We start from the raw sequence: 479,596 nt of genomic DNA on the forward strand, positions 1-479,596 counted from the left end.
AGACTTAATATCAGAGCAAAAGATATTATCTAAATTATATGCAGAAGAAGACTAAGCAGTGTATGGGGGTGAGTCCGTTCCTCCTCGTGGTGCCCCTGGATAAAGCCTGATGCTGCAGGCCAAACTGAACGCGGACAAATGTAACTTTTGTGACTGGCAGAACGGAAGGTGTAATCTTCAAACTTTTATAGATAACAACTACGGGAATGCCTGTCACAAATGAGAATATGATGAAGAAGTAGAATAGGAAGAATAATAACAGTGGAATAAAAAGAATATGTAGAATAGGAAGAATAATAATAGTTGAAGAAAATGAATATGAAGAATGTAATAAAAAAAAAAAAAATAGGTAGAAGATGAAGAAGAAGATGAATAAGGTGAAGAAGTTGATGTCAAAGATGCTGATGATGATGAAGATGAAAGTGTGGGAAAAGGAAAAAAAAGAAGGGGAAGGTCGTGGAATAGTGAAACATCAATATCTGACAAAATAAAAAAAATTTACATAGTCAATATCTTTTTCAATCCGAACGTCTTTAAAAAAAAAAAAAATCATGCTATTCTATTTGATTGGACTAATCCTCATTGCCTTTAGTGTCTCCGCCACCTCCCCCATACATCCTACATTATTCTTAGTTGTTTTCCTTCATGTAGAATGAACCTACAAGGAAAGAAAGGGTTTATTTTAATTCCGATATTTTGGTCCCATTGACTTGCATTGGGATCGGGTATCGGTATCGGCGATATCCGATATTTTTTGAATATCGGCCGATCCAAACCGATACCGATACTTTCCGATATCGGAAGGTATCGCTCAACACTAGTAATTACTAAACCGCTCCAGGTATGAATGGTAGTCCTTGATGTCCTGCTATTTTTGAACACACTTTTGTGGCATCCCAATATCATCTTTCAGGCTACTGTGACAACTAAGCAGGTCATGTTTCTACCATCTCTTCCTGTATTTCATGCCAATTAAACACTACTAGCATGACCAAAACCTGTCACCTGCATATTAAGTAAAGCGAGCAACGCAATAATGGCATATTTAACTTCGGATTGGGTTTTGTGTATGTATACGTGAATGGATAGACTGACTGATTAACTTTGGATCTAGGAGCTATGGTCCGAATGCCCCAGTTTTCCAGTAGTTTGATTTTGATGGCTTTGGTTTAAAGGGAATCTGTCAGCAGGATTTCACACCAAAACAAATCCATAAGTACATTCACATGGCCAGTCCATTCCTCCATTACTGAGAAATGAGCCTTTGGATTGATATGCACATGAGGCTATGGTAGATCTGATCCTTGTGTGACTTCAGCTCTATTTCCTGCCCAATGCCTCCTCCTGCTTGACTGACACTCTTTATGCCAGTGGTGGAGAACCTATGGCATGCGTGCCTGAGGGCACACGCAGAGCCCTCCCTGTTGGCACTCGTGCAATTGCACGGAGCTCTGCACCGAGGTTGGGGTAGGAGCGCATTTTAGCAGTGAGGTGCGCAGTGTACACCCCACACTAGTGGTGTAACAACTGCGGTCACCACTGCAAACGAGCCTGTGAGGGTCTCGCTGATTCCAACTCCTACTTCAGCTGGATGTGTGTTTTCTGATTCACATCCATCTGAAGTGTATTGCAGCTAACAAACTCGCCGGGTACGTGTGCTGTATTACATGATCCTGGCCAATCAGGGGCCAGCAGCTGATGTTGGCGTGCATGTTACATCATGTACTCCCATCACTTGCACTCTGAAGTCAGCTGCCGGTGTCAGAACAGGATGCCATGCTGCAAGGAAATGGAGGGAAGGTGACTAGGAGTGTTTATTGTTTTGTTTTTTCTATGCATTGAACAACAGCAGTGTTGACAGAATGGTTGACATATACCAGAATGGTGGACATACAGGTGCTTCTCACAAAATTATAATATCATCAAAAAGTTAATTTATTTCTGTTCTTCAATACAAAAAGTGAATCTCATATATGAAATAGTCATTGCAAACATAGTGATCTATTTCAAGTGTTTATTTCTGTTAATGTTGATGATTATGGCTTCCAGCCAATGAAAACCCAAAAGTCTTTATCTCAGTAAATTAGAATAATTAACAAAAAAACACCTGCTGACTTGACAGATGTCCAGAAGGCAGTCATTGACACACTCCACAAGGAGGGTAAACCACAAAAGGTCTTTGCTAAAGAAGCTGGCTTTTCACAGAGTGCTGTATCCAAGTATATTATTAGAATGTTGAGTGGAAGGAAAAAGTGAGGTAGAAAAAGGTGCACAAGCAACTGGGATAACCAAAGCCTTGAAAGGATTGTTAAGAAAAGGCCATTCAAAAATTTGGAGGAGATTCACAATGAGTTGGCTGCTGCTGCTGCTGCTGGAGTCATTGCTTCAAGAACCACCATACACAGGACATGGGCTACAAGTGTCGCATTCCTTGTGTCAAGCCACTCCTGACCAACCGACAATGCCAGAAGCATCTTACCGGGGCCGAATGAGAAAAAGAACTGGTCTGTTGCTCAGTGGTCCGAGGTGTTGTTTTCAGATGAAAGTAAATTTTCCATTTCATATGGAAAGTGGAGATGCACACAATCCAAGCTTCTTGAGGTCTATTGTGAAGTTTCCACAATCAGTGATAGTTTGGGGAGCCAGGTCATCTGCTGTTGTAGGTCCACTGGGTTTTATCAAGACCAAAGTCAGCGCAGCCAGCAGCCGTTTACCAGGAAAATTTAGAGCACTTCATGCTTCCCTCTGCCAACCAGCTTTTTGGAGATGGAAATTTCATTCTCTAGCAGGACTTGACACCTGTCCACACTGCCAAAAGTACCAATATCTGGTATAAAAACAACAGTATCACTGGGATTGGCTAGCAAACAACTCGCCTGACCTTAACCCCATAGAAAATCTATGGAGTATTGTCAAGAGGAAGATGATGAAGATGAGAGACACCAGACCCAACAATGTAGACGAGCTGAAGGCTGCTATCAAAGCAACCTGCATTGCTGTGTCAGCAGTGCTACAGGCTGATCACCTCCATGCCACGCATCATTGAAGCAGTAATTGATGCAAAAGGAGCCCCGACCATGTATTGAGTGCATTTACTGAACATACCTTTGAGTAGGACAACATTTAGGATTTTAAAATAATTTTTCAAGCTGGTGTTATAAAGTATTCTAATTTACTGAGATAATGACTTTTGGGATTTCATTGGCTGTAAACCATAATCATCAACATTAACAGAAATAAACACTTGGAATAGATCACTCTGTAATGACTCTATATAATATATGAGTTTCACTTTTTGCATTGAAGAACTGAAATAAACTTTTTTGATGATATTCCAATTTTGTGAGAAGCACCTGTACATACCAGGAAGGGGACTATGATGGGGGGCATATATACCTGGAATGGGCCCAGGATGGGTGACATTACTACATAATGGGGGAGGGGTGGCCACTTGTATATCCTTATGTGAATTAGAACACTACAGGGGACCATACATCTGACCAACATACAGGGGGAGCAGGTCCAAATTTTGTATCAGGGCCCATCGGATGGAGCATCGCCGCAAGGTAAACAGACATGCTGCATTCTAAAAAGACGCACCTCATGTCCGTAAATGCAGGGCCGCCGGATGCATGTTCACACACATATAGTAGTGGAGACGGGATTTCATAAAATTTCCACTATGCTGTAAAATCTGGCCACTGTGGGTTGAACGCTGCGGCTGTATGTCAATCCGCAGCTAATCCGGATGTAATCCTGAACGTGGACACATACCCTTACCCCTCTGCCCTTCTCTATCTCTGCTCTCTATTTCCTATCCACGCATTTCCTATCCATTCACACTTTCCTATTCCACACATTACACACCCCTGCCTGCAGTCTGCTGCCTGCACTTTGCTCCTCCATTATGTCTTCAGTCTGGTACCCTGGCTCTTGTCTGTTGTTGCACTTTGTTGCCCATGTGTGCTCTTTGTTGCCCCTGCCTGCTCTCTGTTGGCCTGCCTGCTCTCTGTTGCCCTGCCTGCTCTCTGTTGCCCCTGCCTGCTCTATTGCCCTGCCTGCTCTCTGTTGTCCCTGCCTGCTCTGTTTCCCCTGTCTGCTCTCTGTTTCCCCTGCCTGCTCTGTTGCCCATACCTGCTCTCTGTTTCCCCTGCCTGCTCTCTGTTGCCCCTGCCTGCTCTCTGTTGCCCCTGCCTGCTCTCTGTTGCCCTGCCTGCTCTCTGTTGCCCCTGCCTGCTCTCTGTTGGCCTGCCTGCTCTCTGTTGGCCTGCCTGCTCTCTGTTGCCCCTGCCTGCTCTCTGTTGCCCTGCCTGCTCTTTGTTGCCCATGCCTGCTCTCTGTTGGCCTGCCTGCTCTCTGTTGCCCCTGCCTGCTCTCTGTTGCCCTGCCTGCTCTTTGTTGCCCATGCCTGCTCTCTGTTGGCCTGCCTGCTCTCTGTTGCCCCTGCCTGCTCTCTGTTGCCCCTGCCTGCTCTCTGTTTCCCCTGGCTGCTCTCTTTTGGCCTGCCTGTCTGTTGCCCCTGCCTGCTCTCTGTTGCCCCTGCCTGCTCTCTGTTGCTCCTGCCTTCTCTCTGTTGCCCCTGCCTGCTCTCTGTTGCCCCTGCCTGCTCTCTGTTGGCCTGCCTGCTCTCTGTTGGCCTGCCTGCTCTCTGTTGCCCCTGCCTGCTCTCTGTTGCCCTGCCTGCTCTTTGTTGCCCATGCCTGCTCTCTGTTGGCCTGCCTGCTCTCTGTTGCCCTGCCTGCTCTTTGTTGCCCATGCCTGCTCTCTGTTGCCCTGCCTGCTCTCTGTTGCCCCTGCCTGCTCTCTGTTGCCCCTGCCTGCTCTCTGTTTCCCCTGGCTGCTCTCTTTTGGCCTGCCTGCTGTCTGTTGCCCCTGCCTGCTCTCTGTTGCCCCTGCCTGCTCTCTGTTGCTCCTGCCTTCTCTCTGTTGCCCTGCCTGCTCTCTGTTGCCCTGCCTGCTCTCTGTTGCCCCTGCCTGCTCTCTGTTGCCCATGCCTTCTTTCTGTATGAGTTGTTTTTTTCTAAACTAAAAACACTATTCAGGCTAAATTGCCGTATTGACGCTTTGCAGTAAATAAGTGGGTTTTGGATTGCAGTTTGCGTCTGTGAAAGGTTCCCCATCACTACTCTATGCTGGCGACTTCAGGCAAAGGAGACTTCAGTCATGCAGGAGGAGGCGGCACTTGGCAGGGAATAAAGGTGGAATAACAGAGTTTTCAGATCTCACATGGGTTTCAACCTAATTTGCATATGAATTTAATCGCTCATTTCTCAGTAATGGATGAACTGACTGGCTATGCAAAGCTATGGCTGCACTTGTCTTTGCAAGATCTACAAGCACATATGAAGTGTCTGTGTGTGAAATTCTGATGAGAGATTGATTCCCTTTAAGAAAGAATAATCAACATCAGATCATTGGTGGCCTGACGTGTGTACTAACAGATCAGCAAATTAAAGGGTTTTTTTGCCCGCACTCCAGCAAGCAATGTGCTCCCATTGTTTACCATTACAGCGCTGTGTATTTTGAAGCAACCTTTATTAGTACGGCAACTGTAGCTCATATCCCTGACAGTCACTAAGAAATGTATGCATCTGTGGCTAATAAACATTGAAGTGGATCCTTGAATCCTCAGATCTATGAGGGCGTCAATCTGATTTTGAGCTCCTACCCTAAGGATAGGCTATCAATATCAAAATCTCAGAAAACTCTTAACGGATTAAATTGGAATGTACTAATTGTTTCCGCTGTACATCACCCAAAGAATAGGGGCAGTATGGAATCCGGCTGAAAAAAACATTTTGGAGGAGTATTGTCAGTAGCCACTTGCTTGTAAGCTGGTATCAGCATCCATAACACTGTTTAGCTGTGTGCTGATAGAGAAAATAAAAAAATAAAGACAACAACCTCTATCAATCGTTTAATGTCCAAAGATTCATGTAGGCCAAATAATAGGATGTCCCCAAGTCCTTTATCAAATCCAGATGATAACTGAAGATGTCAGCAGCCTCCTCGATACAAGGATTCCTTTATTTCATCATAAATGCAGGTTAGACAGACGTTTCAACCTCAAGTAGGTCTTCATCAGTCTACTAGAGACCGGCCTCACTTCATAGGACAAAATAAATTATCTCCCTCATCAGTTATAGATTTTTCCTGACTTTCTAATTCATATCAGGAAATTAAAGTATATTAACACACCCCGAGGAAAATGATCAGGAATAAGTTTACACTCCACGGTATAACGATTGGTTACGGGCTCTTAAGTCGTGAGCTGAAGGCGCTGCTGTAATTTGGGTATGCAGTTACTGCTGTGGAGTAAGGCTGAAGAATATAATACCATAATCCTCAGGCCTTGATTACGTGTAGAGTAGAGATGATAAAACTGGTTATGCTACGAGTGCAGAAATATCTATATGAATTCGATTGTAACGGTAAATAACCCTACTAATTTTGCTCATCTTTCCATTGATAACGTGCATTGTTCTGCAAGAAGAAGCAGCACTGAGACCTGAAAATCTGCAGAGCTTAATATCAAATCGTAATGCCTAAGGCTCAGACAAAGTGCTTCAATCACAGTAAGTGAATTCCCTTTACTAATTAAGAGAAGAATGCTTACTATACAATGAGGCCATTAGCTTGAATTAGACACACAATCTTTAAAATATGTTTCGCTTTTAGTTAATCCTGGCGGACCTTCCTGGAAATGCCAGTTTAATTTACGGAAAATGGACAATGGGAAATCGCATCTCTACCTATTGAATCTAAATCAACAGTAAGCAATTCTGTATGCCATGTAGACTGGTCCCTTCACTTAGAGACTGGCAAATGCCAACTAGGAACTGAAAAGTGCAGATGAACGAATTCCAAATAGAATAGAAATGTGGAGATAGTGAAAAAAAAAAAAAATTGAAAAAGTATACAGTATAGCCTAGTTTCATGGATCTTTGTTATACTGTATATTTATACTGTATGTACGGTCATGGCCAAAAGTGTTGAAATATTCCAGAAAGTATTTCACCCTGAAAATTATTTCCATTACACATATTTTGGACATCATTTCACACAAACCCCCCAAAATGGGCCAGGCAAAAATGTTGGCATAACTATAATCAATCGCTTCCTATAACCACCAACAAGCTTCTTACACCTCTCAACCAGAATTTGTCACCACTCTTCTTTTGCAAACTGCTCCAGATGTCTCAATATTTGAAGGATGCCTACTCCCCAACAGCAATTTTAAGATCTCTCCACAGATATCTAATGGGATTTACATCCGGATTCCTTGCTGGCCACTTCAAAACTCTCCAGCGCTTTGTTTCTATCAATTTCTTGATAGTATGTTTGAGGTTTTTGTCCTGCTGAAAGACACATGACCTAAAATGCAAACCCAGTTTTCAGATACTGGACACTGCATTGCAACCCAAAATCCATTGGTAATCTTCAGATTTCATGATGCCTTGTACACAGACAAGGAACCCAGGGACAGCAAAGCAACTCCAAAACATCTTTGAAACTCCACCATATTTGACTTTAAGTACTGTGTTCTTTTCTTTGTAGACCTCGTTCCATTTTTTGTTAAACAGTAGAATCATGTGCTTTACCAGAAAGCTTGTTATGGACTGACCGGAGTTGTGTTATTGAAACCACTAGGGGCAACACCGGCAGGTAGCATCGTCAGGAAGTAGCCAGAGGTTAGTACACAAAGCAGCAGTATAGTTGGGAGGATAAGCAGGTAACCTAGTCAGGGAATAGCCAGAGGTCGAAAAAAGGAACAGCAGTAGAATCTTGAGGATAATCAGCAGGTGGAAAGAAGCTATACTAAAGGCTGGGAGCTCAATAATCTCGCAAGAAAGGGAATGTAGTGCCAGGTTTAAGTAGGATGTTCAATCAGGAGATCACAAGTTTGAGACAATCAGGAAGTCGGGGTGGAGACAATCAGGAACCACACAAGGTACTAGTATCTGGTTTAGCAAGGAATTGTCCAGCGAGATGAATAGCTCAGGGGGAAAAAAATGCCTCCTGGTGCACAAGAGCCACTGGGTTGGAGTCCTGACGGAGCTCTATTTTTGTCTCATCTGTCCACAAGAGACTTTTGCAGAAGAATTTTGGCTTGCTCACATACATTTTGGCAAAACTGCAGTCTTGCTTTTATATGTCTTTGTGTCAGCAGTGGGATCCTCCTGTGTCTCCTGCTATAGCAATTAATTTTATTCAAACGTCGATGGATAGTTCGTGCTGAATCTGATTCATCATGAGGATGCAGGACAGCTTGAATTTTTTTGGAACTTAATTGGGGCTGTTTATCCAATATCAAGACTATCCTGTGTTGCAACCTTTTATCAAATTTTTCTCTGGCATCCATGTCCAGGAATATTAGCCACAGAGACATGGGTTATAAACTTATTGATTATGTTGTGCACCATGGACAAATGAGCATCAAGATCTCTGGAGATGGACTTGTAACCTTGAGATTGTTGATATTATTCAACAATTTTGGTTCTCAAGTGCTCAGACAGTTCCCTTGTCCTCTCTCTGTTCTCCATGCTTAGTGTGCAGCACACAGACACAATACAAAGATTGTGTAAAAAATAAAAAGGTATTGAGCACTTTTACTGAAATTTAATTTATACTTCATACAAAAGTTTTTGTTGGTGATGACAGTTTCAAGACACCTCATATATGGAGAAACTAGTTGCATGCATTGCTCAGGTGTGATTCTGGCCCATTCCTCCACACAAATATTCTTCCTATCCTGACAGTTCCGTGGACTCCTATACACTCTGTGCTTTAGTTACTTGCATAAATTTTCAATTGTATTCAGGTCAGGTGACTGGCCGGGTCATTCTAGCAGCTTTCTCTGAAACCAATTTCCTTGGCTGTGTGTTTGGGATCATTGTCTTGCTGAAATGTCCACCCTCATTTCTTCTTTATCTTCCTGATAGATGGCAGCAGATTTTTAGCCTAGTGTGGAATCGGCCATGAGGTCGGCGATCTTCGCGCCAAAGTCGCATTTTGTATGACGCGATCAGCGCATTTTTCAGCCAATGAAGGAGGACGCAGAGTGTGGGCAACGTGATGACATAGGTCTCGGTCCCCACCATCTTAGAGAAGGGCATAACAGTGATTGGCTTGCATTCTGCAGCGTCACAGGGGCTATAAAGGGGCGTGCACACCGACCGCCATCTTACTTCTGCCGATTGTAGCATAGGAAGAGGTTGCCGCAGCTTCATCAGAAGAAGGGATATAGTTAGGGAGGGAAGATTATGCCCCGAAACTGCTTGTGCTGTAGCGATTTCCACTGTCCAACACCACTTTTTCTTTACAGTGGAGGCTATAATTTTGTGCATCAGCTCTGTAGCTTATTAGGCTGCCTTATAAGGATCCCTGATAGCTGCATTGCTGTTCGCACGCCGCTGTGCAAACCAACTGCTTTTTTAAAAGCAAAAATCCTGTTGCTCCTTTCTGCACAGTTATCGTGTTTATTTGTCCACACTTTTGTGTGCAGCAGTCATTTTTATTGCTGCCATACTTGTCCTGAGATCATTGTATGGAGATTTAAATTGTACTACAGTTCTTGTATTTTTTCATATATCTTTCAGCCACTTACATTGTGTTGTTTTATGCACAGGGCCTGAGGTTTGGTTTAGTCTCCCCTCCAAAAAAGTGAGATTCAAATTATCACAAAGTGGATATACTGCAGTCCTGTTAGTTTGTGGTATATCAGCCAGCCACTTTCTGCCACTTATATTGTGTTGTTTTATGCACAGGGCCTGATGTTTGGTTTAGTCTCCCCCCCAAAAAAAGTGAGATTCAAATTATCACAAAGTGGATATACTGCAGTCCTGTTCGTTTGTGGTATATCAGCCAGCCACTTTCAACCACTTACATTGTGTTGTTTTTTGCACAGGGTCTGATTTTTTGTTTAGTCTCCCCCCCAAAAAAGGGAGATTTAAAATCTCAACACGTTTAGATACACCTTCTACCTTGTTTTACAGTACATCATAACGGTTGTATTTTAGTTAGATTTTCCAAAAAATGAGGAAGTCAGGTGGAAGAGGCAATTGGTGGTGGTTGCGAGCTGGTACTGATGGTGGTGCATCTGGTGGTAATGGCAAAAGCACAATAGCACCTAAGGCTGGAGGTATTGAGCCAGCATCATCTGGCTACACAAGGCCTCGAAGGCTCCCTTATCTGGGAGTAGGAAAACGGCTTTTAAAGCCGGAGCAGCAGGAAAAAGTTTTGGCTTTCCTTGCTGACTCAGCCTCTAGCTCTTTCGCCTCCTCTTCAGAAAGTTCCAAATATAAAAGCAGCGAGTCGTCAGTGGATGCTCCCGTTCAGGAACAAGACGTTTCGTTGTGTCCTTCACCCAAACCAAAAGAGAAGGATGCGTCAGGCGACACTACAGGTTACTCCATGGAGCTCTTTACACATACCGTGCCTGGGTTAGAACGGGAAATTGTTAACTGCCCATTACAAGATGAATCGGACATGGAGTGCACTGATGCATAGCCACAGCTAGATTATAATGCTGATCCATTGACTCAGATCACTACATTGCCCTCGCAGTGTACTGAGCCAGAATCTGACCCTGATGAGACTATGGTGCCCCGTCCCGAACGCTATAGCACCTTAAACGGTGACACAGAGAAAGGTGCACATGACATTGAAGAGGAGGTGATAGATAACCTGGTTGTTGACCCAGATAGGCAGCCATTGGGGGAAGAGGGTGCTGCTGCCAGTAGCTCAGGAGCGAAGGAGGATGATCCGCAGCAGTCATCTACATCGCAACAGCTGTCATCTGGCAGGCCCGTATCAAGCCAAAAACGTTTGTCAAAAACAAAAACAGTTTTAGGACAGCATGGCCATCCGGTGAAAGTAGCACAGCGTGCAATGCCTGAAAAGGTATTCCATAGTAGGAAGAGTGCAATGTGGCAATTTTTTAACCAAGATCCGAATGATCAGTCAAAAGTTATCTGTAAGAAATGCTCAAAGACCTTTAGCAGAGGGAAAAATCTTTAAAATTTAAATACAACGTGCATGCTTAGACATTTAACCAGTATGCACTTGCAAGCCTGGACTAACTACCAAACGTCCCGTACCGTTGGTGCACCTGCTCAGAATGAAGGTAGTCAGCAACGCTAAATTGCTTCCCTCACTGTAAGCCCACCGGTTAGGACACCACCAGCAGCAAATGTGGAGGTATCGTCGCAAGACCAAAGCAGTCAGGGATCACAAGGTTATTGGTAGGAAACACTGTATGTAGGCCAACATCGAGAATACCATCACCAACCCTCTCTCAATCCGCCATGTCCACCACCACCACCACCGCTAGTTCCACAATATGCACCTCTCCAGTCCAGCTCACCCTACAAGAGACTATCGTTAGGACAAGAAAGCACTCATCCTCTCATCCGCGTACACAGGGTTTGAACCCCCACATTGCTAGACTAATCTCGTTAGAGATGATGCCCTACCGGTTGTTTGAAAGTGAAGCTTTCAAAGCCCTGATGGCCTACGCAGTACCACGCTATGACCTACCGAGGCAATCAGTCAGTAGAAAGGTGCACCTCACAACAGATGCATGGACCAGTTGGCATGGCCAGGGACGTTACGTGTCCATCACGGCACACTGGGTTAATGTGGTGGATGCAGGGTCCACAGGGGACAGCCATAGTGGGACAGTTCTGCCTAGCCCACGGTCTAGGAAACAGTTGGCTGCAGGCGTTCGCCACCCCTCCTCCTCCTCCTCCAGAATCGAAAGCTCATCCACAGAGCGCAGTCGCACGACCACTCCATCCGCAGCTGCCAGTGTTGCACACGAGGTGTTCCATTATTGAACAGCTATTGGTAAGCGTCAGCAGGCTGTGTTAGAAATGAAATGTTTGGGCGACAACAGACACATCGCGGAAGTACTGGCCGAGTACTTGCAGCAACAAACTCAGTCATGGCTGGGCAGTATACATCTTGAGGCAGGCAAGGTAGTCAGTGATAAGTGAAGGAATTTTATGGCTGCCATAGCCCTTTCAGAACTGAAACACATACCTTGCCTGGCTCACACCTTGAACCTGGTGGTGCAGTGCTTCCTCAAAAATTATCCGGAGTTAGAAGCCCTGCTCCTGAAGGTGTGAAGACTTTGCTCGCACATCCACTGGTTGCCCGTACACTCCAGCCGTATGATGAACCATCAGCGATCGCTGAATCTTCCCCAGCACCACCTAATAATCGACGTTGCAACAAGGTGGAACTCCACACTGCACATGGTTCAGAGGCTGTGCGAACAGTGGCATGCTGTAATTAATTTGTGGGAGGATACACATACACGAGCAGGCAGTTGGATGGCAGACATGGAGTTGTCTGGTGTGCAGTGGTCGAAGCTCCAAGACCTCTGTCAAGTCCTTCAGTGTTTTGAGGAATGCAAACGGCTGGTAAGTGCAGACGATGCCATCATAAGCATGAGCATCCCCCTAATGCGTCTGCTGATGCAAAGTTTAACGCACATTAAGGAGCTGGTGTATGCAGCAGAGGTGGAGGGAAGCCTTGATGACAGTCAGCCATTGTCTGCTCAGGGAACTCTCCTGGACGAGGTGGCGGACGAAGAGGAGGAGGAGGAGGATGATGGGGATGAATATTTATGGGAGGAGGATGCTTCACAGGGGGCAATAGAAACTGGTGGCGTTGCAAGGTCAGGACACAAGTGATGTTGATTTGCAAGAAAGTGCTCCTCAACCCAGCACAAGCAGTGAATTGACACCTGGAACATTGGCCCACATGGCTGAGTATGCCTTGCGTATTCTAAAAAGGGACCCCTGCATTTTGAAAATGATGACCGATGACGATTACTGGTTGGCCTGCCTCCTGGATCCACGATTTAAAGGAAAATTACAAAATATGATTCCACATGAGATCCTTGAGCAAATATTGGATCAAACAAGCAACTCTTGTAGATCGTTTGGTTCAGGCATTCCCAGCACACTGCGCCGGTGATGGTTCTCACACGAGCCATAGGGGGCAGAGGTGTTAGAGCTGCACAAATCCGAAGTGGCGTTGGACAGAGGGGTTTTATGACCAGGTTGTGGAGTGATTTCGCAATGACCGCTGACACGACAGGTAGTGCTGCATCGATTCAAAGTGACAGGAGACAGCATTTGTCCAGTATGGTTACGAACTACTTTTCCTCCCTATCGATGTTCTCCCTCACAGGTCATTCCCCTTTGATTACAGGGCCTCTAAAATAGATACCTGGCCTGAATTGGCAGAATATGCATTACAGGAGCTCGCGTGCCCTGCTTCTAGTGTGCTATCAGAAAGAGTCTTCAGTGCTGCTGGTTCAATACTGACCGAAAAAAGGACACGTCTGGCTACCCAGAATGTTGATGATCTAACCTTCATTAAAATGAACCAATCATGGATTTCAAATTATTTTGCCCCACCTTCTCCTGCTGACACGTAGCTTGCCTGAAAAATGTCTTGCTTTTGGCCTCCTCTTACTGACTTCTCCGATTCTGCCATTTGCAGCTGCTGAATGTCCACCATAGGCCATTTTATACCTCCCTAAATGGGCTGACTTCCCCCACAGGGCCGTGGTCACCACCTGGCGCAAGCACCCGTGCGAGTGCTGTTTGCCTGGACAGGTGGGTGCGCCCACTGTTGGGTGACGGCACTGGCACAGGCTCCCTCATAGTACAATGAAGTGTCTCTGACGGTGGTGGTGCACAACCAATGTCAGACACACCGTCGTACTATGAGGGGCCCTGTGCCAGTACCGCCGCCAACGAGACAGTGTCCCCCCAGCTCGAACAGTGCTCTACCACTTGCAATAGTTACCTCGCCCTGCTCCACCACTGTGTAGTCTGTGCTGTTAAATCCTTCAATGGCACTGCCAATACAAATTTGTTGAAATGATAGATGATAGTTAAAATATACAGGGGCCCTGGCCTCCATTTAGACCAATTAATACTTTGCGCCTACTACCACTGTCTGCTACTCAGCAGAGGAGCCCACCCCAGTACCTAGCTATGCTGCCTGTTTAGTCCTGTTACCAATTTTGAACTGCATTTATCCTACTTTTGTATTTGGGCCTACTAACCGTGTCTGCGCCACTCATTACAGTTGTCCTCCACTGAACAAAGCTAGGCCGCCTGTTTAGTCCTGTTACCAATTTTGAACTGCATTTAGACTACTTTTGTATTTGGGCCTACTAACCGTGTCTGCGCCACTCATTACAGTTGTCCTCCACTGAACAAAGCTAGGCCGCCTGTTTAGTCCTGTTACCAATTTTGAACTGCATTTAGACTACTTTTGTATTTGGGCCTACTAACCGTGTCTGCGCCACTCATTACAGTTCTCCTCCACTGAACAAAGCAATGCCGCCTGTTTAGTCCTGTTACCAATTTTGAACTGCTTTTAGCCTACTTTTTTATTTTGGGCCTACTAACTGTGTCTGCGCCACTCATTACAGTTGTCCTCCACTGAACAAAGCTATGCTGCCTGTTTAGTCCTGTTACCAATTTTGAACTGCATTTAGCCTACTTTATTATTTGGGCCTATATCTGTGTTTCCTCCTCATCCTGCCCATTGCCCAGCCACAGCTAGATGAGTCTGCTGGTACATTGACCCAGACCACTACATTCCCCTTGCACTCTACACAGCCAGAATCTGACCCTGCTGAAAGTCAGGTTCCCCTTCCCGCATACTATACCACCTTACACGAGGACAAAGAGGAAAGTGCAGATGAAAGTGCAGGTTCCTTCATCAGGTGGGGGGGCATACTCGTTGGCGACGTCACTGGCACAGGGCCCCTCATAGTATGCAAAAGTGTCTCTGGCAGTGGGAGGCGCCACCCGCCGTCAAACACACCGCCGTACTATGAGGGGCCCTGTGCCAGTGCCATGTGCCAACGAGTGGGCCCCCCCTGCTTGCTCAGGATCACAGCACTTGCAAAATTGAAATACTTACCTCTCCCTGCTCCACCGCCATAATGTATTCCGCGTTTCCTGGGCCCACAAAAATTTTGAGCTAGCCCTACCCCCCCACATCTTTAGCCAAATGACCCCCTGTTTTCAATGCCTAACTATTATTATAAAGTAAAGTAAGATTGACAAGCTTAAGAAATAAGAATTGATGTTTTTGGCATTAAAATGTGCATTGTAGGTGCTTTCCTGTTCTCCACTCACTGCCGACTTTGATTCCCCATTGACTTGCATTGGGTTTCGTGTTTCGGTCGGCCCCCGACTTTTCAAAATAATCGGCCGATTTCACCCGACCCGACATTTGACAAAGTCGGGTTTCGCGAAACCCGACTCGATCCTAAAAAAGTAAAAGTCGCTCAACTCTAACCACCACCACTTCTCCCTTGGCGCCGTCTCTGATCAGCAGTTTCTGAGTGCAGCAGCCGTGGAAAGAGCACGAATGCTCAGCTCAGGATGCTGCACACATGAAAAAAGCGCAAAAATACAATTGAGAGTGTAGGGTATTGGTGGGGGACTGGAACAGGGATTGGGGAACTGCTGCTGTGATCATAGGTCACACCGCAGCCAGCACACAGATAGCACAGGAGATCGCAGGAGACAGATCGCAGGAGGATCGAACTGGCAACCAATGATTTTTTCTTTCTCTGAGGTAACAGGGGGTATTGTTATGACCTGGTGGTTAGGAGCACCCGGAATGACCTGATAGTTAAACCTCATACAGGACGAGCTCTGGGATCTGGGAGCTCTGCTGACCGCAAGCCCTAATCCTATCACACACACTAGAAATAGCCGTGGAGCGCTCCTGACCAGACCTAGGCGCCTTGCAACAGCCTAAGAACTATCTAACCCTAGAGATAGAAAATAAAGCCTACCTTGCCTCAGAGAAATTCCCCAAAGGTAAAGGAAGCCCCCCACATATATTGACTGTGAGAAAAGATGAAAGTCACAAACGCAGAAATGAAACAGGTTTCAGCAAAGGGAGGCCAGACTTACTAAAAAGACAGAGGATAGGAAAGGTAACTTTGCGATCAGCACAAAAACCTACAAAAGACCACGCAGAGTGTGCAAAAAAGACCTCCGCACCGACTCACGGTGCGGAGGGGCCACTCTGCATCCCAGAGCTTCCAGCTAGCAAGACAAAATCATGATAACCAGCTGGACAAGAAAACTGAACAAATAATGACTATCGGGAACTTAGCTTCTGCAGGAGAAGGCAGGTCACCAGAGAGATCCAGGAGCGAACTGAACCAATGCAAAAACATTGACAGCTGGCATGGAGTAACGATCTGAGAGGAGTTAAATAGAGCAGCCAACCAAAGGATAAACCACGTCACCTGTGTAAGGAACCTCAGAAGCAGCAGCTTCACTCATAGCCACCAGAGGGAGCCCATAGACAGAACTCGCCGAAGTACCATTCACGACCACAGGAGGGAGTTCGACAACAGAATTCACAACAGGGTATACAACCAATGAACTCCAACTCTGAAGTAAAGATGGCATGCAGAGAATGGAGTTGATACCAAAAAGTTCTATTTTCATCTCATCTGACCACATGACCTTCTCCCATGCCTCCTCTGGATCATCCAAATGGTCATTGGCGAGCTTCAAACAGGCTTGGACTTGTGGTGGCGTAAGCAGGGGGACTTATGCCCTGCATGATTTTAATCCATGATGGCGTAGTGTGTTACTAACAGTAATATTTGAGACTGTGGTCCAGGCTCACTTCAAGTCATTGACCAAGTCCTCCCATGTAGTTCTGGACTGATTCCTGACCTTTCTCAAAATCATCCTTACTCCAAGAGGCGAGATGTTACATGGACCCCCAGACCGAGGAAGATTGACAGTCCTCTTGTGTTTCTTCCATTTTCTAATAATTGTGCCAACAGTTGTTGACTTCTCACCAAGCTGCTTGCCCATTGTCCTGTAGTCCATCCCAGCCTTGTGCAGGTCTACTTTGGTCCTGGTGTCCTTAGACAGTTCTTTGGTCTTGGCCATGGAGGAGAGGTTGAAGTGTGATTGATTGAGTGTGTGGACTGTTGTCTTCTATACAGGTAATAAATGTAGAGTAGGTGTCACGTTGTTAACGGCGATAAAGGGGCAGGACGGCGTACTGGGACCCGCACCTGTCCCTGCCACTATAATGGGGCCCTGACTTTCCCTTATCTCAGGGGTACCTATAAATACGACAATTAAAAAGGGTATGCAGACAAGGTAACTAACATCTCAAACTCACCAAATGCTCACACAACCACAGAGAAAACACAGAGAAGGGAAGAGAAGGAAAAAACTAGGAAAGAAAACAGGTTTAACATGCAACCAAAACAGCAGACACCAATCTCTGTAAATAAACCTCCAAGCTCCTAATACCACGCTCCTTCCCACTTCAAGCCAGGCAGCAGAACTGATCACTGACAACAGTTGTAGTCAAAGCTGAGTCTATTTAGGAGCGGAGATTACAAAAACCAAATCAGCAGAGAGACCAAGCTCTCAGTAACTTCAGTAACAAGGTTTAACTCCTGCCCTGCTGGCACAAGACAGCCAGGTCAGAATTCAGGAGAAGAGCTTCTGTTCATCGTGTGTGAACGAGGCCCAGAGCGCTGCAGTTCTCTGGGACCTCTCTGTCGCGGTAGCCCCGTGACAGTAGGAAGGCTTCTTAAAGAAAAAGCAACAGGTCTGTGAGAGACAAAATTCTTGCTCATTCGTAGGTGATCAAATATTTATTTCATGCAATAAAATGCAATTTAATGTGATTTTCTGTTTTTTTTTTATTTTTAGAATCTTTCTCTCACAGTTGAAGTGTACCTATGATAACAATTACAGACCTCTCCATTCTTTGTAGATGGGAAAACTTGCAAAATTGGCAGTGTATGACATACTTATTTTCCCCACTGTGTTGCACGTGTCGTGAAGGGAATAAATGGGATTTGCTAATTCTGAACACAACTACACCCCCAATTACAAGAGTGTTGGAAACCTTTGGGCAACTGCATTAATTTAGTTTTGTCGAATACTCACCTTGTGAAGTTTTCATAAAATGACGGGGGACAAGGTCTTTGACCTGCCTCTTTTTTAAAATTCCGCCCCGCCATTATTGTGCGGGCAGTGCGTGCATAGTGTAAGTCTGCATCCAGTGCCATTTTATTGAACTACTGCACACACACAGGACGCAGACTCACACTGCGCACGCGCCGCCCACACATTGATGGCGGCGGCAGAGTGGAATTTTAAAAAGGAGGCAGATCACTGAATAATCAGTGACCTGTACAAGAAGCGGAGGAGGCTATTGCCCCTACGTCCTACCCCAAAGCACACTGAAGCACTGAAGATGTCATTTTATGAAAACTTCACAAGGTATTCATCAGCCACTGATCGGAACCCTTTACATCAGGTATCATACAAATCTGCATCACAGTAGTATTATAGCCATGCATTTAGTTTATAAGGCTAAATCCTGCAGACGGTTCTTTTTAACATCGCGCCAAGTCTGCTCTTTACTGATGCAGCTGTAGCCTTTGAGCAGAGAAATATAAACAGGCTGAATCCTCTTCAGTAGAGAATAGACATACCGACCAGCAATGTATGAAAGCTTTATCAAGTGCCTTCCTTCATAGCATTTTAAGAGTGCGCTAGTTTATTCAATTCTAATGTTTTTTGTATAGAAGCAATGCTGCCTTTAGACTCTACTGGTCTTTGTGTAACAGAAATCTCTCTATTATTCCTATTTAATGTGACTCCATTATTGCATTAATACTATGTTTACACAATGATGAAGACACTAGGTCCTCTGATATTATAGTTTTATGGCAAGATACTTAGGGCCATCTACTATATAATTGTCTAAGGGTCACTTCCGTCTGTCTGTCTGTCTTTCTGTCACAGATATTCATTGGTCGCGGCCTCTGTCTGTCATGGAATCCAAGTCGCTGATTCGTCTCGCCAGCTGCCTGTCATGGCTGCCGCAACCAATCAGCGACGGCCACAGTCCGATTAGTCCCTCCCTACTCCCCTGCAGTCAGTGCCCAGCGCCCGCTCCATACTCCCCGCAGTCACCGCTCACACAGGGTTAATGCCAGCGGTAACGGACCGCGTTATGCCGCGGGTAACGCACTCCGTTACCGCCGCTATTAACCCTGTGTGACCAAGTTTTTACTATTGATGCTGCCTATGCAGCATCAAGAGTAAAAGGATCTAATGTTAAAAATAATAAAAAAATAAAAAATCATTATATACTCACCTTCTGCCGCCTTTCCCGCTCCTCGCGACGCTCCGGTAACCGCTCCATGCAAGCAGCAGCTTCCGGTGGCAAGGATGGTATGCGACAAGGACCTGCCATGACGTCACGGTCATGTGACCGCGACCTCATCACAGGTCTTGCGCGAGAAAGACCTGCGATGACGTCACGGTCATGTGACCGCGACGTCATCACGGGTCCTGCGCTATCAACCCTGGGACGGGAAGCTGCCGAGTGCACGGCAAACAGGCGACATGACTACAAGGGCTCTCTTGAAAGGTGAGTATATGTTTATTTATTTTTTAACCTGTGACATACGTGGCTGGGCAATATACTACGTGACTGGCCAATATACTACGTGGCTGGGCAATATACTACGTGACTGGCCAATATACTACGTGGCTCTGTGCTGTGTACTACGTCGCTGTGCAATATACTATGTGGCTCTGTGCTGTATACTACACCGCTGTGCAATATACTACGTGTCTGTGCTGTATACTACGTCACTGGGCAATGCACTACGTAACTGGGCAATATACTACATGGCTGGGCAATATACTACGTGGCTGGGCAATATACTACGTGACTGGGCAATATACTACGTGACTGTGCAATATACTACTTTGCTGGGCAATATACTACGTGGCTGGGCAATATACTACATGGCTGGGCAATATATTACATGACTGGGCAATATACTACATGGCTGGACAATATACTACATGACTGGACAATATACTACGTAGCTGGGCAATATACTACGTGTCTGTGCTATATACTACTTGACTGAGCAATATACTACGTGACTGGGCAATATACTACGTGGCTGGGCAATATACTACATGGCTGGGCAATATACTACTTCGCTGGGCAATATACTACGTGACTGGGCAATATACTACATGGCTGGGCAATATATTAAGTGACTGGGCAATATACTACATGGCTGGGCAATATACTACGTGACTGGACAATATACTACGTGGCTGGGCAATATACTACGTGTCTGTGCTATATACTACTTGACTGGGCAATATACTACGTGACTGGGCAATATACTACGTGGCTGGGCAATATACTACGTGGCTGGGCAATATACTACGTGGTTGGGCAATATACTACATGGCTGGGCAATATACTACGTGGCTGGGCAATATACTACGTGGCTGGGCAATATACTACGTGACTGTGCAATATACTACTTCACTGGGCAATATACTACGTGACTGGGCAATATACTACGTGGCTGGGCAATATACTACGTGGCTGGGCAATATACTACGTGACTGTGCAATATACTACTTCACTGGGCAATATACTACGTGACTGGGCAATATACTATATGGCTGGGCAATATATTACGTGACTGGGCAATATACTACATGGCTGGGCAATATACTACGTGACTGGACAATATACTACGTGGCTGGGCAATATACTACGTGTCTGTGCTATATACTACTTGACTGGGCAATATACTACGTGGCTGGGCAATATACTACGTGACTGGGCAATATACTATTTGACTGTGCAATATACTATGTGGCTGGGCAATATACTACGTGACTGGGCAATATGCTACGTGGCTGGGCAATATACTACGTGGGCTGTGCAATATACTACGTGGACATGCATATTCTAGAATACCCGATGCGTTAGAATTGGGCCACCATCTAGTATTACATAAGCTGCTTGGAGCTATGAAACGATATGCAAAGTTTACTTAATAATTGTGTACTTAACCCCTATCTGACCTCGGACGGGATAGTACGTCCGAGGTCAGATCCCCTGCTTTGATGCAGGGCTCCGCGGTGAGCCCGCACCAAAGCCGGGACATGTCAGCTGTTTTGAACAGCTGACATGTGCCCGTAATAGGCGCGGGCAGAATCGCGATTTGCCCGCACCTATTAGCTAGTTAAATGCCGCTGTCAAACGCAGACAGCGACATTTAACTACCGCATCCGGCCGGGCGGCCGGAAATGACGTCATCGCCGACCCCCGTCACATGATCGGGGGTCGTCGATGCGTCAGGATGGTAACCATAGAGGTCCTAGAGACCTCTATGGTTACTGATCACCAGTGGCTGTGAGCGCCACCCTGTGGTCGGCGCTCACAGCACACCTCCATTTCTGCTACATAGCAGCGATCAGCAGATCGCTGCTATGTAGCAGAGCCGATCATTCTGTGCCAGCTTCTAGCCTCCCATGGAGGCTATTGAAGCATGGCAAAGGTAAAAAAAAAAAGTTGAAAAAAATGTTAAAAAAATAAAAAAAATATAAAAGTTTAAATCACCCCCCTTTCGCCCCAATCAAAATAAATCAATTAAAAAAATATAAAATCTACGCATATTTGGTATCGCCGCGCTCAGAATCGCCCGATCTATCAACTAAAAAAAAGCATTAACCTGATCGCTAAACAGCGTAGCGGGAAAAAAATTCAAAACGCCAGAATTACGTTTTTTTGGTCGCCGCGACATTGCATTAAAATGCAATAATGGGCGATCAAAAGAACGTATCTGCACCGAAATGCTATCATTAAAAACATCATCTCGGCACGCAAAAAATAAGCCCTCAACCGACCCCAGATCACGAAAAATGGAGACGTTACGGGTATCGGAAAATGGCGCAATTTTTTTTTTTTTTTTAGCAAAGTTTGGAATTTTTTTTCACCACTTAGATAAAAAATAACCTAGTCATGTTAGGTGTCTATGAACTTGCACTGACCTGGAGAATCATAATGGCAGGTCAGTTTTAGCATTTAGTGAACCTAGCAAAAAAGCCAAACAAAAAACCAGTGTGGGATTGCACTTTTTTTGCAATTTCACCGCACTTGGAATTTTTTTCCCGTTTTCTAGTACACGACATGCTAAAACCAATGATGTCGTTCAAAAGTACAACTCGTCTCGCAAAAAATAAGCCCTCACATGGCCAAATTGACGGAAAAATAAAAAAGTTCTCGCTCTGGGAAGGAGGGGAGTGAAAAACGAACACGGAAAAACGAAAAATCCCAAGGTCATGAAGGGGTTAAAAGAGTTTGGGAAAAACAAACTATCCTTTACCCAGCCTCCACGATTTGTACACTAAAGGTACCGTCGCATTAAGCGACGCTGCAGCGATCTAGACAACGATGTCGATCGCTGCAGCGTTGCTGTTTGGTCGCTGGAGAGCTGTCACACAGACAGCTCTCCAGCGACCAACGATCCCGAAGTCCCCGGGTAACCAGGGTAAACATCGGGTTACTAAGCGCAGGGCCGCGCTTAGTAACCCGATGTTTACCCTGGTTACCATTTTAAAAGTAAAAAAAAAAACACTACATACTTACATTCCTGTCGTATCCCCCGGCCTCAGCTTCACTGCTCTGTGTAAGCGCGCTTGCCGGAAAGCAGAGTGGTGACGTCACCACTGTGCTTTGCTTTGCGGCCGGCCGGCGCTGACACTGGGGGACGCAGGGAAGCTGACGCTGAGGAACGTGACAGGAATGTAAGTATGTAGTGTTTTTTTTTTACTTTTACATTGGTAACCAGGGTAAACATCGGGCTACTAAGCGCGGCCCTGCGCTTAGTAACCCGATGTTTACCTTGGTTACCAGTGAAGACATCGCTGAATCGGCGTCACACACGCCGATTCAGCGAAGTCAGCGGGAGATCCAGCGACGAAATAAAGTCCTGGACTTTCCCCAGCAACCAACGATCTCCCAACAGGGGCCTGATCGTTGGTCGCTGTCACACATAACGATTTCGTTAACGATATCGTTGCTACGTCACAAAAAGCAACGATATTGTTAACGATATCGTTATGTGTGACGGTACCTTTAGTCTCAGTCGCTGATTCCGGTGTATTAGGGTATGTGTCCACATTCAGGATTGCATCAGGATTTGGTCAAGATTTTTCATCAGTATTTGTAAGCCAAAACCAGGAGTGGAACAATTAGAGGAAAAGTATAATAGAAACATATGCACCACTTCTGCATTTATCACCCACTCCTGGTTTTGGCTACAAATACTGATGAAAAATCCTGACCAAATCCTGATGAAATCCTGAACGTGGACACATACCCTTAGTGTTTGCTTCAGCGCTACAATAAGTGACCTCAGCAGCTTTAGGCGGTTGTGCCTTGTATTTGGGCAGAGCTACCGAGCTCATTTATTGGCTATAGTGCTGTCGCTGTTTTGTCAGTCCTGGAGATAACAGACACTATGAGCAGCCACGGAGACTCAGTGTGTGACCTGGGAAGGTGAATAAGGCAGTGTTAAAAAAAACCTTCAGGGTTTTTTTGGAAACAGGAAAACCACTCTACTTTTCTACTTTTTGATTACAAAGTGCTTATGCATTTATATTATTAGGCAGAACAAATCCTGTGAACCAAGTAGCCAATACACAGAGTAATTTAGATGTTATCTATTTATATTTCTGGATTTTCATATTTTAATTCTAATACCAATACATTATAGCAGTCGATAGTGTCTCTATTTGTTTTGTACCTGGATAACATATACATATTCAAGAGCTTCTAGGCATAATATAGATAGAACATTGCATGTGATGCTCTAGAAACTCTCACTGGGTAGACCTTAGTAAATATGTATGGCATCTTTTAACTTTAATGAGGTTTATAAATTAATAGACATTAAGCTTCATTTATTGACTTGACTTCTGGAACAGGACTGACATCACCGAGATCAGGGGACTAGGGGACTTTGGATTCAGAACTGGCCACTCCATTACCAGGGAACAATGTTCAGGCACTGGGAGCCATCTTGCAGGTGCACTAAATTATACTAAATGCCTCTTAGTAGCAAGTTAAGGGCATTTACTATATGCGCGCATTACCCCTTTAAGAGCAGGGGAGCTTGCGTTGCCAGGAACTGTGGCGCGCACACAGGGCAGGAAACATGTCGGAGACCATGCCGAGGGTTGGGGCATTGAGTAAGCCAGCGTCCCTGTATGGAGAGAGAAGGGGACACTATGCAGAGACACCAGCAGCAGCGTTACATATACACAGAGCGTATACACATATACATGTATACACAGAACACATACATATGGAAACGTATATGCACAGCACATACATTCAGATACATGCATACACACAGGACATACATACATGAATACACAAAGCACATACATACATACATGCATACACAGCAAATACATACAAAGATGTATACACAGCACATACATACAGAGATATACTGATGAACAAAAGGGAGGCATTGTTTTGAACTTTTGACTTTCTAGCTCCATATCTCACCATCCACTACAGCTTCCAGCGTGAGACTACCATATTTTTACAATCATCTTGGCTATCTCATACCTAAATTTGACTTGCAACTTATTAGCATATGATTAGTTATGCAGATTGTTGTCATGTCACTGCATTGTTACTGTATTGCTTCTAAAAATCTAAATGTCAAGTTTTATCATTTTGTTAGTATTTTGTAAATCCACCTTTGGTTTTGAACGCTACCTGAATCCTTCTGGGCATGCTCTCGATCAGATTCAAGCATGCCTCAACCCAAATCTGATCTCTGGTCTCTTCTACACGTTAAAAACACCAAAAAAGGACACATTCAAGAAAAAAACACCAAAAAACAGGCAAAGATGCTTACCTGTCTAAATAGGCCTCAATACAAATGCACAAGCAGGGTGCAGCGGACCCAAACAAAATAGCAAATGCACAGGTGCAATACCTAATGAAACAGCCAGCCTATTGAGGCCTATTTAGACAGGTAAGCATCTTTGCCTGTTTTTTGGTGTTTTTTTCTTGAATGTGTCCTTTTTTGGTGTTTTTCATGTTAGAGTAGGACTGGCAATACGTAAGGACCCTTGGCGTGGGTTGCCAGCTTCCATATTATGGCCCTAATATCAACTAATACCTTACATATATTTATATGCTTTTTTTTGCACGTATATTTTTTGCAGGGTGCAGCTGGGCCCAAATTGTTCTGTACACTGTGGCCTCTGTTCGCACGGGATGCATTTTAGCACTGGGCAGCCCGCCATATGGCGTCATTAATAGGCTGTTTCCAGACGCTTTGTATTCCTTGTGTGAACACGCCACATACAGAGTATTTTATCTTAGTGCATTGGTGTACCACACGGCCAAACCCTTATTGAAGGCTGGCTGTTTCATTAGGTATTGCACCTGTGCACTTGTTATTTTGTTTGGGTCCGCTGCACCCTGCTTGTGCATTTGTATTGAGGCCTATTTAGACAGGTAAGCATCTTTGCCTGTTTTTTGGTATTCTCTTCTACACGTTCCCAAAGTCAGTGCATATGTCACAGGAATACCGTGACAGACAGGGGACAGCAGATCGCGGCATCAGGCTTCAAAAATCTCTGCATGTATTTAATTTGCTTCACCTTCCTATTAGCAGTGCAAGTTATACTTGCTCTGTCATTACAAGGATTAAATCAGTTCTATCACTTTGAGCTTTCCGTCCTGAATTGCTCCAGCTCTTCTGTGTTGGCCACTCCTCTCAGGTATACGGTATATGTTCACCTCTTGCACTAGGGAATTAGTGCTTACAACTTTCTGGTTTGATGGTGAAGGAGAGTTCTGAATTAGTAGCAGTTGGTTGGTGTAGTTTACAGGATGTATCTACATACTGTAGATTTGATATTGTGTATTTATCCTAATTCTCTCCCATTTGGTTTTCCCCATCCTATACATTTCTGTTTCATACCTCCCTGAGTGGGGGAGGAAACAAATCAGCATGCATATAGGAGCACAGCAAGGAACGAGACTCCAGCGTTTCCATCTTCAGGGGTAATTTGGGGTAAAGGGATAGCCTAGATTCCTCCTAGCTTGAGGGATAGGGAAAGAGACAATTGCCTCAGGAAATCCTGTTACGTTATCGTGACAGCAAACAGGTCAACTCTCTTGGTTAGGCATACTGCTTTTTCCTCAACTCTACCCACAAGTGTTTGATTGGGTTGATGTCTGCGGACTTTGGGGGTCAGTCCAACACCTCTACCTATTTGTCATTGAACTATTTATTTGCCAATCTTGACATATGCTTCAGGTCGCTGTCCTCTTGGAACACTGTCATCCTTTTCATACCCATAGTACTCAAGTATACAAAGTAACTCGTCTTGTAGATACATATAACTCAGCATTGAGATCACCATTGATCTTGGTTAAGTGTCCAACGCCTGTGCCTGTGAAACAACTCCATATCATCAGGCTTCCCCCACCGAACTTGACAGTTCCTTCAATTTCCCGATCCGTTAGCCCCTTTTTCCATTGTTTCTTCCAGACCCATTTTAGCTCATCGCTCCAAATCACCTATTTGCAGTCTTCTTCTATACACTTTTCATACTTTTTTACAAACTCGAGCCATCGCTTCTTATGACGATATTAAAGTTGAGGCTTCTTCACCTTTTTTCGGGCATGGATGTCTCACTATTACGAAGCGAGCAAGCCACCTTCACTGCCGTGTTTGTCGCGCCAGAACTGATAGACCTTATGATGAGCTGACTTATTGACTTCGATATTTTGCCTGGATATCCACCTCTTGGCATTGGAATGGATGGACTGACTTCATTTCATAGTCTTCCAGCTGTCATGGCACTTACATAATGCGGTTTGGCAATTTTCTTGGCTGAGAGACTGCTGTCGATTAGCTGGATAATGCTATGTCTCTTTTCTTCAAAAATGTTCTTCATTGCTGCTTCTCAATTCGAACCAGTGACCTTTCGCTTTGGAGTCAACCTAATGACACTCTGAGCTATTAGGGAATGTGAGAACAGGTTGTAATTTGTAGTATAGAGAAAGAAAATATTTTTCCACCACCAGGAGCAAAGCCATAACAATGCAGTGACATGACAAGAAATGCAGAACTAACCATATGCTAAATAGTTGTAAGTCAAAATTATTAGAAAGGCAAGATGATTGTCTATAAAATGATGGTGGTCTTGCGTTCAAAGATAGTGGATGGTGAGATATGGAGTCTGAAATTCAAAAGTTGAAAACATTGTTACCCTTTTGCTCGTCAGTGTATGTATAGATGGCACATACATACAGAGACATATGTGTTACTGTAAAAGTCAGAAGGACGGTAAAACCTAGGATTTACTGGTCAATCTGGACATTCACCGAGGCCGTCGGTAAAAGCTCAAAATGAAAAGTAAAATTGGACTTTTACCGGTGAAGTCTTGGTAAATGTTAACATTTCTCAACAGCGTTGGTAAAAGTCAGAAATATCTGGTGTGAAGATGGAACATCTGATTTTAACCAAGCGCTGTTGGTAAATGTGCACATTTACCACGGCTTCTTGGTAAATGTAGCTGAGAAGGGTGTAATAAAAAGTGTAAGCCACCCGGGCGAGGAAATGGAGGGCACAGTGTTCAAAGTTTTTATAAATATAATAAGAGTAAAATGGGGAAAATATGGTAATAGCAATTAACAAAATCTGCTACCCTGTAAGGTATCTGCTACCCTGTAACGTATGTACGTTCTATATATACAGATGTCAATCCTGACTATCCTATGATTATTGTTCCGATCATACAAAAAGTGCCCACTTCCCGCTAACATACAACCACTAACCCCACACTAAAATATGCAAAATAGAACGTCCTATGAATCTTAGGGTATCAGTGTTCCCCAGCACCCTCTCACAAAAAATTACAAGAAGTACACACGCTGCCGGTGTAGTAGTGTATAAATTGTCCTGTACTTAGCTTCCTGTAGAGCGCAGAGTCCACAGTCTTTCCAAGGGTCCCTTGCAAGGTGGACGCTAACACCGCTCACACGATTTACCGTTGCCGCGCCAATATGGTAGAACCAGAAGATATGCAGATAAGCTCTGAGCCGGAGTTGCTGGGTGCCATGAATGGTCTGTTCCACCCGAGCACCATAGTCTCTGATCAGGGGAATCGGAAGACAGCGCATTCCGAGAAAAGGCTGGAAGGTAACAGCGCAACAGCCCTGTCTGGGCTCAGTCTAGTCAGCACAGCACCAGTCCTCTCACTCTCCCTAAAATAGCTCCTGCCTCAAGTCCTAGTTTCCTGGGGTTCTCTTCTTAGATTGCTGCCCAATCACTGCCTGAAGAAAATCACTAACTCATCAATGACAGTGTCAGACCAGTACATGGTGCTGTTGTACAGTCTTTCACACAATGCTGAGTAACCCTATTACAAAAGAACATGGGATTCTTGCCAAGCAGTGTGGGTAAATGGGCGTACTTCCTGTTTGTGTCCTCATGCTGGATGACTGCCTGAGTGTTTTGCAAGCTGCACATACTGCTCAAAGCTGCATAGCCGACTGCCTGTCAAAGCTGCACAGGCACTAGCTGATTGTCAGATCATGAGTGAGGAAAAGATCGTTTTTCGAGGCTCTTGAATGAAGTGGTGGAGAAAAAGCGAGATAATAATTTTTATCTCACTGACGATAAATACGAGAATATATTGAAAGAAGTGAAGGAGGCTAAGGTGGCGGTACCTAAACAGAGTATTCACTACATGCGTTTGAAGAGGTACAACATCATGACTGTCGGAAATGATGAAAAGTTAATTGCACCAATCTCGTGTGAAAAAGAGAACGTGTTGCATTACGTTCAGTGTGCAGAACTCTTTAGTGTCATTCATAATGCGCACATCAGTACCGGCCATAAAGGGCGGACCAGGATCCTAAAGGAAGTGAACCGTAAGTTCAAAAATGTCACAACAGAGTCAATAATTATTTATCTGCGACTCTGCCAGCCATGCCAGAAAAAACAGAAGATTACCAATAAAGGCCTTGTTGTGAAACCCATCCTACACAGTGAAATGAATTTTCATGCTCAAGTTGATCTCATTGACATGCAATCCAATTGTGATAATGATTTCAAGTTCATATTCGTCTATCAAGATCACGTCACTAAATTTGTTCTTCCACGTGCTTTATGCAGTAAAACAGCAGAAGAGGTTGCGTAACACCTCCTTGACAATTTTTCCACTTTTGGTGCCCCATGTATTCTGCATTCTGATAATGGGAGGGAATTTTGTAACAAGGTCATACAGAATTTGTGCGCGATGTGGCCTGATATGAAAATAGTGCATGGTAAACCAAGACACAGCCATTCCCAAGGCTCCGTGGAAAGAGCAAATCAAGACATTGAAAACATGTTGTCAACGTGGATGGAAACAAATAAGACACCCAAGCGGTCTGAGGGCCTTCGCTTTGTACAAGCAATGAAAAATAGAGCATACCATGAGGGAATAAAATGCTCGCCCTATGAAGCTATGTAAGGAGTACCAATTCAGATGGGTGTAGCCACCTCCAAAATTCCTAGTGATGGGATCAGAAATCTGTCTTCAGAAGAAGATCTTGAAAAAATGTTTGTTGGTTTGCAAGAGGAACCTAGTGATCTGACATCACCAACAGAAGCTGAAGGGTCAGATGAATCTAACTTTCATCACACATCAGCACCGACAGCAGCAGAAGCTTCGGATGAATCCAACTGTCATCAGCTGTTCACAATGGAAGGAGAAGGTTTGGACTTAAGGTACCTTCACACATAACGATATCGTTAACGATATCGTTGCTTTTTGTGACGTAGCAACGATATCGTTAAGGAAATCGTTCTGTGTGACAGCGACCAACGATCAGGCCCCTGCTGGGAGATCGTTGGTCGCTGAAAGTCCAGAACTTTATTTCGTCGCTGGACTGCCTGCAGACATCGCTGGATCGGCGAGTGTGACACTGATCCAGCGATGTCTTCACTGGTAACCAGGGTAAACATCGGGTTACTAAGCGCAGGGCCGCGCTTAGTAACCCGATGTTTACCCTGGTTACCAGCGTAAAAGTAAAAAAAACAAACACTACATACTTACCTACCGCTGTCTGTCCCCGGCGCTCTGCTTCTCTGCACTCCTCCTGCACTGGCTGTGAGCACAGCGGCCGGAAAGCAGAGCGGTGACTTCACCGCTCTGCTTTCCGGCTGACCGACACTCACAGCCAGTGCAGGAGGAGTGCAGAGAAGCACAGCGCCGGGGACAGACAGCGGTAGGTAAGTATGTAGTGTTTGTTTTTTTTACTTTTACGCTGGTAACCAGGGTAAACATCGGGTTACTAAGCGCGGCCCTGCGCTTAGTAACCCGATGTTTACCCTGGTTACCCGGGGACCTCGGGATCGTTGGTCGCTGGAGAGCTGACTGTGTGACAGCTCTCCAGCGACCAAACAGCGACGCTGCAGCGATCGACATCATTGTCGGTATCGCTGCAGCGTCGCTGAGTGTGAAGGTACCTTTATCCAACTGTCCGCATACCTTAACAGCATATGAAACTCCACCAATTTTGCCATCCAAGAATAATGAAGACCTAAAAGAAAAAAGTGTCGAGTCAAAGCCTTCTAAGAAAGATGGAGAACTTCATGATGATCAGCAACCTGACGTTTTGATTTTGCATACAATCAATAGAAGAATTGGTGCGGTCAGAAGAGTTTGAAAAGCTGCAAGAGAAGGACTTGAAGCACAGGCAAAGAAAATGTTGAAATTTTCCAGTCAAAAATTACCCGAACCTAACATTGGACAGAACATCAGAATCAGAATTCCAGACGTTGACCGTTCAAAAATGGACCTTAAGTCGATCATTGCGATTATTATAAAAAAAGAAGATGACTTCTACCAAGTGGGTACTACCGCTGGGATCCTAAATGCATTATATTATGGCAATCAGTTCGCCATCTGTCAGGAAAATTTCATAGGATTGCAGGATGTGAAAAAAGTTCAGATCAGCCTTCGCACGGCGGTTTCCCAACAATCGTTGGTGGGAGGTCAGGGATTGAAGAAATGCAACTGTTTAAAGAAGTGCCTAAACAAGAAATGTGTTTGTAGGCTGCAAAAATGAAGTGCCATTCAAAGTGTCACAATTCCCAACCGTGTTGCAACTAATAGTTCCTCTTTTGTGTTTGTTGTATGTCTTTTTCATTGAGATGAAAAATTAAGTGCAATTTAACGGGTCACAATTAGAGTTGAGTGGATAGCTGGATATCCGTTTATCCGTACGGATAAGACCGAGATCCGAGTGGATCCAGATTCCATACGTGTCCCATATAAGTCTATGGGACAACTATCCATGTGCAGGGACATCCCTCCTGCGTCACCAGTGATGCGGGGGAGACTCCCTGCACGCCGGTGGGCATCCCTGCCATCACCAGTGATGCTGGGGACTCGGCCGGGGCATACCTGAGCGAGGAGATCCTCGCTGCGTCTCTGCAGTAGGAACTCCCCGCCCTCTAGGGTCATCTCGCACTCTGGCCGCACCCCCCTTCTCCACCACTTAAAGAGCACTACTTACCGGAGGCTACCAGAGGCTTCCCAGGTCTCATCGGCCAGCCGCATCTTCCTTCTTCCGGGTCACATGACTGCATACGTCACCACGAAAGTGACAGGTGCATAAGTCATGTGACACGAGTTGTGTCACATGACTTACGCATGCCTCACTTGCGTAGTGACGTATGCAGTCATGTGACCCGGAAGGAGAACGCGGACAACACGACCTGGGAAACCTCCGGTAAGTTGCAATTTAGCTTTATACCTGTCTGCCCTGCACACTCGCAACATCCATGCCTTCCGATGATGCATGTGGTGCGCCCCTAAACACAGTGCAGCGGGGTACTCGGTACCGGTCCTCTCTGTCTCGGTGCTGGGGTTGTCACGGTGGCTGGACCCGGTCCGTGACCCTGCTAAGGGGCGTCCAATTAAAGGGTGGTGGAAGTTTGTCAAGGGTTTGTGACGCCACCTGTGGTATTCGGTCAGGGTGACCGACGCTGCTTGGGGGTCCACTGGGGTGATGTAATGGCAGCTAGATGGAGTACCTTCCCACAGGTGAAGTGCTTCCCCAGGGCTTCCCAGTAGTGTAGGTGGCGATGATGTGAGGCGCAGTTAATAACGAGGACACAGGGTTGCAGTCTCATTACCTTTTTACTGAAGACTTCAGCATCTGCAATCCAGAGCACTGCTAACAGGGCTGGCTGAGACCGGCCGGTCCGAATGCACATCCAGAGTTCCCTTTGCAGGTGGAAATCAGTGCCTACCAACTAGCGCCTGTGTGTTGTAGTCCTTCCCTGCTGAGCACCACAGGATAGTCCTCACAACTTTCGTATTCGTTCGTTCTCTCTCTCTCTCCGTCCCCCAGTTTATCTGGCTAGGACGCACCCGTTTGACAGGAAGGCCTGGAGTTATTCTGGGACCTTAGAGACGCCCCTCTCCCCCTATGTCTGCTTAGGTGATTTAAGGTAGACAGCCAACCTATAATCAACTGTCCTGCCGCTGTTTGAAGTAATGCTTGAAGTATGTTACTTCCTCGGCGTTCCGGCCGCCGGCTACGCGCCTCAGTAGGATGTTGCTGATCTCGGGGCACGACTCCTACTGGTTCTATCTCCTTTGTGCTGTGATCTCGTTTCTCACTTCTCCACAATATACTCTGCTTCGTGTCCTTCCTTAGGATGCCGCCGCAAGGTAGTGCAGGCGCGGCTCCGTAATGTTCTGTCCTTTCTGCTAGGTACCTGCCAGGAACCCACCCCTGACAGGTCCTCCCTGGAGCTCTCCCAGGCTGCTTTCTCTCTAACTTCCTATCCAACCCCCAGTTTTACCAGAGTGTGAGGAGTGGCCTAATACATAGTGCCTTTTGCTCCCCCTGGTGGCCGGAGTGTGAGGTGTAATGTGTGACTGTGATACCTGGTCAGGTGAACTCCTTTAGTGCAATCAGACATAACATCACTCCCTTTAGTGGCAGAGCGACATTACTGCAACGACCAGGACTCTGGGGCGCTGCACATGAAACATGCATTATCGGAAGGCATGGATATATCCGACAGATATCGGGATTATCCATATCCGTACAGCCCGTTATCCGCTCGGATAACGGGTCTGGACGGATCTATCTGCTTATTCCTAGTCAAAATTACAGAATTACATAGTTTTGAAGTTGCGTTATCCTTGTATTTGCATTAATTTATCGTTTTTGAGAAGTATTTTGCAACATACAGTGGGGCAAAAAAGTATTTAGTCAGTCAGCAATAGTGCAAGTTCCACCACTTAAAAAGATGAGAGGCGTCTGTAATTTACATCATAGGTAGACCTCAACTATGGGAGACAAACTGAGAAAAAAAAATCCAGAAAATCACATTGTCTGTTTTTTTAACATTTTATTTGCATATTATGGTGGAAAATAAGTATTTGGTCAGAAACAAACAATCAAGATTTCTGGCTCTCACAGACCTGTAACTTCTTCTTTAAGAGTCTCCTCTTTCCTCCACTCATTACCTGTAGTAATGGCACCTGTTTAAACTTGTTATCGGTATAAAAAGACACCTGTGCACACCCTCAAACAGTCTGACTCCAAACTCCACTATGGTGAAGACCAAAGAGCTGTCAAAGGACACCAGAAACAAAATTGTAGCCCTGCACCAGGCTGGGAAGACTGAATCTGCAATAGCCAACCAGCTTGGAGTGAAGAAATCAACAGTGGGAGCAATAATTAGAAAATGGAAGACATACAAGACCACTGATAATCTCCCTCGATCTGGGGCTCCACGCAAAATCCCACCCCGTGGGGTCAGAATGATCACAAGAACGGTGAGAAAAAATCCCAGAACCACGCGGGGGGACCTAGTGAATGAACTGCAGAGAGCTGGGACCAATGTAACAAGGCCTACCATAAGTAGCACACTACGCCACCATGGACTCAGATCCTGCAGTGCCAGACGTGTCCCACTGCTTAAGCCAGTACATGTCCGGGCCCATCTGAAGTTTGCTAGAGAGCATTTGGATGATCCAGAGGAGTTTTGGGAGAATGTCCTATGGTCTGAAGAAACCAAACTGGAACTGTTTGGTAGAAACACAACTTGTCATGTTTGGAGGAAAAAGAATACTGAGTTGCATCCATCAAACACCATACCTACTGTAAAGCATGGTGGTGGAAACATCATGCTTTGGGGCTGTTTCTCTGCAAAGGGGCCAGGACGACTGATCCGGGTACATGAAAGAATGAATGGGGCCATGTATCGTGAGATTTTGAGTGCAAACCTCCTTCCATCAGCAAGGGCATTGAAGATGAAACGTGGCTGGGTCTTTCAACATGACAATGATCCAAAGCACACCGCCAGGGCAACGAAGGAGTGGCTTCGTAAGAAGCATTTCAAGGTCCTGGAGTGGCCTAGCCAGTCTCCAGATCTCAACCCTATAGAAAACCTTTGGAGGGAGTTGAAAGTCCGTGTTGCCAAGCGAAAAGCCAAAAACATCACTGCTCTACAGGAGATCTGCATGGAGGAATGGGCCAACATACCAACAACAGTGTGTGGCAACCTTGTGAAAACTTACAGAAAACGTTTGACCTCTGTCATTGCCAACAAAGGATATATTACAAAGTATTGAGATGAAATTTTGTTTCTGACCAAATACTTATTTTCCACCATAATATGCAAATAAAATGTTAAAAAAACAGACAATGTGATTTTCTGGATTTTTTTTTCTCAGTTTGTCTCCCATAGTTGAGGTCTACCTATGATGTAAATTACAGACGCCTCTCATCTTTTTAAGTGGTGGAACTTGCACTATTGCTGACTGACTAAATACTTTTTTACCCCACTGTAAATGTTTTCTATTTGAATTTTCATATTTGTCTTTGTTCATTTGCATTTTGAAGAATAAAAATATTTCTAACAATTAAGGCCTTCATCAGAGTCGGAAATTGCATTTAGTTAACTTTTACCACCATCATCTGCTGGTCAGAGACAGAATTCTGTGACTCAAAGTTACTTTTACCAACACATGCTGGTAAATGTAAAGATTTACCAACTCGCCCAGGTAAAAGTCCAAAATCGGTAGTTTATATGGAATACATCTGACTTTTACCAACGCTGTTGAGAAATGTTAACATTTACCAAGACTTCACCGGTAAAAGTCCAATTTTACTTTTCATTTTGAGCTTTTACCGACAGCCTCGATGAATGTCCAGATTGACTGGTAAATCCTAGGTTTTACCGTCTTTCTGACTTTTACAGTAACATATACACAGAAAATACACATGCATACACAGAGCACATACATACAGATACATACACAGAGCACTTACAGACACAAGTTTATACAGAGCACTTACACAGCACATACATACATACAGAGTCGTGTGTAAACTAAATGCATACATACAGAGACATGTATACACAGCACATACATACATTTGCATGTATACAAATATCACATACACACACACATACTATAGAAGACTTACAATTTTCAGTTCGTGTAGACTCCGGCATTGTACAGGACCGGTGGGACATCACGATCACATGAACACGATGTCACCAAAGGTCCTGAAGCACCAGAAAACATGCAAAAATCAGAATCAGAAAAATCCAGTAAAGCAAGAGCTGAAATACTCACAACAGCTCATAAAGCTAGTTAGGCTGGCAGTGGGAACTGATTCTTTGGGGCATAAAAAGCTAACAGCCCCTCCACGGGCTGAAAGCAGACAAAAAGACAAACTATGTAGCATTTAGCCTGTCCAGATTATAAGTCCCAGGAATAAAACAGGGTTACACTATAGTTGCTCTCACAGGACGCCAATTAAAAATGACATAATTTTATGAGATACAAATATATACTGTTGTGTGAAAAAGTGTTTGCCCCTTTCCATGTTTGTCACACTTAACCCCTTCGTGACATGCACCGTGCTAGTACTGCGCTGCCGGCACTGCATTTGTGCCAGCAGCAGTACTAGTACGGCGCACCGATCACCGCGGTCTCGCGCTGAGCGCCGCAGTGATCGGGTGCGGGTGTCAGCTGTATATGACAGTTGACACCCCGCAGCAATGCCCACGATCGGCGGTAGCGCCGATCGCGGGCATTTAACCCCTCTGATGCCGCTGTCAGTAGTGACAGCGGCATAGAGGGGGATCGCGCAGGGACGGGGGCTCCCTGCGCTCTCCCACCGGAGAAACGTGATGAGATCGCGTTACTTCGGTGACCCGGAAGGAGTCCCCGGATCCAAGATGGCCGCGGGACTCCTTTCGGGTCATGAAATGACCTGGCTAGCCGGCGCCTGCTGAGAGTTGCTGAGAGCAGGCGCCGGAAAGCCTCCTGAACTTGCCTGTCAGATCGTTGATCTGACAGTGTGCTATGCACATTGTCAGATCAACGATCTGATCTAATACAGTGATGTCCCACCCTGGGACAATGGTAGAAAGTAAAAAAATATATATATATAATGTATAAAAAAAAAATTAAAAAATCCCCAAATAAAGAAAAAAAAACATTTCCCAGTAAATCCATTTATTTATGTAAATTAAAAAAAACAATAAAAGTACACATATTTGGTATCGCCGCGTCCGTAACGACCCGCTCTATTAAACTATCCCACTAGTTAACCCCTTCAGTGAACACCGCAAAAAAATAAAATAAAAAATAAGGCAAAAAACATTGCTTTATTATCATGCAGGCGAACAAAAAGTGGAATAACACGCGATCAAAACGACGGATATAAATAACCATGGTACCGCTGAAAACATAATCTTGTCCCGCAAAAAAAAGCCACCATACAGCATCATCAGCAGAAAAATAAAAAAGTTATAGCTCTCAGAATAAAGCGATGCAAAAACAATTATTTTTTTATATAAAATAGTTTTTATTGTGTAAAAGTGCCAAAACATAAAAAAATGATATAAATGAGGTATCGCTGTAATCGTACTGACCTGAAGAATAAAGCTGCTTTATCAATTTTACCACACATGGAACGGTATAAATCCCCCCCCTAAAAGAATTTCAGGAATTGCTGGTTTTTGTTCATTCCGCCTCACAAAAATCAGAATAAAAAGCGATCAAAAAATGTCATCTGCCCGAAAATGGTACCAATAAAAACGGCAACTCGTCCCGCAAAAAACAAGATCTCACATGACTCTGTGGGCCAAAATATGGATAAATTATAGCTCTCAAAATGTGGTAATGCAAAAACTATTTTTTGCAATAAAAAGCGTCTTTTAGTGTGTGACAGCTGCCAACCCTAAAAATCCGCCAAAAAAAAACCCGCTATAAAAGTAAATCAAACCCCCCTTCATCACCCCCTTAGTTAGGGAAAAATAATAAAATGTAAAAAAATGTATTTATTTCCATTTTCCCATTAGGGTTAGGGCTAGGGTTAGGACTAGGGTAGGGCTAGGGTTGGGGTTGGGGCTAGAGTTAGGGTTGGGGTTAGGGTTACCATTGGGATTAAGGTTAGGGGTGTGTTTGGATTAGGGTTTCAGTTAGAATTGGGGAGTTTCCACTGTTTAGGCACATCAGGGGCTCTCCAAAAGCGACATGACGTCCGATCTCAATTCCAGCCAATTCTGCTTTGAAAAACTAAAACACTGCTCCTTCCCTTCCGAGTTCTCCTGTGCGCCCAAACAGTGGTTCCCCCCAACATATGGGGTATCAGCGTTCTCAGGACAAGTTTGACAACAACTTTTGGGGTCTAATTTGTCCTGTTACCCTTGGGAAAATAAAAACGTGGGGCTAAAATATCATTTTCGTGGAAAAAAAAATATTTTTTATTTTCACGGCTCTGCGTTATAAACTGTAGTGAAACACTTGTTGGTTCAAAGCTCTCATAACACAACTAGATAAGTTCCTTGGGGGGTCTAGTTTCCAATATGGGGTCACTTGTGGGGGGTTTCTACTGTTTAGGTACATCAGGGGCTCTGCAAATGCAACATGACACCTGCAGACCATTCCATCTATGTCTGCATTTCAAACGGCACTCCTTCCCTTCCGAGCTCTGCCATGCACTCAAACGGTGGTTCCCCCCAACATATGGGGTATCAGCGTACTCAGGACAAATTGGACAATAACTTTTGTGGTCCAATTTCTCCTGTTACCCTTGGCGGAAAAAAAATTGCGGGCTAAAACATCATTTTGTGGAAAGAAAAAATGATTTTTTAATTTTCACACTGCTACATTCTAAACTTTAGTGAAACAATTGGGGGTTAAAAGTGCTCATCACACATCTAGATAAGTTCCTTAGGGGGTCTTCTTTCCAAAATGGGGTCACTTGTGGGGGGTTTCCACTGTTAAGGCACGTCAGGGGCTCTCCAAATGCGACATGGGTTCCGATCTCAATTCCAGCCAATTTTGCATTGAAAAGTCAAATGGCGCTCCTTCCCTTCGGAGCTCTGCCATGCGCTCAAACAGTGGTTTATCCCCATATATGAAGTATCAGCGTACTCAGGACAAATTGCACAACAACTTTTGGGGTCCAATTTATCCTGTTACCCTTGGAAAAAAAAAATTGGGGGCAAAAATATCATTTTTTGTGAAAATTAATATGAAATTTTTTTTACGGCTCTACATTATAAACTTCTGTGAAGCACTTGGAGGTTCAAAGTGCTCACCACACATCTAGATTAGTTCCCTAGAGGGTCTACTTTCCAAAATGGTGTCACTTGTGGGGGTTTCCACTGTTTAGGCACGTCAGGGGCTCTCCAATCGTGACATGGGCTCCGATCTCAATTCCAGCAAATCTTGCATTGAAAAGTCAAATGGCGCTCCTTCCCTTCCGAGCTCTGCCATGTGCCCAAACAGTGGTTTACCCCCACATATGGGGTATCGGCGTACTCAGGACAAATTGTACAACGACTTTTGTGGTCCAATTTCTCCTGTTACCCTTGGTAAAATGAAACAAATTGGACCTGAAGTAAAAATTTTGTGAAAAAAAAGTTAAATGTTCAATTTTTTTTAAACATTCAAAAAATTCCTGTGAAGCACCTGAAGGGTTAATAAACTTTTTGAATGTGGTTTTGAGTACCTTGAGGGGTGCAGTTTTTAGAATGGTGTCACTTTTGGGCATTTTCTGTCATATAGACCCCTCAAAGTCACTTCAAGTGTGAGGTGGTCTGTAAAAAAAATTGGTTTGCAAATTTTCTTGCAAAAATGAGAAATCGCTGGTCAACTTTTAACCCTTATAACTCCCTAACAAAAAAAATTATGTTTCCAAAATTGTGCTGATGTAAAGCAGACATGTGGGAAATGTTGTTTATTAACTATATTGTGTGATATAACTCTCTAATTTAAGGGCATAAAAACTAAAAGTTTGAAAAATTGCTAAATTTTCATAATTTCCGACAAATTTTTGTTTTTTTCACAAATAAATGCAAGTCATATCGAAGAAGTTTTACCACTTTCATGAAGTACAATATGTCACGAGAAAACAATGTCAGAATCACCAGGATCCGTTGAAGCGTTTCAGAGTTATAACCTCATAAAATGACAGTGGTCAGAATTGTAAAAATTGGCCCTGTCACTTAGGTGAACACAGGCTTAGGGGTGAAGGGGTTAAATGCTTCAGATCACTAAACAAATTTAAATATTAAACAAAGATAACACAACATGCAGTTTTTAAATGAAGGTTTTTATTATTAAGGGAAAAAGAAATCCAAACCTACGGGCCCTGTGTGAAAAAGTGATTGCACCTCCCCCCCATAAATTAACTGTAGTTTATCACATCTCTGGGAAGCGGAGTTCAAAATGCCTAGCCACATAAAGGCCTGATTACTGCCACACCTGTTCTCAAATCACTTAAATAAGACCTGCATGACAAAAAGAAGTATATGAAAAGAGCCTTAAAAAACTATATATCATGCAGCGATCCAAAGAAATTCTGTAACAAATGAGAATCAAAGAAATTGAGATCTATTAGTCTGTAAAAGGTTATAAATCCACTTCTAGAGCTTTGGGACTCCAACAGCGATGAACCTTCCCAGGAGTGGCCAGCCTGCCAAAATTACCCCACGACTTATCCAAGATAAGAAATATTACTCATTTACTTGTTATGCATACAATGGGTTAATCACATAATGACTTTGTGCTTTGGTGTTAGGCTCTAGGTTCTAGATTGACCACTATTGCTGTCTCTTAATTACTGCACCAGATCATTTTATTTGAGTGTAATATGCATGTACTTGACTATATAGATTTATCAACCAATGTCAATACTGTCTTGTAATGCCATAAGCTTTTTTACTATTGTGTAAGCTGTATGACTTTTTTGTAGATCTGGTTGAGCTTTAGTGCCACCTATTGGCTAGATACCATGCATCATCCGCCCACCTTTTAATTATTTTCTATGTTATATATTTGTATCTAATATACCTATGTCATTTTTAATTGAAATTCTGTTTGCACAATTATATGTATCTGTGATCTTTCATGCGCTGAACTGTTGGTTTGCAGTCCCACCTATAGCTTCTAAATAGATGTTAGTCCTTTAATGACATATTGGTACCTGCACTTTTGATTTGACTATAGCTGCACAACCCCTTTAAAAGGCTATTCCTATATTAGTAAATTGGTATACTCAAGTCACTGTGTGAAATGTTTGCACATTATCTGATTTTCCTTTCTGCTTCCATTTTTCTACTGTGTCTTCTTTTGTGTTTTTTGTTCTCTGCTTGTTGTGAAGGCAATAATGCAATAATGCCATTGCTGCCCAAAAGGTTTATTATGAAGCTGATTGGGAACTTGGGAACACACATGCACATACTAGCTCTTGATTCTGCATACTTGCCTCCAAAACCTTTAATTCCTATAGAAAGCCTCCTGGGCATACACAGTAACCCAACCAAGAGCCAATCTATTGTACTGTTTTGCTCCCCCTTGTTAGTTGCAAAACTGGAGATTCAGGCCAACAGAGCTACAATGCTGATGGATTAAACTGACCGTCAATCAGGAGCACCCATCCACTCACTGTCAAACCAGGAAATGTAGCTGACTGGGGAGCGGTGTGCATCTGAAGATAGAAAATGAGAATAACCCTTTATGTAAACTATACTAAATGCATAAACTATACTTGGGCTAACTGGTGTCATGGTCCAGTCCAGAGTTTATTTTCATTTTTCCTCTTTTGAGACTGGTCATGTGGGGGTTAATCTCATCAGCCTCGTTCTTGAGCTAGCTGGGCTATTTCGGTCCCTCACAGCCTGCCTACCACTGTTAGTGATAGTTCATGCTTCCCAGCTTGAGCCCCTGACCTGTATCTTGATCTTGGTGATCCTTGTGTCTCTGTCTGCCCGTACCCGTGTATGACTCGATCTGTTCCCTGGACTTCGGCTCTGGTTTTCTGTCTCTGATACCACATTACCCTCCTGGTTCTGACTTTGCTTGTGTACCGACTTTGTATTACGTCTCACGGTTTGGTTGCCACGATCCCGGTAGGCTCTGACGTCTTGCTTGTCTCCGACTATTCCCTGCTCGCCCCTTCTGTATTCTGTGTTCTGATATTCTTGTGTATGACTTTAGGCTTGTCTGACATCTCTCATTACCTGTGACACCTGTGCCTGAGCTCTGTGTTACTTCGCTTAAAGGGAACCTGTCACCCCGGTTTTTCAGTATGAGATAAGAATACTGTTAAATAGGGCCTGAGCTGTGCATTACTATAGTGTATTTTGGGTACCCTGATTCCACCCCTAAGCTGCCGAACTAACTTACCAAAGTCGCCGTTTTCGCCTGTCAATCAGGCTGGTCAGGTCAGATGGGCGTGGCGACATCGCTGGTTCTTCCCCCAGATCTTGCATATCTTTCCGTTGGTGGCGTAGTGGTTTGCGCATGCCCATCTTCTGAATCCACTGGGCAGGAGAAGAAAAAACGTGCGATCGGCGCTATTTCCCTGGTGATCTGTGGGGGCGGCCATATTCCTGAGGCCGCGTGGGCGCATATGTAGTCCTCTGCTGCCCGGGGCTTCAGGAAAATGGCCGCGGGATGCCGCGTGTGCACAGATGGAGATCGCGGCGGCCATTTTCCTGAAGCCGGGTTCGCATTTCAACTTCAGGAAAACTTGTGTTACATGGTGACAACCATATATGCAGCCCGCTGTACCTTAGGTATTATTATATTTGGTAGATAGCAGGTTAGGTATATTATTTTGAGCGTTGGGTGGATATTTATTGATATTCTATCTTGACATACTTATATCACCCATGCTCTATAGGGAGCCATTGTTATTATTATATACTGCTGTCCTCCTCTTATTTACATGGTGACAGCTGTGTTCTGTGCACTTATTGGTCTATGTACTATCCTATCTGTCAAGTATCCATATTCTTTTGTATTTGTTATATTATATGTACTATATTTATTAATAAAATGTGTTGTTAAAATATTTTTTATACATTGGATCAGTGCTCCTTCTTTATCCTCTTGTTGTTTATTGGGACAAATTAGTGACTGCAATTTGTTAATTCTTTTAATTACATTTTAAGCTTCGCCTGTTTTTCAAAGCTCATATCATGTTTTAATATATTCTATTTACACAATGTCGTTCTGCTTGTTTTTTCCACTGCCTTTTAGTCTAAAAAAATGTAAGTGAAATTCTCTATGAATGCATTTATTTTTTAATTATCCCTTATTATCATGATGACTGTGCTGTTCAACCCACCATAAGTTACTCATCTCAGGTGAAGTGAAATTACATCCGTGGGCTTATACATACAATTACCACATTTATCATGGTTGCTTTATATTTCTTCCCGTTCTTCCATAAATGCTTTGGATTATGTCAAATAAAATCTAAAGTAGAGCAGCATTTACACTGTTAAATGAAATGTAGTCTATGTTCTCTAGATGTCCATTCATAGCAGTTACATCATATTCCTTGTTAACTTATGATAAAAATATATTTGTTTTTGAACAATTTTTTGTGCAAAAACTTGTGAAATTGTACAAATAATAAACATTGTAATTTTCAAATAACTTTAGTTAAAAATGATGATTTCTTACTCCTTCCTTACTTGCTGCCCGCTGCCAGTTGGTAAGTAAACCGTCACTAGCAGAAGAAACCCCAAGACGAATTACAATTCAATACAATTATTATTTTATATAATGTGTTATTGTCATGCTGTAACGGTCTTCGGTAAGGAAGGGGGCCTCAAACTGTCCCTGGAACTGGTACCCTAATTACCCCTGTCCCGACGGTACTCTTAAAGGTAGAGAGGCCCGACTCTCCAACCTTACTTTGCTGATCTGTCCCCTCTCTCACCCCATGAGGCATGGGATAGAAATGTATGGTAAGCAAGACACAAAGACAAAACGGGGATAGCAAAAAACCTTTATCATACAACAGCACTAACTAACAATATGGAGAAGGATAGGGACAGGGAGGAATAAACTAAATGGGAAAAGGGACCAGGAGATAAACACAAACATACTACAGCAAATCACAGTTCACTACTACAACAACTCCACTCCAACCACTTAGCTTTAGCACAGCACAAGAAGATGAATCTTTCACCGGCAGGGACAAGAAGGTCTGGACAGTTTTTATTGGAAGTGGTAATGACCAGAACAGAGGAGCTGAAATGGAGCTACATGTTTCTGACCAGCATAGGAAGGGTCGTTAACCTCTTCAGCACCAGAGATAACTAAATCCATTTCATGTGGAACACATCACACCATCTGTAAAGAAGACATGCGATTCATTACCCGACATGACCATCTAACTCCAGGTCATCCTGGGGAACTGACACCCTCATGACAGTTACTCTACCACTTAAGAATCATACTCTGGCATTTCACTGTATCACACTTTTTTAATATTGAGGGGTCAAGTCTGTTTTTTGTTATTAGTTATTACTTTGTATACTAATAATTGATTGTGGTTTAAATTTTCTCCACTTATGACATGTATTTTTTAGGGTTTACTTCAAGTGACTCCCTCAGATGTGGTGCATGCAGTGTATTATTAATTATCTTTATGTAGCCTTGTTCTATAGTTTTTTATATTTATTTTCTTGCTTGATAATAAACTTCTATTTTTTGTGTCAACCTAGTTCAATGCTTCTTTTCTTTCTTGCATGGTTTCTTGTCAAGTTCAATCTTTTTCAAATAGGTTTGTAAACATATGCCATTCCTCAGTCTAAGGAGATTTTTAAGAACATCAGAAAAAAATGTTCAGTGCTCAGAGTTCTGAAAAAAGGTTATAAAGATGTTGGCATATAGCATAGAAATCATTGTTCTTTTTCCCAAGAGAATTCATCCAACAGAAATCAAAAGAGCAGGGCATATAATATTCCAAAAGATCACAATAACCCCAAAGTAACACCTAAGGAGCCATAGAATATTCTTGTGATCTCTGTACAAGAATAATATGCGTAGGAAGATCGCAAAGAAGAAGCAACTAATATATAAGAATTCAGTTGACATTTATAGTTTGCAAAAGAAAACCTGAATAAGCAAGAAAAGAAGCTCTGTAGAGCGATAAGTTAGAATTGGTCCTTTTGGTCTTCCATAACAAATACTATGATCGACAACCATTTGCATTACGACATCATAACTGGTGCCAGAACAAGTTTGCCATGATTTCTGGAACTTTAGGTCTGCAATCTCTGTTTTGTACCACAGGACTATGTTAAAAGCTCTGTGATTCAACAATCAGGCAAAAAAATAATCCATCGCCCTTCAAATAAAGTCAGAGGATGCAAGTAGTAAATGTAAGAAATGTTTAGTGTACAAGCAGTGTCAGACTCAGGTGCCAAGGACCCACCATTAACTAACTCCAGGGCCACACTTTTCAGCGACATGTCAATATGACTTTATCCTCATTCATAAATTTATATAACAATGAACTGGATAGATTTATTAATGAATAAGATGCCGCCTTTATCTGTACATAGTGATTCAAGTATATTGTGCCAAGTACTGTTTATATAAGAGGGTGGTGGCCCACCGGAGGATTCTCCTGTGTGCCAGTCTGAGCCTGCATACAAGTATATCCTGGGGATATTCAGATTAGGGGGTAAAAATCTATGAGCAATTTTAGGCTCTTGTGACTGGTAAGAAATGACACAAGGATTAACAGGACAATGTGAATAGCAGGGGAGAGGCATAGGACCATATTTTCATTAGGCACATACACTGTCACGGTTTCACCCCTCAGTGTGTCTGGGATGCAGTTACTGACAGCTCAGTCATCCAATCTGGTAGAGGGGCATGCTGAAGCTGTCATTACTTTGATTGACAGCTCAGTCATCCAAGTCTGGTGCATGGGTATGCTGAGCTGTCCATCTGAGACTGGGAGGCGCTTGCTGTCACCAGGTGTTCATTATCCCAGGTGATTGCTAGGCTATATAACTGGGCTGTTACTCCAGACCTCTGCCAGACGTACATTCAGCTATTGTGTGGTTTGTCTCTCTGTGCCTTGAGTTCTGTTTGTAGATCATTCGTTGCCTGACTTTGCACCTCGTTCTGACCATCCATCTGTTTAATCCCTTTGGCTCTGATCCGCTATCCTTCTAGTATTCTTTTTCAAATAATTTTTATTGGAGTTATAACTTTTTAACCGGGCAGGAAAAGCTAGGAAGGGACGGAGGGGAAGGGTGGGATATGGAGGTAGGGAAAATAAGCCCCTATAACAATAGGGGAAACAGGCAAACATATAGTAGATTAGTGTAAACATCATAGCTTAAATGATATACATATTAGGCTATAGGATAGCATAAGTAATGCTTTGTGAAGATTCGCTAAGTAAACATCTAGTTCTGTCATAAAATAAAATGACATGGTAGGCTATAAACTAACATGAGTAATGCTTTGTACAGATTCGCTAAATAAACATTAGAAGGTAGGCTATAAAAATGGAGTTCCCGTCATGGACTCTAAGCTTAATATAACGCAGATAGTAGCTTGTGGTGTGCGGGAACACCTCCTGATGGTCCCGTGACAATGTGGGTAAAAAGTCTGGCTCAGTATCAAGGCTAATTGTTGGGAAGAAAAATAAATTTGACTTATAAGCGTAGTAATAAAAAATGATTTTATATATGGGACAGGACTCCAGGTCAAGTAGGACCGGTGGGGAATCTAGGAGGATTCAGACCATGTCGCTGCAGAAAGATCATACCCTCCTCCGGAGTTGCAATATGTTCAGTTCCAGTCAGAAGTTTCACCAAAATAGTGGAGGAGGGCGACCATGAATACGCAAAATAGGACCTCCGGAGTTCCCGTGTGATGGATGAAAAATCACGTCGTTTTTTCAAGGTATCCTTAGACAAGTCTCTGAAAAATGTTAGATGGCCATAAGGGGAGAGCAGAAAACTTTTTTCGGAGGAGAGGTCAAACAGTTTACCCCTGACCCAGGCTGGAAAAAAGGAGACAATAATGTCTCTTGGCACATCTGATGGGAGGTTCACAGGTTTTTTAATTCTGTAGACTCTTTCTATAGTATTGGGATCATTAAGGTCAGGAAAGAATTTAGAAATCATTTTGTGAACGTAGTTTTTCAAATGAGGGGGTTTAACGGATTCCGGGACGCCCCTAATCTTCACGTTATTTCTACGTCTGTGATCCTCGAGAGTCGCCAGGTTACGTTTGAGTGAGTCTATGTCTCTTTGCATACTGTCTAGTAAGGCAGAGGACATGTTAAGAGTTGGAAAGGTATCTGAGTGGGGAAGATCACTACCCTCAGGGGAAAAGTCCTCCACACTACTGTCCGAAGAGACTACAGAGGGTTCGTGTGAGTCATGTGTAGATGAAGAATAATGATCACAGACAGATGATCTTGAGGAAGATAAAGATGAGGAGGAACCCAAGCTTTCCGCAATAGAGGTCAGCGCATCTTTTATGTATGACTCTGATGCTGTATCCGAATAGGAAGATCCCGAATTTGGTGGTTTAAAAAAACTGAATCTGGTAATCGGAATTGTAATTGTTCCTTCAATTTTTTGTTAAAGTTGTCGCAGAAATCGCTCATCATATTGTCTATAGACGCTATAGTGAGAGCTATTTTCTCCTCCATAACAGGGGAAGAGCATGAAGACCTTGAGATGGGATCCTCCCCCCCCTTGTTGGAACAGTCATTAGGACTCTGCTCTTGTGCATTTAGTGTATTGTAACTTGAGTATAATGCACCTTCTGGTTTGGCTGTGAATGCTTTTGGGATGACAGTTTTAAGCCCCTCCATCATCTGGTTACTGGAATGGGGCACAAATTCTGAGGCGTCATAATTTAGTACTCGGCTGACAGCTTTTATCCCTGCATCCCTGGATGTAATGTTCATGTTACAAGCTGTGTGCCGATTAGTGGGCAGAGTTTCCTCTCTTCCCCTGCTCCCCCTCGCCGCCGACATAGATGCAGTTGCCGCTATGATCCTAGGTGTTGTGCCGGTCTGGGGGGCTGGGGCAGAGGGTCTAAGAGGCTTCAGAGTGGGTGACGCTCGCTTTAAGAGCTCACCTGACTTTCCACTTGCAGCTGCGGCAGATCTCTCCCCTTCGGGAGCGGTACCGCCGCTAGATGTGGGCGGAGTTGTGGGCGGGGCTCCAGCTCTGTCTCCTCTCCCCGGCGCCCGCAGCACCGCAGCCTCCAGTCTGACCCTGGAAGTCGCGCTGGCCTGCGAGCGGCGAACAGAGGGTCCCGGGAGTCCTGCAGCTCTGGGTGAGTGAGGCATCGGCTCACCTGATGTCTTCGCCGCTGTATGGTTGCGGCTCCGTCCTCCAGGGGCGGCGCCGCTGCGTGTCGCGGGCGGAGCCGAGGGCAGGTCTATGGGCGTGGTCTCCTCCTCTCTCCTGCTTCCCGGCCTCGTCAGCTTAGGCGAGACCACGGCTTTGGGCCTACCCACGCAAGTCGCTCCAATTCTTGTGGGGATACCAGAGGGCCTTGTAATTTTCAGAGCGGGAGCCGCTGTGGACGGGGGTCTGTCCAGGGGTCCACCCGTGGATGAGCTTGGTCTGGGTCTTGAACTGGGGCTTGAAAGCACCGATGAGTGCAGCCTCTTGTCCTCCCGACTGTGCAGTCCTGCAGCAAGGCCGCGGCTGGGGACTGCATGTCCCTGAGTTGCTTGTGCCTTCTTGAAAGAAGATTTTTTCATTATGTATCCAAGTCCTGGACTCTTTAGCATAAGTTTTAAGCACTTTCTTCCCAGAAAAGTAAGCAAATTGTCGCTTATAATAAGGGATTTAGCAGGAGCTCCTGTGACACAGATCTGCTCCCAGTCCCTTGCAAGCCACGCCCCCCCCCCGCTATCCTTCTAGTATTCTGACCTTGGAACATTACCTGATTACACCTTTGTCTCTTCCTTCTGTTTATGGTGTACCTTTCTGGCTTTTGACCTCGGACTCCTGACTATCTTGTCTCACGAATTGGTCAAGAGAAGTGACTCAGCGTCACATACAGTATATTTTTGCCGTCGCATTCCAAGAGCCATAATGCTTTTAGATTTTTTTGTTAATGTAGCTGTACTAGGTCTTGTTTTTTGCTTGATGAATTGTATTCGTCAGTAGCACCACTTTAGGATACATATAACTTGTTATGTATAAATAGAAAAATCAACATACGTTCCACTAAGTCTAGGGCACTTCATAACAATGCAACAACTGAATCTCACATATACATATATGTGAGAAGAAGAAGAGATCCCCAAATTATAATAAAAACAGTTTTTATTGGTAAGCTATTAAAAAACACATACAAATAGGTAAAAAAGCAAAAAATACCATAGGGGACGCCTCAAAAACACCAAAACACATATATGCTTATATAGAGGTAGGCTGTGTCTATAACCACAATGGGTGTTAAATAAGTAGTAAAAAAATGCCATATACATTTAATCACTATCTAACAGCCTAGCCTGAATGCAATAGCAACATATTGCAGATATCTAATAGGTGGCAACAAGAAACTGGAGATTATCCATACAATTAAATCAGTGAATTTATAGCTAACAGTCAAATTGCTGCATCACAGAGCACAGTGGCTCATGGGCTATATGATACCCCTTACAAAGTATCCATATATATTAGCCTATCTCCATGTAACTTGCTGTAGCCACCTTATCCATTAGCCAGTGGTATGATACAACCAATTACAAACCCCAAATGGTAAAAGATGATTACCTTGTGCAAGTGCTGGTGCTCGTGGTGTCCCCTCACCCCGACGCGCGTTTGGCCTCTTGCTTCTTTCAGGGCGTGTCAGGGTGAGGGGCAGCTGTCCTTATATATGAGCTTACACAAAAGGGGAGATTTTTAGAAACCATAGAGGAGATGCAAAATGAACAACCATCGCCGTATTTATCTCCCAAATAAAGAATTACTACTGTAAAAGTGATGAGTAGGGTTGAGCGAAATGGATCGGACAAATTTAAAAATCGCTGACTTTCGGCAAAGTCGGGTTTCATGAAACCCAACCCGATCCTAGTGTGGGATCGGCCATGAGGTCGCTGATCTGCGCGCAAAAGTCGCATTTTGTATGACGCTTTCAGCGCCATTTTTCAGCCAATGAAGGAGGACACAGAGTGTGGGCAGCGTGATGACATAGGTCTCAGTCCCCACCATCTTAGAGAAGGGCATTACAGTGATTGGCTTGCTTTCTGCGGTGTCACAGGGGCTATAAAGGGGCGTGCACGCCAACCACCATCTTACTTCTGCCGATCTTAGCATAGGGAGAGGTTGCTGCAGCTTCATCAGAAGAAGGGATATAGTTAGGGAGGGAAGATTAACCCTCAAACTGCTTGTGCTGTAGTGATTTCCACTGTCCAACACCAACATTTGTTTGCAGGGACAGTGGAGGCTATATTTTTGTGAATCAGCTCTGTAGCTTATTAGGCTGCCTTATAAGGCTCCCTGATAGCTGCATTGCTGTTTGCACGCTGCTGTGCAAACCAACTGCTTTTTTAAAAGCAAAAATCCTGTTGCTCCTTTCTGCACAGTTATCTTGTTTCTTTGTCCACACTTTTGTGTGCAGCAGTCCTTTTTATTGCTGCCATACTTTTCCTGAGATCATTGTAGGGAGATTGAAATAGTCCTACAGTCCTTGTATTTTTTCATTTATCTTCCAGCCACTTTCTGCCACTTACATTGTGTTGTTTTATACACTGGGCCTGAGTTGTGGTTCAGTCTCCCCCCAAAAAAGTGAGATTTAAATTCTCACAAAGTGGATATACTTCAGTCCTGTTAGTTTGTCATATATCAGCCAGCCACTTTCTGCCACTTACATTGTGTTGTTTTATGCACAGGGCCTGAGTTTTGGTTCAGTCTCCCAAAAGAAAGGGAAATTTAAATTCTCAACAAGTTTATATACATCTTCTACCTTGTTTCACAGTACCATATAACGGTTGTTATTTTGGTTAGATTTTCCAAAAAATGAGGAAGTCTCGTGGAAGAGCCCGTGGGCGGTGGTTGCCAGCTGGTACTGATGGTGGTGGTGCTGCATCTGGTGGTAGTGGCAAAAGCACAATAGCACCTAAGGCTGGAGGTGTTGAGCCAGCGTCATCGTGTGGCTACATAAGGCCTCGAAGGCTCCCTTATCTGGGAGTAGGAAAACAGCTTTTAAAGCCGGAGTAGCAGGAAAAAGTTTTGGCTTTCCTTGCTGACTCAGCCTCTAGCTCTTTCGCCTCCTCTTCAGAAAGTTCCAAATATAAAAGCAGCGAGTCGTCAGTTGATGCTCCCGGTCAGGAACAAGACGTTTCCTTGTGTCCTTCACCCAAATCAAAAGTGAAGGATGCGTCAGGCGACACTACAGGTTACTCCATGGAGCTCTTTACACATACCGTGCCTGGGTTAGAAAGGAAAATTGTTAACTGCTCATTACAAGATGAATCGGACATGGAGTGCACTGATGCACAGCCACAGCTAGATTATTATGCTGTTCCATTGACTCAGATCACTACATTGCCCTCGCAGTGTACTGAGCCAGAATCTGACCCAGATGAGACTATGGTGCCCCGTCCCGAACGCTATAGCATCTTACACAGTGACACAGAGGAAGGTGCACATGACATTGAAGAGGAGGTGATAGATGACCCAGTTGTTGACCCAATAAAAGTAGATAAACACGGCACTCTGTGAGGATATGAGTTTTGGTGCTCGAGTAGGGTATCCAACACTCAGTCACAAGTGTTCAAGAATAACCCGGCACTCAAAAATAGTAAAAAGTAACAATTACAATTTATTATTATCCAGACATAGAACCAGTTTGTTTGTTGAATGTTTTCGGTCCCAGGTGGACCTTCTTCAGAACAGTTCAATTTATCTGGAATGGAAGGATAATGTGTATGGCCAATAGGGGGATCCCTGTGACCATGTAATGGCTATCACCAAACTAAATGCAAGGTGTACATCTGGGGTGTGTAGTGCACAGCAGTGCTACAGAGATCTGGAGGTCAGCACGTGCTGAAGCTGCAGCGCTGGTGGCGTGCTAGGTCGCCGAGGGGAAGAGTGCTGCAATGCCACCTGTTTAGTCCTGTTGCCAATTTTGAACTGCATTTAGCCTACTTTATTATTTGGGCCTACTAACTGTGTCTGCCACTTATTACAATTGTCCTCCACTGAACAAAGCAATGCCGCCGGTTTAGTCCTGTTACCAATTTTGAGCTGCATTTAGCCTACTTTATTATTTGGGCCTATGTCTGTGTTTCCTCCTCATCCTGCCCATTGCCCAGCCACTGCTAGATGAGTCTGCTGGTACATTGACCCAGACCACTAAATTCCCCTTGCACTCTACACAGCCTGATTCTGACCCTGCTGAAAGCCAGGTTCCCCTTCCCGCATACTATACCACCTTACACGGGGACAAAGATGAAGGTGCAGATGAAAGTGCAGGTTCCTTCATCAGGTGGGGGGGCATACTCGTTGGCGACGTCACTGGCACAGGGCCATTCATAGTACACAAAAGTGTCTCTGGCAGTGCGAGGCGCCACCCGCCGTCAAACACACTGCCATACTATGAGGGGCCCTGTGCCTGTGCCAATGAGTGGGCCCCCTTGCTTGCTCAGGATCACAGCACTTGCAAAGTTGAAATACTTACCTCTCCCTGCTCCAACGCCGTGACGTATTCCATGTTTCCTGGGCCCACGGAAATCTTGAGCCAGCCCTACCCCCCCACAACTTTAGCCAAATGACCCCAAATTTTCAATGCCTAACTATTTTTATAAAGTAAATTAAGATTGACAAGATTAAGTAATAAGAATTGATTTTTTTGGCATTAAAATGGGCACTGTAGGTGTTTTCCTGTCCTCCACTCACTGCCGACTTTGATTCCCCATTGACTTGCAATGTGTTTCGTGTTTCAGTCAGCCCCCGACTTTTCGAAATAATCGGCCGATTTCACCCGACCCAACTTTTGACAAAGTCGGGTTTCGCGAAACCCGACTCGATCCGAAAAAAAGTAAAAGTCGCTCAACTCTAGTGATGAGTGCACGATTGAATGTGTGTACCAGTGAAAATGACACTCAAAACCTCCATACATAAACTGCCCAGTGATAATGTGCATGAGGAAAACCAAAACCGTAACATTGAGACGTAATATCTTTATTATAAAGTGCCAGTGCATTATTGTCATGTAGATATATATTATATACCCATTACTCATATGTGCTTATCCATTGGCTTGAAGAAGTGATAAGGTGCATAATTCATGATACTATATACAGTATACAGTTAGGGCCAGAAATATTTGGACAGTGACACAATTTTCGCGAGTTGGGCTCTGCATGCCACCACATTGGATTTGAAATGAAACCTCTACAACAGAATTCAAGTGCAGATTGTAACGTTTAATTTGAAGGGTTGAACAAAAATATCTGATAGAAAATGTAGGAATTGTACACATTTCTTTACAAACACTCCACATTTTAGGAGGTCAAAAGTAATTGGACAAATAAACATAACCCAAACAAAATATTTTTATTTTCAATATTTTGTTGCAAATCCTTTGGAGGCAATCACTGCCTTAAGTCTGGAACCCATGGACATCACCAAACGCTGGGTTTCCTCCTTCTTAATGCTTTGCCAGGACTTTACAGCCGCAGCCTTCAGGTCTTGCTTGTTTGTGGGTCTTTCCGTCTTAAGTCTGGATTTGAGCAAGTGAAATGCATGCTCAATTGGGTTTAGATCTGGAGATTGACTTGGCCATTGCAGAATGTTCCACTTTTTGGCACTCATGAACTCCTGGGTAGCTTTGGCTGTATGCTTAGGGTCATTGTCCATCTGTACTATGAAGCGCCGTCCAATCAACTTTGCAGCATTTGGCTGAATCTGGGCTGAAAGTATATCCCGGTACATCAGAATTCATCCGGCTACTCTTGTCTGCTCTTATGTCATCAATAAACACAAGTGACCCAGTGCCATTGAAAGCCATGCATGCCCATGCCATCGCGTTGCCTCCACCATGTTTTACAGAGGATGTGGTGTGCCTTGGATCATGTGCCGTTCCCTTTCTTCTCCAAACTTTTTTCTTCCCATCATTCTGGTACAGGTTGATCTTTGTCTCATCTGTCCATAGAATACTTTTCCAGAACTGAGCTGGCTTCTTGAGGTGTTTTTCTGCAAATTTAACTCTGGCCTGTCTATTTTTGGTATTGATGAATGGTTTGCATCTAGATGTGAACCCTTTGTATTTACTGTCATGGAGTCTTCTCTTTACTGTTGACTTAGAGACAAATACACCTACTTCACTGAGCGTGTTCTGGACTTCAGTTGATATTGTGAACGGGTTCTTCTTCACCAAATTAAGTATGCGGCGATCATCCACCACTGTTGTCATCCGTGGACGCCCAGGCCTTTTTGAGTTCCCAAGCTCACCAGTCAATTTCTTTTTTCTCAGAATGTACCCAACTGTTGCTTTTGCTACTCCAAGCATGTCTGCTATCTCTCTGATGGATTTTTTCTTTTTTTTCAGCCTCAGGATGTTCTGCTTCACCTCAATTGAGAGTTCCTTTGACCGCATGTTGTCTGCTCACAGCAACAGCTTCCAAATGCAAAACCACACACCTGGAATCCACCCCTGACCTTTTAACTACTTCATTGATTACAGGTTAACGAGGGAGACGCCTTCAGAGTTAATTGCAGCCCTTAGAGTCCATTGTCCAATTACTTTTGGTCCCTTGAAAAAGAGGACGCTATGCATTACAGAGCTATGATTCCTAAACCCTTTCTCCAATTTGGATGTGGAAACTATCATATTGCAGCTGGGAGTGTGCACTTTCAGCCCATATTACATATATAATTTTATTTCTGAACATGTTTTTGTAAACAGCTAAAATAACAAAACTTGTGTCACTGTCCAAATATTTCTGTCCCTAACTGTATATATATAAATATATATATATATATATATATATATATATATATATATATATATATATATATATATATATATATACACACACATACACATACATTACAGAAGAAAAAACGGGGAGGAAACTGTTCATAAAATCCTGCATTCAGAAAAATATTTACAAATTATTAATGAAATATATCATCCTCATGGGAAACATGATTATAATGACTATATATCAAAAAGCCTTACTAATCAATAAGTACATTTTTAATTAAACAAATGCATACAACAAATAAATGAATATAAAAAAAGTTAGTGTATAAATAAATAATTAGATAATTAGATAGTTTTCATAATTCTTCATGAACCGATGGAGCAGAAAATATGCCTCATTAGGTTTCAAAGACAGGAAGCTCATATTCCACATGAAAAGCCAGTACAGATAAACCACTCATATACTAGAACACAGAAAGATATAATTAATATAAGAACAAAAATTCAAACATAAATATAAAACATAAGCAAGAACCATTAAAACCATGCCATAATGACACCCCAAAACCCATAAAAAGATGCTAATCACAAAAAAGCAGAGAAACCCATGTTTTCGTTAAATTCCGCTGGGCTCAAAGTGCTCAACCAATAAATCCAGCGGCACTTCAATTGTGCACGGATTTTGCCAATATCACCACCTCTGGCTCCCAAATCCAGTTGATCAATGGCCTTAATGCGTAGACCACAAGAGTTGCATCTATGGTATTTTTTAAAATGAAGCGGTAAAGTTTTTAAAAGGGCCTCATTCTCAACTGTGGAAGCCTTTTCAATGTCCAATGCGTGTTCCCTTACTCTAAATTTCAACTCCCTTGTGGGAAGGCCAACATATACTTTCCCACAAGGGCATGTAGTATGGTATATTACACCCTTAGAAGTACATGTGAGGTGTTTCCGGATATCATATACAGTTCAGACCAAAAGTTTGGACACACCTTCTCATTTAAAGATTTTTCTGAATTTTCATGACTATGAAAATTGTACATTCACACTGAAGGCATCAAAAATATGAATTAACACACATAGAATTATATACTTAACAAAAAAGTGTGAAACAACGGAAATTATGTCTTATATTCTAGGTTCTTCAAAGTAGCCACCTTTTGCTTTGATGACTGATTTGTACACTCTTGGCACAGTAATGAATATACGGCTCCACCCCTATGGGAGTCGAGTCCATATTCATTACTTTAACGAGCGGTCCTATGTGACCGCTGAACAGAGGAAGAGCTGCGGGCGCCAGAGACCATGGGGCATGCAGGGACCACACCCAGGAGCCGATGAGTATGTGACAGTCGTCGCTCCCCCTCACCCGCCGACCATGACTCGAGTATAAGCTGAGAGGGGCACTTTCAGCCCCCAAAAATGGGCTGAAAATCTCGGCTTATACTCGAGTATATACGGTATGTCTTATATTCTAGGTTCTTCAAAGTAGCCACCTTTTGCTTTGATGACTGCTTTGCACACTCTTGGCATTCTTTTGATGAGCTTCAAGAGGTAGTCATCGGGAATGGTCTTCCAACAATCTTGAAGGAGTTCCCAGAGATGCTTAGCACTTGTTGGCCCTTTTGCCTTCACTCTGCAGTCCAGCTCACCCCAAACCATCTAGATTGGGTTCAGGTTTGGTGACTGTGGAGGCCAGGTCATCTGGCATAGTACCCCATCACTCTCCTTCTTGGTCAAATAGCTCTTACCCAGCCTGGAGGTGTGTTTGGGGTCATTGTCCTGTTGAAAAATAAATGATGGTCCAACTATACGTAAACCGGATGGAATAGCATGCTGCTGCAAGATGCTGTAGTAGTCATGCTGGTTCAGTATGCCTTCAATTTTGAATAAATCCACAACAGTGTCACCAGCAAAGCACCCCCATACCATCACACCTCCTCCATTCTTCACGGTGGGAACCAGGCATGTAGAGTCCATCCGTTCACCTTTTCTGCATCGCACAAAGACACAGTGGTTGGAACCAAAGATCTCAAATTTGGAGTCATCAGACCAAAGCACAGATTTCGCGTGGTCTAATGTCCATTCCTTGTGTTCTTTAGCCCAAACAAGTCTCTTCTGCTTGTTGCCTGTCCTTAGCAGTGGTTTCCTAGCAGCTATCTTACCATGAAGGTCTGCTGCACAAAGTCTCCTTTTAACAGTTGTTGTAGAGGTGTCTGCTGCTAGAACTCTGTGTGGCATTGACCTGGTCTCTAATCTGAGCTGCTGTTAACCTGAGATTTCTGAGGCTGGTGACTCGGATAAACTTATCCTCAGAAGCAGAGGTGATTCTTGGTCTTCCTTTCCTGGGGCGGTCCTCATGTGCGCCAGTTTCTTTGTAGCGCTTTATGGTTTTTGCCACTGCACTTGGGGACACTTTCAAAGTTTTCCCAATTTTTCAGACTGACTGACGTTCATTTCTTAAAGTAATGATGGCCACTGGTTTTTCTTTCCTTAGAATTTTTATTATGGCAAGAAAAAAGCAGCTAACAGTCTATTTAGTAGGACTTTCGGCTGTGTATCCACCAGACTTTTGCACAACACAACTGATGGTCCCAACCCCATTTATAAGGCAAGAAATCCCACTTATTAAACCTGACAGGACACACCTGTGAAGTGAAAACCATTCCCGGTGACTATTTCTTGAAGCTAATCAAGAGAATGCCAAGAGTGAGCAAAGCAGTCATCAAAGCAAAAGGTGGCTACTTTGAAGAACCTAGAATATAAGACATAATTTCAGTTGTTTCATACTTTTTTGTTAAGTATTAGTGTTGAGCGAATATACTCGTTACTCCAAAGTACAGAGAACCACTGGTGCTAAAACGCTACTCAAGAGGCTAATACAGGAATCCCTATGCACTCACAGCATCAGTGATTTGAAGAAGTAGATGGCGTTTTGTAAAGTAGGTATTATTACCTGTGCAGACCCGCGGAGGAGATGGGGGCCAGTGCCCTGGGATCAAGCAGGCATAGGGGGTGTGTGGCTGTGCTCTCCCGACGCCCGACGAGCGCCGTTTCGCAAGGATGCTTCTTCCGGGGGTGGAAGAAGCATCCTTGCGAAATGGCGCTCGTCAGGCGTCGGGAGAGCAGTGAGTGCATAGGGATTCCTGTATTAGCCTCTTAAGTAGCGTTTTACCACCAGTGGTTCTCTGTACTTTGGAAATACCCCCTACCACCGCTCAGGTTTTCGGTTTCATTATTATATACTCTATGTATGTGATGGCTCTGTAAGGTAGTTTTACTCCATAGGTTAGGCCAGCTAGCCATACCTTTTTTGCAGCCATACTTATATTCCTAAGAATATTAATACCCTGCGTTGGAGGGGGATCTATTCCATGCGGCATATAGACTATCTTGCAACATCCGTTATTGATTTATTTTGTTGGCTCCTCTCCCCCTTTACCACTTTGAGGTCCCATTTTGCGTCTTTTTTGTATTATACATTTTTGTTTTCCCCCTGTTTTTTAATCTATGTATTAATAAATAGTTATTTTAACATTTACTGCTGTTCTTCTCACTTCTTATCCTCTGCCTGGCACACCCCTTAGAGGATTATGTTTGCTGTACACAAATAAAGTGTTAACTTTATTTTGTGGGTCAATACAAAGGACATTGCTGACGAAGGAAATAGTTAATTTCTGAAACGCGTAGAATGCTTTTTGGTCTCTGTAAACCACCGTACCTGCAGCGGTGACGTCACTCTTTCAGCGGTGCCATACAAACTGTATGCGCAAGATTGCTATGAATGCTGCCAGTAGGGGCACCAGTAGGGGCGCCACAGCATGGAGAAGCTTATTATTTTATAACCAGGCTATACTTCATACAAGTGGAATTTAATTTGATTGCCACATCCACAGGACTGCAACGACGGATCCTACATTGTATGTACAAGTGTTAAACTTATTATTCATAGTGTGAGAGCATTTTACTCATTAACTCTCATCATAGGTAATTACATATAATGTGTCAAACTCATCTACTATCCATTTTATGTAATCTGTGTTTTATATTGTCAAGTATAGTCAGTTATTTATTTGAATTATGGCTTACAAATAGTCACTTTGACATTGACCTCTGCCTTTTAAGAAGTTGTCCTTCTATTATTTGCTTATTTAATCTATCTGTTCGTACCAAATTTTTAGAGCTAAATAGAAGAACCTTTTGGCACAATATGTAAATTTACAGTAAATGATGCGATTTATTTATAGCAAGCATACTTTGGCATTAACAAAAAAAGCCCAACTTTTGGGTCTATATTGGCCTTTATCAAGGATTATCTGTGGTAGCAGTGAACATGTGCAATCTTGGTTATGAGAATGTGGACCCTGGAGGACGCCTGCACATGGCTCCACATTCTCATCAAATTTACGTATTGTGCCGAAGGTTCTTCTTCTTAATTTATGTCCTTTTCTGACAGCACTCCTACTTGCTTAGTGGTTGCGTATCCCTTAGACTCTACTAAGCTTTTTTGAGTTGTTACCTCCCAATAGTTGTTCATGGTGTATGGAATTGTCTTTAGTCATTGTGTTTAATATACACAAAGCTGAGATTTTTGTATGTTTTACACTGGTTTTATTTATGTTTTCTGACTTTTATACACATACACACAGGTTGAAAAAGATTTGTTTTTATATTGCCAAATTCTGAGAGCAATACGTTTTTCAGTATTTTCATCAATCGAGCTGTATGAGGATTGTTTTTTGTGTGACAAGATGTAGTTTTCAGTGGTATCATTTTCTGGGACATGCGACTTTTTGTTAACTTTTTATTGCAATTTTGCTAAAAAGAATGAACAAAAGAAATGGCATTTCTGGAATTTTTTAAAATCACCATTCACTATTTAGATCTCTCCTTCATGCAAAATAATGTACCTGTACCTCAGTACTGGGATTATCGTGTGTGTGGGGGAGGAGTTTAGGAGCTGAGCTCCCTTCATGCACATAGCCACCATCAGTCTCAGATTGCTGCTATTAATCATTTAGATGCTGCTATCAATCGCTGACAGTGGCATTTAAATGGATCAGATGCTAGCGTGCTAAACCCCAAGCTGAGTGTTCTTTCTATATACTGCAATATTGTGGCATTGCAGTATATTGTTAAAACAATCAGATGATTGCAGGTTCAAATTCCCTAAAAAAAAAATAAAAGAAATGTAAATATTGAAATTTGTTTCAAACCCTTTAACCTATTAAAAATAAACAAAATAAAAAAGATGCATATTTGGAATCACTGCGTCCATAAAAGTCCAGAGTATTAAAATATAAAATCAATTAACCCATACATATGGTAAACATGGTAAACACTGAAAAAAAAAAAGTTCAAAGCACTTGATTTTAAGTTTTTTCCATCCTCACACCTATCTAGAAAAATGCAATATAAAAAAAAATCTAAATATTACAGGCTCAGAAAGTTCTGACATAAAACAAACATTTTTTTTTTTTTTTACAAACTTCTGATTTCTTTTTTACTCACTGAAAAAAATATATATAGCTATATGAGCTTCGTATCACTGTCATTGTGCTAACCTAAAGAATCATGATTCCAGGTTATATTTACTATGCAATGAATACTGTAAAAACAAAATAATGCCTGCCTGAATTGCATTTTTTTTACCATTTGAAAACTCATCCTGCAAAAACACTAAAGAAGTTATGACTCTTGAAAGAAGGGAAGGAAAATGCAAATGTAAAAACGAAAATTGATTGTAGAGTCAAAGGGTTAATTGACATGTTAATGTTATTCTGCAGGTCAGTACAATAATGACAATTTAAAATGGATGTAAACAATTAGAACCAATCTCATTTTGAAGGTGATCGCAATATTCTCAGATCAATAACTTTTATTTTTCTGTGAACAGAGTTTTGTGAAGGCTTTTTTGTGTGGAAGAAGTTGTCATTTTCACTTCATTTTTGGATACATCTGACTTTTTAATCATTCATTATTTATTTAGGTTTTGTGAGGCTTGAACAAAACAACAGCAATTTTACCATTATTTTTGTATTTTATTTCTAACAGGATTCAACATGTGGATATATGGATACATTTTTGTAGGAAGGGTCAATACAATTAGGGTAATATTCAAGGCTTTTTTGACGATTGACTACTTTTGCACCAGAAAATCACTTTAGTTTTCAAAACAATTTACATTGAGAAAACTGAAAATTTGGGGAATTCTTTTTTCCTTTATTTTTCTTGTTTTTTATTTAAAAAAACAAAGAGTACAAAACATGTCCCAAGGGAACTTGCATATGCCATCCTTTGACCACATGAGTAATACAATGCACTACTAATGTAGTGCATTGCCTCATACTGTAAGTGTATGACTCATAGGTAGCCTATTAGACCCTACTTTGTGGAGAATCTTATAGGCTATGGTATAGTCCCAAAAGCGATTGGTAGATCCCAATTTGCCAAATCAACCCATCGGCTCTCCACGATAACGCTGTGGAGGAGCCAATGTGCTGACAAAGGAAGCACTCTCCTATTATCAAACTCCTCATGAGTTTATGTCACTATTGAAGGTTTAAACTGCTGAGGCCAGTGAGAACAATGATACAACAGTTACATGAAAAACACCATAAAAGGAAAATTTCAAGAAAACACACAAAAAACAGGCAGAGATGCTTACCTGTCTGAATGGGCCTCAATACAATTGCACAGACAGGGTGCAGCGGACCCAAGTAAAATGGCAAATGCACAGGTGCAATACCTAATGAAATAGCCAGCCTTCAATCAGGCCGTGTGGCACACCAATGCACTAAGACATATACTCTGTATGTGGCGTGTTCACACAAGGAATGCATAGCATCTGGCTCCAACCTATTAATAATGCCCTATGGCGGGCTGCCCAGTGCTACAATGCATCCTGTGTGAACAGAGGCCTGTTGTGAATTCTGTTATCGAACTCCCTCCTGTGGTCATGAATGGTACTTCGGCGAGTTCTGTCCATGGACTCCCTCTGGTGGCTGTGAGTGGAGCTGCTGCTTCTGAGGTTCCTTCCACAGGTGACGTAGTTTATTCTTTGGCTGGCTGCTCTATTTAACTCCACTCAGATCATTACTCCATGCCAGCTGTCAATGTTCTTATACTGGTTCAGTTCGCTCTTGGATCTTTCGGGTGACCTGTCTACTCCAGCAGAAGCTAAGTCACTGCTAGTTAATTATTTGCTTTTTGTTTTCTTGTCCAGCTTGCTATTATGATTTTGCCTTGCTAGCTGGAAGCTCTGGGATGCAGAGTGGCACCTCCGCACCGTGAGTCGGTGCGGAGGTCTTTTTGCACACTATGCGTGGTCTTTTGTAGTTTTTTGTGCTGACCGCAAAGATACCTTTCCTATCCTCAGTCTGTTTAGTTAGTCTGGCCTCCCTTTGCTGAAACTTGTTTCATTCCTGTGTTTGTGACTTTCATCTTAACTCACAGTCAATATATGTGGGGGGCTGCCTTTTCCTTTGGGGAATTTCTCTGAGGCAAGGTAGGCTTTATTTTCTATCTCTAGGGCTAGTTAGCTCTTAGGCTGTGAAGAGGCGTCTAGGCTGAGTTAGGTACGCTCCACGGCTATTTCTAGTGTGTGTGATAGGATTAGGGGTTGCGGTCCACAGAGCTCCCACTTCCCAGAGCTTGTTCTGTGTTAGTTTAACCATCAGGTCGTTCCAGGTGCTCCTAACCACCAGGTCCATAACAGTACAGCTGGCCTAAAGTATTAATGCATCTCAATAGAGGGATAAGAGAAGTTCTGAGACCATTTTTTTTTCTCTGCAGTGTGTTTTGTCTTTCTTTTCCCCTTAACCTCTGGGTGGTTCAGGACACAGGTGTAGATATGTGTTGTGAATTCTGTGGCAGAGCTCCCTCCTATGGTCACAAGTGGTACTTTGGCTGATTCTGTCTATGAGCTTCCGTTGGTGGATGTGAGTGGTACTGCGGCTTCTGAGTTTCCTTCCTCAGGTGATGTGGTGAAGTCGTTAGGTGCTGCTCTATTTAACTCCACCTAGTGCTTTGCTCCTGGCCTCCAGTCAATGTTCTAGTATTGGTCTTGCTTCCTCCTGGATCGTTCCTGTGGCCTGTCTTCCTGCATAAGCTAAGTTTTGCTTGTGTTTTTTTGTTTGCTATTTTTTCTGTCCAGCTTGCTTATTTGGTTTTTCTTGCTTGCTGGAAGCTCTGGGACGCAGAGGGAGCACCTCCATACCGTTAGTCGTGCGGAGGGTCTTTTTGCCCCTTTGCGTGGTTGTTTGTAGGGTTTTGTGTTGACCGCAAAGCAATCTTTTCTATCCTCTGTTCAGTAAGTTGGGCCTCACTTTGCTAAATCTATTTCATCTCTGCGTTTGTATTTTCATCTCAACTCACAGTCATTATATGTGGGGGGCTGCCTTTTCCTTTGGGGTATTTCTCTGAGGCAAGGTAGGCTTATTTTTCCTTCTTAGGCCTAGCTAGTTTCTCAGGCTGTGCCGAGTTGCATAGGGAGCGTTAGGCGCAATCCACGGCTGCCTCTAGTGTGGTTGGATAGGATTAGGGATTGCGGTCAGCAGAGTTACCACGTCTCAGAGCTCGTCCTATGTCTTTTGGTTATTTTCAGGTCACTTTGTGTGCTCTGAACTTCAAGGTCCATTGTGGTTCTGAATTACCTATTCATAACAGTACTGGAGGCCCAAAGTACTAATGCTTCTCAATAGAGGGAAAAAAGAAGTTCTGAGACCATTTTTTTTTCTTTGCACTGTGTTTTGCCTTTTTTTTCCCCTAGACATTTGGGTGGTTCAGGACACAGGTGTAGTGATGGACATTAAAGGTCTGTCTTCTTGTGTGGATAATCTCACTGCAAGAGTACAAAAAATTCAAGACATTATGGTTCAGAAATCTATGTTAGAACCTAGAATTCCTATTCCTGATTTGTTTTCTGGAGATAGAACTAACTTTCTGGCTTTGAAACCTCGCTCCTCTGGTGACCCAGTTCAACAAGTTAGGATTATTATTTCTTTACTACGTGGCGACCCTCAAGACTGGGCATTTTCCCTTGCGAAAGGAGATCCTGCATTATGTAATATTGATGCGTTTTTCCTGGCGCTCGGATTGCTGTACGATGAACCTAATTCGGTGGATCAGGCAGAGAAAAATTTGCTGGCTCTGTGTCAGGGTCAGGATGAGATAGAGATTTATTGTCAGAAGTTTAGAAAGTGGTCCGTGCTCACTCAATGGAATGAAGGTGCGCTGGCAGCTATATTCAGAAAGGGTCTCTCTGAAGCCCTTAAGGATGTCATGGTGGGATTTCCTATGCCTGCTGGTCTGAATGAGTCTATGTCTTTGGCCATTCAGATCGGTCGACGCTTGCGTGAGCGTAAATCTGTGCACCATTTGGCGGTATTATCCGAGCATAAACCTGAGCCTATGCAGTGCAATAGGACTTTGACCAGAGTTGAACGGCAAGAACACAGACGTCAGAATGGGCTGTGTTTCTACTGTGGTGATTCCACTCATGCTATCTCCGATTGTCCTAAGCACACTAAGCGGTTCGCTAGGTCTGCCACCATTGGTACGGTACAGTCAAAATTTCTTTTGTTCGTTACTTTGATCTGCTCTTTGTCATCTTATTCTGTCATGGCATTTGTGGATTCAGGCGCTGCCCTGAATTTGATGGACTTGGAGTATGCTAGGCGTTGTGGGTTTTTCTTGGAGCCCTTGCAGTGTCCTATTCCATTGAGAGGAATTGATGCTATGCCTTTGGCCAAGAATAAGCCTCAGTACTGGACCCAGCTGACCATGTGCATGGCTCCTGCACATCAGGAGGATATTCGCTTTCTGGTGTTGCATAATCTGCATGATGTGGTCGTGTTGGGGTTGCCATGGCTACAAGTCCATAACCCAGTATTAGATTGGAAATCAATGTCTGTGTTCAGCTGGGGTTGTCAGGGGGTACATGGTGATGTCCCATTTCTGTCTATTTCGTCATCCACCCCTTCTGAGGTCCCAGAGTTCTTGTCTGATTACCGGGATGTATTTGATGAGCCCAAGTCCAATGCCCTACCTCCGCATAGGGATTGTGATTGTGCTATCGATTTGATTCCTGGTAGTAAGTTTCCTAAAGGTCGACTGTTTAATTTATCTATGCCTGAGCACGCCGCTATGCGGAGTTACGTGAAGGAGTCCTTGGAGAAAGGTCATATTCGCCCGTCATCGTCGCCATTGGGAGCGGGGTTCTTTTTTGTGGCCAAGAAGGATGGTTCGCTGAGACCTTGTATAGATTACCGCCTTCTAAATAAAATCACGGTCAAATTTCAGTACCCCTTGCCGCTGTTATCTGATTTGTTTGCTCGGATCAAGGGGGCTAGTTGGTTCACCAAGATAGATCTTCGTGGTGCGTATAATCTTGTGCGTATTAAGCGGGGCAATGAATGGAAAACTGCATTTAATACGCCCGAGGGCCATTTTGAGTACCTAGTTATGCCATTCGGACTTGCCAATGCTCCATCGGTGTTTCAGTCCTTTATGCATGACATCTTCCGAGAGTACCTGGATAAATTCCTGATTGTATACTTGGATGATATTTTGGTCTTCTCGGATGATTGGGAGTCTCATGTGAAGCAGGTCAGAATGGTGTTCCAGGTCCTGCATGCTAATTCTTGTTTTGTGAAGGGATCAAAGTGTCTCTTTGGTGTTCAGAAGGTTTCAGTTTTGGGGTTCATTTTTTCCCCTTCTACTATCGAGATGGACCCTGTTAAGGTCCAGGCCATCTATGATTGGACTCAGCCGACATCTCTGAAGAGTCTGCAAAAGTTCCTGGGCTTTGCTAATTTTTATCGTTGTTTCATCTGTAATTTTTCTAGTATTGCTAAACCATTGACCGATTTGACCAAGAAGGGTGCTGATGTGGTCAATTGGTCTTCTGCTGCTGTGGAAGCTTTTCAAGAGTTAAAGCGTCGTTTTTCTTCTGCCCCTGTGTTGTGTCAACCAGATGTTTCGCTTCCGTTCCAGGTCGAGGTTGATGCTTCTGAAATTGGAGCGGGGGCTGTTTTGTCGCAAAGAGGTTCTGATTGCTCGGTGATGAAACCATGCGCCTTCTTTTCCAGGAAGTTTTCGCCTGCTGAGCGCAATTATGATGTTGGCAATCGAGAGTTGCTGGCCATGAAGTGGGCATTCGAGGAGTGGCGTCATTGGCTTGAAGGAGCTAAGCATCGCGTGGTGGTCTTGACTGATCATAAGAACTTGACTTATCTCGAGTCTGCCAAACGGTTGAATCCTAGACAGGCTCGTTGGTCGCTGTTTTTCTCCCATTTTGACTTTGTAGTTTCGTACCTTCCGGGCTCTAAAAATGTGAAGGCGGATGCCCTGTCTAGGAGTTTTGTGCCCGACTCTCCGGGTTTGTCTGAGCCGGCGGGTATTCTCAAAGAGGGAGTAATTTTGTCTGCCTTCTCCCCTGATTTGCGGCGGGTGCTGCAAAAATTTCAGGCTAATAAACCTGATCGTTGCCCAGCGGAGAAACTGTTTGTCCCTGATAGGTGGACGAATAAAGTTATCTCTGAGGTTCATTGTTCGGTGTAGGCTTGTCATCCTGGAATCTTTGGTACCAGTGAGTTAGTGGCTAGATCCTTTTGGTGGCCATCTCTGTCGCGGGATGTGCGTTCTTTTGTGCAGTCCTGTGGGATTTGTGCTCGGGCCAAGCCCTGCTGTTCTCGTGCCAGTGGGTTGCTTTTGCCCTTGCCGGTCCCGAAGAGGCCTTGGACACATATCTCTATGGATTTTATTTCGGATCTCCCCGTTTCTCAAAAAATGTCGGTCATTTGGGTGGTTTGTGATCGCTTCTCTAAGATGGTCCATTTGGTACCCTTGTCTAAATTACCTTCCTCCTCTGATTTGGTGCCATTGTTCTTCCAGCATGTGGTTCGTTTACATGGCATTCCAGAGAACATCGTTTCTGACAGAGGTTCCCAGTTTGTTTCGAGGTTTTGGCGAGCCTTTTGTGCTAGGATGGGCATTGATTTGTCTTTTTCCTCGGCTTTCCATCCTCAGACAAATGGCCAGACCGAACGAACCAATCAGACCTTGGAAACATATCTGAGATGCTTTGTTTCTGCTGATCAGGATGATTGGGTGTCCTTCTTGCCTTTGGCGGAGTTCGCCCTTAATAATCGGGCCAGCTCGGCTACCTTGGTTTCGCCATTTTTCTGCAACTCTGGGTTCCATCCTCGTTTCTCTTCAGGGCAGGTTGAGTCTTCGGACTGTCCTGGTGTGGATACTGTGGTGGACAGGTTACAGCAGATTTGGACTCATGTAGTGGACAATTTGACCTTGTCCCAGGAGAAGGCACAACGTTTCGCTAATCGCAGACGCTGTGTGGGTCCCCGACTTCGTGTTGGGGATTTGGTTTGGTTGTCTTCTCGTCATATTCCTATGAAGGTTTCCTCTCCTAAGTTTAAGCCTCGTTTCATTGGTCCATATAGGATTTCTGAGGTTCTTAATCCTGTGTCTTTTCGTTTGACACTTCCAGATTCTTTTTCCATCCATAACGTATTCCATAGGTCATTGTTGCGGAGATACGTGGCACCTATGGTTCCATCTGTTGATCCTCCTGCCCCGGTTTTGGTGGAGGGGGAGTTGGAGTATATTGTAGAGAAGATTTTGGATTCTCGTGTTTCGAGACGGAAACTCCAGTATCTGGTTAAGTGGAAGGGTTATGGTCAGGAGGATAATTCCTGGGTCTTTGCCTCTGATGTTCATGCTGCCGATCTTGTTCGTGCCTTTCATATGGCTCATCCTGGTCGGCCTGTGGGCTCTGGTGAGGGTTCGGTGACCCCTCCTCAAGGGGGGGGTACTGTTGTGAATTCTGTGGCAGAGCTCCCTCCTGTGGTCACAAGTGGTACTTCGGCTGATTCTGTCTATGAGCTTCCGTTGGTGGATGTGAGTGGTACTTCGGCTTCTGAGTTTCCTTCCTCAGGTGATGTGGTGAAGTCGTTAGGTGCTGCTCTATTTAACTCCACCTAGTGCTTTGCTCCTGGCCTCCAGTCAATGTTCTAGTATTGGTCTTGCTTCCTCCTGGATCGTTCCTGTGGCCTGTCTTCCTGCATAAGCTAAGTTTTGCTTGTGTTATTTTTGTTTGCTATTTTTTCTGTCCAGCTTGCTTATTTGGTTTTTCTTGCTTGCTGGAAGCTCTGGGACGCAGAGGGAGCACCTCCGTACCGTTAGTCGGTGCGGAGGGTCTTTTTGCCCCTTTGCGTGGTTGTTTGTAGGGTTTTGTGTTGACCGCAAAGCAATCTTTTCTATCCTCGGTCTGTTCAGTAAGTTGGGCCTCACTTTGCTAAATCTATTTCATCTCTGCGTTTGTATTTTCATCTCAACTCACAGTCATTATATGTGGGGGGCTGCCTTTTCCTTTGGGGTATTTCTCTGAGGCAAGGTAGGCTTATTTTTCCTTCTTAGGCCTAGCTAGTTTCTCAGGCTGTGCCGAGTTGCATAGGGAGCGTTAGGCGCAATCCACGGCTGCCTCTAGTGTGGTTGGATAGGATTAGGGATTGCGGTCAGCAGAGTTACCACGTCTCAGAGCTCGTCCTATGTCTTTTGGTTATTGTCAGGTCACTTTGTGTGCTCTGAACTTCAAGGTCCATTGTGGTTCTGAATTACCTATTCATAACAGATATGGACATTTAAGGTCTGTCGTCTTGTGTGGATCATCTCACTGCAAGGGTACAAAACATTCAAGATTTTGTGGTTCAGAATCCGATGTTAGAGCCTAGAATTCCTATTCCTGATTTGTTTTCTGTGGATAGATCTAAGTTCCTGAATTTCAAAAATAATTGTAAACTGTTTCTTTCTTTGAAACCCCGCTCCTCTGGTGACCCCGTTCAACAAGTAAAAATCATTATTTCTTTGTTGCGTGGTGACCCTCAAGACTGGGCATTTTCCCTTGCGCCAGGAGATCCTGCATTGCGTGATGTAGATGTGTTTTTTCTGGCGCTTGGATTGCTTTATGATGAACCAAATTTAGTGGATCAGGCAGAGAAAATCTTGCTGGCTTTGTGTCAGGGTCAGGATGAAGCGGAGGTATATTGTCAGAAGTTTAGAAAGTGGTCTGTGCTTACTCAGTGGAATGAGTGTGCCCTGGCGGCAATTTTCAGAAAGGGTCTTTCTGAAACCCTTAAAGATGTCATGGTGGGATTTCCCACGCCTGCTGGTCTGAATGAGTCTATGTCCTTGGCCATTCAGATCGATCGGCGCTTGCGGGAGAGCAAAGCTGTGCACCATTTGGCGGTATTCTCTGAGCATAGGCCTGAGCCTATGCAATGTGATAGGACTTTGACCAGAGCTGAACGGCAAGAACACAGACGTCGGAATGGGCTGTTCTTACTGTGGTGATTCCACTCATGCTATCTCCGAGAGTCCTAAGCGCACTAAGCGGTTCGCTAGGTCTGCCACCATTGGTACGGTACAGTCTAAATTTCTTTTGTCCATTACTCTGATTTGCTCTTTTTCGTCCTATTCTGTTATGGCATTTGTGGATTCAGATGCTGCCCTGAATTTGATGGACTTGGAGTTTGCCAGGCGCTGTGGTTTTTTCTTGGAGCCCTTGCAGTATCCTATTCCATTGAGAGGAATTGATGCTACGCCTTTGGCCAAGAATAAGCCTCAGTACTGGACACAATTGACCATGTGCATGGCTCCTGCACATCAAGAGGATATTCGCTTTTTGGTGTTGCATAATCTGCATGATGTGGTCGTTTTGGGGTTGCCATGGCTACAGGTCCATAATCCAGTATTGGATTGGAAATCTATGTCTGTGTCCAGCTGGGGTTGTCAAGGGGTACATGGTGATGTTCCATTGCTGTCAATTTCGCCTTCCACTCCTTCTGAAGTCCCTGAATTTTTGTCGGATTACCGGGATGTATTTGATGAGCCCAAATCCAGTTCCCTACCTCCTCATAGGGATTGCGATTGTGCTATTAATTTGATTCCTGGTAGTAAGTTTCCTAAGGGCCGACTGTTCAATTTATCTATGCCAGAGCACGCCGCTATGCGGAGTTATATAAAGGAATCCTTGGAGAAAGGTCATATTCGCCCGTCGTCATCACCGTTGGGAGCAGGGTTCTTTTTTGTGGCCAAGAAGGATGGTTCTTTGAGACCTTGTATTGATTACCGCCTTCTTAATAAGATCACAGTCAAATTTCAGTACCCTTTGCCGCTGCTGTCTGATTTGTTTGCTCGGATTAAGTGGGCTAGTTGGTTCACCAAGATAGATCTTCGAGGGGCGTATAATCTTGTGCGTATTAAACAGGGCGATGAATGGAAAACAGCATTTAATACGCCCGAGGGCCATTTTGAGTACCTAGTTATGCCATTCGGGCTTTCTAATGCTCCATCTGTATTTCAGTCCTTTATGCATGACATCTTCCGAGAGTACCTGGATAGATTCATGATTGTATATTTGGATGATATTTTGGTCTTTTCGGATGATTGGGAGTCTCATGTAAAGCAGGTCAGAATGGTGTTCCAGGTCCTTCGTGCAAATTCCTTGTTTGTGAAGGGGTCAAAGTGTCTCTTTGCAGTTCAGAGGGTTTCATTTTTTCCCCTTCTACTATCGAGATGGACCCTGTTAAAGTTCAGGCCATTTATGATTGGACTCAGCCGACATCTGTGAAGAGCCTGCAGAAGTTCCTGGGCTTTGCTAATTTTTACCGTCGCTTCATCGCTAATTTTTCTAGTGTGGCTAAACCGTTGACTGATTTGACCAAGAAAGGTGCTGTTGTGGTCAATTGGTCCTCTGCGGCTGTAGAGGCTTTTCAGGAGTTGAAGCGTCGTTTTTCTTCTACCCCTGTGTTGTGCCAGTCAGATGTTTCGCTCCCGTTTCAGGTCGAGGTTGATGCTTCTGAGATTGGAGCAGGGGCTGTTTTGTCGCAAAGAAGTTCTGATGGCTCGGTGATGAAACCATGTGCCTTCTTTTCTAGAAAGTTTTCGCCTGCTGAGCGCAATTATGATGTTGGCAATCGAGAGTTGTTGGCCATGAAGTGGGCATTCGAGGAGTGGCGACATTGGCTTGAAGGAACCAAGCATCGCGTGGTGGTTTTGACGGATCACAAGAATTTGACTTATCTCGAGTCTGCCAAACGGTTGAATCCTAGACAGGCTTGATGGTCGCTGTTTTTCTCCCGTTTTGATTTTGTGGTTTCGTACCTTCCGGGCTCTAAGAATGTGAAGGCTGATGCCCTGTCAAGGAGTTTTGTGCCTGACTCTCCGGGTGTTCCTGAGCCGGCGGGTATTCTCAAAGAGGGGGTAATTTTGTCTGCCATCTCTCCTGATTTGCGGCGGGTGCTGCAGAAGTTTCAGGCTGAGAGACCTGACTGTTGTCCAGCGGAGAAACTGTTTGTCCCTGATAGATGGACTAGTAGAGTTATCTCTGAGGTTCATTGTTTGGTGTTGGCTGGTCATCCTGGAATCTTTGGTACCAGAGATTTGGTGGCTAGATCCTTTTGGTGGCCTTCTTTGTCATGGGATGTGCGTTCTTTTGTGCAGTCCTGTGGGACTTGTGCTCGGGCTAAGCCCTGCTGTTCTCGTGCCAGTGGGTTGCTTTTGCCCTTGCCGATCCCGAAGAGGCCCTGGACGCATATTTCCATGGATTTTATTTCAGATCTCCATGTCTCTCAAAGGATGTCGGTCATTTGGGTGGTTTGTGATCGCTTCTCTAAGATGGTCCATTTGGTACCCTTGTCTAAATTGCCTTCCTCCTCTGATTTGGTGCCATTGTTTTTCCAGCATGTGGTTCGTTTGCATGGCATTCCGGAGAACATCGTCTCGGACAGAGGTTCCCAGTTTGTTTCGAGGTTTTGGGGGTCGTTTTGTGCTAAGATGGGCATTGATTTGTCTTTTTCTTCGGCTTTCCATCCTCAGACAAATGGCCAAACCGAACGAACTAATCAGACTTTGGAAACATATCTGAGATGCTTTGTTTCTGCTGATCAGGATGATTGGGTGTCCTTCTTGCCTTTGGCTGAGTTCGCCCTTAATAATCGGGCCAGCTCGGCTACTTTGGTTTCGCCGTTTTTCTGTAATTCTGGTTTCCATCCTCGTTTCTCTTCGGGGCAGGTTGAGCCTTCAGACTGTCCTGGTGTGGATACTGTGGTGGACAGGTTGCAGCAGATTTGGACTCATGTGGTGGACAATTTGACATTGTCCCAGGAGAAGGCTCAACGTTTCGCTAACCGCCGGCGCTGTGTTGGTCCCCGACTTCGTGTTGGGGATTTGGTTTGGTTGTCGTCTCGTTATGTTCCTATGAAGGTTTCCTCTCCTAAGTTTAAGCCTCGTTTCATTGGTCCGTATAAGATTTCTGAAGTTCTCAATCCTGTGTCATTTCGTTTGGCCCTTCCTGCTTCTTTTGCCATCCATAATGTGTTCCATAGGTCGTAATTGCGGAGATACGTGGCGCCTATGGTTCCCTCCGTTGATCCTCCTGCCCCGGTTGGAGTATGTGGTGGAAAAGATTTTGGATTCTCGTATTTCGAGATGGAAACTCCAGTACCTGGTCAAGTGGAAGGGATATGGTCAGGAAGATAATTCCTGGGTTTTTGCCTCTGATGTTCACGCTGCTGATCTAGTTCGTGCCTTTCATTTGGCTCGTCCTGATCGGCCTGGGGGCTCTGGTGAGGGTTTGGTGACCCCTCCTCAAGGGGGGGTACTGTTGTGAATTCTGTTATCGAACTCCCTCCTGTGGTCATGAATGGTACTTCGGCGAGTTCTGTCCATGGACTCCCCCTCCTGGCTGTGAGTGGAGCTGCTGCTTCTGAGGTTCCTTCCACAGGTGACGTAGTTTATTCTTTGGCTGGCTGCTCTATTTAACTCCACTCAGATCGTTACTCCATGCCAGCTGTCAATGTTCTTATACTGGTTCAGTTCGCTCTTGGATCTTTCGGGTGACCTGTCTACTCCATCAGAAGCTAAGTCACTGCTAGTTAATTATTTGTTTTTTGTTTTCTTGTCCAGCTTGCTATTATGATTTTTGCCTTGCTAGCTGGAAGCTCTGGGATGCAGAGTGGCACCTCCGCACCGTGAGTCGGTGCAGAGGTCTTTTTGCACACTCTGCGTGGTCTTTTGTAGTTTTTTGTGCTGACCGCAAAGATACCTTTCCTATCCTCAGTCTGTTTAGTTAGTCTGGCCTCCCTTTGCTGAAACTTGTTTCATTCCTGTGTTTGTGACTTTCATCTTAACTCACAGTCAATATATGTGGGGGGCTGCCTTTTCCTTTGGGGAATTTCTCTGAGGCAAGGTAGGCTTTATTTTCTATCTCTAGGGCTAGTTAGCTCTTAGGCTGTGAAGAGGCGTCTAGGCTGAGTTAGGTACGCTCCACGGCTATTTCTAGTGTGTGTGATAGGATTAGGGGTTGCGGTCAGCAGAGCTCCCACTTCCCAGAGCTTGTTCTGTGTTAGTTTAACCATCAGGTCGTTCCAGGTGCTCCTAACCACCAGGTCCATAACAGAGGCCACAGTGTACAGAACCATTTGGGGCCAACTGCACCCTGCAAAAAATACAACGTGCAAAACAAAACATATAAATATATGTAAGGTATTGGTTGATATTCTGGCCGTAATATGTAAGCCGGCAACCCGCGTCAAGGGTCCTTACGTTTGCCAGTCCTACTCTAACATGAAAAACACCAAAAAAGGAAAAATTAGCCTATTAGACCCTACTTCGTGGAGAATCTGATAGGCTATGGTATAGTCCCAGAAGCGATTGGTAGATCCCAATTTGCCAAATCAACCCATCGGCTCTCCACGATCGCGCTGTGGAGGAGCCAATGTGCTGACAAAGGAAGCACTCTCCTATTATCAAACTCCTCATGAGTTTATGTCACTATTGAAGGTTTAAACTGCTGAGGCCAGTGAGAACAATGATACAGCAGTTACAGCAAGAGCTTGAATGGTTACATCAGTGTGGCTCCTGGAGCTGATTGTGCCATGTACAGAACGAGTACCGGGTGATTAGCACAACGTATATATCCAACATAGAGCAGAAACTGACATGTGTACAACAGAGATATATTGTATACGTCAAATATTAAGACGTTAATATGTTATTCTTGGTATTCAAGAGGGGTGAAAAGTTTAATGTGATATCCCTGCAAACTCAAGGAACTTCTAAATAGTATTCATTAATCATTTTTCTTTTTGCTGCTGTAGTGTGTCTGTAAGTACTTTTTCTAGTTAGTGCTTTTAGAAAAGTTATACAAATCCATTAGAGCTTTGCACCTGGTTCCCACTGCCCTCTTCACTCTCTCCCTCCTCCTAGTGTTAGCGATAGCAGCAGGAATTGTGTTGCACACTGATCTCCACAGTGTTGATACTGGAGAAAGAATGTAGAGTCACAAGGAGAGAAAACAGGCTATAGGAAAGGAGGAAAGAGCATGGAGATGAAAGAAGTGCAGGATAGAAGCTGTGCTGAGCTATGAGCTAAAGAAGACAGTAGCACCCTGCATACAAATCTCACATCTATGCTGGGAGGGACACTCAAACAAAAAAATGGTCTGATGCTTGGGTTGGGCTGCAAACTGTATATACTGTATATGTGTGTGACTGTTTTTTAAATAAAGGTCACCAAGATAATAGGTAAAAGATATTTTTATATTGCAAAAATATCCACAGACTTTTAAGACTGGAACTTTGATATACTTAACATCTCAGAACATAAGAAATAAATACACAACAGGATTCTGAGTAATATATCTGCTGTACCTGAGGAGCATCAGAAGAAAAAGGAAAAGTTGATGCTTGATTTTTATATTCTGGTAATGTATTCAGTGTATGTGTATTTACAAGTTCTGACATATTTGTGTTGTTGGACTGGAAATACAACTGTCATTTAGTTGTACACTTAACTAACAGTTTACCTAATGTTATGTCGTGATGTCGTGAGTAACCTTGACAGGCAAGCAACAAAACAAAGAGTTACAATGAGCACTAGGGGTCAGTAAAGCGTCACTGCCTTGTTTCCTGATTAAATATGTACTATCTCCTACAAGTGTATTTTTGTTTTTCATTTTTTTGTCAATATTATTGAAGGGTTAATGAGATACCTTGTGAATACAATGATTGCTGTAGATTTCTAATTACCGAACTGTAGCATTGCCATATACATGGCCACTTACAGATTAAAGTTAACTTGTTATATTTAGTATGCTATTCTATTTGTTAGCAGCTGAATGAATAGACATATATACAGTTGTTTTCTGCTATATAACATGCTACCCACAGATAGAACTGCTTGGTCAACTTGACAGGTTCCCCTTAACCCCTTCGTGTCCCTCCCTTTGATATTGGCTGTTTTGAACAGCTGACATGTACCCCTAACATCATCTGGTGGAATCGCGATCCACCTGCGGCTGTTAACCCGGTAAACACCGCTGTCAATCGCTGACAGCAGCATTTACTGTGATTGCGTCGGAAGTGCGTCACTAATCCTGCCCATTGGTGACCCCGTCTCATGATGATCGTGGGTCACCGATGGGTCAGCATGACAACCAGAGGTCTCCAGCCGACCTCTATGGTTGTCATTGCCAGATTTCTAGGAGCACCGCCTGGTGGTCGGCGCTCATAGCAAGTGAGGAATTCTGCTACATACGGGCGATCTGATCATCGCCTGTATGTAGCATAGGCGATCAGACAACTGCAGCTTCTAGTCTCCCATGGAGACTATTGAAGCATGCAAAAAGTAAAAAAAAAAAGTATTTAAAAATAATAAAAATAAAATGTATGAGTTCAAATCACCCCCCATTCGACCCATTCAAAATAAAATAAAATTAAAATATATATATATATAATTGTCTAAGGGGTACTTCCGTCTGTCTGTCTGTCTTTCTGTCTGCAACTTCCGTAATGGAAATCCCGCGTCGCTGATTGGTCTCGCTAGCTGCCTGTCATGGCTGCCGCGACCAATCAGCAACGGGCACAGTCCGATTAGTCCCTCCCTACTCCCCTGCAGTCAGTGCCCGGCGGCCGAATACTCCCCTCCAGTCACCGCTCACACAGGGTTAATGCCAGCGGTAACCGACCGCGTTATGCCGCGGGTAACGCACTCCGTTACCGCTGCTATTAACCCTGTGTGTCCCCACCTTTTTACTATTGATGCTGCCTATGCGGCATCAATAGTAAAAAGATCTAATGTTAAAAATAATAAAAAAACAAGAAACATGCTATTCTCACCCTCCATTGTCCGACGATGCGCTCGCGCATACCGCCATCTTCCGTTCCCAGAGATGCATTGCAAAATTACCCAGAAGACTTAGCGGTCTCGCGAGACCACTAAGTCATCTGGGTAATTTCGCAATGCATCCTGTGAACGAATGATGGCGGCAGCCGAACGCGCATCGTCGGAGCTTCGCTGGATCCCGGCGAGTGAGTATAGAACTATTTTTTATTTTAATTATTTTTTTTAACAGGGTTATGGTGCCCACACTGTTATATCCTATGTGGGCTGTGTTATATACCGCATGGGCTTTGCTATATATTACGTGGCCAGTGTTATATACTGCTTGGGCAGTGTTATATACTACGTGGCTGCTATATACTGCGTGGGCTGTGTTATATAGTATGTGGCTGCTATATAGTACGTGAGCTGTGTTATATAGTACGTGGGCTGTGTTATATACTGCGTGGGCTGTGCTATATATTATGTGGTTAGTGTTATATACTGCGTGGCCTGTGTTATATGCTACGTTGCCTGTGTTATATACTGCGTGGCTGCTATATGCTGCGTGGGCTGTGTTATATAGTTCGTGGCTGTGTTATATACTGCGTGGCCACTGTTATATATTGCGTGGCCTGTATTAATGCATCAGGTATTCTACAATATGTATGTATATAGCAGCCACATAGCATATAGCACAGGCCACATAGTATTTGTCTGCTATATACTACGTGGTCTGTGCTATATACATTGTGGCTGCTATATACATACATAAATACATATTCCAGACTACCCGATGCGTTAGAATTGGGCCACCATCTTATATATATATATATATATATATATATATATATATACATATACATATATACATATTGAATATATGTCTGTGTTTTCACATGGTCTAGATTCATGTACATGTGCTGCTGTGTTCTTCTTTTCTTCTTTATCTATATTTATATATATACATATATACATAAAATATATATGAAATGCGTAAAACCTGCGCTGTCTGCTATATATACAAAAATCAAATTACCTGTCAGGTGAAGAACGTTAATCGCATTGAAGTGTATGCATATACTCAAACTCAGATAGGTGCAATTAGCAACTTAGGGCTGGTGGTGCCCGTTAGCCTCTTCGTGTGTCTCATTCACATCCCTCCTTCCACTAGAGAGGACGGTGCGGCTGATGGACAGCCATCTCCGGCCGTAGCCGCTCCCGAGGTGTCCTAGTGACTCTGCCCTGTCAGGACACAGGGCACTGGCCAATGTTCGCCCTGGAGCTCGGGCACGTGTGTGACGTTAGTCCTCGGAGCACGCATGCGCAAATGGAGGCTGCTTGTGTTCTGGAAGCGCAGGCACGCTGTAGTTCCGTCACAGTCAGGAGGTTGCGGCGTGCGGTGCTGCTGGGAGCCGGCGGGGAGGTGTCAGGTAGCGACCAGAGCGGAGTAGAATTTTGAGGGAATGCATACACTTCAATGCGATTAACGTTCTTCACCTGACAGGTAATTTCGTACTGTGATTGCTTGATTTTTGTATATATAGCAGACAGCGGAGACATCATTCCCTCAAAATTCTACTCCGCTCTGGTCGCTACCTGACACCTCCCCGCCGGCTACCAGCAGCACCGCACGCCGCAACCTCCTGACTGTGACGGAACTACAGCGTGCCTGCGCTTCCAGAACACAAGCAGCCTCCATTTGCGCATGCGTGCTCCGAGGACTAACGTCACACACGTGCTCGAGCTCCAGGGCGAACATTGGCCAGTGCCCGGTGTCCTGACAGGGCAGAGTCACTAGGACACCTCGGGAGCGGCTACGGCCGGAGATGGCTGTCCATCAGCCGCACCGTCCTCTGTAGTGGAAGGAGGGATGTGAATGAGACACACGAAGAGGCTAACGGGCACCGCCAGCCCTAAGTTGCTAATTGCACCTATCTGAGTTTGAGTATATGCATACACTTCAATGCGATTAACGTTCTTCACCTGACAGGTAATTTCGTACTGTGATTGCTTGATTTTTGTATATATAGCAGACAGCGCAGGTTTTACGCATTTCATATATATTTTATTCATTTTTTCTGTGTGTGGTACAGAATATTACCTGCTGCGTCTCACTTCCATCTGCACCAGCGCCGCTATTTTTATTTATTCTGTTCTACATATATACATACATACATTTGGTATCGCCACGTTCAGAATTTCCTGATCTATCAAGCTATAAAAAGAATTAATCCGATCAGTAAATGGTGTAGCGACAAAAAAGTCAAAAAGCTAGAATTACGGTGTTTTTTGTCGCTGCAACATTGCATTAAAATGCAATTACAGGCATTATATCTACACCAAAATGGTATAATTAAAAACGTCAGCTCAGCACGCAAAAAATAAGCCCTCACCCTGCCCCAGATGATGAAAAAATGGAGATGCTATGGGTCTTGGAATTTTATTTTATTTTTTTTTAACAAAATTTGGACTTTTTTTTCACCATTTAAATAAAAAACAACCTTCACCTGTTTGGTATCTATGAACTTGTAATGACCTGGAGAATCATAATGGCAGTTTTAGCATTTGGTGAAAATGGTAAATAAAAAATTCCAAAAAACACTTGTGGAATTGCACTTTTTTTTGCAATTTCACCACACTTGGAATTTTTTTCCCATTTTCGAGTACACGACAAGGAAAAACTAATGTCGTCATTCAAAAGTACAACTTGTCTGGCAAAAAACAAGCCCTCATATGGCCATATTGATGGAAAAATAAAGTTATGGGTGTGGGAAGAAGGGGAGTGAAAAACAGAAACGCAAAAACGAAAAATGGCTGCGGTGTGAAGGGGTTAAAAAATAAACATCATTTTAATTTTATAAATCAATAGTACATGTGAAAATGAGTGACTCTATAATATCACAGAAATCTGCCTTTCTCAAAAATTCTCAATTTAGTGGTAAAATCTGTCTGCGGTGCAGATTTTTACATTACTAAGATAGGAGATGGCAGAGGCTACTGATAAGATTCTACGAACCGAAAACATAACCCAGAGAGAGGAAGTGAGACCCAAATAGCAATAGCATAAAGCAAAAACCAATAATGATCACGTTCAGGACAGAGAAAAATTATTAAAAATAAATAACTTTTATTTAAAAAAAATCAATTAAAATACAAAAAAGTGAGTAATGGTAATTTTATAAGTCCCTTTTATCTTGTTAAAATGCAGACTATTATATTCTTAAATTTATTACGGTAACTCTTTACTTCTTTTACTTCAAAACAATTTTATCCTGGCATGCCATTTTTATTTCAATTGTGCACATGTCATTATGAATTGATTACGTTTTATCTTTTCTACTTGGATTATTACTTCTAGGGAGTTTTTTCCTCTTTGATTCACTCACCAATACGTGTCAGTTGTGTCCCCTGTGTTGGGACAATTACCATTATTAACTTTTTTCTTGTAATCATTTTTTTTGCAGTAAGTTATTTATTATTATGCTTACTTTTTCCTTATCCCGCACTTTACCATTATTGGTTTCTGATAAGATTCTATGTAGAGGAGAGGAGGGGGAAGGAACTAGAGGCAGAGCTACTCCCTTTCCCTTCCACATAGAACCTTATCAGAAGTAACTGCTGTGGAGACACGGGTGGTCAGTGGGTGCTCTCGTCCCCTGGTCTGGCTGTCTTTAGAAAGACCACATGGACCAGGGCTCATACCACTGAACGCCCGTGGGCAGAACACTACTTAGACAACACAGGGTGAGGGTAAAACAGTGTGGCAATAATTTATTGAACCACCAACGCACAATAGTATACAGAACAGTCCCAGCAAATACCCAAGATGGTGTAAATTACAGCGTCTCACCCTTCCGCTGACTCACTTTGATTAGAGCTGTTTCCAGTGTTGAATACCCCCACCAGTGGCTCCCCACATTTGGCGGGCCCCTACAGCGAGGAGGTAATGACAAGTTTAGGAAGCTAACCAAGAGCAGTGAGGTATGTACCCAAGTGACCAGACTGTCCCAAAATGGATTCTCTTAGACATCTCTGGGGTTTCAGTGAAGGTCAGTGAAGCAGTCATGTGTTCTTCCACCCGGGTCCGTAGTATCGTAGGCTGAGATCCTGAAGAGTCATGCAGATCAGAAGAAAATGTTTCTTTATATAGTTCTCAACTGGTCTTCAACCAGCATCCAGAGGTCAGAGAGATGTGAATGACGCCAACCTGCATTGTTCAGTTATGTAATTTATTGCACAGACTTTCCTCCTCTCTTTTGAATGCCAAGAATCTGGCTGGTATAAACAATATAAGTAATCAACATATCAGCAAACATCATTGTCCAGTGGCCATGCATTACTGTTTTGCAAAGTATGCAAATTGTCTCTTCAGAGAGAAAGAACTAGAACTCTAGTGCCACCTATTGGAAGGTAGCAATCATACAAGTCAATGTTGACCCTTTAACGAGCCTTGTCACGTGACTTAGGATAATAGCCAAACCAGAATCTCAATTTGCAGACACTGTGTTTCGGGGTACTGCCCCTCGTCAGTGCAAAGGAGAGATCTGGTTTGGCTGAGTGAGAGGCGTCTGACCGTTATCCAAGAAGTATCGTTTCTTCTTGCGGAGATCGACGTACTAAGCAAGCTGAGATGAGGAGACTTAAAGACGCAATGCTCCTCTGGGAAATATGCTAATTATGCAAATTGTCTCTTCAAAGAGCAAGAGAACTAGAACTCTAGTGCCACAGTGTTTTGCAAAGATACCAGAAGATAAACTGTAGCAGATTTGGCTACTTTCACACTAGCGTCGGTACGGTCCCGTCACAGTGCGTCGGGTCGACGTACCGACGCATGCTGTGAAGTGAAAGCACAAAGGGGGCAGAGGATGCAGTTTTTCAACGCATCCGCTGCCCCATTGTAAGGTCTGGGGAGGAGGGGGCGGAGTTCCGGCTGCGCATGCGCGGTCGGAAATGGCAGACACGACGCGCAAAAAAAGTTAAATGTAGCGTTTTTTTGTGCCGAAGGTCCGCCAAAACACGACGCATCCATCGCATGACGGATGCAACGTGTGGCAATCCGTTGCAATGCATCGCTAATGAAAGTCTATGGAGAAAAAACGCATCCTGCGGGCAACTTTGCAGGATGCGTTTTTTCTCCAAAACGATGCATTGCGACCGAGAGGCCAAATTACGCTAGTGTGAAAGTAGCCTTATATTAGAGGTAAATATACATCCTACAAGAAGAGTCAATACTTCAGACAACAGTTTATGATTCTGGGCCTATTCAATTTACGTCTGGCGTAATTAAGAAGAAATGCTGTGTCATCACAACTGCCATCTCCTATTTCAGTAATGTAAAAATCTGTCTTCACTGAACACAGATTTTAACAGTAAATTGATACAGGAAAGAAATATATCTTAGTACCGTGTTAGCCAGTAGATAGAAAAATATTTAGAATTGAGAGTCCACAGTGGTTGATACCTTTTAATGGTTAACTGAAAAGATGGTAACAAATTGCAAGCTTTCGAGATTACATACGTCTCTTCATCAAGCAAAGACTAAAACAAATTCTGAAGAATCACATATTTATGCACAACATAGTATAGAAAAAAAAATAAAAAGGGAAAAAAAAACATGGATAAGCCAGGTGACATGAAGCAGAATTACCATGGGTGATAAACAGTTACGTCCATAAATATTGGGCCAATTCTTAGATAAGGATTGTTTTATTGTCCTGTGATTAGGGTCTCTGTTGTGATGACCCCACATGGTCTAACCGGGTACCTCTAGTAGTTACCTACAATCCAAATCTGGAGGTGCTAAGGGGAGCTGCATGGAAATTACAACCTTTACTACAAAAAGATGTCTGCTTACAATCCATGTTTCCAGACCCCCCACTACTGTGTTTTAGGCAGCCCCCAAATCTAAGAAGCATCATTGTCAAGAGCTCCCTGTCCTCTCCAACAGTTGCAGGTACCTTTCCTTGCAACCAGAAAAAATGTAAAACCTGTCCATTTATAATGACCACAGCCAAGATAAAGATTCCCAATTCACATCAGGACTACAAGATCCCAGGTACTTTCAGCTGCGTCACTTCTAATGTGGTGTACCTAATTATTTGTACTAAATGTCCAACTGGGGGTCTGTACGTGGGGGAGACAGGGCAGAAACTGAGAACAAGGTTGAACTCTCATCGCCATACAATAAAAGAAAAAAGAATGGATCTACCTGTGGCAATACATTTCTGTCTCCCAAATCATAACATTATGGACATGAAATTACTTGTGCTAAAAGGCAGCATCAAATCGCAGAGAGACAGAAGAGTCTGGGAATATAAACTGATGGCGACCTTTGACACTCACACTGAAGGAATGAATGTGTCACATGGATTTATGTCTTTTTACATCAACTAAGGAACTTGCCCCTCAGACCATGTGGGGTCATCACAACAGAGACCCTAATCACAGGACAATAAAACAATCCTTATCTAAGAATTGGCCCAATATTTATGGACGTAACTGTTTATTACCCACGGTAATTCTGCTTCATGTCACCTGGCTTATCCATGGTTTTTTTCCCTTTTTTTTTTTTCTATACTATGTTGTGCATAAATATGTGATTCTTCAGAATTTGTTTTAGTCTTTGCCTGATGAAGAGACCTGAGTAGTCTCGAAAGCTTGCAATTTCTTACCATCTTTTCAGTTAGCCATTAAAAGGTATCAACTACTGAGGACTCTCAATTCTAAACAGTAAATTGAGAATTTTTAGAATGAATGATCAGTCCTGGCAGAGAAAGAAGCAGATTTCCCTGATAACATTGTACTGCATAAACACCACATGTTTATAATAAATCTAATTACATGTCATTGTTTGCCATTTAAATTACATGCTGTCAGTGTGATAAAAGCTAACTAAAGAGAATCATAACATGGGAAAAATCAATAAATCATCTGTCATCAAAACTTTCTGCTTCCTTTATCTTATTTAAAAATTACACATAAAGATCATAAATAAAGACAGAAATATACTATTCTTCAATGCCATGTGTAGAAAATGTCCCAAGGTTATCTATTATACACAGTTTAACACTGTTCACTATAATTGTCATTTCCCTTTTTAACAGAAATACAGCTAAAAGTGTTGACAACCTTAAAATTGTTCCAGAAAATGAATTATTATTATTATTAATTTATATAACACCATTTATTCCATGGTGCTGTACATCAGACGGGGATTGCATCAAAATACAGCTATCACTTACAGTAAACAAAACTAACAATGACCAACTGAAACAGAGGGAAGATGACCCTGCCCTTGCGGGCTTATATTCTACAGGATTAAGGAGTGCTTTCAGTGAGCATTCAGGCACACTGTGAGAGATTTTCTTTTCCTTTCCCTACCCTCTCCCCTCTATGCCCACCATGTTGGGCACATCTAACTGATATAATGCCATAGAGAACTGGTGGACATGTATGGGAATTTCCCAGGTGGCAATTTGTGAACATTGCTTACGAAACGGCCTTGATTTATTTAAAAGAGGGATTCATCCTTTTTTTTTTCTTGTGGATATTCAGGGAAGGGATTATTTTCATCTGTTGTCCTCACCCATTACCTATATAATGGTCATGATAAAAGTAAATGGTGTGCTGAGTGCTTTAATCTTTCTGGTGTTTTTTCTATAACACATCTATTTATACGGTTTGTGTATTTAAGCATTTTTTGTATTGTGATTAAATAAGGCTAGGTTCACCTTGCGTTATGGCAGTCCGTTAGAAGGACTGCGTTACACCGCGGCATAACGCTGCCATTAACCCCTATTATAGGGCGCATCGCCAACGCATGCCATAATCGACATGCGCTAGCGATGTGCCGTCATTCTGTGACGGACCCTTGGACACAGGCTGCAGCGTTTCCGGGTCCGTCACCGCTAGCACAGACAGAGCATCTGCGCTAGCGTGATCGCATAACGCGATCTTTTTCGGCACTTGCGTTAACTCAGTCCGTTTAACGCATGCGTTGAACGGACTGCACTAATGCAATGTGAACCTAGCCTAAAGCTTTTCTATCTTTTATCAAAACTCCTAGCCTTCTCCAGTGTTTTTATAGTACTTGCTATGGAAGCATACATAGTGACCAAGTATTGTGTGTCACACTATGAGTCTGGAAATTGGAATATTAAGGATTATGGGAAAGGAGACAGTAGCTCGGGGGTTGTGGTAGCTCCGATGGTGTTGAGGTGGCCGTGTGGTCATTACAGGTTGTAAGCTTCTTTGAAGAGATGGGTTTTCAGGTTCCGTTTGAAGGATCCAAATGTGATGGATAACCGCACATGTTGGGGCATAGAATTCCAGATGATGGGGGATATTCGGGAGAAGTCTTGGAGGTGATTGGGTGAGGAGCGAATAAGCGTGGAGGAGAGAAGGAGGTCTTGGGAGGATCGGAGATTACGTGAGGGAAGATATTGAAAGATTAGTTTGGAAATATATGGAGGAGAAAGGTTATGGATGGCTTTGTAGGTCAGTGTTAGTAGTTTAAACTGGATACGCTGGGAAATTGGGAGCCAGTGAAGGGATTTGCAAAGAGGTGAAGCAGGAGTGTAGCGAGGAGAGAGATTAATTAGTTGGACAGCAGAGTTAAGGACGGACTGGAGGGGTGTGAGAGTGTTAGAAGGTAGGCCACAGAGGAGTATGTTGCAGTAGTCAAGGCGGGAGATGATTAAGGCATGCACAATTACCGGTATTTCTCTCAGAAGATTATTGCAATTAAACATGTTTTGTTATACATATGTTTATTTACTTTCTGTGTATTGGAGCAACACGAAAAAAAACAAATAAATAGAAAATTGGACATGATTTTACACAACACTTAAAAAATGGACTGGACAAAATTGTTGTGTCACAAATAAAAATTTACATCCACGTACCTTATAGGTGACATCTTCTCTGATTGAAGTCATTCTTTCTATTCCACCTCACGCTCCCCCATCTGCATTCTATTCCCTTCATACTGTCCCCCCTATTGCCCCCTTTCTATACTGCTGCCCCACACTACCGAGTCTTTATACTGTGCCCACTCATGTTTTCTACCTCCATACTGTCCCCTCGCACATTTCTCCCCATACTGTCATCTAAAATTTTTATTTTTATTCCATACTGTCCCCTCATACAACCCTACTTACTCAGACATTTCTTCCCCTGTATTGTGAACACACACATTTCCCTCCCCCATATTGTCTCCATACAAATCTCACAAGCGGATAAAAATTCCTTAATATCGTTAAGCATGGATGGCCACCAAAAGAGTCTAGCAACAGCTTTCTGTGTAGCAGTGACTCCCGGGTGACCACTTAAGAGGGAATCATGAAATTCCTGCAATAGACGTAATATAATATACACAGACACAAGGAATAGCGGATGGGGCTTCTGAGGATACCATAGAAATCACAATCAATTCCTAGAGGAAGAATAGTGGATGGAGGTTCTGGAGGAGAAACGGAATCAAGGCTGTGTGACAAAGCGTCAGCCCTAACATTCTTAGACCCCGGTCTGAACGTGATGGAAAAATTTAATCTAGAGAAAAATAAGGACCATCTGGCCTGTCTATGGTTTAAACGTTTAGCAGATTCAATATAGGCTAAACTTTTATGATCTGTCACCACAATAACAGGATGAATAGCTCCCTCCAAAAAAATTTTCCATTCTTCAAAAGTTAACTTGACAGCTAGCAGCTCGCGATTCCTCACAACATAATTCCTTTCAGCAGACAAAAATTTCCTGGAGAAAAATGCACATGGACGCAAGTTGGTAAGAGTTTTAGAACCTTGAGACAAAACAGCCCCAACCCCAACCTCTGAGGGACCCACCTCTATGATAAATGGTTTCTGGAGATCAGGTTGAATCTAGACTGGAGCGGACATGAAACACTCCTTTAATTTATTAAAGGAGCCAACAGCATCCAACGACCAAACCATAAGATTCACCCCCTTTCCTGTGAGGTCAGTAAGGGGTTTCATGATCTGAGAAAAACCCCTAATAAACTCTCTGCAGTAATTAGCAAACCATAAAAATCATTGCAATGCTTTTAGATCACCAAGTTGAACCTAATCAATTATAGCCTGCACTTTCCCAGGGTCCATCTTAAACCCTTCAGCTGACACAATGAACCCCAGGAACAGTATTTCCTGAACAGAAAAAGTACATTTTTTCAAATTAGCAAACAAAGAATTTTCCCTGAGTTTCAGTAAAACAAATCAAACGTGCTCAAAGTGAGAATTCAGATCAGGTGAAAAAATTTGCATGTCATCCAGATATGGCCACCATAAACTTTCACTTACATATTCTTTCATGGCGGTCCGTTCAGGCCCTGACAAATTATGCAGGCGAGCTTTAGGTAATTTAGGAAAAAGATTTATAGCACAATCATAAGGAAGATGGGACACTAGTATCTCAGCCTCTTTCTCCAAGAATACATCTCTGAAGTCTTTCAGGTAAGCTGTGCCACCCCTAGCCTTTATCAGTGGAGGCCTGCTGCATCCTGCTAAGTGTGCATTTGTCATCAGACAGGGTTTTGGGAAGGCCGTATCTCATGGAATGTATTTTTTCTGAGTTTTTTCTATGTGAGCTGTTTTTTTATATTAGTGGTAGGACCCACAATATTATGAGGACCCTTGACGTTGGGTTGGGCTTACTTTATTTTGGCCAAAATATTAAACCAATACCTCATATAGTGTTTATCATATGCATGCATTTTTTTGCACTATATCATATCCTTTTCTGCAGGATGTGGCCAGGCCTCTTTATGTTGGTTAGGTTTTTCTGGGGCGTCTGTCACTGTGTGCTGCATTCTATAGTGCTGGGCAGCCCACCTGTTAATACAAGGGGCGTCATTAATAGGTTGCATACAAGACACTGTGCATCACACTTATCAGTGTGACTGGCGTTCTATGTGAGTTATATCAATGTGCATTTTTTCTACTAGGCAGCCAACCCCTGCAATGTTTGGTTGGTGTGGGGGTGGCTGTTTTTATCAAGTAGTTTGCACCTGTGCCGCCCCTAGCCTTTATCAGTGGAGGCCAGTTGCATCCTGCTAAGTGTGCATTTGTCATCAGGCAGGGTTTTGGGAAAGCCGTATCTCATGGAATGTGTATTTAAGCTGACAGACCCTCCAGACTAGCGGCGCAAATTTGCACAAAGCTAAGGCCGGGTTCACATTTGCATTCAGGGGCTTTGCGGAGGGCTGTGTATGTCCTCTGTTGAGCCCCGCCTACTTCTGCATGCGTCCTACATACCTATCTTTAACAATGGGTATGCAGGACATGCGATGTATGTGGATGCGTCATTTTGATGCTCCCACCGTCCTCACAAAATGCAACTTGTTGTGTTCCCATGTGGTCGGCGGGCACATCAAAACAACACATCTGCATACATCCGCATGTCCTACGTACCCAACGTTAAAGATAGGTAAGCAGGATGCATGCAGAAGTATGCGCAAGTAGACGGGGCTTAACGGAGGCCTTTCACAGCCCTCTGCAAAGCTCCCAAACGCTAATGTGAACTTAGCCTAAGACATTTCTTATGACACTAGGAACTCCATTTAACAATATCCCTCTGACACCAATCAATTACGGGATTATGGATATGCAATAAAAGCAAGAGCAGATAACCACAGATTCTGAAAACAAAGTTCCACATTCAGCAATACTTTATCTCAGGAGTAAAAGGGTACCTGGAAGTCTGGGTGACCTCCTCAAATATCACCCAGACTCAGACGTTTACCCGACTGCTTGCTGGCTTGAGAGCATATCGAGAAGTCTTTGAGGAAATGTCCAACATGACCACAATAAAGGCAGAGTCCAAGATCACATCGACACCTCCTCTCCATGACCTGAAAGCGGGCTATTCCAACCTTCATTGGTTCCGTCTCTGGCAAGTGAACAGACTTTAACAGGATGACTGAAACCCCCTGTCATTAACCACGTCTCTCACAAATTCGGCGGTCCATTCGAATGGCCTGGGTCATGGCCTCCCCCAGGGATCAGGGTGGAATATGCAAAGCTAGAGAGTCCTTTAGAGTATCTGAAAGCCCATGGTGAAACTGACACCTGAGAGCTGCATCATTCCACAGAACCTCAGAGGACCATTTCCGGACTCAAAGCTATAGTCCTCTGCGGTAAGGCGTCAAAAAAGGCATCAACAGAAAACCACTCTGGGGCTAGTGAGGACAAAGAGAATGCCCAACTCTGAGGACCCCCTCATAATAGGGACTTGATCATTCCCATCCGCTGGGACTCATCCCCTGAAGACCGGGGTTGTAAGGTAAAAAATAATTTGCAGCTCTCCCTAAACACCCTAAACTGATCCTTCTCCCCCCAAAATTTATCAGGAAGTGCCACTACAGGTTCAGGAAAGACCAACTGCACATGATAAGGTACAGGAGTCATTGTTACAGTCGATGGTGGAAATCTTTGGGAAGCATCCATATTTCTAGAAACCTGACCCTGCAGCTGGGATTGTGAAGTTTCTAATCTTTGGTTTTCCCTTGCCAGATACTGAACCATATAGGATAGATTCACCACCTGATCACAGAGTGCATGAATGGGATCCACTAGTGGAAAAAAAAGTACTTTTGTGGCCAGTCAAAATGTGACGCTAGTCACAACCCACGGACAGGCCGTGAAACAGCGAAGTGAGACGTTCCAAAGTCAATACCAAAAGAGCACGTAGTAAACCAGGGGAAATAACAAGCAGCTAATCGAAACACAGTCCAAAGGTCAGCAGCAGAATATCAGATACAAAGGGGCAATAACAAACGGGTAGTCTGAACACAGTCCAAAGGTCAGTAGCGGAATATCAGATGAAAAGGGGCAAATACAAACGGGTAGTCAGAACATGGTCCAAAAGTCAGCAGCAGCAGATCAGAACTTATGGCACAGGGAACAGGGGAACACACACCAGGGAGCAAAAGCTTAGAACAAGTTTTTGACTGGCAGTTATCTGGGCCAGACAGCTCACCTAAATAGCAGGGCAATTACCAAGAACCTGTGGAAATCTCTGCCTCTTCCAGTCTCAGATAGGTCAACCGAGCTGTCAATCAAATCACTGACAGCTCAGCACGCCCCAGCACAGGATAGGATGACTGAGCTGTCCATCACCGAGTCCCAGACACTCTGAGCAGAGGAATCGTGACAGAATTGCTGCTGGAGTCATTGCTTCAAGAGCCACCACACACAGACGTATCCAGGACAAGGGCTACAAGTATCACATTTTCGGCAAACATTTCTGTGGTCCGGGACACAACATAAACAATATGAAAGTTGTCATTTTGAAAGGCAATTTCAAATCACAGAAACATTGCAGGGTCTGGAAATACAAATTCATTACCATCTTTGATTCTGTTCACACAGGACTCAATTTGTCAGGGGGATTTATGGCCCACTACCAAATCTGAGCAATTTCCTCCAAAAAAAAAGAAAGAACACACCACCAGCCCTTTGATCTCACATGCATATGGGGTCCATAAAATGTTCACACCACTTATCTAATCTTACCTAATTAAGGATTCTCTCTTTAAGCTGTGTTTGTTTATTTAAATATCCATGTATCACACCATGCCTGTGCTCTTTACTGTATATAATTGGGTTTCCTCAAATATCTTGTTATATCAGCCTGATGAAGAAATGTAGGCAGTCTCGAAAGCTTGCTTTGTAACATCATTCACTATATTTTGTTAGCCATTAAAAGGTATCACATCCACAAGATTCCTATTTTGTTTCTCCCACTGACAGCACTCTATAAAGTATTCTAATTTACTGAGGTAATGACTTTCGGGTTTTCATTGGCTGTAAGTCATAATCATCAACATTAACAGTGCCCTCACCAAAGCAGTTACTGGTAAGGTCCACTTAACGACCAACACGTGGACAAGTGTTTGTGGCCAGGGATGCTACATTTTCCTGACGGCACACTGGGTGAACCTTGTGCAGGTTGAAACTGAGTCAGACCTTGGGACAGCACACTGACACCGAGGATTGCAGGCCCTAGTTCTGTCAGTGTTTCCTCCATCTTGTACACCAGTTGCTGCACCTCCTCCTACTCCTCATCCTCCATCACTGAATTGTCATCTCGAAGCACATCATCTGTATCAGTCACAAGATGGAAGCACTGTAGAACTGCCTCGGTGAAGCGGCATCAGGCTCTAATGAAATTAATTTGTTTAATTGACAATCAGCACACCACTGCAGAATTGTGGAAAGATATAACAGACCGTACAGATCTGTGGCTTTTGCTGCTGAACCTATGATCAGACATGGTCGTGAGTGATAATAGCTCTAACCTGGTGGTGATGCTGAAGCTTGGCAAGTTCACGCATGTATCATGCCTGGCCTACGTGCTTAACTTAGTGGTTGAGCGGTGTTTGAAATCCTACCCGCATACTTGGCATACATGTGAAGGTATGCCACATGTGCTCCTATTTTTGCAAGTCAGCTATGGCTGCCGCTGGTCTGGCAGTGCTTGCAAGTGCCAGCTCCCCGACTGGTGTGCAACATGATCATGCACTGGAGCTCCATATTACACATGTTAGTGGGGCTTGTGAGCAGCAGAGGGCAGTAGTTGAATACCAGCTACAAAATTTCTGTTGGTATCCTGGTCAGCCTCCACACAGCGCAACCGACAGGTGGTCATGAATGTTTGACATCTGTGAGGTTCCTTAAAGCTTTGAGAATACAACCAAGATGATGAACACTGATGATGCCTTGATCAGCATAACCATCCCACTTCTCTGTCTACTCAAACGCTAGCTGCTCACAATTAACAGGAAGCATTGCATGTGGAGATGGAGGAAGAAAGTACACAGGGTGATACTACTCAGCCTCATTTCTTCTTTTCAGCATGGATTGGTGATAATGAAGAAGTGGAGGTTGAGGAGAAGGAGGAGGAACAGAAGATGGTTGCCTGCACTACAGAGGGTACTACCCACACTAGCTTCATCTGGTCTGTTCAGGGTGGATGGGCTGAAGATGAAGAGGAGAGAGAGGAGGAGGCTATGGAGAGTCATCCACCTGGTGGGGACATGGAAGTTTTGCCAGTTGGGAGTCTGACACACATGGCTGACTTTATGTCCTTCTGCCTTTCACATGAGCCTCACATTATACACATTTTGGTCAACACTGATTGCTGGTTGTTCACCCTTCCCAACCTACACTACAAGGAGAACTTTCCAGCATGGCGGAAAGGGCTAGTAAAATGGTGTATTACCCGAAGGACCTGGTCAAACAATTAGTCCAAAAATTCCCATCTGACAACTCTGGTGGCAGTGGTCATAGATCCTTGGGCAAACAAGGAGTAGAGATGAGGGAGACACACATAGGCGGGGGAACACTATCAAAGGTCTTTGACAGTTTCATTAGACCCTCCCAGCACCCAGGCCCTGATGCATGGGGTAGACTAACAAAGAGGGAAAAGTTTTGGAAGATGGTGAAGGAGTACCTAGCCTTCTGTACCACAATTCTTTGTGATTCCTTTGTGACGTAGAACTATTGGGTATCCAAGCTGGGCATGTGGCATGAACAGTCTCTCTATATCTTGGAGGTGCTGACCTGCCCTGCCACTAGGCTTTTGTCAGAGCAGGTGTTTTAGTACCTCCAGGTGCATAATAGCTGAAAATGCTGACAGGCTGACTCTTATCAAAATGAACAAGGCCTGGATAAGCCCAGAATTCTCAACCCCACCGGATGACAACGGCTCAACATAAAGCCAATTCAAATGTTTCTTTTTTTCTGGTGTATTCTTATGCACCCCTTTCTACTCAGAAAAGGGTATACGTTTCATTGTTTCTTCTTTTTTTTCTCCTCCTCCACCATCAACAGGGTCATCATGTAGCCGTTGCTCATAATTTTTAGAGGGTCATCATGCTGCTCTCACTCATAATTTTTAGAGGGTCATCATGTTGTCCTTGTTCCACATTTTTAGAGAGTTATCAGAATGTCCTCACTCAAAATTTTTGTAGGGTCACCATGAGGCCCTGGCATATAGTTTTCGCATATAATTTTTAGAGGGTAAATAGGCTGCTCTCATTCAAAATTTTTAGAGGGTCATCATGAGGCCCTCGCTCAAAATTTTCTTATTTTTTCCAGGGTTTATATGATACCCTCCTTTATAATTTTTACAGGATTGTGTATGAGTTTATGGAGCGCCCCCAGACACAGGGCCACGAGTTCTCGGTACCGGGCCTCTCTGGTTCGGTTCTGAGGCTGTCACGGTGGCTAGACCTGGACTCTGGGGCGCTGCACTCCCCCCCGGTTAAATCCAGTACTCCTGGACTGGGAAGAAGAACAACAATACATTGCAGCAAAAGACATACAAAATTTTGAAATGCTTAAAACAGGTAATTAGAATAATGCTTCGCTTTATGGGAGGTGAGAACACTTGAACGTTACAAACAAAAACAAGGTTAAATATTTTTAAATAACATTCTGGCTATAAATAACTCTCAGTACCCAGCCGGGTATTCTACCAAGTGCAACTCTGATACAATAATTTAACTTTTCCTTTAAGGGCGTATAAGCTGAACCCACTAAAGGCCTACTATAAAATACTATATAAATAACTCAACTTTTTCTTTCCGTTCTAGCTTCACCAATGCAGGACCGCCTAGCTCCTTGGCTGGGCCTACTGTCATTGTACCGACCATCATTCTACGGTTCTCAGGAGGACTCTCTCTCTCTAACGGGTTTACTTCAAGCTTTCCTGTCCTCAATCTTTATTAACATTATCAAACTTTTACTAACTTTCAACATTATTAACGTTTCGATCTTTTTCAAAGCAACATGTTAACATTCCCTTTAAGAGGGAACCAAGTCTCTAGGAAATAGTGCAGAGTCTCTCTGTCTGCAAGTCCACTGAAAGCAAGACCTTCTGTGTCATGTCCAGAAGCATTATCTTCGCAAAGTCTTCTTTCTGTGTAAAACCAGTAAGGAGCACCTTTAAGAAGGTGCAAACTATGTACAAAACAGTTTTGGAATCATTCACTGTTCATGATCCAGCAGTCTTTAGAAAACAATGATGAACAACAAAAAGAAGAGGGATACCGGGTAAACAAAGGGACCCCTTTAAGAGTTAACCCTGGACGGGTTTAAAGCAAAGACAGGAAACAGTTAACTATTTACATGCTCGGTTCTTCGAGGTTTAGTGCTGTAACTCAGAAGGTAGCACCGGTCGGAGTAGCCCAGCTGGATACTGGTGGCTACCAGGTGCCACATAAGAAACTCCCTCACTCCAGATGGGGGTCTTATGGCTTTGCATATCTCCTTTCTCATCCGATGCGGTATCAATGTCACTAATCAGTTTCTCCGGTATAGTCAAGTCGTTAGGGATCGGTGTTCGAATGTCAGTTTTGGTAGTAGGTACAGTAATAGAAATGATGCACACAGTGGTAGTAGTGTTGGGACTCGTCAGTTCAGAGTTAGTCTTAATCAGGGCAGCAGGTGGCGCCGCGACGGGGCTTACCCACAGGTCTTCTGTCACTGGGGCAGGGTCGTTCTTCATACCTACTAACAGCTAAATCTAATGGTCACTACTCCATGCTAATTCTCTTGGATCTCTCTGCAGCATTTGATACTGTGGATCATCAGCTCCTCCTCACTATGCTCCGCTCCATCGGCCTCAAGGACACCGTTCTCTCCTGGTTCTCCTCCTATCTCTCTGACCGATCCTTCACTGTATGTTTCGCTGGTTCCTCCTCCTCTCACCTTTCCCTTACTGTTGGGGTTCCTCAAGGATCAGTCCTAGGCCCCCTACTCTTCTCTTTGTATACTGCCCCTATTGGACAAACAATCAGTAGATTTGGCTTCCAGTACCATCTCTATGCTGACGACACCCAACTATACACTTCTTCTCCTGATCTCACGCCTGCCTTATTAGAAAACACCAGTGATTGTCTTACCGCTGTCTCTAGCATCATGTCCTCCCTCTATCTGAAACTAAACCTGTCAAAAACTGAACTCCTCGTGTTTTCTCCCTCTACTAACCTACCTTTGCCTGACATTGCCATCTCCGTTTGCGGTTCCACCATTACTCCAAAGCAACATGCCCGCTGCCTTGGGGTCATCCTTGATTCTGACCTTTCATTCACCCCCCACATCCGATCACTGGCTCGCTCTTCTTACCTGCATCTCAAAAACATTTCTAGAATTCGCCCTTTTCTTACTTTCGACTCTGCAAAAACTCTTACTGTTTCACTTATTCATTCTCGTCTGGACTATTGTAACTCTCTACTAATCGGCCTCCCTCTTACCAAACTCTCCCCGCTCCAATCTGTCCTGAATGCTGCTGCCAGGATCATATTCCTCACCAACCGTTACACCGATGCCTCTACCATGTGCCAGTCATTACACTGGTTACCCATCCACTCAAGAATCCAGTACAAAACTACTACCCTCATCCACAAAGCACTCCATGGCTCAGCACCACCCTACATCTCCTCTCTGGTCTCAGTCTACCACCCTACCCGTGCCCTCCGCTCCGCTGATGACCTCAGGTTAGCATCCTCAATAATCAGAACCTCCCACTCCCGTCTCCAAGACTTTACACGTGCTGCGCCGATTCTTTGGAATGCACTACCTAGGATAATACGATTAATCCCCAATCCCCACAGTTTTAAGCGTGCCCTAAAAACTCATTTGTTCAGACTGGCCTACCGCCTCAATGCATTAACCTAACGATCCCTGTGTGGCCTATATTAAAAAAAAAAAAAAAAAAAATTAATTAACTGGTTCATGCAGCTTTACATGAACACCCAAGCCTTACACTATGGCTGGTCCGAATAACTATAGCAATTGTTACCATCCACCTCTCGTGTCTCCCCTTTTCCTCATAGTTTGTAAGCTTACGAGCAGGGCCCTCACTCCTCTTGGTATCTGTTTTGAACTGTATTTCTGTTATGCTGTAATGTCTATTGTATGTACAAGTCCCCTCTATAATTTGTAAAGCGCTGCGGAATATGTTGGCGCTATATAAATAAAAATTATTATTATTATTATTATTACCTGCTTCAGATGCGGTCCCTCTGGTGCCGGCCTGCTCCGTCTCCGCTGGGATCTGGAATGCTGACTGCGGGGCCTTGCGCTGCGGCGTTGTCATCTCTATTTGCAGTATCTCGCTTTTCGGCACGGCCTTGCTTTCTGGCTTCGGAGCGCTGGAACTTCTTTCTCGCTTCGGACCACACGAGGCTGCTGACAGACGTCTGGTGAGGATCCTGATGACGGTCTCCTTCCACCCGGCCTCAGTGCTCAGCTGTGTCCGCCGGAGTTGATCGCTGAGCTCGTCCACTCCGTCCTCTTCTCCCTCCTTGTCCTTTTCCCGCTCTCTCCTTCATGGGCGGTTTCGTTTTCTTTATCTCCGCCCTCCACTGAGGATCAGGAGGCGGATCTCGGCTGCTGACGGACACGTCCTCAAAGTACAGAAATATTTAGACTGGGCGGCCATTACTTTTCGCGCTCTTCAGCTTGCTCACGCATACGTCCACGCCCTTCTTCTTCTCCTGCGCTCCTCGTGGCGCGGCAATGGCGGCGGTTTTGGCGGGAATCATGCGGCAGATAGCAATACACAGTCTTTGCAATAAATCACAGTCCAAACACGTTCCAATCACAGTTCCAAGGCACACATGACCTGCTTCTCAGGCTTAAGTATGATCCTGTTCGTGACGCCAAGTTGGAGCACCCCCAGACACAGGGCCACGAGTTCTCGGTACCGGGCCTCTCTGGTTCGGTTCTGAGGCTGTCACGGTGGCTAGACCCAGTCTCCGACCCTGCTAAGGGGCGTCCAATAAAGGTGGTGCAGTCTGTCAGGGGTTCGTGACGCCACCTGTGGTGTTCGGTCAGGGTGACCGACGCTGCTGTGGGATCCGCTGGGGTGATGGAATAGCAGCTGGATGGTATACCTTCCAACAGGTGAAGTATGTCCCCAGGGCTTCCCAGTAAGGTGGATGGTAATGGTGTAGGGTGCAGTCAATAACGAGGACACAGGGTTGCAGTCTCTTTACCTCTTTACTGAAGACTTCAGGATCCTCAATCCAGGGCACGCTTAACAGGGCTATCTGAGACCGACCGGTCCGATGGGCACATCCAGGGTTTCCTTCGCAGATGGAAATCGTTGCCTACCACTAGCGCCTGTGTGTTGTAGTCCTACCCTGCTGAGCATTCAGAATAGTCCTCACAACTGCTGTTCTCGTTCGTTTGTTCTCTACAGCTCTCTCTCTTTGGTTCCTGATGTTTCTAGTTTCAACGTCCCCCAGATATGTTATGGCTAGGACGCCACCCGTATGACGGGAAGGCCTGGAGGTCTTCCGGGACCCTAGAGACGCCCCTCTCCCACTGTTGCCCCCTATGTCTTCGTAGGTGTAGTAAGGTAGACAGCCAACCTATAATTAACTGTCCTGCGGAGTTCGAAGTAAGGCCTAGAGTCAGTTACTCCCGCGGTGTTCCGGCCACCAGCTACGCGCCTCAGTAGGATGTTGCCTCAGTCTCACGGCACGACTCCTACTGGTACTTCTTTGTGCTTGATCTCGTTTGCACTGTTCCACAATATCCTTCCCTTCGTGTCTCTCTCTTAGAATACCGCCGCGGGGTGTGCAGGTGCGGTTCCGTTACGTTCTGCTCTGTTCGCTAGGCACCTGCCAGGTTCCCACGCCTGACAGGGACCCCCCTGGGTCTTCTCCCTGCAACACCCCCTGCCACAGGATGTTGCCTGAATCCAACCCAGTCAGCTTCTGACTAACTTTCTATCCAACCCCTAGTTTTACCAGTGTGAGGAGTGGCCCAATAAATAAAGCCTTTTGCTCCCCCTAGTGGCCGGAGTGTGAAGTGTAATGTGTTCTGGTGATACCTGGTCAGGAGAACTCCTTAGTGCCATCAGACGTACCATCACTCCCCTTAGTGGCAGAGCGTCATACTGCAACGAACAGGTCTCTGGGGCTCTGCATTTACTTCTACAATTCTCTTACATATATATTTTTATACCCCCAGGGGTAAATGTTTTTCTGCCTTTGCAGTTAGTGTATATGCTTTACCGCTCTAAGACTCCCACTCCTTAAAAATAGGAGAAATTTTTTTTTTTCAGGCTTTTCTCTACTTATCTTCCTTTGTATATTGCAATCCCGCTTTCGAAGTTTTCGCAGCCCTTTACTTAATGTATAGACTTAACCAGTTTAGACCCACTCCTCAAAAATAGTAAAAAAATGTTTTCTGAGTCACTTGTCTTCCAGTGTCTATTGCAGTCCCTCCTACTATTTTTTGGCAGCCCTTGCATTAGTGCACAGTCCTTATGATTCTAGGAGTCCCACTACCTAAAAATGTTAACGGAATGTGTATGAGGCTCTCCTTTATGTCTAATACAGTATGTATAACAGTCCCTCTTCCTTCTAATTTTTGCCAGTTCTTGCATTTTCTGCATAGGCTTTGTGGGTTTCAGAGTCCTTCCTTCATAAATTAAACAGGATGTGTGTGACCATATCACCATGCCCTGATAAGGTAGTAAAATGTTAAAATTACATTTACCTGAGGATGTAGCTTTACTTTATCTGAGGATTAAACGGGTACCTGGAAGTCTGGGTGACCTCCTCTGATGATCCCCCGGAGCACCATACAATTCATTATCATCAAATGGAAAGAACATGGTACCACAACAAACCAGCCAAAAGAGGGCCGCCCATCAAATCTTTCAGGCTGGGCAAGGAGGACATTAATCAGAGAGGCAGCACAGAGACCAAAGGTAACCCTGAATGAGCTGCAGAGCTCCCAAGCAGAGACTGAAGTATCTGTCCATATGTTACGACCTGACAGGGGTCAGTCCAGCGGATGGCACAACACACACATTGAGATGGAAAAAGGGAGAGGAAGGCCCTAACAATAGGGAATGAAGGATGGGGCACCTCCTAAACAACAACCTAAATAGCAACCTGTGCCTATCACTCAGCTCCACCAATGCCCTATGCAGCTTCTTCCTCCCGCCACCATCATGTGCCTAGTCCCTAGCTGTCACCTCACTATACCCTGGCTAGTGCACTGGTCAGCAAGGACGCTAGCCTCTCCAATGCAGATGGCATCAACACAGTGGGTAGTGACAAACAGGAGACAGGCAAGGAAAATAACAATGAATAACCTAGCTCAAGCTTCTGCTACAAGCTCCACACAGCTGACAATATGGGACCAAGACCACCAGCAGCTGATACACTGCAGGCACCAGAGGGCTCATAACTCCAAGGCTGGTCTTCAGAGAAAAACTCTATTGCCAACAGTCATCTGATGCATCATGTGACTATTTAAAGGATGGTGACAGTGGTCACTACCCACATCAGCTGACCAGCAACACAGGTAGCTGCCAGCATGGAAACTGACATTAACCCTTGCTGGCCCATAAGTTAAAATAACGTTTAAATTAAAGCAGAACCAGAGCTGTCATAACTCCAAAAATGAGTCGGGACAACATACAGTATGACTACAATAAGCTGTAAACTCCATAGAGCTGGCCTTTATGGAAGAGTGGGCAGAAAAAAACCTTTATGTACACATAAAAATTGTTATGCTTATTTTGAGTTTGCCAAAAGACATGATAGGCTCTCCAAGTTTATGGATGAAGGTGGTGTGGTCAGATAAGACCAAAACTGAACTTTTAGACATCCAAGGTAAACGCTATGTCTGGTGCCAAACCAACACAGCTCATCCCCACAGTGCAACATGGTGGAGGCAGCATCAGGCTGTGGAGATGATTTTGGGCAGCAGGGATAGAGAAAATGGATCAAGTCAAGGGGAAGATGAATGGTGCGAAATCCAGGGATGATTTTGAGCAAAACCTGTTTCAGTCTCTCAATGATTTGAGATTGGGATGGAGGTACACCTTCCAACAAGACAATGACCCAATGCATATTGTTACAGCAATACTCAAGTGGTTTAAGGGGAAACATGTAAAAACTTTTGAGTGGCCTAATCAAAGCCCAGACCGTGATCCAATTGAAAATCTGTGGTCAGACTTAAAGATTGCTTTTCACCGGAGGAAACCATCTAACTTGAAGGAGCTTGAGCAGTTTTGCCTTGAGGAATGGGCAAAAATCCCAGTAGCAAGATGTGGAAAGCTCATAGAGACTTATCCAAAGTGACTTGCAGCTGTAGTTGCCGTAAAAGGAGGCTCTACAAAGTACTGACTTTTGGGAGGTGAATAGTTATGACACTGAAATTTTCAGTTATTTTGTCCTATTTGTTGTTTGATTTAAAAAAAAAATAAAAACAAATACTTACAGTTGTAGGCATATTCTTTACATAAATTGATGCAAAACCTCAAGGGAAAAAAAAGTGAGGTTCCAAAAAACAAAAACCTCCAGGGGGTGAATACTTTTGCAAGCCATTATAACATTTAAAGCACCAGGATTCTCCCACTGCATGGGGTAGATCCCAAACCTTGACTGGCTCGGTGGTCTCCCATTTGGGTTCGGCCATGCAGGTGCTGCTCAGCATAGACAACGGTCCCAACATCTAGCTCAGGCTCATGGTATACTATTAGTTACAGCAGGCTCTCCAGCCAAGGCCTTTGTAACCAGTATTATACAGGAGCAACCTACCACTCTGGAGTCTAAGTCCAGAAATCACCTTACTGAGCATGTCCATGAGGTGGTGTTTTCTCATTGGTGAACGAACATCAGATGCTTTGGTGATGTGGCAGCTCCGGATTCATCCACGGGCAAGGTCCCGTCCGGCTGGACATGAGTCTTGTGTATAAAAAGCTCTCAGAGGCGCACGCCGGTGCGCTAGTATCATTTATGTGTGGTTGTTTCCAGTGGATACTCTACCAATCTGTCTGCATGTATAGTGTGTCAGTCTAGCCATGGGACTGTACACGTAGGGAGGCAGCTAGCATCAGTGGGGGCAATTAGCCATTGGCTTAGCATCTGGTTCCTACATGTGTGCGGTTAGCACAGTAGAGTTCCAGAGCAAGCACAACCCTAGTCAGGGTATTATGCTGAACATCTGTTCCGTTTCTGTGTGCGAGTGACACAGCTCAGTTGCAGAGAATCTGTTCCATTTCTGTGTGAAAATTAACCCCTTCATGACCTTGGGATTTTTTGTTTTTCCGTGTTCGTTTTTCGCTCCCCTCCTTCCCAGAACCATAACTTTTTTATTTTTCCATCAATTTGGCCATGTGAGGGCTTATTTTTTGCGGGACGAGTTGTACTTTTGAACGACATCAATGGTTTTAGCACGTCGTGTACTAGAAAACGGGGAAAAAATTCCAAGTGCGGTGAAATTGCAAAAAAAGTGCAGTCCCACACTTGTTTTTTGTTTGGCTTTTTTGCTAGCTTCATTAAATGCTAAAACTGACCTGCCATTATGAGTCTCCAGGTCATTACGAGTTCATAGACACCTAACATCACTAGGTTATTTTTTATCTAAGTGGTGAAAAAAATTTCCAAACTTTGCTAAAAAAAAAAAAAAAATTGCGCCATTTTCTGATACTCGTAGCGTCTCCATTTTTCGTGATCTGCGGTCGGTTGAGGGCTTATTTTTTGCGAGCCGAGATGACATTTTTAATGATATCATTTGGTGCCGATACGCTCTTTTGATCGCCTGTTATTGCATTTTAATGCAGTGTTGCGGCGACCAAAAAAAACGTAATTCTGGCATTTCGCATTTTTTTTCCCGCTACGCTGTTTAGTGATCAGGTTAATGTTTTTTTTAAATTGATAGATCGGGCGATTCTGAGCGCGGCGATACCAAATATGTGTAGATTTGATATTTTTTTTATGGATTTATTTTGATTGGGGCGAAAGGAGGGTGATTTAAACGTTTATATTTTTTACATTTTTTTAACATTTATTTCAACTTTTTTTTTCCACTTTTGCCATGCTTCAATAGCCTCCATGGGAGGCTAGAAGCAGGCACAACTAGATCGCCTCTGCTACATAGCAGCGATCTGTGACGGGGGTCGGCGATGACGTCATTTCCAGCCGCCCGGCCGGATGCGGTAGTTAAATGCCGCTGTCTGTGTTTGACAGCGGCATTTAACTAGTTAATAGGTGCGGGCAGATCGCGATTCTGCCCGCGCCTATTACGGGCACATGTCACATGTCGGCTTTGGTGCGGGCTCACCGCGGAGCCCTGCATCAAAGCAGGGGATCTGACCTCGGACGTACTATCCCATCCGAGGTCAGATAGGGGTTAAACAGCTCAGTTGCAGAGCACCTGTTCCCTTTCTGTATGCGAGTGACACAGCTCAATTGCAAGCATCTCTTTCATTTCTGTGTGCAAGTGACACAGCTCAGTTGCAGAGCATCTGCTTAGTTTCTGTGTGCGAATTCAGTTCATTTGCTGTTCACACTGAGTGGCATTCAACCCAGTGTGTATGGGTAATCGCTCGCCGTGTATTCTGTCATTATTCACTAGCAGAAGTTTTCCATCTCTGCACAGTGGACACCAGGTTGCGATTGTGCTTTATTATTTATTTTATTTAGCACAATCCACCAACCCTAACCGTATACTAGCACCAGGGTCTGACTAGTAATGGCGGATGAGCAGCGGCTCCAGCGCTATATCCAATAGCTGGAGGGCATGTTGTCCACACTAGCGCAAGCAGCCAGTCAAGCCATCACTATGACGTCAGCTGCGACTTCTGTCCCACCATTTTCTCACTACTCTTTACCCGAAAAGTTCTTGGGGAACAGTAACGCTTACAGGGGTTTTGTAAACCAATGCTCTATCCAGCTGGAGCTACAGGCCTCATGATTCCCATCCGAGTGTGCCAAGGAGGGATTTGTGGTGTCTCTTTTGTCCGATAGGGCGTTAGAGTAGGCTATGCCGTTGTGGGAAAGTAATGATCAGGTGGTCCTGAGTGTTCCTTGTTTCTTGGAGGCTCTGAAACAGGTCTTTCTGGGACATTTGATCACGCATGATTCTGCTCTCCAACTTTTAGCGTTAGCACAGGGCTCTTCCATGCTTAATCAGTAGATGAGGTACTTTTGCGTTTCTCCTGGTTGCATCATCACTCTTCCCGGATCGATTGGGCAACAGGGAGCATATTGGGTTGGGGAAATTCATGTAAGGGACACTGTCATGAGGCCCAAGTTCCATTGGGTCGTCTGAGGTCACAGCTGACCTAACCTCTCTACCCAAGCATAATTGGCAGTACGCCGATGTCTTCCCCAAGAAGGCTACAGAGACTCTTCCTCCTCATCGCCCCTATGACTGCCCTATAGACCTCTTTCTGGGAGCTGAGCCCCCTTGTAGGCGTGCCTATCCACTGTTTCTCCCGGAGACGGAGGCTATGTCTGAGTAAATCAGGGAGAACTTTTCAAGGGGGTTTATCAGGAAGTCAGTGACTCCAGCTGGGCCTGGTTTCTTCTTCGTTCAGAAGAAGAATGGAGAATTACAGCCCTGCATTGATTTTAGGGGTTTAAACGCAATTGCTATTAAAAATAAATACCCTCTGCCTCTAATATCTGAGCTCTTTGATAGGCTGCGGGGTGCTAGGGGGTTCACAAAGTTGGATTTGTGTGGGGCCTATAATATCATCGTGAGGGAGACTAATGGAACACCACCTTCAACACCCGGGACGGTCATTATGAGTATTTGGTCATGCCATTCGGTCTCTGCAATGTTCTCGCAGTCTTTCAAGACTTTGTGAACAACATTTTTTGGGAATTATTATACACTTCGGTGGCGGTATATCTGGATGATATCCTAATCTCCTCCCCAGATGTCGACACTCACCGTAAGGATGTCTGCAGAGTGTTTGAACTTCTACGTGCTAATTCCCTATTTTCCAAGCTAGAGAAGTGTATGTTTGAGCAAAACGCTCTACGTTTTCTGGATTACATCATCTTTGCCAAGGGGTTAGCTATGGACCCTGCCAATCTGGAGTCAGTGATGAACTGGCAGGGGCCGCATTCCCTTAAAGCGGTGCAGCACTTTATGGGGTTCATTAACTATTACCGCCAGTTCATTCCACACTTCTCTACCCTAGCAGCTCCATTGGTAGCCCTCACCAAGAAGGGGCTAATCCTAAGCAGTAGTCTAAGGAGGTCTCTAAGGCCTTTACGTCCCTGAAGTCTCAATTTGCTAGGGCGCCTGTGCTACATCGGCCCGATGTGGATAAGCCCTTCATCCTGGAAGTGGATGCCTCTTCCGTCAGTGCCTTGTTTCTTTTTTTTCTAAAACCTTCTCACCAGCATAGAGGAATTATTCTATAGGGGACAGGGAGTTACTGGCCATGAAGTTGGCTTTCTCGGAGTGGAGACACCTCCTAGAGCAGGGGTCCCCAACCTGTAGCTCGGAAGCGACATGTGGCTCGCGGCCCCATGAATTGTGGCTCGCGGCTGTCTGTCAGCTTGGTGTATTAGCTCCAGTTCTAGCAAACAGGTATGAAGAGCACATGTGAAAATGGTGAACTTTGATAGCAGACCTGCACAGACGAGCAGATCTGGATGCATATATACTGGTCTTAGGGGTTTTGAGATGATTTAAGTATGGTACGCTGGAGACAAGATGCAGGAAAATAAATCTCCTGTGTGAAACTCCATTTCAGTAGAAAGTCTAATGTTTTATTGATAAGAAATTTAAAAATCCAGCATCAAAATTGGAAAGACATGATGACAATGGGGAGACAAGATGACAGTACCTGTATCAAATATTAATAGTAAAGCCGCACCCTATAATGGCAATGTCTCTATGGACAGCAGAGTGCACGCCCTCACCAGGGGATCCATCCCAGTAGGTAAATCCAGAAGCGCATGAAGAGAAGGACAGCACCACAGCAATTGTGAAAAAACAGCTCCCGTATTTATTCGCAGATGGCAGAATAAATACGGGAGCTGTTTTTTCACAATTGCTGTGGTGCTGTCCTTCTCTTCATGCGCTTCAAGATGACAGTACCTGTCATAGGTGTTTGAAGCTGGATGTGACCGTGACTTGGGAGTGCTTTATAGGAGAATACTGAATGGCGGTATTGTGAGAACTCCTGGATCTTAGTACACTGCTTTAGGGTGATTTTTGTGGAAAAGCTTTGGTTACCATTATGCCTGTAATGGGAGCTTTGGTTGCCACTATTGTGAGGGAGCTGAATGTGGCTCGCGACCCTCTCTCAGAGCTGAATATGGCTCTCAAGGACAGAAACGTTGGGGACCTCTGTCCTAGAGGGATCTCAGCACTCCTTCAAGATCCACAAAAATCTGCTCTACTTGCAGACGGCTCAACGGTTGAATTCTCACCAGGTCAGGTGGTCTTTATTCTTTTCCTGGTTTAACTTCACCATCCATTTTCTGTCTGGGGAGAAGAATTTATGTACCGATGCCCCATTCCGTTCTGTAGTCTCATCCGAGGAGGGGGACGAGCCATGGCTCATAGTCACATTGGAATGTCTTCAAACAGTGGCTCCAGTATCGCTAGAGCAGGTGCCTCTAGGCAAATCTTATGTACCACCTAACCTGCCACCGGAGGATCTCTCTTGGGCACACACTTCCAAGTTGGAAGGGCATTTTGGCATCAAGAGGACCACTGAGCTTCTGTCAAGGTCTTATTGGTGGACTCGGATGGTGCGTGACATTACAGACTACATTTAAGCTTGTGTCTCGTGTGCCAGGAATCGGCTTTCCAGGCTGAGACCCGCAGACTTGCTTCATCCCTTGTCAGTGGCAGATAGGCCCTGGTGGATAGTCAGGATGGATTTTGTTGTGGACTTGCCTAAGTCCCGTAACAACAGGGTTATTTGGGTAGTTACCAACTATTTTTCCAAAATGGTGCATTTGGTCCTCCTTCCACGTGTACCACATGCACGAGCTTTGGCGGAACTATTCATTAAACATATTTTCTGCCTCCATGGGATGCCTGAAAAGGTTGTCAGTTACCGAGGTCTTCAGTTCGCGTCTCGGTTCTGGAGAGAGCTTTGTTGGCTGCTCAGCATAGAATTCAATCTCTCATCTGCATACCATCCTGAGACGAATGGGCTGGTGAAAAGGACCAATCAGACTCTGGTCACATATTTACAGCATTTTGTGTCTGCCAAGCATGATGACCGGGCGTCCTTGCTGCCTTGGGTGGAGATTGCTCTGAATAATGCTGTCTCCTAATCCACAGGGCAGATGCCGTTTCTCCTAAACTATGGTTAGCATACGCATGTTCTCGTGCCCATGCCCGTCTCGTCTTCCGACCCTAGGGTGGTGGACTGGGCAGTGGAGGCTCATGACATTTTGGGACTGCACACAGGATGCAATCAAGATTTCTAAGGAGAGAATGAGGGTCTCCGCTGACACTCCTGGAGATTTAGTGTGGCTATCAGCTCGTAACATCAGGCTGCGAGTAGAGTCCACTAAAGTTTCTCCCCATTACCTAGGTCCTTTCAAGGTTCTTGAACAGGTGAATCCTGTAGTCTATCGTCTCAGTCTTCCACCACATTTGAACATCACTGACACCTTCCATGTGTCTCTGTTGAAACCCATATATATGACCCGGTCTTCTGGGACCCCTGCTGGGAGCTCGGATACATCCTCGGACGATTTTGAGGTCAATGTCATTGTTGGGTCCAAGGTGGTGCATGCCCCAAATTTTTTTTGGGTGGACTGAAAGGGTCATAGGTCTGTGCATAGGACCTGGGAGCCTATAGAGCACATTTATGCCCCCCAGCTTATTGCGGCTTTCGAGCGTGGCAAGCATCACCGGGAGATGCTAGAGGGGGGTAAGGTTAAGCATCGGGATTCTGCACGGGGTAGATCCCAAGCCTTGTCTGCCTCACCAATCTCCCATTCGGGTTCAGCCGCGGCACGTGCTGCTCAGCATAGACGTCGGTCCCAGTGTCTAGCTCAGGCTCATGGTATACAGTTGGTTACTGCAGGCTCTCCAGTCAAGGCCTTTGTAACCAGTGTTAGACTCCAGTGTGGCAGGTTGCTCCTGTATAAGAGGTGGTGTTTTCTCAATAGTGGATGGACGTCCGATGATCTTGTGAAGTGGCAGCTCTGGATTGGTCAATATGCAAGGTCCTGTCTGACTGGATATGAGTCTTGTGTATAAAAAGCTCTCAGAGGCGCACGCCGGTGCGTTCAACCCAGTGTGTACGGGTAATCGCTCGCCGTGCATTCCGTCATTATTCACTAGCAGCAGTTTTCCATCTCTGCACGGTGGACCCCAGGTTGCGATTGCGCTTTATAATTTATTTTATTTAGCGCAATCCACCAACCGTAACAGCACCACTCAAGTGTTATTTTTATTGCACCGCTGGAGTGGTGCTTTAAATGTTATTCCCCTGCCCCTTGTCTCATACTCACCGGGCGCCACCTTCATCCTTTTCCAGCATTGCTGGAGAAAAGTGACCTGCCAGCAGCTCTAGTGTTTCATGGTGTATCTGCAGTCCATTACTTTATTAGTTGGTGTCTGGGATCCTAAGTGATTTTAAAATGGAAAACAATGTTTTGACGTGGACATAGCACTTTCAGGGATTTTAATCTTCATTTTCTTGAACTGTGATGATAAAGATTAAATGGCTATTCCCTATTTTGAAAATAGTCAACTATTTATACATCACCTATCCACTGATTCTGAAATGGTGAGGGCATGCACATGGCTTTAGAGTGGATAACAGGAATAATTTTTGTACCATTTGATGTGAAAAAGCCATAGCTTGAGTTCTTCAGTTTGTACCACTTATGTAAAAACACCAGCAAGTGTTGCATCTGCTCTTCAAAATAAGATTATCTTATCAAACTAAGTAGCCTAAAAAGTCTGATACTGCAGTATGTTGTTGAATAGGCTGTTTTTACCCAGCCAGATAGGTTTAACCCCCTAATGACTGAGCAAATTTTGACTTTAATCACCAAGCCAAATTTTACAATTCTGACCACTTTCACTTTATGTGGTTACAACTCAACGTATCCCACTGATTCTGAGATTTTGTGATACATTGTAATTCATAATAAGGGTAAAATTTCTTCGATAGGACTTGCGTTTATTTTTCAACAAAATCTAAATTTGGTGAAAATTTAGAAAATTTCTAAATTCTCAAACTTTTAATTCGTATGCCCTTAAATCAGAGAGATGTGTCACGCAAAATAGTTAATAAAAAACATTTATTAACATCTACTTTACTTCAGCACAGCTTTAGAAACATAATTTTTTTGTTAGGAAGTTATAAAGGTTAAAAGTTGACCAATGATTTCTCATGTTTACAACAAAATTAACAAAACCATTTTTTAGGACCACATCACATTTTAAGTGACTTTGAGGGGTCTATATGACAGAAAATACCCAAAAGTGACACCATTCTAAAAACTACATCTCTCAAGGTGCTCAAAACCACATTCAAGAAGTTTATTAACCCCTCAGGTGCTTCACAGGAACTGAAGCAATGTGGAAGGAAAAAATGAACATTTGTTTTCACAAAAGTTACTTTAGACCCAAACTTTTTTTATTTTCACAAGGGTGACAGGAGAAAATGGACCCCAAAATTTGCTGTGAAATTTCTTCTCAGTATGCTGGTCCCTTATTTGTGGGGGAAATCCACTGTTTGGGCGAATGGCAAGGGTCAGAAGGGAAGGAGTGCCATTTGAGTTCTTGAATGTAAAATTTGCTGGAATAATTAGCAGACGCCATGTCGCATTTGGAGAGCCCCTGATGTGCTTAAACAATGGAAACCCCCCACAAGTGACCCCATTTTTGAAACCACACCCCTCAAGGATTTTATCCAGGGGTATAGTGAGGATCTTGAACCCACAGGAACAACACAGAATTTGATAACATTAGGTCATCATATTGAATATGTCGTCTGTTGTGAGTTCTGTTTTTGGGCTCCCTCTGGTGGTTACTGATGGTACTGGGTGACTTGTGTTCTCTGCGGTCTCTGGTGTCCACCTGTTCCATCAGGTTATGGGAGTTTCCTATTTAACCTGGCTTTTTTGTCATTTCCTCGCCGGCTATCAATGTAATCAGCGTGTCTTTTTACCTCTGCTCCCTGCGTCTGTTATCTTCAGGACAAGCTAAGTTTTGATTTTCCTGTTCCACGTTTTGCTTACTTTTTGTCTTAGTCCAGCTTGCAGATATGTGATTCCTTGCTGCTGGTTGCTCTAGTGGGCTGAAATTACTCCTCATGTTCCATGAGTTGGCACATGAGTTCAAGTAATTTCAGGATGGTTTTTTGAAGGATTTTTCGCTGACCGCGCAGTTCACTTTTGTATCCTCTGCTATCTAGCTTTAGCGGGCCTCATTTTTGCTGATTCTATTTTCATAACTACGTATGTGCTTTCCTCTCATTTCACCGTTATTACATGTGGGGGGCTGCTATTTCTGTGGGGTGTTTCTCTGGAGGCAAGTGAGGTCTGTGTTTCTTCTTATAGGGGAAGTTAATCCTTCGGCTGGCGCGAGATGTCTAGGAATCATCGTAGGCACGTTCCCCGGCTACTGCTAGTTGTGTGTTTAGGTTCAGGATCGCGGTCAGCTCAGGTTCCATCACCCCAGAGCTTGTTTTGTTTTTGTGCTTGTCCTTTTGTGATCCCCTGCCATTGGGATCATGACAGTATAGCCGGCCCAAAAAAATTGGTCATCGTTTTGGCTGAAGTAGGAGGAAAAGTAGTCTGAGGAAGTTTTTTTTTTTTTTTTTTTCCCCCTCCTCAGTGTTTGCTGCCTAGCCTTAATTGCAGCTTGACTGCTTCTTTCCTCCTCTTAATCCTTGAATGGCTCTGACCTCAGCTGTTTATCATGGACGTCCAGAGTTTGGCTTCCAGCCTGGATAATCTTGCTGCTAAGGTTCAAAATATACAAGATTTTGTTGTACATACGCCTATGTCTGAACCTAGAATTCCTGTCCCAGAGTTATTTTCTGGAGATAGATCTAGTTTTCTGAATTTTTTGGAACAATTGCAAGTTGTTTCTTTCCTTGAAATCTCGCTCCTCTGGAGACCCTGCTCAGCAGGTCAAGATTGTTATATCTTTCCTGCGGGGTGACCCTCAGAATTGGGCATTTGCATTGGCACCAGGGGATCCTGCGTTGCTCAATGTGGATGCGCTTTTTCTGGCATTGGGTTTGCTCTATGAGGAACCTAACCTAGAGATTCAGGCTGAAAAAGCTTTATTGGCTCTCTCTCAGGGGCAAGATGAAGCAGAAATATATTGTCAGAAATTTCGGAAATGGTCGGTGCTTACTCAGTGGAATGAGTGCGCTCTGGCTGCAAAATTCAGAGATGGCCTTTCTGAGGCCATTAAAGATGTTATGGTGGGGTTCCCGGCGCCTACAGGTCTGAATGAGTCCATGACTATGGCTATTCAGATTGATCGGCGTTTACGGGAGCGCAAACCTGTGCACCATTTGGCGGTGTCTTCTGAACAGGCACCTGAGATAATGCAATGTGTTAGAATTCAGTCCAGAAGTGAACGGCAAAATTATAGGCGGAAAAATAGATTGTGTTTTTATTGTGGTGATTCAGCTCATGTTATATCAGCATGCTCTAAACGCACAAAAAAGGTTGATAAGTCTGTTGCCATTGGTACTTTACAGTCTAAGTTCATTCTGTCTGTGACGCTGATTTGTTCATTATCATCCATTTCCGTCGATGCCTATGTGGATTCAGGCGCTGCCCTGAGTCTTATGGATTGGTCATTTGCCAATCGCTGTGGGTTTAGTCTGGAACCTCTGGAAGTTCCTATTCCTTTGAAAGGAATTGACTCTACACCTTTGGCTATGAATAAACCTCAGTACTGGACACAAGTGACCATGCGTATGACTCCCGTTCATCAGGAGGTGATTCGCTTCCTGGTACTGTATAATTTACATGATGTCTTAGTGCTTTGTCTGCCATGGTTACAAACTCATAACCCAGTCCTGGACTGGAAAACAATGTCTGTGTTAAGCTGGGGATGTCAGGGGGTTCATGATGATGCATCTCCGATTTCTATCGCTTCATCTACTCCTTTTGAGGTTCCGGTATTTTTGTCTGATTATCGGGAGGTTTTTGAGGAGCCTAAGCTCAGTTCGCTTCCTCCTCACAGGGATTGCGATTGTGCTATAGATTTGATTCCTGGCAGTAAATTCCCTAAAGGTCGTTTGTTCAATCTGTCAGTGCCAGAGCATACTGCTATGCGGAATTATGTTAAGGAGTCCTTGGAAAAGGGACATATCCGTCCATCTTCGTCCCCTTTGGGAGCAGGTTTTTTTTTGTGGCCAAAACAGATGGTTCCTTGAGGCCTTGCATAGATTATCGTCTTTTGAATAAGATTACAGTCAAATATCAGTATCCTTTGCCATTGTTGACTGATTTGTTCGCTCGCATTAAGGGGGCTAAATGGTTCACTAAGATTGATCTTCGGGGTGCGTATAATCTTGTGCGGATAAGGCAGGGTGATGAGTGGAAAATCGCATTTAATACGCCTGAGGGCCATTTCGAGTATTTGGTGATGCCTTTTGGACTTTCTAATGCTCCTTCTGTCTTCCAGTCTTTTATGCACGATATTTTCCGTGAATATCTGGATAAATTTATTATCGTGTATTTGGATGATGTTTTGTTTTTTTCTGATGACTGGGAGTCTCATGTTCAGCAGGTCAGGAAGGTGTTTCAGGTCCTGCGGGCCAATTCTTTGTTTGTAAAGGGTTCTAAATGTCTCTTTGGAGTCCAGAAGATTTCTTTTTTGGGGTATATTTTTTCCCCTTCTACTATTGAGATGGATCCCGTCAAGGTTCAGGCTATTTGTGACTGGACGCAGCCTACATCTCTTAAGAGTCTACAGAAGTTCTTGGGCTTTGCTAATTTTTATCGTCGCTTCATAACTAATTTTTCTAGTGTTGTTAAGCCTTTGACGGATTTGACTAAAAAGGGTGCTGATGTTACTGATTGGTCTCCTGCGGCTGTGGAGGCCTTTCAGGAACTTAAGCGCCGGTTTTCTTCTGCTCCTGTGTTGCGTCAGCCAGATACGTCGCTTCCTTTTCAGGTTGAGGTTGATGCTTCCGAGATCGGAGCGGGGGCGGTTTTGTCACAGAGAAGCTCCGATGGCTCAGTGATGAAGCCATGTGCGTTCTTTTCTAGAAAATTTTCGCCCGCTGAACGGAATTATGATGTTGGTAATCGGGAGCTTTTGGCCATGAAGTGGGCATTTGAGGAGTGGCGTCATTGGCTTGAGGGTGCTAGACATCGTGTGGTGGTCTTGACTGATCACAAAAATCTGATGTACCTTGAGTCTGCCAAGCGTCTGAATCCTAGACAGGCTCGTTGGTCACTGTTTTTCTCCCGTTTCAATTTTGTGGTTTCATACCTGCCAGGTTCAAAGAATGTGAAGGCGGATGCTCTTTCTAGGAGTTTTGTGCCTGACTCCCCTGGAAATTCTGAGCCCACTGGTATCCTTAGGGATGGGGTGATTTTGTCGGCTGTCTCCCCAGACTTGCGACGTGCTTTGCAGGAGTTTCAGGCAGATAAACCTGATCGTTGTCCGCCGGAAAGACTGTTTGTTCCGGATAATTGGACCAGTAGAGTCATCTCCGAGGTCCATTCTTCTGTGTTGGCAGGTCATCCTGGAATATTTGGTACTAGAGACTTGGTGGCCAGGTCTTTTTGGTGGCCTTCCTTGTCGAGGGATGTGCGTTCTTTCGTGCAGTCTTGTGGAGTTTGTGCTCGGGCTAAGCCTTGCTGTTCTCGGGCCAGTGGATTGTTGTTACCTTTGCCTATCCCGAAGAGGCCTTGGACACACATTTCCATGGACTTTATTTCGGATCTCCCTGTCTCTCAAAAAATGTCCGTTATATGGGTTGTGTGTGACCGCTTTTCTAAGATGGTTCATCTGGTACCCTTGCCTAAGTTACCTTCCTCCTCTGAGTTGGTCCCTCTGTTTTTTCAAAACGTGGTCCGTTTGCATGGCATTCCGGAGAACATCGTTTCTGACAGGGGATCCCAGTTTGTGTCTAGATTTTGGCGGACGTTCTGTGCTAAGATGGACATTAATTTGTCCTTTTCGTCTGCATTCCATCCCCAGACTTTAGAAACTTATTTAAGGTGTTTTGTTTCTGCTGATCAAGATGACTGGGTTTCCTTTTTGCCGCTTGCTGAGTTTGCCCTTAATAATCGGAATAGTTCTGCTACCTTGGTTTCTCCTTTCTTTTGTAATTCGGGGTTTCATCCTTGTTTTTCCTCTGGTCAGGTGGAGCCTTCTGATTGTCCTGGAGTGGACATGGTGGTGGATAGGTTGCATCGGATTTGGAGTCATGTGGTGGACAATTTGAAGTTGTCCCAGGAGAGGGCTCAGCAGTTTGCTAATCGCCGTCGCCGCGTGGGTCCTCGACTTCTTGTTGGGGACTTGGTGTGGTTGTCTTCTCGTTTTGTTCCTATGAAGGTCTCTTCTCCTAAGTTCAAGCCTCGGTTCATCGGTCCCTATAGGATCTTGGAAATTCTTAACCCTGTGTCGTTTCGTTTGGATCTCCCGGCATCGTTTGCTATTCATAATGTGTTCCATCGGTCGTTGTTGCGGAAGTATGAGGTACCTGTCGTTCCTTCGCTTGAGCCTCCTGCTCCGGTGCTGGTGGAGGGTGAATTGGAGTATGTTGTGGAGAAGATCTTGGATTCTCGTGTTTCCAGACGGAAACTCCAGTATTTGGTCAAGTGGAAGGGTTATGGTCAGGAGGATAATTCTTGGGTGATTGCCTCTGATGTTCATGCTGCCGATTTGGTCCGTACTTTTCATAGGGCTCATCCTGGTCGCCCTGGTGGTTCTCGTGAGGGTTCGGTGACCCCTCCTCAAGGGGGGGGTACTGTTGTGAGTTCTGTTTTTGGGCTCCCTCTGGTGGTTACTGATGGTACTGGGTGACTTGTGTTCTCTGCGGTCTCTGGTGTCCACCTGTTCCATCAGGTTATGGGAGTTTCCTATTTAACCTGGCTTTTTTGTCATTTCCTCGCCGGCTATCAATGTAATCAGCGTGTCTTTTTACCTCTGCTCCCTGCGTCTGTTATCTTCAGGACAAGCTAAGTTTTGATTTTCCTGTTCCACGTTTTGCTTACTTTTTGTCTTAGTCCAGCTTGCAGATATGTGATTCCTTGCTGCTGGTTGCTCTAGTGGGCTGAAATTACTCCTCATGTTCCATGAGTTGGCACATGAGTTCAAGTAATTTCAGGATGGTTTTTTGAAGGATTTTTCGCTGACCGCGCAGTTCACTTTTGTATCCTCTGCTATCTAGCTTTAGCGGGCCTCATTTTTGCTGATTCTATTTTCATAACTACGTATGTGCTTTCCTCTCATTTCACCGTTATTACATGTGGGGGGCTGCTATTTCTGTTGGGTGTTTCTCTGGAGGCAAGTGAGGTCTGTGTTTCTTCTTATAGGGGAAGTTAATCCTTCGGCTGGCGCGAGATGTCTAGGAATCATCGTAGGCACGTTCCCCGGCTACTGCTAGTTGTGTGTTTAGGTTCAGGATCGCGGTCAGCTCAGGTTCCATCACCCCAGAGCTTGTTTTGTTTTTGTGCTTGTCCTTTTGTGATCCCCTGCCATTGGGATCATGACAGTATAGCCGGCCCAAAAAAATTGGTCATCGTTTTGGCTGAAGTAGGAGGAAAAGTATTCTGAGGAAGTTTTTTTTTTTTTTTTTTTCCCCCTCCTCAGTGTTTGCTGCCTAGCCTTAATTGCAGCTTGACTGCTTCTTTCCTCCTCTTAATCCTTGAATGGCTCTGACCTCAGCTGTTTATCATGGACGTCCAGAGTTTGGCTTCCAGCCTGGATAATCTTGCTGCTAAGGTTCAAAATATACAAGATTTTGTTGTACATACGCCTATGTCTGAACCTAGAATTCCTGTCCCAGAGTTATTTTCTGGAGATAGATCTAGTTTTCTGAATTTTTTGGAACAATTGCAAGTTGTTTCTTTCCTTGAAATCTCGCTCCTCTGGAGACCCTGCTCAGCAGGTCAAGATTGTTATATCTTTCCTGCGGGGTGACCCTCAGAATTGGGCATTTGCATTGGCACCAGGGGATCCTGCGTTGCTCAATGTGGATGCGCTTTTTCTGGCATTGGGTTTGCTCTATGAGGAACCTAACCTAGAGATTCAGGCTGAAAAAGCTTTATTGGCTCTCTCTCAGGGGCAAGATGAAGCAGAAATATATTGTCAGAAATTTCGGAAATGGTCGGTGCTTACTCAGTGGAATGAGTGCGCTCTGGCTGCAAAATTCAGAGATGGCCTTTCTGAGGCCATTAAAGATGTTATGGTGGGGTTCCCGGCGCCTACAGGTCTGAATGAGTCCATGACTATGGCTATTCAGATTGATCGGCGTTTACGGGAGCGCAAACCTGTGCACCATTTGGCGGTGTCTTCTGAACAGGCACCTGAGATAATGCAATGTGTTAGAATTCAGTCCAGAAGTGAACGGCAAAATTATAGGCGGAAAAATAGATTGTGTTTTTATTGTGGTGATTCAGCTCATGTTATATCAGCATGCTCTAAACGCACAAAAAAGGTTGATAAGTCTGTTGCCATTGGTACTTTACAGTCTAAGTTCATTCTGTCTGTGACGCTGATTTGTTCATTATCATCCATTTCCGTCGATGCCTATCTGGATTCAGGCGCTGCCCTGAGTCTTATGGATTGGTCATTTGCCAATCGCTGTGGGTTTAGTCTGGAACCTCTGGAAGTTCCTATTCCTTTGAAAGGAATTGACTCTACACCTTTGGCTATGAATAAACCTCAGTACTAGACACAAGTGACCATGCGTATGACTCCCGTTCATCAGGAGGTGATTCGCTTCCTGGTACTGTATAATTTACATGATGTCTTAGTGCTTTGTCTGCCATGGTTACAAACTCATAACCCAGTCCTGGACTGGAAAACAATGTCTGTGTTAAGCTGGGGATGTCAGGGGGTTCATGATGATGCATCTCCGATTTCTATCGCTTCATCTACTCCTTTTGAGGTTCCGGTATTTTTGTCTGATTATCGGGAGGTTTTTGAGGAGCCTAAGCTCAGTTCGCTTCCTCCTCACAGGGATTGCGATTGTGCTATAGATTTGATTCCTGGCAGTAAATTCCCTAAAGGTCGTTTGTTCAATCTGTCAGTGCCAGAGCATACTGCTATGCGGAATTATGTTAAGGAGTCCTTGGAAAAGGGACATATCCGTCCATCTTCGTCCCCTTTGGGAGCAGGTTTTTTTTTGTGGCCAAAACAGATGGTTCCTTGAGGCCTTGCATAGATTATCGTCTTTTGAATAAGATTACAGTCAAATATCAGTATCCTTTGCCATTGTTGACTGATTTGTTCGCTCGCATTAAGGGGGCTAAATGGTTCACTAAGATTGATCTTCGGGGTGCGTATAATCTTGTGCGGATAAGGCAGGGTGATGAGTGGAAAATCGCATTTAATACGCCTGAGGGCCATTTCGAGTATTTGGTGATGCCTTTTGGACTTTCTAATGCTCCTTCTGTCTTCCAGTCTTTTATGCACGATATTTTCCGTGAATATCTGGATAAATTTATTATCGTGTATTTGGATGATGTTTTGGTTTTTTCTGATGACTGGGAGTCTCATGTTCAGCAGGTCAGGAAGGTGTTTCAGGTCCTGCGGGCCAATTCTTTGTTTGTAAAGGGTTCTAAATGTCTCTTTGGAGTCCAGAAGATTTCTTTTTTGGGGTATATTTTTTCCCCTTCTACTATTGAGATGGATCCCGTCAAGGTTCAGGCTATTTGTGACTGGACGCAGCCTACATCTCTTAAGAGTCTACAGAAGTTCTTGGGCTTTGCTAATTTTTATCGTCGCTTCATAACTAATTTTTCTAGTGTTGTTAAGCCTTTGACGGATTTGACTAAAAAGGGTGCTGATGTTACTGATTGGTCTCCTGCGGCTGTGGAGGCCTTTCAGGAACTTAAGCGCCGGTTTTCTTCTGCTCCTGTGTTGCGTCAGCCAGATACGTCGCTTCCTTTTCAGGTTGAGGTTGATGCTTCCGAGATCGGAGCGGGGGCGGTTTTGTCACAGAGAAGCTCCGATGGCTCAGTGATGAAGCCATGTGCGTTCTTTTCTAGAAAATTTTCGCCCGCTGAACGGAATTATGATGTTGGTAATCGGGAGCTTTTGGCCATGAAGTGGGCATTTGAGGAGTGGCGTCATTGGCTTGAGGGTGCTAGACATCGTGTGGTGGTCTTGACTGATCACAAAAATCTGATGTACCTTGAGTCTGCCAAGCGTCTGAATCCTAGACAGGCTCGTTGGTCACTGTTTTTCTCCCGTTTCAATTTTGTGGTTTCATACCTGCCAGGTTCAAAGAATGTGAAGGCGGATGCTCTTTCTAGGAGTTTTGTGCCTGACTCCCCTGGAAATTCTGAGCCCACTGGTATCCTTAGGGATGGGGTGATTTTGTCGGCTGTCTCCCCAGACTTGCGACGTGCTTTGCAGGAGTTTCAGGCAGATAAACCTGATCGTTGTCCGCCGGAAAGACTGTTTGTTCCGGATAATTGGACCAGTAGAGTCATCTCCGAGGTCCATTCTTCTGTGTTGGCAGGTCATCCTGGAATATTTGGTACTAGAGACTTGGTGGCCAGGTCTTTTTGGTGGCCTTCCTTGTCGAGGGATGTGCGTTCTTTCGTGCAGTCTTGTGGAGTTTGTGCTCGGGCTAAGCCTTGCTGTTCTCGGGCCAGTGGATTGTTGTTACCTTTGCCTATCCCGAAGAGGCCTTGGACGCACATTTCCATGGACTTTATTTCGGATCTCCCTGTCTCTCAAAAAATGTCCGTTATATGGGTTGTGTGTGACCGCTTTTCTAAGATGGTTCATCTGGTACCCTTGCCTAAGTTACCTTCCTCCTCTGAGTTGGTCCCTCTGTTTTTTCAAAACGTGGTCCGTTTGCATGGCATTCCGGAGAACATCGTTTCTGACAGGGGATCCCAGTTTGTGTCTAGATTTTGGCGGACGTTCTGTGCTAAGATGGGCATTAATTTGTCCTTTTCGTCTGCATTCCATCCCCAGACTTTAGAAACTTATTTAAGGTGTTTTGTTTCTGCTGATCAAGATGACTGGGTTTCCTTTTTGCCGCTTGCTGAGTTTGCCCTTAATAATCGGAATAGTTCTGCTACCTTGGTTTCTCCTTTCTTTTGTAATTCGGGGTTTCATCCTTGTTTTTCCTCTGGTCAGGTGGAGCCTTCTGATTGTCCTGGAGTGGACATGGTGGTGGATAGGTTGCATCGGATTTGGAGTCATGTGGTGGACAATTTGAAGTTGTCCCAGGAGAGGGCTCAGCAGTTTGCTAATCGCCGTCGCCGCGTGGGTCCTCGACTTCTTGTTGGGGACTTGGTGTGGTTGTCTTCTCGTTTTGTTCCTATGAAGGTCTCTTCTCCTAAGTTCAAGCCTCGGTTCATCGGTCCCTATAGGATCTTGGAAATTCTTAACCCTGTGTCGTTTCGTTTGGATCTCCTGGCATCGTTTGCTATTCATAATGTGTTCCATCGGTCGTTGTTGCGGAAGTATGAGGTACCTGTCGTTCCTTCGCTTGAGCCTCCTGCTCCGGTGCTGGTGGAGGGTGAATTGGAGTATGTTGTGGAGAAGATCTTGGATTCTCGTGTTTCCAGACGGAAACTCCAGTATTTGGTCAAGTGGAAGGGTTATGGTCAGGAGGATAATTCTTGGGTGATTGCCTCTGATGTTCATGCTGCCGATTTGGTCCGTACTTTTCATAGGGCTCATCCTGGTCGCCCTGGTGGTTCTCGTGAGGGTTCGGTGACCCCTCCTCAAGGGGGGGGTACTGTTGTGAGTTCTGTTTTTGGGCTCCCTCTGGTGGTTACTGATGGTACTGGGTGACTTGTGTTCTCTGCGGTCTCTGGTGTCCACCTGTTCCATCAGGTTATGGGAGTTTCCTATTTAACCTGGCTTTTTTGTCATTTCCTCGCCGGCTATCAATGTAATCAGCGTGTCTTTTTACCTCTGCTCCCTGCGTCTGTTATCTTCAGGACAAGCTAAGTTTTGATTTTCCTGTTCCACGTTTTGCTTACTTTTTGTCTTAGTCCAGCTTGCAGATATGTGATTCCTTGCTGCTGGTTGCTCTAGTGGGCTGAAATTACTCCTCATGTTCCATGAGTTGGCACATGAGTTCAAGTAATTTCAGGATGGTTTTTTGAAGGATTTTTCGCTGACCGCGCAGTTCACTTTTGTATCCTCTGCTATCTAGCTTTAGCGGGCCTCATTTTTGCTGATTCTATTTTCATAACTACGTATGTGCTTTCCTCTCATTTCACCGTTATTACATGTGGGGGGCTGCTATTTCTGTGGGGTGTTTCTCTGGAGGCAAGTGAGGTCTGTGTTTCTTCTTATAGGGGAAGTTAATCCTTCGGCTGGTGCGAGATGTCTAGGAATCATCGTAGGCACGTTCCCCGGCTACTGCTAGTTGTGTGTTTAGGTTCAGGATCGCGGTCAGCTCAGGTTCCATCACCCTAGAGCTTGTTTTGTTTTTGTGCTTGTCCTTTTGTGATCCCCTGCCATTGGGATCATGACAGTCGTCATTAGAGTTGAGCGCCAGTGCTCGCAACTTCAGTTTGCATCGTGTGCTCGGGTATGCACCAAATATCGCCAGTGCTCGAGCGACATGCTTGAGTCCCTGTCCCTGATGGTTTGCGACACCTCAAAAAAAACATGAGGGGATCTGCGATGATCCTTGCATAACCCAGCACCCTATGCAAACTTGAGTAACGAGCACTTGCGCTCAACACTAGCCATCATATTTGCACTTTTTTTTACTTTGAAAACCCCAAAATTCTAACCCCAACGCTAGCCCTAACACACCCCCAACCCTAACACACCACTAACCCCAATCCTAACTTTAATACACCCTTACCCCTAACCTCTGCCCCAACCCTAGGCCCAACTGCAAAGAATGTAAAGAAAAACAAATTATAATTTTTAACTAAGAGGGTGACAAAGTGGGGTTTGACTTTCTATTTTTTTTATTTTGTTCACTGTGATCAAAAGAAACCAAGAGGAAAAATTTCCTATTGTTGCCGGGTACCAGATGGAAGATCTCAGCAGGTGCACTGCGCATGCACCTGCCACTTTTTTCCCAGAAAGATGACATCAGGCCGAGGGAGTGACTAGCAGGGACCGGGTGATGGCAAAGGAACTGAGGGGTGTCGGGGGCATTATTTCTCTCTTCTCTGACATGTATATCATGTCAGAAGAGAGAGAGATGATTGAAACAGACAGCACACTTTTTTTTGCGATCGCTGTTATTCACTGAATAACGGTGATCATGTGATCAGACACCAGGAAATCTGACCCAGATCATGTTTTCCAGGGTCTCAGCTACCCCCGGTAGCCGAGACCCCGGAGATTTTCCCACTCTGGGGGGCAATACAGCTGTGAGAACTTATCTGTGAAGACTATAGGGTGGACCCACTGGATCATGACATGAACCTCCCAAGGGTGAGCTGACCAAGTGAACCACCCCCTATACAGAGAGCATTAGGGGCAGACCCGAGGGAGACTATCGCCATGGCAGCTGGTAAGGAAGGATGGACAAGAAGGGCAACTAATAGGGATCAGTAAGGACTGAGGGAGAGACTGAAATAGGGAAAGTGTGGAAAACGGACTGAACGGAGAACACGGGCAGGAAGGCAAGATGTGGGAACAGGGACTGGACGGAGGATACGAGCAGACAGGCTGGAGACAGGAACACGGACAAGGCGGAGGACACGGGCAGGCAGGCACTAGGAGAGAACAAAGGAGAGGACCAGGATTAGATAAAGGACACAGCAGCGGGAAGTGAACGGCGAACAAGTAGGCAGGGAGGAACGCAGGAGAGACGTGGGGCCAGATTCACTTGTGGATCACAAATGAGCATAAGGCACGGCCAAGAGGAAGAGGCTGCCTAATAAGGGCGGTGCAGCAGTGTACTTCTGGGTTGGGGAATCCTCCAGGGAGATAGAGAAGACAAGCAAGAGAGGCCAGGACCAGGCTTAGAAGTGTGCGCGCGCAGCGCTGAGCCCAGCGCGCGTGCGCACCCGACGTGAAGCAGAAGCCGGGTGCGAGCGCTGAGGAGGAGGCGCCAGACGGGTAACAGCAGCTGCAGGAGCGCGCTGGGATGCCAAGGAAAGGTAAGTATGGCAGGGCTCGGGAAGCAGTGGTGGCAGCGGTGTGACAACAGCCTTATTCATGATTGCCATTTTAAAACAACAATGAGGGAATAACTACCCTTAGCGGCTGCGGTTTTAATGCATATTGGCAGTGGCTGAGGGATTAATTAATTTGGATATTAATAAGGCTGTGTTTGTGTTAAAGAGATCCAAAAAGGTTCAATAAAGTCCTAGGAGACCTTACAACTTTTGCAGTTGATTAGATACTTTGACAAAAAATTAAGATTCAAATCTAATATTGGGGGAAAATTGTGCTTGCAAAATTAAATAAAAGAAATGTCTAGTGACCACCTTTTTGCCTTTAAAACAGCATTAATTCTTCTATGTACACTTACGTACATACCGTTTTGGAAGGAACAGATCTTCTGTGGATGTAGTCTTGCTGAAATCCTTCTGTCTCTTCATCTAATCCCAGACAGGCTCAATGATGCTGAAATCAAGGCTCTGTGTGGGCCTTATAATCACTTCCAGGACTCCTTGTTCTTCTTTACGCTGCAGATAGTTTTTGATGGCTAGCTAATCAGACACCTTCCTAATGGTATTACATGATGGATAATTATTTGCCTACACTTCTCAGCACTGAGGACATCATTAACCTTGACCACATCTACAACTTCAGTTGCTGAAATTCAGCCCCAAACTTGCAATACATCTCTACCATGCTTCATTTCAATGTTATCTACAAACTTGTGCTTTTATTTGTCAATACAAGGGGTATCGTTGCAGTACTGCAAGTCGTAGTACTGCATGTGAATGCAGTCATTGTTAGGGCTAGCGGAACGCACCAAATAATAAGACAGATGGAGTAAGGTGCGTTCGCAGCCCGGGGTCCACCGTGCAGAGATGGAACCTGCTGCCAAGTAATGACGGACTATATGGTACAATATGAATACACACACCGGTTAACCTCACCCAGTGTGAAGGAAGCGAACCCTGTTGCGTCACAGGACCGCGGTACCGCACCAAAAGCGCAAGCAAGGAGTCTTAGAACTCAATCCCAAGACACAGGATTTGAGTACATATAGACCACATGCGCTCGACACCGCTACTGAGGTGTCAGAGTGACTGAAATAATTATAATAAAGAAGCACGAGAGTGCATGCGGTGCCGCACTGGCGAACGCCACTAACCGCCCAGGCTTGGGTCAGTAAAGCGCTGTGAAAGTGCACGGCGCCGCACTGGAATTAGAGGCTGTAATGTGTGTAACGTGCTGATGGTTAAGTCGGGCGCTAGGTAGCAATCATCCACCTTCCGTGAGCAGTCATACAATAGGGAGGGGATTTTAAAGAACGACTTTCATCCATCGACATACATCCATCAACACACTCACATTGTCAAGACTATACTAGCGCATGGCCGTGCGGCCATGCGAGTCTTAAATAGTTGCAGCACGTTTAGGACCTTCAGAGAAGGACCAATGGAGTTGCTGCAGTACCTGAGCATGTGACCCCAGATCTCCACTGAGAGATCTTGCCCTGGGCATGCTCAGAGTACAAAACAGGACTTAGACCTAGCACCCACAAGGACCTTCCAAGAAGGACCAATGGAGTTGCTGCAATACCTGAGCATGTGACCCCAGATCTCCACTGAGAGATCTCACTCTGGGCATGCTCAGAACGCTAAAAGCAGGACTTAGTCCCAAATGCGTCTGCCCGCCACTGCCCAGCACTGACTACAATGGCGGAAGCAGGAAATGCAGCAGTAACTCTATTAACAGAGTGAGACTGAGCAAGATGCTGGGACCGACGTTTCTGCTGAGCAGACTCCACTGTGGCTGGAGAAGAATGGGAAACCGCAGCGGAGATGGTTTGAGATTCCCCCTGTGCAGCGGGAACTCGACACCTAACAGTCATAACCTGCACTCATCTGTATTAGAAATCCTGATTAATAAAAATGATTAGGCTTCCATTATTTAAATCATGATACATTCCTCTTTATCAGAAAGAACATTAATCTACAAATTCAATCTTAGCTGCTCCAGTTTTAAAGAGGTCATCTGACTTTCCACAGTATTATTTAAAAGGCAGGGCTTATGATAAAATAATAAAACAAGAAGCCACACTGGCTGTTGCTCCCATAGAAAGGCTATAGAAAAGATCGTCAATGCTCTGCTTTTTTAACACTTGGGGCTTGTGTAGACAACCGTATTATTGGACTATAGGGCTGTGCACGTGTCTGATTTTTTCCTCAGACAGAAAGTATCCGAAAATCGCTACACACCCGAGTTTGATCCAATATTCGGATCGGACTCGGGCCATGCAAGGCAATGAGTGCGTGGAAAACATCAGACACTACTCCAATGACATCTGAGTGCAGTCCGATTTCCATGGCCTGATACAATGGAGAAGATGGAGAAATGTTTTTCTCCATCTTCTCCTTATCCAAGAGAATTGGATCACACCATGATCATACTCTGATCAGAGGCGATCAGTGGGTGACCAGCACAATTGATCAAATTTTCTCAGATGCCAAAAAATTTCTTCTCTGCACTTAGGCTTATGAGGAAAGTCGGACATCCCTTTAAGTAAAATAAAGGGTCTAGTCGTAATAGTGAACTGATCTGTGTGGACGTTTGTTTTGCTTTTATTTTTCCTTTGCAGCTTTAGTAAATGTTCCCTTTGAGTAAATTTTCCCAAAAATCGGACTGACTTCCAATTTTGTCTATTGGCTGTGTGCTCTCGTCTGCATAAATAGAGCTGCTGGGTTTTGTAGCGCTTGTGACGAGCACAATTTTGTTTCAAACTGACTGCATCCTGGATGAATAACTTGAATGTTTTGTAAGAAAACCTCCAAAAACAATTTCTCATTTTTTTTTCTTGGGGTAAGGAGCTACGGTAGTAGGTTTACACAGTGTACCATTAATCTCACATAATTCTTCATGTAAGCTGCCTTAATTATAAGCTGTGAATTGGGATGCGATTTTTGGGCTGTAGAGTAGTACGTTGCTAGGACATGTTTTATTGTGAAGGTAGCACAAAGAATCTAAGAAATCCTCATAGTTATACGTCTGGGTGACTGATACTAAGAGGAACTAACAGAAAGTTTCTCAACTTCCTCTGGGATTCATGCCAACTATGAAGACAAGCAATGCGAGAGTTAAAAGGGCTGTGTGCATGTTAATAGTTTCAAAGTAATCTGAAGTTTCATTGCAGCCACAGCTTCGGAACAAAACTGGTTTATCCCGTGAGCTCTTCCGCGTTGAAAAAGAAAGGTCAGTAACTACAAAGACTCTAGTTTAACATTTTCTTGAGAATTTCTTATTACACATGAATGTTACAAATCTGGATTTGTTCTGTCAACCCGTGTGCATGATATGGAGTAGGATGTATGTACAAGGAGATTGATTCTATTGTTAATTCTGGCATTGGAATTAGATGCCATGATATAAGACAATGTAATATTAATTGGAAATACATATGCCCTTGCTTGATTACGGGATTTTGGCAAATAAGAAAACTATTATTGGGGATAAATGGCCAAAGGAAACAGAGGCAAACAGGGCAAACAGTTAGATGAATTTTAAATTAACAAAGGTCTTAAGTAGCCAAAATTTACCCAGAGAAGCAATATATTCAGATACGTCAACCTTCTGTCCTGGCACTACCATCAAGAGGACATCTCATCAAATGTTCTATTTGTTAGCAACAAAGACATACAAGGGAAAGAAGAAGAGAAGGGAGTAAAAATGAAATGCATTATTGGGTCTTCAAGGATGACAACCTTGTTATTCCTATAAAAAAAAATCTATTGTAAAACTGATTTTCAAGCAATATTTTCTTAAAAAGCTTAGTATGTCATACCTTAGGTTTGTACTTTAAATCCCATTGATATCCTTGGGAAGCCCATGAATCTTCTCTCAGAATATATATATTTTTTTTAAATAGTGTTGAATTAATTTCATTTGATTCTTTTGGAGACTTGTTTTAGCAAAGATGGTTTGATATGAATAGAGGTGATATCTGTATTCATCTGTCAACTGACCCTAGTTAAGAATCCTATCAGCCAGTAGTCCCAGCTTTATTTTTCAAGATGGTGCAAAATGACTACTTCTAGCACGTATCAAAGGCCTTGACCACCAATATGACTAGTATTGATTACTAATTTGTGTATTTAGTTCTACACATTTCCACCACTATTGTTAGTTCATGGCTTTTTCTATGTGTCTGTCGTAGTCAAGTCCCAAAAAATTACCAAATGTGGTCATGGATAGCTACCATGCATTATTTTGCTACAATGCATACCAGCCTTCTGGATTTACATTTAATTAATGTGGGAAACAAGGATGAATGATATATGTAGTGTGGCTTAGGGTAGCTATGTTAATGTTATATATTTAGAGGAAGGATGTCACTTTTTGTGGAACTGTGATCGTAAAGAAATTAACTGGATTGTAAGTTGACATACATGCAATGTGGAGGAGCATGTTCACAATGGCCGATAAACAGGCAAAACCTAAGATAGAAACAAAATGAACATATACCCTGCTGTAAGTAAGTAAAAAGCAATAGTGAATAAATAGAACAGGAGGGCACTCAGTAAATACTGTTTTTGATTTAAAAAAAAAGTGTAAACGTCATCCACCAGGGCCAAGCTTTACCCAATTGGGACTGTCCCAAGCTCTTTTACTGTCAGAGGGATATCATCTTCAGTTTGGTGAGCTGGAATCCCACCCCTTTTTCATGTTATGGTCTCATCCTCAAGTATTGAAACCTTACAATGTGTTTGAAATTACCTCATTGTGAAAAAAGGCCAAGCAGGACCAAGGCCCAACTATAGACACCCAGCAATGGGAAGCTATATAAACACAATGCCCAGTGTGGTCTCCCTTTCTTTAAGCTGGACATTATGTCTATATGGCTCACCATATGCTGGGTGTTAATAGTTGGGCCTCGGTCCAGCCATTTTTGATGCTTGGTAAGGTTTTAATGCTAGAGGTTAGGCCCATCCCAACTGGTTACACCTTGGCACTGGTTGGGTGGCTTTTCCGCTTTGTTTTAAAATAAAAAACGGTGTTTACTAAGTATTCAATGTTGTTTATGTGCATTATTGCTTTTTGCTTACTTATTGCAGGGTAAATGTTCATTTAGTTTCTATCTTAGGTTTTTTTTTCTCAAGTGAATTTTTATTGAGGTTTTTATAATACGATACAAAGCAATATAATTAATACTAATAGAAGGGAGGTTAGAAGGTGGGGTAAGGATGGAGGAGAGGATTAGGAAAGGGAAGAACTGGGAACTACAAGGGAAATGGGAACACCAACTACTGAGGTCCTACCCGTAAATTTTCACTCTATAACCATTTTGATTTCATACAGAAAAATCAAGCACTGCAAGTATCATTAGGGATCATATGTCGAACCGGTATATTGAACTTAGAAGAAGTCCATTAATAATTCAGTTTGTTGAGGATGATGTAACTTGGCTTGTCCTGTCCTGTACGTTATGTAATTAGGATTAGGTTGAGTTAGTGAAAAACCTTTTATATTGACAATCCCGGTATTGTATTGATGCTAAGTCCCAGGAAACTGAGATGTCTGCAGGGAAACCTTTCAAAGCACATGTAGGGATTGATGAATGCTGTATTAGCAGTAAATACAATTCTGCATTTGTATCTCCATCCAGAATATTATTTTATTTGCTCTACTTTTGCCAATTTCCAATATTTAATTTACTCTACGTAGCTGTTATCGTTCTTTTGTAGAAAGCAAACACTCTCGCCATGCCTTACGGTCTACAATAAAACAGGCTTGTAAAAGTCATTTTTTTCTAAGGTGGTTGGGTATATTAGATTTTTTTTTCTCATCATATCCTATTTATTCATCTCTGTTTTTATTTTTAATGGAATCGCCAACAATCTAGTGTGTATATGGACACCACTCCAATCTCTTCTTTCTGTCACTTCTAATGAGAAAAATTGGCACTCCCTGATTGGATTTTAATAATTTGTTCCACAGTATGCCTAGCAGTTTTTTAAATCTGCTTTGGCTCATTTTGGTTGCAGGTGACACTGTCATGAAGGATGATTTATATACTGATATATCCCTGGTTTGTTTTCAGAGTACCAGTGATATCAGCTTTATAAGTCTTACTATGACTGACATGAAGTTAGTTTTATTTTACTTTTTTATTATGCATTTTATAGCTATTTTGACATGTCATTTCATGTATTGGTTCAACACATGTACCAATTAAGATTCTAGTGAATATCTAAAAAATGTCCATATGCACCCATAAAATGCTAAAAAAAAATATTTTTGCAATTTATTGGGCACTTTTCCTATACCGATTGATACATTGAAAAAGCATCATACGACATAATCTACTTTTTTTATTTAATTGATAGTCAATAGACAAGAGATTACACTGTGTACAGAAACATATATTGTTGCAGCCCTTCATCGATGTATCACTTCAACTAATAGGCAAGAACAATACACAAACAGTGCGTAAGCAATACCTATAAAAAAAAGCATCCGGTCCTGGTTTGAACATATATAGATGAAGCTTTGAACTATGTTGCCTGCGTTTGCTCGCTGTGCGTTATTTTAGTTATGTGTGGGCATGTGGTACATGTAAACAATCATATTAGGTAAGGCGTGTAATTAATTGCAATGTTTAACCAGTTTCTGTCTATCTAGCAGCAGTTAAGGAAGGTGAAACGTCTGGTTCCGAAATGCAATGATTCACTGGATTGCCATCAATTTTTTTACATGACCCATTTTCATATATGGTTTGTACGTGTGTTTGTTTTCTTTTTTGTTTTGTTGATATCCACTGTGAATTAATGTAGAGCAAGTGTTATTAAGCGCAACTAAATATTTGAAAAATAAAAAACTAGTGAAACGAATTAGATTGGAGTAGAGCATTATTATGTGGGTCAAGAGATTTATGAAATTTGGGATATTTACATACAGCCATGGCCGAAAGTGTTGGCACACTTGACATTTTTCCAGAAAATGAAGTACCGGTATTTCTCCCAGAAAATTATTGCAATTACACACGGTTATTTTGTTTGTGTGTATTGGAACAACACAAAAAAAAACCTGAAAAATAGGCAAATTGGACATAATTTCACACAAAACTCTAAATATGGGCCAGACAAAAATTGTTGGCTCCCCCAATGTAATGCTTGGTTGCACACCTTTTGGAATAAATAACTGCAATTAATCACTTCCTCAGATCTTTCTTATTTGAAAAGTGCCTTCTCCCAACAGCAATTTTAGGATCTCTCCACAGGTGTTTAATGGGAATCCTGATCCTGACTCATTGCTGGCCACTTCATAAAATCTCTAGCATTTGGTTTACATCCATTTCTGGGTGCTTCTTGAAGTTTGTTTGGGGTAATTGTACTGCTGGAAGACCCATGACCTAGGACACAAACCCAGCTTTCTGCCACTGGGCACTGCATTGAAATGCAAAAACCATTGCTAATCTTCAGATTTCATGATGCCTTGCTGACAGTTAAGGCACTCAGTGTCAGAGGCAGCAAAACAACCCCAAAACATATTTGACCCTTCACCATGCTTGACTGTAGGTATTGTGTTCTTTTCATTGTAGGCCTCAATTCATTATTGGTAAGCAGTAGAATTATGTGATTAACCAAACAGCTCTGTCTTGGTCTCATCTGTCCACAAGATGCTTTCCCAGAAGTTTACTCACGTACATTTGCCAAACTGCAGTCTAGCTTTTTTATGTCTCTATGTCAGCAATGGAGTCCTACCAAGTCTCATGCCATAGCGATTGATTTAATTAAAAAATAATCATTTGTGATCCAATGCTGACCTATCTGTGTACTCTTTTGCATCCTCCCCTGCCTAGGAGGTGTGGTATGATCAGACAATGTTCAAGCATGGTCATTACACAGTACATGGTAGGGGCACATTTATAAGATTATCTCAGCACAGGAACATTATTTTTCAACACATCCAATTGTGAAACTTATTAATATTCCAAGCTCTATTGATTAAAATGTACTTTTACTCATGGAAAAATACCTTAACTATAAGCTATACTTTCAACAAACTTTGCATAAATATGTTACTTTCTCCACTTATAAGCCACTTCTTGTCCCCCTGCCTCCTGAACTTATCATCCACTCTGAAAAAAGAAATCCTCAACACCATCTTGCTCAAGACAAGAGTAACTGCTAGCATAGGAAGGGTGTCAGGTTATTCCTCCAATTATTTTCTTTGGAGAGAGGATAAATAAGAAAAAACTAGCAGAGAGAGACACAGTATTATGTTCTGAGCTTTCTAGCAAATCTTTTACCTTACCCCAGAGCTGAATTCACAGCCACACTGCTCAGCACTGCTGTATAATTTATTCCAAGCTGCTGCTTCATCCTGTGTGCTATTTAAAGAACGAAGTGTTTAGGAATGCTATTTCTGAGTGTTCAGTGTATGGAAGACAAAACAGCAGTTTGTCTCCACTCCCAAGTTTAGAGTCATTGCAGATTAGAGTGGGGCAGCACGTTGGCTCAGTGGTAAGAACTGCAGCCTTGCAGCGATGGAGTCCTGGGTTAAAATCCTACCAAGTACAACATCTGCAAGGAGTTTGTATGTTCTCCCCATGTTTGTGTGGGTTTCCTCTGGGTGCTGATAGGGAATTTAGATTGGTAGTGTAACAATTATAGTGGTACACTCAGGAACCTCGTGGCTTGAGAGAATGTGGAGACGGAACAGAAGTACGGTAACAAGTCAGTATTCACACAAAAACACCCAGGTGCAGTAAGTGAGCAAACGTTCATAACACAGCAAACAGGGAGATAGCGAAGTAGTTAATACGCAGGACTGCTGCGGGCAAAAGTCTCTTTGGGGAAGGCACACACTAGGAAAAGCCATTCAGGAGTCACAGTTCACAACAGGGCAGGCAGTCTCTGAATAAGAGTCCTGAAAACAGTTCAGGGCAGTGAGTCTCTTAAAAAATCCCGAACAGTCACGAATGCTGCCACTGTACACCAACTAGGTTAGCTGGAGCAGGCTGAGCTTACGTGTCCAAAGCGGGCAGGTGGAGGCAGACGCGGAGAAACAAACACACAGCTTGCTACTGAGAGCTGGAAGGGTTAACTGGAAGAGCAGAACCAGATCCTTTGAAGAGGAGCAGTCTCTTGCAGCACAGAGCCAGGGATTAAGGCAGAATACACAAGCAAGGAGTAGGAGGCAAATCAGGGTTATAAAGACAGGAAAGACAGATCACATGAGCAGAGGAGAGGCAATAGATGCCATCTTGGAAAATGGCAATAAAGCATCACAGATGAACAGGGAATCCAGAGTTCAGATGGTGAGCCCCATTGGGGACAGCGATGATAAAGTGTGCAAAAACTGTAATGCGCTGTGGAATATGTTAGCGCTATATAAAAATAAAGATTAAATAAAAATAAAGATTATTAGAAATAAAGAATTCAAAGGGGAAAATATGAAAAATGCAGGATACAAATCATATAATGACCAGAAATAGTGTTATTCCTTGTAAGTTTTACTTGTTGCACCAAGGTCGCCACATTACTAGGCAGCAAAGTTATGAATCTGGTCCAGGAAGTTGCAGCTTTCTGAATAGCGTTTGCTATGTGCATATTCCATATGTCTGTGTAAACTGTATTGGTGCAGTGTGAATGCATAAGAATAAAACTAACACAACAGTGTTTGCAGTGAGGATCTGTCTAAACAAAATAAAATTGGCACTTATATCAGTGAACTCTATTGACCATAAGCAGCGGCTAGTTCGAGAGGTCAGTGTTTCCTGAATCGCCCTGTAAGCACCAGCTACTTGTTGCAGCAGAGAACTTAGATCCTGATAGACAGATGATGAGAAAGCAGCATTTTATTGCTCCCAGTGCATTTGTGAATCACAAATGACTCACTTGGAACTGAGCTGTAAAACTAAGGTGCACAACTGCAAATGTCTTGTGAGGCATTGCTCTGTAACGTCTGCGGGAATGATTTCTCCCCCAGGAAAATGCTGTGAGCTTTGAATATCTAAGGACTGGTCTGCTGTGAGCACTGCACCTGCACATTTACATCTTGATTATTTTTTCTTATTTCTTTCTAGTTCTAACATCATGTAAATTTGAGCTTCGGGATCCAGCAATCAACCTTGCCTACCATGGATGAATTGGTTGTCCTTGACCTGTTGAACTGCCCAGTCTGTTTAGGAAAATTGGATGCCACAGCCAAGGTGTTACCATGCCAGCATACTTTCTGTCAGCCATGCTTACAGAGGATGCTGAAAGCCCGAAAAGAGCTGAGATGTCCAGAATGCAGAACCCCGGTACAGTGCAGCATAGAGGAGCTACCGGCAAACTTGCTTTTGATCCGTCTGCTGGAAGGCATAAGGGGTGGGCAAGGCCTGGTGAGAAAGAACTCCTTTCAAAGAGTGGGAGGACTGTTTTCCCAGGATTCTTTTCGGAAGGGTCGAGAGCAGAAGACAAATCAAGAATCACATTACAGATTGTTCCCAAAGACAAGAATGCCTATAGAAGGGGTAAGTCGCTGAAGAATTTATTGTATATGTGTTTCATTGTGTATATAGTTATACTTAATTACTTAATGTATGCTAGTCTTCTGCTTGATTAATTTGATTCCCATGAATGGGTATTAGGGCATTTAAAACCTGAGTAAAATATATCCCTCTATTTTTCTATGTTGTTGGTTCAGCCACCAAAATGGTGTATGTACATATGTGGATGAGTTATATATATATGCAGTAAATATATATATATATATATATATACATATATATATATATATATATATATATATATATATATATATATATATATATATATATACACAGTACAGACCAAAAGTTTGGACCCTTAGATTTTTCTGTATTTTCATGACTATGAAAATTGTACATTCACACTGAAGGCATCAAAACTATTAATTAACACATGTGGAATTATATACTTAACAAAAAAGTGTGAAACAACTGAAATTATGTCTTATATTCTAGGTTCTTCATAGTAGCCACCTTGTGCTTTGATGACTGCTTTTCACACTCTTGGCATTCTCTTAATGAGCTTCAAGAGGTAGTCATCGGGAATGGTTTTAACTTCACAGGTGTGCCCTGTCAGGTATAATAAGTGGGATTTCTTGCCTTATAAATGGGGTTGGGACCATCAGTTGTGTTGTGCAAAAATCTGGAGGATACACAGCTGATAGTCCTATTGAATAGACTGTTAGAATTTGTATTATGGCAAGAAAAAAGCAGTTGAGTAAAGAAAAATGAGTGGCCATCATTACTTTAAGAAATGAAGGTCGGTCCGATAAAATTGGTAAAACTTTGAAAGTGTCCCCAAGTGCTGTGGCAAAAACCATCAAGCGCTACAAAGAAAGTGGCTCACATGAGGACCGCCCCAGGAAAGGAAAACCAAGAGTCACCTCTGCTTCTGAGGATGTTTATCCGAATCACCAGCCTCAGAAATCGCAGGTTAACAGCAGCTCAGATTAGAGACCAGGTCAATACCACACAGAGTTCTAGCAGCAAACACATCTCTACAACAACTGTTAAGAGGAGACTTTGTGCAGCAGGCCTTCATGGTAAAATAGCTGCTTGGAAACCTCTGCTAACGACAGGCAACAAGCAGAATAGACTTGTTTGGGCTAAAGAACACAAGGAATGGACATTAGACCAGTGGAAATCTGTGCTGTGGTCTGACGAGTCCAAATTTCAGATCTTTCGTTCCAACCACCGTGTCTTTGTGCGACGCAGAAAAGGTGAACGGATGCACTTTAGATGCCTGGTTCCCACCGTGAAGCATGGAGGAGGAGGTGTGATGGTGTGGGGGTGCTTTGCTGGTGACACTGTTGGGGATTTATTCAAAATTGAAGGCATACTGAACCAGCCTGGCTACCACAGCATCTTGCAGCGGCATGCTATTCAATCCGCATTACGCTTAGTTGGACCATCATTTATTTTTCAGCAGGACAATGATCCCAAACACACCTCCAGGCTGTGTAAGGGCTATTTGACCAAGAAGGAGAATGATGGGGTGCTACGCCAGATGACCTGGCCTCCACAGTCACCAGACCTGAACCCAATCGAGATGGTTTGGAGTGAGCTGGACTGCAGAGTGAAGGCAAAAGGGTCAACAAGTGCTAAGCATCTCTGGGAACTCCTTCAAGATTGTTGGAAGACCATTCCCGTTGGCTACTTTGAAGAACCTAGAATATAAGACATAATGTCAGTTGTTTCACACTTTTTTGTTAAGTATATAATTCCACATGTGTTCATTTATAGTTTTGATGCCTTCAGTGTGAATGTACAATTTTCATAGTCATGAAAATATAGAAAAATCTTTAAATGAGAAGGTGTGTCCAAACTTTTGGTCTGTACTGTATATATATATATATATACATGAAAACTCTGAGACGACTGCCCAATATAGCATCAAAAAGTGCTCTCCTAAAGGATAGTCTTCGCAACGAAAATGGTCAGTATGCCTGATGTATGGTGGAACTGAAAATCATTAACAGGAAATGTCATCTGAATATAGATATTGCTGCCTCTGATTTTTATTTTACAGGTTAGGCAATGTCTGTTGTAGAACTGTGCCAGGGTATGTTTGATTTGGCCTGTACTTCACAGAAACGAAGGCATTAAATGATATTATGCTTTCTACATGTCTGTGCTTGGAAGGTGAAATCACCTGAATGTGCAGGGAATATATATTAAACATTGACTAGAATATTTTGAAGATGAAATAATATATTCTATGTTACTCTCTTAAGAATAAATGTGGGATGTTATACTCATGAATCATAGTCACCCCACCTCTGTAAGATAAACTTGGATGGAGGGGGTGGGGTTCAGATCCATTCTCTACACCATATTAACGTCTTGTATGTTCTACGTCAGTCTATAAGGTGATCATCGCCTTCATTTCTCCCACCTACAAAACTTTGTCATTGCCAATAGAAATCATGTTATTTCTTGTAATTTTCGCACTTATTTGTCACGCTGTCTCCAGTTCACTATTTGAGAAGTGTGCAAGCCTTTCTTGCATAGGTATTGTGGCTAAAATAACTAATTTAGAAAAAGTACAGTGGCATGTAAAAGTTTGGCACCCATGCTCAAAATTACTGTCATTGTGTAAAGTTAAGCAAGTTGAAGATGAAATGATCTCTAAAAGGCCTAAAGTTAAGGATGGCACATTTCCTTTGTATTTTATCCAACCAAATATATATTTTCATTTTCTACAATTTAAAAATTACAAAAAGGAAAATGGGTCGATGCAAAAGTTTGGGAATCCTGCGTGGGTTGTACCTAGTAGCACTCCTTTTTGCAAGTATGACAACTTTTAAATGCTTTTTGTTGCCAGCCCAGAGTCTTTCAATTCTTATCTGAAGGATTATCATCCATTGTTCCTTGGTAAATTCTCCCAGTTCTGTGAGATTCCTGGGTTGTCTTGCATGCACTGCTATTTAGAGGTCCTGCCAAAGATGTTCAATGATGTTCTGATCAGGAGACTGTGAGGGCCATTGTAAAACCTTCAGCTTGTGCCTTTGCCTTTTGAGATAGTCTTTTGTGGATTTTGACTTGTGTTTAGGATCATTATCCATTTGTAGAAGCTATCCTCTTTTCAACTTCAGTTTTTTTTATAGATTGTGTTATGCTTCATATTGTGCTTGTGGCATACCAAGCTATCAGTAAAATTTAGTTATTTAGCATTTTCTTTATTTTATTGTGGAAACAGCCTAATTATGTGACAATTTGAGGGCCCCTGAAACTTTTACTTCATTAAATTAATTTGTGTTAGTCAGGGAAACATCTTCTATGTCTAATCATGAACTCCTATTCAACTATGAAGATATGAAAAAAATACCGATATGCTTTATTATTAATGTATTAATCACTAGAATTATTAAAATAATTGCAGTCAGCCCAAGATTAATTATGCATTGTATTAAATATATACAAAATTGTATGTATTATACATACTGTGTGTATATATAAAGCAGCACTCATCCAGAATAGCAGTTGGTGCACGCCCATTAGTTTTTACCAAAACAACTTTGAGAAACTAATCCAAGAAAAATAGGCAGCACTGCAACAATTCAATGTCATTCTAACAGTAGTTTATTTGCCCATGTGCAAAAATGGCAACATGTTGGCTCGGGTACCACTGAGCTGGACAAATGCTCTCATACAGGCTTGGCAAAAGCTCAGTTGTATGTGAGCCAAAATGCTTCTATTTTTGCACATGGGTAAATAAACTACTTTACATCCTTGGAGCGCTGTTTATTTTTCTTGTGTGTGTATGTATATAGAGTCTGATTAGGTCTACCTGGCTAGCTCTGCATAAAGCTAGGTTGGGTGTTCATCTAAGTCAGTCTGCTGAGGGATCTGAGCAGATTAGATGTGTCTAGGAGCTGAAGAGAGAGACCAGCCAGAATCTCTCTAGGAAAAGTCTGTACAGGCCGTGTGCACCAAACCACAAGTATGAGTGGTTGCCATGGACAATAGCAGTTTTGTTTGACCAAACTGGGGCTAGCTCAGCGGTGTCTGAAGTAGTCAGGGTCTATTCTGTTTAGTTAGCAGCTAGAGAAAGCTACGGATCTATGTTTCTGATTTTGTTTTTGGTGCTGTGCAACCTTATGGAACCAAAAGGGTCATATGTGTAAAAGGGAGCATAAACTTTCAACAAAACCTACATAAATACTCCTATAGACAAAAATAATACGAAACACAATTTAATTAAAACAATTAACAGATACATAAAAACAGATAAAAAAGAGAAGTCATGCTGAGAACTAATCATGAGGTCAATATTAAAAAAGATTTCGAATTGGTATCAAACCACTCAAAAAATCAGTTGAATATACATGTAAGCAGCTAGATGGCATCTAATATGCCCATGTGGAAAAGGTAGAAATAATACTAATAAATAGTAGCAGATTTAGGCATGTTTTCATATATCCTGTAGGAATACACATCTATGTGTTATTATGCCATATTATGTAATACCTCATGTATCCATATATACGTTATTTTCAAAACACATATATGAAAAAGTGCATGCAAGTGATTTCTCAAATGAAAGAATTAATAGGTAAAAAAATAATAAAAATATTTTTGTAAATAATCACAAAATAAGAACAAAATGGAAATATTATACTCGCAAATATGTATTTTTCTATAAAAATAAGCAAAAAAAGTACACATATTTGATATTACCATATCCGGAATGACCTGATCCATAAAACTGTTACTATAGTTAACCCCTTCTGTGAATGCTTAAAAAAAAATTAAGCCAAAAACTATGCTTTTTCATCATACCGCCGAACTAAAAATGGAATAAAACGCTATCATAATACGAATGTAGGTAAAAATGGCATAGCTGAAAACACCATCATGTCCTGCAATAAATCTAGCCACCAATCAGCTCCATTAGTGGAAAAAAAAGCTACAGCTCTCAGAATACACTGATGCAAAAACAATTATTTTTTCTATGAAAACGTTTTTATTGTGTAAAAGTGGCAAAGCATAAAAACAAATTGTATAATTGGTGTATCTCTGGAATGCTGGGTTTTGTTCATTCTGCCTCACAAAAATCGGAATAGAAAGCGATCAAAAAATGTCATGTGCCCGAAAATGGTACCAATAAAAGCATCAACTCGTCTTGCAAAAAACAAGCCATAACATGACTCCGGCAACAGAAATATACTAAAATTATAGCTCTGAATATATAGCGATGTAAAAACTAGTTTTTGCAGAAAAAACATCTTTTAGTGTGTGATAGCAGCCAAAAGTAAAAACCTCTATAAGTCTGTTAGCGCTGTAATCACACCGACGCAAAAAATAAAGTTGTATAATCACTTATACCGCACGAGGAATGGTGTAAAAAATAACTATAATCAATTCTTGACTTGCTGTTGATTTGTGTATTCTGTCTCCCAAAATTCACAGAAAGGAACGGTGTAAATAATAAATAAAACCAATTCTTGACTTGCTGTTGATTTGTGTATTCTGTCTACCAAAAATCACAGAAAGGAATGGTTCACATTTATCCTGCGCTCTACGCTAAGGGTTTACATGGAAATTTCTGATATACGTGATTCAGACGGAATCCTCTGTGGAAGATGCGCTATAATGAGGCAGATTGAGACACTGTGGATGCTCTCTGGCTTATGATCCAGTGGTGTCCAGCTTTTTTAAGCGTGCTTAAAAGCACGGTCAGCTCACAGTTTTGTGCACTTCTGAAAAGAAGGACACCAATGAACAGAGGCCAGACAGAGTCCAGAGTAACTCTGTTGCCACATTACTTATTGGATCTGTCAGGATTTCATCTGAATCATGTCATTGGGAGATTTAGATTGAAACCAAATTTAAGTGCTCAGCACATGGCACGGAATAAAGGTAACTCAAAATGTTATGTAAAAAGTTCACAAAGAAAGCTTCCACTCAATCCACAAAAAAATACCCACCTAGATCTGTCATCTGTTAACCCCGTAAGCCCCGAGGGTGGTTTGCACGTTAATGACCGGGCCAATTTTTACAATTCTGACCACTGTCCATTTATGAGGTTATAACTCTGGAACGCTTTAACGGATCCCGGTGATTCTGACATTGTTTTCTCATGACATATTGTACTTCATGGTAGTGGTAAAATTTATTCAATATAACTTGCATTTATTTGTGAAAAAAACGGAAATTTGGCGAAAATTTAGAAAATTTTGCAATTTTCCAACTTTAAATTTTTATGCCCTTAAATCAGAGAGATGTGTCACGCAAAATACTTAATAAGTAACATTTCCCACATGTCTACTTTACATCAGCATAATTTTGGAACCAAAATTTTTTTTTGTTAGGGAGTTATAAGGGTTAGGGTTGAGCGAAACGGGTCGAACATTTTCAAAAGTCGCCGACTTTTGGCTAAGTCGGGGTTTCATGAAACCCGATCCGACCCCTGTGCGGGGTCGGCCATGCGGTACGCGACTTTCGCGCCAAAGTCGCGTTTCAATGACGCGAAAAGCGCCATTTCTCAGCCAATGAAGGTAAACGCAGAGTGTGGGCAGCGTGATGACATAGGTCCTGGTCCCCACCATCTTAGAGAAGGGCATTGCAGTGATTGGCTTGCTGTCTGCGACGTCACAGGGGCTATAAAGAGGCGTTCCCGCCGACCGCCATCTTACTGCTGCTGATCTGAGCTTAGGGAGAGGTTGCTGCCGCTTTGTCAGAAGCAGGGATAGCGTTAGGCAGGGTCCATTAACCACAAAACCGCTTGTGCTGCAGCGATTTGCACTGTCCAACACCACCCTCGGTGTGCAGGGACAGTGGAATTTTTTTTTTTTTTTTTTTTCCCCTCAGCGCTGTAGCTCATTGGGCTGCCCTAGAAGGCTCCCTGATAGCTGCATTGCTGTGTGTACGCCGCTGTGCAAACCAACTGCTTTTTTCAAAGCACAAATCCTCTTGTTCCTTCCTTTCTGCACAGCTATCTTTTTTGTTTGTCCACACTTTTTATTTCATTTGTGCATCAGTCCACTCCTTATTGCTGCCTGCCATACCTGGCTGAGATTACTGCAGGCAGGGAGATAGTAGCTGCCTGCCATACCTGGCTGAGATTACTGCAGGCAGGGAGATAGTAATTGTAGGACATTCCCTGTTTTTTTTTTTTTTTTTTTTTGGTGGGAGATTAAGATTGGCAATTTGGCATTTCTGCTAGAGTGCCATCCCTGTGTGTGCCATCTCTCTCACATAGTGGGCCATAGAAAGCCTTTTCATTTTTCTGTATTTTTTTTGTGGGGTGTATAAATTCTCCCTGATAAAAATACAGTGGGAGATTAATATTGGCCTTTGGGCTTGTGTGCCAGTCCTGAGTGTGCCATCTCTCTCACAAATAGTGGGCCATAGAAAGCCTATTTATTTTTTTTTTTGGTTTTATAAATTCTCCCTGAAAAAAAGGGAGATTAATATTGGCCTCTGGGCTTGTGTGCCAGTCCTGAGCGTGCCATCTGTGCCAGCCCTGAGCGTGCCATCTCTCTCACAAATAGTGGGCCATAGAAAGCCTATTTAATTTTTTTTTTTGTTTTATAAATTTTCCCTGAAAAAAGGGAGATTAATATTGGCCTCTGGGCTTGTGTGCCAGTTGTGAGCGTGCCATCTGTGCCAGTCCTGAGCGTGCCATCTCTCTCACAAATAGTGGGCCATAGAAAGCCTATTTAAATATTTTTTTGGTTTTATAAATTCTCCCAGAAAAAAAGGGAGATTAATATTGGCCTCTGGGCTTGTGTGCCAGTCCTGAGCGTGCCATCTGTGCCAGCCAGCCCTGAGCGTGCCATCTCTCTCACAAATAGTGGGCCATAGAAAGCCTATTTAATTTTTTTTTTTGTTTTATAAATTTTCCCTGAAAAAAGGGAGATTAATATTGGCCTCTGGGCTTGTGTGCCAGTTGTGAGCGTGCCATCTGTGCCAGTCCTGAGCGTGCCATCTCTCTCACAAATAGTGGGCCATAGAAAGCCTATTTAAATATTTTTTTGGTTTTATAAATTCTCCCAGAAAAAAAGGGAGATTAATATTGGCCTCTGGGCTTCTGTGCCAGTCCTGAGCGTGCCATCTGTGCCAGTCCTGAGCGTCCCATCTCTCTCACAAATAGTGGGCCATAGAAAGCCTATTTTATTTTTTTTTTGGGTTTCAGAAATTCTCCCTGGAAAAAAAAAGGGAGATTAATATTGCCCTTTGGGCTTGTGTGCCAGTACTAAGCGTTCCATCTCTCTCTCTCTCTCAGTCAGTGGGCCATAGAACGCATATTTTTGGTTTTATTTGTTTTCTAAATTCTCCCTGAAAAAATCATTTTATTTTATTTGGTTTCTAAATTCTTCCTGATAAAATCATATTTTTTTTATTATTTTTTTTTCTAAAGTCTCCCTGAAAAAAAAAAAAAAAAAACAACCAAAAAAACAGTGGGAGATTAATATTGGCCTTTCTGCTTGTGTGCCAGTCTTGACTCCTGGGTGTGCCATCTCTCTCTCTCTCTCTCTCTCTCTCTCTCTCTCTCCAATTGTGGTCCATAGAAAGCCTATATTTTTTTTTCCTTGATTTGGGTTCTAAAATCTACCAGAGAAAATAACTACATCAATCATTGGTAGAAAAATATTGGCCTCTGGGTTTGTGTGCCACTCCTGACTCCTGTGTGCGTCATCTCTCAGTCAGTGGGCCATAGAACGCCTATTTTTGGTTTTATTTGTTTTCTAAATTCTCCCTGAAAAAATTATTTTATTTTATTTGGTTTCTAAATTCTTCCTGATAAAATCATATTTTTTTTATTATTTTTTTTTCTAAAGTCTCCCTGAAAAAAAAAAAAAAAAAACAACCAAAAAAAACAGTGGGAGATTAATATTGGCCTTTCTGCTTGTGTGCCAGTCTTGACTCCTGGGTGCGTCATCTCTCAGTCAGTGGGCCATAGAACGCCTATTTTTGGTTTTATTTGTTTTATAAATTCTCCCTGAAAAAATCATTTTATTTTATTTGGTTTCTAAATTCTTCCTGATAAAATCATATTTTTTTTATTATTTTTTTTTCTAAAGTCTCCCTGAAAAAAAAAAAAAAAAAAACAACCAAAAAAAAAAAATGGGAGATTAATATTGGCCTTTCTGCTTGTGTGCCAGTCTTGACTCCTGGGTGTGCCATCTCTCTCTCTCTCTCTCCAATTGTGGTCCATAGAAAGCCTACATTTTTTTTCCTTGATTTGGGTTCCAAAATCTACCAGAGAAAATAACTCCATCAATCATTGGTAGAAAAATATTGGCCTCTGGGCTTGTGTGCCACTCCTGATTCCTGTGTGCGTCATCTCTCACTCAGTGGCCCATAGAAAGCATATAGTTTGTTACATTTGTTTTCTAAATTCTCCCTGCAAAAATCTATTTTTTTTTTTTGGGGGGGTTTCTAAAGTGTTCCTGAAAAAAATAAAAATAAAAAAAAAATAATAGTGTGACATTAATATTAACATTTGTGCTTCAGTGACAGTCCTGCGTGTGGGGCATCTCTCTAATTTGCAGCCACCAAAAAAAGAGTGTGTAACATTGGGCCTGATTTTCGCTGTGGTCTCACCAACCTGTAAAGGGGTAGCTAAATCATACTGAAGTTATAGCTCACCGTGTAAGTTGTGTGACTGCAACAAATAACGTTAGTTTGGTTACGTTTTTAAAACAATGAGGAAGTCTAGTGGAAGAGGTCGTGGCCGGGGGCGTTCATTGTCAGCTGGTAATGAGGGTAGTGGTAGTGGTGGAGCATCAGGTGGTCGTGGGGGAAAAAATATTGCACCTAAGTCTGGAGCTGTGGAGCCAGGTTCGTCGTCCGGCTACACAAGGCCTCGAACGCTCCCTTTTCTGGGATTAGGAAAACCGCTTTTAAAGCCGGAGCAGCAAGAGCAAGTTTTGGCTTATCTTGCTGACTCAGCCTCTAGCTCTTTTGCCTCATCTCGTGAAACTGGTAAAAGTAAAAGCAGCGCGTCGTTAGTGGATGTTCACGGTCAGGGACAAGTCACTTCCTTGTCCTCTTCAGCAAAAACAACAACAGAGAAGAATGCAGCAGGCGACACAACGGGTTACTCCATGGAGCTCTTTACACATACCGTCCCTGGCTTAGAAAGTGAAGCAGTTAACAGTCCATGCCCATTACAAATTGAATCTGACATGGAGTGCACTGACGCACAGCCACAGCCAGACTACTATGCTGGTCCTTTGACTCAGACCACAACATTGCCCTCGCAGGGTGCTGATCAAGAATCAGACCCTGATGAGACTATGTTGCCCCATCACGAACGCTATACCACCGAACGACACGGTGACACAGACGAAGTTGCGCAGGAGGTACAAGAAGAGTTATTAGATGACCCAGTTCTTGACCCCGATTGGCAGCCATTGGGGGAACAGGGTGCAGGCGGCAGCAGTTCTGAAGCAGAGGAGGAGGAGGGGCCGCAGCAGGCATCAACATCGCCACAGGTTCCATCTGCCGGGCCCGTATCTTGCCCAAAACGCGTGGCAAAGCCAAAACCTGGTGGAGGACAGCGTGGCCATCCGGTTAAAGCTCAGTCTGCAATGCCTGAAAAGGTATCCGATGCTAGAAAGAGTGCAGTCTGGCATTTTTTTAAACAACATCCAATTGATCAGCGCAAAGTCATCTGTCAAAAATGTTCTACTTCCTTAAGCAGAGGTCAGAATCTGAAAAGTCTCAATACTAGTTGCATGCATAGACATTTAACCACCATGCATTTGAAAGCTTGGACTAACTACCAAACGTCCCTTAAGGTTGTTGCACCCTCGGCCAATGAAGCTAGTCATCAACGCAACATCCCTTCCGGCAGTGTAGGACCACCATTTAGCGCACCACCTGCTGTATCTGTGCAGGTATCTTTGCCAGGCCAAAGCAGTCAGGGTCAGGGAATCACCAGTTTCGTAGTAGGAAACACTGCATCTAGGGCACCGGCGGCAACAATACCATCTCCCACCGTCTCTCAGTCTGCCATGTCCACCGGCACCCCCGCTAGTTCCACGATCTCCAGCTCTCCAGTCCAGCTCACCCTACATGAGACTATGGTTAGAAAAAGGAAATACTTAGCCTCGCATCCGCGTACACAGGGTTTGAACGCCCACATAGCTAGACTAATCTCGTTAGAGATGATGCCCTACCGGTTAGTTGAAAGCGAAGCTTTCAAAGACCTGATGGACTACGCTGTACCACGCTACGAGCTACCCAGTCGACACTTTTTTTCCAGAAAAGCCATCCCAGCCCTCCACCAGCATGTTAAAGAGCGCATCGTCCATGCACTCAGGCAATCTGTGAGCACAAAGGTGCACCTGACAACAGATGCATGGACCAGTAGGCATGGCCAGGGACGTTACGTGTCCATCACGGCACACTGGGTAAATGTGGTGGATTCAGGGTCCACAGGGGACAGCAAGTTTGGGACAGTTCTGCCTAGCCCACGGTCTAGTAAACAGTTGTCTGTAGCCGTTCGCACCCCCTCCTCCTCCTCCTCCTCGTCCTCCTGCAGAAGCAAGAGCTCGTCCACAGACCGCAGTCGCACAAACACTCCATCCGCACCTGCCACTGTTGCACACCAGGTCTCCCATTATGGGGCAGCTACTGGCATACGTCAGCAGGCTGTATTGGCTATGAAGTGTTTGGGCGACAATAGACACACCGCGGAAGTTCTGTCCGAGTTCTTGCAGCAAGAAACGCAGTCGTGGCTGGGCACTGTAGATCTTGAGGCAGGCAAGGTAGTGAGTGATAACGGAAGGAATTTCATGGCTGCCATCTCCCTTTCCCAACTGAAACACATTCCTTGCCTGGCTCACACCTTAAACCTGGTGGTGCAGTGCTTCCTGAAAAGTTATCCGGGGTTATCCGACCTGCTCCTCAAAGTGCGTGGACTTTGCGCACATATCCGCCGTTCGCCTGTACACTCCAGCCGTATGCAGACCTATCAGCGTTCTTTGAACCTTCCCCAGCATCGCCTAATCATAGACGTTGCAACAAGGTGGAACTCAACACTGCACATGCTTCAGAGACTGTGCGAACAGAGGCGGGCTGTTATGTTTTTGTGGGAGGATACACATACACGGGCAGGCAGTAGGATGGCAGACATGGAGTTGTCAGGTGTGCAGTGGTCGAAGATTCAAGACATGTGTCAAGTCCTTCAGTGTTTTGAGGAATGCACACGGCTGGTTAGTGCAGACAACGCCATAATAAGCATGAGCATCCCCCTAATGCGTCTGCTGATGCAAAGTTTGACGCACATAAAGGATCAGGCGTCTGCACCAGAGGAAGAGGAAAGCCTTGATGACAGTCAGCGATTGTCTGGTCAGGGCAGTGTACATGACGAGGTACCGGGCGAAGAGGAGGTGGAGGATGAGGAGGATGATGGGGATGAGTATATTTTTAATGAGGAAGCTTTCCCGGGGGCACGGGAAATTGGTGGCGTGGCAAGGCCGGGTTCTGGTTTTTTGAGGGACACAAGTGACGTAGATTTGCCTGCAACTGCCCCTCAACCAAGCACAACCGCAGATTTGACAACGGGAACTTTGGCCCACATGGCGGATTATGCCTTGCGTATCCTCAAAAGGGACACACGCATTACAAAAATGATGAACGATGACGATTACTGGTTGGCCTGCCTCCTTGATCCTCGCTATAAAGGCAAATTGCAAAATATTATGCCACATGAGAACTTGGAACTAATATTAGCAACAAAACAATCAACTCTTGTTGACCGTTTGCTTCTGGCATTCCCTGCACACAGCGCCCGTGATCGTTCTCACACGAGCTCCAGGGGCCAGCAGACCAGAGGTGTTAGAGGGGCAGAAATCAGAAGTGGCGTTGGACAGAGGGGTTTTCTGACCAGGTTGTGGAGTGATTTTTCTATGACCGCAGACAGGACAGGTACTGCAGCATCAATTCAAAGTGACAGGAGACAACATTTGTCCAGTATGGTTACAAACTATTTTTCATCCCTTATCGACGTTCTCCCTCAACCGTCATTCCCATTTGATTACTGGGCATCCAAATTAGACACCTGGCCAGAATTGGCAGAATATGCATTGCAGGAGCTTGCTTGCCCGGCAGCTAGTGTCCTATCAGAAAGAGTATTCAGTGCTGCAGGTTCAATACTAACAGAAAAAAGGACTCGTCTGGCTACCCAAAATGTAGATGATCTAACCTTCATTAAAATGAACCACAACTGGATTTCAAAATCTTTTGCCCCACCCTGCCCGGCTGACACCTAGCTTTCCTATGAAAAGGTCTTGCCTACTATTCTGAATGACTTTTCCAATCTCGTAATTTTCTTCACCTGATTGTCCAGCATACGACATGTTTCCACCTCACGAAATGGCCAAACTCCCCACACGGGGCCGTGCTATCGCCACTTTGCGCTTGGACCCTTGAGAGTGCTGTTTGTCTGAAGAGGTGGGTGTGGCCGCTTTTGGTCGACGGCACTGCCACTGGGTCCCTCATAGTACAATAAAGTGTCTCTGGCGGTGGTGGTGCGCACCCAACGTCAGACACACCGTTGTAATATGAGGGGCCCTGTGCCTGTACCGCCGGCCACAAGACAGTTCCCCCCCCCAGCTCAAACAGTGCTCTACCACTAGCAAAATTATCTCTCACAGCTTCACCAATGTGTAGTCTAGCCGCTGACATCCTTCAATGCCTGGCACTGACAATACCATTGTTTTGACATTTTTGTTATGTTAGGCCTTCGAAGCCTGTCTGCGGTCCCTTCTTTCTACAACTACTACACTGACCAGGCCACTGCTGGCCGTGTTACCCTGGAACCAATTTAAAAGTGCCTACAGTCAGCCCAATTTTGTTATGTTAGGCCTTCGAAGACTGTCTGCCGTCACTCCTTCCACTAGACTTCCACTGACCATACACTGCTGCCCATGTACCCCTGGAACCAATTTAAAGTGCCTACAGCCAGCCCAATTTTGTTATGTTAGGCCTTGGAAGCCTGTCTGCGGTCACTCCTTCCACTAGACTTCCACTGACCAGACCACTGCTGCCCGTGTACCCCTGGAACCAATTTAAAAGTGCCTACAGCCAGCCCAAGTTTGTTATGTTAGGCCTTGGAAGCCTGTCTGCGGTCACTCCTTCCACTAGACTTCCACTGACCAGACCACTGCTGCCCGTGTACCCCTGGAACCAATTTAAAAGTGCCTACAGCCAGCCCAAGTTTGTTATGTTAGGCCTTGGAAGCCTGTCTGCGGTCACTCCTTCCACTAGACTTCCACTGACCAGACCACTGCTGCCCGTGTACCCCTGGAACCAATTTAAAAGTGCCTACAGCCAGCCCAAGTTTGTTATGTTAGGCCTTGGAAGCCTGTCTGCGGTCACTCCTTCCACTAGACTTCCACTGACCAGACCACTGCTGCCCGTGTACCCCTGGAACCAATTTAAAAGTGCCTACAGCCAGCCCAAGTTTGTTATGTTAGGCCTTGGAAGCCTGTCTGCGGTCACTCCTTCCACTAGACTTCCACTGACCAGACCACTGCTGCCCGTGTACCCCTGGAACCAATTTAAAAGTGCCTACAGCCAGCCCAAGTTTGTTATGTTAGGCCTTGGAAGCCTGTCTGCGGTCACTCCTTCCACTAGACTTCCACTGACCAGACCACTGCTGCCCGTGTACCCCTGGAACCAATTTAAAAGTGCCTACAGCCAGCCCAAGTTTGTTATGTTAGGCCTTCTAAGCCTGTCTGCGGTCCATTCTTTCAACTACTACTACACTGACCAGGTCACTGCTGCCCGTGTACCCCTGGAACCAATTTAAAATTGCCTACAGCCAGCCCAATTTTTTTATTTTAGGCCTTCGATGCCTGTCTGCGGTCCATTCTTTCAACTACTACTACACTGACCAGGTCACTGCTGCCCGTGTACCCCTGGAACCAATTTAAAATTGCCTACAGCCAGCCCAATTTTTTTATTTTAGGCCTTCGATGCCTGTCTGCGGTCCATTCTTTCAACTACTACTACACTGACCAGGTCACTGCTGTCCGTGTACCCCTGGAACCAATTTAAAATTGCCTACAGCCATGTGTTATTATTTTAGGCCTTCGATGCCTGTCTGCGGTCACTCCTTCCACTAGGCCTCCACTGACCACACCACTGCTGCCCGTGTACCCCTGGAACCAATTTAAAATTGCCTACAGCCAGCCCAATTTTTTTATTTTAGGCCTTCGATGCCTGTCTGCGGTCCATTCTTTCAACTACTACTACACTGACCAGGTCACTGCTGTCCGTGTACCCCTGTAACCAATTTAAAATTGCCTACAGCCATGTGTTATTATTTTAGGCCTTCGATGCCTGTCTGCGGTCCATTCTTTCAACTACTACTACACTGACCAGGTCACTGCTGTCCGTGTACCCCTGGAACCAATTTAAAATTGCCTACAGCCATGTGTTATTATTTTAGGCCTTCGATGCCTGTCTGCGGTCACTCCTTCCACTAGGCCTCCACTGACCACACCACTGCTGCCCGTGTACCCCTGGAACCAATTTAAAAGTGCCTACAGCCAGCCCAAGTTTGTTATGTTAGGCCTTGGAAGCCTGTCTGCGGTCACTCCTTCCACTAGACTTCCACTGACCAGACCACTGCTGCCCGTGTACCCCTGGAACCAATTTAAAAGTGCCTACAGCCAGCCCAAGTTTGTTATGTTAGGCCTTGGAAGCCTGTCTGCGGTCACTCCTTCCACTAGACTTCCACTGACCAGACCACTGCTGCCCGTGTACCCCTGGAACCAATTTAAAAGTGCCTACAGCCAGCCCAAGTTTGTTATGTTAGGCCTTGGAAGCCTGTCTGCGGTCACTCCTTCCACTAGACTTCCACTGACCAGACCACTGCTGCCCGTGTACCCCTGGAACCAATTTAAAAGTGCCTACAGCCAGCCCAAGTTTGTTATGTTAGGCCTTCTAAGCCTGTCTGCGGTCCATTCTTTCAACTACTACTACACTGACCAGGTCACTGCTGCCCGTGTACCCCTGGAACCAATTTAAAATTGCCTACAGCCAGCCCAATTTTTTTATTTTAGGCCTTCGATGCCTGTCTGCGGTCCATTCTTTCAACTACTACTACACTGACCAGGTCACTGCTGCCCGTGTACCCCTGGAACCAATTTAAAATTGCCTACAGCCAGCCCAATTTTTTTATTTTAGGCCTTCGATGCCTGTCTGCGGTCCATTCTTTCAACTACTACTACACTGACCAGGTCACTGCTGTCCGTGTACCCCTGGAACCAATTTAAAATTGCCTACAGCCATGTGTTATTATTTTAGGCCTTCGATGCCTGTCTGCGGTCACTCCTTCCACTAGGCCTCCACTGACCACACCACTGCTGCCCGTGTACCCCTGGAACCAATTTAAAATTGCCTACAGCCAGCCCAATTTTTTTATTTTAGGCCTTCGATGCCTGTCTGCGGTCCATTCTTTCAACTACTACTACACTGACCAGGTCACTGCTGTCCGTGTACCCCTGTAACCAATTTAAAATTGCCTACAGCCATGTGTTATTATTTTAGGCCTTCGATGCCTGTCTGCGGTCCATTCTTTCAACTACTACTACACTGACCAGGTCACTGCTGTCCGTGTACCCCTGGAACCAATTTAAAATTGCCTACAGCCATGTGTTATTATTTTAGGCCTTCGATGCCTGTCTGCGGTCACTCCTTCCACTAGGCCTCCACTGACCACACCACTGCTGCCCGTGTACCCCTGGAACCAATTTAAAATTGCCTACAGCCATGTGTTATTATTTTAGGCCTTCGATGCCTGTCTGCGGTCCATTCTTTCAACTACTACTACACTGACCAGGGCACTGCTGGCCGTGTACCCCTGGAACCAACATCAGAAAATATAAAAATAAGTATTTTGCTTATAAAAAAGAAAATACTGGTGAGATATCAAATGCAGACATTTTAACATTAAAAACAAACACACAACTCTAATCTGGTACAGTACTAAAAATGGCCACCAGCTACAATTACTTTCTCCTGCAAGTAGTTAACTGAAAGTTTTTTTAAATTGAAAACACACATATGGCATCCACCGAGTGTTGTCCTGTCGCGTCTTCTTTATATTATTGCCGAGAAGATGCAAAATAATGAAAATAATAAAATCATTAATTACCAAAATAATAGAGAAAGTCAACACCACATTGCAAATAAACATTCATTCCAAATAAAGAAGCAGGGCGCGTCCGAGGGTGAGTATATACCTAATAAGAATATAATCACCCTCGGACGCGCAATGCTTATTTCCAACAGCCTTCCTTCCTAAGAATCAGCCCTTCCGTCGTGTAGAGAGACGTTGTGTTACACTCCAAGGTGTTCCCCAGGTTGCCTTTCCTGAGCTTCGATCTTCCGGCTCTCGTTTAGTAGTTCTTGGAAACTACTCTGCATTAGGCCTTCAAATTGGGTATGGGGTGTAGAGAGATGGTGTGTTCCACTCCAAGGTGTTCCCCAGGTTGCCTTTCCTGAGCTTCGATCTTCCGGCTCTCGTTTAGTAGTTGTTGGAAACTACGCTGCATTAGGCCTTCAAATTGGGTATGGGGTGTAGCGAGAGGGTGTGTTACACTCCAAGGTGTTCCCCAGGTTGCCTTTCCTGAGCTTCGATCTTCCGGCTCTCGTTTAGTAGTTCTTGGAAACTACACTGCATTAGGCCTTCAAATTGGGTATGGGGTGTAGAGAGAGGGTGTGTTACACTCCAAGGTGTTCCCCAGGTTGCCTTTCCTGAGCTTCGATATTCCGGCTCTCGTTTAGTAGTTGTCGGAAACTACGCTGCATTAGGCCTACAAATTGGGTATGGGGTGTAGAGAGAGGGTGTGTTACACTCCAAGGTGTTCCCCAGGTTGCCTTTCCTGAGCTTCGATCTTCATGCTCTCGTTTAGTAGTTGTCGGAAACTACGCTGCATTAGGCCTACAAATTGGGTATGGGGTGTAGAGAGAGGGTTTGTTACACTCCAAGGTGTTCCCCAGGTTGCCTTTCCTGAGCTTCGATCTTCCGGCTCTCGTTTAGTAGTTGTTGGAAACTACGCTGCATTAGGCCTTCAAATTGGGTATGGGGTGTAGCGAGAGGGTGTGTTACACTCCAAGGTGTTCCCCAGGTTGCCTTTCCTGAGCTTCGATCTTCCGGCTCTCGTTTAGTAGTTGTTGGAAACTACGCTGCATTAGGCCTTCAAATTGGGTATGGGGTGTAGCGAGAGGGTGTGTTACACTCCAAGGTGTTCCCCAGGTTGCCTTTCCTGAGCTTCGATCTTCCGGCTCTCGTTTAGTAGTTGTTGGAAACTACGCTGCATTAGGCCTTCAAATTGGGTATGGGGTGTAGCGAGAGGGTGTGTTACACTCCAAGGTGTTCCCCAGGTTGCCTTTCCTGAGCTTCGATCTTCCGGCTCTCGTTTAGTAGTTCTTGGAAACTACGCTGCATTAGGCCTTCAAATTGGGTATGGGGTGTAGCGAGAGGGTGTGTTACACTCCAAGGTGTTCCCCAGGTTGCCTTTCCTGAGCTTCGATCTTCCGGCTCTCGTTTAGTAGTTCTTGGAAACTACACTGCATTAGGCCTTCAAATTGGGTATGGGGTGTAGAGAGAGGGTGTGTTACACTCTAAGGTGTTCCCCAGGTTTCCTTGCCATTGCTTCGGTCTTCCGACTCTCGTTTAGTAGTTGTAGAAAAGTACACTGCATTAGGCCATACAAAATGGGTATGGGGTGGAGAGTAGGGTTGAGCGAAACGGGTCGAACATTTTCAAAAGTCGCCGACTTTTGGCTAAGTCGGGGTTTCATGAAACCCGATCCGACCCCTGTGCGGGGTCGGCCATGCGGTACGCGACTTTCGCGCCAAAGTCGCGTTTCAATGACGCGAAAAGCGCCATTTCTCAGCCAATGAAGGTAAACGCAGAGTGTGGGCAGCGTGATGACATAGGTCCTGGTCCCCACCATCTTAGAGAAGGGCATTGCAGTGATTGGCTTGCTGTCTGCGACGTCACAGGGGCTATAAAGAGGCGTTCCCGCCGACCGCCATCTTACTGCTGCTGATCTGAGCTTAGGGAGAGGTTGCTGCCGCTTTGTCAGAAGCAGGGATAGCGTTAGGCAGGGTCCATTAACCACAAAACCGCTTGTGCTGCAGCGATTTGCACTGTCCAACACCACCCTCGGTGTGCAGGGACAGTGGAATTTTTTTTTTTTTTTTTTTTCCCCTCAGCGCTGTAGCTCATTGGGCTGCCCTAGAAGGCTCCCTGATAGCTGCATTGCTGTGTGTACGCCGCTGTGCAAACCAACTGCTTTTTTCAAAGCACAAATCCTCTTGTTCCTTCCTTTCTGCACAGCTATCTTTTTTGTTTGTCCACACTTTTTATTTCATTTGTGCATCAGTCCACTCCTTATTGCTGCCTGCCATACCTGGCTGAGATTACTGCAGGCAGGGAGATAGTAGCTGCCTGCCATACCTGGCTGAGATTACTGCAGGCAGGGAGATAGTAATTGTAGGACATTCCCTGTTTTTTTTTTTTTTTTTTTTTTGGTGGGAGATTAAGATTGGCAATTTGGCATTTCTGCTAGAGTGCCATCCCTGTGTGTGCCATCTCTCTCACATAGTGGGCCATAGAAAGCCTTTTCATTTTTCTGTATTTTTTTTTGTGGGGTGTATAAATTCTCCCTGATAAAAATACAGTGGGAGATTAATATTGGCCTTTGGGCTTGTGTGCCAGTCCTGAGTGTGCCATCTCTCTCACAAATAGTGGGCCATAGAAAGCCTATTTATTTTTTTTTTTGGTTTTATAAATTCTCCCTGAAAAAAAGGGAGATTAATATTGGCCTCTGGGCTTGTGTGCCAGTCCTGAGCGTGCCATCTGTGCCAGCCCTGAGCGTGCCATCTCTCTCACAAATAGTGGGCCATAGAAAGCCTATTTAATTTTTTTTTTTGTTTTATAAATTTTCCCTGAAAAAAGGGAGATTAATATTGGCCTCTGGGCTTGTGTGCCAGTTGTGAGCGTGCCATCTGTGCCAGTCCTGAGCGTGCCATCTCTCTCACAAATAGTGGGCCATAGAAAGCCTATTTAAATATTTTTTTGGTTTTATAAATTCTCCCAGAAAAAAAGGGAGATTAATATTGGCCTCTGGGCTTGTGTGCCAGTCCTGAGCGTGCCATCTGTGCCAGCCAGCCCTGAGCGTGCCATCTCTCTCACAAATAGTGGGCCATAGAAAGCCTATTTAATTTTTTTTTTTGTTTTATAAATTTTCCCTGAAAAAAGGGAGATTAATATTGGCCTCTGGGCTTGTGTGCCAGTTGTGAGCGTGCCATCTGTGCCAGTCCTGAGCGTGCCATCTCTCTCACAAATAGTGGGCCATAGAAAGCCTATTTAAATATTTTTTTGGTTTTATAAATTCTCCCAGAAAAAAAGGGAGATTAATATTGGCCTCTGGGCTTCTGTGCCAGTCCTGAGCGTGCCATCTGTGCCAGTCCTGAGCGTCCCATCTCTCTCACAAATAGTGGGCCATAGAAAGCCTATTTTATTTTTTTTTTGGGTTTCAGAAATTCTCCCTGGAAAAAAAAAGGGAGATTAATATTGCCCTTTGGGCTTGTGTGCCAGTACTAAGCGTTCCATCTCTCTCTCTCTCTCAGTCAGTGGGCCATAGAACGCATATTTTTGGTTTTATTTGTTTTCTAAATTCTCCCTGAAAAAATCATTTTATTTTATTTGGTTTCTAAATTCTTCCTGATAAAATCATATTTTTTTTATTATTTTTTTTTCTAAAGTCTCCCTGAAAAAAAAAAAAAAAAAACAACCAAAAAAACAGTGGGAGATTAATATTGGCCTTTCTGCTTGTGTGCCAGTCTTGACTCCTGGGTGTGCCATCTCTCTCTCTCTCTCTCTCTCTCTCTCTCTCTCCAATTGTGGTCCATAGAAAGCCTATATTTTTTTTTCCTTGATTTGGGTTCTAAAATCTACCAGAGAAAATAACTACATCAATCATTGGTAGAAAAATATTGGCCTCTGGGTTTGTGTGCCACTCCTGACTCCTGTGTGCGTCATCTCTCAGTCAGTGGGCCATAGAACGCCTATTTTTGGTTTTATTTGTTTTCTAAATTCTCCCTGAAAAAATTATTTTATTTTATTTGGTTTCTAAATTCTTCCTGATAAAATCATATTTTTTTTATTATTTTTTTTTCTAAAGTCTCCCTGAAAAAAAAAAAAAAAAACAGTGGGAGATTAATATTGGCCTTTCTGCTTGTGTGCCAGTCTTGACTCCTGGGTGCGTCATCTCTCAGTCAGTGGGCCATAGAACGCCTATTTTTGGTTTTATTTGTTTTATAAATTCTCCCTGAAAAAATCATTTTATTTTATTTGGTTTCTAAATTCTTCCTGATAAAATCATATTTTTTTTATTATTTTTTTTTCTAAAGTCTCCCTGAAAAAAAAAAAAAAAAAACAACCAAAAAAAACAGTGGGAGATTAATATTGGCCTTTCTGCTTGTGTGCCAGTCTTGACTCCTGGGTGCGTCATCTCTCAGTCAGTGGGCCATAGAACGCCTATTTTTGGTTTTATTTGTTTTATAAATTCTCCCTGAAAAAATCATTTTATTTTATTTGGTTTCTAAATTCTTCCTGATAAAATCATATTTTTTTTATTATTTTTTTTTCTAAAGTCTCCCTGAAAAAAAAAAAAAAAAAAACAACCAAAAAAAAAAAATGGGAGATTAATATTGGCCTTTCTGCTTGTGTGCCAGTCTTGACTCCTGGGTGTGCCATCTCTCTCTCTCTCTCTCTCCAATTGTGGTCCATAGAAAGCCTACATTTTTTTTCCTTGATTTGGGTTCCAAAATCTACCAGAGAAAATAACTCCATCAATCATTGGTAGAAAAATATTGGCCTCTGGGCTTGTGTGCCACTCCTGATTCCTGTGTGCGTCATCTCTCACTCAGTGGCCCATAGAAAGCATATAGTTTGTTACATTTGTTTTCTAAATTCTCCCTGCAAAAATCTATTTTTTTTTTTTTGGGGGGTTTCTAAAGTGTTCCTGAAAAAAATAAAAATAAAAAAAAAATAATAGTGTGACATTAATATTAACATTTGTGCTTCAGTGACAGTCCTGCGTGTGGGGCATCTCTCTAATTTGCAGCCACCAAAAAAAGAGTGTGTAACATTGGGCCTGATTTTCGCTGTGGTCTCACCAACCTGTAAAGGGGTAGCTAAATCATACTGAAGTTATAGCTCACCGTGTAAGTTGTGTGACTGCAACAAATAACGTTAGTTTGGTTACGTTTTTAAAACAATGAGGAAGTCTAGTGGAAGAGGTCGTGGCCGGGGGCGTTCATTGTCAGCTGGTAATGAGGGTAGTGGTAGTGGTGGAGCATCAGGTGGTCGTGGGGGAAAAAATATTGCACCTAAGTCTGGAGCTGTGGAGCCAGGTTCGTCGTCCGGCTACACAAGGCCTCGAACGCTCCCTTTTCTGGGATTAGGAAAACCGCTTTTAAAGCCGGAGCAACAAGAGCAAGTTTTGGCTTATCTTGCTGACTCAGCCTCTAGCTCTTTTGCCTCATCTCGTGAAACTGGTAAAAGTAAAAGCAGCGCGTCGTTAGTGGATGTTCACGGTCAGGGACAAGTCACTTCCTTGTCCTCTTCAGCAAAAACAACAACAGAGAAGAATGCAGCAGGCGACACAACGGGTTACTCCATGGAGCTCTTTACACATACCGTCCCTGGCTTAGAAAGTGAAGCAGTTAACAGTCCATGCCCATTACAAATTGAATCTGACATGGAGTGCACTGACGCACAGCCACAGCCAGACTACTATGCTGGTCCTTTGACTCAGACCACAACATTGCCCTCGCAGGGTGCTGATCAAGAATCAGACCCTGATGAGACTATGTTGCCCCATCACGAACGCTATACCACCGAACGACACGGTGACACAGACGAAGTTGCGCAGGAGGTACAAGAAGAGTTATTAGATGACCCAGTTCTTGACCCCGATTGGCAGCCATTGGGGGAACAGGGTGCAGGCGGCAGCAGTTCTGAAGCAGAGGAGGAGGAGGGGCCGCAGCAGGCATCAACATCGCCACAGGTTCCATCTGCCGGGCCCGTATCTTGCCCAAAACGCGTGGCAAAGCCAAAACCTGGTGGAGGACAGCGTGGCCATCCGGTTAAAGCTCAGTCTGCAATGCCTGAAAAGGTATCCGATGCTAGAAAGAGTGCAGTCTGGCATTTTTTTAAACAACATCCAATTGATCAGCGCAAAGTCATCTGTCAAAAATGTTCTACTTCCTTAAGCAGAGGTCAGAATCTGAAAAGTCTCAATACTAGTTGCATGCATAGACATTTAACCACCATGCATTTGAAAGCTTGGACTAACTACCAAACGTCCCTTAAGGTTGTTGCACCCTCGGCCAATGAAGCTAGTCATCAACGCAACATCCCTTCCGGCAGTGTAGGACCACCATTTAGCGCACCACCTGCTGTATCTGTGCAGGTATCTTTGCCAGGCCAAAGCAGTCAGGGTCAGGGAATCACCAGTTTCGTAGTAGGAAACACTGCATCTAGGGCACCGGCGGCAACAATACCATCTCCCACCGTCTCTCAGTCTGCCATGTCCACCGGCACCCCCGCTAGTTCCACGATCTCCAGCTCTCCAGTCCAGCTCACCCTACATGAGACTATGGTTAGAAAAAGGAAATACTTAGCCTCGCATCCGCGTACACAGGGTTTGAACGCCCACATAGCTAGACTAATCTCGTTAGAGATGATGCCCTACCGGTTAGTTGAAAGCGAAGCTTTCAAAGACCTGATGGACTACGCTGTACCACGCTACGAGCTACCCAGTCGACACTTTTTTTCCAGAAAAGCCATCCCAGCCCTCCACCAGCATGTTAAAGAGCGCATCGTCCATGCACTCAGGCAATCTGTGAGCACAAAGGTGCACCTGACAACAGATGCATGGACCAGTAGGCATGGCCAGGGACGTTACGTGTCCATCACGGCACACTGGGTAAATGTGGTGGATTCAGGGTCCACAGGGGACAGCAAGTTTGGGACAGTTCTGCCTAGCCCACGGTCTAGTAAACAGTTGTCTGTAGCCGTTCGCACCCCCTCCTCCTCCTCCTCCTCGTCCTCCTGCAGAAGCAAGAGCTCGTCCACAGACCGCAGTCGCACAAACACTCCATCCGCACCTGCCACTGTTGCACACCAGGTCTCCCATTATGGGGCAGCTACTGGCATACGTCAGCAGGCTGTATTGGCTATGAAGTGTTTGGGCGACAATAGACACACCGCGGAAGTTCTGTCCGAGTTCTTGCAGCAAGAAACGCAGTCGTGGCTGGGCACTGTAGATCTTGAGGCAGGCAAGGTAGTGAGTGATAACGGAAGGAATTTCATGGCTGCCATCTCCCTTTCCCAACTGAAACACATTCCTTGCCTGGCTCACACCTTAAACCTGGTGGTGCAGTGCTTCCTGAAAAGTTATCCGGGGTTATCCGACCTGCTCCTCAAAGTGCGTGGACTTTGCGCACATATCCGCCGTTCGCCTGTACACTCCAGCCGTATGCAGACCTATCAGCGTTCTTTGAACCTTCCCCAGCATCGCCTAATCATAGACGTTGCAACAAGGTGGAACTCAACACTGCACATGCTTCAGAGACTGTGCGAACAGAGGCGGGCTGTTATGTTTTTGTGGGAGGATACACATACACGGGCAGGCAGTAGGATGGCAGACATGGAGTTGTCAGGTGTGCAGTGGTCGAAGATTCAAGACATGTGTCAAGTCCTTCAGTGTTTTGAGGAATGCACACGGCTGGTTAGTGCAGACAACGCCATAATAAGCATGAGCATCCCCCTAATGCGTCTGCTGATGCAAAGTTTGACGCACATAAAGGATCAGGCGTCTGCACCAGAGGAAGAGGAAAGCCTTGATGACAGTCAGCGATTGTCTGGTCAGGGCAGTGTACATGACGAGGTACCGGGCGAAGAGGAGGTGGAGGATGAGGAGGATGATGGGGATGAGTATATTTTTAATGAGGAAGCTTTCCCGGGGGCACGGGAAATTGGTGGCGTGGCAAGGCCGGGTTCTGGTTTTTTGAGGGACACAAGTGACGTAGATTTGCCTGCAACTGCCCCTCAACCAAGCACAACCGCAGATTTGACAACGGGAACTTTGGCCCACATGGCGGATTATGCCTTGCGTATCCTCAAAAGGGACACACGCATTACAAAAATGATGAACGATGACGATTACTGGTTGGCCTGCCTCCTTGATCCTCGCTATAAAGGCAAATTGCAAAATATTATGCCACATGAGAACTTGGAACTAATATTAGCAACAAAACAATCAACTCTTGTTGACCGTTTGCTTCTGGCATTCCCTGCACACAGCGCCCGTGATCGTTCTCACACGAGCTCCAGGGGCCAGCAGACCAGAGGTGTTAGAGGGGCAGAAATCAGAAGTGGCGTTGGACAGAGGGGTTTTCTGACCAGGTTGTGGAGTGATTTTTCTATGACCGCAGACAGGACAGGTACTGCAGCATCAATTCAAAGTGACAGGAGACAACATTTGTCCAGTATGGTTACAAACTATTTTTCATCCCTTATCGACGTTCTCCCTCAACCGTCATTCCCATTTGATTACTGGGCATCCAAATTAGACACCTGGCCAGAATTGGCAGAATATGCATTGCAGGAGCTTGCTTGCCCGGCAGCTAGTGTCCTATCAGAAAGAGTATTCAGTGCTGCAGGTTCAATACTAACAGAAAAAAGGACTCGTCTGGCTACCCAAAATGTAGATGATCTAACCTTCATTAAAATGAACCACAACTGGATTTCAAAATCTTTTGCCCCACCCTGCCCGGCTGACACCTAGCTTTCCTATGAAAAGGTCTTGCCTGTGGACTATTCTGAATGACTTTTCCAATCTCGTAATTTTCTTCACCTGATTGTCCAGCATACGACATGTTTCCACCTCACGAAATGGCCAAACTCCCCACACGGGGCCGTGCTATCGCCACTTTGCGCTTGGACCCTTGAGAGTGCTGTTTGTCTGAAGAGGTGGGTGTGGCCGCTTTTGGTCGACGGCACTGCCACTGGGTCCCTCATAGTACAATAAAGTGTCTCTGGCGGTGGTGGTGCGCACCCAACGTCAGACACACCGTTGTAATATGAGGGGCCCTGTGCCTGTACCGCCGGCCACAAGACAGTTCCCCCCCCCAGCTCAAACAGTGCTCTACCACTAGCAAAATTATCTCTCACAGCTTCACCAATGTGTAGTCTAGCCGCTGACATCCTTCAATGCCTGGCACTGACAATACCATTGTTTTGACATTTTTGTTATGTTAGGCCTTCGAAGCCTGTCTGCGGTCCCTTCTTTCTACAACTACTACACTGACCAGGCCACTGCTGGCCGTGTTACCCTGGAACCAATTTAAAAGTGCCTACAGTCAGCCCAATTTTGTTATGTTAGGCCTTCGAAGACTGTCTGCCGTCACTCCTTCCACTAGACTTCCACTGACCATACACTGCTGCCCATGTACCCCTGGAACCAATTTAAAGTGCCTACAGCCAGCCCAATTTTGTTATGTTAGGCCTTGGAAGCCTGTCTGCGGTCACTCCTTCCACTAGACTTCCACTGACCAGACCACTGCTGCCCGTGTACCCCTGGAACCAATTTAAAAGTGCCTACAGCCAGCCCAAGTTTGTTATGTTAGGCCTTGGAAGCCTGTCTGCGGTCACTCCTTCCACTAGACTTCCACTGACCAGACCACTGCTGCCCGTGTACCCCTGGAACCAATTTAAAAGTGCCTACAGCCAGCCCAAGTTTGTTATGTTAGGCCTTGGAAGCCTGTCTGCGGTCACTCCTTCCACTAGACTTCCACTGACCAGACCACTGCTGCCCGTGTACCCCTGGAACCAATTTAAAAGTGCCTACAGCCAGCCCAAGTTTGTTATGTTAGGCCTTGGAAGCCTGTCTGCGGTCACTCCTTCCACTAGACTTCCACTGACCAGACCACTGCTGCCCGTGTACCCCTGGAACCAATTTAAAAGTGCCTACAGCCAGCCCAAGTTTGTTATGTTAGGCCTTGGAAGCCTGTCTGCGGTCACTCCTTCCACTAGACTTCCACTGACCAGACCACTGCTGCCCGTGTACCCCTGGAACCAATTTAAAAGTGCCTACAGCCAGCCCAAGTTTGTTATGTTAGGCCTTGGAAGCCTGTCTGCGGTCACTCCTTCCACTAGACTTCCACTGACCAGACCACTGCTGCCCGTGTACCCCTGGAACCAATTTAAAAGTGCCTACAGCCAGCCCAAGTTTGTTATGTTAGGCCTTCTAAGCCTGTCTGCGGTCCATTCTTTCAACTACTACTACACTGACCAGGTCACTGCTGCCCGTGTACCCCTGGAACCAATTTAAAATTGCCTACAGCCAGCCCAATTTTTTTATTTTAGGCCTTCGATGCCTGTCTGCGGTCCATTCTTTCAACTACTACTACACTGACCAGGTCACTGCTGCCCGTGTACCCCTGGAACCAATTTAAAATTGCCTACAGCCAGCCCAATTTTTTTATTTTAGGCCTTCGATGCCTGTCTGCGGTCCATTCTTTCAACTACTACTACACTGACCAGGTCACTGCTGTCCGTGTACCCCTGGAACCAATTTAAAATTGCCTACAGCCATGTGTTATTATTTTAGGCCTTCGATGCCTGTCTGCGGTCACTCCTTCCACTAGGCCTCCACTGACCACACCACTGCTGCCCGTGTACCCCTGGAACCAATTTAAAATTGCCTACAGCCAGCCCAATTTTTTTATTTTAGGCCTTCGATGCCTGTCTGCGGTCCATTCTTTCAACTACTACTACACTGACCAGGTCACTGCTGTCCGTGTACCCCTGTAACCAATTTAAAATTGCCTACAGCCATGTGTTATTATTTTAGGCCTTCGATGCCTGTCTGCGGTCCATTCTTTCAACTACTACTACACTGACCAGGTCACTGCTGTCCGTGTACCCCTGGAACCAATTTAAAATTGCCTACAGCCATGTGTTATTATTTTAGGCCTTCGATGCCTGTCTGCGGTCACTCCTTCCACTAGGCCTCCACTGACCACACCACTGCTGCCCGTGTACCCCTGGAACCAATTTAAAAGTGCCTACAGCCAGCCCAAGTTTGTTATGTTAGGCCTTGGAAGCCTGTCTGCGGTCACTCCTTCCACTAGACTTCCACTGACCAGACCACTGCTGCCCGTGTACCCCTGGAACCAATTTAAAAGTGCCTACAGCCAGCCCAAGTTTGTTATGTTAGGCCTTGGAAGCCTGTCTGCGGTCACTCCTTCCACTAGACTTCCACTGACCAGACCACTGCTGCCCGTGTACCCCTGGAACCAATTTAAAAGTGCCTACAGCCAGCCCAAGTTTGTTATGTTAGGCCTTGGAAGCCTGTCTGCGGTCACTCCTTCCACTAGACTTCCACTGACCAGACCACTGCTGCCCGTGTACCCCTGGAACCAATTTAAAAGTGCCTACAGCCAGCCCAAGTTTGTTATGTTAGGCCTTCTAAGCCTGTCTGCGGTCCATTCTTTCAACTACTACTACACTGACCAGGTCACTGCTGCCCGTGTACCCCTGGAACCAATTTAAAATTGCCTACAGCCAGCCCAATTTTTTTATTTTAGGCCTTCGATGCCTGTCTGCGGTCCATTCTTTCAACTACTACTACACTGACCAGGTCACTGCTGCCCGTGTACCCCTGGAACCAATTTAAAATTGCCTACAGCCAGCCCAATTTTTTTATTTTAGGCCTTCGATGCCTGTCTGCGGTCCATTCTTTCAACTACTACTACACTGACCAGGTCACTGCTGTCCGTGTACCCCTGGAACCAATTTAAAATTGCCTACAGCCATGTGTTATTATTTTAGGCCTTCGATGCCTGTCTGCGGTCACTCCTTCCACTAGGCCTCCACTGACCACACCACTGCTGCCCGTGTACCCCTGGAACCAATTTAAAATTGCCTACAGCCAGCCCAATTTTTTTATTTTAGGCCTTCGATGCCTGTCTGCGGTCCATTCTTTCAACTACTACTACACTGACCAGGTCACTGCTGTCCGTGTACCCCTGTAACCAATTTAAAATTGCCTACAGCCATGTGTTATTATTTTAGGCCTTCGATGCCTGTCTGCGGTCCATTCTTTCAACTACTACTACACTGACCAGGTCACTGCTGTCCGTGTACCCCTGGAACCAATTTAAAATTGCCTACAGCCATGTGTTATTATTTTAGGCCTTCGATGCCTGTCTGCGGTCACTCCTTCCACTAGGCCTCCACTGACCACACCACTGCTGCCCGTGTACCCCTGGAACCAATTTAAAATTGCCTACAGCCATGTGTTATTATTTTAGGCCTTCGATGCCTGTCTGCGGTCCATTCTTTCAACTACTACTACACTGACCAGGGCACTGCTGGCCGTGTACCCCTGGAACCAACATCAGAAAATATAAAAATAAGTATTTTGCTTATAAAAAAGAAAATACTGGTGAGATATCAAATGCAGACATTTTAACATTAAAAACAAACACACAACTCTAATCTGGTACAGTACTAAAAATGGCCACCAGCTACAATTACTTTCTCCTGCAAGTAGTTAACTGAAAGTTTTTTTAAATTGAAAACACACATATGGCATCCACCGAGTGTTGTCCTGTCGCGTCTTCTTTATATTATTGCCGAGAAGATGCAAAATAATGAAAATAATAAAATCATTAATTACCAAAATAATAGAGAAAGTCAACACCACATTGCAAATAAACATTCATTCCAAATAAAGAAGCAGGGCGCGTCCGAGGGTGAGTATATACCTAATAAGAATATAATCACCCTCGGACGCGCAATGCTTATTTCCAACAGCCTTCCTTCCTAAGAATCAGCCCTTCCGTCGTGTAGAGAGACGTTGTGTTACACTCCAAGGTGTTCCCCAGGTTGCCTTTCCTGAGCTTCGATCTTCCGGCTCTCGTTTAGTAGTTCTTGGAAACTACTCTGCATTAGGCCTTCAAATTGGGTATGGGGTGTAGAGAGATGGTGTGTTCCACTCCAAGGTGTTCCCCAGGTTGCCTTTCCTGAGCTTCGATCTTCCGGCTCTCGTTTAGTAGTTGTTGGAAACTACGCTGCATTAGGCCTTCAAATTGGGTATGGGGTGTAGCGAGAGGGTGTGTTACACTCCAAGGTGTTCCCCAGGTTGCCTTTCCTGAGCTTCGATCTTCCGGCTCTCGTTTAGTAGTTCTTGGAAACTACACTGCATTAGGCCTTCAAATTGGGTATGGGGTGTAGAGAGAGGGTGTGTTACACTCCAAGGTGTTCCCCAGGTTGCCTTTCCTGAGCTTCGATATTCCGGCTCTCGTTTAGTAGTTGTCGGAAACTACGCTGCATTAGGCCTACAAATTGGGTATGGGGTGTAGAGAGAGGGTTTGTTACACTCCAAGGTGTTCCCCAGGTTGCCTTTCCTGAGCTTCGATCTTCCGGCTCTCGTTTAGTAGTTGTTGGAAACTACGCTGCATTAGGCCTTCAAATTGGGTATGGGGTGTAGCGAGAGGGTGTGTTACACTCCAAGGTGTTCCCCAGGTTGCCTTTCCTGAGCTTCGATCTTCCGGCTCTCGTTTAGTAGTTGTTGGAAACTACGCTGCATTAGGCCTTCAAATTGGGTATGGGGTGTAGCGAGAGGGTGTGTTACACTCCAAGGTGTTCCCCAGGTTGCCTTTCCTGAGCTTCGATCTTCCGGCTCTCGTTTAGTAGTTGTTGGAAACTACGCTGCATTAGGCCTTCAAATTGGGTATGGGGTGTAGCGAGAGGGTGTGTTACACTCCAAGGTGTTCCCCAGGTTGCCTTTCCTGAGCTTCGATCTTCCGGCTCTCGTTTAGTAGTTCTTGGAAACTACGCTGCATTAGGCCTTCAAATTGGGTATGGGGTGTAGCGAGAGGGTGTGTTACACTCCAAGGTGTTCCCCAGGTTGCCTTTCCTGAGCTTCGATCTTCCGGCTCTCGTTTAGTAGTTCTTGGAAACTACACTGCATTAGGCCTTCAAATTGGGTATGGGGTGTAGAGAGAGGGTGTGTTACACTCTAAGGTGTTCCCCAGGTTTCCTTGCCATTGCTTCGGTCTTCCGACTCTCGTTTAGTAGTTGTAGAAAAGTACACTGCATTAGGCCATACAAAATGGGTATGGGGTGGAGAGAGATGGTGTGTTACACTCCAAGGTGTTCCCCAGGTTGCCTTTCCTGAGCTTCTATCTTCAGGCTCTCATTAAATTGTGGTTAAATGGAACAACTGCATTTGGCGTACTAGTTGGTTTGGGGCCTACTATCGGTGTCTGCCACTCCTTGCTGTTCTCCTCCACTGAACAAAGCTGTGCCGCCTGTTTACTACGGTTGCCAATTTTGAACTGCATTTCGACTACTTACTGATTTGGCCCTACTCTCTGTGTCAGCCTCTCATTCCAGTTGTCCTCCACTGCAATGCCCCCTGGTTATTCCTGTGTTACCAATTTTGAACTGCATTTAGCCCACTTTCTTCTTTGGGCCTATATCTGTGTTTCCACTTCATCGTGCCCATTGCCCAGCCAGTGATAGATGAGTCTGCTGGTACATTGACCCATAACGCAACATTCCCCGTGCACGCTACACAACAACATTGTGACCCTGCTGAAAGTCAGGTTGCTCTTCCCGCATACCATACCACCTTACACGGGGACAAAGAGGAAGGTGCAGATGAAAGTGCAGGTTCCTTCATCAGGTGGGGGGAGGAATACTAGTTGGCGACGTCACTGGCACAGGGCCTCTCATAGTACGCAAAAGTGTTGCTGCCGGTGGGAGGCGCCCCCGCCGTGCAAACACACCGCTGTACTTTGAGGGGCCCTGTGCCAGTGCCAATGCCAACGAGTGGGCCCCCCCTGCTTGCTCAGGTTCACAGCACTTGCAAAGTTGAAATACTTACCTCTCCCTGCTCCACTGCCGTGACGTGGTCCAGATTTCCTGGGCCCACTAATTACTTGAACCAGCCCTACCCCCCACAACTTTAGCCAAATGACCCCCAATTTCAAATGCCTTCCAATTATTATAAGGTAAATTACGCTTGACAAGCTTCATTAAGAAGAATGGATGGTTTTGACATTAAAATGGCCACTCTAGGTGTTTTCCTGGCCCCCACTCACTGCCGACTATGCTGCCCCATTGACTTGCATTGGGTTTCGTGTTTCGGTCGATCCCGACTTTACGTCATAATCGGCCGATTTCACTCGACCCGACTTTGGACATAGTCGGGTTTCGCAAAACCCGGCTCGACTCTAAAAAGGTCAAGGTCGCTCAACTCTAGTGGAGAGAGATGGTGTGTTACACTCCAAGGTGTTCCCCAGGTTGCCTTTCCTGAGCTTCTATCTTCAGGCTCTCATTAAATTGTGGTTAAATGGAACAACTGCATTTGGCGTACTAGTTGGTTTGGGGCCTACTATCGGTGTCTGCCACTCCTTGCTGTTCTCCTCCACTGAACAAAGCTGTGCCGCCTGTTTACTACGGTTGCCAATTTTGAACTGCATTTCGACTACTTACTGATTTGGCCCTACTCTCTGTGTCAGCCTCTCATTCCAGTTGTCCTCCACTGCAATGCCCCCTGGTTATTCCTGTGTTACCAATTTTGAACTGCATTTAGCCCACTTTCTTCTTTGGGCCTATATCTGTGTTTCCACTTCATCGTGCCCATTGCCCAGCCAGTGATAGATGAGTCTGCTGGTACATTGACCCATAACGCAACATTCCCCGTGCACGCTACACAACAACATTGTGACCCTGCTGAAAGTCAGGTTGCTCTTCCCGCATACCATACCACCTTACACGGGGACAAAGAGGAAGGTGCAGATGAAAGTGCAGGTTCCTTCATCAGGTGGGGGGAGGAATACTAGTTGGCGACGTCACTGGCACAGGGCCTCTCATAGTACGCAAAAGTGTTGCTGCCGGTGGGAGGCGCCCCCGCCGTGCAAACACACCGCTGTACTTTGAGGGGCCCTGTGCCAGTGCCAATGCCAACGAGTGGGCCCCCCCTGCTTGCTCAGGTTCACAGCACTTGCAAAGTTGAAATACTTACCTCTCCCTGCTCCACTGCCGTGACGTGGTCCAGATTTCCTGGGCCCACTAATTACTTGAACCAGCCCTACCCCCCACAACTTTAGCCAAATGACCCCCAATTTCAAATGCCTTCCAATTATTATAAGGTAAATTACGCTTGACAAGCTTCATTAAGAAGAATGGATGGTTTTGACATTAAAATGGCCACTCTAGGTGTTTTCCTGGCCCCCACTCACTGCCGACTATGCTGCCCCATTGACTTGCATTGGGTTTCGTGTTTCGGTCGATCCCGACTTTACGTCATAATCGGCCGATTTCACTCGACCCGACTTTGGACATAGTCGGGTTTCGCAAAACCCGGCTCGACTCTAAAAAGGTCAAGGTCGCTCAACTCTAATAAGGGTTAAAAGTTGACCAGCAATTTCTCATTTTTACAACACCGTTTTTTTTTAGGGACCACATCTCATTTGAAGTCATTTTGAGGGGTCTATATGATAGAAAATACCCAAGTGTGACACCATTCTAAAAACTGCAACCCTCAAGGTGCTCAAAACCACATTCAAGAAGTTTATTAACCCTTCAGGGGTTTCACAGGAATTTTTGGAATGTTTAAATAAAAATGAATATTTAACTTTTTTTCACACAAAATTTATTTCAGCTCCAATTTGTTTTATTTTACCAAGGGTAACAGGATAAAATGGATTCCAAACGTTGTTGTACAATCTGTCCTGAGTACGCTGATACCCCATATGTGGGGGTAAACCACTGTTTGGGCGCATGGCAGAGCTCGGAAGGAAAGGAGCGCCATTTGACTTTTCAATGCAAAATTGACAGGAATTGAGATGGGACGCCATGTTGCGTTTGGAGAGCCCCTCATGTGCCTAAACATTGAAACCCCCCACAAGTGACACCATTTTGGAAAGTAGACACCCTAAGGAACTTATCTAGATGTGTGGTGACCACTTTGACCCACCAATTGCTTCACAGAAGTTTATAATGCAGAGCCGTAAAAATTAAAAATCATATTTTTTCACAAAAATGATCTTTTCGCCCCCAATTTTTTATTTTCCCAAGGGTAAGAGAAGAAATTAGACCACAAAAGTTGTTGTGCAATTTGTCCTGAGTGCGACGATACCCCATATGTGGGGGTAAACCACTGTTTGGGCGCATGGCAGAGCTCGGAAGGAAATGAGCGCCATTTGACTTTTCAATGCAAAATTGACTGGAATTGAGATGGGACGCCATGTTGCGTTTGGAGAGCCCCTGATGTGCCTAAACATTGGAACCCCTCACAAGTGACACCATTTTGGAAAGTCGACCCCTTAAGGAACTTATCTAGATGTGTGGTGAGCACTTTGACCCAACAAGTGCTTCACAGAAGTTTATAATGCAGAGCCGTAAAAATAAAAAATCTTATTTTTTCACAAAAATGATCTTTTCGCCCCCAATTTTTTATTTTCCCAAGGGTAAGAGAAGAAGTTAGACCACAAAAGTTGTTGTGCAATTTGTCCTGAGTGCGACGATACCCAATATGTGGGGGTAAACCACTTTTTGGGCGCATAGCAGAGCTCGGAAGGGAAGGAGCGCCATTTGACTTTTCAATGTAAAATTGACTGGAATTAAGATGGGACGCCATGTTGGTTTGGAGAGCCCCTGATGTGCCTAAACATTAAAAACCCCCACAAGTGACACCATTTTGGAAACTAGACCCCCTAAGGAACTTATCTAGATGTGTTTTGAGAGCTTTGAACCCCCAAGTGTTTCACTACAGTTTATAACGCAGAGCCGTGAAAATAATTTTTTTTTTTTCGCAAAAATTATTTTTTAGCCCCCAGTTTTGTATTTTCACAAGGGTAACAGAATAAATTGGACCCCAAAAGTTGTTGTCCAATTTGTCCTCAGTACGCTGATACCCAATATGTGGGGGGGAACCACTGTTTGGGCGCATGGCAGAGCTCGGAAGGGAAGGAGCGCCATTTGGAATGCAGACTTAGATGGATTGGTCTGCAGGAGTCACGTTGCATTTGCAGAGCCCCTGATGTACCCAAACAGTACAAACCCTCCACAAGTGACCCCATATTAGAAACTAGACCTCCCAAGGAACTTATCTAGATGTGTTTTGAGAACTTTGAACCCCTAAGTGTTTCCCTACAGTTTATAACGCAGAGCCGTGAAAATAAAAATTCTTTTTTTTTTCACAAAAATGATTTTTTAGCTCCCAGCTTTGTATTTTTACAAGGGTAACAGAATAAATAGGACCACAAAAGTTGTTGTCCAATTTGTCCTGAGTACGCTGATACCCCATATGTGGGGGGGAACCACTGTTTGGGCGCATGGCAGAGCTCGGAAGGGAAGGAGCGCCATTTGGAATGCAGACTTAGATGGATTGATCTGCAGGAGTCACGTTGCATTAGCAGAGCCCCTGATGTACCCAAACAGTACAAACCCCCCACAAGTGACCCCATATTAGAAACTAGACCTCCCAAGGAACTTATCTAGATGTGTTGTGAGAACTTTGAACCCCTAAGTGTTTCACTACAGTTTATAACGCAGAGCCGTGAAAATAAAAATTCTTTTTTTTTTCACAAAAATGATTTTTTAGCCCCCAGATTTGTATTTTTACAAGGGTAACAGAATAAATTGGACCACAAAAGTTGTTGTCCAATTTGTCCTGAGTACGCTGATACCCCATATGTGGGGGGGAACCACTGTTTGGACGCATGGCAGAGCTCAGAAGGGAAGGAGCGCCATTTGGAATGCAGACTTAGATGGATTGATCTGCAGGAGTCACGTTGCATTTGCAGAGCCTCTGATGTACCCAAACAGTACAAACCCTCCACAAGTGACCCCATATTAGAAACTAGACCTCCCAAGGAACTTATCTAGATGTGTTGTGAGAACTTTGAACCCCTAAGTGTTTCACTACAGTTTATAACGCAGAGCCGTGAAAATAAAAAAAAATTTTTTTTCACAAAAATGATTATTTAGCCCCCAGCTTTGTATTTTTGCAAGGGTAACAGAATAAATTGGACCCCAAAAGTTGTTGTCCAATTTGTCCTGAGTACGCTGATACCCCATATGTGGGGGGGAACCACTGTTTGGGCGCATGGCAGAGCTCGGAAGGGAAGGAGCGCCATTTGGAATGCAGACTTAGATGGATTGGTCTGCAGGCGTTACGTTGCATTTGCAGAGCCCCTGATGTACCCAAACAGTACAAACCCCCCACAAGTGACCTCATATTGGAAACTAGACCTCCCAAGGAACTTATCTAGATGTGTTGTGAAAACTTTGAACCCCCAAGTGTTTCACTACAGTTTACAACGCAGAGCCGTGAAAATAAAAAATCCTTTTTTTTCCCCACAAAAATGATTTTTAGCCCCCCAAATTTTTATTTTCCCAAGGATAACAAGAGAACTTGGACCCAAAAAGTTGTTGTCCAATTTGTCTCGAGTATGCTGATACCCCATATGTTGGGGTAAACCCCTGTTTGGGCGCACGGGAGAGCTCGGAAGTGAAGGAGCACTGTTTTACTTTTTCAATGCAGAATCAGACGCCATGTCACGTTTGGAGAGCCCCTGATGTGCCTAAACAGTGGAAACCCCCCAATTATAACTGAAACCCTAATCCAAACGCACCCCTAACCCTAATCCCAACTGTAACCCTAACTACACACCTAACCCTGACACACCCCTAATTCTAATCCCAACCCTAATCCCAACCGTAAATGTAACCCTAGCCCTAACCCTAGCCCTAACCCTAACCCTAGCCCTAACCCTAGCCCTAACCCTAATGGGAAAATGGAAATAAATACATTTTTTTAAATTTTATTATTTTTCCCTAAGGCTAGGTTCACATTGCGTTAGGGAAATCCGTTTAGCGCTAGCGGATTGCGCTAACGCAATGTCTTTTTAGGTGTCGCGTTTAGTGGTCGCGTTAACGTCCCCGCTCTGGAAGATCGGGGATCGGACCTCGGGCGCGCCGCGGACACTGCAAGCAGCGTCCGAGGCACGCCACAAAAGAACGGCACCTTGCTAGCGCGAGCTGAAAATGGCACGCTCTAGCGATGCGCTACACCCGAAAATCACATTGCTGTCAATGGGTGTGCTAACGGACCCGCTGCACGGCGTTAATTGTGACATTTTCGCCGTGCAACGCTGTCCGTTAGCGTTAACCCATTAACGCAATGTGAACCTAGCCTAACTAAGGGGGTGATGAAGGGGGGTTTGATTTACTTTTATAGCGTTTTTTATATCGGATTTTTATGATTGGCAGCCGTCACACACTAAAAGACGCTTTTTATAGCAAAAAAGTTTTTGCGTCTCCACATTTTGAGACCTATAATTTTTCCATATTTTGGTCCACAGAGTCATGTGAGGTCTTGTTTTTTGCATGACGAGTTGACGTTTTTATTGGTAACATATTCAGGCACGTGACAGTTTTTGATCGCTTTTTATTCAGATTTTTTGTGAGGCAGAATGACCAAAAACCAGCTATTCATGAATTTCTTTTGGGGGAGGCGTTTATACCGTTCCGCGTTTGGTAAAATTGATAAAGCAGTTTTATTCGTCAGGTCAGTACGATTACAGAGACACCTCATTTATATCATTTTTTTTATGTTTTGGCGCTTTTATACGATAAAAGCTATTTTATAGAAAAAATAATTATTTTGGCATCGCTTTATTCTGAGGACTATAACTTTTTTATTTTTTTGGTTATGATACTATATCGCGGCTCGTTTTTTGCGGAATAAGATTATGTTTTCAGAGGTATCATGGCTATTTATATCCGTCTTTTTGATCGCGTGTTACTCCACTTTTTGTTCAGCATTATGATAATAAAGCGTTGTTTTTTGGCTCGTTTTTTTTTTTTTTCTTACGGTGTTCACTGAAGGGGTTAACTAGTGGGCCAGTTTTATAGGTTGGGCCGTTACGGACGCGGCGATACTAAATATGTGTTCTTTTATTGTTTTTTTTGGTTTTTTTAGATAAAGAAATGTATTTATGGGAATAATATTTTTTTTTTTTCTTCTTTATGTAGGGATTTTTTTTTTTTACACGTGTGGAATTTTTTTTTTTTACTTTTTCACTTTGTCCCAGGGGGGGACATCACAGATCACCGATCTGACAGTGTGCACAGCACTCTGTCAGATCGGTGATCTGACATACAGCCGGGCAGGATTAGAGCTGCAGCTGCAGCCTGATCCTGACCCGGAAGTGCTCCCTGCAGGACCCGGATGCAGCCCCGCGGCCATTTTGGATCCGGGGCCTGCAGGGAGAAGACGCTCGGTACACGGTGAGTACATCACCGTGTACCGATCGTCTCAGGGAAGCCCGCAGGCACATCGCGATCATCTTTGATCGCGGTGTGCCGGGGGTTAATGTGTCATGGACCGCTCCCGGCACATAGTGCCGGATGTCAGCTGCGATAGGCAGCTGACACCCGGCCGCGATCGGCCGCGCTCCCCCCGTGAGCGCGGCCGATCGCATATGACGTACTATCCCGTCACTGGGAATTAAGTCCCAGGTCACCTTGATGGGATAGTACGTCATATGGGATTAAGGGGTTAAAGTTACTGGTAACTCAGAGGATGCGAAAAAGTGAAATGAAATGGTTCCTCCCAAAAGAAATTCAGTGAATTATGCACTCTCAAATCCATATACCCCCCATGAGCCCTTGTTTGCATAAACCACATTTTGCATACAAATGTTTGGCATTTCTCTAGCAATGAGAAACCACTTAAAGGGACTCTGTCACCTGAATTTGGAGGGAAAAATCTTCAGCCATAGGGGCGGGGTTTTTGGGTGTTTGATTCACCCTTTTCTTACCCGCTGGCTGCAATATTAAATTGAAGTTCATTCTCTGACCTCCGTAGTACACGCCTGCACAAGGCAATCTTGCCTTGCGCAGGCATGTACTATGGAGGACAGAGAATGAACTTCAATCCAATATTGCAGCCAGCATGCAGCCAGCGGGTAAGGAAAGGGTGAATCAAACACCCGAAAACCCCGCCCCTATGGCTGAAGATTGTTCCCTCCAAATTCAGGTGACAGAGTCCCTTTAATTTACAGAGTGCATGTTTCCAGAAGCGCAAGCTGGGCATAATGTATGGGAACTACTGTACAATGTTTGCGCACTACAACATTCTGGGCACTACAACGTATGGGAACTACATTTGCAATTTTCACTCAGCAGCATCCATTGCTGCTTGTTTCTGGAAAACATCCATGGAGCCAAATCGACACTACACCTATAGAAAAATTCTCAAAGGGATATAATTTCCAAAATGGGATCACTTGAGGGGATAGTCTGCTCTTCTAGCACTTATGGACTCTGTATATGCAGTCTGAAAACTATTCTAGGAAAATCTGTGCTCAAGGAGTCAAATAGAGTCTCATCGTGTCGCTAAGCAGTCATATGTCAATATGCATCACTGCACCCCTTGATTGAGACATGCAGTTTGCAAAATAGGGTCATTTATGAGGGAATTTTGCTGTTTTGAAACTTCAAGGGCTTTTTCAATGGCACCCGCAAACCATAACAATAAAATATGCACTATAATATGGCATTCATCCCCTTCTGAGCTTTGCACTGTGCATCAAAAGTAGTTTTTGACCACCACATATAGGGTATTGGCATACTCAGGAGTAATTGAGTAACACATTGTAGGCCACATTTTGAGTAAAAGCCACATTTTTGCGGGAAAGTTAAATTTGTAATTTTCCTTCTACATTGCCTTAATTACTGTGAAGAACCTGAAGGGTTAATAAACTGAATTGAATGTGGTTTTGAGCACTTTGAGGGGTGCAGTTTTTAAAATGGTGTCACTTTGGGGTATTTTTTTTTATGATAAAGGCACCGCAAAGTCACGACAAATGTGATGTGGTCCCTACAAAAATTGGTTTTGTACATTTTTTTGGAAAATTGAGAAATTGCTGATCAACTTTTAACCCTTCTAACTTCCTACCAAAAATTATCTTTCAAAAATGATGCTGATGTAAAGTAGACATGTGGTAAATGTGATTTCCTAATTATTTTGTGATATAACTATCTGGTTTAAGAGCATGGAAATTGAAAGTTTGAAAATTGCTAAATTTTCACTCACATGCCAATATGTTCACAAATAAACGTAAAGAATATCAACCTAAATTTTCCACTACCATAAAGTACACTGTATGTTAAAGTAACAAAAGAAAGCAATCTTCGAATCACTGGGATTCGTTGAACCATTCAAAAAATTGACATTGGTCATGATTGTAAAATTTGGTCTCGTCCGGAAGGTGAAAACAGGTTTGGGATGAAGGAGTTAAACATATGTACTGAAACTATTAATAATATAAGCATTACCATCAAAGCAAGTCCAATACATTTATGACATAATTCTTAATGAGTTGGAAAGGAAACAAATATTTGAGGGTCAATTTTTGCTGGATCCTCAAGGTGTTAGGGATGGTAAAGGTCAAAGGTACACTTTTTAGACATGTTGCTTTGTTGCAGTGATCCCAACAATGTTTATTATCGAAACCCTAGATTTGTAGTTGGGGCTGTAAAAAAGGCTGACGTAGAAAATGCTGGTACTAGGTAATGAGAACGCAAGTTGAAGAATTGCTTAGCTATCTGCTATAAAAGTGATAAAACTTCTCCATACTTGAACAAGACTCTCAGTACATGTCAGGAGAAGAGCAAACCTCATTTATTTTCTCTGAGAATCCAGCAAATGCTTGTAAAATATATTGAGAAAACTCCCTTTTTCAGATCATACAGGCATTTAGTCCAATTATTAGTTTTACTGATACTGTAGAATGACAGGTAATGAAGTCAGACAGGTGGCAGACATGTTGCTACGATGAAGCTTCAGTCTGAATTCTAAAGCAGGTGAATTTATTCATATGTATGATTCTCACCGTTCGGCTCCTACCAGTGCTTTTAAGCATAAAATTAATTTTATTGAATGACTAGTTTTAAAATACAGCCTTTCAATGTAATGTCGGCTGCTCAATTTCCACTCTGAAAGAAATCTTCCACAGCGTATTTAATACATTCTCAAAGTGGCCTCTCTCTCAGGAGCAATAATATGGTATGTATTTTTAGCTGAATGCTTCTCCAGAGATGTTTCAGGGAAAAAAATCCAAGGTTTGTCAAGCAGTAAATTAACATTAGGTGTTCTGACTTACATATTAAAGAATGAAGTGCCAGTGGTGGTTGTGCTTCTGCTACAGTTAGCAGCTCCCACAATCTTTGCCGTGGTATGCAGATATTTCTTTCACGGAACCACATGTTTTGTTTTTCTTTTACCACACATTTTACACAACACTATAATTAACTTTTGACAATATTTCCAACTTCAATTATTCTACCCTTTGATGTAAAAACACACGTAAAAAAACTGTTTGCACAACACACACTTTGTAAATTAGACCATTGTATTTAAATATCTGCAATTTAGGGAATTTATTTTTGCATTTTTAAAAAAGTTATTTTTCTTCACAAAAATTATTGCCTAAGAAATGCAAGAACTTAGTTAAGTCACTTGTAACAAGCAAGCATACTGTCTGACACTGATTTCAGGTTTTTATATATATATATATATATATATATATATATATATATATATATAAACAATTGTACTGTCTTGCTTCTGCTTTTTAATGCATTGAGTGATGAAAATCTGTAATTGTATTTGAAATGCATCATGACAGATGATGACAGCTACAACATATCACTGATAAATCACACTGACACTACTACCGCAAGCACCTCTCCTACAGTTGTGCTCAAAAGTTTACATATCCTAGCAGAATTTTTGCCTTCTTGGCCTTTTTTCACAGAATATGAATAATAACATCAAAACTTTTTTTCCACTCATGGTTAGTGGTTGGGTGAAGCCATTTATTGTCACACTACTATGTTTTGTCTTTTTAAATCATAATAACAACCAAAAAAAGCTTAGATAGAATCTTATGATTTGCTGCGCTATGCAATGAGATAGCTTGAAGGCATTACAAAGAATTCTGTGTGCTGAGCTTAAGGTCATATCAGCCTTCCTTAGTGCAATATTGCAAAAGGAGGTGGGCTTAAATTGTTTGAATTCACTTGAAACAGCGATTTACATAAATTTCAACTCAAATTCAATTCACAATCATTCGTATGGATCATCTCTAATATGATATCAGCTATGGTGTGAGTATCTCCCCATTGTTAGGGTTGGCGGAACGCACCGAATATATATATGAGACAGTAGGTGCGTTCGCAACCCGGGGTCCACCGTGCAGGAGAGAAACCTGCTGCTAGTAAAAGGCGGTACTATATGGCGGTATAAGCGAACTCTGTTACTTCACTATGAAAAGAGAACATCGTGCCCTGTTAACCTCACAGGAGATCACAGCTACCTAATAGACCCAACAGTGGTCATGCAGTCAGAATAGCACACAAGCAACTCCTCTCCAGTGGAGCCGGAATTCTAATGGCTATACGCCAGCTCTGAATCCACGTACACAAAACTCCTCACCGGAGGTGCTGGTATTCTGGGGGCTTATTTCAGCCAAACCCTGACCACATAAAACCATGATCACACTGGCGCTTAGCTCATAACATAGGTTTGGTACTAGCACATGGCCGTGCGGCCATGCAAACCTTTCATACTTTTAGTACTCAGGGACCTTCCTAGTGGTCCAACAGGAACCGCTTCAGGACCTGCGCATGTGACCCCCAACCTCCAATGGGAGGTTGTCCCGTGGGCATGCCCAGTATGGGAAAAGCAGGACTTAGTCCCAGAAAGATCTGCTTGCTGCTGATCAGCGCTGGCTACAAGGCAGAGCCTGGAAGAACAGTAGTAACCAGTTGCCCAGTATCAGCCTGAGTCAGACGCTGGGACCGGCATCTCCGCTGAGCAGACTCCACTGCGGCTGGAGAAGAATGGGAGACGGCAACGGAGATGGCTCGATATTCCCCCTGTGCAGAGGTGGGAACTCAACACCTAACACCCATATCATTGGAGGTATCACTATAGGGTCCACTTGGGACCTGTCCTTGTTAGGACAGAAGCAATACTGGGGCATGACAGCGAGTCTAGGAAATCATTACATACCGCTTATGTCTCTCTCCCATTTTCCATTTCTCAGCGAGATACTTCTGGAAGGAGGCAAGGATCTTTTGGTCGTCAACAGTGGTGAGACCAAACCATTTTTCAATGAGCACTGGTTTGCACAAGCACTTTATTTACTTTGTTTGTGATATTTGTCCTTTTAATAATTGATTAACCCCTTTCTGACATTGGACGTACTATCCCGTCGAGGTGGGGTGAGCCCATATGCCCACCGACGGGATAGTGCATCATAGTCAATCGGCCGCGCTCACGGGAAGACCACGGCCGATCGCAGCCGGGTGTCAGCGGATTATCGCAGCTGACATCCGGCACTATGTGCCAGGAGCGGTCATGGACTGCCCCCGGCACATTAACCCCCGGCACACCGCAATCAAACATGATCGCAGTGTTCCGGCGGTATAGGGAAGCATTGCGCAGGGAGGGGGCCCCTGCGTGCTTCCCTGAGACCCTCGAAGCAACGCGATGTGATCGTGTTGCTCCGAGGGTCCTTACCTCCTCCTCCCTGCAGCAGGCCCGGATCCAAAATGGCCACGGGGCTGCATCTGGGTCCTGCAGGGAGGTGACTTTACAGCACCTGCTCAGAGCAGGCGCCGGGAAGCCAGTGCTGTGCCTGTGTGATCGCTGATCTGACACAGTGCACAGCAAAGTGTCAGATCAGCGATCTTACACTATAACATGATGCCCCCCCTGGGGCAATGTTATAGTGTAAAAAAAAAATATTCAGATGTGTAAAAAAAAATTTAAAAAAATTAAAAAAAATATTGTTCCCATAAATTCATTTCTTTATCTAAAAAAAAACAAAACAATAAGAGTACACATATTTACTATCGCCGCATCCGTAACGACCCGACCTATAAAACTGTCCCATCAGTTAACCCCTTCAGTGAACACCATAAAAAAAAAGAAACGAGGCAAAAAACACTTTATTATCATACTGCCGAACAAAAAGTGGAATAACACGCGATCAAAAAAACTGATATAAATAACCATGGTACCACTGAAAACGTCATCTTGTCCCGCAAAAAACGAGTTGCTATACAGCATCATCAAGGAAAAAATAAGAAAGTTATAGTCCTCAGAATAAAGCGATGCAAAAATAATTATTTTTTCTATACAATAGTTTTTATCGTATAAAAGCGCCAAAAACATAAAAAAATTATATAAATGAGGAATCGCTGTAATTGTACTGACCCGAAGAATAAAACTGCTTTATCCATTTTACCAAACGCGGAACGGTATAAATGCCTACCCCAAAAGAAATTCATGAATAGCTAGTTTTTGGTCATTCTGCCTCACAAAAATCGGAATAAAAAGCGATCAAAAATTGTCACGTGCCCTAAAATGTTACCAATAAAAATGTCAACTCGTCCTGCAAAAAACAAGACCTCACATGACTCAGTGGACCAAAATATGGAAAAATTATAGCTCTCAAAATGTGGTAACGCACAAAATATTCTTTGCAATAAAAAGCGTCTTTTAGTGTGTGACGGCTGCCAATCATAAAAATCCGCTAGAAAGCCCGCTAGAAAAGTATATCAAACCCCCTTCATCACCCCCTTAGTTAGGGAAAAATAAAAAATTTGAAAAAATGTATTTATTTCCATTTTCCCATCAGGGTTAGGGCTAGGGTTAGGGCTAGGGTTAGGGCAAGGGTTAGAATTAGGACTAGGGTTAGGGCTAGGGTTAGGGCTAGGGTTAGGGTTGGGGCTAGGCTTAGGGCTGCAGTTAGGGTTGGGGCTAAAGTTAGGGTTAGGGTTGGGGCTAAAGTTATGGTTAGGGTTTGGATTACATTTACGGTTGAGAATATGGTTAGGGCTAGGGTTAGGGCTAGGGTTAGGGTTAGGGCTAGGGTTAGGGCTAGGGTTAGGGCTAGGGTTAGGGTTAGGGCTAGGGTTAGGGCTAGGGTTGGGGCTAGGGTTGGGGCTAGGGTTAGGGTTAGGGTTGGGGCTAGGGTTAGGGCTGCAGTTAGGGTTGGGGCTAAAGTTAGGGTTAGGGTTGGGGCTAAAGTTACGGTTAGGGTTTGGATTACATTTACGGTTGAGAATAGGGTTAGGGCTAGGGTTAGAGTTAGGGTTAGGGTTAGGGCTAGGGTTAGGGCTAGGGTTAGGGCTAGGGTTAGGGTTAGGGCTAGGGTTAGGGCTAGGGTTGGGGCTAGGGTTAGGGCTAGGGTTAGGGTTAGGGTTGGGGCTAGGGTTAGGGCTGCAGTTAGGGTTGGGGCTAAAGTTAGGGTTAGGGTTGGGGCTAAAGTTACGGTTAGGGTTTGGATTACATTTACGGTTGAGAATAGGGTTGGGATTAGGGTTAGGGGTGTGTTTGGATTAGGGTTTCAGTTATAATTGGGGGATTTCCACTGTTTAGGCAAATCAGGGGCTCTCCAAACGCGACATTGCGTCCAATCTCAATTCCAGCCAATTCTGCGTTGAAAAAGTAAAACAGTGCTCCTTCCCTTCCGAGCTCTCCTGTGCGCCCAAACAGGGGTTTACCCCAACATATGGGGTATCAGCATACTCAGGACACATTGGACAACAATTTTTGGGGTCCAATTTCTCCTGTTACCCTTGGGAAAATGCAAAACTGGGGGTTAAAAAATAATTTTTGTGGAAATTTTTTTTTTTATTTTCACGGCTCTGCGTTATAAACTGTAGTGAAACACTTGGGGGTTCAAAGGTCTCACAACACATCTAGATAAGTTCCTTGGGAGGGTCTAGTTTCCAATATTGGATCACTTGTGGGGGGTTTCTACTGTTTAGGTAAATTAGGGGCTCTGCAAATGTAATGTGATGCCTGCAGACCATTCCATCTAAATCTGCATTGCAAATGGCGTTTCTTCCCTTCCGAGCTCTCCCATGCGCCCAAACGGTGGTTTCCCCCCACATATGGGGTATCAGCGTACTCAAGACAAATTGGACAACAACTTTTGGGTCCAATTTCTCCTGTTAACCTTGGGAAAATACAAAACTGGGGGCTAAAAAATTACTTTTGTGGGAAAAAAAAGAATTTTTTTTTTCACGGCTCTGCGTTATAAACTGTAGTTCAGAGCTCACACAACACATCTATATGAGCTCCTTAGGGGGTCTACTTTCCAAAATGGTGTCACTTGTGGGGGGTTTCAATGTTTAGGCACATCAGTGGCTCTCCAAACGCAACATGGCGTCCCATCTCAATTCCAGTCAATTTTGCATTGAAAAGTCAAATGGCGCTCCTTCCCTTCCGAGCTCTGCCATGCGCCCAAACAGAGGTTTACCCCCACATATGGGGTATCAGCGTACTCAGGACAAATTGTACAACAACTCTTGGGGTCCAATTTCTTCTCTTACCCTTAGGAAAATAAAAGAAATGGAGCGAAAAGATCATTTTTGTGAAAAAATATGATTTTTTATTTTTACGTCTCTACATTATAAACTTCTGTGAAGCACTTGGTGCGTCAAAGTTCTCACCACACATCTAGAAATGTTCCTTAGGGGGTCTACTTTCCAAAATGGTGTCACTTATGGGGTGTTTTAATGTTTAGGCACATGAGTGGCTCTCCAAACGCAACATGGCGTCCCATCTCAATTCCAGTCAATTTTGCATTGAAAAGTCAAATGGCGCTCCTTTGCTTCCGAGCTCTCCCATGCACCCAAACAGTGGTTTACCCTCACATATGGGGTATCGGCATACTCAGGACAAATTGTACAACAACTTTTGGTGTCCATTTTCTCCTGTTAGCCTTGGTAAAATAAAACAAATTGGAGCTGAAATAAATTTTTTGTGCAAAAAAGTTAAATGTTCATTTTTATTTAAACATTCCAAAAGTTCCTGTGAAACACCTGAAGGGTTAATAAACTTCTTAAATGTGGTTTTGAGCACCTTGAGGGGTGCAGTTTTTAGAATGGTGTCACACTTGGTTATTTTCTATCACATAGACCCCTCAAAATGACTTCAAATGAGATGTGGTCCCTAAAAAAATGGTGTTGTGAAAATGAGAAATTGCTGGTCAACTTTTAGCCTTTATAACTCCCTAACAAAAAAGAAAAAAAATTTGGTTCCAAAATTGTGCTGACGTAAAGTAGACATGTGGGAAATGTTGCTTATTAAGTATTTTGTGTGACATATCTCTGTGATTTAATTGCATAAAAATTCAAAGTTGGAAAATTGCGAAATTTTCAAAATTTTTGCCAAATTTCCATTTTTTCACAAATAAACGCAGGTAATATCATAGAAATTTAACCACTTTTATGAAGTACAAAAATATGTCACGAGAAAACAATGTCAGAATCACCGGGATCCGTTGAAGCGTTCCAGAGTTATAACCTCAAAAAGGGACAGTGGTCAGAAATGTAAAAATTGGCCCGGTCATTAACGTGCAAACCACCCTTGGGTGTAAAGGGGTTAAAGGTTATGTTTTAATATTTGGGGACCCCTCCAAGCTATATTTGTTTATGGATCATCTCTAGTCATAACTTCAACAGAAGGTAAAGGTTGTGTTTTACTGTATACTGTTACTTTATTTTTTTAGTATTAATTTGCTATTATGGTCTACAAAAGATTTTTCATGAGTACAAAACAATGTCTTATAATCTATTGTTCAGATGTTTAGCTGACATATCTTTTGCCACTACATCTGTCAATCAGAAGCGCTTGCTATCAAGTTTATAAACTTCAAAAAAAATCTTTTTAAGACAATATTCACATCTGAGGCTTTGTTCACATCTGCTTAGAATCAAATTGCCATATTTGAAGGTGAAAATAGTGCTGGCTACAACAATATTTGTCCTGTCAAATCTATGGACACCTCACCTTAGACAATGCTGCCCATACTCCATGTATGTTTTTTTCCTCTTTCTGTCCAATTAATCCTACCAAACTTAATTTTCTCCTCTGTTGTTTTGGCAGATGCATGTCATTTAAAGAGTATATATTGACCGGGTGCTGGAGGTTTATCCAGCAAACTGTTTAGTTATAGGGGCAGATAATAGGATGGTTATATCCGTGTACAATGATTTTTTCTGATCGCCTGAAAAGAGATACGTTGTTATAGATTTATTTGTATAATCTCTGGGGTACTCGTAGGCTTAAAGATTTGCACCCAAATGGAGGGAAATTACTATGTATGTAATATATTCCTGCATTAGGGAATGTATGGTTATGTCTCACAGTGCTTAACTTGTTTCCACCCATTAGCTACAGGTCTAATTGTAGAATTTAATTGACTGTGAAAAGGAAACTTGTCAGTATGATTTCTGTAACAGAACAAGGGACATGCTATGATACTGTATGTTAATACTGTTCTACACGTTTCCCTGATTCAATTACCAGAATTAGTAAAAGAAAAAACTGACTTGTAAAAACAACCACCTGCTGTTCCTCTTAGTCAAGAGCAAGGTTGCCAACCGTCCAGAAATTCCAGGACAGTCCCATACACATAGGTCACTTTTTTGACCTGTCTGTAAAAAAAATATTAAGGCATCCGTGATGTTTTTGGGGAACTGAAGAAACTTCTACAAATGTACTACTACAGTTTAATCAGTACCATGTTTAGAACTTGCATGATAGCAGCCTTTGGTTTAGTCATTTAGTCAATGTTTTTATTGTGTCATTATATTGGTACACCAGGCTGACATAGTGAAACTGAACAATGAGCTGGTCCACAATGATTAGTGTTGAGGTACATGCAGGAAAGACTCTAGAACTAAAATAATTCATAGGTATGAGGATGACATATTGCTCAGATCTGAGCCAAGCAAATAGCTTATGCAAGGGACTGTGCCAAAGAGTAACAAGGTGTAAGCCAGTCATTGAAGGAATGACTTTGTTAAAAAGCTAGGAGGTGACAGAAAAAGGTAGTGCTGCTAGACTGAGGCTACAGCATTTGGAGTATCAGCGCATCGTGTAGTCATAGAAGTGGGTGGAAAAAAGTCATACTGTCTACGAGGCAGAGTCTGAGAAATAGGTGCAGGTAGGAGCCTCTTGGCAATATTGCTGAGACAGCTGCATATGAAACCTGGGCTAAAAGGTGGTACACGTCAGTGGAGTGGTTCTACCAATCATGATAATACTTTCTAGATTAGGAAAGGGATTGGCATTCAGTGGTCAGGTTCAATGATCCAGCATTGCAACCTAAATTGTTCAACTCGTTGTCTAAATGTGTTTATACACCTTAGTTAGTTGTTGAGTAAATGCCCATTCAGGTGACAGCTATCTCTTCCAACTTCCCCACACACACAAGCACACAAATCAGCTGACAATTTTTATTTTCACTTTAGGGTTACATAGTTATTAAGGTTGAAGGAAACCTATATGTCCATCTAGTTCAACCCATAGCCTAACCTAACATGCCCTAACATGTTGATCCAGAGGAAGGCAAAAAAAAAACCATGTGGCAAAGAGTAAGCTCCACATTGGGGAAAAAAATTCCTTCCCGACTCCACATACGGCAATCAGACTAGTTCCCTGGATCAACGCCCTATCAAGGAATCTAGTTTATATACCCTGTAACATTATACTTTTCCAGAAAGGTATCCAGTCCCCTCTTAAATTTAAGTAATGAATCACTCATTACAACATCATACGGCAGAGAGTTCCATAGTCTCACTGCTCTTACAGTAAAGAATCCACGTCTGTTATTATGCTTAAACCTTTTTTCCTCCAAACGCAGAGGATACCCCCTTGTCCCTGTTTCAGGTCTATGATTAAAAAGATCATCAGAAAGGTCTTTGTACTGTCCCCTCATATATTTATACATTAAAATAAGATCACCCCTTAGTCTTCGTTTTTCCAAACTAAATAGCCCCAAGTGTAATAACCTATCTTGGTATTGCAGACCCCCCAGTCCTCTAATAACCTTTGTCGCTCTTCTCTGCACCCGCTCCAGTTCAGCTATGTCTTTCTTTAACACCGGAGACCAGAACTGTGCGCAGTATTCTAAGTGTGGTCGAACTAGTGACTTGTATAGAGGTAAAATTATATTCTCCTCATGAGCATCTATGCCTCTTTTAATGCATCCCATTATTTTATTTGCCTTTGTAGCAGCTGCCTGACACTGGCCCCTGAATATGAGTTTGTCATCCACCCATACACCCAGGTCTTTTTCATTGACGGTTTTGCCCAGAGTTTTAGAATTAAGCACATAATTATACATCTTATTACTTCTACCCAAGTGCATGACCTTACATTTATCCCCATTAACCCCTTTCTGCCATTGGACGTAATATTCCGTCCATGTGGGGTGGGCCTTAATTCCCAAGGACGGAATATTACGTCCAGCGCGATCGGCCGCGCTCACGGGGGGAGCGCCGCCGATCGCGGCCGGGTGTCAGCTGCTTATCGCAGCTGACATCCGGCACTATGTGCCAGGAGCGGTCACGGACCGCCCCCGGCACATTAACCCCCGGCACACCGCGATCAAAGATGATCGCGATGTGCCGGCGGTGCAGGGAAGCACCGCGCAGGGAGGGGGCTCCCTGCGGGCTTCCCTGAGACCCCCGCAGCAACGCGATGTGATCGCGTTGCTCCGGGGGTCTCCCACCTCCTTCCTGCAGCAAGTCCCGGATCCAAAATGGCCGCGGATCCGGGTCCTGCAGGGAAGGAGGTGGCTTACCAAGTGCCTGCTCAGAGCAGGCACTTGGTAACGCTGCACTGCTCTCAGACAGATCGGTGATCTGTCAGAGTGCTGTGCAAACTGGCAGATCACCGATCTGTATTGTCCCCCCCTGGGACAAAGTAAAAAAGTAAAAAAAAAAATTTCCAAGTGTGTAAAAAAAAAAAAAAAATCCTAAATAATGAAAAAAAAAAAAATTATTCCCATAAATACATTTCTTTATCTAAATAAAAAAAAAAACAATAAAAGTACACATATTTAGTATCGTCGCGTCCGTAACAACCCGACCTATAAAGCTGTCCCACTAGTTAACCCCTTCAGTAAACACCGTAAGAAAAAAAAAAAAACGAGGCAAAAAACAACGCTTTATTATCGTACCGCCAAACAAAGAGTGGAATAACACGCGATCAAAAAGACGGATATCAATAAGCATGGTACCGCTGAAAGCATCATCTTATCCCGCAAAAAACGAGCCACCATACAGCAACATCAGCAAAAAAATAAAAAAGTTATAGTCCTCAGAATAAAGCGATGCAAAAATAATTATTTTTTCTATAAAATAGTTTTTATCGTATAAAAGCGCCAAAACATAAAAAAAATGATATAAATGAGGTGTCGCTGTAATCGTACTGACCCGAAGAATAAAACTGCTTTATCAATTTTACCAAACGCGGAACGGTATAAACGCCTCCCCCAAAAGAAATTCATGAATAGCTGGTTTTTGGTCATTCTGCCTCACAAAAATCGGAATAAAAAGCGAACAAAAAATGTCACATGCCCGAAAATGTTACCAATAAAAACATCAACTCGTCCCGCAAAAAACAAGACCTCACATGACTTTGTGGACCAAAATATGGAAAAATTATAGCTCTCAAAATGTGGTAACGCAAAAAATATTTTTTTGCAATAAAAAGCGTCTTTCAATGTGTGACGGCTGCTAATCATAAAAATCCGCTAAAAAACCCGCTATAAAAGTAAATCAAACCCCCCTTCATCACCCCCTTAGTTAGGGAAAAATTAAAAAAATGTATTTCTTTCCATTTTGCCATTAGGGTTAGGGCTAAGGTTAGGGTTAGGGCTAGGGTTAGGGTTAGGGCTAGGGTTAGGGCTAGGGTTAGGGCTAGGGTTAGGGTTGGGGCTAGGGTTAGGGCTAGGGTTAGGGCTAGGGTTAGGGCTCGGGTTAGGGCTAGGGTTAGGGTTGGGGCTAGGGTTAGGGCTAGGGTTAGGGCTAGGGTTGGGGCTAGGGTTAGGGTTAAGGCTACAGTTAGGGTTGGGGCTAAAGTTAGGGTTAGGGTTTGGATTACATTTGCGGTTGGGATTAGGATTAGGGGTGTGTCTGGGTTAGAGGTGTGGTTAGGGTTACCGTTGGGATTAGGGTTAGGGGTGTGTTTGGATTAGGGTTTCAGTTATAATTGGGGGGTTTCCACTGTTTAGGCACATCAGGGGCTCTCCAAACACGACATGGTGACCGATCTCAATTCCATCCAATTCTGCATTGAAAAAGTAAAACAGTGCTCCTTCCCTTCCGAGCTCTCCCGTGTGCTCAAACAGGAGTTTACCCCAACATATGGGGTATCAGCGTACTCAGGATAAATTGGACAACAACTTTTGGGGTCCAATTTCTCCTGTTACCCTTGGGAAAATACAAAACTGGGGGCTAAAAAATAATTTTTGTGGGAAACAAAGAGATTTTTTATTTTCACGGCTCTGCGTTATAAACTGTAGTGAAACACTTGGGGGCTCAAAGTTCTCAGAACACATCTAGATAAGTTCGTGGGGGGTCTAGTTTCCAATATGTGGTCACTTGTGGGGGGTTTCTACTGTTTAGGTATATTAGGGGCTCTGCAAACGCAATGTGACGCCTGCAGACCATTCCATCTAAGTCTGCATTCCAAATGGCGCTCCTTCCCTTCCGAGCCCTCCCATGCGCCCAAACGCTGGTTCCCCCCCACATATGGGGTATCAAAGCACTCAGGACAAATTGGACAACAACTTTTGGGGTCCAATTTCTCCTTTTACCCTCGAGAAAATACAAAACTGGGGGCTAAAAAATAATTTTGAGGGGAAATTTTTTTTTATATTTTCACGGCTCTGCGTTATAAACTGTAGTGAAATACTTGGGGACTCAAAGTTCTCACAACACATCTAGATATGTTCCTTGGGGCGTCTAGTTTCCAATATGGGGTCACTTGTGGGGGGTTTCTACTGTTTAGGTACATTAGGGGCTCTGCAAACGCAATGTGATGCCTGCAGACCATTCCATCTAAGTCTGTATTCCAAATGGCGCTCCTTCCCTTCCGAGCCCTCCCATGCGCCCAAACGCTGGTTCTCCCCCACATATAGGGTATCAGCGCACTCAGGACAAATTGCACAACAACTTTTGGGGTCCAATTTCTCCTGTTACCCTCAGGAAAATACAAAACTGGGGGCTAAAAAATTATTTTTGTGGGAAAAAATGTTTGTTTTATTTTTACGGCTCTGCATTATAAACTTCTGTGAAGCTCTTATTGGGTCAAAGTGCTCACCACACATCTAGATAAGTTCCTTAGGGGGTCTACTTTTCAAAATGGTGTCACTTGTGGGGGGCTTCAATGTTTAGGCACATCAGTGGCTTTCCAAACGCAACATGGCGTCCCATCTCAATTCCTGTCAATTTTGCATTGAAAGGTCAAGCGGCGCTCCTTCCCTTCCAAGCTCTCCCATGCGCCCAAACAATGGTTTACCCCCACATATGGGGTATCAGAGTACTCAGGACAAATTGTGCCACAACTTTTGTGGTCCAATTTCTTCTCTTATCATTGGGAAAATAAAAAATTGGGGGCGAAAAAATAATTTTTGTGAAAAAAAATGATTTTTTATTTTTACGGTTCTGCATTATAAACTTCTGTGAAGCACTTGGTGGGTCAAAGTGCTCACCACACCTCTAGATAAATTCCTTAGGGGGTCTACTTTCCAAAATGGTGTCACTTGTGGGGGGTTTCAATGTTTAGGCACATCAGTGGCTCTCCAAACGCAACATGGCATCCCATCTCAATTCCAGTCAATTTTGCATTGAAAAGTCAAATGGCGCTCCTTCCCTTCCGAGCTCTGCCATGCGCCCAAACTGTGGTTAACCCCCACATATGGGGTATCAGCGTACTCAGGACAAATTGTACAACAACTTTTGGCGTCCATTTTCTCCTGTTACCCTTGGTAAAATAAAACAAATTGGAGCTGAAATAAATTTTTTGTGAAAAAAAGTTAAATGTTAATTTTTATTTAAACATTCCAAAAATTCCTGTGAAGCACCTGAAGGGTTAATAAACTTCTTGAATGTGGTTTTGAGAACCTTGAGGGGTGCAGATTTTAGAATGGTGTCACACTTGGGTATTTTCTATCATATAGACCCCTCAAAATGACTTCAAATGAGATGTGGTCCCTAAAATAAAATGGTGTTGTAAAAATGAGAAATTGCTGGTCAACTTTTAACCCTTATAACTCCCTAACAAAAAAAAATTTTGGTTCCAAAATTGTGCTGATGTAAAGTAGACATGTGGGAAATGTTACTTATTAAGTATTTTGTGTGACATATCTCTGTGATTTAATTGCATAAAAATTCAAAGTTGGAAAATTGCGAAATTTTCAAAATTTTCGCCAAATTTCCGTTTTTTTCACAAATAAACGCAGGTAATATCAAAGAAATTTTACCACTATCATGAAGTACAATATGTCACGAGAAAACAATGTCAGAATCACCGGGATCCGTTGAAGCGTTCCAGAGTTATAACCTCATAAAGGGACAGTGGTCAGAATTGTAAAAATTGGCCCGGTCCATAACGTGCAAACCACCCTTGGGGGTAAAGGGGTTAAAGCTCATTTGCCATTTATCAGCCCGAGCTTCTAGTTTACATAAATCATCCTGTAATATAAAATTGTCCTCCTCTGTATTGATTACCCTGCAGAGTTTAGTGTCTTCTGCAAATATTGAAATTCTACTCTGAATGCCCCCTACAAGGTCATTAATAAATATGTTAAAAAGAAGAGGGCCCAATACTGACCCCTGTGGTACCCCACTGCTAACCGCTACCCAGTCCGAGTGTGCTCCATTAATAACCACCCTTTGTTTCCTATCCCTGAGCCAGCTCTCAACCCACTTGCACATATTTTCCCCTATCCCCATTATTCTCATTTTATGTATCAACCTTTTGTGTGGCACCGTATCAAAAGCTTTTGAAAAGTCCATAAACACTACGTCCACTGGGTTCCCTTGGTCCAATCCGGAACTTACCTCTTCATAGAAACTGATCAAATTAGTCTGACATGAACGGTCCCTAGTAAACCCGTGCTGATACTGGGTCATGAGGTTATTCCTCTTCAGATACTCCAGTATAGCGTCCCTTAGAATGCCCTCCAGGATTTTACCCACAGTAGAGGTTAAGCTTACGGGCCTATAATTTCCGAGTTCAGTTTTTGTTCCCTTTTTGAATATTGGCACCACATTTGCTATACGCCAGTCCTGTGGCACAGACCCTGTTATTATGGAGTCTTTAAAGATTAAAAATAATGGTCTATCAATGACTGTACTTAATAACTGCAGTACTCGAGGGTGTATCCCATCCGGGCCCGGAGATTTGTCAATTTTAGTGATTTTTAGCCGCCGCCGCACTTCCTGCTGGGTTAAGCAGGTGACATTTAATTGGGAATTTTTATCACTAGACATTTTGTCTGCCATGGGAATTTCTTGTGTAAATACTGATGAAAAAAAGTCATTTAGCATATTGGCTTTTTCCTCATCCTCATCCACCATCTCACCCAGACTATTTTTAAGGGGGCCAACACTATCATTTTTTAGTTTCTTACTATTTATGTAGTTAAAGAATATTTTAGGATTATTTTTACTCTCTCTGGCAATGAGTCTCTCTGTCTCAATCTTTGCTGCCTTGATTTGCTTTTTACAGAATTTATTTAATTTTCTGTATTTATTTAATGCCTCCTCACTACCTACTTCCTTTAATTCTCTAAATGCTTTCTTTTTGTCACTTATTGCGCCCCTTACAGCTCTCTTTAGCCATATTGGTTTCCTCCTATTTCTAGTATGTTTATTCCCATACGGTATATACTGTGCACAGGTTCTATCCAGGATGCTAATAAACGTCTCCCATTTTCTTTGTGTATTTTTGTGTCTCAGGATATCGTCCCAGTTAATTGCACTAAGATCCTCTCTCATCCGTTGGAAATTTGCCCTCCTGAAGTTTAGTGGCATTAGTATACATGCACTTTATGTTCCTCTCTGTACTTCTATTTCTTAAATTATTAACTGTTCTGACCCCACCCCCCCCATGCCACCGCCACCCCCAACTTCCTTATTTGTGCCCAGGTCTCTGTCTGCACTATCTTCCCCTCCTATAAAATGAATACCCTCCCCCCCAATTCCTAGTTTAAACACTCCTCCAACCTTCTAGCCATTCTCTCCCCCAGCACAGTTGCACCCTCCCCATTGAGGTGCAGCCCGTCCCTAGCGTAGAGCCTGTAGCCAACTGAGAAGTCGGCCCAGTTCTGCAGGAACCCAAACCCCTCTTTCCTACACCAATTCTTGAGCCACTTATTAACCTCCCTAATCTCCCGTTGCCTCTCTGGCGTGGCACGTGGTACCGGCAGTATTTCGGAAAATACCACGTTGGAGGTCCTTGCTTTCAGCTTGCAGCCTAATTCCCTGAAATCATCTTTAAGGACCTTCCACCTACCTCTAACTTTGTCATTAGTGCCAATGTGCACCATGACCGCTGGGTCCTCACCAGCCCCTCCCAATAATCTGTCCACCCGATCAGCGATGTGTCGGACTCGAGCGCCAGGTAGGCAGCACACCGTTCGACGATCCCTGTCTTTGTGACAGATTGCCCTATCTGTTCCCCTAATAATTGAGTCGCCCACTACCAGCACCTGTCTGGCCTGCTCTGCGGAGTAAGATGCTGACTTATCTGCCTGTAGAGTAAAAAAGTTTTGCGTTTGAATTCAGTCCCCAAAAACATCTGTCATGAAAGAGTTGGTAGGTCCCCATACACAGTAAATGATGAATCCATCCTGCGAAAATTGTCAATTCAACTGACTTGAATATAATGTGTATAGGGGTCTTCAGAGAAGTACTAGCGAACAATATTTCCTTCCTCCCTCTTTGGCTATTTGTGTTTAAAAATTCCACCAAAACATCTGGGTCATCTGTTATTTGACTCCTGGATTATCACACCCATTCTGGCCTATCCTCAGCTTACATCATCACCAGCTCATAGTGGGGTGGCCTGGAATTAAACAGTTTGTTTTTAGGTATGGGTTGATTGTCTGCAGCTGTGAGGTTACTGGAACATCAGAGAAGCGGTGGTTATTTTATGACATCACGTGCCCAAGAAATCTAAATTATCTCTCAACAACACCTTTATTGATTGGTAATGAACAACGATGTTTACCTTGCAGGATCCTGATTACATTATAAGACTATGCAATTATATGTGCACATGAATAAGGAACAATTCTGTTATTGACCATATTCCTACAATTATATAAGTCTAGTGTGATAGTGAAACAAAAAGTCCACATCTCTTTGGTGGTTGTGACTATATTAGTTTAGCCTAGATTTACTGTAGGTGGCAAAATTTAGGACTTAAGATTTAACCTTCCAATAATTAAAAATCAAATATCTGACCTAGAAACTTTTCAGCTTTAAGTCTCCTGGACAAATTTCTAATGATATATCCACCCAAACTAGTAATTACGAGGAATGCTTATTTAGCAAAAAACAAGGTGTACCTTTCATTATGAAGATGACTCACTTTTTATGAGTCATTTGCTAGCGTGGACCATGGACACCACCTCCATTGTAGACTTTCAATATATGTACTCATCAGCAGAATTAAAGTATTATGGGTGGATTGAGAGTGCTCACGTTTTTATTCTTCAGCAACAAAGAACTCCATTAGTAGCTAAATTTACTAAACCTTGGAGACAAATTGGTACCTTTTAAACATTAAATATCAATTTAGAGAGGATGGGTTGGAAACAAACAATTGCCTATTTAGTTGTGTTGTTCACTTGGTAATAAACTTCTAGTGGCTTTGAGGAATCCCTGAAAATTGCCATAAAAATGCTCCATTATTTACTAATTATGTAAGAACGATTATTATTCAAGCTTTTCAATCATTGTAAAATCATTTAAAGTTGAAAATGTATTGAAAAAGTTACAGGAAATATATATCTTTGTACCGTGTTATCCAGTAGATAGAATAATATTTGGAATTGAGAGTCCTAAGTAGTTGATACCTTTCAATGGCTAACTGAAAAGATGCAACACATTGCAAGCTTTCGAGACTACACAGGTCTCTTCATCAGGCAAAGACTAAAACAACATCTGAAGAATCACAATTGAACAATTGAAAGTCAGATGCCTAGTTATAGCACCATGGACCTGAAATTACTTGTATTGAAAGGTAACTTCAAATCTCAGAGAGACAGGAGAATCGGGGAGTATAAACTTATGACAACCTTTGACACACTTAGTGCAGGAATGAATGTGTCGCATGGATTTATGTCTTTTCACATCAATTAAGGAATTTAAGTCTGCTCTTGGTAATCTAAAGCTATCCAAATTGCTGGATCCGACCAGCTTCAGTTTACCTGCACTTTTCCCATGTTTCTGTGAGCAGCCTGGAAAAGCACACAATTCAGACTAGCAGCATGACCATTCCGATAGTTTGAACTTTCAATCTTCACAACCACAGCATACCTTGTAGAGCTAGAGGCTGGGAGCAAAGAGTGACATGCTCCTGAAGGTAGAACAATCCTTAAGTTAGGTTACAATTTTGTAAAGAAGTCATTTATTTTTAAAGGGGTTGTCTCAAGAATACAACCCTTTTATTATATCTGGGACCTCCCTTTATTGGCCATAACAAGGTAATCCATTCATTCTGGTTGAAACATGATTACTTGATCGGTTAGACATTTAATAATGTAGTACTGCAATTTGCTCAAATGCAGTATCTTTAATCGGAAGAAGAATCCAATGATGAAACACATAGTAGCACTGAAGACATTAATGAAATTGTTCATATCCTGAGAAGTACTTCTACGTTTTCATGGGACAAAAGTGTGGCCAAAAATGGATCATTGATTAAATATATTATACAGTTGATCACCTATTTAATAAGTCCCTGCATTTTTATTTTAAAACTTGAGGTACCTCCAATAAATTGAGCATCTTGAATGTTCAAAGTTTGCTTGCTAAACCTTCTGAGCTCAGACTCAAGATCCTGAAGGCTGTATCTTAAAAATCACATAAAACTATCATAGATAGGTATAAAATGAAATCTCTATGGAAGCTAAATGCACAGATACTACAATAAACATGACCACGAACCATTCATTTTTATATCTCCACAATATGACCAACTTCAGAAAATTCCAAATAAAAAAAATTTGGACAAATGTAAGGACTTTTAAGGAAACAAACATTTAATTGAGATAAGCTTTTCTATGCGTGTAAATATTGTATATGGATTGAGTCCAGCTAGAAAAAGAAGTATTTTATTGTGTGTAAAGTGAAAAAAGATACAGCTTTATCTTTTTTATTCAAATAAATGTGTATGGGATATGATTTTGAAGCACTTGCTTCATTCTACTGTCTACAAAATGGCTGCTGGTGAAGGAGCATGTGACCGGACCTTTTTATCATCCCCTAAAATTAAAAATCCCATTTTTAGTGTTTTAAAACTGGAGGAGGCTGAAATACTGGTCTGGCCACATGATCCACCCCCAGCAGTCATTTTGAGAACAATAGAGTTGTGTAGTCTGTGAGGAATGTTTAACTAACTAGTGGGTGTAATTTCAAAAAGGAGAAGAACCAGTAATGTTTATAAGTGAGTGCAATAAAATCATATATCCCCAATGCATATATCAACATAATATACAATAGGCCTGATCTATAAATATCACAATCAGTCTCAAGTCCTAGGCGTTTCTCTTCGACACTGGAGAGAGTACCTATGTCACCACAACACTAATAAAATGTATGAATCAGGCTGGCTAACTGGTTCAAGAGTGTAGAAAGCTCTCTCCTGTGTTGAAAGGATATACTTGGTTAAGAAATAAAGTATTCTAGAATATTTAGTTATATACCTACTACTTCTGTGATCCAAAGTTTTGCCAAAGGTGTGCTATTTTGCCATGTTTGAGTAGAAAAGCATAGTCTACAATTCTAAAGGGGTTGTTCACTGTCAAGTAAGTGGTCCCCAAATGCTGTAAAATACCTACAAAAATAAACACAGCAACCACTCATCCTCCCTATGTCCTGTGCCAAATTTCCACCTGTGCTTGAGTCTCAGCGTTTAGCTGCAGCTGTAACATGGCATCGACAGCGCTTATCACCACTATAGCCAGTCAGTGATCCCGGCAGCTTGTGTCATATACCTTGGCACATAACCTTGGCACATACCATTCCACAATGACTATTCGTTGTTCAAGAGAGAACACCATCTTTTGACATGATCTGCACAGAAGGACTGAACAGGAAGGCTAAAATAAAACCAGAACGCTACATAAGGTGCAACACCATGACACCAGACAGGGAACAAGGGGCTACGGCCTCCTCTTAAGAGCGTGGCAGTGGTGTTGGAGCTACTTTTCCATGGGCCACCTTGTACTTGAAGTTATGGGGCCTCTATTTCTAGAAACTATCTTTTTAAGGTTTGGAGCTTAATTTTTTGTCAAAGCTCCAAATTCCATACTTTTCTTCCCAGGTTGCACAATTTGACTTCTAGGCTAGGCTCTTAAACTAAAAATTAATTAAGGGAAGACTTAGGTCAGGTATTGGAATTGAGTATAATGTACCTTGAAAAGCCCCATGTACTGCACAATTACAAATATGGGAGTGGTGCTTAGCTGTCACCTTGTCCTGGTTATATGTGATTGGATTCATGATCATACTCGTATAAAGTAGGTTCTGGGAGGATTGCCAGTCAATATCAACAAACAATGATATTAGTGTATAAGAATGAGTCACTTTCAGGAAAATGCTGTCTGGCCATATTGGTTATTGCATCAATTTTCTCTTTGAGTGTAGTTATGGATGAGAGGAGACACTAATATGTATGTAAATGTATCAAAGGGTTATCATAACTGGAAATACGTGACATAAGGTAGTGATTCTAGAATATGTTTTCTGTTTTCTCTTTTAGTTATCCCAATAAGAAGACCACTACTAAGAACCATGCCCCAACCTGATATATGTGATAATTGGCAATAGTATGTTTTATTAAAAGCATTTTACATGAATAACTTTTTTTTAGGGCACAGGCTCACTAAGGTTAAGAATAATAAAATCAGTTTAACTCTGCCATTGCTGCTCCAGTCTCTCTGATGCTTCCCCTGGTCTTTGCTGTCATGCTGCACCAGTAACATCATAACTACATGACCACATGACCACTGCAGCAAATCACTGTGCTTAGTGGGCTTGTGTCATCTACATCATAATGTACAAGCATGTGTCATAATATAAAAAGACTCATGGGTAAAGTTTATCCGAGCATTTTATATTTGCATATTCTGGAGCATTTGGCGCTAAACAACAATACAGTGCAATGGCCATAAAAATATTACAGAGCATATCCTGAATAATAATGTTGTAAGTTTCTAAATAATTCTATAGAGCGTGAGCTTTATATCATGGGAATTGCGCAGATCCCACCCTTGCCACCAGAGAGATCACACAGATCCCACCCCGGCCACCAGAGAGATCACACAGATCCCACCACTGCCACCAATTTATGAGAAGAGGAAACTCCACTGACTCTACTCATCAGGACAATTACACAATTGACTAACAAGTCATAGATGAGGCTGCAGCTATTCCCACTACTAGGCCAGTTATTGAGGAACTGAAAGTAAGTGTATGGTATACACTTCTGATTCCAATGCATAAAATATATATATATACCTCAATGAGATCACTGCTAACTCTATAATAAGAACAGGAAGTACTAGCTGGGGAGCAGTTCACAGAGCAAGAGGAACAGAGCTATTAAATTTTATATATTTAATCCAGAAATATAGGCAGGGTTTATACAAAAATAAACAAAGATGTTACAAAATGGGAACAAAACAATATAGTATATACAATCACATGTAATAAAAGATATAACAAAAGAAAAGTACTAAACTTGTGACACGAAAATGCCTCAGAGTTTAGCGGAGGGAGGTACTCCTTAGGAAAATGAACACAACTACAGCAATTTGTACCTTACAGGACTCAAAAGACCAAAACCCAAACTATGATTTTAATTAGATCAAGGTTACGCTCACATACCTCCCTTTGGTGAGCTCATATGGGGCCTGGTAATGGAATGTCCTAGGTTTTTTACAATGCTATGAGATCCCCAACTTTCAGGATATCTTTGCCCCTGAAGGTCCCTATCACAGTTTTACCTTTCTATAGAGATGAAACATGACATGTCTAGCATCAGCCATCTGACTGATATTAAGTTGGATGTGTTCACTAGAGTTGAGTGAATTTGCTCGGGTGCATGCTTATTCGGCAAGCTATAGCGCTTACCGAATAAGCTGCAGAGGGAACCCGGATACATGGAGAGCGCCGGCTGATCAGCTGTTCGGTTCCACAGCTGCATGTGTCGTGGCTGTGTGACAGTCACAACACATGCATGGAGAGCCCAACAAACAGGCTGTCACACAGCCAAGACACATGCAGCTACGGAGCCAATCAACTGATCAGCCATAGCAATCTAGGAAGTTGAGTTCCCTACCTTGTCGAATAAGCAGGGACCCTAGCAAATTCGCTCATCTCTAGTGTTCACCTTGCCTTACTGTGATGTGAGTGAATGCATTATGTTCATCCCTTTGCTACAACGCCTATAAATATTACATCGATATAAACCCCAATATTCATCACTGACTACTGGCACTAAATTGTCGGAGACAAATTCTTTGAACAGAGGAAGCTCTTGCCTCTCCGCATATGACTCTCTGTATGGATTGTATATTTTTTCTTTACGACCGACACATGACCTTTTAAATTGTCAAGAATATTAAATATTGTAAAATGAAAATTCCATAGCTTTCCTCTCATTTTAAAATCATGAATCTGTCCATTACAGGGTTGCTTCCATGCTGGAACATTGGAGGTCTATTAAAAAAGTACAGGTCACTTAAACGTTAGCCTAGGGATCTCTGAGCGATCTAAATGTAGTCATATTATATTTTCCTAATGGAACATTTTATCATGCCATTATTTCATGTTTAATCTGATTGAATATTTTTTATTTTTTGCAGTATTCTTTAAACTGTGCTACTATCAAATAAAGGGGTGGACATACCATTGGTGCACCCTGTGCAGTGGGTGAGGGTTAAGGGGTCTTCACCTCAAAAGTGGGTGGAATTGTGTACTATAATGAGCTATTATATATTGTTCTTGCACAGGGGCACTCTTCTGTCTGTGTCTGCTTCTGATCTAATCTGCTAGCCTATCATTAAGATAGAATCATAGAATCATAGAATGGAAGAGTTGGAAAGGACCTCCTGTGTCATCTGGTCCAAAGCAGGATTCACTAAATCATCCCAGACAGATGTCTTAACAGCAGCTCAGATTAGAGACCAGGTCAATACCACACAGAGTTCTAGCAACAGACACATCTCTACAACAACTGTTGAGAGGTGACTTTGTGCAGCAGGCCTTCATGGTAAAATAGCTGCTAGGAAACCACTGCTAAGGACAGGCAACAAGCAGAAGAGACTTGTTTGGGCTAAAGAACACAAGGAATGGACATTAGACCAGTTGAAATCTATGCTTTGGTATGACGAGTCCAAATTTGAGATCTTTGGTTCCAACCACCGTGTCTTTGTGCGACGCAGAAAAGGTGAACGGATGGACTCTACATGCCTGGTTCCCACCGTGAAGCATGGAGGAGGAGGTGTGATGGTGTGGGAGTTCTTTGCTGGTGACACTGTTGGGGATTTATTCAAAATTGAAGGCATACTGAACCAGCATGTCTACCACAGCATCTTGCAGCGGCATGCTATTCCATCCGGTTTGCGTTTAGTTGGACCATCATTTATTTTTCAACAGGACAATGACCCCAAACACACCTCCAGGCTGTGTAAGGGCTATTTGACCAAGAAGGAGAGTTATGGGGTGCCATGCCAGATGACCTGGCCTCCACAGTCACCAGACCTGATCCCAATCGAGATGGTTTGGGGTGAGCTGGACCGCAGAGTGAAGGCAAAAGGGCCAACAAGTGCTGAGCATCTCTGGGAACTCCTTTAAGATTGATGGAAGGCCATTCCCGGTGACTACCTCTTGAAGCTCATTAAGAGAATGCCAAGAGTGTGCAAAGCAGTCATCAAAGCAAAAGGTGGCTACTTTGAAGAACCTAGAATATAAGACATAATTTCAGTTGTTTCACAGTTTTTTGTTAAGTATATAATTCCACATGTGTTAATTCATAGTTTTGATGCCTTCAGTGTGAATTTCCAATTTTCATAGTCATGAAAATACAGAAAAATTTTTAAATGAAAAGGTGTGTCCAAACTTTTGGTCTGTACTGTACTTGTTACTCGAGATTTCTTGAGCATGGTCTGGAATCGGTCCTTCTCCACAATCTTCCTCAGGGTCCGGTCTCCTCTTCTCGTTGTACAGCGTTTTCTGCCACATTGTTTCCTTCCAACAGACTTACCATTGAGGTGCCTTGATACAGCGCTCTGGGAACAGCCTATTTGTTGAGAAATTTCTTTCTGGGTCTTACCCTCTTGCTTGAGGGTGTCAATGATGGCCTTCTTGACATCTGTCAGGTCGCTAGTCTTACCCATGATGGGGGTTTTGAGTAATGAACCAGGCAGGGAGTTTATAAAAGCCTCAGGTATCTTTTGCATGTGTTTAGAGTTAATTAGTTGATTCAGAAGATTAGGGTAATAGGTCGTTTAGAGAACCTTTTCTTGATATGCTAATTTATTGAGACAGGTTTTTTGGGTTATCAGGAGTTGTATGCCAAAATCATCAGTATTAAAACAATAAAAGACCTGACAAATTTCAGTTGGTGGATAATGAATCTATAATATATGAAAGTTTAATTGTAATCATTACATTATGGTAAATAATGAAATTTAACACTATATGCTAATTTTTTGAGAAGGACCTGTATATTTTTGAATCCTCTCTCTCTCTCTCTTCTCTAGTATTAGCTATCCCACCTAGCTTTGTGTCATCAGCAAATTTAATCAGTTTACCCTCAATTCCTTCATCTAAATCATTGATAAAGATGTTGAACAATACAGGGCCCAGGACAGAGCCCTGTGGTACCCCAATTGAGACATTCTTCCAACTGGATGTGCAGCCATTTACAACCACTCTTTTGGGTCCGATCACTAAGCCAGTTATGAATCCACCTAACAGTTGTCTTGTCCATTCCATACTTAGTCATGTTTTCAATAAGGATTGTGTGAGATACTTTGTAAAATGCTTTCCTGAAGTCAAGATATACTACAGAATTTCCCTGACCCACCCGGTCAGTGATTCTTGTCATAGAAGGAAATTAAGTTAGTCTGACATGACTTATTAGTTACAAACCCATGCTGACTCTGTTTAATCACTTCATTCTTATCCAGGTACTTACATACATGTTGTTTAATAATTTGTTCAAAGATCTTTCCTAATATAGAGATCAGACTCACCGGCCTACAGTTCCCTTGGTCCACCTTCTTTCCTTTACTGAAGATAGGAACAACATTTGCTCTACTCCAGTCTTCTGGGACTTCTTCTGTTCTCCAAGAATTTTCAAAGATTATGGAGAGTGGTTCAAAAATTTCTTCTGCTATCTCTTTCAGTACTCTGGGCTGTAATTCATCTGGACCCGGAGACTTCAATTCATTTATGTTAGCTAAGGGTTTCCTCACTATCTTTCTGTTTATAGATATCATGGATTCTTCTATTCCCTTAATAGGACAGTGAAAATCAGTTGATGTTATATTTCCTTTCTGAGAGAAAACAGATGCAAAATAGGAATTTAAAAGTTTGGCCTTTTCAACATCCTTTCTTACCATTTCATCATCTTCATCCTGTAAAAATCCTATAGCATCTTTGACATTTCTTTTACTTTTGACATATCACCAAAATCCGTTTTTATTGCTTTTGACATCTCTTGCAAGCCTTAATTCATTGTCAGCTTATTTAATCTGATTTGTAACCTGCAGGTTCTGCAGACAGCATTATATTCTTCTTTAGATATGCCTCCCTCTTTCCATTTGATAAACATTTCTTTCTTCCTTTCTTGCATGTGTTTAAGTTCTGTGTTCATCCATCCTGGTTTCCTTAAATACTTCCTATTCTTCCCTCTTTCGGAATTGTTAACGATAGTGCTTTGAGAATCTAATTTTTCAAGATTTCCCATCCTTCATGGACATTTTTGTCCTTAAGGATATCCAGCCATTGGATACCTCCGATTTTCTTTTGGAGTCCCTTAAAATCTGCCTTTCTGAAATCTAACCTTGATGTCTGAGTCTTCACAGGTTTTCCTCCTCTAGTTATCCAAAATTCTAAAATAGCATGGTCGCTACCTCCTAGGGTCCCAGCCACTCTTACCTCCTCAACCATTTCCTCCCTGTTTATAAGGATTAGATCCAAGGTAGCACATTCCCTTGTTTTCTCCCCTACATTTTGGAAGATAAAATTGTCAGCAAGAGAGGATAAGAATTTGCTTGACCTGTTAGCTTTGCCTGAGAGAGATTCCCAACAAATTTCTGGATAGTTGAAATCTTCCAAGACAACAATGTCATATTTTTTGGAGAACTTGGCCATTTGATGCATAAAGAGTTGATCCATATCTTCAGCTTGCACAAGCCGGCTGTAGTAAATGCCTACAATCGTGTCCTTTCCATTGTTCTGTCCTTGTATTCTTACCCAAACAGACAGAACTTCAAGTCTTTGAAGCTTCAATCTCTGTGCAGATATACCCTTTTCTAACATACAATGCGACACCTTCTCCTTGTTTATCAAGTCTGTTTCTTGCAAATAAGTTGTATTCTTCTAGCCTTCTATTCCAATCATGTGTATCTTCCCACCATGTTTCAGTGATTCCAATGACATCATATTTCTTCTCCTGCGTTAGTAGTTCCAATTCTCCTTGTTTGTTGCCCATGTTTTGCGCATTTGAATAGAAACATTTTATTTTGTGATTGGTTTCTCTTTCTCTAATATTTTTATTCTTTAGATTTTTGTGTGCTTGTTCTTCCCTTCCACTTCTAATAGCAGAATTCTCAATAGTATTTGTCAGGTGTATGGCTTTTTCTGTCCTTTTGCTTCCCTTCCCATATTGTTCTGGTTTAAAGGGACACTGTCACCCGGATTTGGAAGGAACAATCTTCATCCATGGAGGTGGGGTTTGGGGTTTTTTGATTCACCCTTTCCTTACCCGCTGGCTGCATTGTTATGGACCTGGTGGTTAGGAGCACCCGGAACGACCTGATGGTTAAACTCACACAGGACAAGCTCTGGGAAGTGGGAGCTCTGCTGACCGCAACCCCTAATCCTATCACACAACTAGAAATAGCCGTGGAGCATACCTAACTCTGCCTAGACGCCTCTTCACAGCCTAAGAGCTAACTAGCCCTAGAGATAGAAAATTAAGCCTACCTTGCCTCAGAGAAATTCCCCAAAGGAAAAGGCAGCCCCCCACATATATTGACTGTGAGTTAAGATGAAAGTCACAAACACAGAAATGAAACAGGTTTCAGCAAAGGGAGGCCAGACTTACTAAACAGACTGAGGATAGGAAAGGTAACTTTGCGGTCCGCACAAAAAACTACAAGAAGACCACGCAGAGTGTGCAAAAAGACCTCCGCACCGACTCACGGTGCAGAGGTGCCACTCTGCATCCCAGAGCTTCCAGCTAGCAAGGAAAAATCATGATAGCAAGCTGGATAAGGAAACAATGAACAAATAATTAACTAGCAGGGACTTAGCTTCTGCTGGAGTAGACATGTCACCAGAAAGATCCAAGAGCGAACTGAACCAGTACAAGAACATTGACAGCTGGCATGGAGTAACAATCTGAATGGAGTTAAATAGAGCAGCCAGCCAAAGAATAAACTACGTCACCTGTGGAAGGAACCTCAGAAGCAGCAGCTCCACTCACAGCCACCAGAGGGAGTCCATGGACAGAACTCGCCGAAGTACCATTCATGACCACAGGAGGGAGTTCGATAACAGAATTCACAACAGTACCCCCCCTTGAAGAGGGGTCACCGAACCCTCACCAGAGCCCCCAGGCCGATCAGGACGGGCCAAATGAAAGGCAAAAACCCAGGAATTATCTTCCTGACCATAAAGTTCGATAACAGAATTCACAATAGTACACACCTGCGCAAGGCAATTTTGCCTTGCGCAGGCGTGTACTATGGAGGACAGAGAATGAACTTCAATCCAATATTGCAGCCAGCATGCAGCCAGCGGGTAAGGAAAGGGTGAATCAAAAACCCCCAAACCCTGCCTCCATGGCTGAAGATTGTTCCCTCCAAATCCAGGTGACAGTGTCCCTTTAAAGCTCTCCTGATGAGTGTAGCAAAGCGACTTCCAAATACATGTTTTCCAGTCTTCGTAAGGTGCACCCCATCTCTAGCAAGTAGTCCATCGTATAGGTAATTCACTCCGTGGTCCAGAAATCCAAATCCTTGCTGATGGCACCATCGACGTAGCCAGTTGTTCACCTGCAGAATCTTATTCCACCTCCTTGTTCCATGGCCATCAACTGGAAGGATAGAAGAGAAGACCACCTGCACTTCCAGTTCTTTCACTTTCTTACCTAAGTTTTCAAAGTCTCTGCAGATGGTTTCCAGGTCATTTCTTGCAGTGTCATTTGTCCCCACATGTATTAGCAGGAATGTGTGGTCATCTGTAGTTCTGAAGAGTCCTGATATCCTGATAGCATTCAGGTCAAGAAAAATACTGTGATTCTATCATGCAATCTTGAGCCTAGACTAGAACTGGTAACAATTAGCTTTCTTATAAGCCATACACAGAAGATATAAATACACCTGTCATAAAGTGCCATTCATTTCATACACTGCAATAGATTTTGCTGTGAATCCAATTATCCTGCAGAGATCTTGTATGCTAGTAAATGTGTCATTTAAGAGTTTAGCACTGGCTTGAGGCCCTTGTGCTCCATAATTTAGCAATATTCTACAATTTGTCCAAATGCCTCTAGCATCGGTGTCAAAAAGTGTAAGAGGTATTCCAGCTACTACAGTATAACACTCCATTTTCCTCATCTGTACTCACATCACAAAGCAATAAAACATTTTACATGGCCCTTGGCAGCAATCTTTTTACATAATTTAGAGGATGCTAATTAGTAATTCTGTATTGAAACAATTGTGTGCCTTTTTCAATAAAGTAGTTTGGAAATTTTCAAAATTAAAACCAATTATATAGTAGAGGTATTAATAATTTATCCGTCCGTTTTCACTTGTTCTGCTACCAAAAGAGTTAAACAATTCCTCATTTCTAATTTCTATCGAGCCCATTTAATACAAAAGATTATTAGTTTTAAAACTTATGTACATCATATAAACAAAATTATATGATTGTAAGTTAATTCGAAAGCTGCAGGGCGTTCTCAATGCATACACTGGAAAGTCCATAAAAAGATCCACAGTATTAAAATGGGGACTAATTAAATATATTATAGTACAAATGCATTTCTATAAAGAATCCACATCAGAGCACATATGATAAAGATTGGGATTTTTGATACATGCTGTCAAATATATAGAGAGTTTTGCCAAGTAAAGCAGTAGACACGGTACTGTGTTTTACATTCAAGGTCATATTGCTATACAGAGCTTTATCTGAGAGGTCTCTAAAATGTACCGTAAGTACTTCACCACAAATGCCCCACTTTATGGATTTTTGCGCTGCAGTATGTTTATGTTGGAATTGGCTCTTTTGGCAACCTGAGACTTTAGTCTATATAGTTCATTTAGTTAAGCTATTACTAAGGTTAAAAAAATTGAGCTAAACCTACACAAAGTGTGTGTGTATAGAGAAAGGAAATCACATTTTGTCTGTGGGCACACTAAATGTATATCTCCTACTACTACTAGTGCAACCTTCCATTTCTGATTTGCTTCACTCTGTTTCTTCCTGAATGGACACCGTATTTAAGCCTGGCCTCGCACTTCGTCCTTGTGAGATAATTCATCTCCCAGCCTTTAGTCTAGCTCTCTCACCTGCTGCTCCTCCTCCACATTGTTTGCTGTTCCTGTGTACCGACCTCTGGCTTCCAACTGACTACAATATCTCCTGCTCCTCCATATTATTTGCTAGTTCTGTGTACCAATATCTAGCTTCTAATTGACTATGCTACCTGCCTGTACTATCAAAGTGGTTGTGATAAAAAGACTCCAATATAAACTCGTATCATTACAACCATAGGCTAGAACTCCTAAAACTATGAGGCACCCTCCAATTGGTAGTGAGTAGTGATGAGCGAATATACTCGTTACTCGAGATTTCCTGAGCGCGCTCGGGTGTCCTCCGAGTATTTTTTAGTGCTTGGAAATGTAGTTTTTATTGCCGCAGCTGGATGATTTACATCTAGACAATAGAGAAACTTGGCACTCAAAAATACTTTAGCGTGGATAGTTATTTATTCAATGTGCATCCATAGAGACAAAAGTTGAACATTTTCGGTCCACATCCAGACGTTCATCAGAACAATTATACTGGTATACTGGGAAATACGTATATCCTGTCAAAACTGGTTCCAACAGAGTTGAGCGCAACTCACCACGCGACTTCTGTCGCCCTCCATGTGCGTGGACACATTCAGAATTCCTCTTTGCATCCAGGCTTCTTTGAAAACTCTATATTGCCCAGTCACGTGTTATATTGCCCAGCCACGTAGTATATTGCCCAGCCACATAATATATTGCCCAACCACGTAGTATACAGCACAGACACGTAGTATATTGCTCAGCCACGTAGTATATTGCTCAGCCACGTAGTATATTGCCCAGCCATGTAGTATGTAGTATATTGCCCAGCTACATAGTATATTGCCCAGTCACGTAGTATATTGCTCAGCCACGTAGTATATTGCCCAGCTACGTAGTATATTGCACAGCCACGTAGTATATTGCCCAGCCACGTAGTATATTGCCCAGTTACGTAGTATATTGCTCAGCCATGTAGTATATTGCCCAGTTACGTAGTATATTGTCCAGTGACGTAGTATATTGCCCAATCACGTAGTATATTGCCTACAGCACAGAGCCTACTACAGCACAGAGCCACGTAGCATATTGCACAGCCCATGTAGTATATTGCCCAGCTATGTAGTATATTGCCCTGCCACGTATGACACAGGTTAAAAAAATAAAATATAAACACATACTCACCTTCCGCAGGCGCGTTGTAGCACTGTCGCCTCTGTGGGGTGCAGGCGGCATCTTCCGGTCCGAGGGTATGCTGACGTCGCAGTCACGTGACCGTGTCGCGGTCACATGACAGTGACGTCACGGCAGGTCCTTGTTGTGCAGGACCTGCCATGACGTCGCGGTCACATGACCGTATAGCGGTCACATGACCGTGACATCACGGCCAGGGCCTTTTCGCGCATGCGCACAGGACTTGTGATGACGTCACCGGTCACATGACCGTTACATCATGGCAGGTCCTTCTGCCAGACCATCCGTGCGACCGGAGCGTGCCGGTTGCATCGCGAGGAGCGGGAAAGGCAGCGTAGGTGAGTATATAATAATTTTTAATTTTTTTTATTATTTTTAACATTCAATGTTTTTACTATTGACGCTGCATAGGCTGCGTCAATAGTGAAAAAACGTGGTCACACAGGGTTAATAGCAGCGGTAACGGACTGCATTACACCGCGGTCCGTTACCGCTGCCATTAACCCTGTGTGAGGGCAGACCAGAGTGGAGTATGCGGGCGCCGGGCAGTGAGTGCGGGGAGTAAGGAGTGGCCATTTTCTTTCGGATTGTGTGCGTCGCTGATTGGTCGCGGCAGCCATGACAGGCAGCTGCCGAGACCAATCAGCGAACGAATAACCGTTACAGAAGGACAGACAGACAGACGGAAGTACCCCTTAGACAATTATGTATATAGATATCATGACCTCGTATTGACTAACTGCCATAAAAAAGAAAAAAACGCTGGTTGTAAAGTCACGGTGCATTTTAACCTAAATGACAGAGCCTTGTTTTTAAAATCTAACTTGTCACTTTATATGGTAATAACTCTGGAATGCTTCAGTATATCCCAAAGATTCTGCTTTTTTGTTTTACTTTATGCTAGTGGTAAATTTATGTTGATATGTGTTAGGAGTCGAGTTTCCTCTGCTGCACTGGGGGAATCTCGATCCGTCTCCGCTGCGGTCTCCCATTCTTCTCCAGCCGCGGTGGAGTCTGCTCAGCAGTGACGTCGATCCCAGCGTCTCGCTCAGTCTGACTCTGTGCGAAGAGTTACTGCTGCTTTTCCTGCTTCTGCCATTGAAGCCAGTGCTGGGCAGCGGCGAGTGGACGTTTCTGGATCTAAGTCCTGCTTTTCTCTGTCTGAGCATGCCCAGGGCAGGATCTCCCGTTGGAGATCGAGGGTCACATGCTCAGGTATTGCAGCACATCCCATTGGTCCACTTGGCAGGTCCTGAAAGGGCAAAACTTCTGGAGCTGCTTCCTGTGCTGCTACTATATAAACTGCGCATGACCGCACGGCCATGCGCTAGTATTGTCTTGTAAATATGTGTGTGTGTTGTGAGTGAAAGTCGCTCTTTAAATAACCCTCCCTATTGAATGTCTGTTCGCGGAAGGTGTATGTTTGCTATCTAGCGCCCGACTTATACAACAGCACGAAACACACATTACAGCTACCAGTTGCTGTGTCTGCCAGTATGGCGCCGTGCGCTTGCTCTGCGCTTTCCTGACCCAAGCCTGGGTGGTTAGTGGCGTCCGTCAGTGCGGCACCGCACGCACTCTAGTGCCTTTATATTATTACTTATGTTCCTCTGACACACCCAGTTGCGGTGTTGTGCCAGCAAGTGTCTAATCGGACTTCAATCCTGTGTAGGGGTTGAGTCCGCTGACTTCTTGCTCGCGCTTTATGTGCGGTACTGCGGTCCTGTGACGCAACAGGATCGCTTCCTTCACGCAGGGTGAAGTTAACCCATGTGTGTATACTTAGTACCGCCATATAGTCCGTCTTACTAGCAGCAGGGTCTTTTACCTGCACGGTGGACTTCGGACTGCGAACGCACCTAGTTTCTTATTATCTATACTTGGTGCGTTCCGCCGGTCCTTAACATAATACTAGCGCCAAGGTCTGGCTAGTAAATGATGGACGATCAGCGTTCACAGCGGTACATCCAGCAGCTGGAGGGAAGGTTGGCGGCTCTTGAGCGTTCAACCTCAGCTGTGGATGTCACTGCTGTCGCTGTTCAGGCTGCTAGTGTTGCTGCAGCCACCTTGTCCACTGCCGCTCCTGTCCCGACTCTAACTCGCCTCCCGCTTCCAGAGAAATTCTCTGGTGACAGTAAGCCTTGTAGGGGTTTCGTGAGTCAGTGCTCTATCCATCTCGAGCTTCTGGCCTCTCGTTTCCCTACAGAACGGGCTAAGGTGGGATTTATAGTGTCTCTTCTATCGGACATGGCGTTGCAGTGGGCTACGCCGCTATGGGAGCGTAACGATCATGTGGTACAGAGTGCTCCGTTGTTTCTGAGCACTCTGAAACAGGTCTTTTTAGGACCTCGTGGCACCCATGATACGGCGCTCCAATTGTTGGCATTGACTCAGAGCTCGTCCTTGGTCAGTCATTTTGCCGTCCACTTCCGCACCTTAGCATCTGAGCTGGAGTGGTCGGATAAAGCTCTCATTCTAATATTTTGGAGGGGGCTGGCTGACCACGTTAAGGACGCCCTGGCCACTAGGGAGATTCCCGCCACACTGGAGGAATTAAGAACTCTATCCACTCGTATTGATCTCCGTTTTCACGAGCGGAGGTTAGAACGAGCCCAGTGTAGGCAGAGGTTTCGGCTGGCTCCCACCTTCGCCAAACCTTTGGAATCTCCAGACCAGGCTCCTGAGCGCCATGAGCCTGTGGTAGAGTCACGAGCGGGATCTAAGTCCCGGACCGCTCGTGCACTCCAGATTTGTCATCTTTGCCAACAGTCAGGACATCTTGCCTCCAGATATCTCCAGCGGTCGAGGAAACGTCATCGTCTAGTGGTAGTTGGTGCAGGTGCACTAGACACGGCGACGCTTGCCTCCAAATTGTCCTTTAAGGGGACAATAACATTGGGCTCATCCTCTCACTCGGTAGAACTCTGCGTGGATTCTGGGGCGGAGGGCAATTTTATGTCTTTAGCCTTCGCCCAACGTCACGCAATTCCTCTGGTCATGCTATCTTAACCAGTAACGATACGAGTGGTGAATGGGTCGACACTGCCCGCACAGATTACACATCAAACTATCCCTTTTACTCTGTCCATGTCACCATCTCATCAGGAGGTTATATCTCTACTCGTCATTCCTGAGGGAATTGATGAGGTTCTCATAGGGATACCTTGGTTACGGTACCACTCTCCTCACATCGAGTGGTCCTCAGGCAGAATTCTGGGATGGGGTGAATCTTGTGGGAACAGGTGTCATCGAGAGTGCGTTCAGGTTGCTACTACAGAGGTACCCGCAGATCTTTCCTCTCTCCCCAAGCAATATTGGTCTTATGCAGACGTGTTCTCCAAAAAGGCAGCGGAGACCCTTCCGCCCCATCGCCTCTATGACTGTCCTATTGATCTCTTGCCTGGTGCTGAGCCTCCCCGGGGTCGAGTCTATCCATTATCTCTCCCGGAAACGGAGGCAATGTCTCAGTACATTCAAGAGAATTTGGCAAGAGGGTTCATCAGGAAGTCAGTGTCACCTGCTGGGGCAGCGTTCTTTTTCGTGCAGAAAAAAAGTGGAGAACTACGTCCATGCATAGACTACAGGGGTCTTAATGCTATCACAGTTAAGAACAAGTACCCTTTGCCTTTGATATCTGAGCTTTTCGATAGGCTTTGGGGAGCTAGAGTGTTTACTAAACTAGATCTGCGGGGTGCTTATAACCTGATTCGCATCCGTGAGGGGGACGAATGGAAAATGGCGTTTAACACCAGAGATGGGCACTATGAGTATCTGGTGATGCCCTTTGGGCTCTGTAATGCACCTGCCGTTTTCCAAGACTTTGTCAACGACATCTTCCGGGATATGCTTTCCACCTCGGTTGTAGTCTATCTGGATGATATCCTCATCTTTTCTCCAGATATTGACTCCCACCGGAGAGATGTTGGCAGAGTCTTCGACCTCCTACGGGCAAACTCTCTTTATGCGAAGTTGGAGAAGTGTGTGTTTGAGCAGGAGTCCTTACCTTTCCTGGGCTATATCATCTCCGCCAAGGGATTGGCTATGGATCCTGCCAAGCTACAGGCTGTGATGGACTGGCAAGAGCCCCATTCTCTTAAAGCGGTGCAGCGCTTTATGGGGTTCATAAACTATTACCGCCAGTTCATTCCCCACTTCTCAACTCTGGTAGCTCCCTTGGTGGCCCTCACCAAGAAGGGAGCGAATCCCAAATTGTGGTCGGAAGAGGTCTCCAAGGCCTTCACTTCTATTAAGTCCCACTTTGCTAGCGCTCCCATCTTACATCGTCCCGACGTGGATAAGCCATTCCTAATGGAGGTGGATGCCTCGTCCGTTGGTGCTGGAGCAGTCCTCTATCAAAAGGATGCTCAAGGTCGGAAGCATCCATGCTTCTTCTTCTCTAAGACCTTCACGCCAGCGGAGAGAAACTACTCCATCGGGGACAGGGAGTTGCTAGCAATGAAGTTGGCCTTTTCGGAGTGGAGACACCTTCTGGAGGGTGCGCGGTTTCCCTTCCAAGTTTACATGGACCACAAAAATTTGGTCTATTTACAAACAGCCCAGCGGCTAAATTCTCGCCAGGCCAGATGGTCCCTGTTCTTCTCCCGGTTCCACTTTTCCCTTCATTATCTCGCCGGGGAGAAGAATATCCGTGCTGACGCTCTCTCTCGCTCCCTTATGTCAACTGAGGAGGAGGAAGAGGAGCCTCGGCTTATTGTCCCTTCCGAGAGCCTGAGAACCGTAGCGCCGGTTTCGCTAGAGTCTGTGCCTCCGGGCAAGACTTTTGTGCCCATTAATTTGCGACCGGAGGTTCTCTCTTGGGCTCATTCGTCCAGGGTGGGTGGACACTTTGGGACAAAGAGGACATCTGAGCTACTGGCGAGGACGTACTGGTGGCCGCATATGGTCCGGGATGTCAGGGATTATATTCTGGCGTGTGTCTCCTGTGCCAAAAATAAATCTCCGCGTCAAAGGCCAGCTGGGTTGCTCTATCCCTTGCCGGTGGCAGATAGGCCCTGGGAGATGGTCGGGATGGACTTTGTTGTGGGTTTACCCAAGTCTCGCGGCTGTACCATCATTTGGGTCATCACCGATCATTTCTCAAAAATGGTGCATTTGGTGCCGCTACCACGGTTACCTTCTGCACGGGCCTTGGCAGCGTTGTTCATCAAACACATCTTCCGCCTACATGGTATGCCTGACAAAATTGTCAGTGACCGGGGTCCCCAGTTTGCGTCTCGGTTCTGGAGAGAGCTTTGTCGTCTTCTCAGTATTGAGTTGAATCTCTCTTCCGCTTATCATCCCGAGATGAATGGGTTGGTAGAGAGGGCCAACCAGACCTTGGTCACATACCTGCGACATTTTGTTTCTGCCAGGCAGGATGACTGGGCATCCTTGCTATCATGGGCAGAGTTTGCACTGAACAACGCCATAGCCGACTCCACTGGACAAACCCAATTCCTCCTCAACTATGGTCAGCATCCACGGGTACCTGTGCCTATGCCCGTGTCTTCCGCCGACTCCAGGGTGGCAGACTGGGCTGTGGAGGCACGGGATATTTGGGACCGCACTCAGGATGCCATTCGGGCCTCTAAGGAGAGAATGAGGTCCTCCGCCGATGTTCATCGGCGCCCCGCTTCGACCTTTGCTCCTGGCGACTTGGTGTGGCTCTCCGCCCGTAACATCAGGCTGCGAGTTGAGTCCACTAAATTTGCTCCTCGCTACTTGGGTCCGTTCAAGGTCCTCAAGCAGGTTAATCCTGTGGTCTATCGTTTGGCCCTTCCGCCATGCCTGGGTATCACCGACACCTTTCATGTGTCCCTCTTGAAACCTGTGTATATGTCCCGGTTTTCCGAGTCATCTGCTGGGACATCGGGTTCGTCTACGGACGATTATGAGGTGAACGCTATTTTGGGGTGCAAGGTGGTACGTGGCAAAAAATTTTATTTGGTGGACTGGAAGGGTTATGGCCCCGAGGACAGGTCCTGGGAGCCTGTTGAGCACATTTGGGCCCCGCAGCTCATTGCTGCCTTCGAACGTGGCGAGGCCCAAGGAGGGGGGCCCTAGGAGGGGGGGTAATGTTAGGAGTCGAGTTTCCTCTGCTGCACTGGGGGAATCTCGATCCGTCTCCGCTGCGGTCTCCCATTCTTCTCCAGCCGCGGTGGAGTCTGCTCAGCAGGGATGTCGATCCCAGCGTCTCGCTCAGTCTGACTCTGTGCGAAGAGTTACTGCTGCTTTTCCTGCTTCTGCCATTGAAGCCAGTGCTGGGCAGCGGCGAGTGGACGTTTCTGGATCTAAGTCCTGCTTTTCTCTGTCTGAGCATGCCCAGGGCAGGATCTCCCGTTGGAGATCGAGGGTCACATGCTCAGGTATTGCAGCACATCCCATTGGTCCTCTTGGCAGGTCCTGAAAGGGCAAAACTTCTGGAGCTGCTTCCTGTGCTGCTACTATATAAACTGCGCATGACCGCACGGCCATGCGCTAGTATTGTCTTGTAAATATGTGTGTGTGTTGTGAGTGAAAGTCGCTCTTTAAATAACCCTCCCTATTGAATGTCTGTTCGCGGAAGGTGTATGTTTGCTATCTAGCGCCCGACTTATACAACAGCACGAAACACACATTACAGCTACCAGTTGCTGTGTCTGCCAGTACGGCGCCGTGCGCTTGCTCTGCGCTTTCCTGACCCAAGCCTGGGTGGTTAGTGGCGTCCGTCAGTGCGGCACCGCACGCACTCTAGTGCCTTTATATTATTACTTATGTTCCTCTGACACACCCAGTTGAGGTGTTGTGCCAGCAAGTGTCTAATCGGACTTCAATCCTGTGTAGGGGTTGAGTCCGCTGACTTCTTGCTCGCGCTTTATGTGCGGTACTGTGGTCCTGTGACGCAACAGGATCGCTTCCTTCACGCAGGGTGAAGTTAACCCATGTGTGTATACTTAGTACCGCCATATAGTCCGTCTTACTAGCAGCAGGGTCTTTTACCTGCACGGTGGACCTCGGACTGCGAACGCACCTAGTTTCTTATTATCAATACTTGGTGCGTTCCGCCGGTCCTTAACAGATATGTTTTGCTTTTTTAATGAAAATATCTGAAACTTGCTGAAAAATTTGCAATTTTCAAACTTTGAAGGCTAATATCCTCAAGCCATACCACACAAAATAGTTAGGAAACAACATTTCTCATATGTACTGTATACTTTATGTAAGTATCTTTTTTGAAATGTCTTTTTCTTTCATTACGATGTTAGAAGGGTTAAAATTTATCAGCAGTTTTTCTTTTTTTCAAGGAAATTTAGAAATCAGATCCTTATATAGAGGCCTATTCAGTTTTTAAGTGACTTTGTTTGGCCTATATGCTGGAAAATCCCCAGAAGTTATACTGTTTTCAAAACTGCACCCCTGAAATTATTTTAAGCTGTTATCAGAAAATTTGTTAACTTCTCAGATGCTACATAGTAGTAGGAGAAAATGTACCCCAACATTTTTATGCATTTTCTCCGGAACGTGGAAATGTCCCCCAGGTGATCAAAAATTGCTGTTTGGGCACATGGAATTTACATAGGTGTGTGTTGACAGTTTTGTACCTACAGGTGCTTCACAGAACTTTATAAAATTTGGACATGAAAATTAAAAGTTATGCTTTTTGCAGTGAAATGTTGTTTAAGCTGCAAATTTGTAAGGGAGAAAATAGATCCCATAATTTGTTCCAACATTTCTTCAGAATGCAATGATACTGTCACGTGGTTACCGCAACAGAGAGGAGCTAAAAGACCGCTGCATCTGGTTGCTCCTACTCCTGCACTGAAAGGAAGCACTTCACTTTCTTTTTAAATGGAGTTAATTTATTTTGGCAGAACAGGGGTCAATTGGCCATGTTGAGAGCTCTGGGAGCTCGGTTAGCCACCCATATCCCCTGTATAATCTGGGTCCTGACTGAAACACGTAGTCAGAGACAGCTTATGGCGTTCTGTAATCCAGCTCCAGGAAAAAGGGACAATTCTGATGTATTAAAATCCAATAAACTTTATTGAAACAAATCCATAAAATAGTCGATCCCAATAGGTGGCTAGGCATAGGATCACATATCAGCCCTAGCTGTACGCGTTTCGAACACACACATGTTCTTAGTCTTCAGCAAGAGACAGCTTATGCTGCATGGCTTGAAGGAGAGGTGTTTTGGTGGTTATATGAGAAGGAGTTTGGAGGAGTTATATATGACTGTTGTGTGGATTTGTACGTGTGCTAATTCCTTTTTCTCCTCTTACTTTGGTTTTTCCCATCCTCCACTCCTCGGTGCATTCCTCTTATATGTGAGTGAATATTTGTTTGCCTGGTATTTCAGTTGCCCTAGTTCGTGTTGCCTTGCTCGGCTGTGTGTTGTACTGCTGTGTACGGCAGCTCCCCTCTTCCCTTGTCGGGGTAATGGAACAAACGGAGGTCAGATTTAGGAGATAAGGCAAGGGTGGAGGCCCTGGCATCTTCACCTTCAGAAGTATCCCGGGGAATTGGGGGAGCTAGGGCGCCCCCTAGTGTTAGGGACAGGGAAGGAGCCCCTGATCCCGGGTCGTCTGAAAAATATCCATTATGTGGTTAAAAGCTAATATTTGGGTGCATGGCAGGACTTGGAAAGTAAAGAGTTTAATTTGATTTTTGAAGCACAAATTTAACTGGAATAGACTGTGGATGTTATGCTGCATTTGCTGATTCACTAACATGCCAAAACAGCAGAAATGCCCCACCAGTGAACTCATTTTAGAAACTAGACTCCTCAGGAAATTCAACTATGTGGGAATGTTTATAATTTGTAACTCACAGGTGCATCACAGAATCTAGATTTCAAAACAAAAATTACATTTTTTCCAGTAAGATGTTGCTTTTGCCCCAAATTTGTAATCTTCACAAGGGCTAATAGGAGAAAATGGACCATATAATTTCTTATTCAATTTCTCCTGAATGCAGTATTATCGAATTAGCGGTAAAAAACAAACAACCTTTGGGCATATGGCAGGCCTCGAATACAAAGAGCACTATTTGATTTTTGGAGCACACATTTTGGATGCCATGTGTCATTTTCAGAGCCCCAAGGGTGCCAAAAAATTAGTAACATTCACTAGTGACCCCATTTGGAAAACTGAACTTATGTAGGGGCAAAGTAAGCATTTTCAATCCACATACTATATCCAGAAATTTTGTAACATTGGGCCATGGGAATAAATATATTTTTACCACCAAAATGTTATATCAGCTACAAATAGGTGAAAGTAGACAATTTGTTACATTTTTTTTTCCAAATGTGGTGATACCCCATATGTTATTACTAGGGTTGAGCGAAACGGGTCGAACATTTTCAAAAGTCGCCGACTTTTGGCGAAGTCGAGTTTGATGAAACCCGATCCGACCCCTGTGCGTTGTCGGCCATGCGGTACGCGACTTTCGCGCCAAAGTCGCGTTTCAATGACGCGAAAAGCGCCATTTCTCAGCCAATGAAGTTAAACGCAGAGTGTGGGCAGCGTGATGACATAGGTCCTGGTCCCCACCATCTTAGAGAAGGGCATTGCAGTGATTGGCTTACTTACTGCTGCTAATCTGAGCTTAGGGAGAGGTTGCTGCCGCTTCGTCAGAAGCAGGGATAGCGTTAGGCAGGGTCCATTAACCACCAAACCGCTTGTGCTGTAGCGATTTGCACTGTCCAACACCACCTTCGGTGTGCAGGGATAGTGGAAGCTACATTTTTTTTTTTTTTCCTCAGCGCTGTAGCTCATTGGGCTGCCCTAGAAGGCTCCCTGATAGCTGCATTGCTGTGTGTACGCCGACGCCGCTGTGCAAACCAACTGCTTTTTTCAAAGCACAAATCCTCTTGTTCCTTCCTTTCTGCACAGCTATCTTGTTTGTTTGTCCACACTTTTTATTTAATTTGTGCATCAGTCCACTCCTTATTGCTGCCTGCCATACCTGGCTGAGATTACTGCAGGGAGATAGTAATTGAAGGACAGTTCCTTTTTTTTTTTTTTTTTTGTGGGAGATTAAGATTGGCATTTCTGCTAGAGTGCCATCCCTGTCTGTGCCATCTCTCCCTCAGTGGGCCATAGAAAGCCTATTTATTTTTTTGCTTGATTTGGGTTCTAAAATCTACCTGAAAAAATCACTACATCAATCAGTGGGAGAAAAATATTGGCCTCAGGGCTTGTGTGCCACTCCTGACTCCTGTGTGTGCCATCTCTCAGTCAGTGGGCCATAGAAAGCCTATTTATTTTTTTGCTTGATTTGGGTTCCAAAATCTACCTGAAAAAATCACTACATCAATCAGTGGGAGAAAAATATTGGCCTCAGGGCTTGTGTGCCACTCCTGACTCCTGTGTGCATCATCACTCACTCAGTGGGCCATAGAAAGCCTATTTTTTTTTTTGGCTTTATTTAGGTTCTAAATTCTACCTGAAAAAATCAATAAATCAATCAGTGGGAGATTAATATTGGCCTTTGGGCTTGTGTGCCAGTCCTAAGCATGCCATCTCTCTCTCTCAGATAGTGGGCCATAGAAAGCCTATTTATTTTTTTTTTTGGGGGGGTTTTATAAATTCTCCCTGAAAAAATAAGGGAGATTAATATTGGCCTTTGGGCTTGTGTGCCAGTCCTAAGCGTGCCATCTCTCTCTCTCAGATAGTGGGCCATAGAAAGCCTATTTATTATTTTTTTTTATTGGGTTTATAAATTTTCCCTGAAAAAAAAAAAAAGTGGGAGATTAATATTGGCCTCTGGGCTTGTGTGCCAGTCCTGAGCGTGCCATCTCTCTCATAAATAGTGGGCCATAGAAAGCCTATTTATTTATTTTTTTTTGGTTTTATAAATTCTCCCTGAAAGAAAAAAGGGAGATTAATATTGGCCTTTGGGCTTGTGTGCCAGTCCTAAGCGTGCCATCTCTCTCTCTCAGATAGTGGGCCATAGAAAGCCTATTTATTATTTTTTTTATTGGGTTTATAAATTTTCCCTGAAAAAAAAAAAAAAAAAAAGTGGGAGATTAATATTGGCCTCTGGGCCTGTGTGCCAGTCCTGAGCGTGCCATCTCTCTCACAAATAGTGGGCCATAGAAAGCCTATTTTTTTTTTTTTTTTGGTTTTATAAATTCTCCCTGAAAAAAAAAAGGGAGATTAATATTGGCCTTTGGGCTTGTGTGCCAGTCCTAAGCGTGCCATCTCTCTCTCTCAGATAGTGGGCCATAGAAAGCCTATTTATTATTTTTTTTATTGGGTTTATAAATTTTCCCTGAAAAAAAAAAAAAAAAGTGGGAGATTAATATTGGCCTCTGGGCTTGTGTGCCAGTCCTGAGCGTGCCATCTCTCTCACAAATAGTGGGCCATAGAAAGCCTATTTATTTATTTTTTTTGTGTTATAAATTCTCCCTGAAAAAAAAAAAAGGGCGATTAATATAGGCCTTTGGGCTTGTGTGCCAGTCCTAAGTGTGCCATCTCTCTCTCTCAGATAGTGAGCCATAGAAAGCCTATTTATTTTTTTGGTTGATTTGGGTTCTAAATTCTACCTGAAAAAATCAATAAATCAATCAGTGGGAGATAAATATTGGCCTCTGGGCTTGTGTGCCACTCCTGACTCCTGTGTGCGTCATCTCTCACACAGTGGGCCATAGAAAGCCTATTTTTTGTTTTATTTGTTTTCTAAATTCTCCCTGAAAAAATCATTTTATTTTATTTGGTTTCTAAAATCTTCCTGAAAAAATCATTTTTTTTTATTATTTTTTTTTCTAAAGTCTCCCTGAAAAAAAAAAAAAAATCAGTGGGAGATTAATATTGCCCTTTCTGCTTGCGTGCCAGTCTTGACTCCTGGGTGTGCCATCTCTCTCTCTCTCTCTCTCCAATTGTGGGCCATAGAAAGCCTATTATTTTTTTTGCTTGATTTGGGTTCCAAAATCTACCTGAAAAAATCACTACATCAATCATTGGGAGAAAAATATTGGCCTCTGGGCTTGTGTGCCACTCCTGACTCCTGTGTGCATCATCTCTCACTCAGTGGGCCATAGAAAGCCTATTTTTTGTTTTATTTGTTTTCTAAATTCTCCCTGAAGAAATCATTTTATTTTATTTGGTTTCTAAATTCTTCCTGCAAAAATCATTTTATTTTATTTTGTTTCTAAAGTCTCCCTGAAAAAAAAATAAAAAAATTAAAAAAAACAGTGGGAGATTAATATTTACATTTGTGCTTCAGTGACAGTCCTGCGTGTGTGGCATCTCTCTCATTTGTTGCCACCAAAAACAGAGTGTGTAACATTGTGCCTGATTTTCGTTGTGGTCTCACCCACCTGTAAAGGGGTAGCTAAATCATACTGAAGTTATAGCTCACCGTGTAAGTTGTGTGACAGCAACAAATACCGTTAGTTTGGTTACGTTTTTAAAACAATGAGGAAGTCTGGTGGAAGAGGTCGTGGCCGGGGGCGTTCATTGTCAGCTGGTAATGAGGGTAGTGGTAGTGGTGGAGCATCAGGTGGTCGTGGGAAAAAAAATATTGCACCTAAGTCTGGAGCTGTGGAGCCAGGTTCGTCGTCTGGCTACACAAGGCCTTGAACGCTCCCTTTTCTGGGAGTAGGAAAACCGCTTTTAAAGCCGGAGCAGCAAGAGCAAGTTTTGGCTTATCTTGCTGACTCAGCCTCTAGCTCTTTTGCCTCCTCTCGTGAAACTGGTAAATGTAAAAGCAGCGCGTCGTTAGTGGATGTTCACGGTCAGGGACAAGTCGCTTCCTTGTCCTCTTCAGCAAAAACAACAACAGAGAAGAATGCAGCAGGCGACACAACGGGTTACTCCATGGAGCTCTTTACACATACCGTCCCTGGCTTAGAAAGTGAAGCAGTTAACAGTCCATGCCCATTACAAGTTGAATCTGACATGGAGTGCACTGATGCACAGCCACAGCCAGACTACTATGCTGGTCCTTTGACTCAGACCACAACATTGCCCTCGCAGGGTAATGATCAAGAATCAGACCCTGATGAGACTATGTTGCCCCATCACGAACGCTATACCACCGACCGACACGGTGACACAGACGAAGTTGCACACGAGCTACAAGAAGAGGTAATAGATGACCCAGTTGTTGACCCCGATTGGCAACCATTGGGGGAACAGGGTGCAGGCGGCAGCAGTTCTGAAGCGGAGGAGGAGGGGCCGCAGCAGGCATCAACATCGCAACAGGTTCCATCTGCCGGGCCCGTATCTTGCCCAAAACACGTGGCAAAGCCAAAACCTGTTGGAGGACAGCGTGGCCATCCGGTTAAAGCTCAGTCTGCAATGCCTGAAAAGGTATCCGATGCTAGAAAGAGTGCAGTCTGGCATTTTTTTAAACAACATCCAATTGATCAGCGCAAAGTCATCTGTCAAAAATGTTCAACTACCTTAAGCAGAGGGCAGAATCTGAAAAGTCTCAATACAAGTTGCATGCATAGACATTTAACCACCATGCATTTGCAAGCTTGGACTAACTACCAAACGTCCCTTAAGGTTGTAGCACCCTCGGCCAATGAAGCTAGTCATCAACGCAACATCCCTTCCAGCAGTGTAGGGCCACCATTTTCCGCACCACCTGCAGTATCTGTGCAGGTTTCTTTGCCAGGCCAAAGCAGTCAGGGTCAGGGAATCACCAGTTTTGTAGTAGGAAACACTGCATCTAGGGCACCGGCGGCAACAATACCATCTCCCACCGTCTCTCAGTCTGCCATGTCCTCCGGCACCCCCGCTAGTTCCACGATCTCCAGCTCTCCAGTCCAGCTCACCCTACATGAGACTATGGTTAGAAAAAGGAAGTACTTAGCCTCGCATTCGCGTACACAGGGTTTGAACGCCCACATAGCTAGACTAATCTCGTTAGAGATGATGCCCTACCAGTTAGTTGAAAGCGAAGCTTTCAAAGCCCTGATGGACTACGCTGTACCACGCTACGAGCTACCCAGTCAACACTTTTTTTCCAGAAAAGCCATCCCAGCCCTCCACCAGCATGTTAAAGAGCGCATCGTCCATGCACTCAGGCAATCTGTGAGCACAAAGGTGCACCTGACAACAGATGCATGGACCAGTAGGCATGGCCAGGGACTCACGTGTCCATCACGGCACACTGGGTGAATGTTGTGGATGCAGGGTCCACAGGGGACAGCAATTTTGGGACAGTTCTGCCTAGCCCACGGTCTAGGAAACAGTTGGCTGTAGCCGTTCGCACCCCCTCCTCCTCCTCCTCGTCCTCCTGCAGAAGCGAGAGCTCGTCCACAGACCGCAGTCGCACAACCACTCCATCCGCAGCTGCCACTGTTGCACACCAGGTCTCCCATTATGGGGCAGCTACTGGCAAACGTCAGCAGGCTGTATTGGCTATGAAGTGTTTGAGCGACAACAGACACACCGCGGAAGTTCTGTCCGAGTTCTTGCAGAAAGAAACGCAGTCGTGGCTGGGCACTGTAGATCTTGAGGCAGGCAAGGTAGTGAGTGATAACGGAAGGAATTTCATGGCTGCCATCTCCCTTTCCCAACTGAAACACATTCCTTGCCTGGCTCACACCTTAAACCTGGTGGTGCAGTGCTTCCTGAAAAGTTATCCGGGGTTATCCGACCTGCTCCTCAAAGTGCGTGGACTTTGCTCACATATCCGCCGTTCGCCCGTACACTCCAGCCGTATGCAGACCTATCAGCGTTCTTTGAACCTTCCCCAGCATCGCCTAATCATAGACGTTGCAACAAGGTGGAACTCAACACTGCACATGCTTCAGAGACTGTGCGAACAGAGGCGGGCTGTTATGTTTTTGTGGGAGGATACACATACACGGGCAGGCAGTAGGATGGCAGACATGGAGTTGTCAGGTGTGCAGTGGTCGAAGATTCAAGACATGTGTCAAGTCCTTCAGTGTTTTGAGGAATGCACACGGCTGGTTAGTGCAGACAACGCCATAATAAGCATGAGCATCCCCCTAATGCGTCTGCTGATGCAAAGTTTGACGCACATAAAGGATCAGGCGTCTGCAGCTGAGGAAGAGGAAAGCCTTGATGACAGTGAGCCATTGTCTGGCCAGGGCAGTGTACAGGACGAGGTAGCGGGCGAAGAGGAGGAGGAGGACGAGGAGGATGATGGGGATGATTATATTTTTAATGAGGAAGCTTTTCCGGGGCCACTGGAAATTGTTGGCGCGGCAAGGCCGGGTTCTGGTTTTTGGAGGGACACAAGTGACGTGGATTTGCCTGAAACTGCCCCTCAACCAAGCACAACCGCAGATTTGAGAACTGGAACTTTGGCCCACATGGCGGATTATGCCTTACGTATCCTCAAAAGGGACACACGCATTACTAAAATGATGAACGATGACGATTACTGGTTGGCCTGCCTCCTTGATCCTCGCTATAAAGGCAAATTGCAAAATATAATGCCACATGAGAACTTGGAAATAATATTAGCAACCAAACAATCAACTCTTGTTGACCGTTTGCTTCTGGCATTCCCTGCACACAGCGCCCGTGATCGTTCTCACACGAGCTGCAGGGGCAAGCAGACCAGAGGTGTTAGAGGGGCAGAAATCAGAAGTGGCGTTGGCCAGAGGGGTTTTCTGACCAGGTTGTGGAGTGATTTTGCTATGACCGCAGACAGGACAGGTACTGCAGCATCAATTCAAAGTGACAGGAGACAACATTTGTCCAGTATGGTTACAAACTATTTTTCATCCCTTATCGACGTTCTCCCTCAACCGTCATTCCCATTTGATTACTGGGCATCCAAATTAGACACCTGGCCAGAATTGGCAGAATATGCATTGCAGGAGCTTGCTTGCCCGGCAGCTAGTGTCCTATCAGAAAGAGTATTCAGTGCTGCAGGTTCAATACTAACAGAAAAAAGGACTCGTCTGGCTACCCAAAATGTAGATGATCTAACCTTCATTAAAATGAACCACAACTGGATTTCGAAATCTTTTGCCCCACCTTGCCCGGCTGACACCTAGCTTTCCTATGAAAAAGTCTTGCCTGTGGACTATTATGAATGACTTTTCCAATATCATAATTTGCTGCACCTGATTGTCCAGCATACGACATGTTTACACCTCCCTAAATGGCCAAACTCCCCACACGGGGCCGTGGTATCGCCACTTGGCGCCAGCACCCGTGAGAGTGCTGTTTTTTTCTGAAGAGGTGGGTGTGCCCGCTTTTGGTCGACGGCACTGCCACTGGGTCCCTCATAGTACAATAAAGTGTCTCTGGCGGTGGTGGTGCGCACCCAACGTCAGACACACCGTTGTAATATGAGGGGCCCTGGGCCTGTACCGCCGGCCACAAGACAGTTCCCCCCCCAGCTCAAACAGTGCTCTACCACTTGCAAAATTATCTCTCACAGCTCCACCAATGTTTAGTCTATGCGCTGACATCCTTCAATGCCTGGCACCAGGGCTGCCACTAGAAATTTCGGGGCCCCATACTGGCAAAATTTTCGGGGCCCCCTTGAGACTCCGCCCAGGCCCCACCCCAGCCCCGCCTCCAGGCTCCACCCCTCGAACTGTCCACAGACCCACCGCTCTCTCTTGGAAAAACTCCACTTCTCACCTATCACACATCAACAGTTCCCATCACCAGATCATAAATATAGCCAGCAGCTTTTGTTTTGGCCAAAAGATTTTTTAAGCCGCCACCATAACATGGTAGACACTTTTGGCCGGGCCCTACTCTACTGTAACCTATTAAATATTTGTTAAAATATGCAATACAATTTAGGTATATTTTTATTTATTTTTCAATTTTTAAAATGACCAATAATATCACATACAAGGAACAAATACTGCTACACCATGACGAGATGACATATTACCACCACAGTGATCGGATAATATCACATACAAGGAACAAATACCGCAACACCATGACCAGATGACATATTACCACCACAGTGATCGAATAATATCACATACAAGGAACAAATACCGCTACACCATGACCAGATGACATATTACCACCACAGTGATCGAATAATATCACATACAAGGAATAAATACCGCAACACCATGTCCAGACCACATATTACCACCACATAGTGACTGAATACTACAATTCTGATCAGTAATTAAAAAAAGCACCATACTATCACCATAAGTGCCATTATACACAGGAGATCTGTACTTAGTATGCAGTGTCTGTGTACAGATAATACAGTGATCACTAGTGAAATTATACACAGGAGCTCTGTATACAGTATACAGTGTATAGTGTCAGTGTATAGGTAACACACTGACTCACCAGTGACGTCTCTAGGTGAAGTCCTTCATCTTTCATCCAGCACAGACCGCCATCATTTAATCCAGCCAGGACTTCTCTCTGCAGGAAATAACACAGTTATCTCGAGCTCCGCTTGTAGAATACATTACTTAATTTTTCCCTCCTTCTACATTACACCACATGAAGAAAAAGAGGCGACATAGTGTCACTCTACACAGTAACAGGACCGCCCCCCCATTTAAAACCGTGTCCTCAAAAAATAAAATAAATACATCACTGCAGTAATAATATCCCTAAATTAGCCCCTATGGTAATAATATCCCCCAGCCTGGCCACCGTGTGTCTCATTCCTGGCGTCAGCCACATGTTCTCCCATCCTGCCCTCATGAGTATCCATTCTGCCCCATATGATCTCCCCATCCTGCCCCATATGATCGCCCCATGTGATCTCTCCATCCTGCCCCATCTTTCTGCATCATATCCATCCTGCCCCATGATCCTGCACGATCTGTCTCCAATCATGCCCCATGTCTCCATTCTGCCCCCTATGTCTCCAACCATGCCCCCATGTCTGAAATCCAGCCACTTGTCTCCAATTATGCCCCCTGTGTCTCCATTCTGCCCCATCTGTCTCCAATCCTCCCCCATCTGTCTCCAGTCATGCCCCCATGTCTTTCATCCTGCCCCGTGTCTCCAATCATGCCCTGTATCTCCATTCTGCCCCGTGTCTCGCATTCTGCCCCAATTTCCAGCATTCTGCCCCAATGTCCAGCATTCTGCCCCCGGGTCTCACAGTCTGCCCCTGTGTCCAGCATTCTGCCCCTGTCACTGTGTCCAGCATTCTGCCCCTGTCACTGTGTCCAGCATTTCTGCCCCACTGTGTCCAGCATTTCTGCCCCACTGTCCACTGAGTCCAGCATTTCTGCCCCACTGTGTCCAGCATTTCTGCCCCACTGAGTCCAGCATTTCTGCCCCACTGTGTCCAGCATTTCTGCCCCACTGTGTCCAGCATTTCTGCCCCACTGTGTCCAGCATTTCTGCCCCACTGTGTCCAGCATTTCTGCCCCACTGTGTCCAGCATTTCTGCCCACTGTGTCCAGCATTTCTGCCTCACTGAGTCCAGCATTTCTGCCCCTCTGATTCCAGCATTTCTGCCCCACTGAGTCCAGCATTTCTGCCCCACTGAGTCCAGCATTTCTGCCCCACTGTGTCCAGCATTTCTGCCCCACTGAGTCCAGCATTTCTGCCCCACTGTGTCCAGCATTTCTGCCCCACTGTGTCCAGCATTTCTGCCCCACTAAGTCCAGCATTTCTGCCCCACTGTGTCCAGCATTTCTGCCCCACTGTGTCCAGCATTTCTGCCCCACTGTGTCCAGCATTTCTGCCCCACTGTGTCCAGCATTTCTGCCCCACTGTGTCCAGCATTTCTGCCCCACTGTGTCCAGCATTTCTGCCCCACTGAGTCCAGCATTTCTGCCCCACTGTGTCCAGCATTTCTGCCCCACTGTCCACTGAGTCCAGCATTTCTGCCCCACTGTGTCCAGCATTTCTGCCCCACTGAGTCCAGCATTTCTGCCCCACTGTGTCCAGCATTTCTGCCCCACTGTGTCCAGCATTTCTGCCCCACTGTGTCCAGCATTTCTGCCCCACTGTGTCCAGCATTTCTGCCCCACTGTGTCCAGCATTTCTGCCCACTGTGTCCAGCATTTCTGCCTCACTGAGTCCAGCATTTCTGCCCCTCTGATTCCAGCATTTCTGCCCCACTGAGTCCAGCATTTCTGCCCCACTGAGTCCAGCATTTCTGCCCCACTGTGTCCAGCATTTCTGCCCCACTGAGTCCAGCATTTCTGCCCCACTGTGTCCAGCATTTCTGCCCCACTGTGTCCAGCATTTCTGCCCCACTGAGTCCAGCATTTCTGCCCCACTGTGTCCAGCATTTCTGCCCCACTGTGTCCAGCATTTCTGCCCCACTGTGTCCAGCATTTCTGCCCCACTGTGTCCAGCATTTCTGCCCCACTGTGTCCAGCATTTCTGCCCCACTGTGTCCAGCATTTCTGCCCCACTGAGTCCAGCATTTCTGCCCCACTGTGTCCAGCATTTCTGCCCCACTGTGTCCAGCATTTCTGCCCCACTGTGTCCAGCATTTCTGCCCCACTGTGTCCAGCATTTCTGCCCCACTGACAGGTCCCCCGGGCCCCGCTGCCGCCGGCGCTTGCCTCTTCTCCTCTGCTCTGCCGGTCCCCCGGGCCCCGCTGCCGCCGGCGCTTGCCTCTTCTCCTCTGCTCTGCCGGTCCCCCGGGCCCCGCTGCCGCCGGTGCTTGCCTCTTCTCCTCTGCTCTGCCGGTCCCCCGGGCCCCGCTGCCGCCGGTGCTTGCCTCTTCTCCTCTGCTCTGCCGGTCCCCCGGGCCCCGCTGCCGCCCGGCGCTTGCCTCTGCCCTTTTCTCCTCTGCCGGTGACCGGTCCCCCGCTGCCGCCTGCCTCTTCTCCGCCGGGTCCCTCGTCGTCCGGTGGTCCCCCGCTGCCTCTTCTCTGCTCCCTCGGCCTCCGCCGTCCACGTGGTGTGCCGCCGCACGCTGCTCTGCTCTGGTCCCGGAATGAGGAAGTGGAGCAGGGCAGCGTGTGACGTCACTAACTTGCGGCGGGCGGGCCCATGAATCACCGCGAGCCCGGCCGCCTTAAAGGTACAAGGCTCATTTAGAGACAGCAGGCACAGCACAGTGGCACTGCAGCCGCAGCCTGAATAAAAATGTCAGGGGGGGCCCGAGCAGAGCGCGGACCGGACCGGCTGCCAGCGTGCTCGCTCGGGCCCCCCTTTTTGCTCCTCATCACCGGGCCCCATACGGCAGTGATGCCTGTAATGCCCTGATGGCGGCCCTGCCTGGCACTGACAATACCATTGTATTGACATTTTTGTTATGTTAGGCCTTCGAAGCCTGTCTGCGGTCCCTCCTTCCACTAGGCCTCTACTGACCATTGTACTGCTGCCCGTGTACCCCTGGAACCAATTTTAAATTGCCAACAGCCCAATTTTGTTATGTTAGGCCTTCGAAGCCTGTCTGCAGTCCCTTCTTTCTACTACTACTACACTGACCAGACCACTGCTGCCCGTGTACCCCTGGAACCAATGTTAAATTGCCTGCACCCCTATTTTTGTTATGTTAGGCCTTCGAAGCCTGTCTGCGGTCCCTCCTTCCACTAGGCCTCCACTGACCATTGTGCTGCTGCCCGTGTACCCCTGGAACCAATTTTAAATTGCCAACAGCCCAATTTTGTTATGTTAGGCCTTCAAAGCCTGTCTGCGGTCCCTCCTTCCACTTGGCCTCCACTGACCATTGTACTGCTGCCCGTGCACCCCTGGAACCAATGTAAAAGTGCCTACAGCCTGTCCAATTTGTTATGTTAGGCCTTCGAAGCCTGTCTGCGGTCCCTTCTTTCTACTACAACTACACTGACCAGACCACTGCCGCCCGTGTACCCCTGTAACCCCTGTAACCTATTTTAAAGTGCATACAGCCAATTTTTTTTCTCTATTTTACAATTATAAAGCCCAGATGGACTACGCTGTACCACGGTAAGAGCTACCCAGTCGTCACTTCTTTTGCAAGAAAAGCCATCCCAGCACTACAGCATCATGTAAAAATCTGCATTGTCCATGCTCTCTGGCTATCTAATAGTAGAAAGGTGCACCTGACAACAGATGCATGGACCAGTAGGCATGTCCACGAAAGGTTAGATGTCCATTACGGCGCACTGGGTTATTGTTGTGGATGCATGGTCCACAGGGGACAGCCTACAAAGTCTGTCTGCAGTCCCAAATATAAATTGTCCTCCGCTTACCACACCAATGCTGCCTGTGTACCCCTGGAACATTTCATAAACTCCATTGATCAAAATTTGGGGTTTACAGCCTACTACCAGTGTCTACTTTGATCTTCAGGCTCTTCTTAAGTAGTTGTTGAAAACAACACTGCATTCGGCCTACAAGTTGGGTCTGGGGTGTAGAGATGGTGTGTTCCACTCCAAGGTGTTCCCCAGGTTTCCTCGCCATTGCTGCGATCTTAATGCTCTCGTTTAGTAGTTGTTGGAAACTACAGTGCATTAGGCCTACAAATTGGGTATGGGGTGTAGAGAGATGGTGTGTTCCACTCCAAAGGGGTTCCCCAGGTTTCCTCGCCATTGCTTCGATCTTCCTGCTCTCGTTTAGTAGTTGTTGGAAACTACACTGCATTAGGCCTACAAATTGGGTATGGGGTGTAGAGAGATGGTGTGTTCCACTCCAAGGTGTTCCCCAGGTTTCCTCGCCATTGCTTCGATCTTCTTGCTCTCGTTTAGTAGTTGTTGGAAACTACACTGCATTAGGCCTACAAATTGGGTATGGGGTGTAGAGAGATGGTGTGTTCCACTCCAAGGTGTTCCCCAGGTTTCCTCGCCATTGCTTCGATCTTCCTGCTCTCGTTTAGTAGTTGTTGGAAACTACAGTGCATTAGGCCTACAAATTGGGTATGGGGTGTAGAGAGATGGTGTGTTCCACTCCAAGGTGTTCCCCAGGTTTCCTCGCCATTGCTGCGATCTTAATGCTCTCGTTTAGTAGTTGTTGGAAACTACAGTGCATTAGGCCTACAAATTGGGTATGGGGTGTAGAGAGATGGTGTGTTCCACTCCAAGGTGTTCCCCAGGTTTCCTCGCCATTGCTGCGAACTTAATGCTCTCGTTTAGTAGTTGTTGGAAACTACAGTGCATTAGGCCTACAAATTGGGTATGGGGTGTAGAGAGATGGTGTGTTCCACTCCAAGGTGTTCCCCAGGTTTCCTCGCCATTGCTGCGATCTTAATGCTCTCGTTTAGTAGTTGTTGGAAACTACAGTGCATTAGGCCTACAAATTGGGTATGGGGTGTAGAGAGATGGTGTGTTCCACTCCAAGGTGTTCCCCAGGTTTCCTCGCCATTGCTTCGATCTTCCTGCTCTCGTTTAGTAGTTGTTGGAAACTACACTGCATTAGGCCTACAAATTGGGTATGGGGTGTAGAGAGATGGTGTGTTACACTACAAGGTGTTCTCCAGGTTGCCTTTCCTGAGCTTCTATCTTCAGGCTCTCATTAAATTGTGGTTAAATGGAACAACTGCATTTGGCGTACTAGTTGGGTTGGGGCCTACTATCGGTGTCTGCCACTCCTTGCTGTTCTCCTCCACTGAACAAAGCTGTGCCGCCTGTTTACTACGGTTGCCAATTTTGAACTGCATTTCGACTACTTACTGATTTGGGCCTACTCTCTGTGTCAGCCTCTCATTCCAGTTGTCCTCCACTGCAATGCCCCCTGGTTAGTCCTGTGTTACCAATTTTGAACTGCATTTAGCCCACTTTATTCTTTGGGCCTATATCTGTGTTTCCTCCTCATCCTGCCCATTGCCCAGCCAGTGATAGATGAGTCTGCTGGTACATTGACCCATAACGCTAAATTCCCCGTACACGCTACACAGCAAGATTGTGACCCTGCTGAAAGTCAGGTTCCTCTTCCCGCATACCATACCACCTTACACGGGGACAAAGAGGAAGGTGCAGATGAAAGTGCAGGTTCCTTCATCAGGTGGGGGGAGGAATACTAGTTGGCGACGTCACTGGCACAGGGCCTCTCATAGTACGCAAAAGTGTTGCTGCCGGTGGCAGGCGCCCCCGCCGTGCAAACACACCGCTGTACTTTGAGGGGCCCTGTGCCAGTGCCAACGAGTGGGCCCCCCCTGCTTGCTCAGGATCACAGCACTTGCAAAGTTGACATACTTTCCTCTCCCTGCTCCACTGCCGTGACGCGTTCCAGATTTCCTGGGCCCACTAATTACTTGAACCAGCCCTACCCCCCACAACTTTAGCCAAATGACCCCCAATTTCAAATGCCTTCCAATTATTATAAGCTAAATTACGATTGACAAGCTTCAGTAAAAAGAATGGATGTTTTTGCCATTAAAATGGGCAGTGTAGGTGTTTTCCTGGCCTCCACTCACTGCCGACTATGCTCCCCCATTGACTTGCATTGGGTTTCGTGTTTCGGGCGATACCCGACTTTTCGCGATAATCGGCCGATTCCACTCGACTCGACTTCTAAGATAGTCGGGTTTCGCGAAACACGACTCGACTCTAAAAAGGTCAAGGTCGCTCAACCCTAGTTATTATAACTGCTGTATTTGAAGTGATGAAGTCCTTAACTTGCTGTATGATACATTTGGGTAACTTCTTTAATGGAGTAAACCATGCAACTGATATGAATAGTATGATGAGGTCATGTTTGCTATCCTTGCAGTGAGTTTGCAATGTAACCTGTTTTTCAGCTTTGTTAGAGAAGACAAGATTGCCGACAAATAAAATTGACTTTCTATGACTCAGTCTGACTTTTAAAGAAGGGAGAGAACAGTGAGAGTATGGTCATGAAATAATAATGCAGTAGAATGGGATAAGTGGATGAGAGGAATCATGTAGGAGTTTCCACTTAATAATAACTAGCACATGCCACTTGGGAGTATACCTTACATTAGATACCATCTTCAAGTTGGAACTGTCAGTGAACTGTGAACCAGCAAAGAATATAATACATCAGTTAGCACATTATGTTACATATAAATGAGCAACGATATGCTCCATCAGCCATACTGACATAAGATTGTGTTTGTAACCTTGAATCATCAGTCTGTAACATAATGTTTGGCTGATGAGACTAAAAAAACAAACCCAATTACATCACCATGTATTGTACATACCATTCAGTCCTGCCAGTATGTCACGCTGTGACGGTCTTCAGTTAGGAAGAGGGGCCTCAAACTGTCCCTGGAGCTGGAACCCTAACTATGCCTGACCTGGGGTACTCTTAAAGGTAGAGAGGCCTGAGTCTCTGATCTAACTGTGCTCCTGTAAAAAGTCTAATCTCCTGTAAACGAATGAAAGAAGCAATTTGAGAATGATGCTCAGGAAAGAAGACCAAATGTCATAGTTCATATATACTGGAATTCTTCCTGCCAGACCACAGGTTTCCCAACTCAAACTTAAAGGGGTTGTCCGGTCTTGAGCTACAAGTCTGCAGTCTGTTTGTGACTGCAGACTTGTGGATCCTCACATCGCATACTTTGCACGCAGTGAGGATTCTCCGGTGGCTGTGTCAGGAGAATATTCCAGCCACATTCCGACTAGACTGTATTCAGCCTCGTCCAATACACATGCATTGAGCTAGGATCTGCTAATCTATTTGAAATGTAACGACATGTATGCAAATCACATACAAGCAGTCATGCACCCGCCGCTCCCAGCACCAGAAAATTCTCACATCGGGTAATGCACCCAATGCGAGGATTCACAAGTCTGCAGTCATATAGCTTAATTTAAGACTGGGCAGCATCTTTAAAAACACAGTTAAGCCTAAAAGCCTGTAAGTTCAAGTCATGAGACTCGTGGAAAGTTCAGGAATTGCGGTCGCTATGCAGATGGTCAAACATGGCCGTTTCAACCAGGCATAAGGCTGATTAAGTACTTGTAGGCTACAAAGGGTAAATATTGTCAAAATAGAATGTACAGTGTAAGCAGCAACAGATCCTTGTTAAGACAGGAGTACCAACATTTCCAGACGGGGAGAATTTATGTCTAATAAATGCATCAGTGTTGTAAATTAATGCAATACTAGGCTGCAGGCAATAAGGTAGAGGCTTTTAAAAAAGGCACTGTAACTACTGATTACCCACCATTGCAGTAATTGGTCCATTGATCAGTCAGTAGTACTACCTTACTGGACAGCATTTCAGTCTGTTACACCAGATGGGTAGTCATGTACACTGCACACAAGCTACCATACATCTCTGCCAGTGCCTGAAAGCGAGGAACACCACTGTAAATGTGACTGGCTGATCTTGAACAACTAAGAGTTGCGTACATATAAGGACCCCGCACATAGGTTACAATGAGAAGATAACTAGTAGTTAACGAGAAGCTAAAAGGATTTGATGGGAATCTTCCCTACATTAGATTGATTCATTGTGCCTGTCTCCCTTGTCCCCTTGTATTTGTGTCCCTTGTCCCCGTGTATCAGTCTCCCTTGCCCACTAGTTCATGTGTGTCCCCTTGTGTCTGTCTCCCTTGTCCCATTGTGCTTGTGTCCCTTGTCCCCTTGTGTCCCCTTGTCAGTCTCCCTTGCCCACTAGTCCCTGTGTGTCCCCTTGTGCCTGTCTCCCTTGTCCCCTTGTGCTTGTGTCTCTTGTCCCCGTGTGTCCCCTTGTGTCAGTCTCCCTTGCCCACTAGTCCCTGTGTGTCCCCTTGTGTCTGTCTCCCTTGTCCCCTTGTGCTTATGTCCCTTGTCCTCGTGTGTTCCCTTGTGTCAGTCTCCCTTGCCCACTAGTCCCCTTGTGCAGTCTCCCTTGCCCACTAGTCCCCTTGTGTCAGTCTCCCTTGCCCACTAGTTCCCTTGTCAGTCTCCCTTGCCCACTAGTCCCCGTGTGTCCCCTTGTGTCAGTCTCCCTTGCCCACAATCCCTATGTGTCCCCTTGTGTCAGTCTCCCTTGCCCACTAGTCTCCATGTGTTCCCTTGTGTCAGTCTCCCTTGCCCACTAGTCCATATGTGTTCCCTTGTGTCAGTCTCCCTTGCCCATGTGTCCCCTTGTGCCTGTCTTCCTTGCTCCCTAGCACCCCTGTGTCACCCTTGTGCCTGTCTCCTCTAGCCCCCTTGGGTCCTTCTCCCCTACTCCCTAGTCACCATTTGCCTGTGTCTTACTAACTGTCCCTGTATGGAGGGGCTGCATTATACTTTTGTGGGGTGGCTGCATTATACTCTGGGGTGGCTGCATTATACTATATGTGGGCTGCATTATACCGTATCAAGGACTATGGGGAATACATTATACTATATGAAGAACTATGGGGTGCATTATACTATGGGAAGTGAATTGTACAACATGGATGATGATGGAGGTGCATTATACTATATGGAGCACTATGAGGAGTGTTTTATACTGTATGGAGGACTGAGGAGTGTATTATACTATATGGAGGACTGAGCAGTGTATTATGTTATATGGACCACTATGAGGAGTGTATTTTAATATATGGAGGACTATGACGAGTATATTATACAATATGGAGGACTGAGGAGTGTATAATACTATACGGAGGACTATGGGGAGTGTATTATACTATATGGAGGACTACGGGGAGTGTATACTATATGGATGACTATGAACTGTGCAGTATATTATATAGAGGACTATGGGGGTGCATTATACTTCTTATGGATCCCCATGACTTCTATGTAAGTCCCTGATGAGTATAATGGTTTATTTTCTTTTATACATTACATAACAATGGCAGTACGGGGGACAAATATATACCAGGATGGGGCACCTGATAGTTATGCCACTGAGGTCACACTATACAACTTTGCAGTAAAGCTATAGTGTGCAAAATGAATAGGGAAAATGTGAATTTGGGTGGAAAATATTTTGGCATGGTGGGGGGGGGGGGCCCATTTGAAAGTTCGCACGGGGCCCATAACTTTGTAGTTACGCCACTGACTATGGATGTATAATACGGCTATGTGTATGAGCCAAAATAATTAGCTCTATGCCGAAGATCATAATTGTTTACCTAACTTGTGACGAACTCTGTATATAAAAAGTTCTTAGACATTTCATAGTTTGCAGAAAGTTCTGAATATTGTAAATATTATTCTGAACTATAGTATCAGTAAGTGCACTACTTTTATAGACTTTGTTTAGCTCCGACTCATAAATGATATGTAAAGTAGGAGCAAGCGCGCTCCTAAAATGTATTTTACAATTTGAAACAGAAAGTGCCGGCTTAATTTATTTATACATTTTGCCTTGGAAAGGCAATGTAAATTTTATTTCTGGTACGTGCTAGAAGAGGCCCAGTTTTCAACCTTGTCAGCGTCTAGACATTCATTTTTAATGCAGGTGAGGCACATACCTTGTCTTTGAATCAAAAGGGATTGGTGGTGGTTTTCTAATGATCCGATTTATGCGTTTCTCTTCCTCACCTGCCGTTATTCCATAAAAACAGCAAAAATATCTTGTTTAATAAATGAAGTAGACATTTTTCATTAATAATCATTGTCTAGTTGTACAATGCAAGCAACAAATGTCTCTTTATGCAGAATTTTAAAGAAGGAATGCCCCTTAGGCGACTGAATAATGTATATAAAATATGTATGTGTGCTGCTGGGATGCAGCTGTACTCCTTGCAGTACTTTCTTAGGATATTTTACCAGAGGTCTGCTTCATTAGATGTAATGAATGACAACACAGTTGCTCTTTTCATTTACAATATTAGAACCAGCCAACCTTTCTAATCTGGCACTATGAGGAACATCAGACTACTAGATTATGGCCTCCATCAGACATGTTACAAAACTCCAGTCTCAATTTATGAATTTTAGCTCAAATTTCCAGACAAATTCACAGCAGACCATTTATTTCATATTTGAACGTGACTCGTCAGATTTTCAAAGTTTTAGGTCATTATTTCCATTCATCACATTTCTGTACTAAACTTGGTTTTAGGACAACACTTGCCCCTTACAGATGGCCACAACAAATTCTATATATACACTAAAGAAGAATCGAAACCAGAACCATTTTACATCAACAGTCTGTGAGGAAGTGTCATGCAAACTATAGATACTCAGGTGCGATTAACCTGTTAACTCTTGCTTTACTGAACTTTGCGATATATGGCTTGGGCAGGACTCTGGGAAAAAACATTTGTGAATAGTGACAAATAATGAACAGAAATGCACAGTTTCTGACTAGCAAAGGGTGCAAACGTCCCCAACATGAACTTTTTAGCTCTCTCTGCACAGTGAAAATAGGGCCTCCTAAAATGAGTTATGCAAAGAATCTTCATAAAATGTCTATCTCTAAACAGATGACAGGAACTTCTTCTTGGTGTGCCGTGCAATTCTCTGATCTATTTCTGATGAGTCATATTAAATAACTCTGAAATGTTAACTGGAACAACACAGACTGACCATACTGTTAGGTATGCAGTTGGTACACCATGCGCCCTTTTGATGCTTCCAGACAGGGCCGGACTGGCCATCTGGCAAACTGGCAAATGCCAGAAGGGCCTGTCAGGTCGTGGGCTGCCTTGTCTGCTACATTGTTAGCAGGATCAGTGTTTTCAAGACACCCGTACTGTTAGGCTATATTCACACTTAGCGGTTTTTACCGCGGAACCGCCGCGATTTTGATGTTGCGGGTCCGCAGCAGTTTCCATAGCGTTTACAGTAACATGTAAACCCTATGGAAACCGCAAACCGCTGTGCACATGCTGCGGGAAAAACCGCGCGGGAACGCAGCGGTTTACAACCCGCAGCATGTCACTTCTTTGTGCAGAATCGCTGCGATTCTGCACCCATAGGAATACATTGAACCGCTTACTTCCCGCATGGGGCTGTGCCCACGTTGCGGGAAGTAAGCGGATAATGTGCGGGTGGTACCCGGGGTGGAGGAGAGGAGACTCTCCTCCAGGCCCTGGGAACCATATTTGGGGTTAAAAAATAAAAAATCTGGTTATACTCACCCTCTGATGTCCGGAGCTCCTGGGCGCTGCATGCGGCTGTCCGGTCAGAGTTGCTGTGCGACCAGGACCTGCGGTGACGTCACGAAGGGTCCTTCTCCCACAGCATCTTAGGAACCGGACCTCCGGGTGCAGCGCCCAGGAGATCCGGACATCAGAGGGTGAGTATAACCAATTTTTATTATTTTTAACATTACTATTGATGCTGCATATTGCTGCATATGCAGCATCAATAGTATAGGCGGAAACCCGCAGCGGAAAACGCGGAACAAACCGCGATAAATCTGCAGGGAGAACCGCAGTTGTTTTGCCCTGCAGATTTATCAAATCCGCTGCGGGAGAACCCGCAGGGACCCGACGCAAGGTGTGAACATAGCCTTAAGAGTTGTGATGGAGCACAAAGTTGCTGACTCCGTCACGTACCCCAGCAGGCCCCGGGTATCATTAGAAATATTTGATCTTGTAGGTAATCTTGCTTTCCTCCATTCAGGGTAATATTAGTAGTGATATATCCCATCTGGTGCCTGGGGATGGGCCTGTGTTATTTCAAATGCCAGGACTGAATTTCAGCCCCAGTCCATATCTGCTTCTAGGCTTCTCTCCCCTGATTATGCTAGCTGACTTGTGTTTACTCTTGTGGTGCTATCTGCTCAAAATCCTGTTATGGTACCTTCACACTGAGCGACTTTAGAACGATAACGATAGCGATCCGTGATGTTGCAGCGTCCTGGATAGCGATATCGTTGTGTTTGACACGCAGCAGCGATCAGGATCCTGCTGTGAGATCGCTGGTCGGAGCTAGAAGGCCAGCACCTTATTTCGTGTGTGACGCCGATCCAGCGATGTCTTCACTTGTAACCAGGGCAAACATCAGGTTACTAAGCGCAGGGCCGCGCTTAGTAACCGGATATTTACCCTGGTTACCATTGTAATGTAAAAAAAAAAACACTACATGCTTACATTCCGGTGTCTGTCGCGTCCCCCGGCATCCGCTTCCCTGCACTCCTCCTGCATCCTGTGTCAGCACCGGCTGGCCGTAAAGCAGAGCACAGCGGTGACATCACCGCTCTGCTAAACGGCCGGTGCTTACACAGGATGCAGGAGGAGTGCAGGGAAGCGGACGCCGGGGGACATGACAGGCACCGGAATGTGAGTATGTGGTTTTTTTTTTACATTTACAATGGTAACCAGGGTAAACATCGGGTTACTAAGCGCGGCCCTGCGCTTAGTAACCCGATGTTTACCCTGGTTACCCGGGGATTTCGGCATCGTTGGTCGCTGGAGAGCTGTCTGTGTGACAGCTCCCCAGCAACCACACAGCGACGCTGCAGCGATCGGCATCGTTGTCTATATCGCTGCAGCGTCGCTTAATGTGACGGTACCTTTAGGCTTGTGGTAAATCCTTTCTGACAGCCCTGCTGACATTACATGTGGCTAGTGAAGCCTTCACTGTTTATCTTCCCTGTTGTACCCTCACATGGTTATTCCACCATCATTCCTGAAATCTAACACTCTCGGCTCCCTCTCTACTGCTCCAACTCCAATGATGCACATCGACTACACACCATGCGACCTGCATCCACTCATATCTCCTCTTATATGGTCCTTCCTCCTAAACTGTCCCCAGGACAATGCCTTGACTCTAAAGTACTTAAAGCGGTTGGCCACTACTTTTTTAATGACAGCCTATCTTTAGGATAGGTCATAAATATCTGATTGGTGGGCATTTGACATCTCACGCCTCCCTTGATCAGCTGTTACTGGCGCCAGCGAGAAGTTCCCCTATGCTGCTGGAACACAGTGGAATGCCCACCAGGACCCTGGGGTACTCGGGCCGGGTCCGGTTGTCATTAAAGGGGTAGTCATGGTGGCAGCAACCCAGTCCATGGCCCTGGATGCCCAAGTTAAAGGGAAGGTCTTTAAAGGGGTAATTGTGAATAAAGTTTGTTCGTGACGCCACCTGTGGTATTCGGTCAGGGATGACCGACGCTGCTTAATGAGGTCCACTGGGGATGATGTTATTGCAGCAGGGATGGTATGGCTTCCTACAGTGAAGCCTAGTCCCCAGGGCTCCCGGTGTAGTAGGCAAAGATGACAGACGGTGTAGTGCCGGAAACAATTAGAGGACACAAGGTTGCAGTCTCTTTGCCTTTTACTGTTAGAAGGCAGCCACAGTCCAGGGTATGGATCACAGGTGATGGTGAGGTCCGGGCAGCCTGGAAGCGATTCGGAATCCCGATAGCCAGGTGGGGTTGGAAGCCTTCCCTTACTGCACAGTGTTGTAGTTCCTTGCTGCCTAAAGCTTCTCAAAAGGTCCTCACTTTCTCTCTCTGTCCTACTAATAGGACAATATCTATATGGTTGGCAACTCGTGCCTTTTTACAGGTGTCCCTACTTGGGGCGTCTCCGGGCTCTATATGCTGCTGTGCCTTCAGATGTAGCGGTGGACAGGCAACTTGAAATCTCCTTCCCGCCGGTTTCTGCTGTGGGGAATACAGTTACCCCCACAAGCTCGGAATTCTGACCTCCGGTTTCTGCGCTTTAGCATGGAGGGAGCTCAGTCGCAGCTCCCCTCCAGCTCCTCACTTCTCCTGTGCTCCTTCTCCCCTCACAGTCTCTTACAATCTGCAATGTCTCTCTTCTCTTTCCAGGAGCTGCAGAACCTTGTGTCTGCACGGCCCCAGCTTTCCTCTCAAACTACTCTCTCAGGAGCTGCAGAACCTTGTATCTGCATGGCTCCAGCTCTCTTCTTGACTGACTCTTACACTCCTTACTCCTTCAGACTCACTACTAACTCCTCCACACAGAATATATAGGGAAGCTACTCTTAAACCGGGTCTAGAGCTTCCCCTCCTGGCCTGGAGTCAGAACAGTGTTGTGTGCACATGTTACCTGATAAAGGGATCCTCGTCGCTTCCAAGCATGGCATCACTCTCCCCGTGAGGAAGGCAATACCACTGTGACAACCGAATTCCTGGGGTGTCACAACAGCTGTTGCATCAAAACTATAGTGACTGCGACCACACACTACAGATCGACCCCTATTGGGGGAGGATCTGCAGTATCTGGCAATGGCCAGTATAGAAATGACACTGGTGCCAGTAACAAATGATGGAGACTGGTGTTGCCACGCCCACTGGTCAGATATTGATGGCTTATCCTAAGGCTAGACTTCCAATATAAATAGTAGTGGCCAACCTCTTTATTTCTCTATTTTACAAGTCTACGCTGCTAATTGCGGATACAGGTCTGCATAGTAAGACATTACTAAGCACAGTTCAAGATACAGTAACTAAAGCAATGTATTTAAAATTGATGAACACTTAAGTAATGGAGCCACGGGTCTCTAGTTATCCGGGGCCAATAATGTTTAGTTAATGCTTTACTAATTATTAGATCTGCTTAATAGGCCCTTTCCTTAACACTAAAAGCCCAATTTTACACTAAAAACATCAAAACTGCAAGTACCCATGCCACCCTTAATAGGATAAATGCTTTTGCTAAGGAGGTAATAAATGAAATCGTGAATATGTTAATGAGTCTGTGCATGCAGCGAGGCAGCGCAGTTCCATGACACTTCTGGACATTTTCTTGCTAAATAAATTGCATTGTTCCACTTCATTTTGCTGCAGTTTGTTTCTCATGTGTGACGCGCAGAGGAGCAGATTGCAAGTGAACGTACAAATGAAGTCCTTGATAGCAGTTATACGGAGACACCTGTTATTTATTCCAGGCTTCCCATAGGGAAATGTCCACATTTCATGGCTAAGGTATTTCTAGTTCTATGTAATTTTCTAAGCTTGTGTTCTCCATCTAAATCCATACGCATTAATCCACGTGAAATACTGTTTAATCTACAATAATGTTTTGGAAATGGAAATTTTGCTTTCTGGCAAAAATAAATGTCTGCTTCATTTCATTAGATAAGCTGCATCAGGTGTCTTGCTGGAGGTGCTCTGTTACCTTGCACCACATTGCCTTCATCACAGCTGTAATCTAGGATAGATTATTTCAGTTAAGACACATGACCTTTGTGCAATGCCTTACAGCCTTTATCAGACACCATACAGTGTATATAGCAATATTCTCCTCTAATATAGGAGTCGTAGGGATCTACAGACTAGAGGCCTTATGTATTTCTATGACAACCCTAATACACTTCTGAACAAAGCTAAGCCTTATTTTGGCTGTGTTTTAGATAATATTCTACTTATACCTTAATTTGATTCTACCCTCTATGTTAAAATGTAGTCCCTTATAAGTATGTACCAGTCTAAAGAACTCCTTTTTAAAGAGGTTGTCAGTTTTGGGAGAAAGATCTTTTTCCAAGAAAAAGTACCATGAGATGTGTCATTAGACATTAGTGCCATTCATTTCAGTGAAAATGAGATGTAGACAAGTTTTGAGAAAAAAAATTCCATTGTCCCCAAAACTGCACAGTCTCTTAAGTTGGTCTCTGAAAATCTTTAGCAGTGTGTGACAAAGTTACTGGTAAAGTACCGGAGAGAGATAAGTGTCACTATGCTTAATGGCATCAGTGATGTAAAACCCAGAGTATTATCCTTCAGCACACTACATGCTATGAGGTCAAGCTAAGTTGCATAATAGGCTGGTTTTTATGGGGGCATCCATAGAGTGAGTGGGAGGATGTCCACCTTAGCTCCACCTGCAGAGCCGGACCGCTGTGTGCTGACAGGACCTGTGTGATGTCATGTGATCAGTCACATGGGCGGAGAAGTCACATGGTCTGGGGCTTAAGTAGCTGGCCAACAAAGGCAGGAGGATGTCAGTGGCTGGAGAGGACAATATACATGGAAGAGTGCAGCATGAGAAGCACCAGGTGTTTTAATTGGGATGTTTCAATGAAAGGTGGGGGGGATTAGCCTCTTACCTGGAAGGGTTGTGAACCCCTGCACAACTCCGGTAGCAGACTTCTCCATGCACTTCTGCTCTGTTGCTCTCGGACTGCTTATGTGCTGTGCTTCCTGGTCTGGTCACGTGGGCCCAAGATCCAGTCACGTGATGCCACTACAGAGAATGTGATGTCACTTCAGGCCCTGTGTCCTGGAGATGAACTCTATGACCCCAAGCTGCTCCAGTCACAATCCCTCAAGGAGAATATCAACGTTTTTTGGAAAAAATATGTATGTGGTCAATTTAAGGAGCGCTCCTTAAATTGACCACATGCATATTTTTTCCCCAAAAAATGGCTGGAGAGGAAAACCCCAGAGAAGTGGCTTGTGTTTGTTTATGTCTGATCCGTGGGTCTTGCTAACTCTGAGTGGGCTGATCCCCACTAATGCAAGGACTGTATCTAGTGCTACCATTTTGTTTTGTTTTGCCCAGAGAGCTGTGTATATTTTGTGCATACACATGGTTTACGCTGTGTCAAATAAACCAAGTGCATCTTTAAAGCCGCAGTGTTCCCGTGACTACCTCCGTGTGCAGCTGAGTGAGCTGATCTACCACAATTGTCAACAACAGCCTACAGTGTGTGTGAATGTTCATATCTATCTATATATATTGAGAGAGATATAGATATATACCGTGTCAGTGTAAATTGGTACACTGCAAATCAATTGAAAGTATCCCCACAAATATGGGCAATTGATTGCAGACAAGATCTGTTATTTTGCACACCCCAAAAAGTAATTTTCCTAACAAATCCATTCAGGACCATGTTGCAACAATGAGTACACTCTAATGAGATTCTTACGAGCAAAGTTTAGACTACCTCATTCTAATTAACAAGAATTCAGTCACAGGTAAATTTATTTCTAAAACGGGCGTCCAGTAGACAGTTGGCTATAAAATGGCATTACTTAACAAAAAAAGCCCCTTCCCATTTGATGCCGTCAGCAATGGCACCACATGGAAGAGAAATGTCACTAGACCTGAAAAAGAAAATATTTATTTACTTCAGAAAGGTGAAGGCTACAATAAGGTCACCAAACCTTTAATGATCAGTCAGAATACTGTAGCAGAAGGAAGGCAAAAATGTAACAAAGATGTTACTGCGACGATCTCACAAAGACATCCAGGTTAACCTCTTTATAGGAACATCTTCTGATGAGAAGAGTTGAAGAAAATTCACATGCAAATTCACTGCAGTTAGCTAAAGAAATAAAAAGCCAAACTGGGGTGAATGTTTCCTGTGACACAATACAGCATACACTGCTAAGGAATGGCATGCATAGATGTTGTCCACGAAGGAAGCCTCTCTTGAAGCTCATGAATAAAAAAAAAACACCTACAGTTTTCCAGGACCCAAGCTGAAAAATATGAAAACTACTGTGACTCTTTGCAATGGAGTGATGAGACCAAGATAAATGTTATTGGAACTGATTGCTTCAAAGCTGTATGGCGCTGCAAAGGGGAGAAGTACAGAGAACAAATTGTATGCACTAACAAGTGTTCTGTACTTCTCAGCAAAGCCAAATGACAATTAAGTGATGAATTTGGAAAGCTAAAAATTTCGATAACTATGGTAAACTATTATTTCAATTGCAATTTGGCTACACCTTTTTTATGTAAAATTAAAATCTATTCATGGAATTACTAATGCAGTGTTGGCTTTACTTACTAGAACATAGACAACCTGTTAAAGGTAATATGTAAGGGATGTCATATACAGTATCACAATACAGCAGAGATTAGCTTAAAAAAATTGGCTTTCGGGATCGGACAACCTCTTTAACTATACACAGAATTACTTATATTATAATCATTAATTTATTAGATAAGGGTTTGGCTAATATGTACTCTCATAATACTTGTCAAGCAACACACAATAATTTTGTAAATGAGTTAATCCAAATAGACGCCTTCTTTTCAAAAGAAAGTCACTGAAGCAATCAGCTGAGTGAGACAGGTCTGGCTGCTGAAATTTGGTGTCATGATTTGTCATTACAAAGTTAATCAGTGATTTAAAACGTGATGGACGCAGCAATAGATATATGCACTTAGAGTACCGTCACACAGTGGCATTTTGATCGCTACGACGGTACGATCCGTGACCCTCCAGCATCGTAACAATATTGCTCCAGCGTCGTAGACTGCTGTCACACTTTGCAATGTACGACGCTGGAGCAATAATTTCATGACGTATGTGCGATGTAGAAGCCGTTGGTTACTATGCGCACATCGTATACAATATCGTGCACACCTTTGTTACACCATGCGATCATGCCGCCACAGCAGGACACTAGACGACGAAAGAAAGTTTCAAACGATCTGCTACGACGTACGATTCTCAACGGGGTCCCTGATCGCAGGAGCGTGTCAGACACTGCGAGATCGTAACTATATCGCTGGAACGTCACGAATCGTGCCGTCGTAGCGATCAAAATGCCACTGTGTGACGGTACCCTTAGACAAGGTGGTATATAAAATCTCATATAGGGTGGGAGATATATATCTGCTGAGCAGACCATTCGGAGAAATTGTGAGAACCAAAAAGAAGAAGCCGAACATGTGGTCAATGAAAAATTGGGACAATCACCGTATTTTTCAGACTATAAGACACACCGGACCATAAGACGCACCCCACATTTTCAGAAGATAAATAGGGAAAAAAAATGTGTCAAATGGGGGTCTGTCTTACAGTCTGAATTCAGCTTACCGGGGAGGGGTTTTGGCACTTGGGGAGTAGTCACAGAGGTTGTTTGGTGGTCAGGCTGGTGCGGTGGCCTCCGGGAAATCCCATCCCAGGCTGGTGCGGCGGTGCTGCTGCTCTGTGGGGCTGCAGTGCTCTGTGGGGCTGTGGTGGCTTGTAGGGTAGCGGGGCTCTGTGGGGCTTTGGTGTTGGAGCTCTGTGTTGGGGTGGCAACAGCTCTCTTTGCTGCATGGGGGGCTCCGCCGGCATTTCGTCAAAGTCCAGAAGCTCCTGCAGCTCCGTTGCTGCGACACAGAGGCCTCTGGAAAGATGGCTGCTGGTGGCCTCTGGAAAGGTGGCCGCCAAGGACGGCGCATGCTCAGATTCTGATCTCGGCAATGAGATTTGAATCTGAGCATGCGGCGCCCCCGGCGGCCATCTTTCTGGAGGCCACCATGTCGCAGCAATGGAGCTGCGGGGGCTTCCAGGCTTTGACTGAATGCCGGTGGGGCCCCCCATGCAGCACAGAGCCCTGCTGCAGCCACACCACAGTGTCTGGACACCACCGCACCATAGAGCACAGCTCCAGCTGCATTGGGACCTCCACCACCGGGACCGCTACCAAGATTTGTAAGTATATTGCGACCATAAGACACACACCCATTTTCCCCAAAAAAAATTTGGGAAAAAGATGCGTCTTATGGTCCGAAAAATACAGTATGTAAAGATAAAATACCTTTATTTGGCAAAAAGTGGTAAGTGGTAACAACACAACAAAAGGGAGCCACACAATTAATAAAAAGAACACATAAATAAACACAGTAAAAGAATGTGACAGTGAGAAAAACCAAAACCACTAGGGAATGTATATGGCAAGTAAATGTATGAAATACAGTAGATCAAAAACATAAATACTGTATATATCATGGATACAATATGCCATGCAAAGCATACATCGCTTCAGTAGTAAGGAGTAAGGTGTCCCACAGAGAAAATATAGAGGCCAGTGCGAGACACACTACTGAGGAACCATACAAGAGTATATGTAACTCGAATGAATTACCAAAATATGTATGTTCCTTTAGGGAGGTGTCTGAGTACAAGACCTGGAAGCGAGAAGTACGGGAGCAGTGAGAGAGATATGTGGAAATGAATGGGGTCACTGCTAAAGCTGTGGGAAAAGGTACTGAGGAGGGAATGAGATTACCTGAGTGGATGGTGCACACTCCCTAACGTGCGTTTCGGACCTTAATACTTCGTCAGGGGGTTAAGAAGTGGACAGTTAATGAATAAGGAAAATATTGTATTACCGACAGTTAAAATTAATGGATAACCTGGATATTGAACAGGTCAGGATGAGTCTTCTAGGAGAGTGTTTCTCAACTCCATCCCTCAAGATTGCCCGACAGGTCATGATTTGAGGATATCCAGTATCGAGAACCTATGGCAATTTGCAATGCCTTGATAATAATTCTATTACCATGTGTAATACTAGGGAAATCATGAAAACATGAACTTTTAATGGGCTTTGAAAATCAATTTGTGGAGATGGACTATCGTTCTTGTAGACCTGATGCCTGGTAGAAAGGTTTTGATTCCTTGACAGGTTCCATTGAGTCAAAGATTAGACCAGAACTTTTTAGCCATGCAATTATTAATGCAGATTCAGCAAATATGGTGTCTCATGAGAGCGCCTTTGTTTTCTGTGTTGGCAACAAAATGTATTCAGCACTTCATCGAGAAATGTTTGGTGCTGAGTCCAAGAAGTAGGAAGTGCCTGAAAGTAAGGAGGCATAGGGTTAGTTGGCAGTGGGAAGATATTGTATTAAAGTTAATAGCCAAAATGATTAATCAGTTTAATTATTTGGATTGCATGTAAACTCAGATAATAAGAATATTAAGGTACATGATGATTATTACTCTTCTACATAAGTCTTTTTAGCTTCATTAGCATAAACTGAAAATAAAATAAATAAAAGAATGAACTGATATAGTTTTTTAATGGTATATGATCTGGTAAAAGTATAACCCTGGCTATTTAGTGTGCCACCCAAGGACATTTTTGAATCAAATACATTTTTAATCAATCAATGTAATAATGTAGGATACCTTGAATTGAAGAAGCTTTCAGTCTGCACCGTGTCATCCAATAGTGTAGTGGGAAATTGGATGATTAGTGAAGGGCAGAACACCGTAATCTTTGTCTGCCATCAATGTATCACTTAGAGGCCACTTCTCGCAATGCGAGCCTCCCACTCTCCATTTTCTTATTACTTGGGCTGTGTGTCTGCTAGGTATGATTGTACCCTTGTCTTGATGCATTATTAGAGGGTAGTAATGCTTAAGATGTCACTCATCAGATCTCTTTAAAAAAAAAAAAAAAAACTAAATCCTTGAGACGATTACTAATATAAAATTCTGAAATAACCGAGATAGCATATACTGTAATATTCCAGACCATGCAAAAAGCGAATTTTAGTCAATATAATAATAAATAATATGAAATCTTTATTACATATTCTCAAATTAGTCAATAAATCGCATGAATTAAATTAAAGCCAGAGATAGATTTTACACTGCAGACGCATGAAGCCTAAATGCGGTAATCACTGTGCACCACATAAATATACCTTTAATGTAATAATCCTAACAGAATTAGTACATGTACCAAAAAAATGGTCACATTGATAAAGTATTTGTAATACAGATAAACACTAAAAATAGAAACAGGACATATAAAAGATGATCTCACAAAATATTATGATCAGATTTTGATCCCACAAGAACATACTATGATCAAATGTTAAAATCCTAAGGTGTATAAGTATCTTAAGCTGCATGACATTTGTTTAAAGGGAATCTGTCAGCAGGATTTTCTACCTTAGCTGAGAGCAGCATGATTTAGGGACAGAGACCCCGATTCCAGTGATGCGCTACTTACTAGGCTGCATGCTGCAGTTTATGATTAATAAATGTTTTATCTGCATCGGACCTATTAGTTCTCTGAATGCTGAACTCTGTATAATTCCACCCACATCACTGATTAACAGCTTGGCATGGGGTTGTGTCATAGCACATGATCGCGGGGTGCCGATAGGCTGTCATGGCAGCTGGGGGTTCGCTGATGATTACTATCCTCTTGGGAAAACTAGCCCTAGGGCTAGTGACCCTGTCAAATATTTTTTTTATTTGAGGGGGGCCCAATTAGAACTTCTGCTATGGATTTCTATGTATGCCCATGTCTAAAAGTATTGTAGACTTGCAGCATGTTAAGTGTTTTTTCACTGTACTTATTCTAGTATATGATCATTATGAGCTGACACATTGTTTAAGCAAATCTGTATGAGTATTATCTGTATGTAAAGTTGCTCATGATCAAACAGATGATACAGTACTGGACACGTGCAATATAATTTCAGAGGCGTTGGCTAAAACCAGCATAATTGTCATTGTTGTGTGTGTCTGGAAAAAGTTGTGTTTGCATAAACTAAAGACAAAGGTGCACTGTGTGAAAATGTAAAACTTGTACAGGTGCGTAATCTGTCAGAACATGCTATGAGATACAGTGTCAAGAATGTATTTACTTTTGGCCTGCTATACTCAAATTCTTCTTGGCACACCCATAATCTATTTCTTCATTTAAAAAAAATCAATCCTTGTTCTAAAAAATGTAGCATATATTTTATTTTTAGAATATTCCTATTTTCTAAAAACTTTCTCTTTACAGTTTTAATATTGTGTGATGCAGTGACCCCTGTTACAGCTAGGGAGGCTTTGTAGGTGCTCCTTGAGATGAGCATGGAGACATATATGTGATTATGTTGGTGAAATAGTGACCATCAGGATTGTAAATGGCCGGTATGTGTCGCAGAGGGAGTCTGAGTTGTAAGTCTGAAGTGAGGTTGTTCTAGGACCTGTTGTTCTACAAGTATTTGCTTATATTTAAAGGGAGGCTTGCAGGATTAGTTGGAGAGCTGGGTGGGTCTGACTAACCACACATACACCCCCCACCTATGGGGGTGCTTACAGCTTCATAATGTGACCATGGTGTGGGTCACATGGTTCTGAGTGTATGGACCTGAATGGTTCTTGACTGTAAGGTCCTGTGAGAGGAAAGGCCTGGGTGTTGTGAGGTCCAGTGTGTGGACTGGATCCCTGAAGAGCACCTGGTAAAGCCATGTTCCTGAATGGCCTCTATGTTGGGAGGTCCTGGGAGTTGGCCCGGATCCCTAAAGAGCACGAGGTGAGGCCGTGATCCTGATTAGCCTCTGTGTTGGGAGGTCCGGTGTGAGGACCGGATCCCTGAAGAGCACCTGGTGAGGCCATGTTCCTGAATGGCCTCTATGTTGGGAGGTCCTAGGAGTAGGGCCGGATCCCTGAAAAGCACGAGGTGAGGCCGTGATCCTGAGTGACCTCTGTGTTGGGAGGTCCTGTGTGTGGACCGGATCCCTGAAGAGCACAAGGTGAGGCTATGGATCTGCAGAGTCGGTGACGGTTACTGTGTTGGGGAAGCTAACGTCCTTCGGTAGGTCTGGAACCGACTGGTGTATGCCTGTCAGGCAAGTTGGTGATCCCCGTAAGGCAGCTTTTCCAGTGGATATAATGAACTGTTCGGCATGTTGTCTCCCGCGGAAACTGGGCAGAGAATTCTGGCGTGTTTAGAGACTCCATATTAAAGACGAGTACTAAGAAGCGTAATGAATTGTGCGGTCACCCATGGTAACTGGACGGAGTGAGGTCCAGCATGTTTAGTGACCGCAACTTAATGACATGTTCTGATACAGTGTGTAGTGGACTGTTCGTGATATGGTTTATCACTCTATAATAAACCGCATAGACTGTTATGTACAAAAAGTGTTCCTGAGTACCTTAAATCTTGCTGCCAAGTGTCCCCCAACACACTCAGTAAGCACTGTCCTACAATTGTCATGCCTTTTTTTTTATTTTTGTTTGTTTCAATCATACCTATATATCTCTAAGTTGTTTAATCTATATATTGAGCATCATTATTATCATTATATTCTATATTTATGTTACTCACTTATAAAGCCCTGTTAATTCCACTGCACGTTACTCACAATCTAGAGTTCCTATAAGTATGTCTTTAAAAGCAAAATATTAAAAACAAATCAAATGGAACAATTGTCATAACATGCATCATAAATCATAAATAGGTAAGATCCAACCTCTCGGACCCTCACCTAGAATCTGATCAGTCCTAATTGATAGAGTTGCCATAGCATGCATCATAAATCTCTGAAATCTAAGAGTTAGGCCTCCTTCACACATCCTTGTGATTCCTTTACAGGGTATTAAAACAGTGCATCGCAAGCAGGGAGGAGGCATGTCAGCTCAAGTTTTAAGCAAGAGCTTACAGGCCACCATCTTTGGGTGACCCTCTGGCAATTCTTTTGACCCGGGGTCACCATGGAGACCAACGGCACAACGTGATCGCAATTGCATTGTGCTGATGGGAGCAAAGAGGGAGCTCCGTCTCTCTGCGATGACCATCAATGTCGCTGTCACTATTGACAGATGCATCCGAGTGTTTAATCGCCCACGATCGGTGCTAGCATCAATTGTGGGCATTGCTGCAGGGTGTCAGCGCTCACATAGAGCCAACACCTGAATTTGATCGCAGCGGCACTCAGTGAGAACCCTGGCAATCGTGAAAAATTATATGTACGGCAGTCTGCAGGAATGCAGTTTGCATATCAACATATGGCACATGTTCTGAAGGGGTTAAGTGGACAAAGTCAGTCATAGCCAAATGGATATCTGAGGTGGAGACAGCCTTTCAAGAACTGAAAGTAGCTCAGTGCAAGCAGCCAGTCCTGATTACCCTGACTATAAGAAGGAATTTGTACTCCAAACTGACGCCTCAGAAGTCGGACCTCTACCTTAATACAAAACTGTCGGCATGCAAGAAAAATTATTCCATTGTTGAAAAGGAATGCTTGGCTATAAATTAGGTGGTGACACATTGTAATACTATCTCTTAGAGCAAAAATTTAAATTACCATCAAACCATGCAACACTCAGGTGGACGAGGGAGAAAAAGGTGAAAAATGCTCATGTTACCACTGGTTTATAGCCGTGAAGGACTACTGCTTCCATGTGGAAAATAGAGCGGGGAGTTACATGGTAAAGCTGATGCCCTGATGCCCTCTCGAGAATCCCATGTCTTTTGGTGAAAGTCTCAAGCCCACGGCTTTAAGCAGAGGGGGAGGTATGTAAGGAGGCTGTCGGACACATAGGATAGAAGGTAAACCTGGAGTAATGTTTTATTACATATAGGACTAAAAGCGGTTAATCAGCAATGACTGGTTGATTGTAAGCAGCTGAAGAGTTGGAAAAGACGGCTGTTCACTATATCTGTACCCCTGGGTGTGGTTCACTTTGTAAAGTAAGGCCTGATTGCCTTACCCATGGGTTGTATAGGGAGGTGTGCACATCTTCTTCATTGAGTGCCTTTGCTAAATTGCTAAGAAGCTGGACTCTACCCAGGTGGGCAAGCCGGCACTATTGCTTTATGTTTTACTTTGTGCCGAGCAAGGGCTATATTTTAGTTTCCCTGTCATGTGGTTTATGAGGACTGCAATAAACCAGCCATACTTTTAAATAGGAACGGTTCCTGTGATAACTCATGTCGCTCCCAAGTGAGTAGAATTGCTAAAATATATATATATATATATATAGATATATATATATATATATATATATATATACACACACACACACACACACACACAATGTGATTCTCTGGATTTTTTTTACGATTTTGTATCTAACAGTTGAAGTGCATCTACGATAATAATTACAGACCTCTCCATTCCCTGTAGGTGGGAAAACTAGCTAAATTGGCAGTGTATCAAATACTTGAAACAACAGATCACACTGGAGCTCACCACAGGGTGGACAGCTACCTCCCCTAAGAGAGGATGAGGAATACCAACCCCTAGCTGCTGGGATCAAAAAACAGGTTCTGTGCCTATCCTGTATATATATTATAAACAATACTAAACACGAGGTGTGATGCCGTGCTTAGGGGTTAAGTTACTAGTGGTGCTTAACTAAGTGACTGTGCAAGTTCCCCTTGTTAGTTGTTATAATGCATATATAATTATAATATATAATTATAAAGATCAGCGCTTACCCTATTTGTTGCGAACGTGCGTCCTATGGATCTGGATACCTCAGGGTAGCGTGGCCGGTCGGCGTTGAATACGCAGGAGGGAGGAGAAGGTGTAGAGTCTGCTTCCTGCTGCTGGTGAGTATCGAGGGTAGGGAGCGGGGAGGCACGTCACAGCTTGCGTAACACCAGGGAGCCTTGGCCGAAGGCCGAAGGCATCCCTGGTTCCAGCTGGAGGAAGATCGCTGCCGGTACCTGCTCGCGCGTGCCTACATGTGATGTCACACTGCTACGGAGCGGCGTTAGGACCAGAAAGAGGAGGGTTATAACAACTAACATGGGGAACTTGTTCAATTTGTCTCTGCCACCAATCCATCTTTGCGTTGCACAGTCACTTAGTTAAGCACCACTAGTAACTTAAGCCCTAAGCGCTGCATCACACCTCGTGTTTTGTATCAAATACTTATTTTCCCCACTGTATATATCCAGTTTAACAAAATATATTCACTTAGTTTATATGTATATCTAGACATCTAAGTGTATATATATACATAAATGTATATATATGTATATGTATGTATAATATATATATATATATATATAAAGCACATGGAAAAAATTGTTGGAAACCTTAAAGTTCAACCCTGTTCAAGGTAATTAAGTACCGTATATACTCAAGTATAAGCTGAGTCTTTCAGCACATTTTTTGTGCTGAAAATGCCCCTCTCGGTTTATACTCGAGTCATTGTCCCAGAAGATGACAGGGGAGGGGGAGCGGCGGAGCAGCGGGTCACAGGAGGCAGGAGCCGGTGGCTAAAGAGAAATTAATATTCACTGCGCTGGCCCTTTGGTAAAGAAATCCACTTTATGGTTCTTCTTTAATTAGCATGTGAGGTTTTCTGTTAATTGTCACTCCCGGATTGCTATGAGTGGGCTGTGCTCATAGCAATCCGGCAGTGACAACCATATAAGTCTGCTGCAGACCTTCTGGTTGTCACGCCAACCCATTGGCAACCCACCGTCATGTGACACGGGCACTGATGAGCGGGACTTCTGATGCACTTGCCGGAAGTGCATGTTAAATACCACTGTCAGAGTTTGACACTGGCATTTAATGGGTTAACAGTCGCAGGTGGATCGCGATTCCACCCGTGGCTGTTAGAAGCACGTCAGCTGTTCAAAACAGCTGACATGTGCCGGAAAAGATGTGGGCTCAGCAGCGGAGCCCACATCAAAGGGAGGGTGTCGGACAGTGGTATACTATTACACCCGATGTCGGAAAGAGGTTAAAAGATGAGCTAGTTGGATATTTTCGAGTTGGGGATGGACTCAAAATAAACTCCTTAACCTACTTTTAAAAAGACTTTCTTCAAGCTTCTTTAAAGAAAACCATGACTTGTATTCAGAACAATGGACAAGGACAAAGTTCTTACTGTAACGATAAAACAATAATGACATGGCCCCATTCCTCCCCTGACCTACACCCTACTAACAACTTGCGAGATCTTTTTAAACTGGAGATTTACAGTGAAAGAAAACAGTACACCTTGCTGATCAGTCTTTGGTATGCAGTGATTGGTGCTGCCTAAAAAGTTAATCGTCAAAACATTAAGAAACTGACACACTACATTGACTCCATGGATGCAAGACTGAAGATATGGATGATAATGATGCTGAAATACACTTCTTCCTTAATCACCATTTGAAATTTGATGCCATTTAGATTTCGGTGCACAGGGGCTGGACTGTGCACTGGGTGTTCTCCTCCCTGTCTGTGATTCCCAGCTCCGCCGCCTGCCTGCGGTCTGTGAATGAGAGGTCACTGTTGAAATTTCAATTAGAGGAGGCAGGTCATTCAAAGGCTGGAGGAAGCAGAGGGGCATGGGATCACAGACAGAGTGTAGGAGACCCAGTGCACAGTCCGGCCCCTGTGCACCCCAATCTAATTAGCAGAAAACCTCACATGCTGATTAAAGAAGAACCACAAAGTGGATTTCTTCACCAAAGGTATCAATTTAATGTTTATTACAGCACCATCACAGCCATGCCATTACTTTACATTACTAAATCGTGCTCACTGATTTTCTTCCACATTATCTGGATCTATTTTCTCCTATCTACTCTTGGTGCTAATGTGCACTTTTCATCAGCAACGGCCGCACATTAAATGGAGCTGAGATGTTCAGCTGTGTTCATTCTATATCAGGCCACCAGTGGACTAATGACATCTGATTATGGGAGTGTTGGATGTCAGACCCCAACTAATCAGACGCTGATGGCATAGGTTCTCACTATTAGATGCCCGGACAACCACTTTAAGATATGTTGGACAATGAAAATGTATCAGAAAAACAGATGGAGGCAGCCAGGTATGAATAGAGGATTTAGGCCATTAAGGTTGTAGTAAGGGCATGATAAATTGTCCGTTCTGCATGATAATGCGTATGCAAACATTAGTGGCATTACAGCATTAGCGCGCCATAGTGCTCTGACATAGAGAACACAATGTCGTTATTGCTGAGGATAAGAGGATGGGGTGTTATAACCTGTCTCGCCTTCACCACCCAGCGCCTACTGTGCCAGATAGCTAAAGCTATCACAATGTTTATTCTTACTATTTGCATCATTATGTTGCATGCTGGCTGATTCGTTTGTGTAATTTCTGGAGCGTGTTCAATGTTTTTTTTTTTCTCTTTCCCATAGAGTGATGTCAATGAAAAGGGTAAATTAACGCACTGTTGTAAGCATATCAGCTTATAGCAAATGACTTACTTTATTTGTTGTGTCTGGCACAGAGAAGAATACATTGCAGCATATGAAATGCGCTGCGTGCCGCCAAATGGAAACTCCTTATCCAAAAGAGTAAAAACACAGCATGTGAATGTAAAAGCTTTTCCCTACCAAATAAAAACAGATTAAAATAAGAATTCCTGAATGGGGTGGAATCTTTCAATATGCTGTGCAGACATTACTGACTTGTCTTGCTCCACCAGGTGCCACATTTCCAAATATAATGGCTACTACGGTGCAATAGGGCTACTAGTAAGGCTACGTTCACATTGGCGTTCCGCCAATGTGCGTCGCTGTTGCGCCGGCGACGCAGCGGCGACGCGCCCCTATGTTTAACATAGGGGACGCGTGCGTTTTTTGGGTGGCGTTTTTTGACACTTGCGTCGTTTCCGACGCTAGCGTCGGACGCAAGAAAATGCAACAAGTTGCATTTTCTGTGCGTCCGATTTTGGTCAAAAAACGACGCACGCGTCGCAAAACGCGCGCGTTTTTCAGTGCGTCGCGCGTTGCGTCGCCGACGCAGGGCGGCGCAACGCTAGTGTGAACGTAGCCTTATCCAGTTGCCCCCTCATTCTGAATACTTTATAAAAATGTAATCATTATTATTGTGATATGATTGACCCAATTTACATGCGTTATTGTCCCCAGTCCAGGCAGGACAAATGTAAGCCCCCCATAAGGGAGCATTCCAGTGCATGGAATTATTGAAAGAAAGTAGAAGGACCATAACGCAGATATGGACAGACCCTGACCCTGAGTTGTGTATTTTGGCTTATTTTTTTCCAAAGAGGTGCATGTCAGTGCATTCTTTGGTTTTTTTTTTCAATGCTGTAAGAGCTTGTTCAGACTATAATAATTGTAATTATAATCGGTTTCCAGTTCGCGGTAAATGCTGTTAATGTGTTTAAATTAGCATCACTTATACTCTTTATTATGGTACTTATCTTTAGCGCTCATTTTGGTTTTACGATTTGTAGGTAAGAAAAAAGTTGGCTGCCGCTTGTGTTATGTAAATTCTCAAGAAACAAACAAGCAAAAAAAATCAGGAATCAGGTTAGCGACCCCTAGTACATTTATGGCTGCACATGGCAGAGGGATACCACAGCATAAGATTGGTTTGGATTCTATAGCACACTAAGGCAGCTGTATGAAATAATCATATATGTTTTAATCCGGATTTTGGGTAAAACACTTTAAAAAGTACGGTAACTAAATTATCATTTTTAAAAAAATAATTTTATTTAGCATAGAAAGTTTTGAAATTTCTAACTCATTTTATTAGGGAATTTGTCTTCATTCCTTTAAAAAAAATCTATATAAGGCTAGGTTCACATTTGCGTTCAGGAAGGCTGCGGATGGCTGGGTATTTCCTCCCTTCTTCCTCCCTGAAGCTCCGCCTACTTCTGTATGCATCCCGCGTTTCTCTGCTTACCTATCTTTAACATTTTGCGTTTCCATGTGGTTGCCACACACGTCAAATCGCCGCATGCGGACGCATCCGCATACAATGCACCTCCCTGCATACCCAATGTTAAAGATAGGTACGCAGGGAAACGCAGGATGCATACAGAAGTAGGCGGAGTTTCATGGAGGAAGACGGGAGGAAGTACACAGCCATCCGCAGCCCTCCTGAACACAAATGTGAAACCAGCCTAATTGATTTCCACGACCCTGCTTTATTTTCTTGCCTTCAGTTGTATTGATATCAGAAGGTACTCATTTGGAGTACAGATGATGGCAGTGAAAGGGTCAGCACTAGTGATGAGTGGGTATACTCGTTGCTCGGGCTTTCCTCAGCACGTTCGGGTGGTCTCCAAGTATTTGTGAGTGCTCAGTGATTTAGTTTTTGTTGACACAGCTGCGTGATAGCTTGAATACATGTGGGGATTCCCTAGCAACCAGGCAACCCCCACATGTATTCAGGCTGGCTAGCAGCAGTAAATCAAGCAGCTGCAAAAAAACTAAATCTCAACAAAAACTAAATATCCGAGCAGTCACAAATACTCAGAGACCACCCGAGAGTGCTCGTGAAAACCCGATGAAAGAGTATACTCGCTCATCACTAGTCAGTACTTGTCTCCTCCTCTGAGTCTTGTGCTTAGGCTGGTGTCCTACTTACAACTGCAATGCGAGGAGAGAAACTCTCACGAGTCTCTCATCTCAATGCCCGGCGCTGCCGCAGCACTCGGGACCAGAGTGTGCAGCTGCAAGTATTTCTATGCAGCTGAACGCTCCGGTCCGAACGGCCGGCGGCAGTGCCAGGTATTGATGTAAGAGGCTCGCATGAGTTTCTCGCATTGCAGTTGCAAGCGTGACCCCGGTCTTATCGGAACAATCTAATGTAGCAGTGTTTCCCAAGAGTTAATGAGACACAAGTGCTAAGCTGACCCATCACTGCCATCATCTGTACTCTAGAGGAGCATGTTCTAATAAAAAAGCAGGCAAATAGACCAAGGAATGCACTCTGTTTCATACTAACTAAAATCGTGTACTCAAACATCAGCAGCCACATTTACAATAGCATGATCATTGACTTCTATGGAGAGTTTCCTAATCATGCTGTAGAATTCTTGCCTCGGAGGGATGGAGGTGACCTGTGATTATCTTGAGCGGTGCATCCTGTGTTATCTGTATATTGATGTTACCTTTCAATGTATAATGATCAGATACCTACAGAATAGAATAACTACACAACAGAATATATTAGCTTATTATGAGTCTCTGTGGACAGTGTGAAAAGTGCAAGACTTCAGGGGTTTTTCACACCTTGTGACAGTAAAAAAAATCCCCCAAATTTCGTACAAAATGTTAAAACATAAACTTAATTTTAGCAATAGGTTATTATTTGATAACACAATATTATTATTACATAATGTGGAATGAATTTAAAAACATGGGATTTCCCTGTATAACCTGATTGTTTTTTTTCCATTTTATAGGTGCCATGTGCTAAAGCAGTGTCAAGCTATAGAGGACAAGCCCCCAGTGACCTTTCCTTCAATAAAGGAGATATTATTATCTTGCATCGACAGCTAGATGATCATTGGTATCATGGAGAATTTAATGGGGGAACTGGTGTCTTTCCAGCACGATCTGTAAAAATTCTACAAAAAATAGTCCAACCTCCAGCTCTCTGCAAAGCTTTGTACAACTTTGAAATGAAGGACAATGGTAGAGGAGGAAACAAGAATTGCTTGAAATTTGCAAAGGTACAGTATGGCGACATTACACATCCCTCTGAATAAGTGCCCTGTGATAGCAGAACAGTTATATGATATGATCACGTGAAGAATAAATGTAACTGTTGTGGGCAGACGGTTACATTCTACACTCCTCCCTGGGATGTATATAACCTATTACTATGGGCATACAGGTGATAGAATTGTTAAAATAGTCTTACCTGTATGTCGCGTAGCTGCAGTCTTGTTATTGAAAAATAGACTTTTAATCTTTTATGTTAATTAGTTTTCATAGACATCACAGTGCCATTTGATGTGCAGTTGTGACGCCGAACTCCCGCACCTGCGCCCTGCACTTGCGTGATTAAACTTTCCTTTTCCACCCTGCAATGTGCATTGGCTTCACTGTTCTACTGCCCAGTGACTCGCCAGCGCCTAACCAGAAGAATGGTGATGACACTGCCCATAGAAGAGTGGAAAAGGTAAACATAATCGCGCGAGTGCAGGGCACAGGCTCGTGACTTCGGCTCCACAACTGCACGTCACATTGCACTGTGATGTGCATGGGAGTGAAGTGGTATGCAAATTAACACCGGAGGCACCACACACCCCGTAGCCTGGAAAAACTAATTAACATAAAATATTAAAAGTCTATTTTTCAGTAACAAGACCGCAGCTATGAGTCATATGGGTAAGACTATTTTAACCATTCTATTACCTGTATGCCCATAGTAACAGATGCTATACCTCCCAGGTGGTGACAAATTCCCTTTAACTTTGTAACTACATTGCATTCGTTCACTTGAGCTGCATTCACAATTCTGCTTTGCTAATTAATAATTATTGTGCATAGTATTTCATGCATACTGCCTATATAGATCGTAAAAGGAATCTGTCACTGTAATCTTGCTAACTCATCTGAGAGCAGCATTATGTAGTGATTTTGATAAAATCACTGTTTTATCTGCTGCAGCTCTACCAGTTTTCGCAATTCTGAGCACTGTTTAGCTCTACCCACACAATTTATTCCCAGCTTTCTGTGTACACTGTACATGGGCAGAAAGCGGACAATTAGTAGTGGAGGGTAGATTATACAGAGCTCATGAATTTGGTGCCGAGATCTCCATCTGTGCTTGCGCCGCCCCTGGCTGCCATTTTCCCGAAGTCCACCGCATAGTAAACCATGTAAGTGCGGGGGCTGCGGGCTTTCACAAAATGTCTACAGAGCCCCTGCGCACCACTGAACACCCGCAGTGGCACACATCTGAACACCCCCTCAATCCAGTCTGCGGACTCCAGCAATGGTCCACTTTTGCCTCCTCCAGCAGCAACCCCTAGGACCCGCTTCACCGCAGCCACCACCCCTGGTAAGCAATAAGCAATAAGATGCATGGATTATAAGAAGCACCACCATTTTATTTAAAAAAAGGTGTTTTTTTCCTATTTTTTGCCTCTTTAAAATCGGTGCGTCTTATAATCCACAAAATACGGTATGTTGAGCCAGAAAGTGTGCATCAAGGCTATTTAAGTCTTTAACTTTGCAGCCATTTTTAGCTGTATGGCATTTTAGATTAAAGAGCAAGTTCCTGGGAAAGCTGCCTATGTTCACTGGTGCCAAGGGATTAGGTCCTTTCCTATGCCAGCCTTATCTGCATATACAGTGCCTTGCAAAAGTATTCAGCCCCCTGGAACTTTTCCCACATATCATGCTTCAAACATAAAGATACCAAATGTAAATTTTTGGTGAAGATTCAACAACAAGTGGAGCACAATTGTGAAGTTGAACGAAATTTATTGCTTATTTAAAATTTTTGTGGAAATTCAAAAACTGAAAAGTGAGGCGTGCAATATTATTCAGCCTCTTTAGCTTAATAGTTTGTTGGGCCAACTTTTGCTGCAATAACAGCTGCAAGTCGCTTGGGGTATGTCTCTATCAGTTTGTACATTGAGAGACTTAAATTCTTGCCCATTCTTCCTTGGCAAACAGCTCGAGCTCAGTGAGGTTTGATGGAGATCGCTTGTGAACAGCAGTTTTCAGCTCTTTCCACAGATTCTCGATTGGATTGAGGTCTGGACTTTGACTTGGCCATTCTAACCCCTGGACACGTTTATTTGTGAACCATTCCATTGTAGATTTTGCTTTATGTTTGGGATCATTGTCTTGTTGAAAGACAAATCTCCGTCCCAGTCTCAGGTCTTTTGCAGACTCCAACAGGTTTTCTTCAAGAATGGTCCTGTATTTGGCTCCATCCATCTTCCCATCAATTTTAGCTATCTTCTCTGTCCCTGCTGAGGAAAAGCAGGCCCAAACCATAATGCTGCCTCCACCATGTTTGACAGTGGGGATGGTGTTAAAATATGCTTATTTCGCACATTTATTTAATCAAGACTATTCCAGGTGCGTTATTCTTAAAGAAAAAATGTCATGGTGTTCTCATAAAAAGTATAGTGGTTTATTGAATTGTCCACAGAAAAACCACATTGCAGCAAAACATAAAAGTAGATGAAATAATTACGAACAAATTGTCCATGTGTAAATATCAGCGCTTGTTACTCATCTTTCCCAAAGTCCTGAATGGTAAAACCGTCTGTCTGTGTGTCTTCTGAAGTCATCATGGCATGGCTACCAGCTGTTTCCTTGTCTCTTGTCTCATGTTCATGGAGAATGATGGTGAAGGCAGGAGGTGACAGTCCCGCGTGACAAAAAGGCCCCCACCCTCCTTAGAGACGTTATTTATATGTCCAACACACCACGTGTCCTCTGTATATGGTGTTAACTTATACTCTGAGCTACATACACAGAAATAAAAAGAAAAACGTGCTTGTAGCATGGTATAAGATCAGAAATACAAATACAACAGAGATATAAATAGATTAATTTTTATTATTTATTTGCATGGTAACAATATATTAAAATTAAATAAAAAAACAATTTCATTATATATACATGTATGTAATTTTATGTGCCCATACCTATTTGGCTACCATTATATGTATTATATATATATATATATATATATATATATATATATATATACATATATTATATATATAGCTGTAGAGACTGAATATATGGAAAAATAGTACTAAAAAAGCGGGGGGTATATCTAAAAACATGTGCAAAAACGACCTGTATGTGCAAAAATATATAGCAATACGCTTATAAAGGGTGCACTAATTAAAGTGCTATAGTGAAAAAGGTGCTAGTGCAATAAGTGCAAAAAAAGCTAAAGATATATAAGGTGCTACTAGTTAGAATCAATACATCCAGTCACTTACTTTAATATATATGCGGTATTAGGTAGATAGCCAGTGCGGTATGATGCACCCCGACGTGCGTTTCGGAAGCTTAACTCCTTCGTCAGGGGGTGACAGTCCCGCGTGACAAAAAGGCCCCCACCCTCCTTAGATACGTTATTTATATGTCCAACACACCACGTGTCCTCTGTATATGGTGTTAACTTATACTCTGAGCTACATACACAGAAATAGCTGTTTGTAATGTCAGCAAGAAGCAATGTGCTCAGTACAGAATAAGAATAATTCAATTAATCAATATTTAACAGATGGTGTGTTCACGGTGATGAGCTGTGTTGCATTTACGCCAAACATATCGTTTGGCATTGTTGCCAAAAAGTTCGATTTTGGTTAAAATTGATGGGAAGATGGATGGAGCCAAATACAGGACCATTCTTGAAGAAAACCTATGGGAGTCTGCAAAAGACCTGAGACTGGGACGGAGATTTGTCTTTCAACAAGACAATGATCCCAAACATAAAGCAAAATCTACAATGGAATGGTTCACAAATAAACGTATCCAGGTGTTAGAATGGCCAAGTCAAAGTCCAGACCTCAATCCAATCGAGAATCTGTGGAAAGAGCTGAAAACTGCTGTTCACAAGCGATCTCCATCAAACCTCACTGAGCTCGAGCTGTTTGCCAAGGAAGAATGGGCAAGAATTTCAGTCTCTCGATGTACAAAACTGATAAGAGACATACCCCAAGCGACTTGCAGCTGTAATCGCAACAAAAGGTGGCGCAACAAAGTATTAAGTAAAAGGGGTTGAATAATATTGCACGCCCCACTTTTCAGTTTTTGAATTTCCACAAAAATTTTAAATAAGCAGTAAATTTCGTTCAACTTCACAATTATTTTCAACTTGTTGATTCTTCACCAAAAATTTACATTTGGTTTCTTTATGTTTGAAGCATGATATGTGGGAAAAGTTTGAAAAGTTCCAGGGGGCCAAATACTTTCGCAAGGCACTGTATATGTATAGCTGTATTATGAAGTTAAACAAAATTGGAGGTTCATTTTCGATTACAGCTGCTGGTCTCACCAGTTCCCTTACCTGCGCCATTAGATCTAAAGCTAGAGACAAGCCTACAATGATGCGCAAGATCCGTAATTTGAGCAGTTGGAGGAGACAGGATGATTGGATGATCGCTTCTTGTTTGATATTCAGTGGACATCACTTTTAAGGCTTTTTTTCTACAATTCTAGATAACCTTTTTACTCTTTTATATAAAGTACTGCTATGCAGAATAAGAAAATGTTAAAACTCTTACATTTATTTTAGCACAATTTCCAAAACTCTATATCATGACATACTGGGTATGATAAGTATTTTTTTTTCCACTATAGATGTACTAATTAGTAATGTCATGGAGTGGCTGAAAGGAATTCAGTGATTTACAAGATTAGCTAGCTGATACATAAAGGATAATGAGTTCAAAATTTTAATTTGTTACTACATACATCTCATTTACTCTCAAATGTTGTATTTTTATTACAAATAGATTTGCGGTAGTTCAGCGAGGACTGGTAAGGTGCCCTGGTGTTGCAGAATTGTTATTTTTGCCTTTTCATTATATGCATTGTGACAGGCTGACTCACTCGGCTGCTCACAGAGGTAAACACATGAACGTTTTTTCTGCTGGTTTATTAAACACAGCATAAACATGTCCTTTTGGCATTACAGCAAAAAAAAAGATAACCTATAGTCCATTTGCCTATGGGATTCACCCGCTCAGGATCCAATAAACTTCAGCTCCCACTGGATCTACCGCTTCAAGGCTTTCCTGTCTCCAAACACACAGAAGACAAAAGAAAACACAGTAACTGTACATTTAACTTCCTTAACCACTCCTTTGGGGAGGAGATATGGTGAATGACCATCCCACTCATCTCTTTAACCTCTCACAAAAAAACAAACCCTGTCACGACCGATTAACCGCTCAGCACATAGCATACTGGAGAGAAACTTCTTTTGAGTCACAGAAGATAGCAGCCTTCGTGACACATATCTCACCTCACTTACTACACCAGTGACCCTGTCACAGCATGCTAGGAACAGATGATAAATGTTATTTGTGCTGTCCTGGTCCAGCATTCAGTTTATGCATAATAGTCACTAGGCTTCATATGACATCGTGATACGCATAGCAAAGAGTAGCAACGAATCGTGGACTTGGTGAGTCCTGTCAATAAGATGATGTTCCTGGGAAGGTGTTTAATATTATATTCATAATATTTTATCAAAACAACACTATGCGTTTTCTAGCTGATCTGACCCCTTCATCATGTGTATATGAAATATACACTTGAGATATCCACCGGATTAAGAAGTCAGATTGACTCAGACACGCATCGTTTATCGTAATGATCTCAGCCTTATTTTATGTCTCTATTATCAAAATAATACAGTAAAATTAATGTACATATCACAATTATTTTTCTGCAATATAGCCAATGTGGATCTTCTAAGCAATACACAGTTAGTGTGTCACTCTTCAATTAAATAATATGTGGGTCTAAAAATTATTTGATCACTTAAGTTATTCTTAAAATGGGATAATATTTAAAAAATTGCTTTAAGGGTACCTGTTACTTCAAAAATAATACAACTCTTCCATAGGAGCCAGTAGATGTGTATTGGATGTAGTCTGGATTGGATTTATCAGAATATAATAGTAACCTCAAGTTTTTTATGTTTGATTGAGAAAGATGCTGCATTCATATTTTTGTGGATTTTTTTTTGTTACACCCAGAAAACTAAGCAACAAGTGTTCCTACACAGGGGGAATTTCGAGCCATGTCTGCTGCAGTCTCCCATTCTGCTTCAGCCACAGCGGAGCCTGCTCAGCGGAGATGTCTGTTCCAGCGTCTCGCTCAGCCTGATACTGTGCAAAGGGTTACTGCTGCCTTTCCAGGTTCTGCTTTTGTAGCCTGCACTGGTCAGCGGTGTGCAGTCTTTTTTGGGACTAAGTCCAGCTTTGCACACACTGAGCATGCTCACGGGAGGACCTCTCATTGGAGGTCTGGCGTCACACACTCAGGCCCTGTAGCAGCTCCTATTGGACCACTTGGAAGGTCCTTGTCTGCTACAGCTATAAAAGGTTTGCATGGCCGCACGGCCATGCACTAGTATCAAACCAAAGTCTATGAACTCAGCACCAGTGTGGTGATGTCTGGATGTGGTTAGGGTTTGGCTAAAATAAGCCCCTAGAATACCGGCACCTCCGGTGAGGAGTTTGTATGTGTGTATTCAGGGCCTTGGCTGAAATAAGCCGCTAGAATACCGGCACCTCCGGGGAGGAGTTGTTTGCCTGTTTCTCTGACTGCATGACGACAGTTTGCTCTGTTTGATAGCTGTGTACCTCTGTGAGGTTAACAGGGCACAGCATCTTGTTTCTAGCGAATCTGTGGAGTTAACAGAGTTTGCTTATTCCGCCATATAGTGCCGCCATTTGCCAGCAGCAGGTTCCTCTCCTGCACAGTGGACCCCGGGTTGCGAACGCACCTATTAATACATATAAATTTTCAGTGCTCTGTCAAAATCTTGATGACAAGTTTTGGCTGACCATTGACATTCACATTTGATAACCACTGCAATGCCAAACCATCCTATTTGCACTAAAAAACTGACCATATACAGTGGCGACCACAAGTTTTGCATTTTTTTAATAGTGTGATTACTTCTGTCTGGTTGTTGATTGTGACTTGTTGGATCGCTACTTCCAAGAGGTGGCGCTATAGAGTTAAGTCCTCTTTTTCTCAGAAGAGGCTATTTGCATATGGTTGTTGTGATGTCATTTTTCTGGTGATGAATTGAAAGTGCAAGAAGCTGTCATCATGCTAAACCTAAATTTTGATTAAAACGCTTTAGAATATAGGTATGACATTTAATTAAAGAAAACTCATGGCCAAAAGTTTTGCCTATACTATTTATTGATCACAACATAGAGAGTAATTCATTGTTTACAATGCCATAACTTAGTATTTTGTAGCATAACCTCTTGCTTAATTACTGCACCACACTGACAGGGAATTGAAGCCACTAGGGAATTCAAGACATCCTGAGGGATCCTGCTCCATTCCATTTGCAAATCTGCAAACAATTCATTGTTATTACTATGGGTACGGGCCCCAACTAGTCGCATTAACTCATCCCAAAGGTGCTCTACAGGGTTTCAATCAGGTGATTGGCTTGGCCATTACAATAGGCAAACAGTTTTCTTTGCTAACTAATTTTTGACTAATAATTGACATTTTGATGTGTGCTTAGTATCATTGTCTTGCTGGAATTTCCAGCCCCTGCCAACTTTGGTTTTACCATGTGGCAGCACTACATTCTCCAGTACATCATTGTACATGGTAGAATTCACATTTCCATCAATTTTATGCAGAGGGCCAATGGCAGATCCAGAAAAAAGCACCAAACCATGACATTGCCACCACCATGTTTTCACTGTAGGTGTTTGGTACCTTACATCATTACATTTTCCAATAGTACTTGCCATCACTACCAAACAGATTGAACTTGATTAATCCGACCACACCTTAAACCAATCTGTCTCTTTCCATTGGCTGTGTTCTTTGGCAAACTCATGTCAGACCTTCCGATTCTTTGCAGAGATAAAAGGCTCCTTCACTGGAACTCATGCATTAAACCCTACCGCTCTTGCCCATTGCACCACAGTTTGGCAACTCACTTTGACCCCATATTTTTCATTCATTTTGTGCAAAATCTGTCCAGCACTCTTTTGGACATCAGACTTTTTCTTAATAATGTGATCAAGCTTTTAGGAAGTTTTCCTTGGTTGTGCACTTCTATGTTTGTCAGCTGTTCCATAACTTTTTCTTTCTTTCTTTATTATATGTGACATTTGACTCAGGAGCAGTTGAATTCCATAGCTACCTCTTTCTGACTTCACTCTCAGAATAATAAGCTTCCTGACATCTGGTGATAAACTTGGCTTTCTCTTTGCCATGTTTTAACAGAAAAACACACAAACAAAAAGAAAACATGTAGGCACAATTGAACTATCCATGAAAAAATATGCAAAACATTTGGCCCCGCAAATGTTGAAAACTACAATAACACCTAAATGGACAATACAATGTCAAGCCTATCTGATGTAATCACACTTTTAACAAAAATCCATCCGGAGCCTAAAGCAGAGTAGTTTTACAGCCTATAATTTATTGGCTTAATGTCTCAAAACACATGGCAGATAGGTGGCCAAAGAATGAAGTGAAAAATTGCCTGTGTGCAGTCATGACCAAGTTTTGAGACTGGCACAAATTTTGGTTTCAACAAAGTTTACTATTTTAGTTTCAAAGTGGCAATTTGCATTAACTATACATTGTCAGGAATAATCAGATTCCGTCCTTACCCGTTACCTCTCCACTCACTCCCTCCTAGACCTTCACAGTCCAGGTTTTGCCCCCTACATTCGACAGAAACTGCACTCATCAAGGTGACCAATGACCTTCTGACAGCAAAATGTAACGGTGACCACTCTCTGATCATTCTTCTCGACCTTTCTGCAGCTTTCAACACTGTTGACCACCCTCTCCTACTCTCTAGGCTCCAGTCACTAGGCATTAAGGACACTGCGCTCTCCTGGTTCTCCTCCTACCTTTCTGACCGCTCCTTCAGTGTTCTGTTCTCTGGCTCCACTTCATCTCCTCTACCTCTCACTGTTGGGGTACCTCAGGGCTCAGTCCTTGGCCCCTTTCTCTTCTCCATCTACACAACCCCAATTGGAAAGACCATCAGCAGATTTGGCTTTCAGTAACATCTTTATGCTGATGACACACAACTATACACGTCATCCCCTGACCTTACCCCCGCTGTACTACAGAACGCCACTGACTGTCTGTCTGTCTCCAACATCATGTCTGCTCTCTATCTGAATCTCAACCTCTCCAAAACTGAACTTCTTCTGCTCCCGCCATCTACTAACCTCCCTAAATCTGACATTTCCCTCTCCGTTGGTGGCACCATAATAACACCCCGGCATCAGGCGCGCTGTCTAGGTGTTATGTTTGACTCCGATCTCTCCTTCACCTCCCATATACAATCTCTTACCCGCTCGTGCTGCTTGCACCTAAAGAACATCTCTAGAATCCGCCCTTTTCTCACCATTGAAACAACAAAAACACTCACTGTCGCCATGATCCACTCCCGCCTGGACTACTGCAATGCTCTATTAATTGGCCTCCCCCTTACTCGACTTTCCCCTCTCCAGTCTATCCTTAATGCAGCAGCCAGGGTTGTCCATCTAGCTAATCGTTACTCGGACGCGTCCGCTCTTTGCCAGTCGTTACCCTGGCTGCCCATTCATTACAGGATATAATTCAAAATACTTGTTCTCACCCACAAAGCTCTCCACAGTGCGGCACCCCCATACATCTCCTCCCTCATTTTGGGCTATCGGCCTAACCGACCGCTGCGCTCTGCAAATGACTTTTGACTAACCTCTGCACTAATCCGTACCTCCCACTCCTGAATCCAAGACTTCTCCCATGCTGCGCCAATCCTCTGGAATGCTCTACCCCAAGATATTAGGACCATCCACAATTTGCATAGTTTAAGGCGCTCGCTCAAAACACATTTGTTCAGAGTGGCCTACTACGTTCACTAATCAAAGTCATTTTATTGTTTGTGTGTAGCCGATTTACTATCTCCATCTATCCCCCAACTCCTGAAGATGGCTGTTGTGTTTGAAACTGTTAAACTATAAAGCGCTGCAGAATATGTTGGTGCTATATAAATAATAATAATAATAATAAGTTATTAAGGTTGAAGGAAGACTTTAAGTCCATCTAGTTCAACCCATAGCCTAACCTAACATGCCCTAACATGTTGATCCAGAGGAAGGCAAAAAAAAACATGTGGCAACTAGTAAGCTCCACTTTGGGGAAAAAAATTCCTTCCCGACTCCACATACGGCAATCAAACTAGTTCCCTGGATCAACGCCCTATCAAGGAATCTAGTATGTATACCCTGCAACATTATACTTTTCAAGAAAGGTATCCAATCCCCTCTTAAATTTAAGTAATAAATCACTCATTACAACATCATATGGCAGAGAGTTCCATAGTCTCACTGCTCTTACAATAAAGAACCCACATCTGTTATTATGCTCAAACCTTCTTTCCTCCAGACGTAGAGGATGCCCCCTTGTCCCTGTCTCAGGTCTATGATTAAAAAGATCATCAGAAACGTCTTTGTACTGTCCCCTCATATATTTATACATTAAAATAAGATCACCCCTTAGTCTTCGTTTTTCCAAACTAAATAGCCCCAAGTGTAATAACCTATCTTGGTATTGCAGACCCCCCAGTCCTCTAATAACCTTGGTCGCTCTTCTCTGCACCCGCTCCAGTTCAGCTATGTCTTTTTTATACACCGGAGAACAGTATTCTAAGTGTGGTCGAACTAGTGACTTGTATAGAGGTAAAATTATGTTCTCCTCATGAGCATCTATGCCTCTTTTAATGCATCCCATTATTTTATTTGCCTTTGTAGCATTGCTTTTTCATTGACGGTTTTTCCCAGAGTTTTAGAATTAAGCGCATAGTTATACATCTTATTACTTCTACCCAAGTGCATGACCTTACATTTATCCCCATTAAAGCTTATTTGCCATTTATCAGCCCAAGCTTCTAGTTTACATAAATCATCCTGTAATATAAAATTGTCCTCCTCTGTATTGATTACCCTGCAGAGTTTAGTGTCATCTGTGTTGTGATAGGCAATTCAGTATCACAATGGACATAGCGGTCAGAGCACATACAGTGATCTGACAATAACCCAAAATAATAGAACGAGCTCTGAGACGTGGGAACTCTGCAGACCGCAATCCCTAATCCTCTCCAAACAACACTAGAGGCAGCCGTGGATTGCGCCTAACTCTGCCTATGCAACTCGGCACAGCCTGAGAAACTAACTAGCCTGAAGATAGAAAATAAGCCTACCTTGCCTCAGAGAAATACCCCAAAGGAAAAGGCAGCCCCCCACATATAATGACTGTGAGTTAAGATGAAAAGACAAACGTAGGGATGAAATAGATTCAGCAAAGTGAGGCCCGACTTTCTTAACAGAGCGAGGATAGAAAAGATAACTTTGCGGTCTACACAAAACCCTAAAGAAAACCACGCAAAGGGGGCAAAAAGACCCTCCGTACCGAACTAACGGCACGGAGGTACACCCTTTGCGTCCCAGAGCTACCAGCAAAACAAATAGACAAGCTGGACAGAAAAAATAGCAAACAAATAGCAAAGAAGAACTTAGCTATGCAGAGCAGCAGGCCACAGGAATGATCCAGGGAAAAACAAGTCCAACACTGGAACATTGACAGGAAGCATGGATCAAAGCATTAGGTGGAGTTAAGTAGAGAAGCACCTAACGACCTCACCAGATCACCTGAGGGAGGAAACTCAGAAGCCGCAGTACCACTTTCCTCCACAAACGGAAGCTCCCAGAGAGAATCAGCCGAAGTACCACTTGTGACCACAGGAGGGAGCTCTGCCACAGAATTCACAACAGTACCCCCCCCCCTTGAGGGGTCACCGAACCCTCACCAGAGCCCCCAGGCCGACCAGGATGAGCCACATGAAAGGCACGAACAAGATCGGGAGCATGGACATCAGAGGCAAAAACCCAGGAATTATCTTCCTGAGCATAACCCTTCCATTTAACCAGATACTGGAGTTTCCGTCTTGAAACACGAGAATCCAAAATCTTCTCCACAATATACTCCAATTCCCCCTCCACCAAAACCGGGGCAGGAGGGTCAACAGATGGAACCATAGGTGCCACGTATCTCCGCAACAATGACCTATGGAATACGTTATGTATGGAAAAAGAATCTGGGAGGGTCAGACGAAAAGACACAGGATTAAGAACCTCAGAAATCCTATACGGACCAATGAAACGAGGTTTAAACTTAGGAGAGGAAACCTTCATAGGAATATGACGAGAAGATAACCAAACTAGATCCCCAACACGAACTCGGGGACCCACACGGCGTCTGCGATTAGCGAAACGTTGAGCCTTCTCCTGGGACAAGGTCAAATTGTCCACTACATGAGTCCAAATCTGCTGCAACCTGTCCACCACAGTATCCACACCAGGACAGTCCGAAGACTCAACCTGTCCTGAAGAGAAACGAGGATGGAACCCAGAATTGCAGAAAAATGGCGAAACCAAGGTAGCCGAGCTGGCCCTATTATTAAGGGCGAACTCAGCCAAAGGCAAAAAGGACACCCAGTCATCCTGATCGGCAGAAACAAAGCATCTCAGATAGGTTTCCAAGGTCTGATTGGTTCGTTCGGTCTGGCCATTAGTCTGAGGATGGAAAGCCGAGGAAAAAGACAAGTCAATGCCCATCCTACCACAAAAGGCTCGCTAAAACCTCGAAACAAACTGGGAACCTCTGTCAGAAACGATATTCTCTGGAATGCCATGCAAACGAACCACATGCTGGAAGAACAATGGCACCAAATCAGAGGAGGAAGGCAATTTAGACAAGGGTACCAGATGGACCATCTTAGAAAAGCGATCACAGACCACCCAAATGACTGACATCTTTTGAGAAACGGGAAGATCTGAAATAAAATCCATAGAGATATGTGTCCAAGGCCTCTTCGGGACCGGCAAGGGCAAAAGCAACCCACTGGCACGAGAACAGCAGGGCTTAGCCCGAGCACAAATCCCACAGGACTGCACAAAAGTACGCACATCCCGCGACAGAGATGGCCACCAAAAGGATCTAGCCACTAACTATCTGGTACCAAAGATTCCAGGATGACCAGCCAACACCGAACAATGAACCTCAGAGATAACTTTATTCGTCCACCTATCAGGGACAAACAGTTTCTCCGCTGGACAACGATCAGGTTTATTAGCCTGAAATTTTTGCAGCACCCGCCGCAAATCAGGGGAGATGGCAGACACAATTACTCCTTCCTTGAGGATACCCGCCGGCTCAGATAAACCCGGAGAGTCGGGCACAAAACTCCTAGACAGAGCTTCTGCCTTCACATTTTTAGAGCCCGGAAGGTACGACACCACAAAGTCAAAACGGGCAAAAAACAGCGACCAACGAGCCTGTCTATGATTCAAACGCTTAGCAGACTCGAGATAAGTCAAGTTCTTATGATCAGTCAATACAACCACGCGATGCTTAGCTCCTTCAAGCCAATGACGCCACTCCTCGAATGCCCACTTCATGGCCAGCAACTCTCGGTTGCCCACATCATAATTTCGCTCAGCAGGCGAAAACTTCCTGGAAAAAAAAGCGCATGGTTTCATCACTGAGCAATCAGAACCTCTCTGCGACAAAACAGCCCCTGCTCCAATCTCAGAAGCATCAACCTCGACCTGGAACGGAAGAGAAACATCTGGTTGACACAACACAGGGGCAGAAGAAAAACGACGCTTCAACTCTTGAAAAGCTTCCACAGCAGCAGAAGACCAATTGACCAAATCAGCACCCTTCTTGGTCAAATCGGTCAATGGTTTGGCAATACTAGAAAAATTGCAGATGAAGCGACGATAAAAATTAGCAAAGCCCAGGAACTTTTGCAGACTTTTCAGAGATGTCGGCTGAGTCCAATCATGGATGGCTTGGACCTTAACAGGATCCATCTCGATAGTAGAAGGGGAAAAGATGAACCCCAAAAATGAAACCTTCTGCACACCAAAGAGACACTTTGATCCCTTCACAAACAAAGAATTAGCACGCAGGACCTGAAAAACCGTTCTGACCTGCTTCACATGAGACTCCCAATCATCCGAGAAGATCAAAATGTCATCCAAGTACACAATCAGGAATTTATCCAGGTACTCTCGGAAGATGTCATGCATAAAGGACTGAAACACTGATGGAGCATTGGCAAGTCCGAATGGCATCACTAGATACTCAAAATGACCCTCGGGCGTATTAAATGCAGTTTTCCATTCATCGCCTCGCCTGATTCGCACCAGATTATACGCACCACGAAGATCTATCTTGGTGAACCAACTAGCCCCCTTAATCCGAGCAAACAAATCAGATAACAATGGCAAGGGGTACTGAAATTTAACCGTGATCTTATTAAGAAGGCGGTAATCTATACAAGGTCTTAGTGAACCATCCTTCTTGGCTACAAAAAAGAACCCTGCTCCAAATGGCGACGATGACGGGCGAATATGCCCCTTCTCCAGGGATTCCTTCACATAACTGTGCATAGCGGTGTGCTCAGGCACGGATAAATTAAACAGTTGACCTTTAGGGAATTTACTACCAGGAATCAAATTGATAGCACAATCACAATCCCTATGCGGAGGTAGGGCATCGGACTTGGGCTCATCAAATACATCCCGGTAATCAGACAAGAACTCAGGAACCTCAGAAGGGGTGGATGACGAAATTGACAGAAATGGAACATCACCATGTACCCCCTGACAACCCCAGCTGGACACCGACATGGATTTTCAATCCAATACTGGATTATGGGCTTGTAGCCATGGCAACCCCAACACGACCACATTATGCAGATTATGCAACACCAGAAAGCGAATAACCTCCTGATGTGCAGGAGCCATGCACATGGTCAGCTGGGTCCAGTATTGAGGCTTATTCTTGGCCAAAGGCGTAGCATCAATTCCTCTCAATAGAATAGGACACTGCAAGGGCTCCAAGAAAAACCCACAACGCTTAGCATATTCCAAGTCCATCAAATTCAGGGCAGCGCCTGAATCCACAAACGCCATGACAGAATACGATGACAAAGAGCAGATCAAGGTAACGGACAGAAGAAATTTTGACTGTACTGTACCAATGGTGGCAGACCTAGCGAACCGCTTAGTGCGCTTAGGACAATCAGAGATAGCATGAGTGGAATCACCACAGTAGAAACACAGCCCATTCAGATGTCTGTGTTCTTGCCATTCAACTCTGGTCATAGTCCTATCGCACTGCATAGGCTCAGGCTCTAATCTCAGGTAATACCGCCAAATGGTGCACAGATTTACGCTCACGCAAGCGTCGACCGATCTGAATGGCCAAAGACATAGACTCATTCAAACCAGCAGGCATAGGAAATCCCACCATGACATCCTTAAGGGCTTCAGAGAGACCCTTTCTGAATATAGCTGCCAGCGCAGATTCATTCCATTGAGTGAGCACAGACCACTTTCTAAATTTCTGGCAATATACCTCTATCTCATCCTGAGCCTGACAAAGAGCCAGCAAATTTTTTTCTGCCTGATCCACTGAATTAGGCTCATCGTACAGCAATCCAAGCGCCAGGAAAAACGCATCGATATTACTTAATGCAGGATCTCCTGACGCAAGAGAAAATGCCCAGTCCTGAGGGTCGCCACGCAAAAAAGAAATGACGATCCTAACCTGTTGAACTGGGTCACCAGAGGAGCGAGGTTTCAAAGCCAGAAATAGTTTACAATTATTTTTGAAACTCAGAAATTTAGTTCTATCTCCAAAAAACAAATCTGGAATAGGAATTCTCGGTTCTAACAAAGAATTCTGAACCACAAAATCTTGAATATTTTGAACTCTTGCCGTGAGCTGATCCACACATGAAGACAGACCTTTAATGTCCATTGCTACACCTGTGTCCTGAACCACCCAAATGTCTAGGGGAAAAAAAGGCAAAACACAGTGCAAAGAAAAAAAATGGTCTCAGAACTTCTTTTTTCCCTCTATTGAGAATCATTAGCACTTTTGGCTTCCTGTACTATTGTGATAGGCAATTCAGTATCACAATGGACATAGCGGTCAGAGCACATACAGTGATCTGACAATAACCCAAAATAATAGAACGAGCTCTGAGACGTGGGAACTCTGCAGACCGCAATCCCTAATCCTCTCCAAACAACACTAGAGGCAGCCGTGGATTGCGCCTAACTCTGCCTATGCAACTCGGCACAGCCTGAGAAACTAACTAGCCTGAAGATAGAAAATAAGCCTACCTTGCCTCAGAGAAATACCCCAAAGGAAAAGGCAGCCCCCCACATATAATGACTGTGAGTTAAGATGACAAGACAAACGTAGGGATGAAATAGATTCAGCAAAGTGAGGCCCGACTTTCTTAACAGAGCGAGGATAGAAAAGATAACTTTGCGGTCTACACAAAACCCTAAAGAAAACCACGCAAAGGGGGCAAAAAGACCCTCCGTACCGAACTAACGGCACGAAGGTACACCCTTTGCGTCCCAGAGCTACCAGCAAAACAAATAGACAAGCTGGACAGAAAAAATAGCAAACAAATAGCAAAGAAGAACTTAGCTATGCAGAGCAGCAGGCCACAGGAATGATCCAGGGAAAAACAAGTCCAACACTGGAACATTGATAGGAAGCATGGATCAAAGCATTAGGTGGAGTTAAGTAGAGAAGCACCTAACGACCTCACCAGATCACCTGAGGGAGGAAACTCAGAAGCCGCAGTACCACTTTCCTCCACAAACGGAAGCTCCCAGAGAGAATCAGCCGAAGTACCACTTGTGACCACTGGAGGGAGCTCTGCCACAGAATTCACAACACATCTGCAAATATTGAAATTCTGCTCTGAATGCCCCCTACAAGGTCATTAATAAATATGTTAAAAAGAAGAGGGCCCAATACTGACCCCTGTGGTACCCCACTGCTAACCGCGACCCAGTCCGAGTGTGCTCCATTAAGAACCACCCTTTGTTTCCTATCCCTGAGCCAGCTCTTAACCCACTTACACATATTTTCCCCTATTCCCATTATTCTCATTTTATGTATCAACCTTCTGTGTGGCACCGTATCAAAAGCTTTTGAAAAGTCCATATACACTACGTCCACTGGGTTCCCTTGGTCCAGTCCGGAACTTACCTCTTCATAGAAGCTGATCAGATTAGTCTGACATGAACGGTCCCTAGTAAGCCTGTGCTGATACAGGGTCATGAGGTTATTCCTCTTCAGATACTCCAGTATATCATCCCTTAGAATGCCCTCCAGGATTTTACCCACAGTAGAGGTTAAGCTTACTGGCCTATAATTTCCGAGCTCAGTTTTTGTCCCCTTTTTGAATATTGGCACTACATTTGCTATACGCCAGTCCTGTGGTACAGACCCTGTTATTATGGAGTCTTTAAAGATTAAAAATAATGGTCTATCAATGACTGTACTTAATTCCTGCAGTACTCGGGGGTGTATCCCATCCGGGCCCGGAGATTTGTCAATTTTAGTGATTTTTAGTGATTATTATTATTATTATTATTAATATTATTATTATTAAATTAACCATTTATCGGTTCATCAAGAACTTTAAAGAGAGAGTTTCAATTGCTCTGAAGATGATTCAGAGCACCCAAGAAGATCCAGCAATTGCTAGAATGGTCTCCTAAAGAGGATTCATAGCTCTGTAATTGGTTCAATGCCAGTGCAGATTTTGCTCAGGAATGGCAGCAAGTAGGTGTCAATGCATCTGCACCCACAATAAGGTAATGACTTTTGGAGGCTTGCCTGTTGTCAAAAAAGGGCACTAAAGAATCCACTTCTCTCCACTCAAAACCGTCAGACTGGCATTCTGCAGGAAGTACAAGGATTAGACTGCAGGATACTGGGGTAAAGTTATTTTCATTGATGGAGCCCTCTTCAGACTGTTTAGGACATATGGAGGATTGATTGTCTGGAGAAGAAACGGTGAGCGCTGCCATGAGTCATGTGTCACACCAACAGTAAAGCATTCAGAGACCATTCATTTGTGGGCTGTTTTTCATCCAAAGAAGTAGGGTTCCCTTCCAATTTTGCCTAAGAACACCGCCAAGAATAAAAAGTTTCTAAACTTCCTCTAAGAGCAAGTTTTCCCAAAAATACAGGAACAATTTGGTGATGTACAATGCTTTTTTGATGGAGCACCATGTCACAAGACAAAAGTGAAAACCATGTGGCTCAATGTACAAAACAGTGACATTTTGGGTGCCAGGATTCCTTCTAGATCTCAATTGCATTGAGAACCTGTGGTTACTCCTCAAAGTGGGAGGACACTCAAAAACACAGAAATTATGAACTCCAAGCACTCATTAGGCAAGAATGGGTTGCCATCAGTAAAGAAATTTGGCCCAGTAGTATGTGAGGACGAATTGGAGTAGTCTTGAAAAATAAGGGTCAAGACTCAAAGCAAATTGAGTCTTTGGATAAACTTGATATGTTTGTAAATACAGGTCCTTCTCAAAAAATTAGCATATAGTGTTAAATTTCATTATTTACCATAATGTAATGATTACAATTAAACTTTCATATATTATAGATTCATTATCCACCAACTGAAATTTGTCAGGTCTTTTATTGTTTTAATACTGATGATTTTGGCATACAACTCCTGATAACCCAAAAAACCTGTCTCTATAAATTAGCATATTTCACCCATCCAATCAAATAAAAGTGTTTTTTAATAACAAACAAAAAAAACAACAAATAATAATGTTCAGTTATGCACTCAATACTTGGTCGGGAATCCTTTGGCAGAAATGACTGCTTCAATGCGGCGTGGCATGGAGGCAATCAGCCTATGACACTGCTGAGATGTTATGGAGGCCCAGGATGCTTCAATAGCGGCCTTAAGCTCATCCAGAGTGTTGGGTCTTGCGTCTCTCAACTTTCTCTTCACAATATCCCACAGATTCTCTATGGGGTTCAGGTCAGGAGAGTTGGCAGGCCAATTGAGCACAGTAATACCATGGTCAGTAAACCATTTACCAGTGGTTTTGGCACTGTGAGCAGGTGCCAGGTCGTGCTGAAAAATGAAATCTTCATCTCCATAAAGCATTTCAGCCAATGGAAGCATGAAGTGCTCCAAAATCTCCTGATAGCTAGCTGCATTGACCCTGCCCTTGATGAAACACAGTGGACCAACACCAGCAGCTGACATGGCACCCCACACCATCACTGACTGTGGGTACTTGACACTGGACTTCAGGCATTTTGGCATTTCCTTCTCCCCAGTCTTCCTCCAGACTCTGGCACCTTGATTTCCGAATGACATGCAAAATTTGCTTTCATCAGAAAAAAGTACTTGGGACTAGGGTTGAGCGAAACGGGTCGAACATTTTCAAAAGTCGCCGACTTTTGGCTAAGTCGGGGTTTCATGAAACCCGATCCGACCCCTGTGCGGGGTCGGCCATGCGGTACGCGACTTTCGCGCCAAAGTCGCGTTTCAATGACGCGAAAAGCGCCATTTCTCAGCCAATGAAGGTAAACGCAGAGTGTGGGCAGCGTGATGACATAGGTCCTGGTCCCCACCATCTTTGAGAAGGGCATTGCAGTGATTGGCTTGCTGTCTGCGACGTCACAGGGGCTATAAAGAGGCGTTCCCGCCGACCGCCATCTTACTGCTGCTGATCTGAGCTTAGGGAGAGGTTGCTGCCGCTTTGTCAGAAGCAGGGATAGCGTTAGGCAGGGTCCATTAACCACAAAACCGCTTGTGCTGCAGCGATTTGCACTGTCCAACACCACCCTCGGTGTGCAGGGACAGTGGAAGTTTTTTTTTTTTTTTTCCCCCTCAGCGCTGTAGCTCATTGGGCTGCCCTAGAAGGCTCCCTGATAGCTGCATTGCTGTGTGTACGCCGCTGTGCAAACCAACTGCTTTTTTCAAAGCACAAATCCTCTTGTTCCTTCCTTTCTGCACAGCTATCTTTTTTGTTTGTCCACACTTTTTATTTGATTTGTGCATCAGTCCACTCCTTATTGCTGCCTGCCATACCTGGCTGAGATTACTGCAGGCAGGGAGATAGTAATTGTAGGACATTCCCTGTTTTGTTTTTTTTTTGGTGGGAGATTAAGATTGGCAATTTGGCATTTCTGCTAGAGTGCCATCCCTGTGTGTGCCATCTCTCTCACATAGTGGGCCATAGAAAGCCTTTTCATTTTTCTGTATTTTTTTTTGTGGGGTGTATAAATTCTCCCTGATAAAAATACAGTGGGAGATTAATATTAGCCTTTGGGCTTGTGTGCCAGTCCTGAGTGTGCCATCTCTCTCACAAATAGTGGGCCATAGAAAGCCTATTTTATTTTTTTTGGGGTTTTATAAATTCTCCCTGAAAAAAAGGGAGATTAATATTGGCCTCTGGGCTTGTGTGCCAGTCCTGAGCGTGCCATCTGTGCCGGCCCTGAGCGTGCCATCTCTCTCACAAATAGTGGGCCATAGAAAGCCTATTTAATTTTTTTTTTGGTTTTATAAATTCTCCCTGAAAAAAAAAGGGAGATTAATATTGGCCTCTGGGCTTGTGTGCCAGTTGTGAGCGTGCCATCTGTGCCAGTCCTGAGCGTGCCATCTCTCTCACAAATAGTGGGCCATAGAAAGCCTATTTAATTTTTTTTTTGGTTTTATAAATTTTCCCTGAAAAAAGGGAGATTAATATTGGCCTCTGGGCTTGTGTGCCAGTTGTGAGCGTGCCATCTGTGCCAGCCCTGAGCGTGCCATCTCTCTCACAAATAGTGGGCCATAGAAAGCCTATTTAATTTTTTTTTTTGGTTTTATAAATTCTCCCTGAAAAAAAGGGAGATTAATATTGGCCTCTGGGGTTGTGTGCCAGTTGTGAGCGTGCCATCTGTGCCAGTCCTGAGCGTGCCATCTCTCTCACAAATAGTGGGCCATAGAAAGCCTATTTAATTTTTTTTTTGGTTTTATAAATTTTCCCTGAAAAAAGGGAGATTAATATTGGCCTCTGGGCTTGTGTGCCAGTTGTGAGCGTGCCATCTGTGCCAGCCCTGAGCGTGCCATCTCTCTCACAAATAGTGGGCCATAGAAAGCCTATTTAATTTTTTTTTTGGTTTTATAAATTTTCCCTGAAAAAAGGGAGATTAATATTGGCCTCTGGGCTTGTGTGCCAGTTGTGAGCGTGCCATCTGTGCCAGTCCTGAGCGTGCCATCTCTCTCACAAATAGTGGGCCATAGAAAGCCTATTTAATTTTTTTTTTGGTTTTATAAATTCTCCCTGAAAAAAAGGGAGATTAATATTGGCCTCTGGGCTTGTGTGCCAGTTGTGAGCGTGCCATCTGTGCCAGTCCTGAGCGTGCCATCTCTCTCACAAATAGTGGGCCATAGAAAGCCTATTTAAATATTTTTTTGGTTTTATAAATTCTCCCAGAAAAAAAGGGAGATTAATATTGGCCTCTGGGCTTCTGTGCCAGTCCTGAGCGTGCCATCTGTGCCAGTCCTGAGCGTCCCATCTCTCTCACAAATAGTGGGCCATAGAAAGCCTATTTTTTTTTTTTGGGGGGTTTTAGAAATTCTCCCTGAAAAAAAAAGGGAGATTAATATTGCCCTTTGGGCTTGTGTGCCAGTACTAAGCGTGCCATCTCTCTCTCTCTCTCTCTCAGTCAGTGGGCCATAGAACGCCTATTTTTGGTTTTATTTGTTTTCTAAATTCTCCCTGAAAAAATCATTTTATTTTATTTGGTTTCTAAATTCTTCCTGATAAAATCATATTTTTTGTATTATTTTTTTTTCTAAAGTCTCCCTGAAAAAAACAAAACAAAAAAAAAAACAAACAAAAAAAACAGTGGGGGATTAATATTGGCCTTTCTGCTTGTGTGCCAGTCTTGACTCCTGTGTGCGTCATCTCTCACTCAGTGGGCCATAGAACGCCTATTTTTTGTTTTATTAGTTTTATAAATTCTCCCTGAAAAAATCATTTTATTTTATTTGGTTTCTAAATTCTTCCTGATAAAATCATATTTTTTTTATTATTTTTTTTTCTAAAGTCTCCCTGAAAAAAAAAAAAAAAAAACAGTGGGAGATTAATATTGGCCTTTCTGCTTGTGTGCCAGTCTTGACTCCTGTGTGCGTCATCTCTCAGTCAGTGGGCCATAGAACGCCTATTTTTGGTTTTATTTGTTTTATAAATTCTTCCTGAAAAAATCATTTTATTTTATTTGGTTTCTAAATTCTTCCTGATAAAATCATATTTTTTTTATTATTTTTTTTTCTAAAGTCTCCCTGAAAAAAAAAAAAAAAAAACAACCAAAAAAAACAGTGGGAGATTAATATTGGCCTTTCTGCTTGTGTGCCAGTCTTGACTCCTGGGTGTGCCATCTCTCTCTCTCTCTCTCTCTCTCTCTCTCTCTCCAATTGTGGTCCATAGAAAGCCTATATTTTTTTTCCTTGATTTGGGTTCCAAAATCTACCAGAGAAAATAACTACATCAATCATTGGTAGAAAAATATTGGCCTCTGGGCTTGTGTGCCACTCCTGACTCCTGTGTGCGTCATCTCTCAGTCAGTGGGCCATAGAACGCCTATTTTTGTTTTTATTTGTTTTATAAATTCTCCCTGAAAAAATCATTTTATTTTATTTGGTTTCTAAATTCTTCCTGATAAAATCATATTTTTTTTATTATTTTTTTTTCTAAAGTCTCCCTGAAAAAAAAAAAAAAAAAAAAACCCCCAAAAAAATGGGAGATTAATATTGGCCTTTCTGCTTGTGTGCCAGTCTTGACTCCTGGGTGTGCCATCTCTCTCTCTCTCTCTCTCTCTCTCTCTCCAATTGTGGTCCATAGAAAGCCTATATTTTTTTTCCTTGATTTGGGTTCCAAAATCTACCAGAGAAAATAACTACATCAATCATTGGTAGAAAAATATTGGCCTCTGGGCTTGTGTGCCACTCCTGACTCCTGTGTGCGTCATCTCTCAGTCAGTGGGCCATAGAACGCCTATTTTTGTTTTTATTTGTTTTATAAATTCTCCCTGAAAAAATCATTTTATTTTATTTGGTTTCTAAATTCTTCCTGATAAAATCATATTTTTTTTATTATTTTTTTTTCTAAAGTCTCCCTGAAAAAAAAAAAAAAAAAAAAAAACAAACCCCCCAAAAAAATGGGAGATTAATATTGGCCTTTCTGCTTGTGTGCCAGTCTTGACTCCTGGGTGTGCCATCTCTCTCTCTCTCTCTCTCTCTCTCTCTCTCTCTCCAATTGTGGTCCATAGAAAGCCTATATTTTTTTTCCTTGATTTGGGTTCCAAAATCTACCAGAGAAAATAACTCCATCAATCATTGGTAGAAAAATATTGGCCTCTGGGCTTGTGTGCCACTCCTGATTCCTGTGTGCGTCATCTCTCACTCAGTGGCCCATAGAAAGCATATAGTTTGTTACATTTGTTTTCTAAATTCTCCCTGCAAAAATCTATTTTTTTTTTTTTTGGGGGGTTTCTAAAGTGTTCCTGAAAAAAATAAAAATAAAAAAAAAATAATAGTGTGACATTAATATTAACATTTGTGCTTCAGTGACAGTCCTGCGTGTGGGGCATCTCTCTAATTTGCAGCCACCAAAAACAGAGTGTGTAACATTGGGCCTGATTTTCGCTGTGGTCTCACCAACCTGTAAAGGGGTAGCTAAATCATACTGAAGTTATAGCTCACCGTGTAAGTTGTGTGACTGCAACAAATAACGTTAGTTTGGTTACGTTTTTAAAACAATGAGGAAGTCTAGTGGAAGAGGTCGTGGCCGGGGGCGTTCATTGTCAGCTGGTAATGAGGGTAGTGGTAGTGGTGGAGCATCAGGTGGTCGTGGGGAAAAAAATATTGCACCTAAGTCTGGAGCTGTGGAGCCAGGTTCGTCGTCCGGCTACACAAGGCCTCGAACGCTCCCTTTTCTGGGATTAGGAAAACCGCTTTTAAAGCCGGAGCAGCAAGAGCAAGTTTTGGCTTATCTTGCTGACTCAGCCTCTAGCTCTTTTGCCTCCTCTCGTGAAACTGGTAAAAGTAAAAGCAGCGCGTCGTTAGTGGATGTTCACGGTCAGGGACAAGTCACTTCCTTGTCCTCTTCAGCAAAAACAACAACAGAGAAGAATGCAGCAGGCGACACAACGGGTTACTCCATGGAGCTCTTTACACATACCGTCCCTGGCTTAGAAAGTGAAGCAGTTAACAGTCCATGCCCATTACAAGTTGAATCTGACATGGAGTGCACTGACGCACAGCCACAGCCAGACTACTATGCTGGTCCTTTGACTCAGACCACAACATTGCCCTCGCAGGGTGCTGATCAAGAATCAGACCCTGATGAGACTATGTTGCCCCATCACGAACGCTATACCACCAAACGACACGGTGACACAGACGAAGTTGCGCAGGAGGTACAAGAAGAGTTATTAGATGACCCAGTTCTTGACCCCGATTGGCAGCCATTGGGGGAACAGGGTGCAGGCGGCAGCAGTTCTGAAGCAGAGGAGGAGGAGGGGCCGCAGCAGGCATCAACATCGCCACAGGTTCCATCTGCCGGGCCCGTATCTTGCCCAAAACGCGTGGCAAAGCCAAAACCTGGTGGAGGACAGCGTGGCCATCCGGTTAAAGCTCAGTCTGCAATGCCTGAAAAGGTATCCGATGCTAGAAAGAGTGCAGTCTGGCATTTTTTTAAACAACATCCAATTGATCAGCGCAAAGTCATCTGTCAAAAATGTTCTACTTCCTTAAGCAGAGGTCAGAATCTGAAAAGTCTCAATACTAGTTGCATGCATAGACATTTAACCACCATGCATTTGAAAGCTTGGACTAACTACCAAACGTCCCTTAAGGTTGTTGCACCCTCGGCCAATGAAGCTAGTCATCAACGCAACATCCCTTCCGGCAGTGTAGGACCACCATTTAGCGCACCACCTGCTGTATCTGTGCAGGTATCTTTGCCAGGCCAAAGCAGTCAGGGTCAGGGAATCACCAGTTTCGTAGTAGGAAACACTGCATCTAGGGCACCGGCGGCAACAATACCATCTCCCACCGTCTCTCAGTCTGCCATGTCCACCGGCACCCCCGCTAGTTCCACGATCTCCAGCTCTCCAGTCCAGCTCACCCTACATGAGACTATGGTTAGAAAAAGGAAATACTTAGCCTCGCATCCGCGTACACAGGGTTTGAACGCCCACATAGCTAGACTAATCTCGTTAGAGATGATGCCCTACCGGTTAGTTGAAAGCGAAGCTTTCAAAGACCTGATGGACTACGCTGTACCACGCTACGAGCTACCCAGTCGACACTTTTTTTCCAGAAAAGCCATCCCAGCCCTCCACCAGCATGTTAAAGAGCGCATCGTCCATGCACTCAGGCAATCTGTGAGCACAAAGGTGCACCTGACAACAGATGCATGGACCAGTAGGCATGGCCAGGGACGTTACGTGTCCATCACGGCACACTGGGTAAATGTGGTGGATTCAGGGTCCACAGGGGACAGCAAGTTTGGGACAGTTCTGCCTAGCCCACGGTCTAGTAAACAGTTGTCTGTAGCCGTTCGCACCCCCTCCTCCTCCTCCTCCTCCTCGTCCTCCTGCAGAAGCAAGAGCTCGTCCACAGACCGCAGTCGCACAAACACTCCATCCGCACCTGCCACTGTTGCACACCAGGTCTCCCATTATGGGGCAGCTACTGGCAAACGTCAGCAGGCTGTATTGGCTATGAAGTGTTTGGGCGACAATAGACACACCGCGGAAGTTCTGTCCGAGTTCTTGCAGCAAGAAACGCAGTCGTGGCTGGGCACTGTAGATCTTGAGGCAGGCAAGGTAGTGAGTGATAACGGAAGGAATTTCATGGCTGCCATCTCCCTTTCCCAACTGAAACACATTCCTTGCCTGGCTCACACCTTAAACCTGGTGGTGCAGTGCTTCCTGAAAAGTTATCCGGGGTTATCCGACCTGCTCCTCAAAGTGCGTGGACTTTGCGCACATATCCGCCGTTCGCCTGTACACTCCAGCCGTATGCAGACCTATCAGCGTTCTTTGAACCTTCCCCAGCATCGCCTAATCATAGACGTTGCAACAAGGTGGAACTCAACACTGCACATGCTTCAGAGACTGTGCGAACAGAGGCGGGCTGTTATGTTTTTGTGGGAGGATACACATACACGGGCAGGCAGTAGGATGGCAGACATGGAGTTGTCAGGTGTGCAGTGGTCGAAGATTCAAGACATGTGTCAAGTCCTTCAGTGTTTTGAGGAATGCACACGGCTGGTTAGTGCAGACAACGCCATAATAAGCATGAGCATCCCCCTAATGCGTCTGCTGATGCAAAGTTTGACGCACATAAAGGATCAGGCGTCTGCACCAGAGGAAGAGGAAAGCCTTGATGACAGTCAGCGATTGTCTGGTCAGGGCAGTGTACATGACGAGGTACCGGGCGAAGAGGAGGTGGAGGATGAGGAGGATGATGGGGATGAGTATATTTTTAATGAGGAAGCTTTCCCGGGGGCACGGGAAATTGGTGGCGTGGCAAGGCCGGGTTCTGGTTTTTTGAGGGACACAAGGGACGTAGATTTGCCTGCAACTGCCCCTCAACCAAGCACAACCGCAGATTTGACAACGGGAACTTTGGCCCACATGGCGGATTATGCCTTGCGTATCCTCAAAAGGGACACACGCATTACAAAAATGATGAACGATGACGATTACTGGTTGGCCTGCCTCCTTGATCCTCGCTATAAAGGCAAATTGCAAAATATTATGCCACATGAGAACTTGGAACTAATATTAGCAACAAAACAATCAACTCTTGTTGACCGTTTGCTTCTGGCATTCCCTGCACACAGCGCCCGTGATCGTTCTCACACGAGCTCCAGGGGCCAGCAGACCAGAGGTGTTAGAGGGGCAGAAATCAGAAGTGGCGTTGGCCAGAGGGGTTTTCTGACCAGGTTGTGGAGTGATTTTTCTATGACCGCAGACAGGACAGGTACTGCAGCATCAATTCAAAGTGACAGGAGACAACATTTGTCCAGTATGGTTACAAACTATTTTTCATCCCTTATCGACGTTCTCCCTCAACCGTCATTCCCATTTGATTACTGGGCATCCAAATTAGACACCTGGCCAGAATTGGCAGAATATGCATTGCAGGAGCTTGCTTGCCCGGCAGCTAGTGTCCTATCAGAAAGAGTATTCAGTGCTGCAGGTTCAATACTAACAGAAAAAAGGACTCGTCTGGCTACCCAAAATGTAGATGATCTAACCTTCATTAAAATGAACCACAACTGGATTTCAAAATCTTTTGCCCCACCCTGCCCGGCTGACACCTAGCTTTCCTATGAAAAGGTCTTGCCTGTGGACTATTCTGAATGACTTTTCCAATCTCGTAATTTTCTTCACCTGATTGTCCAGCATACGACATGTTTCCAACTCACGAAATGGCCAAACTCCCCACACGGGGCCGTGCTATCGCCACTTTGCGCTTGGACCCTTGAGAGTGCTGTTTGTCTGAAGAGGTGGGTGTGGCCGCTTTTGGTCGACGGCACTGCCACTGGGTCCCTCATAGTACAATAAAGTGTCTCTGGCGGTGGTGGTGCGCACCCAACGTCAGACACACCGTTGTAATATGAGGGGCCCTGTGCCTGTACCGCCGGCCACAAGACAGTTCCCCCCCCCAGCTCAAACAGTGCTCTACCACTAGCAAAATTATCTCTCACAGCTTCACCAATGTGTAGTCTAGGCGCTGACATCCTTCAATGCCTGGCACTGACAATACCATTGTTTTGACATTTTTGTTATGTTAGGCCTTCGAAGCCTGTCTGCGGTCCCTTCTTTCTACAACTACTACACTGACCAGGCCACTGCTGGCCGTGTTACCCTGGAACCAATTTAAAAGTGCCTACAGCCAGCCCAAGTTTGTTATGTTAGGCCTTCGAAGCCTGTCTGCGGTCACTCCTTCCACTAGACTTCCACAGACCAGACCACTGCTGCCCGTGTACCCCTGGAACCAATTTAAAGTGCCTACAGCCAGCCCAAGTTTGTTATGTTAGGCCTTGGAAGCCTGTCTGCGGTCACTCCTTCCACTAGACTTCCACTGACCAGACCACTGCTGCCCGTGTACCCCTGGAACCAATTTAAAAGTGCCTACAGCCAGCCCAAGTTTGTTATGTTAGGCCTTGGAAGCCTGTCTGCGGTCACTCCTTCCACTAGACTTCCACTGACCAGACCACTGCTGCCCGTGTACCCCTGGAACCAATTTAAAAGTGCCTACAGCCAGCCCAAGTTTGTTATGTTAGGCCTTCGAAGCCTGTCTGCGGTCACTCCTTCCACTAGACTTCCACAGACCAGACCACTGCTGCCCGTGTACCCCTGGAACCAATTTAAAAGTGCCTACAGCCAACCCAAGTTTGTTATGTTAGGCCTTGGAAGCCTGTCTGCGGTCACTCCTTCCACTAGACTTCCACTGACCAGACCACTGCTGCCCGTGTACCCCTGGAACCAATTTAAAAGTGCCTACAGCCAGCCCAAGTTTGTTATGTTAGGCCTTGGAAGCCTGTCTGCGGTCACTCCTTCCACTAGACTTCCACTGACCATACACTGCTGCCCATGTACCCCTGGAACAAATTTAAAAGTGCCTACAGCCAGCCCAAGTTTGTTATGTTAGGCCTTCGAAGCCTGTCTGCGTCCCGTTCTTTCAACTACAACTACACTGACCAGGCCACTGATGGCCGTGTTCCCCTGGAACCAATTTTAACTTGCCTACAGCCAGCCCTATGTTATTATGTTAGGCCTTCGAAGCCTGTCTGCGTCCCGTTCTTTCAACTACAACTACACTGACCAGGCCACTGATGGCCGTGTTCCCCTGGAACCAATTTTAACTTGCCTACAGCCAGCCCAATGTTAGGCCTTTGATGCCTGTCTGCCGTCACTCCTTCCACTAGGCCTCCACTGACCTGTCTATTGCTGCCCGTGTACCCCTTGAACCAACATCATTAAATATAAAAAAAATTAATTTGATTATAAAAAATAAGATCGTGTTGAGATCTCAAATGCAGACATTTTAACAATCAAAACAAACACACAACAAATATCTGGAACTGTACTACAAAGGTCCAACAGCTACAATTTCTTTCTCCTGCAAGAAGTTAACTGAAAGTTTTTTGGAGTTGTTAACACAGATATGGCATCCACCGAGTGTTGTCCTGTCGCGTCTCCTTTAAATTATTTCCAATAAGATGTTAAACTATTAATTTAATAAAATCAATAATTAAAAAAATAATTGAGTAAGTCAAAAGCACATTGCAAATAAACATTAATTACAAATCAAGAAGCATGGCGCGTCCGAGGGTGAGTAGATACCGAATAAGAATATAATCACCCTCGGACGCGCAATGCTTATTTACAACAGCCTTCCTTCCTAAGAATCAGCCCTTTCGTGGTGTAGAGAGAGGTTGTGTTACACTCCAAGGTGTTCCCCGGGTTGCCTTTCATGAGCTTCGATCTTCCGGCTCTCGTTTAGTAGTTGGTGGAAACTACGCTGCATTAGGCCTACAAATTTGGTATGGGGTGTAGAGACAGGTTGTGTTACACTCCAAGGTTTTCACCAGGTTGCCTTTCCTGAGCTTCTATCTTCAGGCTCTCATTAAATTGTGGTTAAATGGAACAACTGCATTTGGCGTACTAGTTGGTTTGGGGCCTACTATCGGTGTCTGCCGCTCCTTGCTCTTCTCCTGGTTTCCTGTCCTGAAATTCCATTTTCAGCCTCTCGTTAAGTAGTTGTTAATGTTAAACTGCATTTGGCCTACTAGTTGGGTTGGGGCCTACTATCGGTGTCTGCCACTCCTTGCTGTTCTCCTCCACTGAACAAAGCTGTGCCGCCTGTTTACTACGGTTGCCAATTTTGAACTGCATTTCGACTACTTACTGATTTGGCCCTACTCTCTGTGTCAGCCTCTCATTCCAGTTGTCCTCCACTGCAATGCCCCCTGGTTATTCCTGTGTTACCAATTTTGAACTGCATTTAGCCCACTTTCTTCTTTGGGCCTATATCTGTGTTTCCACTTCATCGTGCCCATTGCCCAGCCAGTGATAGATGAGTCTGCTGGTACATTGACCCATAACGCAACATTCCCCGTGCACGCTACACAACAACATTGTGACCCTGCTGAAAGTCAGGTTGCTCTTCCCGCATACCATACCACCTTACACGGGGACAAAGAGGAAGGTGCAGATGAAAGTGCAGGTTCCTTCATCAGGTGGGGGGAGGAATACTAGTTGGCGACGTCACTGGCACAGGGCCTCTCATAGTACGCAAAAGTGTTGCTGCCGGTGGGAGGCGCCCCCGCCGTGCAAACACACCGCTGTACTTTGAGGGGCCCTGTGCCAGTGCCAATGCCAACGAGTGGGCCCCCCCTGCTTGCTCAGGTTCACAGCACTTGCAAAGTTGAAATACTTACCTCTCCCTGCTCCACTGCCGTGACGTGGTCCAGATTTCCTGGGCCCACTAATTACTTGAACCAGCCCTACCCCCCACAACTTTAGCCAAATGACCCCCAATTTCAAATGCCTTCCAATTATTATAAGGTAAATTACGCTTGACAAGCTTCATTAAGAAGAATGGATGGTTTTGACATTAAAATGGGCACTCTAGGTGTTTTCCTGGCCCCCACTCACTGCCGACTATGCTGCCCCATTGACTTGCATTGGGTTTCGTGTTTCGGTCGATCCCGACTTTACGTCATAATCGGCCGATTTCACTCGACCCGACTTTGGACATAGTCGGGTTTCGCAAAACCCGGCTCGACTCTAAAAAGGTCAAGGTCGCTCAACTCTACTTGGGACCACTTAGCAACAGTCCAGTGCTGCTTCTCTGTAGCCCAGGTCAGGCGCCTCTGCCGCTGTTTATGGTTCAAAAGTGGCTTTACCTGGGGAATGCGGCACCTGTAGCCCATTTCCTGCACACACCTGTGCACGGTGGCTCTGGATGTTTCCACACCAGACTCAGTCCACTGCTTCCTCAGGTTCCCCAAGGTCTGGAATCGGTCCTTCTCCACAATCTTCCTCAGGGTCCGGTCTCCTCTTCTCGTTGTACAGCGTTTTCTGCCACATTGTTTCCTTCCAACAGACTTACCATTGAGGTGCCTTGATACAGCACTCTGGGAACAGCCTATTTGTTGAGAAATTTCTTTCTGGGTCTTACCCTCTTGCTTGAGGGTGTCAATGATGGCCTTCTTGACATCTGTCAGGTCGCTAGTCTTACCCATGATGGGGGTTTTGAGTAATGAACCAGGCAGGGAGTTTATAAAAGCCTCAGGTATCTTTTGCATGTGTTTAGAGTTAATTAGTTGATTCAGAAGATTAGGGTAATAGGTCGTTTAGAGAACCTTTTCTTGATATGCTAATTTATTGAGACAGGTTTTTTGGGTTATCAGGAGTTGTATGCCAAAATCATCAGTATTAAAACAATAAAAGACCTGACAAATTTCAGTTGGTGGATAATGAATCTATAATATATGAAAGTTTAATTGTAATCATTACATTATGGTAAATAATGAAATTTAACACTATATGCTAATTTTTTGAGAAGGACCTGTAAATGTTTGATAAAAGTGAAGTGCTGCCTCTGCTTACAGACTTAACAACAAAAATTACAAAAGAAAGGAACTTTGTAAAGTGTCCTTCCTATACACAGGTGCTCAACATTTTCCAAAGTCTTACATGTGTGGTCTGACAAGTCAATTGTATGCTCTCATTTTAAGTATTCATTTCTTTTTTAAAACATTTCATGATTTAATTTGTTTTGGCAGAAGCTGCCTGGTACCAGCTGCCGAAGTTGCATTTACTATTAACCAATTTAATCTAGCCTTTTTCTCTTTTTTTCAGTGGTGGATTTACATAATTGTGTGTTTTATTTCTTCAGCCCAACCTCACATTTATCCACATTAAATTTAATTTAGCATTTTTTATCCAAGTCTCAAGCTTCCTTAAATCCTTCTGTAGCATTATATTATTTTACTTTATTTTTTTTTTCCAGATCTTAATATCACCTGAAAATTATAGATTTTTTTCTCCTGTAAGCTCTGAAGAAAGTCATTAACAAACATATAAAAAAGAAGAGGGCCCAATACTTATGCCTGTGATGCCATTCTGTTAACTGGAACTTAACCAAGCACTGATTGACTTTTATCTATGATGATATTTTTCTTGCACCTTTATATTGAAAACAGATTTTAATCTTTCTTACTAGTCATATTATAACTTTCCATTTCCTGCTTGATTTTGAAAAAAATGAAGCTATAAAAAAATTTCTGGCTTATCAACATACATTTGTCAGTCAATTTATTTTTCCTTTGAATTGGTTTGTATCTTATCTACAACACCTGTTTCATAAAATGTATTAAAATTTCTGATCCACAAATTTAAATCTGTTATTACAGGATGATATTATTGGTGTAATTCGACGAGTAGATGACAACTGGGCCGAAGGCAAGTTAGGTGATCAAGTGGGAATTTTCCCCCTTCTCTTCGTAGAGGTATGAAACACACATGTGTATGAAGTATCTTATAAGAGCAACTTATTGACAAGTATTGGAAATATCAGATCCAGTCTAATTCTTTCCACCCATAGGGACTAATTGTAATTTTAATCAGCAGTAACTGTCCCAATTATTGTATTTCAATGTCACGCATATCTGCATGGCAGAAGAAAATGTTGGCGTTATATTTTAGAAAATCACAGTGATTATAGATTTGTAGGTGCTAACCCAAAGGATTGCTATTTAGACAATATTGGCCAGAAGTATATCTATTATTTTGTGTTGCTTGGAAAAAAGTTCCTACTAAGGAATTGATTTTTCTCATGGGGATTGAGTAATGAAAAGGCGTGAAGTGTTTAAAACAATAGCCCATGGGAAACGTTTGGGAAATAGCAAAAGCTTTTCCTTAAAGGGGTTTTCCCATGAACAAAAGTAAATATTAATCAATAGATCTTGGAATAATAATAGCTCCCACAATTGGATGTGTGTAAATAAAATATTTCTGTGCTGAGATAATCATATAAATGTGCCCCTGCTGTGTACTGTGTAATGGCCGTGTCTGACCGTACAGGGACATGGCGGAACAGTTTATTTACACACATCTGATTGTGGAAATTATTATTATTCCAAGATCTATTGATTAAAATGTAGTTTTGTTCTTGGGAAAACCCCTTTAAGAAAAGTTGTAGCTCCAAATAATTGATTTATGTTGTTCATATATAATTTATTATACCTTTGACACTTTTTTTCCCAAAAAGCAACCTATGAATGTGATGTTTTATTTGCAGCTAAACAGTACAGCCAAGCAACTGCTGGAGTCAAACAAAACTAAAAGAAAAGATATGAAGAATTTGCCTTTTACTTCTCCCCTGAGGAGGTCCCCCTCTGTTAAGTCTTCTGAGCCAGAAACAATGCTACGAATACCAGATGGAAGGCGGAAGACCCCAAGGCAGTTCCTGATTACCAATGCTCTTAATACATTAAACAGAATTGTCCATTCTCCATCCAGTAGACAGACGCCGGAGATAAGCACCCCCATTCTGATCAGTTCAAGTAACACAGCCATAATTGAGAAAGCCCGGTATTTACCCAGTTCGCAAAATCAGGTAATTAAAAAAAGTACAAAAATCAAATAATTAAGAAAATATGGAAATGTTTTTGTCACATTGTTACAAGCATTTTTTTTTAAATCTTTACATCATCTACAATTATTGATTTAATATGATTGTGAACTTCAAATGTAAGTTAGTATCTAAATCTGTTTTTCTTTAGATTAGGGGTTTGTTGCACCGATGCGGTGTTGGATGCCTCACCAATCCATGCTTACCGGCTGCCAATAATTACATGTTGTAGTTGCACTTAAGCCAATCAGCGGCCTCAAAAGTCACATGTTGCTTTACTTATAATGCTACCTGTGTACAATGAAGCCGTGGGTTGGCTACAACGGAGGGGATTTGCCGAAGCATCTGTGCCGAATAGACGAGTAGTATTTTTTTTCTTAACGACCCAACAACCCCTTTGCATTCTCTAGAATATTGTTGCTAATACGTAATAGAAATATTTTGTGAAGTTTTAGACTTGAAATAGACTCAAATAGGCCAGGTCTAAATCCAAAGAATTGGTAGAGAATCTAATTCAGGGATTGCGCTCTCATTATTTTACAAGCAAGTCCAGTTTTAAATTGAATAATATCCTGAAATGGACCAAAGATGTATACATTTATACAATTATTCAGCCAATTGAAGACCTAAGATAAAGCAAGATGGCAGTGAATAAATATCCCCAAATACCTAGCGAGTTAGCCCGTCTAGCGAGTTAATCTATGTTTCTTGATTTAGCTAAGTGCATAAGTTCTTACTTCATATGGCAAATTCAGATGCTCCTATGTCCCTACTGCTTTATTCCAGTTTTGAAAGCCAAGGCGTAACCTGAAAAGAATAATCTTTTTGTTTCTGCTACAATTTTTATTTTATTCTAGGGTGTAGAATATTACTTGGCTATGACGCCCATACATTTTTGGGTTCTACCACATATCTGCTTTCCCATACATATTATAAGACATGATGAGACCTCATACTCATATACTCATATTGTTCACCGCAATGAATGAAAGATTTGTTGGTGAGCATTCACAATATGTAATTATGATGGGTTTTTATTATGGGTGTTCTAATGATAATGTAGACAGATGTTTTAAAGAGAAGAGAGCTATAAAGCTAAAGTTCAAATGACACGTAAGCTATTGTACAGCTTTGTATACTACAGTATGAAAGGCTATGTTTGTATCTTGCTTTTGGGAAACATTAACATAAGCACTAGCTCATATGTTTGATGAATTAGTGCTGCTCGAAATAGGTTGCAACCACATACACCAAATGCATCCTTAGTCTTACAAAGAACCTGTTACCAGGTTTTTGCTACTTCATCTGAGAGCAGGAAAATGCAGGAAAAGAGAACCTGATTCCAAAGATGTATCACTTAGTAGTTTACTTGGTCCCACGGTTGTGATACAATCAGAGTTCTTCAGTGTTTCATAAAGCAGAGCTCATAAAGCTAACCCCACCCACCCCAGGCTCTCTATGTACATAGACAGCGAGCTGCTTATCAGAATAGGGGGCTTGGTTGGGCTAAATCTTACACAGTGTTGTAGCAGCTGTAGTCCGAGTTGTGATAAGGTTCTGGTGCCTATGTTAGCAATTACCTGCCAGTTAGTTTTTAGGCACTTAGTAAAAAAAATTCCTTCACAACTTCTTTAAGGTCAGAAATTAAATAAAGATGCTAGTCCCAGTCTGTGAGCAATTGGTATGAGAAGATATAGTTCTTACATCTGTAGGTGATTCAGTCACATTGCAATCCCTTACAGCTATGTACCTATAAGTGTTACATTGCAATTGACTCCATCTCAGCTGTGAAATGAGATCTATCAGTATGTTTTTATGTATGTATCACGTGAAGTACTAGTATCTCCGTGATTAACAAAGCCTACAAAATTACGTGAACCTCCCTTTTGCTTTCTTCTCTCCTATCCTCTTGCTGTTAGTCAATGCAAATTCCCGCTCATCTGTCTCTAAAAGAAGCAAACTGAACTGAGATCTGATCGCTGCTCTTAACCCCTTAGATTGACAGTGGCATTTAAGGAGCGCAGTAAGATTGTGCTCCATGCCAGGTGAGACTGTGATTTTTTCTTTGCACTGCAGTCTAATTGAATTGCAGTATTAGAAGACGCAATCAGACGGCTGCATGTTCAAGTTCCCTTAAAAAAAAGGAAAGCGTAAAAAAAAAATTGCAATTTCTCCCAGAAAATTATTGCAATTACACGTTTTATTATACACATGTTTATTTCCTCTGTGTGTTTTGGAACAACATGAAAAAAAAAACTGAGTAAAAAAAGGCAAATTGGACATCGTTTCACACAAAACCCCAAAAATTGTGGGTAAACAACTTTGTTTCAACCGTGTGATGCTCATTCAAACTTACATGTGGCAGGCAACAGTTGTGGGCAATATGAAAATCACACTTAAAAAGGGGAGAAGTTGACTCAATCTTTGCATTGTGTCTCTGTGTGTACCATATAAAGCATGGGAACAGTGGCGTAGGAATGGGGGTGCGGGGGGGGCGGGCCGCCCCGGGCGGCACAATGTGGGGGCGGCTATCAGCACGGCTGCGCGCACTCATTCTCTGCTCCTTCCTCCCAGCATTATGAGGACTGGAGCAGAGCGCTGGCAGTGCGCGCGGCCGTGCAGAGTTGCTGGCTGCAGTGTAGCAGGGGAACACAGTCACACACGCTGTGACTCACCCCCGCACCTGCAGTCAGCAGCAGAAGCTCCGATCCCGCCCCTCCAGCAGCGTCACAGCTCTCACAATGTGAAGAGCCATGGAGGGGCGGGGCTAAATGTCGGGGGCGGAGCCACGGACAAGCAGGAAGAAGAGGCAGAAGGAAATGTGAAAATCAGAGCGGGAGACAGAAAAGATGTGAGAACAGAGACAGAAAACAACAGAGAGGCAAGACACAGGTGAGAAGTATATATGTATATATATATATATTACATCATTGTCTAAGGGTCACACTTCCGTCTTTCTGTCTGTCCTTCTGTCTTTCTTTCTTTCACGGATATTCATTGGTCGCGGCCTCTGTCTGTCGTCGCTGATTGGTCTCGGCAGCTGCCTGTCATGGCTGCCGCGACCAATCAGCGACGGGCACAGTCCGATTAGTCCCTCCGCTGCAGTCAGTGCCCGGCGCCTGCTCTATACTCCCCACAATCAGCGCCCGCTCCATAATCCCCTCCAGTCACCACTCACACAGGGTTAATAGCAGCGGTAACGGGCCGCGGTGTAACACACTCCGTTACCGCTGCTATTAACCCTGTGTGTCCCCAACTATTTACTATTGATGCTGCCTATGCAGCATCAATAGTAAAAATATGTCATGTTAAAAATAATAAAAAAATGAAAAAACCTGCTATACTCACCCTCCATCGCCTTTCCCGCTCCTCGCAACGCTCCAGTGCCCGCTCCATGCAAGCGGCAGCTTCCGGTGCCAAGGATGGTATGTGAGAAGGACCTGCCATGACGTCACGGTCATGTGACCGCAACGTCATCACAGGTCCTGCGCTCATACCAACCCTGGGACTGGAAGCTGCCTCGTGCGATACAGGGCCAGAATTCATCGGAGGGTGAGTATATGTTTATTTTTTATTTTAAGTCTGTATACTACGTGGCTCTGTGCTGTATACTCCATCACTGGGCAATATACTACGTGGCTGGGCAATATACTACGTGACTGGGCAATATACTACGTGGCTGGGCAATATACTACGTGGCTGGGCAATATACTACGTGGCTGGGCAATATACTACGTGGCTGGGCAATATGCTACGTGGGCTGTACAATATACTACATGGCTGTGTTATATACTACGTGGCTGGGCAATATGCTACGTGGGCTGTGCAATATACTACATGGCTGTGTTATATACTACGTGGCTGTGTTATATACTACGTGGCTGTGCTATACGCTATGTGGGCTGTGCTATATACTGTGTGGGCTGTGTTATACACTACGTGGCTGTGCTATATGCTATGTGGCTATGCTATATTTCTCTGCTGTATCTGCATCATGAATCATGCTATGTGTTAAAGGGGGGGCCCACTGAGACTCTTTCGCCCGGGGCCCTCTAAAACCGCGGCCGGCGCTGCAGCTGTTTAACGCTATTGACGTGCAGGCCCGCGCCCGTACGTCAATAGTTAACAACAGCCACCAGCCATTTGGAGGCTGGCAGCTGAAGTCGGCCGCAGCGCACACGTCAATGGCTTCTGACGTCATTGTCAGTCGCCGGCGAGTGCACGCTTCAGCTCCGTGGAGAGAGCAGGAGCGCGGTCAGGTAAGCAGAACTTGTTTGTTTTTTTTGCAGACCCTATCATGTGTGTTGCCCTATTTTTGGTAACCTTTGTGTGTATTGAGCTGAGGGGGGGGGGCGCCAAACTCGGGAGCGGCCCCGGGCGGCAAAAGCTCTAGCTACGCCCCTGCATGGGAAACAGAAAGGTAGAAGAGAACTGACTGAGGACTTGAGAACCCAAATTGTTTAACAATATCAACAGTCTCAAGATTACAAATCCATCTCCAGAGATCTTGATGTTCCTTTCTCCACAGTGTGCAACATAATAAAGAAGTTTAGAACTCATGGCACTGTAGCTAATCTCATTGACTGTGGACGCAGATAAAAATTGATGAAAGGTTGCAATGTAGGATAGTCCGGATGCTGGATAAGCAGCCCCAATCAAGTTCCAAAGGAATTCAAGTAGTCTTGCAGGCTCAGGGTACATCAGTGTAAGCGCAAACCATCCATCGACATTTGAAGAAACGCTATGACAGGAGACCCAGGAGGACCCCACTGCTGACACAGAGACATAAAAAAGCTGGACTGCAGTTTGCCAAAATGTATGTGAGTAATCCAAAATTCTTCTAGTAAAGCATCTCGAGGACAGATGACAGCAAGATAGAGCTTTTTGTTAAAGCACATGGTCTGTAAAGCATTGTGGAATTAATGGTGCTACATAAGTGAGTAAAATACATAAATAAATTCTAGAGTTGATGGAAAACAGAATGAGAAGAACACAGTACCTATAGTCAAATATGGTGGAGGTTCAAAGATGTTTTCAGGTTATTTTTGCTGCCTCTGGCACAGGGTTATTTGAGTGTGTGCAAGGCATTGTGAAATCTGAAGATTACCAGGGATATTGGTTTGCAATGTAGTGCCCAGTGTCAGAAAGCTGGGTTTGCGTTATAGGTCAGGGGTCTTCCAGCAGGACAATGACCATAACAAACATACTTCAAGAAGCACACAGAAATGGATGGAAACAAAGCACTGGAGAGTTCTGAAGTGGCCAGCAATGATTCTGGATCTATATCCCATTGAACACCTGTGGAGAGATCCTAAAATTGCTGTTGGGAGAAGGCACCCTTTAAATATGAGACTCCTGGAGCAGTTTTCAGAAAAAGAGTGGTCTAAATTTCCACTTGAGAGGTGTAAGAAGCTTGTTGATGGTTATTGGAAGCAATTGATTACAATTATTTATTTCAAGGAGTTGTCACGGCCACTCCTTCCGCTCATTCTTACCCGCTGCGGCGCGCTTCTCCTGCAGGCACGCGTCCTCTCCTTCATTCTTCTGCGCTCCCTGGTTCTCGTTGGGTGCGCGTGCGCACTGCCCACTCCAGCACTTCCTCTTTCTGATTTACAGTCGCTCTCTATCTCCACTCTGTGATCCTGGAAGACCATGACCCGGAAGTCCTCCAGCACTCCAGGTATATAAGGCGACTTGTCATGATTCCAATGGCAGGGAATCACAAAAGGACAAGCACCAACGAGCTCTAGGGTGATGGAACCTGAGCTGACCGCGACCCTAAACCTGAACACACAAATAACAATAGCCGGGGAACGTGCCTACGTTGATCCTAGACGTCTCGCACCAGCCGAAGATCTAACTTCCCCTATTAGAAGAAACACAGACCTCTCTTGCCTCCAGAGAAATACCCTACAGAAATAGCAGCCCCCCACATATAATGACGGTGAAATGAGAGGAAGGCACATACACAGTATGAAAACAGATTCAGCAAAATGAGGCCCGCTAAAACTAGATAGCAGAGGATACAAAAGTAAACTGCGCGGTCAGCAAAAAACCCTTCAAAAAACCATCCTGTAATTACTTGAACTCATGTTCCAACTCATGGAACATGAGGAGCAATTACAGCCCACTAAAGCAACCAGCAGCAAAGAGACAATTATATGCAAGCTGGACAAGACAAAAATAAAGCAAAACGTGGAACAAGAAAATCAAAACTTAGCTTGTCATGAAGAATACTGAAGCCAGAAGCTGAGGTAACAAAACACTCTGAAAACCTTGATAGCCGGCGGGGAAATGACAAGAAAGCCCGGCTAAATAGGAAACTCCCAAATCCTAATAGAACAGGTGGACACCAGAGACAGCAGAACACAAATCACCCAGTACCATCAGTAACCACCAGAGGGAGCCCAAAAACAGAACTCACAACAGTACCCCCCCCTTGAGGAGGGGTCACCGAACCCTCACGAGAACCACCAGGGCGACCAGGATGAGCCCTATGAAAAGCGCGGACCAAATCATCAGCATGAACATCAGAGGCAACCACCCAAGAATTATCCTCCTGACCATAACCCTTCCACTTGACCAAATATTGGAGTTTCCGTCTGGAAACATGAGAATCCAAGATCTTCTCCACAACATACTCCAATTCTCCCTCCACCAGCACCGGAGCAGGAGGCTCAAGCCAAGGAACAACAGGTACCTCATACCTCCGCAACAACGACCGATGGAACACATTATGAATAGCAAACGATGCCGGGAGATCCAAACGAAACGACACAGGGTTAAGAATTTCCAAGATCCTATAAGGACCGATGAACCGAGGCTTGAACGTAGGAGAAGAGACCTTCATAGGAACAAAACGAGAAGACAACCACACCAAGTCCCCAACACGAAGTCGAGGACCCACGCGGCGACGGCGATTAGCAAACTGCTGAGCCTTCTCCTGGGACAACTTCAAATTGTCCACCACATGACTCCAAATCCGATGCAACCCATCCACCACCATGTCCACTCCAGGATAATCAGAAGGCTCCACCTGACCAGAGGAAAAACGAGGATGAAACCCCGAATTACAAAAGAAAGGAGAAACCAAGGTAGCAGAACTAGCCCGATTATTAAGGGCAAACTCGGCCAGCGGCAAAAAGGTAACCCAGTCATCCTGATCAGCAGAAACAAAACACCTCAAATAAGTTTCCAAGGTCTGATTAGTTCGCTCCGTCTGGCCATTCGTCTGAGGATGGAATGCAGACGAAAAGGACAAATCAATGCCCATCTTAGCACAGAACGTCCGCCAAAATCTAGACACAAACTGGGATCCCCTGTCAGAAACGATGTTCTCCGGAATCCCATGCAAACGAACCACGTTCTGGAAAAACAGAGGGACCAACTCAGAGGAGGAAGGCAACTTAGGCAAGGGTACAAGATGAACCATTTTAGAAAAGCGGTCACACACAACCCAGATGACAGACATTTTTTGAGAGACAGGGAGATCCGAAATAAAGTCCATGGAAATGTGCGTCCAAGGTCTCTTCGGGATAGGCAAAGGTGACAACAATCCACTGGCTCGAGAACAGCAAGGCTTAGCCCGAGCACAAACCTCACAAGACTGCACAAAAGAACCACATCCCTCGACAAGGAAGGCCACCAAAAAGACCTGGCCACCAAGTCTCTAGTACCAAATATTCCAGGATGACCTGCCAACGCAGAAGAATGGACCTCGGAGATGACTCTACTGGTCCAACTATCCGGAAAAAACAGTCTCTCAGGCAGACAACGATCAGGTTTACCCGCCTGAAACTCATGCAAAGCACGTCGCAAGTCTGGGAAGACGGCCGACAAAATCACCCCATCCCTAAGGATACCAGTGGGCTCAGAATTTCCAGGGGAGTCAGGCACAAAACTCCTAGAAAGAGCATCCGCCTTCACATTCTTTGAACCTGGCAGGTATGAAACCACAAAATTGAAACGAGAGAAAAACAGTGACCAACGAGCCTGTCTAGGATTCAGACGCCTGGCAGACTCAAGGTAAATCAGATTTTTGTGATCAGTCAAGACCACCACACGATGTCTAGCACCCTCCAGCCAATGACGCCACTCCTCAAATGCCCACTTCATGGCCAAAAGTTCCCGATTACCCACATCATAATTCCGCTCAGCGGGCGAAAATTTTCTAGAAAAGAACGCACATGGCTTCATCACCGAGCAATCGGAGCTTCTCTGTGACAAAACCGCCCCCGCTCCAATCTCGGAAGCATCAACCTCAACTTGGAAAGGAAGCGAAACATCAGGCTGACGCAACACAGAAGCAGAAGAAAACCGGCGTTTAAGTTCCCGAAAGGCCTCCACAGCCGCAGGAGACCAATCAGCAACATCAGCACCCTTCTTAGTCAAATCCGTCAAAGGCTTAACAACACTAGAAAAATTAGTTATAAAACGACGATAGAAATTAGCAAAGCCTAAGAACTTCTGCAGACTCTTAAGAGATGCAGGCTGCGTCCAGTCACAAATAGCCCGAACCTTGACGGGATCCATCTCAATAGTAGAAGGGGAAAAAATATACCCCAAGAAAGAAATCTTCTGGACTCCAAAGAGACACTTTGAGCCCTTTACAAACAAGGAATTAGCCCGCAGGACCTGAAACACCTTCCTGACCTGCTGAACATGAGACTCCCAGTCATCAGAAAAAACCAAAATATCATCCAAATACACAATCATAAATTTATCCAGATATTCACGGAAAATATCGTGCATAAAGGACTGGAAGACTGAAGGAGCATTAGAAAGTCCGAAAGGCATTACCAAATACTCAAAATGGCCCTCAGGCGTATTAAATGCGGTTTTCCACTCATCACCTTGCTGTATTCGTATAAGATTATACGCACCCCGAAGATCAATCTTAGTGAACCATTTAGCCCCCTTAATGCGAGCAAACAAATCAGTCAACAAAGGCAAAGGATACTGATATTTTACGGTAATCTTATTCAAAAGACGATAATCTATACAAGGCCTCAAGGACCCATCTTTTTTGACCACGAAAAAAAAAACCTGCTCCCAAAGGGGACGAAGATGGACGGATATGTCCCTTTTCCAAGGACTCCTTAACATAATCCCGCATAGCAGTATGCTCTGGCACTGACAGATTGAACAAACAACCTTTAGGAAATTTACTACCAGGAATTAAATCTATAGCACAATCGCAATCCCTGTGAGGAGGAAGCGAACTGAGCTTAGGCTCCTCAAAAACATCCCGATAATCAGACAAAAATACAGGAACCTCAGAAGGAGTAGATGAAGCGATAGAAATCGGAGGTGCATCATCATGAACCCCCTGACATCCCCAGCTTAACACAGACATTGTTTTCCAGTCAAGGACTGGATTATGAGTTTGTAACCATGGCAGACCAAGTACTAGAACATCATGTAAATTATACAATACCAGGAAGCGAATCACCTCCTGATGAACGGGAGTCATACGCATGGTCACTTGTGTCCAGTGCTGAGGTTTATTCATAGCTAAAGGTGTAGAGTCAATTCCCTTCAAAGGAATAGGGACTTCCAGAGGCTCAAGACCAAACCCACATCGCTTGGCAAATGACCAATCCATAAGACTCAGGGCAGCGCCTGAATCTACATAGGCATCGACGGAAATGGATGATAATGAGCAAATCAGAGTCACAGACAGAATGAACTTAGACTGTAACGTACTAATGGCAACAGACTTATCAACCTTTTTTGTGCGTTTAGAGCATGCTGATATAACATGAGCTGAATCACCACAATAAAAGCACAACCCATTTTTCCGCCTATAGTTTTGCCGTTCACTTCTAGACTGAACTCTATCACACTGCATTGTCTCAAGTGCCTGTTCAGAAGACACCGCCAAATGGTGCACAGGTTTGCGCTCCCGTAAACGCCGATCAATCTGAATAGCCATAGTCATAGACTCATTCAGACCCGTAGGCGCAGGGAACCCCACCATAACATCTTTAATGGCCTCAGAAAGGCCATCTCTGAACTTTGCAGCCAGGGCGCACTCATTCCACTGAGTAAGCACTGACCATTTCCAAAATTTTTGACAATATATTTCTGCTTCATCTTGCCCCTGAGAGAGAGCTAATAAAGCTTTTTCAGCCTGAATCTCCTGGTTAGGTTCCTCATAGAGCAAACCCAATGCCAGAAAAAACGCATCCACATTAAGCAACGCAGGATCCCCTGGTGCCAATGCAAATGCCCAATTTTGAGGGTCACCCCGCAGGAAAGATATAATAATCTTAACCTGCTGAGCAGGGTCTCCAGAAGAGCGAGATTTCAAAGAAAGGAACAGCTTGCAATTGTTCCTAAAATTCAGAAAACTAGATCTATCTCCAGCAAAGAACTCTGGAATAGGAATTCTAGGTTCAGACATAGGAGCATGTACAACAAAATCTTGTATATTTTGAACCTTAGCAGCAAGATTATTCAAGCTGGAAGCTAAACTCTGGACGTCCATGATAAACAGCTAAGGTCAGAGCCATTCAAGGATTAAGAGGAGGAAAAAAAAAAAAAAAAAAATCAGCCTGGCTGCAATTAAGGCTAGGCAGCAACCTCAGAGGAGAGAAAAAAAAAACTTCCTCAGACTACTTTTCCTCCTACTTCAGCCCAAACATTTTGGCCGGCTATACTTTCATGATTCCAATGGCAGGGAATCACAAAAGGACAAGCACCAACGAGCTCTAGGGTGATGGAACCTGAGCTGACCGCGACCCTAAACCTGAACACACAAATAACAATAGCCGGGGAACGTGCCTACGTTGATCCTAGACGTCTCGCACCAGCCGAAGATCTAACTTCCCCTATTAGAAGAAACACAGACCTCTCTTGCCTCCAGAGAAATACCCCACAGAAATAGCAGCCCCCCACATATAATGACGGTGAAATGAGAGGAAGGCACATACACAGTATGAAAACAGATTCAGCAAAATGAGGCCCGCTAAAACTAGATAGCAGAGGATACAAAAGTAAACTGCGCGGTCAGCAAAAAACCCTTCAAAAAACCATCCTGTAATTACTTGAACTCATGTTCCAACTCATGGAACATGAGGAGCAATTACAGCCCACTAAAGCAACCAGCAGCAAAGAGACAATTATATGCAAGCTGGACAAGACAAAAATAAAGCAAAACGTGGAACAAGAAAATCAAAACTTAGCTTGTCCTGAAGATTACTGAATCCAGAAGCTGAGGTAACAAAACACTCTGAAAACTTTGATAGCCGGCGGGGAAATGACAAGAAAGCCCGGCTAAATAGGAAACTCCCAAATCCTAATAGAACAGGTGGACACCAGAGACAGCAGAACACAAATCACCCAGTACCATCAGTAACCACCAGAGGGAGCCCAAAAACAGAACTCACAACAGCGACTCCTTCCTTTGCTCCTTGCCTGTCTGTCATTTGTGCTTCTGTGACTCAGGTCCACCTTTTTCTTTGCACTGCCTGTTTTGAGTCTCCACCTTGTCCAGCCAGTTCAGCTTCTCTGTCTCTCCCAGGCTTCATTGTTTCCTCGTCCAGTCCAGTCCTCCCAGTGTCCTCTCCGTACCTTGTAGTCTGGTGTCTCTGTCCTATCCTGCTTCCTTTGTGTCTTCCCCTTCGCAGAGCTCCTTTGGTCTCGCCGGTACCCAGCTCTTACCTAACTGTACTTCATCTTACCCCGCTCTGTCTGTCCTATGCCTAGTTTCTCTATTTTGTACTTCCTACTACCTGTCTCCGGGTTCCAGCTTCTGCCGCAATAGTCTCCCTTGGGTCTGCCCCTAACGCTGCCTGTATAGGGGGTGGTCTATCTGGTCAGCTCACCCTTGGGAGGTTCGTTGTCGTGGATCTGTGGGTCCACCCCAGGTATTCCAATAGGACTGCACTCGGATGACATCTGAGTGCAGTCTGATTCTCACAGTACAGACAGGCCGGGAAATGCCTCCACCTAGGGCAGGTAAGAGAGGTCTCCCTAGGTGTCTCTGAACCCTCTCAACCCCTTACTCTTTCTGTTGTTTTGCATTTGGATGATAAGCGTTTTTCTGATTTTGCCTATATAGATTCTGGTGCTGCTGGGAATTTCATCCATCTCGAGGCTGTTAGGAGATTGTGGATTCCGGTCAGATCCCTGGAGACTCCTCGACAGATTGCATCGGTCGACGGTCAACCTCTGCGGGAGTCCGTTACCTTGGTTACCGAAGAATTGGAGCTTCAAATTGGAATTCTGCACCGGGAAAAGATCGCCTTCTATGTGCTGCCTATCTTGTCTCATACTATTTTGCTTGGTCTTCCTTGGTTGAGGATTCACGAGCCCACTCTTGACTGGCGGTCAGGTGAAATCCTGCGTTGGGGTCTCTTCTGTCAGAAGAACTGTCTTCCGGTTAAGCCAATAAAACCTTCTCATCTTATTTCTGAGTCCTCAAATCTGCCTTCCTCGTATCAGGCTTTTTTGGATATCTTCAATAAGAGAGAAGCAGAGACCTTGCCTCTGCATCGACCATACGACTGCCCAATTGATCTTGTACCAGGCTCTACTCCGCCTCGAGGTCGAATCTACCCGTTGTCTCCTACCGAGACAAAAGCCATGTCTGAATACATTCAGGAGATTCTAGCTAAAGGCTTTATCCGCAAATCTTCCTCTCCAGCAGGCGCAGGTTTTTTCTTCGTTAAGAAGAAGGATGGAACTCTCCGTCCTTGTATAGACTACCATTGTCTCAACAACCTCACGATCAAGAACAAGTATCCACTTCCACTCATTCCTGAGTTGTTTGATCGTCTTATGGGAGAACGTATTTTTACGAAACTGGATCTTCGTGGAGCTTACAACCTCATCCGTATTCGCTCTGGTGACGAATGGAAAACCGCCTTCAACACCCGAGATGGCCACTATGAATATTTAGTCATGCCTTTCGGCCTGTGTAATGCTCCAGTGGTGTTTCAAGAGTTTGTGAATGATGTTTTCTGGGACTTACTCTACTCCAGTGTAGTGGTATATTTGGACGACATTCTTGTGTTTTCTTCGGATCTAGCTTCCCACAGAAGACACGTCCGCCAAGTTCTGTCTCGACTAAGAGAAAACCATCTTTACGCCAAACTCAAAAAGTGCGTTTTTGAACAAGCTTCACTACCATTTCTTGGCTATGTCATTTCTGATTCTGGTTTGCGGATGGACCAGGATAAAGTGTCTGCTGTGCTTAAATGGCCACGTCCGCAGGGAGTAAAGGCAATTCAACGCTTTCTCGGATTCGCAAATTATTATCGGCAGTTTATCTCACATTTTTCCTCTCTGGTCGCCTCAATTTCAGCCTTGACTCGTATAGGATCTAACCCTCACGTTTGGTCTTCGGATGCTGAAGATGCTTTTCGCTCTCTAAAACAAGCCTTTGCCTCAGCTCCTGTACTCCGTCAACCTGAGATCAATAAGCCCTTCATTTTAGAAGTAGATGCCTCTGCCGTCGGCGCCGGCGCAGTACTTTCCCAGAGATCTTCTTCCGGACAATTGGCTACCTGTGGTTTCTTTTCCAAGATCTTCTCCGTCTCTGAAAGAAATTACACCATTGGCGACAAGGAACTATTGGCCATCAAGTTGGCGTTGGAGGAGTGGTGGTATCTGTTAGAAGGAGCTGTTCATTCTTTTAAGATCTATACTGACCCCAAGAATCTGGAGTATATCCACTCAGCGCAAAGACTTAACCCCGACAAGCCAGATGGTCGTTATTCTTTGCCTGCTTTGACTTTGAATTACATTTCCGTCCCAGCGACAAGAACCTCAAGGTTGATGCTTTATCCAGATCTTTTCTCACATCCGATACGGAGGAGCCTTCACACATCGTGGATCTAAGCAAAATCATTCTTGTGGCTCCGGTTAGCATGTCTTCCTTGCCCCCTGGTAAGACCTTTGTCCAAGAGAACGAGAGGACTCAAGTTCTACGTTGGGATCATGCCTCTAAACTGGCAGGCCATGTGGGATATAAGAAGACACTTGCTCTCATTTCGCGCTACTATTGGTGGCCATCTCTTCTTCCGGATGTCCGAGGTTTTGTCTCTGCATGTCCTTCGTGTGCAAGGAACAAGGTTTCTAGACGTCTGCCCTCCGGTCTCCTTCATCTGCTTCCAGTTCCTTCAGCTCCATGGCAACATATTGCAATGGATTTCATTACCGATTTACCCCGGTCGTAGATCAATTCTCCAAGATGGCTCATTTCGTTCCTTTGTCAGGCTTACCTTCTGCTCCAGAATTGGCAAGAATCTTCATTACTCATATCTTCCGAATTCACGGTTTCCCGCTATACATTGTCTCTGATAGAAGAGTCCAGTTCACCTCTCGATTCTGGCGGGCTCTTTACAAACTAATGAACGTTTCTCTAGATTTCTCTACAGCTTACCATCCACAGACCAACGGACAAGCAGAGCGTACAAACCAAATTCTAATGACTTATCTTCGTCATTTTTCCAACGGTCATCAAAATGGCTGGTCTGATTTGCTTCCATGGGCCGAGTTCGCATACAATAACCATATCAATGTTTCCTCTTCCAAGTCTCCCTTCTTTATTATCTATGGGCAACATCCTGATATTCCTCTGCCGGTACTTCCTGTCTCGGGTGTGCCGGCGGCCGATCTTCTGTCCAAGGAGTTCTCCAGGGTCTGGCGGGAGACCAAAATCGCGTTAGAACAGGCTCAGGCCAGGACTAAGAGACATGCTGATAAAAGACGCCTGGATCCTCCGTTATTTCAGCCTGGTGTAAAGGTGTGGTTGTCTTCCAAGTTTATTCGTCTTAAAATCCCCTCGTATAAACTGGGTCCACGATACGTAGGTCCTTTCGACGTTTAGTCTCGTATCAATGATATCCAGCTTCTGCGGCAATAGTCTCCCTTGGGTCTGCCCCTGTATAGGGGGTGGTCTACCTGGTCAGCTCACCCTTGGGAGGTTTGTTGTCGTGGATCTGCGGGTCGTCCCCTGGTATTCCAATAGGACTGCACTCGGATGACATATGAGTGCAGTCCGATTCTCACAGGGGTGCACAACCAAATATTAAGTTGAGGGTGCCAACAATTTTTTGTGGCCCATTTTGAGGGTTTTGTGTCAAAATATGTCCAATTTGCCTTTTTTTCGTCATTTTTTTGTGTTATTCCAATACTCACAAAGGAAATAAACATATGTATATGAAAACATGTGTAATCACAATAATTTTCTGGAACAATTTCAAAGGTGCCATGATTGTGTATAAATTTGAATCACCCCTTTTTCCCACCATTACAAATAAACATATTTAGTATTGCTGTGTCTATAAATTCAATAAAGCAGAAAAAAACACAGAACATGTCTAGAAAAGAACTATTATCTTGTTTTAGCTAGTAAAAATAGAAAGCATAAAACCTTTAAGATAAATGTTTATACTGTATATAAAATATATTGTGTGTATATACTGTATATATATAGAGAGAGAGAATAAGATCCTGATTTCCATTTATTTTTAGATAATATAAATTTGCATTTGTAACATGTTTATATACTATTATAGTCTTTAAAAAGGCATTAGAATGCACAGCCCATTGGTTCTAGCTTATAATCTTCCCTGCTCCTCTAGTTGCCAGGCTGAGTGGAGCATGCATTCAGCCAGGGGAGGGTTAATAGCGATCCGCACTGCCTGGTCTGCTGCGCACTTCTTGAGCCTGGCTAATAGGTGTTTCTAGAAACCTCGGTTACGCTGTAGGAGTTCTAATTTCACGCTGGCAGCTCGCAAAGCAGAAAGGACCGCTCATCGCATCTATCTACCCTAAACAGCTGGGGATGGAATATAAGGCCGCCACCACAGACAGGACACTGCATTTACAGGGAATAATGCGCCTACGTACAATTAGGACACATATTAACCCCCGTATATCTATTTTCCATGTTTTGGAAAGCAGATATTAAGAACAGGCTAATATTTGTACACGTCCCGGCCTTCCTCTGGACCATGCATTCACTTCTGATGTGGATAACCTTTATAAATCAGTGTCAATCGGAAAAGATCGATTTTTGACATCAGTTAATGGCCGTCTCACCAAAGTACTTGAGCTATTAGCGTCCAGTAATGATCACTCATTTAAATAGCCATTAACGACATTAACAAGCCGCACAGGCTAATGTGTTTTTCGAGTCCTTTAACTCCACGAGAAGTTTGTCACAAGGAATAGAAAGAAACAAAACTGAATATACTGAAAAGGTAGTAAAAATCTAATTGATGCTCTAACATAAGGGATACAGTAAATATCTGGGATCTCACTCACCATTAGAACAAGGGTCCCAAGCCCAAATGGGGAGGCATCTGAGCATGTGCAGTGCCCCCCCATTCAAAGTCTATGAGCCGAGTATATTACTCTTTTTGCAGCTTCTACGCTGTGTGACATCTATTTGGCCCAGTAGGGCATATGGACAGGGGGTCTTTATAGGATAACCCCTTTAGGCCACATTGAACGTTTGATGTCAATGCCATAAAGTTGCTCAGAAAGAAGAAAGGAAAAATCGCTCTTAATACATATTCCTAAATAACGTTCTTTTCCTGCATATTTATGGTATTAGGGTGGCAATAGATGGATAATAACATATGCTTTATTCAACAACATACCTTCTCGCTGTTCCCGCAAGTATTCTCACCGCACCTTTAAAAGGCAGGCTGTGACTTTAAGGGGATTATGTTTAGCTGTAAAGAAATTGCTTATGACACACATTAGTCTTCATGGTTACGTAACTTTTATTTGTTGGGGACACTGTTACAGAAGATATAGTATCTCTGTTTCCATTGCTTCGCCACGGCTTTGGTGTTATTTTTAACATGCTCTACCCGTCTGAAGTGGCGATTTAAAATGTCTATGTGATAACGTTGAAGCCTGTGCGGCGTAAACAGACATTTCCTAGTTATCATCTAGCAAAGAATGTGTTGCCGGAGGCTTTGTACCTTATCAGTAACACTTGGGGTCCAAGAATACAAATAGTCTGTTGACAAACGTGCTCCTGAATCCTAGACACGTTTATTGTGCCGACCGTTGGGCATCATAATAGCACTTTTGTATAATTTTACACACATATGTATATTTTCTATTCATTTCTAGTTTTTTTCTAATAATTATAAGTGATTTGTTACAATGCAAGGAATGTTAAGGATGTGTGTTGTGAACTGATCCATCCCTTGGTTGGGTGAAAGGAAAGCTAATGCCTATTGTATAGTATGACAGCACCCGTCCTATTTTTCCCCTGGGACTTTTGGTGCTGCTTTTTAAGGAAGCTATGGCATTAATTTTAGTCTAGGTTTAATCACTCCTTCCTGAGAGCCCTGGGCAAGGAAGTCAACTATTTAAAAGTTTTTGCGTTAAAGATACCTGTATGCCTCCTGGATGTGGCATTGTTGAGTAAAAATCATCTTTTATAGCTTCAATCTTCCAGGCTAAGAGCGTAGGCTGCCTGGAAGAAAAGATTGACTTTATTATACAGGTTTTCTCCTCCCTTTCTCTTTCATGTCATTTGTGCAACCGGGAAACAAAAAATTGTAAGGCTCATTTTGAGTTTGCCAAAAGACAGGTGGGAGACACCTCAAATGTATGGAGGAAGGTACTGTGGTCAGATGAGACCAAAATTGAATGTTTTGGCCACCAAGGTAACCGCTATGTCTGGCACCAAGCCAACTCAGCTCATCACCTCAAGAACACCATCCCTACAGTGAAACATGTAGGCAGATATTTTATAAGTTTACATAATGTGATATAGTTATCATTTGATAATAAAACAATGTGATATACGTGTGAAGCTGTCTAAAGCCATATGAAGCCCTTATTTCCTGGTGAAACACCTAAAAACTTTGGTAGATAATAGGAATTTAGGAGGAAAAGAAGACAGAGTCTTTTCCTTTCGTGGTCCAGTTACGCTTCCTCTCTTGGTCCAGGTAAACTTCTGTTGGCACTCAGTGATGCTCAAAATATAGGCTAGCGATGCACACTGTTCCCATGTTTGTGCACTCAGAGGCTCTGGTAATCTGGCATATATCTGGTATTCTAGGCATATAGACATTATAGGCAACGTTGAAAAGCAATGATTCTCGTCAACCAGTTGAGTAATATATGATATTAGCAAAGTTGCTATTTCAAGAAAAAAACTAATATTTCCTAAAACAGATGGATTACAGGAGCAGACAGGTCTTTTAAGGACTTACTACAGTATTTGCCTAGTTTAGATATTTCTGTGGGCTGCAGGACTTTTCATGTAAAGACAGGCACAATTGTAGGATTTCAGTAGATCATCCCACACTGATTACAAGACAACATATAGTTATAGAACAAATGATAGCATTGTACAGAAGAATGCTGTAGGTAAAAATAAGCAGATCTGGAACTCTCCTTTTCTTCTCCCCCCTCCACAACCTCCAACACTATCAACAACCAGAACTATTAATCAATTTAGGGAATCTGTCACCAGGTTTCTTCTGTGTAATTTGAAAGTAGCATAGTGTAGGGACAAAGATCATGATTCTAACGTTGTGTCACTTACTGAACTTCTAAGTGTAGCTTTTATAAAAACACTGTTTTCTCTGCTGCTGATGTAGCGGTTCTCTGAATGTTGAGCTCTGTATAACATTATTTATGTTTGGGACTTTCCCTGTCTGAGCTTCTCTGCTCTCCACCTTGGACTCGGTGGTAATTCCCATGTATAGGCTGTTTAAATATAGAGTATGAATCTTAGCTGAGCAGCTATTGAAAGGGGCCTCTGAAAGAGCTCATAAAGATACTTATGTCATAGCCTTACTGCTTTCTGTGAGGTAAAACACTTTTAAAAACTAGCAGCAAATGCTTTACCTCACAGAAAAATCAGCTGTGATCCCCTGCTGTCCTGTCTGTATGCTTTTTTTTTGCATCCCTCCCAGGAGCTGTGCTATGATCAGACCATGTCCCTGTACGGTCAGACATAGTCATTACATAGTACACAGAAGGGACACATTTATAAGATTATCTCAGCATGGAAACTTTATTTTTAACACATCCAATTGTGAAACTTTCTGTTTTCCAAGATCTGTTGATTTAAAGTGTACTTTGGGGTAAAACTCCTTTAAGTGTCTGTAAAAAAGTGTGTATCTTATATCATATATGCATTGAGCAAATGACATTGTTCATGTTTACTAACCTTAGGTCAATGCCTCATTTTATTATGCTACGCTTGGACCACAGGGAACAGGACCTTCACTTATGGCATTCCCAAGTTCTCATCAAAATATTCTGGCTAATATGTAAGTATAAATTACATTTTTGTGTACTTGTATTTATCGCTTACTTTGTTGTGGCAAATTGCTTTCCCAGGCTCCCAGAGCTGCCTCCATGTATTTATTGTATTTATTGCTGTATTTATACCCTTCCTATCAAGCCCATTTTATTGTTTTATTGATTACTATATATGCCAAAAAATAATTTAACAACTGTGGGGGCGATATGCTTATTAGTGGATGACTAGTGAAAGGGGCATTGTTTTCCCGAGACTAGTCACCACCATTTTGCTAGAGGAAAAAAAAATGTGGTTGCAGCTAAATGGTGCCAATTCTTGCGCAGTAGCAGCTATTGATAAGAGATAGATGTTGCTGCGCAGGCACCAGCGCCACTTTGCTGAATGTAATTTTTTTTTTTCTAAGACCACAATATTATATGCATTGTGTAAAATAGGGGGTAGGTCACCGAAGGATTAGTGACCTCTCATAAGCCCATAAAAATGCATATGTCAGCTGAGCACCACATGCATTGGGTACAGTGAGTATTCAGACCCCTTTAAATTTTTTACTTTTTGTTTCATTGCAGCCATTTGGTAAACTCAAAAAACGTTTTTTTTTTCTCCTCATCAATGTACACTTTGCACCTCATGTTGACTGAAAAAAAACAGAAATGTGGTAATTTTTGCAAATGTATTAACCCTTTTCTCACCTTGGATGGGATACTATGTCTGAGGTCAGATCCCCTGCTTTGATGTGGGCTCCGGCGGTGAACCTGCATCAAACCCGAGACATGTCAGCTGTTTTGAACGGCTGACATGTGCCCATAATAGCGGCGGGTGGAATCGCAATTCCCCCGCATCTATTTACTAGTTAAAACTGACAGCGGCATTTAACTAGCGCTTCTAGCCATCGGGCCGGAAATGCATGCATCGCTGACCCCCGTCACGTGATCGGGGGTCAGCAATGTGTCAGCATGACAACCAGAGGTCTATTGAAGACCTCTATGGTTGTTGATGCCGATTGCTGTGAGAGCCACCCTGTGGTCGGCGCTCATAGCAATGCAGCAATTCTACTACATAGGAGTGATCTGAGCTTCGCACCTATGTAGCAGAGCTGATCAGGCTATGCCAGCGTCTAGCCTCCCAAGTAGGCTATTGAAGCATGTAAAAGTTAAAAAACAAAAATTAAATATGAAAAAATACAAAAATATAAAAGTTGAAATCACTCCCCTTTTGCCCCATTCAAATTAAAACAAATAAAAAATTCAAATATAAACATATTTGGTATCGCCGCATTCAGAATCACCCGATCTATCAATAAAAAAAAGATTACCTGATCACTAAGCGGCGTAGCGAGAAAAAAAATTGAAATGCCAGAATTACGTTTTTTTTGGTCGCCGTGACATTGAATTAAAAAGGCAATAACGGGTGATCAAAAGAACGTATCTGCACCAAAATGGTATCATTAAAAATGTCAGCTTGGCACGCAAAAAATAAGCCCTCACTCAACCCGAGATCACGAAAAATGGATATGCTACCGGTATCGTAAAATTGCACAATTTTTTTTTAAAGAAATGTTTGGAATTTTTTAACCACTTAGACGAAAAAAAGAACCTAGACATGTTTGGTGTCTATGAACTTGTAATGACCTGGAGAATCAAAATGGCTGGTCAGTTTGAGCATCTAGTGAACCTAGCAAAAAAGTCAAACAAAACAAAAAAATAGTGTAGGATTGCACTTTTTTTGCAATTTCACCGCACTTGGAATTGTTTTCCTGTTTTCTAGTACATGACATGGTAAAACCAATGGTCTCACTCAAAAGTACAACTCGTCCCACAAAAAATAAGCCCTCACATGGCCATATTGATAGAAAAATAAAAAAGTTATGGCTCTGGGAAGGAGGGGAGTGAAAAAGGAAAACGAAAAAACGAAAATACCCCGGTTCAGGAAGGGGTTAAAAAAGAAAAACTGAAATATCACATGGTCATAAGTATTCAGACCCTTTGCTCAGTATTGAGTAGAAGCACTCTTCTGAGCTAGTACAGCCATGGTCTTCTTGGGAATGACGCAAGTTTTTCACACTTGGATTTGGGGATCCTCTGCCATTCTTCCTTGCAGATCCTCTCCAGTTCTGTCGGATGGTGGATGGTGAACGTTGGTGGACAGCCATTTTCAGGTCTCTCCAGTGATGCTCAATTGGGTTTAGGTCAGGGCTCTGGCTGGGGCAGTCAAGAATGGTCACAGAGTTTTTCTGAAGCCACTCCTTTGTTATTTTAGCTGTGTGCTTAGGGTGATTATCTTGTTGGAGGGTGAACCTTCGGCCGAGTCTGAGGTACAGAGCACTCTGGAAGAGGTTTTCATCCAGGATATCTCTGTACATGGTGCATTCATGTTTCCCTCAATGACAACCAGTCGTCCTGTCCCTGCAGCTGAAAAACACCCCCATAGCATGATGCTGCCACCACTATGTTTCACTGTTGGGTTTGTTTTAGGTAGGTGATGAGCAGTGCCTGGTTTTTCCACACATACCGCTTAGAATGATCACCAAAAAGGTCTATCTTCGTCTCATCCAACCAGAGAATCTTATTTCTCATAGTCTGGGAGCCCTTCATGTCTTTTTTAGCAAACTCTATGCGGGCTTTCATATGTCTTGCACTGAGGAGAGGCTTCTGTCAGGCCACTCGGCTATAAAGGCCGACTATTGGAGGGCTGCAGTGATAGTTGACTTTGTGGAACTTTCTCCAATCTCCCTACTGCATCTCTGGAGCTCAGCCACAGTGATCTTGGGGTTCTTATTTACCTCTCTCACAAGGCTCTTCTCTCACAATTTCTCAGCTTGGCTGAATGACCAGGTCTAGGAAGACTTCTGGTGGTCCCAAACTTCTTCCATTTAAGAATTATGGAGGCCACTGTGCTCTTAGGAACCTTGAGTACTGCAGAAATTCTGTTGCAACCTTGGCCAGATCTATGTCTTGCCACAATTCTGTCTCTGAGCTCCTTGGCCAGTTCCTTTGACCTCATGATTCTCATTTGGTCTGACATGCACTGTGAGCTGTGAGGTCTCATATAGACAAGTTTGTGCCTTTCCAAATCAAGTCCTATCAGTTTAATTATACACAGCTGGACTCCAATGAAGGATTAGAACCATCTCAAGGAGGATCACAAGGAAATGGACAGCATGTGACTTAAATGTGAGTGTCTGAGCAAAGGGTCTGAATACTTATGACCATGTGATATTTAAGTGTTTTTTTTAATTACATTTTAAAAAATTTCTACATTTCTGTTTTTTCAGTCAAGATGGGGTGCAGAGTGTACATTAATGTGATCTGAGTAGGGAAAGGGGTCTGAATACTTTCCGTACCCACTGTAAGACCCCTCCACAGGCCGCCCCATAGCACAATAACCTCATTAACTGAAAACTGCAAATACAGATTAAACAACAACAACAAGACGGATCTAATCACCCCAGGTATCATTTTAATTAGTATAACAACACCAGCCTGCCAGTGTCTGTAGTTTACTTAGCAAAACCTGATGACAGAGTGGCTTTAAGCACCCCGTATGTTTACCATAGGCAATTTTTTTTAATTCAAATTTAGAAGTAATGACATGTTTCCATAATATGTTAGAATATTCAGAATATTTTATCAAATATCCCCTATCAATATAAAGCTGTATAAATATAGCAGTTTTTAAGCTGCTCCATGTTTTAAAAGTACATTAAGATTAGTACCATGATTTTGACAAAATTTCCACTTTATTACCTCTATGACAGGTGTGTAGCTATTTACCCATACACAGCTCATGGTCCAGATGAGATAGACCTCCAAAAAGGAGAAGGTGTCCGTGTATTGGGGCAGTTCCAGGAAGGCTGGCTTCGTGGGGTTTCACTGGTAACTGGAAAAATAGGCATCTTCCCAAGTCATTGTGTTAACCCCATCTACAGGTTAGAAAAAAATAAACTGTAGTTTGCTTTTCACTACTTCGAGTTTTTATGCAACTATTGCTCACAGGGCTTTAAAGTTTGTATGCAATAATAGCTTAAAGGGCTTTTTTCACAAGTCACATTCAGTACTAATAAGCACAATGTTCCTGCTTATCTGATAAAATGTGAATTGAGTGGCAGTATACAGTGGGGAAAAAAGTATTTAGTCAGCGACCAATTGTGCAAGTTCTCCCACTTAAAAAGATGAGAGAGGCCTGTATAGGTAGACCACAACTATGAGAGTCAAAATGTAAAAAAAACAAAAAACAAATGAGAAAACAAATCCAGAAAATCACCTTGTTTGATTTGGCAAGATTTATTTTGCAAATTATGGTGGAAAATAAGTATTTGGTCATTAACAAAAGTTCATCTCAATATTTTGTACGGTATATCTTTTGTTGGCAATGACAGTGGTCAAACATTTCCTGTAAGTCTTCACAAGGTTGGCACACACTGTTGTTGGTATGTTCTCCCATTCCTCCATACAGATCTCCTCTAGAGCAGTGATGTTTTGGGCCTGTCGCTGGGCAACACGGACTTTCAACTCCTTCCAAAGGTTTTCTTTGAGGTTGAGATCAGGAGCTTCATATTCTTCTTACGAAGCCACTCCTTCGTTTTCCTGGCGGTGTGCTTGGGATCATTATCATGCTGAAAGACCCATCTATGTTTCATCTTCAATGCCCTTGCTGATGGAAGGAGGTTTGCACTCAAAATCTCACAATACATGGCCCCATTCATTCTTTCATGTACACGGATCAGTTGCACTGGTCCCTTTGCAGAGAAACAGCCCCAAAGCATGATGTTGCCACCCCCATGCTTCACAGTAGGTATGGTGTTCTTTGGATGCAACTCTGCATTCTGTCTCCTCCAAACACAACAAGTTTTGTTTCTACCACACACTTCTACATTGGTTTCATCAGATCATATGACTTTCTCCCAGTACTCTTCTGAATAATCAAAATGCTCTCTAACAAACGTCAGACGGGCCAGGACATGTACTGGCACTGCAGGATCTGAGTCCCTGGTGGCGTAGTATGTTACAGATGGTAGCCTTTATTACAGTGATCCTAGCTCTATGCAGGTCATGCACTAGGTCCCCCATGTGGTTCTGGGATTTTTGCTCACCATTCTTGTGATCATTTTGACCCCACGGGGTGAGATATTGCATGGAGCCCCAGATCGAGTGAGATTATCAGTGGTCTTGTATTTCTTCTATTTTCTTCTTATTGCTCCCACAATTCATCACGCTAAGCTGCTTGCCTATTGTAGATTCAGTCTTCTCAACCTGGTGCAGGGCTACAATTTTGTTTCTGGTGTCCTTCAACAGCTCTTTGGTCTTCACCATAGTGGAATTTGGAGTATGACTGTTTAAGGTTGTGGACAGGTGTCTTTTATACTGATAACAAGTTCAAACAGGTGCCATTACTACAGGTAATGACTGGAGGACAGAGGAGCCTCTTAAAGAAGTTACAGGTCTGTGAGAGACAAAAAATCTTGCATGTTTTAAGGTGACCAAATTCTTATTTTCTACCATATTTTGCAGAATAAATCTTGCCAGATCAGACAAGGTGATTTTCTGGGTTTGTTTTCTCATTTTGACTCTCATAGTTGTTGCCTGCCTATGATGTCAATTACAGGCCTCTCTCATCTCAGTGGGAGAATTTGCACAATTGGTGGCTGTCTAAATACTTTTTTTCCCCACTGTACGTGCTGACTGCTTTTCCACTCCAACTGCACCTTACTGCTGTTTTTCAATGAGTAAGTACAAGTGACTAAGAACTCCTATTATAGTGATTGGTGAGAGTTCCATCAATTGGGCCTCTAGCAAGCATCCAGTAAATGTGTTATCTATTCTGTTTTTATTGTTGCCTGTTTCCTTGTTTGTTTTTCTTTTACAAATGTGTTTAATAGCTCAGCATGGGTAACTAGCGCATGCGCGATGCTTTGCGCGGTGTTATTCTATGTAGTCCACTGGGGATGGACTGGTGACATGCCTCATTATCAGCAGCCATGTTTAGGATCAGAGCTCATTACTGATCATTGAAGCAGACTGTACTTACAATGGGACAGAGCTTCACATAAGACTCCAAGCCTGAGCTGCTGACAATTAATTAGTAACTAGTGCATAATACTATTTGCAGCTCCTTTTTGGCAAAAAACCTCCTTCACTAGCTGATTGCAATATCTTAGGTATACAGTCATGGACAAAAATTTTGAGAATGAGACAAATATTAATTTTTTCAAAGTCTACTGCTTCATTTTTTCTAACGGCAATTTGCATATACTCCTGAATATCAGAGTGATCAGCTTAACAGCAATTACTGTACTTGCAAAGTCAATATTTGCCCAGAAAATGAACTTTAACCCCCAAAACACATTTCAACATCATTGCAGTCCTGCCTTAAAAGGAGCAGCTAACATCGTTTTAGTGATTGATCCATTAACACACTGCTGAGGACTGGGGCAAAGTCATTTTCTCTGATGAATCCCCTTTTCGATTGTTTGGGACATCTGGAAAACAGCTTATTCGGAGAAGAAGAGGTGAGCGCTGTTGTGAATTCTGTTGTCAAGCTCCCTCCTGTGGTCATGAATGGTACTTCGGCTGGTTCTGTCCATGGGCTTCCTCTGGTGGTTGTGAGTGGGGCTGCGGCTTCTGAGTTTCCTTCCACAGGTGACGAGGTTAATTCGTTAGCTGGCTGCTCTATTTAACTCCACTTAGATCGTTGCTCCATGCCACCTGTCAATGTTCCAGTATTGGTCTAGTTCGCTCCTGGATCGTTCTTGTGACCTGTCTTCCCAGCAGAAGCTAAGTTCCTGCTTGTTTTTCTCTGGTTTGCTATTTTTCTGTCCAGCTTGCTATTTAGATTTTTGTCTTGCTTGCTGGAAGCTCTGGGACGCAGAGGGAGCGCCTCCGCACCGTGAGTCGGTGCGGAGGGTCTTTTGCGCCCTCTGCGTGGTCTTTTTGTAGTTTTTGTGCTGACCGCAAAGTTACCTTTCCTATCCTCTGTCTGTTCAGTAAGTCGGGCCTCACTTTGCTAAATCTATTTCATCTCTGTGTTTGTAATTTTCATCTTAACTCACAGTCATTATATGTGGGGGGCTGCCTTTTCCTTTGGGGAATTTCTCTGAGGCAAGGTAGGCTTTATTTTTCTATCTTTAGGGCTAGCTAGTTCCTTAGGCTGTGACGAGTTGCATAGGGAGCGTTAGGAGCAATCAACGGCTATTTCTACTGTGTGTGATAGGATTAGGGATTGCGGTCAGCAGAGTTCCCACGTCTCAGAGCTTGTTCTGTATTATTAGTAACTATCAGGTCATTCCGTGTGCTCTTAACCACCAGGTCCATTATTGTCCTAACCACCAGGTCATAACAGAGCGCTACCACCAGTCTTGTCTCATGCCAACTGTAAAGCATCCTGAAACCATTCATGTGTGGGGTTGCTTCTCAGCCAAGGGAATCGGCTCACTCACAGTCTTGCCTAAAAACACAGCCATGTGTGTATGGTACCAGAATGTCCTCCAAGAGCAACTTCTCCCAACCGTCCAAGAGCAGTTTGGCGCCCAACAATGCCTTTTCCAGGATGATGGTGCACCTTGCCATAAAGCAAAGGTGATAACTAAATGGCTCATGGAACAAAACATAGAGATTTTGGGTCCATGGCCTGGAAACTCCCCAGATCTTAATCCCATTGAGAACTTGTGGTCAATCATCAAGAGACGGGTGGACAAACAAAAAAAAACAACAAATTCTGGCAAAATGCAAGCATTGATTATGCAAGAATGGACTGCTATCAGTCAGGATTTGGTCCAGAAGTTGATTGAGAGCATGCCAGGGAGAATTGCAGAGGTCTTGAAGAAGAAGGATCAACACTGCAAATATTGACTTGCTGCATTAACTCATTCTAACTGTCAATATAACCTATTGGTACTCATAATATGATTGCAATTATATTTCTGTATGTGATATAAACATCAGACAAACACTAATAAAAACCAGAGGGCAGCAGATCATGTGAAAATATAATTTTGGTGTCATTCTCAAAAATTTTGGCCATGACTGTAAATAACAAAAATGACTGCTAAAAAGGATTCAATGAGAGTAAGAAATGGTTTTGTTGTAGATATAGTTGTACAAGATCCTTTTACAGCAGATCATTAACTGTAATGTTGCTTAAGACCTAGTCTTACTTTTTAGATTATTTGAACGAATGAAACTATTTGGGAAGAACTGTGATTCTAAGTGAATAGAAAGAGTGAAAATTATATTTTTTTAAGTTCTTGAGACTTATTTACCATATTAGCGCTTTAATTTAAGTCATTTATAGGCAGTTTCGCATCTAATACATTCTGTAAACATTCAAGCCTCTCTGAGTTTTTCTGAGACTGAACAGTCATGATCGCTCTCAGTATATGAAATAGTTCTCTTAGGCTATAAGAGAACTATAAAGAAATGCTTCCTGATACTTCTGTTTGAAAATGATTAACGAGAAAATGTCACCTTCCATTTGTTTTATCCTACTCGCTTGCTAACATTGGTCTTACATTCATAATGTACACTTTTTTTTCTTGAATAATACTGTCATATTTTTAATAGTTAATTATTAATATGGTGTCATTATTTTGTATGCATTATAAAAGTAAAAAACTTGGTCTGTCCTCCTTATTCTAAGGTTAGTATGGGCTGAAAAATGACACAAGATACCAATTACTCATTTCAAAGTTTTGTGAAAATACAATAAGTATAAAACATTCATTCCATCATTGGACTGTGACACTCTACTTGTGTTTCCGAGCATAGGTGATCAGTGATTTACAGCTGTATTTGTGAGGGGACTTTGGCTGTCACGATTCAGCTGTCAGGTGACCCGGGACCAGGGGCTGCTTCCCTGTCCCTAACACGAGGGGGCACCCTAGCTCACCCTATTCCCCTGAATACTTCTGAAGGTGAAGATGTCGGGGCCTCCACCCTTGCCTTATCTCCTGAGTCAGCCCTTTGTCTGTTCTCTTCTCCCATCCAGGGAAGAGGGGGCGCTACTGTGCACTGTAGTACACCAACCCGACAATCATGGCAACACAAACAAGGGTTAACCGAAACCTCCAGGCATACAAAATATTCACTCACATATAACAGAGGAATGCACCAGAGCATGGAGGTAGGGGAATAAGCAAATAGGATAGGGAATTACCACGCATACAAACCGTGCAACAGTAACAGATAACTCCTCCAGCTCTCCTTCTCATATGAACACCTCTCCCTCCATTAGCCATGTAGAAAATGCTAGCTCTGACAAGGATTTGCATCAGAGACCAGAATATAAAGGGGAAAGTAGTGGCTAACTGAGTTCAGCTGCGAGCACAGAGATTTCCAACATGGCCGATTAACCCCTGTTCTGCCAGAAGGAATAAACGGCATTAAAATACAGGAGAAGTGCTTCTTCTCAGCACCAGAGTAGGAGCAATCAGGTGCTGCGGTCTTCTGGCAGTAACCCCATGACAGTGGCATTTATATAAATGGAAATAGACTCCCCTTCTAGCTATAATGGATAATCACTTTTCCTAGCTATGGCTTGCACAAGAGCCAAATATAAGGGAGTACTTTAATGAGAACTGTCAGAGGACTAAACCATCCATTTCCTATAGATGTATCATTGAAATGGAACTACCAGTGAAGTAACTGGTGTACTTTACCATATGTTACGTTATACTATGTTATATTTTATTATGTTATACAAGTAGATGTGTGCCATGTAACACAGTTAAATTGCAAACACTGCACCTTTAATATGCACCCATGTTTCTTTGTATGTATGTATAAAGTGTTTAAGGCTGTGATATATGTGTAGTAATGGGTACAGAATTCCCATATGTGGACTAAGCGATACGCTACTCAGACTCTGGTACAGGTCAGACCGGAAGATAAAAGGAAGCAGCTTACTGTGTTTTATGGTCAGACTCCCCTATTCTCCTGAATTAATAGCAGGGAGGATGATCTGTAGATAGAGATAGGCCTGCTGAGAGGACTACATGCACAGTGAAACTACTCTGACTCGTGGTTATTATTGGGTCCACTAGAGAGAGCACTCCATGAAAACAGGTGGCCAATGTGTTACAAATGGTTGCAAACCATTTCCACTCAAAAAGGTGTATCTCGTGTGAGCATAAGCAGAGGTGTGCTGGTTTAGAAGTGGAGGATTTCCAAACAAGCCTTTTGAGCCCTACAATGGCATATTTCAAAGCTGTACCACCCAAAGCAGCAGACCATATGACTGTTAGGGCGTCTACCAGTTGAGGTGACCCGGTGCTGTGTAGTATCATAGTATCACTTCCCACTACCTCCCGTCATCACAATTTCAATATTATCTGCATCCTCAGAATACAGATTCCATTGAATAAATTTGTGTAACATTCCCTACCATTATATAGTGTAGGGTCTATTGTAGGGGGCCCTCTCACAGTTTGGGGCTAATGCTGGAGCTCTTAAAGTGTAGAGACTAGTGTGCACAGCCTAAAGCTTTTCCATCCAAAAAAAACAGTCTGATTATGCTAATCAGACTCTGAGCATCCTGCATCTGATGGAAGTGTATAGAGTAGATTCAGGACCTGAACTCACTCTATACACGACAGTTACAAGCTGTGTTATACAGTCAGCATCTGTCTTTAACAGCAGCAACTGGAGCCCGCTCCAGTCACTGTTTTTTTTTACCAATTTAGATGCTGATAGTGGCATGTAAATGATTCAGTTGCATGTGAACACCCCATTTGGCTTGCATCAGTCCATCCCAGCTCCACAGGTTATATCATAGAGTGGAAGACAAGCCATGAGTCAGGATAGTCAAGGAGTCCAAAGTCAAAAGCCAGGAGGGTATGTTATAAACATAAGGAAGAGACAAAGGCATAGTCAGGTAATGGTACAAGGTCAAAATAACAGGAGGATTGCGGATCAGAGAAAAGGGGTCAAACAGACAGTTGGTCAGAATGAGGTCCATGTTCAGGCAAAGAAAGATCATCAAACAGAATACAAGGCACAGAGAAACATACCACACAAAATCTGAATGTACATCTGTCAGAGGTCTTGGACTAACAGCCCAGGTAAGTAGCCTGGCAATCACATGGGACAATGAACACCTAGAGACAGCCAGCACCTACCAGTCTCAGATTGGATGGCCGAGTTATAAACAAAAACACTGAAAGCTCACCACACTGGACGACTGTACTGTCCATCAAAGTACTGACAGCTTCAGCACACCTTTATACCAGATTGGATGGCTGAGCTGTCAGTAACTGCATCCCAGACACATTGAGTGGTGGAATTGTGACATATCAATTACCAGTCAAAAAACAAGCCATCATCTAGTTCCATTAATGAAAAAATAAAAAGTTATGGATCTCAAAAATGTTTGAAGCAAATCAATTTTCTTTTTCTTTTACAAATTTCAACATTTTTTTAAGCACTAAAATATAAAAAATAACTGGATCACTACGATCATTTTGACCCCAAAAATCACGTTGCTAAGTGCTTTTTTATGAAGACCATTTAAGAAAAACCCAAGAACAAAGACCGGATTGCATTTTTATAACAATTTCATCCACTTTTCTATTTTTGTTCCATTTCTCATAACATTATTAAATAAAATAATTGGTGTCATTCAAAATTACAACTCATTTATCAAAAAACAAGCTCTCATATGGCTGTGTTGACAGAAGCATGAGAAAGTTATGGCTATTGGAAGAAGGGGCTGGGGAAAAAATAGCGCAAAAATGAAAAGTTGCCCAGTTGGAAAGGGGTTAAATAAGTCACTATATTTCCTTACAGCTTTTTGTTGTAATCTTTCCCATCGCTATTAACATTTATAGCCAATCCATTTACCCAAATGATTGTAAATACCAAGAAGTAGAACTAATTTAGTGGATCACACGGACATGAATATGAAATAGAAGGGTGTTTTTAGGTATTTATCATTTGACACAATTTATGCATATTCTGTCCCTATATTTGTGAAAGGCATGTATTGCTACTAGGCTTTTATAATGTCTTTGAAAGGATACAAATACTTTGATCTGCTCTCATGCCCCATACTAAATGTGTAGAAATGACATACTTAGCTTGGGTAATTACACAGTCTGGTAGGCTCAATGCATTCTAGAACAACCTCGATTCTTTTCCGTTTGACTAGAAATGTAAGTTTATGGGAAGAACTGAGCTCTATCTTATGAAAATGCTTTAGGAATTACATGTGAAACATGAAATTGACGGGAAAGAAACGCATTAGTTGGGTTTAAGTGGTTTCATTACAAGGTGGAGCTCTGGGTGTTGGTAATGTAGCGCACTTGTTATAATTGCATACAGCTAATGTTAGGTAAGATAAAGTAAGTTTTAGTGGTTGAAGCAATATAGCAGAGAAACCGCTTGGAAATGAGAAGAGAAAATTAGCACGAATATATCGAAATTTATTTTTTTATTTTAACATTATGTTCTTAGAGTCGGTTACATGTTTTTCCTTTTTTTCTTCCAACCATTATAACTTTTAGTCGCCTATTACATTTAGACTGAAATTACAAATGTATTAAATGGGCACTGCCCTTCAGAGTCTCCACTATTACTTTACAAGCTAATTGCTAAGGATATAAAGTAGATCATTTACAAATTACAGCTCTTCTCTTTTTATTCACACTCCGATGCCCTTTTGTTTTAGTTGATGTCCGTTCAAGCAGACTTTGAGTTCATTTTAATTTCTGTATGACTTTTGTATGATCATTGTCTTGATTTACTCTACTTTGGTTAATTCATGATAACCATTTTTATTTATTTCTAATATACATAGCAATCTTAAAATATTTTTAATATCAAGGATGTATTTATGGGAGAGCACATGGGTTGTGGGACTGGTCCTCCACCACTAAAATGGAACTAGGAGCTTCTACCAGATGTTATGGTAGGAGGGGAGGTATAAGTCTTGTGATCGATGCTGTGGCTTCTTCTAGAGCTTGGAGGATGCGATGGGAACATTACTTTTTGGTGCACAGCTCAACCTCAGCAGTTTGGGACAGTATTTATAACTAAGGTAACACTGTGACGACTTCTTCTGGACATGAGTTGTATCTGCAGAGTTTATAAGAAAGACACTTTTCCAGCTCTGTTCCCACCTATTCCCGACCTACAAAAACTCCCCATTCTGCCTGCTCTTGTTGCCTGGAACAGTGACCCCAATACTTAAAAAAAATGTGTCATTACAAAATAATGGTGTCCCATAACTGTTAGTAATACCTCCACTGTGCTACCTAGAAAGTAGTAATGCTCTCAGTGTAATAGCTAGCAAGTAATAATGCCCCCAGTGTGTTACCTAGAAAATAATAATGCCCAGCATGCTCCTTTGAAGGCTATAATCTCCCCTTCAAGCAAGAAATATCCTTGAGTGTCCCCTTAAAGTAAAAATGCCCTCTGAGTGCCCCATCAAAACTAATAATCCCCTCATTAATACAATTAATGTCCTAAGTGTCACCACAGTTCCATATAATAATAATAATAATAATTTTATTTATATAGTGCCAACATATTCCGCAGCGCTTTACAAATTATAGAGGGGACTTGTACAGACAATAAACATTACAGCATAACAGAAATACAGTTCAAAACAGATACCAGGAGGAGTGAGGGCCCTGCTCGCAAGCTTACAAACTATGGGGAAAAGGGGAGACACGAGAGGTGGATGGTAACAATTGCTTTAGTTATTCGGACCAGCTATAGTGTAAGGCTCAGGTGTTCATGTAAAGCTGCATGAACCAGTTACCTGCCTAAGTATGTAGCAGTACAGACACAGAGGGCTAATACTGCATAAAGTGTATGAGAACATGATGCGAGGAACCTTTTTTTTTTTTTTTTTTTTTTTTTTATTATAAATAGGCCACACAGGGATCGTTAGGTTAATGCATTGAGGCGGTAGGCCAGTCTGAACAAATGAGTTTTTAGGGCACGCTTAAAACTGTGGGGATTGGGGATTAATCGTATTAACCTAGGTAGTGCATTCCAAAGAATCGGCGCAGCACGTGTAAAGTCTTGGAGACGGGAGTGGGAGGTTCTGATTATTGAGGATGCTAACCTGAGGTCATTAGCGGAGCGGAGGGCACGGGTAGGGTGGTAGACTGATACCAGGGAGGAGATGTAGGGTGGTGCTGAGCCATGGAGTGCTTTGTGGATGAGGGTAGTAGTTTTGTACTGGATTCTGGAGTGGATGGGTAGCCAGTGTAATGACTGGCACAGGGTAGAGGCATCGATGTAACGGTTGGTGAGGAATATGATCCTGGCTGCAGCATTCAGGACAGATTGGAGCGGGGAGAGTTTTGCAAGAGGGAGACCGATTAGTAGAGAGTTACAATAGTCCAGACGAGAATGAATAAGTGAAACAGTAAGAGTTTTTGCAGAGTCGAAATTAAGAAAAGGGCGAATTCTAGAAATGTTTTTGAGATGCAGGTAATATATGCAATATGATATCCTTATTTACAATGTAATGTCCCCACAGATCCCTATATACATTATAAAACTCCTAGAGACTCCTATGTACAATATGATTAGGCCCCAGAACTCAAAAAGTAAATATAATAATATATAATCTTTATTGTTGCATGATTGAAAGGTATTAAAAACATACAATATCAGACAGAATAAGTAAATCAACCAGGTGAGTAAGACGAAACTCCAGAAGGGGCTGTGGGGGGAGAACATCATACTATATACAGAGGGGGCTGTAATAAGTAATGGAAAAAAAACTCTGCATGAATGCTCCCAAATAGTTTTGTGTAAGTGGTAACAAGTTTTTGTTGTATGTAGGAGAAAAAGAAGTTCACATACAAGAAATCAACATAGTGTATAAATATTGAGAAACGTGGTCACCTAGAAGAAATGCACCTGATGCATGTTTCTCATATAGCTTTGTCAGGGAATTATTTCAACAAGTAAAATACAGGCTATTAAAATGGCTGTACCGATGAGAATGATCTAAGCACATATGGGTATAAGTATATTCATCATTTGGCAGTGCTGATTTCACTTACAAAGTTCATGTAGTAATGGATAGTACAGTCACTACTCATTGGTATAGTCACAACTAAATAGCCTGTATTCTACTTGTTTAAATTATTCCCTGACAAATCGATAAGCAAGGACAGTATGACGGTCCCCCCACAGCTCCTCCTCTATACAGTATAATGGTCTCCCCCCCCCACACAGAACCATCTGTATACAGTATGATTGTATCTTCCCCACCGTCCCCTCTGTATACAGTATGATGGTCTCCCCCCACAGAACCCTCTGTATACAGTATGATTGTATCTCCCCCACAGTCCCCTCTGTATATAGTATGATGGTCTCACAGCTCCCTCTGTATACAGTATGATGATCCTACAGTTCCTTCTGCATACAGTATAATGGTCTCCCCCCACAGAACCCTCTGTATACAGTATGATTGTATCTCCCCCACAATCCCCTCTGTATATAGTATGATGGTCTCACAGCTCCCTCTGTATACAGTATGATGATCCCACAGTTCCTTCTGCATACAGTATAATGGTCTCCCCCCACAGAACCCTCTGTACACAGTATGATTGTATCTCCCCCACAATCCCCTCTGTATATAGTATGATGGTCTCACAGCTCCCTCTGTATACAGTATGATGATCCCACAGTTCCTTCTGCATACAGTATAATGGTCTCCCCCCACAGAACCCTCTGTATACAGTATGATTGTATCTCCCCCACAATCCCCTCTGTATATAGTATGATGATCCCACAGTTCCTTCTGTATACAGTATGATGGTCCCCCACAGCTTCCTTTGTATACAGTATGGTGCTCTCCCTCTATATATAGTATGACGGTCAACCACAACACCCTCTGCATACAGTATAATGGTCTCCCCCCCCCTCAGAACCATCTGCATACAGTGTGATTGTATCTTCTCCACAAAACAACAAAAAAGATGGCTGACAGCACTCATAGGCCGGAGCGCCCGTCCAGGTCCAGGGAACCCACTAGGACCATACGGTGTACCAAAAGTAAAAATAGACAGCGCTCCATCCAGGTGTATGGTGTTGCTATCCATGATAGCAACGTTTCGACCCTAGTGCTTGACAAAGACCCACTAGGGTCGAAACGTTGCTATCATGGCTGAATAAATTCACTGGTTTTTGGTCTATACACCTGGATGGAGCACTGTCTATTTTTACTTTTTGTATCTTCTCCACAGTCCCCTCTGTATACAGTATGATGGTCTCCCCCCACAGAACCATCTGCATACAGTGTGATTGTATCTTCTCCACAGTCCCCTCTGTATATAGTATGATGGTCTCACAGTTCTCCCTGTATACAGTATGATGATCCCACAGTTCCTTTTGTATACAGTATGATGGTCCCCCACAGCTTCCTTTGTATACAGTACTGTGCTTTCCCTCTATATATAGTATGAAGGTCATCCACAACACCCTCTGCATACAGTGTAATGGTTTTCCTCACCACAGCCCCCTCTGTTTACAATATGATGACCTCAATCCCAGAGCCCCTTCTGTATACATTATGATGCCCCCCAACACAGAGTCTTTTCTGATCTCCCCCCACAGCTTCCTCTGTTTGCAGTATGATGGTCTCCCTCTAATAGCACCCTTTTTATACAGTATGATCGTCCCCTACTAGCCCCTTCAGAATTCAGTATGATGCCCCCTAAAGCCCAATATTTTAAAACACGATAAAGATTATACTCTCCTAATCCTAATACCTGGCACCACAGCCTCCATCCCCTCATCTGGCTTTATAGCAGAGCTGCAAAGCTGGCATGATACAATTACGTCACCGCACCACATGTGTGGGCACACCGATGTCTCTTAAGCTGCAGGTCTAAAGCGGTCTGCCGCGTAGAAGATGAACACTTATAGAGCAGTGGGCTTTGCTCCCTGTTCTATCACGGGATTTAACTGCATTGGCATCTTTCTTGCTAGGTATCCTTAGGACACAAGATAGTTTGTAAATAAAAGCTCCTCTAGGAGATACATGTTTGAAATGCCATGTTTTATGTGTTTTATTTGCATCTTTTATGGGGTTGTTTAGTGATAGTCTTCTTTATTATTTAGCTTTTTCCTGAGGTTTGTGAAGCTCTATAGAAAAGTCAGTGACAAAAATGACTGCAAAATAATGCCATACTGTACCTAGAGCATGCGTTTAAAGAAAAAATTACGCAAAACCAAACAATTCTATGAAACCACCAAAAATGCTATACATGTAGGCTTCTCAATCGGGCATGGAGTTTTTGCTGTGTCGAACCAATGTTTCATTTTCTCTGCCATATGTGATGTATTGTCATCATGAACTTGAACTAATAGAAGTGGTCCTCTTATCGTAAGTGGTTGTCCAGGTGGAAGAACGGTCTATAGATATCACCATGTATAGTTTTACAAATCCTTTGCATTCTAAACCGTTTAAAGCCACTTTTGTCATTCAAGGCTGTGACGGGAAAATCTTGATCCTGTAACAGAATTATTCCTTTGATTACTGTAGAACGATCACTTTGCTGTTGTCTGCAAGAATGACTTCCGATAATACATCTCCTGTGCATTGTGCACAATTACATTCCTTAAATCCAGCAGAACACTTCTTCTCATATTCATGTGGCTATGCGCCGTGAATTCTCATTGACTACTAGGCTTGAAATATTCCAGCGAGGGAATGGAAATTGTGGTTTGTGTTCTTAGTGCTCATTTTGTAGCCTCTTCATTGTTCTCCCCCAAACCATAACAATAAAACGTAGCAGCAAGAAAAGATATAAATAGCAGTATAATCAGGGGTACGGAGCAGATGCCAAGCAGGCAGATCTACATCGCAGCACTCTCTGAAATGTTTCTACTAATGAAATGAATTGGTGCATTGGGTGCATTGCCACAGACTAGCTCTGTTATTAAACTATAAATCAGGCTCACTAGGAAACGACATATAACACCAGCCAAGAAAGTTAGAATTGTTCCGTATGGTATCGTTTCAGTTGAATTATGACAAGTTGGATTTTAACTGCAGACTTCAGGGACAGAGACATGTTTGTGCATCTTTACTAGTAATGCATACAGATGCGTCCTCCTTTAATTAAAATGCAAAATATAGTTTCTGTGACCAAAGGAAAGTGCATAGTTAGATAGTATCAGAAAAATAATATGTATAGTAAAAAAAGAAAGAATATATATAATGTATATTCAGCTAATTGATTCAATCATCTCTAATATATTTATTAGAGTTCATTTAGATAAAAAGTTTTATGAAATTCGCAGGAAACTGCGAATTTGATCAAATGGACAATTTGCGATTTCATTTGCGCAAATTGCCAAAAATATGACTGCTGCCCTTTTTACTCGATGGAAAAGATTGCATCAACCAAGGAAGACTGATATGATCTTGGACACTACCGTGCAGGCTTCCCCATAATGTCTTGCAGCTATAACATCATATGGTATAGTAGAGCCAATCAAAAGGGAGTATCCTAGCCTCTAGCCTGTTTAAAAGCCTAGGCAAGGATGGAAGCAGCCACTAAAGGGTGATATAAGATAATGAGAAGTTGTCTTTTAGGAAAAGAAATCCCTAAAATATTGGACAAATACTGTAGACAGTGATGTGTTGTACAATTGCAGCAGTGGGTGCAATAGTCTGTGGATAACACAGTTATTTATTTGCTATGATGGGCAGATATTGTTTAGCAGCAGCACTAACAAACTGTAATTAATCAGGGATATGCTGTAGTTGGCATCTGCCCTTCTGCATTTAAATTACTGTTCTAGATGTCTTTCTTCATTCTTAATACTTTAAGAAAGCATCAGCAAGGCAGCATAATATTTTTACGGGAAAAAAAAGATGGTGTGCTAGCTAGCAAAAAGCGTCGGTACTAGTGATGAGCGAATATACTCGTTACTCCAGATTTCCCGAGCATGCTCGGGGGTCCTCCGAGTATTTTTTAGGGCTCGGAGATTTATTTTTAAATCCCCCAGCTGAATGATTTACATCTCTTAGCCAGCTTGATTACATGTGGGGATTCCCTAACAACCAAGCAACCCCCACATGTACTTATGCTGGCTAACAGATGTAAATCATTCAGCTGAGGTGATGAAAACTAAATTTCCGAGCACTAAAAAATACTCGGAGGACCCCCGAGCATGCTCGGGAAATCTGGAGTAACGAGTATATTCGCTCATGACTAGTCGGTACTGAATTTTCCAATTTTTTGAGCAATCTTTTTTGGAGAAATGATTGTTTAACTAGTCAAATTTTACAATTGTACACGTCACAACAATACATCGCATTTTGCAGATGCTGGCTTTTTGGACATCTACTTACTTATCATTTTTTTATCCCGCTATTTTGAGGAAAGATGTTCAATTTTGTTAAAAAAATAAAAAGAATGTTTAAGAAATGTAGACATTGTTGCCTGCTGCCATATTTTCTTTTCGATATGTGTACTTACCTAGCTAGAATTTCCTCTTATGTCCTTTTTGACAAGGGTTGAATAATATATATATAATTGGAGTTTACTATAGTGTTGTTCAACATGTATGGTCAAAGAAAAAGTGACTATGGCGATATACTGGGGTAGTGAAAAAAAACTATACCTTGACTAGGAATGTGGGCCCACCACCACCACGGGCAGCAACCATTCAATCAGTAAAAGTATCAAATGCAAGTCTCAATTGGCCTCCTGCAAGCGTTTTAGCGGGGAGGAAGCATTATGGAATTTATGGCATATCACTTGCCTAAGTCACATCTGGATGGGGTTACCTCTGTCAGCGACACTGTCAGTTTGAGTCAGTGTTCTGCATAGAACAGTCTGATTTATCACAAATAGCTAAGAAAAATAATTTTTGGCCCATTTTTTTATTAAAAAAACAAAGGTTTGTCAGTGGGCTGTGCTATTAGATAGGTGGATGGTTACTGCATTCATCTAGTTCTATAGTCAGGTCAGTTTGACATTACAAAAACTGTGTTCATATTAGAAAGTTCTAAGAAAAGATGCTTAGATTGAAAACATTTTTACTCATTGAACAACTGTACTTTTTTGCTCTTTTACATTAGTCAACTAGCTTACCGAATACATCTGTAGCACAGCCCGCCATTTATTCCAGCCATTTTTGTGTTAAAAAAAAATCAAACAGTGGTCCCTCTATTCTGAGCCCTGCCATGTGCCCAAACAGTGGCTTTCCCCCACATATGGGGTATTGGCGTACTCAGGAGAAATTGCACGAGTTTTGTGATCCATTTTCTCCTGATACCCTTGTGAAAATAAAAAAAAATTGGTTCCAAAGTAAATTTTTGGTGAAAAAAGTAAAATGTTCATTATTTCTTTCACATTGCTTTAGTTCTCGTGAAGCACTTGAAAGGTTAATAAAACTTCTTAAATGTGGTTTTGCTCACCTTGAGGGCTGCAGTTTTTAGAATGGTGTCATTTTTGGGTATTTTCTGTTATATTGACCCCCCAAACTCACTTCAAATGTGAGGTGGTCTCCCAAAAAAATGGCTTTGTAAGTTTTGTTGGAAAATCTCTGGTCAACTTTTAACCCTTATAACTTCCTAACAAAAAATTATGTTTCCAAAAGTAAAGTAGACACGTGGGAAATGTTATTTATTAACTACCGTATTTTCCGGCGTATAAGACGACCTTTTAACCTTTTAACCATTGAAAATCTCCTTAAGAGTTGGGGGTCATCTTATACGCCGGGTCTTGTCTTATAGGGCGGGTGCATATGGTGGGTGGGGGAGTGGTCCCATTGACGAAGAGAGGGGGCGTCTCACTTGGAAGGTGTAAGTCGAGTATCCCCCATTACCTCACTGTAGCAAAGCAGCGATGCTCTCTGTGCTGGGGGGGGTGGCGTCGCCATATCTCTGTGCAGCATCGGGGCTCTGCCGGCATTTCTTCAAAGCCGGGGGCACCGGCAGCTCCACTGCTGCAATGCGGTGGCCTTCGAGAAAATGGCCACTGGGGGCGGCGCATGCTCAGATTCAGATCTCGTCCTGAGATCTCAGGAGATGAGATCTGAATCTGAGCATGCACCACCCCCAGCAGCCATTGTCCCGGAGGCCACCGCATCACAGCAATGGAGCTGCCAGTGCCTCTGGGCTTTGATGGAATGCCGGCGAAGCCCCGATGCTGCACAGAGATACGCCACCGCAGCCCCCCAGCACAGAGCCCCCACACTGCACAAAAAGGAGCTGCCGCCGCCCCCAGCACAGAGACCCACGCTGCACATAGAGGAGCCGCCCCCCCAGCACAGAGAGCATCGCTGCTACAATGAGGTAATGGGGGATACTCCACTTACACCTTCCCTGTTAGATGCCCCCTCTCTTCGTCATCGAGACCACTCCACCCCACCATATGCACATTGGTCACCCACCCTATAAGACGACACACGGCGTATAAGAAGACCGCTGACTTTTAAGAATATTTTATATTTTAACTAGAAAAGTTGGGGGGTCGTCTTATACGCCCAGTCGTCTTATACACGGTATTTGATTCTCTGATTTAAGGGCACAAAAATTAAAAGTTTGAAAATTGCAAAATGTTCAACATTTTTGGCAAATTTCCGTTTTTTTTCATAAATAAACGCAAGTCATATCGAAGAAATTTTACCACTAACATGAAGTACAATATGTCACGAAAAAAGATTCTCGGAACCAGTGGGATACGTTGATGTGTTCCAGAGCTATAACCTCATAAAGTGACAGCTTGCTCTTATGTTGTTGCAAGGTGGGCTTGGAACTTGTAAAAATCAATAAGACATGCGTTAAACTGAATAAAAAGATTTTGCAGTTTGATCTGCGGCATGGTGGTGTGACTATGAAGCACTAAGATTTGGAAGTGTTAACTAAGAATTTCTGGAGAGAAGATGAAGTGCACCTGTATAAGATGGTTCTGGATCTGTCATCTGTGATATTACAGATTGGTGTGGAGAATGCCATTTTTGTGTGGAAGTGTCTCAAATGTGTGATTTGTGATGGGATAAATGTGGTTACATGAGGGATGCGGAGGACTAAAAATAGAGTTCAAAATATTCAGAGAATGATGAATTTAATATTTTAGGGTGAAATCAGAGGATAGATGTAGACCCATTGTTTTCCGTTGCCCTTAAGATGACGATTACAGCTGGGAGTGAAAGTTTAAAGGGAATCTGTCAGTAGGATTACCCTGAGCCAGGGCCGGCGTCAGCACCCGGCGTACCCAGGCAAGTGCCGGGGCCCTGGCGAGACAGGGGGGCCCATTCAGGGCCGTTGTTAGGGGCATGCAGCTGCCAGTGGGCTGTGCTATATACTACAGGGCTGTTCTATATACTACGTGGGGCGTGTTATATACTATTTGGCTGTGCTTTATTCTATATGGGCTGTTATATGCTACGTGGGCTGTGCTATATACTACGTGGCTGTGTTATATGCTACGTGGGCTGTTATATACTACATGGCTGTGTTATATGCTAAGTGGCTGTGTTATATGCTACGTGGGCTGATATATACTACATGGCTGTGTTATATGCTGCGTGGCTGTGTTATATGCTACGTGGCTGTGTTATATGCTATGTGGGCTGTGTTATATACGATCATGAATCGTGGTATGTGTTAAAGGGGGGGGCCCACTGAGACTCTTTTGCCCGGGGCCCTCAAAAACCTGGAGCCGGCCCTGCCCTGAGCCATCTGAGAACTGCATAAAGAAGGGGCAGAGACCATAATTCCAGTGATGTGTCATTTACTGTGCTTCTGCTGTAATAAAGTTTTATCTGCTGCAGCTTAAGCTTCTGCATCAATATACATAAGCTTGCGATGTTCCCACCCACACCATTGATTGGCATCTTTCTGCCTTTGCAGTGTGGTTAGAACTCTGTCAGTGTTGTGGGGTTAGAATGAGGTTATCCCCGACAAATCTAGCATGCTTGATCCAGATATAGCTGTGTTTTATTAAAACTATTGTATGAAGCCCAGTAAGTGATCCAGTGTTGGAATCCGGGTCTCTTTACATATTTTATGCTGACCTCATACTGGGACGCATAACCCCGGTTACAAATTCCCATTAATCAGTCTTTAGCATACATTTCACCTTTACAATGGCGGAATCTCTGTGTATTATTGGGGATGCCTCTAAGTATGTTGCAATGTTTCATATTAAAGGGAACCTGTCACCTGAATTTGTCGGGACCGGTTTTCGGTCATATGGGTTGAGTTTTCAGGTGTTTGATTCACCCTTTCCTTACTCGCTGGCTGCATACTGGCCGCAATATGGATTGGATTGCGCAGGCGGGTACTACGGAGGACAGAGAATGAACTTTAATCCAATATTGCGGCCAGCATGCAACCAGCGAGTAAGGAAAGGGTGAATCAAACACCTGAAAACTCCGCCCATATGACCGAAAACCGGTCCCGCCAAATTCAACTGACAGGTTCCCTTTAACCATTTCTGTAAACGTTTACCAAAAAGTCATGCTGTGGCATCTAGATTTATTTTCACCTGAGAATCACTAGTTCCTTAGTCATCACTTTAATGTATTAATTTGTGAATTCTTTCCTTTAAGTTTAGTTAAACACACTATATTTCTATACATACCACATTAAGTCAGCTCACCCTAGGAATAAACCTTGATTTTCAACAGCTACTTGAACAAAAACTACTGAGCAACCCTTAAATAATAGATATCAAATCAAACAAAATCTAACATTTCCCAAGTGAATTTAAAAAGTAGAGAGGGTAAAGATTGCATAGAATAAAGCAATGATAATGAATAATTTATCAAACTCTAAATAATGTATCATGATGTGTCATTCCTCATATTAAATCTATATTATTAATGTTACCGATTTGGCATAATTCCGTGTTACGCATTTCACTCCTCGGTAAACTTTCTTCTCTCTTCCTTGTAGGAAAATCCAGTTCTGCAATAATTTCTAAATAGATGGATGTAGGTAGGTAGCTAGATGGACAGACAGACAGAAAGGCAGAAAGATATGGGATAGGTAGATAGATAGATAGATAGATAGATATGGGATAGATAGATAGATAGATAGATAGATAGATAGATAGATAGATAGATAGATAGATAGATAGATAGATAGATAGATATGGGATAGATAGGTAGGTAGATAGATAGATAGATAGATAGATAGATAGATAGATAGATAGATAGATAGATAGATAGATAGATGTGTGTGGAAGGTTGGCTCACGTAGCTGTTCCCCGAGGCAGACACAGGAACGCGTTTGATTAAAATCTCTGGGTGGTTTATTGCTTCATAAACCATAAAGCCCAAACTAGTAACAGAAAACAGCCTTTCTGGCCAAATGAGAATTAAAAAGTTCATATAAAGTCCTTCCCAGTATGGCTTCCGCCGTCTGGGACAACACATACGGCAGCTCTCGCGGGAGCTTCAGTCTGGATGATTCCTATCTCCAAACAACACAGAGGAAAAAACAACTGGCTGGACATTTAACTCGGTCCAGCCACACCCTGGAGGTGGAGATATGGTGGGTAGGCGTCCTGCCCATCTCTGACCTACCCACCATGAAAGCCAGCCCCATATAGTGACTAGATTGCTCTCAGCACATATAATGCTGGAGAAAAACTTATGGCCTTCACATCATGGAGGAAAGAAACCTTTGTGACACATATCTCCCCTCATGTATGGTGCCAGTGACCCTGTCACATATGTACTAGATAAATAGATAGATATGTAATGGATAAATAGATAAATTGAAAGTATTATAATGTTAAACATTGCATATATTGCCAAGAATTTCTATATTATCAATATGAAGAAAATTCTTTTTACTGGAGCACCATTGTTATCTATTAAAAAGTGCATATCGCAATTAAAGAGAACGTGATAGCTTATACATGCTGCACAAATCGCGGGCAGTATGCATTAGACCCTCGCTGTATGATTTGACTGTGAAATGCGGTGGTATTTTCAGACAGGTGGGTCCCTGGCGACTTCTCTCTTACCGCTGCATGAATTGACCGGTATCTGTACACGCATGCACGGAGAGACCTATCCCTCTAGAGCAGCGAGCAAGGAGAATCCGCCGAGGACCTGCCTTTCTGAATACTCTCCCATGTGGTTCGGTCTCCGGCAGCTTTTAAGGCATTTTTTGTCTGAAAGGCCACAGTGTTTCAAAGCCAACATTGGTAAGATCATACTTATGTCCCCCATCCTGAGCCCCTTCCTGGTAAATATGTCCCCCTTCCTGGTATATACAATGGGTACAGAAAATATTAATTCCCCTTTACATTTTTCACTCTTTGTTTCATTGAAGCCATTTGGTAAATTAAAAAAGTTCATTTATTTCTTATTAATGTACACTCTGCACTCCATCTTGACTGAAAAAAAACAGAAATGTAGTAATTTTTACAAATTTATTAAAAACGAAAAACTGAAATATCACATGGTCATAAGTATTCAGACCCTTTGCTCAGTATTGAGTAGAAGCACCTTTTGAGCTAGTACAGCCATGAGTCTTCTTGGGAATGATGCAACAAGTTTTTCACACCTGGATTTGGGGATCCTCTGCCATTCTCCTTGCAGATCCTCTCCAGTTCCGTCAGGTTGGAAGGGAATATTGGTCGACAGCCATTTTCATGTCTCTCTAGAGATGCTCAATTGGGTTTAGCTCAGGGCTCTGGCTGGGCCAGTCAAGAATGGTCACAGAGTTGTTTTGAAGCCACTCCTTTGTTATTTTAGCTGTGTGCTTAGGGTTTTGTCTTGTTGGACGGTGAACCTTTGGGCAAGTCTGAGGTCCATAGCACTCTGCCATAGGTTTTCATCCAGGGTATGTCTGTACATGGCCACATTCGTGTTTCCTTCAAAGACAACCAGTCGTCCTGTCCCTGCAGCTGAAAAACACCCCCAGAGCATTATGCTGCCACCACCATGTTTCACTGTTGGGATTGCATTAGGCAGGTGATGAGCAATGCCTGGTTTTCTCCACACATAAAGCTTAGAATTATCACCAAAAAGGTCTATCTTCATCTTATCAGACCAGATAATCTTATTTCTCATATTCATTGGAGTCCTTCTTGTGTTTTTTAGCAAACTCTATGGGTGCTTTCATATGTCTTGCACTGAGGAGAGGCTTCCGCCCGGGCCACTCTGCCATAAAGGTATGACTGGTGAAGGGCTGTAGTGATAGTTGACTTTGTGGAACTTTCTCCCATCTCCCTACTGCATATCTGGAGCTAAGCCACAGTGATTTTGGGGTTCTTCTTTACCTCTCTCACCAAGGCTCTTCTCCCACGATTACTCAGTTTCTCTAGATGGCCAGGTCTAGGAATACTTCTGGTGGTCCCAAACTTCTTCCATTTAAGGATTATGAAGGTCACTGTGCTCTTATGAACCTTGAGTACTGCAGAAATTCTTTTGCAACCTTGGTCAGATCTGTCTTGCCACAATTCTGTCTCTGAGCTCCTTGTCTAGTTCCTTTAACCTCATGATCCTCATTTGGTCTGACATGCACTGTGAGCCGTGAGGTCTTATATAGACAGATGTGTGCCTTTCCAAATCAAGTCCTATCAGTTTAATTAAGCACAGCTGGACTCCAATTAAGGAGTAGAACCATCTCAAGGAGGACCATGAGGAAATGGACAGCATGTGACTTAAATATAAATGTCTGAGCAAAGGGTCTGAATATTTATGACGATGTGATATTTCAGTTTTTCTTATTTATTAAATTTGCAAAAAAATCTGCATTTTTTTTCAGTCAAGTTGGGGTGCAAAGTGTATATTAATGTGAAAAAAATAACTTTTACCAAATGGCTGCAATGAAACAAAGAGTGAAAAATTTAAAGGGGTCTGAATACTTTCTGTACCCACTGTATGTCCCCCATCCTGGTATACATCTTCCCCTTTCTGACATATGGGCCCTTTTCTGGTATACAGTATATGTCACCCATCCTGGTATATTTGTCCTCCACCCTGGTATATTCTCTCCATCCAGCACAGGCCAGGTGACAGTAGCACCCTAGGTGACCATGATCAAGGATGCACATCCAGCCGAGGTAGGCTCTGGCATTGGTGGGCCCCCCTCCAGCACAGGCCCGGTCACAGTCACATCCTCTACAACCGCCTCTGGTAGCTGGACAAGTAAAGGGAAAAAGCAGCATATTTGTCCGACTACAGAGCACTGACATTTTTGTCAACACATCCAATTGTGGAAATCCTTACTTTTCCATTACATATCGACTAAACAGCACTTTTTGTTCATTGGGATGATCACTTCAAGCAATAGTGTAAAGAAGAATGGGTCAAAAATCCTCTGGAATGATTTGAGAAACCGATAATGTCTTCTACAAAGTGATTACTTCAAGTAATTGCTGCTAATTATGATCATACAAGTAACTGATTCATGAAGTAAATAACTTGTTTTCACTGGACTCCCCCCCATCACCCCCATTACCAGGATAGGTGATTACTTACTGACCACTGGTTCTTTTGATGAGCTTCAAGAGGTAGTCACTGGGAATTGTTTTCACTTCACAGGTGTGCCCTGTCAGATTTAATAGGTGGGATTTCTTGCCTTATAAATGGGGTTGGGACCATCAGTTGTGTTGTGCAGAAGACTAGTGGATACACAGCTGATAGTCCTACTGAATAGACTGTTAGAATTTGTATTATTGCAAGAAAAAAGCAGCTAAGTAAAGAAAAACGAGTGGCCATCATTACTTTAAGAAATGAAGGTCAGTCAGTCCGAAAAATTGGGAAAACTTTGAAAGTGTCCCCAAGTGCAGTGGCCAAAACCATCAAACACTACAAAGAAACTGGCTAACATGAGGACCGCCCCAGGAAAGGAAGACCAAGAGTCACCTTTGCTCCTGAGGATAAGTTTATCTGAGTCACCAGCCTCAGTAATCGCAGGTTAACAGCAGCTCAGATTAGAGACCAGGTCAATGCCACACAGAGCAGACACATCTCTACAACAGCTGTTAAGAGGAGAGGAGACTTTGTGCAGCAGGCCTTCATGGTAAAATAGCTGCTAGGAAACCACCACTAAGGACAGGCAACAAGCAGAAGAGACTTGTTTGGGCTAAAGAACACAAGGAATGGACATTAGACCAGTGGAAATCTGTGCTTTGGTCTGATGAGTCCAAATTTCAGATCTTTGGTTCCAACCACCGTGTCTTTGTGCGATGCAGAAAAGGTGAATGGATGGACTCTACATGCCTGGTTCTTACTGTGAAGCATGGAGGAGGAGGTGTGATGGTGTGGGGGTGCTTTGCTGGTGACACTGTTGGGGATTTATTCTAAAAGGCATACTGAACCATCATGGCTATCACAGCATCTTGCAGCGGCATGCTATTCCATCCGGTTTGCGTTTAGTTGGACCATCATTTATTTTTCAACAGGACAATGACCCCAAACACACCTCCAGGCTGTGTAGGGCTATTTGACCAAGAAGGAGAGTGATGGGGTGCTATGCCAGACCTGAACCCAATCGAGATGGTTTGGGGTGAGCTGGACCGCAGAGTGAAAGCAAAAGGGCCAACAAGTGCTAAGCATCTCTGGAAACTCCTTCAAGATTGTTGGAAGGCCATTCCCGGTGACTACCTCTTGAAGCTCATCAAGAGAATGCCAAAAGTGTGCAAAGCAGTCATCAAAGCAAAAGGTGGCTACTTTGAAGAACCTAGAATATAAGACTTATTTTCAGTTGTTTCACACTTTTTTGTTACGTATATAATTCCACTTGTGTTAATTCATAGCTTTGATGCCTTCAGTGTGAATGTACAATTTTCATAGTCATGAAAATACAGAAAAATCTTTAAATGAGAAGGTGTGTCCAAACTTTTGGTCTTTACTGTATATGTCTACCATTCTGGTATATATATATTCCTAATCCTAGGCTCTTTCCTGGTATACAGCATATGTCCTCCATCCTGGTCCCCTTACTGGTACATATGTTCTTTATCCAAGTATATACCGTATATACTCGAGTATAAGCCGACCCGAGTATAAGCCGACCCCCATAATTTTGCCACAAAAAAACTTAATGACTCGAGTAAAAGCCTAGGGTGGGAAATGCAGCAGCTACTGGTAAATTTCAAAAATAAAAATAGATACCAATAAAAGTAAAATTAATTGAGACATTAGTAGGTTAAGTGTCTTTGAATATCCATATTGAATCAAGAGCCCCATATAATGCTCCATACAGTTCATGATGGCCCCATAAGATGCTCCATATACAAATATGCTCCATATAATGCTCCAAACAGTTCATTATGGCCCCATAGACGCTCCATATAACAATGTGCCACATATAATGCTCCATACAGTTCATTATGGCCCCATAGATGCTCCATATAACAATGTGCCACATGTAATGCTCCATACAGTTCATTATGGCCCCATAAAATGCTCCATATACAAATATGCCCCATATAATGCTCCATACAGTTCATTATGGCCCCATAGACGCTCCATATAACAATGTGCCACATATAATGCTCCATACAGTTCATTATGGCCCCATAAAATGCTCCATATACACATATGCCCCATATAATGCTCCATACAGTTCATTATGGCCCCATAAGATGCTCCATATAACAATGTGCCACATATAATGCCCCATGCAGTTCATTATGGCCCCATAGATGCTCCATATAACAATGTGCCCCATATAATGCTCCATACAGTTCATTATGGCCCCATAAGATGCTCCATATAACAATGTGCCACATATAATGCCCCATGCAGTTCATTATGGCCCCATAGATGCTCCATATAACAATGTGCCACATATAATGCTCCATACAGCTCATTATGGCCCCATAGATGCTCCACATAACAATGTGCCACATGTAATGCTCCATACAGTTCATTATGGCCCCATAAGATGCTCCATATACAAATATGCCCCATATAATGCTCCATACAGTTCTTTATGGCCCCATAGATGCTCCATGTAACAATGTGCCACATATAATGCTGCTGCTGCAATAAAAAAAAAATCACATACTCACCTCTCGGCGCTGCTCCTTAGTATCCCGTCTCTCCGCACTGACTGTTCAGGCAAAGGGCGGCACGCACACTAATACATCATCGCGCCCTCTGACCTGAACAGTCACTGCAGAGGATGCACGGACGACTGAGCGGTGCCGACGCTGGAACGAGGGACAGGTGAATATGAAATACTCACTTGCTCCTGTCGCGGTCTCCAGGCACGGCAGCTTCTTCCTCTCTCAGCGGTCACTGGTACTGCTCATTACAGGAATGAATATGTGGCTCCACCTCTATGGGAGTGGAGTCCATATTCATTACTTTAATGAGCGGTACCACGTGACCGCTGAACAGAGGAAGAAGGTGCCGGTGCCGGAGACCATGGGACATGCAGGGACCACGTCAGGAGTGCCAGGAGCATGTGAGTATGTGAGTATGTGACAGTCGTCGCTCCCCCTCACCCGCTGACCAATTTGAGTTCCGCCCCTCCTTGTGTATCAGAAGAGGGGAGAAAATCTGGGCATACTCGTAACTTCTTCACAGTTGACTCCTTCATTGCCTGTTATAACGTAGCTTGGAGAAGTGGGGATCAGGGCTGAGCAGGCTGAGACTGCAGCATCAGAGAACCATGCACTCAATAGGTCTCTTGCCTCTTTCTCCCTGGGGGTTTCTTGGTACAATGAAAAAAAGAGATCTTCAGCACAGCCTTCCCCTTGCACTGCACTCACTATGCTGCTCCTGGAGCTTTACAGCAGTAACACCCGCCCGCCAGCACAGACCTGCTGTTGAGTCTCTGGCTTCTGGAACATGCGGACAGGAAGAAGTGAAGAGAAGATGTCCCCTGCACTGCATGTCCGCTAAACTCCAAGCTCAGTTGTCGGCACTATCAGGAGGGAGAGGGGAGGCTCCAGAGGAACACAGTGCTGACCGGAAGTGACCACTGGAACTTTTTCCCGTTTGCCCCAAATTGGTGCACTCTAGTTGATGATATCACAATGCGTTCCACTTCTGCTCCACTGTAATGGTGACAGGATGTCCCCATCTTCTTCATGGCCCTTGCTGTCAGAGATCCCGCTCTTATTTCTGTGTGTGTGTATAAATGTATATACAAATGTACATATACACTATAGAAATAGAAATAATTTATGTTTATTAATGTGTAATAATTTATATTTATTAACGTGTGAATAAGTGAGAGTTATAAGAATTGGCATTTTTATATGCAGAATGAACAAATTAATATGTCTATAACGCTGCGCAACAAATTTCAGGGAAGTTCTTGTCCCCTGAAAAAATTTTATAGTATCTTATAGATTTTGATATGCTGAACATGATACGTGATAGGAGAAATCTGAAGTCATTTCTGAAATTAGCATGAAAATATCTTTCAGGAACACTCAAAATTGTCCGAGGGACAAAACCTTTGTAACACAGTGTAATGTTATTTATTGCAAAAATATAATTGGGAAAAAAAAATTCCCACCTCCCTTGCCCAAAAAAGTTAAAGTAGATCATGAATAGGATTGTCCCATTTTAAAAAGTACTCCATAAGCTCAGGGGCATAAAAAAAATACCAAAAAAATGAGGTTTTACTTTTCCTATGGTCTTTGTTGATTGGCTGCAGCTATGAAGTTGTATCCGCAGCGCTGTAGTCAATCACCGAACTCCGCGTCTGATGTAGACGTCAGAAAACCACTCCGCTTGGTGACAGATTACGGCACTGTAGACATGAAGTCACCTCTGCAGACAATCAACAAAGGCGAAAGCAGTGGCAAGAGACATCACTGGACCCCGTGAGTGAGCAAGGGTATGTGCACATAGAGTCTTTTATAGGATTATTGTGCTTGGAAAACACCTGGAAAAGTGTAAAAGAAAAGCGCAAAAAAGACAGCAATGTAAAAATGAGTTAATGTATAAGTCTGTAAAGAAAATCTAAAAAGACGATCGAGGAAAAAACCCTCCGTTTTGTTCCTGAAGACTCTTCCTTTGTGGGCAGGCCGGCACATAAAAGATGTTGTGTGCACATACCCCAGAAGCCCAGGGGGGTTGTTTTTGTGTCCATGTACCTACAGAGTAATAATCTTTTATACGGGACAACCCCTATAAATGATGCAACCTCAGATCACTTCATTGAAAAAAATCAAGCCTTCATGTAGACTTAAAAAGGCAAAAGAAAGAATCGTAAAACTAAAAAATGACTACATCTTGAAGGCTTAGAAATGATCAGGTATAGCCAAGATCACAGCGGCATTCAGGGGTTTTGTATTATTATAGGAACAGAAGAATTGAACTTCTAAGAGTAGAGGATGTGTCACGACAGACAATAATAATAATTATTAAAGATATTTGCCACTTAACAGATAGTTATCATAATAATATTTAAAAGACATTTATATGTCATACCAAGTTTTATGGTGGCCTGCATAATCACACATTAAGCCACTAGTATATGACAGTGATTTAGAGCTATGTAGATAATTAGCTATTGCAACTCATTAACATGTATCTTAGCAAAGCTAGTTTGCGATAACATTGTATCACATTAAATGTAATGACGAGTGCTGTAGTTAAGTGTCAGCATTTGCAGAAACTATAATGGTTAGAGCTAACAGTGTGGATTAAGTCTACTACATTGCTGATTTCTCAAGAAACAAACTCTAATACTGTAAGATGACCCCTAAGGCCGGAGTCACACTACCGTTTAATATGGGTGAGTGCTATGCGATAAAAAAATCACATAGCATTCAGACCAGTATTAATCTATGGGGAAACTCAAATCACCATTTTTTTCTTAGGCGTATTCAGCATGCTGCGATTTTACGCATGTATTGGCTGAGTCTATGGGTGCGAGAAAAAAATCGCACACCATACGGACCATCAGTGTAGCTTGCGAGAAATACGCACACAATTTCCTCATTTCAGCCCATTGAGCCATTAATTTCAATGAGGAAAAGCAGTGAGAAATGTAAAGCCATACACATGTCATACGGATACATAGATATGAGGAAATCGCATCCTCACATTGGAAATGGATTACATACGGATCACCATAAGGAGAACCTTTGTGCAATTCTCGGCAGACAAAATCAGACCAATTTTTATACGTTGTGTCTGACTCCGGCTGACAAAATGTTGCCTTTGTGTTTACGTTATCATTAGCAAACAGTGAAAAACTGTTGCTACAATGTTTTTACTCATTGATAAACCTGCCTATCCTACCGCACAAAGATAATTATTGTTTTATTTCTAGTTTGTGTCACATGAGGATAACCACTTTGTAAATTGGAACCAGCCCATTGATCAGCTGATCTCCACAAGTCTGTCTGACCTAAATCCTAGCATTATCACCAAGGGAAGCCATGTATGCCATTACATTTCCAATTAGCAGTCACTGTGTAGGGTTGTGCAATGCTGCATGTTGGTATTTTAAAGGGAACATGTCACCAGTTTTTTTTTTTACTTAAAAACCTTCCCCATCACCTTTTAGATCATAAGAATGGGGTTCCTGCAACCCCTTTATAGCCTCAGACATCTGTAACCTCAGGCATCCTCCTCCGTTTGATGTCTCCTCACGAATCTTCGGTGCTTGAAGGACGGCGGGTATCTAATAGGCATGAGAAAGAGAGGGCTGGGTCCCAGCTCATGATGTTCGTCATCTGGGCTCTGTATCTTGACCAGCATAGGACGAAGACTCTGATTTTGATTGGTGCAGCCTGGGTTATGGGTCTTGACTGGCATAGTTGGATCTTTGGATTTCACTGGGCATCGTATGGACTTTATCTGACTGCACCCATTGATGCCCATCGCACTTCTGCAAAATCTCCAGCCCATGTCTGCACCGTTGCTCCTCTTGGTGACAAATCCTGCCACAGTTTGACACACAGGAATAAAAGTGTGTCCAGTAACTTCATCTTCAAAGGCACCTAACTGGATCCCGCTCATTAACTTGCTTCCCCTGCAACTCTTCTAGTGCCGTTTGGTTCCAAATGGTTTCGTCCACTCAACAGATGGCAGTCTTTCCTTACTAATGTCACATTACTCAGGGGCTCTTCAGGAGTACCATCATCTCCTCTTACTTAAGCGCCTCTCCATTCTTGATCAAATAGAGGGTTTGAGTGTAGAATCCCCACTTATTATCCCCACTTATTATGACCATATGATATAATAGTCCATTTTGAAATGGGTTGTCTTTGTGAAACCACCTGCTTATTGCAGTAACATTTAATGCTAGTAAGAGTACGATAAAACCAAAAGACAAATGGTGAAAAACGAAGAGCATACTTAACCAGGAAAGTAACCAAACTAAGCAATAGACCAACTGAAATGAATTAATTAGAAAGAATAATGCAGTGAGCAATCAGATGAATAGAAAGTTCTTAATTTTTGTTGAGATGTATGGTACTGGGATTCACTTGCTTTGTTTATCAGTGGGAATCTTTTTGGATGAGTCAATTCCAATGACTTATCTGATTGGTATTATTTTTGAGGAAACCTCTTTAAAGAGGCTCTGCACTTTAGTAAAACTAGCAGGTTTTTATAATCACCAATACCAGTATTGGTTCTCAAAAATAGTCTGATTACCTGTTTATTTCTCTCTCCTCTGATATGATCAAGCACATCAGAAGAGAAAGAAATGGGGTCCCCCAAGCCCCCCGATACCTCTGGCACCTCCTGAATACCCCGGTGATGTTTCAGAGCCCTCAGCGTCTTCTTCCATGAAGAAAATGGCGGGCACATGCGCAGTTTACCCGCCAAGATCTGCCAGCCAGCACCCAGCAACAATTGGAGATTTTTCCTATTGGTTCATTTTGTTCACTGTGATAGACGCTATCACAGTAATCAAAGTAAAACAAATAGTAAATCAAACCCCCCTTTATTACCCCCTCACTTACGTAAAAATAACAAAATAAAAAAAGTATATATTTCCATTTTTCATTAGGGTTAGGGCTGGGGCTAGGGTTAGAGCTAGGGTTAGGGTTGGGCTATGGTTAGGGTTGGAGTTAATGTTATGTTGGGGTTAGGGTTGTGGTGTTGGGGTTAGGCATGTGCTGGGGTTAGGACTGTGTTAGAGTTGGAGATAGAAATGGGGGGTTTCCATTGTTTAGGTACATCAGATGGGTCTCCAAACATGACATGGTGCTACCATTGATTCCAGCCAATTTTGTGTTCAAAAAGTCAAACGGTGCTCCCTTCCTTTTGAGCTTGCCATGCGCCCAAACAGTGGCTTTCCCCCACAAACGGGGTATTGGCGTACTCAGAAGAAATTGCACCACTAATTTTGTGGTCCATTTTCTCCTGAGCCCTTGTGAAAATAAAAAAGTTTGGTTCCAAAGTTTATTTTTTGTGAAAAAAGTAAAATGTTCATTTTTTCCTTCCACATTGATTTAGTTCTCGTTAAGCACCTGAAGGGTTAATAAACTTCTTGAATGTGGTTTTGCGCACCTTGAGGGGTGAATTTTGTGGAATGGTGTCACTTTTGGGTATTTTCTGTCATATTGACCCCCCCAAACTCACTTCAACTGTGCAGCGGTTTGTTGGACAAATGAAAAATTGCTGGTCAAATTTTAGCCCTTATGACGTCCTAACAAAAAGAAATTATATTTCCAAAATTGTGCTAATGTAAAGTAGACATTTGAGAAATGTTATTTAATAACTTTCTGTGCGATATGATTCTCTGATTTAAGGGCACAAAAATTCGAAGTTTGAAAATTGCAAAATTTTCAAAATTTTTGCCAAATTTTTGTTTTTTTCATAGGTAAACGCAAGTCATATCGAAGAAATTATACCACTAACATGAAGTACAATATGTCACAAAAAGCTTTCTCAGAATTTGTGGGATATATTGAAGCATTGCTGAGCTATGACCTCATAAAGTGACAGTGGTCAGAATTTTAAAAATTGGCTCGGTCATTAAGAGGTTAAGGGACTGTAACACAAAGGTATAGGACTGCCTGAGTGAGAAGTACTTATGCCTGTTGACTTATGGATAAAGAGCAGGTTGCTCTGTCATTTGATGATAGTAGAATTTTGATGAAATTCTTCAGATGCACAGGACGTTTTATTGATTTATGTCTTGAATAAACTGTACGTAGCACTGAACTTAAAGCTTTTGTGTGTTTGTTAGAAAACTAAGATCATGAACCTACTGGGCTCTGATATTGGATTATTATTATCTAGACTGTAAAGCAATGGTAACTATGTAGCTATGCAAAAGTTTGTTTTTTCTCGATGGCTAGGTTCACTTTTGCTACGTATTTATTACATTTATTTTATAACTAAAACCAACAACGCATTTTGTAATTTATTTTAATTAATCAATTTCCACTGTTTTCATACATTGCAAGCTGCTCAATACCTTTTCTTGTACATCCTGACACCCCTTTCACTCAGTTTATAACCATCCATTGTCCAACAGAAGCTAGAATGTGGACCTTCAGAATTTTTCTTTTTAAATAGTAACATAGTTATTAAGGTTGAGGGAAGACTATATGTCCATCTAGTTCAACCCATAGCCTAACCTAACATGCCCTAACATGTTGATCCAGAGGAAGGCAAAAAAAAAACCCATGTGGCAAAGAGTAAGCTCCACATTGGGGAAAAAAATTCCTTCCCGACTCCACATACGGCAATCAGACTAGTTCCCTGGATCAACGCCCTGTGGCCGGGGACACACACAACGTATAAAAAAAACAGTCCATTTTTGATGGACGAGAATTGCACAAATGTTACCAAAACAGTGATCCGTGTGCAGTGCGAGGATGCGATTTTCTCGCATCAAATGATCCGTATGACATCCTTGTGACATCCGTATGGTATCCGTATGGCGAGATTTTCTCACACACTTGCAAAATGAGCAAATAATGGCTGAGCCTTTCCTGTCACCTGCCCAATGCCTGAGAATTTCTCGCAAGTCACACTGATGGTCCGTGTGCTGTGCTATTTTTTCTCGCCCCCATAGACTTTCATTGGCGATTCTCGGCCGAGATACGCTGACAATCGCAGCATGCTACGATTTCACTCGGATCCTGAATACGGCCGAGAAAATATCGGATGATGGGAGCTGTCCCATAGATTAACATTGGGATGAGCGCTATGCGTTTTTTTATGGCATTGCACTCGTCCGTATTACGGTCTAGTGTGACCCCGGCCTATCAAGGAATCTAGTATATATACCCTGTAACATTATACTTTTCCAGAAATGTATCCAGTCCCCTCTTAAATTTAAGTAATGAATCACTCATTACAACATCATACGGCAGAGAGTTCCATAGTCTCACTGCTCTTACAGTAAAGAATCCGTGTCTGTTATTATGCTTAAACCTTTTTTCCTTCATGTCATATACAGTAATTATGTTTAGAAAATCATACATATCAAAGGTGCCAGTAGCCTTTATCATTTTTTTAAAGTATAAACATTTTTAAAATGACAATGACTGAATCTGCATGCATTTGTAAAAGGTGGATCAGATTCTCCCGTGTTTAGTATTGCGTGTCAGACTGAATACTTGAATTGCTAGTTGTCCAGATGCATCTTTGGAAACCGCCCATGGCTTGTCAGATGAAGGGGTTGAAGCTGGAGCAGATGATTATGGTTCTGTGCTTTGCTTTAGTCACTTGCATGTGATTATAGAATATCAAAACAGCAAAGATAGAACACGTTTGTTATTTAAGACACATTTGTCTTGCACAGAGGACATTTTCTCCATATTCTTCCTTCCTGCGCAGTGATGCACAATTGATCATAAAATTTGAACTATTCTCTGGGGTTGTCTCATCATGTTAAATGGGTTAAATTGCTATTAAAAACAAACACGTTTGCAATTTATCTTATATTAAAAAACGCAACATTTACAAGTATGGAGGGATTTTTAATTCTACAATTTACTGCTCGTTGCCTAGGTTACCAGCTATCAACACATTCTATCAGAGGTGGCCAGTTTCCAAGGCTAGGTGTAGACGCCTGCAAGCTCTTTGCTTTAGCTCTTACATGTTCCTCTCTGAAATGAATGGATCGCTGCCTCCGACCACCTTCAATGCCCTTAGTCTTATTTTAAATATTATTGTGTGTATCATTTGCTATAAATGTAAAGATTGTCTTGAACTGATATCTAAAATGAATTTGAGCGTGTTATTGTACAGAAAACTGTAGCAACCAGTGCCAGGCAGCTGCTGGGAAAGCAAATAATAGCACATGGGTGATGTGAGTGACTAGTGCCACCAAGAGCTAGTCAGTTTATGGGAGAAAGTAACGCTTAGGTACTGTGTCATTGGAGAGCTTTTGTTAGAAGCGAGAGTTGCGCTGTGTCCTTTAATTTGTGTGTGCACTAATTTGCTAGTAAACATAACAGGTCAGAGGCAGGGGCCAACACATCATTGGGGCAAGCTATGCAGACACAAAGGAACCCAAGAGTCGAGGGGTCCACTTCCACCTCTAAAGTAGGTAGAATTGTGCTTTATGGTGTCCTATTGCACAGTAAAGGACCCTTATACTGGTCTGGCTGCCTATATGGTGTTAGAAGGGGCCAGAGTGGAAGAGTATGTGCCTGAGTGCAGCTTGGGTGCCAAACTGTAGACTGCTCGAGACTGGTGCCTGACTATAAAGGACTGTTACAAGGTAGCTGTGAAGAACAGATCAGTGAGAGCGTTAGGTTCCAGACAAGGACAAGCACACTACTATCAGACAAAGCAACCATTCCTTAGACTATAGTTAATAGCTGCTGATAACAAAGTTTTCTCAGTTTAGGAAATTACTAGTCTACCACATATTGGATATTGTATGGCAGAAGTAGAAATATATTCATATTTTAGGTGGATAAGGATTTTTCTTATTCCAAGGAGAAGACCTGGGGTTATTTCTCGTTCCTCCAAATCAAAATTGCAGGATAATTGAACTAAGTTGGATTTATATGGGTTTAACCTTGCTTGCCAAGTCAACATCCTAACTATCAAATCCAAATACTGCACTGTACACAGTTGTAATACCCATGTTTCCTGCATGTTCTTATAGGAGCCATCATCTTTGATAAAGTGACTGAGGTCTAGAGAATATGTTATTAAGACATTTGCCATACTATTCCAGTTGAAGTTAATATAAAGACGTTTGCACTTCTTTTGCAGAAAATCCACAAAATATCCAGATCCAAGACGCTCTTCCTACAGCAAGTGGATTTCAAGTAACGCCTCGGTTTCCTCACAGGGCAGTGTGTCTGAAACGGGTGTAAACAGGCCTGTCAGGCCTTTATTTGTGCCGACTGCTGTGGTCGAACCAGTGAAAAAGAATCCACCTGGTTCTACAGCACTTGTACCCACTCTACGTCGCAGGAATGACAGCTTCAGAAAAAGTAAGTCCTAAACTCTGACACCCAAGTTCCAAATACTGGATGCTGGGAATGCATTTACTGTAATGGTATCTACTATATAATTGTCTAAGGGTCACTTCCGTCCTTCTGTCTTTCTGTCTGTCACAGATATTCATTGGTCGCGGCCTCTGTCATGGAATCCAAGTCGCTGATTGGTCTCGCCAGCTGCCTGTCATGGCTGCCGCGACCAATCAGTGACGGCCACAGTCCGATTAGTCCCTCCCTACTCCCCTGCAGTCGGCGCCCGCTCCATACTCCCTGCAGTCACCACTCACACAGGGTTAATGCCAGCGGTAACGGACCGCGTTATGCCGCTGGTAACTCACTCCGTTTCCGCCGCTATTAACCCTGTGTGACCAAGTTTTTACTATTGATGCTGCCTATGCAGCGTCTACAGTAAAAACATCTAATGTTAAAAATAATAAAAAAAAAACAAATCATTATATACTCACCTTTCGCGATGCTCCGGTGACCTCCGGCAGGTTCCGGTGCCAAGAATGGTATGGGAGAAGGACCTGCCATGACGTCACGGTCATGTGACGGTGATATCATCACAGGTCTGGCGCGCCTGCGTGAGAAGGACCTGCCATATCATCACGGTCATGCGACCGCGATGTCATCACAGGCCCTGCGCGCCTGCGCGAGAAGGACCTGCTATGACGTCACGGTCATGTGACTGCGACATCATCACAGTGCCTGCGCGCCTGCGCAAGAACGACCTGCCATGACATCATGGTCATGTGACCGCGACGTCATCACAGGTCCTGCACGCCTGCGCGAGATTGACCTGCCATGACATCACGGTCATGTGACCGAACTACAAGGGGCCCTCGGAAGGTGAGTGTATGTTTATTTTTTATTTTTTAACCTGTGACATACGTGGCTGGGAAATTTACTACGTAGCTGGGCAATATACTACATGACTGGCCAATATACTACGTGGCTAGGCAATATACTACGTGGCTCTGTGCTGTATACTACGTCGCTGTGCAATATACTACGTGGCTCTGTGCTGTATACTACGTCACTGGGCAATATACTACGTAACTGGGCAATATACTACGTGGCTGGGCAATATACTACGTCACTGGGCAATATACTATATGGCTGGGCAATATACTACATGGCTGAGCAATATACTACGTGGCTGGGCAATATACTACGTGGCTGGGCAATATACTACGTGGCTGGGCAATATACTACGTGACTGGGCAATATACTATGTGGCTGTGCAATATACTACGTGGCTGGGCAATATACTACGTGGACATGCATATTCTAGAATACCCGATGCGTTAGAATCGGGCCACCACCTAGTTTTGATATATTTTACTAAGATTTAATGATTCCTTTTTTTCTTTAAGTTTGCATACCTAACTGTCTACAAATGCGATCCACATACAATATATTGCATTAAATCTGATTATTCTCCAGGAGATATTTTTGGATGTCACTTAATCATTGTATATTCAGTTGTTTATAAAATTATGTTTAAGGGTCAGTAATTTTAGAGGTTGTGATATTTTCAGTATTTTTGTAAGGTCTTTTCTAACCTCATTTCACATAGGACATCTGGTAGCTGTACATCTGTACCCCTGCAGTTCGCCTTTTCTAGTGTTCCCTCTAATAAATGGGTTTAAAGAACCAATTTTATTCTCACCGTTCCCTTGATTATTCTGTTTTTTTATTTCTGTTTTAAAATTCGCCATATAGTTCCAGAGATATGACCCTTTTTACTCAGTGTTAATATTTATGGCCTTTACAAGTGGGCGTTGCTCAGTACAGGTCTACAGACACCATGTACCCCTTCCCTCCCCAGAGAATGCTGGGAGCAACACCCCATTAGTATATAAAAAAAAACAAAAAAACAAAATCAGGACTAAATAATATGGCCCATATCTCTGAAACCTTATGGAGGATTTAAAAAATAAAAAAAAGTACTCAGTGGAGCCTCAAGAATAAAATAATAGCAAAAACGAACCAGTTTTGACCTGGTGACAGGTCCTCTTTGAATGTGTGACAAATTAGCCATGCCCAAATTACTCATCTTTAATTGTTTGCAGTTATAAGACATTTGTCTCAATTGTTTGTATAAGTTTGATGTACCTTTGGCATAGATTTAATTACCTTATACTTGTGCAATTCTTGTTAAAATCTTGGTAAACTGGTTAATAAATACGGACCAAGGCATGCCATTTAGGTAACAAGAAATGAATTTTACCCAGCAAATTATTTGGTTCCCATCAACTCTGATGGTGAATTTGGACTTGATAAAAGCTTTCCTATATCTATGCCCAGTAATAGTTTAGATAATATGATTTAGTATCTTATCTACATTTTTAAATTAATTGAAAACTAGAAACGTTATAAACCAGAACTACTATCTCACCAACAGTGATGGTCATGAAGATATCATTCTGTTGTCCAAATCTCTACATGCCACAAACATTCACTATTTCCCCATTTATACAACCATTTTCCATGCAATTGACCTAAAGAATTGAGCAGTTTAAGGCAAAATAAAACCTCATTCAGATGACAGTGACATTCATCAGTATTTTGTATATGATTTTCATCAATATTTGGTCGGTGTTTCAGTTTATACTATTATTGCTTTATTAGTGATTGCTAGGTGTCAAGTTCCCACCTCTGCACTGGGGGAACCTCGAACCATCTCCGCTGCGGTCTCCCATTCTTCTCCAGCCGCAGTGGAGCCTGCTCAGCAGAGACATCGTTCCCAGCATCTTGCTCAGGCTGATACTGGATGACTGGTTACTATTACCCTTCCAGGCTCTGTCTTTGTAGCCAGCACTGATCAGCAGCGAGCAGGTCTTTCTGGGACTAAGTCCTGCTATTCTCATACTGATCATGCCCACGGGACAACCTCTCATTGGAGGTTGGGGGTCACATACTCAGGTCCTGTTGTGGCTCCTATTGGTCCATCTGGAAGGTATTGTAGCACTGCCGCTATAAAAGCTTCACATGGCCGCTCGGCCATGCGCTAGTGTACATTTGAAAACGTGTGTTTGTTGATGAGTGCAAGTCATTCTTTATTCATCCCCTCCCTTGTGTATGACTGCTTGTGTAAGGTGGATATCTGCTATCTAGCGCCCGGCTGAGCTATCAGCACAAAAACACACAAAACAGCGTCTAAATTGTTGTGACCGCTAGTGTGGCGCCGTGCGCTATTAGAGCGCTTTTCTTACCCAAGTCTGGGTGGTTAGTGGCGTCCGCCAGAGTGACACAGCATGCACTCTTGTGCATATAAGTTACCTTTTCTGTTACTCTAATACCCCTATTGTGGTGTCGAGCGCAAGAGGTCTACACGAACTCTAATCCTTTGTCCTGGGATAGAGTTCTGTGATTCCTTGCTTGTGCTCTTTGTGCGGCACCGCGGCCCTGTGACGCAACAGGGTTCGCTTCCTTCATACAGGGTGAAGTTAACCCAAGTGTTTATCCACATTGAACCGCCATATAGTCCGTCATTACTCAGCAGCAGGTTCCATCTCTGCACGGTGGACCCTGGGCTGCGAACGCACCTCATACATTATTTATGTATATATTTATGTGTATATATATATATACATATATATATACCTCCAATTATTTGGTGCGTTCCGCTAGCCCTAACACTGATTTTCATGTATTGAAAAAAATTGCAAAGCTTCTCCTATCTACTACAATGGGCAGCACAAAAGGGTAACAATGTGAGCTGTCAGTGATTTTTCATGGAACCATAGACTTGTACAGCTAATTTTGATCCGTGACTCGGATCAAAAATGGACATGTCTCTATATTGTTTTTTTTGTGACTGCCAAAAAACACGGAAATGTGAACAGCCACAGACTGTAAAGGGTTATATCTATGAAAAACGTAAGCGTGAAAAATTAACATGTGAATGAAACCACTAAGCCTCAGTTCAGATGTTACAAACAGCAATTCTTTTATTGCCCTTTCAAAGAATTGAAGCCAAAGATGCGCAATGGTTTGAGAAGTATGAACCCTGCCTTACACTAAGAACATTATTCAATTAGGATCATTTAAATTTACATTTTAAAATATAGGACATACATTAGCTTTAGTTACAAATATGGCATCTTTTTTATGATGAGTGGATAGCTTTTGTTTCTCTAGACCCTATGGGCTATATTTGCTGTGCAAAAAATATGCAAATGATTGTGTGAAAAAAAAATTGCTCAAAAATTTTTGTAAACTTTTTATTTACTCATAAAACTGAAACATTCACTAAAGAATAACTTTTTTTTATAAGTTAGTTTCTTTAGTTTTGATATTGTGGTACTACACTAGCTGTGCAAAGTTTATATCAGTACCACACTGAGATGAAAAATTGTAAAAACAATTTAATAACCGTTTTAGAATTTATCATAAAATCTGATACACCATTTTCCGAGAACATGACATGAGAATTTTTGTTTTATTAGGTATGCTTCCGCAGAAGACGCTACAAAGTAACACTACAACACAGGCTGTGACAACCTTCAACAGGCCACCATCAGGAATTGCTCAACCACAACAGATATTTGTCAATGCCGCTTATTCTACCGTAGGAGCCACTCCTGATATTCGGTCAAGGCACAGCTCGTTTTGTGAAGTTTTGCCTCTCTCCGGTAGACCAGTGGATTACAGGAGATACTCTGCTGCTAGTTCCCTTGCTTTTGAACCCAAAGAGTTCCCAATTAAACTTGATTCACCAACAAAACCACCAGCCTCTGCTCCTCCATCTATACTGGTGAAGCCAGACACACCTAAAGGTTGTTCCGACAAGGTGAAAGCATAATTAACTTTAATAATTGACACAGGAAGTAATAAAAAATATGCTATTAAAATGGATTTTCTCTGCCAGTCTGACTTGATATGGTGATGAAAGATCATACAAAGGGATGTCCTCTTTTAACATTTCCTTACAGTGGATACATGGAGTGAGACCCATTTGTGTTGGGAAGGCAGATGGTACTGCTCACAGTCTGTCTGTGTTTGGAAATCTTGTCACCTCTGTACATTATCCATAATTCCTATAGTTGGTGTAGAATGTCTTATTTCAACTGTATCTGCCCCTTTCCCCATTTGGCATAGACTCTGCATAAACAGCCCAACTTCACTCCCCAGTTAGACAAATTAGTGAATACTTTTGGGTGATACCAAAATGTTCAATTAATCGAAGCACACAATATAACGCTTGTGCATATGTCAAACTTATCCATAGACCCCCCTACCCCACCTCAATTAGGGTATCCATTTAATCTTTGTTGGGTTGCTACACATCTGTATGCACTTTTTTTGCTTTATGGAATAGTGCAATCTGCTGCTTTACATTCTAGACAGGAGCATCAAGGGAAAAAAAAACAATTGTATAGGCCCTTTTCTGTAACAAAGCGAGCCCATGAGCCACCTTACAGAAGCATTCTCTCTTATAATCCTCCCAATGTATGCCACAGAAACCGCAAAATATATTGTCAGCGCACCCTCGGTAAGCCTAAGTGCAAAGTATCTGATCTTATTTGAGTAGATAAGTGAACTATTTTCTTTCTTTCAGCAGGTGAAGACTGTAAGGTTCATGAATTTTAGTCCACCTACATTGAAACGTCAGAGTGCTCATTTTGATGACAAACTGGACGAATTATCCAATCAGCCAAGCAGTCCAGAGAATTGTTCTACATCAGATGCTCTGATGACTGCGCCATTAAGACTCAACCATAGCTCCGCTCAGCCAGCAGAAGGTCGCAAGATACAGAAGCTCAAGAACGCTTGCAATGACCTAACTCCACAATCAACCTTGTCCTTTCCCAACAAAAAAGCCATAAGTGATAACTCAAATAGGTGGAGTGCAATCTGTCAAACCCAAGATATCCTGTCAACTTAGCACCTCTGCTTTGATTTAACTTGTGCTCAGCTTTTTTCCTTCCTTGGCACATTAAATTAGATTTTGTGTCTGAGACTTTCTATCTAATTTTCTCATCAATCCATGTTGTCATATGGAACAGAGTTACCATGACAAACAAAGGATCACTGGCACCTTCAATTATGAATGTTTCTTTTACCCCTCATTCCTATTATCAAGACAGGTTTGTGTCAGACATTCTGTCATAGTCTCCGTCACATGAAGATATATAGTGGATATTTTTGACACATTGACTGGGTTATTTTTCTCTTTAGGTAATAAGGTCACTTACTCAACAAGGTGAAAGACAGAAACTACAGTAGTTGGATGTTGACATGAAACAAGACACGTAAAGCTTTTGAGTTTTTGCACTTTTTTGTAGATATTACGTTTTTGTTTTCCATTGAACCTTAAAACTAATTAATATCCAAAAAGCTGATGTTGACTTGGTTTGTGAGGTCTCAAATTCTACTTACCAAGTATTACTCTGCATCACTGTGCAGTACTGTGTCTCCATACTTCAGAATTACAATATGAACTTTGATGTATGAAAAAAGTGAATAATTCTATTTATATTGATAAATATGGAAAATCTTAAAGTTATAGACTACCTTCCCTTCAAGTTGTTGCCTTGGACTCTAACGCCAGCCATATGAATTCAGAAATTCTTTGTGAATTACATTTTTGATCATTCTAGTGTTGAATTTTATAAGAGAGGAAGCAAATAGGTATGTAAAGTGTATGGTCAGCTTAGTCTGGCCTTTAAAAAAATCAGTTCTATTTGATAAACTATGAAGATTTACATCTACTAATTCCTGTAAAAATATTCACCTTGTTCATATGGTCAAAAGATGTGAACCTATCAGACCGAATCAGTAGACGGTGACATTCTTATGTAAACAACATTTGGATGTAATCCTTATTATGGGGAATAGAAATGATTTATTCTGTTGCAATAGTATCCATTTTTCATATACAATATTTTTTGCTTCATAAGATGCACCTGATTATAAGATACACCCCCAAATTTGGTGGAGAAAAAGAGAAAAAAATAATTTTATGTTAAATGGGGGGTCTGTCTTATAATGCCAGTGTCCGTCTTACAAATCATATATATGTCCCTCATCCTGGTATCTATATAACCCCCATCCTAGCACATTGCCCCCTGTGCTGCTGGCAAACTGCCCCCCTGTGCTGCTGGCACACTGCCTCCCCATCTCATCCTGGATATGGCCCCCTGTCACTATAAGCCCCCCTGCTGGCATGCACACGGCCCCCCAGTCACTACATGCCCCAACAGTCACTACATAGCCCCCCAGTCACTGTATGCCCCCTGCAGGCACACACATAGCTCTCCCCAGTCACTACATGCCCCTGCTGGCAGGCACATGCCCCCGGTCACAATATCCCCCTGTGCTGGCAGGGACATGCCCCCCTGTGCTGCTGGCAAGCACATGATAATATTAACTCACCTTCTGATGATGGCTCCGTGCTCCCAGCTCCTCGGTTGCACTTCCTGCTTCCCAGGCATCAGATTATGTGACCTGGGCACACAGAGATGACATCACTGTGCTGTGCCGATCACATGATCGGATGAAGAGCCACGGGAGAACTGGGAGCACGGAGCCATCATCGGAAGGTGAGTTAAGTGCTTGTTATTTTATCATGTGCTTGCCAGCAGGGGGGCATGTAGGGACTGGGGAGGGCTATGTTTTTGCCTGCAGGGGGGCATATTCATGATGGGAGGAGGGGGAGTGCATGCACATGTAATATGCACTGCTCCCGTGTCAATCAACTCGGCGCAGCTTCAGCACCGAGGTGATGTACAGTGGGTGCAGTGAATATTACATGAGGCTAATGAGCGGAAGCACAGACCTCCTGCTGTCTCTGCAGCCCGCAGCCAGCCCACTCCAGCCCCCTGACACCACTCCAGAGCTGCCTCCCCTCCTCTATAGCACAGCACATCACACAGATTTGGATTATAAGATGCACCCCACACTTTCCCCCAAAATTTGGGGGAACAAAAGTGCGTCCTATAATCTGAAAAATACGGTATTTCAATCCCAATAAATGATCCATTTTGAGGACCAGTATAAGGTGCACTTACAACGTATACTGTAATCTAAGCCATTAGTGGGCAATTAATTTTCCCGAGGGTCCACATGAGAGACTGTGACTGTTGTGGAGGGCCGAACGAATAGGCTGAAATTAATTCTGCTCAATATTAATATTAACCTATTATAATTTTTTATATTAATATTAATTGTATCACTTAATGTTGAGCAGAATTAAATATGCTGACATCCCTCTATATACCATATGAGATTGCACACAGCCCCTATGAGCCCACACACAGACCCTTTTATGCCGTATGAGCCCACACACAGACCCCCTATATAAAGTATGAGCTCTTCATAGAATCCTATATACAATACAAGCCCTCACATAGCCTCCTATATACAGTATGAGACCTCACATAGCCTCCTATGTACAGCATGAGCCCCCACGTACTCTCTCTATTTACAGCATAAGCCCCCACACAACCTCCCTGTATACAGTGTGAGGTCCACATAGCCTCCATATACACAGTGTGAGCTCCACATAGCCTCCATATACACAGTGTGAGCTCCACATAGCCTCCATATACACAGTGTGAGCTCCACATAGCCTCCATATACAGTGTGAGCTCCACATAGCCTCCATATACACAGTGTGAGCTCCACATAGCCTCCATATACACAGTGTGAGCTCCACATAGCCTCCATATACACAGTGTGAGCTCCACATAACCTCCCTATATACAGTGTGAGGTCCACATAGCCTCCATATACAGAGTGTGAGCTCCACATAGCCTCCATATACACAGTGTGAGCTCCACATAGCCTCCATATACACAGTGTGAGCTCCACATAGCCTCCATATACACAGTGTGAGCTCCACATAGCCTCCATATACACAGTATGAGCTCCACATAGCCTCTCCAGGATGCAGCAGTGACAGAGGGCGGCAGATGAATGGTGGGGGAGGGCATGATGCAGCCTGTGGGTCACTGTTTCAGCCCTTCAGTTGTCCAGATCTGCAGGCCGGACTGGAACAGCCAGAGAGTTGGATGTGTCCTGCAGGCCACAGTTTACCCAGGTCTGATCTAAGCCACTAAACAACTGCAGCTAATACAAGCTAATCAGCGGTCATTTAATGATGTGATTAGAAAGACTGACTTGAATTCTATGCACAAGAACAATCGCTGACATGATTGGTCCGTACGCAAAAACTATCATTTACGCAGAGCAGAACAATGTGCTTCCAATAATGATGATTCTCATTCTGCATAATTTTCCAATCACCTGACAAATGAACATTTTGCTTGTTATTTGAGTAATTGCTGTCTGCTGAATTTGATAATTCAGACCCTTACCGTTCAGCGAGAGATTGTATACCAAAAAGGCCTTTTCTTGGCTGGTAAACCCATTTTAGGGGCATTCAGGCTGTTGGTACTGTTGTGGCTTCTTGAATTACACTGGAAAGCTTGCAATTTATTTGAATATATTTTTCGTGACTGAATAGATTGAATATATGTGTCCTTGTAAAAAAAAATAAAAATAGTGTTGCCCCACAATGTGGTATCTTTAACACTTCTGATGTATGAATTCTAATAGTGTTGCCAGTTTTGCAAACATTAAGTATTTTGTTAGGATTAGTACACAATTTATAATCTTCCCTTTTTGTGCTATTTATGAATTTTCTCTAGACATTGCATGCATTTATAGAATGAATATGTTACCTGTATATAACTGTACATCTTAGTATTGACTTTTAAGCAAATAAATCTTTGAATTTTGGATATCAACTTCATGAATTAAGTATTTTAATTACTAAAACATTACATTATTACAATAACTAATAGCATCTTTCCCATCCTGCTTCTACGTGCTTCTGCCTACAGGTTTAGTTATGTGTAAATTTGCAATATTGTGATTTTCATATTGCCCACATCTGTTTCTTGCCACATGTGACACCGTAAAAAAACACACAGCGTGGAAAAAAACTATGGTTTTTCATCATGCCGCTGATCAAAACGCATTTATAAAGTCGAATACAAATAGCTGAAAATGTCATCTCGTCCCGCAAAAATCAAGCCACCGTACAGCTCAATCAGAATAGGGTGATGCAAAAACAATTCTTTTTTTAATGAAATTGTTTTTATTATTGGAAAGTGGCAACACATACAAAAATATATATGTGGTACTGCTGTAATCGTACTTTCCCGAAGAAAAAAGTTGTCGTCACTTTTACCATATGGTGATCAGCATAAAAATTAAAAAAATCCTGAATTGTTGATTATTGTTCATTCTGCCTCCTAAAAATCGGAATAGAAACCAATCAAAAAATATGTAGAGAAAAAAATACTGCAAATAAAAATGTCAACTTGTTCCACAAAAAACATGCCCTCACATGATTCTGGCAGCAGTGATATAGAAAAGTTATTGTTCTCAAAATATAGTGATTCCAAGACTTTGTTTTGCAAAAGAAAGCATTTTTTAGCGTTTGATATTAGCCAAATATAAAAAAAGATATATTGTATTTTGCGGATAATAAAACGAACACCTCCTTCTAACAGCCTGGGATCCGCAGCATCGCCCCACTCCTGCCGCTGCCAGCGTTCTGTGGCAGCGACCCTGGAACTCTGCTCCACCACAGCCACTAAGCTGCATTTGGATTAAGGCTATGTGTACACGTTGCGGAATTGCCGCGGAAATTTCCACAACTCCATGCCGCGGGAAATACACATGTGGAATTGGCATGCGTATTCCCGCTAAACACTTGCGTTTTGCAAGCGTAATTAGCTTGCAGATTGCTTGTGTTTTCCAAGGGATCTGTAGCATTGCTTGGAAAAATGATTGACAGGTTGGTCCCACTTGTCAAACATAGTGTTTGACAAGTGTGACCAACTTTGTACTATTGATGCTGCCTATGCAGCATCAATAGTAAAAAGATATAATGTTAAAAATAATTAAAAAAAATAAAAAATCGTGATTTTCTCACCTTCTGGCGGCCCCCACGGCCTTCCCGCTCCTCGCGATGCTCCCAGCAGCTCCCGTTTCCAGTGATGCCTCGCAACAATGACCCCAGATGACGTAGCATCACGGGAGACCTCTATGTCATCACAGGTCATTGTCGCAAGGCATTACTGGAAACGGGAGCTTCCGGGAGCATCGCTAAGGCCTGGGCTGGATCCGGGGGCCGCCAGAAGGTGAGTATATAACTATTTTTTATTTTAATTATTTTTTAAGGACCTGGAGGAGAGTCTTCTCTCCTCCACCCTGGGTACCATCCGCACATGATCTGCTTACTTTGCGCATGGTGGGCATAGCCCCATGCAGAAAGTAAGCAGATCAATGCATTCCTATGTCTGCGGAATCGATGGTTAAAATTGATGGGAAGATGGATGGAGCCAAATACAGGACCATTCTTGAAGAAAACCTGTTGGAGTCTGCAAAAGACCTGAGACTGGGACGGAGATTTGTCTTTCAACAAGACAATGATCCCAAACATAAAGCAAAATCTACAATGGAATGGATCACAAATAAACGTATTCAGATGTTAGAATGGCCAAGTCAAAGTCCAGATCTCAATCCAATCGAGAATCTGTGGAAAGAGCTGAAAACTGCTGTTCACAAACAATCTCCATCAAACCTCACTGAGCTCGAGCTGTTTGCCAAGGAAGAATGGGCAAGAATTTCAGTCTCTCGATGTACAAAAGTGATAGAGACATACCCCAAGCAACTTGCAGCTGTAATCGCAACAAAAGGTGGCGCAGCAAAGTATTAAGCTAAAGGGGCCGAATAATATTGCTTGCCCCACTTTTCAGTTTTTGAATTTCCACAAAAATGTAAAATAACCAATAAATTTTGTTCAACTTCACAATTGTGTTCCACTTGTTGATTCTTCAACAAAAATTTACATTTGGTATCTTTATGTTTGAAGCATGATATGTGGGAAAAGGTTGAAAAGTTCCAGGGGGCAGAATACTTTCGCACGGCACTGTACATGAGATTATGCAGCAGCGTAGATGCCACAGCTGGTGCCTGCCCGCAGAAGGGTTTTTTTTTAGTATGTATATATATATATATATATATAATATTAATTATGTTAACAAGGGGCAGGTCACTGAGGGATCAGTGACCTGTCAGCAGTCTTTATTATGAATAATACTCAGAGCACCACATGAAGACCTCCCCACAAGCCGCCCAGGAGCACAAGCATATCATTAACTCAAAACTGAAAATAAAGATTAAACAACAACCACAGGACAGATTTCATCACCAGGTATCATTTTGCTCAGATTAACGGCGCTGACCTGACAGTGTCTGTAGGTTACTGTGCAGAATCCTGCTGACAGGTTCCCTTTAAGTCTGATATTAGCCTTCTTTTTGTAAGCTAAACATTCTCAGATCCTTTAAACTTGTCTCGTAAAACATACTTTGCAGATCGCTCACCATCGAGATAGCTCTTCTGTAAACTTGCTCCAGTTTTCCAATGCCTTTTTTAAAATGTGGTGCCCCAAACTGGACACAGTATTCCATATGAGGCTTGACCTAGGAGAAGTAGAGGGGGATAATTTTTTTCACGTGATCTAGACTGTATGCTTCTCTTAATACATCCCAGAACTGCTTCTGGCTCCATCTTCTTTCATTTTTTGAAGATAGGGACAACATTTGCCCCTCTTCTGGGACTTCTCCTGCCCTTCAGGACTTTTTAAAGATTTTGGTTAGGGGTTCTGCAATTTTCTCTGCTAACTCTTTCAGTACCCTAGGATCCAAGAAGCATTGTTTCTCCTTGCAGAGAGTGACATGTTAAGCATGTCGAGATGAGAAGACTTAAAGCCGCAATGCTCCTATGGGAAATATGCAAATTGTCTCTTCAGTGAGGAAGAGGACTAGAACTCTAGTGCCACCTATTGGAAGTAGCAATCCTAACAGTCAATGTTGACCCTTTAACGAGCCTTGTTACATGACTTGGATAAAAACCAAACCAGAATCTCTATAGCTATACAGTGATCACCTGCGCTAAACTGAGGTTTTTCGGAGACGTAAGAAGAACACAGTAAATTAAATATTTAGAGAAGGGCAGCAATCTGGCACTACTCAATTATCATACAGTGTTATTATACTTACTTGTACTTATTGTAGATAGTGTACTGTGCTGACAAGATCAATGAAATATGGACGCTGCTAGTCAATTACCAAATAGCGTTGTTTATGTGTGGTACCGACACTGATGATACAACTTGCATGCAGATGCCCCGTGCTTAGTGGGGGATAGTGGTCAGCTTGTGGATAAAGCTGCGTACAGGTTATGCCCTGACGAAGAGGGGAGATACCCCTCGAAATGCGTTAGCCAGTTGTCCTCTCGTGCAGCCATCCTCACTGCTTTGTGATGTCACATTGGTTCCGCCCCTTCTTCTTCACACCGCATTCTCAGCGCTGCGTCCAGCGGGAGACTATCAGCTGTTGATCCGCCAGCTGTCATCCTGACCCCCAGCGGGAATTAATTAGCTAACACCCTGCTGGCCGGTTCTCCTGCAAGCGAGTTACTTATCGCACTGCTCTATTTGAGCAACCTACTTGGAGTTTTTGGACCATAACCTGTACGCAGGTGGAGATCTGGTTTGGCTGAGTGAGAGGCATCTGACCGGGATCCAAGAAGTATCACTTCTCCTTGCTGAGAGTGACATGTTAAGCATGTCGAGATGAGAAGACTTAAAGCCGCAATGCTCCCCTGGGGAATTTGCAAGTGGTCTCTTCAGAGAAGAAGAGGACTATAACTCTAGTGCCACCTATGCTTAACATGTCACTCTCCACAAGGAGAAATGATACTTCTTGGATCCCAGTCAGATGCCTCTCACTCAGCCAAACCAGATCTACACTTTAAACTGACAAGGGGCAGTACCCCGAAACACAGTGTCTGCAAATTGAGATTCTGGTTTGGTTTTTATCCTAAGTCAAGTGAAAAGGATCGTTAAAGGGTCGACATTGACTGTTAGAATTTCTACTTCCAATAGGTGGCACTAGAGTTCTTTTCTTTTATACTGCTTTTAATTTCCCTTGCAAGCATTACTTCATTACTGGCCTTAGCTTTTCTAACACTTGCTCTGCATTCCCTGCAAACAGCATTATATTTTTGTTTAGATATGCCCCCTCTTTCCATTTGATATACATTTCTTTTTTCCTTTCTAACCTTTCTAACAAGGGATTAAGTTCTGTGTTCATCCACTGTGGTCTCTTTACATGCTTTCAATACTTCCTTATTTTCAGGACTATTACCGATGCGGTGAGAATTTCATTTAGCAAAATCTCCCATTCTTCTTGGACATTTCTGTCCTTTAGAACATCCAGCCATTGGACCTTTTCTTCCCTATTTCTGCACCCATTAAAATCTGCTTTTCTGAAGTCCAACTTTAAAGTCTGAGTCCTCGCTATTTTTCCTCCTCTGGTAATCCAAAATTTGAGGATAGCGTAATCGCTGCCTCCTAAATTCGCAACCACATTTACTTCCTCAATAATTTCCTCAAACATTTCCTTGAATTCATTGAGGTGTAATTTGTAAAAAGAGGTCACTTATGGGGAGGTTCTGCTGTCCTGGCACCTCAGGGGCTCTGCCAATCTAAAAAATTTGCACTACAATATCTTGCTCCTTCCTTTCTGATTTTCTAAAATGGGGTCACTTGTGGGCATTTTTGCTGTTTTGGCATGTCAGGGACTCTTCAAATGTGACATGGCATCATCAATCTATTCCTGTCAAAATTGAACTTCAGAATTTAGTTGACGCTCCTTCCCTTCCGAGTCCTGCCGTGTACCCAAACAGTAGCTTTTTACCACAAAAATTCACAATAAATTGTATGGTCCATTTTGTCTTGTTACCCTTGTGAAAAAAAAATATTTGGGGCTAAAGGAAAATGTTTATGGGAAAAAAATATTTTTTCATTTTCACAGCTCAACATTATGAAGTTCTGTGAAGCACCTGTGTGTTCAAAGTGCTCACTACACCTCTAGATAAATTCCTTGAGAGGTTTAGTTTCTACAGTGGGGTCACTTGTGGGGGTTTTCCATTGTTTAAGGACATCAGCATCTCTTTAAACGCTACATGGTGTCCACTATCTATTCCAACCAATTTCCAAAAGTCAAATGGATCTCCTTCCCTTTCAAGTTCTGCCATGCACTCAAATAGTAGTTTTCCTCCACATATCAGGTATTGGTGTACTCAAGAGAAATTCCGCAACTCATTGTAGGCTTCGTTTTAAACTGTTACCCTTGTAAAATGCAAAATTTGGTGTTAAATGAACATTGTTGTTGGGAAAAATTAAAGTGTTATTTTTTTCTACATTGCTGTAATTCCTGTGAAGCATCTAAAGGATGCTGAGGTAAAGTAGATATGTGCTAAATGTTACTTATAAATTATGTTGTACGGCATGACTAACTGGTTTAATTATATAAAAATTTAAAGTTTGAAAATTCGAAAATTTTCGCCCAAAAAAACAGTCTCAGAATCACTGGGATCCAATGAAGCGTTAGAGTTATTACCTCATAAAGTGACACTGGACAGAATTGTAAAATTTGGCCTGGTCAGAAAGGTAAAACAGGCTTTGGTGCAGGGGTTAAAGAGCTTAAAAGAGGTTCAATATATTCAAGGAGACTTCAAAGCATTACACATGTCTTTTCTGGGCTGTTAGAGGCTTTGCAGTGTTGAGATTTGCGGCTAATAGATTTGCAGCAAATCAAATTTTGAGGAAAATTTTGAACCTTGCAAATTTGAATTTCAAAAGATTCAGTCACCTCTTCTAGAGATGAGCATGCTCATGTGCTAACCGAGTATCTTCGGCATGCTCGAAAACTATGTCCCCTTGGCTACATGTGTCGCAAGTGGTCTACAGCCGCAACAAATGCAGGGATTGCTTGCTTGTTAGGCAATCCCTGCATGTGTTGCAGCTGTTGCAGGATTCAAACATATTATTCGAGCACACTGAAGTCACTCGGTTAGCACTCGAGCAGTAATGAGGGGGAAATTAGCAATGATGTTTACTGTTATGTTGATTACACTGATCCATGGATACGTTTGGGATAGTCAGGATTTGGACTCACTGGTCACCTGAGCCTCATGGATACATTGGGAAAAGCCAGGTATGGGACCCACCGGTCACCTGGCTCCATGGAGATGTTCGGAGAAGCCAGATTGTGACCCTCTGGTCAACTGGCCTTGTACCTCAATGGACTTTCAGTTTCATAAGATTGTCATTATCTCCTTTCTGTACGTGCCACAGGTGGAGTAGTTGGCACTGGAAGCTCTGAAGTCACAGCTGCTCTTATCCCTGAGAGTCAGCGGAAGGGTAAGACTGTAATTTTGCACCATCATGGGTATTGTGCTGGGACTGTTCTACACGTTATTTGCCTTTTTTGTGGTTCAATAAAGTATTGTCACACTGTTCTACCTTCACCCTGTGTTGTCTGAGTAGTATTGCGCCCACAGTAAAAGGAGAGCAGGCATTCAATGGGATGATCCCTGGTCCATGTGGTTTCGGCTATCGGACAAGAGCACCCACTGACCCCCCATGTCTCCACATTATGGTGGCATCAGTGGGATACTACTCAGCCCAACAGATCTGGTGGGAGCTGCAGAGGACTGGTATTATCAGACACCATCCAGGGCTCCACAACCAGGGCGGTATACACAGCCAGCAGACTGTTTATAAGGTATGCACAGCAGGTTTCAGATGCCACTATGTCCAACCCCACCAGCTCTGCCTTGGGAAGAGGATCAGAGTGGATGTATAACCTCAACAAGAAATGCCAACTACAGGAGCTGTGCCAGCTTCGATGGATTGAATGGGATTTAATCCAGGAACTACGGAATGCGGAGGATGCCATGTGTGGACTCAATGGATACAAGTAGTTTCTCATCAATTAAACTGGGAGTTTATTCGCATGGAAGACATGGAATATGCTCTGAGGAAACTGGATGATACAAAGTTTTGTTCTCATGAAGGTGAGACCTCTTACGTTCGTGTCTGCGCTTAAAGACATTCGGTGCACTGGCCCTCAAAAGTGGAAACGGATGATCGGAATCCTATCACATCTTTCTAATTAAAATGGTGAAGCAATGTGATGACACAGCATTTTATCTTAATTAACCAGACGTCTATTTTCAGTAAGCCAGGAGCCATTGTCTTTTATCTATATCGAATAAAAGAGAAAAAATAGCATATGGACGGCACTGCCCCAACTAAATCCATAATCTTCAGGAAAGCCGGTACTAAAAAGCTATATCATGTCAGCAACAGCCATGGCGAAAAAGATATCGGGTGCAAAACCATGAAATAACATATGTGTCTCGGGTAGCAAAAGAAAAAAGCAGGATGCACTCACCAATCTTCAAAGTAGCAAATTTTATTGAGTCTTCACAATTAAAACTTCATGGCCGGGGGAGAAGAAAAGGAGCTCGTGCGAGCAGGGGAGACGACGGCCGTTTCGCGCGGTCCTTGCGCTTCAACGGGTCTGCATCCGGCCGTCGTCTCCCCTGCTCGCACGAGCTCCTTTTCTTCTCCCCCGGCCATGAAGTTTTAATTGTGAAGAAGACTCAATAAAATTTGCTACTTTGAAGATTGGTGAGTGCATCCTGCTTTTTTCTTTTGCTCCCTCTTTTATCTATATGTTGACTTTTTAATTTACGAGTTTCTTTCTGGTTGGTCAAGAAAACATAGACTTTTGTTCCTATAAGCCTGTAATATTGACTTTTAAGTTGACGTTTGTTGTAACATATTGTGCTGTTATCCTGGATGACAGAAAAACAGTGCAATTGAACAATGATGTTTGCTGATGTGTTGATTACACATTGTCCAGGCCACCTAGCTTGTTGACTTTCCAAACAGAGGAGTAAAACCTATGCAAATTGATGAAAAAGTCAAACAATGCGAGTCAACCGCATCACATATTCCTCTTGACCTCCAGATGCTGGCTTTGATGACAACAGTTGTTAACTATAAAAAGAGGACATGCACCTCTGTAACATATTCATCCAGACTTCCAGAGATCCAAAGAACCAGAGACTCTTTACAAAACAGCAGCCAAGACATCATGTCTCCATCACGAGGTACACAGATTTGACATTCTACAGGATGCCAGCTTAGAGGACCATGGCCCCGGATGAAAGAATACAGATCTGCTCCATTGACCATCACTGAACCATGGATACATTATTATTATTATACATTATTATACATTTGGGGTAGTCAGGATTTGAACCTCATGAGTACATTTGGAAAAGCCAGGAATGGGACCCACTGGTCACCTGGCTGCATGGCCTTGACCTTGTACCTCAATGAACTGTCAACTTCCTAATCTTGTTGTTCCTTCCTCTCTGTGCATACCACAGGTGGGGTAGTCGGTCCTGAAAGCTTTGAAGTCACAGCTGCGAGTCAACGGAAGGGTGAGACTCTGTAATTTTGCATCATCTTGGGTATTGTGCTGGGACTGTTCTACATGTTATTTGCCTGTTTTGTTGTTCAATAATTACCACACTGTTTTACTTTCACCCTGTGTTGTCTGAGTAGTATTATGCCCACAGTAAAAGGAGAGCGGACGTTCGGTGGGATGATCTCTGGTCCATGCTGTTTCAGCTAGTAGACTAGAGCACCCACTGACCTCCCTTGTCTCCTCACTGACTCTTTTTAAAATCTGCAGCAATTCTTTCAGCCTTTTTGCAGTGTTTTTCATCCAACTAAGTAAAAATGTTGTAAAGATGAACAGTGTTTTTCCTGCCAAGATTCTTATTTGATTTGATTCTGAGAAAAATCTGCAGCAATAATATTGCATGTGAACATACCGTAACAGGCACATACCATATTTTTTGGACTATAAGACGGACCATAAAACGCAATCCAAATTTAGGGAAAGAAAATAGGAAAAAAATGTTAATGTGCAAATTTGGGTCCATCTTATAGCTCAAATTTAGTTTACCGTGGGGCACTGTGGAGCGGGGTCACAGGAGGCAGGGTCACGCTGCAGAAAGCCAGCTGTTGCAGGAAGCTGGCAGCCGCAGGAGTGGGGCACTGCTGTGGACCCTGGGCTGGGAGGAGAAGGTTTCCTGGCTGTTTGCTTCAGGCGAAATCCCCACTTTGCACATTGATCTCCAAACAGGGGGCATTAAGAAATTGGCAGAGAATGCACAGATTGAGATCTCAGCTCCATGTGTCAACACCAGCGACCATTTTCCTGAAACGCACCGCTGGGAGACCAATGTGCAGAGCAGGAACTCCGCTCCTGCCTCATAACGCCAACATTTTCCTGAAGCCCACCTCCGGGAAATCAATGTCTCCATCTTCGCACTGCTAAAACATCCCCCCTCCCAACCCAGGACCCGCAGCATTGCTCTATTCTTTTGCCGGCATCCTGCAGCGGCGACCCTGCCTCATGTGACCCCATTCGACTGCCACCCCTCCCCTGATAAGCTACATTAGACCTATAAGATGCACTCCCACTTTCTCACAAATTTGGGGGAAAAAGTGCTTCTTGTATTCAGAAAAAATACGTTTTTCCTCCCTAATATCAACATAGCCTGCCATGCATTGTGACACCCATTTGCCAAGCCCCCATGAACATCTTTTTAAAATCCATTTTACATGGTCATAGAACAAAATTAAAGATGGTTCACATGTTTTCAAAAATATTGTCACCGTTCATTATTTCCAATATGCATTACTCTATTCTCATACATTGTCAGCCATTTATGTCAGGACTTAAGACATTGCATTTGTACCTAGATCTTGACAGAATACTCCAAACATAAACATGACCACAGACATGACTTGAAGGACCTGTGTCTTCTTTTGTCATCTTGTAAAATGTTTGTAGCTATCTTAGAATACTATAGTAGTTTTTTATAGCTCCTAATGATACCGGTGCTCATAGCATTGACATTCGTCATCTATTCTTAACGATGGTGTGTCTTCTACTCAAATGTAAACAATGTTGTTGTCTGGACCACCTAAAATGTTACCCATTGACTACCGGGAAAAGTACGATGACGCTTTCCTTCAACTTTAGTCACTAAATATTACTAAAATATTCCTGAGTCATCTAAAGGCATACTTTGTGACTGCAATTCCCGCAGAAAGGTAGAGATAGAAATTATAAGAGGTTAATTGAGTGTTTTATTATGCGTACCACTATGGGCAGAAGATTTATTTACCACACCCTCATTTTACAATTCTGTTTGTGTGCTAGAATTTCGCTCAGCCCATTAACTTTCAGTCTAATGGTTCCCCTACGTGTCATTATTCAATGGTCACATTCCATTGAGACTTAATGAAATTGTAGAAAGTAAGAGGTTCATGGTTGCTTGAAGAATTGTATTAGCAGAAACATAAAGAAGATATATGTGTGTGTTCCCGAAGCCAAATAGAGGCAAATATACAGAGACATTTGCTGTCATGTTGTCGCTGATTCTACAAGTTTTTGTTAGCACCTCATTGCATTTCCCTAAATTTATGGCATTGTTTGTGCACAACGGTCTCCTCTCTGCAATATCATTATCGTTTATGACAGATTGATATTGCACTTTTTACAGGGCAAATTTCTCCCTTTTCGGCTCAAGTTAAAATTGTTCTTTTCTGTAGTTTTCTTATTTTGTGCAAAGTATCAAACATTTAACTTTATGTTGGGAAATATTTCAGTCCAAGGAAATTGTTTCAGAAAAGACCTGAAAAACTGATGTGCAGGAGCCGTTTGTGGCCACCTCTCTGCCTCAGTTATCAAGTGATTCCATAAATTGTTGTCCCTGTCCTTTTATACTGCTCTGTGTACATCGATTGGCCCTGTCTAGTCTTAAAGGGATTCTTTCAACAGGTTTTTTTGCTATCCCATATGAGAGAAGCATAATGTAGGAAAGAGACCCTGAGTCCAGCAATGTTTCACTTACTGGTCTCCTATCTGTAGTTTTGATAAAATTACAGTTTTAACTGCTTCAGATCTACCAGTTCTCAGAATGCTGGGCCCTGTATAGCCCCGCCCACACCACTGAGTGTACACTGTGCAGAGTCAGAAAGCTGCCAATCACCGGTGGGGGCGGGGTTACAAGAAAGTCATGAATATTCTTGACTACCTGGCATCAGGTTTACTAGTCATCTATTGATATTCTCATGCAGATAAAATAGTGAATTCATAAAAAGTGCAGTAATCAGCCCAGTAAATGATACATGGCGGGAATAAACATCTATCCCCCTTGATTATGTTGCTCTGGTGACAGATTACCTTTAATAATTTATATTATTGAGTTTGCAGGTCGGTAGTGCATGCTTAAAAAAAATACTCAGCAGTTCAGCGTTACGAGTGGAGCCAATCAGATTGTTTCTTTCAATTTGATAGAGATTCTGAAAACTAATAGCTGGAATTTGATTAGTTGCTCTGAAACAGTGCTTCAAGGGAGCGCTGTCATTCAACATAAGGGAAGATATGGTGAACTGATATTGAGTGGGCTGCAAGGAGCACTACCACACACGAAGCCCCTTAACTTATATATCTAATAAAATGTTTTTTCTATAAAACGCAATAAGTAAAATGCACATTGAAAGTATTTTTTATAGAGGCCTGTATAATTGATTTGAGCTTTTGGGGAGGGGGTGACAGACTCCCTTTAATATTTCATTTGCAAAAATGCAGAATGTAAAACCGCATTAGGTGCAACTTGAAAAAATAAAAATCACAACTCCTCCTCTATATTACAGCACAATATCGATGTTTCTTCTGTATGAGAGGAAAAGAATGGAACATTCTGCTAGGTGCTGCAAAATTTCAGAACACGACCCACACTAGCGGATACATCACATACAGTACTTACTGAGATCACTATTTTGGCCAGTGAATGGCTGCAGCAGATAGTCCAGTCATCTCTTACATGATGAAACCTATAAGCGATTTGGAGTAAAAAAAAAAAAAAAAAGGTCCAGAAAACATTCATATAAAAGTATGACAACATTTATTACACAGAAAAAAATCAGAAAAACATGATAATACAAATGCAGAAAATAAAAGATAAAACAGAAAAAGGTGACGGGCGGCACATGATGTCACAGAAATGCAATCTGACATAGAACAGTATAAGGCATGGGTAAGTGAAAATAACCTTATATCCCTCTAGACAGGGTATGCCAGGAACCTGATGTCCGTAATGTAAGTAAATAACCCCAGGAATATCAGATAACGTCACGCAATAGTGACCTATTAAGATGTCTCATTATTGTATTAGGTTCACTCTACACCAGGGGTCCCCAACCTGTAGCTCGGGAGCCACATGTGGCTCGCGGTCCCATGAATTGTGGCTCGCGGCTGTCTGTCAGCTTGGTGCATTAGCTTCAGTTCTAGCAAACAGGTATGAAGAGCACATCTGAAATGGTGAATTTTGTGAGTAGCCCTGCACAGAAGAGCAGATCTGGATGCACATTTACTGGTGTTAGGGGTTTTGAGATGAGATAAGTATGGTACGCTGGAGACACGATGACACCACCTGGCAGAGGAGGTGTTTGAAGCTGGATGTGACAGTGACTTGGGAGTGCTTTATAGGATAATACTGAATGGGGGGTATTGTAGGAACCCCTGGATCTTTGTATACTGCTTTGGGGTGTTGATTTTTGTGGAAAAGCTTTGGGTACCATTATGCCTGTAATGAGGGCTTTGGTTGCCACTAATGTGAGAGGGGCGGGAGCTGAATGTGGCTCGCGACTCTCACTCAAGACTGTATGTGGCTCTCAAGGTCAGAAACGTTGGAGACCTCTGCTCTACACATATATCAAGTGGTCTCCACAAAGTGTATAAGTAACCACAAAAAATAAATAGAATACATAACCAGTCTCTTACATCATCTAAAATATTCCCATATTATCATTTAATTATGATGGTAGAATAGGAGAACTGGATAGGACTGTACAGTAGCAGATTCACTGCATATTCATTAAGAATTAAACCATATAACAAGAAGCAGTACTAAAGTCTAGATGTATAAACGTGCAAAATACTTTATTTAATAATAAGAGGTGAAACAGTAGTTGAGAAATTCCCCGTACAAAACCAGCACATACAAAATAAGACGGGTAGGGGCGTATGAGGGAATGCTTCTTATAGGTATCCATGCTGAACTACTAGTACTAGTAGTATAGATAAATACAGTTAGGGCCAGAAATATTTGGACAGTGACACAATTTTCGCGAGTTGGGCTCTGCATGCCACCACATTGGATTTGAAATGAAATCTCTACAACAGAATTCAAGTGCAAATTGTAACGTTTAATTTGAAGGGTTGAACAAAAATATCTGATAGAAAATGTAGGAATTGTACACATTTCTTTACAAACACTCCACATTTTAGGAGGTCAAAAGTGATTGGACAAATAAACATAACCCAAACAAAATATTTTTATTTTCAATATTTTGTTGCAAATCCTTTGGAGGCAATCACTGCCTTAAGTCTGGAACCCATGGACATCACCAAACGCTGGGTTTCCTCCTTCTTAATGCTTTGCCAGGCCTTTACAGCCGCAGCCTTCAGGTCTTGCTTGTTTGTGGGTCTTTCCGTCTTAAGTCTGGATTTGAGCAAGTGAAATGCATGCTCAATTGGGTTTAGATCTGGAGATTGACTTGGCCATTGCAGAATGTTCCACTTTTTGGCACTCATGAACTCCTGGGTAGCTTTGGCTGTATGCTTGGGGTCATTGTCCATCTGTGCTATGAAGCGCCGTCCAATCAACTTTGCAGCATTTGGCTGAATCTGGGCTGAAAGTATATCCCGGTACACTTCAGAATTCATCCGGCTACTCTTGTCTGCTCTTATGTCATCAATAAACACAAGTGACCCAGTGCCATTGAAAGCCATGCATGCCCATGCCATCACGTTGCCTCCACCATGTTTTACAGAGGATGTGGTGTGCCTTGGATCATGTGCCGTTCCCTTTCTTCTCCAAACTTTTTTCTTCCCATCATTCTGGTACAGGTTGATCTTTGTCTCATCTGTCCATAGAATACTTTTCCAGAACTGAGCTGGCTTCTTGAGGTGTTTTTCTGCAAATTTATCTCTGGCCTGTCTATTTTTGGTATTGATGAATGGTTTGCATCTAGATGTGAACCCTTTGTATTTACTGTCATGGAGTCTTCTCTTTACTGTTGACTTAGAGACAGATACACCTACTTCACTGAGAGTGTTCTGGACTTCAGTTGATGTTGTGAACGGGTTCTTCTTCACCAAATTAAGTATGTGGCGATCATCCACCACTGTTGTCATCCGTGGATGCCCAGGCCTTTTTGAGTTCCCAAGCTCACCAGTCAATTCCTTTTTTCTCAGAATGTACCCAACTGTTGATTTTGCTACTCCAAGCATGGCTGCTATCTCTCTGATGGATTTTTTCTTTTTTTTCAGCCTCAGGATGTTCTGCTTCACCTCAATTGAGAGTTCCTTTGACCGCATGTTGTCTGCTCACAGCAACAGCTTCCAAATGCAAAACCACACACCTGGAATCCACCCCTGACCTTTTAACTACTTCATTGATTACAGGTTAACGAGGGAGACGCCTTCAGAGTTAATTGCAGCCCTTAGAGTCCATTGTCCAATTACTTTTGGTCCCTTGAAAAAGAGGACGCTATGCATTACAGAGCTATGATTCCTAAACCCTTTCTCCGATTTGGATGTGGAAACTTTCATATTGCAGCTGGGAGTGTGCACTTTCAGCCCATATTACATATATAATTTTATTTCTGAACATGTTTTTGTAAACAGCTAAAATAACAAAACTTGTGTCACTGTCCAAATATTTCTGGCCCTAACTGTATATGTAGTGCTGCAGTCACAGTGTACTGCAGATCTACATATCCATCCAGGCTGAGAACCATTAGTGAATGAGCTGCTGGGAGTGCAGACTCAGTGACCGGCGGTAACCTTGTTCCTGAAGGCTATAACCTTGTTACTGAGTTCTTTCTGCTTCCATTCTGGGCAGGAAGGACATCTGCTGTTCAAAGTCAAAGAAAATTCGTAGTAAGACCTTCCGTCTTCCTGGCACCAAATCTAGTTTTTCCCAGGTTATGATCCACCCTAAGTTGGTTAACACTAAGATGGTTGATGTTAAACTGGCACTCACCTGCTGGGGGGACTCAGCCATCAACAGGAGGTCATCCAGATACTGGACAATTAATATCCCTTGCTCACTGAGAAAAACCATAACTTCTGCCACCAGCTTGGTGAAAATGTCTAAATGGGAGGCATTTGAATTAGTAATGTTGAATCTTCCCTTCCTCTACCAACGCAAATCTTAGATACCGCTGACTGTGAGGATGAATAGGCACATCATAATACGCTTCTTTGAGATCTAACGTGTACATTAACATTTTCCTTGATCAATGGAGTCGTAGATCTTATACAGACTCCATCTTGAATTTTGCGGGATACCCATCTGTTTAGGGACTTCAGATTTATTATGGTGCAATAATCTCCCCGTTTTTTTTTATTGAGAATAGGCTTGTATGGTAACCGAGACCCCATTCTGACTCCGGCACTGGAACCACTGCTCCTGAAACCACCAATTTCTCTACGTCTGCCAGCAGCCTTCTTGCGACCTGGGGAGACTGGATAGTTATTGGGTGGAATCTTCCCTATATATATGCACGGTATATGCATGAATTGTATTTTGTATCCATCTGCGACTGTTTGCAGTATTAATGGATTTCTGGATGCCTCGGTCCATGCCGTAAGAAAGTTTTGGAGTCTTCCCCCACTTTCCTGGCATCAATGCCAACTATTTACTGAACCAAAAAAAGGTATTCCTTCCTTTATCACCCTTCGAGTAGCCCCATCTACCAATTTTCCCTTTCCCTTTATATGCCAGTTTCTAATGGGAATGAGGCTTCCGAAAGGACAAAACTCTTTTGGGTTTCTCTTCCAGAAACCCCTTTTTTTCATCCGACGCCCTTTCCAACATTTCATTCAGTACTGGATCAAACATTCGAAGGCCAGAAAAGGGGATGGAGCACAATTTATTTTTAGCATGACAATCCCCTGATCATGTTTTTAGCCAGATTGTTCACCTAGTCGTACTGAATAGTGCCCCATTCCTTGCGGAAAATCTAATGGATTCTGCTGAGGCATCCGCCATGAACCCTGTTGTCATTTTGATAATGGCATGGATTCCAAGATCTCATCTCTGGATGCCTTCTTCCTTAGATGAGCCTCCAATTCCTCTATCCATATATTCATGGATATGACCACAGAGGTAGATGCTATATTAGCCTTAATTATGGTTGCAGAGGTCTCCCATGTTTTTTTAGAAGAACTTCTGCCTGTCTGTCCATAGGATATTTTAGGAATGATGAGTCTTCGAAGGGGATAGCATAATTTTATGTCCTCTGACTCAAAAGGTAGACGCAATCTAAAACTTCTTGGGATTGTCAATCTCTTTTCCATGTATTTCCACTCCTCTAGGATCATGGCTTTAATATGTTTATTGACCGGGAACACTTTGTTCATAAGGCTCCTTAAACATCTGAACATTTCGTCCTGTTTTAATAAGGGGGTCTGGCGGGTATCCTCCACCTTCATAGTATCCCTGATGGCTGATAATAGTGCGTCAGTATCTTTCCAAGAGAAAAGGTTCTTCTTTTTTTCTTCTAGGGGGATTACAACAAATTCTTCCCTTTCGTCTTGTTCAGGGTCAGTGTAGTTTGATAACTCCTCCCCCTTTGAATTGGATTCCATCTCCTATCGTGGTCTTTTTTGTCTGGGAGCCATCCGGGAGGATTATGGGGTAACTAACTCTGTGACTGGATTCTGAACTTTCTCTCTTATTATCGTCCTTATATTGGTCGTAAAATCTTTAAACAACTTGGAAATACTCTCAGGGCATAACTGTTTCCTATGTGTGTCCGGCAGTTTAGTATTACACATGGCACATCTCTTCCCTTTCTTTTTAGGTGCGGATGGTGTCATGGACCTTTTAGGGGCTTCCTTGTCCTATAAAGGAACAAAGGATGGTAGTATAAATTATACCATAGATGGCAGACAGTTTGGCAGTGTGAGACTTCACTCCCGAAAAACTCACTTGTACCAGGGTTTTAGCAGGAGTATCAGACCGGCTAGTGGTTTGAACTTCCATAGCTAGCCAACTAGATGCACTGGAAGCTCGGCTCCCACCTGACCATAATTTAAATAGTATTGTCTCAACTGTCTTCCATCTGAATCATCAAAAGGTGGTCAAAATTAGGATTTGGCGCCTTTATTTCAAATCTCCTGGAAGTGCTTTCCACAGTGGAACACACGCCGGGTACTAGAGGCCTGCGCGTCATCCCTCTGTAACCGGAAGTCTCCTTGAATCTTCAGCGCGTATTGGAGCCATGCACATCCTCCTGCATCCAGCATCAGGAGTTCCAGCTAGCTGGAAGATGTCAGGTACACCTCTTCTGTGTCCGTTCCTTATAGGGACAGGAAAAACACTGATGGGTGGTGGAGAGAGGGGCCTTTTAAACTCTTGTGTGTTCCTGTCCCTATCAAGGATAAAGAGGACAACCTCCTGATGGTTCTGTCAGGAAGGACGTCCTGGAAATAACTGTTTCGTGGTCCCAGTCATAAAAGGAAGGGTTGTGAAAACAAGCGAGAATTGTATGTGCAGCTGTAAAGAAATGGGAGTTTCCAAAGCGGCATAACAAAGCAAGTTATGCTGTTGATGTAACTCTTGAGTTACAGAATTAGCATAGCTCGCTGTCCTACATTGTTTTCTTAACTCCAATTCATTGATAGAATGTTTTCCTAACCCCAACTCTGGTATCCTTTACCTAGAAGCAGATATTCCCTTCATGACCATTAATAGAAGTGATGGAAATAGGGCATTATGTGATCCTTTTTTGTTCTCGTCATGAAATATTTCACAATTATGATATTTAGGCCACGATCACACGTTCAGTATTTGGTCAGTATCTCACATGAGTATTTATAAGCCAAAACCAGGAGTTGGTGATAAATACAGAAGTGGTGACGTGTTTCTATTATACGTTTCCTCTGATTGTTACACTCCTGGTTTCGGCTTACAAATACTGATGTAAAATACTGACCAAATACTGAACGTGTGCACATGGCCTTATGCAAATGCCTTCAACCAACAAGTGAAAAAAGTAATTTCATTTCATAATTAAAAAAAATCATCACTGTGAAAGGTGGAAAGTGGTGGGGAAGAGCTCCCATCATTAGAAAATGAAATTTTGAGTGCCAAGAAGCCGAGCAGCACATATTTTTGCACTATATTAGTTATTATGAATATGGACCTGTAGTTTTAATATGCTGCCTTTATATATTGCAAAATCATACAGTATATGCATATGAGAACAAGCCAAATTATAAAATTGTCTTTATTAAATAATTTACAAACAACGTATTAAAAAAAGTTTGTCCGAAGTGGGAGCTTTACACGTAACTCGCGTCAGGGGTGTTCCTTTTTGCGGCCACTCAGGTTTATTTTATCCCACTATACTTATATTTGACACTTTTGGCATGTACCTTCCTTAATCAGGACTATTTCAGCCTTATTTTGGCTGATTGTGGATGTATTAACCCTTCTCCTTTTTGGTATACGATCAATTTCTTCACACAAGTTTTTAAGAGTTTCACCTCACTTTCCTACTTGGATTAATCTGTGGTAATTGGATAGGACATTGTTCCACCATTTTACTCACCGTATATACTCGAGTATAAGATGACCCCCCTAATTTTGCCACAAAAAACTGGGAAAACTTAATGACTCGAGTATAAGCCTAGGGTGGAAAATGCAGCAGCTACTGGTAAATTTCAAAAACAAAAATAGATACCAATAAAAGTAAAATTAATTGAGACATCAGTAGGTTAAGTGTTTTTGAATATCCATATTGAATCAGGAGCCCCATATAATGCTCCATACAGTTCATGATGGCCCCATAAGATGCTCCATACAAAATACGCCACATATAATGCTCCATACAGTTTATGATGGGCTCCATAAGATGCTCCATATTAAAATATGCCCCATATAATGCTGCACAAATGCTGATTATGGCCCCGTAAGATGCTCTATACAGACATTTGCCCCATACAATGCTGCACAAATGCTGATTATGGCCCCATAAGATGCTCCATGGAGATATTTGCCCCATATAATGCTGCACATGGCTCCATACAGATATTTGCCCCATATAATGCTGCACATGGCCCCATACAGATATTTGTCCCATATAATGCTGCACATGGCCCCATAAGATGCTCCATACAGATAATTGCCCCATATAATGCTGCACACGGCCCCATAAGATGCTCCATACAGATAATTGCCCCATATTATGCTGCACATAGCCCCATAAGATTCTCCGTACAGATATTTGCCCCATATAATGCTGCACATGGCCACATAAGATGCTCCATACAGATAATTTCCCCATATAATGCTGCACATGGCCCCATAAGATGCTCCATACAGATATTTGCTCCATATAATGCTGCACATAGCCCCATAAGATGCTCCATACAGATATTTGCCCCATATGTTGTTGCTGCGATTAAAAAAATAAAAAATTACATACTTACCTCTCAGGCCCACGGCACTTGCTCTATTCACCTGCTCCCCATTTCACCACCGACCGCCGCTGTGTCTTCCGCGTCCTCTGCACTGACTGTTCAGGCAGAGGGCGGCGCGCACTAATCGTGTCATTGCGCTCTCTGACTTGAGCGTCAGTGCAGAGGATGCGGAAGATGCAGGGGTGCTGACGGTGGAACGGGGAGCAGGTGAATATCGCACACTGAGTTATGCTCACCTGCTCCTGGTGCGGTCCCTGCACATCTTTTCCCCGGCGCCAGAAGCTTCTTCCTGTAGTGAGTGGTCACATGGTACCACTCATTACAGTAATGAATATGCGGCTCCACCCCTATGGGAATGGAGTCAGGTCCATATTCATTACTGTAATGAGCGGTACCATGTGACCGCTCACTACAGGAAGAAGCTGCCGGCGCCGGGGAAAAGACGTGCAGGGACCGCGCCAGGAGAAGGTGAGTATTATTACACAGTTCCGCTCCCCCTCCCCTGCCGACCCCTGGGTATGACTGAGTATAAGCCGAGAGGGGCACTTTCAGCCCAAAAAAGTGGGCTGAAAATCTCGGCTTATACTTGAGTATATACGGTATGTAAATGTGTGGATGAACTTATGTGGTTGATGTAGTGTTTTTTGCACTGTGTTTTCTATTTCATGATACATGCCCTTGGGTAATATGATCTTTCTCAATTTTGAAGTGCTGTTTCCATCAATAAATTTACAGTATTTGATCATGAAGGAAGGTTTTCCCTGTTGTGGCTTTGCCTATGTCTGATACTCTCCTTTTAAACAAACTTTTTTAGTATTTTCTTTGTTAATTATTTAATATAGACAATTTTATAATTTGGCTTGTACCCCTATATGAGTATATGATTTTCTAGCTAAGTTTTTGAGAGAACCCCTTTTAATGATGAGCAGTTTGGTAACCTGCCTTTATATATTGTAGCACAATAATCTGACAAATCTACATTAAATGTCCATAGAAAATTATTTGTTTGGCGATTATATACTATATTGAATGGAATGATTGACTGAGATCTAGGAGTAAAGGCATTTTAATTTTTTTAACAATCTCAATTATGTTTCCATGGCAACATAAAATAGCGAGAGTTTGTCACTCAAGCTCTTTCACTGTATAATCATTGTTCAATGTGACATAACCATAGAGCAGTCAACTTATTACCTTCTTGGTAGTGGCCTCAGGATAGCAGTGTATCTGTATATATCTGGCTGTTACAAGGTTGGGTAAAAAAGTATAAATTTCAGTCTCATCAAAATAAGACGTTGTGGGGTCACTTTTAAAGAGTTGCAAAACATAAAGGGAATCTGTCAGTTCCCCTAACGTCCCTGTTAGTAAATATTCCATATTGGCAAGAGCAGCTGTTCCAATTAGTCTCCCTGGACTCCATACATACTTACTAATGGCACGAAAGTCATCTAATACCTCTATTCTGGGGAGAGCCTCAGCTCTTTTAGCAAAGTTAGTTACTAGTGATGGGCGAGCACTAAAATGCTCGGGTGTTCATTGCTCGGGTCGAGCAGCTTGGAATACTCGGGTACTCGGCCAGAACAACGAGCCCAATGTAAGTCTATGGGAGACCTGAGTATTTTTACCGCGATCCCCCCCCGGAAGTCCTTTTAATGTCTAAAACATCTGAAATTGATGGAAACACTGCTCAAATGACACAGGGACATCATGGGGATCGCTCCTGGAAGCATTCCTGACTCCTAGTTCACAGCTTTAATAATTTTTTTCTGAGATTCATGCCATTTTTGCCGGTGCCACAAAAAACACATGAAAACGAAACCAAAACGGGTTTTGCTCTGAAATATGTCAAGGTACATCCTTTGCATGTTAATGACTTGCCTGTAAGGCCAAATATTTAACCCCAGACTGAAAGTTTCCTCCCCCACTTAGGCTTAGTTCAGACGCAGCGTTTTTGAAGCGTTTTTCAACTTTAACATTGCTTTCAACCACTACAAATGCATTCACTGGGAAATGTCATTGTAACATGCAACAACCCTAGCTGGCCATGTGGTGTGTGACACATAAGCAGACCCATCTTGTTTCATGTACGAAGGAGGGACTCTTAAAGTCATAGAGCCTATTTTTACTGGTGCATCAGGCGGCATTAATCTTCTTAAAGGGCCATTATGAAACAGTGAGTCTCCTAAGCTGTTGTAGCCTAGGCTGTGAGTGGATGGGTTGCCAAGAATTACGACGCACCACAATACCCCTGTCATAAGATGTCCAGGGGTATTGCATTAAGTGTTGCATTGAATTCAAGGCCTGCCCTGCTACCAATTCATATGCACCCCAATAAGCCTTTGAACCCACATAGTGGATGGGCCCATGAAAATCCACTTCACAATATGCATTTTGTGCTCCATACTCCTTTGTTTTATACATTGGCAGGAAGGCGAGCCCTGCTTCATAGTCATATGCACCCCATTAGACCTTGGAACCCACATACTGGATGGGCCCAGGAAAATCCACTTCACAATATGCATTTTGTACTCCATACTCCTTGGTTTTACACATTAGCGGAAAATCCACTCTTATTTTTTTAATGGTATGATGGTTCCTTCATTGCAGAATTATTTACAGGAGAATTTGGCAATTGTGTTTGCCATGTTTTTAACACTAAGGTTCAGATACGGCTTTAAAAAGGCTAATCCTTGCAATACAAAGCAATTTCATTGCAAACTACAAAATTCAAGAATGAGTGCGTACATTTTTGTATATGTTAACAATAACATACACAGGTTAATAGGTACATATAAGCATTACATAAATATACTGATCACATATATATGAAGATTAACTTCATACAATCTACTTAGATCATCACCAAGAGGCTTTTAAATATCATTTGTCTGGAATATCCGAGAAGCAACACCAAGCCAAGACAGAGAACCCCTGGGAGATTACCTACACTGCATGGGCATCCCCAATTATGCAGGTATCAGCACCAGGGCCGGCTCCAGGTTTTTGAGGGCCCCGGGCGAAAAACTCTCAGTGGGCCCCCCTTTAACACATACCACGATTCATGATCATATATAACACAGCCATGTAGTATATAGCACAGCCACGTACTGTAGCATATAACACAGCCATGTAGTATATTACAGCCCACGTAGCATATAACACAGCCATGTAGTATATAGCACAGCCCACATAGCATATAAAAGCCCATATAGTATATAGCACAGCCACATATTATATAACACAGCCCACGTAGTATATAACACGGCCCACATAGTATATGGAACAGCCATGTAGTATATAGCACAGCCCACATAGCATATTACAGCCCATATACAGTTATATGAAAAAGTTTGGGCACCCCTATTAATCTTAAGCTTAATGTTTTATAAAAATTGTTTTTTTTGCAACAGCTATTTCAGTTCCATATATCTAATAACTGTTGGACACAGTAATGCTTCTGCCTTGAAATGAGGTTTATTGTACTAACAAATGTGAAATCTGCATTCAAACAAGATTTGACAGGTGCATAAGTATGGGCACCCTTCTCATTTTCTTGTTTTAAATACTCCTACCTACTTTTTACTGACTTACTTGAGCACTTTTTTTGGTTTTCTAACCTCATTGGGCTTTGAACTTCATAGCCAGGTGTATGCAATCATGAGAAAAGCTACTTAAAGTGGCCACTTGCAAGTTGTTCTCCTGTTTGAATCTCCTCTGAAGAGTGGCATCATGGGCTCCTCAAAACAACTGTCTAATGATCTGAAAACAAAGATTTATTCAACATAGTTGTTCAGGGGAAGGATACAAAAAGCTGTCTCAGAGATTTAACCTGTCAATTTCCACTGTGAGGAACATAGTAAGGAAATGGAAGAACACAGGTACAGTTCTTATTAAGGCCAGAAGTGGCAGGCCAAGAAAAACATCAAAAAGGCAGAGAAGAAGAATGGTGAGATCAGTCAAGGACAATCCTCAGACCACCTCCAGAGAGCTGCAGCATCAACTTGCTGCAGATGGTGTCACTGTGCATCGGTCAACTATACAATGCACTTTGCACAAGGAGAAGCTGTATGGGAGAGTGATGTGAAAGAAGCCGTTTCTGCAAGCACGCCACAAACAGAGTCAGCTGAGGTATGCAAAAGCCCATTTGGAGAAGCCAATTTCATTTTGGAAGAAGGTCCTGTGGACTGATGAAACCAAGATTGAGTTGTTTGGTCATACAAAAAGGCGTTATGCATGGCGGCCAAAAAACACAGCATTCCAAGAAAAACACTTGCTACCCACAGTAAAATTTGGTGGAGGTTCCATCATGCTTTGGGGCTGTGTGGCCAATGCCGGCATCGGGAATCTTGTTAAATTTGGGATTCCTCTCAGTATCAGCAGATTCTTGACAATAATGTTCATGAATCAGTGACAAAGTTGAAGTTACGCAGGGGATGGATCTTTCAGCAAGACAATGATCCAAAACACCGCTCCAAATCTACTCAGGCATTCATGCAGGGGAACAATTACACTGTTCTGGAATGGCCATCCCAGTCCCCAGACCTGAATATCATTGAACATCTGTGGGATCATTTGAAGAGGGCTGTCCATGCTCGGCGACCATCAAACTTAACTGAACTGGAATTGTTTTGTAAAGAGGAATGGTCAAAAATACCTTCATCCAGGATCCAGGAACTCATTAAAAGCTACAGGAAGCGACTAGAGGCTGTTATTTTTGCAAAAGGAGGATCTACTAAATATTAATGTCACTTTTCTGGTGGGGGTGCCCATACTTATGCACCTGTCAAATTTTGTTTGAATGCAGATTGCACATTTTCTGTTAGTACAATAAACCTCATTTCAAGGCAGAAACATTACCGTGTCCAACAGTTATTAGATATATGAAACTGAAATAGCTGTTGCAAAAAAAAACAATTTTTATAAAACATTAAGCTTAAGATTAATAGGGGTGCCCAAAATTGTAGATTTTTCAAACCCAAACACCAGGCAGGCATCAGCCTGACCTAACAGACTGTATTCAATGTTTTTTTTTTAAAGTTAATTTATGCGAATTAGTGCTGTATAGAATTTGAGTATCACACTGCCAAAAAATAAGTACACCGGCCTCCAATGCTCAAACTTGGAGCACAGAGATATATGACGGCTGTAAAGGAAATACCACACTGTCAAATCTGTGCTCTTGGAATTTTTTTCATGCTAAATAGCGCTGTATAGAATTTGAGTATCACACAGCCAGAAAATGAGTACACCGGCCTCCAAAGCCAAGCTTGGAGCACAGAGATATGTGACGGCTGAAACGGAGATACCACACTGGCAAACCTGTGGCCTTTCAATTTTTTTATGCTAAATAGCACTGTATAGAATTTGAGTATCACACAGCCAAAATATAAGTACACCGGCCTCCAATGCCCAAACTTGGAGCATGCAGATATATGAGGCCTTTTTCGGTGAATTTAAAACACCAAAAAAAAAAAGTGGGCACAAGGGTAGCACACACAACTATGCTACGTATGCCGGACAAACTATAACTTTTCAACAGGCCTCAGTCTGACAGAACAAACTGAATATTTTTTTTTTGGGGGGGGGGGGAATTTTGGAAAAAAAAAAGAAGGTATATAGACAGTAGATAAGCTGCAGCAGCAGCAGGCAGTTATGGAGCATTAGGAAGGTTGCAGTGGGACCAATGGACGCACATACAGTGCCTGCAGGCCTTGCACTGATGTGGACATGATGTGCCCTGCCTATCTAGCGCCGCAAGATCAGGACCCACGAATTAGCCCTAAAAAGGACTTTTGGTTTCTGAGGAGTGGTGGATGTAAGAGTTGCAGACCTACACTAACTCTAAAACCACGATTCTGACCCTATCTCGGCAGCAGCTCTCCCTACTCTCGCTGAAACAGGAACAAAATGCGGCAAGCAGGGCAGCGCCAGGTCTCTTATGCACCACCAGTCTCAGTGCACCACCACAACAAAGATGGCTGCGGCATTTCATGGCCTGGCAGACAATCCCTGCACCGTGATTTGGTCTCTAAAGTCTGCCAAAATTGCTGGGTGGAGACTGCAGTTACCGCCGAATAATACTGGAAATGCTTGCTGCTCGTCGAGTACGCCGAGCATAGCGATACTCGGGCGAGTAAAGAGTAGTGGCGAGCACGTTCGCTCATCACTATTAGTTACTAGAGATGGTCCAAGATGGCTACTAGTCACAACATGGCTCCTCAGCATATTATGGCTAACAATTCTCTTACAAGTCCCCCTCTTGTACTCTATCCAGAGCACAATTTATAGTGCTGCAATATGATAGGGTAAAATATTGTAAACAGGATTATCGAGGTAATTCATCTTTTTATACACTTGTGTGTGGAGGAGGAAAAATCCATAAAAAAGCCAAAAACATAATAAAAAGTCATTAAAATATTAGTCCCAGAATATTTAGTCTCATAATAGTTAAGACTTTTGATCCCTGTCTTCTCTTTTTCTTCTTATTCTTTGGTTTCCTGATTTTCCCGGTCTTCTTCCCCTCTCACACTAGTATAGTCTCACTGTATAGTGTGAAACACCATCTCCCGATCTTTCGGTAGGTTCATGATCACGGGAGTCGAATATGCAAATCTTCGGCTGACCTGGGGTGAAGAAAAAAGTGGAGTATTAGCCTTACCAGAAATCTCAGTAAGATAATTAAGAAGTGTACACTGATTAATAAGAACAATTTTAACACCTTTGTCCCTTGGTTTGTTAATCCTGTGCACACTCCTAAGACTGTGGGGCCAATTTTTGAGTAACAACAAACTGACCTGCCCAATTAGCTTCCCAGGGTCCCGTCTTTCTGAAATTTTTAACCATAACCCGAGCTCCTTTAACAAGTTGAGACTTGTAGAATTTTTCAGTGGGATCTGTAAAATTAAGGAGCAAATCCTACTATATGTTTTACTTGATCCATTGTCCAGTGCAAGCCCAGTAAGTGCTTCATGCACAGAGTGAAACTTTTCTCCACGTGGGTAAGCAACCTAGTGCAGTAGCCTAAGGCATACAATTGACTGACATTTCAGGACTATCTTTGGGCCATTTTTGCAAAACACAGAGGAAATAGATATGTGGCACCCCAGGAGTCCGGATGCCACAATGACATTACCTTCCTCATGGGGAGGGTGATGCTATGCCTGGAAGCGAGAAAGATCCCCTTAACAGGTAGCACTAACATAAAACACTTTTCTGACTCCAAGCCAGAAGGGGGAGCTCTAAACCCAGTTTCAGGGTAGTTTCCCTATAAGTTCTGGTCTGGAGGAGGAGTTAGTGGTCAGTCTGTGTGAGACAGTGAAGGGAGAGGAAGCACAGGAGGAGAGAGAAGCTGGGATTGGAGCTGTGATTGAGCTCACTCCAGGTTTAAAGGCAGAAACCGGACACCGGAGTCCGAGGTTGTGTGGGAACTGTATGCCCAAAGCAGAAACCGGAGGGCAGGAGATTGCAGGTTTCCTGGCCACCACTGACACCCAAAGGCACAGCAGCAGGTAAGAGACTGGAGTCACCATGAGAGATGGGACACCTGTAAAAAGGCTCGAGCTGCCTGCCATGCGGGTAGTGTCCACCTAAAAGGACAGATTGAGAGAGGACCTTGCGTGAAGCATCAAGCAGCAAGGGACAGAGAATCAGCTAAGAAAGGAAGGCTTCCAACCCCACCTGGCTAGGGGTATTCCAAATTACTTGCAGGATGCCCAGATTCTAAAGACCACCTGTAATCTATGTACCTGAACTTCCCCAGTAAAAGGTAAAGCGACTGCAACCCCGTGTCCTCCAATTGTTTCCTGCATCTCAACATCTACCATCCCTTACCAATTGCATCGGGAGCCCTGGGGACCAAGCTCTACCTGTGGGGAGCTATACCAACTCTGCTGCAATTCCATCGGCCCCAGTGGACCAAGCATCAGCCATCCCTGGCCGAGCACCACAGGTGGCATCACTAACTTTACTCTATAGTCAAATAGCAAATGAACAGCGCTCCATCCAGGTGTAGAGATTTAAAAAAATTATTTTATTCTGCCAGAGTGAAGCAACGTTTCGACCACCAATAGGTCTTTGGGGTTGCATCATAATCACTGTCCCCAATGAGGCTCACAATCTAAATTCCCTATCATTAAGTATTTGGAGTGTGGGAGGAAACCGGAGAACCTGGAGGAAATACACACAATCACAGGGAGAACATACAAACTTCTTGCAGGTGTTGTCCTTGGTGGGATCTGAACCCAGGACCCCAGCGCTGCAAGGCTGCAGGGCTAGACATGGAGTCACCATGCTGCCCTAAATACTGCACATTCTCAAAAGGGAATGCAAAGCAGAGGGCAGATTCAGTGTTAGGGGTACTGAGAAAAAGCCATTTGCAATATTTGAACAGGAAAATAATTTACAATCACTCCTTAGTAATGACATAACTTTAGGGACAGATGCAACAACGTGAGCAGCTGATAGAGTGTACTTATTTACAAGTCTCAAGTCCACAAACATTTGAAAGCTACCAACTTCCTTTTGTAAAATTAAAATGTGACTGTTACATGGAGAATTATATTTTACAACAATACCTTGTGTTTCCAATTCACTGACCACAACACTTATGTAAGGGATTGAGTCCTCAGGAATTCGGTACTGGCGCTGGAAAGATGGTAGCTTTTCACCATCAATTTTAACTTGAGTTTGCATTAACCCACAATCAGTTTTCTTTGAAATCCACAATTCAGGGAACCGTTGCTTCAATTCATTTTTCAAAACATCATTATCAACATTTTTTTAACAGTTTCATCAGTACATGAACCTAGAGTGGCAATGAGTAACGTGTGACTCTCCAACTCCTCAACCACAGGCACAATCATTCTTTGTTTCACCACAGGACTTTGTTACAAATCAACAACAATCCCCATTGCTCCCAAAACATCAGTACCCAGAATAGTTGATCGTAACTGTGGATTTACCCAAAAATCGCATTAAAGACCCCTTTTCTTCAATCACCCTGTGTCCTTAAATCTCAGGTTCAGTGGACAACTTTTAACTGCTTGAATACAGGAGCTCTCAAAACCTACCAAAGTGGTAGTCTCAGGCAGTCCATGGGGTGACTGCAATTTGAGTCCTGTTACTGACTTGAACGCTCCTGAGTGAAAGTGTTAATCATTTGAAGACCAATATACTACCGATACTGCCTAGGATCATTCACAACCGGATAAGGAGCTAATTCGTTATCAAAGTTTCTACAATGTCATCAATACATTCACCATTCTGCAAGACTAATGACTTGAAAACCCTCTCTACGGATACTATATTTAAAAATTATTCCATAATTGCATAAATTCTTTCCTAAACTGTCCCTCCATACTTTCAAGATGTCTACCCCTCCCAACTCATCAATAACTATTTGTAAAACCCGGTATTGATACATATCTTTCTGTACTATCTCTGTTTGCTTTAATGTTTCACTCAGCGGATGCGTTGTTTTCACGTGCCCGCCGACCGCATGGGAACGCAACAAGTTGCGTTTTGTGCGGATGGCGCATCAAAACAACACTTCCGCATGTCCTGCATACCCAATGTTAAAGATAGGTAAGCAGGACGCATGCAGAAGTATGCAGAAGTAGGTGGGGCTTAATGGAGAGCGTACGCAGTCCTCTGCAAAGCCCCCGAACGCAAATGTGAACCCGGCCTAAGAAAGTCCTTACTGAGAGCTGGAAAATCCAGGAAGACACTGTAGACAATTCTCCTTTTTAAGCCGAGACTGACATTTATTCAGAGATATGCAACAGAACAGTTCACAAAAGTCAGTGAGATAAAGCATGCAGACACTCGCAGGTGTCCAGACAAGCAAAGTAACATTGGAATATCTGGCAGTGGCCTGGCAATGGTGTGACCTGGTGGTGGACTAGAGAGGGTGTGGCCCTGAACAACACTACTAGAGGATTTTAATACATGATTTAGACAAAGAAAACACATTGCGGTAATGCACGTATACATGATAACCTCATACTGCATAGAGAAACATGTGTTTTCAAACATAGCATACAATGTTACAATATAATAATAATAATAATAATAATAATAATAATAATATGACAACATTAATAGATTTTTCCTATTAATCTCAATGTTCCTCTTAGCTAATTTCATGATGCTGTTCAGGTCGGCAGACCCTCAAAGAAGGCCCTATAGCTCTTCTTCTTGGACCCATGTGTAGTTGGTGTAACGCTCGTGCCGAGACTGGTTGGCGCGGGCGCCTGGCCCCACTTGACCACAGACCGAACTTCCCTGTAAGGGGCGTAACTAAGTAGCTTCCTAGGTGTTCGCTGGAGCCTCTGATGGTGAGGTCAGACTTGTGCAATAGGAAGCTACCAGGTACCACTCCAGGGTGGAGTCGGACTGTGGATGCTGATCCCACCGGGGACAAGACATGGGCAGGCACGGCTGTGACACTGGCTGACAGACAGGTATGGCGGAGGCCCTGACGGGCGGACTGGCTTGACGGAGATACAGGCAGGTAGACGGGCGCGGCTGGCACTCAGGCAGACAGGCAGGCACGGCTGGCACTGGCAGACAGGACTGATACTCTGGTGGGAACTGGTATTCAGATGGATGTATAAAAACAGGTAAGAACCTTTTCAGACTGGAGAATATAAAGAAACAGGTAGAGACCAGTATGGAATTTGCAGAGTGAAGATAGAGCAAGAGTAGAAGAAAAGCTGAATCACAGGAGGTGGAGTAAGAGTAGGAGGTGGAGCTAAGAGAAGAGAAGGAGAAGGCAGAGCCAAGAGCGGACACAGAGCCAAGAGCGGACACGCTGGAGGCGGAGCCAAGAGCGGACACACTGGAGGCGGAGCCAAGAGCAGACACGCTGGAGGCGGAGCCAAGAGCGGACACGCTGGAGGCGGAGCCAAGAGCTAAAGATGTAGAACCGCAAGGAGCAGAGCCAGGTAGAACCGCAAGGAGCGGAGCCGCAGAGCGAGAGCAGGCCAGAGCCGCAGAGCAAAGCCACAGAGTGCAGAGCAAGGTCAGAGTGCATAGCTGAGAGCAAGGCCACAGAGTGTAAAGCAAGGTCAGAGTGCAGAGTAAAGTTACAGAGAGCAGAGCTGGGAGAAAAGCTGAGAGACACAGAACCACAGATTGTGGTAGAACTGAGCAGAGAGAAGCAGAACCACAGACAGTGGCGAACAGAGCAGAAAGATAAGGCGGAGGTACACACAACAGAGTGGGAAATGACAAATGACAAAGGAGAAACAGGAACGGACATAGACCAGAGTACAGACAGGAACAGACACGGATACACAAACAGAACACAGATGAAGGCATGCATATTGCATCCCTCTGAGACAGGAAGCAGACACGACCTGGCAGCTCAGTAACAAATGCTAACTGAGGGGAATAGTTTTCACAGGCATCCTCCAATGGGTGAGGATGCCTTAAGTATCAGAGGCCTCAAGGCTATTGGCCAGGAGCACCCAAGGGAGGTGCACACAGTCTCAATAAGAATCCGGAGTGGCTGGCGCTGCCCCCCTATGCACACAGCCAGGAAGTGTACACAGAGCAAGCCGCCATGAAGCACATGGCATGGAAGCGGCAGCAGACAGATCTCACAGCATGGCACTGGGTGAGTGAGTTGATGTAACAGGCAGGTGGAAGGCCATGCGGTGATGCCGGCAGGGTTGTTACAGTTGGCCACTGAAGTTAATAGGGTTTTCTAGTTTAAGAGTACGCTATACATGTCAAACTCTGACCCGTGGGCCAATTTTGGCCTGCAGCATGAGTTTTTGGGCTTGCGATGGTGGTGCCCTGTCTCCCCTGTATGGCATAACATTTTCAACTGTATCAGCATCCTGGATGTCAATACAGTTGAAATCACTGATGAAAGAGGAAAGCCATCTGCTAACTCCTCCATCATTCTCCCACTGCGTCTGATGTCTCAGTGCAGGGGGGCGCGATGATGTCACTATTTTGCGCCCACTGTGCCGAGCAGTGAAGAGTTTCAGAGCGCTTGCTACCGAAACTGAAGCGGTGAGGAATGAAGAGAGGTATTTAATTTTTTAATGTGGGGCCCATTATACTTTATGGAGGACTATTTAGGGCCCATTATACTGTATGGAAGGTGATATGGGGCTTGTTATTCTATATGGAGGACTATGTGGGACCCATTATACTGCATGAAAGGCAATGTGGGGCCTATTATTCTGTATGGAGGATTATGTCGGGCCATTATACTTTATAGATGACTATGTGGGTCCCATTATACTGTATGGATGGCAATGTGAGACCCATTTTTCTGTATGGAAGACTATGTGGGGCCCATTATACAGTATGGAGGAGTTTGTGGGACCCATTATTCTGTGTACAGTACTATGTGGGGTCATTATTCTGTATGTAGAACTATGTGGGGCCCATTATACTGTACGGAAGGGCTCTGTGGGGATCACAGTTGGAGCATCATACTGTGTTGGGGTCACCATACTTTGCCGGGGAGGTTGAGGGGGTACAGTATGGTCATCATATTGTGCATATGGAGGGTACTGCGGAGGAATTTACAGTGGGGGGTATAATTCTCAGATTAGGGGTCCCATTTGTTTGCATCATCCCACATGTCTTTTAGCACACTCAAAATGAACCTTACAATTTTTGTGTGTAAGTAAATTCTTTTTTCTGGCCACTCTTCCATAAAGGCCACATATATAGAGAGTAGGGCTTATCGTGGTCATATTTACAGATACTCCAGTTTCTGCTTGCGAACTCTGCAGCTCGTTTAGGGTTACCTTTGGGCTCTGTGCTGCCTCTCTGATTAATGCCCTCCTTGCGTGGGCTTCAAGGGGAAAGTTAGACTAATTGTGGTATGCACAACCACATCATATGTAAAAATATCAAGAACCCTTTATTGTCACCTCACAAATTACATAAAAACATTTAAAAATACAAAAGTCGCACCCCCACTCATAAGCATGGATCAAAACATGAGCCCCCTGTAAATTATAGAGTAAATATCACAAACAATATTGTATGTACAATTCCATGCTAGACCCTGGGGGTTTTTTTTTGGGGGGGGGGAAATACTCGCTTATCCCAATCATCCACACTTTTTTATGGACCGACCCCTGCTTTCAACCTTCACCCCCCCAAAACAAAAAAAATATTTTTTGGAACTGAGGTGGCGGTTAATAACATCACACCAACATAGTGCCGAAGCAAAAGACACAGCACAACCAACCACAAAATAAGAATCACAAATAAAAACAAAACTAAAGGTCTATAAAAATCTGGCTATGAAACGTTGCACAGTTGTTTTGTCTACCAGACCAGAAACTTCACCACAATTTTGTGAAGGCTGCAGGGACGGACATGGTAAAGATGAGCCAATAATGGGGCCTATTCTGAGAGTACAAAGGAACTGAACTCATAAAATGCAGGTAATTAAGCAGGGGAAGTTTCACAAGGGATTATAAAGCCATTTTGACAGATTTTCAGATTAAGTATACTAGCCTCATCAAGTGTAAGTTATTTAGTTAAAATTCATGTTGTTTGTATTTAGAAATCTGGCAAGAGCTCCACTTTAACATAATTGTGCAGCTAATTTTAGGATTTCCACATTAAGTTTTACATTTTATATTATTATTATATTGAGTTAACACTTTTAGAGCAATAAAGAACCAACTCCCATTAATCAAGTTCAGCTTTTAATCTGTAGAGGACATATGAGATAAAAGCTTAGTATGCAAATTATTATGCCAATTAACTTCATGCCCATTGTATGTTTAAGTTCCCAAATCGCACGTCTTGGTAAATGGCCATCGCCCTTAATGACTAACTGCATCCTGTACATAAAAGTGTAGCTAATTTCATAGAAACACCCTGAAGTAATTATAAAAAAAAATTGACAGAAGAGATCCGTGTTGATACATTTATTAGACACACATTACTATAATGCTTTCTAACCTGTCTCTGAACTCCATTGGCATACAATTAACACCCAACATTTTTACAAGCCAAGTATAAGTCTAAAGAGAAACTTCAGATATTCATATTGTTGTTTTCCCACATTGGCCAGGAGTGCTTTTATCAGAGCCAAGGAATATTGGAGCCTCATTCAGGTTGACCTGGATCACACAAACATTTTTTTATTGAACAGCTCTGTGAACTGCGGAAACTGCACATTTTAAAAAATAACAGAAAGAGATCATTGGCCATTGATTATGTTGAAATGATCTGCATGCTCTAAATTTATTATGTTTTTTTGTTTTCAAATAAACTTTATTGGGTTTTAACAGTTAATGGGGCAGGAAGGAAGTAGGCATAAGGGGTATGAGGGGGGAAGGAAGGGGAAGGGGAGGGAGGCTGGGTAGGAGGGGGGAAGAGAAGGGGAAGAAGAGGGGAGAGAACACACTTGTATTATGCGTCAATAGGTATTCACGATTGCCGAATAGCAATAATACACTTAAATGGTGAATAATCAAATTGCATGCAGTAACATACAAAAGGTAGACAAACGAGCCAGTCTAACATAACTAACACTTCTAATCAAACTCCAGATTACGATGTAACATTTTCTGCTGCAAAATAAATTTATTATGTTTTGACAAAGAATCCAAACATTGCACATTGTCACTTCAGAAACAGTACAGATTGTCTTAGCTAAAGTTGTGTCATAAAAAATTGCATGTTCACAGTAAAGCAGGTATAAACTGAATATACAAGGAGAAAGAGAAAAACAAGAAATGACAAATAAGAGACAGAAGGATCAAGGATTGAAACAAATAAGATAAGTAATACTTAGAAGGACCCTGTAGTGCAGCGATATCCATACTGTGCAGTGATGAGGCAGTGACCCAGCAAAGTTCAAAGCAAAACGTGTTTTAGTGTCCAACTCACAGCAATACACAGCACATGATATCCTCCGGCTCGCAGCCAAGAAACATATCCTGCGGATTGCAGCCGATAAACACGCCAGTCTACCTCTGAGACCTTTTACCGTGGGCGACTGCACTGCCATGTAAGCTGTGGGTGCCAGGCCTTTCAGCTCCGCTTGCCTGTGTTGCCTCACACAGGTGGAGCTCTTCAGAGCCTTCTGCTCTGCACACTTGCAAAACCAAAGTGATACTGACACACCCAACCATCTGCTTCAGCGGTTTCTATAAGGAACCTGTGGCCATAGACCACATGGAAAACCCAGCTGGGAAGGAAATGGACTGCCCCACTACTATCCTGTAGTCCATTTAAAAAACAAAAGCTATGCCTGTGACTGCAATGCACTCCCACAACTTCAATACGCCTCCGTGCCCATCCTAGGGGGACACATAGTGACCCTTGTATGTGACACCAGTCACTGACTTACAGATCCCTAATGTGAAAGTGATGTACAGGTGCGTTTCACAAAATTAGAATATCATCAAAAAGTTAATTTATTTCAGTTCTTCAATACAAAAAGTGAAACTCATACAGTTATAAGAAAAAGTTTGGGCACCCCTATTAATCTTAAGCTTAATGTTTTATAACAATAGCTTTTTTTGCAACAGCTATTTCAGTTTCATATATCTAATAACTGTTGGACACAGTAATGTTTCTGCCTTGAAATGAGGTTTATTGTACTAACAGAAAATGTGCAATCTGCAGTCAAACAAAATTTGACAGGTGCATAAGTATGGGCACCCCACCAGAAAAGTGACATTAATATTTAGTAGATCCTCCTTTTGCAAAAATAACAGCCTCTAGTCGCATCTTGTAGCTTTGAATGAGTTCTGGATCCTAGATGAAGGTATTTTTGACCATTCCTCTTTACAAAACAATTCCAGTTCAGTTAAGTTTGATGGTCGCCGAGCATGGACAGCCCTCTTCAAATGATCCCCCAGATGTTCAATGATATTCAGGTCTGGGGACTGGGATGGCCATTCCAGAACAGCGTAATTGTTCCTCTGCATGAATGCCTGAGTAGATTTGGAGCAGTGTTTTGGATCATTGTCTTGCTGAAAGATCCATCCCCTGCGCAACTTCAAATTTGTCACTGATTCATGAACATTATTGTCAAGAATCTTTTGATACTGAGAGGAATCCATGCGTCTCTCAACTTTAACAAGATTCCCAGTGCCGGCATTGGCCACACAGCCCCAAAGCATGATGGAACCTCCACCAAATTTTCTGTGGGTAGCAAGTGTTTTTCTTGGAATGCTGTGTTTTTTGGCCGCCATGTATAATGCCTTTTTGTATGGCCAAACAACTCAATCTTGGTTTCATCAGTCCACAGGACCTTCTTCCAAAAAGAAATTGGCTTCTCCAAATGTGCTTTTGCATACCTCAGCCGACTCTGTTTGTGGCGTGCTTGCAGAAACGGCTTCTTTTGCATCACTCTCTCATACAGCTTCTCCTTGTGCAAAGTGCGTTGTATAGTTGACCGATGCACAGTGACACCATCTGCAGCAAGTTGATGCTGCAGCTCTCTGGAGGTGGTCTGAGGATTGTCCTTGTTGTGAATTCTGTTGTCGAACTCCCTCCTGTGGTCGTGAATGGTACTTCGGCGAGTTCTGTCCATGGACTCCCTCTGGTGGCTGTGAGTGAAGCTGCTGCTTCTGAGGTTCCTTACACAGGTGACGTGGTTTATCCTTTGGTTGGCTGCTCTATTTAACTCCACTCAGATCGTTACTCCATGCCAGCTGTCAATGTTCCTGCATTGGTTCAGTTCGCTCTTGGATCTTTCTGGTGACCTGTCTTCTCCAGCAGAAGCTAAGTTCCTGATAGTTATTATTTGTTCATTGTTTCCTTGTCCAGCTGGTTATCATGATTTTGTTTTGCTAGCTTTGTTTTGGGATGCAGAGTGGCACCTCCGCACCGTGAGTCGGTGCGGAGGTCTTTTTGCACACTCTGCGTGGTCTTTTGTAGTTTTTGTGCTGACCGCAAAGATACCTTTCCTATCCTCTGTCTGTTTAGTAAGTCTAGCCTCCCTTTGCTGAAACCTGTTTCATTTCTGCGTTTGTGACTTTCATCTTTACTCACAGTCAATATATGTGGGGTGTTATGATCCGGTGGTTTGGACAAATAATGGACCTGATTGTTACAGATAATAAGGACGAGCTCTGGGACGTGGGAACTCTGCTGACCGCAATCCCTAAACCTATCAAAACACACTAGAAATAGCCGTGGATTGCGCCTAACGCTCCCTATGCAACTCGGCACAGCCTAAGAAACTAGCTAGCCCTGAAGATAGAAAAATAAAGCCTACCTTGCCTCAGAGAAATTCCCCAAAGGAAAAGGCAGCCCCCCACATATAATGACTGTGAGTAAAGACGAAAATACAAACACAGAGATGAAATAGATTTAGCAAAGTGAGGCCCGACTTACTGAACAGACCGAGGATAGAAAAGGATACTTTGCGGTCAGCACAAAAACCTACAAAAAACCACGCAGAGAGTGCAGGGAAAAATACCTTCCGCACCAACTCACGGTGCGGGAGGCGCCCCTCTGCGTCCCAGAGCTTCCAGCAAGCAAGGCAATATTGACAAAAGCGAGCTGGACAGAAAAAATAGCAAACAAGCAAAATAGCACAGAGCAACTTAGCTTCTGCTGGAGCAACAGGAACTCAGAACGATCCAGGAGCGAACTAGAGCCATAGTACAACATTGACAGCTGGCATGGGGCAAAGATCTAAGTGGAGTTAAATAGAGCAGCCCACTAATGAATTAGCCTCGTCACCTGTGGAAGGAAACTCAGAAACACCCACTGGCACCAGAGAAAGTCCATGGACAGAACCAGCTGAAGTACCATTCATGACCACAGGAGGGAGCCTGACAACAGAATTCACAACAGTGGGGGGCTGCCTTTTCCTTTGGGGAATTTCTCTGAGGCAAGGTAGGCTTTATTTTCTATCTCTAGGGCTAGCTAGCTCTTAGGCTGTGAAGAGGCGTCTAGGGAGAGTCAGGAACGCTCCACGGCTATTTCTAGTTGTTGTGATAGGATTAGGGCTTGCGGTCAGCAGAGCTCCCACATCCCAGAGCTTGTCCTGTGTGAGTTTAACTATCAGGTCGTGCCGGGTGCTCCTAACCACCAGGTCCATAACAGTCCTTGACTGATCTCACCATTCTTCTTCTCTGCTTTTCTGATGTTTTTCTTGGCCTGCCACTTCTGGCCTTAACAAGAACTGTACCTGTGTTCTTCCATTTCCTTACTATGTTCCTCACAGGGGAAATTGACAGGTTAAATCTCTGAGACAGCTTTTTGTATCCTTCCCTTGAACAACTATGTTGAATAATCTTTGTTTTCAGTAAATCCAGTACTCCCACACTGGGAAAAGAACAACAATACATATTAGCAAAAAGACATGCAAAAATTGTTTTCAAATGCTGTAACAAATGAAACAATTTAATTAATATAAACTTTGGCTTCCCTTTATGGGAGGAATTGATGCTTGAATGTTACAACAACTTATATACATAGTATGCATACTTACTACAACTGACTATGAAATGCCATTACCCTCTAAGGGTATACTATAATTTTCTTTCAGTAAAGTACAGAACCTTTCTTACAATGGCGACTACCCCTACGGGTATACTGCATCAGGTCCGCTTAATTCAAAAGTGCAACATTAGACATACTATAATTTTCAACATTTTCTGACACTATCAAATACTATCATTTTATTAAAGTGCAACAAATCAATATTCCCTTTAAGGGTGCAAACGTTTTTCAATTCATTAGCATTTTTCTTTCACTTCTTCTAACTAGAGTAAACATCATGGCTACCTTAAAGTGCAACACATTTAACCTTTCATACTGAGGTAGCATATTTAAAGGTGTAATTAATTTATCATCCAAGTCAATCACTTAAACAGCAATAACGATGCGAGCAACCCGTCATAAACCCCCAATGTAGGACGTGGGTGGGCTACGAGGCGTGTATCCAGACCCGGAATCCTGCCGCGCCAAACGGGTTATTCTTCAGGTCTCTGTAAAACAAGGCAACTTTCACAGCAATATTAGAAACTGTCTCTTTAAAGTTTCTTTGTAAAACCAGTAGGAGGCACCTAAATAGGTGCCAATTATGTACAATGGTAAGTTTATGGATCACTCACTGTCCATGATCTCACTGTCTTTTCAAATAAACGAACGTTTCATGCAGGAACCTTGTCAGGTTAACTTTTAACTATTCACAGTCATATTTAAGCTTGCAAGCAAAACTGTTTATCTCCTTTGCCAGGGTAGCTCTGGACGGTGGCTACTGTTTCCTGACTGGGAAAAGCTTTCTGCAAATGTCACAACAGGTGACTCAAATGGTTTCAGTACAGTATCTGGGGAGTGATGGCTCTGCATATCTCTTTTCTAATGCTTTGTTTGCTGGGCCAGGGGTTGCTGTTTCCCCATACCAGAGTCATGGTCCCAGGAAACATTGTAATGGCCCCAACCAGGTCAGAGGGCTGATGGTACCGGGAGCTGGCATACCAGTGACTCGTTAGTGTGCAGTGTGGCACAGTCGGTGGCCGCGGTAATGTCAGTCACTGGAGTGGAGTCAGTAACTGGGGTAGGAGCTGTGGCTGGAGCGGGGCCGTTCTTCATACCTGCTTCAGATGCGGTCCCGCCGGTGCCGATCTGCACCACTGCTGAAGCTGCAGTTGCTGGTCAGGCCGCGGTGTTGTCTTCTTCAGCAGCGTCTCACTTTCTGACTCCGCAGCGCCGGAACTTTTTTCCTGCTCCGGACCAGACGAGGCTTAGTTGGATATCCGCTAAGGCTTGCGATGAAGGCCTTTTTCCACCTGGTCACGGGGACCAGCTGCGTCCGCAGGAGTTGGTCGTTAAGTTCTTCCACCTCCGCTTTCAGGAACTTTGGGACTTCGGTAGGCAGCTTGCCGTGGCTTCCATCCTGGTGGCTGGGGGAGTCCTCGACTTCCACCCCATGCTCCAAGTCCGGGCTGCTCGCCATGTCATCCTCCACGTTCCTTGCTGCATCCTCATCTCTTTCCCGCGCTCTCCTGCGGGGGCGGAGCTTCTTTTTCCTCTTTCTCCCGCCATTCAGGATCAGGAGACGGATCTCAGTTGCTGATGGGCATGTCCGCATGGTACAGAAGTATTTGGCGTGGGCGGCCATTATTTTCACACCACACAGTTAGTTCCCGCCCACGATGGCGCACCCTTCTTTACAAGCGCTCCTCGTGGTGCTATAATGGAGGCAGTTTTGGAGGCAATTCACAATGCACAGTCTTTCAGCACAACACAGTCTTTCAGAAAAGCACAGTTTAAGCACAGTCTTTTAGGCGCACATCACCCGATTTTCAGGGTCGGTCCATCCTGTTCGTGATGCCAACATTAGTCACCCGCCAGGGCGGTGGGGTACCCGATACCGGGTCCGGTGTTCACAGGGGGATGTCACGGTGACGACCTGATCCGTGGCCCTGGGCACCCATGCAAAAGGGAAATTGAATAAAGTTTATGTTCGTGACGCCACCTGTGGTATGCGGTCAGTAGGGACCAACCCTACTTTAAGAGGTCCTCTGGGGTGATGTTATTGCAGCTAGATGGTATAACTTCCCACAGATGAAGTATATCCCCAGGGCTACCGGTGTGTAGATGGAAGATGGTGGTGAATGGTGCAGTAAGGAACAAAGACACAGGTTTGCAGTCTTTTTACCTTGTGTACTGAAGACTTCAGGCAGCCACAGTTCAGGGTACCAGATCACAGGATAGGTAGAGTCCGGCCGGCTTGGAGGCAAGTTGGGAGTCCCCTTTTCCAGGTGGAGATTAAAGACTTCCCTGAAGGATAAGGTCCTCATAGTTCTTCTCTCTGTCCCCCATATAGGATAGGACAATACCTGTATGACAGGTAACTTGAGCCTTTTTACAGGGACTCTATCACACCCTGGGCTCTATGTGTTACTGTGTCTTCAGGTGTGTGTGGCAGACAGGTAACTTGCAATTCAGCTGTCCTGCCAGTCTCTGATGTAAGTCCTAGAGTCCCGGTTGTCTGCGCTTGGCCAGGGAGACAGTCTGCTCACTGCTGTCCTCCCTATGGTGTCCTCACCTGTGCCTCTCTCTCCTACATGCTCACTGCAATATGTCCTGCTTTCCAGGGCCGGCGTCAGCAGGCAGGGAGCCCACTCGCCGTCTGGGACACTGGCGCGCTATAGTGCCGGCCCCCGCGAGTGGACCCCCCACCTGCTTCGGGCTCTTGCACTTGCGATACTTACCCCTCCCAGTTCCAGCACTGCAGCATCTTCCATCCTCTGACTGTGACGATCAGGTCAGAGGGTGCGATGACGACACCAGTGCGCGCCCTCTGCCTGAGCAGTCGCAGCACAGAGAGCAGGAAGACGCCGACGCTGAGGAGTCCAGAGCAGAGCAGCGACAAGCAACGAGAGGTGAGTATTTAATTTTTTTTTATATACCGTATATTTGGAGCAATATATGGGGACCATCAGAAGGGGCCCATATATGGAGCATTATATGGGGCTAATTCTTTATGGAGTATCTTATAGGGCCAATAATATAGGGAGAATCTTATGAAGCCAATTCTATAGGGAGCATTATATGGGGCAAATTTAATATGGAGCTTCTTATGGGTCCCATTCAATATGGAGCAGTATATTGGGCCAATTACATATGGAGCAGTATATGGGGCCAATAATATATGAAGCATCTTATAGGACTAATTATATATGGAGCATTTTATATGGCCAATTATATATGGAGCATTATATGGGGCCCATTATACATGGAGCATCTTATCGGGCCAATTATTTTTGGAATAATCTCTGAAAAAGCTGTGACCCTGACCACCAATCAATAATATTATTTTTGGAGCATTATATGGGACCCATTCTGTAAGGAGCAATATATGGGACTCAGTATACTGTATGGGGCCCATCATATACTGTATGGAGAATTATATGTGGCTCACTATACTGTATGGAGAATTATATGGGGTCAATTCCGTATGGAGCAATATATGCAGCTCATTCTGTATGGAGCACTCTTTGGTGCCTATTATACTGTATGGAGCATTATATGAGGCTCATTATTCTATTTGGAGCAATACATGGGGCTCATTATTCTGTATAAAGGACTATGTGGTGCGAATTATGCTGTATGGAACACTATATGGGGCCATTATACTGTATGGGGTAATATATGGGGCTCATTATTCTGTTTGGAGCAATATATGGGACTCATTATTCTGTTTGGAGCAATATATGGGACTCATTATTCTGTTTGGAGCAATATACGGGGCTCATTATTCTGTATAGAGGACTATACTGTCCGGTTTCTGAGCTAATGTAGAATGTACAATAAATATCACTCATGTAATGTAAGAAGTAAGTGAAATCTTTGACATTGTACTATACCTTTATTTCTCTGCCGTATCGGTGCATTATGAATTGTAGTATGTGTTAAAGGGGCCCACTGGGACTCTTTCGCCCAGGGCCCATGAAAACCTGGAGCCGCCCTGCTGCTTTCAGTGTTGTCTCTGTCCAGGAGCTGCAGCACTTTCTCGTGGCTACACGGCCCCTCTGCTTCATTCCCCTCTGTCTCTCTAACAGGAACTGACTAACTTTCCCTCCAAACCACAATATATATAGGGAGTCACCTAGGAATAGGATCAAAAGCTCCCCCTTGTGGCCTGGAGTGTGAACATGTTGCATGCTTGTGTTTGCCTGATGAAAGTTATCCTTCCTTGCCTCCAAGCGTGACATCACTCTCCCCGTGAGGAAAGCAACGCCACTGTGACGACCAGGACCCAGGGGCGCCACATTAACATATACATCAGATAGAAGAGTGTAAGAGGCAAACTTACATAGTAATAACGTGGAGCCCTGTTAGGTGTGTAGCCCTGTGCCCAGCTTCATCAGGGGGCATGTGACAGCTAGGGGAAACGCAAAGTTTTATACCAATCACTGCTACTGGAGAAGAATAGAACATTTCTACACTTCAGACAAAGTTCAGAGCCAACATTGACTGGTCTAAAATCCATAAGCACATGCTTATGAAACCAGGAATTCAAGCTTGAGGAGGCTAATTTGCATATTCCAGGTGCCTTCTGGGAAAAGCGAAGTCTCCCTAAGCTAGAAGATCGTTGGGTACAGCCGGGACCAGCTGCTTGGAAAGCATCACCAAACCAGGGATTCAAGCTTGAGGAGGCTAATTTGCATATTCCAGGTGCCTTCTGGGAAAAGCGAAGTCTCCCTAAGCTAGAAGATCGTTGGGTACAGCCGGGACCAGCTGCTTGGAAAGCATCACCAAAGAATTTTTGCCTGTAGGATATTATTGCAAGAGAGCTTGGCTGAGTAGATTACACAAGAAGGAAAACACACAGCAAGTCAGCAGGATCTAGGAGCAACATGGCAGATGTGACAACCTACATGGTGAGCTGCAGCATGTGCTACATGTTCACAGATCGGCCAGAAGAAGAATCAAATTTCACCTGTCAGAAGTGTAGACTAGTGGCCCTTTTAGAAGAAAAGGTGCGGGGTCTGGAAGAAAGAATAGCAACTTTGAAACTCATCAAAGAGAATGAAGACTTTCTAGACAGAACAGAAGCATCTCTACTGGTCACAGAAGGTGAAAAAAGTGTCAGAGAACCTCCAAAAGCAGATGAGTGGAAGCATGTGACCAAAAGAAGCAAGAAGACCATGGAGAAATCACCAACCACACAACTGAAGAACCGATATCAAATCTTTGTAGAGGATGAAGATGGCACACCTAAGGATGAAGCAATACCAGCAAGCAAAAAAGAAAAGGGCACACAGCAACAAGTGACAGCAAAAAGTACAGCCAAGAAGCAACGAAGAGTGGTGGTGTTGGGAGACTCACTACTGAGAGGCACAGAAGCAGCCATCTGCAGACCGGACATAACTGCAAGAGAAGTATGCTGCCTTCCAGGTGCGATGATCAAGGATGTGACCGATAGGATACCAAAGCTCTTCAGCTCCAAGGACGTCCACCCATTTCTTCTGATACATGTTGGCACCAATGACACGGCAAGGAAGGACCTACCGACAATCTGCCAAGACTTTGAAGAGTTGGGGAAGAAAGTAAAGGAACTGGATGCACAGGTAGTTTTTTCTTCTATCCTTCCAGTAGACGGGCATGGCACCAGGAGATGGAACAGGATCCTTGATGCAAACAACTGGCTAAGACGATGGTGCAGACAACAAGGATTCGGATTCCTGGACCACGGTGTGAATTACTGGTACGATGGACTCCTCGCCAGAGACGGACTACACCTCAACAAACCTGGGAAACACACATTCGCCAGAAGACTCGCTACACTCATCAGGAGGGCGTTAAACTAGAAGAAGAGGGGACGGGAAGAAAAACATTAGACTTGAACAAAGAAGACCCAGGAAAACATACTCAGAAGAGAGGTAAGAACATTTCTAAAACAATCCACAGCGAGGAGATTGGAACAAAACAAAATCCTCTAAACTGCATGCTCGCAAACGCCAGAAGCCTGACAAACAAGATGGAAGAACTAGAAGCAGAAATATCTACAGGTAACTTGGACATAGTGGGAATAACCGAGACATGGTTAGATGAAAGCTATGACTGGGCAGTTAACTTACAGGGTTACAGTCTGTTTAGAAAGGATCGTAAAAATCGGAGAGGAGGAGGGGTTTGTCTCTATGTAAAGTCTTGTCTAAAGTCCACTTTAAGGGAGGATATTAGCGAAGGAAATGAGGATGTCGAGTCCATATGGGTCGAAATTCATGGAGGGAAAAATGGTAACAAAATTCTCATTGGGGTCTGTTACAAACCCCCAAATATAACAGAAACCATGGAAAGTCTACTTCTAAAGCAGATAGATGAAGCTGTAACCCATAATGAGGTCCTGGTTATGGGGGACTTTAACTACCCGGATATTAACTGGGAAACAGAAACCTGTGAAACCCATAAAGGCAACAGGTTTCTGCTAATAACCAAGAAAAATTATCTTTCACAATTGGTGCAGAATCCAACCAGAGGAGCAGCACTTTTAGACCTAATACTATCTAATAGACCTGACAGAATAACAAATCTGCAGGTGGTCGGGCATCTAGGAAATAGCGACCACAATATTGTACAGTTTCACCTGTCTTTCACTAGGGGGACTTGTCAGGGAGTCACAAAAACACTGAACTTTAGGAAGGCAAAGTTTGACCAGCTTAGAGATGCCCTTAATCTGGTAGACTGGGACAATATCCTCAGAAATAAGAATACAGATAATAAATGGGAAATGTTTAAGAGCATCCTAAATAGGCAGTGTAAGCGGTTTATACCTTGTGGGAATAAAAGGACTAGAAATAGGAAAAACCTAATGTGGCTAAACAAAGAAGTAAGACAGGCAATTAACAGTAAAAAGAAAGAATTTGCACTACTAAAGCAGGATGGCACGATTGAAGCTCTAAAAAACTATAGGGAGAAAAATACTTTATCTAAAAAACTAATTAAAGCTGCCAAAAAGGAAACAGAGAAGCACATTGCTAAGGAGAGTAAAACTAATCCCAAACTGTTCTCCAACTATATCAATAGTAAAAGAATAAAAACTGAAAATGTAGGCCCCTTAAAAAATAGTGAGGAAAGAATGGTTGTAGATGACGAGGAAAAAGCTAACATATTAAACACCTTCTTCTCCACGGTATTCACGGTGGAAAATGAAATGCTAGGTGAAATCCCAAGAAACAATGAAAACCCTATATTAAGGATCACCAATCTAACCCAAGAAGAGGTGCGAAACCGGCTAAATAAGATTAAAATAGATAAATCTCTGGGTCCGGATGGCATACACCCACGAGTACTAAGAGAACTAAGTAATGTAATAGATAGACCATTATTTCTTATTTTTAGGGACTCTATAGCGACAGGGTCTGTTCCGCAGGACTGGCGCATAGCAAATGTGGTGCCAATATTCAAAAAGGGCTCTAAAAGTGAACCTGGAAATTATAGGCCAGTAAGTCTAACCTCTATTGTTGGTAAAATATTTGAAGGGTTTCTGAGGGATGTTATTCTGGATTATCTCAATGAGAATAACTGTTTAACTCCATATCAGCTTGGGTTTATGAGAAATCGCTCCTGTCAAACCAATCTAATCAGTTTTTATGAAGAGGTAAGCTATAGGCTGGACCACGGTGAGTCATTGGACGTGGTATATCTCGATTTTTCCAAAGCGTTTGATACCGTGCCGCACAAGAGGTTGGTACACAAAATGAGAATGCTTGGTCTGGGGGAAAATGTGTGTAAATGGGTTAGTAACTGGCTTAGTGATAGAAAGCAGAGGGTGGTTATAAATGGTATAGTCTCTAACTGGGTCGCTGTGACCAGTGGGGTACCGCAGGGGTCAGTATTGGGACCTGTTCTCTTCAACATATTCATTAATGATCTGGTAGAAGGTTTATACAGTAAAATATCGATATTTGCAGATGATACAAAACTATGTAAAGCAGTTAATACAAGAGAAGATAGTATTCTGCTACAGATGAATCTGGATAAGTTGGAAACTTGGGCTGAAAGGTGGCAGATGAGGTTTAACAATGATAAATGTAAGGTTATACACATGGGAAGAAGGAATCAATATCACCATTACACACTGAATGGGAAACCACTGGGTAAATCTGACAGGGAGAAGGACTTGGGGATCCTAGTTAATGATAAACTTACCTGGAGCAGCGAGTGCCAGGCAGCAGCTGCCAAGGCAAACAGGATCATGCATTAAAAGAGGTCTGGATACACATGATGAGAGCATTATACTGCCTCTGTACAAATCCCTAGTTAGACCGCACATGGAGTACTGTGTCCAGTTTTGGGCACCGGTGCTCAGGAAGGATATAATGGAACTAGAGAGAGTACAAAGGAGGGCAACAAAATTAATAAAGGGGATGGGAGAACTACAGTACCCAGATAGATTAGCGAAATTAGGATTATTTAGTCTAGAAAAAAGACGACTGAGGGGCGATCTAATAACCATGTATAAGTATATAAGGGGACAATACAAATATCTCGCTGAGGATCAGTTTATACCAAGGAAGGTGACGGGCACAAGGGGGCATTCTTTGCGTCTGGAGGAGAGAAGGTTTTTCCACCAACATAGAAGAGGATTCTTTACTGTTAGGGCAGTGAGAATCTGGAATTGCTTGCCTGAGGAGGTGGTGATGGCGAACTCAGTCGAGGGGTTCAAGAGAGGCCTGGATGTCTTCCTGGAGCAGAACAATATTGTATCATACAATTATTAGGTTCTGTAGAAGGACGTAGATCTGGGGATTTATTATGATGGAATATAGGCTGAACTGGATGGACAAATGTCTTTTTTTTCGGCCTTACTAACTATGTATGTTACTATGTATAAGTCCTTTTCTTTCTTTTTTTTTACTGAAATGTTCCATTACAGGACATCATCAATTTTAGAGAAGCGACAGAAAGACAGAAAAATTCACATGTAAACAAAACCAGCATCTCCCTGTGTTGCCTTAAAGAATAATTATTATTCATAAAAGCTGATATAAAGCCATAAACATCACTGAATCGTGTTGCCAAGTAGTTTAACTTTCCCCACAGCCTGTTGAGGGCAGCGAGTGATCTGCTTAATGGCAATAATGTTCCTATTGCTATGTCTATATTTATTGTGATAAGTGATAGATATCAGGCAGTAAAGATTATAAAACAGACCTCACGGCATACAGATAAGACTACTTAATCATACAAGCATTATCGCATTTATTGTAACCGCAGCCAGTCTTGTGCTACCATCTAGTGTTGATAAGCAGCACTACCATAGTCTCATAACCAATCTGGTCTTATATATTCTCTATTATTATTACTATCATTTTACTTCCTATTATCCCTTTTATTGCGAAAACAAATATAAAAATAGCAATTATGACTGATATCCCTTCTACGGCACTTAATATTCATTGATGACACCGACAATTTGGCCTCTTAAACTCGGATGGGACATTTTTCTGCAATCACCAAGATCCATGGCACATTTAATACTCTATTTTCTGAATCGCTGAAGTGTTTTGAACATATTCTGTTATGTCCATAATTGTATTCATAGTATTGCAATGTCAATGTAAATCGATTTTAAGTATACTTGAGGATGATGGTTACAATGAAAACATTCTTTAAAACATTGTTCGGTACGTTGACAACCTATTTTGTTTAAGTTGTACAATACAGAGGCAAGATACCATGGGTGCAACCTGTCCAGACACATCAGAGGCCAGGATGAAAGATGCCCACCTCCAAAGTTTCTCTCCACACATAAAGTGGAGCATTATGATGAGCGAATGGACAGCAAAAGGCCCATTCATTATTCTTGCACAGGGACATCCTGTTTGTATCCACTACTGGACAATATAATTGTTACATCTACTTATTGCTTTATTAGCAGGTTAATTCCCAACTGCATGCAGGGCCGTATTTACCACTCAAAGCTTGAATACACTCCATTAAACCCTTAACGTCCAATGACGGATATATCCAACATTGGACTCCTCCCCTGTTTGATGCAGGCTTCGGCGATGAGCCTGCATCTCTTCTGGACCATGACAGTTGATCTGATTAGTTCTTATGTGCTCCTAACAGCCGAGGATGGAATTGCAATCCACCCGCGGCTGTTAACATGTTAAATGCAGCTGTCAAACTGACAGCGGAATTTAACCTGCACGAGCAGGAAGCGTGTCATTAACCCCTTCCCTCTGCGCCCGTGTCACATGACCGTGAGTCGCCAATGGGTTGGCTTGACAACTCGGGATCTGCAGGAGACCCCTGTGGTTGTCATTGCTGGATCACTATGAGTATCACCCATAGGTCGGCGCTCATGGAAAGTGAGCATTTCTGCTACGTAGAACAGGGCTGCAGCTTTGCTATGTGTAGCACAAGGGATCAGATGATTGCAGCTTCTAGTCTACCATGGAGACTATTGAAGCATTTAAAAAGGAAAAAAAAGGTTTTGAAAAATAAAGAAAAATAAAAAAAATAAAAGTTCAAATCACCCCCCATTCACCCCAATCAAAATAAAACAATTTAAAAAAAAATTAAAAATACACATACTTGCTATCGCCCGATCTATCAATATATAAAAATAATTCATCCAATCGGTAAACGGCATAGCAAGAAAAAAAAATCAAAACACCAGAATGACATTTTTTTGGTAGCTGCAACATTGCAATAAAAAGCAATAATAGGCGATCAAAACATCGTATCTACAACAAAATTGTATCAATAAAATGACAGATCAGCATGCAAAAAATATGACCTCACCTGTCCACAGATCCAGAAAAATTGAGACGCTGCAGGTCTCGGAAAATGGTGACTTTTTTCTTTCTTTCTTTTTTATCTACGAACTCGTAATGATCTAGAGAATCAAATTAACAGGTCACTTTTAGCATTTAGTGAACATGGTAAAAAATAATCCAAAAAGCAATTGTGGAATTGTACCTTTTTTGCAATTTCAAAGGACCTAGAATTTTTTCCCATTTTCCACAATACAGGATATGGTGAAATAAATGGTGAGGTTCAAAAGTACAACTCGTCCTGCAATAAACATACCCTCACATGGCCATATTGATAGAAAAAAAAAACAAAGTAATGGCTCTGGGAACAAGGGGAGCAAAAAATGAAAATGCAAAAACTGATATACCCCTGGTCCTTAAGGGACTAAAGGTACCTAAATATCGTTATTATATGTTAATTTATGAGCAATTGCAATAGCAATAAATTAATCTTGGCAAAAATGAGCATAAGGATATGTTTATTGTTAACAATCAACCATGCTGTAAAAATAATTGCAATTGGTGGATTTACTCACTGGTGATATGTATACATGGTATGTAAGTTTCACTGCTATATATTTGCAAATGTATGTCAGCAATTAATCAACTGGGTACATAAATATATCACCATGTGAAAACATAAATGAAAAAAGCAAATATATATGTGTATGTATGTATAAATACTGTATATATATATATTTATATATATATATATATACACATACATATATATATACTAGATGGTGGCCCCATTCTAACGCATCGGGTATTCTAGAATATGCATGCCCACGTAGTATATTGCACAGCCCACGTAGTATATTGCCCAGCCACGTAGTATATTGCCCAGCCACGTAGTATATTGCCTAGCGACGTAGCATATTGCCCAGCCACGTAGCATATTGCCCAGCGACGTAGTATATTGCCCAGCCACGTAGTATATTGCCCAGCCACGTAGTATATTGCCCAGCCACGTAGTATATTGCCCAGCCACGTAGCATATTGCCCAGCGACGTAGTATATTGCCCAGTGATGTAGTATATTGCCCAGCCACGTAGTATATTGCCCAGCTACATAGTATATTGCCCAGTGACGTAGTATATTGCCCAGTGACATAGTATATTGCCCAGCCATGTAGTATATTGCCCAGCCACGTAGTATATTGCCCAGTGACGTAGTATATTGCCCAGTGACATAGTATATTGCCCAGCCACGTAGTATATTGCCCAGCCACGTAGTATATTGCCCAGTGACGTAGTATGTTGCCCAGTGACGTAGTATATTGCCCAACCACGTAGTATATTGCCCAGCCACATAGTATATTGCCCAGTGACATAGTATATTGCCCAGCCACGTAGAATATTGCCCAGTGACGTAGTATATTGCCCAGTTACGTAGTATATTGCCCAGCCACATAGTATATTGCCCAGTCACGTAGTATATTCTCCAGTGACGTAGTATATTGCCCAGCCACATAGTATATTGCCCAGTCACGTAGTATATTGCCCAGTGACGTAGTATACAGCACAGAGCCACATAGTATATTGCCCAGTTACGTAGTATACAGCACAGAGCCAAGTAGTATATTGTACAGCGACGTAGTATACAGCACAGAGCCACGTAGTATATTGCCCAGCCACGTAGTATATTGCCCAGTGATGTAGTATACAGCACAGATTCACGTAGTATATTGCCCAGTGACGTAGTATACAGCACAGAGCCACGTAGTATATTGCACAGTGACGTAGTATACAGCACAGAGCCACGTAGTATATTGCCCAGCCACGTATGTCACAGGTTAAAAAATAAAAAATAAACACACTCACCTTCCGATCCGAGGGCCGCTTGTAGTTCTGTCGCCTGTGTGTGGTCCACGCGGCAGCTTCTGGTCCCAGGGTATGTATAAATACTGTGTATATATATATATATATATATATATATATATATACATACATATATATATATACTAGATGGTGGCCCCATTCTAACGCATCGGGTATCCTAGAATATGCATGTCCACGTAGTATATTGCACAGCCCACGTAGTATATTGCCCAGCCACGTAGTATATTGCCCAGCCACGTAGTATATTGCCTGGCGACGTAGTATATTGCCTGGCGACGTAGCATATTGCCCAGCGACGTAGTATATTGCCCAGTGATGTAGTATATTGCCCAGCCACGTAGTATATTGCCCAGTGATGTAGTATATTGCCCAGCCACGTAGTATATTGCCTGGCGACGTAGCATATTGCCCAGCGACGTAGTATATTGCCCAGTGATGTAGTATATTGCCCAGCCACGTAGTATATTGCCCAGCTACATAGTATATTGCCCAGTGACGTAGTATATTGCCCAGTGACATAGTATATTGCCCAGCCATGTAGTATATTGCCCAGCCATGTAGTATATTGCCTGGCGACGTAGTATATTACCTGGCGACATAGCATATTGCCCAGCGACGTAGTATATTGCCCAGTGATGTAGTATATTGCCCAGCCAAGTAGTATATTGCCCAGTGATGTAGTATATTGCCCAGCCATGTAGTATATTGCCCAGTGATGTAGTATATTGCCCAGCCAAGTAGTATATTGCCCAGTGATGTAGTATATTGCCCAGCCATGTAGTATATTGCCCAGCTACATAGTATATTGCCCAGTGACGTAGTATATTGCCCAGTGACTTAGTATATTGCCCAGCCATGTAGTATATTGCCCAGCCACGTAGTATATTGCCCAGTGACGTAGTATATTGCCCAGTGACATAGTATATTGCCCAGCCACGTAGTATATTGCCCAGTGACGTAGTATATTGTCCAGTGACATAGTATATTGCCCAGCCACATAGTATATTGCCCAGCCACATAGTATATTGCCCAGTCACGTAGTATATTGCCCAGTGACGTAGTATACAGCACAGAGCCACATAGTATATTGCCCAGTTACGTAGTATACAGCACAGAGCCACGTAGTATATTGCACAGCGACGTAGTATACAGCACAGAGCCACGTAGTATATTGCCCAGCCACGTAGTATATTGCCCAGTGACGTAGTATACAGCACAGAGCCACGTAGTATATTGCCCAGTGACGTAGTATACAGCACAGAGCCACGTAGTATATTGCACAGTGACGTAGTATACAGCACAGAGCCACGTAGTATATTGCCCAGCCACGTAGTATATTGCCCAGCCACGTATATCACAGGTTAAAAAATAAAAAATAAACACACTCACCTTCCGATCCGAGGGCCGCTTGTAGTTCTGTCGCCTGTGTGCGGTCCACGCGGCAGCTTCTGGTCCCAGGGTGTGATGACATCGCGGTCACATGACCGTGACGTCATGGCAGGTCCTTGTCGCATACCATTGTTAGCACCGGAACCTGCCACTTGCATGGAGCCAGAGGTGCATCTAGCGTTTCTGGCACCCGGGGCAAGAATTCATTTTGGCGCCCCCCCCCCCCCTCCAAGGGCATATGCCCCCCGTCAGCCCCATCATTTCTCCCTGCCCGCCGCAGCCACTCTGCAGGGGCTCCCCTCCCCCTCTGCACACACTGGGAGCCGGCACTCTGCAGCTTCTCTGTGCTGGCTGTCAGCTTGACAGTCGGCACAGAGAACAGCTGACTCCCAGTGCGGGGGGCGGCAGAATGCAGCCGCCGGGGGAGACACTGCGGACCGCCGAATTAGGCGGCCCGACTGCGCCCCCCTGCCGGCTGCGCCCGGGGCAAATGCCCCGGCTGCCCCCCCTAGATACGCCACTGCATGGAGCCTTCACCGGAGCGTCGCGAGGAGATGGAAAGGCGGCGGAAGGTGAGTATATAATGATTTTTTATTTTTTTATTACTTTTAACATTAGATCTTTTTACTATTGACGCTGCATAGGCAGCATTAATAGTAAAAACTTGGTCACACAGGGTTAATAGCAGCGGTAACGGAGTGAGTTAACTGCGGCATAACGCGGTCTGTTACCTCTGACATTAACCCTGTGTGCACTGACTGCAGGGGAGTAGGGAGGGACTAATCGGACTGTGGCCGTCGCTGATTGGTCGCGGCAGCCATGACAGGCAGCTGGCGAGACCAATCAGCGACTTGGATTCCATGACAGACAGAGGCTGTCTGTCTGTCTGTGACAGACAGACAGACAGACGGAAGTGACCCTTAGACAATTATATAGTAGATACAGTTGTGTGAAAAAGTGTTTGCCCCTTCCCGATTTCCTATTGTTTTGCATGTCTGTCACACTGAAATGCTTCAGATCACCAAACAAATTTAAATATTAGACAAAGATAACACAAGTAAACACAAAATGCAGTTTTTACATGATGGTCTTTCTTATTAAGGGAAAAAGAAATCCAAACCTACAAGACACTGTGTGATAAAGTGATGGCCCCCTAAACCTAATACCAGGTTGGGCCACTCTTAGCAGCAGCAACTGCAAACAAGCACTTGCGATAATTGTGAATGAGCCTTTTACAACGCTCTGTAGGAATTTTGGTCCACTCATCTGTGCAGAATTGTAATGCAGACACATTGGAGGGTTTCCGAACATGAACCGCCTTTGTAAGGTCATGCCACAGCATCCAATCGGATTAATGTCCGGTCTTTAACTAGGCCACTCCAAAGTCTTAATTTTGTTTTATTAGCCCACCCAGAGGTGGACTGGCTGATGTGTTTTGGATCATTGTCCTGCTGCATAACCCAAGTGAGCTTCTGCTTGAGGTCACGAACAGATGGCAGGATATTCTCCTTCAGGATTTTTTGACAGACAGCAGAAATCACGATTACATTAACCACAGCAAGCCTACCAGGTCCTGAAGCAGCAAAACAGCCACAGGCCATCATGCTACCACCACCATATTTTACTGTTGGTATGATGTTGCTTTTCTGAAATGCTGTGTTACTTTTACACCAGATGATGTAAAGGGACATACACCTTCCAAAAGTTGTCTCATCAGTCCACAGAGTATTCTCTGAAAAGTCTTATAGAACATCAAGATGTTTTCTGGAAAAACTGAGATAAACCTTTATGTTCTTGTTGCTCAGCAGTGGTTTTTGTCTTGGAACTCTGCCATGCAGGCCATTTTTACCCAGTCTCTTTCTTATTGGTGGAGTCATGAACACTGACCTTAACTGAGGCAAGTGAGGCCTGCAGTTCTTTGGATGTTGTTGTGGGGTCTTTTGTGACCTTTTGAATTAGTCGTCACTGCGCTCTTGGGGTAATTTTGGTAGGTCGGCCACTCCTGAGAAGGTTCTCCACTGTTCCATGTTTTCGCCATTTGTGGATAATGGCTCTCACTATGGTTCGCTGGAGTCCCAAAGCTTGCAAAGTGGCTTTATAACCTTTTCCAGACTGATAGATCTCAATTACTTTGCTTCTCATTTATTCCAGAATTTCTTTTGCTCGTGGCATGATGTCTAGCTTTTGAGGGTCTTTTAGGCTACTTCACTTTGCCAGGCAGCTCAAGGCTGGTTGTAGCTAGGGAATTTGAACTTAGCTTCCCAAAGATGTGATAAACCACAGTTAATTTATGTTTTGGGGGGAGGGGGCAATCACTTTTTCACACAGGGCCCTGTAGTATTGGATTTATTTTTCCCTTAATGATAAAGACCTCCATGTAGAAACTGCATTTTGTGTTTACTTGTGTTATCTTTGTCTATATTTAAATTTGTTTGGTGATCTGAAACATTTAAGTGTGACAAAAATGCAAAAGAATAGGAGATCAAGAAGGGGGGAATTACAAACCTTTGGCATTGTACTATACCTATACTTCTTACCTATGCATCATAAATGGTGGTATATGTTAACCCCTTAGCGACCGCCGATACGCCTTTTAACGGCGGCCGCTAAGGGTACTTAAACCACAGCGCCGTTAATTAACGGCGCTGTGGAAAAAGTCCATAGCGCCCCCCAGAGGCCGATTTTCTCCGGGGTCTCGGCTGCCGAGGGTAGCCGAGACCCCAGAGAACATGATTCGGGGGGTTTTTACCCCCCCCCCCCCCCCCCGCATTTGCGATCGCCGGTAATTAACCGTTTACCGGCGATCGCAAAAAAAAAAAAAAGCGATCTCTTTTTAATTTCTCTGTCCTCCGATGTGATCGCACATCGGAGGACAGAGAAAAGGGGTCCCAGGTGGCCCCCCAATACTCACCTAGCTCCCCCGATGCTCCTCGTGTCTCCCGGTGGTCGCCGCCATCTTCAAAATGGCGGGCGCATGCGCAGTGCGCCCGCCGGCCGGCACCAGGAGAATCTTTGGGGTCTCGGCTGCCGGGGGTAGCCGAGACCCCAAAGAGCACGATCGGGGTCGGTATTACCGACCCCTGTTTTGCGATCGCCGGTAATTAACTGTTTACCGGCGACCGCAAAAAAAAAAAAAAAGTAAAGTGTAATTCTCTGTCCTCTGATGTGATCGCACATCAGAGGACAGAGAAATAGGGGGATTCGGGGACCCTAGCATACTCACCTAGGTCCCTGGATCCTCTTGCTGCTCCTCCTGGCCGCCGGCAGCAGAACATGGCGGACGCATGCCCAGTGCGCCCGCCATCTGTCTCCATCTGCCGGCCGGCAGGAGAACAGCAGTTGGGGCTAAAATTAGGGTTAGGGGTAGGGTTAGGGTTAGGGGTAGGGTTAGGGGTAGGGTTAGGGTTAGGGTTAGGGGTAGGGGTAGGGGTAGGGTTAGGTTAGGGGTAGGGTTAGGGGTAGGGTTAGGGGTAGGGTTAGGTTAGGGTTAGGGGTAGGGTTAGGGTTAGGTTAGGGTTAGGTTAGGGGTAGGGTTAGGGGTAGGGTTAGGGGTAGGGTTAGGTTAGGGGTAGGGTTAGGGGTAGGGTTAGGTTAGGGGTAGGGTTAGGGCTAGGGTTGGGGCTAAATTTAGGGTTAGGGTTGGGGCTAAATTTAGGGTTAGGGTTGGGGCTAAATTTAGGGTTAGGGTTGGGGCTAAACTTAGCGTTAGGCTTCTTTCACACTTACGTCGGTACGGGGCCGTCGCAATGCGTCGGCCCGACATACCGACGCACGTTGTGAAAATTGTGCACAACGTGGGCAGCAGCTGTAGTTTTTCAACACATCCGCTGCCCAATCTATGTCCTGGGGAGGAGGGGGCGGAGTTACAGCCACGCATGCGCGGTCAGAAATGGCGGATGCGACGTACAAAAAAACGTTTCATTGAACGTTTTTTTGTGCCGACGCTCCGCCAAAACACAACTGATCCAGTGCACGACCGACGCGACGTGTTGCCATCCGTCACGATCCGTCGGCAATACAAGTCTATGGGCAAAAAACGCATCCTGCGGGCACATTTGCAGGATCCGTTTCTTGTCCAAAACGACGGATTGCGACGGAATGCCAAACGACGCAAGTGTGAAAGTAGCCCTAGGGCTAGGGTTAGGGTTGGGGCTAAAGTTAGGGCTAGGGTTGGGGCTAAAGTTAGGGTTAGAGCTGGGATTAGGGTTAGGGTTTGGATTAGGGTTGGTATTAGGGTTAGGGTTGGCATTAGGGTTACGCTTGGGATTAGGGTTAGGTTTGGGATTAGGGTTAAGGTTAGGGTTGTGATTAGGGGTGTATTGGGATTAGGGTTAGGTTTGAGGTTAGGGTTGAGATTAGGATTAGGGGTGTGTTGGATTTAGGGTTTTGATTAGGGTTATGGTTAGGGTTGACATTAGGGTTGTTTTGGGGTAAGGGTTGTGATTATGGTTAGGGTTAGTGATTAGGATTATGGATGAGGTTGGGATTAGGGTTAGGGGTGTGTTGGGGTTAGGGTTGGAGCTAGAATTGGGGGGTTTCCACTGTTTAGGTACATCAGGGGGTCTCCAAACACGACAGCCAATTTTGCGCTCAAAAAGTCAAATGGTGCTCCCTCCCTTCTGAGCTCTGCCGTGCGCCCAAACAGTGGGTTACCCCCACATATGGGGCATCAGCGTACTCGGGATAAATTGGACAACAACTTCTGGGGTCCAATTTCTCTTGTTACCCTTGTGAAAATAAAAACTTGGGGGCTACAAAATCTTTTTTGTGAAAAAAAAAATATTTTTTATTTTCATGACTCTGCATTCTAAACTTCTGTGAAGCACTTGGGCATTCAAAGTTCTCACCACACATCTAGATAAGTTCCTTGGGGGGTCTAGTTTCCAAAATGGGGTCACTTGTGGGGGGTTACTACAGTTTAGGTACATCAGGGGCTCTGCAATCGCAACATAATGCCCACAGACCATTCTATCAAAGTCTGCATTCCAAAAAGGCGCTCCTTCCCTTCCGAGCTCTGCCGTGCGCCCAAACAGTGGTTTACCCCCACATATGGCACATCAGCATACTCGGGATAAATTGGACAACAACTATTGCAGTCCAATTTCTCCTGTTACCCTTGTGAAAATAAAAACTTGGGGGCTACAATATCTTTTTTGTGGAAAAAAAAATATTTTTTATTTTCACGACTCTGCATTCTAAACTTCTGTGAAGCACTTGGGCATTCAAAGTTCTCACCACACATCTAGATAAGTTCCTTGGGGGGTCTAGTTTCCAAAATGGGGTCACTTGTGGAGGGTTTCTACTGGTTAGGTACATCAGGGGCTCTGCAAACGCAACATAATACCCGCAGACCATTCTATCAAAGTCTGCATTCCAAAACGGCGCTCCTTCCTTCTGAGCTCTGCCGTGCGCCCAAACAGTGGTTTACCCCCACATATGGGGTACCAGCATACTCAGGACAAACTGGACAACAACTTTTGGGGTCCAATTTCTCTTGTTACCCTTGTGAAAATAAAAATTTGGTGGCTAAAAAATCTTTTTTGTGAAAAAAAAAATATTTTTTATTTTCACGACTCTGCATTATAAACTTCTGTGAAGCACTTGGGCATTCAAGGTTCTCACCACACATCTAGATAAGTTCCATTGGGGGTCTAGTTTCCAAAATGGGGTCACTTGTGGGGGATTTCTACTGTTTAGGCACATCAGGGGCTCTCCAAACGCGACATGGCGTCCGATCTCAATTCCAGCCAATTCTACATTGAAAAAGTAAAACGGCGCTCCTTCACTTCCAAGCTCTGCGGTGCGCCCAAACAGTGGTTTACCCCAACATATTGGGTATCGACGTACTCAGGAGAAATTGCACAACAACTTTAGTGGTCTAATTTCTCCTGTTACCCTTGTGAAAATAAAAATTTGTGGGCAAAAAGATCATTTTTGTAGAAAAAATGCAATTTTTTTTTTCACGGCTCTACGTTATAAACTTCTGTGAAGCACATGTGGGTTCAAAGTGCTCGCCACACATCTAGATAAGTTCCTTAAGGGGTCTAGTTTCCAAAATGGTGTCACTTGTGGGGAGTTTCCACTGTTTAGGTACATCAGGGGCTCTCTAAATGTGACATGGTGTCCGATCTCAATTCCAGCCAATTCTGCATTGAAAAAGTCAAACGGCGCTCCTTCACTTCTAAGTTCTGAGGTGCGCCCTAACAGTGGTTTAGCCCCACATATGGGGTATTGGCGTATTCAGGAGAAATTGCATAACAAAATTTATGGTTACATTTCTGTTTTTACACTTGTGAAAATAAAAAAAATGGTTCTGAATTAAGATGTTTGCAAAAAAAAGTTAAATGTTCATTTTTTCCTTCCACATTGTTTCAGTTCCTGTGAAGCACGTAAAGGGTTAATAAACTTCTTGAATGTGGTTTTGAGAACCTTGAGGGGTGTAGTTTTTAGAATGGTGTCACACTTCATTATTTTCTATCATATAGACCCCTCAAAATGACTTCAAATGTGATGTAGTCCCTAAAAAAAAATGGTGTTGTAAAAATGAGAAATTGCTGGTCAACTTTTAACCCTTATAACTCCCTAACAAAAAAAAATTTTGTTTCCAAAATTGTGCTGATGTAAAGTAGACATGTGGGAAATGTTATTTATTAACTATTTTTTATGACATATCTCTCTGATTTAAGGGCATAAAAATACAAAGTTTGAAAATTGCAAAATTTTAAAAATTTTCGCCATATTTCCGTTTTTTTCATAAATAATCGCAAGTAATATCGAAGAAATGTTACCACTAACATGAAGTACAATATGTCACGAAAAAACAATCTCAGAATCAGCGGGATCCGTTGAAGCGTTCCAGAGTTATAACCTCATAAAGTGACAGTGGTCAGAATTGCAAAAATTGGCCTGGTCATTAAGTACCAAATTGGCTCTGTCACTAAGGGGTTAAAGAGCCCACTGAGACTCTTTTGCCCAGGGCCCATGAAAACCTGGAGCAGACCCTGCTTTTAGGCCACACAAAGTAGCACCAGTATCACGCGGCTTGGTTTTCTCATGATGAAAAACGACTCCTGGGACACTTTGGAGAAACTATCATACCAAAGGTTCCATGACCAAATCAATGTAATGCTGAACTGTTAGTGTACCTGCAATAAAGACTAGAGAGGTTCAGTTACCATGCAATATGCAATTGCACACCAAAATCCCTATCAATGACATTGTTACTAGTTGTCGGCGGAAGGTTTTGCCACCCTGAATGCACTTGGGCATAAAACTCATCAAGATCCACTATAAGCAGCTCTCTCTGCAATTGCCAACCAATGACATCCTAGATGGGTTCAAAGGGAGGTAAGTACAGAAATGCTGCAGGATATGGTACCACATTTAAACCACTCAGGCTGCTCATGGTAGCATGAGTAACATGCAGCCTGGCATTGTCCTGTTGAGAAACGACTTCTGAGATAATTTGGAGAAATTATCGTACCATTGGTAGCTAAGCCCTCCCATAGACATTAAAGTTGGATGAATCCACCAATATCGACAGATGGTAGCTGACAGTTTAATGTGTGTGCATAGCGCTAACAGATGATGTCGAGGGAGATAAGGATACAGCATGTTCGATGTTTGTGTAAATCATGCACCGACGGTGTTCCAGATACAGCAGAGTCACGGACGGGAAGAGAACCAATTTCACACAGTCCACATTCTGTAACCATTTTACTTAGGGATGAAATTATTCCTACTCTGTTTTGATAACCACACAAAGAATATAGCCAGACAATTTTGTGTTTTCCATGAAAACTCATACTTTTATTAATCAAATGAGTTGCCAAATGAATTGAAAATCTAGTCCAGACATTGACAAGGTTGAAAAAAAAAGATTTTTATTTGAAATAATAATGTTCTCTTTCAAACTTTGCTTTCGTCAAAGAATGCTCCCTTTGCAGCAATTGCAGCATTGCAGATCTTTGGCACTCCCACAAGTTGGTTTGGCTTGATGGGCACTTTTTGCATACCATACGGTCAAGCTGCTCCCACAACAGCTCAATGGTGTTGAGATCTGGAGACTGCGCTGGCCACTCCATTACAGATAAAATACCAGCTGCCTGATTCTTCCCTAAATAGTTCTTGCATAATTTGGAGGTGTGCTTTGGGTCATTGTCCTGCTGTAGGATGAAATTGGCTCCAATCAAGCGCTGTCCACAGGGTATGGTATGGCGTTGCAAAATGGAGTGATAGCCTTCCTTATTCAAAATCCCTTTTACCATGTACAAATCTCCCACTTTACCAGCACCAAAGCAACCCCAGACCATCACATTACCTCCAACATGCTTGATAGATGGTGTCAGGCCCTCTTCCAGCATCTAGTCAGTTGTTCTGCGTCTCACAAATGTTCTTCTGTGTGATCCAAACACCTCAAACTATGTATTCGTCTGTCCATAACACTTTTTTCCAATCTTCCGCTGTCCAATGTCTATGTTCTTTTGCCCATATTATTCTTTTCCTTTTATTAGCCAGTCTCAGATATGGCTGTTTCTTTGCCACTTTGCCCTGGAGGCCAGCATCCCGGAGTCGCCTCTTCACTGTAGACGTTGACACTGGCGTTTTGCGTGTACTATTTAATGAAGCTGTCAGTTGGGGACCTGTGAGGTGTCAATTTCTCAAACTACAGGCTCTAATATACTTGTCTTGTTGCTCAGTTGTGCAGCTGGGCCTCCCACTTCTCTTTCTACTCTGGTTAGAGCCTGTTTGTGTTCTCCTCTGAAGGGAGTAGTACACACCATTGTAGGATATCTTCAGTTTCTTGGTAATTTCTCAGATGGAATAGCTTTCATTTCTAAGAACAAGAATAGACTGACAAGTTTCACATGAAAGTTCTTTTTTCCTGGCCATTTTGAGAGTTTAATGGAACCAACAAATGTAATGCTCCAAATTCTCAACTAGCTCAAAGAAAGGTCAGGTTTATAGGTTCTCTAATCAGCCAAACTGTTTTCAGCTGTGCTAACATACATGCATAAGTGTTTTCAATGGTATTCTAACCATCCATTAGCCTTTTTACACAGTTAGCAAACACAAAGTACCATAAGAACACTGGCGTGATGGTTGTTGGAAATGGGTCTCTATACAACTATGAAGATAGTCCATAGATGAGAAGAAATAAGGGCACTCATCAATCTTCACAGGATTCGATACTTTATTGGCAAAATCTTCACATAAAAATCATGGCCGGGACCTACAGCGGTACAGCTTGTGTGAGCAGGGGAGCGTCTGGACGCTCCATCACCCGTAGAAGCGCAGGCACAGCGCGAAACGGCCGTCGTCCAGACGCTCCCCTGCTCACACAAGCTGTACCGCTGTAGGTCCCGGCCATGATTTTTATGTGAAAATTTTGCCAATAAAGTATCGAATCCTGTGAAGATTGGTGAGTGCCCTTATTTCTTCTCATCTATGGACTATATGGTTTTCTTGTAAAAGGAGCACCCGAGTCAGGAGGTCGATAGCTGTGGTTCTTTGTGTCTGATCAGCACGCTGTCTATATCGGTGGAGACTCTATGCTGTGGACAAGCTATGCCACCCGTAATTTTTCTTTATTTGGACAACTATGAAGATATTGCATCACAAACCAGACGTTTGCAGCTAGAATAGTCAATTACCACATTAACAATGTATAGAGTGTATTTCTGAATCATTTAATGTTAGCTTCATTGGAAAAAAACTGTGCTTTTCTTTAAAAAATAAGGAAATTTCTAAGTGACCCTAAACCTTTGAACGGTAGTTTATATTTCTATTCCTATTTCCCAATGAAATATTCCCCTCCTGTTCCAGTATAATCTAAAGAAAACTAGAGGAAAAGACCGTCCTCGACTATATTAACCCCTTCATGACCCGGGGTATTTTTGTTTTTTCATTTTCAGTTTTTTGCTCCCCTCCTTCCCAGCGCTATAACTTTTTTATTTTTTCCCTTAATATGGCCATGTGAGGGCTTATTTTTTGCGAGACGAGCTGTACTTTTCATCAAAATCATTTGGTTTTAGCATGTCATGTACTAGAAAATGGGAAAAAATTCCAAGTGCGGTGAAATTGCAAAAAAGTGCAATCCCACACTTGTTTTTTGCTTGGCTTTTTTGCTAGGTTCACTAAATGCTAAAACTGACCTGCCATTATGATTCTCCAGGTCATCATAAGTTCATAGACACCAAACATGTCTAGGTTCTCTTTCATCTAAGTGGTGGAAAAAAATTCCAAACTTTGCTAAAGAAAAAAAAATTGCGCCATTTTCAGATATCCATAGGGTCTCCATTTTGGGCGTCGGGTTGGGGCCTATTTTTTGCACACTGAGCTGTCATTTTTAATTATACCATTTTGGTGCAGATATGTTCTTTTGATCGCCCGTTATTGCATTTTAATGCAATGCCGCAGCAGCCAAAAAAACATAATTCTGGCGTTTCAATTTTTTTCTCGATACGTCGTTTAGCAATCAGGTTAATCCTTTTTTTTATTGATCGATCGGGCGATACTGAACGCGGCAATACCAAATATGTGTAGGTTTGACCTTTTTTTATTGTTTATTTTGAATGGGGCGAAAGGGGGGTGATTTAAACTTTAACATTTTTTTTTTCATATTTCTTAAAATATATATATATATATATTTTTTACTTGCTTCAATAGCCTCCACCAGTGGCTAGAAGCTGGCACAATTCGATTGGCTCTGCTACATAGCAGCGGTCTTCAGATCGCCCCTATGTAGTACATTTACTGCATTACTATGAACGCCATCCACAGGGTGACGCTCATAGCAATCCAGCATCAACAACCATAGAAGTCTCAATGAGACCTCAGGTTGTCATGCCGACGCATCGCTGACCCCCGATCATGTGATGGGGTTCGGCGATGCTCTCATTTCCGGCCCGATGGCCGGAGCCCGCATCAAAGCAGTGGATCTGACCTCCGCTGTACTAGTACGGCGGAGGTCGGTAAGGGGTTAAGGTTGGGAATACATGGTGACTTTGGACGCAACACCCGTCACGAATTCTAATAGCTAGGTGTTGCTACCACATCACAGTGCAATACAAGTGAATGGCAACGTCAGGACAACAGCAGGGAGATCATGTAGATCTCATGGCTGGTACCAATTTGTCAAGAACCAACACTTTGCTGCCTTCAATTGACAGGACAATTATGCAATTGACTGACGATCATGGACAAGACAACGGCTGTTTTCACTACTTGGCCAATTATTGGGGGACCCACAGTGAACGTATAGAACAACTGGAATTAAGCAATTCAATTGTATATGAGTCGCCCTGCCAGGGCCGTGGGGAACCCGGTACCGGGTCCGGTGTTCACAGGGGGATGTCAGGTGGTGACCCAGTCTGTGGCTCTGGGCGCCCAATGCGGCGCCCCAGGGTCCTGGTCATCACAGTGGTATTGCTTTCCTCACAGGGAGAGTGACATTACGTTTGGAAGCAAAGAAGGATAACTGCATCCGGGTATCACAAACATGCAACACATTTCACACTCCAGACCACCAGGGGGATCTCCTGACCCTATTTATTAGGTCACTCCCCATATACAGTGGGGCAAAAAAGTATTTAGTCAGTCAGCAATAGTGCAAGTTCAACCACTTAAAAAGATGAGAGGCGTCTGTAATTTACATCATAGGTAGACCTCAACTATGGGAGACAAACTGAGAAAAAAAAATCCAGAAAATCACATTGTCTGTTTTTTTAACATTTTATTTGCATATTATGGTGGAAAATAAGTATTTGGTCAGAAACAAAATTTCATCTCAATACTTTGTAATATATCCTTTGTTGGCAATGACAGAGGTCAAACGTTTTCTGTAAGTCTTCACAAGGTTGCCACACACTGTTGTTGGTATGTTGGCCCATTCCTCCATGCAGATCTCCTCTAGAGCAATGATGTTTTTGGCTTTTCGCTTGGCAACACGGACTTTCAACTCCCTCCAAAGGTTTTCTATAGGGTTGAGATCTGGAGACTGGCTAGGCCACTCCAGGACCTTGAAATGCTTCTTACGAAGCCACTCCTTCGTTGCCCTGGCGGTGTGCTTTGGATCATTGTCATGTTGAAAGACCCAGCCACGTTTCATCTTCAATGCCAGTGCTGATGGAAGGAGGTTTGCGCTCAAAATCTCACGATACATGGCCCCATTCATTCTTTCATGTACCCGGATCAGTCGTCCTGGCCCCTTTGCAGAGAAACAGCCCCAAAGCATGATGTTTCCACCACCATGCTTTACAGTAGGTATGGTGTGTGATGGATGCAACTCAGTATTCTTTTTCCTCCAAACACGACAAGTTGTGTTTCTACCAAACAGTTCCAGTTTGGTTTCATCAGACCAAAGGACATTCTCCCAAAACTCCTCTGGATCATCCAAATGCTCTCTAGCAAACTTCAGACGGGCCCGGACATGTACTGGCTTAAGCAGTGGGACACATCTGGCACTGCAGGATCTGAGTCCATGGTGGCGTAGTGTGTTACTTATGGTAGGCCTTGTTACATTGGTCCCAGCTCTCTGCAGTTCATTCACTAGGTCCCCCCGCGTGGTTCTGGGATTTTTGCTCACCGTTCTTGTGATCATTCTGAACCCACAGGGTGGGATTTTGCGTGGAGCCCCAGATCGAGGGAGATTATCAGTGGTCTTGTATGTCTTCCATTTTCTAATTATTGCTCCCACTGTTGATTTCTTCACTCCAAGCTGGTTGGCTATTGCAGATTCAGTCTTCCCCGCCTGGTGCAGGGCTACAATTTTGTTTCTGGTGTCCTTTGACAGCTCTTTGGTCTTCACCATAGTGGAGTTTGGAGTCAGACTGTTTGAGGGTGTGCACAGGTGTCTTTTTATACTGATAACAAGTTTAAACAGGTGCCATTACTACAGGTAATGAGTGGAGGAAAGAGGAGACTCTTAAAGAAGAAGTTACAGGTCTGTGAGAGCCAGAAATCTTGATTGTTTGTTTCTGACCAAATACTTATTTTCCACCATAATATGCAAAAAAAATGATAAAAAAACAGACAATGTGATTTTCTGGATTTTTTTTTCTCAGTTTGTCTCCCATAGTTGAGGTCTACCTATGATGTAAATTACAGGCGCCTCTCATCTCTTTAAGTGGTGGAACTTGCACTATTGCTGACTGACTAAATACTTTTTTGCCCCACTGTATATATAACTGGTAGTCTGTAGGGAAAGTGGGTCGGTTCCAGACAGTAATCTGAGGTGGACAGAGGGTCCAAGAGAGCTGTGCATGCCCTCACAGCTGAAGCTCCCAGAAAGAGACATTGAAAGGCAGAACTGTATTGCAGCGAGCGTGAAGGGAGTCGCAGCAAAGGAGAGGATATCAAAAGGGGACCAGCCCTGCTCAAGTTGTCTCCTTCTGAGGCGCAACATCCCGGTAGCCAGAACACTGAGGGAGTAAGGACCTCAATGCCTTATTTCAGAGACTGGCAGGACAGCTAATTGCAAGTTACCTGTCCGTACTTACACCCAGGAGGCACGGTGACAAGTACAGAGCCGGGTTATCTAAGAGATCCTATAAACAGGCTCAAGTCACCAGTCATACAGGTTTTGTCCTATCCTATATGGGGGACAGAGAGAGCAAAACATCGCATTTGTGAGACCCTTATGTGAAGCCATAGGCAGTAAGGGACTACATCACTGCAGCGCAAAGAAAGGCTACTTATTTCCACCTGGACAAGGGAACTCTGGACTTGCCTCCAAACCGGCCGGACTCTGCCTGCCCTGTGATCTGGTGCCATGGACTGCGGATGCTGAAGTCTTCAGTAAAGGTAAAGAGACTGCAACCTTGTGTCCTCGTTCTTCCCTGCGCCATTCATCATTCACCATCTACACACCGGGAAGCCCTGGGGATACACTTCACCTGTGGGAAGGTATACCATCTAGCTGCCATAACATCACCCCAGCGGACCCCTTAAAGCAGCATCGGTCACCCTGACCGAATACCACAGGTGGCATCATGAACATTCCCCTTAAAGACCTTTTCCCTTTTACACGGACGTCCCAGGGTCACAGACGGGGTCAGCCACTGTGACATCCCCCTGTGAACCAAAGGACCCAGTACCGAGTACCCCACAGCCCCATGGGGGCGCTCTAGATGTAAAAGGGGAAAGTGTTTAAAGGGATTTGGTGACTGGAGTTTGTGTTCGTGACGCCACCTGTGGTATTCGGTCCGATGCCCAGAGCCTGACAGCCATAGCTAGGAGCCTGATGACCACCGCTACCTAGTCCTGTGTCATCCATGTCCCAGATGATGACCTGGGCTGCCACGCCAGTGTCCCAGCCGATGACCTGGGCTGCCATGCCAGTGTCCCAGATGTCCAGCCTGTGTCTGATGTCCTTCCTGTGTCCGATGTCCTGATGCCCTGGGCTGTCACACCAGTGTCCCAGCTGATGACCTGGGCTACCACGCCAGTGTCCCAGATGTCTATCCAGTATTCCTGATGTCCAGCCTGTGTCTGATGTCCTGATGTCCTTCCTGTGTCCGATGTCCTGATGACCTGGGCTGCCACGCCAGTGTCCCAGATGTCTATCCTGTGTCCGATGACCTGATGTCCTGCCTGTGTCCGATCTCCTGATGTCCAGCCTGTGTCCAATGTCCTGATGTCGAGCCTGTGTCTGATGTCCTGCCTGTGACCCGATGTTCCACTGGTTCCCTGGGGTCCACCCTGTGATGATGTCTGTCCTGGGTCGGTGTCTGATGTTCTCCTGCTGAGCCTGTGCTGCACCTGAGGCCTGAGAGAGAGGCCGTCCTAGCATGCCCGTGCCAGATAACCCTGGACTTCATCAACCCATGATGTCCTCCTGCCTTTGTCTGTTATCCTGAGACGTGTACCCTACTCTGATGTGTGGAATCAGGATCCTGACATTATGTTTTGTTATGTAGTGTTTTCATTTGAGTAAACCTTGCTTCTTCATACCTGAAGTTGTGCGGTGTAATCTATTTCTGCATATTGCCATCTTGTCCACATGCTCAGCTGCCACATTCCCTGCTCACTGCCCTTCCCTAGTCTGGGTAGGTCCAGGTAACTATGTGGTCCAGTGGGTCCACATTCCGTTTCCACTAGGGACGCTCGCCCCACGTCATTATTTCTGGCGACATGGAGGCGCCGGCTCGGCTGCGTCTGCGGTCGCAGCCGTAACACTGCGTAGTCCCTGATCTAACATGTCTGCTGTTACTGTAGTGGACACACTAATATGTGTGCTACTTGTAGGTCTGCATTGTATTGGCAAACATCTGCGTATTCTTAGATTCACCATAGGTCTGACAGATTCACCAATAGCAGAGGGTGGATTCTCTGGTTCCACTGCTGGGGTAACGTTTGCTGCTTGAACCTGCTGGTGTCAAGTCTCTTCTGGTTCAGGATGGTTCTGAGTAACTTCTTGTATTTCCGGCTGGGGATAGGTTAAGACAGGTATCACTATGGCCTGATGTACTTGAGTCCAGGACTGGGGAAAATCTCCAAGAACAGTGTGAATTTTCTTTTCTTCTTCTTCCATGGGTGGAGATGTTCCTAGGTCTGTTTATTTGTTCCTCAGTTTATCAGGGCATACTTTGAGATGTCTCTGGATACTGCAGTTGAAGTTTCTCCTCCATCTTTACTGATAAGGCAGACTTTCGTGTTGTCAAAGTTTGAAGGTAGGATAGTATACGGTTCTGCTTCCCACTAGTCGTCAAATTTGTGCAGTCTTCTTTTATGCTTTAGCACTTGTTCAGCTGGTAACGAGGGAATTGCAGGAGCTCGTAGGTTATAGTCTCTCTCCTGTTTCTGTCTCACCTGTGAGAGACTTCTTTTAACGTACTCTTGAACTTGGTGGTACCTTTGTTGTCTCTCGGTATCCCAATCTACATCTGGTGAGGTATTCTCTGGGGTTAGGACTCCCATGTCTAGATCAACAGGTAGTTTGCTGGATCTTCCTCTCATCAGGTATGCTGGAGAACAGTTGGTGGAATTCACTGGAATGTGGTTGTATAAGTCTACTAAGTCTGGTAACTTTTCTGTCCATAAGTTTCTTTCATGTAAAGGCAAGGTCTTCAGTATGTCAATCACTACTTGGTTCATCTTTTCACACATACCGCTGGTTTGTGGGTGGTACGGTGTGGTTCTGATCTTTTTGCATCCGTAGAGTTTGCAAAACTCTTGAAACACTTCTGCTTCGAATGTGGTCTACAGAAGTGCTGTTGGAAGGTTCTGGCTGACGTTTTTGCTGTCTGGTCCTTGACTGGTACGACTGCCAGGAATCTGGAGTAGTGGTCCACAATAGTCAAAGCGTACACATAGCTTGACCGGCTTGGAGTTAGCTTCACATGGTCTAAGGCCACAGTTCAAGTGGCTCTTTGGTGACTATGGGCTGTAGGGGAGCCCTCTGGCTGTCACGGTTCTTTCTGTGCAAGCTACATGGGCCACACTCTCGGCACCACTTTTCGATAGTTTTTCTCATGCCAATCCAGTAGAACCTTCCACGAAGTAGGGTCTCTAACTTCTTCCATCTGAAGTGTTCTGCTCCATCGTGATACGCTTCCAGAACCAATGGTCTATACTCCTCCGACATAGCCTACCATCGTAAATAAACAGTTTGCCTTTTCTTTCTTTCCACAGCTATTGAGTCTCTTGTGGAGCATCTGGACCAGAGTGCGAATTGGCTTGTGTCAGCAGCTCTTTGACCAGACGGACTGCGGAGTCACTGTCCTGCGTCTCTGCCCACCCATGGTGGAGCAATGGGTTCAGTGTGGCATCTTGCTTGTTTCGGTGCCTGTTCCTCACATGATGGGAATGCAATGGGAGTCGCCTTAGGGTGATGGTAAGCTGGCAACTATTTTTTTTGAGTGTTTCGGAATCTTCTCCCATCTCGGGCAAGTTGGGCATCCTGGACAAGGCATCGGCATTCGCATTCTTGTGCCCCGCAGGGTACTTGATGGTGAACTCGTAATTGGACAACCGAGCCATCCATCGTTGCTCCAAAGCACCTAGTTTTGCTGTCTCCGGGTGTGTTACCGGATCACCGCCCAGACGATAGCAAGGAACTCCAGCTTAAAAGTACTGTAGTTCTCGGGGTTCCTTTCGGTGGGGCGAAGTTTCCTGCTGGCGTAGGCGATTACCCTTCCTTTGCCTTTCTGTACCTGGGACAACACGGCTCCCAGTCCCATGTTGCTGGCGTCCATGTACAGCACAAACGGTTGGTCATATTCAGGGTAAGCCAGTACTTTGTCTCCTGTGAGAGGCAACTTCAATCGAGTGAAAGATCTCTCCAGCCCGTCATCACAGTCAAATGGGGTATTCTTACCCTTGGTTTTCTTAGATTGGCCCACTAACAGGTCTTGTAGTGGTGCGGCTATCTTGGTGAAGTCTTTAATAAATCTTCTGTAGTAGCCTACCAACCCGAGGAACTGCCGGACTTCATGGAGGTTGCTGGGCTTCGGCCAGTCTCTGATCATAGTGACCTTGTCAGGGTCTGGGGCCACTCCTTCGGCACTCCCCACATGGCCCAGGTACTGCACTTTGGGTTTCAACAGGTGACATTTAGATGGTTTTACCTTTAAGCCAAAGTTGGTCAGAGCTTCGAACACCTCGGCTAGATGCTTCATGTGGTCCTCACAAGTCTTGGAGAAGACGATGACATCGTCCAGGTACAGCAAGACTGTTTCAAAGTTCTTGTGCCAGAGACAGCACTCCATTATCCTCTGAAACGTTCCTGGGGCATTGCACAGTCGGAACGGCATGTTGTTGAATTCACAGAGGCCCATCGGTGTGGTGAAGGCCGTCTTTTCCTTATTCGCTTCTGCTACGGGAACCTGCCAGTACCCACTGGTGAGATCCAGGTGGAAAAGTAGTTAGCAGATTTTAAAGTAGCTAATAACTCTTCTATTCTAAGCAATGGGTATGCATCTTTGTGGGTAATGCGGTTTATCTGCCTATAATCTACACACATTCTCATGGTGCCGTCCTTTTTCCTGACGAGGACTAATGGAGCTGCCCAGGGGCTACAACTATCTCTGATTACCCCAGCCTCTTTCATCTCTCGTGACATGTCTTTGGCGCACTGATAATGAGCTGGAGGTACAGGCCGGTATCTCTCCTCAATGGGCGGATGATCTCCTGTGGGGATATGATGTTGAATCCCTTTTACCTGTCCAAAATCTAGTGGGTGAATATGTAATAGTATGCAGGTACTGAGTATGTCACCACGGAACAGACAGACCAACAGTTGAGGGGTTTAATAACAGGAATCAGGTTCTCCTCACAGGGAGGAAGCAATGGAAAATAACTAGCAATAAAACAGTGAAAAAATATGGGAGTCAAACAATGTAACAGAAGTAAGCAAGATTTCTTGAGAAAAGAAGACTTATCAGTCTGATGAGGACTTGCTTGAAGGGTCCAAAGAAAAAAGACAGCGCCACATTGGATGGTGAAAAAATAAAAACTCACATTTATTCTGCCTTCTGTAGCGACGTTTCGGTCAACAGACCTTTATCAAACTTGTCTTTTTTCTTTGAAGTCTTGGTACGTTGTCCTGGATGGATTCCCTGGTTCTGGACGTGCGCCCCTGTGTCCGCTGAGACCATTATTTGCAAAGGGAAAAAAAAGGGTGCGGTTTTGACTTTTTTCTGTCTTGACTCTGATTGCTTGAAGGGTCGTCTTCTCCAACGTAGGCACCGAGAAACAGCGGCACTTGTCGTCCCTCTGTTGTCCGTGGGCTGAGTAGTCTCTAGGAGCCCGCTGCCTGGGGTTTCGAGAGTTAATGTGATATGCACAGGCTCTGAGTCTTTAGCTTTTACAGCACAGCCTATCCCGGGAAAACGATGGTCAGTCTATTATTAAGTCTCTCACCAGGAATCAGGGGCTCTGCACTGTTAAGTCTCTCACCAGGAATCACAGTCTATGTACTGATACCGCGGGGACCATGGGGTCGCAGTCTCGCACGGGCCAATGTCTCTACATGGGTCTGAAAGCGCCCCTCTCCAATCACAGCAGAGTCCGCTTTCATGTACTCACAAGATGCAGTCTTTCTGGGCAATCTCCCTGTATTTGTCTTATGACCGGGAGCTCTCTCTTCCTCTCCCAGAGCGCAGTTGCACCCTGCTTTGACTGCTGCTCAGGCTGCTCTGTTCCTTGCATGCATGCCTTTCCCACTCTCTGCCCGGCTTCCTTCCTGTCCCAGCCTCTAAGTCTGCCCCCTGGGGAACCTGCAGCACAGCTCAATGGTTGCAGGCACAGAGCTGAGAAGGTAACCGCCCCCAGACTCTTCTTGTGTTTCACCTCCATACAAATACTCATTCATACTCATGGACCACCCGGTAAGCCCCTTGTTTTTGTTGTGATGGTGTAGACTCAGTGCCCATGTGTAATTTCTGACACCAATCTTCCATTTGTCCTGCAGAGCCATTGTCGTCAGCCTGATTGGATGGGACCAAGGGTTCTGTTACCTGTATTACATTATTATCAACAGTAAACAGTTTAGCAAGTGTGGCATATTTGGTTATGTGGACCTCCTTTTCTCCACAGTTAAGGACACAAACTGGCACCCTCCCGTTGTGGACTTCAACCACCCCTCTGGCTGTCAGGATTGTAGGCCTACTATCTGAATACAGGTTTCTACTAGGGCCTTGTAGTCTTTACTTCTGAGGCCTGTTATGATTAGGCAACTCAGTACCACAGTGAACATAGAGGTCAGAGCACATACAGTGATCTGACAATAATCCAAAAACATAGAACGAGCTCTGAGATGTGGGAACTCTGTTGACCGCAATCCCTAATCCTATCCAACAACACTAGAGGCAGCCGTGGATTGCGCCTAACGCTACCTATGCAACTCGGCACAGCCTGAGAAACTAGCTAGCCTGAAGATAGAAAATAAGCCTACCTTGCCTCAGAGAAATACCCCAAAGGAAAAGGCAGCCCCCCACATATAATGACTGTAAGTAAGATGAAAAGACAAACGTAGAGATGAAATAGATTTAGCAAAGTGAGGCCCGACTTTCTGAACAGAGCGAGGATAGGAAAGGTAACTTTGCGGTCAACACAAAACCCTAAAAACCACGCAAAGGGGGCAAAAAGACCCTCCGTACCGAACTAACGGCACGGAGGTACACCCTCTGCGTCCCAGAGCTTCCAGCAAACAAATAGATAAGCTGGACAGAAGAAAAGCAAACAAAATAGCAAAGGAAAACTTAGCTATGCAGAGCAGCAGGCCACAGGAACGATCCAGGAGGAAAACAAGTCCAATACTGGAACATTGACAGGAAGCCAGGATCAAAGCACTAGGTGGAGTTAAGTAGAGCAGCACCTAACGACCTCACCACATCACCTGAGGGAGGAAACTCAGAAGCCGCAGTACCACTTCCCTCCACCAACGGAAGCTTACAGAGAGAATCAGCCGGAGTACCACTTGTGACCACAGGAGGGAGCTCTGCCACAGAATTCACAACAGTACCCCCCCCTTGAGGAGGGGTCACCGAACCCTCACCAGAGCCCCCAGGCCGACCAGGATGAGCCACATGAAAGGCACGAACAAGATCGGGAGCATGGACATCAGAGGCAAAGACCCAGGAATTATCTTCCTGAGCATAACCCTTCCACTTAACCAGATACTGGAGTTTCCGTCTTGAAACACGAGAATCCAAAATCTTCTCCACAATATACTCCAACTCCCCCTCCACCAAAACCGGGGCAGGAGGGTCAACAGAAGGAACCATAGGTGCCACGTATCTCCGCAACAATGACCTATGGAATACGTTATGTATGGAAAAAGAATCTGGAAGGGTCAGACGAAAAGACACAGGATTAAGAACCTCAGAAATCCTATACGGACCAATGAAACGAGGTTTAAACTTAGGAGAGGAAACCTTCATAGGAATATGACGAGAAGATAACCAAACCAGATCCCCAACACGAAGTCGGGGACCCACACAGCGTCTGCGATTAGCAAAACGTTGAGCCTTCTCCTGGGACAAGGTCAAATTGTCCACTACCTGAGTCCAAATCTGCTGCAACCTGTCCACCACAGTATCCACACCAGGACAGTCCGAAGACTCAACTGTCATGATCCCAATGGCAGGGGATCACAAAAAGGACAAGCACAGATACAAACAAGCTCTAGGGCGATGGAACCTGAGCTGACCGCGACCCTGAACCTAACACACAAATAAAAGTAGCCGGGGAACGTGCCTACGATGATCCTAGACGTCTCGCTCCAGCCGAAGATCTAACTTCCCCTATCAGAAGAAACACAGACCTCTCTTGCCTCCAGAGAAATACCCCACAGCAAATAGCAGCCCCCCACATATAATGACGGTGAAATGAGAGGAAAGCACATACGTAGTATGAAAACAGTTTCAGCAAAATGAGGCCCGCTAAAGCTAGATAGCAGAGGATACAAAAGTGAACTGCGCGGTCAGCGAAAAACCCTTCAAAAAACCATCCTGAAATTACTTGAACTCATGTGCCAACTCATGGTACATGAAAAGCAATTTCAGCCCACTAGAGCAACCAGCAGCAGAGAATACATATCTGCAGGCTGGACTAAAAACCAAATTAAGCAAAACACAAAACAGGAAAATCCAAACTTAGCTTGTCCAGAAGGTTCTAGGAGCAGGGAGCAGAGGTAACCAGACACACTGGATACATTGCTAACCGGCGAGGAAATGCCAGCAAAGCCAGGTTAAATAGGAAACTCCCATATGCTGATGGAACAGGTGGAACCCAGAAACCCAGGAAAGACAAGTCACCCAGTACCATCAGTAACCACCAGAGGGAGCCCAAAAACAGAACTCAACACTCAACCTGTCCTGACGAGAAATGAGGATGGAACCCAGAGTTGCAGAAAAATGGCGAAACCAAGGTAGCCGAGCTAGCCCGATTATTAAGGGCGAACTCAGCCAAAGGCAAAAAGGACACCCAGTCATCCTGATCAGCAGAAACAAAACATCTCAGATATGTTTCCAAGGTCTGATTGGTTCGTTCGGTCTGGCCATTAGTCTGAGGATGGAAAGCCGAGGAAAAAGACAAGTCAATGCCCATCCTACCACAAAAGGCTCGCCAAAACCTCAAAACAAATTGGGAACCTCTGTCAGAAACGATATTCTCTGGAATGCCATGTAAACGAACCACATGCTGGAAGAACAATGGCACCAAATCAGAGGAGGAAGGCAATTTAGACAAGGGTACCAAATGGACCATCTTAGAAAAGCGATCACAGACCACCCAAATGACTGACATCTTTTGAGAAACGGGAAGATCTGAAATAAAATCCATAGAGATATGTGTCCAAGGCCTCTTCGGGACTGGCAAGGGCAAAAGCAACCCACTGGCACGAGAACAGCAGGGCTTAGCCCGAGCACAAATCCCACAGGACTGCACAAAAGTACGCACATCCCGCGACAGAGATGGCCACCAAAAGGATCTAGCCACTAACTCTCTGGTACCAAAGATTCCAGGATGACCAGCCAAGACCGAACAATGAACCTCAGAGATAACTTTATTCGTCCACCTATCAGGGACAAACAGTTTCTCCGCTGGACAACGATCAGGTTTATTAGCCTGAAATTTTTGCAGCACTCGCCGCAAATCAGGTGAGATGGCAGACACAATTACTCCCTCTTTGAGGATACCCGCCGGTTCAGATACACCCGGAGAGTCGGGCACAAAACTCCTAGACAGAGCATCCGCCTTCACATTTTTAGAGCCCGGAAGGTATGAGATCACAAAGTCAAAACGGGCAAAAAACAACGACCAACGAGCTTGTCTAGGATTCAACCGCTTGGCGGACTCGAGATAAGTCAAGTTCTTATGATCAGTCAAGACCACCACGCGATGCTTAGCTCCTTCAAGCCAATGACGCCACTCCTCGAATGCCCACTTCATGGCCAGCAACTCTCGGTTGCCCACATCATAATTTCGCTCAGCAGGTGAAAACTTCCTGGAAAAGAAGGCGCACGGTTTCATCACTGAGCAATCAGAACCTCTCTGCGACAAAACAGCCCCTGCCCCAATCTCAGAAGCATCAACCTCGACCTGGAACGGAAGCGAAACATCTGGTTGACACAACACAGGGGCAGAAGAAAAACGACGCTTCAACTCTTGAAAAGCTTCCACAGCAGCAGAAGACCAATTGACCACATCAGCACCCTTCTTGGTCAAATCGGTCAATGGTTTAGCAATACTAGAAAAATTGCAGATGAAGCGACGATAAAAATTAGCAAAGCCCAGGAACTTTTGCAGACTTTTCAGAGATGTCGGCTGAGTCCAATCATGGATGGCTAGGACCTTAACAGGATCCATCTCGATAGTAGAAGGGGAAAAGATGAACCCCAAAAATGAAACCTTCTGCACACCAAAGAGACACTTTGATCCCTTCACAAACAAAGAATTAGCACGCAGGACCTGAAAAACCGTTCTGACCTGCTTCACATGAGACTCCCAATCATCCGAGAAGATCAAAATGTCATCAAAGTACACAATCAGGAATTTATCCAGGTACTCTCGGAAGATGTCATGCATAAAGGACTGAAACACTGATGGAGCATTGGCAAGTCCGAATGGCATTACTAGATACTCAAAATGACCCTCGGGCGTATTAAATGCAGTTTTCCATTCATCGCCTCGCTTAATTCGAACAAGATTCTTGGTTCTAACATAGATTTCTGATCAATAGTGTCTTGAATCTTTTGTACTCTTGCCGAGAGCTGATCCACACATGAAGACAGACTTCTAATGTCCATTGCTACACCTGTGTCCTGGACCACCCAAATGTCTAGGGGAAAAAAAAGGCAAAACACAGTGCAGAGAAAAAATAATGGTCTCAGAACTTCTTTTTTCCCTCTATTGAGAATCATTAGTACTTTGGCTTCCTGTACTGTTATGATTAGGCAACTCAGTACCACAGTGAACATAGAGGTCAGAGCACATACAGTGATCTGACAATAATCCAAAAACATAGAACGAGCTCTGAGACGTGGGAACTCTGTTGACCGCAATCCCTAATTCTATCCAACAACACTAGAGGCAGCCGTGGATTGCGCCTAACGCTACCTATGCAACTCGGCACAGCCTGAGAAACTAGCTAGCCTGAAGATAGAAAATAAGCCTACCTTGCCTCAGAGAAATACCCCAAAGGAAAAGGCAGCCCCCCACATATAATGACTGTGAGTAAGATGAAAAGACAAACGTAGAGATGAAATAGATTTAGCAAAGTGAGGCCCGACTTTCTGAACAGAGCGAGGATAGGAAAGGTAACTTTGCGGTCAACACAAAACCCTAAAAACCACGCAAAGGGGGCCAAAAGACCCTCCGTACCGAACTAACGGCACGGAGGTACACCCTTTGCGTCCCAGAGCTTCCAGCAAACAAATAGATAACCTGGACAGAAGAAAAGCAAACAAAATAGCAAAGGAAAACTTAGCTATGCAGAGCAGCAGGCCACAGGAACGATCCAGGAGGAAAACAAGTCCAATACTGGAACATTGACAGGAAGCCAGGATCAAAGCACTAGGTGGAGTTAAGTAGAGCAGCACCTAACGACCTCACCACATCACCTGAGGGAGGAAACTCAGAAGCCGCAGTACCACTTCCCTCCACCAACGGAAGCTTACAGAGAGAATCAGCCGAAGTACCACTTGTGACCACAGGAGGGAGCTCTGCCACAGAATTCACAACAGAGGCCTATTGCTGCCCGACACCTTACCAGATAGTTCTACTTGCTGTCTCTGCACCAGAGCTCTGATTTTCGGCCAACTGTTGTAATAAGACAATAACCTCTGCAAGACAATTTTCTATGACATTAGTACCAATGGTTATCATGGGGTTAAGTTCACGTCGGTCAATATCAACAATCACCATCCCTTGGGCCTTCAATTCTATCCGCCCCACCTTAATGGTGACCTCTTTGTACCCCACCTGTGGCAACGGCTGACCGTTACTGGTTGCTATTGTCAAGTCATCTGGGCCACGATTAATGTCTGTCAGCCCAGTACCGTTTATATAGAATGTAAGGTATAGTTGTCACCTGAGAACCGGTGTCCAATAAAGCGTTCATCGGGATGCCGTCGATCACAATGGGAAGGACAGGTCGTCCTCCGACGTACTTGGCTCGCCAGTTTTGTGGACCTAGTCGTCCTATTCCTGGGGGTTGGCAATCTGCCCCAGGGGTCGCTCATTTAACTGACAGTGCCTTACGATGTGTCCTGCCTGGTCGCAGCGGCGGCAGATGGGTCGTCCGTCCTGATGATAGCGATCGTCGTCTCTCCCTCTGGTCAGCCGGATCCTCTTCTGTCGTCGCCAGGGGACGTCCACTGGTCTGGAAGCCAGCTTGATCTTTTCTTTCGGTGACTCCTGCAGGGACTGCACGGTTTTAGCTAGTGCAGCTACGCTTTTAGTCAGTTCCTGGACCTGGAGGCATAGTCCTGTGGAAGAGTCATCATCCAGGATCTTTTCGTCAGCCTCAACTGGAACCTGATGATATGATGCCACCTTCTGGTGGTAGGTGAGAGCTGGACGCCTTTGGGGCACTGTGCGGCTGGGCTGAGGTTCGTGCAGCACCCGGATGGCTCTGTCCTTAAATTGCGCAATGTCCATGTCAGGGTTCTGCAAGGCCAGGATGCGCAGCTGTGTCCTGTGATTTCTGCAGCCGTGCCGATGTCAAAGGTGGTTTTAAGTTTAGCAAATATCTGCTGCACGGTTCCTTTTTCCATATTTGGCCAGGATTTCACTTCTCTTAGGGCTGCGCCTATCAATTGTCCAATTAAGATGCTGATCTTTTGATGCTCAGTTAAAGGATAAACTTCAAACAGGCTGCAGAGCCTTTCTTTAAAGTCACTTAATGTATGGGACCCGCCGGAATATTGTGGAAGCCAGGCCACTCCAGGAATATAGGGCATGGACAGCAGCATGATAGGCACTGTAGCTGCAGCGGGGTCCGGCCTGCTGGTAGAAGCTGAGGGGCCTGGTGGCATGAGGGGGCCTGCAGGTGCATCTGCGGAGGGGTCCGGGGGTGCCATGATTCCGGTGGCTGCATCCCCCACATTGTCTTGGGGCGGCTGCGGCTGCGTCCATCCCGAGGTCTTAGGGCATCACAGGGGCTGCAGCTGCCGCCATTTCTCCCCCCTGGTCTGACATAACTTCTCCCCCTTGCTAACCTTATAGGGGCGTCTCTCCTCCAGAGTTTGCAGCGGTTCCTCCGGTGCGTCGCTCGGCACTCTTCAGCGTCCTCGCTCCTGGCTCCGTTGTACGGCGCCTTTACTTCCGGCGTTCCTCTTGCAGTGCGGCACCAGTTTCCTTCTTTGTGCTCTTTCTGGCTGGCTCCACCCACGAAGGCATGTCCCTTCCTCCTGGCAATCCACGCGGCGCAGCAATGCCAGCAGTTTTGGCGGCAATTCACAATGCAGAGTCTCAATAAATCACAGTTAGGCACAGGCGCACATGACCCAATTTGCTGGGTCAGTCAATCCCGTTCGTGACGCCAAGATGAGTCGCCCTGCCAGGGCCGTGGGGTACCTGGTACTGGGTCCGGTGTTCACAGGGGGATGTCACGGTGGTGACCCGGTCCGTGGCCCTGGGCGCCCATGTAAAAGGGGAAAGTCTTTAAAGGGATTTGATGACTAGAGTTTATGTTTGTGACGCCATCTGTGGTATTTGGTCAGTGGGGACCGACGCTGCTTTAAGGGGTCCTCTAGGGTGATGTTATGGCAGCTAGATGGTATAACTTCCCACAGGTGAAGTGTATCCTAGGGCTCCTGGTGTGTAGATGGAAGATGGTGAATGGCGCAGTAAAGAATGAGGACACAGGTTTGCAGTCTCTTTACCTGGTTCACTGAAGACTTCAGGCAGCCACAGTCCAGGGTACCAGATCACAGGGCAGGCAGGGTCCGGCCAGTTTGGAAGCAAATCCAGAGTCCCCTTTACCAGGTGGAGCTAAAAGCCTTCCTCTAGCGTGATGGTGTTGTAGTCTCTTACTGCCTATGGCTTCATAATAAGGTCCTCACAGTTCTTCTCTCTGTCCCCCTTATAGGATAGGACAATCCCTGAATGGCAGGTAACTCAAGCCTTTTTACTGGGACTCTAGCACGCCCCGGGCTCTCTATGTTACTATGTCTCAGGTGTGTGTGGCGGACAGGTAACTTGCAGTTCAGTTGTCCTGCCGGTCTCTGATGTAAGTTGTAGAGTTCCTTACAACCTCGGTGGTCCGGCTACCGGTTATCTGCGCTTCAGAAGGAGGCAGCCTGCTCTTAGCTGGTCTCCTCTGATGTTACTCTCCTGTGCTTCGCTCTCCTGCACGCTCACTGAACAATGTTCAGCTTTCTGTATGTGTCTTTCCAGGAGCTGTAGTACTTCAGACTATATGGCCCCTTCAGACCTTCTGACACTCTATGTCGGTCTGCTCTCTTCTGTGCCTGTAACTTTCTGAACTGAACTCCTTTCCCTTCAGATCAGAATCTATAGGGGAGTTCACCCTAAGCTAGGCTTAGAGCTCTCCCTTCTGGCCTGGAGTGTGAACATGTTGTATGTATGGAGGTTACCTGATAAAAGATATCCTTCATAGCTTCCATACATAACATCACTCTTCCCGTGAGGAAAGCAATGCTACTGTGACGAACAGGACCCTGGGGCACCACATATGTATTTAATCCGAAAAGTAGGCAGTGTTTATAAAAATGGTAGTTACTTACCGATAACGGTATTTCTCTGATTCCATGATGGCACCACGGAGAGAGGGGTCCGCCCCCAGGGACAGGAAACCTACAGGTGAAAAAGGGCATACCTCTCTCCCACATCAGTTGGATTACAGAGCCTTATACAGAACTTCATCTGCAACTCAATATTTGCACAAATTAAACTTAACCAATCTAACTTAACAGAGGCACCATGACTAAAATTAATTACGAGTACATTACAATGTGCACACCTGTGTGTGAAAAGGGAGGGAATATATACGGGTGCCATCATGGGATCAGAGAAATACCATTATCGGTAAGTAACTACCATTTTCTCTATCCCCATGATGGCACCACATAGAGATTTGCATAGATAGAACTCTTAGGGAGGGACCACTGCCTCTAGAACCCTTCGCCCAAAGGTAGGATCAGAGGAGGTCAAGTCTAAACGGTAATGTTTGAAAAATGTAGACTGGGAAGACCAAGTGGCAGCTCTACATATCTGTTGTATTGAAGTGCCAGCTCTCTCCGCCCAGGATGATGCCACTTCTCTGGTCGAATGAGCCTTGAGTAGGATAGGGCGATGGCATCTCTTATCCATCTCGCTAACGTGGCTTTCGATGCTTTTTGTCCCTTCCGAGGACCCTGGAAGCAGACAAACAGAGCCCTATCCTTCCTGCACTCCCTAGTGGCTGATAGATATTGGACCAGACATCTTTTTACGTCTAGGGTATGCAGTGTTTTTCCCCCCTCATTTTTAGGGTTGGGACAAAAGGAGGGCAAGGAAATCTCTTGCGTTCTGTGAAATTGTGACACTATTTTAGGGAGGTAAGCCGGGTCAGTTTTAAGAATGACTCTGTCCTCGAGTATCTGAGTAAAGGGTGGGCATGCAGATAACGCTTGTATATCGCTGACACGATGAGCCAAGGTTATCGTCCAATGTTGACCCAAACAGAAATTCACCTTCGCAAGGTATTGAGCATAATTTGGTCTTCGTTTGCAAGTCCCCCGGCCAGCACTTTAGCCACAGGGCATGTCTTGCGGCGTTTGAGAAGGAGGCCGACCTGGCTGCTAATCTAGCCGAATCTACCGATGCGTCGGCCAAGAAGGCTGCCGCACCTTTCATTACGGACACTGACTTTTGGATTGTCTCTCTTGAGACTTTTCCCTTTAATTGGGAATCCAAGTGCTCGAGCCACACCATTAAGGCGCGGGCCGTACAGGTGGCCGCGATGGCTGGTTTTAGACCACCTCCTGCTGCTTCCCAGGAGTTTTTTAAGAAAGTGTCAGCTTTTTTGTCCATCGAGTCCTTTAGGGTACCCATGTCCTCGAAGGGCAGGGCGAATTTTTTAGAGGCCTTTGCTATGGCCACATCCAATTTTGGAGCCTTGGTCCAGGATGAGCAGGCTGGGTCATCAAACGGGTATTTTCTCTTGGGAGTCAAGAGAACTTTTTTGTCCTGTTTTTTCCATTCTTTTTTGATCAAAGAGTGAATTTTTTCGTTTATCGGGAATACTCTTCTTTTCTTTTGTTCCAATCCACTGAACATTATATCCTGTGCCGTTCTCTTAGGACGTTCATCCACCAGACCCATGGTCGTTCTGATGGCCTTTATCAGCGCGTCTGTCTCTTCAATAGGGAAACAACTGCGTCCTCCCTCTGAGGATAACGAAGAGGTCTCGGATGCTGAAGAGTCACTAGAATCAGATGTTTCACTCTCTGACTCGTCTATACTAGATTCAGGAGACTTGTGGCTTGATCTGCATTTTTTCTTTGAAGTTTTAATGCCTTTGAGGGCACTTTCCACATGACTCTTTATTAATGATTTTAGGTCTGAGGCAAACGTCGGAGATTCCTCCTGAATTGTTTTCTCTATGCAAGAGTCGCATAGCTTTTTCTCCCAGGAGGAAGGTAGCTCTTCTAGACATATAGCACACACTTTGTGCTTCGATTTGCCTGTACATTTTCTTCCCTAGGAGAAAGAGTAACCCCGTATTACATTAGTACTTTCACGTAGATCACTCACCCCTTGTGAAAAAGAGATACCGTCTCTGGCCTGGGGACTATATCCACTGGATTCGTCACCGGTCACGTAGATTTTTCAGAGACCTGGCTGCGTTGTGACCCTGAGTGTCCACTGCTGCTGCACTGCTGAGAGGAAGCGTTTCCTTTGCGCTGATGCTGTGAGCGCTGGTGCCGCTGTACTTGCACTTGCTCAGGAGACAATTGTACACTCTCCTGTGCATCTTGCTGCTCCATGTCACTCATAGTGGCCTCCACACTGCGTTTAGTGAAGAGGAGGTTTAATCCACATATTCCCTTGGAAGTGCTCTTTTTTAAATTTGCCGTTGGAAGTGGCGATCTGCGCATGCGCACGCACTACTTCCGGTCCAGACCACTGGTGCCCCATAGGGAAGATATAATCGGGGACGCCCGCGCGCGCGTTCTAGCGTTCCGCCTGCCGGCCCTGCCCGCACCGTACTTCCGGTTTAGGCGGCCGGCGTTTCCAGTGGTCCCATGTGTGCTTTAGTGCGCTCCTGCATCTGGCCCTTATGGTAGCGTAGCCGCCGCTACCTCCATGTACCGTTAGCGGTACAGAGGCTGTATCGGTGACCGCCGTCACCTGCCTCCTTCCTCCCCCTTTTTTTTTTTTTTTCCTTGGGGAAGGCAGGCTCGATCCTTTTCACTGCCTCCCCCCCACTACACTCACCCATAGGGCCCGCCGACCCCAGCAGTGGTGCTTCAGGGCCGGAGAAAACCTGCTGGATCCAGCCATGACAGGGCGTTCCCTGTCAGGAACCGACCGGACCAGCTCCCTGGAATCCCACGACGAATCCTTCAGGTACGTGCTGTAGGTTCCCCGTCAGGGACAGGAAACCAACTGATGTGGGAGAGAGGTACGCCCTTTTTCACCTGTAGGTTTCCTGTCCCTGGGGGCGGACCCCTCTCTCCGTGGTGCCATCATGGGGATAGAGAAAAGGTACAAAGGTGTTACAAAATGGACAAAATAATACAGTATATACAATCACATAAAATAAAAAGGAATTACACAAGAAAAGTACAAAACCTGTGTCATAGAAATAGTGCAGATCATAGTAGAAGGAAACACTCCTTTTTTAGAGAATTGGTACAGAACCACAGCAAACTGTCTTTTCGAGGACTGACAATGTAAAAAATTCAAAATCTGCTTTTATTGGATGAAACCACACCAACATACCTCTCTTCGGTGAGCTCATATGGGGGCTGATCATGGGATGTGGCTAGTGTTCCAAAAATTATGGGATCTCCAACTTTCAGGATATCTTCACCCCTGGTCCCAGGAGGGAGATATTAATGTCATATTTGCTATTATGATTTTAGCTTTTTATGAATAAGAAACATGGCACATATTTTTTCAACAAACTGTCAGATTTTAATGTGATTTAAGTCAATGCATTAAGTTTGCAAGGGCCATAAATCTGTCACCTCCCACATTCTTCTGCAAGCTGTGCCTGGAATTTGTGTCTGTGATCTGTGAGATAACCCAATAATTAACAATTTTGCAACATCAGGTGTCCCAGTTGCACCAGGGTCATGTAGAGTATGTTAGTGTGCTAGGTTTTATTCCCTTCAATTCATGATGAAACCTTGCTTCAATGTTCACTATGAGATGGCTTTATAAATCTTATAATTACATCTATTACAGACAAGACAAGCGAATGGGGTAGCATTGAGACCCTGAGGGTACTGCAACTTCAACAAGCAAGTAGGAAAACATCTGACACAGTTGCACGTTTTCTGACTTGTTTGTGGTAATTATAGTACTCCCAGGGTCTGTCCCTGTGTATTGCATATTATAGTGCGGGGCAGCCCGCCTGATAGTACAAGGGCGTCAGGAATAGGCTGCAAGTCAGACACATTGCTTCACACTTACCTGTGTGACTGGAATCCTACTAAAGCCATATCAATGTGCAATTTTTTCTAGCACCCTGAATGGTAATTTTATGTCATTCAACTCCTGTGCTAGAATTCATCAGCTACTTGGTTATCAGTACTCACTGTTGTAGCTCCAGGGGGGTCTCTGTAGATGGTTATCACAGAAGAGGTGTTAAGGTACTGTCACACTAGACGATATCGCTAGCGATCCATGACGTTGCAGCGTCCTCGCTAGCGATATCGTCCAGTGTGACAGGCAGCAGCGATCAGGCCCCTGCTGGGAGATCGCTGGTCGGGGAAGAAAGTCCAGAACTTTATTTCGTCGCTGGACTCCCCGTAGACATCGCTGAATCGGCGTGTGTGACACCGATTCAGCGATGTCTTCGCTGGTAACCAGGGTAAACATCGGGTAACTAAGCGCAGGGCCGCGCTTAGTAACCCGATGTTTACCCTGGTTACCATCCTAAAAGTAAAAAAAACAAACACTACATACTTACCTACCGCTGTCTGTCCTCCAGCGCTGTGCTCTGCTCTCCTCCTGCTCTGGCTGTGAGCGTCGGTCAGCCGGAAAGCAGAGCGGTGACGTCACCACTCTGCTTTCTGGCTGCCCGGCGCTCACAGCCAGACCAGAGAAGCAGAGCGCCGAGGACAGACAGCGGAAGGTAAGTATGTAGCGTTTGTTTTTTTACTTTTTAGGATGGTAACCAGGGTAAACATCGGGTTACTAAGCGCGGCCCTGCGCTTAGTTACCCGATGTTTACCCTGGTTACCGGGGACCTCGGGATCGTTGGTCGCTGGAGAGCTGTCTGTGTGACAGCTCTCCAGCGATCAAACAGCGACGCTGCAGCGATCCGGATCGTTGTCGGTATCGCTGCAGCGTCGCTATGTGTGACGGTACCTTTAGTATAGAGATGTTTTCAGGATTGCATCTTTGATCATCTATCCACACCAGGATGTGTTGAGCAGCTGTCCCTAATTTATAACTAACCAGCTCCCATAATCCCGCTGTCCTCTCCCTGCACTGGGGGCCTATAAATTTAGATTCATTCTTATGGGTGCACGCAAGTGTGGGGTCGCACGCATTCAGCAAAGCATCGCATTAGCTAAGCATCAAGTTATCACAATTATTCCATGGCAGTTAGTCAGGGCAGGAGTCAGGTAACCCACACTCTGCTCTCCCTTCTATCCTTGTGCTTTATTCCTATCCTCCCTTGCAATCCACATCCACCGCCCCATCCCCCCTCCATCACAACTCATATACATCAGCTCCTCGCTCCTTCCCTCTCCCATGTACAGCTCCCATGTACTTCTCACCTTCCTGAAAAACCTCAGTCCATCTTGCCAAAACACACTGCACAAAAAAACTTCTTACAATTCAAAAAACTTCTTGCTTTATATCTTCCTACTCCTACTGATTTCAGGAGACATTTCCGCCAACCCCAGTCCACCATCCCCCAACCTCAAAAGCTACCCTACCTCACATCAAAACCATTCTAACCTTATTAATATTACTTGCACTCCCTCATCTCCTTCTTTTAATTGTGCCCTTTGGAATCCACGGTCTGTATGTAACAAGCTTCCTTTCCTGCTCAACTGCTTTCTGAACAACTCTCTAAATCTATTGGCCTTCACTGAAACCTGGATCCAGGATTCTGACACTGTCTCCCCTGCTGCCATTTCCCATGGTGGCCTTCAATTCTCCCATTCCCCGAGACCCACAAACAGACCTGGTGGTGGAGTTGGCATACTCCTCTACCCACAATGCACCTTCCAGGTCATCCCCCCAGTTCCATCACTCTCTTTCCCTTCTTTTGAGGTCCACACCATCAGGCTCTACCATCCCCTCTCCCTCAGAATAGCGGTCATATACCGGCCCCCAGGCTCACCCACCCACTTCCTGGATCATTTCTCTGCCTGGCTGCCGCACTTCATATCCTCAGAACTCTCAACCCTTATCCTGGGAGACTTCAACATCCCCATAAACAACCCCACTTCTACGTCTGCATCCCAGCTTCTATCACTAACCACTTCGCTTGGCCTCTCACAGCTCTCAACCTCTGAGACACACAAGGACGGTAACACCCTTGACCTAGTCTTTGTCCAGCTGTGTTCAATCTCCTACCTAAATAACTCACCGCTTCCCCTCTCTGACCACAACATTCTCTCCTTCATGCTCACAAATCCTCGCTCACCCCAGCACCCTCCTACCTACCATTCAGTCAGAAATCTACAAGCCATTAACCCTCATACACTTTCAGACTCCTTACACTCATTACTGTCCCCAATCTCCTCTTTTTCCTGTCCTGATCTGGTGGTACATCACTACAATGACACTCTTAGAAGCACCCTAGACCAAGTAGCTCCCCTCACCCTCAGAACCTCCAAACACAGAGTAAAACAGCCCTGGCTCACATCACAAACCCGATTTCTCCTGCGATGCTCTAGGAGTGCTGAACGCTTATGGAGGAAAACTCGCACACCAGAAGACTTCATACACTTTAAATTTATGTTAAAAACCTATAACTCTGCCCTTCACATTTCCAAACAGACCTACTTCACCACTCTGATCTCCTCACTATCCAACAACCCCAAGAAACTTTTTGACACCTTTCACTCCCTCCTCAGGTCAAAAGCTCAAGCCCCTATCACAGACATTTGTGCGGATGACCTGGCCTCCCACTTTATAGAGAAAATACACAACATCCATCAGGAAATCCGCTCCCAGACACCAAGTTCAGTGACTTCCATCCCTCTCTGCATTTTCCCTGGCTCACTCTCCGCATTTGATCCCATCACAGAAGAAGAAGTCTCCAGGCTCCTCTCTTCTTCTCATCCGACTACATGCTCTACCGACCCCATTCCCTTTCATCTCCTCCAGTTTCTCTCTCCAGTCGTCACTACTCACCTAGCTACAATCTTTAATCTCTTCCTCTCCTCTGGCATTTTCCCCTCCTCCTTCAAACACTATCATTACTCCATTACTAAAGAAACCCAACCTCGACCCATCCTGCACAAACAATTACAGACCAGTCTCCAATCTCCCCTTCATCTCGAAACTCTTGGAGCGCCAAGTCTACTCCCGCCTTACCCGTTACCTCTCCATTCACTCCCTCCTAGACCCTTCACAGTCCGGCTTCCGCCCCCTACACTTGACAAAAACTGCACTCATCAAAGTGACCAACGACCTTCTGACAGCAAAATGTAACGGTGACCACTCTCTGATCATTCTTCTCGATCTTTCTGCAGCTTTCGACACTGTTGACCACCCTCTCTTACTCTCTAGGCTCCAGTCACTTGGCATTAAGGACACTGCTCTCTCCTGGTTCTCCTCCTATCTTTCTGACCGCTCCTTCAGTGTTCTGTTCTCTGGCTCCACTTAATCTCCTCTCCCCCTCACTGTTGGGGTACCCCAGGGCTCAGTCCTTGGCCCCCTTCTCTTCTCCCTCTACACAGCCCCAATTGGACAGATCATCAGCAGATTTGGCTTTCAGTACCATCTTTATGCCGACGACACACAACTATATACATTATCCCCTGGCCTTACTCCTGCTGTACTACAGAACACTACTGACTGTCTGTCCGCAGTCTCTGACATCATGTCCGCTCTCTATCTGAAACTCAACCTCTCCAAAACTGATCTTCTTCTGCTCCCACCATCTACTAACCTCCCTAAACCTGACATTTCCCTCTCCGTGGGTGGCACCATAATAACACCCCGGCAGCAGGCACGCTGTCTGGGTGTTATGTTTGACTCCGATCTCTCCTTCACATCCCATATACAATCTCTTGCCCGCTCATGCCGCTTACACCTATAGAACATATCTAGAATCCGCCCTTTTCTCACCATAGAAACAACAAAAACCCTCACTGTCACCCTGATCCACTCCCGCTTGGACTACCGCAACGCTTTATTAATTGGCCTCCCCCTCACTCGACTTTCCCCTCTCCAGTCTATCCTTAATGCAGCAGCCAGGGTCGTCTATCTAGCTAATCGTTACTCAAACGTGTCCGCTCTTCGCCAGTCATTACACTGGCTGCCCATTCATTACAGGATACAATTCAAAGTACTTGTTCTCACCCACAAAGCTCTCCACAGTGCAGCACCCCCTTAAATCTCCTCCCTTATTTCTGTCTATCGGCCTAACCGACCTCTGTGCTCTGCAAATGACTTTCTACTAACCTCTGCACTAATCCGTACCTCCCACTCCTGACTACAAGACTTCTCCCGTGCTGCGCCAATCCTCTGGAATGCTCTACCCCAAGAAATTAGGACCATCCACAATTTGCATAGTTTTAGGCGCTCCCTCAAAACACTTTGTTCAGTGCGGCCTATCATGTTCCCTAATCAGTTATTTTGTTTGTGTGTAGCCCATTCACTGCTTCCATCTATCCCCCACTCCCTGAAGATGGCTGGACCATCATTGTAAATACACCATTGTAAATACACACCTGTGCTTTGTATCTCCCCCACCTCATTGTAGATTGTAAGCTCTCACGAGCAGGGTCGTCTTGTGTTGCTTTAATTATTGTATTGTTAACGTTGTTACTTATGACTGTTGTGTTTGAAGCTGTTAAACTGTAAAGTGCTGCGGAATATGTTGGCGCTATATAAATAAAGATTATTATTATTATTATTATTATTATTAGTCAGCCAACCTCTCCATAATCTGGTAGGTGTGGGGGGTGGCTGTTTTAATCAGTAGTTAGCACCTGTGCTGCCAATTGCCTTTATTAATGGAGGCCTGCTGTATCCTGCTAGATGTGCATTTCTCATCATGCAGGGTTTTGGGAAGGCGGCATCTTAAGGTTATGTAGTTGTTTTTATTTTTCTGTTAGCTGTTCTTGATATTAGTATTAGGACTCGCAAGTATGGGAACCCTTAATGTGGGTTGTGAGCTTATCTATTTTGGCCAAAATATGAAGCAATACCTTATTTAATGTATTTATCATATGCATTAAATTTTTGCACTTTTTATCATGTTATTTTTTGTAGGATGCAGCTAGGCCTCTTTGTTGGCTTGGTCAATTAGGGCGTCTGTCCCTGTGTGTTGCATATTATAGTGCTGGGCAGCCCGCCTGATAATACAAGGGCGTCATAATCTGCTGCCCCTTGCCTTTATTAGTGGAGGCCTGCTGCATCCTGCTAGATGTGCATTTGCCATCAGACAGGGTTTTGGGCAGGCCGTATCTTATGGTATGTGTTTTTTCAGTACTCTCAGGGTCACAATGAAACCCCATTCACTTGTATTTTCTGCAATTTAACAGTAACACATAGCAAACTTACATAGTAGTATATGGCACTCCGGAATTATGAAGATGTATCCAAGTAGGGTTCTTATACAGTTAGGGCCAGAAATATTTGGACAGTGACACAATTTTCGCGAGTTGGGCTCTGCATGCCACCACATTGGATTTGAAATGAAACCTCTACAACAGAATTCAAGTGCAGATTGTAACGTTTAATTTGAAGGGTTGAACAAAAATATCTGATAGAAAATGTAGGAATTGTACACATTTCTTTACAAACACTCCACATTTTAGGAGGTCAAAAGTAATTGGACAAATAAACATAACCCAAACAAAATATTTTTATTTTCAATATTTTGTTGCAAATCCTTTGGAGGCATGGACATCACCAAACACTGGGTTTCCTCCTTCTTAATGCTTTGCCAGGCCTTTACAGCCGCAGCCTTCAGGTCTTGCTTGTTTGTGGGTCTTTCCGTCTTAAGTCTGGATTTGAGCAAGTGAAATGCATGCTCAATTGGGTTTAGATCTGGAGATTGACTTGGCCATTGCAGAATGTTCCACTTTTTGGCACTCATGAACTCCTGGGTAGCTTTGGATGTATGCTTGGGGTCATTGTCCATCTGTACTATGAAGCGCCATCCAATCAACTTTGCAGCATTTGGCTGAATCTGGGCTGAAAGTATATCCCGGTACACTTCAGAATTCATCCGGCTACTCTTGTCTGCTCTTATGTCATCAATAAACACAAGTGACCCAGTGCCATTGAAAGCCATGCATGCCCATGCCATCACGTTGCCTCCACCATGTTTTACAGAGGATGTGGTGTGCCTTGGATCATGTGCCGTTCCCTTTCTTCTCCAAACTTTTTTCTTCCCATCATTCTGGTACAGGTTGATCTTTGTCTCATCTGTCCATAGAATACTTTTCCAGAACTGAGCTGGCTTCTTGAGGTGTTTTTCTGCAAATTTAACTCTGGCCTGTCTATTTTTGGTATTGATGAATGGTTTGCATCTAGATGTGAACCCTTTGTATTTACTGTCATGGAGTCTTCTCTTTACTGTTGACTTAGAGACAGATACACCTACTTCACTGAGAGTGTTCTGGACTTCAGTTGATGTTGTGAACGGGTTCTTCTTCACCAAATTAAGTATGCGGCGATCATCCACCACTGTTGTCATCCGTGGACGCCCAGGCCTTTTTGAGTTCCCAAGCTCACCAGTCAATTCCTTTTTTCTCAGAATGTACCCAACTGTTGATTTTGCTACTCCAAGCATGTCTGCTATCTCTCTGATGGATTTTTTCTTTTTTTTCAGCCTCAGGATGTTCTGCTTCACCTCAATTGAGAGTTCCTTTGACCGCATGTTGTCTGCTCACAGCAACAGCTTCCAAATGCAAAACCACACACCTGGAATCCACCCCTGACCTTTTAACTACTTCATTGATTACAGGTTAACGAGGGAGACGCCTTCAGAGTTAATTGCAGCCCTTAGAGTCCATTGTCCAATTACTTTTGGTCCCTTGAAAAAGAGGACGCTATGCATTACAGAGCTATGATTCCTAAACCCTTTCTCCGATTTGGATGTGGAAACTATCATATTGCAGCTGGGAGTGTGCACTTTCAGCCCATATTATATATATAATTGTATTTCTGAACATGTTTTTGTAAACAGCTAAAATAACAAAACTTGTGTCACTGTCCAAATATTTCTGGCCCTAACTGTATGTGATAAATGTTGTAAGTAGAACTAGGCACTCAGATGTACTATGCAACAAAGATAACATTTTATTCACAATCCAGTTAGTCTAGAATAATACAATAATGTTACGATCCTAACTTGGACCTTTATCAGAATGGGTTGGATTGGGCTGAGTAAAGAGATGCTAAGTGTTGTGACTCGAGCACTATGAAAGTCACCATGACCAAAAAGCGCTTCCCATAACATCATCCTTGTTGCATAATTCTTCTGAATGCTGAGTTCTACATACAGTTGTGTGAAAAAGTGCTTGCCCTCTTCCTGATTTCCTATTCTTTTGCATGTTTGTCACACTTAAATGTAAAAAAAATAAAAAATTCAATATTACAAAAAAATTCCACAATTAAGCATAAAATGCAGTTTTTAAATTAAAGTCTTTATTATTAAGGAAAAAACAAATCCAAACATACAGGGCCCTGTGTTAAAAAATGATTGCCCCCCACTTAAAACAAATTAACTGTGATTTATCACATCCTTGGGGAGCGGAATTCAAATTCTCTATATTATATATATGATATATGTATCAGTCTGAAAAAGGTTATAAAGCCATTTCTCAAGCTTTGGGACTCCAGCGAACCACAGTGAGAGTCATTATCCACAAATGGCAAAAACATGGGACAGTAATGAACCTTTCCAGGAGTGGCCGACCTACCAAAATTACCCTAAGAGTGCTGCTACGACTCATTCAAGAGGTCACAAAAGACCCCACAACAACATCCAAAGAACTGCAGGCCTCACTTAAGATCAGTGTTCATGACTCCATCAGAAGAGAGAGATTGGGCAAAAATGGCCTGTATGGCAAAGTTCCAAGACGAAAATCACTGCTGAGCAACAAGAACATAAATGCTTATCTCATTTTTGCCACAAAACATTTTGATGATCCCCAAGACGTTTTGAAGAATACTCTGTCGACTACGAGACAAAAGTTGAACTTTTTGAAAGGTGTATGTCCCATTACATCTGGAGTAGAAATAACACAGCATTTCAAAAAAGGAACATCATACCAACAGTAAAATATGGTGGCAGCAGTATGATGATCTGGGGTTGTTTTGCTGCTTCAGGACCTGGAACACTTGCTGTGGTAAATGGAGCCATGAATTTCTTTTTTGTATTCAATAATGGTCTTGTCCAGATCTCATTAAATCAAAAATATGTCTAGAAATAAAAGCAATGAGTTATCTTCTTCTATGAGGTTTCATTTTGTGGGAGACAATTCCCCAGTAATTTACATGAATAATGAATCTAGCAAGTTCTTTAAAAACACCCCCTACAAATGTATGGGTGAACTTTGAGGCAAACTTTTCCATTAAATTGCTGAAAGCCGGGTATTAACTATTATGTGGAAGCTGTAAATTAAAATAAAAATCATAGTTTTTTTTTTTTCAGACGTGGTTTAGTAACCGATAATGAGAGAGAAGTATGTCCTCGTTCCTTTGGGGTCTATGGAGGACATTAAACTTGAAGTTTATATTTCAGAAAGATTAGTTCTTCATAGTCCGTGATTTTTCCAGTTGATCGCATTCCTCTATCACTTGCCTGTGCATTTCCAGCCTGCCAGCTCCCAATTATGATCAGAATAGTGCCAATGAATATCTCCAGCTGAGTGTTACTAATTACCCCAAGGCCTGAGCAGAACCTGGAAGATTTATTGAGGTCTTTTGTGCAAATAAATGATGGCTGCTGTCACTTTAACAGGGGGTTGAGGGGCTATCAGTTTCTCAGTCACAAAATTTATTAGGTTTAGAGGAAAAGTGCAGGGCAGAGCTTCTGTTTTAGGAGTGTATTTTGGTGACAAATGGCACTGTCATTTGTGTTTGTCAATAATGGAAAGCTCCAGAGCTACTGCATCACAAGATCAAGTGATCCAAGCAGAGCACAGCAAGTGACAAGTTTTTATAGATATATTTCAAAAACAAAAAAACTCCACAATGGCTTTTTATGTTAATGATTGTTTGACAATGTTGACTAGGTCTATAATGAATCAGATATGATGATGCTTAACATGTGTATAATTTCTATCAGTATCAACCAACTATGTAGATACCCCTTATGCAACAATTATACAGCTCTGACCCTTTAAGTGCAAGGTTGGGCCTCCAAAAATGCAACTTTATTACCCAGCACATCCCACAGATTGAGATCTGGAGAATTTAGAGGTAAAGGTACCGTCACACTGGACGATATCGCTAGCGATCCGTGACGTTGCAGCGTCCTGGCTAGCGATATCGTCCAGTGTGACAGGCAGCAGCGATCAGGCCCCTGCTGTGATATCGCTGGTCGGGGCAGAAAGTCCAGAACTTTGCTTCATCGCTGGATCTCCCGCTGACATCGCTGAATCGGCGTGTGTGACGCCGATTCAGCGATGTCTTCGCTGGTAACCAGGGTAAACATCGGGTTAGTAAGCGCAGGGCCGCGCTTAGTAACCCGATGTTTACCCTGGTTACCATTGTTAAAGTAAAAAAAACAACCACTACATACTTACCTACCGCTGTCTGTCCCCGGCGCTGTGCTTCTCTGCTCTGGCTGTGAGCGCCGGCCAGCCGGAAAGCACAGCGGTGATGTCACCGCTCTGCTTTCCGGCCGCTGTGCTCACATCCAGTACAGAGAAGCAGAGCGCCGGGGACAGACAGCGGTAGGTAAGTATGTAGTGGTTTTTTTTTTACTTTAACGATGGTAACCAGGGTAAACATCGGGTTACTAAGCGCGGCCCTGCACTTAGTAACCCGATGTGTACCCTGGTTATCGGCATCGTTGGTCGCTGGAGAGCTGTCTGTGTGACAGCTCTCCAGCAACCAAACAGCGACGCTGCAGCGATCCGGAGCGTTGTCGGTATCGCTGCAGCGTCGCTCAGTGTGACGGTACCTTAAGACTTTGTCATATCTCTCAAACGATTTTTGTGTGGCAGAACACATTATCATGTGTTAGGGGATGCTGCTGCCATCAAGGGGCGTATGTGGCCTGCAGCAAAGTTTATGTAGGTAGGAGTGTGTCAAAGTAACATGCCCATGAATGCAGTAATGCACAGTCACTTATACAGTGGGGGAAATAAGTACCGTATATGATCCATTAGTGATTTTGTTAGTTTGCCCACTGACAAAGACATGAACGGTCTATAATTTTAAGGTAGGTTAATTCTAACATTGAGAGATAGAATATCAAAAATAAAATCCAGAAAATCACATTGTGTAAATTATATACATTTATTTGCGTTTTGCAGTGAGAAATAAGTATATGATCCCCTATCTGTCTTCTCTGTCATTAGCAGTGTCTAGTTGGGAGTGAAAGCTCCAGCCACTATAGAAGACTCTGAAGAAATGCCCACCTTGTTTGCAAGTAGAGATTTCACATAGTGGCCTCCAAAAAGCAACAACAAAAATATCTCTGTAATGGAATGACACAGCGTAAAACTGAAAAAGAGGGAGGTTCGGGGATCTTTACAAGGTATTTAACTCAATGTCCTCTTTAAAAAATATGGAGTTCTTCTCTACGTGTTGCATGTACTTTTAGCTTTTCCTTGAATTTAAATCCAAGGAGCCTTTCCCACATTTAACTTTAATCTACCCGCAAAAAAACCTGTTGGAGATGTACGATTCAAGCACCAGAATAAGGTTTTTCAATAATTAAAAGGGTATTTCTATAATCAACATGCAGAAAAATTCCTCTAGGCATAGTCTGTCGTGTGGATTGGCAATGCATTTATATTGCAATTCCAATTTAATTCTGCAATATACTATGCAACATTTGATCTTCATATCTGACTCACATACCATGATTCCCCCCATTATCTTTGTGTGCTGTTATTGTATCTGAACCGCCCTAACATATTTTCTCCACATTGCAGGAAATGAAGAACAGCATGCCCCTAGATCACACTGACAGCTAGCAATTTACACACCGATGCTCCCTCTTAATACAGCAGTGTTTAGTGTAATTACCATTTTCTGCATGTCAGTCAAACCATCAAAACCTGGTTTCTTGCCATTTTAATTTTGTATGATTAGAGTTAACCGTGAAATGTGACAACCTGAAATCTTTTAACTTTCGTCAATCATGAATAAAAACAGAAGAAGAAGAAGAAGAAGAAGAAGACGAGGCTGTTAAACAATTAGCTTATGTAATAGCTTCAGTAAACTCCATTGACATCTGCTGGTGAGAAAACAAAAACAAGAGGTCATGTACGAATCAAAGATTGGAGATGTGAAAAATTGTGACATCATCAGCAACTATTATAAAAATCGTCATACTTCTTGTTGGTATCTGTTGTTCCTTGTTGCTTTTGTTTGCCATGCTCTAAGTCTGCCCACTTGGCGGATAAGGTGGGAGATTTGTGCTGATTTGGACATAGGGCATTAGGACACTACTTCTGTAGCCCACAGCTTTACAATCTTATCAACACACACAAAAAAATACTTAAAGGAGTTGTCCAGTACTTGGACAACACCTTCTCAATCCACACATTTGTAAGAGGGAGAAACTAACCAGGTTTGACTCATCCGAAACGGGTCCGGAACCGTCGGGTCTGTCACCTAGGATTCAGGGGGGAGAGCTTGGGGTGTCACTGTGCTCGAGAGAAGGGGGCATGGCTAAAGCAGACAGTTAATGCGTTTGCAGAAATTCAAACAGTTCAAGCGGGAACGGCGCACGCGTGAGAGCCCTGTCAGAGTAGATCAGCTGTGAGGCGACGGGGCGGCGCTGACTGGAGCCGGAAATGAGCGAACGCGCTGACAGGAAACGACTGAGGGTATGTGCACACGTCAGGATTTTTAGCGGTTTTTTTGCGGAATTTCGCTATAAAAACGCTATAATTCCGCATTAAAAACGCTAAAATTATGTATCCTATCATTTAGAATGCATTCCGGATTTTTTGTGCAGATGTAAGCGTTTTTTTCCCGCAAAAAAAAACCGCTTACCGCTAAAAATCCGGACATGCTCTATCTTTTTCCGGAATTTTTGCGGATTTCTAAGCCAAAATGACATTCCGGAAAAAAAAAAAAATCTGCAAAAATTCTGCAAAAAATCTGCGCAAAATTTCCGCGAGAAATCCGCGCAAAAAAAAAACGCGGATTTCTGGCAGAAATCTCAGGATTTTGTCAGGAAAAAATCCTGACGTGTGCACATACCCTGACGGGGTCCCGCTGAGACACCACAGATAATGCTGTCCTCACTTAGGCTACGTTCACATTAGCGTTGCGCGCCGCTGCGTCGGCGACGCAACGCACGACGCACAAAAAAACGCGCGCAAACGCACGCAAAAACGCTGCGTTTTGCGACGCGTGCGTCGTTTTTTGATGAAAATCGGACGCACGAAAAATGCAACTTGTTGCATTTTCTTGCGTCCGACGCTAGCGTCGGAAACGACGCACGTGTCGGAAAATGCAACAAAAAAAACGCACGCGTCCCCCATGTTAAACATAGGGGCGCGTCGCCGCTGCGTCGCCGCTGCGTCGCCGACGCAACAGCGACGCACATTAGCGGAACGCTAATGTGAACGTAGCCTAACACCACTGTCCCCGCTTACATCACAGACTTTTAAGAGACTGATGACTCAGCCGACGACACTGACACGACCTCCCCGGCCGGAAGTAGTGACCGTGAAAGGCAAGGTCTGTGTAAGGGATACAGTGAAATATATCGTGGCACAGCTGTGTCGGTGCTCAAGAGAGGTTTCCCACACCAGTAATCATATAATAAGTAAATAACTTGGCACTCAACTTGGTGGATAGTGATAATAGAAAAAAATCAATTTTTATTACTTGAGTAGCAGTCCAGCAAAATAAACATTTCGGTCAAACATTTAGACCTTCTTCAGTAAACTGCATAAATGTATAACAGAACATGACAATTACAATGTCAAAAAAATATTAACAAAAAAAGTAAATCTCATAATTTAGATATGTGATGGATGGGAAGGAAGGAAAGAGAGGTGGGGAAAAGGTAACATATTTACATACCCGACTGCTGGTGTGATGGTATATATAAGGCACTGATATATATACAGTAGAAAGGGTCCAATGATGAAGTTTTTTGTAGGGCCTTTGTAATGGAGGCCAATATCCTAAGATAGCAAAAAGGATATGAGAAGTGATGTGCCATGTATATTTACAAGAATAAGAAGGATATAGGTGTACTAACCGAGCAAATGAGACTTGAGTGTATATTTTCTCGTCCACAAAGGGTATGTGGAATAATTAACTGAAAAAATGAAATACTCATTATAGAATAGTGGAGCTGAACCACAGAAGTAATTTATAGGAATAGGAATCTCACCTATTATGGATGCCCGGGGAGATGAGGGGTACTAGGATGATCCCGAAAACAAGGTATCGAACAGTATCCCATTAAATAGCTATAGGTTGGAAAGGAAAAGGAAATGCTATAATGCGGCCAAAGAATAAAGAACTCTACAAAGAATATTATTAATCTTACCCTGGGACAATGTGATCCTGGCCAAAAAAATAGAGTATAGAGCCTGAGCAGCGGTAATCTAAACAAAAGATACATTATAAGTATAATATACTAGGAGTAATCTGTACCAAAGGGGTTAAATAGGCTCAGAATTTACTATTGCCACTTCCATCCCATTTTATTGCTAAGGGCCATAACATATCACAATTGAGGTTCCAGATATTGGAGCACGTCCCGGTACAAAGACGGGGTGGAAACAGAATCCACCTCCTGAAAAAGAAGGAGGCTTATTGGATCCATGAACTGCAAACCCTAGCTCCTAAGGGACTAAACAGAGATTATGACCCCTTAGCTTTTATTTAAGATTATCTATACTTCATTGATATTTCCCCCTAATGTCATATATTAGGTCATATAAGTGATTTATTTATAGTACGTTATATACTAATATGCCTGTCTTTTTCTACAGAGTCGCCTTTACTGACACTCATCATGCAAGTCACTGCCTGCTCCCTCCCCCTCCCTGGATTTTCCCATCCTTTGTTCCTTACCCGGCTGCATATATGGTTATTTTTATTTGCTATATTCTTATCTATCTTCCCCTTGTATATACGTCCACACATGCCCTATACACACATTGTTCTCTTTACGATCTATCAGGTGATCGCTCTGGTTTCCATGGCCATATCAGCACCGCAAATTTTATGGTTCGCGTCACTTCTGATGACGTTCTACCGGTTGTTGCCGCTACTTGAACTACACTTCCCATAATGCTCGGCGTATACATTATAGCTAGGCGCATTTCTCTTTCCGGATGACGTTCTTCCGGCTTTTCGGCCCCGCAGGTAATCCCGCCCGACCACTACTATAGTTTGGAGGTTCGCGTCACTCCGATGACGCTCTTCCTGTTATTGCCGCTCCCCGGACTACACTACCCATAATGCTCGGCTTTCACATACTAGCAACGCGCGTATCTCCTTCCTGGATGACGCGCTTCCGGTTTCCAGCCCCACAGGTAGTCCCGCCCTACCACTACATATGCCGGTCACTATAGGCATGGAGCATTCAACCAGCGGCGGATACCGCGTTGATGTATACCTCCTGCCTACCACATACCGGTGAGTCATATAGCAGCCTCCATCTTTGCCCATCTATTTACATGGTTCTTTCCTAATATCCTGCCATTACTTAGGAGCTGACCTGCATCGCCACTCCTCTATGGAATTTTCTCCACGTAACTTTGTGCATTAGGTGAGCCTATTTAACCCTTTTGGTACAGATTACTCCTAGTATATTATACTTATAATGTATCTTTTGTTTATAAAGGCACAGATGATTGGCCTCGGGGAGACCAAAACATCCAACACCGCGGAGACACCATCACGTGTTTCTCAACGCAGTGATTCCAGAACACTGCCCCCATCCCTTATGGGAAATATGCAGATGCATGTAAAGAAGCTGCGGAGACACCATCACGTGTTTCTCGACGCATGCAGTGAATAGCCAGGCCTTTCCCCGGGAAGGAAGAACCACGGGAAGGGCAGCATCCTATGAAGGAAAGCCACCTATGCCAAGCATGGTATTCATCCACAGACAGCTGTTTCGGGGTTTTTGCCCCTCATCAGTGTGGAGTAGGAATCTGGCTATTAGGAGCAGTGCCTAGTAAAAAGGCTATAAAGGCACAGATGATTGGCCTCGGGGAGACCAAAACATCCAACACCATCACGTGTTTCTCAACGCAGTGATTCCAGAACACTGCCCCCATTCCTTATGGGAAATATGCAGATGCATGTAAAGAAGCTGCGGAGACACCATCACGTGTTTCTCGACGCAAGCAGTGAATAGCCAGGCCTTTCCCCGGGAAGGAAGAACCACGGGAAGGGCAGCATCCTATGAAGGAAAGCCACCTATGCCAAGCATGGTATCCATCCACAGACAGCTGTTTCGGGGTTTTTGCCCCTCATCAGTGTGGAGTAGGAATCTGGCTATTAGGAGCAGTGCCTAGTAAAAAGGCTATAAAGGCACAGATGATTGGCCTCGGGGAGACCAAAACATCCAACACCGCGGAGACACCATCACGTGTTTCTCAACGCAGTAATTCCAGAACACTGCCCCCATCCCTTATGGGAAATATGCAGATGCATGTAAAGAAGCTGCGGAGACACAATCACGTGTTTCTCGACGCAAGCAGTGAATAGCCAGGCCTTTCCCCGGGAAGGAAGAACCTTCTTTTCCTTCTTTTGTTTAGATTACCGCTGCTCAGGCTCTATACTCTATTTTTTTGGCCAGGATCACATTGTCCCAGGGTGAGAATAATAATATTCTTTGTAGAGTTCTCTATTCTTTGGCCGCATTATAGCATTTCCTTTTCCTTTCCAACCTATAGCTATTTAATGGGATACTGTTCGATACCTTGTTTTCGGGATCATCCTAGTACCCCTCATCTCCCCGGGCATCCATAATAGGTGAGATTCCTATTCCTCTAAATTACCTCTGTGGTTCAGCTCCACTATTCTATAATGAGTATTTCATTTTTTCAGTTAATTATTCCACATACCCTTTGTGGGCGAGAAAATATACACTCAAGTCTCATTTGCTCGGTTAGTACACCTATATCCTTCTTATTCTTGTAAATATACATGGCACATCACTTCTCATATCCTTTTCCCTATCTTAGGATATTGGCCTCCATTACAAAGGCCCTACAAAAAAACTTCATCATTGGACCCTTTCTATATATATCAGTGCCTTATATATACCATCACACCAGCAGTCGGGTATGTAAATATGTTACCTTTTCCCCACCTCTCTTTCCTTCCTTCCCATCCATCACATATCTAAATTATGAGATTTACTTTTTTTGTTAATTTTTTTTTGACATTGTAATTGTCATGTTCTGTTATACATTTATGCAGTTTACTGAAGAAGGTCTAAGGGTATGTGTCCACTTTCAGGATGGCCGGCGGTATCGCCGGAGCGGCTTAGCCGCTCTGCGGTAAGCCCCGCCCCCTTTATGGGACGCGATGATGCCGGATGTGTTCACAGCACACATCCGGCATCATCGCTCCCCACCATAGGGCCCTGTGCTATATCTTGCGGCGACGCAGCGTCGCCGCAAGATATACGGACATGCTGCGATCTGAAAAGACGCGCAGCATGTCCGGAGTCGCAGGGCCGCCGCGTGCGTGTTACCACGCATAGTGGAGACGGGATTTCATTAAATCCCCTCCACTATGCTGTAACATCTGGACGCTGCGTGTCTGACGCTGCGTCCCTATGCAGCGTCAAACACGCAGCGTTTACTGCACGTGGACACATACCCTAAATGTTTGACCGAAACGTTTATTTTGCTGGACTGCTACTCAAGTAATAAAAATTGATTTTTTTCTATTATCACTATCCACCAAGTTGAGTGGCAAGTTATTTACTTATTATGTGTAAGGGATACAGTCACTCATCGGTACGGCACAGCGGGCCGAGCTGGCCATTATAAAGTGTGTCGGGACAGTGTCACAGGGTTTGGCAGTGTAGGGACTCTCACCACTGAGGGAAGAGACTATTCCTCCTTCCTCCCATCATCTGTTGGGGCCAGTGCCCGTGATAATACCACAGACTATCACCGCCATCGCCAGGTTCACCAGAGGACATCGCCACAGCCAGGACCACCAAAGGACACAGCCATCATCAGGACCACAAGAAGACACTGTTAACGCCAGGGAAGTTTCTCCCATTTTTTTTTTCACAGAACTGTGACAGATCCTTTTTTTGGTCACGTAATCTAAACTTCCTCAGTCACGGGCAGGAATACACCTGTGACTGATGCCCAAAGTGTTAAGTGTATTATTCTCCCCTGTTCATTAAAGAACCTTCCCCCTTATTAGTTCTCTCTGTATTAGGTATAACGTTGCTCCTTGTGTACATATCTCCCTGCAAGGAGTAATTACTGTTTATTAAACCCCTTGTTAACCCTTGGTCTGCCTCCTGTCCGTCACTGCATCCTGCAACCTGCTTATACATTTGACTCTAGTAAAATAACACTTAACCCCTTTCTGCCATCTGACGTAATATCCTGTCGAGGTGACCTGGGACTTAATTCCCAGGGACGGGAAAGTACGTCATGGGCTATCAGCCGTGCTCACGGGGGGAGCGCAGCCGAGTGTCAGCTGATTATTACAGCTGACATCTGGCATTATGTGCCAGGAGCCATCACGGACTGCTCCCGGAACACTAACCCCTAGAACACTGCGATCAAACATGATCGCAGAGTTCCGGCAGCGTAAGGAAGCATCACACAGGGAAGCAGCTCCCTGTGTGTTTCCCTGAGACCCTCGGAACAACTCCTCCCTGCAGGCCCCGGATCCAAGATGGCCGCCGGGGTCCTTCCGGCTCCTGCAGGAAGGTGGCTTGCAAGCGCCAGTGGCGGGCAAGCCTCGTGCACTGCCTGTCAGATTGCTGATCTGACACAGTGCTTTGCAAAGTGTCAGATCAGTGATCTGACACTATACAATGATGTCCCACTGTGGGACAAAATAAAAAACAAAAAAAAAATTAACGTGTAAAAAAAATAAAATAAAATAAAAATCCTAAATAAAGAAAAACAATATTGTTCCAATAAATACATTGCTTGATGTAAATTTAAAAAAAAACAATAAAAGTACACATATTTAGTATCGCCGCATCCGTAACGACCCGACCCATAAAACTGTCCCACTAGTTAACCCCTTCAGTGAACACCGTAAAAAAAAACAAAAGAGAGGCAGAAATCAATGCTTTATCATCATACCGCCGAACAAAAAGTGGAATAACACGCGATCAAAAAGACGTACCGCTGAAAACGTCATCTTGTCCCGCAAAAACGAGCTGCCTGACAGTGTCATCAGGGAAAAAATAAAAAAGTGACAACCCTCAGAATAAAGCGATGCAAAAATAATTATTTTTTCAATAAAATAGTTTTTATTGTATAAAAGCACCAAAACATAAAAAAATGATATAAATGAGGTATCGCTGTAATCGTACTGACCCGAATAATAAAACTGCTTTAGCAATTTTACCAAATGCAGATGCAGAACAGTATAAACGCCCCCCCCCCCCCCCCAAAAGAAATACATGAATTGCTGGTTTTTGTTCATTCTGCCTAACAAAAATTTGAACAAAAGGCGATCAAAAAATTTCATGTGCCCAAAAATGGTACCAATGAAAACGTCAACTCGTCCCACAAAAAAACAAGACCTCACATGACTCTGTGGACCAAAATATGGCTAAATTATAGCTCTCAAAATTTTGTAACGCAAAAACTATTTTTTGCAATAAAAAACATCTTTTAGTGTGTGACGGCTGCCAAACATAAAAAAACCCCACTATAAAAACCTGCTATAAATAGTAAATCAACCCCCCCCCCCCCCTTTATCACTGCCTTAGTTAGGGAAAAATAATATAATTAAAAAAGTATTTATTTCTATTTTCCCATTAGGATTAGGGCTACAGTTAGGGTTAGGGCTAAAGTTAGGGTTGGTGCTAAAGTTAGGGTTAGAGTTGGGGTTAAAGTTAGGGTTTGGATTACATTTACGGTTGGGATTAGAGTTAGGGGTGTGTCAGGGTTAGGGGTGTGGTTAGGGTTATGGTTGGGATTAGGGTTAGGGGTGTGTTGGAGTTAGGGGTGTGTTGGAGTTAGGGGTGTGTTGGAGTTAGGGGTGTGGTTAGGGTTGGGATTAGAGATAGGGGTGTGTTCAGGTTAGGGGTGTAGTTATTGGTTTGGGTTGGGATTAGGGTTAGAGGTGTGTTGGGGTTAGGGTTGGAGTTAGAATTGGGGGGTTTCCACTGTTTAGGCACATCAGGGACTCTCCAAATGCGACTTGGCGTCTGATCTGAATTCCAGCCTTTTCTGCGTTGAAAAAGTAAAACAGTGCTCCTTCCCTTCCGAGCTCTCCTGTATGCCCAAACAGGGGTTTACCCCAACATATGGGGTATCAGTGTACTCAGAACAAATTGGACAACAACTTTTGGAGTCCAATTTTTCTTGTTACCCTTGGGTAAATGAAAATCTGAGGGCTAAAAAATCATTTTTGTGGAAAAAAAATATTTTTTATTTTCACAGCTCTGCTTTATAAAGTGAAGTGAAACCCTTGGGGGTTCAAAGTTCTCACAACACATCTAGATAAGTTCCTTGGGGGTTTCCAATATGGGGTCACTTGTGAGGGGTTCTACTGTTTAGGCACATCAGGGGCTCTCCAAACGCGACATGGCTTCCTATCTCAATTCCAGTCAATTTTGCATTGAAAAGTCAAACGGCGCTGCTTTCCTTCCGAGCTCTGTCATGATCCCAAACAGTGGTTTACCTCCACATATGTGGTGTCAGCGTACTCAGGACAAATTGCACAACAACTTTTGTGGTCCAATTTCTCCTGTTACCCTTGGTAAAAGAAAACAAATTGAATCTGAAGTAATTTTTTTGTGAAAAAAAGTAAAATGTTCATTTTTTTAAAACATTACAAAAATTCCTGTGAAACACCTGAAGGGTTAATAAACTTCTTGAATGTCATTTTGAGCACATTGAGGGGTGCAGATTGTTGAATGGTGTCACACACAGGTATTTTCTATCATATAGAACCCTCAAAGGGACTTCAAATGTGGTCCCTAAAAAAATGCTTTTGTAAAAATGATAAATTGCTGGTCAACTTTTAACCCTTGTAACCCAGTGTTTGCCAGTTATAACAGCTGATTAAAGCAGGTCACTCTCCACAAGGAGAAACCTTACCCCTTAGACCTCAGTCCAGAGCCTCTCACCTAGCCAAATCAGTTCTCATCCTTCGCACTGACGAGGGCCAACAACCTGAAACAACATGTCTGTGAATTGAGATACTAATTTGGCTTTTATCCTAAGTCATATTGCATGACTCGTTAAAGGGTTGATTGTGACTTGTAGGATCACTACTTCCAACAGGTGGCGCTATAGAGTTTAAGTCCTCTTTTTCTCAAAAGAGGTAATTTGCATATTTAATTTCCCAGAAGAGCATTGCACGGCGAATAAGCCTCCTTACCTTGACAAGCCAGCTGGTATGTCACTCTCCATAAGGAGAAACGTTACCCCTTAGACCCCAGTCCAGAGCCTCTCACCTAGCCAAATCAGTTCTCATGCTTCACACTGACGAGGGCCAACAGCCCGAAACACCGTGTCTGTGAATTGAGATACTGATTTGGCTTTTATCCTAAGTCACATTGCACGACTTCTTAAAGGATTGATTGTGACTTGTAGGATCGCTACTTCCAACGGGTGATGCTATAGAGTTTAAGTCTTCTTTTTCTCAAAAGAGGCAATTTGCATAGTTCCTTAGTCAGTGCTGCAAGGAATGCGGGTCCTTGGTCACTCTCAATTACCTCTGGGACCCCATATCTGCATACTTCAGTCATCTGTCTCTTCATAGTCACTCTGGCAGTCATGTGGGTTACCTGATAGGCTTCGGGCCATCCCGAGAACTTGTCAGTCACTACCAGTAAATATTCGTACTTCCCTACTTTTGGCATTTGAATATGATCGATTTGAATTCTCTGAAAGGGATAGAGTGGTTTAGCCAAATGTTTCTGAGTAACTTTCTGAGACTGTGCTGGATTGCATGTTGCACACACAAGGCAGGACGTGAAATATTTTTGGGTGACAGTGGAGATCCCAGGTACCATATAAGTCTTCCAAATCAAGTCATTCATCTGATTCTTGCCTCTGTGGGTGATACCATGTGCCCATTCTGTCACAGAGGGGTACCGACTGCGGGGTAGACAGACCTTTTTTTTCATCCTCCAGACTCCATCTTCATCCTTTTTAGCTCCTCCTTCTTGCCATGACTTCTTTTCATCATCTGGGGTTTTGTCTTGATGTAGATGGATAAACCTCATGAGAGAGCTTTGAGGCCCTTCTTCAGTGTCTTGTGACACATACACCGCTGCTTTCTCTTTCCCAAACGAATCCGCAGCATAAGTTTTTGCTCTTTTGTCAGCAAAGAAGTTCCCCCTTGCTTCTGGAGAATCCAATCTCCCGTGAGCTTTGATCTTGATCACTGCAACCTCCGAAGGTAGATCTAGAGCTGCCACAAGTTCTTGTATGGTGATAGCATGTTTTACAGGAGTTCCACTGGACGTTAGGTATCCTCTGGCTGCCCAGATACTGCCGAAGTCATGAGCCACTCCGAAAGCATATCTTGAATCCGTGTGGATGTTGACCACCTTCTCCGTCGCTTCCTAACAAGTCAGTGTCAAAGCCTTATGTTCCGCTTCTTGTGCAGACATGTGCGGTGGTAGGGATCCGGCTGAGATGACCTGGTGATGTGTAACCACGGCATATTCCGTATGGAACCTTCCTGTTTCATCTGCAAATCTGGAACCATCAGTGAAGAACCTCAGGTCAGCATGTGGGAATGGGTCTCCAGACACATTTTTCTTGGAGGCTGCAAATCTAGAACCATTAGTGAAGAACGTCAAGTCAGCATGTGGGAATGGGTCTTCAGACACGTTTTTCTAGGAGGCTGCTTCTTCCTGCATTTGTTTGAGACAGTCATGATCCTCTGAGTGTGTAAAGGCATCTTCACCGAGAGCATCAGTATCATCATATACATCCCCCTGGAAAGAGGAAGCAGCGTGGGGGGGTTGAGGATGGTGCAGCGGACAAGAGTGAGATTATCCGGAACCAAGAGGAAACATTGGAGTCTTATATGACTCTGCAGCGACAGATCTTTAGGTTGTAAGAATAGCTTTTATGTCATGTGGAGCCATTAAGAGAACCGGATTTCTTAGGATGATATCAGAATTTGGGATTCCAAGAGCTGGTGCAGACTGTATGGCCTGTTTAAGAGCGTAGAAAGCTTCCACAGATTTGGTACATAGTGGTAACGCTGATGTCTTGAGGTCATCATACCATGGATGCATCAGCTTGGAGGCATCTGGAATCCATTGGCGACAATATGTGATAAGTCAGCCAACTTATCCGAGGCCCATATCTTAAGTTGTTGGCAGAACTCAACCCCAGAGTCCCATGTGGTGTCACTGTCAAGTGAGGCATCATTGAATGCGATTTCCGTAACAGGCCAATATGCATCATCTGCTTTAAGATTTGCCAGGAATATTAGATCTTGCCACATGGCTGAGTAATTCCTTTGGGTTTGACGCATGCTTCTGTAGAAATGCATTGGCTGTTTTTTTTCTGGATCTGGAAGTTGGTTCAACAGAGTAGCAGCTTGCTGGGGTACAAATTTGACGTAGAGGGTGGGCTCCTCAGACATGAGCATTGGCATTGCTGGTGATGGCACCTGAGGCGGGAGTAGAGGTGGTACTGGGAGTACAGATGTAATCACTGGTGTATGAGGAGCAGGAGGAGGTAACAGTCCAGGAATGAGAAGCTCTATTTGGGCAGCTCCAATATCATAGGGTGGAGTCCAGGTGATGCAGGCAGTCTTAAAAGCTTTAACAGTCCTGTCCTCATTACTAATTAACCTGATTTCGGAGAGGCAGCAAATGCTCGGGGGGCTGCACTTGTTCATTATAATTCTAACAATTTCTCTTCCACATGCACGAACAGGAAACCGAAAATGCCAGCACCAATAGTGGGAATTGTCAAGGTCTCAATCTGCTCACTAATATTCGCATACTCTAAAATGCGAGTTATTGCTGTGCAAACTTGCTGAGCACTAACAATTGCATTAATAAGGTCAAAAGTAAGGGTCACAGCGTGTATGATCATTCTACGTGAAAGATTGCCAGATTTAGTCACCACTATGCCCCCAACAGCTATCTGACCACGTGACTCAACAATGATTCGACAGTCAGCTTGAATAGTCGCCCCTCCTGCTTCCACTATAGCTCTAGCCACACCTCCATTGTGCTCTAACTGAGAATTGGCGCATTAACAATATCGTCCGTTTCCATTGTTATGTCACCCTTTTTCCACCACTAACAAGAGTCCCTCAGGAAGTTCTTTTTCAAAAATAGGTTGCTAACAATACCTCCCCTTTGTGCTTCCTGTGATGTTGGTATCCCCCTCCTAGATTGAGCCCCTCCTTGATACAGTTGACACCGTCCCATACAGGTGTGTGCTTGGCTGTGATAAAGCCTGTGTGGTACCGGGTATTGGCTCCAAGTCACTTGCCAAAACTCAATTTATTGGGCTCCGTCAACTCACTCCAGGCCTAGTTTCTCCTATCCAGAACTGAAAATCATATCACAGGCAACAACCGTGTGCTGTACCACAGACCAGATCTTTTTTTGTAAAACATCGCTGAAAAACCCACTTGCTCTACTAACTACCAGTCATCTCCCGTCTTCACAACATGTAACAGGTAGTAGGCAACTAAAACACGTGATGGTTCTTACAATTAAATGGCCAGCAGCGGAGACACACTTCTGTTGTCTTACAGATACCACGAAAACCAGACACAGTCAGGCAATCTGCACAGAATACCCCCAAGGACACAGGTAAAGACTACAGATGACAAAAAGCAGCAGACACCATTTTCTGATAAGGACGTGATCAGTCTCCTGGTTCGGGGCATTCAGCGCTTCCTGCTGGTCCTCTGGGTTTAGGGCTCCTTCCTCTGCTAGCCCCATTTTGGGCGGCCAAAATGTTAGGCTGAACAATAAGAAATGCTCACTCTAGTTGCCTATTCCTGGCCTAATGGATATTGATCAGGTGCGCAATAAATAAATAACATCAGACAACACACAGTCGGATGTAAGCTCTTTTTAATCAATCTATGGCTCAGCTCCAAGACCTTAATTTAATCCAAACATAGGTTTATATAACCCCTGTAAGGGGGCTCGGTTAGCTCTAAAATGGGAGTGATCGGATGTTTTCCATGGGTTAGTGGGTTGGGCAATTAGCTCGTCCATGGGCGGATCCATGAGGTCATCAGGGTGGGTTGGTCCATGAGTTCAAAAGGGTCGGCATCACCGTGGGCAGATCCATGAGGTCATCAGGCTGGGCGTCACCTTGGATACAGCACATGGTGTGTGGTGTAACAGGAAATGGCAGCCATCTTTAGTGTCACACTTTGATCTGAGCAAGCTTATGTAAGGTGAAATAATACACTTTATGTGTCGTTTCTCTCCATGACTTATGTCTTGAGGTTAATTATGTATTTGATTTTATGGCTCTCCTCAACAATCTAATGAATCACAAAATATGCCAAGTGTAAACAATCCTTTTCTCGAATGAAGACTTGCTGCTGATCAGTTGATAGTCGCGGGTCTAGCAGTGAACACCCTCAGCTGTTTGTTTTTTTGGAGGATGTAGCAGCCTCTCCAGGACACATGTGGTATTACATTGTGCTCTTTCAAAGGAATGGATTGCCATGTAGTATATGATATCTTGAGTCTCCTAAAACAAGATATTGGAGAACAGTTAATGATTTATTACCCATCAGCCACTGTCTCCTTTATCACTCAATAGTTCTTGGGCTACTTTCACACATCAGGTTTTTGCCGGTAGGCACAATCCAGCGAATTTTGAAAAAAACGGATTCGGCAAAAGTTGCTGTTGGATCCGTTTTTATCTCATAGACTTGTACACTGTGCGCAGAATTATTAGGCAAGTTGTATTTTGATCACATGATACTTTTTATACATGTTGTCCTACTCCAAGCTGTTCAGGATTGAGAGCCAACTACCAATTAAGTAAATCAGGTGATGTGCATCTCTGTAATTAGGAGGGGTGTTGTCTAATGACATCAAAACCCTATATAAGGTGTGCTTAATTATTAGGCAACTTCCTTTCCTTTGGCAAAATGGGTCAGAAGAGAGATTTGACGGGCTCTGAAAAGTCCAAAATTATGAGATGTCTTGCAGAGGGATGCAGCAGTCTTGAAATTGCCAAACTTTTGAAGCGTGATCACCGAACAATCAAGTATTGGGCAAAAAAGGTGCAAAATAACTGCCCATGAATTCAGGAAAATCAAGCGTGAAGCTGCCAAGATGCAATTTTCCACCAGCTTTGCCATATTTCAGAGCTGCAACGTTACTGGAGTAACAAAAAGCACAAGGTGTGAGATACTCAGGGGCATGGCCAAGGTAAGGAACGCTGAAAAACGAGCACCTTTGAACAAGAAACATAAGATAAAACGTCAAGACTGGGCCAAGAAATATCTGAAGACTGACTTTTCAAAGGTTTTATGGACTGATGAAATGAGAGTGATTCTTGATGGGCCAGATGGATGGGCCAGAGGCTGGATCAGTAAAGGGCAGAGAGCTCCACTCCGACTCAGACGCCAGCAAGGTGGAGGTGGGGTGCTGGTATGGGCTGGTATCATCAAAGATGAACTTGTGGGACCTTTTCGGGTTGAGGATGGAGTGAAGCTCAACTCCCAGGCCTACTGCCAGTTTCTGGAAGACAACTTCTTCAAGCAGTGGTACAGGAAGAAGTCGGTATCGGTCAAGAAAAACATGATTTTCATGCCGGACAATGCTCCATCACATGCCTCCAACTACTCCACAGCGTGGCTGGCCAGTAATGGGCTAAAAGAAGAAATAATGACATGACCCCCTTGTTCACCTGATCTGAACCCCATAGAGAAACAGTGGTCCCCATAAAATGTGAGATCTACAGGGAGGGAAAACAGTACACCTCTCAGAACAGTGTCTGGAAGGCTGTGGTGTCTGCTGCATGCAATGTTGATCGTAAACAGATCAAGCAACTGACAGAATCTATGGAAGGAAGGCTGTTGAGTGTCATCGTAAAGAAAGGTGGCTATATTGGTCACTAATTTTGGGGGGTTTTGTTTTTGCATGTCAGGAATGTTTATTTTTAAATTTTGTGCAGTTATATTGGTTTACCTGGTGAAAATAAACAAGTGAGATGGGAATATATTTGTTTTTTATTAAGTTGCCTAATAATTCTGCACAGTCATAGTTACCTGCACAAACAGATATCCTCCTAAGATAGCCAAATCTAAAAAAAAAAACCACTCCAACTTACAAAAATATTAAGCTTTGATATTTATGAGTCTTTTGGGTTGATTGAGAACATAGTTGTTGATCAACAATAAAAATAATCCTCTAAAATACAACTTGCTTAATAAGTCTGCACACAGTGTATTTTAGCGCCGGATTGTGACGGATGGTCTCACGTTTCATCCGTTTTTTTACCAGATCTGTCGAAAATAAGTTTTCCAGCGGCCGGAGAAAACGTTCCTATGAATATGCTCCTATTCTGTCCGGCGAAAAACATGCCCAGCGACTGATCCAGCGAAAGACAGATGAAACGTGACGTGAAATGATGAATCCGGCCACCGAATCCGGTTTTTGCATGCATTTTTCCATTCAAATTATTCTCTCTCTCCCTCTCCAACAGGAAATCCAAACTCTGTCCCTGGCTAATTAAAAAAAAACGGATACAGCAAAAAAAATCTGGATCCGTTGCATCAGTTTTTCACAATTTGCGACAGATCCGTTATTTTCAAAATTCACCGGATTGTGCCAGATGGCAAAAACTGATGTGTGAAAGTAGCCTTATACACATTTGGCTAATTTCACCTCTTTGTTGGAAGCCCTATCAGGAGCCTCCATCGCAGATTGGATCATATAGGACGAGTGCTCAGCCAACAGTCATTTGGCCATTGTTCACATGACATAAGCCTTATATACAGCAATATGCAGCAGGACACGAGATCCAAGGAAATATCCAATCGCCAGCAATGGGGTCAGGAATTAACTTTTTTCCCCCCTTGAAGAAGAACTTTCTAGGAACTTTCCTTTGGATGTTTGGGTCTCAGTGGCTCCCAGGTTGTCCCCAATGACAGCAGCTCATTCTGTGGTCTCCACAGAGGCCAGCCTAAGAGTCACTGTGACCATAGTTTAATTTCTTCAAGGGCCATTAATGTTTTCTATATAATGTTGCTTATTGCTATTCCAATAAAAAATGTACATATACATATATATATTGTGTTGTGTGGTTTTTACTCCATACACCGTTAGAATGGTGGGAGTGATCACTACTGCCCTGAATATTCCACAACTAGAACCAGACATTTAGGGGGCTCCATACACAGAGAACAGATCTGATAATATAACTCCGGTCCCAAAATACATTACAATTGTTATGGGAGTCAGTCTGTGATGGGGGCACTAACATTGTATACAGTATGTCTGACACAACATACTACAGAAAGAAGACTGAAGACCGGGACACAGAGCCGCAGAATACAGAAAACACAGGGTCTTATATAGCAGTAAAAATCAGGGTAAAGATGTCCATCAAGTAGCCAGAGGGCCCCAGGAAATGACCAGGAAAGGCCTCACTCATCAATGGCCACTAATCTCACAGAATGGCCCATTTTTATTAACTGGCAGCCACATTTACCAACTGTTCTGCAGCCACTTGCTTACTTTTGTCCAGCACCTCTATCGGTTCTTGTAGTTATTAGGCCTCTACTGAAATTCTTTCCTGACTACACATAGACACGTACGTGAAAACCACACAAGCCACCATCATCGTACACAACCAGAGTCTTGTTCCAGAACAGAGGCCTTTACAATTCCAGTCTAAGTGCATTTAAATAAGGGTGCTGTCTCTTTAAGAGAACAATGTGCTTGGAACAGCAGTGAGAGTGACACCAGACTACTATAATTCGGGCACAGAGATGCACATGCAGCGAACCCCCTCATAAAGGAGAATTGGGCCCTGACATTTCCTAAGTAAGTCCCCACACAATTGAAGGGACAGATAGCTAGCCCTTGCTGCAGGATGGTGTATGTCCAGTGGTGGCCACTAGACATGAGCGAATATCGTCGGCTCCTTCCTTATTCGGCAAGCGATAGCGCTTACCGAAGAAGCAGCAGCGGGAACCGGATACCTGGAGCGCTCCCAATAATCATCTGTTCGGTGCTGCTGCTGCATGTGTCGCGGCTGTGTGACAGGCACAACATATGCATGGAGAGCCTTTGTGTTGTGACTGTCATGCAGCCGCGATACAAGCAGCTGCGGCACTGGACACCTAATTATCGGGAGCGATCCAGGTATCCGGGATCCAGCTGCAGCTTCTTCAGTAAGTGCTATAGCTTGCCGAATAAGGAAGGAGCCGACGATATTTGCTCATGTCTAGTGGCCACCCTTAGCCTTAGTTGGCTCTCCAGATTGCATGGTGATAATCTGAGGGAGAACACCAGAAAAAATGTGAAGAAATATAAAGCATTCCCAGATCATCATCTGATCATCTAATGGTTAGATTGAGACCTGGAGAGGCGTACAAGCCACAGTGTCTTGCACCAGAGGCATTGCTAGGGGTTCAGCCTAGGGGGGGCGAGACATCTGAGTGGGCCCCTAACCTCTGATGACAACTATGGTGATGCACCCTAATAGTGGACGTAGGAGAACATCAGCAGATGATCCTGCTGCAACTAAAAAAAAAAAAAAAACATCTCCACAAGACCAATACTGATATTACCACCATATTGTGACCATATAGCGGTAGATACCAGTCCTACAAAGCATACAAGTGATTACAGCACAGTCACAGGTGGTGACTTACCACTGATGTTCTTTCTGATGGAATCGTTCACTTTTCCCGCCTTTTCCATCTGGCCCAGACCGACATGGCGACTTCTCCACCCAGGACTCGTCTGCAGAAATTACAACAAAGACACGTTTCACTTCTCATATTCCAGCCCCATCACCATCTATTCCCAATTTGCACAAACTCCTCATCCTGCTGATACCCCAATACTGAGCCGCTGCTGTGTTTGTCCCTATTACTGCTCCTGCTGTGTGGTACAAATGCAATGCTCCTCATACTGCATCACATAGTGCCCTTACATAGTACAATGTCTCCTTTGTGCTCTCACAGTAGCCCCAAACTCTTTACAGGCCCCCACAGTAGTCCCCACACTGTATATAGGCCCCTACATTGTATGATGGCCCGACAGCAACCTTCAAACTGTATAGTGACCCTTTAGGTCCCACGCTGTGTAACGGCCCCCACATTATCTACCACACTTTATAATGACCCCTCCATTAGTGTCCACACTGTATAATGACCCCTGCATTAGTGTCCACGCTGTATAATGACCCCGGCTGTAGCTCCCACTCCTTGGATTCTGGTCACTGTCTGTCCCTCTCTGGGGGCTGATACTTGCACAGTTGTGAAATATATGACAAAGACATAAATAGAAGAAACTGCCAGTGGGTGCGTATAGAGTCCATCATATGGGTATAGCTCCCTGAATGTGTCTAGGTAACCCTAAAGGAATACTCTTGTCTGGACAAGACCCCAAAGAGGGAAATGGAAATGAGGGAACCAGAAAAAAGAGGGGGAGGTAGAATATTACCAAGCTAAAGAAAAAAGTACACCCCCTGGCTCTTCTGTTCCTTTTTCCTCTTCTCCCCCTTGGGGATCTTGTGGTCTAGACTGAGTATATGTAAATGGACCCCCACCCATATGTGATTTTCTATATGCACCTACTTGCTGTTTCTATTTTCTTCTGTCTGGCTATTTTTCATCTTAATATATACTTACCTTGTAATGTCTTCACATCCTGTTCTGTCCAGATGTGTCCAGATCCCAGAATTCTAAGAGGCGGAAGTTCACCGACCTCCATTTTGGGACACTCAAGTGATGGGTGTCTCAATTTGGAAACTGTTTACGGTACCAGCCTCTTGCGCGGTACCACCAGCTGAACACCGTCCACCACACATACACTGTATACGCCGTACGCACCACACACCCACACACACTGTATATGCCGTACGCACCACACACACACTGTATACGTCGTAGGCAGTACACACACACACTTTATACTCATCCTCTTGCGCGGTACCACCAGCGGAACACCGTTGCAAACATGCCACTGCCGGGATCAGCCGAATGACTCACTGACCGCCGCCATCTTTGTACAAGAGGAGCGCATAGCACATAGGGTAGACAGGTCAAAGAAGAGAGCACAGACGGAGGAAAGAGAGAGTGGATAGGTGGGTGAGCACACGGGGGGGGGGGTGGGAGAGATTCTCAACGCTACAAAGCTTGTCCTCATCGTGACATTGCCTCCCTCCCAATGCGATAGCATTGGGTCTCCATATAGTAAATATATATTCATCCTCAACTTTTTTAATAAAAGGTTTTACCTTTTTTTATTTTTCGTGTTTACCACCTTAGATTTACTGATATGAAATCATGCAGACACTGGTGTGATAGGATCCTGACCCAGGCTACAGGATAGAACATATATATGGGTCGGGGTCTTATCAGACCAGTGTCTTATATATATATATATATATATATATATATATATATACAGTGGGGCAAAAAAGTATTTAGTCAGTCAGCAATAGTGCAAGTTCCACCACTTAAAAAGATGAGAGGCGTCTGTAATTTACATCATAGGTAGACCTCAACTATGGGAGACAAACTGAGAAAAAAAAATCCAGAAAATCACATTGTCTGTTTTTTTAACAATTTATTTGCATATAATGGTGGAAAATAAGTATTTGGTCAGAAACAAAATTTCATCTCAATACTTTGTAATATATCCTTTGTTGGCAAACGTTTTCTGTAAGTCTTCACAAGGTTGCCACACACTGTTGTTGGTATGTTGGCCCATTCCTCCATGCAGATCTCCTCTAGAGCAGTGATGTTTTTGGCTTTTCGCTTGGCAACACGGTCTTTCAACTCCCTCCAAAGGTTTTCTATAGGGTTGAGATCTGGAGACTGGCTAGGCCACTCCAGGACCTTGAAATGCTTCTTACGAAGCCACTCCTTCGTTGCCCTGGCGGTGTGCTTTGGATCATTGTCATGTTGAAAGACCCAGCCACGTTTCATCTTCAATGCCCTTGCTGATGGAAGGAGGTTTGCACTCAAAATCTCACGATACATGGCCCCATTCATTCTTTCATGTACCAGGATCAGTCGTCCTGGCCCCTTTGCAGAGAAACAGCCCCAAAGCATGATGTTTCCAGCACCATGCTTTACAGTAGGTATGGTGTTTGATGGATGCAACTCAGTATTCTTTTTCCTCCAAACACGACAAGTTGTGTTTCTACCAAACAGTTCCAGTTTGGTTTCATCAGACCATAGGACATTCTCCCAAAACTCCTCTGGATCATCCAAATGCTCTCTAGCAAACTTCAGACGGGTCCGGACATGTACTGGCTTAAGCAGTGGGACACGTCTGGCACTGCAGGATCTGAGTCCATGGTGGCGTAGTGTGTTACTTATGGTAGGCCTTGTTACATTGGTCCCAGCTCTCTGCAGTTCATTCACTAGGTCCCCCCGCGTGGTTCTGGGATTTTTGCTCACCGTTCTTGTGATCATTCTGACCCCACGGGGTGGGATTTTGCGTGGAGCCCCAGATCGAGGGAGATTATCAGTGGTCTTGTATGTCTTCCATTTTCTAATTATTGCTCCCACTGTTGATTTCTTCACTCCAAGCTGGTTAGCTATTGCAGATTCAGTCTTCCCAGCCTGGTGCAGGGCTACAATTTTGTTTCTGGTGTCCTTTGACAGCTCTTTGGTCTTCACCATAGTGGAGTTTGGGGTCAGACTGTTTGAGGGTGTGCACAGGTGTCTTTTTATACTGATAAGTTTAAACAGGTGCCATTACTACAGGTAATGAGTGGAGGAAAGAGGAGACTCTTAAAGAAGAAGTTACAGGTCTGTGAGAGCCAGAAATCTTGATTGTTTGTTTCTGACCAAATACTTATTTTCCACCATAATATGCAAATAAATTGTTAAAAAAAACAGACAATGTGATTTTCAGGATTTTTTTTTTCTCAGTTTGTCTCCCATAGTTGAGGTCTACCTATGATGTAAATTACAGACGCCTCTCATCTTTTTAAGTGGTGGAACTTGCACTACTGCTGACTGACTAAATACTTTTTTGCCCCACTGTACACACTAGATGGTGGCCCGATTCTAACGCATCAGGTATTCTAGAATATGCGTGTCCACGTAGTATATTGCACAGCCACGTAGTATATTGCACAGCCCACGTAGTATATTGCCCAGTCACGTAGTATATTGCCCAGCCACGTAGTATATTGCCCAGCCACGTAGTATATTGCCCAGTCACGTAGTATATTGCCCAGCCACGTAGTATATTGCCCAGTCACGTAGTATATTGCCCAGTCACGTAGTATATTGCACAGAGCCACGTAGTATAGAGACTTAAAAAACAAACATATACTCACCTTCCGAAGGCCCGTTGGAAGTCCTGCTATACTCACCCTCCGCCACCTTTTCCACTCATCTGGACGCTCCCGGGACCGCGCCATTGCAAGCGGCAGCTTCCGGTCCCAGGGCTGGTGTGAGCAGGACCTGTGATGACGTCGCGGTCACATGACCGTGACGTCACGGAAGGTCCTTGTCGCACACCAGCCCTGGGAGCGGAAGCGTGCGCTTGCAATGGCGCGGTCCCGGGAGCGTCCAAAGGAGTGGAAAAGGCGGTGGAGGTTGAGTATAGCAGGTTTTTTGTTTTTTTAAATTATTTTTAACATGACCTATTTTTAATATTGATGCTGCATAGGCAGCATCAATAGTAAATAGTTGGGGACACACAGGGTTAATAGCAGCGGTAACGGAGTGCGTCACACCGCGGGCCGTTACCGCTGCCATTAACCCTGTGTGAGCGGTGAGTGGAGGGGGATTATGGAGCGGGCGCCGGGCAGTGAGTGCAGGTGAGTAGGGGAGGGACTAATCAGACTGTGGCCGTAGCTGATTGGTCGCGGCAGCCATGACAGGCAGCTGCCGAGACCAATCAACGAATGAATAACCGTAACAGAAGGACAGACAGACGGAAGTGACCCTTAGACAATTATGTATATAGATATATACTGACAAGACTGGTCAGTAATGTGCACATTCAGGAAGCCATAATGGCACAACGTAAATAAAATACGAAGATTAGGACTGCCCCATTATGAGATTGCCGTGAAGTGGCGGGGTAGCTCAAAGAATTGATCAATTGTTTGCTAAATGTCTCATATTTGAAATACAGTTAGAATTTATGTGCAATTGCACTTCAGTTATTGCGTTCTGACCATAAGCAGTGCTGGCTTCTTCCCTTTTTTTTTGCTTTGCATTGGTATGTGGCTGACCACCACTGTTGCCGCGCACGCTGGGTTATGTGCGCCATTCTTTCTGTGTTCACTGTGATTGATAGGCTGCTGTGCACACACACAGCAGCCCTGCCCCGCCTCAGGCTCAAGTTAATTGTGCACCTGTGTCTCAGCCTGTCTCACCCTTCATCTTTGGTGCGGGTTTGGCAGTGTGGAAGCCAGATCTGAAATGTCCGCACTGGACCTGATCGGCCTTTACCTGCGCTTGCCTTTCCTGGCACCAAGGGAGTGATTCTGAAAATGCTCCAGGTACAGTTCGCATTTAATGTGGTCCTTTTTTTTTTTTTTTTTTTTATACATTCAGGAAGCCATAATGGCACAACGTAAATAAAATACGAAGATTAGGACTGCCCCATTATGAGATTGCCGTGAAGTGACGGGGTAGCTCAAAGAATTGATCAATTGTTTGCTAAATGTCTCATATTTGAAATACAGTTAGAATTTATGTGCAATTGCACTTCAGTTATTGCGTTCTGACCATAAGCAGTGCTGGCTTCTTCCCTTTTTTTTTCTATTAATTTTTGCCAGAGCGGTGTATGTTGTTTTTTCCTTTTATTTGTTCAGCCACCAGTTACATAACGCTGGTGGTCGCAGGGGTGCTGGAGGGGGGCCCACTGGCGCCAATGTCTACCTGAGCTGGATGTGCATCCTCGATCATGGTCACAGAGGGTACAACTGTGACCGAGTGCATATTGGATAGAGGGCATGTATACCTAGATAGGGAACAAATATCAGGATGGGTGGAATACCATCATGGCTGAAAGTTTTGTCACTGTTGAAACTGCTCCTTCCTAACACTAGTGGCGTCCTAGCTATCCCTGCTCCCCGGATTACTTCTAATCCTGGGCCACATACCTTGCTGTGCTCCTGAATCCACCCTTAATCTGTTCCCTCCCCCACCCAGGGAAATGGGGAGTAATAGCGCATAAGAATACACAATCCGGATAATCAAGGGTAAACAGGAGTTGGCACCACAACCCCACATACAGGAATCATAAGCAAGTAGATATAAACATACTATCAATTGAAATGCTTAAGTACAACTTCTAATGACAAAAAATGCCATTCATAGATTTAGTCACACGAGGAAATACAGATACATAAAAAAAAGGATAGAGTAATACGATACCTGTGCAAGGTTGTGGTGCCCGACCCAGGAAAAAACCCTTGATGTATCTGTATTTCCTCATGCGATTAGGTTTTTTTCCTGGATCTGGTATCAGTCTTGCACGGGTATCGTGTTTTTTTTTTTTTCATGTATCTGTATTTCCTCATGTGATTAAATCTATGAATGGCATTTTTTGTCATTAGAAGCCGTAATTAGGCATTTCAATTGATTACGTATATGTTTCTATCTACTTCTTAAATGATTCCTGTATGTGGGTTTGTGGTGCCACCTAGTGGCTTCCACTTCTTTTACGTGTTTTTTTTTAAATTAGTTTTGTGATTTTTCTATTTGTCAATAAAAATGTTATACTATTGTTTATAAATGCAGTTTTTTAATACACTTTTTTCTTATATGATTTATGCTGTTCTGCATTTGTCTATCCTGACAAATATTAGGGGTGTTGCTGTATTTGCAATGTGACTCTGGACACATTTACTAAACAATGGAATAAGTACTTGGTTAAAGGAAAATACCAGTAACACATATATGCACTCGCAAACAACAGAGCGAAACACCAGAAGAAAAAAGAAAAACAGATGGGAGAGGATGAGGGTTTGCACACAACCGAATAACCAAGCAACAGTCTTTAGATAACTATTCCAAACGCCTCCTCAAACAACCAACTCCTCCAGCTCCACAGCCAAGCAGCAGACAACTAACACTGACATCCCTGATGCCAGTATATATAGGAGGGGAGTGTCCAACACTGAACAGTAGAGACCATTAACATAGAAAAGCACTAGAAGCTCTCAACTGAAGTTTAACCCCTGCACTGTTAGCAGGAACCTGCACCGTTTAATACAATAGTGAGGTGCTTCTAATTAATGCAGGATATCTGACATTCCAGACTTCTGGCATCTCTCTGTCACGGTAAACCAATGAACGTATCCCCACTTCTAAGACGGACCTCTGGAACCTCAGGACTGGGTCTATCAAGGTGTGCCAAGTGAAAGGACCAGTAAAACGTGAAAACATGGATATCAGATGCTGGTACGCACATTCTCTCTTCAGGACCGTAACCTTTATAATAATAATTTAATGTATTAATATAGCGCCAACAAATTCTGCAGCACTTTACAATTAAGCGGGGACATGTACAGACAATAAATTCAGTACAAGTTAAGACAATTTAAACAGTGACATTAGGGGTGAGGTCCCTGCTCGCAAGCTTACAATCTACAAGGAAATGGGGGGACACAATAGGTGAAAAGTGCTTGTTATTTCAGGTCTGGCAATTATAATAAATAGGGATTTTCATATAAAGCTGCATGATCCGGTCCTCAGCCCGTGTGTTTAAGTGCAATAGTCAAGTATCAATTACAGTTATCATGTGCATGGAGGGTGTGGAGACAGATGAATAGTAGGGTGCAGATTCACATGCAGATAATATTTGGAAGGAGGGAACAGGACAAAGTTAGTTTACTGAGTAGTTGATTTGGTAGGCTTGTTTGAAGAGATGGGTTTTTAAAGCGCGCTTCAAGTGTACCAGATACTGAAGAGACCAACGAACCGTGAAATCAATGATCTTAGCAATCTGAAATTCCAAATTTCCATCTACATTGACTGGAGCTAGAGGTGGTGGTGAATGGTGATGGTTCAGAGGACGCAATGTATTTTTTCAGTAGAGACAGGTGAAACACATTATGAATCCTAAAAGTAGGTGGCAATTCAAGGCGGAATGCTACAGGATTGACAAAGCCCACAATCAGATAAGGACCAATGAACCTGGGACCCAGTTTCCAAGAAGCGACCTTCAACGTAATGTTCCTTGAGGACAACCACACCAAACCACAAACACACCGGTCCAGACCCACTAAACATCTCCAGTCAGCCACACTCTTGCATTTGGACCCCATCTTCTAATTATTAAGAACCCCTTGCCACGCAGAAGTAGTAGATGATGAAAAACGTTTTTCTTCAGGTATTCCTGAAGAATAATTCCTACTAAAAGGGCTAAACTGAGGGTGAAACCCGTAGGCCCTGAAGAACAGGGATTTACCAGTAGACTCATGACAACCGCAAAATTCACTGCAAATTCAGCTGGAGGTAAGTAAGTAACCCAATCCTCCTGATTTTCATACACAAAACACCTAAGATAAGTCTCAAGATTCTTGTTAACATGTTCAGTTTGCCCATTTGACTATGGATGAAAGACTGAGGAAACGTCAAATGGATCCCCAAACGAGCGCAGAATACTTTCCAAAATTTGAAAATAATTTGCACCTCCCAGTCACAAACAATATTGGTAGGAATTCCATGTAATTTCACAATTTTGTTAATGAAAATTTGTGCCATGGTTTTGGCATTTGGTAAAGTGGATAGCGCAATGAAATGAGACATCTTGCTGAACCTGTCCACCGCCAAAATAATGGATCCGGGAGATCCGTCCAATGAGGATAGCATGTGCGCCTATAGGATTCTTGTATGGGCCTCAGCCCAAGCCACAGCCTGGATACACAAGGTCATAGAGCCCAAGCCTGACTTTGCGAATCTCAGAGATACTTTTTTCTTATCCCATAAGGCTGTTACTTTGGATATTAACTGGGTCTGTTTGTCTGTCGGTAACCAGGATATCGGATCTTGACAATACAACAGAATCCCTAAGAAGATCTTTCTGTTGAAAGGGAAAAGGTCCGATTTTTGATAGTTCACTAGCCACCCCAGAGATTTGAGGATCTGAACGGTCCGTTTGTGTTCTTCCAGTATTTGAACCAACAAGGCTATCATTAGAAAGTTGTCGAGGTAGGGAATGATACAGATGTTCCAGTTTCTGATGGACACTACTACTTTCGCCATGTTGTTCAAAAATACTCAATACACTGATGAAATCCCTAATGGGAGGACGATGAACTAAAAATAGAGTACTTGATGCCCTTGGGTAACTGCAAATCACAGGTATTTGCAGTAGGCCGGGTGAATGGGAATGTGATGTGATGTAAAAAGCATCCTGTAGGTCGATGGTCACCATCACAAAATCTTCCTCTATTAGAGGAATAGTAGATTTTAGTGATTCAATTTGAATCCTTTGTAGTGTATGTGCACATTCAGAGGTTAAAAATGTATTAGTATCCTGTAAGTTGCATTTGGCTTTCTTAAGTACCATATGAGAATAATGCCCCCTTCTTTATTCTGTTTCTGGTACTGGGGTGATTACCCCTGTAACTAGTAATTACTGAAGTTCTGATGTTAAAGAATGTTGTAACTCCGGTGATGGCAGAGAAGTTATTATCAGGCATTGTAGAGGATTGGATGAAAATTTGATTTTTATCCCTTTTCTGACAGACTCTAGGACCCATTGATTTGATCACCTTCCATTGAAGGAAGAACCTGGAAATTGGACAACCTACTATCTTGGGGTCAATGTCTCTCCTGACATTGACTCTGGGAGAGCAAGATGTTTCTGCCTCCTTTAATATTCTTAGAATAGCTTCAGTATCCTGTTTTCCCTTTTCCCCTATATGAAGGGAGCTGACATGGATGAAAGGGCCGCTTCCTGATTACCTTGGGTTCTGGCAAAGTTTTCTTTTTTATCAGATGCTTTTTCTAGTAACTCATCCAGTGCTGGCCAAAACATATATTCTCCTCTGAAGGGAATAGAGCAGAGCTTCATCTTGGAGGCTATGTCACTGCTCTACAACTTTAGCCATAGTGCATGTCTAGTTATATTTGGCAAGACTAAAGACCTTCCCACTGGTTGTTACCAACTCTTCACAGGTGTCAACTAAGAATCCTGTAGCCTGCTGAAGAAGAGGAAGAGATTCTTATAGCTCTTTTCTAGAGGTTCTTTTAGCTGGTTCAGGCACCAGAACATGGATTTTGCTAGACACCACATTTGTGTTCAACAAGGCTTATGAAGTCTCCCAGCATTTCTTTTGCAGGCTGTCCATTTTACGATCCGCTTGGTTCCTCAGTTGCAAGGAATCTTCAAAAGCCAATGTCGTCTCTTTTGCCACTTTATCGACCTGGATATCTACTTTTGGTATTTATGACAAACAGATTTCCACTGGAGGAAGAAATATCTATCTTTTAGCTCTGTGGGTATCCCGATGCGCTTCACTGGAAGCTCCTACTCATCTAATATTAAACTCTGGATATTTTTGTGTATTGAGAATACCATTCTCTTTTTCATCTTAATACCCCCAAACATCTCATCTTGGACTGTCTGGGTAGTTGTCCTCCACATCCATAGTAGTTCTCACTGCATTTAGGAGTTCCGCCATGTATTTCGATGAGAAATAATATTTCTTATTCCCCTGGCTTGGGTCTGTGCCTGCAGCTAACTCGCCTTTCTCCCATCACTCGCCAGTGAAGGATCTTTGACCTTCCTGAAAGTCTGAACCAGACTGCTCCTCCATACAAATTTTCCTCTCTTTTGCTCCAGATGGAGTAACTGAAAAGGACTGGAAAAATGAGTCTAGGACTGGGAGAATGACAACCTCTTGGTGGTCTATCACTCTTAGCTCTTCTATCAAGGAGGGATTGTTACTTACCATTTTATCTGTGTCGCTTCAACAGATTTTTTTTATGGGAAATGGCAACTTTTTGACACAGATCGCACACTTGGGGGCTGACATCTTGTCTTTACTTTTTGGAGCAGGATCCTTGTCTCACTGAAAAAGAAGAGAGAATTGAGCCACCAAATATATTAAGAAATTCTGCTCCAAAGATAAAGAGAGCTACCCATGCCAGTGACTTACTGGGTTGGGGTTGGTGCTGGGTTCTAACCCCAGATACTACCATATGGCATCTTCAGTCTGGTCTCCTTTTAACCAGACACTGGGACTCCAGTGCAGCATCCGATTGGATAAGCCTCCTCCCTGTGATCTAATAGGCTCAAGGAAAGTGAAAACTCCTTGCAAAGAGGTAATAGGACTGCCTTAACCCCAAATATCCACATACAGTGGGGCAAAAAAGTATTTAGTCAGTCAGCAATAGTGCAAGTTCCACCACTTAAAAAGATGAGAGGCGTCTGTAATTTACATCATAGGTAGACCTCAACTATGGGAGACAAACTGAGAAAAAAAAATCCAGAAAATCACATTGTCTGTTTTTTTAACATTTTATTTGCATATTATGGTGGAAAATAAGTATTTGGTCAGAAACAAAATTTCATCTCAATACTTTGTAATATATCCTTTGTTGGCAATGACAAAGGTCAAACCTTTTTCTGTAAGTCTTCACAAGGTTGCCACACACTGTTGTTGGTATGTTGGCCCATTCCTCCATGCAGATCTCCTCTAGAGCAGTGATGTTTTTGGCTTTTTGCTTGGCAACACGGACTTTCAACTCCCTCCAAAGGTTTTCTATAGGGTTGAGATCTGGAGACTGGCTAGGCCACTCCAGGACCTTGAAATGCTTCTTACGAAGCCACTCCTTCGTTGCCCTGGCGGTGTGCTTTGGATTATTGTCATGTTGAAAGACCCAGCCACGTTTCATCTCCAAAGCCCTTGCTGATGGAAGGAGGTTTGCACTCAAAATCTCACGATACATGGCCCCATTCATTCTTTCATGTACCCGGATCAGTCGTCCTGGCCCCTTTGCAGAGAAACAGCCCCAAAGCATGATGTTTCCACCACCATGCTTTACAGTAGGTATGGTGTTTGATGGTTGCAACTCAGTATTCTTTTTCCTCCAAACACGACAAGTTGTGTTTCTACCAAACAGTTCCAGTTTGGTTTCATCAGACCATTGGACATTCTCCCAAAACTCCTCTGGATCATCCAAATGCTCTCTAGCAAACTTCAGACGGGCCCGGACATGTACTGGCTTAAGCAGTGGGACATGTCTGGCACTGCAGGATCTGAGTCCATGGTGGCGTAGTGTGTTACTTATGGTAGGCCTTGTTACATTGGTCCAAGCTCTCTGCAGTTCATTCACTAGGTCCCCCCGCGTGGTTCTGGGATTTTTGCTCACCGTTCTTGTGATCATTCTGACCCCACGGGGTGGGATTTTGCGTGGAGCCCCAGATCGAGGGAGATTATCAGTGGTCTTGTATGTCTTCCATTTTCTAATTATTGCTCCCACTGTTGATTTCTTCACTCCAAGCTGGTTGGCTATTGCAGATTCAGTCTTCCCAGCCTGGTGCAGGGCTACAATTTTGTTTCTAGTGTCCTTTGACAGCTCTTTGGTCTTCACCATAGTGGAGTTTGGAGTCAGACTGTTTGAGGGTGTGCACAGGTGTCTTTTTATACTGATAACAAGTTTAAACAGGTGCCATTACTACAGGTAATGAGTGGAGGAAAGAGGAGACTCTTAAAGAAGAAGTTACAGGTCTGTGAGAGCCAGAAATCTTGATTGTTTGTTTCTGACCAAATACTTATTTTCCACCATAATATGCAAATAAAATGATAAAAAAACAGACAATGTGATTTTCTGGATTTTTTTTTCTCAGTTTGTCTCCCATAGTTGAGGTCTACCTATGATGTAAATTACAGACGCCTCTCATCTTTTTAAGTGGTGGAACTTGCACTATTGCTGACTGACTAAATACTTTTTTGCCCCACTGTATGTGCTCAATTCAGTGGTGTGTTCCACTGCAGAGCGCAACCAGAAGTGACGCCGAAGGACCTGTGACCGCGTCTAACGTCACTTCGAGTATTTGCATACTGGATGCAGAGGGGAGGAGGAGTGCCAGGGAGTTCAGAGTGGTCTCCAGCTTGCAACCACTCTGCTTTACCCAAAGCTGCAGAAAGAGTGGCAAGGTCGTGTGGTCCAGAGGAGACAAGAACAACTACCAGAGGGGAAGGCCGAAGTGATGGCCCTAAGCTGCCCAGCCCAAAAGTATTTAGGACAATGCTTGTTGCTGGTCACAGAGCATTGCAGGATGACCTTATGCCTTATAGAAACCGGAAACACAATGGAGAGGAAGTGGAGTGGGCTGTTACTTTTTTGTGTTTCCTGTCCCTATTAGGGCAGGAAGTAACCTCCTGTGGTGCTGTCTTGGAGGGTGACTTGAGAAAAAGCAACTTTTGTTGGGTGTGGAGCATCCAGTCTAGGAGCCTTTTCCCATTTTTCACAGACCTCCTCATCAAATGGGTATTTGCGCTTCAGTGTCTGCGGGACGGACATCTTTTAGTTTTTTTCCACTCCCTTTTAATCAAATTCAGGAGATTATCATGAAAGGGACAAACTGTGTTTTTTCCCCTCCAGGTTACTAAACATTGAATCCTGAATTGTTTGTTGTTCCCTAGGCGTCTCCACGCCCATAGTAGACCTAACAAGCTTGAGTAATTTCCCCGATATCCACGGATAAAAAATAAGGGCGGCCATATTCCTCGTCCGAGGAGTATAGGTCTGAGTCATCAGAGGGGGCTAATTCTCCCGGCTCTTCCTCCGAATCTACATCAACACTTTGGATATTTGCAGAAGGAGGGGGAGGGGTGGACTTTCCGAAACAGAGTGCAGTACGCTGCTTTAACTGTTCCTTTACTGTTGTCTTTACTTCCTCTTGAATAATTGATTTTATGCTCTGGAGTAGGGACGCAGACTCCTCGCCCACTGATTTATTAATACATGAATGACAGATTCGCTTGTCATATGTTCTAGGGAGGGGTTCTTTACATAGTGCACATGCCCTGTTTTTCTGCTTTGATGTGGCTTTTTTTCCCTAGAGAAAACATGACACAGAGGCCGTCATTACCCACGTTTCGCCTTACAAAGGCACTCACCCACCAAAGACCCTGGGTACCCCGGTAGCCTGTGGGTTCACGTCTTTGTTTCCGTTGCGGGCTCCGCCATTCTTTCATGAAAGCTGCTGCCGCATCCATTGCCTTTCTTTATCTGGTAGGAGCAGTGTGCGTGCCTCTAGAGCAACTCCCTCCCGAAAGTGTCCAGCACACCGTCTCCTCCGGCGTGTGACATCACTTCCTGCACGAACGTAAGCTGTCCCATTCACTCGGTGCTAGCGTCGTGATGGACACGCCCCTTCCCGGCCCAGCCTCCGAACAGATGCGGCCGCCAGGGAGTCCAGCGGGGGGATGAGGTGCGGCACATGACAGCCCCCAGGACGCCAGGATGACTTGCATGCGCCACCGCGCCCAGCTGCCCCCACACTGCAGACCTCTGTCTCTGGATCGGGCATCATCAGAGGGGGATCCTCCTGGAGGTATGCAGCCTGCCACAGGCATCCACCTGCAGGAACAGGAAACCAAACTGAGGTGCCGCCCCCTTCTTTTATCTCTGCTGCAGGTTTCCTGTTCCTGGGGGCGGATGCCATCTCTCATGTACGGTGCTGTCATGGGGAGGGGGAAAATTGATATGCCTGCCAAAATGCAGCCACACAGACTATAAAAATGTATGCGTTTCATCCATATTTGAATGAGGCTTAGTACAAAAATAAACCTATTCCTGCAGTGTAATACATGTATTGACTGATAATGGCTTTCTAGTGTCTAAAAACCATAAAACGTCATAATCCTATAACTATCTATGGACTTAACCCCTTAACAACCATGTATGGCGCTTTTTGGCAGAGGATGAATGGAGAGGGATCAGGAGTAGAGCCTTTCCCAGATGATGGCTTTGTCACTATAATTATATGAATTATATTATATACATTTCCATGTCATTTTA

General features: G+C 43.7%; 1 protein-coding gene and 1 long non-coding RNA gene across 3 annotated transcripts; both read left to right on the forward strand.

The window, feature by feature from the left end:
- The first annotated feature begins 122,576 nt into the window (after positions 1-122,576).
- On the forward strand, positions 122,577-352,566 carry SH3RF2 (SH3 domain containing ring finger 2). 2 transcript variants are annotated; one of them, XM_069764064.1, is made up of 10 exons: positions 122,577-122,650; positions 129,486-129,917; positions 250,368-250,637; positions 283,032-283,127; positions 283,919-284,236; positions 303,416-303,513; positions 307,261-307,431; positions 342,560-342,783; positions 347,244-347,587; positions 348,356-352,566. In XM_069764064.1, exons 2-10 carry the CDS (start codon positions 129,540-129,542, stop codon positions 348,680-348,682), a joined length of 2,226 nt encoding a protein of 741 aa, XP_069620165.1. In that variant the 5' UTR covers positions 122,577-122,650; positions 129,486-129,539; the 3' UTR covers positions 348,683-352,566. The 2 variants fall into 2 exon arrangements, with proteins under 2 accessions (XP_069620165.1, XP_069620167.1); XM_069764066.1 differs by having other exon boundaries at positions 348,359-352,565.
- Positions 352,567-446,640: 94,074 nt separating this feature from the next.
- Positions 446,641-447,620, forward strand: LOC138673997 (uncharacterized). The gene is made up of 2 exons (XR_011320417.1): positions 446,641-446,813; positions 447,214-447,620. It is a non-coding gene; the product is annotated as an uncharacterized lncRNA (long non-coding RNA).
- The last annotated feature ends 31,976 nt before the right edge of the window (positions 447,621-479,596 follow it).

The sequence above is a fragment of the Ranitomeya imitator genome, chromosome 4 (genome assembly GCF_032444005.1).
Source record: "Ranitomeya imitator isolate aRanImi1 chromosome 4, aRanImi1.pri, whole genome shotgun sequence".
Classification (NCBI taxonomy): Eukaryota; Metazoa; Chordata; class Amphibia; order Anura; family Dendrobatidae; genus Ranitomeya; species Ranitomeya imitator.

What these genes read in the sequence shown, in the direction of transcription:
- SH3RF2 (XM_069764064.1), top strand. Translation starts at nt 129,540, where the DNA reads ATGGATGAATTGGTTGTCCTTGACCTGTTGAACTGCCCAGTCTGTTTA. An exon ending in ATTGCTTGAAATTTGCAAAG is followed by an intron (nt 250,638 to 283,031) that starts GTACAGTATGGC and finishes CTGTTATTACAG; the next exon opens with GATGATATTATTGGTGTAAT. An exon ending in CTAAAGGTTGTTCCGACAAG is followed by an intron (nt 347,588 to 348,355) that starts GTGAAAGCATAA and finishes TCTTTCTTTCAG; the next exon opens with CAGGTGAAGACTGTAAGGTT.